This window comes from Gopherus flavomarginatus, chromosome 14 (genome assembly GCF_025201925.1).
Source record: "Gopherus flavomarginatus isolate rGopFla2 chromosome 14, rGopFla2.mat.asm, whole genome shotgun sequence".
NCBI lineage: Eukaryota > Metazoa > Chordata > Testudines > Testudinidae > Gopherus > Gopherus flavomarginatus.
In genome coordinates, this window is record NC_066630.1 from 29,963,627 (window position 1) to 30,496,783 (window position 533,157).

The window sequence follows — 533,157 nt, forward strand, 5'->3', positions numbered from 1 at the left end:
AAGGGTTGCATCTCAAAGCTGTTGCATAGCAAGGAAGAAAAAGAAGTTCCCTAATCATTTTCTCAGTCTTCCTGCCAAATCGCATCACTTTCTTTCCCCTTTCAAGTCCTGTCACAAAATGCCCTTCTTTTGCAAAGCCTGCCTGTGCTGATCTCATCAACAGTGACCCTGCACTTTGTCATACCTGAACTGCTGTCCTCTATGTTGTATGTCTCTGAATTAAACAGTGAAAAGTTTGGGACAGGGACCTATTTTTTTTTTATTTTCCGCATAGCACAATGTTAATTTATGAGATATTCATTTATGAAGTTTTTAAGGTTAGCGGATCAGAAACTAATATCAACACTTTCATTATGAAGCCAAATCCTTCAGTCAATCACAATTGCTGTCAGGAGCCCTGAAGATGTTCTCTGAGTAAGCACTTAACAGCGGCCAACTCAGAAAGAGAACAGGTTTTATCAGAGTTGGACACTCCCAGTTCCACAATTACCAAAACAATCAATGGTCTCACTTAAGACCCGGAAACTTTGCTTCATGCAAATACTACTGCACAGACACAGACAAGCGGAGATTGCTTGGAGGGTGAGGATAACGATAAATTCCAACAGTCACCTGTGAAGTTGTATTTAGAAACTGGGACACCAAAGTGTTTTGATCCTGATGATGCTCATTTATGTTGCAGTGATATTTACTAACTTGCATAATCATAGCTTGTTTAAGAAGTTATTACAGTATTGTCTTTGCTATCAGGTTTGAATAACATGTTTTTCCAAGTGGGAGAGAGAAACGTTGTACCTCATGAGTGGAAATATGTTGTTCAACCTCAAATCATTACTGCTGACTTCCTAAGAGAGCAATGTAAATAGGCAGAAGATAGCACCAGGATTGCAGTTAGTGGGGATGAGATATCTTTCTTATGTACATTTTTTTATTCATCTGTCCATGCTTTTCTAGCATAAACATCACCATGAACCCAGACACTAAATACAGTAATTTAAGAGAAGGATCAGTTACTGTCCAGTCTGATAGAGTAGCATTTTACATCCACGTTGCACTGACTTTACATAAGTGTAAATGACTTCAGAAGGAGTAAGGCACCAGAAATTCAGAGTTTAAATACATGGGGATTTGTCCACATACACACTTTTTAAAATGCAGCCTGCTGTTTCTGGCTGGGGAAAAAATCATTCTTGATAGCAGATGCTTTATCTGGATGTTGCTGATAGGTAAGTGAGCGTAAGAGACTAAGTGGGACATAGTGATACACATCAAACCTGTCAAAAGCTAATTTACTGGCTTTTGATCAGAAGTTAGAGGTAACAACAACGGATGACTTTATGCAAGCTGTTCTAAAATGCATCATGAAATGATTACTAAAATACAGAAAAGATGTTTCCAAAAATACAGTGCTTGCCCTTAAAACCTTTGGGACAGTGTCTCTATTGCAAGAGACTGTCCACTGTATACCAACTGTGAGGCTCCCCCACTAACAGGTGAAATCACTGAGAGCTGAAATCACTGAGAGCTGTGTTAAGGGGGGGGCCCTGAACACATCTTGGCGAGTGGCCAGCAGGGAGGCTGGTGGAGAAGCACAACCAACAAGGTGCCTGGCAGAGAGGGCCAGAGCAAAGCCTCACAGAGAGGCACAGCAATCAGCCGTTGGGGCGATAAGTGCCCAAGCAGTGGAGCGCGTAGGGTGCCTCCTTACCCACCCCATCCTGCCTTCCTCTGCAGATAAACCTCTAGTGGAGAGACGGGACCAGCAGGGCACCTGGTGGAGAGGCATGGCAATCAGCTGCTGGGGCGATGAGCAAGTGCCCGAGCACAGCAGCTTGTAAGGTGCCTCCTTCCCCCTTCCCTCCCGCTACCTTCCACAGGGGGTAGGAGGTGAATTCTGTGGATGAACCGCTGAACTCTGGGACTGCACTGGCCAAGGACAGCAACTGTGAGAGGGGTACAGAGAAGGGACGGGCACATTAAAGGGACTTTTGAGTTGCTGGACTTAAGACCTTGGGGGAAAGGACACTGCCCAACCCATTGGGGGTGGGTCTTTTGCTCATGGTTTATGTTTATGAACCCTGTTTGCGCTGTTTTCCTAAATTAATGCTGAATTAATAAAAGGAGAGAAGTAAAAGTTTTGCTACACTCAGACTCTGTGCTTGCGAGAGGGGGAGTATTCCCTCTTAGATTTGCCCGGGGGGTAGTGTGTAATTGTCCCAAGTCACTGGGTGGGGGCTCAAGCCGGTTCTGTGTTGTATTGTTGAAAAGGAACCCCTAGATACTGAACCCAGCCCTTGTTGCTGCTGGCTCTACCTGGCAGAAGGGTTACACTGACATAATTTAATTCTCTAAGTCAAGGGTTCCCAAATATTTTCATAGTGCAAGGGTTCTCAAACTGTGGGTCGGGACCTCAAAGTGGGTCGGGACCCCATTTTAATGGGGTTGCCAGGGCTGGCTTAGACTTGCCAGGGCCCAGGGCTAAAGCCAAAGCCCGAGCCCCACTGCCTGGAACCGAAGCCTAAGCCCTGGGGGTTGGGGCTCAGGTTACAAGCCCTCTGCCTGGTTCTGAAACCTTTTGGCTTCAGCTTTGGTCCCTGCTCTCCCTGCCAGGGGCAATGGGGCTCAGGCTTTGGTCCCTCCTCCTGGGGTCATGTAGCAATTTTTGTTGTCATAGTGCAATCCAGTTAATACAAAACAGATCCTTAAGTGGACTATCCCTTTCCCAGACTGCCAAACACTTTACAATACATGGTAAAATATTGTAATGTCTATTTATCATTTAGCCTATCACACTGAAAGTAGGTTTTCTTCAGTGTCTGATTTATTAAATTCAAATATGATTGAATATGATTTCTCGTGTTTATAAAACAAATTAATCCCATTCTCTCATCTTTATTTTCAGCCCTTGTGCTCCTCTGCTCCTCCTCTCTCTTCTACCTACCACCATGTGCTCTGAGTAACATTCGCTCTCTCAGTATCTCACTTACTTCTGCCCTACTCCCCACCACATGCAGCACCAGACTGCAAAGGGAACTGATTTCTTCATGCACAGCATCAGGCTGGCAAGAGATCTATTCTCCTCTGCCTGACTCCACTGACATGCAGAATCTCACAGATGCCAGGAGAGGAAGGCCCTCGCTCCTCACTCCCAACAGCTGCTTCTACTGGCAGCTGTTTTCCTTGTAGCACATCTTGCAGACCACAGCACACACTTGAGAATAATTGGTGTAAGGCAACTAAAACACTGTTTATGGGCAACAAGTATATTCACCAGCCTAAGGACAACTTTTGGAGAATATAAATGATAGTATGATGCAATACAGTATACTATAGACTAGCAAACTAAGTATACATCTGTGACATACTGTAATTACTTCTCTATCTGTAAGACATCCCACCCTCTGATGGAAACATGAAGGTCATCTAGAATTCACTAAACATTGCAAGAGGGCAAAGCCAGTTGTATGGTGGCCTTTATCTGAACTGGCTTTGAAGTAAAAGTAGAATTCTGTAAATTTGTAGGAATAATACACTTACCCCAAAGGAAAAACAGCAAGTATTGACACCAATGTCTGAAATACATGAGAAAGAAAAGTAGCCAGTGTCCATGAGGAGGAAGAACAGAAATACATAATCATAATTGACTATTTTGTGCCATTTCCAGAGATAATCCTTATGTCAGAGTTGACTAGTCAACTAGCTATTACTAAGCTGAAGGCAATTTTAGCTCTCTTCAGTATCACTGATAAGCTAGTGAATCAATATGCCACAGTCTGTGAGTGATGAATTTCAGAGGTTTCAGAATGAATCCTACAGTATATTATACATGTCATAACAATGCCACACTCTCCAGAAGTTAGTAGTCATGGAATATATCACACAGTTTGACAAGCAAATCTCTCAACAAGATCCACTTTTATCTCATGTGACCTACAAAGTGACTCCTATCACAACAAATGGAGCAAGCCGAAAACAACTCAGTGTGAAGACAGACTGAGACAAATCTATCTATATAAAGGAACAACGATGGGCCAACCTCGTGGGAGTAAGACAACAGACTAAAGATATATATGCTTTTTCTTTTGTGAAGTTTTTTTAAAACCTATCTTAACTCAAACCAGTATAATACCAGCTAGACAGAAATAAGCAATGGAGATGCCAGGAACTGATTAGAAGAGAGATCAGCTCCAAAATCTTATGTACTGCATATTGTACTAAATAAAGTCTTAATAATGAGAAATGGTCATTGTTTCTAATTCTTTCCAGAAGTAACCAAGGCAACATGTGATTCTGCACATAAGAAAAAAAATCAAAAAGCCCAGACAGCTAGCTGCAGTAAGCCTGCAAAAATTCAGCTGTTTTTCAATAACATTCATATTTATTGAAATCTCTTTGGTCTAGAAATCAGACTGAAAAAATGGACCAAGTTCTTAAATGGTACTGGAATTTGATTGCAGTGTGATGTAGCAGTGCTGTGCACTTTCAGCTTGTCACCCCCACTTAGCAGACAGTATTTACTATCTTTGGTCTTTTGGTTGGTCTGCTTTGTCAGAACAAGTTATAACCCAATGGAGTCATCGAGCTTTGCAGTGACAAAAGCATGAATCACTGACTAGGTGCCCACCCAGAGGAAGGGGCTCAATCCTCCGGCACTTCTGGACAGACGTGCACGATGATCCTCTTGTGACAAGTCTGGAGTCCATTAGGACTCCAATCTGCTGGACCTTCTAGATCTTTGGCCACTTCTGGCTTATGGGATCCAGCTCTGCAACTCTTGCTCACCCTGAGTAATCCTTGTTCAGGTGAGTAATCGCTATAAAATCAGTGGGGCTACTCACCTGAGGTTACAGAATGATGCCCTTCAACAGCAGCAGCAACATATGGGAGGGCTTTTTTCCCCCATCAGCATCCAAGTACATTACAAACTTTCATTCCAGATGCAGACCCCCATACAGTGATCCATGTTTCAGTTACCTCCTAAATAAATTACTCTAATATGCCTTCTTAAAGCTACCCTTGGAGATTGCTAAGAAACTTCAGCTGGTGCAGATTGCACAGTTACACAGGGCCTGATCCAAAGCCCATTGAAGTCAATGGGAGTACAACCTTTTGTGGTGCTCTATATACCCACTCTAGCAAGTGCTTGCCAGCAGTTTGCTTCCAAATGCAATGAAAACTATTGTTTTAAAATGTATAATGGTGTGTATCCTTAGTCATGACCCAACTACACTTAAGGCAACAGAGTCCTTCCACTGTCTTCAGTGGGAATCTGAATAGACTCATAAACAGCACCACCTAGTCTCCTGGTTAAGATTAGGTGGGACACTTTCACAATATTTCAGTGATTAGGCAGTGGGCGGAGACACGGAAGCAGAATTTTCTATTTACTTGACTGACAGTTCAAAGAAATCTGACCTTCAGAAAGAGATGCAAGGCCTGTTCTCTCAAGATCTTTCTAAGTAACTAGCGTAAGAGAGAATGTATTTTTATGATGTGGGGGGAAATTGACTTTTGTCAGCACTATCTATTTTACAGTTTGTCTAAAATGATTGCAAATTTTCCCAGAGATGATAAAGTAGCTCATATTGTTTATCAATAATAAATATACAAATGATTTTATTTACTATAATGCTGTTTAAATGCTATGATGCCTGTTGTATAGTAACGAACAATTAAAGTATGCAGTTCTTTGATTGGTTGCACCGTAAATGGCATTCTTCATCACTGGAGACAGACGAAAATGAGCAGGCTGCACCCACTGGACAGAAGAGGACCAGGAGGAATTCCACAAAGCTAGAAGTTTCCATTCCATACCATGTTCTCAGCATGGAAACTCTGGAAGATACTTCTCAAGATCCAGCTGGTCCAAGAGAATGGAGAGAGGTATGCGACACTCCTGTTGATGGCAACTTGGCCCAAACTATAAGACAAGCAAGCTAGCCCACAAAGAGTTCTCTGACTGTCCAAGGAAGATGGACAATCCTTGTTGAAGATTCAGTATTCCGAAGACTCGAAAGAACATTCTGTAAGAGGAAAACAGACAAGATGGTGTGCTGTGTTCCCAGAGCCACAACATGAAACACCACTCTAAGACTGGAGAGGCTGCTGAAGTCAAAAGGCAAAGATCCATTAGGGGATACATCATTGTGATGGTGCATGACACTGTGTCACAAGATATCTTGCAAATAATAGAAGATTTCAGGGAACTTGGAAGCATTAAAAAAAAGAATGTCCAAGCGAACTTCTCTGAGCACCTTCCTATTCCACAAGTGAAAGAAAACAGAAAGCAGAAAATTTTGGAAGTGAACCACTGGCTAGAAAGTAGCATAGAATTTTGTTTTTGTGGAACATTGGTTTGCCTTCTATTGGAGGAGAGGGGCTACATAGTTTGGATGCCCTTCATCTCAGTGGAAGGGGAACCAATCTCTTTGGGACAGGCTGGCTAGAATAGTTAGGAAAGTATTAAACTAATAACAAAAGTGGAGGCATAAAAACAGGAAAAATATGAACACTCACTTAGCAGAGAATCAAGATGTTGACAACAAAATTAATCAAGGAACTAAAAAACATGAAGATAAGAAAATACTTATTATTTCCTATAAACCAACGCCAGGAGTTTGTTAACAAACAAGGAACTGGAATTGCGCGTTTATGAGCATAAATTTGATCTATTGATATTACTGAAACCTGGTGGGATGATTCACACAACTGGAATGCTAAAATCAATGGTTATAACCTATTTAGGGAGGATCGCGTTGCTTAAGGGGAGGAGTTGCACTCTATCTCAAAAAATGGCATTACCTGTTTCTGAGTCACTGACAACTAGGAAGAAAATTATCTTGAATGCTTATGGATCAATGTCCTAACAGATTAAGCTCAAGATGTGGTATTAGTATCTCTATAACATGTAGGGGGAAAAACTGTGTGATCTCGGGGAGTTGAATTTGAATGACATATGCTGGAGGTCTCATGCTGCCAGTACTAAAACATCCTTGGAATTTTTAACAAGTATAGGTGAGGATTTCTTCCTAACTCAAAACATTTTTCAGCCAACATGGGGGAATTCTATTTTAGACCTATCTTGACAGATAAAGAGGACCTGATCACAGAACTAAAAATTAATGTTAGCTTAGGCACAAGTGATAGACTTGATCATTTTTACAAAGTACAAAGAGAATAAAGTCCAAACCAGAAATTATATATACACACACACACACACACACACACACACACACACACAATGCTTTAAAAGCGCCAGTTTCACAAAGCTGAAAACAATTATGAGCCGAATAAACTGAGAGGAAGAATTTAATTGGAAAAATGTTAAAAAAAAAACACAACACATTCTTAAATTACCAAAAACTAGATAAGAATTGAGGAAGTAGGCCATATTGGTTAAAAATAGTCTGGTTTAGAGAAGAATTATATATAAATAAATAAATAACAAATGGAAGAAAGAGAAAGTTAAAAGTAATGAATATACATCATAACCTACAAACAGTCGAAAATAGACAAGGGAAGCAAAGGGACACAAGGAGAAATCTATGGCCAGCAAAGTTAAAGACAATAAGATGTTTTTAAACAAAAAGAATCCTGACGATACTATTGGTCCATTACTGGATGAAAGTGGCAAAATTAACAACGATACAAGTATCAGAGGAGTAGCCGTGTTAGTCTGGATCTGTAAAAGCAGCAAATAATCCTGTGGCACCTTACAGACTAACAGACGTTTTGGAGCATGAGCTTTCGTGGGTGAATACCCAGTTCGTTGGATGCATTGATACAATGATACAGAAAATGCAGACGTGTTCAATAAATATTTCTGTTCTTTATTTGGGAAGAAGACAATGATGTGGTCTCATCATATGATAAGATTCTTTCCATTCCACTAGTATCTCAGGAGGACGTTAAACAGCAGCTACTAAATTGAGACATTTTTAAATCAGCGGGTCCAGAACATTTGTATCCAAATGTTTTTAAAGAGTTGGCTGAGGCTCTGGACTGTTAATGTTGACACTGAGGAAGTTCCAGAAGACTGGAAGAAAGCTAACATTGTGCCAATATTTAAAAAGGGAAAATTGGATGACCAGGGTAATTATAGATCTATCAGTCTGACATCAATCCCAGGCAAGATAATGGAACAGCTGATGTGGGACTCAATTACTAAACAATCAAAGGAGGGAAATATAATTAATGACAATCAAGCCGGTTTTATAGAAAATAGATTGTGTCAAACTAACTCAACATCTTTGTATGATGAGATTACAAGTTTGGTTGATAAAGGTAATAGCAATATAATATAGCTAGATTTCTGTAAAGCATTTGACTTGGTACCGCATGACATTTTGATTAAAAAAATAGAAAGATATCAAATTAACATGGCACACATTAAATAGCTTAAAAACTGGCTAACTGATAGCTATGAAAACGATTCGTCGTTTACAATTACATCATTGAGCAGGTGTGTTTCTAGTGCAGTCCGACAGGTATCTGTTCTTGGCTCTATGCTAGTTAACATTTTTTTATCAATGACCTGAAAGAAAACATTATCACTGATAAAGTTTACAGATGACACAGAAGTTGAGAGAGTGGAAAATAATCAAGGGGATAGGTCACTACTACTACAGAACTATCTGGATTGCTTGGTAAACTGGCTGTAAGCACACAATATGCATTTTAGTTTGACCACATGTAAATGTAAACATCAAGGAATACAAGATATAAGCCATACTTACAGTATGGGAACCAGTGACTCTGACAAAGGCTTAGAGGCCATGATGGGTAATCAGCTGAGAATGAGCTCCCAGCAAGCATCATTTTACCTCTGCATTTGACACTGGCATAGGCTGTACTGTAATTCTCTTTTCAAGTTCTGGTGTCCACAGTTCAAGATAGATGTTGAAAAATTGGAGAGGGTTAAGAAAAGAGCCACAAGAACGAGTAAATTATTAGAAAACCTGCCTTATTGTGATAGATTGAGCCTTTTGAGGCTATTTAGCTTAACAAAGAGAATATTAAGGGATGAGTTGATTACAGTCTAAAAGAACATATATGGGAACAAATATTTATAATGGGCTCTTCAATCTAACGAGAAAGGTATAATACAATCCAATGGCTGGAAATTAAAGCTAGATAAATACAGACTGTAAATAAAGTGTAAATTTTTAACAGTGAGAGTAAGTAATCATTGGAACAATTCACCAAGTGTCATAGTGGATTCTCCATCACTGACAATTTTTAAATCAAGATTAAATATTTTTCTAAAAGATATGCTCTAGGACAATGGTTTCAACTTTTTTTCATTTGCAGACCCCTACAAATTTTCAAATAGAAGTGCAGACCTCTTTGAAAATCTTAGACCCCTTAAGGGTTCACATAACACAGGTTGAAAACCACTGCTCTAGGAAGTATTTTGGTAACATTCAAAGGTCTGTGTTATATGGAAGGTCAGATGAGATTATCACAACTATCCCTTCGAGCTTTGGAATCTATGAACTAGTAATTTTGTATGATCTGCAGATTTTGCCACCTCGCTGTTTACCCCTTTTTCCAGATCATTTATGAATATGTTGAACAGTACTGGTCCCACTACAGACCCTTGGCGTACACCACTATTTACCTATCTCCATTCTGAAAACTGACCATTTATTCCTATGCTTTGTTTTCTGTCTTTTAATCAGTTACTAATTCACGAGAGGACCTTCTGTCTTATCCCATGACAGTTTACTTGCTTAAGAGCCTTTGGTGAGGGACCTCGTCAAAGGCTTTTTGAAAATCTAAATATACCATATCCACTGGATCCCCCTTGTTGACTCCCTCAAAGAATTCTAGTAGATTGGTGAGGCATGATTTCCCTTTACAAAAGCCCTGCTGACTCTTGCCCAACAAATCGTGTTCATCTGTGTGTCTGATAATTCTGTTCTTTACTATAGATTCAACCAATTTGTCTGGTACTGAAGTTAGGCTTACTGGCCTGTAATTGCCAGGATTGTCTCTGGAGCCTTTTTTAAAAAATGGCATCACATTAGCTATCCTCCAGTCATCTGGTACAGAAGCTGACTGAAGTGATAGGTTACATCCCACAGCTAGTAGTTCTGCAATTTCACATTTGAGTTCCTTCAGAACTCTTGGGTAAATACTAGCTGGTCCTGGTGACTTATTACTGTTTAATTTATTAACTTGTTGCAAAACCTCTTCTTATCTAATTAGCAATAGATTACACAAAAGTGCATAAGAATGGTCATATAGGGCCAGACCAAGAGTCCATCTAGTCCAGTATTCTGTCTTCTTACAGTGGCCAATGACAGGTACTTCAGAGGGAATGAACAGAACAGGTAATCATCAAATGACCCATCCCCTGTTGCCCATTTCCAGCTTCCAGCAAACAGAGGCTAGGGACCCCATCCCTGCCCATCCTGGTTAATAGCCACTGATGGACCTATCTTCCATGAATTTATCTAATTCTTTTTTGAAACCTGTTATAGTCTTGACCTTCATAACATCCTCTGGCAAGGAGTTCCACAGGTTGACTCTTTGTTGTGTGAAAAAATATTTCCGTTTGTTTGTTTTAAACCTGCTGCCTATTAATTTCATTTGGTGACCCCCCAGTTCTTGTGTTATGAGATGGAGTAAATAACACTTCCTCATTTACTTTCTCCACACCAGTCCTGATTTTATAGACCTCTATCATATCATCTCTTTTCCAAACTGAAAAGTCCCAGTCTTATTAATCTCCTCCTCCTATAGAAGTTGTTCCATACCCCTAATAATTTTTGTTGCCCTTTTCCAATTCTAATATATCTTTTTTGAAATGGGGCAACCATAGCAGTACTCAAGATGTGGATGTACCATGAATTTATATAGAGGCAATAAGATATTTACTGTCTTATTATCTACCCTTTTCCTAATGATTCCCAACATTCTGTTAGCTTTTTTGCTTGCCAATGCACAATGACTGGATGTTTTCAGAAAACTATCCATGACTCCAAGATCTCTCTCTTGAGTGGTAACAGCTAATTTAGACCCCATCATTTGATATGTATAGTTGGGATTATGCTTTACAATATGCATTATTCTGCATTTATCCATATTGAATTTCACCTGGCCTGCTTCTGATGTACTTTAAAAAAAATTGCTGTTACTTTTTGAGTCTTTGGCTAGCTGTTATTCAAATTCTTTTTTGCCCTTCCTAGTTATATTTTCACACTACACTTGCTCCTTTCTATTTTCCTCACTAGAATTTAACTTCCACTTTTTAAAGGATGGCCTTTTGTCTCTAACTGCATCTTCTACTTTGTTGTTTAGCCAAGGTGGCAATTTTTTGATCCTATTACTATGTTTTTTAATTTGTGGTATATATTTAAATTGAGCCTCCATTATGGTGTCTTTAAAAAGTTTTTATGCAGTTACACCACTGCAGCTATATTGGAGTGGGGATGAGAAGGAGCACTGTCTCCATGCAAATTCACAAGCAAAGGAAACACTTTTCAACAACTTAGAGCCCAGCTGCACAGTCAGTTTGCCAAAATATTAATAAATAAATACGCAGTGCTTAGTAGCCTTATGTGACCACCTTCCAGTTTCTCTCTGCCTGACAGTAGGATCCTATTCCAAACCATCCACACTGCATATTTATCTGTTTAGATGAAGTGGAAACAGAAAATCAAATCATAACAAAGAGAGAGTAAAAAAGTGTCTTGAGTGATAGATTAGATGTTGTATGCAATTAAATTGTCAACGTGACAAAAGGAATGCAATATATATATCAGAAGATATCAACATTATAGAGGAAAAGAGAGAAGATGGTTGCAAATATATTTCTGGGGTGGTGGTGGGGAAGATACCCAGATTGCTCATTTTTTTTGGCCTAATGAATAAATCATCTCTGTCCCCCTTTATGCACCTGCTGCTTTGAAAAGCCTCTTGCACACCAACTGAACAGCAAATGCTGCACAATGCCTCAAATGTTGCTGGCGTCATGCCAGCAAAAATTACCACTCTTCAACCAAGATAAACATCATATTACTTCATTACCCTTTTAAAACATATGCAAATTAAATCCATTATTCTTTTTTCTCACAGAAATGAAGTTCGTTTGGCTGGAATTCAACAGCTTCCTTTGTCATCGTTGACCATGAATGGATGAACTTCATGTAGATGATGCCCATTTCCCATCTTTGAATCAAACATTAATACCATTTGACAGTAATAAATAACATTTATCACAATGGGGATCTAATAATGATTTTCCCACTAAGCTCGCTCATCAGAACCTATCAGCTGACAACTGCATAAATGAGATTAGCATAACAGCTGCCTATGACAAATGTATCTAAATCATTTTAATGCCAGCTAGCTCTGATCTCCCTATCACGTTGTTACAAAAACTAAATCCATTTCTCCAAGATACATGTTCTTTATTATAGATACCTGTGTATATTCAACAGCATTATGGACTCTTGAGACTTTAGTAATGAAAAGAATTAGGAATATGGATTGGACACCATCCTGCAATGTAAAGCAGCAGCACTGCCCTTCAGAATATCATTCCTCTGCCTATTTTAAATAATTCTTTTGCAGAATTTTGAAACATAAAGTATCTGTTTAATAGCTTCTGTTTGTGTATCTCCCCAGCATGTAATATATGTTTTAGTGCAAATAATGTTATTAGTTTCACTTTGTGATTATTGCTTGCAGAGTTATCAGATTTATACAAATTTAAACTGGCTGCCAGTAATATGAAATATGGCCTTTTATATACACACATTAAAACTCAAAATCATTGTGTGTGGGTGTACGAATGCAAATGTGTTAGAGGGAAAAAAAGCTAATCGGAGATGCAATGTATTCATTTAAAAAATGTTATTTAAGGGATGTTACTGTGCAGTAAACCCACAACAGGAAATTCAGAATAAAACTGAGCACTCGGATGTGATTCTACCTCCTTAACTCACCCAACTGAGCCTAATGGATGGGGTTTTCAAGAGCACCTATGTGGTCTAGGAGCACAACTCCCATTATTAAAAACTTTCAATTGGGGTTGTGCTCCTAACCCACTTGAGGCTGGATTTTTTAAGATATTTAGGTGGCTAAGAAAGCAAATAGATGCCTAGTGGGATTTTCAAAAGCACCTACCTCTTATCAGTAGTTGCCTGCAACCCAATGTGCCTAAGTACCTTTGAAAATCTGACTCTCTCAGATCAAACCATATTATAATGCTCATCCCTATGCATGCTACAACACCTTGGGGACACTGTGAAATAGTAAAGCGAAAGTTTCACCACGGACATTAAATTTTAATTCTGAATATCCGTGATTAAGTTGATTTATATCAGACATTTAAGTACACACATCTGGAGCCTGATCCAAGCCCACTGATCTCAGTAAAAATAATGCTTCACTGAGGTTTATATTTAGCTTTCAGTGCTCTCATATTTCCAATGGGATCAGGCATGTGCCATAACAGTGAAGAAGATTAAATGTTCAGGTATGCACGTGTATTTCTCTTAGACAGCATGCCTTCATAGGCTTATGAACAATACTCCAGTTTTGTAACTCATCATAAAAAATGGCATATATTTTCCTCAATGTGTGCAGGTACTTCCAAACTGTTGATAGGAATTACATGCACATATGTTGTAGAGCTGGGACTAAGTATGTTTTGTATTTAAATTGAAAATCAATACATACAGGGTCCAATCAACTCCAGGTGAAATCAACAAGCACATTTCCATTGTCTTAGTGGGAGCTGCACTGGGCCCATTGGAGGGAAGAATATAATCACTAATCTGATTTCATTAAATTCAGTGGCAACACTCCTACTGACTCCCACGGGTGCCAGGATCAAGCCTAATGTCTTTTAATATCCAGTCTACAATATATTATCTTAGGATTTTACATAACATTGGCAAAAATGTTTATCTATGGGAAATAATGAGACTACAGAATTAGAGCTGTTACAGCATCCTGGTTAAAACGTTCTGTAACAAAAAACTTGCCCTCTAATGCTATTGTACTCACTAGCACTTCATTCTTTCTAATATGTTCAATTAGAATTCATGTCATATTTTCTCCAACCAACCTACAGTGTATTTTGCAAGCACTCCTGCATTTTCCATATCTTAGACAAATTTCTGGTCATTTATTTTTCATGTAAGATGAACAGAATGGATGATCCTTTGTCCAAGCCTTTTGCTTTGTGAAGCAAGTCATTTTTCATAGATGAGAATGAGGTACACATACTCAGTTTTGACAGCATTTCTTATCATTCCCTCCAGTTAACATTGTCATCTTTCATTATTTAATTCTGAAGTACAAGAAAGGCTGATTTATATCCGCGATGTATAATTACAGACAGATGCAGGGTTTGGAAAGGAGAAATACTGAAATAGAACTGCACTAAGTGTCCTCATGGTTCCTGCAAAAAAATATTCCAAGGGCCACCAGGTAAAAAAAACAAGCAAACCAACCAAAAATTAATTAAATGAAGCTATGCTTTTGTAAGCACTGCTTAATACAAAACTAATAAGTCCGTTGGTTGTGGTTGCAAGGTAATTTAAAATATTTTCTAGTACAGATGATTAAATGTGTTTATATTAATCAATATGGGCTTTAAATGTGCCCATGGTCAAATAGGCTCCCTTTATAACCTCCACTTCACTTGGAATTACTTTGAGACAAGTCCACTCTGCATTTTGAAGAGGACGGCACTTTCTGCAGTTCTTTCATATGATAATATACAGTATATATTCAGCCTTCTTTTTTGTTTAAAGTTTAAACAAACGGAAGCCTTATTAAGAAGATATCATAATTACATGCAGCTATTTCACTGGCTCTTATCTGAAGAGAAAGCAAGCAATTAGTTCAGAACATAAATTCATTCAAGACATTTACAGAACAAGAGGGAATACACCAGCATGAGATAAAATAGGCCCACTTTAGTGTTTCATTTTCAGCTGAGCCTTGTTGAAAGAGAATAAACTTATTCCAGCAGGTCTAACAGCATCTAAAGCTAACTAAAATATTGAAATTTTCAGTATTTCTTACAAATATCGAAAGTATACACACAAAAACTTCCCCAGCAATGCCCATTGAGGCAGACAGCAGTTAACTATTGTTATAATACATGTGAAATGTTGAGCTCGTGCAAATTGACACAGCTCTACTTACATCAATTGACACCAGCAAGTAAGCTCATTGCTTACTTGAAATCCAAATTTACAATCTTTAAATTATGGACCCTTGAAAAGTAGTGACAAATCATCATGAATTCCTTTGCTTCATTCTGGATGCAGCCAGCAAATAAAGTATATTAAGAATATTATTCTGTACTTAAGTGCTCAATCCTGCCAAGTGATAAACACTCTGACCTCCGCATCAAGGAAAACACTTTAGCATTTGTGTTACTTAAAGCATGTGAAAGTTCTGTTGAAGTGAATCATACTACTCACGAGATTTAAATTAACCACGTGCTTAAATGCTTTTCTGGATTTCAGTGATCAGCACAATGCAAGACAGACCCTTAAGACAGCCCACTGGCTGGACCAAACAGAAAACTGGTCAAACTGTAATATTTATATTTGTCGAGTCTTGGCACTAAAATGTTTGAATCACTCTTTGTTTCCCTGATTTCTCTCATAAATTGAGATTATCCACCTCCAAATACTCCAGACTTCTCTCCCAAGCAAAAACATCTCTCCTTTTTTTTATGTCCACACTTTTTAGATTTTTTATGCTATTCTACTCAAGTCTGAAACTTCCTATGAGAACTTCTTGCGGCTCCCTTGGGATCATCTCAGGGGACTTGCTCAGATGTTCTCTGGGGTCAGAAAGTAAATGCTTCAACAGATAGGAACCTGGAGTGTATTTTTATAAATCACTGATGTTCTAGCGAATGATCTTAATAATGCTCTTGGCCAGATCTTCTAAGAACACCAGTACTGAACTCTTTTAAAATGTCTTGACTTTCTGTATTTCTCTTTTGACGTTTATAAACAGAATGGATTTTTCAGATGGTTGGCAATTAAAAAATGTTTTGAGTCAGACCAAAAATGAACATTTTTAAAAGTTGTAGCCAATTTAGAAAATAAACAAAAAAACCAAGTTGAACTAACATTTTGTTTAATCAAAAATCACAATTTTTAATTCAATTTCATCGATTTAGAATTTTTTTAATTTTAAAAAATAAAATTAAAGGAAATTTTGAAACAAATGATTTCAAAACAATCAAAACACCCACAACTATTTCACATTTGGGGACAATATATAACTTCAAGTCAGCAGCACTGCTATGGGTACCCGCATGGCCCCACAGTATGACAACATTTTTATGGCTGACTTAGAACAACGCTTTCTCAGCTCTCGTCCCCTAATGCCGCTACTTTACTTGTGCTACATTGCTAACATCTTCATCATCTGGACCCATGGAAAAGAAGCCCTCGAGGAATTCCACCATGATTTCAACAATTTCCATCCCACCATCAACCTCAGCCTAGACCAATCCACACAAGCGCTCCATTTCCTGGACACCACTGTGCTAATAAGCGATGGTCACATAAACACCACCCTATACCAGAAACCTACTGACCGCTATACTTACCTACATGCCTCCAACTTCCATCCAGGACATGCCACACGATCCACTGTCTACAGCCAAGCTCTAAGATACCTCATTTGCTGCAATCCCTCAGACAGAGACAAACATCTACAAGATCTCTATCATGCATTCTTAAAACTACAATACCCACCTGATGAAGAAGTGAAAAAACAGACTGACAGAGGCAGAAGAGTACCCAGAAGTCACCTACTACAGGACAGGCCCAACAAAGAAAATAACAGAACGCCACTAGCCGTCACCTTCAGCCCCCAACTAAAACCTCTCCAACGCATCATCAAAGATCTACAACCTATCCTGAAAGATGATCCCTCACTACTCTCACAGATCTTGGGATATAGAGCAGTCCTCACTTACAGGCAGCCCCCCAACCTGAAGCAACCACACACCACATAACAAAAACACTAACCCATCCTTGCAACAAAGCCCAATGCCAACTCTGTCCACATATCTATTCAAGTGACACCATCATAGGACTTAATCACATCAGCCACACCACCAGGGGCTTGTTCACCTGTACCCATCTACCAATGTGATATATGCTATCATGTCCCAGCAATGCCCCTCTGCCATGTACATTGGCCAAACCGGACAGCTTCTACGCAAAAGAATAAATGGACACAAATCTGACATCAGGAATCATAACATTCCAAAACCAGTAGGAGAACACTTCAACCTCTCTGGTGACTCAGTAACAGACTTAAAGGTGGCAATTTTGCAACAAAAAAGCTTCAAAAACAGACTCCAACAAGAAACTGCTGAACTTGAATTACTATGCAAACTAGATATCATTAACTTAGGCTTGAACAGAGACTGGGAATGGCTGAGTCATTACACAGATTGAATCTATTTCCCCATGTTAAGTATCCTGACACCTCTTGTCAACTATCTGAAATGGGCCACCTTGATTATCACTGCAAAAAAAATTTTTCTTCTGCTGATTATAGCTCATCTTAATCAATTAGTCTCTTAGAGTTGATATGGCTACTTCTACCTTTTCATCTTCTGTATGTATATACATCTCCTTACTATATGTTCCATTCTATGCATCTGAAGAAGTGGGCTGTAGCCCATGAAAACTTATGTTCAAATAAATGTTAGTCTCTCAGATGCTACAAGTACTCCTGTTCTTTTTGCGAATACAGACTAACTACTCTGAAATCTGTCATTTTGAAAGTGTCACTTAGTCCTTCTACAGTGCCATCCAGCTATAGATCTCACTAGGGTGAGTTCAATACAGAGACGTAGTCAGACTTTAAATTATTTCCTATTGTACAATTAAACAAAATAGACATGAATTTGCTAAATGTTTTGGTTTGCTGAATGTGCATTTTTCACCCACAAAATATTTCAGCTGAATAATTTTGCACAGCTCTATTTATGGCTTTAATTAAGTGATAATTAACCTCCATGAAGTCCTAACACTCATTCCTCCCCTTCCCTTACAAAGGTCATCACAAAAGAAAGTAGAACAATACTAGAAATTTTGCATGGGATTTTTTAAATTATGTATTTGGAAGCATAAGCAGTACAAGGCACTTCTCAAATATCTTAGGTGCCATAAAAAACATGCAATTCTCTTCACATAATGGGATTTGTTGTAGCATAACCTTAAATAGGAAAAGCACACACTTCTGGTAGTTTGTGCCTGAATTGATGTACGCTTTCAAAATAATTTATTTATTTAGGTCACAGGATGGTGGAAGGCATGTAAGTGCAATAATACTCAGCCCTTCTATGGTGCTTTCCACTTGCAGATCTCACTAGGGTGAGTTTAATGTGGAGAAGTAGTCAGAGTCTAAGTTTCTTTGCTCTTGCGCAGTTTTCGTTGGATCCTGAATGTTCCTTTTAATGAATGCAACACTATAATTAATGTAGAGTCACTGTTGTACCTAGAAAATTCATAATTAGTGACAATTTTGCACCTGATGTCATGTGTAGACAGTGTTCCCTTTAATTAGCTTGATAACTTGATTATTCATTGGGAGCTGCAGGAGTTACTGATCATCTTGTATGTTTCCTGAAAAGAACATTGCAGTTACAGCTGGGTGAATACAGCTGAAAAGTATTAGCAAATATTCTTAATAATCAAGCCCCTGATCTATCAAAGCATGAGTAGTTCCACCAACTCCAATGGACTGTTATCACCTGGTGTGGTAATTGGATGGTTCATATGCTTGAAATAAAACATGATATTAAGTGCTTTGTTGGATCAGAGTCAAATCCCATACAGCTCAATGACATTCACAAAGGGTTTTTTTACTCATTTGTATCAACATTCATGGGAGTGACAATATGTGATTAAGAATGTATTTGAGAGCCTCAGATACTCATTTCTGTGATCTTTTTGCATCACACGTGCTCATGTGCATCTTGAAAGTTCTTTATGGGTTAGAAAGACCAGGAGAGAGATTTTGCTTCCAGAACTTGTGGATGACATATTGGGAAAGTATTTTTTTGGGGGGGTGCATGGCATTTCCTGCTGCATAGGCTCTTTTTCTAAAAATATTCAGTGAGTCTGGCTTTATATATAATTATTTTCTAATAGTAAAAGATTTCTGATTGCAAGATATCTGCAATGGACCTCTCAGTCAGTCTTCCAGGACTGCAAAGAGCAGTGCTTCCAAAGAGATGGATGGAAAGAAGTTCCATTTCCAATACTCTTTAACGTGTGTGTGTGCGCGTGTGTACGTACACTAAAGTACAAAAGGAAAGGAAAGCATAGTAACATCTGTACTCTGCAGATCCAAAATTTAGCACAAGTAGCAAGATTCCAATCCCACTGGGGCTTTGGAGCGGTCCTGAAGTGGCAGGTCCACTTTGTGGGAAAGGCAAAAGGATAGCCAGCCAACCAGCAACCAGCCCTGTTCTGGCAGTATGACTCATAAAGGCAAAAGCCCTAGAAGATACTCCATGTAAGAGGGGTGGAAGCTCTGGGTCAGTTGGGAAGGGAGTTCACAGAAAGAGGGGAAGAGCATGGAGGAATTATTGAGAGGTCCTAAAGGGAGGAGTGTCTTTTGAGGAAAGTACTTTGAGTATTTGGAAGAGTTCTGTCTGTGAAACAGTGGAATGGGGAACATAGAGTTAACCCTGAGCTTGCCACTCAGTGGTGCTAGATGATGTTACACTTCATCATGTTTGAGCTGTGCTTCAACAGATCTTGATGCTTTGAATGTTGGAAGGTAACTTATAAGTAACTTTCTAGCATAATTCTGCAAGGCAACTGTTTATTAAGGATAACCTGCCATGATTACATTCAGGATAATTAATGATGACAATGAAATGCTTATCAATGATGTTGTCTTATGACCAGTAATAACTAGCTACTGGATGGATCTTTTTTCTCTACAACAGTAGAAATGGACAGCAGCATATTGTGTTTCTAGCGGATCATTATACAGCTTTGAACATGGAAGCCACTCAGCTGGTTAAACTACTCAGCCTTTGGCTCCTTGCCTCAACACCACTACATGACCTATGCAATAACTGCTCAGATATGCTAGGCTGGTCATGTCTTATTGCATCGTTAATCTACTTCTAGTTTATATAACTATGATGTCCTTTCATAGTGGTTTAGCTGCAAAATATTATTTTCTTTATTTCTGCTTTGAAAAGCAGCTCAACACTATGTACTTTTAAATGGAACCAACCTTTGCCAAATGTGATATTTGTTTACCAAGGTTATTGTATCATCTGATAAAAACAGGCTATAATTTTTTTCCTCCCAGTTTCACTGTAAGCATTATTAGATTTCAAATATTTTCTTTTTGTAAATTCCTTTACAAGTCCAGAAAGTCTTCTCTACAGGAACACTCCCAACAGTATCATTATGTGATATCTTCCATCAATACTGAACATTGTAGATGCTGTGCATAAATATGCTATCTATATTCATGTTATGTTAATCTGAACAGCATAATATCATATACTATTTCTTTTCAAATGCACCTACAAACCATACATGGCCAAACAAGAAAACAAATAACTTGGATGTTTAGAAACGACATTACCTAAATTATAATAAAATTGTTTAAGTTGTAAAGAAAAAAAACCCCACCATAAAGCCCCAAAAGACAAGGCATAAACAGATAAAGATCTTAAACCTCAGCTCCTAGACACAATATGGCATTTGTACAGGAGGCATGGGAGGAATATGAAGGCGATTCTTGACTTTGGAGAATCTTCATCCTTACTTATTGATGTGCATAGACCTTGGATGTGCAAAATAACAGTAGAAGCTATATGCACTCAACTGCAAGGTCATGCTTAAGGTCAAATCTTCCCGGGGCTTAATGATGAAATGTAAGTAGTTTTTGTTATACATTTTGGTTTCACTTTGGTTGGCCTTTTCCTGAAGCAATTTCCTATAACACGTAACAGCTATATGGTCACTGTTTACTTTAGGGGCCACCTATACACAGCTAATAAGTATTTAGCACATTAACAAATACTGTCTAAGTTTTATAAACAGTTAATTAACTCATTAAAACAATCCTTGCGAACCTATTTACATCACTAATGTATACCATCTGTTAGAGTTGTGTTAAGATTATAGGCAGTGTGCTGTTAACTTTAACTGTTGAGTACTGCATGACTGCCTCTTGAAACCCTATCTTTATTTCAGAGACCCACAAGCAAGCATATGTTGATTTCTGGAGCTAAGTGGAGATCAGAAGGGATAGTAGCCTGTGGGCTGCTGCCAAGGAAGTGAGAAAATGAGAGATGGTATTTCTGTACTTCATTTAAACAATTGGAGTAGTCGCAGATATTCACACCAATGCAGAAGGGCTGCATCACTAACACAGTCTTCTCATGGGATAGGATCTCCTACCCCAAAGTAAAGTCACACCATAGTCAGTACTAATATAGGTTCCATTTCACTTGTTACAGCTCCTAGATATAGCTCACTGATCAGTTTGTGTTACATTACACATCACATCAGAGGAGATGAGTCTGTTACAACTCCTAGCTTGAGTCTCTGGCCTTTTTAGCTCAATTTGTAGACATTCATAATTTTCAGCTATGGAAGTCCCTGGTTCAGATCCACACTATCAGCCGAGTTGAAGGCCATAACATAGACATATGGATTTGGTTTTGATTCTACTAAGAGTGCTAGAGGTGATTGACATGAACTACTCTAACAGTGAGTCCTGTGGCACCTTATAGACTAGCAAACGTACTGGAGCATGAGCTTTCACGGGTGCATCCAACGAAGTGGGTATTCACCCACAAAGGCTCATGCTCCAATACGTTTGTTAGTCTATAAGGTGCCACAGGACTCTTTGCCGCTTTTACAGATCCAGATTAACACGGCTACCCCTCTGATACTCTAAAAGAGACAGTTTGGTCTGTGTTAGACTGACAGACTGTGGTTAATTATAATTATTTTAATGTATAAACAAATGAAGAAAGCAAAACTTCTGTCATGATGTAAAAAAATGTTGGAAGTTTGCTCGCTTTGATGTATTCCGGAATTCTCATGCTGGCTATTTTTATAGTTCATTAAAAAGGAAATTGGACAAAAAAATTATATAACTGCTAGCCATACCTTTTTAAAAACCCACAAATTTCAGCCAGACACAGATGTTTGTGGTGAAATTATGAGTTCCTTAAAATAAGTGGATTATACTGAAAGTATTAACACATACATCAACAACTATAGTGGCACTAATGGAAAATGTGAATTGAACCACTGTTCAAAATTCTCTCTGAATATAGCCTCTTGGGATTAGGCATGACTTTCACTGTAGGATGTAACTGACACTTTATATCTCTGCCCCTATACTAGGAAAATTGGTACGAAAAATTGTGTTCATTGCTCCAGCTTTTCTTCTTCCTTCCATGCTTTGGGAGAACACAAGTGATGGCAATGATTAGCTTTGTAGTCCCAATGTATCAGAACTAAATACAAAACATGACCCATTATTACCATCTCTGCTAGGCAATTAGGAATGTTTTTGTAAAATCAGTCTCATGTTCTCTTCAGCAGATGCAAAGGAGGCTACATAGTTATTTCCTTCTCACCTGGGAAGTAACAATGAACGAATCAGGGAAGAAATGGAAAAGAATGGGAGATTTTAATATTCTGGCAAAAGCTATTTAGGACTCACCATCTCTCCTTTTACTCAAGGCACACTCTCAGTTTTGATAGGGCTGTCTTGTACTTTACAGGTCAGTGAAACAGTGTGATCTAGTGCATTAGTTCTGTAGTGCATCACCAGTGGTCTACAGAGCCACAAATGTAGTGCCACTGGTCTATGGAAGGAAAGACTTAAAGAACCTAACAACTGAGAATGTCTTACCAAGCCCTTAGTCTAGCAGTTACAACAGAGAATTAGCACTTGGGAGCCCTGTTGCTGGTTCTGCCCAGGACTCACTGTGCCACTTTGGCCAATTCACTTAACTGCTTAGTGCTTTCAATTTCTCCGTCAGTAAAATGGGATTAAAAATACTTTCTTACCTCACATGCTTATTAATTAATATTTGCAAAACACTTTGATAGCCTCAGATAGAAAACACCATGGATCCAATACCAAGGCTCATTATTCAAGGGCATAAGGGCCGAGTGCAGCAGAAACAATGTATTTACTCCACACAGGTTGAAAATTAGCTGTGACCTTGCAGAGGGTATGCAGAACACCCTTGCAAGCTGCAGAATTACTTCTACAATTGGTCTCAATAGGGGAATGTAGAGTGCTGGGGAGATGTTGTCCATAGATGTGTGTGTGATTAATGGTTCCATTTACAGCATTAACCCACATGTAGGACTTACGGCTGTAGAGGAGGGTGGGGAAAAATCAGGCCACATTTAATGCTCCTCCTCCTATCTGCTTCAGGTGGCTTTAGGCCAGCTACATGGGTTCCCTGCTGTTAACGCAGAAGTTAAGAATGAATATTCAGTATTTTTGTAGTGCTTGGGCAGGCTAAGTCTTTTTATTTGGGCCTTGCACTTCTATAGAGTCCATCCCTAAGATGGGGCAGAAATATCTCATTCTGACACAAAATGGCAATGTAACATCATGACATTGACATCATACTGCAATGACTTTACCTGAGTGGACAGTATAAAAGGTGGCAACCCACTTTCTGATAGGGAGAACACTAAAAGTGGAAACCAGTCATTTAAGAGGTGTATCCCGTGCTTAATTTGCATTAGAGCTTTTCAGGCTGAGCTCCAGCACCTCTGGGCCTGGCAGTTCATAGCCCCAGCACCCCTGGGCTTGCCGCATCAGTCACCCTGAGCCCTGGCAACTCTTTCATTACAAGTTAAGCACAGGTTGTACCCTTCCATTCTGTACATTACATGAAAATCACAACCACCACCAAAAAAGTGTTTATTTGAAGACCTCCTATTTTAAGCTGCAAAGCAATAATGCACAAAAACCAAAGTAGGCAAAATTAATCCTTCCATTGGTGTCAATGGAATTACACCAGGGGTGAATTTGGATCATTGTTTTCAATTCTGGGTTGATCCAACTTGCCCATCCCTCCAGACATTCATGGGCTATGGTTTTTGTAAACCTCATCTTGTGAGTAATGGGGATAATTAACCTTAGAGACCATTTAGGTCATATAAACAAAGGCCAAAAGGAAATGAATCGTACTAGCATATGAAAGAACCCAGGAGAGATCTATACTTCATTGCAAATAAGGCCTAACAGCCAGAAGACATTGCACGTGTGTTAGTTCCGCAATGGAAAGCTGCTTCTGGTTGGGCCATTCATACAGTATTTTGCAGAAAAAAATATTAGACAAGACACACCCAGTGGTGTCTAATATGATTTGCAATGCACATCTGTGGGTTATGAATTTTGATGGGAATCTGAATAAATTAATCATTGGCCATTTCAGTCTATAGGTTTTGCTAAGGTAAAGGAAACATTTACCTCTGTGGTGGCTTGTCCAACCAGTCAGACCCATTGGAAAGCTAGCCAAGAGGTTAGCTCAGAGGTGCAAGGGGACCGATGACACTAAATTGTCTCACAATTTAAATAGGATTGGAAAGAGCAAATATTCACAATCTTTTCAGGGGATGGCAGGCAAGAGAATCACTGATAAAGCCAGGGAAGAGAGATGGGGTTTTGTATCCCATTCCAGGGTTCTATCTTAACAATGACTAAAAGAAATCATGAGAGACAGCTACCTCAAACACTGCTTCAGAGAGGAAAAAATGCAACACAATGTTGTGTGTGTCATGATGGGACGCAGCTATACCTTTCACATAGGCTTTTTGCCTTGCAATGTTTTGTTCTTTTTCAATCAAGTTGTTTGTCTAATTATCCTGACATGTTCCCTGTAGCAGCTTCAACTGGTGTCACAGTAGAATCTGTCCTGCACTTATCACATTCAAAAGCCTCCGCAAAGAACTGAAATCTTTACTCAGATTCTACTCAGTCCTTACTTAGTAAAATACTAATTGATTTCAATGGGAATTTTGCTTCAGTAAGAACTGAATATAAACCACTACTATGATCCGCTATCTATTCCAACTCTATCCCCTCTTACACTTGTCTACTGAATAGAAATCTATTATTATTTAACATTATATTTAAGAAACGCTAGTAGGCCCAAGTCAGGATCGGACCAATGTTGTGTTGGGCCCTCTAGAAACACAGTGAAAACCCAGTGCCTACCTGAAGAGCAGATAGCCGAAGAAGCTAAAACTAATATTCCTAACCTTGACTGTAATTATGTGAAGGACTGAACTGGAAGATCCAGGAAGTCTCTTCTAATCCTAACAATCTGTGAACCTTGCGATGATGGAGGGATGATAAACGGGAATGTGGATATGGAAGTGGATATTACTGCAACTGAGGTAGAGGCCGTACTTGAACAGCTCGATGGGTCGAAGTCGGAGGGCCCGGACAATCTCCACCCGAGGATATTAAAGGAACTGGCGCGTGAAATTGCGAGCCCGTTAGCGAGAATTTTTAAGCAATCGATAATCTCGGGTGTTGTGCCGTATGACTGGAGGATTGCTAATGTAGTTCCTATTTTTAAGAAAGGGAAAAAGAGTGATCCGGGTAATTATAGGCCTGTTAGCTTGACGTCTGTAGTATGTAAGGTCTTGGAAAAAATTTTAAGGGAGAAAGTAGTTAAGGACATAGAGGTCAATGGTAATTGGGACGAATTGCAACACGGATTTACTAAAGGTAGATCGTGCCAAACCAATCTGATCTCCTTCTTTGAGAAGGTGACGGATTACTTAGATAAAGGAAATGCGGTAGATATAATTTACCTAGATTTCAGTAAGGCGTTCGACACGGTTCCGCACGGGGAGCTGTTAGTTAAATTGGAAAAGCTGGGAGTGAATATGAAAGTTGTAAGGTGGATAAGGAACTGGTTAAAGGGGAGACTCCAGAGGGTCGTATTGAAAGGTGAACTGTCGGACTGGAAGGAGGTCACCAGTGGAGTCCCTCAAGGATCGGTTTTGGGACCGATCTTATTTAACCTTTTTATTACTGACCTTGGCACAAAGAGCGGGAATGTGCTAATAAAGTTCGCGGATGACACGAAGCTGGGGGGTATTGCTAACACGGAGAAGGACAGGGATACTATTCAAGAAGATCTGAACCACCTTGTAAACTGGAGTAATAGAAATAGGATGAAATACAATAGTGAAAAGTGCAAGGTCATGCATTTAGGAATTAATAATAAGAATTTTGGATATACGTTGGGGGCGCATCAGTTGGAAGCGACAGAGGAAGAGAAGGACCTTGGGGTACTGGTTGATAGCAGGATGACTATGAGTCGCCAATGTGATACGGCTGTTAAAAAAGCAAATGCGATTTTGGGATGCATCAGGCGGGGTATTTCCTGCAAGGATAAGGAGGTGTTAGTACCGTTGTATACGGCGTTGGTGAGACCCCATCTGGAATACTGTGTGCAGTTCTGGTGTCCCATGTTCAAGAAGGATGAATTCAAACTGGAACAGGTTCAGAGACGGGCTACGAGGATGATCCGAGGAATGGAAAAACTGCCTTATGAAAGGAGACTCAAAGAGCTTGGCTTGTTTAGCCTGGCCAAAAGAAGGCTGAGGGGGGATATGCTCGCCCTATATAAATATATCAAGGGGGTTAACGTTAGGGAGGTAGAGGAATTATTTAAGTTTAGTACTAATGTAGCCACGAGGACGAATGGGTATAAACTGGATATTAGGAAGTTTAGACTTGAAATTAGACGAAGGTTTCTGACCATTAGGGGAGTGAAGTTCTGGAATAGCCTTCTGAGGGAAGTAGTAGGGGCAAAAGACTTTCCTGGCTTTAAGACAAAGCTTGATAAGTATATGGAGGGGATGTTATGATAGGATCGTTAATTTGGGCAATTGATCTTGAATTACCACCAGACAGGTCTGCTCAATGGTCTGCGGGGAGATGTTGCATGCGATGGGTACTGAGTTGCTGCGGAGAACTCCTTCTTGGGTGCTGGCTGGTGACTCTTGCCCACATGCTCAGGGTTTAGCTGATCGCCATATTTGGGGTCGGGAAGGAATTTTCCTCCAGGGCGGATTGGCAGGTGCCCTGGAGGTTTTTCGCCTTCCCCTGCAGCGTGGGGCACAGGTCGCTTGCTGGTGGTGTCTCTGCAGCTTGAGGTCTTCAAACCATTTTTGAGGATTTCAATAACTCGGTCCTGGGATAGGGGTTGTATAAAATTGGATGGGTGGGGTTCTGTGGCCTGCCTTGTGCAGGAGGTCAGACTAGATGATCAGATTGGTCCCTTCTGACCTATGAGTCTATGAGTCTATGAGTGAAGCTTTTCCTTGTATTTGTAAATCCAAAGGCCCTGTATCAAAAGTTTCTTGAAGTCCAAGTCAGTTATGTTTCCTGCTTCCCTGGTCTCATTGATACCTCTTCAAAGATATTAATCAAGATGATGAAGCATGATCTTCCTTTCGTGATTCTGTGATGCCGGTTTCTAACCAATCAGTACCCGTTTAAGTGTTTATGGACCTTAAGTTAGGATAGAAAAAGACATGAAGAGAGTGACAAAGAGCGCTCTGTTTAAAAATTAATGAATCCATCCTCACCTTGCTCATTCATGCTAGTTAATGGTTTGAAGCTGGTTTATTAGTTCTCATAAAATCACATTTATCATTTTGGGAGCCCATCCCCCTTTACACATTTAGATTAAAGATGCTCAGGTACAAAGCTGCTCATTGTCTACCTGCCCAGCTATAATTTCATACATAGACAATAGTACCTTCAAAACATAAATATTTCCTAGAATGAAATTATTGAGCATATCTACACATCCATAATGCTATGTGCAGGTCGGAGGGTTCTTTACATGTCCATATACAGTCAGCTTCTTGAGAACAATAATGTCTTTGGGAGCTTTGCTTAAGTATGGACTGAGTAAGCAGTGCCAGAATTGGCCCAATGACAATTATACATAGTAAGTTTGGTTTATGTTCCAAGTAATTAACAACATATAAGCTAACAACAGAAGATCAATCTACATTGGGATAGGGGTTCTGTAGTTAAAAAAAGTTCTTAAATTTAATATTAAAGAAAAGCTATTGTGGTCTTTTAAAAGTTAAGAGGCTAGAGAAGCAAAATGTATGAACAATAACACTTAGCCCCATATCCTTAATCATTAGTGGTTAAAATGGTACACAGACTATCTTAACGTGAGTGGCATCTTGCTCAGCAGGTCTTTTTTGTAAACATATTTTGTGGCTTTGCAAATCCAGATTTTCTTTGAGGGTTAAAGGTAATATATATGCAATATACAAACCCCATTCCTTTTTCAGTATTCCATTAGACCAGATAAGGAACAATGGTGAATGACAGTAGTGGTTGATTTATTATAGAGAAGTGCCACGAGGGACCAGGACCATCACATTCATTTCACTTCATCTGTGATCTCGTTCAGAGAAATTTATTGGGACAAGAGCGTTTGATCTCTGTGAAAGCATTTGTGAGGCTGAGACATGTAAAATTTATTAAATTCAGTTTAAGACTGGTTAAAACTGATTTTAAAATGCAATGAAATTTTTGTCAGAGAATATCTTGTACAAAGGCAGTTATAACTGGCTTGGAATAAAAATGAGTGGGCAAGCGAGACACTTTCAGACAACATCCTACAATTTTCTAACTTTGTTTCAGCTGTAAATAACTCATTCTTTATAATAACTTTGAAAGCTTGAAACTGAAGACTGTTTCCTAACCAATACTTTCTCTCCATCACCCAGATGTAGGCCAACATTTTCCAAACACAGGTGCCTCAAATGAATCATCTAAATCCACATAGTTAAAGTAAGTTGCTAAGCACCTATGACTTCCAGTGAAGTCAATGGGAACATAGGACCATGGGCAGTGTTCAACTGTGGCAAGTAGTTATGCTGCCCTTCAAGCAGATCAAAAGACACATTGTGACCCTGCTGTCCTCCCCCAGGCTGCCACCTCTAATCCGAGTAGCAGGTTCAAGGAATAAGGAAGTGTCTTAATGCCCCCTCACTCTCTTGTGCGGCTGCAAAGTTAGGTCACAATCTGGCCACATGTATTTTGTCCCTTAAATATGGAGTTAGATGCCCAGTTGGAGTTTCATAGAATTTAAGGCCAGAAGAGACAATTAGATCATCTAGTCTGACCTCCTGTCTATCACAGGCCATTAAATTTTACCCAGTTATCTCTAGACTGAGCCTTAATAATTTGGGTTAGACAAAAGCATTCAGTTCTCACGGAATTGATTAGGTGAGACATTCCCAGATGATTCTAGCAGGTCAAACAACTCCCGATGTTGAAGAGGAAGGCTAAAAATATCCAAAGTCTCTGACAATCTGACCTGGGGGAAAATTCCTTTCCAATCCCAAATGTGATAATCTGTTTGACCCTGAGCATGCAAGTAAGGCATACAGACAATCCTTCCTACATGCCTGGTTGTATCACCTTAGAACCATTGTCCACGCCATTTAGAGTCTTGTCTTCAGCGGTAGCCAATCACTTATGCTTCAGAGGAAGGATTGAAAACAAATCAAAAACAAAAATACATCTGCATACACAGTTGTGAAATAAGGGGGGGGGGGAATTCCTTCCTGACCACAGCAGATGACCAGTTGAAGTCCTGAAGCATAAGATTTGCTTATAGTCACTGTCTTATTGCAGAGCTGCAAGTGTTACGAGCATGCTCAGGGCAATGCAGAACTTCCTGTCCTCTTCATGGTCCAGGAAGGGCAGGAAGGAATGGACAGGATTCATAGATTCACAGATCCATAGACTTCAAGGCCAAAAGAGCCACAAACATCCAGTCCAACCCCCTACATACAGGTTGTAGACTTTCTCCCAGAAATGGGATTAAAGCATACACTTTAGAAACAACTAATCTCATTTTAAAGACTCCAAGTAACAATAAGTCTGGCTCCTAGTAAGCTGTTCCAATGTTTAATTACTCTCACTGATAAGAAATTGCATTTTATTTCAAGGTTGAATTTGTCTAACATCAGCTTCCAGTCACAGGATCTTGTTATGCCATCGTCAGAGAGACTGACAAGGCCCCTCACTATTATAATTTTTTAATGTGTAAGTATCTATATACAGCGATCAGATCAACTCTCAACCATCTCTTTTTATGACTGAATTGTCTGAGCTCTTTACGCCTCACAGCATGAGGCTTTTCCAGCCCCTGGATCACTTGTGGTCCTCCTATGTATTTTCGCCAATATGTCATCTCTTTGCTGAAGTGTGGACGCTTCTAGTAGCAGTCAACACTTCTAGTAGCAGTCTTACCAATGCTACAGAGGCCAGATAGCTTTTATACAACCAAGGATTGCATTACCCCTTTTTGCCACAGCATTGGACTGACAGCTCATGCTGAGATGGTTATCTACGATGACGCCTAAGTCCTTCTCTGGGTCTAGGACAAAGTCTCCCTGTCATGGTACAATTCCCCACTCTGAACCTCAGCGTCCAAAAGATAGGGTACCAGCATGAATTCCTCTAAGCTCAATTACCAGCTTAGAACCTGTAGCGCTGCCACCAACCAGGAATTCCAGTGCCTGGTACACTCTGGTCCCCACGAAACCTTGCCCAGGGACCCCCAAGACCCAGACCCTCTGGATCTTAACACAAGGAAAGTAAACCCTTTCCTTCACTGTTGCCTCTCCCAGGCTTCCCCTCCCTGGGTTACCCTGGAAGAACACTGTGATTCAAACTCCTTGAAGCACAAAACAGAGAGGACAATTCACCTTCCTCCCTCCTTCTCTTTCCCCCTCCCAGACTCTTCCTGAGAGAAAGTAATCCTGACACAGAGAGAAATCAGCCTCTCTCTCCCTCTTCCCTCCTTTCTCCCCACCAATTCCCTGGTGAATCCAGACCCAGTCCCCTGAGGTCTCACCAGAATAAAAAAACAATTAGGTTCTTAAACAAGAAAAGCTTTTAATTTAAGAAAGAAAAAACAGTAACAATTATCTTTGTAAATTTAAAAACAAATGGAATAGGTACAAGGTCTTTCAGCTATAGACACTGGGAACACCCTCCCAGCCTAAGTATACAAGTACAAATTAAAATCTTTTCAGCAAAATACCAATTTGAACTCCTTCCAACCAAATACACATTTGCAAATAAAGAAAACAAACATAAGCCTAACTCGCTTTATCTACCTTGTACTCACTATTCTGGATCTATAAGAACCTGTATCAGGGAGATTGGAGAGAAACCTGGTTGCACATCTGATCCCTCTGAGCCCCCAGAGTGAACAACCACCAAAACTAACAGCACAGCACAAAAACTTCCCTCCCTCAAGATTTGAAAGTATCCTGTCCTCTGATTGGTCCTCTGGTCGGGTGACAGCCAGGCTTAGTGAACTTGTTAACCCTTTACAGTCAAAGAGATATAAAGTACTTCTGTGCTATTAACTTTTCTTATCTGTTTATGACACTCTCATTCTGCGTTCTTTGTTCTCAGAAGTATCACCTTGCATTTGGCTGTACTGAAATACACATTGCTGGAATCTGACCATTTAACTAGGAGATTGAGATCACTCTGCAGCAGTAACCTGACCTCCTCATTATTTACTACCCTACCAATCTTTGTGTGCTGGAAACTTTACCAGCAAAGACTTCACATCATTGTCTAGATCATTGATTAAAAAATATTTAAATAGTATTAGACCAAGAACCAGGCCCTGCGACTCTTCACTAGAAACGACCCTGCTTATTGGTTTCACCCCAGTAGCAGCTGTATTTTGAGATCTATCAGTGAGTCTGTTTTTAATCCCTCTCATATGTGCCCTGTAAGTTTCATATAATGCAAGTTTTTAATCAAAATGTCATGTGGTACAAGTCAAATATCTTAGAGAAATCCACATATTATATATCAACACAGTTGCCTATATCAACAAGATCTGTAATCCCATCAAAAAAGAAACAAACCTGTTTGTTTGACAAGACCTGCCTACCATGAAACTATGTTTACTGGAATTAATTATATTTTTAGGCTCTAATTCTTAGGTGATAGAGTCCTGAATTAATCATTCCATTATTTTTTCCTGGGATCAGTGTCAAATTAACTAGTCCACAGCTCTAGGGGTCATCTCTTTTATCCCTTGCAAATATTGGAACTGTACTGGCAGACCTCAAATCCTTTGGAATTTCCTCAGTTTTTCAAGATTTGTTAAAAAGCAACACTAGTGGTTCAGATAGCACCTCAGCACTTTAACACTAGTGGACACTGGGGCTGCTGAAAACATTTCAGTTCAGTAGACAGGTACTCAGATCCTCCTTTGTTACAGATGGTTAACTTTCTATTCCATCCAAAACATGATATGGGCTGGTTCTAGGCACCAGCAAACCAAGCACGTGTTTGGGGCGACACATTTTCGGGGCGGCATTCAGGCCATCTTTTTTTTGTTTTGTTTTGTTTCAGGGGCAAAAGCCTAGAGACAGCCCTGGCAGCAGCAGCGCATCATGCACGGGGGACGCCCTGGGGCTGCTGCGGTTCGCGCCGCAGGGGAGCAGCACCCACACCTTGTGGCTGGGCCAGGCAGGCTCCAAGCGGGGGACACTTGGGCTGGGGGCCGCACTGCGGGGCACACGGAGCCGCCTGCAGGTGCCACAGGGTGGCCATGCCCCAGCACCGCAGCCAGGGCTGGGCGAAGCGGCCAGAGCTGCCCAGGGACTGCAACAGGGCGGCCAGAAGCAGCATCAGCATCAGTGGGGCCATTGAGGGCGGGGCACTGCCGTGCAGGGCCCGCATCCTGCTCTCTGAGGCTCCGCTCCTTCTGGGGCTGCCCTGCCCCGGCTCCTCAGTCCCCTGCCGGGGCAGTCCCCGGGCTCTGCCCTCCCAGGTCCCGGCTGGTCCTGGAGGTGGGAGCCCTGGCTGGAGGAACCCTGAGATGAGGCTCGGCCCAGGAACCCCGCTGCTTACCCCGACCCTGCCATCACCAGACCAGCTGGAGATGGGAGGGGAGTGGGAGGAGTCAGCACTGGTGGGGGGAGAGCCCAGGGGTGGGGCGGCAGGGGGTGCAGGTGGGGAAGGGCGCTGGTGAGGGGGGTGAGAGCCCAGGGCTGGGGGCAGCCAAATTTTTTTTGCTTAGGGTGGCAAAAAACCTAGAGCCGTCCCTGGATATAGCCTCATGCTTTGCTACAAATACAGAACAGAAAATCTATAGAACATTTCTGCCTTTTCTGAATCACTATTTACTGTTTTATTAGCTGCTTTTAGCAACAGGCTTTTAGCTGACCTAGGGTTTACTATGTTCCTAATAGGTTTAAAAATGTCTTTGTTGTCTTTAACCCCATTGTCCACTGAGATGTCTTTGATTTCCTTCACTTCCCTTCTATTCCCTACATTTTTTAATTTGTACCTTATATTCAGCTTCTCTCAGCGATCCCTTCAACATCAATGAGAATTGCATTCATGTATTCAAGAACATAACTCAGCCCATAATTTATATACACTAGGGCATTTCAAAAATCCACAGTATTGTTTTGAATCTAGTGGGACCACCACAAAATGTATTTTCTTTAACTTGGTAGCCACAGTATACCAACACTGATGACATTTAAAAGCCTTAACAGTCTTAATGCACACCAAAGTTAGAAGCTCAAATTAAACCCAAAGGTCTTCCACTCAGAAGACTTTGCTCGCCATCCTTCTACTGGAATGCCTAAAACTTATTTAGTGTTCATCTGGAATGACATGTTTACTCACACAGATGGTACCTTTCTGGAGATCTTAAAATACCCGTAAGAGACACACTGCATCCATATTGTTCCTTGAGGTCTTCCTAAGCACAGCAGTATGTTTTCTCATATTATACTTATATGTGTAAATGAAGCTCCTCTATATTGTTCTGTGGTAATGGCCTGGGCACGTATTCACAAAGTTTAGTGACCACAGCAGTGGCTTCTCTGTGTACGTTTAGTTTCTGCATGTGCATTTTTCTGAGTACTAGATCTTGCTTGCATAAACTCTATCTGCATATGCAGATTAAACCACTTATTCCTGTAAATGACAGTGGCAGAAAATAGTTAGCACACACAACGGCATATGCAAAATTACTCATTCAAAACCAGAGGCAATCCATGTAAATATATGCAAAAAAATACAGTTTAAAATATATATTTTAAGCCACAGTTCTTTTTCAAATGAGAATCAGCAACGCTGCTACTAAAATTGCTTTACTCAGTCCAAAGAGGTACAGGACCAGAGACGTACGGGGCATATGTTGCCTCTCACTCAAATTGAGTAAGATGTTCACAGAGTGCAGTGACATCTAGGAATTGATTTTTGTGGTTGTTACGCAATGCTTTTTATTAAAAGCAATATACTAGATCATGTTACTCTTAGTTCTATTTCTGAAGCAACAGAATGGCTGGCGTACGGCAGATACCTTCCTTCTTTTAACTAAGGAAGGGTATACCATGTACATCAGTATTATTTCAGCTATACTGTTTTGATTCTTCTTTCCCTTTAATCATTATGAGACGGACCCTACAGTCCTTACTTAGTTTTGCTCAGGAAGTAAAGTCAATCCACTGAAGTCAATGTGATGTTTTCATTAAGGAAATTCTGCAAGGTTGCCCTGTGTTTCTAAATAAGCATTTGTAGTTTAGACACAATCTGATTATTCTTCTGGCTTTAGGTAATTAAGTAAATAACTGACAAATATTAAAACTACTACCAATTGAGTGTACTCTTGGAATATTCATGGAAAATGCTATACTTCCATAATTTGTGAAATTATAACAGGATTTAGGGATAATATTACATCCAAGATTTACTTTGAAAGTTAGCTCTGTATCTAGTTACCTGTATGGACAATCCCCACTCTCTGCCATGTACACACAAAATCATTGTAGTATCTGAGCACTGTGCAATATTACTATTATTCCCTATATTTCATACAAATATTAATGATTAATTCTAACCCCACCTCTGTAAATTAGGGAAGTATTATGCCCATTTTATCCTCAGTCTAGCATCTAAATTACAAGACAGTCCTTCCCCCTCTTATCACCAAATAACCTGGTCCTCTGCATTCTCCTGCACGATTTCTGGTACACTATATCTCTTACACATACATGTGGTTATTGTTTCACAGAGAAGGAATCATATGCTGGAGGCAAATTATACACATTTTCAGACAATTATTGCACCTATTAATGCTAATTTGTACTTTAGAATTTTTTTCCCTAAGAACGGGATTTGAGACCTTAATTAATATACCACAGTTCATAAGGATCCGATGAAACAAGAGATGGTGCTTACAGTACATCAATCTAATAACCAGTCTTGATGGCAGGTTGTGTTTGCATGCTGGCTCAGCATTAGAATTTCAAGTGACACACAAAAAAGAAATTTGCATTCTTAAGTATTCTGTTTAAATGTGTGACTATAATCAGCACACAGCCACACTGAATACAAAAGAAAACACTGAAAAACGAAGCTTTTGCTCTTCAAGCTTTTAACAAATCTATTTAAAAGTGGTTTCTGCTGCCTCAAAGATTGCTGTTCTAGATTAAAATGAACAGTTTCATCATGCACCATGAGGAGTCACCAACTTTCCTTCTTGAATTCTGTAGAGATCACAGAATTTAAGCCGACCTAGTCCTTGAGCTGGGATATAAAAGGTTTCAAAGGATTAAAAAAAAACCTCCTCAGGATCTGCAGAAAATGCAGTCTTTGCTGCTATAATATAGCCATGAATATGGCCTCATGAGAATTGTTTCTACCCATTTTCAGTCATGTAAACATGTGTCAAATCTTCAGACCTGTGGGAGAAAAACAAGCTGTTTCTCCCACTTCAACTGCTATTCAGAGAGATGCTGCTTTGCCTTCAGAGCTTTGCTGTTGCTGCTTTCAGCAAGCTTGTGCTCCATTGTTACAGCTTGCCTTTTCATAGGCCTCTAGGGAATGAAAGGATGGTGCAGATGGTAAACAAACCTGCTTTACGGTCTTTGAGCTTATATTGAGAAATTCAGATTCACTTCTGACTCTGGAATGCCACTGAATAAAAAAAAGATTAGCCACATTTATTACCAAGTTGATCCTCACCTTTATATTATCTCCCACCACTGCTTTGTCTGGTAGAGCGATTTTTCTCAGATGTCACAGAGTTCACTGATAAGCTTTAAAAATCCATCGACATATTGTGAATTACATCAAGATATTTGATTTTGTTTATAATGATAGGTCCAGGTCCTCAGTTAGAGTAAACCAACGCAGCTCCATTCATTTCAGTGGAGCTACACCCGTTTACACCAGCTGAGGATCTATCCCACATATGCCCTACTCACATCAACAATTCATCAACTGAACAACTCTTGTTCAGAATCTGCATGTCATTCTAAACCATGCAGATGGTTGTTTTGGTTCAGTGTATCCTACAACTAGTTTTTAGTCTGAGAACAGTATCTTTCAAGGCAGTGTACTCCAGCTGAGGAACTGTCTCAGTTCACATTTTAGATAAGATTTTTTCCCAAGTCAGTGTGAGAAGACAACATACCTTTGGAGTTTGGATTCTACTGGGAACAGCAACAATCTCTCTGCAGGTCAGAAGAACTCCTCCAAAGACTGTTACTCAGATTCCTCCAGTTTGGGGAGGCAGGGGGCAGAGGGAGGAGGTGTCAACAAAACATGGATTCTGTGAAGAAAGGAGAGATGGATGAATAGTGCAAAAATCACTAATATTAGTTTAAATTATTAAACAAATTCACTTAGACTGTGTTCACATTCCCTTAGGGCTTACCCTCCCTTTATATGCTAGTACGCATGTTTACTTGCATGAGTGCTAGTTAAATTACCAGTTTTAAGTGAATCTTGCAATATACTGTACTCAGAAAACAAAATTTCAAATGTGTAGTAGCGAGTATTCTTAGCAAGAAACTGATTCAAAGAGTGTGCGGAAACAAGCTAACCATGTGACCTCATATCCAGAGAAAACATTTAATTTTCCGAATATCCAGTACTCACAGTTAACAGCACACAAACAGACCAAAAATTATTCACTGAAAGTCAAACCTACCCCATTCAGAGGCCAGCAGAAGGCATATGCACCACTTCCTACTGGCTGAAGGGTCAGATAGCAAAACCTTTAGCTACAGTGAATAGTCCCACTGAAGACAACAGAACTACTTATGGAGTAAGATACTAATTATGAGTAAGGATATCAAAATCTGGCTTCAAGTGGGTCTCAAGGACCTTTAATGGCCTTATGAACAGGGATGGGTTTTACTCTCGAATAGTTTGGCAAATAATTTTGAATAATGAATAAATTTGAGGAGTGTCCAAAACAGGAAATAAAGCACAATGCAAATTCGTTATTAATTATCCAACTCCACAAGAAATGGAGGAGCTGGACAACATCTGATGCTACACAAATCAATAATCATACTAACTAGTCCGATATACAAACTGCAGTACACTAATGTACCATATGATATTTTACTTCTACAGTTAAAATCTTGGCATGCCTAACAGTAACATGGATCTTTCTAAAAAGAGTTCTTTTCTTTCTGCTCATTAGAGCAAGTGCTGATATTGTCTTCATGACTCATCTGCTTTTTGCTGTTTTGGGCACAAGTTTGTCTTTATGATTCAGGTTAAGGATCCAGGGAGTTAATGCTGAGGATTTAGCACATCATAAACTTCTAACCAGGGCCAGCGCTTCCATTTAGGCGATCTAGGCAATCATCTAGGGCGCCAGGATTATTGGGGGGCAGCATGTTGCCAGGGGGGCGGCAGGCGGCTCTGGTTGACCTGCCGCGGTCGTGCCTGCGGAGGGTCCGCTGGTCCCGCGGCTCCGGTGGAGCTGCCGCAGGCGTGCCTGCGGCAGCTCCATCGGAGCTGCGGGAGCAGCGCGCAGGGCAGCGAAATGGCCGTGCGCCTAGGCCCCAAAAACACTGGCGCCAGTCCTGCTTCTAACAAACGAGCGCTGAAAATGGCATAAAAAGGTTTCTAGCTGATCTCTCCAGGTGTCAGTAATTTCATGAGTATGATCTACTCTCCAGGGAATTTTAAAGACATGTTACTGTTTCAGTTTATTATTATTTGTTTTTTAGATATTTTTGTTTCTAATTAAAAAATCAGCAGCCTTACTTTGGATGTATACAGAAAAATTTCAAACAGCAATAACAAACCACATCCAGATTTTTCAGGCTTCTATATAATATAAATACTTTTTCCTGCCCCAGAGAACTGTTATCCAATTCATAAATGAATGGTGCAAAAGTCACACTTTGTGGCAAGACAGAGGCATTTAATTTTTTTAATCCTATTAATTCCTGTGTGTTTTTATCATTCTTGTACTACCCATTTCTCAAGAAAGTAAAAAAGGTAATTAATTTGTTCATTCATTCATGTATTCCTATTTGCACTAAACTAATACCATGGAAGATTGACAAGTGGAGTTGAAAAGTGAGGAATAAGTAAATACTTACCACCATGAAGTGTCTCATGGGATTATTTTAAACAAAAATCTATTAATACATCATGATATGAAGAAAAATTAGCAGTATAATAATACACAACAATCAGATTCTAATATAAGGGAATTCCATTATCTTCAATGGGCTCAGGATCAGGCCCATATTTAGTACCTGAACTTACTCCCATTGAAGTCCAGACTGACAATCTAACTGCTCTCCAAAAAAGTTAGTGTTGGTCCCAGTCTTGAGAGATGCTGAACACTTGTAAATTCTTCTGAACAGGGACCACATTTTTGTTACAGGTGTACAGCACCTAGCACAATGGAGCTTTGAGCCACAACTGGGGTCCTTGGGCACTTTGGTACAAACTACAATAACTTCTCACACTGAGGAGGAGGATGCTCATCCACTCTCAGCATCAGACACCTATTCAAAGATTCCCACAGGATGAACCTTTACACTGTTGACGAATATACCAGAAAACAAATCTGTGGCTTGAGAGGGCCAGACCCTGCAAGGCAGCTAGAGGCCTTCGGTGCTTTGTCAGAGTTCAGTCAGGACCTCCCATGATCAGACTAAATAAAATGAAACCAAACAAAATAAGACTTGCATCACTCATCTATAACACCTCTACCCAATATAATGCGACCCGATATAACATGAATTCGGATATAAAGAGGTAAAGCAGTGCTCCGGGGGGGGGGTGGCGGTGTCATAAACATATAGTTAAGGGTTAATGTCTCTTTTACCTGTAAAGGATTAACAAACAGTGAACCGGACACCTGACCAGAGGACCAATCAGGAAACAAGATACTTTCAAATCTCGGTGGAGGGAAGCCTTTGTTTGTGTTTTGAGGTTTTGCTTTGTTCTCTCTGGGTCCTGAAAGGGACTAGATGTGCAACCAGGTTTCTTACCAATCTCCCTGCTACAGTCTCTTATATAGTATTAAGTAGAACAAGTGGTTATAGTCTTTTGATTGTTTTCTGTATTTGCAAATGTGTAGTTTGCTGGAAGTATTTTAAATTGTATTTTGTGGGGGGCGGGGCTTCTTTCTAGTGTCTATAAGCTGAAAGACCCTGTAACTTTTACTATCTAAATTACAGAGACAACTTTTACTTTTTTTCTTTCTTTTTATTAAAAGTTTTGCTTTTTAAGATCTGTTTGATTTTTTTCTCCTTGTTGAGGCTCAAGGGAATTGAGTCTGTACTTACCAGGGAATTGGTGAGAGAAGGAAGGAGAGAAAAGGGGAAAAACAACCTGATTTCTCTGTGTTGTGATTCAAGGAGTTTGAATCACGGTGATCTCCTAGTGTACTCAGGGAGGGAAAGATCTGGGAGGAAGAAAGGAAAAGGGGGGAGTGGTTTATTCCCCTTTGTTGTAAGACTCAAGGAATTTGGGTCTTGGGTGTCCCCAGGGAAAGTTCTGGGGGGACCAGAGTGTATCAGGCACTCCAAGTCCTGACTGGTGGCAGCTTATCAGATCTAAGCTGGTAATTAAGCTTAGAGGAATTCATGCTGGTACCCCAACTTTTGGACTCTAAGGTTCAGATTGGGGAAATATACCATGACAGGCGGGGATGCACACTCAGGTGGATCAAAGCAAGTTTGATATAACGCGGTTTCACCTATAACGCAGTAAGATTTTTTGGCTTCCAAGGACAGTGTTATATCGGGGTAGAGGTGTGTTTTATTCTGAGAAACTGTTATGCCATTACTACTCTGTGCAATGTGATGAGTGAACTCGAGAAAGAGGGCAGGGACCTAGGTTGGTTGACGTGAGAGAGGAGGATGTTGAGGAATATAAACTGGGGACAGGCCACTACTAGACAAATACAAGTGTCTCTGCAAGTAACACTAGTCTCTTGCATGCTCAGTAAAGATCATTTCTACAACTCTGCTGGCATGACTTATGACTAATGAAACACTGGGCACATACAGCAGTATTAGAATCTTTCACTCATAACATCAGTATGTTCCGAGGATCTTAATTTCAAACAATTCACATAGGATGCTACCAAATTTCCTTTCCCAAACGTTATATATAATGAACTATAATCTTCTCTTTTTAAAACTTGTATCTTAAAGTCTAGTATGTATAGTATATCATTTAATGGGTGTTTTTTCCTTATTATTTAATATTCTGTGAATTATTATTTAATAGTTCAGAATCACTATTAATTTAGACTTACTGATTACAGGTGCAACTGTGAGACAAATGCTCAGACACATACTCTTTATTCATGCAAATAGTTCAACTGAAGCCAAGTTCTCATATCCAACACAGGATTCAAGTGGTACAAAAGGTTTTTGCTGGTCCCCTGCACAGGGATGAATTATACTCAGAGTCAGAGGAGAACCAGGGCCGCCATACATTTGCTTTTTTTAAAACGAGTGATTTAAAGTGCCATACAGGATATATTCAGCTAGTAATAAATCAGTTAGAAAACTTACACAGTAGATTCAATCTTGCTCTCACAAAGATCAATGAAAGTCTTGCCACTAATTCTAGTGGGAGAATGGGAGCAGAATCAGGTCCACTTTGTTGCAACCATGCCCCTATAAAACTGAACAGAATGTACAAAGTGCATTAGGGAAAGTGGTAAATTAACCACTGCAGAAAAAAAGTGCACACAAATAAAGTTAAGGGCAACGAAGACTGTCAGCATCATTGAAAAGACAGCATATTGCAAAAGTTACTGTACCATGCTAAAGTATCTGAGATACCCTGGCTATTTTCCATTCTGAGTATAGTGTGTACCTCAGAGCAGGCTGGTACCTCTTGGTAAATTATGACATTTTAAATGTGACCACTGTGCACCCAGAAAATCAAAGAAATCATTCATTAATATAATCCTATCCCCTTTCACTCAGACTGTTGTGTTTAGATGATGAATGTTTAGTACATCTGAGCCTGTAAAAGTGGCTATAGTTGTACATTTATACTATAGTCGTAGTATAATATAGTATAATGAGGGAGTGGGTTGGGAGGCATCAGTGGATTTACACTAGGCCAGAATCTGACCCATTTACTTTAATGGGATAACTCATGTGAGTATATCAAACAAGATTTGGCCCACAGAAGAAAACATAGGCGTTATACATGGAGAGATTTTACATTTCATGTGGCTAATAGGTACATACAAAGAAATATTAAACTCCACATGTGCTGGACTCACTCGTTGTTAATATAATGTGAACAATGAAATAAATCTGCATCACTGTTCGTAATTTGTTTTAAACATCATAGTAGCATTTCTATCATTTGAAAGAGAACCGAATTAGCTATTTGGGGGGTACACTAAGGGGAATTTGGCCTAAATGCACTACTGATATGAGTAAAACAAGCAGGATTGGGTCCTGTGTTTATGCACAGCTTCTAATATTGTTAGTTATACCTTTGTTGATGGCATACAGTTATCCCTCCACTTTTATGTCATATGTGTTGTTATACTACATACTGTTATGCTGCAAATCTTAGGCACCATGAGACAAGGCAAGGAAGTTACTCTAGGGAAGTCAGCATTGTCTTTTTTGTGGGTTTGTTGCCATCATGTTTTCTTTTGACTTGGAGATATTCCTTGATTATGATTTGTCATTTTATAATCCCAGTAAAACATTTCACTTAGTACAATTGTTGAACCATAGTCTGATAACACATATCTCAAAATTGTTCTGCTTTGCATCATGGCTGACATAAGAAAGCCCAAGGTATCTGCTATTTTACAATACCACATGCCTTCTTTTGCCTTGTTGTTTACTCCTTACTCCTGTTACCACACCGTCGCAGATTCAGGTATTGCAGCTTTCCTCACCAGCTGAGTTTCTTTAAAGCAACATTACCAAACACAAACCAAAGCTGAAGAAACTCATTGTGTAAAAATTCAAACATTTTAGCACCTAAAAAGTTACATGTTCAGCTTGCCTAGGGTAACCATATTTCCCAAAGGGAAAATGGGACACTATGCGGGGCTAGCCTGAGCTCCCTGCTACCCACAAGAACTGGCCCCAGCCACTCACCCAAGGCGCCACTTCCCCCCCGCCAAATGCGGGGCTAGTGTTGCTGCTCATCTGAGCCAAGCCTACCCCTTGTCCTAGTCCTGCCCCCGCCCCCCCGGCCCGCATAGTCATTTGCTCCCGTCTGCACATTCCTCCACACCCCACTTTTTTGACAAAAGTGATCATTTGCCTCATTTTCTCTTGCCAACTCGATCAGTTAGCAAGAGCAAATGGGACAAATGCCCACTTTTGACAAAAAAAAATTGGGATGGGTGGGACAGGGCTTAAAAACAGGACTGTCCTGGCCAAAACGGGATGTATGGTCACCCTAAGCTTGCCTAACTCATCAACCAGACAACAGGGGCTGATTGTTCACCTACTGACCAAGTCAGAGGAAAGCAAGTGTACAGTGTACGAAGGAGGTAAAGAATGTTTCTTTAACAGTCATTTGAAAGGTGACGATGCAAACTGTGAACATTTAGAACATAATCAACTCAACTAAAATACAAATCAGCCTGATAGCTCTTTTTGTTCTCTATAGTTTTTTATTTTCAGTTTAAGATGTAAAAACTTACAAGGAATATTAATTTCAAGCAGCACATATCAAAGGCCAGGCACAATAAGACACATTCATAAGACACAGAACAGGGCAGCTCATCTTTACAAGTTATAGAAAGGACACTCCCAATCAACCTGTACCAAAATGATGATATACATAAGCTAATGTACAGACTCTCAAGCCAGGACAGAAAAACAGTCAGAAATACAAGTTTCTTCACATACTTTTTTTCAAGGCTTGCTTCATTCCCAAACACTCAAAACCAAAGCAAATCAACTCAAACTACTTGGCAACAATCATTCAAGACCTTTCCAGATCCAGCCACCTGGGAGCGGAGAGGATGCTCCCTTCCTGTAAGGTAGCCTTTTTTGTATCACCCTTCCCTTTCTGCCCAGATTGGCCGGGTGATAGACAGGAACCTACATACCTAATATGAAAAATGCTCATTCGTATGGTTCAATAGTGAATTAGCCTCACAATTAGAGCTGCCCAGGAATTTTTCAAGAAAATGACATTGTGGTCAGAAAACGCTTATTTGTTGAAACCAAAACTTGGTGTGTGAAAGGATCGGTTTCAACTAAACTTTTGTTGGGAAGTGTTTTCATGTCAAAACCAGAGAGAAATCACAATCACTGCAGCGAACAGCCTAGCAGATAGGGCATTCCCCTGCGCTGTAGGATCCTGGCTGAAGTCCCCGCTTTATCTGATGTAGAGCTATATTCTGGGGTTGTTTTCTCTCCTTTTTCATTAACAATTTTAAAAGGTCTTGGTTTCATCCCAGTGCAGAATGGTGAAAATGGCCTAACATTCACCTCAAATGGATATATATTGTATTATCATAATCAAACATGTATTTTGCAGTAGAGCCCAGAAACTTTAATCAGGACTGGAGCCCCAGCATGCTGAGCTCTCTGTATAACATTGCAAGAAACAATCCCTCACCAAGGAGCTTCCAATGTAACACATTGTTCTACTAATATTTGGGCAAAATAATTTGGCCTCATTCAGGCTTACAGAGGATCCACTGTCCGAAAGGAAGAGGCAGATCTATTTTCATTCCCATATGGGACTTGGGACTTCTGAGGCTAAAGGCTTGGCAGCAGACCAATTATCCCTGTCTTTTCTGCAGAGCAGAAGGTTCTTGTTCTTTACTATGTCCAGTAGTATAAGTCTCCTGCCAACGTTAGTGTTTTCCTCATCTTTCACCAGTTCCCTTGGCGAACAGATACAAGTACCATAGTTATGTTATTAACTGCCTTGTCCAGTTTCATGGGTTACCAAACTAGGGGCTACAAACAAGCCCAGGGAGCCCCAAGTAGGCCATAGGAAGAGAGTGTGAATATCTCCCTCCCTTTCTGAATAGTTAGATGAAAGAAGGGCCCAGGAACTTTCTTCTGTTGTAACAAGGGATCCCTGTTCTGGAAAGGTTGAGAACTCTGGTATGTCTGGCAGAATAGAAAACAAGCATTATTGATCCCATTTTTGGAACTTGGCATAGGTGCATGGTGACCATATTTTCAGAATAAAGTGAGACTTCTGGGGATCACAAAATGGTCCAAAAATGTCAACAGTACACTTAGTTTCTTTAAATATTTTACATTAGGATATATTATTTAAAATTATCTGAATTTTTATCAGGGTAATGTCACTTCACATAATCTTATTACAAATATAGTCGTGACATCACTGAAAAGCCTTTTAAAGTGCAATTTTCTCAAATCACTGAGCAACACCATGAATTAGTTTTTGCTCATCTTACCCTTTTCAACTAATGTTGATTTCACAGTGTGAGACTAGTGACATCAATCTTACTGCCTGCATTAACAAAACAAAGTCTAAATAGTGTTTCATGAGCCAGTTGTTTTTTCTAGATTATTCTGTTCATCTGTTCTTCTCCATGGTGCTTTGAAATTTGTCACATGATTGCTTTGAAAACTCATGCCCTTGTTAAATCTTCAGGCCAAGAAATGTATCTTACTCTGTGCTCTTATTATGCCGAGGACAGGGGAACCAGGCCTGATTGAAGTTTGTGAGAGCTACTGCATTACAAATGTAATGATCGTGTCCTTGTTCCTCCAGCAATGAACTGAACTGAGGGTTGGACATGTGTGGGAAGGTGACAAAAGTGATGCACTGGGTTTCTTGGTGACGGAAGCTGCAAATTTACCTATTCTAGTACAATTCAAAACAATTCAAGCACAGCAGCTTGCTCTGGCATGCCTGACAAAACTTCCTCCAAGCATGTGGGTGGGGGAAGATACCAAAACATGAGGTGGAATGGGAAAAGGAAAAAAGCAGGTATCACATTGGCCATAGAATACTTTACATGTAAGGACACTGCCCACCAGCAAATAATGTTAAGGGCAAGTTTAGAACCAAAACTGGCCCTCAGTTACCTCTCTGTTCACCTCCTGACTTCACCAGGTTTCATGGATGTAAAAGGTGGCAGAATATTGCCCCAAGACCGCAAACCATTAGATTTATTAGTAGGCCATAGCCCCACCATTTATATTACATATAATAATACAAGGGATTTTATAGTAAAAGTACTGTTTAAAGTGCTTTCATTGCATTAGGAAGATGAAGATATTCCTCTAACAAATTTCGTGGTTCTGCTGGTTCAGTTCCTTTATCGATGTGCCCCTGGAGACTGTTCTTTTGTGCACAATAGCTAACTGTCCAGTAAAGCTTATCACGTCTCTCGTAATGCACAGTGTTCTATTTATGATGCGTTTTTCCCTCTTAGTTAACCTTTGAAGTCCTCTCACAGAGACAGAATCTTTTTCACAATGGTGTCCTGGCCAAGATGTCCAGCATTGACTTCTTTCATTTAGCCTGAGCAATGGAATACTCTTTTATAAGTACAATGGTAAGATTTTCATTGTACTGTCACTGGCTTTTGTTTTATATTAATCTCCATGTCGTCAATTACGTCTTTAATTTAGAGAGCTAGTACTTTCTGAAAAGCACAATGGCTGGCTGCTCAGTGGACTGTCTCCTGTCAGTCCTTGATTGCCTTGTGCCTTTTATTCACACAGCTTCAGTTTAGTCTTTGTACAATGTGACCACAGCCCAAAGGTGAACAAAAGGAGGAACATGAGACTGGCTTTGTTTAACAATTAAAAATATGACTTTGTTCTTAGAGGTGTGTTTACATTTTAAAAGACATTACCCAGCAAAAATCATAACATTTGGAAGGGTGGTAGAGAAGAAGAGACATGTAGCCAACTAAGGTCTTTTGAAAACAGGGATTTCTTTTTTCTCATGCTGCTGGAACTGCTGTTACTTTGTAACTATTTATCTTTCAGTCTTTTCCCTTTAAAATTTTGCTTTGCCTTTGTTAGCTGAGCAGACGGGAGTTCACTGGATGTCACTGGTTTTTAACTCTTCCAATATAGTTTAAAAACATAGAGCCAGATTGTGGCTACCAGTTATATATGCAGAAGAGACGAGCAGGGGAGTCTGTCCCTCCATCCCAGTGCAACCCTGGGGAAAGACCAGCCACAGTCCCGGCCTTTGTACTCACTGTGCACAAGCATCAGGAGAATATAGCACCAGCAATACCAGAAACACAAAAGAGTGTAGGGTTATGTCCCCATTCACCTTCTTCATTGGTCAGCACCGCATCTTATTAACTAAGTAGTTAATGTGTTCGCTTCTGCACATGCTGAAATCACTAGTTGTGAGTTAAAAAGCTAAAATAATTGGAAAAGTTCAGACAATAATTCTCCTTAGCATATTAGGAGAGGCTAGATATGCAATACATCTTTGCGAAAGTAATTTTCCATAGATTTGCAGCAAGGTCCCAACGTATAAATCATTCCAAAATCAACATTTTCTAATCAACACGGTTACTAGAAGGGTTACAAGGGGAAGTCATGGTAATCTAAGGTATAGAAGCTGAACAAATATTACCAAAAATATTCTCCAGTGCGCCTTCAAATAAAAATAGGAAGAGAATCTGGGGTTACAGCATTTGCAATTGAAACCCTTCTTATTTGTTTTCTGTGATCATTCCTATGAGCAAAGTTTTATTCCAAAGCATGTCAGCAGGAAGTGGAAGTTCACAGACCCTACTGTTAATAAAAATTTATCAGGGAGCATCAATAACACTAGTGGACTCTGGTGGTCACCACTACTAGTCTAAGGTCTAGCTGACGATTCACTTGTGGAAGGGAATAAGAGTTCCCATGGCACCTGTACACAGGCTACCTGAACTTGAAGTTCATCTGTGCATGTTTAAGCAGGGATTCTTACTCCTCCAGAGCCAGTGTGGAGGGAAGAAGGCAGGATGGGTTGGGAGGAGGGGAAGAAGATAGTAGTAATTTGCTGAAGATAAAGACAGCAGTGAATCAGTACCATCCAGAGCAAGGAGCAAGCAGGGAGGAATTGTCACTTAATCACGATGGCTGCTTGGGTTATTTGGTGTGGCAGAATTTATGTTCTTTTCCATGCTCTGGGTAGTGCCTAATGTCAAAATCTCGCTCTCTTAGTATAACTAACCAACACCCGCTTACCTCAGATAGACGTGAGCATGAACTCAGGTGAACAGCGGTACACAGATATTAGTTAATGCTGGTATCCTTAACAACACTACAAACGCTAGAGGCAAGAATTGTGGGTCCTCCAATTAGTAGAGGCACAGAGGCATGTGACAGTGGATTCACCCAGGAATTACACTCACACGCAGGGGAACATAAAATAAACATACTCTGGAGAGGGAGGAAGTGGGTAAGTTAAATATAGTTACAATAAACAGATTTAAACAACAATGAAACAAGCCACACACTGAAATACATTCAAAAGTGTTCATCAAATAATTTCAAACAAAAAATTAGTAACAATCAAAGTCGATTTGCAGAGAATACGCACACATACAAAAGAGCTAAATTCATGGAATAAGTCATCTGCTATCAACAGTTTGCCCTGTTGTTGGAGTAACTATTGGCTGACTTTTGAAAACCAGCCACTGTGTAACTTCTTGGATGTCCTTGAATTGTTACTGCAAATTCCATTAGTAGTTAAAGGCTGTGCAATATGCTAGAGAAATTATCTTTCCATTGGATTTGCACAAAGATCATAGATTTTTACATGCAACTTCAAAACAACAATCTGAGCATCCTTAATACAATTCTATTCATTTAGATTAAAATTAATTTAAAGAAGAATGCTCATATTTTGACATATTGAAAGAGTGCAACTCTATTTTATATTATTTTAAGAGAACTTTCATCTAGCCACTATGGTTTTTTTCCAGAGATGAGATGTTGTTCTTTGGGTACAACACCAAAGGCAAAGAAAAGTGGGGGAGGGTACAAAACATCTCTTCTGCACCCTTATGTGACCATTAGCCTTCTAATGGCTCCTCCATGTGCAAACACAAATTGGTTTTGTAAATCATCCAGGACACTCGTTTGTGACTTGGTTGCTGCAAACATGGTTGAGCTGTCCGTGCCACAGCTTCATACCACCAAACAAACAAAAACATGGTTTGTGCAAACAACACACACCCCCACACACAAAAACATACTTCAAAATAAAAATAATTCTACAACATTACAAACATATTAATACAGAAACTACTCACCAGACATTTAGCCACATTACTCAGTTGAAGGAAACTTTAATTATGAAAGTCACATTAATAATACTTACTAATTATTCAGTCACACTACTTGCTCAAACTTTTGGAAATATATCAATATCTGATATTGTTCAAGACTTTACATGAGGGCCTAGGCTGCCTGTATGAGAGCTGAGCACAATAGCATTTAAAAAAAAAATCTTTCCTTTTTACATTGAGAGCATTAAAACAATGAAGAATCAAATGAAATGTAGGAACCTTGGGATAAAAAGGATTCAAGAAGGGACAGTTAATTTGGAGACAACCACTGGAATATGAATTCTAATTGGACGATTTCTTGTGAGACTTATGTTTATGGCACACCAGAAGATAGATAAAAAGACTTTATTTCCAGTCTGAATTTATCTAGCTTCAACTTCCAGTCTTGGATCATATAATACCTTTCTCTATTAGATCAAAGAACTCATTATAAATATTTGTTCCCCACGTAGGTACTTATAGACTGTAATCAGGCCATCCCTTAATACTCTCTTTATTAAGCTAAATAGCAGGAGAAGGGGTTATGTTATCTCTGTATGTGGCACTATGCAACCAGTACTGTAATTCTGTGTCCGGTTGTGATGTCCACAATTGGAGAAGGATGTTGAAAAATTGAACAAGATTCAGAGAAGAGCCACAAGAATGATTGAACCATTAGGAAACATGCCTTATAGACTCAAGGAGCTAAATCAATTTAGCTTAACAAAAGAGAAGTCATGGCAGTGGTGGGCAACCTGCAGCTTGTCAGGGTAATCCTCTGGTGGGCCGCAAGACAGTTTATTTACATTGACCAGCCACAGGAACAGCCACCCGCAGCTCCCAGTGGCCGTGGCTCACCGTTCCCAGCCAGTGAGAGTTGCAGGAAGTGGTGCAGGCCACAGGGACATGCTGGCTGCCATTTCCCGTAGCCCCCACCACTGCTTTGATATTAGCAGGCTCCAGCACCATCTAGCTAACACCCATCAACACAGATACTCAATAAGTACACCTCTACCTCAATATAACGCGCCCCCATATAACACCAATTCTGATATAACGCAGTAAAGTAGTGCTCTGGGGGGGGCAGGGCTGTGCACTCTGGCGGATCAAAGTAAGTTCGATATAACCCGGTTTCACTTATAATGCGGTAAGATTTTTTGGCTCCTGAGGACAGCGTTATATCGGGGTAGAGGTGTATAAGATGTGTCAAGAGCAAAAATGTTGTAAAGCACCCATGTGTGGCTTTGAATCTGTCAGAATTAATCTATGGTGGGTAAAATGCAGACTAGTATCACAGTAATGCTGCATGTATTCTCAAATAGATCTTAAAATATCAAAGAATAAAGAGAACCAATGAACAAACCAGACAGAAAAATATTTAATACAGTTACTGACTGTGCCATCTGATGTAATTGTTAGAGAACATAACAAATGGGCACATTCCCCAAGTTAACTGGTGAAAATGAATATCTGTGATTAAACTTGCTTAGCAAGTGACAGCGAAAAGGAAATTATTATTATTATACACAAATCATCCTTAAACACTAGAACTTAATAAATGGGCAAAAAAAAAAAACAACAATGGGTAAAACTGTTTGCTAAATCAGTGTTTCTATAGGGCTACAGTGGAGATCTTTTGGAAGACTTAATTATGTTTTTGAAATGCTACCATTTCCTTATTGCCCAGTGGTATTATTATAAGAAAATAGTCATTATTGTGTGTAAAGGGATAGTGTGTATATATATATGTTCTTATATATCCCCCAGTAAAGTCCTTCCACTTTGAATATATCGCTAACCGCAGCTCACGCACCAAAGTCTTCTACGTCACCCCCAAACATAACCGAAACTCCAACCCTATACTCCTCCATGTAAAAAGAAAATATTTTAGACTTTACCAGTACCTATATAGCTATAATTTATATAATCCAGCTGTGACTGGTGTTAAGGTTGTGTATTTTAGTGTGAACTGGTTACATGTTGACTGGTTACATGCTGGCTGTGCAAGGGGATGAGGGATATAGGGGAGCATATTTGCATGGTGTGATGTCTGGTTGTTAAGGAATGTGAATTAAGGTTGGCTTACATGGTGATTTCTTTGATTTTTTTAATTAATTATTTTTGGGGAATATGATCTTGAGCAGCCTTAATAAACAAAATCATTTTGGGGGAGGGGGACTATATACTGCTGTCATTAACTGCATATAATAAAAACTTCAGATTTTGCTGATTATGAGAGCTTATTAATATCAATTGGACACAACCAGAGCAGGGAGGCCTTTGGAACCCTTCAGGGGTGGCTCCTAGATTGACAGGAGGATGAAAGGGAAAGTTCTGTGCAGTTGAAAAGCAGGAGATTAGTCCAGGATGTGGAGGTGCTCTCATACAGCGTCTTGCTCTTGGGTAGGCCTGGCTGTCAAGTTTTTCAGGGCCCTGGGTGATGTTATTCATGAAGAACAATCTCCCAGTCTTTCCTTCCCAAAGGAGAGTCCCAAATCTCTTTTCCTCTACTTGTTCTTCTAGTGCCTGGGTCCAGTGCTCATTGAAGTCAATGGGAGTTTTTCTATTTATTTCCAAGATGAAGTGTATAGGAATTGGGCAATAGCCATTAAAATAGTTGGAGAGTTTTCGTGGTGCTCGCTGTGTTCCATGTTTTAGAAACCAGTCAGAGCGAGGCCTGGTGTGCTTGTGAATATTTAGCAAATCCCGTTATTTGGGTCCCCACTGTGACTATGGGATTTCTTAGTATTGTAGGGCATTGAATCAAGCTCTTGACCCTATAACCCATAGCCAGAAGAGTTGTTTGGCATCTCTTCTCTCATCCTGACTCTCAAATGACAGCAGACTTTGAACTATCCTAATAGCTGAGCATGCAGCTAGAAACCAGTGTTCCCAGGCAATGGGTTACACAGAGAAAGGGGCAGAAGTTTCAAAACTCCCAAATTACCCCAATTTCATAAATTCCTAGATTATAAATCCAGAAGAGACCATTATGATCATCTAGTCTGACCTTCTGTGTAACACAGGCCATAGAACCTGCCAGAATTCATTCCTCTTTGAACATAAGCATATCTTTTAGAAAAACAATCTTAATTTAAAAGTTGCCAGTGATGGAGAATCCACCATAACCCTTGAAAAGTTGTCCCAATAACTAATTACTTTCACCATTAAAAAATTATCTTATTTCCAGTCTGAATTTGTCTAGCTTCAACTTCCAACCATTGGATGATGTTATACCTTTCTCTGCTAGGGGGAAGAGCCCAATATAAATATTTGTAGATATTTATCAAGTCACCCTATAACACAGTGGTAGGCAACCTGCCCATAAGGGTAATCCACTGACCGTTCGCAGGCACGGCCGCCTGCAGCTCCCAGTGGCTGCGATTCACTGTTCCCGGCCAATGGGAGCTGCGGGAAGTGGAGACCGGCATGTCCCTGCAACCCACACCACTTCCCACAGCTCCCACTGGCAGGGAACAGTGAACCGCAGCCACTGGGAGCTGCGGGCGGCCGTGCCTGCGGATGATCAATGTAAACAAACTGTCCCGCAGCCTGCCAGCGGATTACCCTGACGGGCTGCGTACAGTCTGCAGGAGGCAGATTGCCCACCACTGTGCTACTGTATCAATGTGCTTGTTTGGAGTGCAGTTCCTACTGTTGATTAAAACTTATTTGTTCTTGTTGCCCAAGCCTAATTAGCAAATGAAACAGACTGGCATGACTGTTATGCTGACCCACTGTTAGCAAGTGTTGGAAATTTGCATAAGACTGGTAACTGAGGGCTTGTCTACATGGCAAATTAGGTTCAGCAATTGGCGTACATATCTACAGAACACCAATGTGCTGTGCACTAAGTAGTAGTGTGGACTCTGCTATTGCACACTGAAAGCTCCATAGTGGCACTTTGGTATACTGCAGTTTGAAATAGTAGGAGATCAAAGCACATTATGAACGTTTAGTGCACAGTAGCAGTGTCCATCTCGTAACTTAGTGCACAGCTAGTCTAGAGCACCATAGATTTATACCATGACTTGCCTTTCACTAAGTGGCTGCATAGACACACCCACATTGTGGTAAGTGCATTACCCCAGCCTAGATATAAAGGAGGTGGAAGTGGCTGTCCAGCTTGAGAGAACTAGGGTAGAAGAGGTCCTGTTGGGGAACCCTACAGATAAGGTTTTAGATGAAGTCGATGTTGCGTTATTGTTCATGATCTACTAATTAAACGGAAGAGAGGATTTTGTACACTAACTCAGAGGCAGCATGCTTCAAGTATTTGCTAAGAATCATGTGCCATATTCGCTAAGTTCTAATGTAAATGTAAATAATTATTGATTATTAGGAAAAGCACACTACCAAAAATATTTGCCTGATAAGAAAAGTGCTGGCATGGGGTGGGGGGAAGGGGAGAGGGAGAAAGGCAGTTGAGCATAATAATAATGTTGGACTGACCTGTGTTTTTAAAAAGGCATTCTCCTGTGTTGAGGGCAGTGCAGTCTCCCTACCCGAGCAGGAGCTCCTGAAGGCACTGTGCTTCAGATATCTAACAAGCATGTAGGAAAATACACTGTGACCTGCTATTCCATGACCAGTCAGCCCCACCCTCTTTGAAGGTCAATGAAGGAGCTGCCAACAATCTAGTCCTTGCTCTTGCAATGTTTATACAATTGCTAATAAGAATTTTAGAGAAAAATAGTATAAATTATAAAGTAAAACTATGTAAATACATTAAAAATGAATGTAACATATTTACTAGTATTTTGTACATTATTATTTGAACCATTAATAAAGACAATATCAGAAAAGGCTATCTCTGTACTACACTCATGTAGAAACTGGTAGCAATTATTTTAAGTCCAACTTGTCTTTAATTTTAATCTTGTGTGTGCAGAAAGAGCAAAGGTACCTTATAAAGGTACATTTTAATAACATAAGAAATGTTTCATGATTGATCATTATACATATCATATTCCAGTATGAGATCATACATAATGCCAGCATGTGAGAACCTATAATAGCAATATGAGGGAATTGCTCAGGGGTTTAGTGTATAAAAGGCATAAATCTAACAAAAAAAAACAGGGACAAAAGGGCCACAATTAGGAGCACTTTTTGAAATGAAGGAATAAAAACTCTGAAAGTGGTACATTAAAGTACCTCTGAATGTGTTTTAAACTTTTATATCATTGCTCAAGTCCCAGTTTTTAATGAGACACACCACAGATGAAAAAAGGGACAGAAATCATTTTGAATGAACAATCAGGGGAGTGCTTGAAAAATCAGGAACACTTGAGAGGCTTTATGGAAAAAGCATTTAACTCAACTGTGCCACAAAAGGTTCAAAACAGGCTTTCACGTGTAATTTAACTGTTGAAATGACAGTAATTTTTGTCTCTATCGTACATAAATTTTCTGAGCAAATAAAATAACGTTCTTGAGCTAAAACTGCAGTTTAACCAAAATATGTATAGGCATGACCCAGAAATACTATCTGTTGTACATTAGTCATCATTAAAAAGATCAACTTTGCCTTTTGCCACTGTAGGTGAGGTACTGCATGATTTCACTATAATTTGAGATAACTGTAGTATCTGTTTCATTTCAGTTCAGCACTAATCTGTGTCTGCTTGAGCTGCTGCAATGATTCATGATGCACTGTGGTGGTTCACCCAAAAAGGAGACCATGGTGCATCATGAGATGTAATCCATTCAAGGAGCCCACCCTGTAGGGAAGAATGGAGGTCATGAGGCACCCAAACTACAATTCCATTGAGACATCATGTCAGCTCAGGAGAAGACATTTCAATATTGATCCAAGATGAAAAGAAATATTTCAATTTAGTTTAACAAACCAAAACATTCTGTTCTGACCCAGGAATATAAAAATGTTTCATGTCTGAACTGAAATCTTTTTAAACTTTCCATACCAAGAAAAATGGAAATCTTTCCCCTTTTTGGGGAGGGGAGGTCCTGTTTAAGGATGAAATAAATTTTGAAATTAGATTTTCTAGTAGTACAGAAATTCTGATTTTTGACCAGCTCTGAATTTTGTTTTATTGTCCCTATCTTATAATATATGAATTACGTAATCCCCAGAAATATGTCATGCTCCTTGGACTCTAGCCAAGCTTCCTCTGATTTTAGTGGAAATAGAATCAGACCCACAGTCAAGCAACATGAACAGGTGACCCAATATTAATTGCCTTTTTTTGCGCAAGAAGTTACAGCTCTTAACTACGTGTCACAATGACAACCTTTCAGTTCCCCAAAAATCACATCACAAACCTTTGTTTAGTCTATGACACACTGCTTAGAACTCTGTATTGGGCCAGACAATATACTATGTCACCACTGAAACCTAGAACACAACAGTGTATCATATCATCAGACTAAAAGGCAGATTTCATGTAATTAAATTGCAACAGCCCTCACATTTGTTTATAAGCAGTTTCCATTTTGTTGTGTTTACCCATACAATATGTTCTGAACCCCGTAAGTAAACTGTGGGATATTAAGAAATAATAATTAAAACATCAACTTCAAATTAAAACACTATGGATCAGTAAAATCCACTCACAGGGTTCTGGCTCCAAAATCATCCAGGGAGTGTCACAAAAGCCCCCTGATATTCCTGAATGCTGGATTTTCCATTTGGATCCCAGATACACCTGAACAATGTGTGAAACCTCATGTAGGAAAGGTTTTCCCTATTTGTAGTTTAGATGAGGAGGCCCAAGAGAGTGGAAGCTTTTATGTTGATAGATGTACATTTGCAAGCACCTTTCTTCTTCTCCCACTCTACCTTAGCCTGGGGCAGGTATGTGTCTTGTAGCTCGATGCTACTCTGCTTCCCCAACATGATCTACCTGGTTTGTAGCTCTGAACAGTGGAGTTTTAAAGCTACACATTGTTTTATCTGAAAAATGTGTTTGAGTGAAATTTTTATTTTATATGTACTTTTTTGCAAGTTTTCCACCAAATTGTCCCTCTTGCCACATTTTTTCTTCCAAAAGAGAAGCACATTGATTCCACTGCATAAAACAGACATCCAGTAAATACAGAAAAGATCACAGAAGGGAGTAGCTCTTTTAGAAAGACGCAAGATCATATCAACTCCCTAATGAAATCGTCATCAGGAGAAAAACAAAATCCAGTATCACATTTCATTGTAATATTCATGACAGTTTAACATGGTAAAAAAACCTTTTCAATATTTCAGTGAATAAGAATTTTAAGCAGTGATGCGGAAGGATTTTAAGGTAAGAATAATAAACCTATTCATGTAGGAGCAGATTTTCAAGTGCCCTGCATCCAGCCACTCCCATTGTAACACATATGGTCACTTACTCATAGTGCTAAGCTCTTTTGAAAATCTGGCCTCAATTGTGGGTACTGAACCCTTCTGAAAATTTCTACTATAGACCTTCATATTCCATCCTTGACCTTTGCATAGCTCTGTTAGCATTAATATAACCTTGGGGAATCCAGGTTGAAAATCCTGGTAGGAATTTATGCTACAAATTCCAGTGGCAATGACCCGTTTGTTTCCTGCTACCATTTAGGTCTTAAAGAATATGAAATATGGATGAGCATAAATACAAATAAAAAATTTAAACGAGGTTAAAGGAACCTTGTCAAACTTGACAATCCATGTATAAAAGTTCTGCCCTTATCCTGCAAATCAGCACTACTGCCAAAACACTGTTGGCCCTAAGAAATTACACCAATAACATTTCAGAAAATAAGCCAGTGATATGTGTATTGATTTTTCTCCTATACATTGATCTGTGCACATTACATGTGGTGGATTGGCTGGTTGCAGTGATGTTCCAACCCCCTCATGACCCTATTGCCAGAAAACCTGAGGCAGATGCGACATTGACAACTGCAGAAAGCAATGGCTCCTCTGCTTCTGGCATTTCAAATCCACTTTAACTTGTCACACAGAGATCTAATGTGGTTTCTTTGCCAAATCAATATCTCTGGAACACTTGCTCCTCTCTGAGGTCTAAAAATGAATGCATAAACCTACACACTCTTTTAGAGGGATTATTCCTTCCATGTTGCCTTTTTAGCAAAAGAAGCCAGCCCAGCATTATTTAAAAGCAGATGAGGAAATAAATCAATACTAAACATTCTCATGTTTGTATCCTGTTGAAAATTGATTGATTTCCTACCTGTGCTCTTTAAACAGTCTACATTTGTCAGTATTTAAATGAGACATTATTTTGGTTTCCAACATAGGACAACAAAGAAATGCAACACAAAGTAACTTAACAAAACACATTAAGAGACTGCAAGGCATATGTGCTGTGGCTGTGATCTCAATCTGCATTTACTGCTCTGTGATTGTTTTTGCAGATGCCTCGAAGCTAGCAGTTCCCGTTTTTTCACTGTCTACATGAACTGTTTAGTTCAATTAATCTCTAGGTAGGTTTGATCAGTTATTAGACCTTGAAAGACATTAGACTCACTCACTGACAAAGCTACATTGAAAGTAGACAAGTGAAAGTTAAAAAAAAAATGCAATTCACTACACATCTACTTGCAGCTATTCAATGTCTTACATGAATAGGTCCTTCTGGTGCACACTGAAGGTTCCTTAGTAGTTTTAATGCTGTACTGTTTCAAACAGCACTATGTGAAAGCACACCAGCAGGGTCCTCTGTATAGATCAATTTATGGTTAGCATATTAGCATTCTTTAGAAACTGCACCTCCACAAGGTGCACTGTCTCACCATGTAGGCAAGCTCTTATGTAAGCTGTTCTCAGGAATATCCCCTCCGGAAAGCGGTTCTTCCTGGAATGATTTTACAGGGTCAGATCATTCTTTTTGGTGCTTTAATGTTATAAACAGAAATACTGTCCTACCTTCTGAATGTTGTACATCCAACATGACATTACATTCAAGGGACAGGGTATCAAGGTCCTCCTTCAACATTTGTGCCGCACAAGTAGCACAATGCTCCACTCACAGGCTGGCATGCACAGTCAAACACACATTTGGATAAACAGGATTCTGCTGACTCAGGGGAAAAAGGTAGCTAGACCGGGATTGGCAACCTACGGAAACATGTGCCAAAAGTGGCACGCGAGCCAATTTTTAATGGAACACTGCTGCCAGCTGAGGTCCCAGCCACCAGCCCCCCTCAGCCTGCTGCCAGCCTGGATGAAAGAAACCTCAGGCCAGCAGTGGGCTGAGAGAGGCCAGCGGTCAGGACCCCAGAGTGGCGGCGTGCTGTCTCAGCCCACTGCCAGTCTGGGGTCCCGGCTGCCGGCCCCACTCAGCCCGCTGCTTTCCGACAGGGGGTTCCTCCAGGAAGGGCAGTTAGCCACTGGCCAAGGTTTCTTCCCCGTGGGGCAGCGGAAAGGCACCTCGGTAATCTTGGATGTGAGTTCCGAAGTCCCTGCCCACAGGGCTTGGGGAGCACTGGGGGAACTGGGCTCTGGGAAGCAGCTGCGTATGGGCTGCCAGATGCTGCATGAGCAGCTTGTGCGACTCTCTCCTGGCCCCTGGACTTTAAAGGGGGAGCCTGGACTGGTGCATGGTGTCGCGAGTTGCAACTGGCTCCCCTCTTTGCATGGCCCCGCTGCCACCTCATGCTCCCACTCTCCTCTTCCCTTCTCTGGCACTGCATCAGCCCAGGAGCCCTTTATGTGGTAGCAGTGTCCCCCTTCACCGCTCCCCTTCCCCCCCCCCCCGTTGCTGGTACAGTCGCTGCTTTTCCTCTTAAATGCACATGCTATCATCTTCTGAACTTGAAAAGTATCTGAGGTGCTTGTGTGGATCAATATTGCATGGAGAGATGGGACCCAGAAAGGGCGAAATCTATATGGACTGTCCATTTAGATCAGTGGTAGGCAACCTATGACATGCACGCCAAAGGCAGCACGCAAGCTAATTATCAGTGGCACTTGCACTGCCTGGGTCCTGGCCACCAGTCTTGGGGGCTCTGCATTTTAATTTGATTTTAAATGAAGCTTCTTAAACACTTGTAAAACCTTATTTACTTTACATACAACAATAGTTTAGTTATATAGTACAGACTTATAGAAAGAGACCTTCTAAAAACGTTAAAATGTATTACTGGCACACGAAACCTTAAATTAGAGTGAATAAATGAAGACTCGGCACACCACTTCTGAAAGATTGCTGACCCTTGAGCTAGACTGTAGTGTTGGAAATTAAGACAGGGGTAATCCAGAGTTCTAGGAATAGGAATAGGAATGTTCCTAAAACCGAAGAGCCTGAAAGCTTTGCCCAGTTTTCGTAATGAAATGGTGGAGACAAATGGACAGAAGCAGAACTCTGAAATATACCACCTGCAATGGATAGAGGAGTATGTCGAATATGTTTGGATGTAGCTGAGGCAAGCATATTATATAGGGACTAAAGATGAAACATTCTGGGTATGTCTACATTGCAATGTAAGCCCAGGATTAGTGGAACACAAATCAGCAAATCTTGGGTTCGAGAACCCAGGATTTGAGCATCTATATTAGTTGCTGAATTTTTGAACTCAGGCCTTAGCCTGGGACTTCATCATCCACACTGCAGTACGCAGGTCTGAGTCCAACCAACCATACCCCAAACTTCCAATGTGGCTGCTCTAACACTTTGTTTTTAGTGTAGTGTGGAAAGACGGGAGTGTCCACCCAGCAGATCATGGGAAGCTTGAGCAGCCTGTCAACACATCCTGCCAAGCGGTCATTTCAGTCCCTGCGCTCCCAGAAACCGGAGTCATCGGCATGGAAGAGTCAGCATTTGAAGAATTTCTCTCACTCGCGTTTTGACTCTTTTTTAAAGAAATGGGCAGAACTTCCATGAGACACTGGTGGACACTCTAGCATCATTTTCTGACCATCAAAGGCACCTGACAGAGCTAGGGATGGAGGCGGAGGACACTACATGCAGACTGAAACTTGCTGATGATGCTCAGAACTCTCAGTATGGACTCTGATGCCTTCAGTGTAGACAGGTCCTTCTGGTCAAGGGCCACAAGCACAGACTGGTGGAACCATGTCATTATGCAGACACGGAATGACTAGCAGGGGGTCCAGAACTTGATGAAGAAAGCTCCAGTTCTGAAGTCCTCCATTTCTGAAGTTTTGTGAGCAGCTTCCCCTGACACTTCAGCATGAAGGCACATGCAAAGGCAGCCATGCCGGTCCAGGAGTGGGTTGCTATAACAGACTAGAACAGGAATGGCCAACCTGCAGCTGCAGAGCCACATGCAGCTTTTCAGAAGTTAATATGTGGCTCCTTGTATAGGCACCAATTCCAGGGCTGGAGCTACAGATGCCAACTTTCCAATGTGCCAGGGGGTGCTCACTGCTCTGCCATAAGCCTTGCCCCCACTCCACCCCTTCCCATGCCCTCCCCTGAGCCTGCCATGCCCTCGCTTCCCCCGCCCCCCAGAGCCTCCTGCATGCCACAAAACAGCTGATTAGGAGGTGAAAGGAGGGAGGGGGAGGCGCTGATCCATGGGGCTGCCAGTAGGTGAGAGGCACTGGGAGCGGGGGCGGAGCTGATGGGGGGCTGCTGACATATTACTGTGGCTCTTTGGCAATGTACATTGGTAAATTCTAGCTCCTTCTCAGGCTCAGGTTGGCCACCCCCGATCTAGAAGCTGGCTACTCCAGATTGCTACAAGTCCAGTGCCAATCATTTTGGCGTGGAAAGTCAACTGTGGGTAAAGTGGAAGCAATCAGGCATGTGGTTTATCCCAAATAGAAAGCATAAGAGATATTCCTGAAGTAAGTGCTGGCTGTAAGAGAATGGAGTTTTCCAAAGTGCTCTGGGGCCATAGGTACGACTCGTGTGCCCATAGTTTGCCCTCCTCAAGGAGCACTTGAGTACACAAACGGAACGGAGTAACTCACTCCATTGTTATGCAGACACCTGTGGACCAGATGCCAATTTATGTACATCAATGTGGGCTGCACTGGAAAAGTCCATGATACCAGGTTTTCTGCTGAGTGAGAGTCTACATTCAAGGACAGGATAGTTCAGTGGTTTGAGCATTGGCCTGCTAAACCCAGGGTTGTGAGCTCAGTCCTTGTGGGGAGGCACGTAGGGATCTGGGGCAAAAATCTCTCTGGGGATTGGTCCTGCTTTGAGCAGGGGGTTGGACTAGATGACCTCCTGATGTCCCTTCCAACACTGATATTCTATAATTGAAAAGGACAGGCTGGGACACTATTCCCACCAAATGGCATTGTCATAAATGGAGTTACTGTTCCCACAGTGATTCTTGGGGACCCCACGTACCGCCTGTTGCCTTGGGGTATGAAACCATGTCCTCATCTCAGACGTCCTGGCAAAAGAAGGTAGGTGTAGAATGGTGGCAGATTTAAGTCTCACCAGCACTGTCTACAGACCCATGTGGATCCCCATGTCACCAATGCTGTCCATGTCACTGGGGCTTGCCGTGCTCTTCACAATCTTTGTGAACCCAGAGGTGAGCCATTTCCCCCTGGATGGCCTGTGACAGCAATGGACTGCTGAACTAGTATGCTCAGCCTACTACCATTACCACAGCTGGAGCTGGATGCACACGGGCAACAGAAGTCAGGGATGGTCTGTACTCCCATATCTAGGGTGACCAGATAGCAAATGTGAAAAATCAGGACGGTGGTGGGGGTGGGGGCTTATAGGAGCCTATATAAGAAAAAGACCCAAAAATCGGGACTGTTCCTATAACATCGGGACATCTGATCACTCTACCCACATCATGGACTTGCATGGGGCAATAGAGGGAGAATAGTACCTTTGTGAACATGCTTGGTAATGCAAAGCTTTCAGTACATTAGATAAGGGAGAGGGGGCTAGATTGCCATATAGTGTACTTATGACTGATGTGAGCACTTATGAAATGGGGAGGGGGAGTGGCAGAACTATGGCTTAAGAGAGATGAATTGACAAATAGTGTTCACATACAACTTCCAAGTGTTCTCATGGGTTTATTATTTGAAATACACATTATATGATGTGATGGTAATACAATTTTTAATAAAGGAAACTTTTTGAACTTTTATTAGAAAAGCACAATAATAAATTATTGCCACTCAGGCCACCTGCCATTAGCACACCAAAACATCAGTAACAGCAAAATCTTAAACAAAACCATCAACAAAACACATGGAAAAGTACAAACAGTGAAATAATTTCCAAGATGGAAAATCCCTACCATGCCATGACCATTGGGCCCCCATTCTCCTTTCCCTTCTTTACACATTTGCCGTGCACTGGACGCTGAGGCAGGTGGGTGGAGGCATCCATTGTAGAGGAAACTGTGGGGAAATGCAAGGGATCTGTTGATAAGGCCCAAATGCATGCACATCCAGCCATGGAATTGTGTCCAAACAGTTCCTGGTCTGCAGCACATTATGCTATGGAGGGAACTCAGGCAATGGTGCAGGTGCAGCAGGAGCCTGCCATCTTGTGGCCATAAGTGAAAGCTGCTGCTCCAACAGTGCTACTTCCTCCCTTAATTGCCATTCCTATTCCAGAAACTGCACAGCACAGGTCTGCTGCTGCAGTGAAATCCTCTCCTCAAGCTATGCAGCCAGCCTGAGCTTCTGCTTGTCTCTCATCTGCCTTTCCCTTGCTGCAAGTCCCTCGCTCTTTGGTATTGGACCTGCTTGTTGGCCCAATCCAGAATGTCAACTATAAATTCATCACAGAAACGCTTCCATCCAGGTACGTGGGCGAGCTGTCGAGGGATACAGGTTATAGAGGTCAATGCGCCTGGAAGTGGACAAGACACAGAAAGTTGTGGTCTCTAGTGTCTCAGTACATGTGCACAGAAAAATTCCTTTTGGAATTTCAAGGACATAAAAAAGACGGTTACTCACCTTTGTAACTGTTGTTCTTCGAGATGTGTTGCTCATATCCATTCCAGTTAGGTGTGCGCGCCGTGAGTGCACGTTCGTTCAAAGACTTTTACCCTAGCAACTCCAGTGGGCTGGCAGGTCGCCCCCTAGAGTGGCGCCGCCATGGCGCCCGATATATACCCCTGCCGGCCCACCTGCTCCTCAGTTCCTTCTTGCCGGCTACTCCGACAGTGGGGAAGAAGGGTGGGTGTGGAATGGATATGAGCAACACATCTTGAAGAACAACAGTTACAAAGGTGAGTAACCGTCTTTTCTTCTTCGAGTGATTGCTCATATCCATTCCAGTTAGGTGAATCCCAAGCCTTACCTTGGCAGTGGGGTCGGAATGAGAGGTCGCGGCATGGAGCACTGCAGAGCCGAAGGCCGCGTCCTTTCTGGACTGCTGGACCAGGGAATAATGGGAAGCGAAGGTATGGACGGAGGACCAGGTCGCCGCCGTACAGATCTCCTGGATGGGCACGTGGGCGAGGAAAGCCATCGATGATGCTTGCGCCCTGGTGGAGTGCGCAGTCACATGGCCCGTAGGGATGTGGGCCAAGTCATAACAGGTCCTGATACAGGACGTCACCCACGAGGATATCCTCTGTGAGGAAATGGGAAGCCCTTTGATTCGGTCTGCTACTGCCACGAAGAGCTGGGGGGATTTGCAGAACGGTTTAGTCCTTTCCACATAAAATGCGAGTGCCCTTCGGACATCAAGCGAGTGGAGCTGTTGCTCCCTGTGGGATGAATGGGGCTTTAGGAAAAAGACAAGGAGAAAGATCTCCTGGTTGACATGAAAGGCTGAGACCACCTTGGGGAGTAAGGCAGGGTGTGGCCTCAGCTGCACCTTGTCTTTATGGAAGACCGTATACGGGGGATCTACCGTGAGGCCCCGGAGTTCCGACACCCGTCTGGCTGAGGTGATGGCCACCAGGAAGGAAGTCTCCGAGGAGAGATAGAGCAGGGAGCAAGTTGCTAATGGCTCAAATGGCGGGCCCATGAGCCGAGTCAGAACCAGGTTGAGATCCCAGGTAGGGGCACGGGGTCGAACCTCGGGGTAGAGATGTTCTAATCCTTTTAGGAATCTGGTCACCATAGGGTGAGAAAAACCGAACGGCCATCTCCTCCCAGGTGAAAGGTGGAGACAGCTGCCAGGTGAACCCGAAGGGACAATTTTGCCAGGCCCTGCTGCTTGAGGGACCAGATGTAATCTAGAATATTGGCGATAGAGACCTCAGCAGGGAGGAAACCCCTCTCCGTGCACCAACAGGAGAAACGCTTCCACTTGGCCGAGTACGTTGCTCTAGTGGAAGGTTTCCTGCTGCCCAGGAGTACTTGAAGTACCGGGGTAGAGCACCGTAGCTCAGACCTGGTCAGCCATGCAGGAGCCACGCTGTGAGGTGCAGAGACTGGAGCTCCGGGTGACGGAGCCTGCCGTGGTCCTGGGTGATCAGGTCCAGGTGAAGGGGCAGGGGGACTGGGTCGGCTAGAGACAGGTCCAGCAACATCGGATACCAATGTTGCCTGAGCCATGCTGGAGCTATCATAATCAAGCGGGCCCTGTCCCTGCGCACCTTCAGAAGGACCTTGTGGACGAGCGGGAATGGAAGGAATGCGTAGAACAGGTGCGTCGTCCACGGAATAAGAAAGGCATCCGCTACCGACCCTGGTTCCCGGCCTTGAAAGGAGCAGAACATCTGGCATTTCCTGTTCCCTCTGGACGCGAAGAGGTCCATCCGGGGACAACTCCACCTCTGGAAGAGTGAGTGGGCGACGTCCGGGCGAAGGGACCATTCGTGCGAAAGGAAGGATCTGCTCAGACGGTCCGCCAGAGTGTTCCGTACTCCAGGAAGAAAGGATGCCATGAGGTGAATGGAGTGGGCTATACAAAAGTCCCAGAGCCGCATCGCCTCCTGACATAGGGGAGAGGATCTCGTGCCACCCTGCTTGTTGATATAGAACATGGTCGTCGTGTTGTCGGTGAATACCGAGACACAGCAACCTTGAAGCTGATGGGAGAACGCTTGGCAAGCAAGGCGGACCGCTCTCAACTCCCGTATGTTGATGTGGAGGGCCACCTCCTAAGGAGACCACTGGCCCTGTGTCCTCAGGGTTCTGAGGTGGGCCCCCCAACCCAGATCTGAGGCATCCGTTGTTATGGAAACCGAGGGCTGGGGCGGATGAAACGGGAGCTCCGCACACACCACGGACTGGTCCAGCCACCACCGCAGGGAATCCAATACCTCCCGGGGGACGGTGATAACCGCGTCCAGCAGATGCCTGGCCGGACGGTATTGGCTGATAAGCTAGGACTGGAGGGGCCTCATGCGAAGCCGCGCATAACCCGTAACGAAGGTGCAGGCCACCATGTGGCCTAAGAGGGTTAGGCACGTGCTTATATAGGTCAAGGGAGCCGCCTGTAGACGCCGAATGATGGCCGACAGCGTCTGAAACCTGGACAGCGGCAGAACGGCCCTGGCCAAGGTGGAGTCCAGAATGGCTCCAATGAACTCTATCCTCTGCGAGGGAAGCAGAGTGGACTTGCCTACATTGAGGATAAGGCCGAAATCTCCAAAGAGTCTGCTGACAGTGCGGACATAGCTGAGGACCTGCAATTCTGACGTGCCTTGAATCAGCCAGTCGTCGAGGTAGGGGAATACGTGTATGCGACTGCGTCGAAGATGGGCGACGATGACAGCCATGCATTTCATGAATACCCTTGGGGCCATGGAGAGGCCAAACGGGAGGACCGCAAATTGATAATGGTGGCGGTCAATCACGAACCGAAGGAAACGTCTGTGTTGTGGGAAAATGGCTATATGAAAATAAGCATCCTGCATGTCGAGGGCGACATACCAGTCTCCAGGATCCAGAGATGGGATAATGGTCCCCAAGGATACCATGCGGAACTTCAACTTCACCACATATCTGTTGAGTTCCCGCAGGTCGAGGATGGGTCTGAGGCCTCCCTTGGCTTTGGGGATCAGAAAGTAGCGGGAATAAAACCCTTTGCCTTTTTCGTTCTCTGGAACCGCCTCTATGGCTCCTTTGTCGAGGAGCGTCCACACCTCCTGAAGGAGGATTTGCTCGTGAGAGGGGTCCCTGAAGAGGGACGAGAGTGGGGGGCGGGAGGGAGGGTGCGAAATAAATTGTAGACGGTATCCCGTTTTCACCGTGCGTAAGACCCATCGGTCGGATGTTATTTGGGTCCACACCGGGAGGAAGAACGAAAGACGGTTGGAAAACAGAGGGGACGGATCCGTGGAGGAAACTGGTACAGCGTCCTCAGGCGCACCTTCAAAACAAAGGTTTTGGGCCCGATGGGGCTTTAGAGGAGTTCTGATTCTGCCCCCCTTGGTTACCCGATTGTCTGCGCCGGCCATTCCTGCTTCGGCGCCTGCTAAAGTCTTGACGCTGGCGGGGCTGGGGATAGGGCCGGCGCTGCTGCTGCTGAGGCCGGAAGGGCCTGCGCTGTGTCCCGGGAGTGTGCATCCCTAGTGAGCATATGATGACCCTATTGTCTTTCAGGCTTTTCAGCCTGGGGTCAGTCTTCTCTGAAAACAGGCCCTGACCTTCAAACGGAAGATCCTGGATGGTGTATTGGAGCTCCGGAGGAAGGCCAGAAACCTGTAGCCAGGAGATGCGGCGCATGATAACTCCAGAAGCCAGTGTTCTGGCGGCCAAGTCTGCTGCGTCCAAGGATGCCTGCAATGAAGTTCTCGCGACCTTCTTGCCTTCATCAAGAATCGCAGCGAATTCTTGACGCTCATCCTGAAGCAAGAACTCCTTGAACTTATCCGCCGCTACCCAGGAATTATAGGCATAGCGGCTAAGGAGTGCCTGTTGGTTAGACACCCGGAGTTGGAGGGTGCCCGCTGAGTAGACCTTCTGGCCTAGCAGGTCCATGCGCCTCGCTTCTTTGGACTTCGGTGCTGGGGCCTGCTGCCCGTGGCGCTCCCTCTCGTTCACAGACTGCACGATGAGGGAGCACGGGGGCGGGTGGACATGCAGATACTCATACCCTTTGGAAGGTGCCATGTACTTGCGTTCCACCCCGCGTGCAGCAGGAGGGATGGAAACCGGTGACTGCCAGATGGTATTGGCATTGGCTTGAATAGTCCTAATTAAGGGAAGGGCAACTCTGGTGGGATCATCCGCTGAAAGAATGCTCACCACAGGATCTTAGATTTCCGAGACCTCCTCAGCCTGCAAGTTCATGTTTTGCACTACACGCCTGAGGAGGTCCTGGTGCGCCCTGAGGTCGAGTGGGGGGGACTGGAGGATGACGTTCCCGCCACTGCCTCATCGGGGGAGGATGATGAGGAGACCCCCGGTAGGAGCGGGTCCACGGGGGGCTCCGTCTGTACCAACGCCTCTGATCCTGGAGGAAGCTCAGGGTCCTGCTGGTTAGACCGGTCTTCCCCCATCGGAGAAGGGGGAGGGTGAGACAACGAGGTCTCCGGAGCCCGGCGCTCAGATGTCGCTGGTCGCAGTGGAATGAGCTGAGAGCCCTGGGCTTGATGGTACACCCAGGGCGTCCAGAAGCCCCACTGTTGCGGTCCCTGTTCCTGCGGGGGCGGGGAGGGTCTTGGAAGAGGGCAGCAGGCCTGTCCGCGTCCAGAGCGTACATGCTGTCTGCCTGCGATGAGACAGACGGCTGCCAGGACGGCCATGGTGGGGCCGAACAGGGCTGATAGGGCTCCCTCGGCCTTGATGTCGAAGGCCTCCTCGGTGCCGGGGACCGGTACCGGGAATCGTACAGGTGCCAGGATCGGGACCTACTACCAGCGCGGTGCCGGGATTGGGACCGGGACCTGCCGCCAGCGCGGTGCCGGGAGGTCAACCGGGACCTGCCACCGGTGCGGTGCCGGGAGGTCGACCGGGGTGCTGACCGCCGACGAGAACGGCTTCTCGAGTCTCATTGCCGGTAGCGGCGACTCGATCCAGACCGGTGCTGGGAGTAGCGAGACTGCCTGGAAGATGACCGGCGCCGCGAGTACGACCGATACCGCCGTGGGGAGCGGTGCCGAGACTGCGAGCGGCACCTGGAGCGAGAACGACCACAGTGCCGGGACCTCGATGTGGATCGGTGCCGGCTGGGCGAGTCCGGAGACGGCGCTCGCATGGTCGCAGGCTTGCCTCTAGATAGAACCCGCACCGAAGGCACCAGAGGTTGAGGCAGCGTGGACTCAGTCAAAGCAATTAGGTCCCACGCCGAAGTGAATGTCTCGGGCGTCGAAGGGACCAACAGCTCAACCCCGGATCTTATAGGGGAGCTATGAGGGACCGGACTCGACGGACCTCCGGGGCCCGGAGTCAACAGAATCCCTGGCAGCGGGGCCGCGGCAGAGGTAGATGCCGGGCGCTCCGCTCGAGTCTGCAAGGTTGGAGTGGCAGATGTCGAGGGCCTTGCATCGAGTCCCGGTGCCGGGGAAGGTCGGTGCCGGGGCGTCTTTCCGGAGCCGGCGCGGTCTGGTGCCGGAGTGGAGCCGGCGCTCTGCGTCGGGGCCACAGGGTTAAGTGCCGCTTCCATCAGGAGAGTCCTTAACCTCTGGTCTCTCTCCTTCTTTGTCCTAGGCTTAAAAGCCTTGCAGATGCGGCACTCATCTGAAATGTGCGATTCCCCCAGGCACTTCAGACAGGCATCGTGGGGATCGCTCGTTGGCATCGGCTTCTTGCAGGCCGAGCACTGTTTGAACCCCGGCGAACCAGGCATGGGCCCGGTGCCGGGTGCGGGAAAGGGCTAAAGCCCAAGCCCGCTAACTAAGTATATACAGCTATGCACTAAAAGTTAACAATAACGAAAAGTCCAACTACCATTACAACTATCTACAACTATGAGAACAATGAAACAAAGGAGAGCTAGGGACGTGGAGGACAGCTATGCCGCGCTCCACAGTTCCAATGACCGACACGGCGGTAAGAAGGAACTGAGGAGCGGGTGGGCCGGCAGGGGTATATATCGGGTGCCATGGCGGCGCCACTCTAGGGGGCGACCTGCCAGCCCACTGGAGTTGCTAGGGTAAAAGTCTTCCGACGAACGTGCACGCACGGCGCGCACACCTAACTGGAATGGATATGAGCAATCACTCGAAGAAGAATATCACGTTGTAAAACTGTACTTCAGTTGTTAGAGGGACGTTCAAACCACAGAAGCTCCCTGGACACAGCTAGGTTAATTACAGTGAAGGATGTGCACAGAGACTGGTAAGTCAAAAATCACATCTGCTTTTTTCTAAAAATTGCAGACCAGTCGGGCTTTGGACTTGTGTGTTGGTGTGGCGTTCTACGTAAGCCTCCTCTATCATTTCAGGCATTCCACATTTTGGAGGACATAACAGTTCTCATGGTTCCTTAGTGACAAAGAGAGGTTTTATTCCAAGCTGCTGGGGGGAGAAGCCAGCTGTGCATGCCACCGAAGTATTTGAACATAGGGTGAGTGAACAGCACATCTACAAGTGGAGTAGGCTGGTCAGCTATTGATGTGGCGCTGAAAAATACACCCTTCCCCAAAATGTGACTGCATCTCTGGAGTTTCTTCTCCAGGAAAAGTTTGCAGCTGTCAGCACCTAGGATTGGATTAACATTCACGAAGAAATCAACAGGACGCTGCGTTAGTGTCCACATGGGTTGGTGCCTCCCCGCAGCTTCTGATAAAGCCTGTTATGGCTGCATGCAAACACACAGAACTCCATCGGCATCCACCTTCCTCCCCTCACCCCCGGCACACTTCTGGACTGCATTCAACCCCCCAGATGTATTTCAGGCAAATGATGTTGTCACCCATAGACCACATTGACTACATTTTAACTGAAATGGACTGCATTTCAAATCCTTTCTCCCTTACAGTTCACGGTTTGCAAGCAGCTCGTTACACCGTATGGCTGGTACTAGGATGACCAGAGGGCAAGTGTGAAAAATCAGGATGGGGGTGGGGGGTAATAGGTGCCTATATAAGAAAAAGCCCCCAACATTGGGACATCTGGTCACCCTAGCTGGTACAGAGAGCAAAGTTTATAGGGAAGGCAATATTTTTATTTTTATTTTTTTTTATTTTTAACCAACAGTCTATCTGAACAAAAATTCACTTTTAGAGGCTTGTTTCACCGCTTGTACTTTGCGGTCTCCATTTTGAATTCTACAAGGGGGGTTGGGGGGGAACGGGACGTCAAGATACTGTCATGTAATCCACCATTAGCGGATACATGCTGGTACCCAGGGCTAGTAATAATTTGCGCATTGGTTCATAAAATGAAAATCACTCCCACGGCTATATTAATAAACACAAAAATGGAGCCAAACTTCTTCTGTCTCTTCTACTTCTGCTGCTGGTCCCATGGTACGCCAGTCCTTGGGGACGGGGGGGAGGCATCAAAAAGCTCCTCCCAGTACAGTCCCATGATATGCTGCAGCTGGTTCTGTAGGGGTGGGCTTCATTACTAGAGTCCCTTCAATGCACTCATCCTGCACCTGCTGATGGCGCCCATCCATTCACATGCTAGATTCTGGGGTCAGCCAGGACCCATCCTGGCTGACCAGGTCATCACACACCAGTGTTTGCTCCACGATAGGCGCAGTACCAGCTCCCAGTTAAAGATCTTGTAAAATGGGCATGATGACAGTGAGTTCCCCGAGACGCGGTTCTTGTCCCTGGCTTTGCAGTAGTCAGTCTTGAGCCCCTTAATCTGCTCCCTGCACTGGTCAACAGTCTGGTAAATTTCCAACACTACCAGCTTCTTTGCTATTTGCTGGGAGGCATAGTCTTTCCTGGTACTCTCACTGAAATCTAACGTTTTGCTGGCCTCACACACCACAAATTCACCAAAATCTGGCTGCAACCAACAAGCAGACTTCTGGTCAGTGGTCACTGCAAATGCAGGAAAAGGTTCACAGTGTTTGCAGCTCAGTGGTCAGAGGAAAATGGAAGGGTTAAATGCCAAGCTGTACTTGAACAAAGGGTTTGCTTCCGTTTCCTGGGAGTCAATAGGTGACTCTTGGGATAGAGAGGACAAAGAACACTGCTCCATGGGACTTCTAGGCATTGGCAGACTTCCAGGGCTGAGTCTGGCATGGATGCATCCACACTGCAAAAGAATAAGACTTAAATCCTGCATCCCAGCTAGATTTGCGCTCGAAACTTCCACCCCCCTAGGGTACGACAGCCTGGGTATTAGTCTCAGAGTTTTGTGGGTAGATGGAAGAGTGGTTAGGAGATCAGAGTCTAGGCTTACATTCCTGTGTAGACATACCTTCGGTTCTAAGGGTGGAGCATGAGGCTTACATTCAGGAACTCCCAAATTGTAGTCCAGTCTTTGCCATTGATATGCTGTGTGACCATGGGAAAGTCAATTATCTCTATTACCACCATTTATATAATGGTGATATTATCTACCTGTGTGTAGCATTATTTGTAAAGAATTTTGAACATGTATTATTTGCACACTGCACAAATTCAGGTATTTGACATATTTTAATAAATTCAAGACATTCCAATTTTAAACAGAGCTTTGAAGCAGTATTTCTATGCTCATACAGCTGGCTACTAAAGACATAGTTGGAAGGGAAAAAAATCCCCAACAGTTAGATTTCAAATGCATAGTTAGCACTACAAGATACACATTTTTTAAAAAATCCCTTGAGGATCTGTTATATTAAAATTCTAGTCACACTTTGCATTAAGCCAAATTTAAGTAAATTAAGTAAATTAAGTAAATTTAAATATGGTTTCTTTACAGAAGCTTCATTTTTTATTACAAATGTAGATCTTAACAAAATGCTGTACTGTAATGTTTGACAATTTTACCCCCTTTCCATAAGGAACAATAGAAAGAGCTAGAAAAATAAGTAGTGATGTAGTTATTAGACAACCTGCAATCTCAAAGTTCTGGAATTTATTTGCCGGTAGATGTGCTGTTCTTTATACGTTCTAATACGAATCACATAATCATGATCTTGATTAGGTCCTATGACATTTTCTTCAAATGGTGTATGGAAGGCATGTCAGATCCTACCAAAGTTACTTGGATAGTCTGTCGTATGTCCATAAAATCAGTTTTTTGGGGGATCAGGTTGTTGTGAAGTTATGGAAAGCAGGTATAGCTTTAAAGAAACTGTTTGTCCTTTTGAGAAGCAAAGAGAAAGATGGAGAATTTATACAAAAACTACCGGTAGGTTGGATTTAACTACACTTACAGCTCAAAGAATGATCCAGACAGAGGTACTAGAAAGATTTATGAGGCTCTTTGTTCTAAGAGCAGCACAGATTCTTATGGCACGAACAGCTGTTTATGAAAATACTACTGGGCAAGCTGTCCAAGGCAGGAAACGCTTTTCTGTACCAGTCAGAAGCGAGAACATTTCACATAAAACTCCATATTCCACATAGCTACTATACATAGTTAATAGATGTTCTTTATGACTTTCAAGCATGGTTCTGTCCTCTGTCTTTATTCTTTTTTCTCTGTATTTCACAGGTCTCTCATTGCCTTGAAACATAAGGATGTATAGTCCATCCCATGTGAAGGATGGATTTTAACATTAAATTAGTATGCTCTATGCCTGAAAAAACTGATGAATTGAATTGTCTTTATAAGCTGCACCTTCATTTATGAGTGTATTAATACATATATTATTACCTGAAAATAAACCATAGCTGAGGGGATGGGAGAATGCAGAATAATAAGTCTAAGAACAAAGAATAAAGAGAAGGGCGCATCTGCCAAAGGGAAGTGTGCTGCCAGTTCCTCACCAAGAAACAAACTAATAAGTTATGCTCTAAACCAGTGGTTCTCAACCTATTTACCATTGTGGGCCACATATGCAGCTCTCTGTGTGTTATGTGGGCCACATCCACACAATATATATACTATCTGTCCTGTATGGCCCTGTGGATGGCACGTGGGCCACAGCTATGTGCTGACTGGACCACAAGCGGCCCGTGGGCGGCAGATTGAGAACCACAGCTCTAAACAAAGTCAACCCAGGAAGTGGAAAGCAGGAAATCACAATATCCCAATGAGTTCTATACGAAATCTCATGAATCCCACAATCTTTTCCAAGGACTGAACTTCATTTTCCAGGTGTTGGCATTTTTATTACATGTCAAGATAGATGACGGAATGAAAATAATCACCAGTATATCTGTATGAATAACATCTCTACATTTTGCATCTACTAGTGCTCACAGAGGGTGAAACTGACCCCTGCACAGAGGGACAACACAAGACCTATGCACTACATGAGCCAACAGCACAGGACTAACATAGAACTAAAATTGCGTACAGAGGCCTTGGGCTGGCCCACATCAGAGGGGTGAATTTCACTAGAGAACCCAATCCTAGTGCCATTCCAGTTCATTAATAAAACAAAGAGGAGTTTTAGATGTCATTCAACTGAAAGTTACATTATAAAGAATACTGATTAAACTGAATCAGTTAAATTTCTTGGACTAATTTAAAGCAAACTGACATGGGACAATTTTCTAAAAAAAAAAAAAATCAAACCACCACCACCACACATGGTTGTGACCCAAATGAGGTTGCAGGCTCAACAGACTTCATTGTATCGCATTTCCCTGAACAGTTAACGAATGTATTCCAAAGAGATCCCTAGAAGTACACAACATCAATGACCCATCACAATGAGTTGTATCAGTCACTGTTCACCACTCTCTTGAAATAGCAAACATGATATAACTAAGACTTTCTGATGTTAGATATTACCATGGCATGTCATCTAAATACACAAATAAAATTAAGGGCAAAATCCTGGCCCTACTGGCTTCAAATGGGACCAGAATTTCACCCAAAAGCTTAAAAAGCCAGTGATGGACTGTCAGGTGTGTAGGATTTAGGTGCAGTCTTTGCTCAGGAAAGCACAGGACTGTAACACTAGGGACAGAGGATGAGCATATGGAGGCAAGATTGTGACATGGAAGAAACTTTCCCAAATTGTCTGACTCAGGTATATGCACTCATCTCCCATGGGCATGCTTTACTTTTAAAAAGGTAATTTATCCTAAGTCACACTGGAATCATGGTATTGGCTTTTTAACTTAAAGACTAAGTGCAATTTTATCTTTGGAAAACTTTTGAGAATTGTGTTTAAAGCACATCATGAAATAGGGCCTTATTATGAAACCCTTCATGTTCTAGTTCCTGAGATATAGCGCACTGTGCTGACTAAAATGTTTAGAATTACAGTACACAATTGTATTCTGCTTGTAGTAAAAATACACTGGCACATTCTATTTTTATTTTAATTATTTTTTTATTCAGGGGGAAACAATGGTCAGATTTATTATTATTATAGTTGTAACAGATGAATAAACTAATATATTTCTTCAAGCCATAAAGGAACTAGCTACAGTTAGAGAAAATGGATCTGGAAAGCTGCAGCAGAAAAGTTCACATGGGAGTAAGGACCCTCATTCCACAGCTATTCCAAGAAAAATAAAAGCTCGAGTCCAGACAGAATCCAGCTGAGTATTTCTCAATATCTAATCAGTTTCAAAATCTGCCAATATTCTCAAAGAGTAAAAATTCAGCTGCAGTCCATGGGGAGCTCTGTGATGTACATTTTACTAACTATATACTCATCATTTATTGTTGTTAAAAATGAATATTTGTGCCTTCAATATCTCTAATTAATACATTAGTGCAGCCTTATCTTGCAAACTCAAAAGACTGAGTTTTTTCAAAACTATGGCTGATATTTTAGTGCTTGATCCGGACAGATCTGCTAGTTTGAGATTTCTTTAAGGGGGTGTGGAGGAAAAGGAGGGTATACAGAAACAAGAGAAAAGTTTTACAAAACATTGCTTATCAGTGTTATACCAGACTCATGTAAGGGCTGGTCTACACTAGGGGAGGGGATCAATCTAAGATATGCAACTTCAGCTATGTGAATAGCGTAGCTGAAGTCAAAGTATCTTAGATTGAGTTACCTACCTTCCTCACAGCGCGGGATTGACGTCCGCGGCTCCCCGTCAACTCCGCTACCACCGTTCGCATTGGTGGAGTTCCGGAGTCGACAGGAGCGTGTTCAGGGATCGATATATCGCGTCTAGATGATACGCGATATATCAATCCCTGAGAAATCGATTGCTACCCGCCGATACGGCTGGTAGTGAAGACGTACCCTAGGATTAGCACACCCAAATGGTGACTTCACATCACAGGAGTAGGGCAGAAGGGGGAAAGAAAAAGAAAAATCAACTAACACCACTTGTTACATTTATGACTTATTTTCACTGAATAATTTCTGCACACTTCACAAACATAAGAAGATACTGTTATCCTTTTCAAATTGCATAGGTAATTATAGAACTTAATTACCAGAGTTGGAAACTCTCCAGATAACCAATGTTAACACCTTTCATCTTACAAAAAATGCCACATGCTCCATAATGTTTACAAGTCTGACCCACCAGCACTACAACGTCTAACACTGTGCAAACTACCTCATATGCCAATGCCAATATCTGTAGAATCTAGGTTTTTCTTAACAGTCTTCCATCCAAATACTTACTCAGTGCCAATTAGCTGGTGTTTGATAATGGGTAAAACAGCACACGGTAAAATGGCTGAGTTGAAATGCAGTTCTGTTAGAGACATGTGGTGAAGTAAAACCTAAGAATGAGCAGACAAACTCCTTTAACTTAATGGAATTGTACCTACCTATGCTTGAGCTGAATTCAGCCCATAGAATTCACAGCATAATTCGGAAGTAACTACTGGTTGTCTGAGACACAATACAAGAACTGAAGCACTAAACGGATACTGACACTGACCATATGTAGACAGAGCATGCTTTTCTTATTGCTCAGAATTGCTCATCATCTGTCAAAGACCGCCTGTTTTATAACTATAACAATGAAAATACATTTAGAATGGCACCAAAATTCCACCCAGTGCAGACAGAAGCCCCTGGAAGGAGGTTCTCAAAAACAAAGAGCTCCAGAATCAATTTTCTTTTTCCAGCTCTCATTGTTTTAGTTTCTCATTTTATTCTTCATAACATGATTACAACATTACTGATAAGACTAAGTGATAAATGTCCAACTCAGTTATATTTTTAGATAACTTTATGTGGGTAACAAATTGCCTTGAATATTGCTTGGATTCTTCTGGATCAGTACTTGATTTTGGAATAGAGTAATGGCATGAACATCCCAATTCCCCTAAGGAAAGTGTATACTCTTAATTTAGGGTTTGTCTATATGGACAAATAGTTTGTGCCAAGCCTGGGCGTAAATCCACCTCGTACTAGCCTGCCGTGCACTATAAGTTCCCTAGCGCACTTTGATGTACTCCTGTTTCAGAGTGCAGTATATCAAAGCCGATTAGGGAACTTTTAGAGCCCAGCAGCAGGGCCCACACAGCCACTTAGTGTGTGGCTGGCTACTGAGTGTAGATTTACACACCAGCTTGCCACAAACTAAGTGTCTGTACAGACAAGCCCTTATTCCCCTTTGTCCTCAAAATATAGCTATGAGAAGTAAAGGTGTGGTGCAACCTCCTATCCCCAAATCCACACACTGCTCTGAATCGGAAATTCCATGACTGACCTCTGTTTAAAAGCTAATATTCCCAGGCATGTTAGTTTTCATAATGATGAACCAAGACTCTGGAGAAAATCCTTTGTTTGAACAGAAACCTACCCTATTATGTATGAGACACATTCAAACGTATCAATCCAAACTCAAATTCAAACCCTTTGCTCTTGAAGTTCCAGCTGGGTGAGTCCCTGGCCTTGCAAAATTACTCAACCCGCACTTTAAAACTATGTAATTTAAACCGTGTTTCCTTCCAAAATCATGAAAGAAAGCCATTCACATTTACTGATTCTTAAAAAACCCTTTAAGTATAAAAGGAGACATGGTTCCCTGGTGCTTCCTTTAGACCAGGGCCATGACTCTGCGCAATACATCATCCAAGTGATAACATGCTGATGATGTGTTACACTAACACATCCTTACATGGGAAATGCTCTAATGATCTGTCAGGGCGCTGAATCACTACAGAGCTGTCATTCTGATGATGTGTTACTTAGAGATATGCCTCTGATCTAAAGCAAGCATCAAGGGACCCAACAATGGGAGAATTATATTTTTATATTTCAAGGATTTGGGGTATTGAAAATAACTTTTCATGAAGGAGAAAAATTAAGGTTAGCACTAGTGGATGACTGGCCTCCCATTGAGTTTTTTGAGTAGGCCTCCTCAGATATTCAGCCAATAGGCAAATTAAGGAAATGTACCCTCTGAATAACATATAGCATGATATTCAAACCTGAGTACTACCGAAGGAATTCCAAGCTAAACATTCATATATTCAAAATGGTCTAATTGTGTACAATACTATGCACAAAAACCCCTATATAAAAGAACATTAAGGTTGCAAAGTCAAGACTAAACATGCCAAGGTTTTTTTTAACCTTTTCCTAATAGGTCAGGTTTTCTAAAGCTTTTATCATTTTTGTTGCTCTTCTCTAGACTGACTCCAATTTGTCCTTATCTTCCCTAAAGTGTTGCAGACAAAACTGTACTCAGTACTCCAGCTGAGGCCTCACCAGAGCAGAGCAGGGCAATTGCCTCCCATGTCTTACATACAATACTCCTGTTATTACACCCCAAAATGTAATCAGCCTTTTTCACAACTGCATCACATTGTTGATTCATATTCAATTCTGTGCCTTTTCAGCAGTACTACTGCCTAGCCAGTTATTGCCTTTTCCTTCCTATCTGAATAATTTTGTACTTGTCAGTTTCTTTCCCAGTATCAAAATTAGGCAGACCCATCCATACTTCCCTGGGTCCTCTTTATTCCCCTTGTTAAAGATAGGTACTATCTTTGCCTTTCTCCTGTCCTCCATGAGTTTTCAAAGATAATCACTAATGTTTCCAAGATTGTTCCAGCTAGTTCCTTAAGTACCTGATGGTGGATTTCATCAGGCCTGCTGACTTAAATACATCTAACTTATGTAGAGTTCTTTAGCTGTTCTTTCCCTATTTTGGCTTGCATTCCTTCCCTCCTGTTGTTAATATTAATCATGTTAAGTATCCAGTCACAACATACCTTTTTAGTGAAGACTGAAGCAAAATAGGCATTAAATACCTTGTCTTCTTAATGTCATCTATTATTAGCTCTCCCTCTCTGCCAAGTAGAGGAGCTATACGTTCTATATCCTTTTTCTTGCCCCTAACATATCTTCTTATTGCCTTTTTATGTCCCATGCTAGGTGTAATTCACTTTGTGTCTTAGCCTTTCTGATTTTGTTTCTACATGCTTGTGCTATTCTTTTCTATTCATCCTGAGCAATTTGTCCATGTTTCCAATTTTCATAGGATTCCTTTTTGATTTTCAGGTCATAGTTTCACCTAGCCTCATTCTCAGAGACAGACGAACCAATTCTGATATTTTCCAGAAGAATTCAGCCTAGAAAATTTCAGCCCAAATGGTCAAAATTTACCAGAGTTATAATCAACTGAAAATGGACTCTTATAATAGGAAGTGTCAGGCAAACCTAAAAATAGGAGGAGCTTTGTTACAGAAATGGCCATGTCTACATCTAAAGTTTTGCAGCGCTGGTTGTTACAGCTGTATTAGTACAGCTGTATAGGGCCAGCGCTGCAGAGTGGCCACACTTACAGCAACCAGCGCTGCAAGTGGTGTTAGATGTGGCCACACTGCAGCGCTGTTGGGCGGCTTCAAGGGGGGTTCCGGGAACGCGAGAGCAAACCGGGAAAGGAGACCCGCTTCGCCGCGGTTTGCTCTCTCGTTCCCGGAGCCACCCAGCAAACCGCAGGGAAGGAGACCTGCTTGCTCTGGGCTCCGGGAACGAGAGAGCAAACCGGGAAAGGAGACCCGCTTCGCCGCGGTTTGCTCTCGCGTTCCCGGAGCCACCCAGCAAACCGCAGGGAAGGAGACCTGCTTGCTCTGGGCTCCGGGAACGAGAGAGCAAACCGGGAAAGGAGACCCGCTTCGCCGCGGTTTGCTCTCGCGTTCCCGGAGCCACCCAGCAAACCGCAGGGAAGGAGACCTGCTTGCTCTGGGCTCCGGGAACGAGAGAGCAAACCGGGAAAGGAGACCAGCTTGATTACCAGAGGCTTCCTCCTTCCACGGAGGTCAAGAAAAGCGCTGGTAAGTGTCTACATTGGATTACCAGCGCTGGATCACCAGCGCTGGATCCTCTACACCCGAGACAAAACGGGAGTACGGCCAGCGCTGCAAACAGGGAGTTGCAGCGCTGGTGGTGCCCTGCAGATGTGTACACCTTCAAAGTTGCAGCGCTGTAACTCCCTCACCAGCGCTGCAACTTTCTGATGTAGACAAGCCCTTAAGTAAACAGGATTAGAGACTTTATAGCCCCTTCCTCCCCCTTTAAAGCCTGTAAATGCTATATCATTAGGAAACAAATACCTTTTGAAAGGCTGGTGAATTACTTTTGAAATCACTATGAATGTAAATAGTTATTTAAACTCAAACCACCTTCTGCAATGGTAATCCATGAACAAAGAGGATTATTCATCACAACTGAGTAGAGATTGGCCTGAACTATTATTCTGGATTCAAATCTACCCCATATTTGAATTTCAGAACCAGATCCAAACTTCTCACATCCACTGCTATTACAATTGGAGGGTGCAAGGTACCTAGGATTAAACGTTTATAAAGACTGAATTAAAATAATGAATGAGCACATGCAAAGTTTGCAAATTCATGTCATAACATTGATAAATCTAGGGCTCTGATCATACGCACTTTTGCTAATGAAACTGATCAGAATTCAGATCATGAATCATGGCAACTTTTAATAGAAAAAAATCTTGCCATCAAATATATATGCGCTGAACTCCAATTGCAGTAATTGAGAATTACATCTGTGGATCTAGAGGCAGACCTTGGCTCTTTATAGTCTAATGAGGATAATGGAAATAATGAATAGGCATATTTGAAGTCATAATTAACTACATATGCAATAAGCAGCCAAGGCAAAACTGATACAGCCTATGATTATGCTGATATCAAAACAGTCACATTATCCCATAGTAAACTACTTCTTCCATCCATTATCTAACAATTATCTGACAAGTGACTCAGCCAATCTTTCTCTACAGTTCTGACACAGGCAGTAAGTCCACAATACCCTAGATATGTCTTTTCTGCTTTTATGATTTTGTTTAATAGGGAGTGACTGAAACAAGAAATGATCTTTCTTGCCCTCTCACCATATATTTGAAGAACTGACTTATTCAGGATATCAGGTATAGATGGCAGATAAATGTGGGGATCCTAATTCCTTTAGTTTTGAGTGATGAAACAGGGAAACATGTCTAACGGAGCAGAAAGAATCTAGCCAGAAGAGTAATTTTTCAACATCTAGCTATGACAATAGATCAATAATTGTATTACAAATAATTAATAAAATGTTGTTCCTAAAAATGGATTTTCATATTTTATCAATCAGATCATTTGTACAGTAGGTCTAAGAGTGCAAGATGGGTTCCACATCCATTGAAACATTGTTTTATACTGTAAAATATGCAGTTTTATTTACCTGATGCATGGCTTAGTCCGCACTGTATACCTTGCATTACTACCGAGCCACCAAGTGCTACTGACATACCATACAAAACAGCCTTTGCGTGTAAATTCTTGTTAACCAAAAAGAAACTTTTACATTCAGCTTCCATGTATTCATGGCATGGTGATTGTTTTCCCTTTGGAAATCTGTTTCTGGTAAAATCTTAAGATTCTTTGAATTGGAGTAAGTGAAATCCACCCTGAAACTCTCAATTCTATTTAGGACAGTGGAGAAAATAAGAACAATAAAAGTAAACAGTACTACTCTAAAGTTGGAGCAGTGGTACACAGGCTCCCCGAGAGAAATACCACAAAACTGCAGAATTACAAAAGTGAAGACCTATTATAGCTATTCATTTATTTACTCATACTGTACTGCAATATTTTGAATCAGAAAGATGAACAAGTAAGATATTCAGCTTGCCCTACTCTTTCCAAGTATCCCAGCAATACTCAACCTTCCTGCAGATAGCAGATAAGGATGAGTTTTATGTGGCACCCCCATCTAAAAGAGATTACAGATTGGCATGTAATTCACCAATAATCACTGGTATGCAACATCGTATTCATGTATTAGCGGCTCTGTACCAACTACATTGCTTTTGTGATTATATTGTCCCTCCAGAACAGGAGGGAGACGGATCGGTATAGGGAAACTTGCACTGTCTCTGTTCCTGTGCTACAACTTTTCTTTTCTGATATGGTACTTGAATCCGGTACCTTTCCTGAGCTCTAGAAGTCATTTAAAAACATTTATGGGTTATAGGGATGGAATCCAAGCTGATAGAGATACATTGAGTAAGTTCTTCCATATTTTGTGTTGATAAATCAGTCTTATTTCCTGTTTCCTTTATACCCCAGTAATCTTTTTTCCTGAATACGCCCTTTTTATCTTCATTCATTTCAGAACACTTCACATTTTTTAAAAATGTGTCTATGTAAAGAGACATGAAAATACTAGAGACTGAAAGAGAAATGTTTATGGCCTTTATAACCAATGCTAAAGGGATTCTGTAATATGCTTTCATATCTGTTTCTGTGTTCTTCTAATATTCTAAGATTCATTCTTTTTTGGGAATGGGATGAGCAGGAAACAACTTAAACATACTAAAACAAACACACACACAGTAGCATGTGCGGGAAAATGAGAACAAGTGTGAGCACTGGGTTAAACATAGGATCTTCTGCAGGAGGCCTGGGCAGAAACCAAGGAGCTATAACTATGCAAACCAAAGTGTTAGTACATGTCTTTGGAGCTGGATTAGTGTGGTTCCTATTTTTGAGCTGGGTTTATATCCAACTTAACTGAGTACCTTTAATGTACAATATCCAATAACAGAATAAAGTATGTATTGATATTACAGAGGAAGCCACATGAGAGTTTTTGTGAGCTATGTGTCACAGCCTCAGCTCATATAGAAAGAATTCAGTAGAGCCCCCCTGATTTACACTAACTGAAGTTATGGCCTTATATCTCTGCAAATTCATTCATAGGAAAATAGGCTAGTCTTTAAAGCCTATGTCATAAACAGATAGTTAAGGGTTAATGCCTCTTTTACCTGTAAAGGGTTAAGAAGTTCACCTAGCCTAGCTGACACCTGACTAGAGGAACCAATGAGGGAACAAGATGTTCCAAAAGGAAGGAGGGAAGTTTTTCCTTTGTGTAGAGTCTCAGTTTCAGCTGGAGTGAAAAAAGATCAAGGAACCAGCCTCTTATCAGAGTAGTAAGTTTTAGAAAGGGATAAATAGGTTTATGTTTATTTTCTTTGTAACTTATCTTGGTACCATTAAGGGAATTATCAAATTTGGGTATTCTTGTGTGTATTAAGATTTTTGCCCAGGGAAACATCCTCTGTGTTTTGAATCTGTTGTCTGTGAGAGTAGCTGGTATGCTAATCTTTCCCAGAGGGTTTTCTTTTACCTTTCTTTTCTTTAATTAAAAGCCTTTTTCTTAATCTCTGATTGATTTTTTCCTTGTTTTTAGATCCAAGGGGGTTGGATCTGGATCCATCAGGAGTTGGTGGGAGAAAGGAGGAGGGATGGTTAATTTCTCCTTGTTTTAAGATCCAAGGGGTTTGGATCTATGTTCACCAGGAAATTGGTGAAGTCTCTCAAGACTACCCAGGGAAGAAAAGTAGTGCTTTGGGGTGGTGGCAGCGATACTAGATCTAAGCTGGTAATTAATCTTAGAAGTGTCCATGCAGGTCCCCACATCTGTACTCTAAAGTTCATAGTGGGGAAGGAACCTTGACAGCCTATATATACATTGTTTGGTTCGTTTGTTTTTTTTCCATTGGGTATATAATTAGCTGATCATACCTCTCTCATTCCCCTCTCATTCCCAGAGGATTTACCAAGGATAATTAGGCAAATTGAGTTACCTGGACTACACCCTAGTTCTAATTCCTGAGGGAATCAAAACTTTTTGCAGATGCTTCTTGGTAAGCCTAGTTTCTCAAAGTATTTTCCTTTCTTTTTCCCCAGTGACAGTTTACTCTGACACAGTTGTATATTATTGATCCCACTGCATTGTTGATCTGTTCAATCATCTGCACAGTACAGTGTTCTGTGTATTTTCATTATAAGAGACATTTCCATAACAATCCATACTGAGAATGCTAAAAATATTAATTCTCAGTTTAATAGCTAGCTGTCAGGACCCCACTATTGAACCAAGGCCCATCTGATCCTTATGTAACATCCTTAACTGCTGTATCATGACAATGCACTGAACTGTTTCCCCTGACCAATAGCCTTAGTGCTAAATGCCTACAGACCCACAGCAGCCATGCCCCAAGCACCTGCTTGGATGTACACGCAGCAGTCTCACTGAGTATCTGGCCTATATAAAGGCCACAAGAGGACGAGGAAGAGAAAGCTGTCTGAGCAACATTACCTGCTGGTTCCTGCCTAGACCTACTGCCTCACCTGGCCCTACCTTGTTGCCTTGCCTGATCCTGCCTTGCCATCTCACCTGACCTTGCCTCCCCAATCCACTGACCTGGCCACTTGGATTGGATCTTCTGGCTACTAACCCATGTGAGAACTCTGACCATTGCACCTGACACCTATCGACCTCCCAGCTACCTGATCACCTGTGTATACTCTACTACTGCTCTGTACTGCCCTCCTCTCAGCCCTCAGCCACCGGGCATTACACGATCCACTTTTACTGAATAAACAAAGCATCATGTGATTGAAAAAATACTTTAAAATTAAGCAAGTGACGTGATTCTGAATAATCTGTGAAGAATGAACAAAAGAAACAGGAGACTAGAAAGAAACAATAGTTGGAGACCAAAATAACTTACGTATGAAATTTAAAAAGGAATGGATCAAAATTTCATTTGTAAAAAGAGTTAGTAGTTGCAATGTATAGAATTGTTGACCACATTAAGTAACAATCTAAATGATACAAGAAGTAAAACAGCACACAATAAAATGCCTAGGTCCCTTGCAACCAGTGTAGGACTTCAATTAAGCAAGGATTTCACCCAACAAGCCTACGAGTAGAGCAACATGCTATTCAACGTGAGTAAGGTGGAAGAACTGGGTACTTTATTGTCAAAGGTCAACAAAGGGAGGGTGATTCTAGCCAGGTACAGAGATAAATTCTTGATGCACCTTCTTGATGTACCTGACACATCTACAAATATTTAGTTATACAAGAGCCTAATATCAGCATAGAAGCTAGGAAACAAAAAAGTAGAACTCAATATTGCTAGTGCAGAGATGCTGCTCAAATGGGTGAGATCTTATGAATGCAGTAAGGGGAAAGAATAAAGAAAACATTAAGGGACCCAGGATTTAGCCCTGCAAATACTTACTTTGTACCTGTAAGACTGGAGAAATTATTTTAACCCAATACAGGAAAAGATTTCATTAGAAAGGTAGAAATAAACCAGTGAAGAAATGAACTGAGATCTTGTTGGGTAGGTGTCCAATTACTGGGCTGGGATAATATTTCATAGAACTCAGTCAGATTACATTGTTTAGATGAAATTTCTCAGTTTATCCTAGAAAATATGCAGCTCTGTGAAAGCAGAATTTACCCTAGTCTTTTTAATGACCATTGTTTATATTTTAATGCTAATTTGTCAGTTACTTTTAGTAAATTGTATACTCTTTTATATGGGGTGCTTCTAAATTAAGTATGCTTAACTGAGTACTAGCTGGGAATCAGTCATTTGAAAAGTGATAGAATAAAGTCAACTGAATGAAAGCATATACCATAATTTGTTCAAAATAGTTTACTTCCCAACTTTTTCAGCCCTCCTACACCTGGAACTTTCAAAATCACATTCTGGGTACATTCTGTAATACTTTTTATATATTAAATACTAAATCTTTACTAAAAAAATACCATTATGAGCTCTGTAGTACTTAAACAAAATTACGATCATAATATACCACACATTTGATGTGTAAGAAGCAAAAGACACTGGCAGTGACTTAATAGCTCTCTTGTGGTTTCAGTGGCTTTTTTTTAAAAAATGGATGGGCTAGAAGTTTTTTATATTTTTTTTTCCAGAGAGACATTTCAATTGCACTAGCTATAATGTCTTCCCTATATTGGTCATATCAAACTGCAAATAACATATCGTAAAGATCCTGCCACAGTTGAACTACTGAGTCATAAAACATAACAGTATGATGTGCACACATTCTTTATCTATAAAAATATATGTACAAATATACATCACAAGCCTATCTACATGCTGGGAAAAGCCCAGTGAAGTATCAGAACAGTATCAGCATCAGAAAATATTTAAATCTGATTGATCATAGACAAGCTTTTATTTTGTTATATTTCCAAGACTACCATTTTGCTAAAAACCTAAAATATTTCCCAAAGATTTCTATATATTTATTAAGGATTCCTTTCAAAAATGCCATCAATCAATTTCTAAGACAGCATCTATGCTTCATGCAGTTAAATTCTTCATTGAAAGCAACTCTCTTTTATGTCAAGTTTGTTTGGATTTTAAAACATGGGTTTTATATATTCAGAACAAAACCTGTTACAGGTAATTTTTTTGTTTTGTTTTTTAATACAGGATCATTTGTAGTGAGAACATTCTTATGAGCTGCAGTTGCTCATTTAAGTACTCCTTTTTCCCTTGTTGTCTATGAGGGCACTTAATTGAAGATATTATACTGTAGCTGAATAACTAAGCCTGCAACTATTTCATTTACCTACAGCAATTTATTCAAGGTTCCATCATCATGCTGCTTTGAAGTTCAAGAATAAAGAGGTTATACTTAATGAAGACCATTTGAAGAGTCCCCTTGCAGCTGCAGCCTCTGCAGATACTGCAGTCCAGGAGGCAATACACTGTATTGTGATGTAGATTTGCTTCAGAGTGCATCTGCAACAAGAAGATCATTTCCCATGGTCTTCACTGTATTTCTTCTATTATTCATAGAAAACAATGTAAATGAAGCTATAAATTTTACCACATACTAAATGTGGAAGGAAGATAATGGAAATCGTGAATTATGAATGAATCACTGTTATTGTAATTCCTCAAGGATTCTAGTGTAGATGATTATATTCATGCAAAGAAACAGTAGCTAAACTTTTATATGTTGATCTTTAACAATGATTGTAAGATTATAATTAGTATATACAATTCATGGATTTGTTTTTCATATCAATGCCAAATATATCCAACCATCAAATGACAATTACACATCAATGCTACCTAGGGGCAGGCAAGTACTTTTATATTTAGGATTACTGAATTGGGAAGCGAATGATAATAGCCTCCAAAAATGTGTTTCTCAGCGACCCACATGTGTTCTTTCATATTTAAATAAGCCACAGGCAAACTTTGTGGGATATTTTGCAGTGAGCGCATTTAAATGCCAAGAAATAAGCAATAAATGAATTTTTCCTTCTTTATTCATGTGTGGACTGAATCAATCAAAAAGTTTTTAAAAGGAAAGATTCCACTTGCAGATGTGATTCAGAAATCTACAAATACATTTTTGCTACATTTGTTTTGATAACAAAGGATGCCAGTCAGTAATTACCCTCTTATCCATCATGAGCAGTTCTCCTAACGTAACAATAGGTTGAGAACCAGGAACTGTTCTGGTTTGATAATGATTAGAAATGATTAGAATTACTTCACTGATTCTATTTTAGATAGATCCTATGGAAAATTTCAAACGTAATTCAAACCAGCAGCAACACTGACTGTGTCTTGAGGCAAAAAGTTCTCATCTCACAAAAGTAATTCATGTTTAAGAATGTGTGCACTATAATGGAATGCTTACAGGGCTATATCCTACAGTCCTTACTAATCACAATCATTGTGTTTTGCCCAAATAAGGACTGAAGAATTTTGCCCATAGCAATTATCCAGAGCAAACATATTATCCATTTGCTTTACCTGTACATACCGAATAATGGACTGGTCCCACAACTCCTACTCCTCTGAGTAGTTCTGTTGACTTTAATAAAACTTCTCACACGAGTAATGATTGCTGGAGTGAGCCCAAAATTTTGCTGAGGATTCCCTACATGAATGTTAGATGGAATTGCTCAGAGTCATAATTATGGCATCATGGTCATGTCTCCATTGCTAAAATAGGACTAAGTTATGGTTTAAGAATTATTTTTAGCCACCCTATATAGCAGGGGTAGGCAACCTAAGGTACGTGAGCTGATTTTCAGTGGCACTCAAACTGCCCAGGTCCTGGCCACCGCTCTGGGGGCTCTGCATTTTAATTTAATTTTAAATGAAGCTTCTTAAACATTTTAAAAACCTTATTTACTTTACATACAACAATAGTTTAGTTATATATTATAGACTTATAGAAAAAGAGACCTTCTAAAGACATTAAAATGTATTACTGGCACAGGAAACCTTAAATGAGAGTGAATAAATGAAGACTCAGCACACCACTTCTGAAAGGTTGCCAACCCCTGCTATACACCAACCAAAGCAAACTGCTTTGACATGAAAATTACCAGATTTACTCTGAAAGGAATGGAATTTTTTCTGGTAAGTTTGAAAAAAAAATAAGTAAAACCATTGTTAAATCATCAGTGGTTATTCAAAAATTGAAACTGGGATACCCTTTTAGTGTCTATCATTTTGGATTCTCTAACTCGAATATGGCTTTTTAAAATACTATTTTCCATATGGATGCACTGAGTGGCCTGCTGTTTGTTTTGCTTTGGCTTCCAGAATGACAGAAGCGAACAGCTAGTACCAGCAGTAGAACTGGGAAAAGCTCTAGGAGATAGGTTTCCAACTCCCCAAAAAACCTAACACAGTTGATATAATTATGTCTCAGCCAAGTAGGCAAGGGCTAAATGGGATGAGAGATGGAAGTACCCAGTCTGCCCACAACTCATGGTTGAAGCTTATTGAGACATTATGAAAAAGTTTTGACCGCCACTACTCATGCACTACTCATGCTCATACCTCACTGTGGAGAAATATATGACTTAAGGGCTGCTAAACCGGGACCTTCCTAAATGCTATAAAAGACAAAGAATGAGCGACCAGAATCTTTTAAGGTAGTTTTAAAAATATTGAAATGGACAAAACTGAAAATTGTTTACTACACAGACATGTCAATGTCTGTTTTTGACAAAGATATTCCATAATTATATATGATGATATATTGATCTGCCTATGGTCATTATTTTGGAGGTACAAGTGGAGAAAAGAAAAAAAAACTTTACTTCTATTTATCGAAAGGAAACAGACAATCATCATCATGATGATTTCACTAGATCATGGTGTGGTCCCTTATGTATGTTTTTTGCTGATATTTTGTTCCCTTTTAGACCAGTAGATGGAATTGCTGTGGGGTTAATTCTGCTACTCTGTACATGTACAACTGACATCCTCCTTTTTCTGAATGTAATAGGCTTACAATAGTACTTTCAACCCAGAATAGAAGAGTAAAGATGCAAACAAGCAGTATTCCAGGATGATTTATAGTAGAGTTCACATTGTGACACTCTAAAACCATAAATTGTGTCAAAAACTCTACTAAGAATGAGACCCAAGAAAAATGTGTACGTTTGTTACTTTAGCATCATTAAAGTGGAAAATGAAAGTGATTAAATTGATTTAAGTACTCTATGTAACAATATAGAAGTATCTAATACCATTCTGCTATAGCATCTCATTCATATATACCTTGTAAAATGCACCCGGCCAACCGCAGTATTCAGAGTCCATTGGTTTTCATTGTAATAGGCTTTTTGTAAAAGCACACTGAGTTAACAATTCATCAACTCTAAACTGCTCCGCTCCTCGTGATATAAAATGTTCGACAATCTAAACATACATACATTAAAGTAATCTTGAATTCCATATAATGATATTTAGTATGTATATAATGCTTCATATTTTTATATGAATGTGCAAATGTGAACTAATGAGGTCTCACAACATACTGAGAAAGTAATGTATTTTTCCCATTTTACAGATGAGGAAACTGAGATGGAAATGAAGCATGCTCTACAGGAAGTCACAGTCATAGCTTGTAAGAGAAATCAGGAGTTTCTGGCTCCCAGCTGTCTGATCAATTCCATAGGCCACACTACATTCTTTTTTCACAATATGTAGTGCAATATAATGGGGGTATATTCTCTACTTTTATGCATACAGCTTCCATTTCAATGAGAATTCTGACTGAATTATGGAATAATTTGTCCCTGTTGTTAAAGAAATCTCTCTTTAATATAAGCAGGGCTGGTAGAGCTACCTGTTATGAGGGTTGCATGATACTTCCCATTATATGATCCTTTTTTCAGTGCCTTAACTGTATGGGCTAAAATTTTCCAAGCCAAAGTCTGCCTGAGGCTATATTTGTGGAAAATTTCAACCAAAACAGTTCAGTTGTTTCAAAGAACCAAGCTAAGAAAAAAATTGTTTTGCCAATGTTAAAAAATGCTCTTGTTCTCTGCTTTGGACCAGGGACTTGAAATTAGGTGTATGGGGGAGGGGTTAATACTTTACTGTACCTGTGAAAATCCATCCACATTTGACCAAGTTATTTACCCAAGTCTCGGGGGTGGTTGGAGTTAAAATTTGCACATGATCATGCTGAGCATTCATAAGTCTCTCATATTGCCTAATTCTGACCAGACTCTGCATGCACCATCCTCACAAGACAACTGAGCATGGTCCAGCCCAGAACTATGGAGGCAAAGCTGAGTTTTCCCCATGTCTTTGACCAACTGCTCTGAAATAAGGTGGGGCTAGTACTGCTCTCTTGTTCTTAATTATCCACGATGACACCCAGACAGTGTGGAGGAGGAAGCTGCCTATTTCAAATAGATAGGGGAGAAAAGCTGGGCCAGAGAAGGGCAAAGGGAGAGGGAAAGGTGTCTGGTGAGACTGGGACTTGAGGGAGAAGGGAAGAGTAACTGGAGCTGGTTGGTCAAGAGACTGGGACAAGAAGCCTCAGGTGTGGAGACTGTGACTAGGTATACAAGGAAAATGGGCCCTGGGACAAGGAATCAGGGGTGGAGAGAGAAAAGACTGGCACCAGAACATGCTGGTGAGGACATAGCAGAAGGGGGCAAGCTTGGGGGGGGCAATAGGCAGAAGAGGCTGTGCCCACTAGAGGATGCTCCCTCCAAAGCCTGGGAATGGAACCAAGTATTCCCAAGTCTCACAATTCCTCTTCTGTCAACAATTAGGTTTGAAATGCTCTGGACAAACGTGTGGCTCATCCCCCGTCCATGCAGTGATTACAACCTATTATCATCATCAGTTACTCCATTAGCTCAAATGTCCTAGTCTACTGATGACCCCATATAAGTGGAAATATGATGCCATATGATGGAATTTCTGTTTTTCAGCTTGCTTCTCTTTAAACCAGAGAAATCACACACCAGTGTTAAGGCTTTAAAGTCAAGCACTCATAAATTAGGATATGCCACAGTTAAGTCTAATGGCGCAATTCATCCTCCTTGCACACATGTATTATGATATAGTCTTTAATAACTTGATCACATACTATTTCTTCCAGGGGACTCTTGTCTCCTTCAGTGGACATGCTCAGGGGGTGTATTTGTTGCATAAGTTGGAAGGCGTGTAGAGAATGAGGAAGTGGATTGGAGGAACAGAAAGCACAGTCTCCTGGTTAAGGTATTTGAATGCTGCCCTGGAGAAAGATCCCTGCCTGTGCCTCAGCATTCCTGTGTGAAACTGGCCAAGTCACTTAAAACCAAACTTTTCAACAGTGGTCACTAATTGTGTTTCTCTCACTGACTTGAGGTCTGACTTGCAGGAGAGCTGAGCACCCTCAGCTGCAGCTGAACTCAATGGGAGCTGTGCTTTGAACGTATAGAAATGCTACATAATGCTAAGCACTCTGACAAGTTAGGTAATAGATGTCTCAAACCGGCACCTAAAATTAGTGGAAACATTTGACAATCTCTGCGGCTCAGTTCCCCATAAGGATATCCCTGTGGGGATAATAGCAGCCTTTCACCTAACAGGGGAGTTACGAAGATAAATTAACGTTTGTGAAGCATTAATATCATACAGATATAGCATTACAGAAAAGCCAATAAAGAAAACAATTATATCTGTCTTCATAACAGGGTTTGAAATAGTCTGCAGTAAATAAGGCAAGAGGGCAAACATTGAACAATGAGAATAAAACAAAATATTGAATAGTAGCTCAATAAGTGACTGTAGTCCAACCTGTGCACTGAATAAAACAAAAGTCCTGAGGAAAAAAATAGTATGTGATCATGTAATTGAAGACTTCCTCATAATGCTCAAAAGCCTTAATTCTGGCATTTCCGAACTTTTGCGTGTTTGACTTTGCAACGTCAATAATGTTCTTTTCACGTAGCTTTTTTTTCTGTAATATGTATATATGGGAAAGCCAACTTCACCATTCAGAAAACACTGGATGATATCAATAGTCCATCAAATCTAATAGGATTGGTTTGGATTTTTTTTTTTTTGCCTTCTTCTGAAGCATCCACCATTGACCCCTCAGAGTGAAACTTTAATACACCTTCAATCAGGATTTCTCAAATGGGGGTCACCACTGGTGTAGGGAAAGCCTCTGGCTGGCCAGGCCGATTTATTTACCTGCCCCGTCCTCAGGTCTGGACAATCGCGGCTCCCACTGGCCACGTATTGCTGCTCCGGGCCAATGGGAGCTGCTGGAAGCAGTGGCCAGTAAGTCCCTGTTCCAGCCTGAACAATTAAAACTTGGCAAAGACTGAACAGAGAACAGTATTATAATGGGAAGTGCTGGTCATGCTTAAGAATAGGCCATGCTACCAGCCTATATCCTCTTAGACTTCTCCTTTCCAAACTAAATAATCCCTGCAATGTTCACTTTCCTTCATATAGAAGCCTGTCTCCTCCTTGCCCACAACCATTTTCATAGCCCTTCTTGTTGAAGATTCCAGCTGTCTGGAAAGCTTGGAAGCCCACTGTACTTTAAGAAAATTGTAGCCCAGTTTCCAAGTTGCTTTAATACCTTATGGATCGGGGAGGGGCAGGATGTAAAAATAAAATAAAGCAGTAAGTCTTTATTACTTCCCCCCCCGCATGATGTTCAAGTGTGGTTACAGTTGGAATGGCTATATGGAATATGAAGTTTGTAGCACTCTGTAAACATGGTCTTTGATGTAGTATAGACATATAGAGTAGCTCTCCCATTTAATATGGAAACAAAATGTTTGTTTACTTGCTGAAGTTCTTCTGATGTTAAACCAGGATAAAACAAGCACTTAAGCCTCAGAAATGCCAACAGTAATTTAAAAATAATTATTTATAAATATTTCTGTACTGTACATAGTGTTTATATGATTCATAGTTAAGTGCTTCTTTAAAATTGTTGTGCATAATCTTAAAGAGAAGATGTTTCTTGCTTTTGTGTCAACCAGGATTTTGTTATTTGGCACATGGAGAATTAACTCTCCTGGTACCCTCACTTGTCTTTAATGTATTCCCCCCAAAAAATAAGCAAGTGTTTAATGCAATATTCTACAGCAATACGGTTTGTGCATGAACACTATCTGAGGATCCCCTCCGTAATTGGAGATAGACCCAAATCAAAATCCCAGATCCAAACACCCTGAAGAGAGCCTTCTCTCTCTAAGAGGTCAAACTAAAACTTCAGATCCAGACAACATTCAGCTTCAGCAAAATTTTGATTTAGTTCAAACTTAGTGGCTCATGCCCACCTTTATTCATAACTGTCCAATAACAGTTTCTTGGCATAGACCAATATTCCATTTAATAGTCACAAGGGGGGAGAAACAGCTCCTGTAACTTTCTGTAAGCAAATAACCATTTTAGGTTTAATGGGAGCCCTTTGCTTTCATTTTAAAAATTAACCTTTATAAAGAATCTGATTTTAACCATCCTAAGTATGTCAGGTTGGATCCATTAAATATCACAGTCCTGGTATTTATTTATATGAGAGGAAGTAACAGAGACGCCCAAGACACTTTGGTGTTTACAGTCATACCTCAAACAGCCTCACCTGCAGCTGCTCTGGATCAGAGGATACTGGCCATCATCCTTCTGGCATCTCTCCTGTCAAATCCCACCTCTAGAAGGCAGGAGTAGAAGTGGCAACTTCAAAGCATCAGCCCAATCATAGCTGTCTGAGATTTCTGGCAATAACATCACAGTCTCCCTTGGGCAAGTTTGCCTGGGAATTATGATAATGACACACTTGCAGGTCAGGAAATGGAGGCATAGAGGGATGAGTCCCAACTCCCAGTCTTCGGCTCTAACCATTAGACTCCATTTGATGACAGGCTTTTGAGCATATCAAAGGAGAGTGAAGGTGAACCTACACAAAAACAAAATGGGAAAATGGCTGCACCAGCAAAGCTCTGCATTTGCATGTGCAAATACATGTTTGCAAGCTAAGAAGGGGTCATGGCATGTAGAAGTGTTTCTTTGTGCCCATCTGCATCCCAAAATTTGTATTTCTGTAGGCACACCTGTTGTGGCCTAGTTCAAAAATATGACTTCATATTTCTCTTCCAATATGAAACCATATGAAACAGAGCATTGCTGCTACCAGAATTGCTTTATTTTATAGTTTTGCTCAAATTTAAGTTACAGCATGCACTGCTGCAGAGATGCTATTCTATTACTGCCATTTGGTACAGTGTGTATTTATTTTACATTTTTTCCCAGTTGTCCAGAGTAATCCATTTTGTAAACATATTGGCAGTCTTCTAAAATGTGATTTATGGTACCATTTAAGCACTTATCACTTGCTGTTCATTTTTTCCCGTCATACCCAGCTGCATTATTCTTCAGGGCTACAAAAGAGTAAGTATTTCAGCAAAGCAAATACTTTTAGTTTATGATGTTTTTGTATTTTTTCCATATAAAAATATGATGGTTCCTGCTCGTCATGTATATGACGATACACAAAATATACTCACCAATCCATTATATATCAAAATTCCTCATTTTACATTTGCAGGACAAAGCCTTAAGCCCCAGTCCTGCAAACATTTAGGTACACGCTTTATTTTAAGCATGTGAGCAGCCTTATTAGCTTCCATGGGACTATTTGTGTACTTAAAATTAAGTAAGTGCATATGCATTTGCAGGATCAAGGTCTAATTGGATTCCTTTATTTCCTCACTACTAGCTTTCGAAAAGATTGTGGACCAGATTAATTCCATCCATTCCAATGATGCTAACTAGCTAAACACACCCAACAGCAGAGTGCACCCTTCCAGGGGAATGTGGGAATAAAGGGGGGATTTGGAGCCAGAGCGGATGGTCAGCTCTAAAAAGCTGACTTTTTTTTTTGTTTGCTTTCTCAAATCTGCCACATGAAATAGCTGACACCCCTCTGTAACTACATGCAGTAACTCACTCTTGGAGACAATAAAAGCCTGAAGAGCAGGAAGGGATGGAAAGGAAATAGAATCCTATACCTGCATTGGATTTCAGTGTTGGAATTAGAGCAAGTGTGACTCAAATCCATCCGCTGAAGTCTTCATTATCCCATGATACTGCTTCTAGGGATACATGATACTAGGGATAAATTTGGCCCATTGTCATTTTAACAGACATAGGTGATAACTAGCAGGAAATATTACTCCAACAGAATTAAATGAAAAATGATTTGGTTCAGGGGAAAGGAAACTATTCATTTATAAGATAAGTAGGATAACGCACACTGAGATACATAGTAACGCTGATGTGCATGTGTTACCAATGCGTAATAGAGATTCCATGAGCAAAAAGACATTTCAAAAAACAGTTAAGGTTGCTGAGTGACAACAGTGTGCTTAACGAGCACCTTATAAACAAAACCAAACACTCAAAACAAGGAAATGAAAAGTTATGGCCATCATAAATCTTACATTGCCAACATAATACATATATTGTTATAATTAAATATAAATAAATGCATCAGAACAGAACAACATTACCAAGATGTGGGGCTGGGGGAGGGGTTACATTTTTCTTTTATATAAATAAATGATGGTTACATATTCAGGAAATGGAATAGTAGACAACCAAATTATTCAATTAAAAGGAGTGGATGCACCAGTCAAGCTAGTAATGGCTAGAAACCAACACTCAGATTTTCCTACTAGTTTTAAGCTGTTGTAGAAAGAAGCAGTCAATGAAAATGCACCATCAACAAGCAACCTGTAGATTTGTAATGGTCACCAGTGCAAGCACACTGTATAGGAGCAATACATCTCCCCATTACCTTTGTTTAGGTCATTGAAGTGATTCATTGCTGACAGGGGCCATGACAGACTACATTCTCTTTTGGCTTTTTGTTTTTCCTCTGGCAGCCTCAATGATGGAGAATCAGGTTTCATTTTCAAATAATTTCTTAAACATTTTACCATTCCTGCCTTCAAAAACTACCTCCAGCAGGAGCCAGTGACAAAATCTACCTCTGTTTCAGTTGCTGTGGTGTAATGTGATTTTATTGGACAGACAGAGGGCATGCACAAAAATATTAGATCCTTTGCAAAAATTTCAAAAAGGAGCCATTTTAAAGTCTCAAAAAGTATTTAATTCATCTGTTTTTCAGAACACATTCTAAATGTCCTATTTGAATGCAGGAAAGATTTTTTTTAAAAATCTAATGTTAGCTTTATAATGGGATTCTGGTGGCAATATTACCTACAATAAATCACACATACTTTGCAAATCTCAGACTAGAAACCTGGTTCAACAGCTGCAAAAGACACCAGCTTTTACACACGCACATTAAAGGAAGAGCTCTGAAGCTGTAAAAAGAACCCACTGAGTATGCTGAAATTTCTGCCAGTTTTGAGAGAGAGTATTGATTCTACTGCTTTTTAAAATACAGGGTGTCTCTTGAAAACTTCATTCCATTTTGAAGGATATCAGTTTGGGTGTAAACTGCTCTTATAGAGCCAGTTAACAGCATCCAGTACCCACACACACCCTTCTCAATGTTGATGCTGGTGCTGATCTCAGATCCAGATTGACCTTCATCAGCAGATGTGGCTCTTCACACCTCTGAAATCAAAACCAGAGTGCCACTAACATCAATGGCCAAGAAATGCAACCCATTCACATTAATAGTAGGCCATAACTAACCATAGCAAGAAACTCTTTTTCAAACATACCGGGCATGAGTTTTCAAGGAGATTTAACAAACTGGAAAAAGTTTGAAAGGGTGGGTAATTTATTTTAATTACCGTAGAGGGAGACAAAGAACTGCTTGTCAAAAGCCAACTTTTCAAATTAAGGTTTTCCTAATGACACATAACTAAAAAGGTTTGCGAAGTGCAGGGGGGGCAGCAATGGTCAATCTCCTTTGCCTTTAGAGTCTCTTTGGTCATTCTGAAGCCAAACAAAATTTCCAACCCAAAGTTATTGCCGGGGGTGGGAGGAGTAGGGGTGTAAAACAAGATTTCTGTGAAGACAATAACATAACATTTAAAAATGTGGGTTTCTTCTTGAAAGGTTTTCATATAAACTTTTCTCTGTGAAGATTCCAGAAGACAAGCTGACAAGACCACTTACAAGTAATCTTTCTATTTTGCAAGTAGGCTATAAATCAAACTCTCTCGTTTGCAAGAAGACCGACAAGATTAGTTATAAATTGTTTCAATTATTTTTTAATTTTGCTGATGGGTGAAAGCTGAGTGACTAGCTGTTGAAAAAGAATCCCAGCCATCAGCTATTTTATTTTATAGGAATTGTGTGTTGAACTTTCTCTAAAATGATGACACAAGGTCATCAAGATATGCCAGCTTACTCAATGTGATCTGACATGGCTGTATTTTTGATATTTTGCATGGTCACAGATTTACAGCATCCGTGGTTTGCAAAACAGTGAAAGCATTTTTAAACATTCCAGCCTTTTTTATCTGGAGGATGTGAAAGTGAAATGGGAGCTGTGTGCTTGCACGTGTGGTTGAGCAGCTATGAAGTCCACACAGGGAAACCCCTGAAAAAAAACCTCCACAGGTGAACAGCGCTATATGGTCTCAAAATTATTCATTAGCATGTGTTCTGTTTGAAAGCCCTGCAACACTTGAAATGGTCATTTTTTATACATAAGAGTTGTCAAATTTTGCGTAATCTAGATTTTTTTTAAAGTCTGAATCTCTCTATTCGGGGGAGAGGTGGAATTGGTTAGCCAACACACAAGAATTGAAGTCTAAAGAGAAAGGGCTATAATTGGCTCTGAGGTTGTGGTTCAGACAATTTGGTTTCAGAATTAAAATATTCACCCAGCTCCAATTTATACATCTATATCATTTTGGTACAATTCTTTAGTTGGGGTTTACAGTCAATGTTAGCCACCTCCTTAGAGACCTTTTTAGAATTTATATGGGTTGATATTTTTCCTGTTAATCTGATTGTTTAATTCTAATTCAGAATTAAGTGTAGTTGATTTAACTTTGATTTGATGTGGATTGTTGTATTGCTTTCTTCTTATTATTAATAGCTTAGCTTTTATGATGTATTTTCTTGATTATGTTTTTGTTTAACAGTTTTAATACAATTTCTAAAACTGATGCCGAGTCATTTATTTTAATAATGAATGTGGGTCCAGACTCTTTGGGACTTGTATAGATACCAGCCAGTCAATCTAAAAGCCTGACCAGTTCCTCCTAATAATCCATTGGGTCACACACTTCATAATGGAATCTGGCTGGAACTTACACTATGGAGAAGCTACTGCCCCTCAACAACATAATATACAACACACATGCAATACAGATATGTTATGATAAGATTGTTGAAAAGTTAAGGATCACTCCCATCGGTATGTTCTTAAAATAAAAATCAAGCTTAAAGAATGATGCATACATTCCTAATATTAAGTCTTGTAGCTGAAGAATTGTGCAGTGTGCTGTATGCTGATCGGATATTTACCATCGTAAGATATATTAGTACTGTACATGCCATTTTAGTCAAAGACAGAGAATCTTAACTAGTTCAAGTAGTCTAAGGGATCAAATCTCTGTACCCTGTTCTTTCTTTTATTCACTTAGGTTCATTAAATTGAAAGCAAAAAATACGCTGGCAGTTGTGCTAATGAGCAGCACATGGTTTCACTCCCAATCCTGATTAAAAAGCTTCTCTGAGACAGCTAAAAAGGATAGAAGTCCAGTTCTTCTGGGCTCTAATATTTTGACTAAGGTGACTGTCAAAAGGAGTCAGAGAGAGTCTTAAATATAGAATATTGTGAGCCTGTTTTTCTTTCACACTTATCTAAAATAAATTGTTCTTATTCAAAATCACATATCTGGAGTAAACTCATCAATCAGCTCTGATCCCTTCACACTTAGTAAAAGGACTACAGGATTCTCACCAAAACAGCTCACAATCTGAATTGGATCCAATGAAGTGAATATTTGTACTGTGAGGAAGTCTTACTTTGTGGCAAAAAATCTCCCTGTGTATCTTATGGAGCCTACAGATCCTCCTCCTTTCCTTACACTCTTCTCTCCCCTCAAACTCAGGCACAGCAAGTCTGGTTCTGGAAACACTTTGAAGGTTCATACTCCCCTCCACATGAAACTGTTACAGCAATATGCTAGTCCCACAGCAATGATATACTTAGGGTAGCAATTTGCAGCTCGTGCAGGTATAACCAGGCTAGCTTTAATCCAGTGGGCTAAAAGTAAAAGTGAGGATGCTGCAGCCTGGTCTTCAGGACAGGTTAGCAACATGACCAGATACCCAAATGGTCAAGCATGCTAGTGCAGCACAGATATATCGCAGTCATATCCCCAGCTGCAGTATAGATGTATCCTTAGACCAGTCATTAAAAAGTGAATATTCGCCAGCCATTAGTTTGTACAATACCAAAGTTATCTCCTATCATAAGGGAAACTGTAGCACCTCAGATGCCACTTTCTCTTTTAATTGTGATTACTCTTAATTCAAGGTCCTCTAATTCCAGCAGGGAGTCTTCCCCTGAACCCCACAGAATCTGTCTGTCATGAAGAATGAAAATCTGTCAGAGAAAGAGAGAATATATATGTGTGTGTGCCTGTGCATTTATATATGTATGTATACACACACCTCACATTCTGTATGTGTGTATACACATACACACACAGCAATTCAAACTTCTATTAAATGGAAAGAGCTAAAGAGGAGTATTTTACTCATTCATGGCTCAGGGTACAGGAAGCTTAAGTACCTGCTTAGCTTTCAAATGGCTGTTACATCTTGTCTACCATTTTGTCAAAGCATTTCGCAATGATTAGGGGCCATCTCTGGCATAAATAGCCTATCCTTTTTCATTTTTGATGCATACTTCTATTGCTCAGAGGAAGCACTTTAGGTCTCCCCCCAATTTTAATATTTCTATGAAGAGTGTGCATTTTGTGCAGGGGACTAGTCGGGAGGAATCAATTCTTTAAGATAATATTACTTTATAGCAAATAACCTAAAGCTTCCCATGACAATGTTCTGTTTATAATTGCAGGGAGAGTCTGCTGACAAGCTACTAAACTAAAACCGTTTTTTGTTGACGTATGCTGAGGAAGCAGTAGATGGTGTTACTTCAGTTCCAAGAGTGTTTGCTTATTTTAAATCAAACAGGAAATAATCCCACGAAACAGACAGCTCTGAAAAATTGTTAAAAAAAAAAGTTGCGTGCTGTTCCTTCAGCCCTGCCTTTAAGGTGTTTCCAGTATTAGCCGTAGAATGCTAGGCAGGGAAGGCCCCTATATTCCAGCACAAACTCCTTTCCTGCATTTACACTGTACCTTACAGACCATTCAGTGGGTTACAAAGTTAATGTTGAGCTTATAAACATTAATCACATATATCAAGTGAGGCGAGCTTTGAACTGTCCAGTACATTAAGCATGGGAAACCTCCAGATAAGCTCTCCAAGCTCATGAGCTCTCATACGATTTACATATGCAACATTATTCAGGCTACATTAAGAGCTACTTAGTAGCAGCAGGTAAAATATCAAAATCCTTGTTTTCTTTCAAGCTCAGTCCCTAAGGAATGTTAAATACATTAAAATGATGTTGTGGGTTTGATTAAAACCAAGTAAAGAAAAGAAATCCACTGTCACTCTCTTTAATGCCCCAAACTGTGCCCAAGTACAGGTTGTATATAAAACCAAAGAGAAGTGTAGGTTAAGATCTACAGACACAAATTAGATTCACAGTAATATCACATCTTGCATTTTGACCTTTATGTACAATACTCCAACAATGAAGTCCATTGGGAAAGGGGACAAATATCAAGAAAAGAGCCCTACTAATCTTTATTTTAACCTTTTGTCAAGAGCCTGATTTTAAGAAACAAATTCCATATTTTCCCATATAATTAAGAAAGGGTACAAGTGATAGCATGTAAGACAGCTCTAACTCACTGACTTGGGGATGCAGTCAGATAGTCATAAAAATGCCAGTGAACTGCAAGAGCAAAAGTACACCTGTAAATCTGGATGTCCCAAAACTGAACAACCCAGAGGGTTTTCTTCCTGTTTGTGTGGGAACGGGGTGCGGGGGGAGGGGAGGAATTTGGACATCTCTCTCTCTCTATTGGGATGAGCCAGAAAACTGCATCTTATCACCTATGTTTTTACTTTGTCCATTGGAGTAAAGCCTCCTGGCTGTTAGAACAGTTGTTTATCAGCACATAGCATATGAGAAATAATACAGGAAGCCTGTTGAAACAGCAGGGAGAATTGGGAGAGTAAAAAGCAAATCCGTGGGTAGGAATTTGATTTGGACACTGGGGTAAAAACATTCTGGCTCTTGCAAACAGTGCCAGAGAAGATTTACTGAAGACTTCAGGTTTTCGTGTCTCATCCAGAATATGGTACTGCCATCAGTGCATTACCCCATCACAATGTTGTTCACTTGATTCAGAGGGAAGCGAGCCATCCACAGAATGACCCACTTCAATTGTGCAACAAAGGTCTGGTATCACAGTGTCCCTTCAAATCCACCTCTTGCCAGAGGCAAGATAGACTACTATTGAGGGCCTTTTTTTGGAGGCGGGGGGGGGGAATAACTCCACCAGGTGGGTGTTCAAAGTCACCGATTTATGAAGCCAGTCTATGCCTTTCCCATCACAGATAGATGCATCACATTCATAGAAATCCTCAGCAATAGGAAAAACCCATAAGTTACAAACCTTTATCAGCTATATACGTCAGTCATGTCACTGCCCAGCACTTTGGTCCTTGGCTTCTCCCACGGTTCAGATACCTCTGCCCATGTTTCTGAGGCTGGGATTTGCTTCCTTCCCTTTCTTCTTTAGAAAGACACAACCAAGATAGTGGAGCCCTTAGAAAGCTCTCTCCTTTTACATAAGATAGCATTTGCTCCTGCAGTCCATTTGAGATTTGGCTAGGCCTGTTGGTGGCATTACCACATCTACCACTGCCTCTCACTTTTTAAAGTTTGAGTACCATTGGAAATGGGTAAACCTTAAGGAAATATTTAACATTCCATGAAAAAAATATTGTCTATGAAGCAGTCAATGTAAGCGGAGGCTGTCAAGCTTAAGAAGAAATAAGATGTTAATACCTCCACTGTTTAGTGCTGTAGCAGTAAACAGTTACGTGTAGTCCGGGATCACATGTCAAATTCATAGATCCATAAGTCATAAGGTCGTATCATTTTTTTCAAAAATACCCGACTTCGGAATTTGGAAAATTTTACAAAGTCCAGTTTTCAAAAGCCTCTTAAGGGTTCCTAAGTCACCTGGGCATTTTTGAAACTTTTACCCTTTTTCATCTGCCCTCTAGCAAGAAACAGGCCTGGGGATTCCTACATCAAGCCCATTACGTCAAAATGAGCCAAAATGAGATCCAAATCCTTGATGTGAAGACGTCAAGTGATAGAGGACCTACCACATCCCTCAGTAGATGTGTTCCCATGGTTAATTTCTCTCTGTTAAAAATATGCACCTTATTTCTAGTTTAAATTTGTCGAGCTTCAGCTTCCAGCTATTTGATCTTGTGCCCTCAGCTGCTAAATTAAAGAACCTTCTGTTATCAGAAATCTTCTGTCCAGGTAGGTACCAGACCATGATCAAGTTACCTCTTATCCTCCTCTTGGATAAATTAAATAGATTGAGCTTCTTTGCAGTCTCACTAGAAAGCAGAGATTAAACTGGGGAGATGGCCCCTCCCCAGGGGAATGTGAAAAGTATTTGGGGGGAGGGAGACGTGCAAAGCCTATGGGGGGGGGAGAAACTTACTGCACACATTCTACCCACAGCAATGAATAATTAGCAAAGCTGATTCCTCCAGACATATCAGGTCCTCAGATGGCGCTGTGCATTTTGATGGATTTCTGTTAAGCTTGTATAGTATTCTACAAAATTGCTGCCATCCGTACATTAATCTGTTTGCTATAATACAGTGTACACATTTAATTGTAATCATCGACCACAATCACAGTTTTGTTTTTGCGCTTATTACAGTGGATCGTTGGCTCTGTTTGTATCAATGCCTTACTGTTTTTAATATATAGTGAGAGGGCTGGTTCCAGGTACCAGCGGAGGAAACACGTGCCTGGGGCAGCACATGCTAAGGGGCGGCATTCCGTCCATTCTTGGGGCAGCACAGTCCAAGCGGTTTCCCACACACACACTTGGCAGTTCAGGTGGCAGTCCAAGCAGCTTTTGTTTTGTTTTGCTTGGGGCAGCAAAAATGGTAGAGCCGGCCCTGTTGAGAGTTGCATGTTGATATTTTTTTTAGCAGTATACTTACTTGTGTGGCAGGGTGGAGGGGAGACACGAAGAAGGGAGGAGCAATTAAACAAGTTTGAGAACCACTGCTATAAAGGCATGTTTTCCAGACTCCGAATCATTCATGTAGCTCTTGGTTTTGTAACTCTGCCCAATTTGTCAACATCCTTTTTTAAAGTGTTGACACCAAAACTGGACCCAGTATTCCAATAGTGGTCTCACGAATGCAGATACCACCTCCCTACCACTGTTCTACCTCCAAGAATTTCACTTGCTTTCTTAGCTGAGTTGTCACTGGATTATTCTCATAGTAATAGCCACCACCAGAAACATATGAATCTTTTCTTAATCTTACAAGAAAAGAATACCACACAGTTAAAGCACATTTAAATTTAAAGAATTAGGTAATGTTTTCATTTTAACAATTTATCCCATTCTCTTTCATTTTAGTTGTACAGAGTTTGTATATGGAAAAATCCCTTATTTAAACAGTCCTTTTATAAGCAGTATTAAAGCTGGTATTAACCGTCCTTTGGGGAGAAAAATTTATTTTAATTGGTCTTGAGTTATTGTTGCTGAAGTCCAATCCCGTTCCTCTTAAGACAAAAATAAGAAAAATACTTGAAGAAAGAAAGGACAAGGAAAAGTTAGAAATGCACCTTCTATCTCACTTACTTGTAAGCAAGTTACTTGAAAATTACAGGCACAATATAGCTTTAATCACTATTTCGAGAGGTAGCAAACTTTTACCAATAATGGACTGTTTAAGGCATTGCTTTCAGCTAGCCTTTCTGGTCACAGGGTCACAGCAGTGTTCTGAAAGATGAAGTTGTCTTGTCTAGAGGATAGGAAAGATAGATAGAAAGGGTGAGGAACGTGACAAAGGAACCTAAGGTTTACAACTGAAGTAGCATTCAGGATTTAGCCAAATTGGATGGAGAGGGTTGATGTCAACTGGTTCCCTCCCTGCCGGGTCTGGTCAAGACATCTTTTAGGATCAGGATGATCAAGACCTAACGGACCAGTAGATCCTGGAACCCCAATAAGCAGGAAGCTAAGGAACAGCAGTGGCAGCCATAATGGTGACACTCAGTTCCTCCAAAACATCCAGCCACCCAGGTAAGCCATGTCGAGAAAAGGGGTAGCAATCTCATGCCATCAAAATACATTCTCAGTGATTTTCACTATAAGCTCTCACCCATTTCTAGAACCTTTCAGTTTATTGTCATGCCAACACGTGACCTCTCCAAGATCCTTAAGACTCCCTGATCAAATTTCCTTGACTTAAAACACAGCCAATTTGTTCAAATCTTTCTGTCTTCATCTTTTTCTCATTTTTATATAACAATTTTGTATAATGGGCTGAGCTGAACTTTTGTTACTAGCTGTCCTAAGTGGGTAAAAGGATAATTTAAGCTTCTGCACAACAATCTTTTCATTATGTGCTAGAATAGGGAAATAACACAAGTTATGGGGGGTAAAGTCAATAATGTGTTCAAGATACTGTTTCTGTTTTAAGATCATCTACTGTAAATGTAAAATAGATATAGAATTGCACTTTGGCATGGATTACATATGGACTACACATTGAGACAACATAAGGGGAGAAGCTATTAACATTGGCCAGGACATGAGAATCTTACTCACCACAAGAAAATGTTGTGAGCATTGCCAAAAGCATGTACAGTACATGGTTTAGAGTATAATGTTACCTCTGTCTCATCTAAATATGAATTTAGGAAGGCTACATATGATGGATAGGTAAAAAACTAAATTACCGGAACAGAACAGAATTACCTACTACTTGACTTCCAAACACAGAGGGTGAAATCCTGGCTCCACTGATTACCATTGATTTCAGTGGGCTAGGAATTCGTCAAAGAAATATTGTCGGCAATCTCTGTGATGTGCCTTTGTGGGGAAAAGGGTTACCACAGTTCTTGGCACACAATGTGCATTTGTTGGAAAATCATTTCCACATCATCTGCTGTATGATATTTGAAATGGTCTTTACTTCCCTTTTTAAGAGGCTTTTCTTCCTCCACTGTGTTCAGATGCAGCTCCCAATCTGCATCTAAGCAGGGTTTCAGGTGAATTAAAATGGACATGTATGGCAGCCCTAAAGTAGTATATAAAAGTCTTATTGTATTAGTCATTTTCTCTGTCATTTTGTATTAGTGTCATATTAGTCTAATGCAACACTAACATTATACTGAAATGTCAGCATATTACAGATTACTCAGTGTGTCAAGTTTGTACCTGATCAGATTATTCTGTACTAAATATTTTTTGTGAGAAATAAACGAAAATGTGCAGGACTTTGGCAGAAAACATGAGGCTGTGAGGTGTGTAGGATTCTATAAAGCAAGAGTGGCCAAACTTACTGATCCTCCAAGCAGCATATGATAATCTTCAGATGTTTGAGAGCTGCTGAGGTTCGGGGCTTCAGCCCCACTCCTGTTGAAGCCCAGAGCCCCAGTAGGTGCACCCAATGGGGCTGCAGCCTCCAGGTCCCTTACCCCCACCGAGCAGAAGCCCTGAGATCCTCCTCCTTGCTGGGCAGAAGCCCTTATCCTGCTGCAAGGCAGAGGTCCCAAACTCCCCTTCCCCCCCTAAGTCTGGTAGTGGAGTGTGAGGGGACTCTGTGAGCTGCACTTTAATGGTAAAAGAGCCAGTTTGGCCACCCCTGCTATAAAGCTTTCATAAGAGGCATCAACATCTCTTGTGCCAAATTCAACAGCCTAACTGTAAGTGAGCATCCAATATATTTGATTCAATCTACAGATTTGTTAGAACAAACAAGGTTTTCCTTTTTGCTTTACAGAGAGAGAGAGACTGACATTCTGCTCAAACTGAAGAACAAACATTGTAAGAGAAGTATATTGGCTCTGTCCAGTAGAAAAAAGTGTTGGCTTTCCTTCTGAGCCTTCCCTGCTTTTAATTAAGTATAACCCTTCTGCCAGTTGGAGCCAGCAGCAACAAGGTCCAGGTTCAGTATCTAGGGGTTCCTTTTCAACAATACAACACAGAACTGGCTTGGGCCCCCACCCAGTGACCTGGGACAATTACACACCACTCCCTGGGCACATCTAAGAGGCAATACTTCCCCTCTCACAAACACAGAGTCTGAATGTAGCAAAAACTTTTAATAAAAGGAGGGAAGTAACTCAGCATTAGTTTGGGAAAACACCGCAAATAGGGCTCATAAACATAAGCCATGAGCAAAAGACCCACCCCCAAGTAAGTTGGGCAGTGTCCTTTTCCTCTCAGGGTCTTAAGTCCTGCAACCCAAAAGTCCCTTTAACGTGCCCATCCCTTCTCGTCACCCCACTCACAGGTGCTTTCCTGGGCCAGTGCAGACCCAGAGTTCTTAGGTTCATCCGCAGAATTGACCTCCCACCCAGTGTGGAAGGCAGGGTGGGAAAGGAGGCACCTTACACACTGCACTGCTCGGGCATTCGCTTATCAACCCAGTGGCCGATTGGCATGCCCCTCCACCAGCCAGCCTGCTGGTTGCGCCTCTCTGTCAGCCACCATGCTAGCCTCCTGCCGTACCTCTCCACCAGCTGCCCACTCACCAAGATGTCTTCAGGGTGCCCACACACAGACACACACTTAACACAGCTCTCAGTGATTTTGGTTCTCAGTGGTTTCATCTGAAAGTGAGGGAACCTCATTGCTGGTGCACATTGGGCAGTCTCTTGCCATAGAGACACTGTCCCAAAGTAGGTCTGATACTTAGACCTAGGTATCAGTGATTTCAGCTCGCAGTGTGTAACAAGCTCTCAACTGAGTCCAAATTAGCTCTTTTATTATACCACGGAGAGAGGTGTCTAAGACCCTTAAACAGGACCCACACCACCAGGTACAAATACCTATCCCCACCCTCACTCAACTAATTGGGCTTTGGAACCCATGTCCCCTGCCCAGCGAGTGCTGTTAAGTTGAGGGCGAGTCCCTCCATTGAGGTATGCCAGGTACAGTTCTGCTGCCCTCGGTTCACACAACAAGGATAACATCCCTTTATTACTCCTGCCCCAGTAACAAGGAGACTGGGGATCCAACACTGGCCACAAGTGATCATTTGGGTAAGCACTCCTATCATGCTGAGTATCTAGGGGTTCCTTTTCAACAATACAATACAAAACCAGTTCAAGCCCCCATCCAGTGACCTGGGACACTTACACACCACCTCTGGGTGCCTCTAAGAGCACCTAGGCAGGATGGGTGTGTCCATGCAAACAAAATCAGCTTCTGAAGTCTTTTTCCACAGCTCACCACTAGATGCCATGGAAGAGCTCATCCAGACTCTGCTTACATCAGAAACACAACACTCAGTAATTTAGAAAAATATATATTATTGTTTAGATATTGCTGATTACTGTTATAGTGGCTTAGCATGAAGTAGGAAGTAGACTATAGAATTGTGAACCACATAATGGAATGCTGTTACTGAATTTTCCTGATCAGTTACTGCAAAACCAGGTCATTGTGACAAGTGAGCTCTGATGCAACTACCAGTAACCGATGGCACAAAACTGATAATGATTCCCTAATGGCCCAGAACTAGTTCTTGACAGCTACAAGATTGGGATTCTGGATGTTTTCCAGGTCTATAACTGGTGCCCAAATTAATCACAAAAAAGTGCCAAGGTTCTGTTGCAGATTAACAATAGTTGTGAGATTAGATTGTTCAATCTATACTCCTAACTGAATTAAGCAAAAAATAAACAATGTCTCACTCTTTTATAGCACTTTTCAACAGTGGTTCTCAAAGTGCTGTATAAAATAAGTCAGCATCATTATCTCATTCATTTAAATGTATAGTAACTGCGGAGCCTACATCAGTTTTGTCACGTTTTTAGAAAGTTGTTTTCTCTGCATGTCACATGATCCAAGGAGCTACTATTATCAGCAGTGTTACAGTAGCACTTAGATGTCCTCTGAGATCCAGGTCCCATTGTGCTAGGTGTACATGCACATAGTTAGAGAAGTTCCTGAAGTGCAGGGACTTGCAGTCAAAATAGACAAGACAAAGCATGGGAGATAATGAGTATTATTTTCCTTATTTTACATATGGAGAAACTGGAGCACAGACTTACCCAAGATCATGCAAGGAGTCAGTGGCAGAACCAGGAACTTAAACCAATCTTTCAAGTCCCAGTCTAGTGCATTAAACTACAAGACTAAAGACTTAACAATTGAACCGATTTTTTTTAATTACACAACGCATGCACACATACCCACACCCAGCTCTCTGTTCACCTTAGATATGGCATAACAATGGCCTTCCTTGCAGTTTATGCTATTGGTAGTTCTTAACTTGGGAGATTTCAGTAAGGGCCATTCTACAGCTTGACTCCTTCAATGGACATGCAGTATTGGCTTTTACACTTTTTTGCATGCACAAACATCCATATTTGTGTGCATGGAACTCTAGCTACACACATCTGCACATGTAATTTCCTATCCTGCCCACATAAACAAGGAGATTTCAGTAGAGTTGTGGTCGCAAATATTGTTAGTGCGGGCAAGAAGATGGGATGAAAAACATGCTGCTTAGTCTTTATAGATAATCAACTAAAAAGCTTCTAATCTACATTTATTGCAAAGCCTGGAGAACACGGAGCTGTTCAAAGATAAAGTTTCAGCCTTAGCTTTGAATTCCCTTGGGTTTGCGGGTTTAAGTCAAGACTCATAATATCCGTTTTTATATAATCAGACAGTGAGGGAAGCTGGGGAACTAGTTAATATCATTTCCATGTACAGAATGAACTCTAAGCATGTGATTTGATGAATAGAGTTTTATTGAATTTAGATAAATATTTAAAGCTTTTTAGAATACCATGTAAATCATATAAACACAGATTTGATCAAACTGCCATCTGCTGGAGAGCCCTGGTATATCACAGAAAGGAAAAAATATCGGTGTTTGAAGACATACCCAGAGCTGAAAGTCTAATTTTCACTAGTTGCTTGCCCCCCTTCCTCTCTTTTTTTTTTTTTTTTTTTTTTTGCACGCAGGTAGTTTTGAAGTGAGCAGTAGCATGGGTCCCAATGAAAATATTACCAGAAAGAGAAGGCACCTGTGCAGACACACAGCGACACTACCATGTTCAGCTGCTCACCCCAACAAACATCCAACTTCTTGGGCATAGTACTACTAACACTATTTTCCCACCTCCAGTTTGGCTTGAGCAGAGAAGGCCAAACAGTACTGTATCAATAGAAACAGCAAGTCATAAGAATGCAAATATATTAGAGGAGTTACTATTGGCTGCTATCAGGAAAAAGATTTTTAAGTGTACAATGATGCATGAAATTAAGAAAGCAACTAAAACTATTAATGAATTACTTGAAGTACCTGCATATAAACTAGCCATTCAGAAGGGAAAAGGTTTAAAGAAGTAATTTTTCAGCACTTTAAAAAATAAAGTTGACTTAGGACAGCTAGCTCTAGAGCACACAAGAAGCCAAGCTATTCTGCTGGTTAGTCTTAAGTAACATGGTGGCGTTGGTTCAAGAAGTAACTAATAGTAACTACAACATAATTAGGTTCAAAATCCTCAGGCAGGATCATGCTGAAATACACATTGACACATTAAAATTTTAGAAAGGAAGTTGCCAAATAAATGAGGCAGCTAATCAAAAGAGACTCTAAAATCAAAAGAGAGGAAACTGAAATCTTTATATTCAATATAGAGGCTTCCTAAGGAACAAGTGCAGAGTAGCGGGCAGTACAGAAGAAGTTATGCAGACCCCTAAACAAGAGAGGAAGCAGCATAAAAGTACAAAGTACAAATATATAAGCCAACCAGTAAGAGCCATTATCCACTATGAAGTTTCTTGCACCTCCTTTGAAGTACCTGGTTCTAGTCAGTGTTAGAGATAGGATACTAAATTACTGGAGACTCCCATTACCCCCTGGAGACAATTTGTCTCTTGTCTTATACTCAGATTGGAAGCTCTTTGGGGACAGGGGCTGTTTTTGTTCTGTGTTTGTATAGCATCTAGCAGGATAGGGTCCTGATCCATGACTGGAACTCCTAGGCACTATAGAAATATAAATGATCACAATAATAGGAAAGTTGTTTGGTCTAACAAAAGAATTCCAAGTAAGTACAGTACTGGCAAAAGTTTGGATTGTTTTTCATTTGAGGCGGTAGATATTGAACAGATTGGCCCATCTCTCTTTATTATCCTCTACTTGCAACATAATTCTTTTTCCAGCAATCAGTTGTGGAAACCATGACTTCTGTTGGGAAATGTGCAGAAAGAACAAGTATATTTTTCAAAAACAAAGCTCTCATTTTCATGCAAAACAGTCCAATAATAGAAACTAGGCAAAGCAAAACCAAACACCTCTATGTGATACATAGGCAGAAGAATATCAAAACAGAATGTGTTTCAAAGTTTCCATGCAGCATCAGCAGCTCTTTAATTTCTCCAGTGAGTTAATTCATATTCAGTTCCCTACCCCCATCCAACTTCCTTTTTGCATCTGATGCAGCCTTTGCCATATGTCAGACAGACATTCATAGGAAATACAGGTTCCAAAGCTTTAGAACTGTGGATCTGCAGACATCTTTTAAAAGTTTATATTTTTGCCAAAATATCAAGTTGTTGTCCAGTTATCGTCCAGTTGTCCAGCCTAGTTGGAGTGACAACTACCACAGGTCACCTTGGTCTTCTGGTTCACAAAATGTTAGATATGAGTGAATACTGAAAAAAATGCACAAAAATTCTTTAAAAATAGTTTAAATGTCTGTTTCAGCCACGTTTACACCTCCTTTTGGGGTTTTGCATTAATCACCGAGGAAAGAAAACAAGATTACCTACCATGAACACTTACAGAAAGTGAATATTATGCTCACAAACTAGGATACTCATGGAAATCAAACTTCAGATTTCAGCAATAAGCCTATTGAATAGGAGTGAGCCCTTTGTGACATGGGAAGAATTAGGTGAGTCTGAGATGATGAGATTCTCTTCCAATAAGGCACTTAGCTGATAGTCCTTTTCTTAAGTCTTGTATACAAAAAAAAATTGTATTGCTTTTAGTATCCTGATATAGGTGAAGGGGTTCAACGCCATTAATGTGGATACAGTTATATCATTATAAAGGAGCTTTATGCCAGGATAGCTATTCTTTTATGGGAAGAGTAGCAGCTATACAGATATAAGAGAACTTTATGCCAACATAAAGAAGTGTTCATTAGGGCTTATAACAGAAGAACTATATAGATTAAAGAACTCACCTCTAAGTAACATAGTTATATCATTACAACTTTCAAGTGCAGATTAGTCCTCAGGGTCTTAACTCCTGCTAATGATCTGAAGCAATTTGGTGACCAGACATTAGCATTCATTAATGCATGATCAGGTACCTTGCACTTTTTGGGCATGTCTACACTGCAATGTAGGCCCAGGATTAGTAGAACTTGAATTAGTAGACCCTGGGTTTGTTAATCTAGGGCTTGAACATCTACTGTCATTTGTAACCCCAAGTTAGGAACTGTTGAACCCTGGGTCCCAACCTGGGGCTCCAGTGTCTACACTGCATTTCGTGGGCCCAAGTCGAACCGCCCATATGCCAAAATTCCTAACACTGTCCAAATATGGCTGCTCTTATCCTTTATTCATTGTGTAGTGTGGAAAACCATGACTGTTCACCAAATTTGACTGGCCAGAAGACAAAGTCAGCTTGTGGGATAGTTTAATGGATTCCCAGAGCACAAGTCCAATGGGGCTGCATCTACTACAAAGCAACAGAGTTTGAACCCTGGGTCCCATCTTGATTCAAGCTTGGACCCTCCATCTCCCTGGGGTCCTGAGAACCTGGGCCCAAGTTCTGGGTTAGTGCAATTTGTGTATAGATGGAAGGTGGGGGAGTTAGGCCTGAGCCTGAGCCTGAGCTCAAGCTTATGTGATCATCAATTTGAAGAATCAAACTGGTTTGGTTAAGAAGTAGTTGCATTTCATTGCTAAGTGAAATTATACATCTATACAGTATAAATCAGTTGGTCAAATGCTTTGGGATACTGAGGGAAGAAAGCTGCTATATAGATGTACTTTTTTGTCATTAGACATTTCACTCACAGATATTTATCTGTTCACAGGGTTCACAACCTAGTTTTTCTGTCAAGCAGAACTAAATGTGTGGGTTACCTTCAGTGATATTCTTCCTATGTTTATTACCCACTGTCAGTGTGGGTGGTATTGGAGGAGCAACGGTGGCTTGCCAGTTTCTATGTGCCATGTTTTACACATGGTCAAATTGCAGACTCAGGACTTTCTAAAGAATTACAGCATAATCATCATCTGGACAGATGCTCACAAAACCTGAGCCAATTTAGTCAGTCAGTAAGGGCCCATTAAATTCTTTGAGAACTGCAGGAGGAGGAAATGCACAAATTGAAACTAAAAATGCCAACTCAATAGAATCAGTGCACAAGAAGTCAGCCATGCATACGCAGGCCATATATCATAGGCCTGAGGTAAGTGGTGTTCCACCTCTTCAGTAATAGGGTTTTATGAAGTGTTTGGGTCAACCTTCATTATTCTTTAGGGGTGGTTGCTTGTGATGTCAGAGAAAATGATGCTGGTCTCCTTCAAGTACTGCTTTTCATCAGTCTTCAGGAAAACCTTAGGAAAGAATATCTGCATTGTGATGCCAGATGGATGATTGAGGTTTAAATTCTCAGTCCGAGTTTTAGCCTCCAGTTTGGGATTCAGCCAGGTTAGGGACAGAAGTCTCCATGCGCCCTCGGTTGAATGGCAGAAACACTGCCGAGGGCTGGGATTTTCAAAGAAGACTAAGGGGATCTGGGCACCTAATTCCCTCAGGCTTCTATGAAAACCCCAGCCTGAGGTGCAAAGTTACATTCCAGATCAGGATCTGAGCTTTTCCAGAAAGACTGAGCATGTTCAGATCTGGAGTTTTAGCTTGGCCCATTACAGCAATAGACACACAGCGAAGTAAAGTTCGACATCATTTGCCTTACATGGAGGAACTTCAACCAACTTTGTTAAAATTTATTAGTATGAGGTGAGCAAAGGTTTTGAACTGACAGCATTTGTATATTCCATACATTATACAAGTTCCTACAAAAATACTTTCCTTTCTTTAGTTACAAGTATTTAGAGTCCTTGTAGGGACTATGAGCTAGCACGATGTATCCACATTGTTTATGCGTGTTATAGTCATTAGCGCCTGATCTGAAATCTTTCAAGTAGCTTTTCGGAAAGCTAACCTTTGTTTTGACGGCACCAGAGATGCTTTTTCATCATTGAGATCTTGTGGCATTGTAGGACTTACATGTTACATACACATAATACTAAAAGCATTGTATACATGCAAAATATATACTCACTTCATATATACGTTAACCAATTAATGTAGAGCCAAACCCCGAATCCCTTAAATCAGGCAAAACTCTCCTTCAGGTGGGAATCTTGACTGAATAGAGATGAATAAAGATTTCAGCATTTGGCTCAGTGAGTTTAATATGAAAGTATTCCAAATGCTAACAATTCCCCAATATATTTGTAAATGTTAATTTTCTAACAATCACACTTTGTGTTTTTCATCTATTTATATATAAATTCTTTACATTAAATGGGTGATTCTTACACCAAATGTATAGGAGAAAATATACTGAATATGGGTTCTTATAGAAAAATATATTTATACCTTGAATTATTTACCATGCGTTCAAGGAAAGACTCCTAAATGATTCCTTTACATTTAGTTCCCAACCAACCAATCTATGCCAATGTATACAGAAGTAATGGAGATAGTTTGACCATAATACTTATACTGTACTGTATTTTTGCATTACAAGAATTGTCACTTAATGCTAGTCATGTGACACTCTTATTGTAAGTTTGTGACTACACCGGATCTTGGCTGGATCCAAGAAATCTACAAGGTAGAGGAAGAATGGTTAAAGTAACAGTAAGGGGACTAAAACCCTTTCTACAACTGTGTACAACAGGGCAACAATAAATAGTAAGGATATCATGATTTTGCTACATATAGATGTTGGAGAGAAGAGTATTTGGTCACTATTGATAAGTTACCAGAAAGAAATCTATCATTTATATCACTGTTTCCAGATGTATAGTAACATATATATTCATCCTGTCACATTGCTGTATAAATAGATGAGGTAAAACAACGTCGCATTTGTTGTACTTCAATTACTTTCTTGTATAATGTCAAGAAGTAAAAGCTAACAAACCATAACTTTTCCTGACATTTCCTCCCTCCAGTGACCAGTGATGGATTTGCCCTGAAAAAGCATTCATCATTTTACAGAACAGCATAGACTGATTTTTTTAGTTAATGTTTAAATAGAAAAGCTCAGCTCTTATCTACAAAGATGTCAACCCTAGCAGAAAACATTTGGTGCATTTCCAAAGAGGCAGGTGTTGGGAGACACACAGAGTAGACATTGTGTTACCTCTTCCCTGCCACAAGTTAGTCTAGCAGAGTGATTATAAAAGTAACGAATATTCCATTAGGACTCAGTCCTGCAAGGTGCTGAGCACTTTTGTGATGTACCGGACACCCTTAACTCTGTTTAAAGCCAGTGGGAGTTGAGGGCACTCAGCTGCTGAGACTGAGCCCAAAGGCTCGAATGCAGGAAAGTATCCTATGCAGCAAAGGACATAAGTGTTTCCTTAAGCTTCACTGAGCACGCAGTCAAGTGCTTTGCTAAATAGGGTTGGATTTTTTTTTATTGCTGGTTATTTTTGCTTTTGAAGTTTTCCCGTGGAGAAAGTAGCTTCCCATACCAAGAAAAAAACAGGAACAAAATGGCAGAGTTGTCATGGATACCCCAAGTTTCTCATAGATAAATGAATACACAAAATTGGGAGATGAAATGCTGAATATACTGTCTCCCTGAGCTAATCTTTTCTGATAACTATCCCTTTTTGTCTCAGACACACATATCATCAATGGGTACCACAGGGTATTTGCTAAATTACACAGAAGGAGATGAAAATACCCTTTATATGGTCTGTGCTTTTTTTGGGGGTGGGGTGTAGAGTCCACAGAAAAGCCACAGGGGTAAGAGATTTTATAAAGCCTTCATTTTCCCTTACGTAGTTTATATCGCCACAAAAGAACTGTGTGTTCCATCCATTTAAAATTAAGCAATTCATTTAAGAGTTAGGTAGGAGGCTGTGTACTAGCAATTATATGGGTGAAATGCAGTGCATTGGACAGAATGAATGTTATCATTAGCTGTTCTTGCAGCTGCTAGTAGCAAGTCATGTACATGATGCATTCAGAGATTGTGACTAGGACATAAACAGGAAAAAATCTGAACAAACATTGTGAATGTCACCCATTTTTCTTGTCCAGATCAGAGAAATATGTCATTCCTGTTGCAGTGAATACAGCAGGCACGTAGTCAGTATATTTGCTACTAGCAAACACAATGATCTCCAGAATGCAAATTTGCTACAAATCTCAAGATGAAAACCTCTCACCAACATATTGGTTTGAATGTACAAAAAATCATTTAAAAAGCTGGGTTATTTGAATTTGCATTTAAAGATACAAAGACAAAGCGAACCACAGGAATACTTTGTCTCTCAATTAATTTTAACTTTTATGTCAATGGCTGGTCAATAGAATCAGCACCGTGAACTCATACTTCCAAGGCCAGATTAAGGCAATCTAGTGCCTCCATGTAACCCACTGGTTAACGTGCATTGTGTTCCCCTTCTCTACACTCAATGCAAAGAGAATGTACAGTTCCCACATATATAGTCTCCACAGTATGAGCCAGACAACCTTCTATTCTGGATGTTCAGCCTAGACTGTTGGCTGTGATATAGCTCCTCTGTGACCCTGCCTCTGCTCTATGGCTCCACTCCCTGCCTGGAGTGGCAGTAGCTCCTCTCCCAGAGTGGCTGGCACCGTGGCAGCAAGACTCCCTGGTGTCATGGGAACTGCAAGAGTAGCAGCAGAATCTCCTCCCACAGAGACAACAGTGGTACCTCATTATGTAACCCAGCCGCTACCATGTATTTGCTTGAGGAAAGATGGAAGATGAATCAAGGACACACTGACCCCCTTGTAAAGATAAGATCAGATAACAGCATGATGGAGAGAGAGGTTTTGATGAAATCAACATGCACAGTGTAAAGGGTAGTACGTCAGAGGAGCAATACGGAAATTGTTTCTATCGATGTATAAGGGGGGGTGTCTCAGTGGGAATGTCTTTGGCCAGCCAAGGGGGCAATGGAAAGTCCCACCATTCACTGACCTGAATCCATTGTCATGGGCATACACATATTAAGTGTACCTGTAGCACGTATAGGGTGCTAATACCATGCTTTTTTGACCAAAAAAAACTGGCCGGGTGCCTTCACTACTAAAACAAGTCTTGTGGTCTTATTGGGTGGTTCCATTGGAGCCTGCTGTATGAGCTATCCAGCCAGAGTCAATGAAGCATGCAGAGCGAACACACACACAACCAATGACTAACTACACAACCTATTCTTTGCATCTATGAGAACACTTTTTAAAATGGTAGCTGAGGTTCTGATGGAATCACATGACTCCAGGAGCTAAGCCCGTAGTGCAGATCCCTGAATTGTCCACCTCCTTTTTGTCTATTTACTTCACAAGATGCATAAATCTGTCAATGAATCAATTCAGTTTCCATAAATTAAATGATCGTACTATGATCTAAAGTTACTATATTATGATATGTCTGAGCAATGGAATTGAAAAGATAGGTTGTGACCAGAACAGTGCAAAATATTCATAATGCAATGAAAGATTGGAAGGTTACTTGAAAATTCTGATGTGTACATATTGTTTTGAATTTTTTTAAAAGTGACATTTTCACTGAAAATGTCTTTGAATTACCTATTTCTAGGAGAAAATAGGCCTATTTTTGGGTTTGCATGATTTTGATGCAAAGCTATTTAACACTGAAAATTAAGTTAAATTTGATCACATGGAAACTAAAACAGAATCATAAATAGCATTGTGAATTTTGCACAATTCTAGTCAGAATGTTTTCAATACAAATGTACATTCTCAAACATGTTTTGTCTTCTCTACACTATGAACAGCTATAGAAACTAATGCTAGAATTATAATTACTAACTAAAACATAATCCTACATGGAATTAAACAAAAGTCAACTTCCCAAGAGCTGTACTATTGACCAGATGCTTGCTTAACATACAAAGTAACAAGCTGAAGTCAGTACAACACCGTTGACTATTTAAATTTAAGGCGAGGGGGTGAATGAATTAAAAACATGTTTTCTACAATATATCTTTCAACTCTTGTTAAAGATGAAGAAATGAAAGATGTAAAAAGTGTTCCAGACATTCAGTTGATCTTGACAAGCTAGGAAGTATTAAAATATTATCCTTTTTATTAGTATAGCCACAACTAGACTGAAATAAAACAAAGAGCTTCCAGAAGAGAAGAAGTGGGGAACTCATCCTGGGATTGGAAAGCCAAGAGGAGATTACTTACTTCTATTGACTCTAGTATTACACAAAAGATTTATTTTTGCCTATGCTACCCTTTTTAGTGTCCCTGTGAGCTCAGTCTATTATCAATTATATGAAAATATAGATGTTATGAAACTGCTTTAACAAGGAGAGTTTTCAGGGCTACAGAAAGAATTTTAAAAGTCTTCAAATCTCATTTACTTCACAGACAAGGTCAGCTCCCATACTGCTGCACTGGGCAACACAGTATTGGGAGGAGATGAGCAGCCCTCAGTGGTGAAAGAATAGGTTAAGGACTATTTAGAAAAGCTGGACATACACAAGTCCATGGGTCCAGATCTAATGCATCCAAAGGTGCTGAGGAAGTTGGATGATGTGACTGCAAAGCCATTGGCAATTATCTTTGAAAATTTGTGGTGATCAGAGGAGGTCCCGGACGACTGGAAAAAGGCAAATATAGTGCCCATATTTTAAAAAGGGAAGAGAACCTGGGGAACTAGAGACCGGTCAGCCTCATTTCAGGCCCTGGCAAAATCATGGAGCAGGTCTTCAAGGAATCCATTTTGAAGCACTTCGAGGAGAGGAAGGTGACCAGGAACAGTCAACATGGATTTACCAAGGGCAAGTCATGCCTGACCAACCTGACTGCCTTCTATGATGAAATAACTGGCTCTCTGGGTATGGGGAAAGCACTGGATGTGATATATCTTAACTTTAGCAAAGCTTTTTATACAGTCTCCCACAGCGTGAATGCAATGTTTTCTCCAAGCTCACCAAGGAGCTATGGGAGACTGAGAAACAGTTTTGACTGGAGAATAAGTTGCTGGCTATGTGCAGAGTACATCAAGAACAGCAGGAAAAAAATCCTTCCCATTTAGAGCAGAAACTGGAATGCAGCAGCTCAAACATCATCAAGCCTCAGACAGGTAATAAACAGCTAGCTCAGGTTTTGACCACAATAAGTGAGAAGTAGCTGGGAAAATACTTCAGCCACCTAACAAATGCCATGACTGCCTCACTGGTTCAAGAGTGCCCATTAGTCCTCAGGGCAATGCACAGTTTTATACTTGGATGCCCATGTTAAAGCAAAGCCAGAAATCATTTATTACATCTTCAGCTGGCAAGAGATTTGTATCTACTCCTTTTGGACCCAGACCTGGCTATAGTAATCCATGTCTGCAGAATACTGTAACACTGTCTATGGAGGGCTAGCAGTGAGAGCTGCAGCCAGTCACACCATAGCTTGTTTTCCAAGTGCAATAGATAGAGAGCATAAGATCCCTAGAGTGCATGTGCATCTACACGACATTAGCTCCCCATTCAGCTTCAACCCGATGGGTGACACAGACAATCAATAATTCAAGGCCCTAGATACCATAATAGTGCCCTAGCAATACAAATATACAGAGCCAGTGCAACCATTAAGGTGACCTAGGCAGTCGCCTAGCGTGCTAGGATTTGGGGGGCGCCATTTTCTTCAGCAGCAACCGCGGTGGATGGATCTTCATTCGCCCCGGTTGCCGCGGGCATTTAAGCGGAGGGAGCTGGGGCAGGGGAGCGCGGGGAGGGCCGCCTACAGCAAGTAGGGGGGCGGCACGCAGGGGAACTCCCTGCCCCAGCTCACCTCTGCCCTGCCTCCTCCCCGAGCACGCCGTGGCAGCTTCACTTCTCCCGCCTCCCAGGCTTGCGGCGCCTAAGGTGATTGGTGCCGCAAGCCTAGGAGGCAGGAGAAGTGAAGCAGCGATGGCGTGCTCAGGGTGCTCGTGCTCGGAGCAGAGTTGAACTGGGGAGGGGAGGTGCCTCAGGGCGGAGGGTGGGGAGCTGCCACAAAGGGGCACCTCTGGGTGGAGGGGGGGAGCTGCCTTGGGGGGGTGCCTCAGGGCGGAGTGGGGGAGCTGGCGCGGGGGGGGGCACCTTAGGGAGGGGACCCAATGTGGAAGTTTCACCTAGGGCGTGAAACATCCTTGCACCAGCCCTGCAAATATACACATATAAAGAAAACATAGAAACAATACTCAATCACACGTTCTTTCTTTCTGAGTCTTGGAAACAGTGTCCCAGCTGGGGAAAAGTGATATATTGCGAGTTATTAGTATTTATTATTTCTATTACCACAACACTGAGCCCCAGTCAAGAACCAGGATTCCATTGTGCTGTTAAGTATCATTATTCTTTTAATTCTTTGCTCCCTATTTTAAACATCTACAGTTTAACAGCAATACTCATGCTGGTTAATTCTCTATTCAGGCCTCTCCATCTTACCATTCTGCAACTATGCTGCCACAGAAAAGTTTAGCTCCCAAGACAGAGAAGAGGTCTTACTCTCTAAAACAGTATTGTTCACACTGAAGACTTTTGGAATGGATAAAGCAGTTTGGAAGGGAAAAAAAACAAAGAGCAAAATTCTATTCTCACCTACACTTGTATAGTACCCAGAGTAATTGAATCAATGTCACTGGACTTATTCAAAATATTCAACAGGCTAATTCATTTTGTGATTGTAATATGGATGCTAATAAAACAGAACCATTTCTCTTCTCACGTCAGTGTTATGTGCATACCCATACCCAAACTGTCTACATTACAAGACCCTTGCTTAGGCACAGACTTCATGAATTTGTGATATTTTAAACAAACTAGAGAGAAAAATAATTTGTTTCAGACGTTCATGGCAGCTGAACATTTATATTCTATTGACAGTTTGTTCCAATGTGGCACTATATTAAAATAAAGACATTCACAAACAAAACCCAGACTGTTTTAGCAGGTGTCTATCGTTTCTAGAACATCCTTATTCTGAGTTCAAGTAAAAAATGTCTTATTTTGCCTTCTGATAAGCTTAGATTTGTTTATGAGGCTAATCATGATCAGATTAAACAGTTGGCAAAAAAAGCATAAACTTTAAATATTTAACAGTGATGCTGTTTTTGATAGTGGACTAAAGACAGAGGACCTGCCTCACTGGGTGATAATCCTGCAGCACACTTGCTGTAATAAAGTCAATATTAGAGCTATAGCATTCTCAATTTGTTTGAGTAAAAATTTATGAATTTATTTCGACTGTATTCACAAACCTTCACATTCATCATTTATGAACATTTGTACTAGTGATTTTCTGCAATACATGGCTGAATAAAAGTTTACCTAAGGGATTATATGAAGCATTCAGGCACCCATCTTGAAATCTTGCTAGTTTGTTTTAAATTTCCATCACTCCTGTTTATAAAAACTTAATTTGCCTAATCAGGGACCTGCACGTGGCTGATGTGACTAAAAGTCAAATGCTACATAGTCACCATGAATAGTTTAGTATCAGAGGGTAGCCGTGTTAGTCTGGATCTGTAAAAGCAGCAAAGAATCCTGTGGCACCTTATAGACTAACAGACGTTTTGGAGCATGAGCTTTCGTGGGTGAATACCCACTTCCTCAGATGCATGTAATGGAAATATCCAGGGGCAGGTATATATATGTGTGCTAGCAAGCAAGCTAGAGATAACGAGGTCAGTTCAATCAGGGAGGATGAGGCCCTGTTCTAGCAGTTGAGGTGTGAAAACCAAGAGAGGAGAAACTGGTTCTGTAATTGGCAAGCCATTCACAGTCTTTGTTCAATCCTGAGCTGATGGTGTCAAATTTGCAGATGAACTGAAGCTCAGCAGTTTCTCTTTGAAGTCTGGTCCTGAAGTTTTTTTGCTGCAGGATGGCCACCTTAAGGTCTGCTATAGTGTGGCCAGGGAGGTTGAAGTGCTCTCCTACAGGTTTTTGTATATTGCCATTCCTAATGTCTGATTTGTGTCCATTTATCCTTTTCCGTAGAGACTGTCCAGTTTGGCCGATGTACATAGCAGAGGGGCATTGCTGGCATATGATGGCGTATATTACATTGGTGGATGTGCAGGTGAATGAACCAGTGATGGTGTGGCTGATCTGGTTAGGTCCTGTGATGGTGTCGCTGGTGTAGATATGTGGGCAGAGTTGGCATCGAGGTTTGTTGCATGGATTGGTTCCTGAGCTAGAGTTATTATGGTGTGGTGTGCAGTCACTGGTGAGAATATGTTTCAGGTTGGCAGGTTGTCTGTGGGCAAGGATTGGCCTGCCACCCAAGGCCTGTGAAAGTGTGGGATCATTGTCCAGGATGGGTTGTAGATCCTTGATGATGCGTTGGAGGGGTTTTAGCTGGGGGCTGTATGTGATGGCCAGTGGAGTCCTGTTGGTTTCTCTCTTGGGTTTGTCTTGCAGTAGGAGGCTTCTGGGTACACGTCTGGCTCTGTTGATCTGTTTCCTTATTTCCTCTTGCGGGTATTGTAGTTTTGAGAATGCTTGGTGGAGATTTTGTAGGTGTTGGTCTCTGTCTGAGGGGTCAGAGCAGATGCGGTTGTACCTCAGTGCTTGGCTGTAGACAATGGATCGTGTGATGTGCCCGGGATGGAAGCTGGAGGCATGAAGGTAGGCATAGCGGTCGGTGGGTTTTCGATATAGGGTGGTGTTAATGTGACCATCACTTATTTGCACCGTGGTGTCAAGAAAGTGGACCTCCCGTGTAGATTGGTCCAGGCTGAGGTTGATGGTGGGGTGGAAGCTGTTGAAATCATGGTGGAATTTTTCCAGAGTCTCCTTCCCATGGGTCCACTTTCTTGACACCACGGTGCAAATAAGTGATGGTCACATTAACACCACCCTATATCGAAAACCCACCGACCGCTATGCCTACCTTCATGCCTCCAGCTTCCATCCCGGGCACATCACACGATCCATTGTCTACAGCCAAGCACTGAGGTACAACCGCATCTGCTCTGACCCCTCAGACAGAGACCAACACCTACAAAATCTCCACCAAGCATTCTCAAAACTACAATACCCGCAAGAGGAAATAAGGAAACAGATCAACAGAGCCAGACGTGTACCCAGAAGCCTCCTACTGCAAGACAAACCCAAGAGAGAAACCAACAGGACTCCACTGGCCATCACATACAGCCCCCAGCTAAAACCCCTCCAACGCATCATCAAGGATCTACAACCCATCCTGGACAATGATCCCACACTTTCACAGGCCTTGGGTGGCAGGCCAATCCTTGCCCACAGACAACCTGCCAACCTGAAACATATTCTCACCAGTGACTGCACACCACACCATAATAACTCTAGCTCAGGAACCAATCCATGCAACAAACCTCGATGCCAACTCTGCCCACATATCTACACCAGCGACACCATCACAGGACCTAACCAGATCAGCCACACCATCACTGGTTCATTCACCTGCACATCCACCAATGTAATATACGCCATCATATGCCAGCAATGCCCCTCTGCTATGTACATCGGCCAAACTGGACAGTCTCTACGGAAAAGGATAAATGGACACAAATCAGACATTAGGAATGGCAATATACAAAAACCTGTAGGAGAGCACTTCAACCTCCCTGGCCACACTATAGCAGACCTTAAGGTGGCCATCCTGCAGCAAAAAAACTTCAGGACCAGACTTCAAAGAGAAACTGCTGAGCTTCAGTTCATCTGCAAATTTGACACCATCAGCTCAGGATTGAACAAAGACTGTGAATGGCTTGCCAATTACAGAACCAGTTTCTCCTCTCTTGGTTTTCACACCTCAACTGCTAGAACAGGGCCTCATCCTCCCTGATTGAACTGACCTCGTTATCTCTAGCTTGCTTGCTAGCACACATATATATACCTGCCCCTGGATATTTCCATTACATGCATCTGAGGAAGTGGGTATTCACCCACGAAAGCTCATGCTCCAAAACGTCTGTTAGTCTATAAGGTGCCACAGGATTCTTTGCTGCTTTTACATGAATAGTTTACAAACTCCTTGAGTTTGAAACATGCTTACTGAAATATTTCTCAAGACAATTCTGGGCACCTAACATGTTCATTAAAACAAGCCTGTTAGAGGGTAATTCACAAACAAAAGGGCAACATTAGCGCTAGTTGCAGTATAAGGCGATAGTAAAGTTCGCTTATTTTAATTTAAATGTTAAAACATTTCTGAAATTACTTAAAATAGCCATAACTGTAAACAAGTGTCTCATAGCCTTATAATAACTGAATCTTTCAAACATGTTAAACTGGAGCAAAGATTAAGAATACTCACTAGTAATTTAAGGTAACATTACAGGAAATTTAAAATTATCCCAGAAATAAACATAATAAACAGAAGAATCTCAGTGTTAAGGTTGAACTTAAAAGAAACAAACATCTTAAAGGTAGAGAAATTCATAGTTAGGGCATCCAAACCACCTTAACTCCTACCTGTAGTTATACTGCTGGGGTCTGTGTGTGTGCATGCCTGCGTGCATGTGTGTGATGAATCTGATGTGTTTTTTTTTTTTTAAATTATCAATATCAGAAATGTGAGGTAAACACACAATATTAAAATGCCTAAACGTTGGGATGTTTATTGGATGATATCTACAAAGCCAGTTTAAAATTGGTTGGTTACCTAAATGTGCATTTCTATACCTTCATGTTTGGATTTCTTGTAAGTTTATCCTTAACTGAATTTCCTGGGTTTACAATGCCTCTTTCAGAGAAAATTTCAGCTTCCATGGAATGTATATGATCCTAATTTATTAATATATATTCAGTCTTAATTCCATTTTAATGCTGTTTTTGTCTGGGAATTCCTGGTTTTTTAAACAATTTCACACTGGAATACTAACCAAGAAAGTCAAAGAATGTTACCATATGATAGTTCTTATCTGAGCACGGGAAGACTCAAACTTTAACTTCTAAATCCAGATTCACTGGTATCCTCTGGCTGCCCAATTCCATTCTGAAACAGAACAAAATAGCCAGACTGTAATGGCCAGTTAAACTAAGTTAATAGCTGCTTTGCATCACCTGAGCACCAAAGCTACTGCAGTGTACACCCTAGTTTCTATGATTCCTCCTGTTCTGTACATTGCCCTGTGCACACAGTTCTCTCTCTAGCATCCAACTATATTCTGTTGCACACACACAAACCCGAATACCTCTCTCCTGGCTCCTACGTTGTCCTGCAGGTACACATCCTTAATTTTACCCTAAGTAAAAAGGTAAAAATGCCTTCACAGGAGATAGCGATCCCCCTATACTCCTGGGACAGAGGAACAGTGTGGATGAGCTCTCTCTGCCAAGGACAGTGTGTGACCTCAGTCCCAAACCCTCTTGAAAATGGATACATACTCAACATGGCTCAGCATGCCACCACTGCCCCTGCCCATGGTACCATAAGTTTGGGGGTAGGGGGGAATTCACACTCCTAGCTCACAGCGCAGACATAGTCTATGAGACGTTTGAAAACTACATCAATGTATTAAGATCATTAGGAGAAAAAAAATGATAGTAGATACTAAATTTCTTGAAGGAGCCATTTTAATTCATTTTAACTCAAACTAATTGAAATAATAATTTGTAAATTCTCAGAATTTTCATTCTATACTCAAGAAGTGCATTCATATTGGGCAAGATATGCTATATGTTTCATACATAGCTAAATGTTTACTTTTAGTGCAAAACCAAGCTTAGCTCTATGGCACAACACTTTTGGTAATAAATAACTATACAGAATTGTAATTGATTGTCACTTATAATGAACTGCAATAATACCATTTACCTTCTTGACAACAATTATTCAGTTTGTGTAATACTCAAGGATTTTTTTTTTAAGGTTTTCAATATATAGGATATTTCTGATACTTTACTGAACATGTTCTCGTGATCTTAGTGTGAAAACAGAAGAAACAGAAATTGATTTTATAGTGATAAAATTATATACATGGATAATAATGCTCAAAGCATATATTTAAATGGTATATGACATGGAAATGAGGATTCAGTCAACTGAACTGAGTGTTCAGTCAAAAATCATATGTAATTATAGTATCTAATTTGAAATTTTTTAAATTTGAGGAACTTGATTTTACCTTACAAAAACATGTGAGAAGCAATGGAAACGTATTGTAAATGTCAGCATCATATTTGATCATGCGTAGGTGACCTTAAAATGCCATCTTATCCTCTTTAATTTAACAAGTGGATTTCCTAAACTATCAAATATTTGATATAACACAATATATACTGAACCACTGGAACAAATAGCTAAAAAAGATTTCAGTTGTCATGCTTGAAAAGACTACAGTAGATGTAAGGGGGAGATGGGCTTTTTCCACTAAAATTTATGTCTTGCATAGAAGGAAAATTCTGCCTCACCATTTCATCAGGACACTTTCAGACTCTTTGAAAAGCTGATTTTTCTAATCAGTGGGCTGGTTTCTATAACAGTGCATAGAGGTCACACACAAAAATCCTGTTAACACTGGAGTCCAACATTCAACTGAAAATTTTGAGCTGATGATATTATGTATGTTTGCAGGACTGGGGCCAGACAGGGTGCTGGCACAAAAGTTCACTTTCATGGTCAACTGCAGGATCAGGACACTCATTCCAAATAATATTAATACTTTGTACTTTTACAGTGCCTTCCATCAATGGGAGATGGCTGTATTGACATAATATCCAGTGTTTCTTTTGATTTTTGCTTCCTTTAAATAGAACCTGAACTCTGAACTACCTGGATTTCAGTCACTGGTGTTTTAAATCTTCAACTTACAGTTAAGGTTTCTTTCTCCCTTAAAAATACTGATTTTATTCACAACCTCAAATGCATCTTAAAGTAGTATTTAAGCATAGAAGTTGCCTTTGGTTTGGGGCCTTTACAATACTAGTCATTCAATTATACTGTCCAATGCCTATTGCTGTCGCACTGTTTTAAAATGAATCCAGATTCACTTTTAAATCAGTGAGAATGTGGCCGCATACAAGTACAGACCGAAACATCAATCATAGATATATTCTTCAATTCTCATCAGCCTTAACACAAAATGTGCGGCCATCTACAGTATTTACATCGTAATATCACAGATTTCCAGCTCACTTGGATGCTGCTTTTTTCTTTAGAAATACAAAGAAAGATGTTTTAGATGATCTGATTGCTCACATGGGTCAATGCTGTCTAATGGTTAGGGAGGCGAGTCAGAGCACTCCTTCATTTTTTCCCTTCTGTCTGTCATAAACATCACATTGTGATGATGGGCAAGTCACTGAAGCTTAGTTTGTGCGTCTGTCATATGCGTATTATACTCATTGGTATACTAATGCTCAGTGTATTAACATTTGCAAAATGCTGCTCTTCAGTTTCTGGCATGAAAAGCACTACATAGGTGCAACATATTATTTATCTAGGAATGTACATAGGTTATCTGGTTAAGCAGAAATACAGAAAATATTAAGTAGGAGTGTGTATGGAAGCACATAACATTTATAGGTACCGAAGTTATTTGCACTGTACAGATATAGTGAAACCCATCTTCACATCCTCTCAAGTACTTATTAAGAGTATTCTGAGGCACCAGCTTAAAAAAGAACTTTCCGTAAATAAGGATAGTTTCACAAACAGTATAAGGTATTACTCAGAAATATAGAGTTAATATTACTAGGGCTTTACCAAATTCAAGGTCCATTTTGGTCAATTTCACGGTTATAGGATTTTTTAAATGATAAATTTCATTATCTCAGCTATTTAAATCTGAAATTTCAATGTGTTGTAATTGTAGGAGTCCTGACCCAAAGAGGAGTTGGAGGGGTGAAGTCATAAGGTTATTGTAGGGGGATTGCAGTACTGCTACCCTTATTTCTGCGCTGCTGCTGGTGGCAGCGGCGCTGCCTTCAGAGCTGGGCAGCTGGAGAGCACAGAAGTAAGGATGACATGGTATGGTATTGCCAACCTTACTTCTGTGCTGCTTCATTTTCTTTATGAATGCAGGTATTGCAAAGTGTCTTAGTTGAAGAAATGTGTCATTTGAGGACAAATTATATTTAAGATTGGAGGAAAAACATACAATTCCAGACACAAGGTAGAATGCTCAGTTAAGCACTCTCCATATTGTGCCTACTCTGCTGCTTCATAATCTCTGAATTTTCTAGACAATACATGCACTGCAGTACAGTGTGTTTGGATAATTACCAATACTACTTGTTTGCTGTTTAACTTCTGATGTTAATTATTCCAGCTGATCGCTGACAAGGGAGTAAAGCCTGAAGATGAGTAAGTCTGCAGAGAAAGAGCATCAAAGGATTTAGATGACAAAACTTCCTTTTTACTGAAAAAGCAGACACCATTCCAAATCCTTAAATTCCTTCTTTCTGATTCACTTTCTAAATATTGAAGGGAAGTACATAAAAGAATAATCTTAAAATAGAAGGTTGAAGACATGCTCACTTTCAAATATTATACAACTACACAGAAACATAAGGCCCAATTTTATGCCCCTGGAATTCAGTAGCAAACCTCTCACTGACTTTAATGAGAACAGGATCAAAACACATATTGAGAAGATCTGGAAAGAGTCAGAAGAACAGCAATCTATGATTTAACATCAGATATTGCTAGAATTACCACTTAGACTTTCAAATGATATTTACTGCATAAGGCATCCATGAACTTTACAGACACTTTACCATTTTTATTGGTTCCATAGTTGCTATTTTAAACATCTCTCTATATCCACAGGAAGTTTTAAACAGGCTACACGCTTTTGCTTTTGTTGCGAAATGAAATACAAGGAACAAGTAGGTGGGAGGGGAGCAGATTATAAGAAGTGCTGGCCAATATTGTGTATGCCATGCTGAAATGCTATGATATTATCATTTGTCACTCTAACCTACTTCACACTACCTCGTAACGGGTGAGTCAGTTTGGATAAAACAAAAACTGCTCCAAATTCAAAATACACCCTGAACCTGAGACTATTTTTTTCTAAAATTAAATAGGTTCTGTGAATTTTACATCAAGCAAGGGAGAGGGAGAGTTTCATTGGCATGAAACACAGTCACATCCAAGGCCAGACTTGGAAGTGCCAAAGTAACACAAGCCATGTTGGTTTTCATTACAAATTCTGAGCCAACAGGAAGGAGACAGGACTAGAAATCTCATGAGAAATTAGAGAAGTGAAAAATAAATGACTTTTCTCTCTTGTTGTACAGACATGCGATTTTGTGATCATGAAATTCATTTTCATTCATTTTTCACCATTGGTCTTGTTTGACATTGAAGCATGCAAACATTCATATTTTTTCATGTTTTATTCCTGAAAATTGATGTTTTTCTGTCTGAACAAAATTGCTAAAATGTTGAGATTTTTGTCATCAAAAGCAGAACAATGTACCAGTCAAATTATATTCATTTTCACTTCAAAAACCATGCAGGGTTATTCCTAAAAGTTATTCTATTTTCAAAAATTTTAAATGGAATGTGAAATCTCAAATTTCAGATACCGATGAGAATGTTTTACACAACACACTATGGAAGTCTGTTAGACTTGGAGCTCACTTTTGGGAGGCTCAAAAATTACAGTTTATATGTAAGATATGCAGACACATCCAAACTTCTGGGTGCTTAGTTGAACCCAACATCCAACTCTTCTGAGATTTCCTCATCACCCCTTAAAGTGAGTTGCAGAACTGAAACAAAAGTTTAAAGGTGCTTTTCTGAAAAAATACACTCTCTTCTAACTCTGGAGTCTTGTTTAATCATCTTAATAAAAATAATTAAATTTGACCTATAATCTACATAGCATCAGCATTCTGTGCAGAAGCAGTTCTTTTAACAGTGTTGTGTTGTTTCAAGCCCACAATTTTTATTTTTATTTTTATTTTTTTTTGGTAGATATCACAACTATGGAAGGTTTTCAAGAATCCTGAAAGAAACTTGAATTCTGTAACAATATAAAATATATTACTCTGTACCAACCACAAGAATGATAATAGTTTTCAGATCCATTTTAATACTCCATCTAAAATGTTTACAATGTTTTATATGTAGGTTTGCATATTAAATTATTTAAAAAAAATCAACGGGCTATATTGGTTTATTTTTAAGCCTTTATTTTTATGGATTTTCACAGCTGCAAGAAATTATGGGAGACAGAATTATTTCATGACGGTGGACACTGACATTCAGAAAGCTAAATTTATTACCATTAAAATACAAATTGTCTATATCACACGTCAAAATATAAAAAAATAAATATTTTTAAACTAAAAAACTCTCAAGAAGCATTTTTCTTACTTTGCCTATCTGTAACTTTCAATCATCTGAGAAAATAATTGTCAATTTGTGTGTGTGTGGTGCAATCAACATTTACTGATTTAAAAAAAAAAAATCAAATTCTGCCAAGATCTATAGTTTGAGAGACTGCAGAATTTAATCTGCCAGTCAAGAATTTTACTGTGGAAAAAAAAAATACTCCATGAGTTCTGCTGGATTCCTAGCATTTCCTATTTGGTTAGATTTACTCTTTTTTTAGTAAGCACCAATTTGTCCCGTGTGATTGGAATACTACAGAAGCAATAACATCCCACATTTGCACCTTTATTTATTATTGTGCAGTTCAGAATATGTACTTTTTGTAGCAGTACAATACTTGGAAAAGACACTTCTGAGTTTTGAAATTCTGTTGCCTCGAGAGCAGAATATGGCAAGAGTTTGAGATAACATTGCACAAGAGTATAGGTCAAGAAATACCTAAATGAAATCGAAGGGGCAGTTTTAGTTAGAATGTAGTTACTCTAACTGGAATTTGACTAGGACACCCATACTCTTGTGACAAGTATCATGGACGCTTTAATGACCACAGGTAGTCGTCATGAGTTGACTTTGGGTTTAGTTAAAAAAAATGGCAACTAGAGCAAACACAGTACTAGCTCATTGGCTCAGCAAAGTAAATCAGAGGTAATACCAAACCAAATTGAAGTACAAAATACAAATATTTTTAAGTACCCCAGCATTATACCCTCCATTGCCCTGAATTGGAAAAGGAGCAAGCCACCAGTTCTATAGGTATTTACTCACGCAATGTCCACATAAAATATCTGAATATGAAATTTAATCTGAGTACATCAGACTCTTCCACTAGGATTCAAAAGACCTCAAAAAGAATCTTGAGAACATGACCTATGAAGGAAGGCTGAAACAATTGGGTTTATTTAGTTTGGAAAAGAGAAGACTGAGAGGGGACATGATAGCAGTTTTCAGGTATCTAAAAGGGTGTCATCAGGAGGAGGGAGAAAACTTGTTCACCTTAGCCTCCAATGATAGAACAAGAAGCAATGGGCTTAAACTGCAGCAAGGGAGATTCAGGTTGGACATTAGGAAAAAGTTCCTAACTGTCAGGGTAGTTAAACACTGGAATAGATTGCCTAGGGAAGTTGTGGAATCTCCATCTCTGGAGATATTTAAGAGTAGGTTAGATAAATGTCTTTTAGGGATGGTCTAGACAGTATTTGGCCCTGCCATGAGGGCAGGGGACTGGACTCGATGACCTCTCGAGGTCCCTTCCAGTCCTAGAGTCTATGAGTCTATGAATTTAAAAGACAACATACCCCAGTTACAATCTATTAAGGAATTATTCTATGTCCCATTCTAGCAGGTATTAAATAACCTTCCATGTGTAGAAAAGGTGATATCAGTTAACTACAGTTTCCTCTAAATACAAACAAACAAACAGTATCACTAAGAAAGTTGGTCAAAAACTGCAGAAAAAGTCCACCTTCAGTGACTATAAAAATAGCAGCCACCTTTTACTTTGTATCATTTCACTGGCTTTTTTTTTCTTTTTCAAATGATCATTTTTGTGCACTTTTTCCCTTCAATTATTACAACAAAAGCTCCTTTCAAGTTAAAGAAAATTACGTTATTTTCTTCTTGGAGCAAGCAGCACTTTGACAAAAAGTAGCAGTGATACTAAACATTGCCCATGATTGTTATGGAAATACATTTCTCTGTATCCTGTTGTCATGGCAGCTGAAGATCAAGGCGTGAATGCTACATACAGTAATTTATATTGAATAGAAAGAATGTTTGGGGAAAACATTTAAATGTATAATCTGATATTTGAAACCACAGACTGATTTAGCAGACTGGTTAGAAGAAAAAATTTGAGACATTGTGGATTTCAATCAATATTTGGTTCATTATTTATGTTCATTGAGTTTCTTTAATTTTTAGTGCACTGGTAATTTTATTTCTCAGGCACTCTGAATCTTCCAATATTTTTTTTACCCTGGCATTAATCCAGCTTCAGTAATGTTCCTGACCACACAAAAGGGAACCACAAGCTGATATTTTGTTTCTTTTTAGTTAAATAGTATTAATTGCATAACGCTAAATTGTCTTTATTGTACTGCAATTGCCCATTTTTTCATAAAATGGTTCAGCTTTTAGTTCTCACTACGAAACATTACATTCAGAATGTTTGTTCAGCCATTTGCTTCTAAAACACTATCAACAAAGCAAATACTGTATATCAAAACATTTCATATGATGTTGCATCCCTTGGATACCTTACAAAGAAACTGTGTGGAAGTAGTGCAACTAGGGTGACCAGACAGCAAATGTGAAAAATTGGGACAGTGTGTGGGGGGGGGGGGGGGGGGAGAGGGGGAATAATAGGAGTCTATATATGAAAAAGACCCAAAAATTGGGATTGGCCCTAAAAAAAAAAATCGGGACATCTGGTCACCCTAGGTGCAACAAAATAGTTTCCGCACTTAGGCAATGTTGGTGAAATACGTGTTCTTGGTGGCATGTAACATTGTTCAGTGTTGTGGAAAACTCTAGAACAGGATCTAATCATGAGCTGTCTGTACAAGAAGAATGGATTAAATAGAGATTATCTCAGGACTTCAGATTTTCTTATTTTTGTCTGTGTTTCAGCATTATTATTTTTGTAGTTTATGTCCATTTTGCTTTATTATTTAACCAAAATCAGAGTCTGACCCAAATATTTACCCTCAAACATATACAAATTTTGGGTGCCTGGAAATCTGCATCCTGATCCAGATGTTCCCATTTGGGGCCCATTTTTGTTTTATAAACATAACTATGGATTTGCACTGAATTAGTTTTGCCCTGCAACATAAGATCATAATGAAGGATGGACATTCTTTTTCAGATAAACAAGAAAGAGGTCTGAAGAAAACGGTTGGTGGGGAAGACAGAGCAGAGGAGGTAAAGGAGCCTTTGAACTTGGCAAGATCAGCTGGGAAGTGGAGTCCAGAGTGAAGGATACTCCATTGCAAAAGCTCAGTGACCAAATGATACAATAGCGTTTGCCATGTTTGTATCATGGAATTATGATTACGCAATGAAGGACAAGAAGCAAACATGACAGAAAGGAAGTAACGTTCCAATTATTATGGGCTCCACAATCCATTTAAGGACAAAGTGGTCTTCCAGCACTTCAAAGTTACTTATCAGTGCATTATTCTATTCTATTCTTATGGTGACCTCATCACCTTATTATCTCAGCCCTTTCCAGTAAAGTACCAAACGAGTGAATAATGGGTGTCACATGTGGTTTGTGCTCTCTCCTCTTCTCACCAGGGGGAAAATTGTGTGCATTTTTTTCTTTTGATGAGTTGGTCTATCTTTTTAATATAAAAGATACATAGAACATGTTTTGTGTTTATATTAATGAAAGCAAAGCCAAAGAAGTGGACTTTGCACTTGGAATGACAAATAGTAAGGTTTATGATTGTCTTGAATTACTATAGGAGTTTGTTCTACAATCTACAGTTGGACCAGCCCCTTAGAAAGTTCTGCCTTCTGCACAGACAAGCTTCACCTCTGCGATGGGCATCTCCATTGTGCCCATGGAGCAGAATTGTCAAACACCATCATCCTGGACTTTTAGGTGACCTTTAGGTATCCTAGGCCAAGCCATTCAGTGCCTTGAAAATAAGGACCAAAGACCCTGAACTAAACTTGATATGCTATGGGAACCCAGTGTAGAGGGTGAAAGACAGATTTGACGTGCTCACAGCAACCTGTATGGCTGAGGAGATGTTAGATACTAGTAGAAGTTTCCTTAGGGCTCACAAGTTCATATGCAGATACACTGCACTGCCATAGTCCGGCTGAGAGGTGATGTAGGCATGTAGCACCTTGGCCAAGTGTGATGTTTCCATCCAACCAAAGACAATAGAAAGCATTAGCTCATATAGCTGCATCAATGAGTATGTGAGAGTTTGATATCAATGAGGAATCCAAGAGCACTTCTAAAACTGCAGACTGAATTGATCAGTTGGAGGTGTGTCTTCAAACAAAGGAGAGTCGCCATGGTCGTGAATTCCTCAAAGTGCTTTCCTCTCCCAACCAGCACAAACCTGTCTTGCTTGGGGTCATCTTCACCAACCTGCTCTTCATGAGCTAAACTCTTCCAAGCACTGGGTCATTTTGGTAGCAAGGGTGATGAAGGGTAGACAGAGCAACGAATCTGCAATACTTTTGGCACCTGAGTGCATTATCTTACCAGGTCTCCTAGTGTCTATACACAGATATTCAATAGGACAAGATAAAGAACTGATCCTTAATGGACTACACAAGTGAAAGTTCCACTGGGGAAGATGCAGTTTCCCATTACTATATTTTGGGTAAATCCCTCCAAGAAAAACTCAAACCATTTTAAAGCAGTCCTCTGGACCCTGTACCTCCCTCGACCAGTCTCTTATTGTTTATTGTATTGGTGTAGATGGAATCAATGGGCCCCAACAGTAAAAGGTGTTACTATGTCTTTGTCACCGTCCAACATTAAACAGCTTTGAACAAGGTCCAAAGTTTGGTATACAGAAACCTGAGGCCTGCTTAGTACCATGGCAAACACCACTAAAAATTGTTTTAACCTTTTATCACAGATACAGAAAAGAAGGCAAAAAACAGAAATGGGATTTTAAACAAGATATTAAAGTATGGCTTTCATGTTAACAAGTGAGAGTTCTACTGTCGCAAAACTCTTTCCCATGTGCCCCCCAGAAACCACTAACACACTCTTATCAACCTCCAGGCTCCAGTCTGTACCCACTGCATTCCACTCCTCCCCCGTCCCAGTCCAACCCTGGGGACTCCCAGTACTCACTGAACTCCACACCCATCCCTCTGCAGTTCAGCCCTGCTGAAGAACACTACCGGCTGCACTGTACTCCAAAGGAGAAGGCTGGATAGCATACCTGGACATACACAAATCTATAACCATCCTGGGACCCCACCCCTTCCTGGGACCCTCCCTTCCCCCATCTCCCTCGGTGCTGTTGTGTTGTTTTTTTGGTCTTTCTCCTCCTATTGTTGTTATTAAATAAAATAATTGTTTTGCTTTGATTATTCCATTGTTTGGTTATTCCATTAATTGAAAGCAAACAGAGCCCTGAAAAGCAACAGGCAATGTTCTTAAACCTTCATAACGCATCATCTGCACCAATCACAATCACCTAGCATTACAAGCACTGCACTCCTGAGTGTAGCAACAAATATTAGTGGCTTTCAGCTTCAAATTGCTGCCTCAAGGCATCCCTGATCCTTATGGCCCTGTGCTGCACCCCTCTAATAGCCCCGGTCTCTGGCAGTTCAAATGCAGCCTTCAGGTGCTGAGCCTCAGCAGTTTATCCCTGAGTGAAGATTTCACCCTTCCCTTCACAAATATGGAGCATACAGCATGCTGTTATAAGCATAGGAATATTGTCATTGGCCAGGTCCAGCCTCCCATATAGGCAGTGCCAGCGAGCCCTTAAACAGCCAAAAGCACACACAACAGTCATTCTGCATTTGCTCAGCCTGTTGTTGAACCGGTCGGTGCTGATGTCAAGGTTCCCAGTGTATGGCTTCTTAAGCCACGGCATTAAGAGATAGGCAGGGTGTCTCGGGATCACAATGGGCATTTTGACTTTCCCTATGGTGATCTTCTGGTCTGGGAAGAAAGCCCCTGCTTGCAGCTTCCTGAACAGGCCAGTGTTCCAAAAGAGGCGTGTGTCATGCACCTTTCCAGACCAGCCTGCGTTAATGTCTTGTGAAACGCCCATGGTGATCCACAAGCACCTGGAGAACCATTGAAAAATACCCTTTCCGATTAATGGACTTGGTTGCTAGGTGGTCTGGTGCGAGAATTGGAATATGCATGCCATCTATCATCCTTCCACAGTTAGGGAAGCCCTTTTGTGCAAAGCCATCCACAATGTTACACATGTTGCTCAGAGTCACAGTCAGAGCTGGATGCGATTAATTGCCCTGCACATTTCTGTCAACATGAGTCCAACGGTCAACTTTCCCACTCTGAACTAGTTAGCAACCGATCGGTAGCAGTCTGGAGTAGCCAGCCTCCATAGTGCAATTGCCATGCATTTCTCCAACGGCAGAGCAACTCTCATTCTCGTGTCCTTGCGCCAGAGGGCTGGGCTAAGCTCATCACATAGTCTCATGAATGTGGCTTTCCTCATCCGAAAGTTCTGCAGCCACTCCCTGTCATCTCAGGTGTGCATGACAACATGATCCCACCACTCAGTGCTTGTTCTCCCGAGCCCAAAAACAGTGTTCCACTGTGGTCAGCATCTCCGCAAATGCCACAAACAATCTTCTGTCATAGCTACGACACGTGGCGAGATCAATGTCAAACTGCTCTTGCCTTTGTAGTTTAAGGAATAACTCCACTGCCACTCATGACGTGTTAGTGAGAGCGAGCAGTATATTGGTCAACAGTGCACGATCAATTCCTGCAGCCCAAAGAAGATGAGCAGAGCACGCAGTACACAAACCGTTGAAAGATGGCAACAAATGCGGACAGAAGCACAAGGATTGCTGGGATGCGAAGCAATACGTCTTGAGACATTGGGACATGACACAGGATGCCCCATGACCCCCTCTGCCTTCCCACAACTCAGTGACAGAAGAGGAAGACATGCTCTGTGGGATAGCTGCTCAGAGTGCACCGCTCTGAATCCCGCTGCAAGTGCAAATACACAACAGTGGTTTCCCTTCAGCACTCTCTGAGCAGCACTGTAACTCCCAGTGCTGTAACTCTGCTGGGGTAGACATATCCTAAGAAAAGAAAGGAATTGGCAACAAAAAGATGGAGAGCATGGGGAGGAAAGAAAGGACATTGACACCAAGAGACACTTTCTGGCAGCTGAAAAGTAGCATGGCAACATGGGAATTAAAGAGAAAGTTCTTACGATAGAAACAGAAGAAAAGATGTTCAGGATGAGAGAGTTTGGGCCTGAAAGCAGAGAGGGAAAGATGTCTGAAGAATTATAGCCAAGACCAAATGAAACTCACTTGCTCTAGGATCTTTAGGAGGAAAAACCCATTTTTTTAAAGTTTTATTGTGTACTTCCTGGCTAAAAGATACACCAAGGAAGGTTATTGAGAGTATTTAATTAAAGCAAAAAATATAGTATTAAAAGCAAGATTTTTTTTAATAGGGATGATCTTAAATCTTTATGTAGTATGCACAGAGTATCTTACTAGAGCATTAAAGAAAAATAGCATACAGTAGTTAGTCATAACAATGCAATAAAACAGTTGCTTCTTTTTACTAGACAATGTTTTTCAAAACCAATTCATTTGCAGGCTCTGAAGAAAAAAAATTTCAAATTCTTCCAATCCATGGTAAAAATCACCCATGCTCATAAATATGGCACTTAGTTTATATAAACTTTATTAAACTCTTATTCATGCGGCATTTCTGGCAGTCAAACTGGGTCCCTGAAGAGATATGCACATATTTTGTCATAGTGGTTTGTTACAATCCTGGATGAGCTTTTCCTGTGGGACGCTCACCAGATTGATGTCCTAGACCCAAACACTGAGTCCCATGTACTCTTGGTTTGCCAGGGCTCGGCAATTTAGACACTATCTCTGGCTCTGGGCACCTAGATACACACAGTGTCTGGCCTCCCTTTTGGCCGTGAGGACCATGTAGTCCAATTACCCAGGTCCTAAGCGATCCCTAGCTCTCACAAGCCTCTCCATCCCCAGTTCCTGTGGCATGCACTGAGTTCCACTGGAGTGGTGGATATTCTGGTTTACTATTTGTCCTCTCAGGGACTACATTAGAGTGTAAGTAACATATGCATGTTTTACTTTTAGCCAGCACACAAGATATAGAAATCTATGGAAAAACAACAAAACCTGCGTACAGATCCCTGCCTTAGTTTCCTCATCACTTCAAAAGTCTTTTCAGATTCAGTCTGTGTCTTTTCAGGGGATCTAGGAATCCTCCTGTACAGTTTTGTCTGCTTCTGGTCCACTTCCCACCTCCATCCCACTTGCCAGAGCAAGTCATTTTTATAAAACTGCAGTCCCCTTTGTAAGGTGACCACCTCAGTGACTTCAAGTCCTTTGTCAGGTGTTCCTTGGTTATCAATCCACCTGGAAGAACAGTTTCCCCAGGTGTTAGGCAGCTTATTGTCCCACCAAAGCAAGTTATTTAATTGTTGATGGTCCTTTTCCATTCAGTGGCAGAGACCCAGCTGCCAATCCTCCTCCCCTTAACACAAGAGATATGAAGCAAGGATATAGGGAAAGAAAATCATAAGGGCAAAAACATACAGAGAGTTCATAAAATCAGACTGGTATTTGTAAGTTCATTTAGATTCCCAAACTCTCATAAGGTGACATAGATATCACAAGATGTCCATTGCAATGAGCTTGTTTGGCACTGTAATTTGCTCTTGCAATTGTTTCATATAACCATTAAAAATTGACTCCATGGAATAAAAAAAAGATTACTTAGACATTAGAATCTCACATAATGCTGGTATCACCACAACATGTTTTCCATGGACTTGCATTAAAATGGCATATTCAAAGACGTGAATTAAAATTGATTTGTCATTGTAACCTCACATAACCTCAAAAAAGATTACTTAGACATTAGAATCTCACATAATTCTGGTGTCACCACAACATGTTTTCCATGGACTTGCATTAAAATGGCATATTCAAAGACGTGAATTAAAATTGATTTGTCATTGTAACCTCACATAATAATAGTATGGTAATGGCATTATAATTAGTAGATCATAAAATTACATTAAAATCATTTTGGCATTGTTAATTCACATTGTAATGGTATCAAAGTGACATTGCAATAGGTTCCACTCTGCATACTGTTCAACTGAAACTGTTTTGGCATTGTAATATCAAACACTAATGGCATGGTAATGGAATCATATTATAGTCTCTATAGGCCTGCTCTGAAATTCCTCTTCAATTATAATTTTACATTGTAATGCCATCATAACAGGGTTTCACAGCACCTTGCATCAGAGCAGCCTTGAACCTAGATTGAACCTATTACTGCCGTAATGGATATGTCTAAGTGACTTCCTTCAAGTCAAGAAAAAAGTTAGCATGGTTCTTTGTAGCTCAGACTTCGGGGGCAAACAGTACCTGTGGACCACAAACCTGTTTCTCAGCTCAGGAGATATAAACAAAAGTGTGCCCATGCTTATGCACAGTTATCACAAATGTGAAAGTTGGCGGCTAGTTAGGGCACTTAGCCATGTTTGTATGTATGTTTAATTGCATGTTAAAAATTGCATCCTATAGCAGCTGCACTTTTTCCCCACAGACTGTGGCCTCTACTTTTTGGCCCATAATAAATTTAAGTACCAAACAAGGGGATCTGTTAATTGGCTAGATATGTTTGGATTGTCAGGCTCCTCATGGAAGTGGAAGTAGGCAAATCTAGACATTGGTGGCATGTATTTCACATAAACAGGAAGTGCAGTGACTAGACTGGTCTATTTACTTATGTCTAATAATGGCCCAAGGAGACTGTCTACACATTTCAATTTAGATTTTATTTAGGCTCAAGTTTGGGTTTGGGCTTAGGTTTAGGTTTGATTGCACTAAAATCTTACCTGTATTGAATGATATCAGCCCAAACTGGTAGGAATCTCATAAGGATTCGCTGATTTTATGGTTAAGGCCCTTTGTAAATTACGAGTTTTGTGGAGTTTTTTAAATCATGGCAGCATTGGAGGGGAGGGATAGCTCAGTGGTTTGAGCATTGGCCTGCTAAAGCTAGAGTTGTGAGTTCAATCTGGGGATTGGCCCTGCTTTGAGCAGGGGGTGGGACTAGACGATCTCTTGAGGTCCCTTCCAACCCTAATAATAATCTATGATTGATCACTGGTGAATTTCACAAAATATGAACAGCTGCAGGGTCCCCTGTCAAACTGCTGTGGGTTTGCCCGCTTCTACCCTCCCCATTGAGGCCACAGCTACTCATAAGGGAGGGTCAGTGGACTGGTCCTATTCCAAGAAGTGGGTGGGGAGACGGCAGGCTAGTCTCCATCTCAGGGAGTGGGGGGGGTCACTATATGTCACTTGCCACCTGGATGACCTCCATCCCAGACTGCTGCTGCAGCTGCCAACCCCACCTCAAAGCAGCTCCCACCAGGCCTGGGCTAGACACTGCAGGAGCTGAAATTGGCCTACCGCCACTTGAGCACAAGAAGGTGGGTAGGGGTGCCCAGCCCCAACACAGGGACTGCAGTAAGACACCTCATCACACTAACCTATGCTCCAAACCATCAAATTAAAAATATTTACAAATGCAATTAAAAACCCCAACCATGTCAGACTAAAGAAAGGAACCATAAAAATAAGTCAAATTCCTCATTTTTCTCTTAACTTCACTGTGAGCAAACACCTCTCTCTTCCTTAGTCTTTCAGCTTCTCCTCTTGCATTCATCTGCTGCAGCCTGGCAGCTGCACAACGAATTGGGAGCGGACAACCGTCCACGGCCACTACAGTCTGAAGTGATTTGGGGTGTTGGTCCCAAAATTCTTTACCTTTCAACATTTCTCCTTAGAGGTTATGGGTTTTTTTTAACGGATGTCTGTATAAAACCATACACACAAAAGTAAGATTGACCAAGACTAAAAACAGAGACACCATGGAATTAAAAATAAATGGATTGTTTATGATATCTAGATTTACACTTACAAGCTAAACTATAAGATATGGAATTTGCAGCTTAGCCCTTGTCTACACTGGGGGTGGGGAGGATCAATCTAAGTTACGCAACTTCAGCTACATGAATAATGCAGCTGAAGTAGACATACTTAGATCGACTTACCGTGGTGTCTTCACCGCAGTGAGTCGAATGCTCCTGCTCCCCTATCAACTCTGCCTGCGCTTCTCATGGCGCTGGAGCACAGGAATCGACGGGAGAATGCTCGGGGGTCGATTTATCGTGTCTAGACTAGACATGATAATCGATCCCCACTGGATTGATCGCTGCCCGCTGATCTGGTTGATAGTGTAGACATACCCTTATAGTTAGAGAGAGAGAGAGAGAGAGAGAGAGAGAGAGAGAAAAGAAACGTGAATGGCTTAAATCTCTTGAGGGGAAAATGTCTTCTCTCACACTATTCTTTGGTCAAAGCCTGAAATACAATTTTGGGCATGTAGTTACATGCACATAGAAAAATATGCATGCACAAAAGGCTGGAGGTCAGTCAAAAGTCTGGCCTCTATTATACAAGTGCCAGCACTTTAAGGCCTTTTACCGATACCTTTTTCACTCATTCAATTTACAGTGTATATTAGGTCATGATTGTTAAGTCTGTTTAAATTGCAGTGATCTCCCCACTGAACAGGCTTTTCCCTGATATGATAATAAATGGTCACAAAAACATATTCAACACTCAACATTCTCTCTCTATAATGAGAATGTATTAATGGCAAAATGCCGGTCAAAGGAAAATAATTCTTCCCTTTAGACTAAATAAATGTATTTTAAAAAGGTACTAAGACACCAAAATTAATTTTGAAGTGATCAATTCCTGAATTTTAAATTAATACAATTATGTAATCATTAAATTATTTAATGGGCTTCATTAGGCTTATTTCTGGTTTTGATGTCACATTTTTCATTCCAATTAACTCAGCAGTTAAGATTAATTTCATATTACTAGTAAAAGTAAAGATCAGAGCCAAAGATTCACACTGCCTGACTTTGCATAATATCATACAGTGTTTAAATTGATCCTTTCATCAGCATGAATACTGATTCATTGTGTCAATACTACTATCGCAAGTTCTAGGTAATAGCATTACTATCTACTGTGTTTAAAAAAGAGTCAAACTATGTGGCAAACCTCGGCTGGCAGCAATGCAGTAAGATGTCCTAGCTTCAAAAGCGCGTTTGGTGTTCTGCAGACAGGCAGATGACAGAGGGCTTCTTTATAGAACACCTTTATGCTGGTATATCTGTCATATTACTTCTGAATAATCCCAACCGCTCACTAATCCTTTCCTGTCACTGAATAGATGCTAGTATGCTGGTTCACACTAGGTAAGAATTAACAAGAAAATGTAAATAAGACAACATTTTGGGAAAGGGAGCAAGTTTCATTATAGATACTGAGCAAGGTGACTATTGCTATGAATTCTGAGCATCTAACAGCTTTATCCACTGTAATACTCAACATGGCAATAGAAACAGTCTTTGTATAATAATCTGTTTTATGTGTCTAATGTGAAAAAAAGATTGCCAGAAACCATCAAAGTTAAATAAAACAGAATCATTTTGTCATCTAAATTCTACACATAGTTTTAAAGAGATACAATCTGAAATCTGTTATGAAACACAGATTAGATCTATAAACAACGCAGGGTCCCTAAATCAAATAATCCACTTCAGCAGAATACAAACTTTGACAGACTCTTCCCATATGCATATTTTAGATAAATGTTATTACTGCACAGAGATTGCCTATTATACACATATCCAAGCTGCACACTTATTTCATCTCTTATCTACTAAAGTGAATTATCCTTGTCTTTTTCTGTTTGAAAAGGTAGCCACCTGTTGTCAACAGCATAATGCAAGTGAGAACACCAGAAAACTGAGTTTTTACATGAAAGGCTTGTTTAACCCCGCTCTTGGGGCCTGAACCTGCAAGGTGCTGAGCCCCTTCAGCTCACATTTAAGTCACATTTGGTTGATTTCAAAGGGCCAAACTCAGAAGCAATGTATAGGAAATCTTAAATGGAGACATCCTAAGAGTGACTCCTATCCACTTATACCCATCCTCTTAATAGGTAAGAGACTTTAAGTGGGCCTACATTACTACTAGTTATTCTTCCATCACCCTACATATCACTTATGAATTTGATCCAAAAGAATCGTAGTGTCACAGAAATGTAGGGCTGAAAGGGACCTCCAGGGGTCATCTAGTCCAGCTCACTGCATGGAGGCAGGACCAAGTCAGCCTAGACTATCCCTGACTATCCCTGTTCTTAAAACCTTCCAGGGATGGCGATTCCACAACATCCTTAGAGACTTATTCCAGTGTTTAACTATCCATACAGTTAGAAAGTTTTCCCTAATATCTAACCTAAAATCACAGTTGCTACAGATTAAGCCAAATACTTCTTGGTTGACCTTCAGTGGCCATGGAGAACAATTGATCACCATCTTCTTTATAACAGTCCTCAATCTATTTGAGGACTGTTATTGGTTCCACCCACAGTCTTCTTTTCTGAAGTGTTTTTTTTTAAACCTTTCAATATGTCAGGTTTTCTGCATCTTATCCTTTTCATTGCTCTTCTCTGGACTTTCTCCAGTTCATCCAGATCTTTCTTAAAATGTGATGCCCTCAAATGGAAATGGTACTGCAACTGGGGCCTCACTAGTGCCAGACAAAGATAGACAAGTCTTACATAAGACTCTCCTGTTAATACACCCCAGAATCATATTACCCTTTTAGCACCTGCCTCAACTGACTCGTATTCAATTTGTGGTCCACTATAAACCACCCTCACATAGTTTTCAGCAGTACTACCACCTAGCCAGTTATTCCTCATTTTGTAGTTGTGCATTTGATTTTTCCTTCTTAAGTGCAGTAGTTTGCCCTTGTCTTTATTGATTTTCATCTTGTTGGATTCAGACCAAATTCTCTAATATGTCAACAGTGTTATGAATTCTAATCCTATCCTCCAAATTGCTTGCAACCCCTCCCAGTTGGTGTCATCCTGAAATTTTAGCAGCATACTCTCCACTCCATTATCCAAGTTATTCATGAAAATATTGACTAGTATCGGACCCAGCACTAACCCCTGTGAGACCTCACTAGATACATCCCCCAGTTTGACAGCAAACCATTTACAACTACTCTGAGTATGGTCTTTCAATTAGCTTTGTACACATCTTATAATAATTTTATCTAGACCACATTTCCCTAGTTTACTTATGAGAATGTTGTGTGGGATTGAGTCAAAAGTCTTCCCAAAAATCAAGAATTTGAGGTGCCCAATCTCTCTCTGGAAGCACATTGCATCTGGCTAAGGAAGTAAGATATTAATACTGAACGAAGCTGTTCAATAACTAATTCCTGTTTCCACTGCGTTGGTATTTGACATAGAGTAATAGCTTTCCATTTGTTTTCCTGCAGTGTTCAGAAGATCATTGCAACACTGTTTATAAAATCAGTGGAAAATAGTTGTACTGAAAAATTCTTACACAGCATGGTTTCGGTATCTGAGATATTTGAATAACGTGTTCCATGAGACAGCATGTAGGAGTCACAAGTTTTGAAGAATATGGAAAGTGAGAAATAAAATTCACAATAAATTGAAATACCTCCAATCCTGTCCCTATCCACAGATACAACCCCTTATCCATCATTCTGACACTAGTATAAATTCTCCTCTCAAGAGCCCAAACTCCATCCTCCGATACACCAATATAACTCCACTCCAAGTTATGGGGTTGCACAAGTATAATCTAGGACAGGATTTGCTCCAGAGACTGAAGAATTCTAGAATACCAGCTGCACTCAAGTAAAACGGGCATGATGTTGCTGCCATGATGCTGCAGCTTTTGCTGCAGTTGTGTCCTCAGTCCCTGCCATCCTGTCCAAAGGAGAAGGCCTAAAGACAGTACAGGACAGTAATGCTACAAACCTTATGGAAAGGAAATACTGTCTGCACTGAGAAATGTCAAGAAGGCAACATGTTCAAGAGGCTGAGATTGGGAGGAAGAGCACAAACAATGGGAGAGGATACCCCTTTCTGATTGTTAGTGTGATGACAGGTGCTTGATGAAAGCATCGCCTAGTGATTAGGGGGTCAGTTTCTCTTTAATTCAGAGGGGGGTTGGTAGAGGAGCCTGGGCCCTCCCACTCCACCAGGCTCCAGCCCAGGGCCCTGCAAGGGTTACTGAAGGCTGCACGCTCAAGAGTGCATTATAGCTGCACTCCCTGGGCCACTTCATCTCCCCACGCCCTATAGCCCAAGCTTTGCAGTGTGTAGTCAAAGTTACTGAAGAAAAGGTATTAACTGCACCATTAGTCTTTCCAGGCCTAGCAGGTATGTTCCTCTTCCCAAAGGAGCTGCCAGTGTCCCCTCATAGGAGCTTCCAGGACAGGTCCTTGTCCTGGCCTTGTCAGCCCCCTTTGAGCTGTCTGGCTTCCTTTTAAGCCCCACCTCCACCCAGAGCATGCTTTGTATGTGCGACTAGGTGGGGTTGTCTGTGCTCAGAGTTTCTCTTTAACTCTTTCAGTCCTAGTGTGGGGTTTATACAGCCTGTCACAGTTAGTATGACTTTTCTTCACTGTCACTAGACCCAACTCCAAATATCACCAATCTTCAGTACCAATCCTGACTCAGGGTGAACACTACACAGTTTAATTTTGATCCAGCCTAGACAATGAAGTCTTTTACACATCTGCACTAGACAGATACTGGTCAGCATATATCACGCATATTAATTAGAGCTGACTGAAAAACAAAAAAGTCCGAGTAGTAGGACATTTGTTTTTGCCCTGAATTGGGACATATAAGGAGAAGTATAAACTTTTCTTAGGACAAAATGTTCAGAAAAATTGTAGATTTGGAAGATATTTTGTTTTGACATTTTGGATCAAAATGTCTCAATTTCCTGAAATGAAACCTTTCAGGTTAGAAGATTAAACTCTGATCTGCCTGAGCGACCTCACTGCCTAATGGGAGCTGTTGTTTCAAATCCCTCATTACTATGTTCTCCTCTCCTCTATGAGATGTACTGCCATGCCAGACTACCTCTCCCATGATGCATTGCACAGCCTTTGTGGCCAAGTTTCTGTGACGCTTCATGAGAATTTGTAGACCACAAATAACAAAAGAAAAAAAGGTACCATATTCATTAACCCATCTGGACACTATATTTGTTCTTCTCTAGTGGCCCAGTGATGTGTTCTGCACCCTTTCCTACCACACCATGCTGGCTTGACAATATGTTATGTGCTTCCCCAAAATCCTCTGTAGCTTCCTTCTCAGGTGTTTGTTGGTTCTCTTGAAGCCTCCCTGATGACCCAGCGATGTTTCCAGGTCCTCTTAACCAGTCCATTTATAGCGTGCATCTCTTTCAGATCATCAGTTCTATCCTTTCTGCTTAGAAAGGGCATTGGATAAGAGTAAAATGAACATTTGAGGATTTATTTTTAGCCAACATGCAGTAATAGTGGTGGTATAGAATTGGAAAACTTAAAAATGTATAGAAATCTAACAGTCTAATAACTGTTGCCCCTAGCTAATTGCTGCTTTTTGCTGATGCTAGTTTTACCAGGGTTTTTTTGTGCTTTTAATTGTTCTGATAACTGCTTTTTGTTTTACAAGAGGTACTGAACCCGACTGGATTTAATTGGACGAGGAAGAAGTGGTAAATATATAGGCAGTAACGTGTCCCTTACATGCTAATAAATATTTGACTAAATTGACAGATCAGCAATATTTTAAAAAAATATTTGTACCCGTTGATTTGTTCAAATATAAACCCTGTTTAAGGGCCTGGCCTTATTCTGGTGTCAGTCCCTCTGATGGGCTGGTTTGTCGCTGTTGATCCACATATTGCCCTATAGTGATAGGGGATGGATGTTGCTACCAATTTTGCTGCACTTTAATCTTTGGCAGCTGCCAAGACTGCCAAAGCAACTGTTCTTTTCAGACAGCTTGGTGCTATTTTAGTTCTGACTAACACCAAATACATACTTAAAGAAGGATGGCTGACTTGGTTAGATTTGTTCATACTGTACAGCACCATGGCATGCAGCACTGTTGCTGGACCAAAATAGAACATGTAAAAAATAAATCTGACAGCCATGATATTTTCTAACTGTAGTTCACATGAAGCCTAATAAATCATCATGCAGAGTTTGTTGTATAATAACTTCTATTTCTCAAACTAGCTGATCTAGAGCACTGCTAAGTAAAGCAGGCTCAATTCAAATATGCTCTTTAGAGCTACAAATAAAGGGCATCCAAAAGGAAAAGGACCATGCATAGGTAGGTGATGAATTATCAAGTAAAGAAGTCTCATCTCCATGTTTTTCAGCTATAGTAATTCTGAGCTTTTCAAAAATGTTATTTTATAGTCATTTGGGGCCTGATCCTCAGAGGTGACAAGCATCTCAATGTAACTGCCATCAAAGACAGTGGGAAGATGCAGCTTCTCAGCATGCCTTAGAAACAGGCCCTAAAATTAAAGGTGACCAGAAACTAATAGGATGAATACATGATGTCCATTTCTCTAGCAATTCTATCACCTTTATATGAAGGATAGTAGATAGAGATGCATCATCCACAATATTCAATTCATTGTAAAGAGAAGTAAATTCAGGGGTGTTGCTGGGAGATTACTCCTATGCTTTTTTCATTCTCTCTCTTTGGATTCCTAAAGACAAATGTTAAAGGCATATTACATGTGAAAGACGGAAAGAAAATGAGCTGTAAACCCATAAGTAGCCACGTGGTTTTCCAACAAGAAAATATTTTTTCCAGCTATTTAGTATTAGTTTTAGGCAGGAGGGTGATTAAATGTATACCCTACAGTCTAAGGGCTAATGTAGAATCCACGGGAGTGCAACTCCCTCTTCCCTGCTAAAAGAAAGGGCAGGTCTCAGGGTTCCCAAAAAAAAAAAGTTTATGGGGGAAATGGGAGAAGGAGATGGAGGGGGGGGAGAGAGAGCTAGATAGACAAAATGGAAAAGGAGCATATTTGGCTGCAAAATAGGAGGTCAAAAATCTAGCAAATATCCAACTGCCACTGTCACTTCTGAGCACTCCAAGATTTAAGTTGACTATCACAGACTTCCAAAATATCACTGATTCATATTTAACATCAATTGTTTTTTCTAGAGCTGCTGAAAGTAGTTTTCTGTCAACATCAGTATGTTACATGCATGTCAAAGTCGCCTGACTCCTCTGTCTCCTTATGATTCAACAACTGCATAGGACATATGCAGTATGGTGTGCATGCACATATGCACGGTGTCTGAGAGCTGCATATAAAAAGAAGTATGTCCTCCTCTCCTCTTTTGAAATCAGCCACATACCCCAAATAGCTATTTGCTTCTTGCTAGTTGATTAAACAATAAAGATATATGCAATTGTGTTTTCCATTTCTTTCCCATTTCTAGCATCCTCCCCCCAACCCCCAAATATACCAATCACTTTTATTAAGGTGGGTGGAACAAAGAAAGATCTATCCATTGCACAGTTTTTTAATTTAATCACATCACTCTTACTTGTATCACTGCTTGTCTCCCTCACTCTAATGAATTGTGTTAAACACAAGTGAAAATGCTTCCTTTCAACCCAGCAAGTCATTTTATGCAGCTAGTGAGCATCCCATGTAATAATTTTAATAAATCAAGCATCCCAAAACATTTTCCCCTTGAGGTCCCCATAGGGTTTCAGACTGTAGTTTATTCCTACTACCATTATTATATAAACCATGAAAGAAAGAAAAAGTGTAGTGACACACATGCAGTATGTGGTGTGCACTGATTAAGCGGTCTTCTAAATGTCAACTGCATGTGATTTTGGGTATCATGAATCCAGTGGACACTTTACACTTGTTAAGGCTAGAAAAAAATCTTTGTTGAACTGCAATGGGTCAATAGCTGGTAGCAATATACACTGGAACCTGTTTTTGCAATTCTCCTTAGTATACCTGATATGATTCTGAAATACTATATGTTCGCAGTCAAATCTAATGCTAAAAGGGGGAAAAAAACAATGTCTCTCTCTTTCAATTACTTACAAAACTTTGGGTGTCAAACAGCCAGAATGAATGTTGGGAATCATCTCTGTGGCTGCATTTTCAGAATGTGCACCTTTTAAAAAATTTCTTATCTCACCTCATGTTGTTTTTGCCAATCATGTCATGTTACATTACACAACATAAAATGATGTGGCTGATGCAACCTGATGTGATGTGTCATAACACAAACTAGCACCAAGAAGTCTGAAAAGGCACTTTCAGGAGAGGTACTCTCAAAATCTTGATTAAAGATAGCACCGATTGCAGGGACAAAGGAGAGAGATTCTTTTTCAGAGTTAATTATTGACCCTTTTTCAGGTATAAACATTATGTATTCACAGCTCTGATCAGTACGTGGCTCATTAGGTCAAAAGGTTTGCTGGCAATTGCAATTAAAAGCAGGCACTTCATAACTATCTAGCTTACAATACATTTCAAAAGGTGTTGAACAGAGACAGAAGAGTAATAGGCAAACACGGCAGATGTTGTACTCATCACTCTGATCCAGAGACCATAGTGCTGTCCATATTACACCTTAGCATACACAGGTGCCTAAACATATTGAACATTTCACAAATGAATAGGACAGATCAGTCAATTACTGCCTCAAGACAGGTATTTGGAAAAAAAATTAAAGAAATAAATGTAAAGTGCCTTAGGAAAGTGAAACAGTCTCAGTGCAGTCTCTGTGATATTAGGCTCCACTTCAAAGCTTCACAATTGAAAGATATGTGAAATATTCAAAGGTCTAAAATTGGCTTTGGCAAAATTGTTCAGTCAGGATGTATAAGGAAGCAAAATGTACTATTATATCCCTAACATCTTCCCATCAAGGATTTCCCTTGAGTGTCCATGTACTTAGTTCTGCAGGTAGCATTTGTGAAATTATTGGACTTTCACATCCCTAGAGATAAATTACTAGTGTATGTTCACTGATATTTCCTTCACATTTCTAAAGTAGAGGAGTCACATTACAAAAGTTACCCAGGAACTCCAGATGAATCTCAAAGATCTCACTCACTGCTGTCTTACTGAAGAGAGAAAATGTCTTACTAGACAAACAAGGATAATTTTTTTCCTGCCTTGGTTTTGTATCAATAATGGATTCCATTATTCCTGCCACATGTAGAGTAAGGCAATTTAAAGGGGATTTCTGACAATGAAAGAGTGGAATAGAACAAACACCATAAAATGTCCAAAATAGTACCTAAGGTCAGCAGTTAGTACCACTGCCCACATGCTGCAAGACTGAGCAGAGCTATCATGTCACTCTCATATTTGGATTAAATTATGGGGATTATGGGGTAAAGTGGAATTTTAATCTGCACTTAGAAATGATTCCACATATTGCAGACTAATGACACTTCAATAATTGGCAGAGGATCTTTTTACTACAGGCTAGGCAGCTAGCATGGGACTAAAACATTCAGCAGTACAGAGTGACAATATAACAAGTGCTTGTGTCAGTGACAATAAGGAAAATTAGAAGTACAAGCACAAATGTTCTGTGGGAGGGTCACAGTCAGATAAAAGATGCATTTCTTAGTCCAGTTGATAAAATAGCCAGGATACCAAGGGTCAGAGTAAACCTGACAGTACTCCAAAGGTCACCCACCCAATAAAATTAAGCCATGGACTTTGAATGTAGAAAGATTTAGTTTTCTCTAATGAATGTTCAATACAAAAATGGGATGTGGGGAATCTGTGATCAATAACTGTATTTTATAATATAAAAGCTGGAGAGAGAATTTGCATTTGAGAGGATAACAATCCCTTTAACTATATGAGTATCTTCCCCTGGGGTATGGTCCCTGAAAAGGGTTTTAATTGAGTTTATACTTTTACACCGCCTACTCTATCCATGGAGGGAGTCTACTAATGATTGTTTGGACCCTTTGCAGTGGTTAGTGTCTTATGCCTCACAAGTTTAGATAAATTAGATAATTAGGGTTTATGGAGAAAGCTTGCTAATGACTGAAGCAGCTATTGAACCAGCTATTTATTACTCTTACATCCAGCTCAGTTTCACCTGCTTGTCTTTAAATCTGAAATTAAGTGTATGTTGATCATTGTATGCCAATGAGCATTTTCGTTTTGCTGTGCTGTTTGCAGTTTTCATGCATGGGAACAATGATTAATGCCAAACCTGCAGGTTCAGGAGGTAATGGGTACAATGCCAAATGGAGATTGTTGAGTTTGTAACTCATTAAATCTGTGTCTCTAAGCAAAAGTGGGTATGTTTTCTAGCCAAACACAAAAGCACTTGAAAGAGGCAAGGGAGCACATTGGCTCATAAGATTATAAGCTGTGCTAAATCAACTCTTCTTTGGAAAGTGCAGAATCTGTCTGTCTCTCTCTCTCTCTTTCATACCTTGCAAGCTACTGCCTTCCAGAAGAGTTCCTTCTGTAGACCGAAGGAGGGGAGCAGCTCCTTTAGGTCACAAGGCAGAGGACTGGGTTTTTTGAGTGGATAGCCAGGGAATGGGTTACCTAGACAGGTGGTGGAATCTCCTTCCTTAGAGATTTGTCAGGCTTGACATACCCCTGGCTGGGATGATTTAGTTGGGAATTGGTCCTGCTTTGAGCAGGGGGTTGGACTAGATGACCTCCTGATGTCCCTTCCAACCCTGATATTCTATGATTCTATGATTTTTTTTTATTGCTCCATGGGCAGCATATATGAAGTTTGGAGACAACTGTAATAACTATCTATGCAGCCTTCCACCTTGTTTGCCACAGAGAGGCAGTAAGCTGTAAAGGGCTTAGGAAGGTAAATCCCCCTTTTTCGAAATAGGATCTCCCATATTATGTATCATGATTGACCAAGAAAATGGCTGATATGCCCCCAAACTTTATCATAAAAACACAAATTCAGCACAAGAGATGCATTTAAGAGCAGGAAGGAATTAATGGACAGATGAGGAACAAGTGCTCCGTTAAACTTAGAGATGGTAAATAATTTTTTTGGAGCCAAAATATTGATTCATCAAAACAAACTGTTCTTGGGAAATTTGACAAATTTTGTTTTAAAAAAAATTTTGAGCTATTTTCTTAATGAAAAATTCCATTTTTTTGTTTTGAAACAACTTTGTTTTGAAATATAAGTTAATTTTTTATAGCACAAAAAGTGGTCACAATCTTAACAAAATATTTTGCTTGACTCAATCATCAAAAAGTTTTCCTGGATTTTCAATTCATAAAAATTTGAAATTTCAACTTTATCATAATTTGGGATGGGAAAATTAAAAAAAAAAAATCTGAAAGTGTTCATAGGAAAAGAACACGATACTTGTCCAGCTCTAGTTAAATCATTTACATGGAGAGGCCCTTTGAAGAAAACTCATGTTGAAACCTATTGCTTAATTTTGACGAAAATACATCTGGTGCGGGAGGGTTCTTGCTGGCCACTGGAAGAACACGATGAGGTGAGGAACTCTGGGTGGCTAAGCTTATTTAGTAAACGTTTGCTCTTTGACGAGATCAGATAAGCCTCTTTTTAATTTCAGTGTCAAATGCTTGCTGGTAACCTGAAAATGGGCAGGAAAGGCGGGGGGGGGGCAGGAGTCATGCCCAGGAGCTTAGATAGATACTTAATAAGACCAATCTGTATGACTAAGCACTTCTATGAGAATAGGAACTGTATGTAAAGACAATCTCTATTACGGTCACTTTATGGTGGAAGAAGCCTAGAATCCAGTAAGAGAAGTGATAGCATAGAGATCTCAGGAACAGGTTCTTAGAAGTGATGCAAGGAAGAGCAAAATAAGGAGTGAGCAGTATATTGAGAAGTTGGCTATTCTTTCCTGCTCTAAGGCTAGTATAACTGTCAGACAAGAATGCCAGCAGTAAGGTTTTGGTACCATGTCAGGTTTTCTATGATTTGAGTATGTGTATATAACCTGTCCTTCCCTAGGGTCTGCACCTTGATGTAGTGGAAAGGCTTGTGCGTTCCAATGACTCAGAGTTATGGAAGGTCCACCCAAACTAGACTAGTCATGGGGCATGGACTAGATCTGGTTGGAAGTCTTCCAAATGAACTAGTTTTAACAATCTGAGGCCAGATTCTGGTTCTATTCAGCATGAGTGATGGTATCAGAATACAGCTCTAGATTCTTATGACATTAAAGTTAAAAACATAATACCCATTTGGTAACTGGACTCACCACTAGCAGTATCAGCATTCAGGGTTCAGAACCTGAATAGGTTGATTAATAGATTTTAAAGTCAGAAGGGGTCATGGACAGGCCATAGAGCTTCCCTGAAATAATTTCTATTTGAGGCCCAGGGGTTCTCGAACTTCATTGCACTGTGACGCTCTTCTGACAACAAAAATTACTACATGACCCAGGAGAGGGGGACAAAGCCCGAGACCCACTGCCCTGCGCGGGGAAGCCAAAGCCTGAGATCTGCCACCCTGGGCCAAAGCCCTTAGGCTTTAACCCGGGAGGTGGGGCTCGGGCTTCAGCTTCAGCTCTGGGCCATAGCAAGTCTAACACCAGCCCTGGCAAGCCCATTAAAACGGGGTCACGACCCACTTTGGGGTCCTCAACCACAGTCTGAGACCTGCTGAGCACACCTTTTTAGAAAAGCATCCAATTTTGATTTTAAAATTGCCAGTGATAGATATTCCACCACAATTCTTCAAAAATTGTTCCAATGATTAGTTACCTTCTCTGTCTTATTTCCAATCTCAGTTTGTCTAGCTTCAACTTCCAAGCATTTGATCTTGTTACACCTTTGTCTGCTAGATTTAACCCATAGACCTAATCTACCATAAAATTTGAGACAGTTAAGATTACCACACACATTAGACACAAAACCAAGGATATTAGAAGTTAAACCACCTTCCTTACCCCCTCAACCTACCTTTCAAGACTCACCTTTACCAAACTGCCTCTTCCCAATGCAATTAGTTAAAGATGTTTGCTGAGACAGTTGTGCTGGGAGGGTGTAACAGAAGGCTGGTATTCCTGGAGAGCACAGTTTAGGCTACGGTGTGCAATAGAAGTGGCAGAGTCTGGATGACACAGTATGTACAGTTAGGGGTCTTAACTTCTCTTTACTTCTGTATCAGGTATGTTTTGTGTAGCTACCTTGAGTGTTTCACAGTGAAGTGTGTGTGTTCAGTTCCTTTGGGGTTTTTTGGTTTGGTTTTTATATATATCAGGTGAGGAGGATTGGCTGAAGGACGCAATTCCTAGAAGTGAGCCACAAGTGCAACAGCTGACAGAGAAGGTTTTCCTCCTATGGATACCCACTGTACGTATATTGTTAGTTATGACAAAAAAAACACTAAAAGTGACCCTCAATCCTATTTTTTATTTTTGTGTGTATATGTATTTTAGACTCAAATTCACCTATAGATTTTTTTTAAATAAAAAGATATCCATGACAAATTTCAACCATGGCACAATTTCAAGTAGTACTTGTTAAACATTCATGAAAATAAAACTACACGTAGCATTCAAAGGACATACAAATGGTGATTATTTGGGGCTATAATCCATAGAATTTATTAATTCTGATTGATATTGTGAACTTGCATTGTTTGTTGTGAGTGCATATGTGTATGTGGATCCTCCACTGCTGACAGGTTCTGTGTGCAGACAAAGATACAACGGGAATTACTTAACGTTAACTTGGTACTTAAACCTCACAAAAGGTTATGTTAAAAAAGCAGCTCATGCCTTGGAAATCCAGTTTAACTGAAGGGGAGTGGAGGAGGTAGGAGCAGTGGAAAGTTAACCAAAAGACAGAAGAAAGGAAGCCGGTAGGTTTAAATAACAGGACACACAGGAACAGGGAAGACAGACAGGAAGATGAAGCAGAAGACAGGAAGGTCATAGAAGCTGAATAAGAGGATCCATGAGGGAGAGAGACCAGCTAACATTGCAACAGCCTGTATGGAGATGGGACACTCTGCCTACTTGCGTTCCAGGGCCCAGATGGTTCCCCAAGGACACAAAAAGGGAAGGATGAGCTAGAAAGTAAGCGACATTTGCAGTTTCAGACATTTATTGTTTTGTATGATCTGTACTCTCATGTGATTTACATGATTAATATAAAACAGCAATAAGGTCTTAGAATGTTCAAAGAATAAGTATGTTGACTATTTCACCGCTACGGCATGCCCTTGAGAAACTGCAAACCAGAAACTTCATGTGTTCTGTGTGGAGTTCTGGGAAGGGGTGTGTTTAAGTATCAGGGAGTCTGAAGGGTCAGCGCTAAACCCAGGAGTGCCAGGCAGCTGGACAGCGAGTTCTTCTGCAGCATGGGGCATGGGTCACTTGCTGGAGGATTCTCTGCAGCTTGAGGTCTTCAAACCACAATTTGAGGACTTCAGTAACTCAGACATAGGTTAGGGGTTTGTTATTGAATTGGATGGGTGAGATTCTGTGGCCTGCATTGTGCAGGAGGTCAGACTAGATGATCATAATGGTCCCTTCTGACCTTAAAGTCTATGAGTCTAAGTGGGGGGTGCCAGATAGAAGATCTATGTGCTGAGAGCGTGCCTAGGCATCCTGAGATTGGGGTAGTGTCTAGGCTCCGTTTAAGCTCCAGAAGCTTGAAACATCTTGGATCCAGAGCAATGGAGGCTTAGATCACAGCACTCCTAATGGGTGGCCATGAAGGGACACAAACTAACACGGACATTTCACAGTGAAAGGCCACCTACACTGAGGAAAATAAATAGAAGTTTAGGCCTCATTTTAAGCCCATTTCAGAATGCAGCCTCAGCTATGGAGTGTGACAGTACCTCTATAATATTGTGATTAATTGGGGCTATAAATAGAAAATAAAAGCTATTGGACTGAATGGGGTCCTCTAACAAGGGAACAAATCCTACTTTACTCATACTTATCACTTCGTACAATGCCTGCCATTTTCACCTGGTCACCACCTTTTCTTGCTATTACAACTATAGCTCTCATCGTAGCTTGAACCAACTCAAATTGGGTATTAGTTTAGGGGTTGACACACGTCATAGAATCTAAGAGGAAACTGTTCACAGAGCAGAGAGATGCACATACACCATTTGAACATCCTTGTCCCAGCCAGCCTCTTGCTCTCTCCTTTTCCATGGAACAAGTTTTCCACTCCTCCCAGCCTCCCTTTTATACCCCCAATAGTCCTCTGTAGGTTTTTCAGCAATCAATGGCTGCCTGTTCCCTCATTTTACATCGTCAGGGAGTCACCAGGCTGCTATAAGAGAAAGTTTATCATTTCCAATCCTTGCCCCCAGAAGTCAGTAGAACTGTGAGTGCTTCGGCCTACTCCTAAATAGCGTTTAGAGGGCATACATTGAAGATGAAACTTCTTGTTCACCAGAAATGTCAAAACAGATTTTAGCACCAGAATATTAGGATCTCCAGAGCCAACATGATGTATAGTTGAGTTTTCCACTACTGACTGGGGAATTTAATATTCCAAAAAAAAGTGACTTTTAAAAAAAAATTTAAAAAAGTATAGAGAGTTTACACACACACACAATTTGCAGATTTACTCACCTCACTCATGTCACTTTCATATAATGTAAAATGGATTCTTATTTGAAGCAGATGACCATTCAAGTTGCAGATATATTGAAAAGATTTTAGATCCTGCAAAGAACTACTCATTTTGATCCCCTCCCCCCAGCTGACCTCATTTAGCAGAGTGGAAGTCTGCTTTTCCTAGTCTATTAACACCAATAAAATCCTCCGTTTAGTGTTAACTGAAATAGTATTCACATTTAGACCAGAATATTAATTGCCTGATGAGATGATAAAGCTGCTTTTCTCTTCAGGTGTACCAATCAATTTCAATGGAACCGAAAAAGTGAGTGTTTTTTCTTATTGCATCCGAAATTAAAAAGTGATTTATATTTTCTAATAAAGTGCTTTTCATTGATCTCCTTCAAAAATGTATGGTTTCATTTGCACCCATTTAAATTATAATAGTTTCCATTTATACAAGAATGATTTTCCAATATATTTTTCGCTCAAATTGATTAGCTTTAATATGGCTTTGTAGGATAAAAACCTTACTGAAGGATTCTCTATTTTTTATAAACTTTATAACATCCAGACAGCAAAATGATTCATTTTCAACACAATAGTGTCAGAGCAAATTTTTTAAGTTTTCTTAAGCTTTTCATTTGCACAAATAGTTTTCCATTATTTGCCAACATAGCTACAGGTTAATGTGAACAAGTTTTTTGGGGGTGGCACCAGTAACAAATTCCAGCTTGGGACAGCTCATAGAATACTGTTACCTAATGAAATCTTCTGGCAGATATTTGAGTTAGTTGAGCAATTAGATTTCACTTTTATTTAGTATTTTTCATGATTACTTAATTATCACTTGGAAGGGAAGCTATATTCTGAATGTGTTCAGAGTTAGGAATAGGTGTTGTGAGATCAGGGGAGAGGTTGCTCATCTCTATGCCGGAAGACCCCAAGTTTTCTGTCAAGATGAGAAATTGAAGAATCTCCATCTAAAAGATGGATGGTGGTTATTTGTATTAATTACCTTTTTGAAACAGACCATATGCTTCTTTTTCTGTCCAGAGGTTAAATTGTAGGCTGTGTTATTTTGTTCAGCTATGGAGTGTGCTCATACCATGGTTTTGAATTTTAGTTCTTTACCACTTATTAAGATCTGGATTCTGCAGTCCCTCAGTGGAGATATTATTTGCATTACTGTTGGGCCTGGGAGCCCTAGTGATGGAAAGGAACCCCATTGTGCTAAAACTCTTTACAAACAACAGAAAGACAGCCCCCACCCTACAAAGCTTACAATATAAGTGTAAGAGAAGATGACATCTCTTGCAATATTAGTCGCAAGTCTTATGATATTTGGTGTTTTTCATAAAACTCTACCTCCTTCGGTATTGTGATATGAGGGGGCCAAATTCAATCTTGGTGTAAGTTTAGACCAGTGCAGAATCTGGCCCAGCTTCCATAGTGTATTGAAAGAATAAGAGCAAACTTTAGCTCAGTAGAAAGTAAGCATTCAGCCTGATGTTCAAAGCATTTGTTGAACAACTACCACAAACAATAATAGTCGTTAGACATTTAAGTCACAACATCGAAAGCATTCCACCAAATGCCAGAATAGATAAGGACTGAAATCCTTAATCTGTCTCTCTCAAGACAATTGGAGAGGTGTGTACAACTGAGCTACAAGAACTGAGTGACAGAAGGTACACAAAGTCTTTTAATGACTTCTCTAGAATTACCTTAGAAATAATTTTCCTATTATGGTAGCCCCTAGAAAACCATGGATCAGGGGCCTATGTCTTATTTATGGTTTTCAACCTTCTTTCATTTGCAGACCCTTAAAAGATTTCAGATGGAAGTGTAGATCCCTTTGGAAATTTTAGGCATAACATGTGGACCCCAGGTTGAAAACCACTGATCTATGTGCTGCATTGGAAAACATCCTAAAACAAACAAACAAAAAAATAACCTCTGAACAAGGACCCTGCTCTTAAGACAGTTCTCTAAATTGTTCCCAATGAATACAAATACGTTGTGAGTAGTTGACCTCCTAAGTCTAACTTCACTGAGTTTCTGTGGACTTTTCTAAGTTCTTAATGAAGACAGTGGATAGAATAAAAAGTGACTATCCAATAACAATGATTGATAGTTCATTAAGAACTGGATGGACAAGAAAGAAGTGACTATTATAGAGACCAGCAATTTTTAATGTACTATGTATGTTCTAAACACTTAAATTCAACATTACAACTTTCGTTTGATAGAGGAGTAAGATATAGTAAATGATTAGTGCTGCTTCCTGCTAGACAGAAAGCAAGTCTGCCTTTAAGGTTTCATGACTTTTAGAGTTCTCTAGCTGTACTTAAACACACTTATAAATAAGTCATCAGTATTTTTCCTCTCTGGTATACATTTATTTCATATAAGGAATTTTTAGCTTCTTAATGATATCGTCTAGCCATACCATATTACTGTATATTTAGAAGTAATTAGTTTTCTGACTGCAGTACAAGAGGGTATGATGCATTTAGTTAAAATTGATTTTTTAAAATCTACTGTATGTTTCCACTGTTGGAAATAAAGTTATTTTTCTTCAAACTTGTTAAGGATATTCTTTAAGTCAGAAAAAGGTCTTATTATGGATGATGATTGACATAACTTGGAACAGAGCACTCTCTGCTAGATATGACTGTATAGAAATCTAAAGATATGAAATATAGACAAAAACAATGATGAGTGCTTGTGGCATCTTAAGTGGGTTTTAGCCCACGAAAGCTTATGCCCAAATAAATTTGTTAGTCTCTACGGTGCCACAAGCACTCCTCATTGTTTTTGCTGATACAGACTAACACGGCTACTCCGAAATATAGACAAAGGCAACCTAAGTCTTTGGCCTTCTGTGCACTCCCAGGAGTGCTACGACCAAAAGGCAATGCTGTACTTCCTGAAGAGACAGCACAACTGCAAATCCCAATCTTAAAACATTATAGCATTATTGATTACGTTTCCACAAACTGCAGTGGTACTTTTAGATTAGACAGAGGGGGAAAACGGAGCAATCCATTGATTTTAGAGATAGCCTGTATCTTGCTGAAGGGCTCTAAACAGGGTGCCACTGTCAAGCCAGTTCAGTGCATCTTACCTTTGATTAGGATCTATTGTACTTGTTTCTGTTATTCCCGAGAGTCAGTGGTGCCCTCTTGCAATCTTTCAGGTATTAAAATTTAAAACTGCTGTTTTAAATCATTATCCAAGAGCTCAGTGATTAGAGATTGATTCCCATCCCTCCCCCCCCCCACACACACACACACCCCAAATCCTGTAGGTCTAAATACACCTCTCTAACATTTGGAACTATAAAATGTGGCCCAAATTGGACAACAAACATTACAAAACAGAAAATATTATGTAATACAAATACTGGAATAATGTTAAATGGTTGGGATAATCAACTTAAAAATGCTGCATTTTCTAACTCCATAATTCACATTAATAAAAAAACCAAAACTATTTTACTTTGCATAAGAGTATAGACTTGATTTTAGATGTACAGGTTGAGCTGGAATAATCATATAAGAATACCTTCTCTATTTGGTATTAGTACAAAGGTGTCTCCACATTTTCTAGTAGACCTTTGGTCTCTTAATTCCTTTTACATCACTGCCCTCTAGTGTTACCTTAAGTTACAGAATTTTTTTCTTATACAATTGATGCATTGTTTTGCTTCAGTGTTTAAACACATTCCTAAAATTGCAACATTTATTTGCTCTCTGTAAATAGCTTTGTATGCGTCAAACATTCCAGGGGTAAAGGAGACAGTGATGCAGATTTCTCCTTCATACACTCCATGTTTATTTGGTATTATACTTAATTACAAAATATTTGTAACTGTAGATGGGAAGGATTGTTCCTAATTTCAAAATTATGATACATCAAATCACACAAATTCCAATCCAGATCACTCATTTACATCATTCATTCTCCACGCTTGCCATCTATATGGTATGTCAGAATGAGAGATTTGTGTACAAAAAAGGCAGTTTTGTTTCCATGATCTGCAGGAACACACCATTTCTTCTGCCATGGAATAAAAACTTTTTTTAAAAAAAAAATAAAATGCTTAGTGTGAGGGTATCACTTAGCTTGTAGTGAACTATATGCCAATAATGAAGGATCAGAATAGTGGTCTCATATGAGAGAATGCATATGACACTGCATTTGATAAACTTAGATTAAAAAAATATGTCAAAAATATCAAGAGAGCATTCAGTAAATATTTCTGTTAGTGAAAAAGAGCAGATCAAGGAACAATCAGTATGTAAGGCAGATTGTCCACAGTGATACAGGCTAGTCACTAGGAGCCACACAATGAGTTGAAGTCACAAAGAGCCTTTCTTCTCTTCAGAGTCTTGGGCAGAATTCACTCACACCTGGAGCCCTTGAGCTACTCTATGAGTACAAGGGTTGCTTATGGTTAGTATCTAAAGATGTGGAAAGAGGGTCATACCCTTTTCCATGCTGTCCAAGAAGACTGGCCGGCTCCTGAGTGCAGGACACACTGAACTTCCTAACTGGTGATTCCAGAGTTCCCAGGGCCACTCATGGCTGTGCCTTAATGGTACAATCCATCACCATGTTTATAAGAAGCCATGATGCTGTGAATGTGAAAGCTTCTGCTGCTCTATCTGTAACTATACAAAAGTTACTGTAGAAATCCTTGACAGAAATAAAACCCTTCAGTGTGACCCAAAACTGATTGCACACAGTGTAGCTCTCCAATCTACCAGCTGAAAGCACTCTAGCCATTAAAGTTATAGACATTGGTGTAATCATCAACTTCAGGGAACAAAAATATAGCATACAGTTTAGGTTTTTTATTAAAAACAAATATGTATGCACAAAAGGAATGAATCTGACTTAATGATGTAAAGATTTAAACCAAACCTCTTCAGCTTGAAATTTAGAGCCCATTGGTTGTTTTAACTATTATCCACAAAAACACTAGCAGGTCTTACACAATCAGGTTCCATTAGTACATTATTACTGTCAAATTTTTATATACTCTTCAAGAGAAGCAGCCTCATCATTTTTTAGTGGGCCTGAAAAATAAATGTTCAAGGTCTGTGTCAGCGGACTCTGAAGCTTCGGAGTTACAAGATGAGAGAATTTAAGGGAAGTTGGATTTGTGTTTAAACATTTTAACAGTGTGCCTTTAATAGAATAGCAGCAACTTAAAAAATTTATAGCTCCTTATCTTGAGGCATCTCCAAGTACTTGTTAAAAGTTATTCCATCCTGTAGAGTTAATAATTAGTCAGGATCAGTGAAAAGAAGTATGTTTTAAAACTATACTCAAGGGAAAGACAGAAGCTATTTCTGAAGTCAAAAGGCAATACAGTAATTTCCAAGTGCATAGTAGCTATAAGTGACCCACAATCCCCATAAATGACAATATCTGTATTTCCAAGAGACCTCAGATGGCACCCAGTACAGTAAGTAGGTCCCATATCAAATAAGTATATATCATTACAATAAAGTTATTTAGGAGAACAATGATGAATCAAGATCTCTGCATCAAAGGAGATGCTGAATTTTAGGAGTGTTTCACAAGCAAAGACTGACTTCACAAATGGAGGCATGCAAGATAAAAAGAGTCCATCAGCCCCTCCCCCCCCCAAGACCAACTACTGGTGATGGCACTTCATCAGAAATGGAGGAATACATTAACCACTTTCTCAATGGCCCAGTTCTGCTAGGTGCTCAGTGATTGTTGCAGATGATCAGGAACTTAGAAGGAAGCCTGCATCCCCCAGGCTCAAATTGGGTTTCTAAAACCAGCAAATCAGACTACTATTTTTAGGATCATTTATGGTCTTCATATTTATGTTCTTTAACATCCATGACTATGCCCTCACAACAATTCAGTGACATGGGAGAAGCAATTTGTTCAAGAATGACAGTACAAATAACTCAAATCTTTACAATCTTTTCATCCAAGTAATGATTGACAATGATTTTAAAAGCCCCCACACACACACACACATCATTCTAAGAAAACAGCATGTTACCAGGCAATGAAGCAAGTTCTTTGCTACACCGCTGATCTGCCATTTTATCAAGAAGTGCCAACTTAGACACTGACTGGATAGCTGAAACTATTTTAAAAATTAATGTTATAATTGCCAGCTTTAATAGGACTGGAACTAAACAAGCAACTCAAAAGTAAAAGTAGTGTATTATAAATGGAGCGTGCCTGGGCATGATGTTGCAGAATAGGTTACTGGCCAGCAATTGCACAATAGCTCTTTGACGTCACTGTGCATGAGAGCTTTTGAATCTGAAGATCTCTATTCAGAAGTTTATGCACACCTATTGACTTATGAGATTCTAACATCAATGTAATGTCTCATTTTTGTATTTGCTATAAAGTATTTGGGAAAACACACACACACACACACACACACACCCAGACGTTCTAGTCAACTGGGTTTTCAGTGTTTCCATGAGCTAATCTAACATTGTCTGCTAGAAACATGTAGGTTTAAACGAACTATTCAATAAGCTATAGGTTCATACTTGGATAAGAGAAAACATTGTTTATCTGCTATCTCTCATTCACTGGCAATAAAGCACTTTGCAAGGTGCTCTGCATAAATGGCCAAATCCTCAGTTGGCATAGTGAGAGGAGATGCATTGTGTACTCCTGATTGAGTCTTCCCAGACTTAAACCAAGACATGTAAATTCACCACTACCGGTGTTATTTGGCCAAAGTAAGGCTCAGTAACAGACTGCTGAATTATGGTTTTATCCTGCCAGCACTTAGCACCTCCAGAGTGCGAAGCACCTTCAGTACCTATTGACTGCATTGGTATTTGAGGGTGCGCTGAATTGAGCAGATGCTCAACAAATCTTTTGGATTCTTGGGGGTTTTTGTTGTTGCTGTTTTGATGTATTAAAATCATAGGTCCAAGACTGCTCGAAAGCAACAATTCTACCATCTACTGAGCTCCTAGAGTGGTTAACTGCTGAGACATAAACCAGCTCAATGCTAATCCTAAACTACTGGAGGCAGATGCCCAAGTCACCACATGGTACAGAAAGGGAGGTCTTTCAGAAGAGGTCTTCTCCTGCTATTTCTTCTTCGCCTCAGGGTTAACACAGTCAATTTAGACAGCAGGGTCACAGTTTAATAGGAGACTTAACAAAAGTTTTCGTGTTACACATTTTTAACTAAGCATGGAGAGCACAGAGCACATTTGGGAAAGGGCAGTTAGGTTTTGTTCTAAGGGTCCAACAAGAGCTCTCTCCTATCCTAGATGTTCTGTGTGTGCAGTTGGTTAATTACAATTGTGTCTGCAACACTGTAGCAGCAGTCAGGAAAGCTGGCAGGGCCTGGAGCTGTTGTTAAGACTGCTAAGCTGTAGGCTTTTTGTTTGCATAAAAAGAATGTGAAATTCTCACTGTGTGGTAGTACAGTAGCATTGCTACATCATTCATTCCAAATGAGCAGTGTGCCATACCATCTCTTACAGATAAAGTACAAAGTGCAGCACTGTATTGTTTAGGGGTACAACTTGTGACTTAGGAGAAGGGGTCAATTAGGTGGGAATGGGCTGTACAAGCAATAGTGGTGTGTACATGCAATGAATGGTTTATATACAGAATATTTTCATCTCAAGGTGCACTATAATGATGCAGTTAATTTAATAACTATTTTATTTTTGCCTGTGTGACTTTGTGCTTAAGAAAGAAGCTAGGCTGACAGCCCAGGTGACTGCAGTGATATTTAACTAGAGAAAATTTCTTAGGAGAGCTTGCACAACTACTGCCATCCACTTCACCCATTCCCTCAGGAAACCACCCAGAAGAGTAAAAGTGTGTAAGAGCTTGGAACACCTATGTAGTCCTCCCACACTCTGCACAGACTGTGAATAAGGGCACCAATCAGTATCACTAGCGAAGGAAATTCTGAGGTGAGGATATCCTTCCAGTAGAAATTAGACCGACACCAGGCAGCTTCCAGGTGATCAAATTCAATCAAAGTTACCAGTGAACTTGTGACGTAGCATTACTAGTGTCCTGAACCATCAAGGCAGCCTGCTTCAGGAGAGGGAGTAATGTGCTCACTGAGAATAAGGTATATAAACAAATATTCTTAAGGCACTGGATTGGAATTCAGAATTCTAGTTCTAACAGAGTGAGCTTGGGAAAGTCATTTAATCTCTGTGCCTCTGTTTTCCATTAGTAAAACGGGGACAGTATTTCCTCATTTGTGGGAACATTGTGAGGAGTCACTCTATCAATACTGGGGGAGGTGCTTAGATACCTTGTGATGATGTTACCAGAAGTACACAAATAAATGAAGAGTAAAATTCACATTCCTATTGTGAAAGAATTCAATTCTGCAGTTCTAGTGGCTTTAAATTTTCCACGTTTGATCTATTTTACAAAGTTATCTTGCTGCTTAGTGAAGCCCTGATCCAAGTAAATCAAGTTTATTAAGGAGAAGTTGAATCAAGCCCTCGGTCAGCATACTGCTAATTACACTTGGTATGACTATACCACCCCTCGATTTTTAAATGGTTTAAAAGTTAATTTAGCAGTAAATTTTTAAAATATTGCCTCTAGGGGACAGAATTTAATGCATCAGTTCAAAAGTGGTCCTATATTTCAAGGAAATTGTAATCAGGACCAAAGAAGTGGATCATACACGATATCTATTTTTCCATCTAATTAAAAACCTATTTCAGTTAAGAATCACAAGTTCTTTTGTAACAGTTTGAGTTGCTGCATACATCTGACATGAACGCAGAACAGCAAGGTAATGAAGTTAAGCTGCATAACAGAACATAACTTGTACTTCTCCACTCACATACACACACACCCCTTCAACTATTATATACTGTAGCCCAAATATTAATCTTAACTCTGACCCTCCACTTCCAGATTATCCTGCCCCCACTAATAGTTCTGGACATTTGATTTAATAGTTGGCTGTGTTAGGAGGGATATTTTGATAAGGACTGAGGGTAGAAGAGGGGTGAAAGGTTGGCATTCTGGGAGAATAGGAGGCGAGGGCAGGCAGACATTAAGATTGAGGCCTGTTGTCTATAGCATGCACTCATAGTGGTAATCAGTACTAGAAGCAGAGGGGCAAGTAAGCCGGTATGGCGTACAAGTAAGAAAGTGGCCATGGGTACAGGTACACAGCTGATGTTAAAGCGCTGCCAGCAGGGCCACCGGGGGGGGGGGGAGAGAGAGGGGAGAGGGGCGGTGCAGGGTAGTAAAAGGGGCAGCTGCCCCAGGGCCCAACAATTTAAAAGGCCTGGGGCTCCCAGCAGCAGCCAGAGCCCCTGGCCCTTTAAATCACTGCCAGAGCCCCAGGTGGTGCAGGCTCAGCAGCAGTGAAGGGCTGGCTGGAGGAGTCTGGCCCCAGTCCCACCTCTTCCACTTGAGCCCTTCCTCCACCCCCGCACCTCTCCCAGGACCCCAGCCTCTGTGTTATTCACCCCTGACTGGAAGGGACCTTGAGAGATCTTCTAGTCCAGTCCCCTGCACTCTAGGCAGGACTAAGTATTACCTAGACCAGCTCTGACAGTTGTTTGTCTAACCTGCTCTTAAAAATCTCCAGTGACGGAGATTCCACAACCTCCCTAAGCGATTTATTCCTGTGGTTAACTACTCTGACAGGAAGTTTTTCTTAATGTCCAACCTAAACTGTCCTTGCTGCAATTTAAGCCCATTGCTTTATGTCCTATCCTCAGCAGTTAAAGAGAACAGTTTTTCTCCCTCCTCCTTGTAACAACCTTTTGTGTATTTGAAAATTTATATCCCCTCAATCTTGTCTTCTCCAGACTAAACAAACCCAATTTTTTCCCCAATCTTCCCTTATAGATCATGTTTTATAGACCTTTAATCATTTGTGTTTCTCTTCTCTGGACTTTCTCCATTTTGTCCACATCTTTCCTGAAATGTGGCACCCAGAATTGGACACAATATTCCAGTTAAGACCTAATCAGCGCGGAGTAGAGCTGAAAAATTACTTCTCGTATCTTGCTTACAATGCTCCTGCTAAAGATCCCAGAATGAGATTTCCTTTTTTTTTTTCCCCCTACAAGTGTTACACTATTGCCTCATATTTAGCTTGTGATCCACACATCCCTTTCTGCAGTACTCCTTCCTATGCAGTCATGGGTAAGTCCATGCTTCTGAATGAACAAGTAGAGGGAATATGAAATGGTTAAGCCTCTTAATAGTATATCTCATTTTTGTGTGGATTTGTGTCAGCTATAGTGCATGTGTACCAATTAGAATGACTTCACAACCAAAGTTTAATGCATTTTTGGGGTAAAGGCAGACTTGTTGGGGGGTAGAAGTGCTATTACGATGAATACGTTACCCAGCAGCAGCTACACATGGACCCTTCTCCACTGTATCAAATTTGACACAAAAGATTAGTTCCTGATGCAGAAGGCTCTGTGTGCTCCTACCCCTTCATCAACTACTGATGCTTATGTTTACCCAGCCTCCCCTCCCAGGTTTGTAAGTTCACGTACTATGCCCACCATTACAATATAAATAGCAGCTACCAATAACCCTAAGGCCACAAGAAGAGTTGAGGGACTTCTCCATGTCAAGAAGTTTCTCTGTTTCAGATGACAGAGCATTAACCCAAGTTGGTTTGGGTGCTTTTTTGTATTTTATGACAGTACCCCTTTTATCAGCAGTGAAACAGATTTGACGCAGGCACTCTCCAAACTGAACTTTTAGGGTTAGATCTGTCAGTTACGTAACTTGATAAAACATCCAGGAATCAAACAAATCATGTTGTAATCTTGCCATTTGAGTAATTTAAATGAGATCTTATAGCATTGAAGCATATTAAGAACAGAATTGCTCCTGTTTGTGATTTAACTCAAAGAGTTAATTTTTTGTAGCCTCTGAGTGTTGTGTAAGAAATCTGGAGGATTTAAGTTAAAAGTTAACTTAGTGGCATGTTGGAGCTTGCATAGCACTAGTGGGGGGTTGAGAGAGAATCTACTGATAAGCATGAAAGAGCTCGCAGGTATTTCCATACATTTTGGGCATTCTCCCCTCATAGCAAACAAATTCAATTTCTATCAGAAAGGATACCAACATAAAATCCATATGCCTAACTTTGCAGTCTTCACTCAGTCGAGTACCTGTAACTTTAACTAAAAAGCTAAGGGGGAATTTTGCTTAAGTGAGGCCTGTAGGATTGGTCCACATTTATCAACATGATTTCAGAAAGTTTCTAGACCAGCTGCTAACTTTGAACACTTATTTGGAATCCAGAATGCCTCTATTTCATTACTGTTTGCCACCAGCACCAAAACAGAAAGGGGAAGAATTATCTGTTGCTAGCATGAAATACTTGGCAGAGTTCTTAAACTTCACTAATTCAACCCCTCCCTTTTGCATCTTTTAATGGACTTGATTACTCAGCATAACATTATTAAAATAAATAAGGTTTTCAGCAGAAAACAATTTGCTGTTTTGGGAAAACAACATCTTTCCTTGCACTATTTCTGATTGAGAATGCTACATTTCCTATCCTTTAAGAATAAAGTGTAAAATAATATTTTCCTCCTTTAGAGAATTCACGTGCAACAAAGCTCATGCTCTCGCCTTGAATCATGCTGTGTGCACCAATGTAAAAAACAACTCAGGCAGTACTTGCTTAAAATCTAGAGCTAACCCACTTTTACATAGCTCAAAAAAATGGACCTGACCTCCTTGGATTCACCAGCTTTATGAAAGTGACTACAGTGCAACCATGCTAATGTGCGTAAGACTCGACTTAACTCTGAGGCCCCAAATGCTCTTATTTACCACAATGTTTGATAGTACCTAGTATGGTCTTTCCATGACTGCAGGTTACCAACTTGCATAAGTCAGCCATGTGGTCTGATTTTTCTCCCACTTATGTCCGGGAAAACTAGGAGTCAAATGAAGTTACGCAAAAGTGAGATCAGTTTCAAAATATATAAATCATAGATTTTAAGGCCAGATGAGGCTATTAGATCAAGACAGAAATCTGATCTTTAGGACAATATTACTACTGTACAGTAAAACAATTTTAAATTCAGTACCCTACGCATTTTTTATGCCATTTGTTTTTTACCTCCATATATGGCAGGGCTTATGCCACTTGCTATTCATTCTTACAGAGAGTAAATCCCACTTCAGAATGGGGGTGGGGATAAAAAAAATAAAGCACACACACACTGCTATTCTATTGGAGCTATGACTCTCCCAAAGTGAGATATTTCATTACTAAGGACACTGCAGTTGAATCTCTTCTAATGATGTTCCAAATTGAGATAAATAGTTTTCAAACCTTAGTGCTGGCCTTTGAGTGTTTAAGCAGCAAGTAGCCAAGCATATATGTATCTCTTCTGGAGCGTTAAAAGATTTCTTCATTTGCAATGGACTAAAATTTGGTGTGCAAATCCTACTCCAACTAGAATTTGTTCAGTATCACCAGAAAGGTAGGTTTCCTCACTGCCCAATAATTTCTTTCCAGAAATTAAAGAATTAATTTCTCTGCTGAAACCAATGATTATATCCCCCCATAACACTTTATTTTAAAAGCATTTATATGAGCTAGTCACCTTTTAATAGATTTTTGTTCTTGAGTTATTAGCATTACAAATATACATAGCAATCAAGGAACAAAGTGAAGGCCTACTATCATCACAAAAGTAGTCATCCAGGTGTGTAGGTGTATGAATTTTGCAGAGTACAACCAAAAATCTGATATCCCAACTCTGCCGGGTCCGGTTACAAAGGCTTTAGATAAACATTTTCAGCAGAAATTCTAACTATTGAATGACTACTTATATAAATGCTTGAATTTCATGCAAATGCTACAGAAAAGATATCCTGAATCCTTAACATAGAAACCTGAATTTGAGCCAGAGTTACACCCCTCCATGCAACAGAACAGAATCTTACAAGTACCTTTACATGCCCAGCCAAAACAAATGGCTTTTCAGGTACCGAATACATGAATTTCTCGCAAATGATCCAGAGACCAAGAATTATTCTCAAGAATTAGATTTCAAATTATGAATAAGAAAACTGCAGTTTGTGGACAATTCCTAAACAAAAGAGGAAAATTTGTTTAGAGGTTACTATAAAAGAAAAAAATCGTGTTACTCAAGTTAACAGTTACAGTACAAGTGCTAAGGAATTGCAATATGCTATTTAATCTATAGATTAATTTTTAACGGTCATCCTTCCCCCTCAGCCAAATATAGACAGACATAGTTAACATGGCTGGAAAGAGCTTTTCTTCTGTAGTTAAACAGTCTTGCTGGAAAACACAAATAAAGTGAGAATTTGGTATGCATTTTAAATATAGAAAAGCATTCAAGCACAGGAGACTACGAAATTATACTCAGTTTTTTTAAAATAGTGAAAGCAGAATCAAATACCATCAGTTATAAAAATGAGTTGTAAGTAGCCGCATGTGCCAGCTTGATAAATTGTTATTGCTTTGAAATGTGATTAAAATTTCATATAATCCACCAAATACTGTTAAGAGTTTTGTGAAATGTCATGAATTACTTAACATTTCCAAGACATCATGTCTGAATTTTTCCAAATAAAATCAGAGGCATTGTTTCATATACAATACAAGCATATTATAAACTAATAAAATTACTATTTAAACTGAAAATAGTCATGTGAAACAGAAACTATTTCATAAACACAGGATTTGAACGTGGAATGGTTTTGATCAGTTGGAGTCTATTGATGTCAATGTGAATTTGCTTCAGACCTGCCAGTCTCCAGGAAGTGCCACTGATTGTTGATTAGTTCCTATCCCATAGAAATATGTAGTTTTCCTTGAGTGTTCATGAGGGAAGAACTCTATTTTCTCAGTATTTAATCAAGTTAGATGACAGAATTTTACATCCATTAGTGATGCACAGTGGGCATTTCCAAGAAGATTCCTTGAGGTTCTTTATGAAAGATTTTATCCAGAAGAAATCCTCTTCCCCCATCCTCCTCCATCGACCCCTCAGTTTGTAGGGAAATAAGATGACAGAATCTGTGTGCTCCAGCCAGAAAAATCAGTAAATAAATTGCTTACTTCATAGTTACGTTCTGAGTGTGGAGCACAGTACTTTCCAGTTTCAGCTTGTTATATCAGAAGCACCATCCTTAGACGAGTTATGGAGGTCATTTGCAGTTGTTTCAGCACCTGTGTCCTGATTCTTATCTTCCCCCTCAGGTTGTTCTCCCGGCTTCTGAGCAGATTCCACCACTGTTGTACTCTTACTGGTATTGCACCCCATCTTGGTATTATGTTCCCAAAGAAAGTTAAGTAAGTGATGTTTCTGTATGAAAGTCTGTAGCCGAGATCTTATACGATCCCTGTGCTGTAGGGCTGAAGAAGGAAGAGAACTCAAAGCTAAATAGCCCTTCCTATTGCGTTGTTAAGAGCAAGAATGTTTGGTTTCTGTGACAACCTACCAATGCTGTCAATCAAGCACTGTATAATAAAGGCCTATAGCATATTGCAGCCAGCAGAACACAGGTTTGCAAGCTAAGAAGCTCTTTCATTAGCACTTGTTCTAGCCCAGTAACTCACATTTATCTTGCCCAAAGAATTCAGTTTAATTTTAACTTTAAAAAATACCCTGGAGCTTAGTTGCCAGGAAATATTGGCAGGTTGCAGGAAAGAAACCTATGCTGTCACAGCAACAGATTTGTCCTACCTAGTAAATATTTACAGCTTTATATTCTGATATTATCTGTAGTCTACCTCAATATTATGAGATGTTTATTTTGTACACAGTATGTGTCTGAATAGGTTTTTTGTTCATTCAACATTAGAGATGTGATTTAACAGTCTGAATACAAGACTTGGAACTAGGAATTATTGAATTCCACTCCTACCATTGATGCAGACTTTATCCCCTTGGAGAAACTAGCAAGAAGAAGTGTACCCAAAACTGGTAAATTAGGATACTACTTATATTCATGGAGTGTTGTAGAAATAATTCACCATTTGCAAAGCACTTTTAAAATAAATGTAACTATAAATAAGGGTTCAATATTGTGATTCATAGAGTGCCCTCACCTCTTGTTTGTTTGTCTAGAGATTCAGGGGCTTGAATGGATACCTTAGATGAAATCCTACCACTACTGAATCCAATGGGACTTTTTGCCATTGATTTCAATGAACCAGGGTTGAGTGGATAGGGCACTCATTCAGAGACCTCCTGGAAGTAGTAGGTATGTCTAAGTGGGAAGGGATAGCTCAGTGGTTTGAGCATTGGTCTGTTAAACCCAGGGTTGTGAGTTCAATCCTTGAGGGGGCCATTTAGGGATCGGGGGTTTAAAAAAAAAAGTCTGGGGGATTTGTCCTGTTTTAAGCAGGGGGTTGGACTAGATCTCCTGAGGTCCCTTCCGACTCTGATTACACTACTGTTGTGCAGACACTTACTACAGAGATACAAGGGGGGGTTCCATTGCTGTAGTAAATCCATTGTTTGGAGAGGTGCCTCTACGGGGGCTTAGGTCAGCTTAACAACAACATCTCCTCTTAGGCCTGGTCTACACTGAAAAGTTATAATTGTCATAGTTATGTCAGTCAGGGGTGTGAAAAAGCACATCCCTGATCAACATATCTACATTGGGGGATTTGTCAGTGGAAGGTAGGTTCCATCAAAACAGCTAATTTCATTTGTGGAGGTGGCATTCCTGCACTGACAAAAACCCCATGTCTAGACCAAGGGGGCTACAGTAACTACACCTCTGTAGCACCATAGTGCAGACACTTCTGGCAGTGAAGGGAGGGACATTTTCATCCACCTCCGTGAGCAACTGTCGTTAGGTCCACAAAAGCAATCTTCTGTCAGCCTAGCTCTGTCTGCACTGGGGTTGGCATGTATCATAAACCTAGTCCCAGATTTGGACCTTAGTGTCCAAAATATGGAGGTTAGCATGAAAACCTCCAAGCTTAGTTACCAGCTTGGACCTGGTAAAGCTGCCACCACCCAAAAAATTAGAGTGTTTTGGGGCACTCTGGTCCCCCCAAACCTTCCCTGGGGACCCCAAGACCCAAATCCCTTGAGTCTCACAACAAAGGGAAATAAACCTTTTCCTTTCCCCCCTCCAGGTATTCCTGGAGAGACACACAGAAGCAAGCTCCGTGAATCTAAACAGAGGGATTCCACTCTCCCCATTCCCAGCCTTGGAAAACAAAAGTACTGAGAGTTAATCTCTCTTCCCCCCCTCACCCAGAGGGAATGCAAAGTCAGGCTAGTAAATCTAACACACACAGATTTCCCCCTGACTTCTTCCTCCCACCAATTCCCTGGTGAGCACAGACTCAATTCCCTGGAGTTCCCCACTAAAGAAAAACTCCAACAGGTCTTAAAAATAAAGCTTTATATAAAAAGAAAGAAAAATACATAAAAATGGTCTCTCTGTATTAAGGCGACAAATACAGGGTCAATTGCTTAAAAGAAATATGAATAAACAGCCTTATTCAAAAAGAATACAATTCAAAGCACTTCAGCAACTATAGACATGTAAATACAAAAAGAAAAACAATAGAAACCTTACTGCCTTACTATATTGTACTTACAACTTGGAAACAGAAGATTAGAAAGCAGGAAACAGAAATCACTTCTCATAGCCGAGAGAGTGCAGGCAGAAGACCCCAGAACAAAGGACTCACACACAAAAAACCCTCCACCCAGATTTGAAAAAGTCTTGTTTCCAGATTGGTCCTCTGGTCAGGTGTTTCAGATTACTTCTTTCCAGGTGTAAGAGACATTAACCCTTAGCTATCTGTTTATGACAGCATAGCTGTAACACTCAGGAGTGAAGTGCTGTAGCTATGCCGACCTAATTTTTAAATGCAGGCAAGGCCTTAGTCTTCAGCAGGTGCCAAGGAATGATTCAGTTGTATACAACTTTTAAATGCCAACCAGCATTCTATCCCAGCAGTTCTGAGTAGGCAAGAGTGGCATATAATTAGCTTATAGTAGATGGATGATAGTAATGACCCATCCACTACTAATTACAAGCTAGTAATGCCACAGAGTACATTAAGACATATTTAGTTTGTTTCCTCTAGGAAAAAAAGCTGACTTTTGAAACTGTTCAAGTAAATATATAATGTAGCACTGCAAATAGCTATGCCAAGTACACTAGAGTGTCAAACTACAGCTGTATAATAGGATAGCATGCAAGAGTAGTCAGTCTCATAATTGTACAAAAGTTCTATAGACTCCCACAGAGATTCATTTGGTTAAGAATATTGTAAGAGACCACATCTCTCCTGTACAGTGGTTAGCTAGGTATATGGGCATATTGAGCAACGGTGCCAAATCAAGAATGTTGGGGATGCAAGGTCTGATGGATAATGCGGAAAAGAGGTGCAGACCTGGCTAGAAGTAGAAGTAGTAGTACACAAGGCAAATTTACATCCTAAAGACAGAAATCTCAGCCAGTGGAACTGCAAGAGGGGAAGTTAGAAGGAGAGGGTTTTCCCTTGTTGATTAATCAGCATTTGTCAGATTCTTGGGAGATTAGGAGAAAAAAAAAACCAAAACAGCAAGCTTAGGAGGAAGAGAGTGAGGAAGTTTCTTTGCCAAGCTCTAGCTCTGAAGGCCCTGGTTTCCTCTGACAAGCAGATTTAAGGCCCTACAACACCCAGAAGCAACAGCAGAGTGCAAGACTGGGGGTCATCTCCAGCACACCTAAAAATCACCACCCAAAGCTTTTCTTCCCTAATGAATATAGTCCATGTTTATTGCCACTTTGCCTTGGGAAGACCAGAAGGGAAGGTTTTAGAATAATTATCTTCTTTCCCTGGCATTAGTCAAGATGGGGAGTCTTTTAAAGTAGCTCACTCAGGATAAGCATCACAGGTTCCATATTTCCCAGCCCCTTGTTTGCCAGTCCATGTGTGTGGATTTTAGACCCCTGTCATAAACAAGACTTGTCCTGTATGTGGAAATTGCTTGACAAGAGATGGGCATGAATCAAAGTTTATGAAAGTATCAGAGGGGTAGCCACATCTGACGAAGTGGGTGTTCATCCATGAAAGCTTTGTTGATTTTAAAAGTTTATGGAAGTTCAGATTGAGATCCAACAACCTGGATATCTGGATTGAAGGTTCTGTGCTATATTTTTTCCTCAGCATAAAACACTCTGCTATTTTCAAGCAGTAGCAGTCTGAACCAACTCTGCAACTACCACTCAAAACAATCCACCTAATAAAGTTTTCTCAGCTACAGTGACAGAGGAAAAGTGAGGTCTCTTGGCCTGTATCAGTCACAGGATAGGAATGTTAAAAACCATTGCTGCAATAGGTCAAATTCGGAATGCTTTGTCCACTATTGGGCCATATGTATGTTTTAAAAAACTTTTGCACATAGCTGAAATAGTCAGACTTATTTTGAAATATTATCTAGTCAATAGCTATAAATGTCTATGTAATATTTTTAAAGGGCTTAGGAACGAATACACTAAGAATAAAATTACTTGAGAGCAGGCCTCTCCAATATGAATTCTGAATGTTCAATCCTCCAACATACAATTTATCCAGCTGCCAAGTTTTCCTCTGCTAGAATTTGCTGCCTAGCATTACTAGGACCTACATTGTTTATACTTATTAGAACTCAGCTGTCAAACATAACCACATTTGCACACAACTTCCCTGAGAAGTCTTTATTCCTGAAAATTTTCTCTTTCCCAGGGGGTGTGTGTGGGGTAGGGGTTGAAGTGAAACTGTTCTTATGAGATAAATACTCTTCTTAGCTAAGATAGGGAATTTCCTGCATTCTAACTGATATTCAAAAAGCAATGCACTAGTCCCATGAAACCACAGACTTCTGTGTAGTCAACAAACTATACAAACAAACAAAAATCTAGTCCTTGGGGATGTTGTACTAGTTATTTAACTAACTAATCAAACTGACCCACCCTCAGTGCCATGGGAGAAAAAAAATGTGCAAACAGATACTCATAATTATGATGGTACAATATGCTCTGTAACATGCTGCAACACTGAGTATCCTCATCTTTGTTTCTTCTGGTGTTTGTAAAGCACAGTTGCTAAGTAATTTCTCTATCCATTTAAGCACACAAAGGAGATAAACATTCTCTTAGATCTGTAGTCAAATAAAAATGGAGAGGTGGTGTTCTAAACTGACCATGAAATGTGGATTCTCATTTGTTCAACTATTATGCATTTCCTTTCAAAACTGGAACTACAGGATGGAAAATTAGTTATGTTGCTATGGAAACAAGAATTGGCTGAAGCCAACCAGAGCCTGGCTGTTGCTGAGAGAGTTGTTGGTAACACATCAATAGATGAAAGGCTGTTTCTATAATATGCAGCAGGAGTGGGGGGAAAGAAGCCAAAAGCTTTAGGTTTGTGAAACAAAAACACATTCAGATAACAAAAACAAAAACAAAAAAAAAAAAAAAACACCACCTCAGAAAATTCCTGACAGAAGGGCAAACAAACATCAGTGGGACAGACAGCAAATATAATTTTAGGTCACTTACATAAAAAAGGATAATGCTGCTTTCTTTAGTTGACAGGTTTAACAAAAAAGTAGTCTCCTCCAAAAGTAAAACATCTTTTCCCCTTCCCCACGTTGAACCCACAAGAGACTATAAGGAATTTCAGGTGCTAGGGAAGAATCCTTAAGTGCTAACTTTTTCAGGTGAGAGACTTTAGAACATGAGTGAGAAAGGAGTAATCCTTTTAAGAACGGTCATCTATGAAGTCCTAACCTGAAAAAAGGCAGGAATAAAACATGCTAGCAATGAGAAATTAAAGGAGATATTGCCAAGGAGTACTTGTGTACTAAAAAGTTGCCAAAGTCAGATTTGCTGATCATAAATGTTGCAGAAACAGTGTGTGGTCAGACAAAGATACTCTTTTAGAAGATTGCCTTAGGAAGCAGAATACTGCAGACATCTTGGGGACTTTTATCTCAATATGTTATTTTTTTATTCCTGTTTCAATAGACCCCTTCAGCCAACCCACCCTCTTATTTTATTTAAGAAATGAAAGTAGTACTGCAGAGTATGTAGCAGAATTGAGACCCATTTTAAAGAGGCCTCTGATTCTGAGTGCCCCATTTCCTGGGTGCCCAACTTCAAACAACAAGATGTGATCATCAGTTGCTGAGGTTTCAAAATGCACCAAAATATGTCTAAAGTCAAAGGGAATTGCACGCACTGTAGAGAGGGCAAATCTTAGTCTTGCCGAAAGTGCCTGCACTTCTCACAGCCAATCGTATAGTAATATGGAAGGAATCATTATGTGGAATTTGAATTTTCTGAAGTAACTGCAATTTCCCTAAATCCAGTAACTCTAACTATTCTACTTCATGCCTCAAAGAACTGAGACCAAAAGGTCTCCAAAGGGTGAGAGAGAAGAACAACAATGGAAATGCATCCTGAAACTAGATTTCAAAGCAACATAGGCCTATTCTTTCCCTGCAGGGGGAATGGAGCTCTGCCTAGAAGATGGATCTGAGGGTCTAGCTTATAAGGCCTCCATCATTAGAAAGGCTTGGAGCTGTGCCTCACTTCTAGGGTGACCAGATGTCCCAATATTATCTGGACCTCCCAATATTAGGGGTTTTGTCTTATGTAGGACTATCACCCTCCCCTCTCCCATCCCAATTTTTCACACTTGCTATCTGGTCACTCTACTCTCTGCAGGCGTAATATGTAATATGCTAAGCAGTTATTTGGGAAGTAGCTTTCCCCATGGCACAAACATTATGTGCCTTCAGCTCCAGGAAGATGTTGCACAAAATACATGACTTTATCCAGCTCTCTTGATCAGAACTGGGTCAGAGGCAGGGCAGCAATCTTAATACAATTGCACATGCACTACCTAAACTACAGCAAGTTTACAAAGGAATGGAGCAAAAGGTTTTACTTGCTACAGCTAAGCATGGAAAAAGAAGAATTGAGGCAGTTGGAAGTGATATAGCCTCTTGTAACCTTTGCTCTGAGTGTTCAATGCCATGATGGAGTGTTCATGCAGTCCCAATGGGCATTGCTTTTCTATTCATCCTGAAACTTAGAAGCCTGAGAGGTCTCTCCTCCCCTCCTCACCTAACCACTGCTCCCAGAGAAGGAATATGTTGAGGATAGTTTGAAGGATGTATATTTTTAATTATTAAAAACAAAGTAATTGAAAAATACTCAGGAAGAACAATTTCTGCATAAACCATTTATACTAATATTTTAATCTAGAAGTTCCATGAAATACAATGGAGACAATTTTTTTTATAATGGCTAAAAGTTTTGGACTCATGCTTCAAAATTCTGCTGAAATGTACATGTAAACAATGGCAAGTGAGAACTAAGATCAGTGTTATCTCAAGGAAGGACGTAGAAACCTGTATTTTCTATTCTCTATCTATAGAGATTAAAACTAAGTAGTTATGTTTTCTCACCTTTTTTTTTTAAATAAAGATTACTGATGGCTAAGCAAGGAGTATCATAACACTGAAGTATTAATGTTGCTAAAGGAAGAACTAGTATTCAGTCACCACCTAGTGGGGAGCCTTGGGAGAGCATTCCACAAATCCTGAAATGACTGGAAAAACATACCCAAACCATAATTCACCTACAAGCCAACCTAGTCACATCTTTCAGCTTGTAGCTAGAAGTCAAATACCAGCACTTATGAAATAGTCATGAGGGGAAAGGTCGTTTTTTGTATGAACATGTCATCAAATGCAAAGGAGGCAGCATGGCTAAGTGGACAGGGCACTGCTCTGGGAGTCCAGAAACCCGGATTCTATTTCTGGTTCCACCGTTGATTTGTCACGTGATATTGGGCAAGTTGCAACATGCGTGCCTGCATTTCCCTACCTCTGTCTCAATACAAGACCTCTCGCAACAGATATAAATAGGAAAAATTCCTTACATAAGTCAGTCTGCTATCTTGAGGACACAAGTTGCAGACTAGCCAGCTTGTAAAGTGCAGTCAGTACCTAGGCAGCTAAATCCTACTGCTTCACCTACAAGTGTAGGTATAAAACTGATAAAATTGGAGGCAATTTTTCAAAAAATCAGACCCATTATAGATGAATATGCACTGCAGAGCATGAAATGATATATTCATTGCTTTATAATTCGGCCAATGGATGTCAACCAATTGGATGAGTTAATTGGCTGACCATTAACTTGACATCACTGTCACCTTCCATTTAACTATAAACAAAAATTTCTTCTACTTAACAGGAGAAACAGTGAAAGCTCCACAAAGGAAACAAATCTGATGCGTGTTGATATCATGTATATGTTCCTACTAAATGCAAGATAAATTACATGCAATACTACTGGCAGTGAGACAGGAGCACTTACTATTTTGTTTGTGGCCTTTTGCTGAGTCTTGGATTAATGTGGTAACGGTGCTGCTCCAATTCCCTTTCCAACGTACAAATTAGCACTCCTCTAATTTACACAAAAGGGGTGCTGCTTCTAGAGAATTCTAAAGCCTTAATTACATAACAAGTATAATATTCTTTCTTCCGCCTCCCTCAAAAGAATAGATAACTAAACAGGAATAACTGGCTACTGAGGGCCTTTCAAGGGCAACCTACGACCTTGGTATCTACAACACAACATTCTGAACCAGAAAGAAGGAACCAGGAAATGGCTCGATGTCTAGTTGGCAGCCGGTATCAAGTGGAATGCCCCAGAGGTCGGTCCTGGGGCCGGTTTTGTTCAACATCTTTATTAATGATCTGGATGATGAGATGAATTGCACCCTCAGCAAGTTTTCTGATGACACTAAGCTGTGGGGAGAGGTAGATATGTTGGAGGGTAGGAATAGGGTCCAGAGTGACCTAGACAAATTGGAGGATTGGGCCAAAAGAAATCTTATTCGGTTCAACAAGGACAAGTGCAGAGTCCTGCACTTAGGACGGAACAATCCCATGCACCGCTACAGGCTGGGGACCGACTAGCTAAGCAGCAGTTCTGCAGAAAAGGACCTGGGGACTACAGTGGACGAGAAGCTGCATGAGTCAGCAGTGTGCCCTTGTTGCCTAGAAGGCTAATGGCATATTGGGCTGCATTAGTAGGAGCATTGCCAGCAGATTGTGGGAAGTGATTATTCCCCTCTATTCGGCACTGGTGAGGCCACATCCGGAGTATTGCGTCCAGTTTTGCCCCCCCCCCCCCCCCACTACAGAAAGGATGTGGACAAATTGGAAAGAGTCCAGCAGAGGGCAACAAAAATGATCAGGGGGTGAGGTCCAACTTATGAGGAGAGGCTGAGGGAGTTGGGCTTGTTTAGTCTGCAGAAGAGAAGAGAGGGGGGATTTGATAGCAGCCTTCAACTACCTGAAGGGGGCTTCCAAAGAGGATGGATCTAGACTGTACTCAGTGGTGCCAGATGACAGAACAGGAAGCAGTGGTCTCAAGCGGGGAGGTGGTGGAATCTCCATCCTTAGAAGTTTTTAAAGTCTGGCTTGAAAAAGACATGTCTGAGATGATTTACTTGGGGTTGGTCCTGCTTTGAGCAGGGGGTTGGACTAGATGACCTCCTGAGGTCTCTTCCACCCCTAATCTTCTATGAGTCTGTGACATTAAAGATCCAAAGTAGGTGGTGTTAATGAGTGCAGGAAGAAAGACAAGGCATGTAACATCTAGTGAGAGCGGACTATAGGAGCACTCACCACTGGAATGGGCAGTGCTCAATTTGTAGCGAGGAAGGTGCCACGGCTCAAGCGATAACTGATGCAGCAAGCCCAGAGGTGCCGGGGCTCATCTCTGGCACAAATTAAGCACTGAAAAGGGGTATAAGTCAGGGAAGAAGCCAGTCAGCAAGGCCAATAAAGGGTTAAGTTGGTGAACACCACAGTTGCAGCCCTGGCACTGATGTCCAGGGCCACAAACAAAATTTCACGAGGGGAGGGGAGGCTCGTGCCCCCAAAATGGAAATATTGTGGGGGTCTGATCCATTTCCATTCCTGTGTGTCATTCTGTGTAAGCTGCCCCACATACACAGGGGATGAAATTAAAGCACAGGTTGGAGTGGCCACCACAGTGCCTGGCAGCCCATGGAACACTTGACACCCAGCCCCCCTCCATAGTAAAGAACCTAGCACAACCGGGCTTCTAGATCCTCTTTTACTGAAACAGGGAACTCAAGGCTCACCCTGTGATAGCGATATTCGATAATCATTCACACAACAGTTAGCAAAAGTAGCAAAATAAAAGCATAGAGAAGGATTCAAGAGTAGCAAGAACCCTGAAGTTGCATCTGATGGATAATTAGTAGGGGACAGCATCTCAGACCACCAGGTACACAGTTTGGAACTAGGTAGTGTTGCTTAAGATGCCTAAAACATTCTGCTAAAACCCTATTTCATTTCCAAAATTATCTTGTGAGCAACATTTTCACAGAGGCCTCAGCCCAGCATTCAATCTTGCATCTGCACTCAACTACATATTCATTTTGTAGCTGCACTCAACTAAGTTACAAAAGACAAGCAACTAATTTAAAAGATAAGTATATGCACCTTCAAATGAGGTACCCTTGCACCAATAATTGAATGGAGGTGCAAGATAATTTGTGTCTGGGTCTACTGGAGCGTATTAGTGAGAGTTAAACAAGTATTAAGTAAAGTTGTGTAGTTCAGTACAATAGATGCAGCTCTGAGGACTTGCTGGAATGCTTCATGTGTTGTTTCTACTTTCTGTATGTTCAGCCATACCACCTTACGGTATAATGACAACACTGTCTACAGTGTTTCTTCTGCAGTTTCATAACTATTTTACATAAACTGGTCTTTGACCATATCTGTGTGGCTCCTACTATTATCAGCATGCATCGCAGAGTCACTTGAAGGCTGTGTGCACTCCCTGTATGTCCTTCTGCTCCCCACCTGCAGGTATAAAGGGATGCATGGCCCCAGCTGTCGCTCAGTTCCTTCTTACTGCCACTGGCAACCAATTGGAAATCTCTGCTGCTCTGCTCCTTGTTGTGAGACTTTAGTTTAATACAATCCCTTATCCCAGTCACCCACCCCCTTAATTTAAGATACTTAGGTACATAATTTATTGGGTCTTCTCAATGAAGAGAGAAAGCTTACTCAGCAAAACACCAGAGCATCCCTGCCTCATACCCAGCCCAAAAGGCTCAGGCTTCAAGCACTATGCGGCTTGTAACAGAAGGATTATAAAAAATGAACAGATCAGAAGGCTCTCTCCTAGAGAGTGGCACATACTTTACGGTTGCCTCCTGAATGATATCTATATAAAATGAAGTGGAAATCTTTCAAATGGACCTTACAAGAGGGGCTAGACCCTATGGAAGTTTCTGGCCCAAATATCTTTAACCATTAAATAGCAACTAAAACATTTTATCAGGTCTGCCATAGTGAACTTAATCTTAAATAGGGGGCTAGCGTTCTAAGACTATTTATTTGTTCATTTTTCTCACCCTAAAATTAAAGTTTTAGAAGACTGATGCATGTTTGTCCACTGGTGAGAGTACTGTCTCCCGCTGGAGACATAAACTTACTGCTGACTGACCTTACGGGATGTCTGTTTGACCTTATGGATAAATTGTTCTCATGCCATTTTCCTTCAAGCCTGCATTTTTAATGACCATCATTTCCAGAATAATTGCTGAAATATGGGCCTTAATGGCACATTCACTTTGTATAGTGTTCCACTGGGATAAAGTGGTGCTAAGACATCACCCTATAGTCACTTCAATAATGGTCACTCATCCATCTGAGCCATTCCCCAACTCCCATCCTCCCCAATCTCCCCTCTAACCTAGGAGAGAAACACAGACATTCTCAGTGTCCTTTATTGTTTACACAGAACCAAAACCTTGAAGAAATCACCCCAAGTATTTTTAACTTATGACAGTAAGGCTCCATGCAGAGGTTAAGTGGATCAGATAGCGCATCCATGAGTTTTTACACAGTAGCAGGGCTACTCTCTCCAGTAGGAATTAGGGCCCATTAAACTAAGGCTAAAGTTGCTTCCTCAGCATGCCTGAGAAACATTCCCATAAGAGATACACAAAAAGCAGCTATGTTTACCTCCAGCTCCATGTTTACTCAGCACTACTTCCTTGAATTAGCTGCAAGAGCTGATAGATTCAGGAGAACAATCCTCTAATCTTTATTTAGATAAAGCCCTTCAACTCTCCTGTTGGTCAGAAACTGCTAGTCATCAACTGTGGGATCTTCATGGGCAAATACTCTAAGGAAGATTTATGCCCACCTTGTACAGCAACTATAGTTCAAAATGGTTTTGATTGTGTGGGTGCTATAGCATGCCTTCCTTTCTCACTATTTCAGAATAAATCGGCTTTGCAAGTCTGAATCAGTTATGCCTGAGGGGATTCTGCGCCAAAAAAAAATTTAAATTCTGCACATTTTATTTTTTGTCAATAAATAAATGCAGAGGCTCCAGCACAGCAGTGGGGAGCAATGGCCACACAAAGGTGAGAGATCATCCTGCAGCCTCCCCACTTCCAAGGGCATAGACTCAGTGGTAAGGCTATACCTGACTGACACAGCACAAGGCCTGAAATGCAAACGGGCAGGGCCCTAGGGTACCAGGTGTGGACCAGGCAGGATCCAAGGGGCTCATTGGGGGTGGAAAATCCAGGTTTGGGGTGAGAGGATGCACTATCTGGGGTGAGAGGATTCTGTGTGGGACAATCTGGATGCAGACAGCTCAGTGGGAGGTCTAGGTGTGTGTGGGGGATCTGGATGCACAGAGGCTCATTGGGGGGCTCCAAGTGCAAGGGCAATAGGATGCTGCAGGGGCTTCCAGGTGAAAGTGGTTGGGGCTCAGTGGAGGGGTCTGGGTGCTGGAGCTTGGTAGGGAGGGGATCTGGATGCAGCTAGCTGGGGGGGGGGGTCAGTGGCATGGGGCAACTTGCTGGGGGTCAGGGGTTAGAGGCTGGATGTGGGGGCTCAGGAGGGTGGGGCACATCAGGATGTGGGTGCAGGGAGCTTAGCGGGGGTGGTCTGGGTGCAGGGGTTGAGGTTCAATGGGGTAGGATTTGGGTATGGAAGGCTAGGGGGCTCTGGCTGTATTGGGTGAGGCTTGGTGGGTATGTCTGGGTATGGGAGGTCTGGATGCATGGGGCTTGGGCAGATGGGAAAGCACCTTCTTGTATAGTTGACCCCTCCTCCCTCAGCTGAAACTAGCAGCTGATTCTGGCTCAGGTAGGAGCCACTGGTTAGTGTGTCCCCAACCCTGCAGTGATTTACTTCTTTGCTGTTGCTCCAGGTGCCTGAAATGATGTACCTGCATGGCTAGGAAGTGGTACATAACAGCTCTTGCTGCTTCCCTGTCAGAATGTCATTTTTCTGCAGAGAAAAAAGAAATCTGTAGGGGACATGAATTCTGCACCCACAAAGTGGCACAGAATTCCCCCCAGCGTAATCAGTAAGGAAACTGTGCATTCAGGCTATTTCTCCCTTTATACTCTTGGGTGGAAAGCATGAGGGCATACAGGAGGTATGCATACCTACCCCTACAGAGATTTCTTGACAGAACTCTGAATTTGCATGCATAAACACCAATTTCTTTGGCTATCCCTCAATGCCAGGATGATATCTGCCAAGAAGGTTCATTGGTGAATTTAAGTGGCTGAGTAACCCAATTCTTGCCCTGCAGATTTTCCCACAAAGGTGACAAGAGTAATCTTGAAGGAGACAGTTGTTGGCTAGAGTGTTGTGCCCTTTCTTTCCTTGCTTCTCTCTCATGAGAGCATTTGTTTTCCTCAAAGTGAGCTGTGGCTTGGTGTGTGATAGGGAGCCATTGTGTTCTGTTCTGCACTAAGTCCTCCCAGTTTGTTCAGTTGATGCCTCCCAAAGCAAGTACTCTGCTCTTAGTTAAGTCAGGGAAGAAGGGCTCGCGGAGGGCAGCGGAAGCATTTCAAAGACATACTGAACTTTTTTTAAAAAAGAAGGCGACTGTCAGGCCTATATACACAGTGGGCAGCCCAGTGGAGTTGATATTTCAAGACCTGTGCTTCTATGCTGCTGATGTTGGCTGCAGAGAGAATGTGGATGTTAGTGCTTGAATGCCAACAGTGTTCTCCCCAAATGAGATTAATAGGCAGCAGGTTTAAAACAAGCAAAGTATTTTTTCCCCACACAATGCAGTGGAACTCCTTGCCAGAGGATGTCGAAGGCCAAGACTATAACAGGGTTCAAAAAAGAACTAGATAAGTTCATGGAGGATAGCTCTATGAATGGCTAGTAGCTAGGTTGGGTAGGGATGCTATCCCTACCTTCTGTTTGCCAGAAGCTAGGAATGGGTGACAGAGGATGTATCACTTGATTACCTGTTCTGTTCATTCCCTCTGGGGCATTTGACATTGACCACTGTTGGAAGACAGGATACTGGGCTAGATGGACCTTTGGTTTGACCCAATATGGCCGTTCTTATGCAAGATGGATAAAAACATCTCACAGAACCATAACAATCTTACAAGGGAAGCAGCCATTCTTTCCCCAGTTTGTTAAGTTTCAAGTCCTTATGTGAAAACTCATTTAATTTAATAATGTTCACACTCCTTGTAGCAGGCTGAAAAAAAAAAGCCTTTGTTCCTCTCATTTATGGATAGGGTTAATTTGGATGCTAGTATGTTGCAATTTATGAACTTAAAATAAGATGAACAGCCAAACAGGAAGTATTCAACCATCTAAGCAAGTCTTTGTATCCTCACTTTAGCAACAGAATGCTGCACTATCAAATATCTGTTTCTATACACTAGAGAAATGAAACCACAACAATCTGTTCTAACTTTAGAAACAAGCTATGTTTTATTGCCTAAAAAAATAAAATCTATCAAACTGAAATACAATATGGTGCTTCACAAACATGCTTACCCCCAATTAGTTTGAAAGGTTTAGATTTTAATGAAAATATATGTATATGTTCAAAGCCCAGTACAGACATTAGCCAATAGTCATACCTCCCTCACAGAATTTATAAATCAACACCATTTTATGAATTGGGAAACAAGCAGAAAGATGCAGTGTCTTACCCTAGGCCACAGAGCAAGTTAGTGAGAGCGTAATTAGAAATAAGGAACTCCTGAATCCCAACCTTGTTCTCCTTCCTCCAGACCACAAGGAATATGGCCAGATACCTAGTGTGTAAATACGCAGTGTAGATACTCAATAGTTTGAATTAAGACAAACATTTTCTGTTGCATTAAATTTCTCCTTAAAATGGCCCTTGAGGTCTCAATGAGCTGCTTGTCTGAAAGAGATAAGTTACACCCATGGATATATCTCTATACTCTATAATCCATGCTCCAATGAGAATATAGCATTAGACTCAAGGCCAGCTCCAGGTGCCAGCACAGCAAGCAGGTGCTTGAGGCGGCCAAGGGGAAGGGGCAGCATGTCGGGATCTCTGGCAGCAATTTGCCAGCGGGTCCTTCTCGGAGGGAAGGACCTGCCACCGAATTGCTGCTGATCGCAACTGTAGCTTTTCCCCCCCCTCCTCCCTTCACTGCTTGAGGCAGCAAAAACCCTGAAGCTGGCCCTGATTAGGGATATATTACCAACTACCTGACCAGGATGGTGATTGTGGCTGAAATGCTCAGCGAGATTAGAGAAGCTATTAAAATAAAAAACTCAATAATAATGGGGGATTTCAACTTCATGTCACCTCAGGACAGGATGGAGGAATAAAGTTTCTTCACACCTTAAATGACTACTTCTTGGAGCTGTTAGCCCTGGAACCCACAAGAGGAGAGGCAATGCCTGATTTAGTCCTAAGTGGAGCACAGGATCTGGTCCAAGAGGTGAATATAACTGGACCACTTGGTAATAGTGACTGTAATATAATTAAGTTTACCATCTCTGTGGCAGGAAAAACACCACAGCAGCCCAACACTGTAGCATTTAATTTCAGAAAGGGAGACTACACAAAAATGAGGAGGTTAGTGAAACTGAAATTAAAAGATACAGTGCAAAAAGTTAAATCCCTGCAAGCTTCATGGAAACTTCTTAAAATACATCATAAGATGCTAAACTTAAATGTATATCCCAAATTAAACAACATAGTAATAAACTCTGGCAAACCTATCATTTAAATCAGCTTCTGTACCAAATGACTGGAGGGTAGCTAGCGTGATGCCAATTTTTAAGAAGTGCTCCAGAGGTGGTCCTGGCAATTACAGGCCAGTAAGCCTGACTTCACTACTGGGCAAACTGATTGAAATGATAGTAAAGAACAAAATTGTCAGACAGATGAACACAATTTGTTGGGGAAGAGTCAACATGTTTTTTGTAAAGGGAAATCATGCCTCATCAGTCTATAGAATTCTTTGAGAGGGTCAACAAGCATGTGAACATGGGGGATCCGGTGGCTATAGCGTACTTAGATTTTCAGAAAGCTTTTGACAAGGTCCCTCAAAGGCTCTTAAAGTAAGTGGTCATTGGATAGAGGAAAGGTCCTTTCATGGATAGGTAACTGGTTAAAAAGATAGGAAACAAAGGGTAGGAATAAATGATCAGTTTTCAGAAAGGAGAGGTAAATAGTGGTGTCCCCCAGGGGTCTGTACGGGGACCAGTCCTATTCAACATATCAAATGATCTGGAAAAAAGGGGTAAACAGTGAGGAGGCAAAATTGGCAGGTAATACAAAACTAATGAAGAAAATTAAGTCTCAAGCAGACTGCGAAGAGCTACAAAAGGATCTCAAAACTGGGTGATGGGCAACAAAATGGCATACAAAATTCAATGTTAATAAATGCAAAGTACTGCACATTGGAAAACATAATCACAACTATACATATAAAATGATGGGGCCTAAGTTACCTGTAACTAACAAAGAAAGATCTTGGAGTAATTGTGAATAGTTCTCTAAAAAAAAACATCCATTCAGTGTGCAGCGGCAGTCAAAAAACCCCAACAGAATGTGGGGAATCATTAAGAAAGGGATAAAAGACGACAGAAAATATATTGCTGCTATTCAAGTCCATGGTATGCCCACATCTAGAATACTGCAGGCAGATATGGTTGCCCCATCTCAAAAAGAGATATGTTGGCATTGGAAAAGGTTCAGAAAATGGCAACAAAAGTGACTAGGGATATGGAATGTCTGCCATATGAGGAGAGATTAATAAGACTGGTACTTTTCAGCTTGGAAGAGAGACAACTAATGGGGGATATGATAAGGTCTATAAAATCATGACTGGTGTGGAGAAAATAAGTAAGGAAGTGTTATTTTCTCCTCCTAACATAAGAGCTAGGGGGTCACCAAATGAAATTAATAAGCAGCAGGTTTAAAACAGGAAGTATTTTTCCCACATAATGCAGTCAACCTGTGTAACTCCTTGCCAGAGGATGGTGTCAAGGCCAAGACTAACAGGGTTCAAAAGAAGAACTAGATAAGTTCATGGATGATTGCTCCATTAATGGCTATTAGCCAGGATGGATAGGGATGGTGTCCCTAGCCTCCATTTGCCAGAAGCTGGGAATGGATCACTTGATGATTACCTGTTCCATTCTTTCCTTCTAGGGCACCTGAAACTGGCCACTGTCAGAACACTGGATAATGGGCTAGATCAGTAAAAGGGGTTCGCAGGTTGTTAAAGTTTGGGAGCCACTGAGGTGTCATGTCTTGCAAACCGCCTCCTAAAAAAATATTTCCAAGGATTTTCTTCTTTACCTGAGTAAAAATTATAAAAGCAGTGATCTTGGAAATATAAAATTTGTTTTTAGGACATGCTTATTACACACTTTATTACATTATGATAACAGCGACATAAACTGAAACAGAAACAGCAGCTCTTTCAAGATCTCACTTTTCTAGCTTGTATCACTTTGAATAAGCCTGTTATAAGACAAGGCTCCTATGTTTCATCAAGGATTATCAGATGTGAAACAGAATGAAGGTATTTAAGAAGCCAACTCAGAGTTCCTCCCACACAAGCATTCATGTTTTAAGGCAAAAACTGCATGTTACAACAAAGCTTAAACTTGGTCTTAATTTTTAAGACAATACTAGCTGCCTATTTATTTTTTAATAACAGCAAAAAATATCCACCTCCCTTTCCTATAAGGGAGTCTTTCTGTAGCTGTCTACTCCCTTATGTTGTAGCTTGACATATCATGTATTCAGGCTGAGCTGGGCTGTAGGGCCAGTACTGTTTCTCACTGATCCAGTGCAAGGTGAGTTCTACAAGCCTGCCGCACCTTTCAGTAGCTCAGAGAAATGTTCCCTCTAAAATATGCCTACTAGAAGGCACTGCACAAAGCTCAAATGGTGTTCATTAGGGAATAGCATGCTTGATCAGTCCTCCTTCCTGCTGCTTATGAGTGAGACAGCAGGAGGCCCTGAGCAGCCTCCCTATCCACCCAGCTGCCTATATTATTGGGATGTAGCACTCAAGTGGTTAGAGAAGGGGTCTTGGAATCAAAATGTAATTTTAATATATCTGTAAAACAGCACTGTAAGCACCACTGTTATAGGGATATCTAACTGGATTCTACCCATCTTGTCTTTCACAAACAAGAAGAAAGATCCATAAATTAACTCACTACTGTTCTGTTGTAGATCCTCAAGGCAGAATCTACTTATTCCATATATTAAAGAAAAGTACTGTTTTGGTCTGTAAATTTAGTAAATATGGTTTGGAAGATACGAGCAGTAACAAAGGGCTACCTACTTGCAGTCAGAGTGTACACCAGCTTCTCCACGTAGATAAGCCCTTGAAGTGATGCTGTCCAGTCAGCTCTCCAGATTTTCAGACACATCTATGGGTCTACAGAGAAGACACTGATTCTATGGGGGAAACCCTCTGTCCTCTCATTCCCACCACTCCTGGGGATAGCAAGCCAATCAGAGCTGCTACTGGCTGATGAACCCTCTGGTTCCTCAGGCCGCATAGTGTACAGAGCTCTATCCCCTCTCCCCACCCCAACATAAACAAAAGACTGAGGCTAGTGAATAGCTCAGTCCAATGCTACCTACTAGCTCTGCAGCTCTCTGTGGGCTCCAGCCCACCCCCACATACCCTTTTGCCCCTAAGGCAGAGCTCTCCATCTTACCTTGGGAGTCTTCTAGGAAAGGCCTTGACAGCCTGTTCTACATACCAGTTTCAAGAGCTTCTCTTCCTTCCTGGATTTAAGGGGTATGTAGTTGCTCTCTCCTCCACCAATGTCCAGTATTCAAAAGGTTGGAGGCCTAACATTCCCCAGCTCCACAGAGATGGCTCTAGGATCATCAGGGGAATGTGCACTGCTCCCTCACCCAGAAAGGCCCAGCCCCATAGGCAGACTGAGCTCAGTGACCTATTCCAATGCTGCTGGCCTAGAGTAATTCCTATCTACCTACAGAGACTCTGCCCATAAGATGCAGTTTCCCCAGGGCCAGCTGTGTAGGAGCTGGCTGAGCTCAGTTTGTCCTCCAATCCTACAGGAAGGATGCCGAGCTGTTCAAGGCAAGGGGACACAGCCTCATCATGGCCATCTCCCCGCTACCAAACACTGGAGATGGAAGGACAGCTGGGCATTCTCTGAGGACAGGATGAAAAAGGGAAAGGCAATCGGGGCTTTCCTAAGATTCCTAAGGTAAGAGAAATAACTGGGTCTGGGGGTTCAGTACCACCAGCACATGAGGGAGGAAGGGGAGGCAACAGAAGACACCTGGGGTTCCTCCACAGCTGCCTATTCAGGGGAAGCTGAGGATGCTGGGAACCTCAGCTTCTGATACGGGCCTTATATGCCCTCCTGGGTGCGTGCAGTGGGGGGCTTCTGTCTGATGTGGGTGGAGATAGTGACAGGAGCAGACATAAGCGCAGGATGTTTATTGGAGAGATGGGGCTCTCATTAATATATGCAAACTCCATCCTTTCTTTGGGCTTTGCCTATAAACAGTAGGGCCTGTGATGTGTATTCCCTTTGCTTGTGCATTTTGAACTACTGCTGTAGCTGATGGGAGGTGTGCATTGAATGACTAGTGTAAAAAGAGATGTGATCAGAATGGATACATATAGAAGCAAGTGTGAACATGGATGTATAGAATGAGTGGCTACATGTTTTCAGTGTCTGGTGCAGAATAGGATCAGTGGAGTAGGCTTTGTTTGGGGGAATGCATGTAATGACCATTAGTAGAGAGACAGATGAGTGGAAGTGGGTGTGGAATGAATGCTAGTTCAGATGTGTGTAATGGGTGTAAGTAGGACAAATAGGCAATGAGTGTAAACTTGGGTGTATATGGCAAAAGTAAATTAGACCATACTGCAGCTTCCCCCCGACTTTGTGAATGTTGGCAGGTGTGGCGATGGATTGACTTGAATATTGAAGAACCACCACCACCACCACCCCAAAAAAACCCCCACAATTTGTGCCTTCTATGGACAAGCCTTTAATTCCAGATTAGTTTTTGGAAGTTATTACCAATTCACATTTTTCCCACTGAATTTTAATGCATATGTTACAAGGATAATAACTAGGGCTGGTATTAAGCATTCAAAATCTGCATAGTTTTTTTTTAAGTAATAAATTTGATTTACTTAAATCTCTTTAAATAATTTTGCCATAGTATTCCCTATATTTAGTCTAAAGACTATCAAATTATATAGTTCCAATTTGCTCTTTTGCAAGAGACTTGTTTTAGGTTGCTTTTCTTTAAGTATTTTTGGTGTGGTCTCCAAAAGGAATCTGTATTTTGTCTAGAAGATTGCATTGGGTTTGTTTAGTCTGGAGACAAGAACACTTAGGGGGAACAGGATAACAGTTTTCAAGTGCATAAAAGGTTACAAGGAGGAGGGTGAAAAATGATTCTCTTTAATCTGAGGATAGGACACGAAGCAGTGGGCTTAAATTGTAGCCAGGAAGGATTAGGTTGGACATTAGGAAATTCTTCTTAACAGTCAGGGTAGCTAAACATTGAGCAAGTTGCCTAGGGAGGTTGTGGAATTGCTGTCATTAGAAGTTTAAGATCAAGTTAGACAAACATCAGGAACGGTCTAGTCCAATGGTTCTCAAACTGGGGTCTGTGAGGGTACTCCAGGGGGTCTGAGAGTCATGTCTGGGGCCACTACTCTTGTAGTAAGCTAGACTTTCATACTTGATAATACTTCTCTCCTGACTCTGGAGAGTTACAGTTTTAAAGCCAACACAAATAGTACCTTATAATATTTGTAGCCCATGTTATAAGTGGAATTAATATATACAACTTGCAAGCATTTCATAGAGCCTTAAAATAGTTATTAGATTTATAAAAATGTTTTAATATAGTTACACAGGTGAACCAGACTGGTTTCCAGCTACGAATTTATCAGCATTCAATGAGGCTTTGGGGGACTTGGCATGAGCTGGCACCTGGTTTGCCAGCTTCACAGCATTATTTTGCTACACAGGAGATTACTTCATATTTCTGCTAGTATGAAAGTTGTTTAACAACTGATTGTCTCAACTCATCTTCGTTATACTTGCTTTACACAAGTGTAAAAAAAAAAATGGACAATTCTGTCCTAAACATAAGCTGAATCCAAGGGGAAGGGCTCCACTGACAAAATTGTGAGAAAGCTTGCTCCTATTGCTGTAGTAGCCATATGTAAATGGAATTTGACAAAGCAAAATCTAAGTTAGTACAAAATTATGTTTTTCAGTTGCAGATGAAAGACTTGAATACTAAGGCAAGTGTGTTTTGATAATATCTATTAGTCTTCCTGATAATGCTGCTAAACAAGAGCATTGAATGCATACAAAACATCCAGAAATTGTTATATTAGGACATATTTCAGCATCTATTTAATACTATATTTGATATATAGTAGCAAGGGTGGCACCTGAGCCATTAAACTCAGAAAAGAAAACCAGAAACAGAAAACTGTTTGAAGTATGGTTTGCTAGGATTTTATGACTTTCCTGCTAGCAGGGACTGTCCTTCGACAGAATCTAGAAACATAGCAAAATTTGGAGTGAGACTAATGGCCAGGAAAATATGAAGGGGAAAGCAATGCTCTTAAACATTCTCAATATATATTGTTTAAATTGTACAGTAACTTTTCAGCATCAGCTCGAACCCATTAAATGTAGTGCATGGGAGCATACTCCCTCCAGAAAATCACTTCATTTATTATTTTGATACAGAAAATCTAAACAGTAACATACTAGAGTTTGACAGGCCAAGCTTAACAATATGCCTGTATAGGCTAACTGAAGACTACACCTGGGACCTTTGGATCTAGAAGCATGAGCCTCTACTTCTTGATCAAAAAAGCCCAAGACCAGAACCATGAACTGGGAAGCAGTAACAGACTCAATCTACGTATGGGCTGGCTGCTGGAGGGCAACAAAATTACTGCTATATTACCCCAGGTTACACAAGGGGTGACATAATTCATTAGAGGTATTTGCCTAACTGACACGCACCTTTATACAGATTTAGAGTACAATTTTGGGGTTCTTCCTCTCCTCCTCAACCCTAGCATGTTAGCACATTGACTGCTGACCACAGAATTGTGAAGATTTATACCCTAATAAGTCTCATTAAAATACCATATAGATTCTTTAGACTTCTAGAACACAACATGAAGTCACCTCACCTGAATTTGTTTTCCTATGAATTATAAGCATCATTCACTATAACCCTTTAACAAATTGCAATATGCCTGTTTCCCTCCACCCCACATCCAATGAGCTATTCAAAAATCTGTTACTGAGCTAATAATTTCATCATTTCAGGATTGTGGTGTAACCTGTTCAGCTCTAGGGCTGAGGGTCCCTCCCCCCCCCGCGTAACTTGTTCAAGATTTGTTCTCTAGTCTGTTTTTGTGACAGCATAATAGAAAAGCTAGCAATGTTTCCATTTTTAACATCTAACCTTTGGTCTATCTTCTGACAACTGAATAAAACAGATTTAAATTCTCCAGCTAAATCCTCTTCCTGGGCTATTAAATTCCTTCCAGTATCTTAGGTCAGATGTCTTTTTGCATCCATTTATTTAAAATAATCTTTCACTGGCTTTATTCACTTCCTAGGTAATCCTTTCCTCACAATGCATTTTGGATTTATTGGGTTGGGTGTCCTCTAGAGGTCATGGAAGGAGAATATAGGTGAAGTTGCCTTGGATTGTGGCAATGACGTCTTGTGGCAGTGAGTGTTACAGTTAATGTATAGTGTTAAATAAGTATTTCTTTATCAGTTTGGTGCCTTTCAGTTTATCCCTTTAGGTACACAATTACAGTCAAATAAGTATATGAAGAAAAAAGTTATCATGACCCTCTTTTTAAAAAAAAAAAAGAATCTAGTCCTTCTCTTTCCTCACATCACTTCTGTAACCCATCCCTAGGTGAGAACCAAAGGTTAATTGTGGAGAGCTAGTCAGGCTTTTACATTGACCAACTGGTAACCACTCATGTCCTCAAACCATCTGATTCCATGGTGCTTATTAAGATATATATGAGTCAGTATCAACTTTATTTAAAAATATCAAGTTGGGCTATTATTATTAAACTAAAACCAAACTATTAAAACAAGGTCAAATTAATAGGTTGGTCACAGTAGTCACTGTTTTCATTAGTGATATGTATAATGGAGTAAAAGGGGTTGTAAGCATTTTGGAGGACTGGATTAGAATCCAAAAGAAACTTGACAAATTCTCCAGTTTCTCTGAAATCAACAAGATGAAATTTAATGGAGACAAGTGCAAAGTACTCTACTGATGAAAGGGGAAAAAAATCAAATGCACAAATACAAAGTGAGGAATAAATGGGTCGGCAGTAGTACTGCTGAAAATAATCTGAGGGGTTATAGATAATCACAAATTGAACATGGGCCAATGTAAGACCATTGCAAAAAAAAAAAAAATACCAGTATCATTCTGGGATATACAACATTCCTGTTAATAGATTAGACACAAGGTAATTGTTTCACTCTATTTGGCACTGCTGAAATATAGTGTCCCATTTTGGGAGCCATGCTTTAAGATGGACAGACTAGAGAGTCCAGAGAAAAGCAACAAAAAATGATAGGTCAGGTTTTCTAACCTAGCCTATGAGGAAAGATTAAAAAACTGGTCATGTTAAGTTTAGAGAAAAGATGACTGAGTGGGGCCTTGATACAGTATTCTAATATATTAAGGTATTTTATAAAAGGATGTTGCTCAATTGTTCTCCATGTCCACTGAAGATAGAAAAAGTAATAGCTTAATCTGCAACAAAGGAGATTTGTTAGATGTTAGGAAAAAAAAACATGTAGCTATAAAGGTTAGTTACATACTGGGATAGGTTATCAAAGGTTGTGGAAGCCCTGTCACGGGAGATTTTTAAGAGTAGGTTATACCTAGACCATTCCTGACAGGTGTTTGTCTACTTAATCCTGCCATGGACTGGAGGATTTTTCAAGATCCCTTACAGCTTTACATTTCTAGGTGTATGAAAATATTGGGTTAAAATTAAATCAAATGTAGTTAAGTCAGATTAATATAACCAACCCTTATAAATTCTAAAATGGGATAATCTAAGATACAGGTTCTCAAACTTTGGTCTGCAGACCACTGGAGGTCTGCAAGCTCCATTCAGGTGGTCCATGGATAGTTCCCTCTAAGGTATGCACATGGGCAGCCACCCACCTAATTAGTAGACTTGCACAGGCATGGCTCCATTAATTAGGTGCCTGGACCCTGCAGAAGAAGCACATGTAAGGCAAGGTGATGGCCTTGTAGGGAAGAATAGGCAGTAGGGATCAGGGGGGTGAGAGGAGTAGGTGGGTGGGAGGGAATTTGGGACATGCAGGGCTGCAGCAGCCAAAGAGGCAACTGTCCCCAGCTCCAGGGGCTGCCAGGGAAAGATACCTTCCTTCCCAGCCTCAGCTCAGGGGCTGCCACAGCTGGGGAGAGACACTCCCTCCGCCCCAGCTCAGGGGCTGCCACAGCAGGGAAAGAGGGCACATCCATTGCATTAGAAAGGTACACGACAGATATTAAAATACGAGTTGCGTGCTTTTCTTTGTGGAACAAAAGTTAATTATTGTTAAGTTTTTTTAATATAGCACTTTTATCCAAAGCGCTTTACAATAGTTAGCTAATGGTACAAAGTATATTTGGAAAGATCATTAAATAGTCCGCGAAGACCCTTAGCAATTTGAGTGGTCCATGAAAATAAGAAGTTTGAGAACTACTGATCTAAGGAGTTGGGTGCCCTTTTGGTTGTATACCCCAAAGAATTTTACCAAACAAAGAAGCCCCACAATCAAATCTAACTTGAGCTAGTTTAAAAAGCCCTGAAAATAAGTGGTCGTCTAGTATTTAAACATCAGAGGGGTAGCTGTGTTAGTCTGGATCTGTAAAAGCAGCAAAGAATCCTGTGGCACCTTATAGACTGACAGACGTTTTGGAGCATGAGATTTCGTGGGTGAATACCCACTTCGTCAGATGCATGTCTGTATATGCATGCATCTGACGAAGTGGGTATTCACCCACAAAAGCTCATGCTCCAAAAGGTCTGTCAGTCTATAAGGTGCCACAGGATTCTTTGCTGCTTTTAGTATTTAAACAATGACCTCAGAGCCAATAATAAAGCTTCCGCTTTACACTTCAATGCTTGTGTAATGGCCAACCCTTCCTTCTAACCCTGCAAAAATAATAGACTTCAGCAGAACCTTTCATGGTAAGCATAAGTTTAACTCTTGTGTACCAAAATTTACATATGCTATATTAAACATGTCACAGAACAGTAATGAAAGTTTGAGACAATATTTAGGGCATGTTAAACATTGTGGAGGAGGAGGAGGAGACGAGACTAATACTAGCATGGAGACACAGTGAACTCTGAATTAAGGGAGGCCCATATCCTGAAGGGATATTCTCTTTTCCTTTCTGATGTTTAATGTCATTTGCTGACTGCAGGCTGGTTTGTTATTTCAGCTGGGACCCTGACAGTGGGAGAAACAGCCAAAACATCTTGGCCAGAGGTTTGAGTGTTAGCCTGCTAGAAAGATGTGCTCTGCAAACCCCCTACAGTGGGATAATTGACTCACATGCATGCTTCCCACAACTCCTAAAGGGGGTGTCCCACTATGGACAGTGTAGTGACATATGATCTTGATATGTGTCTATACAGACATGTATCAGAGGGGTAGCTGTGTTAGTCTGGATAGGTAAAAAGCAACAAAGTCCTGTGGCACCTTATAGACTAACAGATGTTTTGGAGCATGAGCTTTTGTGGGTGAATACCCACTTTGGATGCATGCATATACAGACATGCTTGCACACAACCACAACCAACAACTGTAGAATAAAGACAGTGGGACATCTCATTAGATGAAGACAAGATAGAAGGGCTCACAAACTCTTCAGCTCAGATTTCTAGACTCACATGGAACTGCAATCAAGGAATCAGATGTTGTTGATGACAGAGCACTTCTTGCTAGCGGGCCTCCTTTCAGTTCAGGGAGAGACTGGTTTCAAAGGCTGGAGTGGACTGATTTGCCCATGTCATGCTCTCTACTCACCCAGAAAATCAGAGTTATGGATTCTGGAACATCCGACCTTACCCTTGATTCTTGTGGTTTTCAATCATTGCTTACTAGGCCTTGGAGCACCTCCCTCCAAGGCCTTTGAACAAATCAGGTGCAAGGCCAGCCTTGAAGCCATGCAGCTTGGTCCAATAAAATTCAAATTAAGTCATCCTTAGCTAGCATCATTTTTTATAAAGCCCTGTTTGAGCCACCATTTATTCAGTATTTTGCATACCACAAAGACTCATGACCCCACCCCCAATTCCCAGTGGGAAAAAATACTGAACATAAAACCTTTGAGGGCACTGGTGTGTCCTTACCTGGGTCCTAAGGAGATGCGGTCACCAGTGTCTCCTTAGGACATTAAATGCAAAATCCTACACAACCACTCAACCTTCTTCCATCAGCAAAATTAAAAGTAACTTTGGGCATTTCCTGAGTAGGGTCAGAAGGAATGGATTTTTAGTTAGTAAATGATGATTTCACTGTAAACACACTGACAAAGTATTTCCATCAATAATTGAAAAGTTACTAACAGGCAAAGGAAGAAAAATGCTGCTTGAAACTTGGAGTTGGATTTAAGGATATTTACTTCATACTTCTTGGCATTTGAGGTTTACATGTTTTAATGGTTGAAAAAGTTGGCTTCATAATCTCAAAAGCTGATTGATTATACGACCTGTCCATAATCTCCTGCAACTGTGAAGTTTTATTAGAAGAAAATGCTTAAAAGTACTGCCAATTATAAAAAACTGCTAAAACTTACTCATGACAGAGGTCAGTTTTCTTACTGAGAAGTTACAGCAATCAGTTTTTCACGTGAGGGCATATGATTGCTTTATACAATGCCATTGCATTTTAATTAGGCTAGACTATGGCTTTGAATACACTGGGAGGAGTGGGCAGAGCTGACATACTGGCCACTACAGCTAAGCCAGTATGGGTATTTCTTAATATACCACTGGTAACAGCCAGAAGCAGATAACTAACTCTCAGAGCCAAGATGAAATTCTAGGCAGTGAGTGCATGAGGTACAGTCCCTCCTGGGTCTTCCCCTGCCTTGATGCTGCCTACACCTACACCCCTGTCCTTATTCAAGGCTGGGCCTATGGGCACAATGCTAGCAAGTATTTTTCCCTCCTTCTGACACAAACTAGTGTTTCCAATCCACAGAAAATTCTAATGTTTAAGATATTTTCATCCTAAAACAGTCAAAATTAAGATTGAAGTGTTCCATTGATTTCAATGGGATTTTTTACATCTTCCATTAAAATTTCTGTTGTCAACCCCCCCACCCCAATAGTTAACTGCAATAGTTAGCCAGGGAAGTTTGACAATGTATTTTTTTTTTCATAAACACTTAATACATAGGCTACCTTTTAGTCAGCACAGGAGATGCCCCTGCTCTCACATCATGCAGAATAGCCTGCAAGTCCAATTATCACTTAGATGAGTTACCAGAACAATTACAGGATCAGGCTCATCCAAGTGAATTTTGGAATATACATTTGAAAATAAAAATCTACATCTTACACATGCATTAAACACAAAATATAAACAGTTCAACCTAAATACCTAATTATTCTTTCATGAGTCAGGCCTTGAGGAAGAAGAATGCTATGATATGTAAAGACAAACCTGTTCCTCCAGTTGTTTGTCATGCTTATTGGACATAATAAACTTGGTGTGCTAGAGGCTATAATTAATCTCTACTAAATCAACACCCCTCCTATGATAGCTTGTCTACTGAGCTGTCTAGTGACTCTTAAGTCTTCGGTAGATAAATAGTGATTTGTTATCATCAGGCAGCCTGTCTTTCCATCTCATTTTCAATAAGATAGAGTAGGTTTTCTATATATCTTGTCCTAGTCTCACAGTCTTTATCACCACCCACTGTCCCATAACATTGACTTACTGTCACTGCTCTGTAACAGAGTTCTGCAATCAACTTCCTGCATGAGTTTGAACAATTTTAGATTCTTCTGAATCCAATTATTCTGCTCTGTCTGGATTGCTCAGTGTGTTGTTTTTAACTAGAGGAGGCTAGTAACGGCAATGCTCTTCAGCTCTCCATTGTGAGATCTTAAGAAAAGAGGATTTGGGAGTGGGGGGGGGGGAAGAAGAGATGGAGGAGCACAGAAGTAGTCTTATGACCAGTCTATAATCTCAGTTTCTGTAATTTTTTTTAAAACGGATGTTATTGAATAATGTATTGTAGTTGTTTCTCCTCCAGTGAGAGGAATTGGTCAAGAAGAGTTTGATTTTTTCCAGGAGTATTTTATACCTATTAAACTTCATAAAATAAAACATACTAAGTTGAAACTTTAGCAATGAACTATTGGTGAACCCTTCTGTAGGCTGTATAAGCCTCTCAATATTATTTGTATTCTGATATGGCCTAGGAGCCCTAGTCATGATTCAGGACTAAAATACCCACAAGGAGCTTACATTCTAACTACGAGACAAGGTACAATAGGTTGATACACACAGATGTACAACAATGAAACTACACTGTCTATATAATAAAGAGACCTCAGTTCACCAGCAGCCTAACTATTGGCAAACTTTTTGGAGGCATTGTAACAGGGTTTACTTACTACTAGAGATCCCCTTGTTGCTCTGACTAGAGATTAGGTCGGTCTGGACTGATACCCCCTTCTGTCACTTACTTACACCACAACTCCTCTTGTTCACAAGTTGCAATGCTGCTGCTTCTTCATGTTGTTCCTCCAGCCAGATCACTATATACATTTCCCTACTGTGGTACCAAAAAACCTCACAAGATCTGCTGTCCTAGTGAGCCTTCTTAGTCAAGACAGTGCAGTTTATCTAATGTATTAGTAGGGGAACCCAAGCCCATGTACTCCAGGTTCCAGCCCAAGGACTCTACAATCAGCATTCAAAATCTACATGGTTTTAACCCTTACAACCATTTCCTTGAGTTTCTTCCTACTGTTCTCTGTAGGTACTCTTCATAGCCGTCCATTCGGGTAAACACCTAGTCTCTATACCAGTATCCCAGGTCTTCTGACTTGCCCTGATTTCCTCTTTCTCTCCTGATTTTCACATAGCACTTTGCTGTGCTGCCTTCCTGACTTTATACAAGCCCTGTCTGCTTTTGACCAGATGGGCTCCATCTTCAATTAGTGTTTGTCACTTCCCCGGATGCAGCCTACCAGGTTAATTAGCCTATTCTGAGTCACCTTCACCTTCACACATTCAGTAAACAGCCCATCACAGGCAGGATGGAAAAGGAAAACTTAATTTGAAAGAGGATAATGGAGTAGGTGTAAATATGTTTACAGGGAGCACTTATCAAGTGTGAGGGGCAGTGTGGGAAAAAGCACAAATCTAACAAGTGGATGATACGTCAGCATTCTGGGCAAGACTGCATTTGTCAAAACCAGAGAAAAGTATGTTGAAGTAATCAAGACATGACATGATGAAAACCTTGGAGGAGAGTTGTGCCTGGATAAGAAAGGCCTTATTTTAGAGATGTTATGCAGAAAAATCAGCAAGATTTAGATATAGCCTGGATGTGAGGATCTTTCCTGGTGAGAGGTCTGAGTTGAAAATGATGCTCAGGTTATGGCCATGAATGAAAGGTAAGATGTTGGTGTTGTCCACAGGGACCAAGAAAGGAGGTAAAAGGGAGGGGAAATTCAGAGCTCTGTTTTAACCACATTGATCTTGACCTGGGTGCTAAACATCCACAAAGAAACATTAGAGCTGAGAGAAGAGTTGGGGGAGGGGGCTGTCCATGAATATTCATTCAAATTTAAGAAATTATTTCTATTTGTCTGGATAGAGTATCTTGTTAGATTTCCATGACACTCCAGTGGTCAAGCTTTGCTAGCATGAAAATTCACAAAATGCAAGATGAATGCTAAAACATCCACCAAAATCAAATTTTAAATTGTGGATTTGACTGCAATATTCTAAATTTGTTCAGTGCTGGCTAGTTACATAAGTCACACATTCAGGAAACAGAAACAATAGCATATAACTTATGCAAGTAACCAATAAAGTACACATTTAAAAGTTCAGATATTGAAGGTTTGCAATGTACTGTTTGCTAGCTAACAGATACATTTGGGAATTTGCTCATGAATATTTTGCAAAGAGAAAAAGTGATTTTCAGTGTCTAATTTATTCTTTCTTAAGAATATTGATATGTCATATATATTTCTCACCAATCCACTAGCAAGCACATTTCAAATATTTGCTATCAGCAAATCAAGATTCAAAAGATACTTTAATTTATTCAGTGCATAAGGAATCAGTCTGAGGAATTCATAATTTCCTAGATTGTTAACTTCAGTGCAGAAACTATGGGTAAAATCCTGGCGTCACTGAAGTCATTAGGAGTTTTTCCATTTATTTCAGCAGGATCAGGAGTTCACCCTGTGTCTTTACATAGCATCTGGAATAATAGAACCCCAACCATAATTGGAGTGCCTGGGTGCCACTGTAATATAAATCTTTAATAATCTGCTTGTGGTTAGTTTATCAGCAGAAAGTGAGGCTGTATTTTTTAAATAATCTGTTCAAATTATTCACTCAGGTGAATAAAATATTCTCAGGTATACTATTATTATATGAAATATAATAAAAGCTACAATCAAAATAACTGAATAAAATACATATGCGCCTTATTTTTTAAATTATGGTTGTTTGCCAACTCTCTAATTCACACTGTCTCCTCATCATTAGTGAGAAATAAGCACAGTTCCACGTATGTAGTTTTCTTGGTATGTCGCAGTGTATTATATTTGTGTTTATTATTAAATGTGGCCCTTAGGCTATACAAGGAGCCAGATCTTTTGCTATGTCTAATGGAGGTGGACAGGTAGGAAAGGAACTGGCTTTGAGACAGTTTTCTGCTCCTCCGATGCTGGGGCTAGTTCAGTCTTGGTATAACTTAAAACTGCCTAAGGGCTAGGCTAACAGTTCCCTAAAATTCCTCAATTCTGTTAAATCAGTATAACTTTTGTTTAGACAAACCTGTAGCAGAGCACCTACCCCACTCTTGCCTGGAAGGATTAAAAAAACCAGAGAGCCTGTGCAGAGCCCCAGCAAAACATGGAAGGGCTTATTGGGAGCCAATCAGGTGGAGGCTTGAAAACAGCCTATTAGGGCCAGGCTGAGCCCTATAAGAAGGCTTCAGGGCAGAAAGGAGTTGAGTTGGGTCCCCAGTCCTACGTTGAGAAGAAGTGGCTTTTATAGAAACACTTAAGACAGAGTAGTGCTGGGCAGGGTTAGCAGAGGCTGGAAGAATTCAGGGCTAATGACTGCCAGACTGGGGCTCTGACAAAAAAGGGGTGGGGGCTATGGGGAAGTGGCCTGGCAAAGTAGGCAGTAGAGGAGAGTTGGAGAATGGCAGTAAGTAGCTACAGCTAAAGTAGCAGTGGGCAAACTTTTTGGCCCAAAGGCCACATCTGGCAATAGAAATTGTATGGCAGGCCATGGATGCTCACAAAATTGGGGCTGTGGTGTGGAAGGGAGCAAGAGTTCTGGCTGGGGCCAGCAATGAGGAGTTCAGGGTATGGGAGAGAGGGCTCTGACTGGGGGTGTGGGCTCTATGGGGGGACTGGGGATGAGGTGTTTGAGATGTAAGATAGTGCTCTGGGCTGGGACTGAGGGGTTTGGTGGGAGGGGAATGAGACGGGTGCAGGCTCTGGCTGAGGATGAGGGGTTTGGGGTGCAGGAGCATACTCTGGGCTGGGATCAAGGGGTTTGGGGGATGGCTGGGCGATCAGGGATGTGGAGGGAGGCTTAGGGGTGCAAGCTCTGGGTGGTGCTTACCTCAAGCTGCGAGATTATAGCCCTTACTCTTTAACCTCAAGCAGTGGCATATCCCTCCTATGCAGAGGCATGGCTAGGCAGTTGTGCATGCTGCCCTGTCTGCAGGCACTGCCCTCACAGTTCCCACTGGCTGTAGTTCCTGACCAATGGAAGCTATAGGGGTGGTGCTTGAGGTGGAGGTGGCATGCAGAGTGGAGGCCCCTGGCTGCCCTTGCACATAGGAGCTGGAGAGGAGGCCATGCTGCTGCTTCCAGGAGCTGCATGGAGTGGCCCCAGAGCCTGTTCCCGGGTGGGAGCTTGAGGGCTGGGTTAAAATGGTTGTGCTAGAGGGTTCCTGGGCTGGGGCCCAGTGTAGTGGGCAGGCCCGTGCTCTCTCTTCTACCACCTTGCCAGTGGTGACTAAGCCAGACTGCAGTTTGCCCTTGGAGGAAGGGGCTAGACTGAGGACTGCAGTGAGCCACTGAGGCAAGCAATAGACCCGATTCCCTATAAGGGTGGGGAGAGCTAGCAGACCGGGCACAGCCGGAGGGCTTTGTCCAGAAGCAGATGTCACAGTCCGGGAGTGATGGGGGTCCGACAGTGGAGACTGAGAGTAACGCTGGGCAAGACACCACTAGTGAAGGTGCTCTGCTGAAAGAGCTAATTCCCAAACCAACCAGCAGGCGGCGCTGCTGTGGTGAGTCTGCACCCTGTTCCAAAGCCTTTCACATTTTTTGACTTTTCAGAGTTATTTGAAAGTTTCCTTTAGACTATCTGCTTAGTCCAAGTTAGGTTGTTAAATTCATTGAGGTGAATAGGCTAGGAGAAGAGCTCACATCTCAGATTAGGAGGACCAACACCTATGCCACCAGCTATTACTTTGCCAAAAACTGGCTTTGGCCACGCTGGATTAACAATACATCTACTTACACTGTGACAACTATTTCTTATTGTAGCCAATCTTTACCCAATCTAATGTAGTTTAATAAAATTAAATTTAATTTGACATATTTTATTTAAATAGTTTCTTGACTTTATTATGGAAGGCATTATTACTGGCTCATCTCAAGGTGAATGGCCACAACTATGTGTCGTTAAGTTTCTATGTAATATATAGTCGCACTTATGATATTTCATGGTGTGTGCAAAACTTGATTTCTTTTCTTAATTGCCTGGGCATGGAAAATGTGCTGCAAGAGTCTCTGTGCACTAAAACTGCTTGGCACCTTCCTGGTATATACTACACTTAAACTACAAGTCTTAACTTGTTTCTGAAATGGTACTGAACAAGGTTTGTCTCCATCTACACAGTTATAGTGAAACTATCTAGCACTATTGCTGACACCAGGTATGAGCAAGGGGAGATCTTCCTACTTTAGGCAAGACCAAAGATGTTAAGTGGCCCAAAGTTAGTCAGCCAGTCAATATCAGAGCCAGGATTGGACAATAGGAGTTCCTTCCCTTAGTCCTGTGCTTAATTCACAAGAATGGACTTGATCAGTTCTCATGTTTGCATCAATGTAAATCAGAAGCTTCACTGAAGTCAACTAAGTATCGGTGTAAGACTGACATGAAAGCACAATCAGATCCGCTACAGCACATAAGAACCAAATTCTTAATAAAATGATTCTATATATGAAAAACAAAGTGCATGAATTTAAATATTTAAGAGCCAGATTTTCAATGGATTTCTTAGTGGGAAAATGATACAAAAATCCTATTTATCAGTCCAAATGAAAGTGACCACATTTGGATGTACAGATACTAAACTGGATACAGCTACTACTTGCATATGTAAATTTGAAATCAGGATTTTAGTACAATGGGAGATAGTTTTGCATTTTTTTTGAAGCTTTGGTTTGAAAAGTTTGACCAATATCCAAATAAAGAAAATACATAAAAAATCTACCTTTTAACACACTTTCATTCTGTGTATGTATCACAAGGGTTTCATCAAAGAGCAAAACCATTTTATTTGTATGGCTAGTTTTTGCTATATATATCTATTTTTAACTGCAGAATATCTGGGAGATTATAGCCCTTACTCTTGAACCCTGAAACAACTTCACAATTATTTTTAAAAGCAAAAGTTTCATATTCATTCAATCCATCCAGTATGTAGACTGATGCATACTCTTGCAGGAAAGAGTAATGTGATAGTTTATCTACTTAAATACCACAAGGGGGCAGCAAGAGCTCTTAAGTATTCAGCAGTTGAAGCAGCAAAAAGTTAAGAGGAACCTTATGTTTCAGATTCTGAGGGTTGAGTCATGCAGTGCTTAATTTGTGCCAGGGCTTGCAAGAGCTGAGCCCCAGCATCTCTGGGCTTGGCAGTTCATAGCCCCAGCCCCTCTGGGTTTGCCATATCAGTTATGAAAGTACAAAAATTGCTTGAGCCTCAACACCAAATTGTTTGAGCCCTGGCACCTCTTTCATTACAAATTAAGCACTGGAATCATGATTATTACTACTCAGTCATGATCTAGTATATGAAATAGCATCAGATAAATGGTTCTTTTTCTGTAGAAAGTAATCCCAAATCTTCACACTTATACTTGGAGTGACAAGCTTGTTGCATTATGACATTGCATCAAGTGAGAACAATTTTCAGAATGTTGATTTCACTGTTAAAGTCTAATAGAAGGATTAATGGGAATGAAGAAACATTATTATAATTGAATAGACAATTATACAGCGAGCCACCTAGAAGAGCCATCCAACCTGGTGAAATTGATAGTTGGCTAAGTATATTTGCATTTCAAGAATCTTCCCCCTCCAGGCTTGTCACGCACTGACACCTTGTCCTACCTGCCTGAGCTTCTAGACCCTGATCCAGCAAACCACTTACGCACATGCTTAAAGTTAAGCATGGCCAATGCAGCTAGCAGCAAATATCTTCTCTAGGTAACTGGGCTGGAGTTACAAAAACTAAACCAAAAATCAGTGTTCTGTCCTAAAATGTAAGTCAATGGAGTTTATGCTTCTGCTTAGATTTAACCATGTGCTTATTCATTTACTGAATGAAGGCCACAGCAAGACTATACCCTTTCTATGAGCCCTCCCCCTACTAAAATCACACCATTCATTTTATTTTTAATATAATGAAAGCTTCTGGCCCTTATGGTTACTGAGAAGTTTGAAAACATGACCCAATTGTACTGTAAAGCTTCAAAAACCAGAAGATAAATAAGCCTAGAAGGTAGAGGGGTTTTTTTCAAGCCAGTCACAATTGTAGGGGGTGGGCTTGATTAATCATTTTTGCTTGAGGTTAGCAATATTGCATTAAAATCAACAGGAGTATTTTGATTTGGCCATGTACCGATCTTCTGCACAGGGGTGATTTTCACCATATAGGAGTAATGTCCTAAGAATCTCACTCTCTATAAGGGCCTGATCCAAAGCCCATTGGATTACTTCAGTGTACTTTAAAGTGCTTTAAAAAAAGAAGACTTTGCTAGCTTTATGTGGTTCAAAATTTAACCCATAAAATGTTAATGTAATTTGTAATGCATCAAGGAAGACAGGGTTGTCTTCAAAGAAATACATTCCTGGACTGTCTTGTTTAAAAAGCAAGTATTGCAGCACAAAAACTGACTCTAAACAAAAGTGAAATTGACTTTATTTTCACATTTCAGTTGGGAGAATGAAAATAAACAGTGGGCATAAATATTGAAAAGTTAGATTTTTAAAGAGTATTCCCTTTAGTAGTGTAAGATACAATTAGCAATATAGGCAAGACAACTGTTTGCTTTGGTAATAAGAATTTGAAGAATAAGTCATAAGAAGGTCATCTTTTGACATACCACTAAAAAGTTTAAATTATTGATTGAAGGCACAAAACATTTGAAATAGGATTATACAGTTACTACCTAAAAGATGGTAAAATTACCCATTTTGCCTGTGTGCAACAATAGGGTCAGAGAAAACTTGTGTCTAGGTGCCTACAGCTCTAGTTCCCAAAAATAGTTGCTAGCACTATTTATTTTCTGAGGGTCAAGTTATTAAGGTCATAATATACAAGCATTTGAGTTACACTAGTAGTGATCTAATTTCACTACATGCAGTTGAATTAAATCTATCTAATCTGCTCCAATATATTTATGCCTTAGGAAGTAAGAATTTATTAAATTGGTTCTGTGGCATATAACCTCCTTTCTGTATTATGTCATATTTTCCTAATTTGTACAATAAAAGGAAATTATACATTTATGTCCATCTCTATAATTTGCTCATCTCTGAGGCACAGTAAATCAACAATTATTCATTAATTAAATAATGTTTATACTGGCATATGTGGTAGAGTGTGACAGCAAATAGCTAGACCAGAGGAATATACAGTAGATGAGTTCTGAATATGAAATGACAAAATTAAAAAAAAAAAGTTGGGATTTTCAGGAGAGACTAAGAGTTGCAGCTGTAGAGAATGGCAATGCTGATGAGTTTATGAAGTTATTTGTAATGCCACATTTTCAAAAAGGCACAGGTGATTTTTCACCTATAGTTTGTGGGTGCAAGTGATATAGTTTTGGAGCCAGATACTCACCTGGAAGTCAGTGGAACTACACAGCCAAGCGCCAGCCATTGATGTTTAAACACCATCTTTATAGACACATGTGTTCTTCATTATATCCAGATTTGTCATTTCCCTCAGTGGGGCTTCCCTCTGCTTGCAGCTCCAGGAGCCTGGACTTGTCAGTCATCAAGAGGTTTGGACTCTCCTTCTGGGAAAATTCCCAGTTCAGTATGTCTCCTGGCAGTTTCAAGCGTGTGCAGACCGCCTGCTGTCTGGAGTTACAGATAGAAAAGCATTTAGTTACTTGAAGCTTTGCCTTCCGCCTTTGCCACTCCAATCCCAGGCATTTTTCTTGGTGGTTTCTGGCCTTTTAGAAATACTTGGCTCCCTAGCCTGCAGTAGGCTCCCTACATGTGCTGGGATTCAAATGACAGTTCAGTCAATCGAGAGAGACAGAAAAGACCTCCTCTCTGCTTAATTGCCCTCACTCTTAGGCCACGTCCAGACTAGAAATTAAAATCGATTTTAGATACGCAACTTCAGCTACGTGAATAACGTAGCTGAAGTCGAATTTCTAAAATCGAGGTACTCACCAGTCTGGACGGCGCTGCATCGATGTCCGCGGCTCTCCGTGTCGATTCCGGAACTCCGTTCGGATTGATGGAGTTCCGGAATCGATGTAAGCGCGCTCGGGGATCGATACACCGCGTCCAGACTAGACGCGATATATCGATCCCCGAGCAATCGATTTTAACCCGCCGATGCCGCGGGTTAGTCTGGACGAGGGCTTACTGAGAAAGAAACTTTGACTGCTACTGCTCCAAGTAAGCTCTAACATCCATGACAGACTCTTTTCAGCAATCCCTGATGGCAGTCCCTTTTACTAGTTCCTGTTTAAAGCTAAAGTGCAGCAGCTCCCTAGCATGAGGTAGAATGGAAGGCATAGCTAGGGCAGAAGGTAGCAGCCAGAATGCAATTCCAGCAGAAGGTTTGTCCATCATTTAAATTTCCATTTATAAGCCTATCTCCAAATAATCTTTTACCACCTTTTGCACCTTCAGCCACAGTTTGCTGGTCAGCTCTCTTCCTAATCCCATCCCCTTCCACAACTATTACATGCTCTTCAGACACCATGATTTTTAACCAGAGAGTACTCTATATGGCCACTAATGGACTCTAGGAACTGATCCAAAGCCCAGTGACTACTGGGAACCTTTCTCTTGACTTCAGACCAAGACAGTGGTCCTCTTTAACACATGACTTCAAATGATGGTGAGCCAGTGGTTCCTGGAAATCATAGTACATTGGTTCTACCATAAAATGTGATATCAAACCTTTGAACCAATGTTATACAAATTTGTCCACCTCCAATCCATACAAAAAAGGAAGGGATTCAAAACACCCTGAAACACCAGTTGAAGACTGAAACCATTGTCTAAGTCCTAGAGGACCAGAATTGTAGATTCCTCCATCAAGAAAATAACAAAGCATTTTTTAGTGTTTATGAAGATGAACTTCCTATTCAGAGCCATCAAGCTTCCAAATGGAGTCTTTGTAGTTCATCATCCAGGCAATGAATGAGCAAAATAGAAAGTCACTATTTCCATGTTTCTAATCTTCAATTGCACTAGTGACTCACACGGTATGCCATTTTGGGCCAGTATTTTTAGTTTAAGACTCTACCATTCTGCCTGGCTACAGCTCTGAGAGAATTTACCAAAAGTATAATGATGCTGATGGCCACATTACAGAAATGGGACAATGGCTGACTAATGACAATTTGAAATTATAAAATAATACATGCTTTCTCTCCCTATGAAAGTTTGCTCATTTATCTGTTTTACTTTGAGGGATGGGTGAGTGGAGTGCTGGTTCATTTCTTTTGGAAAAACTTGCTGTGTTATTTCCCAAAATATTGTATGGAAGGAGCAGCTGATATTGTAGGAGTGGGATTAGGAAGTAAATAGGGGAAATTCATCAGGACTAGTAAATAGCAGAGAGTTTACAAGCTTAGAAACTTTACTAATTATTAGCAGTGCTCTTTTTGGACATAGGATTAAAACCTTGGGGCCCAGGTACCAAATGAAAAAGAATTACTGAAGTAGGGGTATCCAAATCACATTTAAAATTTGTCATAAATTAATACACAAACAAGTACTACAAATTAAGACCATATAATATTCCAATGTGCATATACTGAAATTTAATTGACCTATTCAGAAAGTGCATGATCCATTCCTTAAAATGACCTAATTGTGATACATAAATATTATACAGGGTATCAGATATATAAAATATTTTGATAGTGGACTAATGACAAATGCTAAGGATGGAAGACATTTTAGCCAGGAGAATCCACAGATCGCAGCGTTGAAACTGCAGCTTAATTTCTTGGTGTGGGAGACCTATAATTTCAGAGACATTTTCAAATGTCCTCCAGTAAATGATGCACATAAATGTATTTGTACATCAAGTACTGTCTGTTTAAAATTGTGCTAATACGCATCCACTTTTGTAAAGCTCTGAGAACTATGGTTGAAAAGTGTGATTTAAGGACAGAATTAAAGAACTATAATGTGTATCCACAATCTTTTTTTTTTGCATGTAGAAATATATATACTGCCACATCTGTTAGCACAGTGATGGAGGCCCTTTAAAAAAGTGGCCTTAAACGAGTATGAGTATTGAGGCTGGTGTCATCACTCTGTCCAGTAGGCACCCGCCTGGACCCTAGGAACTGAGAAGTGGTAAGTATCTTTCTTACTTTACAATGAAGTGGAAACACGAGTGCAGTTTTCTTACTGAACCTAGAAGTCAGGCCCAGCCACAGGCAGAGCGCACCCCCGCTGCGGGGAAGTAACTGTGAGCAGAGAGCGCCTCTGAGCCGCTCCACAGAACTGCGGCGTCACGCAGAAAGGATTTGCTCCGTCCCCCCAGCAGCTGAATTCCTCAGGCAGCGGGGTGCCCCGGGCTTTCTAGATGATACAGCCACGGGAGATTTTTATGAGGAAAGCTGTGGGCGACGAGGCGGGGGGGCGGTCGGTCAGTCGGTATTTAACGGGCCTGCACGTGAGCCGAAGGGGTCCTTACCCCAGGGGATAACCCCTTCCCCTCTCCCCGCACGTTGGCACAGCAGGTGCGAGCCATGGCAGCGGGGCTGGGACCGGCGGGTGGAAAGGAGGCTGAGGCCGCGGCCGCCCGCAGCTGCAAGAGGGCGCCACTGTCCGCCGGAGCGCTCCGCTCGCCCCTTGGCTTTCCCCAGCAGCGCGGCCTGCCCAGCATCCAGGTCTCTGCGGGAATCTCCAGAGTAAACGCGTCCAGGATTGGCTTCTGTCATTGAAGGGGGCCATATTGGATCAGCTCATCGCTGCTCTCACGCACCATTTTCTCAGCGGCTCTGAGTCTTTCATCTGCCTGGATGCTCCCGCCCCACCCCCTCCCCGCCCAGGGCGGCTCCCCCCGCCCCTGCGGGCTGTAGACGCGTGAGGACACGGTGTCTCGAGGAAGGAGCCTCCCAGCCCCACGCCGCCTCTCGCGCACACTCCTCCCCTACGCACACCCCTGGCTCGCTCACTCCTCCCCGGCTCGCAGATCCGCTCTTCTCCCTGCCCCCCCCCTCCGGCGGAGACACCGTGTCAGCCAGCGGAGGCGGCCAATCAGCGAGTGGGTGACAAATATGCAAATCTGCCCCCCCAGCCCGTCCCCTCGGGTTCGCTGGGGCTGGTGGGGTCGCGGCGCGGAGCTAGTGAAACTTCGCCAATAGCCCTCCTGTTTCCCTGCCCGGGCGGGGGAAGAGCAAATCACGCCGCGCCGCCTCCTCCCGGGCCTGTGCCAGCCACCCGGTAAGTGGTGCCCCCAGCCAGCGGTTTCCTGCGCACCCCGCGGGGCCAGAGCGGCAGGGGGATTCCCTGAGGGGGAGGGGAGCCGCCGCCGCCGCCCCCGGAGTCTGGCCGAGGCAGGGAGCTGTCAGGCGCGGGACATCTCTCCCCACGCGTGCCGGCCAGGCGGCCGCTGCCGCGTAATGGCGAACCCGGCGGTGAGTGCGTGCGAGGGGACTGGCTGCTCCCCGCCGCCCCCGGAGCAGGCCGCGCTTCAGGTGGCGGAGACACGAGCTGGCCCTGGCTCCCCGCCGCCCACGCGAGGGGACGGCGCGGCCGGGCCTGCTCTCGCCCTGCCTAGGCTGAGCCTGCTTCCGCCCCTCGCAGGGCAGGCGCGGGGCGACTGGCAGAGGCTGGGTCGCCCCTGCCCCTCGCACCCACCAGGCGCCCCCGGTCGCGCCTGGGCCGGAGGGGGGGGTTGGAGTCGGGCCCCAGCATAAGGGAGGTCGGCGGGGGCTGGTTCCCCAGCGGGCCGAAAGGTGGCGGCGGAGGGCGAGGGAATGGCGCTGGTTGCCCATCCGGCAAGTGGGCGAGGCGGCTGGGGGAAGACTGGCGAGGTTGGAGCTGGTGCCCACCGACAGGGCGGGTGCGGGGCGGTGCAGGCAGAGAGGGAGGCTGAGGATGGAGTTGGCTGCCCCCTGGGCCGGGGGGAGGGGAAGCGAGCCGAACGGAGCTGGCTGCGCGCTGGGCAAGGGGGCGTGTTGGAGCTGGCTGCCTATGAGGCAGAGGAGGGGTGTGCTTTGGGGTGCGGGCAGCGGACCTGGCTTCTCCTCCAGGCAGGGATGCCAGGGCGGGGACGAGGGGGATGGGAAGCTGCTTTTCCTCTTGGCGGATTAAAAGGGGTTTGGACTGCAGATTGTGGGCGTTGCTAATAGGAAGGTGGGGGTGTAAGCTGGGTCCCTGGGATGGCAGGGTCAGGGTGGTCGTCTTGAGGCTGTCTCCCTCCTGGGTGTGTGAGATGGATTGGAACAATATATGTCAGGAGAGAGTGTCTCTGCTGAAGGCAAGAGGCTTGTGACAGCTTTCTGCTGAGGCAAAGGGACCTACTGCAAGCAGCGTGGTGTGGAAGAAAACCTATTTTCCCAGACAGGTTGGTGGGAGGGGAGGAGAGGAAGAGAACATTCAAGAAATCTCTCTTGCAAAGGTGACATCAAGGCCTTCATCTCTTAGGAAGGTTTTCACCCTCCTTATTCACTTTTGCATGCAGAAGACCATATCCACCTTAACTAAAAACTTCAATGAAAGCTATATCACCTCACCATGAGGAGATGCAGACAGATCTGGTGTCTCCTGCAGAGGAGAGACTGAAGAGCTTTGGGCCAGCAGGCATGGTTGCTGGGGAGAAAATGGAGACTGGACAGAAAAGAAGGGAAAGATCAATAAATATAATGCTGCAACAGCCATGATAGTGCTAGAAAGGGTTCTGACCTCCTCTGCCCCTTTTCTTTGAGGTCTTTTGACTTTGCTTTTAAAAGTAGTTGTCTCTGAGCCTCCACCACAAGAAAAGTAGGCTTGTCTGTCATAGCAGGTTTCTGTACCTCATTTCACTTCTGTGCCAGTCCAGAAACACCAGTTTGTTAGGTGCAAGCTTTATCCCCCCTATTTAATTTAACGTAATAGTAGTCACAACTGAAAATTTCTGAGCAGAAAGACTATGTTGGACTTCGTAGGTAAATAGTTTCTACTTCCTTTAATATCTTTGAGCAGTTACAGAGTTTCTATCTAGCACGGGTTGTGAATTTTGGTTTATATCTGTAGGCGAAAAAGCCTGTATTATATTTGTGCTGACTTCCTTCAAGTGGTAAACAAAATATTACAACCTATGTGTTTTACTTCAGATTTTGATAATTATCTAAGTGGGAGAGCAAAATAATTTTCTGCTTATTTCCTGATAGTCATATGGTCTCCACCCAAAAAGGCAACCTGATATGTTCCTGCTTGTAGGCATCTGCTAATTCTTTAACTGTCCAGACACACCAGGTTGATGGGGCTGCAAAACACCGCTGACTTAAATTCCTTTTTTAACACATGAAGGACATAAAAAATAAATTCTTACTCTGACATAAGCAATTCATAGAGTTGTGCTTTTGACAGTCATGGATATCATAACAATTAACTATCCACAGGAAAAATACTTCTTCATAGTGAAACTGTTACTTGTAGGATATCTTCAACAAAAGCTTGTCAGCAACAATCAATATTTTGCCATTCCAGGAACATCACAATATGCGGTTTGCCAATTGTGCATTGCATGATGTTGGAAACAAATTGGAAAATAGTATGCCAAACTTACCTTCATTAATTTGAGTATAAAGATATACTCAAAGGTGCTAAGATCATTAAGTTAGTCAGTGTTGCTTAAGCTGTTAGTATTCAGTCACATATATAGTATGTCAGCAAATGGTTTGGTATGTAAGCTCCTAATAGATCTTCACAGTGGAGAGTAGCCCAGCTTGCCTCCCAAAGAGCTGTTGGACTCCTGTCCATCTTTATTATGACTAAAGAGATCTGATTTTTAAAAGATGCTGAGTAGCTTCATCTCCCACTGACTTCAACATGAGCAGTGGATGCTGACGGCTTCTGAAAATCAAGCCACGAGTTCCTAGTCATTTTTGATTAGGTAAATGATGAAAGCTCAGAGTGGGGGAAAATTATGTTTTTAGTGATTGGATTTGTAAAGTGCTGTGATTTGGACCATCATACAGGGACTATGAAAGCCTTAAAGCAGACCTTGTTCATGTGTTTCCTTTCTATAAGATAGACAAGAGCCAGTAACTGAGAAAGATTAAAAATGAAATTGACACAATTTTATTATATTGCTCTAGTCCTGTGACATTAGGTAATAGGTATGTTTTAATTTCAACATGCTTCCAGCCCTCCGCCCCAGTGTGCTCTAACAATTCTTTATTTTGTATTATTCATTTAACATTTTGTTACAAACTTCATTTAATGTAAACTACAACTCATACTTGAAATATTATAAAATGAATAGGTCAGCCACACAACTTTTGCAGAGCTTATCAGGTAGGATTCCTTAATGTGTTGCCTTGTCTCCCATATATCAGGCCTGCTGTATAAGTCCTTGTGTCTGCCTCAAGTAAATGTTTAGACTCTGGAGCGCTGCATTACTTTGGAAGGAATGATGAACAGAAGTTAGAGCAGAGGGACGAGAATGCAGTGTTCTAGTTTGGTCCTGCACAGTTCTGGGTCACAGTAGTAGTTGTGCGTCCTATGCTACCCACAAACTGAGTAAATTTTCTTTGCTCTTCTTACTTTTTATAGATTGTTTCATTCAGTTTATTTTTCTGATCTTTCCTGTTACAGTCACAGTCCCTTTCAGACTAAGGAGCAGGCTGCTCAATACACTCAAGGAAATCTCATTCTCTTTTAGGCTCAGATTTCATTCTGTTTTCCCATTTCTCCCAATCAGCCTCTTTCCTGGACTAGAGGCAGGGCTTTCAGGAACTTGAGGGAACTGAAGTCACCTTAATGACTCCAAAGCCCACTCATGGGATTTTGTGAGTCCAGAGTTTCTAAGACCTGACAGCTGGATTCCCACTGTCATTTGAACTCCCTGAGGGGCATCTCTCTTGTTCAGCAAGAAGATGGAGTGAAGACTTTTCTTTACCTTCACCATGTTGAATTTGCGGGGATGCAATAACCACAGTATGGGTTGCTAGCACTTAATTCAAATATGATCAGAGTGTGCTGATCATTTTTTATTTCTCTGGCCAGTTCTCATATAGGCAAGAGAGAACTTGTTTAGCCATTGGCCATCTGAATGTAGAGACTCTTCTTTTTAATGTAAATTCTGGGTATTTCTCTTTTTATTCAACATTCTGATAACAAATACATAAAAAAGCTAGATGCTTTTGCCATCTAAAAAGATCACATGTTGGAGGAACTTGTTGAATATTGAACTGTAAAACACAAACAAAAATAAATTGTGGTATTAGAGCAATGTGGCAAATGAAAGCACACATTAGGCATTTAAGCATTTTAATCTATAACATACACAGAGAGGTGTAAATGTTTAGAAATGCTGAGTTTATTGTATTTGTATACTTTCAGCACGGTGCATGTGCAGCTAGATACACAACTACATTTTAGTGAAAACTCATTTAAGGTGTTCGTGTTGCAGCATTTGAGACTAAAGTTCTCGTTTTCGTGTTGCCCTGCCGCCATTCTTCATTTATAAAAACTGGAGGGAACATACTTGGGGTGAGAAGGTGGTTCTGTCCTCAATTTCACTCAGTTCTTGGCTTGTTTGACAACAAAGGTGCCAGTATGATGTGGACAACAGTTATACTGAGACCTCCAACGTGATTCAGCCTGCACAACAAACAGATGTCTGATACTAATATCTTAGGCTACTATGTATAACTTTGAGTGAATTTGTAGATCGTAACTTTGATATTCATTGATTTTTGTTTTGTTTTTTATTTTAAAGGCCAGAAGGGATGTTTGTGATCATCTAGTTTGACCTTAAAAACACTGACACTTGAGGACTGTTAATTTATTAAATTAACCATTTCAAAGTTTGTACCTACATAAAAAATAGTCTATCACAAGATGAGGTCATCCCATTCACTTCTTGTGGCCAAATACCAACTTTGACTGTGCTTTATCTAGCTAATAGAAAATTTACTAACAATGAGTACCAATTTGATCTTATCCTTCAGTGTGGTGTTAACTACTCTCCTTTATGTAACATGAGGAATAAAAACATTTTTCTGTCCTTAATATATTAGAAGTTTAGATAGTCTTCCAAAGTTCATTCTAAAAAATTGCATAGGCTTTTACTAGCAAATAAAATTTAATAATCTCATATAATTATTTTAAAGTTTAACACATTACTGAACGTCATAGGAGAAAAAGCCTCTGAAGACTTTGTTACTTACAGTGGCACAATAGGCTACTCCTTTAATAATATGAATAACGTGAACTTGCTGTCATTTCTGTACAGGGTGGGTTGATTTACATTGCCAGTTTGAATCAATTTAAATTAACATGCAGAAAACCTTGATTTAAATAATCAATTTTAATCATGTTTCGCATGCACTTTTTCATTATTTCCCTGAAGAAAGGTTGATTCTCACTGGCTGGCAACCATTAAAATATGTTGATTGCAACTAAATATAGCCTTTACACTAAATTTAATGCTGCTTTTTGCTAACCAGGGATACACTATATCTATATACATTTATTTAAACAATCACATAGCTTAACTTACATTTGTTTAAGTTCTTCATTCTTACCTTTTAATTCTTAGAAAATAGTGAATGATGCATTTCTTATTTACTAGATTTAATTTTTTACTTGCAGTTTGTGTCATGCTCTAGTTGGATGGAAATTCAAATTCAATTTTAAATGCACAGAAATGACATTTTAAATGCAATACCACTTTAAGTGTGCTGGATACATAAGGGAAAAAACAGTTTATCAAAATGTGTTTTGCCTTGGAAAACAAATCGATTTCTTAAACAAAGGCAGTATTTTCTGTAGTTACTGAATTTAACCGACTGTGGTTAGTCACCATGTCCTTCAAGATTTTAGAACTAGTAGATTTCATGTTCTCTTATGTTTTCAACTCCCAGCTGGTTTCTCAGCTTTGAAGGAGGCAGTCATTGAACTAAACTAGTAGAATAAAATGAAATAAAGTATTCTCGCTGCACCTTCAGAAGAGGCTATTGCTGTCCAAAAACTGGTTTAGCGCTTCAACAAACTCTTGTTCCAGGTGCTAAATTAGTGACTTACACCAGTTCAGTGGTTTGACTTTCTTTAAAATTTAGCAGCAAACATATCACATATTTTGTATTTAGTTTAAATTATTTTAGTAGATTATAGTGAGTTAAGGCCTTATTAATATAAGTTGTCAATTTAAAATTACATTTTAAATAGGTAATATAAAAAAATCTAATTTAAATTAAAACTTTTTTGTTTAAAATCATTAGACATTTTTAACCACTATATTATTGAAAATGAACTTAGGCCTGGTTCTCTTCTCATATTGTAGTACCTCAGGGTTAATACCATTGAAGTTAGTGTAATTAAACTGTAGGTAAAACCAGGGTAAAGGTAAAAAGAATCAGGCATTGGGTCTGTGTTTCTTGATGGCTGCAATGTATAGTCTTTCAAAATATTTATCACTATTTTTCAGAAGTCACAAAATCTAGTCCCTAATCTAGATCTTTTGTCCTCTGAAAAATTCACAAATTACAATCCTCAGAACGCACTTGTGAAATAGGTATGTGTTGCCAGTTTAGGGTGACCAGATGAAAATTCCAAAATATCGGGACCGCCGCAGGAAGAGCGCCTTTTCAATTGTTACACTCACCCGTCTGAGTCTTCGATCTTCAGCGGTGCTTCAGCGGAGGGTCCTTCAGTCACCAATGGTCTTTGGCGGCATTTCGGCGGCGGGTAATAAACCTTGCTGCCAAAGAAGGAAGTACCTGCTGCTGAAATGCCACCGAAGATTGTCGGCGACTGAGGGACCCGCCGCCGAAGTGAGTGTAACAATTGAAAAGGCACTTCCCCTGCCAGTCACTGCCGCCTAAGCAACGGGGGCGGGGGTGTGTGTGTGTGTGTGTGTGTGTGTGTGTGTGTGTGTGTCCTGAAACAAAATATCAGGGCACATGGCGTCCTGAGTGTACTTCGGTTGGGATGTGGGACAAACTGCTCGATATCGGGACAGTCCCGATTTTATCGGGATGTCTGGTCACCCTATGCCAGTTTACTGATGGGTAGCAGTGAAACAGGTTGTGACGAAAGATGTTGATGCTGAAATGGGATAAGAGCTCAAGTGTTCCTGTCTTTTCACTGGTGTGCTCAGATGACTAGAATTCAAGAAAGCATTCTGAATCCACTGTCTCTGCTGAAACTATAATTGTGAAAGATAATAAAATTCTCAATGAGATACTTACAGCTTAAGATACTATCACTTTTAATTTATTTTGTTTTTAAGTTAGAGAAGAGCCAATCTCTTAAGGAAGCCTAAAACTTTTCTGCAGTGCATTGTTTGGGACCCAGGTATGTCACATCTGTATTAGAGCACTGTTATAATGTTAGAGAAGTTTTATGTGCTCTTCATCTCAAAGATGTGGGACTTTCCTCCCCTCATCACATTTATTCACAAGGAAAGCCTGAAACTGCACTTGTTCTGCACAATATATAGGGTAATATCTGGAGGAATATCTGTGGCACCTTAATTTGAGCTTCATTGAGGCTTGAAATTCTGTTTTTTTTCTGAATTTGCCCAGAAAATTACTTACGCTTATGTGCAAACAGTTTTCAGTGCTGTCAGTCTTTGTTCAGATCAGCCTTAGTCAACAGCAAAATAAATATAGCCTCTGCTTTGAGCTTTGTTTACACCCTTGTGCACGTATTAAAATGATCACTGCTCAGAAAACCACCACACAACCTGGTGGCTGTCAATGAAACTGGAATACCAGAGTTATTGAAGGTCAAGATTAATGTGTATTAGTAGAGTTGTATGATGAAAGAAGGTTAGATTGTGAAATGGGTTAGTAGCTCATTATTTTATCTCTGGAGATCTGTAATGAAATCTTATTTTAGGCCACAAGAGAAAATGAGAGAGCGCTTTTACCTGGTTCTTAGTGAATACTTGTCCATATCACACAGCTTCCATGTAACTGTTCTGGAAAAATCTTGGACTGCAGAAATGGGGGTACTGCAGGTCAGGTTTGAGGTGCATTGGCAGAACTTGTGACAAAACTTGAATGATACTTTGAATCTGTTTCGGGTGTAGCAAAGCTTCTGTAGCTGTCTCCGAAGTTATCACTTATTTTTATAAATACTAAAAACTTACGGAAAGCATCTCATATTTAATCCTAAATCAAAGCAAATAAACCTTTTATCTCCTTCCCCAAATTAAAATGTTTTCTTAATCTTATGAGAGGTCTTGGTTTCCACACATATATATATTTCATTCTGATCTTCCAAAGGAAAAGTATATTCTTCATATTGGCATGTTCAGATAAGCTGTATTTGGGTGAGGAAATGGAGAACTTTGGTTCACTTTCAGTTGTAAAGTGAACCAGGATTCACTATATGGAGTCCTGAAGCTTGTCATAATGGCTGCAGAACCCTTCATAGATAATTTTTGGAAATGCCAGATAAAAGTAATCTTGAAAGAGCAGATTGAGATAATATTTTGTTCCCTTTTTCCAGTAATCTTACCATTGAAATTTTGGACCCCGACAGTCTTTCTCCCATGGAGAAGTTTTGGAGTAGCATGTTTCCTTGTTCTCAGAGCAGAATATTCAAGATTGTTTAACTTCTTCTTTCTCAATTTGTCAACATCAACTTTGCTGACAAGGTGCAACACACACCTGTGTTGGTACCAGTGCTTTCAAAGAAATATTCCAGTCCAGCAAGTTTTTTCTACAATGTTGGGGTAGTCTAATTTTGAAATCAAACAGTCTGTTGTATACAAGAAGCTCTTGGTCACACACACATACTAGTAAATAGTCTTTTAACTCACTAGTTTCTATTATCAGGAGTTTTATGTGATATCACAATTGGAGCAGAGTCGTTATCCCAAATAACAAGTGTATTCCACTTTTTACTAATGTATATGGAGAGTCTAAATTGAATGAAGGTAGATTATTTTTGTTTATGGTTCCAAAGGATTTTTTGAAATGGTGATACTTTGGCTCCGTCAAGAGTGAGTTAGGGATTTTCAGAGTTGTACAGTTTGTTATATAGGTATGTGTCCATATATGCAGAGGAAGATTTTTACAAAATACTGGTCTCCTTGTTTGGGTAATGGCAGATCATTTTTTAAAGGTGTTGCCTCTAGGATAACTTTGTTCAAACGAGCCATGTTTGGAAAAAAATATTCATTCCAGTTCATGTTGAAAAATTGGTCCTTACAATTTATATACAACATATTAACCCCATCCACACATTTCAGGGCAAACAGTAGAAACCACAGAAGCTTTACTGAACCACTTTTGAGTTGATGCATCATGTGACTACTTACAAGTTTGGCAAAATAATTAATTGACATCACAAAGTAAATACTGCTTAAATAAACGAGAAATACGAGGATGGGCTGCATCCCATATTTTCTTTGACTGTGACTAAGCTGTGTGCATGCAACTTTCTGTAGTTTTGCATAGATATTTTATTTTTATGAACGTATTGGTGTAATTGTCATTGAGCTATCTGTTTGCATGGGTAACACTTTTTAATGATTAATAATGCTTTCTTTTTCTCCTTACTTCATCTTTTATGTTTCTTTTTTCTTTTTAACCCAAGATTCTTCAAAGCCACAAATACTCCATGGTTCTCTTAATATCGGAGGCTGGTCAAGCAAGTGGTCTCTGTTGGCTTGAGGAGTGAGAATCCTCTTTTTCCGGGTCTGAGTTATTGACAGAATCAGTTTGAGGAAAAATTTGTGATTGACAGCTATGTTTCAGATAACAAAACATTTAAGCAAGCTGATGTTTGCCACAGTTGGTAAGTGGAGAAATCAGTTTTCTGTAATTGTGATATTTTTAATTTGTAAACTAGTGGGACCGGCAGTGTTTGATTCCAAGATCATAATTTATTTTTTCCAGATTAAGTTAAATAACGTTGAAAATTAAAATACCATTAATGTGTGTATTGCAAAACCTTATGCTATAATTTAGCCTGTTTGTAGTACTTCTTAACCAATTAACTCTTCATTATTCAGAAAAGTTGTTTGTATATTTAGTAATAGTTGACTGTTAAATTCTAGAAATATGGGTTCTCAACTTGATTGACAGATGGGAAGAGAGGTTTTTGAATCTCTGAGGGGATCTCAGATTTTTCCTGTTGTAATATGAAATCGCAGTTTAAGAAGAAAATCTAAAGGAAACTTTTGTGGATATTCTTGTACAAAATTCATACACATCACCTAAGACAGTAGAGGACAGGTTAGAGGATGTTTCAGACGGGTGTCAAACTGTTTTAGACACAAACAGTTTCTCTTTTTGCATCAATTAGAAATCAATTTTTAGGGTTCAAGAATTCCTAATGTAGAACAGCCTGTAAGTAGGCTAGGCATACTTCAGTCTACCAACTTTAGAATGAGTTTACAAAGTTATTAAACGAGAAAAGAAGGGCAGATATTGCAGCATGTATATCAAGAGTGTGTACTAAATACAGTTTTAACATGAAGTTACCAGCTTATGGCAAACAGTTATCCTGATAACTGTGTTGTGCATTGTTTGGAAGATACAACTCATTTTCCATGTAAAATTAAGAACACCGCTTCACTAATAAATTTGTGAGTGTACGTTAATGAAAGATCTCCTGAGAAACTTTCCTGAGAAGGCTTGTATTTAACAGAATTTAAGGCCACTCTATCTGCCTAGGAAAAGAATCATGTTTTTGTATGAGGAAATCTATCTATTAAAGCATGTTGATATAGAATGCAAATCCACTTATTTCCCCCCCTTTTCCTTCCGACGCAGCATTGGGGAAGGGGGATGGTATGCTTCATTGTGTTTTCTCTCTTCCAGGGAACCCAGAAGCTTTTACTTCTCCCCTCACCCCTCCCCTTCCCTGCAGTGTGTTTGCACATTTGGTGCCTCTTCTAGGCTCTGTGGGCTCCACTCCCCGCTATGTCCAATGGGGGATTGGAGCATGACTGTCGAGTAAGTGCACTTCCCCCAATTCAGCAATATTACTTCATATTGGCAAATACATCTGTTAAACCCTGGTGTGTAATCACAGCAACCTTTGGCTTCCCCTTCTGCTGTCAGCTGAATAGTTTAATGTATAAGTAATGGCAAGTTTAAACACGTTTTGTTCAGTCTTGAAAATTATCATACTTTTTATATTCAGTACTTATAAACAGTTATAAAAATTTTAAAATTCCAGCACAAAATCTGTCTACATCTCTATTGCAGTGATGGTCCTTCTCCCTTTCAATTTGTCCTTTTCCAGTCATATTAAAAAAATAAAATAAAAACAAACAAACTTATCTTAGGTAAGTGAGCAAACAGAAATTTGCAAAATTGCTTTAAAAATCTTCCATATTTATGAATACATGGAGATTCTCATGTTTCCCAAGTGATCTGTGCCATAGATGTACTCAGTAGCTGAATTATCGAATGCTAAGATATGACCTTGAAGTGTGATTGTGATTGGTCTTTTGTTACTGTGTTTTACTTTCAGGTTGCTAATGATAATGAGCTACCTATTTTGGGGTAGGCATCACTCTGAGTTACTTGACTCTTCACAAAGGATATGCACTCTTAATTCATGGGTAAGGATTCTTCTGATTTTTGACTTTTGTCATTTTGTCAAGTATCTTACAGAATGAAAAAAATTAAGTAAGAACATTTCACTTTGAACAATTTATTTTTCAGATTCTTCTGGGTTAATCAGAGAGTTAACGTCATAGCGTCATCTAAGAGTTTGTATTAGCTTGTAATTTTGAACCTATTTTGACTAATAAAAGCACATTTTAGGAACAGAATAATCTCTTAACAAGTATCAGTATCTTAACTCGGCCACCCCATGTTGATGATTTTTAGAGCTAGAGGAACTGAATGATTAAGTTTATGTATATATTCAAAAGTTGATCTATAAGACTACTTTTATGGAGTATAAAATAAACCTATTCTTACTCTGGGAAAATAGTGTGCATTTTCAATGTAGAGTTTTCAGGTGGATGGAGATTCTGTTCAACAGAAGAGGTCTTTTATACACTTTCATCCTCCAGGCAAAGAGGGAAAGACTGAGAACTTCATGAGTCTTTGTTTTTATTTTGATACACTCTTTAATGCTTTGAACAAATATCATCTGAAACATACTGCATGCATATTTTCATTCACTTATTAAGCAGCATACTCCTGCATATAATAGTAAAATATCCAACTTTAGAGAGAATCTGAGATGCTTTTCAAATGGATACCCATATTCAAGTTTTGTTGTTTTTCTCTAAACAAACATCCACCATTTTCATATGTAAGAGACTGGTCATGCTATGCTGGATTTAAAAAAAACACACACAACTTTTCAGCATATTATGAAGGCACCATTTGCAACTCCATGTTTGAGGTTGAATTAAGTAGCAGTGATTCTACCCCTTAGTGTATATATAATACTGTGTATATACACCCCAATATTTCAGCACTTTTTGAATATACAATAATGTTCTGAGAATTTACAAATAAATCCATTAATTTGAGTTAAAATTTACTTTAAAATAGGTTCTGTAAGAACTGTAGCAACTGGCCTCAAAGCTCTTTTATCCCTAATGATGTCAGTAACACATCTTCAACTTCCCTTCTAGCTAAAACTAAAATGTGTGTACGCTTCATAGATTGCATTTGAAGGGATAGCTTTTGGATTAATAGTAATTTTTTGCCATATTCTTCGTAACCAAAAGTTTCTTGTTCAGCAGAGGCTGACAAATGATCTGCTACAGAGAATTCCATGAAGTGCCATCTTAAAATTGCTGCCATGTCTGATTTTTCTCAGTTGGACTGAGGCCAAGCTGCACTCAGCGGAAAAGATAGTGGCCCTCTCTGCTATTAGGGGCCACTATCTTCCCTGTTTTGGGAAGCTTAGCTTTACTCACATTGAGAGTAATAAAAGATGTATCCTCTTTCCAAATGGCCATTTTTTGTGTAATTATCTGAAGTACGATATCATCTGTCAGTCTCTGCAGACTGAAGCTAAGTTATGAAGAATGTCAGACATTTATCATTAATCCTAAATTTTGCTGTCAAAAAGCTACCTGTTGCACCAGATGATGTCAGCAGAGAAAATAGGGCAGAAGGGAAAAACTAGGGCTTCAGAGTACAGGGGGTTGTGAGGAGTGCAGGATGGAGCAGTGACGTTGGGTGTGATGTGCAGGGTATGCTTTGTGCTGCAGGGAGTTGTAAATCCATCTCAACTAGCCAGCACACTCTGACTGCTTTGTGCTGCTCCATAGAAGCATAAAGCAGCCCCGGCATCCTGGTGAATGTTCCTAGAAGTTACCTTTTTTTTTTTTTTCCTTAAATTAATGAATTTAATTTATTTTAAAGCATTAAGGTTGATTCTTCCATTCTTCATATTACAGGAAATATCCCAGGTAAACATTTTTCTTTTGGAGTTTGAATTCAGTGTTCATATCTGAAATTTTTAATTAAAAAGTAAATTCCCAAGCACAAATTGTATATTCACTTAATCTTCGTATATGTGATATAAGGATGATGTAATATTCCAAAGTAAGCATTATAAATGGAGAAAAACCTGTGTTAATGTATATCTGGACATTTTCAATTTAGTCTTAAAGTATGGAAATGCAGAGGTGGGATAACCAAGTAACCTAACTTTGCCCTGTAATTATGCCATGAAGGGGGAAAAAATCAGTTGAATCTGTCTGACTACAGATGATAAAATGCTTTAGTCATAATATATGGTTATTGCATGGTGGTGTAGCAGGGCAGAGTTTATCTAGCAGTGGGGTAACCTAACTGCATTTCTGTACTGTAACACATTAACAACATATTAACAAATCTTAGCATAAGATTTCATTTTAACTCTGAATTTCCATGGTGTAGAATATGTTTCAGGGACAGTTATGCCATCCCGGTTGTTTTTTTGTAAGTGTACAATACCTGTATATACACTCAACCTTCAGTCCATGTTAGCATAATTTTTCTCTGGAAACAAAAGAGCAATAACTTTTACATTAAAATTCTAGTTCTTCAAATGAAGAGAACCTTAACTAAGATGAAAATAACAAAAAATAAGAATGTGAATGAGCTCTGTTCCTAGAGAGAGAATGTCTGGATTTAGTTCTATTATGCAAGAGAAAACCACAAAAGCTTTTAAAATGTCAGTTTATTCCTGCACATATAATTTAGGTTTATCTTTGCTATTGTCTACATCTCTGGTATTGTATACTTTTTGTCCAACCAGTGGCTAAGGCAGTGGTTCTCAACCTTGATTCATTTGCAGACCCCTTAAAAAATTTCTAATAGAGGTGTGGACCTGTGTGGAAATCTTAGATATAGCCTTCTGACTCCCAGGGTCTGGGGACCACAGTTGAGAACCGCTGGACAAAGGGATTTGGTAATCAAGAACGTACATAGCACATGAAAATGTGTCATTTAACTTAATAAGATATAACAAGAATACCTCTGCACTTTCTTTGGCAAACCTCTGCCCAGTTAGAAGCAAGTCTCTTCTGCTGTTTTGTAGGACAATTCTTAAGTCTTAAGAAAATGAACTTTTTATTCTTTCCCCCCACCCAACTTCAGCTCTTCCGCTATCATGCTTTCCGCCTGGTTTCCACTACTGCCACATTTGCTCATCACAATGAAATGAATTTTTTTCTATATGCAGAAAGGCTTTCTCTGAATTTAGAGCTAGAATCATTTTTTTTGTAAAAACCTTTTCAAGAGTTGAATGAATCAGCGTCAAATTTCTTTGCAATTAGAATAGAATGAGTCAAGAAATTCCCTCCCTGCTAGACAGGTAAAGGTGCATATGTATTTTGTGTATAATATATAAACTTTTCCTTAATGTGATCTTTTATAGTCTTAGAGAAATAAACGAACTCCCATCTTTTACAAGCATTTTGAATTTTGTTGCATCATGTCCGTAACTGAGCTTTCTTTTTTTAACCCTCTTTGGCCTTTTGAATGGACACTAACCCTAAAGTGGATGATGTCTCAAATTTCCACGTGAAAGCAGTCACTGATGATTGAGGTTTTATCACTTCTGGCAGGAAGTGGTTGTACTTTTCAACAATCTGCCCTCTCAGTGTGGAGCAGTGATTTATTTACAATAGACAAAAGTGATGACATTGTGTTTGGATATTGAGCTGAATATTTACTTGACATCTACTAGCCAAAGGACTGAGCCTACTAATCAGGAAGAATAATAGCTCCTTTGTCCCCAAAACCCACTGCCTCTTCAGTTAAAGAAATCTAACTGCTCCGTAGTCTGTATAGTGTCCTGTATAGTCTGTATAGTGTCCTGTATTTAATTGTGACGCTGTCCATCAACTTTCCATTTAATAAATGTTTAAAAGCATAACGTCCTGTCTCTTGCCTTTTTACACTCTTTTCCTTCTTGGTTTCACTCTTTTTTCATTCTCCCCTCCCCCCATCTTTTCTCTTTTTTTTCTTTTTCTTTTTCCCCATATTTCACCACTGTTTTCCTCTTCATTCTATTTACTGCCACCGCGCCTTCCCCCAACAACCTCTCTAGCTTTTATGTCTATTTCTTTGCTAATTCATTCCATTAATCCTTAATCCCATCCTTTCTCACACACTTTCTTACAGAATTTACAGGACACTTAAATCAGAGAGCTACACGTACCAACCAAAGACTGATCAGGGGCAATGCCAGGTAAAAAGCCAAGCTTCCACAACTGCTGGGAAAATGGTAGTCACTGTTTTCCCACCAGATTTCCAGCCATCCATATACCCTGCTTAGGATGTCTAGTTTTTCATAGCTTCTGACTAGTTGGGGTATGAGTCATTTGAATCCTAACCACTAACCCCTTTGACTGATGTAATGAAGAAAGTGTACCCTATCTCTGTGTTAGCCCTTCCTTCTCTTCTCTGTGGGGTATGCGTGTGGAAAAAATGTTACTTTACCACAACTTGTCTAGTCTGGATCCTCCTGCTTTGTTTTGATATTTGCCACCTCTTACTGCGCACAGCTTTCTTTACAAGCAGCAGACTGAAACTGTCCTCCTCATTACCAGTTTTATTGCTGCTCAAATGGTTCTGAAAATCAGCAGTGAAAACTAACCTAAACTGCAGTGAAAATATGGCCAAGTGCTGCAGAGGGACTGTGGACAGGCTGAGAGGAACAGCACTGCATTGCTTTGTACTCTGTTTTTAATGGGAAAATTTTGTAGTGGTTTTGTTTTTCTTGACAACTAAGGGTTAACACACTCAATTGATTTTAAATGGAAGCTCAAGTTGTGCAGAAATTTATGGCATCGCCACCCCCACCTAAGACATTTTTCTGCTCACTTCAGGGCCTATGTGAAGGAGCCTTTTTTTTTTTTTTTTTTTTTTTTTTTTTTTAATCTGAGGGTTTAATCTCTGATTTGAAGTAGATCTCGCATGCATTACTAAAACCTGAATAGATTAAAGGTTAGGTACTTTGTTGAATGGCCAGTGATTTAGACAAAGAAGTAAGGGTGGGAGGTGGTTCCCGTCACAGAGAATTTACAAATTACATTTCAGGTGTGATGTCATGACTGAAGATGTCCGATCATAGAATCCTAGCGTGTTTCAGCTGAGAAAAGACAGGGGTTATTGCAGATAGTGTCCTGGTTATTCATTTTAGGCCAAGTGGAGTAATTCTGGAATAAAGTTGCATTTGTTTCAGAACAGAGTATCCACTCAGAATTATTCTGGAATGGCTGTGCTGGTCAGTTTCCCCATGGAACTAAGTCCTAAATACCAAGCTTGTGAGATTGCAAGAAGTGAGAGAAATCAAGTAAGAACAGGACACACATTGCTCATTGTATTTGTATTGTATTGCTTACACTGAAAAAAATTCTGGAACTATTTTAGATTAATTTGAATTAAAATGCCACTTCTTGATTTAAAAAATGAAACATAGTTGAGAGAAACCTGAAATGATGAATTTATCAAATGTACATTATACTAGCTAGTAAGAGGTAATGATCTCTTTAAAAAAAACAACAAAAAACAAAACTAACAAGAATGTATTCATCTTCTTGCCTGGTCACCGCTTGTACCAGTGGCTTCATACAGGCAGTTCATTAATGTTTAAGTGTCCAAAACAGAAAAACCTCAACTTTATAAAAGTACCTTGCTATCTGAAACTTGTGATAAGATTTGGGTTTTTTCTTCAAATTAATGTTAAACCTTGTGCAATAATGCACCATTATGGATAAGAATTAAAACCTATAAAGTCATGGAATTCAGTGAGGCTTCCAGATAAAATTTTACTTTGTCACAAAATTTTACGTCTGAATATGCATACGGGTGGCAAATTAGATTTGATCTGGAAGCCTCACCGAATTCAAGTTGGCTTACATCTGGAAGTTGTTTTCTTTCAAAACACTGAGTGATCATATGGTGCAGTAAGCATATAGTTTTGCCAAAATGGAAGAAAAAGTTAAAGTAAAGCAACTTGGAGATAAAAGAACAGGTATCAATTCATTCTAACTGTATCTTACACATTCTGCCTGTTCAAGCTATTACTGCAGTTTCAATCATTTGACATGCTGAAGGCTGGGCTCCCTACTCTGTTTAATATGAGGTTATGCTAGAAGGACATCTTCCATGAGGGCTGCTTGGCTATGAAACTTGCGTCCTACTTGATCTTGCAGAATCTCTATTTGTTAATCTCTATTTGCATACAGCCCTAAATATGAGGATTAGATTTCTAAACTCCTTCCTTCTACAATTTCCATGTAATTTATCTGTAACAGGTCGGCAGTGTTTCCTAACTCACTACCTTGTTAGCAGGGAGGGAGACAGACAGCTAAAACAGGCTAAGTAGTGCTAACACAGTGCTGCAGTTATATCAGTAGCCACATGTTTCTGACAGCAGGAGAAGGTTGGCAAAACAGTTTGGTTAGCACAGACACCAAAACAAGTTTGGAAAATGTCTTAGGGTATGGCTACACTTGAAACTTAAGTGCGAGTGTGGTCACAGCGCCAGCGCTGGGAGAGAGCTCTTCCAGCGCTGCACGTACTCGACATCCTCATGGGCTTTAGCTTGCAGCGCTGGGAGCTGTGCTCCCAGCGCTGCGGCACTGTTTACACTGGCGCTTTACAGCGCTGTATCTTGCAGCGCTCAGGGGAGTGTTTTTTTCACACCCCTGAGCGAGAAAGTTGCAGCGCTGTAAAGCGCCAGTGTAGCCAAGGCCTTTGTGTGAATGGTAGTGTTCCAAAGCAGAATATCATTAAACTTTCCAAACAAATTTGCATTTGTGCTAAATTGAACATAGACTCAAGGACTGGAAGGGACCTCAAGAGGTCATTGAGTCCAGTCCCCTGCCCTCATGGCAGGACCAAATATTGTCTAGACCATCCCTAATAGACATTTATCTAACCTACTCTTAAATATCTCCAGAGATGGAGATTCCACAACTTCCCTAGGCAATCTATTCCAGGGTTTAACTACCCTGACAGTTAGGAACTTTTTCCTAATGTCCAACCTAAATCTCCCTTGCTGCAGTTTAAGCCCATTGCTTCTTGTTCTATCATTGGAGGCTAGGGTGAACAAGTTTTCTTCCTCCTCCTGATGACACCCTTTTAGATACCTGAAAACTGCTATCATGTCCCCTCTCAGTCTTCTCTTCTCCAAACTAAACAAACCCAATTCCTTCAGCCTTCCTTCATAGGTCATGTTCTCAAGACCTTTAATCATTCTTGTTGCTCTTCTCTGCACCCTCTCCAATTTCTCCACATCTTTCTTGAAATGCGGTGCCCGGAACTGGACACAATACTCCAGCTGAGGCCTGACCAGCGCAGAGTAAAGCGGAAGAATGACTTCTCATGTCTTGTTTACAACACACCTGTTAATGCATCCCAGAATCACGTTTGCTTTTTTTGCAACAGTATCACACTGTTGACTCATATTAAGCTTGTGGTCTACTACATGGTGGATGGTAGATTTTTTTTAATATATTTAGCACAAACCATGGCTAGCTTTATCTAACTACAGTTACAGCTTTTTGTGGGCTCTACCATGGAGTCTTACACAATTTCTTCCTCAAAGGTGCATAGTGTTTAAGCATTCAGGTAGACAAAATATTGGTGTAAGTGGAGAACATCAGAACTGTCAACTACGTATGTGACCTGGGGGGACAATTTGTGCCCACTCATCCAATTGATGAAAGATAGTTTTTTGAGATTTGTGGAAATACAAAAGAACTATGTATGTGCAAGTAATACTTACTACAATATTTTGTATTTTCACTCTGATCTGTGGTCTGACATTCATTTGTAAACAATGGACTTCACTTTTTTTCTTCATTCCCTCCCTTTGAAGGGGAATTTAGTACTTGCCTAGATAATAATTGAAAATCAGAGGGATATATTTTCGTTTAAAACATTTTCACTTGTGCAGGCATTTAAAACTGATTTTATTTTTTTTTAAACATAAGAGTCCTTGATGGACAGACAGCTAATAAAATATAGTAAACCTGCCCATTGATTTAATGGGTCCCCTCTGAACTAGACCTATTTACCACTAGCTACAGTACTTGTACGTTATACTTAATCAAACTTGATTATGTTCTCCTGCTTTAGTGTCTTCTACTCCTCCTTGGTCAAAGGGGATGATACAATTTGTTTGATGCTATATGCCTATTAAAGTGGGAAATATGACTACTAGCAATGCTTTTAAAAATATGCTGTTTATTACACATTTTGCTTATCACAAATGAAGAGAAACATCAATCTTCATAATTTTTCACTTCAAAATACTGAAGTGTGTGCTACATTTTTCTGTTAGTATACGTGATGTGAAATCTGGTAGAGCAGGGGTAGGGAACGTATGGCACACGTGCCGAAGGCAGCTTGCAAGCTGATTTTCAGTGGCACTCACACTGCCCGGTTTCTGGCCACCAGTGCGGGGGGCTCTGCATTTTAATTTATTTTAAATGAAGCTTCTTAAACCTTTTAAAATCCTTATTTACTTTACATACAAAAATAGTTTAGTTATATATTATAGACTTAGAGAAAGACATCTTCTAAAAACATTAAAATATATATTACTGGCACGCAAAACCTTAAACAGAGTGAATAAATGAAGACTTGGCACACCACTTCTAAAGGTTGCTGACTCCTATGGTAGAGGAAAGTATATTTAGCTTTTCTTCCAAAGCACAACTGATTAAAATGATGAAGAGAACATAGTCCCACCTTTATTTCCCTTTTCCTTTCCACTTATTTTCTGAATATGTTCTGGTTCCTTGCATGTTCTTTTTATTTATGTGGGGAAATGCATGATTAGGGCTTGCTGATGTTGACATTGCCTAAAGAAGTAGACCAGCTAGAAATAGTGAAGTACCTCAGATATGTAAGGTCCATGTAGCAGTACAAACCCTAATTTACAAAATAATTGTGGGTTGAACAGTTTATAACATTGAACACCTCAAAATCATAATTTAATTTGCAGAATGGTGCACTGCCTCATTTTCTTCTTGTCCTTCAAAACACTGCAGAGCGATTTTTAATGTATTGAACACATCAGAATTTGAAGGCATGTCAACTTATTCTTTCTTGGCATCACTTTGTGATAAAGAAAAACTCCAAAATCAAGGAAACTCCAAAATATGTCTTGATCTGGCTCCAGATGTTGGCTGTCATATCACTAAAAGAGAGCTGTTTGATATTGATGACACCATCAGAATTGTCTATCATGCTTTTAATCCTGTCAAATGGACAGATCTGTCTGATTAACCAGCATTAGAGCAGAACAGTGACTGCAATTGCAATTATTGACAAATATTTCTGGCAACTTGGAAGTTTAAATAACCTGATTTTAAATCGGATGGGCAATAATTTTCACAGGGGGGCCACTCCATGAATTTTGGTAAGTCGTCATGGGCTGCACATTTCTACTATATTAATGGAGGGCGTGCGGGGTCTGGGAGGGAGTTTGGGTGCAGGAGGGGGTTCTGAACTGGGGTTGGGATGCGGGAGGGAGTGCAAAGTGCAGGCTTTGGCCGGAAGGTGCTTACCACAGGCGGCTCCTGGCCGGCTGCTGCTGGCATGTCTCTGTGTGCCCCTTGGAGAGAGGGATGCAGCGGGTCTCTGTGCTGCCTGCACCCACAAGCACTGCCCCTGCAGCTCCCATTGGCCAGTTTCCAGCCAATGGGAGCTGTGAGAACAGTGCTGGGGGCAGGGGCAGCGCATGGAGCTGTCTCTCTCCTCTCTCCCCCTGCCCACCCCCACCAGGGGCATGCAGAGACATGCCAGCAGCAACTGGCTGCTTCTGGGAGTGGCATGGAGCCACGGCAGGCAGGCAGCATGCCTGCGTGCCCTGCTGTGCCATGGAACCTTTCGCGGCCTGGAGGTCGTGAGGGGGCAGAGGAAGCCAGACAGAAATGTTAGACAGGCTTGATTTGACTCACAGGCCGTATTTAAATAGTAAATAAAATACATATACAGTTTTGAATGAATGGGGGAGAAGCCTTTTATGGCTCATTTCCATCATTTCGTGTATTTGGTATCAGTTCCTGTTCAGACTTCTTTGATACCGACACACACTATAGGGCTCTGTCCAGAAGGAAAATATTTTCAACCTTCTAGGATGTCCCTAGGAAGACCACAAAACTTGCTATGCAGAGGTCATATCCAGGGAGTCAGTCACTGGAGGAGAGAGCTTTGGAGGAGCATGGATAAGTTTTAGCAATGGTGGATTTCAAGAGTTAAAATTTTTTCTTCCATCTGAATGTTAGTGTTTGTTGTGTATGAGACAGGAAAGACTGTTAGAATACCAATGCATATTTTAAAATGATTTCTTCAGGATTCTTGAAGACTAAGTTTTCTGATTATCTAGGAAGTCAAACTGTCACATTATAGCAGTAATAGAACATATTTTCATTGAAGCTTGCATATTGAATGTTGTGTTGAACAGAAATATAAATACGTTGTATTTCAGGGGCCTTGTGACTAGCTCAGTTTTGCCAACTAACTTCTAGCCAATTCTGTTCTAAAGCTTGATGAGTTGCTCTTTTTCCTATGGCATATACATACTCTCTCCCCAAGATTTTCTTTATTGCTTCTATCCTGCCAGTGGTGATTGTGCTCTGTATTTGTTGATTTCAGTGGGAATTTGACCTCATGAAAAGAAAGTTTTGATTCCAAATACAGTAAAAGTTGTTTAATAGTTATGCCTTTGTGGATTCTACTGTGTCTTGGTTAAGTGGGTTTTAATGAAATTAATCTAAACATTACTTAATGTTTCTTGTAACTTGTTCTGTTCAGCTGAATAATAATTACCGTTTACCCACCTCTTATTTATATACAAAGGAACAGGTTTTCACAATTGCCTACACATAGTTTGCATGTATACGTGCAGTAATTGTGCATATTATGCATGTGTTCGCTTCTAAAAATTGTACAGTTTGTTTTTTTAAAAGTCAAAATGAGTCTAATTGCTCACTTCTGTTTATATAAATATAAAGTAAAATTGACAGACTAATACCAAGAGGAGGAGGAAGTGAAAACTAAATAAAACAAAACTTCAGAAAAGTAAGTTTAAAGTCATTGCTCTTATTCTTTTTTCCCTAGGATATTTGTACAGTTTAAGACATACATTTCTTCAGAAGCACTAATGGCTGTTGACATGTATTGGATAATGTGGTGACCACTGGAAGTAATCTGTTGCTGCTCACTGCAGAGAGGCTAAATTGACTCCATTTGGAGTTCAGAGACGAAGCAGTGTTGACGTATCAAGATGACTGATCCTATGATGGATTTTTTTGATGATGCCAACCTTTTTAGCGAGACGTTGGAAGGTTTGTCGGATGATGCTTTTGTACAACCTGGACCTGTTTCACTTGTTGATGAATTGAACTTGGGGGCAGAATTTGAGCCTTTGCACATAGACTCATTGAACCATGTGCAAGATACTCAAACTCAACAAAAGATGAGCGAATTTGAGCAGTTAAATCAGTATGATTCACTGAAACTTCAAGTCAATCAGGCTTTCAGCAGCCCAGCTGACAGTGTTTTATCGCCACGCTCTCAATTTAATTGCTCACCAATCCATCCACAAAACCAATCCAATGGAATGTTTCCTGATGTGGCTGATGGTAGTCCTATGTGGGGTCATCAAACTACCACAACTGTTCCAAATCAAAATGGGTCCCCTTTTCACCAAGGACATTCTCAGTCTATGCAGCAAAGTAAAAGTTTTGTAGCACACCATGACTTTGCCTTATTTCAGGCCAACGAACAACAGCATCAGTGTGCCTCACTACAGTCGCAACAAAGCAGAAACAACAACAATGCAGGGCAAGACGCTCTGAATCCACCAAAAAACTTTATGGAGGTTAACGTATCTGCTTCACGCAGAGTCAGTGTTACCCATTCACCTCAAATTGCTAATCCATCAACTTCACAGCAGCCTCTCTCTGTTCAACAGTTTTCTCAGAATGCCAGTGCTTCAATACATTTTTGTGGGAATCAAGAAGGAAACTTTGATGGACAATCTTCAGCTATGACTCCTTGCTCAGTTAATAATACACAGCAGTTTACTTCTCCATATTCTTACTCTAATAGCCACATTTCTCCTACCAGCCTTCTACAGTCTTCTACCGCTCTTTCTACTAGCCAACAAACACAACCTTTATCTGATTATACTGGAAGTGATGCCTTTACATCTCAAACAGGGACCAAGCAAGAAACCTCCGAGCACCTCTTGAATCCTAACACACCTTTGAATTCAAATAGTTTCCAAATGTTGCATTCAGCACATCCTCAGGGCAGCTTCAGTAGTTCAAAACTCTCTCCTGTGAACATTAATTTTCCAGCCTCTACGGGTTCTGCTTCTCAGATAAGCCATTTTGGTGATCCTATAGAAAGCAATGGTTTTTCATCTTTGGATGAGAACTTACTTCATCAAGTTGAGTCTCAAGCTGAACCATTTGCAGGACTTGATCCGGAGGACCTCCTTCAGGAAGACCTCCTACCCCAATTTGATGATTCAGCATTTGTTCAGGACACTTCAAGCCACATATTAGACCATGACCTAAACCACCATATTACCCCACAGCAAATAACACAGTCATCCGATAATGCTCGGACACAGTCTCAAAGTCAGATGCATCCCTGGCATTCTTCAGTTTCTAATCGGCATCTACAAGACAGAAATCGTGTAGTCTTGCAAGGGCAGGTATGTAGCCCTTTTTTTGGGAGGGTGTGGCGTAATTGCTCCAGTGAACTTAATCATGTTGTTAAGTATTCATTCTTTGTCCACAGGTAACTCTAAAATCTCTGATCTGTTGTTGATCATTTATTAGTAAAGAAAAAGTAACTCTTGTATCCTTGAAAAGAAATTACAGCCTATATCCCTAGAAAAAATCAAACCCTAAATATAAACATTGGTTGTTACACTGAACACTTACATTTCATTCTCCTGTCTAAATGGATAAATCTCTCTAATTTAGCTTTCTTAAGTACTAAAATGGTTAATACAGAATTAGTTTTAGAAATACTACTACAGTATTGGCCTGGAACTAAGAACCTTATGTGTAACTGCTGCGGTCTACATCTTATTTTTGCTGCGGTAAGAATTTACTGATGTGTACTAGGTACAAATACACTTCAAGAAGTTATATGTAGTTTAGTTTTAATAAAAGAGATTGAAGTATAGCTTTGAGAGTCTGAGGGGCTATTTTTCTCACAGTATAATGCAGGTTTTTACTTTACTACCTGCAGTGTAGCCAGAGTTGTATATGTTCCCTACTAGGTAAGTATTTGACTATGTTGAGTGAGTAGAAAGACAAGGAGCTGTCCTTAAAGCTGTAATGCTTGTTGAATTTTAGGAGAATGGAAAAAAATGCTGCTTCGTTAAAAGCCTGAAGAACTAAGAAAAAAACTCCTTGTTTTACCTAACCTTTCAATACCAGAAATGCTAAATCCTGTGTTATTGCCTTTTGTTGCTGATAGTTTCTGTGGAGGACACGAGAAGTGGATTAGCTTCCTTAGCTCTTAATTGAATGAGTGGCTGTGTTGAGTCTTTTTTAAAGTGATCTTCATTTTCACCTGTTTGTCAGTTGTGTGCTTATGTTAAATACGTGTTCGATGAAAATTACTGAGTAAAAATCACTTCCATCTTTGATTTTAGTCAGCTTCTTTGTTCTTGTGATTTCAAACATTTACTAGTTCTCAAGTTATCCATTCCAGTAAAACAAACACAGAAAACCAGGATAAGAAAGATCTGAATTCATGTAAATCAGTGCAATGCTGTCCTGTTAACCCAACGTTTTAGAAAATGCCACTTTCTAGCTTGTAGCACCAAAAGTGTGCACTCACTCACCTCACCCCACTGAACTCAGAGGTGTGATCTTGAAAGGCTGTGAGCCATTTAAACTCAGATTTGTAAGGTCAGAAGGGACCACTATGATCTAGTCTGAACTCCTGCATAACACAGGCCTACACCACACCCAATAACTTCTGCATCAAGCCCACAAGTTCTCTTTGAGCTACTGCATACCTTTTAGAAAGATATTCAGTCTTACTGGTGGTGAACCACCGCCTCACCATGTATGTTGTTCCAACAGTTAATTATCGTCACTGGGTTTTTTGTGTGTTCTTATTTCTAGTTTGAATTTATCTAGGACTGTGTTCAGCTTGCAACTGTTTAATCTCCTCATGCCTTTCTCTGTACTATCAGAAATCCCTTCCTCCTATAGCTGCTTGTAGACTGTGATCAAGTCACCTCTTCACCTTCTCATGGATATACTATAGATTGAGCTTTAATTTCTCCATATAAGGCATGTTTTGCACACCTTAAATCATTCTTGTAGCTCTCTTCTGAAAGCTTTCCAATTTAACATTTTTTTGAACATTTAACATCCTTTTTCATTCCAGTAATGGTTTCACTAATGCCATATATACAAGTGATACCACTTCCTTAATCCTACTTGATATTTGCCTACTTATACATTCAAGAATCCTATTTGCTCCTTTAGCTACAGCATTGCACTGGGAGCTTATGTTCAGCTGGTTACCTACCATAATCCCTTACCCTTCTTCTCAAGTCCTTTTAAGAATCCCTGTTTTTCCAGGATACAGTTCTCCATCTTATAAGTGTGACCTACATTCTTTGGTTTTTAAACGTATGACCTTACTTTTGGCTATATTAAAAGATATGTTGTTCAAATGAGTTCACCTTACCACGCAGTCCAAGTCAGTCTATGTAACTGACCTGTCCTTATCATTTACCACTTTATCAAGTTTTGTATCTTCTGCAGATTTTACCATAATATTTTATATTCAAGATGTTGACTAGTATAAGGCTGAGAACAGATCCCTGCAAGACTCTAGTAGAAACACCCACTTTGGATGATGATTCCCCATTTACAGTAACTTTTTTGCAATCTTTTAGTTAACAAATTCTTAATCCATTGAATATGTGCTGCATTGGTTTTGTGCATAATGTAATGTTATCAGAATGGCATGTAGCGTTAACACAGTTACCGTGATAAACCAAACTTGTGATCTCTTTAAAAAAAAGTTTGACACTCACTTTCCATAAAACTATGGTGATTGGCATTCAGAATACTACTATCCTTTTAATTCTCTGCTGATTGTCAGCGTAAGAATGGCCATACTAGGTCAGACCAATGGTCCATCTAGCCCAGTGTTCTGTCATCCAGGAGTGGCCAATGCCAGATGCTTCATACGGAATGAACAGAACAAGCAATCATTGAACAATCCATCCCCTGTTGTCCACTTCCAGCTTCTGGCAGTGAGGGGCTAGGGACACCCAGAGCATGGGATTGCATCCCTGACCATCTTGGCTTATAGTCATTGATGATCTATCCTCCATGAACTTACCTAGTTTTGTTTTTGAACCTCATTATAGTTTTGACTTCCACAACATCCCCTGGCAATGAGTTCCACAAGTCAATTGTGCATTGGGTAAAGAAGTACTTTCCTATGTTCTTTTTAAACCTGCTGCCTATTAATTTCATTTGATAATCCCTGGTTCTTGTGTTACGTGAAGGAGTAAATAATACTCCTTTGTTCACTTCCTCCACGTTCATGATTTTGTAGACCTGTATTCTATCCCCTCTCTTTTCCAAGCTGAAGTCTGTCCTTTTAGTTTCTCCTCATATGGAAGCTTTTCCATACTCTGTCATTTTTGTTGCCCTTATCTGTAGCTTTTCCAGTTCTAATTTATCTTTGTGGAGAAGGGGTGACCAGAACTGCATGCAGTATTGGAGCTGTGAGTTTATTATGGATTGATATAGTGGCATCGTTATATTTTTTTTTCTTTTGATTCCTTTCCTAATGGTTCCTAACCTTCTATTAGCTGCTTTTTTTTTTTTTTTTTGACTGCCTTTGCACATTGAGCAGATATTTTCAGAGAACTATCCACAGTGACTCCAAGATCTTTCTTGAGTGGTAACAGTAGTAGGGATTATGTTTTCCAATGTGCATAGAAAATATAATCCCTACTACTTTGCATTTATCAGCATTAAATTCATGTGCTGTTTTGTTGCTAATCACCCAGTTTCATGAGATCCCCTGGTAACTCTTTGAAGTCTGGTTTGGATTTAACTATCTTGAGTAAGTTTGTATAGGCTTCCAATTTTGCCATCTTGTTGTTTACCCCTTTTTCCAGATCATTTATGAATATGTAGGACTGCACTGGTGCCAGTACAGATTCGTAGGAGGCACCACTATTTACTTCTCCCCAGCCACTATTTACCTTTGACCATATCAGCCTTAGGCATCTTTGTTTGTTTGAAAATTTTGATTAACATTATTAGCCATAAGCAATCTTTTTTTCCCCTCTTTAAAAAGAGAGAAAATAAATTAAATGTTAAAAACCCTACGTTCCAGCACTGTTATGAAATTAAATCAGAAAAGTAAGGAAATCCTATGCCAATTTTAACTTGTCTGGACATAAAAATATGATGCGTGTACACTATAAGTAGTCAAGCAAATTAGGATGGCTTGATTTGGGAACTATACTATACTCGAACAGTGCTATACTCGAACAGACCTGTGATCTCTTTAGTCAGCTATGTGGTTTCCCAGTGATGGCCAGTATTTCAGAAGAAGGAGCAAGTCTACATAACAGACAACTGTGCAGTGACATGCCCGTAAGGGAAGTTTTGTTTTTTAACCTCAGGAGCTTAGTGACTGATGAGCATGCGGTTTGTTGTATAACACTTTCAGTTCCTTACTTTGTTGTGTTAAATGCATTATCTTAACACGGGTTTCTTTTGCATTTAATTATTTAACATGGAAGGAGGAAAATATATTTACTTAAGGAATGCATATACATCTCTCTTGTAATTTACTTTTTGGGGGAGCTCCCACAATAAAACACTAATTTACTTCAAGATTATTAGCTTGATGCTTAAAATAAAACTACATGTTAAACTGTGGGGTTTCCGTGTCTTATTTTGGTTATTGCTGTCTGTACTCCTTGAAAAGAGCTACTGCACAAGAGCAGTCGTAAGGCTGAACGGTGATTCTTCTTCACTACTGAGTATTTGAGAGGGAGCGGTGTTTTAATTGGTGCCGAGAGAGTTTTATTACCGTAGTGAAGACTGTATTAACTAAGCAGTTCCACGGCATTTTACCTTGAAATCACAACAGTATCTGACAGGTCCATAGAACTTGAAATAAGCAAGCTTTATGTGGATTTAGTAAAGGAGAGTTGGAAATTGAAGTCCATCCCCTGTCCTCATCTAGACACAAGGCTCTGACCCTGGCCCTCTCCTAAGCCACTATTACAACTTGTAAATTAGAATAACCACTTTGTGCGATTGTAGTGGGTTTTGGGGCCACTGAAATTCTTTAACTACAGATTCCTTGGCTTGTCCTCTAGTCTACCCCCTTGTAGTCTCTCTCTGCCACCCTAACAGAAACTCTCTTTGCAGTGTGCAGGAAGTACAGATTCCTGTGCATAGTAGGCCCGGGCTATCTACCATGTAGATGAAGTCATTAAGATTGCCGTATGCTAGCCCTCTTTACCATGTGTGAATTTTACCCTGTAAGGTTAGACACTTGTGGGGCTTCTCTGTACCACTAGGATTGAGAGGGATTTTGAAAAATATTGATGTAGTACTTACCTATTTCAGGTATTTACAAGGCACCTATTACCTTGATATCTAATCTGCTCTCATATTAGAGGAACTCAGTGAGCTGAAGCCTTCTAGTTATAGGGAATCTCTTTGGTAGGGGGAAAAGGTGCTCTCAGTGGCCTCTGAAATAACCCAAATCTATTAAAAGATAGAGCATGCAGTCTAACTCTTTACCTGATTGCCTGCAGTTGAGGGACAGAGACCTTGCACAGGTAATCTCTTTTTGTGTGACCAGGAATTTCTAGCTCAAACTACTGCAACAAAATTTTGCATCCTGCGTGCCTTTTTAATCCTGCGATCCCACGTTCACAGTGATACCCTCTGTGCATTAATGTGTTCCTTCCTCTTGATCGTATTCAAAGTGTAAAAAATTAGACATGAAGTATTGTCATGCTATGGAATTGCTTCTTATGTGTAGGAGATTCTGGTTCCTTTTTTCTTTAAAAAAAATCTAATTTACTTTATAAAAATAATGAACTTCCTCTCGCACTTTTTTAGGGGCAAGAACACACCAAAAACACTGAGGTTCTGTCTTGCACAGGTTGGGATGGATATGAGTGACCAGTGTTACAGGTGTTACAGGTCCCTGTGTGCCATGGAGTCTAACTAGAGGATTTTGAGAGTGAGTCAGGCCAAGAAAAAGTGAGGGGTAAGGGTTGTTGGATTCTTCAGTTACCTTTCATACTTTGCAGAAGAAAGCGTTTACCTGTTATACTGTATCCATAAGAATAATGCTTGGGGCAGTATCTGTACTAGAAAAAAAATAGTATTAGAAAATATGTTTGATAACATGATGTTAAAAAATTGCCTTCAGTGTGGATGAAGGACAGTTGTATTAAACAATATGGTTAACCACCATCAGTTGATGCATTTTTAAACATGACTTTCCTTGTCCATTAATTCAAAATTGTGTTTACCGCATTGTTTAACGTGTTTCAAGCATAATATCTTTTCCCAGTATAGATGAGGTCTCGAAAAAAAATCAATTTGATCTTGCCATATTGGCAGCTGTGACCCTCCTCAATGCACAGCCTGTTTACTGTGCATCAAGAAAAATATTTGAACCACAATGAATAAACTGGTGAACAAAAAATGGTGTCCAGCAGTCTTCAGGCTATACTTTACTGTAAAGAAATGTGCTACATTAAACTCCCAATGCAATAGAACAGTTTATGAAAATAAGATTTATTTAGTCTAGCTTCAAGTGTTTCATTGTTTGTCCTGATTAAGCAGTCAAGTAGGAAGTAAACTACAATAAAAGCTCTGGTATCCGACATGTTGGGGAAATGGGCGGTACTGGTTAATTGAATATTCTGGTTAACTGAATTATTTTTATATATTTTTTACCATTGGAATACTAATTGTCAAGGAACTAGAATACAATAAAATGAATAAAGTATAAAATAGGGTACAGGTACTCCCCAATCCAGTAGTAGTACTGCCCTGCAGAGTGGTTGGTCTCTTGAAGCACTTAGGTGTATGAAGTTTTCTATACAGTAGGTTATCTTACGACACTACATATCACTGTGCATGGTGTACACCCAGATCACTAAAAATACACTTCACATTAAAACTATACTGAACATAATTTAATCTTTGATTCAGAAGACACTTCAGGATCTTGAGGTGCCTCGGTGTCGTCATTATCAACAACAATTATCATGGTAGATGTAGAAGGTGTAGGAGATTGGGCTGAATTTGTAATGACTCTGTGACACACCCTGGAAGCTGCTTTTTTGAGTAAATCCCTGATACCAGCTTGCTTGCTTGTCTTCTGCCTCTTTTGCATAAAAGTAGAATGCAGAATGTGCAGTTGAATAACATGCTGGGCAGTATACTAGTCCCCAGGGCTGGCTCCAGGGATTTTGCTGCCCCAAGCATTCCCCCCTCCCCCCCCCCCCCCCCCCCCCAAAAAAAAAAAAGCAATCTGCGGCAATTCAGCTGGAGGTCTGTTGCTCCGAGCGGGAGCGAGGGCCCCTCCACTGAATACCTGGACATGCCACCCCTCTCCAGAGTGGCCGCCCCAAGCACCTGCTTGCTAAGCTGTTGCCTGGAGCTGGCCCTGCTAGTCCCGGTTACTAGACTGAAGATTAGTATTCAGAGATATAGAAATGCTGGTTAATTGAGTGCTGGATAATAGAGCCTTTACTGTATCATTTCAAACTATTCTGTATCCATCTGACAATCTGTACTATCTATTGATTGGAAGAAGTCAGCAGATTTTAATAGACAGATGACCAATTTGCTATTGTGGCAATAACTACAATAGTATTCACATTTTGTTATGTTTAAAATTTATTTTTTTTAATTTAATGGTTTCTATAGATACTGTGGCAAAGTACCTGCTTCTCCTCTGCTGGCTCAGTCCCTTGCCGCCTTGGAGCCACAGGCTTGGGCAAAGTAAAAGCCCTTCCCGGTCGCACAGGATCTGGCCGATCCCTTCTCAGTCAGTCCCTTGATCAGGTTTTTCTCTCCTTCTGGGGAGAGTGCAACCTGCCTTGCAGGAAGAGTTTCAGAATCCTGCTGCACCTACTCGCTGACAGCTACTCTTCTTCTCTCCTCTGCCCTGCCAGGGAGAGTTTAAAAAGGTCCCCAGCAATTGGGGCCAGCTGAAGCTAATTAGTTCCCTGGTAACCCCTGTTCCAGCTGAACCTTGTTTCTCCATGGCTCTCTCCCCTCAATGGATAGGGAGAGGCCTTTTAACCTCTCTGGGACTAATTACTACCCCTCTCCTGGTAGCTAATTGTCCCGAGTTTGCCACAATACCCTATTGAGAATCCTGTGGACTTGAGTCCCTTTTAATAATGCATATAATAGCTACCTAAGGGCAATATTCCTTTAAGTTATAGAGAGACCACCTCTAGTTCCAACTTCATATGTGCTAAATCCAGCAGGGGTGCCAGTAGTGACTATGGCTTTTGTTAATGTGTATATCTATCTACCAAGAATTGGGACTGAAGCAACCAAACCTTTTCAGATAGGCTACCAAATGGGCTTCAAAGAGAAGTGTTTTAAATCAGTGGTTCTCAACCTGGGGACCCATGAGCAGATTTCAAGGGGTCCACCAACCAGGGCCAGCATTAGACTCTCTGGGGCCCAGGGCAGAAAGCTGAAGCCCCATTGCATGGAGCTGAGCCCAACCACCCTGGGCTGAAGCCAAAGCCTGAGCATGGGGCCCCAGTCAATTGCCATTCTTGCTACCCACTAATGTTAGCCCTGGCTTTTTTATGTATAGAAAAACAGTTGTGACGCTGGTGGGCAGTGGAGTTTTTATAGCATGTTGGTGGGTCCTCGGAAAGAAGAAGGTGGAGAACCTCTGCTTTAAATCATTGTTTAGAGAGGTTCAGGACACCCACCTTATTACTGAAAAAGTCCATATGCTGCTATCAGTCCTCTGAGTTAGAAAGTCCTTGTCTTTTGTGTAAGTTTTTAATTGCAGACCTACATTTTGACATGCAGAACAATTAACCCTAAGGAACTGTCTTAATAAAGTGTGTGTGTGTGTGTGTTTGCTTATGTGTTTCTGAGCTACCTCTGTAAAACAACAGTTGCCTGTTTTCAAAGTTTTATGTCCGAGGATAAATACTCTTTAAAAAAACTGTTTCTTACGGACTTATAAAGTGCTCCTTTGGCAATGCTGCACAGCCAGCAAACTCTGGTTTTATCACAAGTTTGGAAATATTTGGTGTTTTTCGTAATCTAGCTACTGCAGTCCTGTGATTTATGTGAGAATCTCTGATTTTGTTTTTAAAGCAAGTTTTTAGTTCCCTCAGTTGAGAAGAAAATCTTGAAAACATTGTGAGTGTACCCTCAAAAGGCAAATAAAAAAGCTGCCAACATTTTATTGCTTTTTAACATTCTCATAGGTTTTTAATTCAGTCCCATGATTTGTTGGGACCTGAGTCATGAATTTAATAGTTTGGGGTTTGCAAAACTGTATGCAGTATGTATCAACTGATATTTTTACCTTGTCGCATTTTGGTCTTTGTAGATGAGCCAAGGGTTGATTTTAAATGAGAATGGATTAAATACCCTCTCTGCACACAGAGATGGTTAGTCCAAATTAAGTTTTGCAGTATATGAGGTGTCACAAATCTCCTATCCTTCCGCTACCTCACCGGTGTATAGTCTATCAAGGGCACCCCTCGCAGGCTTCTGGCTCCCTGTCTGTCACCTCGCTTGGGCAGAGTCTCACATTTGTTTCCCTCCTGACCAGGGTATTTTCAGGTTGCACAGCTCCCTGATGATGCTGTGAACTCTCCAGAAAAGTCAATCTGTTTAAGAAGGTCTGCTTCACATTTTTCCCCTCAGCAATGGCACACAGTGATATTACCAATAGTTATAAGTTACCCTACAGCACTTCCTGTGCAAGCCTGTTTATTCTTAAGGTAAAAGCATTATAGAAAACACATCAAAAACAATAAAAGAACCTATATGGCTGCTAATACATTTTACCAAAGATCACCCCCATTTTCTTCAACATGGGATCTGGCATGTGTCAGTCCTTCCAACCTTTCCCTAAGGATTGGGGTCCTCTGTCAACTGGAAGTCCTGATCCTGTTTAAAGCCAGGCTAGATATCTAAAAATCCTTTCTTTGGATTCTCCAGGGACCAACAGACAGATTGGGTCTTTCAGCTGTCCTGTTGTAACAGGTGATCAGCAAACAAGCGGTCCCCCTCTCAGGGCAAAGCTTAAAAGGCTGAGACCATTGCGGTTTGCAGTCCCCTCCGCCCTAGTACTTCCTATGAATTCCACTTAACCCATTTTGTTCCAAAAGATCAATTATTGGCTATATTGTTCAGTCTGGTCCTTTTGAAGTTCACATTATCTCCCTGAGATTGCATTAATCCTTGTTCCTCCTGCTGAATCATAGAATATTAGGGTTGGAAGAGACCTCAGGAGGTCATCTAGTCCAACCCCTGCTCAAAGCAGGACCAATACCAACTAAATCATCCCAACCAGGGCTTTGTCAAGCCAGGCCTTAAATACCTCTAAGGGTGGAGATTCCGCGACCTCCCTAGGTAACCCATTCCAGTGCTTCACCACCCTCCTAATGAAATAGTTTTTCCTAAGCTCCATCCTCTTTGGAACCCCCCTTCAGGTAGTTGAAGGCTGCTATCGAATCCGCCCTCACTCTCTCTCCTGTAGATTAAACAAGCCCAGTTCCCTCAGCCTCTCCTCGTAAGTCATGTGCCACAGCCCCCTGATCATTTTTGTTGCCCTCTGCTGGACTCTCTCCAATTTGTCCAAATCCTTTCTGTAGTGGGGGGCCCAAAACGACGCAGTACTCCAGATGTGGCCTCACCAGTGCCAAATAGAGGGGAATAATCACTTCCTTCGATCTGCTGGCAATGCTCCTACTCATCAAGTTCCATACAGTCTCACAGTAGTACACAAATATTTGTGTTTTCAATACAATGGACACTAAAGGCATTAAACTTTAATTCAGTAAGGTTTAACTTAATTCTGTAAGGTTTACCCAGAGTAGTGCAGGATACTGTCATAAGGAAACTGGCATTGCTACTGATTGTGACATACTGTTCTATTGATAAATAGAGGAATTCAGTTACCAGGGCTGGGTTGCCAGTGTTGCAAAAGTATGAAACTTCTTTATTTAAAAATAAAAATGAAACACTTTCCAGAGCTGCGATACCATGTGGTAAGCCTGGTATGTAAACAAGACAAGTAATATAAATGGTCATGCTACTTTTAAGTGGAAATTTAATTTAAAGGGTGTGGCAGGCGGAAAATAGGTGAGCAATCTATTCTCTAATTGTCAACTTTGTATTTCCAAATTGAAGTAACCATGTCAAATATATGCCTATATAAGCATTATAAATGTTAGAAGACACATGGCTAAATGTACAGTCACTATTATTTTGCAATTTTAGATTCCTCTTACCGATGCACTTTTTTTTTTAATACACTCTTTAATTTGAGGCAACAAGCCGAACAGTGTCTGAGGAAAGTGACAGATTGTTTTTCATGTTAGGGAAAAATGTTAAACAAAATTGCCCTTAACTTTGTCCTTCACCTTACTTACCATTTCAATTTGTGACATGACATTAAAAAATGAAAGTATTTTTGGTGCAGCATAGTTCATTTTTGTTTTTGTTTGCTACTTCATTATTTCATTCTCTGCTTATGTTTGTTTGCATTTCTTTTACCTCAGCATTCTTTAAAAAAAATCTTGCTGTTCGTAAATGTTGTTATAGATCTGATACATACTGTATGTGCACATGTTTAGGCTACGTAGTGGTTTGATCAGCTAAGATGAAATATAGGTGTTTTCTTAAGATTTTGATCATTTTTAGTAAACATACTAGTTTTAAGGTCATGAGAGACAGTCCGTAGTGGCTGTTTTTTGGTCGCTTCCATCAGTTCTGTCTTAGCAAAAAGCCTCTATAACCTGGAGATGCATGGAATGGCAGACAGCGGTGAAATATGATCCTAGTTATTACTCTGCATACTGTACTGCAAAGGAAGCAGAGCTCTGAGCTCCCTGCCAGGAGAATGAGTAACAGAAACCAGAGTTGTTAACAGTAGCTTTCAGGCTATTGGCCTCCAGTGTGCATACTTAAGGTGAAGGGTGAACAGGAAGTGAATTCCAGGAAAAGGGGGGTGGAGTTGCAAGAAATTCATGGATTAGTCCAGAATGTGAGGAGCATGTAGGATCCAAGCCAAACTGAACAGTAGGTCTAACGAAATTCTTCCTGCTGCTAAGTCTTATTACTGTTGTATGCTTCAGACTCTTTTAAGAATACTCAATCTTTGAATGAGACATCAGTTACAATACAGTGTTTTGAAACGGACATAATTAGAGCAAAGGTTTTGAGGCCTACTGAACATTTAGCTCATTTTGAGAACAAAGCACTTCACCTTACCTATACCTTGTCAGCCTTGCCGTGAACTTTGGAATGAAACTAGCAAAACCAAATGTTATGAAAATATTTTTACACAATATACAGTGTATGTGCAATCTGAACATAGATGCATAATACTGATTCTGATTTCTCTTTACCAGGGCAGACTTTTGTTTTCTTCAAAAATAAACAGGTTATCTAATACTCATTGCAAAAGAACCATGAGACACATTCTGACAGAAAGATAACCATTTACAGTTTTTAAATAAATATCTAATAAAATTTTCCCTTATCGAATAGTGAGTGAAATTTATGAAGATACTTGAGGTTTTCTGTTGTCAGATATTACAATATACTATATTAAAACTAATAAGATTGTAGCTGAAATGCCCAATGTTTAATTCTTTGTTTTATAGTTACGTAGAATGTATTGTCCAAGAGAAGCTTGTTTTATGAGTTTCTCTTGCAAAATAATGAAGTGAGAGTAGAATATCATGTGTCTCGATATCCTGCTCTCAGAAGCCCATTTCTCTTTGGAATTGGAGTAGATTTGGGTAGGGGGTCTGTGTGCCCTCCTTATATATTATTTAAATGAGTTATAGAATTACAATGTATTTTTCTAGAGACTTTTTTCCATAGGTGGTAAGTGAATATGCTAATTTTGAATATTGAGAAGACTACCACTTGGCTTGATTATTTTCACAAGTTTTAATAGTTTTGTGAGGGTGGATGGAAAAAATACCATGTCAGATTGATTTTTTTTTAATAAAGCATTTTATTAACTGCATCTATTAGATGAAGCCTGTAATTTAGGGGGAAAAACCTCATTAAGTAGGTATAGGTTTGGATTTAACTTTTAAATTTGATTTTTAAGTTAGGGAAAATAGAGGAACTTAATGTGGTTTATCATTTGAAAATGCTCATTTCAAATGAAATATGTTCACAGCAGTGTTACTTGTGTATATTTTATTTCAATATACATTAGTTTTTAAAATATGCCATGGTCACTAAAACTTAGTCATGTGCAGTTTAAAAGCTGGTATAATCTAGACTGTTTTATGGTCATGATGTATTTTCTGTAGGTGCTATAATTTAATCGCAGAAAGAACAGTGCAATATTATCTTTAACCATAAATTTTATAGTCTTCAATTGTGCATATTTTATTATAGGTCAAACAGTGTTTCCACAATCATCAATCAATATCACTTTGTATTTTATTCTTATTGCATTGAAGTGCTTTAATTGAGTTAGTGCAAATTTTGTTGAATTCTCCCACTGCATTACTTTTGTAATGTTTTAGGACTTCATAAGATGGTGTAACATCCGTTGTAATAAGTTCAGCCTGTGTACCTTAATAATAAAGAGCATTAAATCCTTTAGAAAGTTTTGGTTTGCTAATATCCTTTTTCTTAACTTTGAAAATATTTACACAAATGGAATTGTACTATGGATTTTCAATCTATCCACTGTAGTCTGAGATGCTGGAAATGTATGAGGAATTGTACGTGTTTTACCTTTTTAGGGAAATTTTTTTTACAAAAGTATACTAGAATTTGATAAAAAGAACTTTTAGTTTTGACTTAAATAATTTTCCATTTCACAATTTTAGGATCTCAGATTGCCTAATATTTATTAAGCTATTTTGGTGGTCTTATTGATTTTATTAACTAAAAAAACAGAAAAGGTTTTAATATGTTTAGTTTTCATATTAATTTTTAAGCACTGTCAGTCTAAAGAAAAGTAGGCTTGCACTATTGTAACTGTGTTCCACATAAAAACAAATGTAGACAGATACTGTAAAATACATAATTTTCAGTGAGCATATGGCCATTGCACACTTAATTTTATACTTGTAAGCATTTTCATGGAAGTATGCTGCCACCGCTATTGTTAATGGATTGATTACATGTGTTAAAGGAGGGGAATACAGACGTCGGAGCAAAGGAAGGTTTTTATCTAATCAGCAATATTGATACAAATGGATGAAATAGAATGAAGTGGTAGTAGTTTTAACTTCAGATTTTTTCTTTTCTGGCTAAACGTCAGATACTCTAAGTTTACTGTTGTAACTAATATATTCAGTGAATTAAAAATCTCATTGCAATTTTGAGACTGGCTAGGAAACTAAAATTGTATTTGTGCTGGTGAGCACAAGATCTTAACTGTACTTGCTGCTGTCTTGTTACTAAGCAACAGATGACACTGCATTTGTAAAATGAATTTGTCATGCCCTTCTTGAAAAAAGTGAATGAAATTCCAAGCTGCTATCCCAGAACAAGACTCAAGTTCTGTGCTCTGACTGCTGTGTGTGTAGATGACACCTCTGTAACCCCGCTGTATAAAGCCCAATTTCTTAGGTTTTATGCAGATGGAATGGATGTCACTCTCTGATATTATTATATATGAACACAAATTTATACACATACGTGCATATGCATGAAAACATTATTTTATATTATATTACATAATGTTTTCATGCATATGCACGTATGTGTATAAATTTGTGTTCATATATAATAATATCAGAGAGTGACATCCATTCCATCTGCATAAAACCTAAGAAATTGGGCTTTATACAGCGGGGTTACAGAGGTGTCATCTACACACACAGCAGTCCAGAGCACAGAACTTGAGTCTTGTTCTGGGATAGCAGCTACAACCCCTTAGTTTTAGTTCCTTGGAATCTTGGGGCCAGTGGATTCAAGTAAATGTAGCGCCACCATTTGCTCTTATCCGTGGTGCACAGATATTCCTGTGTGGCTATTCCATTCATAGACCCCCTGCATAGTATCAGTCTATGGGTGGAGATGTTCAGAACTCATTTTGTTCTTCTTAACCATAGGTGATATCCACCCTGAAGGGCTCAGACAAGACAATAATATATGACAATGGTGTAATACCTGTGGTAGGCCAGTGAGCTGCTCCTTTGATGAGCACAAATGTTGAAGATATGGCCAAAAGCTAGTGTGATCCTGGGATATAAATATGCAGGGGAATATCAAGTAGGAGTAGGGAGGATATATTACTGCTGTGTTTGACACTGATTGAACTGTTACTTTAATTCTGTGCCCAGTTCTGGTGCCCACAATTCAAGGAAGATGTTGATAAATTACAGAGAGCTCAGAAGAGCTATGAAAATCATTAAAGGATTAGAAACTAACATGCCTTACAGTGATAGACTTAACGAGCACAACCTAGTTAGTGTAAGAAAGAAGGTTAAGGGGTGACTTGATTATAGACTATAAGCACCTATCTATATGGAGAAACAACTCTTTAATAATGGGCTCTTCAGTCTAAGCAGAGGGAGGTATAACATGATCTAATGGCTGGAAGCTGGTCCTAGACAAATTCAGAATGGACATGAGGTGTAAGTTATTAACAGTTGGGGAAATTAATCCTTGGGACAATTTATCATCACTAATAGTTCTCCATCACTGACAATTTTTAAATCAAGATTGGAATTTTTTAAAAGGTTCTCTGAGAATTACTGTATATACTTGTTCATAAGCCGAACATTTTAGATAAAAAAGTGATGCGTCAGGGAGCGGGGGTCAGCTTATAAATGGGTCTACACCAAAATGTGATGATTTTAAACTCTATGGAATCATTGAATTGAATATCTAATACATTGTTGTTTTGTTTACTTGGAGCGTCTCCAGGCATGGAGCCCTTCAGCTCACTGTGGCTGCGGTTCGCTGTTCCCAGCCAGTGGGAGCGTGGGAAGCCACTTCCCACAGCTCCCATTGGCTGGGAATGGCGAACCACGGCCACAGGAGCTGAGGGGCTCCATAACTGCAGATGCTCCAAGTAAACAAGTCATCCTGACCCGCCAGCGGCTTACACTGACGGGCCAGGAGCCAAAGTTTTCCAGCCCCTGAAATATAGGGTTGGCTTATGAAAGTGTCATACAGTTTTTGCTATTTTTACCTATTCATTTGGGGGTGAGGGGGTCAGCTTATAAATGGATGGGCTAATGAACGAGTATATGTGGTATACTGGGAAAGTTCAATGGCCTGTGTGATATAGGAGGCCAGTCTAGATGGCCACAATGGTCCCATCTGGTCTTGGAATTTATACAGTAAGTGCTGTCAAATATTCAAAATACACAAGTGGAGGGGAGGAGTGAGACATTTTCTAATATTAATAATTATATATAGTACACTTTCAGTCCGTATATTCAGCCCATACTCTGTCACAGAAATATCAATAACTTGAAATCATCCTTACAGGGTAGGGGAAACAGGTATCTTTCTATAGTTTTTATGTGGAACGTAGTTACAATAGTGCAAGCCTTCTATTATTCAGTTTATGAAGCTCTGATAATTCTGCAAGCATCTTGAAATTCAGATATCAGAGGGGTAGCCGTGTTAGTCTGGATCTGTAAAAAGTGACAGAGTCCTGTGGCACCTTATAGACTAACAGAAGTATTTGTTGCTTTAAAATTCAGAAACATTTTGAAATCATGAAATGCCTGGAAAAAAAAGAAAAAATTAATAGTACTGCAGACAGTTAGAATCTATGTGGTATACTGTGTATTTCATGTGTCCCTAATTCATCTGCTGTTGTATTTATGTAGTTTTCTTTTCTGCCTACTAGTATTTTATATGGAAAATGTTTGCCATTTTGCAGCATTCATCAGGGAAGTGGCAAAGACAGTTGGAGTTGTAATATTTTTCTGTGAGGATCATTCTTTATAGCATCTGCTTTAGTGTTAGATTTATGCAGTTGGCACTATATTACTATTGCTACTTATCCATCTTTGGATAGAATTAAGGTGTTTGAATCAGTCCTTTATTATTTTTGTTTAATTTTAACTAGCAGTAATCGTTGATTGTAATGATTATCTAAGTCCTTTTGAGATTGTTCTGGTTGTCAAACATGATTAGGTTATTCTGTTTTGATTTTGTAAATTTGTGTATTTTTTCCTCAAAATATTTTCTGGTTTAGGTTTATTTTGAGTATCTTTTTTTCCTGGGGTAATTGCAAGATTAGCTGTATTTAGAATTTATGTATACCAAATACAATAGTGAAACAAACTCAAGAATTAATTAGCAGATGGCAGGCATGGAAGGAGTCTTTTGTCAAGACATGTTTGCAGAGTTGTCACATATGCCAGTGAGCGTTACCAATTGCCCAGAAAGAATAATTTAGAAAATAGTCTTTAAATTGTTGCAGGAGAGAGCCACAAAGGTACAACTGAATGTATAAATATTATTAGATGCAACAGATGTCTGGCTAACAACATTCAGAAAAATATCAAGTAATTTAGTTATCTGAAAAGTGCTAACCTAGTGATAAAATCATGTGCTAATTATGCAAGTTCAGTAGCTGGAAGAAGAGCTGTCTAGCTAGAGAAGAAACAAAGTCAAACATATCTTGGATTTTTATCTAAATGGAGGGACCCACTGAATGTGCTGTCCATGTGACCCATCTGTGTGTCAGTCCACTCAGATGCAAAAAGAACAGAAGTAGAATGAGTAGAAATCTGAATCAGGTGCCCACTAAACTATTTTCTGCAACATTACTTCTGAGACTTCAAGTCTATAAGCAGCTTCCACTTAACTCCTCCTTTCCTCCCCATCGTTCCTCCCTCCCTCTTCCCCCCCCCACTTGCTAGGGAAGTATGTCTTCAATTTTACAAAATGTGGAATTTTCCTTTTAAACATTCAACTCTTCCAACACTCAGGTGGGAAATATTCTCTCCTGAGCAAGTCACTAACTTAGAAGTCTGATACACCTCCACTTCGATATGACATGAACTGATATAACACGAATTCGGATAGAACGAAGTAGAGCAGTGCTTCAGGGGGTAGGGGCTGTGCAGTTCGGTGGATCAAAGCAAGTTCAATATAATGCAGTTTCACCTATAACACGGTAAGATTTTTTGGCTCACAAGGACAGCATTATATCGAGGTAGTTGTATTTCAAGACATGCAAGAAGGCTAGAAACCAGAGCATTGTATTGAAAAAAGGAAGATTCTGAATCTCTTATGGTATTTGATTCTTGCTCTGAAAGTTTCTGTGATATAACTTAAAAATCAGATAATTAAGTACAGAAAAACTACTTGAGGGCACTTGCAGGCTTCTAAAATATACTTGTTACAATTTTTCTTTCCCGCTAAAGTTTATAGTTTTACTCATGATAGCTGAGACACATTGCCTTTCAGGTGGAGGGATATGAAAAATACCAACATTTCAAACTCTAAAATAATTTTTCCATTTTATAAAAATAATCTGTGGCATATTCAGAATTACATGACTCTATGGTGTAATTCATGTGGCGTAGTTTCTGGCAGTTGTATTGGATAACTTGCGTACATCATTGTTTCACTATGTGAGAGTAAGGCGGCTGTTCCAAGCTCATGTCAATAAAATTATACCATATATACACATCTGTACGTAGGGAGATAATTAACTACAAAATTACCCTTGTCGCAAAATCTGTCCTTGTGCACTAGCGCTCTTGTTTTTCTTAAACAAGATAACTTGTGATTTTCTGTGCTTCAGGTCTTGACTCAACTCTTAGTTAAGTGTTTTTACAAGAAATTGAGGCAAAAAGACATTTTTAGGAGATCATTGTACAAGTCTAGGGAACAAAGACGTGACTGGATGTTAAGTGTCTTTCTTCCAAAGCAAATATTTTCTTGATTAAGAGGTCAGCAACTTTCTGTCTGAGATTATATAGGGAATTTAAGGGGACCATAAGCCGCTACAGATCTTCTGCATGCTCCATGTACTCCACTGAGTGACATCTAAAATTTCTGGATAGCAGATCACCAGGCTACAGGGTTATATCCTTATGTTCAGTACAGGTAATTTCAAAGTCTTCCTTAGTAGCACCCTGGATTCAAAGTGCTCACCACCTTTTAATAGCAGAACAAAGTAATTGTGGAAACAGCCTGTTAAAATCCTGCTATGAAAGGAAAGACTTGTACACTGAAAATTCAGAACTCTCATACACAGAACAGTGCCCAAAAAACTTAAAGGTGAAGGTCATCTAGCAAATACGGCCTTCTCTGAAATGTTCTTCAAAACTCAAGAATGTGACTGCTGCTTTCCCCTATATGAGGCACTGTCACTCTCAGCTATCATGCTCAGCCAGCAAACAGGATTTTGCAAGTCTTCTGAAACACAGGGGTCATAGGATCCTTTTGTTCAAGGATGAATCTGGGGCCATTGTTCCTCGAAACCCCAAATTTATGGCATATGTTCCTGTTAGTTTAAAATGTGAGAGTCATGCAGAGGCGAAACAGATGTGTTTCAGGGCAAGAAATTACTTACAATTATATATACAGTCAGTTCAGATGGTTGCCTATGTTTTGTCCCTCTTCCTTCCTCCTCCCCCAGGACACACTATACTTATTACTTAGACAAATAGGCCTTGGCCTATGTTTTAAAAGAGCTCTTCATGGACCCTTAAATTCAACAGTGACGTATTACTATACTTGAGAAGCACTCTGTAGTGCCAAATGTAGCAAGAATGATTTGTTTATACATAGTCCATACTAGTCTGAATTTGTTTATACAAAAACGAGAGAAAACATTCTATTTAGATAAAGCCTAATAATTAAATCATATATGTTAATTTTACATATGGCGAACTGAAGGACAGATTAAGATACTTGATCAGGTGATAGAAAGTTTGTGGCAGGGCTGAGAACAGAACCCATATCTTTGAAATCCTGATCCAGTACCTTAACCATAAGAACCTGCTTTCCTTCTGTATTGAGGTAAAAAACAAGTGGCCTTTCTCCTCTCTCTCTCCCTCCCCCTCTCTTCCCACCCTCCCCCCAAATTTGAGTGTCTAAAGTTAACATTTGAATTATTATTGTTTTCACCTACATGAAAGTCAGCTAGCTTTTATGGTTGTTCATCAACTCTAATTTTCAGATGCTGAAGAAGTTAAGCACTCTTGAAAATCAGGCCACTTTTGTGTAGTCAATCCGGTTGACAATATGGATGTGTGTTTACTTTAGGTACTTAAAGTTTAAAATTTTGTCCAGTGCTGCTTAATTTTATAACAGCTTTTTGTCAGCACAGTCAATTTATTTAAAACTGAAGTGCTTGTGTATACTTTGGTTCACACTGGTAGCCTTGTTACATCTTAAAGCTTTTACTGATTGCCAGGCTATCTGTTAGAATCAGCATGACCACCTAATACAGACCTAACTGTATGAATTTCAAAGAAGGGCAGCCTATGTTCAAGTTTTCAAGTGGAGTTCAATTTGATGGCTTTTATTCCTAGAGGAGCTAGGGGTTAGTCCCCAAAGTGGGTCATGGCCTCATTTTAATGGGGTCACCAGGGCTGGCATTAGACTTGCTGGGGCCTGAGACTTAAGTCTGAGCTCCACCTCCCAGGGCCAAAACTTGAGGGCTTCAACCCTGGGTGGCGGGGCTCAGGTTACAAGCCCTCCACCTGAGGCTGAAGCCCTTGGGCTTTGCCACCCTCCCCCATAGAGTGCTGGGGGCTTGTGCTGGGGCTTTGGCTCCCCTGCCTGAGGCAGCGAGGCTTGGGGACTGGGCTCAGGCTTCATTCCCAGTTCCTGGGGTTGTGTAGTAATTTTTGTTGTCAGAAGGGGATTGAGGTGTACTGAAGTTTGAGAACGCCTGTGACTTAACATTATCCTATTCAGGGATATTCTTTATAGATCATTACCATGATTGAGAATGTTGATGCTAAGTCTCTGAAAAATGAATCCAGGAATGTAATTTAGATGTTTCTTAGAAACAACTGACACATACTTTGCATCCCTGAAAGTTGTTCTTCTTACTTTAAAAAAAAAAAATCAATTTCTATTACAAAAAGTGGCAGCTGTTGACTTGTGACTGTGCATTTGTTTGTGGTATTTTCCCTTCATGTTTTGCAGACTGAAATACCAAAATAAACTCAGTATTCAAGACCTTTTTTCACAAACAACCTACATTGATTTAGTTGGGGATTGATCCTGTTTTGAGCAGGGAGTTGGCCTGGATGACCTCCTGAGGTCCCTTTCAACTCTGATATTCTATGATTGGTAGTGACAAGAGCCTCTACCTGTAGTTGTCGGGGTGGGTGGAAGAAAGGGAATTCTAACCATAGCTAGCATATCGTTATTGAAACAAACCTGAAATGATTTTATACGTAAGCACTCTCTTACTGGAGAAGTAGAACATTATCTTTGAATTAGGGCATTGTTTTTATGCTTGTATGTTCAGAACATCATGCTGTAAAACGGGATACTTGTTCTTATCTACAATTCAAAAAACAACTTTAGGAACTGCTTTAGAATATGGCACCAGTTGTTTCAGGCAATGGAATATATTTAAGTATAATTCAAATATTCAGAAAAAAGATTCTTCATCTTATTGTAAATAATCTCACTAGAAAAAACAGTTATTATGCTTTCCATGACTTACTCCATACTCTCTTTGGCTTAGATTGTCACCAGTCTAAAAGGATTAAGAACATAGTTCTAAAAGAGATTTTGCACATTCTTAGTTGGGTTCCTTTTTCTTCACTAGATTGTGGAAGCTACAGCTACTGTGGGTTACAGTGCTCTGTCAGCTTGCTTTAGAAATTCTATTAAATCACTGAAGTAGGTGTTGAAGAATACCCTTAGTTCTTATGAGCCTTGAAAGCAGCTACCAGCTGCTGCAGTTAAAGAACACCAACTGTCAAAGAGGAGGCAGGTAAACTATGGTAGAGGAATGCATAAATAATCATTATAATTATGTTAAACTGGATGAAGGTAAAGGAGAAAGGGTTAGACTGCCAGGAAGGGAGGACTTCAAAGAGCTGAACCCAAGACAATTGGCTGGAATAGAATCATATAACCTTTTTCAGGTTTTTGTTTCCCAGATAGGCCCATGCTTTAAGACCTGTGCACACTTTCCTACTTGAAAAACACCCAGTATATGCTTGCAATTCAGGATTGTCATATGCAGTAGTGTATGGAAGTACATTGCAGGTGCGTGCCACTCCATTACACAGAGTTTGTGCTGTTCTCAGTATGTGCATGTATGTGAAAATCATTCTTGTGAGAATGTTTTGTGTTTCTAAATATTTAGGCCATCATTTTTTCACCCAAATACTTTTTCCTGACTGAACCATAGATCTGAATGCCTTGAGGTTGGAGGTAAGGAATTCTCAGAGTTCCTTTACCACTTGCTCCTCCTGTTTGTTTGACAGAGCCCGGGTCTGCCGACCTTCATGGCACTCTGAAGATTGTGGAGGGAAAGAAAATTCAATGGCCTCAGTCCAGTGCTTAATAAAGGTATTGGTCCTGAAAATATTTACTTTGGTCTGTCAGTGTTTGACAGGGTGGACTAGGCTCAGAGGCCCTCCTCCTGGAGGCCTCAGGATCCTGCCACATGCATCCCAGGAAAGGAGCAGTGGAGCTAAGTGTTCCAGGTAGCCTAGAGAGGCTGCAGGAAGCAGCCAATCAGGGTCCGGTAAGGCCATATGAAAAGGAACTGCAGTGCCAGTGACAGGCAGTTCCCTGCTGGAGCCACAGGAGTGAAGATCGTGCTCCTGTCTGGACAAAGGGAACTGCAGCAGCACCACAGACACTCCGTGCTGGCAGAGACCAGGGGAGTGAGGAAAGAGCTTCTGGCTGGCTGCTGGGTGAAGCAGGGTGGAGGCTGAGGCCATAGGGAAGTGGCCTAGGGAACTGAAAACAATTTTGTTAAAGGGACATGATGGTGCATGGCTGCTATTCTTAGGATCCCTGGGGTGAGACCTGGAATAGTGGGTGGGCCTGGGTCCCCTCCATAGGCCACTGGGGAATTGGGCTACAGTTGGACAGCAATAAACCACCAGAAAGGGATCTGAACTACTTAGTGGCCCAGCTGGAGAGCTAGGGCTGTCAGGGCCCGGAGAGGATGAAACCATTACCTCCAGGGAGGAAGTCCTGAGGATATGGCCCAATACCACAGTTGGGACTGTTTAAAGACTTTAGACGCACCCGACTAGAAGGGGGCACTTGTGAGAGGTGCGTGCTACCCCATTACGCAATGTTTCTAGTGTTGGTAGGCCATGGGATACCATATCATAGGTTTATCATTCTTATTATATTGTGTATTCTGCATTTCAATTCTGGGATGCTTTTAGAAGAAAGCGTTAGAGTGAAAGATTTATACTCTTGTCATGCCAACAGCTTAGCATACTCAGAGGCAATTTAGCACATTACTTTCTAGTTCTGGTGGGTTATCCAGATAAAGGATGCTAAAATTACATTCTTCTTTGAATGCCAGTCCCTATGAATATTCACTTTGTGGATATTCCTGTGCTCTGTGTCCGGGGACAGCAAATTTTTCAATAGCAGTGTCTGCTGGTTCCAAGGCTTCACCCGGCGCTGTGTCATACTTTCAACCAAGGAGTAGTGTGGACCAATCACCCTTCCAGCTGCTTACTGCTGCTTGCGGTCTGAGTTGATGCCCTTCTGAGTCTGTAGCTTTACAGCTCTACTTATTCTACCTGTACTATATTGCAAATAGTTTATTATTTTAGTAGGTAATATATAGCTAGTTAGTGGGGATCAAGAGGGTTCCCCCACCATTTGGGGCACTTGGTATGCTCAAGGCCCCAGGCTTCAAGCCCTGCCTGGTGGGTCTTTCTGGTAAGTGACCCACACAAGAGCTGCCTGCTCTGCTCAGGAAATTACACAGTCTGTTGAAGTGTGAGATTTGCGATTCCTTTCCCTCATGTACTAGACAGTCATGGGAGGTCAGATTCTATAGGTACCTGATGGAGATCTCCATGAAGCCCTGGTCTGATCTGGAACTCTCCTGCTTTTTTTTGTTAGCTGGAGCCTTTGGGCAGTGCTCTTCCAACACAGGCACCTTTGAGCTTGAGACCCTAAGAACCAAGGACTCCATGAAACGCAAACACGAAGAGATGGTGAAACATCCTTGGGGGAGAGGGACCCGCATAAGAAGAGAAAAAAATCACTTCTTACATCCTGAAAGAAAAGGACTGCCTTGCCGACTCCCTTGGTACTGGGTGAGACTCCATGCCCCGGAGCAGGTGCCTCTATAGCTCATGGGGAACTTGAACTGACAAAGATGATACTGGGAGATTCCAGTGCTCTGAAAATGTCCACAAAGGTGCAAAGGGACAGAAAGACGAATTCACCTTCCCCGCTGGTGGTATAAGCCTGCACCAGCAGACTACCTGAAGACTGCTGTAAGCTCTCCTTCAGCCAGACCTCATTACACCCTTCTCAGGAACCTGATGATCTACACAGCTCCAGAGTCAATGATCCTGTTAGGCCAGGTTCTAGTGACATGTCACTATGTCATCTTTATATCATTCACCAGTACTGACCAGAGTGTGGATGCACCAGGATCATTGGAACGCTATTTGCCAAGGCACACCTTTGGCCACACTATCTCAAGACAAACCATAGTGATGGTTGTGCCTGTATAGTCAGGTAACTCTTATACTCTGTGGGTGAACAGAAGGTCCCCATGGTCTTGAGAAGGAACATTAATGTGGACAGTGCTTCCAGAGTCTCCTGGACACCCTGTGTCCCTGGGTCCATACTGTGGAGCTAGAGACCACCGGTATTCCCCCGCCCTTGGGGCCCACTTCCATACAGTGTGATCCCACTGGCCATGCTGGAGTTCTTGAAATCCATACTCTCGAGCCCCAGACTAAGAAATCTGGATCACCGCTTCAGACAGAAATTGCCTCCGAGAGAGGAGCGTCAGCCTCCTGAGAGCAGAAACAGTCAGTACCGCTGGATCTGCCAACAAAGTCATCTTCAATTCTGGATGAGGTGGTAGCGCTGGTCTCCCCGCTCCTCTCCAGATGACTATAGGCAGTACCAGGAGCATCTGAGGAGGATTGCAGAAACCCTACACATCCCACTGGATGAAGGCCGGGATCCTACACACAGACTTCTGGTCGGTCTCTCTAGTCTAAAGCTCCTTCTGTGGTGGCTCTCCCTAGTGATGAAGCCATTTTAGAGCCTGCTCAGGACATCTGGCACACACTAGTCCCTCAACCTCTAAGAGGGCTGGAAAAAAGTGTTCCAGGGGGTAGAATATCTATTCTCCCCACCTTAACTTGAACACTTGGGTTGTCTGAGCGATCACATTGTGGAGCAGGTCCACTTCTTCAGTCAAAGATGCCAAGAGGCTAGATTGCTTCGTCAGAACTTTTCTTCTTCCAACCTGCTGTTCTGAATTGTGGACTACAAGGCATCCATGTCAAAATATGACTTTACTAATTACAAAAAGCTGTTGGAGTTAGTCAATAAAGTACCTCAAGAATATAGGCCTCAATTCTAGTCTATCCTAGTGAGGGGAAGCTGTTTGAAGGATCATCCCTACAGACATCACTTGATGCAGTGGACACAGCTTCCTGTGCCATGGTGGCAGATCTCTTGTCTGTAGTCACTGGGGTTTCCCAAGGAGCTCCAGGTGATGGTTGAAGATCTCCCCTTTGAGGGTAACAACATTTTCAGTGGGGAAAAACCAATGAGTCACTTCTCTCTTAAGGACTCTCTCTCACCGTCTGTTCCTTGAGAATATATACCCTGACTTCTCACAGAAAATATTCTAAGCCACGCTGGATAGCTACTGGCTAACCCCTCAGCTATTCTATCAGCAGAGGACCTGTGAGCCGCCGAGAAGCATGGTGGGTGCAGCATGGCAGACACACCTCACCACTGCCATGCTCTCTCCAGATGCTGCAGCCTACCGAGAAAACATTGTGATGAGATGCTCAAGAGCTGTCAGTCAGTCCTTGCACAAGAAGTCGCTTCCCACCTCTTTCTGTGGAGAGACACTTCCTGGCCTGTTTCCTTCCAAGGTGGCAGCATTTAACATCAGACCAAATGGGTTTTGGAGGACATTGCATTTGGGTAGGTGTTCGAATATTTCTTCTCCATGCCTATTCATAGACTGCTGTCATGACAGCACCCTCCTACAGGAGGGAGACCTTCTCATGTAATTAGGGGGTGTTGAGCCAGTACCCCCTCGTTACAGGGGGAGGGTTCTTACTCCAAATATTTCCTAATCTCTCAAAAGAGAAGTGGCTGGAGACTTACCCTGAACATTGGGCAGATGAACATCATCTGCTGCTCAGGTTTCAGAATTATTACCACGGCTGCTATAATCTCCTCCCATGAAGGCGACTGGTTTGTGGCTCTTAATTTGAACAATACTTCTTTTCATATTGATGTCCATCTAGCACACAGGAGATTGGTAGGTTTCATGGTGGGCCTAGAGCATTTCTAATACAAGGCACTGCCATTTGGTATTTCGATGGCCTCGAGGGCTTTTGCAAAAGTCATGACTGTGTGGTGGGAGTGCACCTGTGTCATCAGTGCATTTCCATATTTCCCTACCTAGATGCCTGGCTGCTCATGGGATGATCATATCAGGAGGTATAGGTAGCAATCCCCTCCTTACTAGACCAGTGCCGCTCCTTGGGACTTCAAGTAAACAGTTTCCCCTCACTAGGATAGACTCGAATTTACACCTGCAATGTCTATAAAGTTTATTGGAGCCAGTGTAGACATGACTGCAGCCAGAGCCTAATTAGTGAAGATCCCTTGTGATGAGATCTCATATTTGACTTCATTTCAATCCTCAGACGACAGTCTGATCCTGCTTGTTTTTGCTATGTCACATGGCCACATATGACTGTGTGACCCCTTTGCAAGACTCCACCCTTATGATATCTAAGCTTGGCTGAGGAAGGTATATGCTCAGAGCAGAGACTTCCTGAACAAAAGTGTTTCACATTCTCATAGTGTCCTCATGTCACTTATCTGGTGGGAGAACAGGGACAAGGTTTGTGTAAGGGTTCCCTTTATTCCTGTCCCTCTCACAAAGACACTCATTAAAGATTTCTCTCCTGGGCTGGGATGTGCACCTGCAGAGCCACCTGGACTCTGCAAGAGTTCACACTTCACATCAACCTTCTCAAACTTCAGTTAACTCATGAAACATGCCAGAGGTTCTTGTCCTTCATTTGATCCAAGGCAAGTTAGACAACATGACCACTGTTTATTATATAAACAAACAGTAGGAAGCAAGGGATGCCTCATTTTGCAGGGAAGAGATCAAGTTTGTTTACCTGCCATGTCCGCAGGTTTGGCCAATCGTAGCGCCCACTGGCTGCGGTTCGCTGCCGCAGACCAATAGAGGCTGCCGGAAGTGACGCGGGCTGAGGGATGTGCTGGCCGCCCTTCCCGCAGCCCCCATTGGCCAGAAGCCACAATCGGCCGAACCTGCAGATGCGGCAGGTAAACTGCCCAGCCCACCAGGGGCTTTCCCTGAGCAAGTGGCGGACCAGCTTAGAGAACCACTGCTTTAGATGATCTTCAAAGTTGTTTGACTCCATTGCTGAATGAAGGCACAGAAAATAACTTCCCAAAGACTCTTGAAATAGATTTCCAGTTGTATCCTCTTTGGCTTTGAGTTTATGGAAGCCTTTCCTCCTCAGTCTGTCAGCGCTCAAGCTGCCTTGGTGGCTTCCCTGCAAGGAATCCCACTCTCATAGATCTGTAGAGAGGCTGCTTAGGGTTCTATTCACACATCAACTAGGCACTGTGCCTTGATTCAAGCCACGGCTGGGGATGCAGTGGTGTGCAAGCTGTGGTGCAGAGCACGTCCTTGCACCCATCTGCTCAATTAACACTGCTTGGGAATCACCCACAGTGAGCACCCTTGGAGACCAGTAGTCAAAGGAAGGTTACTTACCTTATAGTAATTGAAGTTCTTAGAGATATGTGGTCTGTATGGGTATTCGTGTCCTGCCCTCCTTGCATTATGCTTGGATCCTCTTGGATTTGCAGTAGAGTAGGAACTGGAGAGGCGGTAGGTCTGCACTGCCTGTTATGCCATCTGCCTTCAGTTGAAAGCACAAGGAGGCGAAGGGCAAAGGTGTGGACCAGCAGACACTGCTACTGAAAAGTTTCTGGTCCCCTGAAAACAAGAGTGTATGTGCATCCCCAGTGAATACCCAAAAGGACCACACATCTCAAAGAACTCCAGTTACTAGATTCTCTAAAGAAAGGTTAGTTACCTTTATATCTTAACAATCACAGTAAAATATTTTAGAATTAATTTTCTGGTTGTGGGAGAGATGCAAGATAATCAGAATGTGATTTTAATATCTGAGATGTCATGACATGTTGTGATTTGAAATAAATGATGCATGCTGTTGGTATGCTGGGAAATGCCATCTTTCTAGCAATATCCAACAATACTTTTGTAATTCTAATGGTTCAGAGAGATTAGACTTTACAATTCAGTGGTCCCATGCTCTAGCAATGCTTTCTTGGCTCCAATCCAGGATTAATTGTAGCAAATCCCATATTTCAGACTAGAGTTAAAATTATCCATTTACTTTAGATTTTACCTAAGCTGCTGATTGTAGAAATGTGGTGGTGATAGGACAAATCTGCGTCTCCCCTAATTTGCTCAAAAAATGAATAAGAAAATTGAGTGATAATGAGGGAGAAGAGAGACGATATGTCTGTGTAGCACCTGGGCTGTGCCAGATATCTTGGGCTTGGACTGTGGGGCTGTTTCATTGCTGTGTAGACTTCCACAGGGGTCCCAGAGTTTGGGCCCAGAAATATACACAGCAATGAAACAGTCCTGAGCCCTGCCATCTGTGGATGTCTATACCACACAGACTGTACTTGTTGTGTAGACATACCCAGAGAGTTAAAATGTGTATTTCTGAATTGCTTTTTACAGTAATAAAATCAGAACTGGTTTTAATCTATTTTTCATTCTAATAAGTATACACTTGGAAAACACCCTATTTCATAACATCCATTTCATGAGAGTGGGGTTCTAATGTAGATTTCCGTTCTCTTTCTGGAAATAAGTCAACTAACCAATCATTTCCCTACAAATTCAGTAAAACGTATTTAGTTTTCTACTGTGAAATCTTGTCTACACTAGGGAACTTATATGTTACAGATATGGGTATTGGCAACATGTGCAGCTCACTCATGCTGAAAATGGGTTAACTACAAATGTAGAGAGGCTTAAACTAAACTTAGAATAGTTTCAAAAACCAGAGTTGAACTTTGTTTATAGCATGCTTATAGCAGGCCGAGGCATATATGTCCATGTACTTTTTGCTCAGCCTAAAACCTAATTGGCAATCTACTGCTGTCTCGTTAGCTATTCTGTCATCTTGCTACCTGTTGGTAACAATACGTGTTGACCCATAGGACTCCACAGCCAATATGATGCAAGCACTGACTCTGGTCTTGCTTCTTACGTTATCAGCCTGATGCAATTCAGATTGCCTTGTTAGTGCAGCATGGAGATTAATTTATGCTAAGCCCTTCTCCCTTTGCTTCCAAAGCATGCCTCCCAAACACATTTCTGTTGATCCCTCCCCTAAATCCACTTTGAGTCCTTCACCATACTTCCTTTGATACCTGTTATTGTTCCTGAAGTCCTTGGATGCCTTTTACTTCCATGGGCTTTTCCCACAATCCAGAGTTCTCAAACCTTCATGAGGCTTTACAAGAGATCTTGGTGTAATCCCCTCCTTTATTGACTCTCTTCCCTACTGCTGCCACTTCTAGTTCCAGACCAGTCCCTTTTTGCTGGATTTTAATGATCCTCAATTCTCTCCCTTAGGCCTCTGGCCCGCCTCCCACACACCATGCCCTCTAGTAGGAAAGTGGTGGAGAGGGAGTGGGGGACTCTCTCATGTTCCTTGGGATATATTTGTTAAAAATAAGAAAATTCTAGTGTCCTATGGAAAGGTAGGTTTGATAGAAATATATTTAAAATGCTTAAAATTATTCAGTACCCGTGGAAGTTTCATTACCTCTGCTTATGGATGGCTTTCAGTTCAGGTCCTGGCAGACTGTCTTCATCTTGGAAAAGAGGCACAAGTTTGCATGAAATGAAGTGGAACAAGTTTTTCCTGTTCATTTTAAATGGAAAAAGCAGTGTTCTTTGCAAGCTGCCTTTAAGTGTAGTATATATTTAATATTTGTTTGGAACGTGGGGTAAATAAAAGTTTTGTTTTAAACTCATTTGCCTTTCCTTCCCAGTTTATTATGGAGAAAGGCTATGTTATGTGTTCATGAAGGTAGTAATCTACTCTCTTGTTATCCAAGATTGCTGAAATTCAAATCCATTGTGAATTCTGGCTGTGACCATTGGTGTTAAGGAATACAGTAGAACCTTAGAGTTACAAACTGACCAGTCATCCACAGTTTCATTTGGACCTGGAAGTATGCAGTCAGACAGCAGCAGAAACAGGGGAAAAAAGCAAATACAGTACAATATTGTGTTAAATGTAAACTACTAAAAAATAAAATACAGGAACAATTAAAAAAAAGTTTGACAAGGTAAGGAAACTTTCTGTGCTTGTTTCATTTAAATTAAGATGGTTTAAAAGTAGCTTTTTTCTAATGCATAGTAAAGTTTTCAAAGCTGTATTAAGTCAATGTTCAGTTGTAAACTTTTGAAAGAACAAGCGTAATGTTTTGTTCAGTGTTATGAACATTTCAGGGTTACCAACATTTACCTCCATTCCCAAGGTGTTCCTAACTCTGAGATTCTACTGTATAAAGAAAAGGCTACCACACCTGCCTTTGTTAATTCAAAGGCAGATTAAGTAGCCTCTTTGTTATGTGTGTAGTTAACATATAAAAATAGCTTTTCTGGGACAGTTCTCCAACTAAGAAGGCTTCCAGCTCATGGACACCCAAATGTTTTGTGCATTTTGTTGAATGTAAGGTTATTCTTGATAAGCATTTATTCATTATAAAGGCTTCAACGTAGGTAGCTTTCATGATAGCTATCTTCTGTTGGCGTGGGGGGGGGGGAATCCACCAAACCCTATATTCTTAACATTTATTATTCTCTAACACAAGTTGTACAAACACTTGTGAGAAACAACAATGGATATTAACATTCAGGCATGCTTACTGTCCAGTTTTGGGTGAGACTGCCTCAGCTATATCACACTGTTCTTGGATATTTTGCAATCCTAAATAACTGATTCACTTTAAAGAATGATTCCATCCTCCAAAACTTTTTTTTAAAATACATTATCAGTTCTGTTTGTGTCTGTGTTTTCCAAGTCAGATGGATGTGGCTCTTTTTATAACTGTAGATCATGCAAACTTAGCCTGAGATCTGAATGTCAAGCTAAGTTCTTTGATTCTCGAAGTGTCATCACTTGCCCTAAATTGTTTCCCAATTATGCTGTAATGATTCCTGTGCAATCCAATTGCCTTCAATGGAATTTTATAGGTAGAAGTTGTTAAACAATATTGTTCACAAAGTAGGTCATCAAACAGAATTTAGCTCTCACTCTCAGCTCTGGTGTCCTGCAGCCATACTGTAAGTAAAAAAAGAAACAAAACCTTATTTTTGTCAGTAAAATCGACAACGGTGGCTGAGTGCATTTAAGGTAGTATTTAAGGTACTGCCTATGTCAGTAGTATCACTTCTGCAGGCCTGTCCCAGTTGTTCTTCACGTGCACGGGCACACACACAGTTGTAGAGAGGAGATGCGGCGGCAGAGCGAGGCAAGCTTTTGCTGATTCTGCACTGCATGGAGGTACTTACCCTTGCATGCGTTGCTACAGCAGCAGAATTTGCTCCCCCATCCATAGCAGTTGGAGATAACAGACAGTAGGGGGCTAACACAAAGGGGAGAACAGAGTAGGCAGTGTAGTTTAGTCCCTTCCATGACTGTGGGCCAGGCCTCACTTAAGAGTCCATATGTGTTGACACTAGGAAGCACAGGCTGTTTGGTTGGGATGTGGAGTGAAGTAAAGGGGGTAGCGGTGTTTGTTTGTTCTGTTTAGTTTCTGTGGTGATGGGGGGAGTTGTTTTGTGTTTTGGTGGTTTTTTTCCTTAACGGCCTTAATTAGGGTTACCAGATAGCAACTGTGGGGAAAAAAGGGATGGGGATGGGGGATAATAGACATCTGTATAAGCAAATGTTCCAGAAAATGGAGCTGTCCCTTTAAAAATGGGACCCCTGGTCACCCTAGCCTTAATAAAGAAATCCCCCTTTACGCTGATTACCTATGACCTTTGTGGTAGAAGAGTACAGTAATGAAGGATAAAGGAATAGGAGGATTTTAGTAACCAGAGAAAATGGGGGAACTCTAGTGGAGGGGAGAGAGTAAAGGTCCTGGTGCCTCTCTGATGTTGAAGTGGGGTATTAGGTGACACCTGGTATTGTCTCAGGGAGGGGGTACCACTGCTCTTAGGGGGAAGATATTGGAAAACATTGGCCTAGTTGATAGAGCACTAAACTGGGACTCATGAGAGGTGGGTTATATTTTATATTCCGAGTTTTGCTACTGGCCTGTTTTGAGATGTAGAGCAAATCACTTGACTGCTGTATGCCTCAGTTTCCCTATATGTAAAATAAGAGTAGTGGGGTTTACCTTCTTTGTTAAAATGCTTTGAGGTCTGCAGATGAAAAATATAAGCTAATTTGTATTCATTCACCTCCACTGAATGCAGAGGATCGGCTTTCTCCTCACCCCCCACCCCCTCAATGCTACTCTCCCTTTTCCTACCAAGAAACCCAATAACACAAGTGCACAAAAGAAATCCTGTTCAGGGATGGGTAGCCTTTTTATGCCCAAAATTTAGATATTCAAGTTCTATTATGCGGTGATTCACCAGAATATATCCATAATGTGCCCGGCAGCTGACAGTATACAAATCCTTAGGACTCTTGTGGAGTTTTCCCAATAATCCTGACAATATTTTTAAAATACTAGTAGCTATGGTCAATATTGTTTAAAATAGCATGCTTTCCTCCCTCCCACCCTCCAAAAAAACCCTTGTGTGTTAAATCAGTGATGGCTAAAACACTAAGGGTCGTGAGAAATCATCCAGATTGGCGGAGAACTGACTACATGCCCTGTAAACCTCTCAAACTAGTAATTTCTTACCCATCTACATGGGCCTCAACTCTCTACCCAATCCTGTTGGTGGGACAAAGATGTGTGTCCCAGGTGCGTTGTTACTTGCTTCCCATATGAGTGGAAGCCAGTAATAGGCCTGTTTCCCTTTCTCTTCCCTTCCTTAAGTTCCCGGGAATGTCTTCCAATGGAGGTGCTGAAGTGGTTCTTTTTGAGTGGGTGATTGGATGAGAGTGAATCCGGCTGCATTCTTCTATTCCATGATCATCCTAAAGCTGAGCGCCCAAAACGGAGTGAGAACACTAGCAGGTGGAACAATGAAGAATGGATTAAAGGCCACCTCTGTTAGCCACAGCAGTGGTAGCCAAAAGCATGAATGACGGGAAACTGTCCCAGTAGCGAAGCTGGAGACCTGGGAGAAGGGGGGGAGTTCTTTTCTGCTTAATATGGGGCTGTTTCCAAGTAGTATTGTATCCATTCAATACTTGTTCTTGCAGCCTGTCCTTTTAAAACGATTTAGAATTTAATCAGCTCTTTCAGTGGGACTGTCTTCCTTGCTCTTCCTTCCTTCCTTCCTTCATTGGTACAGCAGAGTGTCCTTCATTCATTTCACTTTGCATTCTATTTGAAATCTGAATTCTTCTTTGTTTTGGGTCATAGTTGTAAGAATTTATAATTGGTTAACATTTAGGGTGTTGCTAGTGTTTCAGGCTTGGAGGCAAACAGAGGCCCTGTGTTCTGTTTGGGCCTTTTTTTTTTTTTTTTTTTTTATCTCTGTGGTTCTGGAAGTAAGTGCTAATACTCGGCTTCCTTTTCACTCAGACACTTAAAGGTAACAGAGCTTGTTCCTTTCCACTTTGGCCTTCTGAATTAATCTTTGTTTTTAGAGAAACAAGGTGGGTGAGGTAAAATCTTTTATGGGACCAACTTCTGTTGGTGAAAGAGACAAGCTGTCGAGCTTACACAGAGCTCTTCCTTGGGCTTTGGAACTTGCACCTGGCTCTTCTTCAGGTCAGAACTGGGAAAGAGCTCTGTGTAATATCAACAGCTTGTCTCTTTCACCAACAGAAGTTGGTCCAAGAAAAGCTGTTACCTCACCCACCTTGTATTTCTTATATCCTGGGAGTAACATGAGTACAACAACTCAGCCTTTACAGGCAGACTTCTTTTGTTTGAGGTTGGTAGGAAATATTACTTTAAAGAAGTCTTAGGGGCCTAACTTAGGCCCTCGTATTGCAAAGACATACATATACTTCACACTAAGCACATAAGTAGTGCAGTTGAGTTAATACAATTAGTTAGGCATCTTTTTTTTTTTTTTTTTGCAGGATTAGGGCCCTAGAATGTTGACATTGGCAGCAGTAGTAGCTGGAACTAATACATTTAGAACTGTGTGCTACCACTGCAGTATTATAAATTAATTTTTGTAATTTGCCCAGAGTCCTTAGACAAACTTTGGAGAATTACAAATACAAATGTTAACCACACACAGAACTCTCATTAGCAACGAATAAAGGTCATGTATAGTCCCAGGTCTGAATGTGTGGGTACAAGACTTTCTGAAATAGAACAGAAGATGGCCAACACATAAGTGTTTCTGGAAGGGCACAATTTAATTACAAAAGAGCTATCATAGTATGTGGGCTGAATTTGCACATAGAAAAGGCAGTCTCCATACTTCTCTGCAATAATTTAATATCAGAACAATATGGTGATATCTTTTATTGCTTCATTTTAAAAAAAAATTAGCTATTGAAATATTACAATAAACTAAATTGCACTCGTCATAAGTGAGCAAAGGACAGTGTGCAATTTATTACCCATGTGTTTTGTGTGTGTGTGTTCACACTAATATACAAAATTTAGTGAATTTCCATGGTTCTCTAAGTCATTGGTGCAAATTAGTGAGTCTCCAATGTGCAGGAAAGATGGAGAGAAATAAAGGGCAGAAAGCAAAGTTGGCATCTACTGAGAATGAGCTGAAGAACAAGGATATTAAAACGTAGTGCTACTAAGTGATGCTGATATTTTAGCCACTTAGTCAAAATAACGTACTGGAGAAATGTTGGCACTTAATACTTTACTGCTCCTTTGTTTATGATGCAGTTAAATTGCTTTTTGTCAAGAAGACTATAAGCAAACTATTGGATAAAAATCAAGCAGCACAGTTTGGTCACTTGTATGTCAGTGCACGATAATATCTTGAGAGCTGAAACAGCAATTTAGGAGATTTCATACTTGAAAATTCAAGTTCTCTCTTTGTATAAGCCCTATTGTAATTTAGAGACAAGGAACTTATGACTATCAAAGGTTGGCTTAGAAATATGGCATTTGTTTGCCTTGCCTATCCAGGCTGATACCATTGCTTGTTTTGTTGTTGTTTTTTGATTATTCATTCAGTGGATTGAATATAAAGATGAACATAGGAAGAGGAATGGAAATAATTTCAACCACTGTAAGCCCAATTGTTATGTATAGGGATGGTGACTTGCATTTTCATGTCTAAATTATATCAGAGAGGATAAAAATTATTTTTTTATTAGAATCAGATTTTTTTTAATTTAAATACATTTTTCTTTTTAGAAATAAGCCAATTTAAAATTAAATTAACCTATATTCCATGTAAATTTACCATAATCTATATGTCAAACCAACTCTGGTTCCAAGTGTTTAGCCAGTAACTTCTACCAGTTCAGTGAGGTAGTGAACCAGCTTTTGACCACAGCAGGTTCTTTTGCAACTGCAGAGAGGGTTTTCCTCATTTCAATTTATTCAGCTAGTTCAGGTCAATGACTAGACCATTCAAAGTTGAGAATCCTATCGGGAATTGAAAAAACAGGAATGCTTATTTTCCTCTTCCAATCAGTGAATAAAAACTGAGATATAAACTTGTCCTAAAATCTTGAAGGACATGGTGACCAGAAACAATCTGCAATTCACTAATTACAGATAATACTTCCTTTGTTTAATAAATCCGTTAGTTTTAAATGCAAAACCTGTTTGATAAACTTACATAAGAAAAAAGTATCCAAAATATTTAAGTAGTTTTATTTAACTAATAAAAATTAAATGCTGTTATTGTGCATTTTAATTGTATTCCGATTTTTAACCAGTTGTAGTTTGACACAAATCACATGTAAAACAGTATCATGTAGTAAATAAGAAATGTCGTTCACTATTTTCTAACATAATTTAAGAAGTAAAAATTAAGAATCTGAATAAATGTATATGTAACACAAGTCTTCTCTCTAGTCAGGCAAGTGCTCACCTCTTGCCTGGGTGCCTAATATTCTTGAAGATAATGGAAATCCTGTGAACGTCCTAACAGTGGTCTTGGTTAGGTGAGAATTTTCTATCCACCCATTCACAGCAGCTCTCTGCTCTTAAGAAGAATGACAGTTTGTGGTGCCTCTACGGGGATAAGCACTATATACCTCTGTTAGGATATCTTGGTAACTTCCAGGAACAATTCTGGCCTAAATCATTCAGCAGCCCTAGCAGATAAGGGCAACTTTATGTGGTTGTTCTAAAGAAGCACTGAACACTCAAGGTGAAGCAAGGAACAACTTTACTTAGAAGTAATTTAGTGAACTACAATGACAGTGCAATAGAATAAAATAGAATACCTACTGTAATGATTGCAACAAATCAGTAAGGTGGCATTGCAACAGGTTCAGCTAATGGTGGCAACTTACAAACATTAAAGTAAACTTATGCCTGTGCTGTAGGACATAGTGCTTTATGTACAAACGAAACTTAAACTTACACAAGAATATTCACCATTAATGTTATACACACTCATCCCCTCCTGCAGTGTGCGCTCCCCTTTAATTTTAAAATCCCAGGTACTTCCTTTGGAGCCATACTGGATGAATGGGAGTTCAATGGAAAGCACAAGGAGTTTCTGACATAGCAGAGAGAGTCCAGATAACTGGGGTGAGACATTTTTGTTTAGAACAGGTTAAAATTGACACAGTGGTAGCTGGTAATCATCAAGTTATAAAACAGCCACCATCTCTATCACCAGTTGCTTTTCTTATAAGTTCTTTGCTCTTTACCTCTGGTGCCCTGGAAAGAGGTACTTTCCCTAGCACAAGAACTTTCACATCAGATCACCAGGGTCTCCCCAAACAAGGATAATCTCTGGGGTACTCGTACTTTCCACAGTTGCCTGGGTTGCACAGTTCAGGATCTGCCAGTATGATCACCTCCTGGCTCAGCTGCTGAGAAGGAATAAATGTGCTGGAGCTCGATGCTAGCAGGCATGCAGGTGCAGCGTGGCCTTAATACTGGTCGTGTAGTCTCAGCCGGAACATCTGGACAGCCTAGTCTCCCGAATCTCTTGATCTAAACACAGACAAGTAGGTCCTATCCCGCCAGACCTCTAAACTTGGTGAAGTAGCACCACTGGCTCCAGGCCTAGCCTCCCCTTCTCATGAACCTCTAGCTCCTCTTTTTCAGTCACTTCATCTTTATCAGCTTTCTTGCCCCTCCAGCTTCCTTTAGCCAGCCCTCCAGGCTACCAGTAGGATCTCCTGACTTTCAACTTCGGCCCAGATAAAGGATCACAGAACCAAGGTCAAAATGTCCCAGAAAGTGCCAGGTACTACATCATGGAATGTATAGTCCTTTCAGTGCATAGCCCTTCTGATGGAACTGGAAGTTTTGTAGTCCTTTGGAGGTAATCCACAGTGCAAAGAGGACTAATCAGAACAACGCTGGTCAGGTTCAGAGGTCCCCATATGGGAAGGGACTATATATAGTGTGTGTGTGTGTATGTGTGTATGTGTGTGTGTATATATATGTATATGTGTGTGTGTGTATGTATATATATATAGCTTAAATAAATGTGTAGATATAGTATGTCTGCCTAGTTAACAAAAAGAAGGTACCAAATTGAGTGTAAAGACAATATTTAGTTGTAAATCAACATGTTTTATTGATTAAAACCATCAACTGTTCCTATTTTAGCAGACTTCAAAAGCCACTTAACTTTTTAGGTTACAAATCCTTCAGAATTTAATTTCTGAATAAAATTTTACAATTCATATTATCTATATGTATATTCCCTTAAGAAAATCTACTATTGGAACTGCAACTGTAAAGTCACCTGAATCATATCACATGTAATACTAATCCTTGGGAATATTTATTAAAAAAAAAAAAAAAAAAAAAGCCACAAATAGTTACATATTTTGGTTGACCCCACAGATTTTTAGTCTCTCTTCACCGGTACTAGATTATAAAGAGATGAAGATTATTCTGGTGATTGTAATTTAAAAAAAATGTTTTGGTACATTCTTATGCATAAAATTCCCTAATAGTATCTTCTCAAAGATGTACATACATCCACTACTGTTGGAAGGAATTATATAAAACATTGAGAGGCAAATATGTAAGCCCATAGTCTCCTTTCCTTTAGAGTAGATAGGATCATAGTAAGGTTGTTATTTGGACATGTTAATTCATAAGTGAGGATTCATTTTGGGTACTTAGTAGGGGGAGGTTTACACAATGAAGCCATTGACACACAATTCACTGGGTCAGTAGCCAGAAGACTCATTACCAGCGCTTGAAATGCATGTAGGTTGTTGGTTAGGCAGAAGATGGATATATGAAGTCTTGAATTTACACACATGCAGACTTTGGAATTACACCACTCTGAGACTATGCCCACTTCCAGACTACCCCGCTGTATCGGCGGGTTAAAATCGATTGCTCGGGGATCGATATATCGCGTCTAGACGCGATATATCGATCCCTGAGCGTGCTTACATCGATTCCGGAACTCCATCAACCCGAACGGAGTTCCAGAATCGACACGGAGAGCCGCGGACATCGATCCCGCGCCGTCTGGACGGGTGAGTAATTCGATCTTAGATATTCGACTTCAGCTACGTTATTCACGTAGCTGAAGTTGCGTATATAAGATCGATTTTCCTCCCCTAGTCTGGACGAGGCCTATGTCTACCACTTATGTTGGTATAACTGATTCACACCCTGACTGACATAGGTGTGGTGTGGACAGTGCTTTGTGGCAGGAGAGCTACCATCACTCATCGGGGTGGATTAATTAAATCGAAGGCAGAGCTTTCTAGTTGGCTACAGGAGAAAGATTGAACAGCACAGCTGCAGCGATGCAGCTTTGTCACTTAAGCTGTCTAGTGTAGCAACAGCCTTAGATAAATGGCAGCAGCTCAGATGTCTCAAGTGCAACTCCTGACCATCCCTAAATGACATGGAAGAGGTTTTTATAATATAATTAGTGTGGTTCTGTTTCTGGAATAGGTAGGGCAGAATTTGGGGAGCAAGTTCCGGGAAATGCAAACTCACTGTGGCAAACCCACCTCATTATGGGCCTGTGTCTGTATTGCTGTGCAGTATAGGTTTGGGTAGGGGATTCATTGCTATGTAATTCCACTAGCTGCTGTTCTCCACATAGTGCGGACACAGATAATGTGGAGACTATTCAAGCTGTGAATTTGGAGTAGTGACCATTGAATATTTCCTCTTCCATCATAGGGGGAAATTCCTCTATCCCCAAGTCCAGATGAACTCCCCAGTTCAGACTGTGCTGGGGCTAGGATTTGGGCCTTAGAGCAGTTCTTACTGTTCTTGTTTCAGGATGCCTTCCAGTTACTCATGGGGAATTCTGCACAGTGCAGAATTTGTGCAGAATTAATGTTCTGTGCAGAACTTCATGTTTCCCTGCAGAATTGGGTTTGTACAGGTGCCAGTGGCCTTTAGGGGCTGCTGGACTCTACAGAGCCTAGCTCTCCAGCTCGCAGTGTGTACAGCACCCAGCAAATGGTTATAACACAGAACAATAAAATTCTTTACCTGGGTCTACTCTTACTAATTCTTATCTTTCCTATCTAATAAAGTAGGTTTCTTCTTCCTAATTCCCACCCCTAAGTTCAGTCTGTTCCAGATCTCTGGCTGGCTTCTTTGCAACCAAGATCCCATTTTTCTTGAGAGGAGATTGCTCTTTGAGATGTTGTCTCCAGTGAAAGGATACAGAGGGTCTTTCTCCTTCTGTTATATTGAAATAGTCATAGGGGTTTGCCCTATCTATGAATGGAAACCAGTCCTGTAATAATCCTTTTTTTTCTTTCTCTTCAAGGGTTTTGGATTGTTTGGCCGTTTTCCATTGAAAGATTTGGGATTGAGCAAGGTTCAACAATTGACAGGATAGTATGAGAACTCTCTCCTGCCTGAATGGGCCATCACTGATGTATACTGTTCCCGATGATCAATTTTTACCCCAAGTCCATAAAGCATAGGTTCAATATAAATACATTATTGTACATACATCTCACAATGATTGAGTCTCGACAAATTACGAGCTTTCTGTAGATGTCTTGCATGTTACTCTTTATGGATAAACATCTTTTCAGATGTGTTTGGTGTGGTGAGTCCAGTCTGACTTGAGAGCTATTTGCAAACAACGAGGGAGAGCTCTTTCCTTAGGGATTGCTGTGTCATAGAGAAAAACAAACCAAACCAGAAAATACCCACAGATACTGCTAGTGTGGTCAAGGGGCAGTGTCTTGATAAAGCTCGCAGCCAACACAGTGCTGCAAGCTACTGAGAAGGAAGAGATTTGTATCACAGTTCTGGTCCCTGGACTGTTCAGGGAGTTGGTTGCTCTTGAGTTAGTTCGGTATCTTGTAAGCTGTTTAGTATGGTGAGTTTGTCCAGTCTGAGTTGAGAGCTGTTTGTAAACAGCAAGGGAGAGCTCTTTGCCTAGGAGTCTGGTGTCATAAACGTAATTTATGTCATAATTGACTTAAAGTCTAGTAGCTTGGGGACAGCATGCCAGAGCTGCTTGGCAACTACAGAGGGCTGATGTTCACTGCCTCTCTCTTGAAGGCTGTGAGGTGGGTCATAGGAAAGGAAGTCTTCACTCCACCCTCAACTTTTTGTTCTGCCCTGTGAATAGTTACTGTTGCTGTGCCTGCTGCTGCTAAAGGCTTTCTTGCTGCATGATTCTTGACAATTTCATTGCTGTTCACAGGATCTTGAATAGCAGCAGGGGAACTGACTAGAGCCTTGTTAATTTCACACTGCTGCTGCTTGGCAAAGCTATTAGCACCAGCAGATAACCTAGAGCTGTCTTTTTGCAGACTTAAGACAACGCTGCTTCAGTTTACATTCAATTAAATTTGGAAGATTATTTTTGCAGCTTTAAGAGCTGAAAAGGTATTTTTCAAATAAATCATAAGTTCTAAATACATCCCCTCTCCCTTGCACATTTGCTAGAGAAATCTTTTTCTCTGACCACTGGAAGTAGCATTTTAAGCCTTGGACAAAGGGCTATCCCCATCTAGAGTGCTATTATCAGCCACAAAAAGTAGTAGTAAATTTTTGGTTTGTCACAAAGCCTTATAAGTGCTGGATAATTTTTTCAAGTTCTGTGTATTATGTTCATTGAATTAAAAGTAGTTAAAAGCTGCAATATTGAAATTACAGAAAATTTAATGGCTAATAGGATGAATACATAAAAATTTAACTAGTTTTGCTTTTGAGTTTGTTTTATTTATATTTTCTTTTATTTTTAAATTTGGTTGCAAGGTTCATGCAAACTTTTTTGTTTTGGAGAGTGTGTGTGTGTGTGTTTGTGGTGGTGTCACCACCATCCCCATACCCCCTCTCGCCCCCTGACAATATATTTCAATATTCATCTCTTTTGGTTTTGGTGTCCCTCAGAGTGATGACTCTCTCAATGAAGCTTATATTCTGATTTATTTAGCTGAGGAGCACTGACTGGTGTTTTCCTTCATTCTCATAATGCCTGTTCCAGATTGGCCAGAGATGTTGCCCTAGAACAGTAAAGTGTACCTCCTGTTCTCTAGCTACTACGCTTGCTGCTTGTGTAGTGTTCTCTACAAGCCTGGGATGCAAGAAATACTCCCTGATAAAATACACATTGAACTGCCATCAATGTCAGTAGCCAACTTCATTGGATCAGATCCTAAAATTTTACTGAGAATCCAGTAGCAAGAATGTTGTGCCAAGACAATTAAAAATAGACTGAAAAACATATTTGGTACAATGTGTTTTACCCAATTTGTAAAATAACATACCTTTATTAATGTTAAATTCATTGTAATTTGTATTACTATGTATTAAACTATAATGCACAAGCACTTTCTAATTTTATTTATTTAAAACCTCCAAATAATTTAAGACTCAAGGGAAGGTATTAGATTTAAACAAGCACACAGAGACATTTTATTTAAATCAAAATAATATTGTTGACAAAAGCCGTAACTTACTTATGTCTATACTACTTGTATTCTCAACAGATAGGGAAGCTAATTCTGAAGTAAATAACCCATTTGTGAATTAAAGTATACTATTAATAAAATTGAAGGCCTAAGCAATGTAAACCCTTAAAAGCTCGTCATTGTCGTATCATGGGGGTTTTTCATTTAAATGTATAGTATACATTTAAAGTGTCATTGTCATTTACAGTTTTCATGATAAATAGTGTTTGGAAAAATGACAACCCTGCCTGATATGATTGGGGGGGGGGTTTGAGGGGGGAGGTTTTTTAATTGTGAAAAGAACAGAATTTGCCAGGGGACAGGGAGTAATTATCATGTTCTGTATTTTAAATAACTTTTACAAAATTCAATGTACCTGCTCACCTAGTTTGGCGGAAGTGAGGCTAAATATTAGAAAGATACAAGATGCCTTAGTGTGGCATTTTAATTTTGAATGCTAAAATCAAAATGTAAAATATTTCATCTATTTTAAACAAAATCATAAACCTTTGAGTAAATAGGAGCTCATTATAGCATATGTTCCATCTAACTGGAGACTCTCCAGCTCAAAAGATTCTTTATTTCTCCATGGGGGAGAAAAGAAACAGCAGCAAGAAAAGGAATGCTTCCATTTTGTGATGTAGTGGTCTGTTTTGTATGAAATCTCTGTAATAAAATAGTCTCAGTGCCTAAAATAAGGCATAGTGCACAGTCTACTTTGCCTATGTTTTATCCTCTGGGCTAAATTTGTTACAATGTCTTGATATTGAGCTCTGTAAAATATTTTGTTCTCCAGACTTAAGATTTTGGTTATTTCAGATAAAGTTGACAGAAATGTAAAATTGCAGCAGTGGCTAGTACATTACTTGGAAGTGATAGTTTACAAGATTGTTTCTACCTATGTAAAATACAATCTTTTCATTACTGTAGGAGGTGGAAGAGTAAGAGTTAACTACTGTGCCACATGTAGGGAAGAGCAGTCCATTGGGGGTTAAATTGCAGAGTCTAATGGAATAATAACTGGTAGCACCATCTGCTGGCCTACTTCCGCAGAAGGAGTCAGTATTTTTAACGACATCTCTAATATTCATGCTGATGCATTTTGATGCTTTGTGCATTCATTTCTTTCTGTGCTTTGTTGGAATCTGGCTATCTGCTTACAGCTGTTGTTGAAATTCTGCTCTTTAGGGGAGATGGTAGTCTTTATCATACCTGAGTAGGATGAACAGTGGATGTATACTTCTCAAGGAAGAAATATGTTGATAAATCACAATGTGTATTTGTGGAGGGTTGTGCATATCTTGCCTGCAGCTTGCTAAATAGGCCATTTAGCAATCTTCTTTCAATGCTTTTTTCTTGAGCCCTGCCTGGGGTGGTGAAAAAGCAGAGGGCAAGCCTTTGTCTGACGCCAAAAATGTCTTCAGTGAAGAGGCCAAGAGGAAGGGTAAGTGAAAGCCTGAATGAGTGGGAGGAGGAGGGGTTCTTTGGGCTAAAAGGCTAATGGGATTGAATAACCTTCCTTATTACTGGCTGCTGCTGCGGGAGTCGTGCTGCATCGCCATCTTGAGCTTGTTGCTGTTTTCTCGGGTCTTGGTTATTTGTTATAGCCTGTAGGCCTTAAGGTGGCATTTTAGCGAGCGATCCTAAACCCTGTGTCCTTCTCGGTGCTGCAGCACTGCTATTAAGCCTTTGATGAGGCATCTATAGAAAAATTATTCAGTGAAGCGCACTGGATTTGGCCTGAAAATGTGTTTGGAAATTCCTGGTGTCTTTTCCCCATGCTGTAGTGAGAGGCACATTTACGGGTGAGAACATAACAGAACTGTTATCTGCTATTTTTTGTCTGTTTGAGTAGGAAATTCTTTACATTCCTTAAGGTTAAACAACATGCCTTCTAGTTGATTTCAAATAGACTGCTAATTTGAATGTAGAATTCCTAGTTCTAGCATAAACAATTCTGTATAGATATAACAGTGACAAAGGGGAAAAAAGTGAAAGTTAACTCCTTCAAGTAACAGTATAACATGTAATTTTAAATAAATTAAATATATGCTTCCTAAATACTTTACTGATATAGAAAACTGCATAATCTGTGTTTGTTTTTTTTGAAAGCCTTGATTTGTTCAAATATCTGTCCTTGTTCGTTGTAAAATAGTGCTGTTGATTTTATATCTAACTGTAGATAATTATTACTATTTTGATACTACTTTCAGAGAGATATTGATGCTGTACCTTCATTAGTTCCCTACTCTTTCAAGTTTTGTGAAGCAAATAGCTAGGGAAAATCTCTTCTAAATCCATAAAATGTTTTCAAAGGCTAAGAACTGGAGCATCTAATTACAGAGGTTGGTAAGGAAGGCTGTGAGAACTTTAGAAAATCTGTTTCTCGTTGATTTTCTGTACATAGAATGAGTTTAAATGTCACAATTGATGTACTTTATTCTGGAACTCACTCTATAGTGGAGTAGTACGCAATCATTTTTCTTGTTTTATTGCATTTATATGTATTCTCGACTGCTGTAGAAGTCAGTGAACAATATTTGCAAATTTATTTTGAAATATATTTATTTTCTTAAAATAATGTTTTTATTCTTCCAGCCTCCCTCCTCCAAGAAGACTGATGTTTCAGGGACGTATACTAAATTGCAGAATACCCAGGTGAGGGCAATGTCTGAAAAGAAACAGAAGAAAAAAGTAGAATCGGAAAGTAAGCAGGAGAAGGCTAATCGCATAATATCGGAGGCAATCGCAAAAGCAAAAGAGAGAGGGGAGAGAAACATTCCACGAGTAATGAGCCCTGAAAACTTCCCCAGTGTTTCGGCTGAAGGAAGAGAGGAAAAGAAAGGTAGAAGAATTAAATCCAAACCAAAGGACAAGGAGAGCAAAAAAACTAAAACTGGTTCCTCATCCAAAATTAAAGACAAAACAAAAATTGGGTAAGTAGGCTAAAATTTCCTTTTAACTCCCTTCAAATTGCAAACGTTTGACTGGAACAGAAACTGCTTATTAATCATAGATATTCATCCTCTAAATATCTTGAACCCATCTGTTTTTGTTTATTAAGTTGTCTTTTGGTTTGAGTTTTAAAATTTTATTTGATGTATTATCAGTGCTATTTTTTATCAGTCTCAGTATTTCTTTTGAGATGAGAGCCATGATACTATAGAGAGAGAAACGGGACATCTAATTAGCATATTAGCAAACAAACATTATTGCAGATGCCTGAGACACTGTGGTGTAGACAAGAAGAGTCCACGGCGTAACAGAATTTGCGATCATATTTTGATTTTTTTTCAATTACTATGTATTCTACATCCATGCAAACTTGTTCTGTCATCCCTTGAAATTTTGCAAGTTTAGCAGAGTCAATATGTGTCAATACTTTGATGGGAAGACTGCACGGGACATGTAAGGTGTTGTTGAAAGTGCTGCTAGGGCTTCAGTAGGTGGCATTCCTCCCTCTGATTTACTACTGACCCAGTTCTCCATTGTGGTCTTAAAAGACAATGTATAATTTGAGGTATTAACTTTCAAACAAAGCTTAAAACAGAAGTCATGACCATTTATGGTTTTTTTCCCCCAAAATATGCTCTTTTTTGGTAAGAATAGTGATATTAAATCAATGGGTTTATCTGTGCTTGAGTTTGGTATTATATACTCAGATGATAGATATGGAAATGTCTTTTTTAGGTCCTCCAGTTAATCTCCCTGAAAATGTAAAGTTAATCCCTGTAGTACATTTTCTAGAATTTTGTGCCATCTAGTTCTTAAATGTTCCACTTACCTTGGGAGGCTATTCCACAACATAATGAATAACGTTCTGATGAAACTTTACCTGAGTTTTTTCAACCTAAATTTTCTTGGGCATAATCTCTTCTCCGAATTTCTTGGTGAACTGCACTGAATAATTCCCTTTCTTTTTGATGCCCACTATTACTCTGGTCTCTTTCGGCATCATTGCTTTCCAGGTTTCTCCCATCTGTTCAATAACTTGTGTGTTGAATCATTTTTTCAGGCTGAATGAACTCTCAGCTTTCCAAGTTGAATCACATTCTGTTGTGTTTTGCTGTTATTTTTAATCTCTTGGTAGCTTTTTTGTAGTTCTCTTTTCACTAGTATTAGCAACTCCTTCCAGTTTAATATTATCAGTGAATATTATTAGCATGCTGTTTGTTTAATGACCCAAAAGAGGGGATAATGTATTTAATAAGACCTTATCTAAAACTAATCCTTATGGTATACCCACACTAGACTTATTGTATAAATCAAAATAAATAAATAAGTTGTCATTACCCTTTGTTTATCGTTCTTCAGTCAGTTTTCAGTTCACGTAACATTGTTCTATCCATGGCAATATGGATTCATTTTCAAGTAAGAGTTCATGACAAGTAAAATACAAATATACAGTAGTGTAGTACTCAAAAGTATAATACATTTAATTTGGTCATTTTGGGTCCAGTTCAGAGAATATTGAAATCATTAGAAAGACTCCGATTTACTCACTAGGCTTTTAGTAATTGGGCATTTAAAAATGAAAAAGCAATTTGTCTAACTGTGCTTTACAGTTTAAAAACTTTCTCTTTATAATTAAGGAATCTGGTAGCCTCAGCATGTTTATTAATTGCAGCCGCAAATAGTTTAATTATTTTATGGAGCTAGTTAGTTTCCTATATTATTCTGTTGTGTCGCATTACCGTGTGCTGTTAAAGACCTGTGTTGTACTCCAGAGATGGCCGTGTTTTACTGGTGGATGGAGTGATGTCTGTATAATTTGCTTGTGGAGCTCTTTCTGATCCTTCTGGGTGAAATGAGTTAGACAAATGAAAGTTGCTGTTGCATGAAGACTACTAACTTAATGTGAATAAAGTAAAAACATTTAGAATTAAAACTAAACCATGGATACAGTTTCATCTTGTTAAAATTTCAGCCTTTTTTTTTTTTTTTGGTGAAGGTGGGGGGTCTTTACTTTGAGCAGTTTCTCATACTTCTGTTCTTCCCAGCTGCCTTTTGATATTTGGCAGTGAGTAGACTTCAGGTTACAGAAGTGTAATTTCTTTATCTCATGAATTCCATGTTGATTTTGCTGAGATATAAATTGTTAAAAATCATCATTCTTCTTTGAGTAGTGTCCCTATGGATGCTCCACTATAAGTGCGCTTGCGTTGCTATGCTGCTGATTGGAGAATTTTGGTAGCAACGCATGTGCGAGACGAACGGACACTGTCTCCCCTTGTGTCCTGCCACAAGGCTAACTAGTGCACGTGGGCTAACCCCCTTCAGTTCCTTCCTGACGGCCAGGAAGAGCCAGGTTGTTCTCCCTTTGCGCAGAATAACTGAAGTTACAGAACTGTTGCTTTTCCCACAAGATCACGCTATCAGCAGCCTACCTTCCCAGAGTTCAAAACTTGGTAGTTGACTGTCTCACTCGCAAGTTGCCTTGTGACCATGAATGGGAGGTAAACTGTGCAGTGGGGGCCACTTACCTGAACGAGAAATGTCCATGCTTCTGCTGCAGAGCAGAGATAGGACAGCACTCTCTGGGCGACAGCTTCTTTCTTCCATGGCACAAGAATTTCTCTGTGCCCTTCCCCTGCTTCTCCTTCTGTCGAAAGTCTTTTTAATAATAAAAAGAGAAGGCGCTAATGTCATACTGATTGCTCCCACCTGGCTGAGACAGACCTGATTCCCTTACTTGTCACAAGTTGTGACGTGCCTGCTGATCTTCCTTCAACCCACTCCATGTCTCCTATTGCAGAACAAAGGACTTACTCTGTATCCCAACCTGGGAATACTCTGCCTCAAGACTTGCCTCCAGCGCATAGAAAGCTCCTGCTTGGAGGAGGTACAGGAAGTGTTTCTAAACAGTAGAAAATCCATGGCACGTCGTACTTGCCAGCAAAAGCAGTTGAGGTTTCAGATTTGGTGCAATTCCTGACACATTTCCCTGACATCTGCGACTCTGCCAAGGGTCCTAGGCTATGTTCTGGCTCTCAAAAAATCAGGACTATCTCTTCACTTGCTCAGAGTTCAGCTATAGTAGCCTTCCATCAACAAGTAGAGGGATACTCAGTGCTCTCACACCCAACCACAAAGGGGTATAGTAAACCTTTTTCCCCAACCCTGACATCTCACCCTACATGGGACCTAATAGCGTTGAAAAGCCGAACTAGACCCTCCCTTTGAACCAATGGCTACTTGTTCGTTCACACACAGTGAAAATGGCCTTCCTGGTGGCAATCACCTTGGTGAGGAGAATAAGGGAAATAACGGCTCTAGTGGCACCTCTTCCCTTTACAATATTCTTTTGAGACAAGGTCACACTCAGACTGCATCTGACATTCATTCCCAAGGTGATGTCTCCTTTTCACATAAACCAGCTGATTCACCTTCTGACTCTTTACCCCTGGCCTCACTGTGATAACAAGGAGGCTATACTGTACATATGCTAGATGTCAGGAGAGCCTTGGCCTTTTACCTGAATAGGACGAAGGCTTTTAGGAAGTCTCGTAAACTTTTCCTTTCTGTTGCCAAGTATCCAGGAGCTCAGCAATATCATCTGCAAATGGGTCTCTAATTGTATTAAACAATGTTATCAGGTTTGCAACATGACACCTCCAGCTGATATTCATACTCACTCTGAAATTGGTCCCCTGCCACCTTCCTCAAGCATGTCCCTATCTCAGAAATCTGCAGAGTGGCAACCTGAGCGTCAGTCCATACCTTTGCAGAACATTACGTGATTACTGGGGACTCTGCCTTAGATGCCATCTCTGGCTCCACATTATTGTCATCTGTAACTGATTTGACACTGAAGCCCCAGCCCTCCAGTGGGGATACTGCTCGGTAGTCACCTACAGTGGAGCACCCACAGGGACACTACTCAAAGAAGTAGTTACTCATCTTGAGCAGTAACAATGGTTCTTCAAGACGTGTGTCCCAATGGGAGCGTCACAACCCACCCTCCTCCCCTCTACTTGATAATTCTTGACAAGGACTCTGCGGTAGAGAAGGCACAGAGAGAGGTTACCCCGTGCGTGCTGGTTTAGCTTGGTGGCGAGGCATGAGGGGATACACAGCATGTGTGGGCCGAATGGACACTGCTGCGAAAGTTTTCTGGCAGCATTGCAGGGACACAAGGGCACCTGCAGTGGAGCAGCCACAGGGGGACACATCTCAGAGAATCATCAGTGCTGCACAAGGTGAGTAACTTCTTTCCCTTCTCTCACTTGTACTCCTCAGAAAAAATATTGGCAGCACTCCAAAATAATACAAAAATTTCAAGGCTGGGATTTTGCTGCTGCTGCAACAGAAACACATTCTGTACTAGGGAAACCTAGGAGCAGCTGCATCAGGGGCAATGGTGGGCGGAGAAGAGAGCTGGGTTAGATTCCCCAGTACTGCATCTAGCATGTGCATGCCACCTGAGGCAAGAGCACCCCATTGATGCAAAGAGAGAGCCTGCCCCTCGGTATCACACCCTCCTTGCACTCCCACCCAGATGCTACATAGTTCCTTACTGGCGATTTCTGCTCTGTGGCAACTTCCTCCTGCTGCTAATTAATGTCTAGTAACTGAAATGGTAGCATTGTATGCTGCAATGATGAAGGTTTAAGGTTCAAGCCTTCTGATAATAGATGATGAGGGATTGTTCCAGTTACATGTATAGTATTTGTAGATTTGCATGGGCAGCTGTAAATATGGCTTTTCCTAACTTTCAAGTGCTTAATTTTGCAACCAAAATTGTGTTCTTTTAACATATTTTATAAAATGTAATATATAAATAAAATATAAAATAAAAATAGTGATATGAGAGGGAAAAATGTTCGGCAAAGATCTGACGGGGCAATTTTAAACACAGGGAATTTTTAAGTGAATCACAATTCCCTAAATTGTATGGGTTCATAATGGAAATCCTGCTAGGTCCCTTGTCATCAGTGAAACAATAGTTACCATTATCTTAAAAAAAAAAAATAGTATCTAGCATAGAACTAATAAAATGACTGTTCTTAAAATATTTTCCTAAAAGCAATTAGTTATAGGACCAAAATCCTGTTTCTAATGTAATTCTAATTTTCATTAGATGAAAAGTGAGGCTAGAGAGTAGATAATAACTTCATGTGGATAGTATTATCTATTTTTAACTTTATTTTAATCTTCTAAAAAAATTAAATCCTATAATTAACAAAACTGTGCTTGAAAAGTTTAATCAATCAACATAGGGACACTTAAGAATCAGGAGAGTTTGTTAGCAGAACATACAATTGAAAAAGAAAATCGTGTTCCATTAAAGCCAACTCAAGCTCATTCACTATCCCATTTAAGATCTTCAGGGCAGGATTTGTGTCTTCCTGTGTTTTTGTACAGTGATGAGCACATTATAGGCATTCCTACAAAATAAACAGAAGGATGGGATTTGCAGAGTGGCCCACAGTTAGAGGAAAGTCCAGTGGGAGCTGGGCAGCTAATTCCTGTAAGCCCCTTTTGAAATTTCCAGCTAAATAATAATAATATAATCAATAATCAAGCTTCATAGGACTACTCACTGTATTAAGTACTATAGTCTCATGTGATATGTTTGGAAGGGTAGGTGCATAGTTGGGAAAAAGAAGCCTGAAATATTATGAAAACTTTTGGTTTTCTCGTAGGAATAAAGATTTTCCTAACATGTCCCGATCTTCCAAAAATTGGGAGAGAACATTGGTATTAAATTTCTCTCACTGGGATTTCAAACTTCATTATTTTGGGGGGAACTTAGGAGACAAAAATACATGTTTTCTGTGACAAGGCCTTCACCCCCCTAAAATCCAAGCATACTAAATAAAGACTTACAATGTGAAGAAACCAGGAAATAAAATAATTTATCTCCTGGGGTGGGGGCGGTCTGCCATCTAATATGGGATGCACTGGAGACTACTCGCCTAACAAATAAACATAAATAAAAATGCAATTGACATTTTAATGCCAATAAAGGTAAATAGCAGTGGCAGGAACTGACTGGGTCATGTGTATTTAAGAAGTTGTAATTGTTTTTTTTTTTTTTTTAAAAGCAGTTCCACTTTGAAAAATCATTCCCAAAAAAAGACATTTTGAGGATCCCGTGTTTGTTTCTCAATTATTTCTATATCATATAGTCTCAATTTACAAATAAAAATTGTTTTTATAGAACTACCAGAGATGCAAATTCAATATGTCAGACTGGGTCTTTTCCTAATACTAAGTGGCTCATAAAAAGTTCTGAGGGTCATATTCTGTCCTGAGTGACTCTTGTAGAATGCCATGATGGTTAATGAGTTTCCCCAGGTATAACTGATGGGAATTTGCTAATCATTGTGATGTGCAAAAAGGAATAAGCTCCAGGTCACACTTTCTCCAGATTTGGGGAACAGTCTGTTTTTCTTTTTAAATATTAAACATACACCTCTATCTTGATATAATATAACCTGATAATAACATGAATTCGGATCAAAGCAAGTTCGATATAACGTAGTTTCACCTATAATGCGGGAAGATTTTTTGGTTCCCGAGGACAGTGTTATATCGGGGTAGAGGTGTAATTTGTGATGTCATTTGGGGCTTAATGTAGACATTATAAATCTTTCTTAACAGCTTCTGGAACAGCTTCAGAGTTCAACAGTGTGAATTTTTCTAACTTTTTAAAGCCTTTTTACCAGTGTTAGATGTATATATTTTAAGGATCTACCTCTAGACCAGTGGTTCTCAGACTGTGGGTTTGTAACCTCAGAGTGGGCCGTGATCTCATTTTAATGGGGTCACCAGGGCTGGCGTTGCCCCCCTTCCCTCCCCGCCACACGGATGGTGGGACTTGGGCAGGCTCAGGCTTCTATACGACCCTCCTGGGGTTGTGTAGTAATTTTTGTTGTCAGAAGGGGATCACAGTACAATGAAGTTTGAGAACCCCTGCTCCTAGGCTCATTATATCCCTTTTAAAGTAGGGGAAAAAAGAGCCTGATCCAGTGTCCACGTTGAAGTCAGTGGAAGGACTCCCATTGAGTTGAGTGGGCATTGAATCAGGTTCTAAATCAATTACATTCTGTCTAGTTAATTGGATAAATGTTACTTGAGTAAGTAGCGTTTGTTACTGTAATACAGTATCCACAGAAGTACATGAGAGTTGACTAATTTAGGATAACCAAATTTATTTGGTTGATGATCTTCAAGTAAATTGTTTTATGGGTTGGTTATGGAATCTAATTAATTATCACTGAATTGACATGCTTATTTTACAGTAACAATCTAATGACTGCAAAACCATTTCTGTATTCTAGGTTTTCAACAAGGTGTTTGATAAGGATTTAATTAAATTTCCCTTTTGCTCTTACTTCACATCTATTTATTATGGGCTTCCCTGCTGATTAAATGTGGAATTCCAGTATGGAGACAAAATAAACATTAATGTCAATAAGTGCATTTTGAAGAATCCTTGATGATAGTCTAGATTTCTGTCAGAGATGTAATGAATTCCATGCGTTAATTGCTTTTAAAAAAAGACCTGAAGATTAGATTTTTGTAACTCCATTACAGATATGCACTCATAGGTATAGTTAAACTTCAGATAGCATGGAAGGCTAATGAAAAGCTCTTTAGTGATGATGTGGTGAGGTACAGGACAAGACCATGAAGAAGTTAATTTCCTCCAAAAATGTTGAAGTTCCCTTCATCATCATATTGTACATGTAATTTTGTACAGTTCTTTTTAACTAATGTCACATCCAGCACAGTAATTCTTATCTTCAAAATTTCCCTCTGTTATCATAAATTGTGCATTGTTGTGTGCCCTAAAAAGAACTAATGGGGATTTTGCCTTATTCATTATTAACCCTTCAAATATATCATAAATTATACAGCCATTCCTGTGTGGTCCAACTCAAATGTAAAACATTATCACCCCATAAAAGTAAAAGAAAAAAAAATATCTTTGTCACTTGGAGGTATGCCATAAATGTATTCTGACTTCACTGGTAGAACATTCCTGAATCACAGACCTTTGACAGAAAATCTTAGGTCTTTCGTTCTCTGGATATAATACTATATGAGGAATTAGTTTTAGTCTTGTTTAAGCTGATATATCAAAATGGGATGTGAAGAAACACATGGTTGTTCTAATACTCTGATCCAATATTTAAGGGTTTAAATACTAGTAAGAACTTGAAGTGGATATGCTGGATAACTGGCAGCCATTGTGGAGTTCCTGGAGTATGGACATGTGTAAGCATGCCTTCTGTATTCTGCTATAGTTTCCACTTGGGATGATATTCAATAGTAGTCTCACATAAAGTATGTTACAGTAATCCAGCCAAATTGTCCCCATATCAGGTCTATGTACAACAGAGGAGATCACAACTGCTCATGTGTCTGCTAAAGCCTGACATTCCATTTTTGAGTCATGGTTCCTTCCTTCTTGTACAGTGGTCTCCAAAGTGGGGAGCAGCGCCGCTTCAGCAGTTTGGGATTCTTCTTTTTTGCGTTGGCAGTTCGGGGCCGAGTCTGAGTGGCTTTTTTTTTTTCCCCTTCCTTGGGGTGGCAAAAATGGTAGAGCCGGCCCTGTGGCATGGCAGGGGGTGTGTGCTCAAAATTTTTTTGATGGGGTGCACGATCAAAAAAGTTTGGAGACCACTGTTCTAGAAGAACCTTTCCGCCACGCTCACTCAGTTCTGACTCATCAATATTGCTCTCCCTCCACCCAAACCACTAGTTCTTTCAGTGATAGGCAGGGGATGAGGAACCTTTGACCACCTCTGCCAAGTATGGGTTGGAGAAAGAGACCATACCTTCGCTGAACAACAAGCAACTCCCAACATAAACAAATAACCAAAGCAGGATGTTAACCGCAGGCATGGTGTTATAAAATCCAAGTGACATAGGATTTGTTTCTAGCAAACCTCTGACAGTCATCTCACATAGTAGCTACACTGCTTATTTTACAGGAGAGTTAATGCGCATGTGAAGGAATGCCATGCTAGAAGATGGTTCTTCTATGTGTTTAGTCATTTCTTCATAACATTTACTGGAGTTTGTAGGATTCCTGTTTTTAAACCAATGCCTAGTCTTCTGACTGCCACCAGGGCAAACTGATTGTTTATGAATTTGAGCCTGCATCTCTTACTGCTCTTCTCTTCTTCTATCCCAAATGTTTCTATATGAAAATGGTGAACAAGAGCAAATCATCTCTGTGTCACTTCTGTGAAGAGAAAAGAAACAAGTGTGCTTCTTTGACTTTAGCTGACCAAGTAATTAAAGTTAGTTGCAGAATGTTAGATTTCCATGAAAGTGCGAAAATATAATGTTCTTATATCTAAGAGTCTGCTGAAAAACATGATGTGGTTACAAAATAAGATTGGTTGTTAAGACTATGTAGATAAATGTATAAAAATATTAAATCTGTTTTGACACTGCTCTGTGATGTGTGTGTTACCCTGTGGGTTACTAGCCCAATTACACACACAATTTAAATGGCCCCCAAATCCGTGACAGATGCTGATGGATTCACAAAGAAAAACACTTCTGTGCTTTTGAACCAGATCTGGCCCCCACCTGGCTCCTTCCTTCCTTTGTTGTTTGGCAGCACAACTCCAATAGAGCTTCACTATCCCTGCTTCCCAGACCACTCCAACATCCCACTGTAAAAACAAAACCCATCCGCACTCCCAGTCTCTTCACCTATCCACAGAGAGGTCTCCTTGGAGTCTATATGGGATGAAAGGGACAGTGTCCAGGTGGCAGTTGTCACACATCCCATTTCAGCATGGCATTGGGAGATCAGTGTGCGGAGCGTGTCTTCTACGTGTAAATCTAAAGGGGACAATCTGGGTTATTGAAATTGATGAGATTATTTGTGGAGCGAGGTGGCACTCAACATGAGACTGGCAGAATTAGATGTTTATACTGTTCTGACCTCATGGATTTCCCCAGGTACTGTTACATTCTTTACAATCCTAGATCATCTAGACTAGGATTTAAAGGTGTGATGTTGCCCCGTGTTATAACATGTTTTAGAAGTCTAATGTGGACAAGCCTGCCTTCAGCATGATAAAATGGTCTAGTTAAAGCCGGGGGAGGTGGCGAGGAGTCGAGGCTTTAACTCAGTGGCTCTTAACCTTTCCAGACTACTGTACCCCTTTCAGGTGTCTGATTTGTCTTGCATACCCCCAAGTTTCAGCTCACTTAAAAACTACTTGCTTACAAAATCAGACATAAAAATACAAAAGTATCACAGCACACTATTACTGAAAATTTTCTTAATTTCTCATTTTTACTGTATAATTATAAATCAATAGAATATAAATATTGTACTTACATGATGTTTATAGAGTATAGAGCAGTTTAAACAAGTAATTGTATGATATTTTAGTTTGTACTGACTTCACTAGTGCTTCTTAAGTAGCTTGTTGTAAAACTAGGCAAATATCTAGATGAATAGATATATGTACCCTTGGAAGACCTTTGTCTACCCCCAGGGGTATATATACCCCTGATTGAGAACCACTGCTTCAACTTAACCAGTTTAGCATGTGTTATGAGCAGTGTGCCTTGTCTACACTATACTTCTAAAACATGCTAGTTAACATGCCAATATCATACCTTTAAGATCTAGTCTAGACTAAGCCATACGTTGCAGTGATTAAGTCAAACACTTTTCCATAAAACAGACGCCATTAGGCAATAAACCAGGAAACCTGAATAAACAAGTTTGGGTGATCCATGGGCGTCTGAAGGATTGTGCTTGAAGGGGAAATGAAGCTGGAATACAGTGGAAAAGTCAGTTCATCATAGGATGAAAGTACCTTGTTCAGCTTCTCAAGTTTGAATAAATGCTAATAGACAATCGTTAGTATTCACAAAGGGAGAAGAAAGCAAACTACTTTTGAAGACAGAATGTGAAAATCAGTGTGTTCATTCTTTAAAATGTATTCCTTATGATAATGAAAAATAACATTTTTTGGAAATAAGAATTAACAGAAAGAATATATGACAGGGGAGCGGTGTGAGGAAGCCATGAGCCAATTTCAGTCCCACAGACATCTGCAAGCAATTCCCCGTGAACTTAGAATTGCCCAGCCTATGTTTACTGCCACTTAATTTAAGAGTACGTTTCGGTTTCTGCTAGAAATCAAAATTGTATAGCAGAAAGAGAACTTTTCTTTAAAAGCCCTTTTCCTCTCTCCGAGTAAGCATCCTTGCTGTTGTTGGTTGGATGTTAATAATTGGTGAAAAATGTTGGCCTCTTTTTGAAATGCAACTGTGCTACATATTTTGGGAACTATTGCATTGTCGCTAACAGTAGTAGAGAATTGGTAGTTCATGATTTCAGGGGTTGTGTTTTCTCTGTGGACCATTGGAGATGTAATATATTTGCTATGATCAGCCTGTCTTATTTTGCACTTTTCCTGGGAGGAAACTTGAGGCTGAAGACTAGTCAGTCAGTCAGTCTTTTTCTTATTGCTTTTTACTTTCTTCAGGTGCACATTCTGTCAGACTGCTTTGATGTAAAATAATTGTACTGGCTGTAAAGAAAGGCCAAAGTCTTGTCTTTAGTTAGAGCCATGAAGTGGGAGAAGATATTTGTATGCTAAAGCAATTTTCTCACTGTTAACATAGTATACAATTATCAAATCTATATTATGTAAAGTATATATTTAAAGACATCATTTTATCCATGATTCTTTGATTGTAATCACTCTGTGATTATTCCTCTGAATACACTTGAAGAGTAGCACTTGTCAGATTTCAAAGATGAAATAAAACCGTGTATTTTGTCACCCTATCATTAAAAACAAATAATATTAATGATATTGCCCCTCTCAGTTTGACTTCAGAATTCAAACTAAGAAATAATTAGTATTTTTCCTGTAGAATTATAATTTGCCCTACAGCTCTGGTCCTCAGCCGTGTTTACTGATGAAACCATTGTTGATAAACCTAGGCTTGGCTAATTTTTGCATTTGTGAAATTGCAAAAAGTCAAAGTTTGCAGTTTTATATTTTTACCATCTAATAATTTACTTGAAGCTATGAATTTTGCATATTATATGATTGGCTTTTAATCATGTAATGTATAGCTATTGTTGTCAAACTAAAGTTTCTTGTATGAGTAAATATATCAGAAGTTCCATGTTTCACAGAGAGAGAAATTATTGCATCTAGGGGGTACTGTAATTTGGAGGAGATAGGTATGGTAAATTGTATCTCTGCGTGCACAGTTAAAAGGACCTTGTCAGCTCAGCCCCACATTTTCCTATCATAAATTTTACTTTTAAACATTTAAATTAAAATATTAACACTGTTGAGGAATGCATGAGAGATTTGCCTGTAGCAATAAATACAGATTTTCCACTAGGCTTTTGGGCATTTAATCAGTAGTATCAAATGCTAACTACTATAAAGTTGCATCCTTGTTCTTTAGTGATGACGAAGAGTCCAGTCCTGTGCTACCGCTGAAGTCAGTGGCAAAATCAGTAGAATTATGCCTATGTCTCTGCTTCTTGTTTGTGATAGGGTGGAACTCTGTGGTATTGGTAGTAAAAAGAGTAAGGAAATTAAAATTATTTTGTCCTGGACAGTGTCCCACACGTTAAATACAAATGCAAAATAGTGTATAAACATATATGCCCAATCTTAACATTGTCTTACTTTTGTTTTGAAACAGCAAGCTTATAATCACATTGGGTAAAAAGCAGAAGAGAAAGAATGAGTCTTCAGATGAAATGTCTGATACTAAGCAGACACCACAGCGATCACTTAAAGATGAGGACTCTCAGGTCAGTATTCATAATTGTTCTTTTTTTCCTTTTGAAGCTTTTTCTGCACCATTATAGATTTAAACTCCAAAATATTAAACTTTTTTACATTAGTGATACTTATTCATGAAGGCATAGGGTTTTTTATTGCTATTGAGTTTATATAAATTGATGTTTGACTCTGGTTTCTGCTTATAAATGAGTAGAACGTGGGACCAAATGTCTGCAAACCAATGATTCAAATACTCCTTCCTTGCACAAGAGATAAATTGCTTATTATGGCAAAAGTTTTATAATATACTAAGCTGTGTTGAGGTAGTGAGTATAGTTATATTATGTCTAAATTTCAGCACAAATGTGTAGAAACTTTTATATAAATGTAATTAACTTATTCTAATCTTCTATTATCAGGTCATTGTAAACATCAGCATAAAATTTGTGATGATGCCAAGCGTCACGCTTCATCTTAGGAATACAAAGATACCAGATAGCTTTTAACAAGAAACACACCACCAAACTTCAGGCTGTAAGGTTGCTCTGAGGTTGATGGATATAAGGTGGCATAAAAATGATTATCATTAAAAGGTTACTAATGTTATTTATTAGGGCCGACGATTAATTGAAGTTAACTCACATGATTAACTCAAAAAATTAACGGCAATTAAAAAAATTAATCGCAGTTTTAATCGCACTGTTAAACAGTAGAATACCAATTGAAATGTATTAAATATTTGTGGATGTTTTTCTACATTTTCAAATATATTGATTTCAATTACAACACAGAATACAAAGTGTACACTGCTCACTTTATATTATTATTTTTAATACAAATATTTGCACTGTAAATATGGCAAACAAAAGAAATAGTATTTTTCATTCACCTCATATAAGTATTGTATTACAATCTCTTTATCACATAAGTGCAGTTTACAAATGTAGATTTTTTTGTTGTTACATAACTGCACTCAAAAACAAAACAATTTAAATCTTTAGAGCCTACAAGTCCACTCAGGCCTACTTCTTGTTCAGCCAATTGTTAAGACAGACAAGTTTGTTTCCATTTATGGGAGATAATCCTGCCCGCTTCTTATTTACAGTGTCACCTGAAAGTGAGAACAGGAGTTTGCGTGGCACTTATGCTAAACTTCTATATGCCCCTTCATGCTTCGACCACCATTCCAGACTACATGCTTCCATGCTGATGATGCTCGTTAAAAAAATAATGCATTAATTAAATTTGTGACTGAACTCCTTGGGGGAGATTTGTATGTCTCCTAGTCTGTTTTACCTGGGTTCTGCAATATATTTCATGTTATAGCAGTCTCAGACTATGACCCAGCACATGTTTTTCATTTTAAGAAGACTTTTCACTGCAGATTTGACAAAACACAAAGAAGGTACCAATATGAGATTTCCAAAAATAGCTACATCACTCCATCCAAGGTTTAAGAATCTGAAGTGCTTTCCAAAATCTGAGGGGAACGAGATGTGGAGCATGCTTTCAGAAGTCTTTAAAAGAGCAACACTCCGATACGGAAACTACAGAACCCGAACCACCAAAAAAGAAAATCAACCTTTCTGCTGGTGGCATCTGACTCAGATGATGAAAATAAACATGCCTTGGTCCGCACTGCTTTGGATGTTTATCAAGCAGAACCTGTCATCAACATGTCTTCTGGAATTGTGGTTGGAGCATGAAGAGGCATGTGAATCTTTAGTTCATCTGGCACGTAAATATCTTGCAATGCTGGCTACAACAGTGCTGTGCATATGCCTGTTCTCACTGTCAAGTGATACTGTAAACAAGAAGCAGGCAGTATTATCTCCTGCAAGTGTAAAACAAACTTGTTTGTCTGAGCAATTGGCTGAACAAGAAGTAGGACTGAGTGAACTTTTAGGCTCTAAAGTTTTACATTGTTTTATTTTTGAATGCAGTTTTTTTGTACATAATTCTACTTTTGTAAGTTCAATGTTCATGATAAAGAGATTGCACTACAGTACTTTTATCAGGTGAATTGAAAAATATTTGCACTGTAAAAATCAAAATAAAGTGTCAAAGAATCAGAAATTCTGTATTGTAATTGAAATCAATGTATTTCAAAACGTTGAAAATATCCCAAACTAATCAAATAAATGGTATTCTATGATTGTTTAACAGGGTGATTAATTGCGATTAACTTTTTTAATCACTTGCCAGCCTTATTATTTATATACCTTGACTGGCAGGGTCTAACAAAACTTTTGAAGGCATGCTGCAGAAGAGTATAAACACCTCCTAACAGCAGGAAGTTAAAAACAACATACGCTTGTGTGAAACCATAAATGTAACAATCCTAAGGTGATGAATCCTTATCTAGATCAAAATTCTCACTGGTCTTAGTTTTAAGAAGAAAAATTGTTGTACAGGATGGCATATATTGAGCTGATGATAGTCTGTGTAGTTTTAATATTACGATAATAAGACTACTATTCTAAATAGTACCTATAATCAATAAAATTAATTCTCTACTAGCTTTTCAGATATTTTAATATTCCAAGTAGTGATGTCATCATTTTTTATTAATTTGTAGCTCTTTATTGTACACTAAATGCCATTTTCTTTTCTTGGTCTGTGGACATTGTTGTCACGGAACTGTCAGTCACCAGGTGTAAATTAAGCAATATGTTAAATACTCTGTGCTGGGAGGTCCTTCAGATCCTAAGCATTGATCTTCTGCCTAGGCTATGCATTTTTGTCCTGAAGACTTCACTGCTAGGCGTTGATCCTTTTCATTGAGTTGCTGCAAGACCACAAATTGCACAGGAATGTCAGGCAAGCCCAGAAAAAGTAGAAGGCAGAGGTATACTTCTCTTGGTAATCCTCCATCATTGAATGCAATGATAGAGGTTTCTTCAGCAACCTACAGTGAAGTATAGCTACAAGGTAGCCACAGGCTATGCAAGGAAATGCCCAAGCTTTTCTCATCCAAGGAAGAACAGAACTTACTGGGCTTTCATTATCCAAGTGATGCTGTAGGAGAATTAGCTAATAGTGCTTCTGAAACTTTGCCTGGAGTGTAATAATAGGAGAATGAGGAAGCAGACAAATTAGGGAAGTGTTAAACTATCTGGAGTTGTCAGGAGTTAAATGTGTGCTGTGCTGTACAAAAGAAGCATATTTTTCTCTTTCTGACTATCTTTCTGCTTCATAAGCCAGTTGAGCAACATTTTGGATAAGAGCTCAGACTGATAGGGACCTGTGAGGTATCCTCCCATCAACAACCAACCTTTCCTGTAGCAGTCCCTTTTAGCCATTTCTGCCTACTTCCTTTCCCTCCCTGTCTGTGATTACCGTTAGGTTTAAAGCCATCTTACGTTCATAGTACAAACTGCATCATAGTAAATAAAAATGTCCATATCTGCTGATGGTTTTCTATGGTAGATTTTATACACTGGTGTAATCATGCTCCAGAGTGCAAACAGGCTCTAACCAGGCATCTTCAGTTAACAAATATAAGGCAGGAATGTTCTTCAGTTCTGGAAGTTCTCCACTGAGAGAAATTTTTCTGCCTCCCAGACATGGACTAGCTGAGGAAGAAAAAACAACAACAACAACAAAAATCTAGCCCCAGATAAACTGCGACTTGACAGATGAGAGAAGTTGCACCCCATTCGAAGCTCCCTTCCCTGAGGTGTATCCTAAGGAAGAGACCCTAGGAACCAGTTGACAACTGATCTGACAACCTCCATGGCAAGAGTACCTTCAGAGCTGCTTCTCCTTCCCTTATGACCCACCACAGTGGGCCTTCTGGAATCTAAGGTCCTGTATGGAGACTATTTCTTTAGTAGGTATCCTCACAAAAAAGGAACTGCCAAGAGGTGCAATCACCTGTACCTCAAGACCACCTTCCTCAAGAGGACCCTCAAAAGTTGAGGAAAAGGCAGTGACATCTAACAAGATCCTCTTCCTCACCAGACAAGGCAGGTAGCTCTTCCCCTATCCTTTGCAAATGATGTCAGTCTTCCAAGAGCTCTTGAAGGTGATAGTCAAAGCCTTATAAATCTCCTTGGAAAAGGCCCAGGAACCACAACATGCCCTGGCAGATATCCTGCACACTTCTCCCAAAGGCGAGATGGCCTTACCTAGAAATGATGTTCTTCTGTTACCATCCCAAATAATATTGCAGATACCAGAGACTATACTGCTTACTTGCAAGAAGGTGGACAAGAAGTACTGTGTACCTGCCAGTGGCTCTGAATATCTCCTTTTTTTTTTTTTTCCACCTCATTCTGAATTCCCTAGTGGTTGATGTCGCAAATGAGAGAAACAGAGTTTGAGTGTCTCGACCTTTCTGAAAAAAGCTATTCTTTGGCAGTGTTACAATTCATGGTAGCTAAATACGACTACGCAGATTTCAGCAAGTTCTCTTTTATTAATTATTTGCCATAAAACCAGAAAGACCTAGTTCCAGGCTTTTATCACTGAAGGTCAGAGGATTGCCAAACCCTCTTTGCAAGGTTCTTTGGATGCAGCTGACATAGCTATGCACCATGCTTCATGGCTACAGTCCTCCTTCCCCAGGGAAGTCCAGAATATAGTGGAAGAACTTCTATTCAAAGGCCCCAAGCTCTTCAGTGACAACACGGATTAATAATTTCATTCATTAAAAATTCGAGAGCAACCCTCTGATTGCTGGGCAACCAAGAAAAAATTTAGCAGGTCACACAGCCCAATCGTTTCAGACAATCCCCTGCCAAACTTGCCAGAGAACTGTAGAACCACCCAAGAAGAGGCCCAGATGCCACAAGAAAAGACCATCTGTTGTCACTCTCAGTTGGCAACTTCTTCTGAACAACAATTTGATCCTTCTTTCCAGTCTTGTCATTTCACTATCTGGATTTTATGCTGCACCACTCCACCAGACAGCCGTACAAGACATCATCTTTATTTCAATCTTTCTTGAAGCAATATCACAACAGACACAGGGATTCCAGACGTCATGACATCAGGCTGTGCCATTCATTTCAGCTCCATCCTCTTTACCCAGTGTCTTTCCTTGCTCTGTCTTTTCAGGGACCCTTCTCATGAGGCTCTCCTAAGGCAAGATGTACAACTCTCCTGCTCTTGGGGGCAACTGAATCAGTTTCCCTCTCTTTCTTCTGGATAGTTCTCCAGATATTTCTACTTCAGGTACTTCTCCAGTCTTCTCTATCTTCTCCAGATAGTTCTACTTCAGGTACTTCGTGGTACCTAAGAAAAAAGGAGGATGGAGATGAATCCTGGACTCTGAACACGTTTATTCAAATACAGAGGTTCAAGATGGTAACTGTAGCACAAGAATATAATCATTCGATCCAGGAGAGTGATTTGTGGCCCTTGGCCTTCATATTTACATATGGTAGTGCATCCGGCTCAAAGATGCTTCCTACAGTTCATCATCAGCAACAACCACTATCAGTACTGAGTACTTTCCTTCAGCCATCTGGCCACCTGGAGTCTTTACAAAGGTTGTCTTGGGTGTCACAGTCAATCTGCGGCAAATAGCAATAGTCATCTTCCCCATCTGGATGACTGGTTCTTCAATGGTCATTCTTTCCTGAGGTTGTCTGCAACCAACAAAGTCCTGGTCATCTTCCACTCCTTGGGCCTTTGACTCAGTGCATAAAAGTCTACTTTGACACCTGTCAGTAGCAGTTGGTCTTAAAACTGACTGTATTAGGGCTACTGTGGTATCATTTCAATTGTAGCAGGTAATAGCATAGTAATAGTAGTTAGCTACCTGGAGTTCCATTTTAACAGCAGTAATTTCTTCACTTGGCGTTCCCAGTGAGTACTTCGGTTCTTGTGGAATGGGAACTCTTCAGCCCACCTTCTTGGGTGTGGTACTGCTAGCTAAATGCATGCATGCAGGAAAATGCAGATGTCACCTGAAAGAATACATAGAGATTACCTGCTAGTGAATGTGGCTTTTTAAGAATGTTTCTGCTGCATACTCTCACTGCTTATCCACCTTTCTTCTTTTCTCTGTGTTCTACTTTGATAAGGACTCGGGGACTTTACAGAAAAATGGAAGCAGTTGGAGACCACATGGCCTCTTATAACATTGGTTCTAAATGTTTGGCAATCTGAGGTTACATGAGAGTTTCCAATTGGCATTGCATTTCAAGAAGAGTCCTTAAGTTCAGAAGCAAGTATCAAAATGTAGAGGTGACTCTCTCAAAGATCCTTAGTTACTGTTGGAGTAGGCTTTCTCTCTCTTCTTTAGATCCTTTGAAGAGTATCCCTGAAATATCTTGTAGTAGTTCAGCTCATTGTTTCTGTACATTTGGTGGCTTCCAAAATAGATGAAATCTTCTTAAGAAGTGGTTTTCAGTGTATGTGCATATCTGGAATAAAAACTATAACTACTTTGCTTTAAGACTTACTTACTTACTTACTTACCAAAAAAACTCTCCTTGGAGATATGCATCATTTGTGTCTTAGGGCAGTTTCCTCTGCAAAGGTTCAGTCAATGATCATAAAGTGTCGTCCAGTGAAATGTAATCTCTGTGTATCCAAAGGTATTTTTTTTCATGATTTGATTATAGTGTCAGAAAATAGCAATAAAAAAGAGTTGACCTCTTTTAGTATTTTGCAAATATTCTTTATGACCCTGATAGATAGATATAGATATAGATATATACACACACACTAGAGAAACCAAATAGCTTCATTTTCCCAGAATGGCTCTCTATAGGTTTAGTTGAAAACCTGTCTTAAATAAAGCTTACCAGTAGTGGGTGATTGATTGAACCTTTTCTCAGTGATTTGTCACAATGTGAAAATCTGATCAGTACGGTCTCTAGTTTTTGGAAAGCCTGAATACACCTGCCTGACCAACTGTATCCTTTAACTACAGAAAGATTAAACCCAAGGGAAACATTACTTGTACTGGACAACAAGTTGACTCTTCTGTAGTTACTTATATTCACTGAGATCTCCTTTTGAAATATCATTAAATGTTTATTAGTCTGCTGCTATCCTGTCACTATCCCATGCAGACCTGCAAGGCTGTTCAGCCTCATTTTTTCATTTAGCTTTCAGACTTTAACATGTGATTTTTGTCTTGCAGATGGTTTCCTGTTTTTACATTCTGGGATGACTTTTTTTGAATCATGTTGTTTAATTCAGTTGACATGTTTAGTTTTCCAGCTGGCTTCTGTATTAACTGTGCCCAACAAAGAAGACAACACTATATTAGCTAAAATGTGCCACTTTTTTTTTTTTTTTTTAAATTTAGTCTTAAATCATTAGTCTGTGTCTTAATTATATACGCACATTTCTCAGTCCATGTATCTTAAACATACATGATTTGTCTCTGAAAAGCCCACTGTTACTAATACATTTTTAGGAAACTTATGTCTCCCTATGATGCTTCCTGTGACCTGTCCATAACTTTGCTTAAAAAAAAACCAAACCTTTGTCATTGACTAGATCAGTTTTTTTGTTAAATTCTAGCTAATATTTTCTGAGTGAAGACTAGGATCTGTGTTTTTAATCCATCTTTTTTTCTTACTCAATGTCCCTTCACTTTCTTTTTCTTATCTCTAAGCCTGTGCTCTGATCCACTGTGGTTTGCATTTATTCAGCAGTTGCCCTTGCCTTCATCTGTTCCTTTATATTGCAAGTGTTCTAGGATTTGAAATGTCTGACTGAACAGTTGACCTTTTATCTAGCTCTCTTAACTTCTTTAAATCCCCCTCCAGTTTCTTTTTTCACACTGATAAGCTGACATTTTTTCTATAACTGCCTACATTTTCTCCTGAAATGCCCTCCTTTCAGAGAAAGCTGACTACTGTGTTTTATTAATTATGATGTAGCATTTGGATATTTAGACGAGGACCACCTAATATATAGAGAGAGCTCCATTCCAATAGGCTTGTGCATAATTATTTTCACTTATATGCTCTCCCTGTATAGCAAAGTCTGTGATAATTATATTCATTTTTATTGTGTGTGTTCATGCTGATGATGATTTTTGTTCGATAACTTTCCAAAGCAGTGCAGACCGACACATGTTCATTTTCATCTTCTGAGTCATATATCACCAGCAGAAGGATTTTCTTTTTTGGTGGTTTGAGTTCTGTAGTTTCCTCATCAGAGTGTTGCTCTTTTAAGACCTTTGAAAGCATACTCCACACCCTGTCCTTCTCAGATTTTGGAAAGCACTTCAGATTCTTAAATCCGCGGTCGAGTGCTGTAGCTATCTTTAGAAATCTCACATTGGTACCTTCTTTGCGTTTTGTCAGATCTGCATTGAAAGTGTTCTTAAAACGAACAATGAGCTGGGTCATCATCCAAGATTGCTGTAACATGAAATATATGGCAGAATGCGGGTAAAACACAAAGCAGGAGACGTACAATTATCCCCCTGTCATAAACAGATAGCTAAGGGTTAATGTTCTTTTACCTGTAAAAGGGTAACAAAGGAAACCAAACACCTAACCAGAGGACCAGTCAGGAAACAAGACTTTTTCAAATCTGGGTGGAGGAAAGTTTTGGGTGTGAGTTCTTTGTCTTGGGTCTGACCCTCTCGGCTCTGAGAGAGATTTTTCTGTCTCCTGGCTTTCTAATCTTCTGTTTCGAAGTTGTAAGTACAAGGATAGTAAGACAATAGGTTTATATTGTTTTCTTTTGTATTTACATGTGTGTAGTTGCTGGAATGTTTTAAATTGTATTCTTTTTGTATAAGGCTGTTTATTCATTTTTTCCCTTTAAGCAATTGACCCTGTATATTGCCACCTTGATAGAGACTATATATTATGTCCTTTTTCACTCTTTTATATAAAGCTTTCTTTTTAAGACCTGTTGGAGTTTTTCTTTAGTGGGGACTCCAGAGAATTGAGTCTGCAGCTCACCAGGGAATTGGTGGGAGGAAGAAGTCAAGGGGAAAATCTCTTCGTGTTAGATTTACTAAGCCTGACTTTGCATACCCTCTGGGTGAGGGGGAGAGATTAGATCTCTCGGTACTTGTGTTTCCAGGACTGGAAGCAGGGAATCTCCTAGGGTCGTCCAGGGAGGGGAGCCTGGGAGGAAGTACCAAGGAAACAAGGGGAGAGGGTTATTTCCCTTTGTTGTAAGACTCAAGGCATCTGAGTCTGGGGGTCCCTCAGGGAAGGTTTTGGGGAGACCACAGTGAGCTAGGCACTGTATAATTCTTAGCTGGTGGCAGCGATACCAGGTCCAAGCTGGTAACTAAGCTTGGAGGTTTTCATGCTAACACCCATATTTTGGACGCTAAGGTCCAGATCTGGGAAGAAATGTTATGACACCCCCAACGAGTTCAGTCACATTTAATTAATACATTTTTTTAATGAGTGTCATCAGCATGTACACATGTCTTCTGGAATGGTGGCCAAAGGATGAAGGGGCATATGAATCTTTTGCATATCATGTAAATAGCTTGCAGTGCCGGCTACAAAAGTGCCATGCGAATGTCTGTTCTCACTTTCAGGTGAGATTGTAAATAAGAAGCGGGCAGCATTATCTCTCGTAAACTTGTTTCTCTTAGTGATTGGCTGCACAAGAAGTAGGCTTGAGTGGACTTATAGGCTGTAAAAATTTACATTCTTCTTCTTTGAGTGCTTGCTCATATCCATTCCAATTAGCTGTGCGCACGCCGCCTGCACGTTCGTTGGAATATTTTCTACCCTAGCAACACCCGACGGGTCGGCTGGGCGCCGCTATGGCACTGAATATATACCCCTGCCAACCCGTCCGCTCCTCAGTTCCTTCTTACCGCCCGTGTTGGTCATTGGAACAGTGGAGCGCGGCTTAGCTGATCTCCACTTCCCTAGCTATTCACTCGTTCTAGTACTATTGTGTATATAGTTTTATAGTTGTAGTTAATACTTTTAATAACCTTTTGTAAACCTAGTTAGTGTATATAGTTCAGAGGGTTGGGGATTAGCCCGTTCCCCTCTCCCGGTGCCCAGGCCCATGCCTGATTCACCGGGCTTCAAACCGTGCTTGGCCTGCTGGTGGCCGATGCCAATGGGAGACCCCCACGACTCCTGCCTAAAGTGCCTGGGGGAATCCCATCTTATAGATAGGTGCCGGATTTGCAAGTCTTTTAAGCCGCGGACAAAAAAGGAGCAGGACTTTCATCTTAAGCAGCTCCTAATGGAGGCGGCCCTCACTCCTCTGTCTTCGGCACCGAGTGCCACACAGTCCGCGCCGGGGAGAAGTGCCTCGTCGGCACCAGAGAGTGCAGGCACCACCAAGATACCCCGGCACCAGCCGTCACCGGCTCAGAAACCAGCCCAGCACCGCTCCCTCTCCCTGCGTGCCAGAAAGGTCAAAGCTTCTGCGGCTCCAATATCTATACCGCAGTCTGAGCAGCAGCCAAAACTGAGTTACCCAGCACCAACAACTGCCGCGGCACCGGCAATCTCGGCACCGTTGATTCTGGCCATGCAAGAGCTGTCGAGTCCGGTGCATGACAGCTCCCCGGCACACACCACAGTAGAGCTTATTGTTCCCACCATGCCAGAGACCTTTTTGACGGCGAGGGAACTCATTGCCCTAACGGAGCCCACCCTGCCCCAACCCCTGGTACTGCCGGTGAGGGTTATTGCGTCAACAGGGAAGCCTGCCCTAGTCAGGCCACCTTCCATCAGTGCCACAGGCAGGCACCACTCGAGATTGAGGTCTCGCCAGCGCTCCCGATCTCGACGCCGCTCGCAGTCCCGGTACCGATCTCCTTCTTGGTACTGGTCGTACTCGCAGCACCGCTCAAGATCTCGCTCTCCGGACCGGTACTCCAGATGGTGGTCCAGCTCCCGGCACCGTTCACGCTGCAGCCGCTCCCACCATAGAGCTTCACCATCCCGGTCGACCTCCCGGCACTGTGCCGGTCGCAGGTCCTGGTCAACCTCTCGGCACCGGTACAACTCCCAGTACCGTTCTCCAGTGTGGCACGACGTACGGTACCCTGCGCACAGGGCTCCTCCTCACGTGCACTCTGCTCCGCCGTGGCCATCACGGCACCCATCTGAGTCTTCGCACGCTGATAGCGCTGCATATGGGGATTCAGAAATGCAGAGTCGTGTCCTCTAGGAGGCTCAGGGCATGGAATAAGCCCTCAGTGGTCCTTCTGGACGCCTTCGGCATATCACCAGGCCCAAGGTGAACCCACGGTTCCATCTCGTTCCGCCCCGTCGGAACATCGGGCACCAGAGGCCACTGTTAGCCGCCCTCCTCCAGCAGGTATGGACGAATCGGCTCTGGCGCCGGATCCTCAGGTGTTCCCGGACCCTGATGCTCCTCCGGAACAGGAGTCACTAAATGACCCAACCATGCCGGGTCTGTTGTCCTCCTCTTCGCCAGACGAGGCAGTAGCCGGTACTTCTACATCGGGCCCGCCCCCGATCGACCTCCGAGCCCACCAGGACCTTCTCTGGCGAGTCGCCTTAAATATCAACCTCCATGTGGAGGAGGTCCCGGAGGCGGAAGACCCGGTCATAGACATACTGTCGGCAGATGCCTCAACTCGCGTGGCTCTGTCATTCATCCATTCCATCCAGGCCAAAGCGGACACCATTTGGCAATCCCCGGCGTCTATCCCTCCCACGGCCAGAGGCATGGAAAGGAAATACATGGTACCCTCTAAAGGTATGAATACTTATATACCCTCCTCCATGCTCTCTGGTCGTTCAATCTGTGAATGAGAGAGAGCGCCATGACCAGCAAGCCCCTGCCCCGAAATCACAGGAGGCTAGACGGATGGGTCTATTGGGGCCTAAAGTTTACTCCTCCAGAGGCCTCCAACTGCGGGTGGCTAACCAGCAGGCCCTGCTCAGCAGGTATAATTGTAATACCTGGCAATCGGTGGGTAAGTTCGCTGAACTGGTCCCAAAGGACTCCCGTTCGGAATTCCAGGCCCTTCTGGAGGAAGGGAAGAAAGTGGCGTGGACTTCTCTGCAGGCCTCACTCAACACTGCTGATTCAGCGGCCAGAACTGTGGCCTCGGGGATTACAATGCAGAGAATATCATGGTTGCAGGTGTCAGGCCTACCTCCTGAACTGCAACACACTATTCAGGACCTTCCGTTTGATGGACAGGCCTTTTCTCTCAGAAAACGGACCCTAGACTCCAGAGTCTCAAGGACAATCGCGTCATCATGCATTCCCTCGGGATGCATACTCCGCAAACCCAACGGAAATCCTTCCGTACCCAGCCCCAACGCCCTTACCCCCTGCCCAGGCCACGACAAGACTTTAGCAGGAGGCGTGGTTGTGGGAACCGCAGATGGCAATCGAGTTCCCACAGGGGACCAGAATATCGGTCCTGCCAATCCATCAGCAGGACCAAAACCGACCTTTTGAAAGTGCGCCCGAGAGCAGAGCACCAGCCCTTCCCCAGGATCCCCTTCAGTTTTCCAACCGCCTTTCCTCCTTTCTTCCTGCGTGGGGCCAATTAACCTCAGATCGTTGGGTCCTATGCACGGTGGAATTTGGATACCACCTCCAATTTATTTCGCCCCCTCCGTCCCACCCTCCCTCCCCATCCCTCTTCAGGGACCCCTCTCACGAGCAATTCCTCTGGCAAGAGGTTCGTACACTCCTCTCCATCGGAGCTATAGAGCAGGTGCCGGAGGAGTTCAGTAGGAAGGGATTTTACTCCCGATATTTCCTAATCCCCAAGGCGAAAGGGGGTCTCCGACCCATCCTGGCCCTAGGTGGTCTCAACGTCTTTCTGAAGAAGTTGAAGTTCTGCATGGTGTCCCTGGGGACCATCATCCCATCCTTGGGTCCCGGAGACTGGTACGCTGCTCTCGACATGAAGGACGCATACTTTCACATCGCCATTTACCCTCCGCACAGACGGTACCTACGGTTTATGGTGTGCAATCAACACTTTCAATTTGCAGTCCTTCCGCTTGGCCTCTCTACTGCCCCGCGCGTGTTTACGAAGTGCATAGCTGTAGTGGCTGCCTTCCTCCGTCGTCGGCGAATACACGTCTTTCCTTACCTAGACGACTGGCTTATTCGTGGGACCTCCGAGGCTCAAGTCACCAGGCATGTTGCTATCATCACGGACCTATTCGAGTGGATGGGCCTGATGATCAATCTAGAGAAGTCTACTCTGGTGCCTGCTTAAAGAATAGAATTCATCGGGGCCATTCTAGACTCCACACTCGCAACAGCCTGCCTTCCACTACCCCGGTTTCGGGCACTAGTTTTGGTCATAGAGAGCCTCCAAACTTCTCTGACAACCCGGCCTGCACCTGCCTCAGCCTTCTTGGTCACATGGCCGCGTGCACTTTTGTAACCAAGGACGCCAAACCACGCCTGCGTCCCCTTCAAACCTGGCTCGTCTCAGTTTACCGCCCGGGCCCGTCACCGTTCCTCAGAGTGTCTTAGGCTCCCTCAGCTGGTGGCTAACACCTTCCCTGGTGTGTGCAGGGATGCTGTTCCAACCGAGACAGCCCTCGGTATCCCTAACGACGGACGCATCGTCTCTCGGCTGGGGGGCACACCTAGGCCGTCATCGCTCGCAAGGCCTCTGGTCATCTCAAGAGCTAGCGTTGCACATAAATGTCCGGGAGCTGAGAGCAGTTCGCCTCGCATGCCAGACGTTCCAACATCATCTGCAGGGCCGTTGTGTTCTAGTACTCACGGACTACACAACAGCAATGCACTACATAAACAAGCAGGGAGGGACTGGATCCTTCCCCCTTTCTCAGGAGGCAATCCAACTGTGGGAATTTTGTATAGCCCACTCTATAGACCTTGTAGCGTCCTTTCTCCCAGGGGTCCGGAACACTCTGGCAGACCATCTCAGCAGATCCTTTCTCTCCCACGAGTGGTCGCTTCGCCCGGACATTGTACATTCCATCTTCCAAAAGGGGGGCTTTCCCCACATAGACCTCTTCACTTCCCGCAACAACAGGAAGTGTCAGAGGTATTGCTTCTTCCAAGATCTCGCCCCGGGCTCAATATTGGACACCTTCCTAATCTCTTGGGCGAACCACCTGCTTTCCGCCTTTCCACCTTTCCCGATGGTGCACAGGGTTCTCAAAAAGCTTCGCAGGGACAGGGCTTGACTGATCCTGATCGCCCCTGCGTGGCCGCGACAACACTGGTACACCACGTTACTGGACCACTCAATAGCCAACCCAATCCTCCTGCCCCTTCATCAGGATCTGATAACGCAGGACCACGGCAGGCTTCTCCAGCCAGACCTGCAATTCCTCCATCTAACAGCATGGCTCCTGCATGGCTAACCCAATCGGAATTACGCTGCTCTGCCCCGGTGCAAGAGATACTCCTGGGTAGCAGGAAACCTTCTACGCGGTCTACTTACTTAGCCAAGTGGAAACGGTTTTCTTGCTGGTGTCACAAGCAGAATGTTGCATCTACGGAGGTTCCTATCTCTGCTATTTTGGACTACCTCTGGTATCTAAAACAAGGCCTCGCCTCATCTCTACGAGTGCACTTGGCGGCTATTTCTATTTTCCACCCTGGGGAAGATACTTACTCTGTCTTCTCCCATTCAATGGTCTCGAGGTTCCTCAAAGGTCTGGAGCGTCCATACCCCCTAGTACAATGTCCTACCCCTTCCTGGGACCTAAATTTAGTTCTGACGAGACTTACGTCCCCCCCGTTCGAGCCATTGGCAACCTGCTCACTCCTATATTTATCATGGAAAACAGCCTTCCTTGTAGCCATTACATCGGCTAGGAGAGTCTCTGAGCTTCGGGCTCTGATGGTGGACCCCCATACACAATGTTCCACAAGGACAAGGTGCAGCTACGCCCTCATCCGGCGTTCCTCCCTAAAGTAGTCTCGGCCTTTCATCTCAACCAAGACATATTCCTACCGGTCTTCTTTCCCAAACCGCATACATCTCGTAGGGAGCAGCAGTTATATTCGCTCGACATCCGTAGGGCGCTCACCTTCTATATTGACCGTACGAGGCCCTTCCTCACAACACCCCAACTCTTTGTTGCAGTGGCGAACTGGATGAAAGGTCTCTTCTCAGAGGATTTCATCCTGGGTAACAGCGTGCATCCGTACTTGCTACGAACTAGCTCATATCTCTCCAGGTCATATTACCGCACATTCTACCAGGGCCCAGGCCTCATCGGCTGCCTTCTTAGCTCAAGTACCTATTCAGGAGATATGTCGAGCAGCTACATGGTCTTCAGTATACACCTTTACTTATCATTATGCCCTGGTGCGACAATCCAGAGACGATCAGCCTTCGGCTTAGCAGTTTTGCATTCTGCAGTTTCTCACTCCGACACTACAGCCTAGGTAAGGCCTGGGATTAACCTAATTGGAATGGATATGAGCAAGCACTCGAAGAAGAAAAGATGGTTACTCACCTTTGTAACTGTTGTTCTTCAAGATGTGTTGCTCATATCCATTCCAAAACCCACCCTCCTTCCCCACTGTCGGAGTAGCCGGCAAGAAGGAACTGAGGAGCAGATGGGTCGGCAGGGGTATATATTCGGTGGCATAGCGGCGCCATGCCAGGGGGCGCCCAGCCGACCCGCTGGGTGTTGCTAGGGTAGAAAATCTTCCGACGAACGTGCACGTGGCGTGCGCACACCTAATTGGAATGGATATGAGCAACACATCTCGAAGAACAACAGTTACAAAGGTGAGTAACCGTCTTTTTTTATTTTTGAGTGCAGTTATGTAACAAAAAGAAATCTACATGTGTAAAGTGCGCTTTTACGGTAGAAATTGCACTACAGTACTTGTATAAGGTGAATTGAAGTGAATTTTATTATTTTTACAGTGCAAATATTTGTAATAAAAATAATATAAAGTGAGCACTGTACACTTGTATTCTGTGTTGTAATTAAAATCAATATATTTGAAAATGTAAAAAAAATCCAAAATATTTAATAAATTTCAGTTGGTATTTTATTTTTTTAACAGTGCGATTAAAACTGCGATTAATCATGATTAATTTTTTTGAGTTAATCGCGTGAGTTAACTGCTATTAATCAACAGCTCTAATAGCAACATTGTTGATCAAATTGATAATTTTTAGAAAATACAATTTGTCTCATGTTTACTATACCTGTCTTGTCTTGGCGTTACTTTATTTTTCTTTTCTGTTTCAGAGTGGTAGCCATGTTAGGCTGTATCAGCAAAAAGAACGAGGAGTACTTGTGGCACCTTAGAGACTAACAAAATTATTTGAGCATAAGCTTTCGTGGGCTAAAGCCCACTTCATCACATACAGACAGACATCATCTACCTTTCTTTTCTTGCGTTGTGTTTACTGTTGTTGCCTATCTTCACTTGTCTAAACAACGAGGAGTCCTTGTGACACCTTAGAGACTGAACAAATTTATTTGGACATAATCTTTCATGGGCTAGAACCCCTTCTTGCTCACAAAAGCTTATGCCCAAATAAATTTGTTAGTCTCTAAAGTACCACAAGAACTCCTCATTGTTTTTGCTGATACAGACTAACACGTCTGAAATCATTCATTTGTCTAGGGTCTGTCTTAATTTCTGAGAGTCTTTGTGATACTGGTTTATACAAAAATGACTTTTTATTTCATAGAGGAGTCACTTTAACATACTGTGTAAATCTTCACTTTATAGGTTATTGATTTAGATAGATTAATAGCACACAGTGATCTTTTGTAGTTATCCTTATGAAATTGCTATGGGAAAAATTACAGTGCATTCATGAAACAAAATAGCTGTCACTTGAATTTTGTTCCTAAATGCCCAGAAAACAATACTCCAATTTGACATCTGAGCTGTAAATACAGACAAAGCCACTTAACTACTTTTATATTTTATTTTATATATAGCGTAAAGAAACATTAACAAGATTTGTAGGTCCAAAATGTGGATTACCATCTCCACACCCTGTTATTGTTTATACAGTTAATTTTTTCTTTAAATGTGTACATTTATCAAAATTACTGCTCACTAAGTTTTCTATAGTAATATATAGTGTAGCTGAATGACTATTTTTAACGAATGTTCAATATAAGCAGTTCTTACTAGAAAGAATTATCAGTAAAAATATTATTTTGATATTACTGTATTGCAGAAGAGAAGATCAAATCGTCAGGTTAAAAGAAAAAAGTATGCTGAAGAAGGAGAAGGAAAACAATCAGAGGAAGAGGCTAAAGTTTCTGTGAAAATCAAAAAGAGTTCTGCTCCTTTGCCTGCTGAGCAACCCTTACAGTTATTTGTGGTAAGTAAAAATCCAGCCCTTTGGGTAGTGTGAATCTTCCAACTAACTTTACTATCTCATGGGTAAAGCTCATTTTGTTAGTCTTATTTGGCTGACGTAGGTCAGTTACCCAGTAATTATGATGCACAGTAGCAGTTGCCCAGGTTCCACGCAGTTATCCTCTCCTTTCTAATTTTCAGGTCATCTGGTGTCTGACATAAATGCTACTTTTTTGGAAGGCTGCAGCAAAAACAGTTAATCCATTATTGAGAACGGGGTTAGAGAAAATTACATTGTTTTGCCAGTTTTACAAAATTATTGCAACTGTTTCATTGGGAAGTTATGGCACCTCATGCTTTTGAGTAGGGCCTTGAAACATGGTAGGTGGTATATCCTAGGGTCAGAGAAAGGCCTTTACCTGTTCTTTTGAAAATCCGCTCCAATTTAGCCAAATTATAAGCTTCTGAAAATTTACCGTTTCCACATGCTCCAAAGAGGTTTGTTAGAAGATGGCAGCAAAATTCTCTGGACAGTGCATCTCCACTGAACATGCTCCACATCTCCAAAACTGTCATGTTCCAGCCCAGAGCTGAACTGGACTTTTCCTGCAGTTGCTCCTTCTGGCTATTGATGACTTCTGTGACTGTGGGCACCAGAGCTGAGAATAAGGAGACTTTCTCTCTTGTGTTCTCAATACTCCCCCTGTTGGAACTTAGGCAGCAAGGAAGAGACAGAAGCCAACTTTCTTGCATTCATTGGGTTCAGTAATGGGGGAGGAGGGAGGAGGGAGGGAAGAGCAGTCCATTGGTGGACAGGTACAGGGGACAAGAGAAGGGAAATAGCAACATATTTATGGGATGGACAGGGAGTAGAGGGAAGAATGGTACAATCTGGGCCAGGATTTCTGAACCTGGGGAGTCACAACCCAAAACGGGGTTGCATATGTGTCAAAGGGTCGCATAGAAGGCCTGGGGAATAGGTATCTTGGAGCAGGTCCTGTCTTTGGGAAGGGAGTTGCGGATCCTACCCCTCATTCATTCTGCAGTGGCAGTTTCCAACATGTGGGGCTGGCTGGGCTCTGCTCCCCACTTATGGAATTTTGCAATATGGTGCATGGGGTTGCAGTGCTGCTCAGGTTTGGCTCAGATGTCCTGCTGGCATGATGTAGAGTGAGGGAGAAAATTAGAGTAAGTGGTGCTGAGTCAGAGGGGCTGCTCCAAACCTAAGGGGTACTGCAACCCCAGAGGTCACAGTGCCTGGAACAGGGAGGTGAGCCCAGGTAGCCCCAATGGACAGGAGCTGCCACTACAGTGTGCAAGTTGTAGTTATGTAGTACTTGTTATATTAATGTGGATATTATATATTGTGGTTAAGAAATATTTAGTAAGCCACAAGTATTTTGCACTAAAGCTATTTAATGCATCGTGACAGGCCATCGAGGTTTACAAATGAATCCTGAGCCCGAAAGGATTGAGAACCTGTGGCCTAGGCAGGGACAAGAGCAGAGTGGGACTGTTATATGCAAAGAGTAATAGAAGAGGGAATGACAAGAACTGAAGGGAATATGCTGTTGAGGGACATTCACGGAGACAGGCAGAAGGTGACAGACAGGTAGGCTAAGAGAATCTGTAACAACTAGATACATCATTCCCTCCCAAAACCTGGAATAGAGTCCCAGTGTGCCTTTGATGTCAGCAAATATCCTTGAAACTCATTGATCAAGTGTGTGTTTATCTTCCTCCACTTGCAGGCCTACATAGACTTTAATAGCCCACTTTTCCACTAGCTCAAATGGTATAGAGGTCTTTGCTGTGGCTAAAGGTCACAAGAGTACAAGAATGGCCTACGGGGTAAGACCAATGGTCCGTCTGTCCCAGTATCCTGTCTCCGATAGTGGCTGCCGTCAGGTGCTTCAGAGGGAATGAATTAGAACAGAGCAATTTTGAGTGATTTGTCACCTGTCATCCAGACCCAGCTTATGACAGCTGGAAATCTAGGGACACCTGGAGCATTGGGTTACATCCCTGACCATCTTGTATAGCCGTTGATGGACCTGGCCTCCATGAACATATCTAATTCTTTGTTGAACCCAATTATACTTCTGGCCTTCACAACATCCCTTGGCAACATGTTCCACAGGTTGACTGTGCATTGTGTGAAGTACTTCCTTATGTTTGTTTTAAACCTACTGCCTATTAATTTTATTGAGTGGCCCATGATTTTTGTGTTATATGAAAGGGTAAATAACACTTTCCTATTCGTTTTCTCCATACCATTGATGATTTTATAGAGCTCTATAGTATAGCCCCTTAGTCAACTCTTGTCTAAGCTGAACAGACCCAGTCTTTTTAAGCTCTCCTTGTATGGAAGCTGTTCCATATCCCTAACCATTTTTGTTGCCCTTTTCTGTACCTTTTCCAATTCTAATATATCTTTTTTTGAGATGGGGTGACAAGAACTACATGAAGTATTCAAGGTGTGGGCATACCATGCATTTATATAGTGGCTTTATGATATTTTTCTGTTTTATTGTGTAGCCCTTCATTATTTTATTATCTATCCCTTCTGTTTTATTATCTACCTACCTAATGGTTCCTAACGTTCTGTTAGCTTTTTTTAATTGCCGATGCACATTGAGCAGATGTTTACAGGGAACTATCTACAATGACTCCAAGATCTTTAAAGTGGTAACAGCTAATTTAGGCCCCATCATATTGTATGTATAGTGGGGTTTATTTTTCCAGTGTGCACTACTTTGCACTTAGTGACATTGAATTTCTTCTGCCATTTTGTCACCCAGTTTAGTGAGATACCTTTGTAATTCTTTGAAGTCAGCTTTAGACTTAACTTTCTTGAGTAATTTTATATCATCTGCCCTCACTGTTCACCTCATTTTCTAGATCATTTATTAAGATGTTGAACAGCACCGATCCCAATATCGATTCTTGGGAGACCACACTATTTACCTTTCTCCCTTACGAATACTAACCATTTATTCCTACCCTTCATTTCCTGCCAGTTCCAGCAAGTTCTGCTGATGGCCCATGTTGGGGTCAGTCTGATACCACATTATGGAATTTTTGTTTTTTGAATTTGCTTAGAAAAAAAACAACCCACACTTTGGCAAGGGCTTGTGTGGAAAAAAATATGATGTGATCATGTAATTAAAAATTGTCCGATGCATTTGCACAAGGGAGCAGAATTATGGCAACCTTTGTTCTGATCTTGCTGAACTTCTGAGTGGTGGACTTTGAAGCCTTAACTTTCTTTTAACATTTTTTTTTTGTTTATATGTGTTTTTGTTTTGTATGTAATTTAATGCTTGAGATATGGAATATTTTTCTACAAGTTGGGGCAATTGCAAGACATTTTTTCTTTGTCTTTTATAAACTGCACACACCCACACACTTACGCCTGTCTCACACCTTTTTTCTCTTTTTGTACCTTTTTTGCCGTCTTTCTTCCTTTTCTTTCCCTTGCCAAGTTTCATTCCTTTTTTTTTTAAACTTCTGTTTTCACTTCTTTATGCTTGTTTTTGTCTCTGGTTTCTATTTCACCGTCTTTGCAGAGTTGGCAGAACTGAAGCGCTTTTACACATGACTGATTGAAGAGGAAAACTGACTAGCATCCTAATCACTTTTCCCTATCAGTCCTCTTACTGTCTATGTAAAGACTCTTTTCAGCTACCAAGAGCAGGCTGCTAAGGAAAATGGTGTGTATATTCACCACAACAGATTAGCTTTCCATCTCACTATATACAAATTTTGCTGTAGAAGCAAGCTGAGAAGGATAAGTTGCCTTTCCTCTTCAGATGCTGTGGAGTAAGCTGCAAAGGTAACAACTAACTCCACAGCTAGCTCCATGTGCAAAGTGATGAAGTTCTGCTACTTCTGTTTCTTGCAGATTTGTCAGTCCTGGCTTACTGAGGGCTTGATCTGATGCCCATTGAAGCCAGTGGAAGTATCCCAATTGACTGCAGTTGGCTTTCTATCAGGACTTCAGTGTTCTTGGAGTAATTGTTCCTATGGGTGCTCCGCATGTCTATGTGCCTCTGATCAGAGATGTTGGATAGCAGCGTCCATATAACCCATGTCTGCACTTTGTATACCCTCATACCCCAATCTGAGAGCATATTAAGCAAGGCTGACCCACTGCTGCTCCTGTTCCTTCTTCACTGCAAAATCCAGTCTAATGCAAGGACTCCAAAGTAAAGGAGAAGGAGGGCAGGTAGTAGAGTACTTGTAGGGACAAAACATCTTGAAGAACTCCAGTTACTGTACAAGTAAGTAGTCTTCCCTTCGAGTAATTGTCCTTAAGGGTGCTCCATTTAAGGTCACTGCTGTGCAGTTTCTGTCAGGGGTAAGCAACCTATGGCATGGGTACCAAAGTTGGCACGCGAGCTGATTTTCAGTTGCACTCACCCTGTCCGGGTCCTGGCCACCAGTCTGGGGGGCTCTGCATTTTAATTTAATTTTAAATGAAGCTTCTTAAACATTTTAAAAGCCTTATTTACTTTACATACAACAATAGTTTAGTTATATATTATAGACTTATAGAAAGAGATCTTCTGAAATCATTAAAATGTATGACTGGCACGCGAAACCTTAAATTAGAATGAATAAATGAAGACTCGGCACGCCACTTCTGAAAGGTTGCTGACCCCTGGTCTATGTTAAGGGGGTAGGTGCTGAGGAAGCCTATCTAGTACAGACTGGAGAAGGGCCATCACAAAGGCTGCATCTAACGTATAAGCATTATGCTAGAGCAGAGTGCTGAAAATAGCTGTGTTTTTAGCTCTTATGATTCACAAGGCATAGGACCTTAAACCTGTTACTGTTCCAAGCACTTTGCCTGTCCAGATCTTCAGAGCAATGTAACTATGGAGGGAATTTGCCTATCAAGCACTTCAGACCAGTGTAACTATGAAGGAAAATTCCATGGTTTGAGGGGAAGGAAGGACATTTTTGTGGAAAGGTGTTTTTAAAAGAACTGAACTGTTCAAAAGATGAAGCAGTTTGGAGTACACCAACTCCTCACTTAAAGTCATCCCGGTTAACATTGTTTCGTTGTTACGTTGTTGATCAATTAGAGAACGTGCTCGTTTAAAGTTGTGCAATGTTCCCTTGTAACGTTGTTTGGCAGCTGCCTGCTTTGTCCACTGCTTGGAGAAAGAGCAGCCAGTTGCAGCTAGCTGGTGGGGGCTTGGAACCAGGTTGGACCGGCAGTCCTCCTATCAGCTCCTCGCTCCCCTAAGTTCTCTGGTCAGCAGCCGCCCAGCAGGCTACTAGTTGCCAGCAGTTCAGCTGTCCCTCCCTCCTCTGCCATGTGCTGCTCCTACATTAACAACAATGTGTTAACCCTTGAGGGCTCAGCCGAGTTCTAGTTCATCATTTACCAGTAAAGCATTCCCTGGGAAATATCTCACCCTCTTCTATCCTCTAACTTCACCACCTCAACCAGGCTTCACAATCGTCATTGCTGTGCTTGGTTAAGTGTGTGTGTGTGTGTGTGTGTGTGTGTGTGAACAAATTCCTTGGAACCTAACCCTTCGTATTTACATTAATTCTTATGGGGAAATTGGATTTGCTTAACAATATTTTGCTTAAAGTCGCATTTTTCAGGAACATAACTACAGCGTTAAGCGAGGAGTTACTGTATTAGAAGCAGTCCTGACAGAAATGAATTTGTGGGTGGGACTGCAGGTGGAACTGTGGAGGTGCAGGATGATAGCAATTTGCAGCATAATCCTGCAATTTATTTACATAAGTTTAATTCTTGTTAATGTATGGTGATATTGAACTATCAAAGTAAATTCAGAGTTTTTTGACAGTGTGAACACTGCCTGTTAATGGGCTGTTCAATTTCTAAAATATTTTCTTTTGAAATTTAAAAATAAAAAGTATATCAAATGAGAGGTTATACGTGTTCACTTAGGATACAAGTATGTAGCAGGCATTATCAATGTATGTATTTTTTGTTATGGGATATTCCCTATATATTTGTAATTAATTTTATCTTTTTTCTTAAATTGAGAGAATTTTTTTTTGTTTTGTGTTTGTTTGATTGATGTCTGGGGAGCCTCAGTTGGCAAATTGTGGATGGAAAACTTGACACCTTAAGACAAGATGTTTGTTAATGAAAAATTATGTGCCTGCTGTGTCAGAAAACATCCTCTGTGTGATATACTGGGATCGTAGAAATCTGTTTGCCATGGAAAATATGGAATTTGCATTTTTACAGTAAATCTTTAGTTTTTACATTTTGTGAAAAAATAAAAACATATACGGTAGAACCCTGTTTTATCTGAACCTCCGTTATCCTGCTGTCCATATTAACCGAACCAGGGCTGTCAGCCTGAGCCCAGGACTGCAGGCTTGGGCTTGAGCTCCGGACGGTGTCCGAGCCCTGCTGCCAGGCAGACAGCCCAAGCCATGTTAGCTGAAAATACAGAATGGAGACACAGAAGTATTTGGTATATGTAAGAAATACGAATCACAATTCTGTTAATTTTATTTTATTATAATGATAGATGGCACTGGTAGGCTTCAGACTTGCTTAAAAAATTACATATATCAATAACACATTATGTTCAACTGATACCTGTATGAATTGCGGCTAGGGAAATTCAAGTTCAACTTTTCATTTTAGTCACGGAAAAACATGGATTTTTATGGGCTTTTTTATAGGCAAATTTGGTTTTTTTATAGAATGGAAAACTAGGATCCCTGGTGATATCAGTTTGATGTTGAAATAATAATTTTGATGACTCAAAGAGAGGGCGATGATTTTAAAAAGTAAACAGTAGAAAAGACCTCATCCCCTAATTTCATTCTCAGATTCTCAAAAAGCTTAGGAAGAAAAGACAAACATTCTAGAGATAATTCTGCATTCTGTAGTACCATGATTTTTAACTTTCCATGAGATGTCAACATATGCTTATGTGGTCTCTAATACTCAAACATTGTTGCTTCCAGATGACCTTTTTATGAGAATAAGTAGTAACCCAACAAACACGTATTGAGATGTTTTTGAAAAAATTGCTTTATAAGATACATTGTGCTGAATAATGCCACATCTCACCTATAATAAAATAATATTGTAAACCAAACCATTTTAACCTTCAAGCAAAACAATTAGAGATTAAATTATGGTTATTATTAAAATACACTTGGCATCTTGCTACACTTTCATGAATGCTATCAGCTAAATGGCCAATTAACACTTTTCCTTCTTTGACAAAAATATTAGCCGTCATAATTAAGTTACAGTTAAAGATAAGTACCTATTAAAAATTGTGACATCTTACATACTGTGTAAAAAAGGAAGTTTATTAAAAGGTTCTGTATTCAGTCTAGCATTTTCATGAATATATAGAACCCAGAGGGGCTTTGGTGACTGTTTTTGAACTTCACAGAAATGGGCATTTGAAACTATTTTATAGTTTAACTGAACGAAAAAATAGTATGATGGATCAGCAAAATGCTAATTAATGTAAAAATGTAATAAGAAATGCCAAATAGGAGTTTGAAGAACAGCTAGCCAAAAACTCAAAAGGTAATAACAAAATGTTTTTTAAAAACATCAGAAGCAGGAAGCCTGCTAAAAACCAGTGGGGCCCCTGGACGATTGAGATACAAAAGGAGCACTTAAAGATGATAAAGTCATTGCGGAGAAACTAAACGAATTCTTTGCTTCAGCCTTCACGGCTGAGGGTGTTAGGGAAATTCCCAGACCTGAGCCGTCCTTTGTAGGAGACAAATCTGAAGAATTGTCACAGATTGAAGTGTCACTAGCGAAGGTTTTGGAATTAATTGATAAACTTAACAGTAACAAGTCATCAGGACCACATGGCATTCACCCAAAAGTTCTGAAAGAACTCAAATGTGAAATTGCGGAACTATGAACTATGGTTTGTAACCTATACTTGAAATCAACCTCTGTATCCAGTGACTGGAAGATAGCTAATGTAACGCCAATATTTAAAAGGGGTCTAGAGGTGATCCCGGCAATTACAGTCCGGTAAGTCTAATGTCAGTACCGGGCAAATTAGTTGAAACAATAGTAAAGAATAAAATTGTCAGACATATAGAAGAACATAACTTGTTGGGCAAAAGTCAACATGGTTTCTGTAAAGGGAAATCCATGTCTTACTAATCTACTAGAGTTCTTTGAAGGAGTCAACAAACGTGTACAAGGGGGATCCAGTGAACATAGTGTACTTAGATTTCCAGATAGCCTTTGACAAGGTCCCTCACCGAAGGCTCTTACATAAATTAAGTTATCATGGGATAAGAGGGAAGATCCTTTCATGGGTTGAGAACTGGTTAAAAGACAGGGAACAAAGGGTAGGAATAAATAGTAAATTTTCAGAATGGAGAGGGGTAACTGGTGGTGTTCCCCGAAGATCAGTCCTAGGACCAATCCTATTCAACTAATTCAGAAATGATCTGGAGAAAGGGGTAAACGGTGAGGTGGCAAAGTTTGCAGATGATACTAAACTACTTAAGATAGTTAAGACCAAAGCAGACTGTGAAGAGCTTCAAAAAGATCTCACAAAACAAAGTGATTGGGCAACAAAATGGCAAATGAAATTTAATGTGGATAAATATAAAGTAATGCACATTGAAAAAAATAACCCCACTATAAATACAATATGATGGGGGCTAATTTAGCTACAGTAAATCAGGAAAGAGATCTTGGAGTCATCGTGGATAGTTCTCTGAAGATGTCCACGCAGTGTGCAGCGGCAGTCAAAAAAAGCAAACAGGATGTTAAGAATCAAAAAGAGATAGAGAATAAGATGGAGAATATTTTATTGCCCTTACATAAATCCATGGTACGCCTTCATCTTGAATACTGCATACAGATGTGGTCTCCTCATCTCAAAAAATATATACTGGCATTAGAAAAAGTTCAGAGAAGGGCAACTAAAATGATTAAGGGTTTGGAGAGGGTCCCATATGAGGAGAGATTAAAGAAGTTAGGACTTTTCAGCTTGGAAAAGAGGAGACGAAGGAGGGATATGATAGAAGGATATAAAATCATGAGTGGTGTGGAGAAAGTGAATAAGGAAAAGTTATTTACTTTTTCCTATAATATAAGAGCTAGGCCACCAAATGAAATTAATGAGCAGCAGGTTTAAAACAAATAAAAGGAAGTTCTTCACAGAGCGCACAGTCAACCTCTGGAACTCCTTGCTTGAGGAGGTTGTGAAGGCTAGGACTATAACAGGGTTTAAAAGAGAACTAGATAAATTCATGGTGGTTAAGTCCATTAATGGCTATTAGCCAGGATGGGTAACAAATGGTGTCCCTAGCCTCTGTTTGTCAAAGGGTGGAGATGGATGGCAGAAGAGAGATCACTTGATCGTTACCTGTTAGGTTCACTCCCTCAGGGGCACCTGGCATTGGCCACTGTCAGTAGACGGGATACTGGGCGGGATGGACCTTTGGTCTGACCCAGTATGGCCATTCTTATGTTCCTATGCTCTGGTAATACATGGTACAGAAAATGGATTGAATTTACCTCACCAAAGTAAAAGGTACAAGGATTACTTTAGAATTCATTTTTTAAAAATACTCATTTTGTGTTCATCTGGATTTTTTTTTTAAATAAACAAAGTGACAAGTTAATAACCAGTCAAGGGAAAGATTTATTGAAAGATTTTTGTCACTGGCTGAAAGGAAACAGAAAGTTTATGTATATTAAAGAAAAGAAAAAAATAAACTGTTTTTGCAGTACATACTGGCCTTCAGGGCCTGCTTTAGGCCAATTCACCTGATTCCTGGGAATCAGGCCCCGCGCCTAAGAGGGCCCCGCGCTTTAGGCGCCTTTTAAATTTTTTTACTTACCCTGGCTGTGGTCTGCTCCGGGGTCTTCCATGGCCCCGCTCCCCTGACCAAAGTGCCGGCGGGAGCGCAGCTGCCCCACAGCCCCACTCTCTCAGCTGGAGCTCTGGGCGGAGCACCACAGGCCCCCGCGGCCCTGCTCTCCTGGCTGGAGCTCCGGGCGGAGCGCAACAAGCCCCGCGGCCCCGCTCTCCTGGCTGGAGCTCCGGCCGGAGCGCGACAAGCCCCGCGGCCCCGGCTGGAGCTCCGGCCGGAGCGCGACAAGCCCCGCGGCCCCGGCTGGAGCTCCGGCCGGAGCGCGACAAGCCCCGCGGCCCCGGCTGGAGCTCCGGGCCCTTTAAATAGCTGTAGGAGCCCTGGGGTAGCAGGGGGCTCTGGGGGCTATTTAAAGGGCCAGGGCTCCAGCTGCCTCTGCCACCCCGGTCCTTTAAATAGCCGCCGGAGCCCCGCTGCCCCCATGCATTCCCCAGGGCTCCCGTGGCTATTTAAAAGGTCCGGGGCTGGGTAGAAGCAGGGGAGTCCCGGGCCCTTTAAATAGCCCCCAGAGCCCTGTGATAGCGGGGGGCTTGGGGGCTTTTTAAAGGGCCAGGGCTCCAGCTGCCTCTGCTGCACCCCCTGCCCTGCCCCCACCATCCCCGCCCCCCGCTTTCTGCAGCCAGCTCTGCACCCCCTGCCCACAGCCAGCCCCTATCAACCCCCCTGCCCTGTCTCCAGCCAACCCCTGCCACACACCCCTGCTCGCACCAGCCCTGCACTGCCCGCCCTGCCCTATCTCCAGCCAACCCCTGCTGCACCCCCCTGCGTGAAGCCAGGCAGTCCCATACTCTTGTCTCCAGCCCTGCCAACCCCTGCTGCACCCCCCTGTGGCCCTGCCTGAAGCCAGCCCGCCCCACACTCCCCTGTCTCCAGCCAGCCCTGCACCCCTTGCCCTGCCTGCAGCCAGACCCTACCTCCAGTCAGCCCCTGCCCTGCCTCGAACCAGCCCTATGTCCACTGCTGCCCTGCAGTTCCCAGGCCAGTAACCTGCACACCTGCTTCAATGAGGGGGGCAGGAAGCAGTGGGAACCCACACATGTGCACACCCCCAGGGAGTGGCGGGGACCCACACATGTGAAACGGCAGTGATTAATAACCAATCAACAGCATATATGATGCAATGTACATAATATACAATTTTATTATTTATATAGTTACGGAAAGTAAATAATACATGGAAGAAATGGAAGGCTTTTTTTTACATTTTTTTTCTTTTTAAGTCATCCCTGCCAGGGCCCCGCCAAAAGTGTTCGAATTGGGCCCCGCACTTCCTAAAGCCGGCCCTGCTGGCCTTTTAACATACCACTGTGTTCCCCAGGCTTTTTCAGCCTTCCACGTCTCTAAAGAGATTGCCTAGTACGGACGTAATCATTTAATTATTTTTCCACATTAGGAGAACCCAAGTGAAGAAGATGCAGCAATTGTAGATAAAATTTTATCCTCCAGGATAGTGAAGAAAGAAGTGAGTAATTGTGACTAAAATGAGGGTGGTGTGTGCATGAGGGAATTATTTATTCTAAGATATGCTTTAAATGTCCATGAGTCTGAAAAATCTTGAATTTACTTTCTTAGATATCTGCTGGAATGACGATGGAAGAAGAAGAATTTTTTGTAAAATACAAGAACTAGTAAGTATTATAGTTGTTTGTGCAAGTTGGCTATTTAAAAAGCAAAAGAAGTCTTCTAGTTAGATATTGTCCCATTTATGTATTATAGGTTTCATCAGTTAGAAACATTTTAAACAACATTTAGGGCCAGATTTTGCCACTTTCCCTCAACTCCTGGTGGAGTTCCAGAGTTGACAGCAAGCGCGTTCGGGGATCAATTTATCGCATCTAGATAAACCTAGGCTTGGGTAATTTTTGCTTTTGTGAAATTGCAAAAAGTCAAAGTTTGCAGTTTTATATTTTTACCATCTAATAATTTACTTGAAGCTATGAATTTTGCGGAAAGGTTCTTCTATCCTCTTTCAATGATTGCATATTGTGGGAACAGTAGGATAAAATAAGTATAAAATCTTTTCTTGTAATAATATATTAACTTAATGTTTTGTAATTTTAGCTCCTATCTTCACTGTGAATGGGCCACAGAACAGCAGCTTTTGAAGGATAAAAGAATCCAGCAGAAAATTAAACGGTTCAAGCTGAGGCAAGCACAGAGAGGCCACTTTTTTGCAGATGTAAGAAAAATACACAGTAAATTAGACTTTTGCTTGCCAAAAGGTTTGCAAATTCCTTCTTTGCATTTATTTTGAATTACGCGATTGAATTTTAATGGTAAATGAAGAGAGGGTCTTGGATTTTTGTCTCTTTTTAAATTTATTTGATGCAAAAGAATGTCATCTGTAGTTTCTTAAGTACTTGTGTCTTTTAAAGTCAGGATTAATTGCGTAACTTTGTGATCATGAGAGAGTGATACTATTGATGACTGACAGGCAGGTTATGGATAGGACTGTATAGTGCAAACTTCCGGACAGTTATGTCAATGTACTTCAGTCCTAAATTACAACACTTCTGTTCTTGAGCTAGGTCTCTTTGTGGCATCAGTTGTCTCTCTAATTGTTGAGTGATGTTGTTTTTATTGTTGTTTCAATTATTGTAGGGCCTCGGAGTCTAGTCATGGACCAGAACTCCATGGTCCTGGCTAGGCTCTGTACAGACACAGAACAAAAAGACAGTTACTACCCCAAAGGGCTTACAATCTAAGTATAAGGTAAGAGACAACAGATGGATATAGACAGACTGAGGGAGAACAAGGAAAGAGACAAAATTGGTCAGCATGATAGGCTGTGCTCTCTGCAGACCAGCAGCCCAACCATTGTCAGGTTTTTCTATAGGTATCACAGCAGAGCAGTGGTTTTGAGGTGAATAACGTGGACGAAAGCTCACGAAAGCTCACGGGCATTAGATTGAGACTGCTTACTCATATTTATACCTAAAGAGGTAAAAGCTGGTGTATTAAAACACAGCAGCACTGGTCTCCTCTCCAAATAACCCCAGATTACTATTTATATTACTCTTGAATTGCAGATGGAAGAAGAACCTTTTAATCCTGACTATGTTGAAGTGGACCGGGTGCTAGAAGTCTCCTTTTGTGAAGATAAGGACACTGGTGAGGTAAATATTTGACCAAACATAACTTGAAGTAAGCCAAGAACACAGATTCTCTGTGTTTTGTGGTTGTATCGCCTGTTTTTATTTTAGTGGAGTGCAGAATAAAATCTTAATGATGTGAGTTTCGTCAGTGGTTTTGACTGAAATATTTATGTGTATGTATAAGCTTGTCACTCCTTCTGTTCAATATATATTTTGAGCCCTCTGAGGAAAATAGGAACTCTACAGAATTCAGTGCCTTTTCATTTTTGTAGTATTAATAAAAATAATAATAGAAGCCTAGGTGTACTAGGTATTTAGAGAAGAATAAAAGACAAAATTAATGTCCTAAAAACTTAGTCAAAATAGAAGCGTGAGATGACAAAAACAGAGAAGTGTGTAAAGGGAATGGAAGACATTACATTGAGCTGTAAGAGTCACATATTCATAGATATATTTTTTTTTAAGGCCAGAGAAGACATTATCACCATCTAGTCTGACCTCAAGACATAAAAATCACCCAATAATTTCTGCATCAAGTCCATAGTACAAATTGCTAATATTAAGGATTTCTTTTCCTGCAGCCTGTTATTTACTACCTAGTAAAATGGTGTTCATTGCCATACGAAGATAGCACCTGGGAGTTAAAAGAAGATGTAGACCAGGCAAAAATAGAAGAATTTGAACAACTGCAAGCTTCCAGGCCTGACTCAAGGAGATTGGTAAAAATATACCTAATTTGTCAAATAGGATTTTTCCCTTCCAGCTTTGAAGCTTCGACTGTTTGTATTGAAATATAGTACAAGTTTCACTGAAAATCTGTAAGATGTATTGAAAATACTTCAACGAGTTTATGCAGTAAACTCTTTGCAGCACAGCTCTCTCTTTTATATGTTATGGTCACAGATGTGGTATATTCGGCATCAGGAAGAGTCTAGAACTGTCTGCCTGCACTTAAGGAGGCAGAACTAAAACTGGGTGGGTCATCAAGGACTGGTCCATCCACTTCCTGCCAGTGACAGACATTTCTTTTTCTGCCTCCAAAGCTGCAGATAGGTGAAGACCTACTGTAATAGGTCTGTGAACCTTATTACCCAGAGAAGACATTCTCAGTTAATTATGGATACAGTAGATCCTCAGAGTTAAGAACACCTCGGGAATGGAGGTTGTTCATAACTTTGAAATGTCCTTAACTCTGAACAAACATTATGGGTATTCTTTCAAAAGTTTTACAACTGAACATTGACATAATACAACTTTGAAACTTTACTACGCAGAAGAATGGTGCTTTCCTTTTATTTTTTTAGTTGTTTGTTGAACAGGACTGTTCTGTATTTGCTGCTTTTTTGGGGTGGCGGGGTCTTGCTGCTGCCTGATAGCGTACATCTGGTTCTAAATGAGGTGTGTGGTTAACTGGTCAGTTCATAACTCTGGTATTTGTAACTCTGAGGTTCTACTGTAAATGTTCCTATTCTCATTTACTGCCTGCATATATAGCTGTTAGTAAAATACCTAACTTTATTAGTCAGAAGAAATTACAGAAGTATTCTGATAAGTTTCTGCGAAGTTTTAAAATAAGAAATGAGTAATACAAAGTAAATTACCATTGTAGAACATACAAAGGTGAATAGATTAAACACTTTTGTAGAGAAATCCACTACTAAAATGAACAGAGAGATAATTAGGTCTTGCATTTCCACGCCAGAGCAGATATGCAAGCATAACTGTCACAATATACTCCATAGCTATTTCCTGACTTATTTTTCTGCTCTTGATGATAATTGAACAAATGAAAAACTTAATAGAAAATTACGTACAACAAATAAATTACTTTTGTTGAAAGAGAAGCCATATATGTCATTGTCACAATGTACCATAAAAAGCACATATAGTAAAACTCTGGTGGTATTTTATGGCAAAATAAATAATCGGCGGGTGGGAAGGCGCATTACTTTTTGTACAATCAGGTTTTTTTGTTGCTTAATGTGCAGGCTTTGCATTTTATTTCTGAAGGCCATCTTAGCCTCTTTTGCTAGTATCTGGCACAGTTCTTCTGGTACTTGTTTAAAATGTCACCATTTTCCAGAAGTGTTTTAAGTATCTGTTACCTAATTCTTTTGGGAGGTAGGGTGGGGAGCAAACTTATGGAAGTGGCAGCTGAACAAACATTTAGTATGCCTTTTCAGTCTGCCGAGACTGTATCTTTTTTCCTTCCTATAACATTCAAAGCAATCTTTTTACCATTAGCATTTATTTCTAAAAAGTCATGTACATTTGATTTTAATTTATATGCTTTTCAAATTATTAATAAAGCATTTCTCATGATCTCTAGGCATATGTGTAATAAATAAGTGTAAATTCACATTCGTGAATTAATTTAATCAGCAGAGAGTAACAATAACAAACTTCACAACCACAGAAAAACAAGCAAACTCAGAATCCTTCAAGTCACTCTCTAAGGAAAACTGAATACAGCAATGTTTTGGAAACAGGAAAATATTTATGCTTAGTTAAAATATTTTTGTTTTTCCTTTAAGGACCGACCTCCTCCTAATTCCTGGAAGAAGATAGAACAGTCCAGAGAATATAAAAATGGCAACCAGCTCAGGGAATACCAACTGGAAGGACTCAACTGGCTCCTTTTCAACTGGTACAATAGGTAGGGGCACTAAACATTTTGATGTAAATTTCAACATGTGTTATAGGTAAAATGGATTGCAATATTATAGTGAAGAAATAGTGCCTTCGTTTCATTTTGCATTGACTTTTTGTATTTAAACGGAAAAGTTAAACCTAGGAAAAATACTTAAGGGGCTTTTGATTGATATTTGGTATACAGGTTGTCAGCCTAGATATGTGCATCCTTTTGCAAGTCTTAAGAGATTTTATTTTAACTAAAAATCAGACAAAAAGTTCTATTAATATTTCTTTCTCTTAACTAAACCCCAGACACTGCACTTTACTGGAAGCTGGATCCTGGAAGATAGTGAAGTGCACAGGTCACTAGTGCATCATTTATACAGGGAAGACAAAAGGGTTAGACCCTTGCTTATTGGAGTACCAGAGAAAGGGGAAGTAAAAACCATTAGAAGGGGGAGGAGGTTGGGGGCAAGCCAAGACTGATCCAGAAATAAGTCACCAGCAGGATTTTGAACATTTATAGCACAGAATGGACCAGAAGGGAGCCGTGGAAGGAACATGTGGGGATCTCTATACTGCTGGCTTCTGCGCCTCAAAAAAAATAAAGCACACATAAGGACAAACAGGTTGAAGAAAGAACATAAGGAAATGCATATATTTATAGCATTCCAGGAGTTTAGACATATTAATAAACTAGCACGGGGGGCTTAAACCTGTTGTCTTAGTTGTAGTGGCCAGAATTTGGAGATGGGGATATTATAGGTCCAATATCTGGGTGCAGATGGGATCTTCCAAGCATGGCACTCACCCCTCCCACATGTGCTGGGTCCTCCACAAAATATGCACAGAGCCAGGAGCTGATGTAGAATCACAGGACCGCACCTCCAGTAGATCCAGGGAATCTGTGGTTTGTACCCCAAATCCCTACTCCTACTGGGAGGACGGTGGTTAGGCTGACACTGCCATGAGAGAGAGAATTGGAGAAAACTTTGCAAGAGGAATCTTGTGGAGTTTTCCTCCTCCCTAACCGCCTCTTGGGCTTTTACATCAAAAGGTACAGTTGGACCTCTGGGTGAGTACCCAGTTTCATGCTTTTATTACATTTGGAGGGATACCGTTGAGCCTATTCTGCACTGTCTCCATTTTGATTATCTGTTTTACACTTATATTTTTATTCACTTTAATTTTTTTCAGATATTGTCCTTTTGAGTAAAAGAGCAACATTTATGGTTCCCCGTAGCCTAATAAATATATTTTGTAATTTCAGACGAAACTGCATTTTAGCAGATGAAATGGGTCTTGGCAAAACCATCCAGTCAATTACATTCCTCTATGAAATCCTCCTGACTGGTATACGAGGGCCTTTCCTGATCATAGCTCCACTTTCCACTATAACCAATTGGGAAAGAGAATTTCGCACTTGGACTGATCTTAATGTCGTGGTATATCATGGGAGCATGGTTAGCAGGCAGATGATACAGCAGTATGAGATGTACTTCAGGGACTCGCAGGTACTGTAGTGATGTGTTTGTACACTAGCTCATCTGTAACCCAGTTCAGATAACTAGGAAAAGCACACTGTAAAGATCAGTGGCATGTGTCTTAGTAAAAGCCATTTTACATAAGAGTATATATTTTTAATTACTATTTACCAACCTTTAGTGTGTGCTAATAGGTGAGTTTAATGTATGTGGTGACATTGGTATTGTTCCAATTCCTCTAGATCATTGAACCCCTCCAATTTTGCACATGACTGTGCATGGTGTAACCCATCACTAACTTCAGTAGGGCTCTGTGTGGAGGTGAGAGTGTGCCCAAATATAGTCAACTGCAGGATCCGGGCCTGAATTTGCAGAGTAGACAGAAAAGAAAGTGGTGTTCTCCAAGCTTTACACAGTCTCAAAGAAAATGAATTTACTTGCCTTGTGTAAGGCTATTAATTCCTTTTCAGGATTTAAATGAACATTCCTGAGATCCCAATTGTATGTTAAAAAAGTTTACACGTATTACTAACAACTTTTGTGTTTTATTGACATAACTAAAAAAAAAAAATAGATTTCATTTTCATCGTTTATGGTCTTTCTTTTTGCATAAGCCTCGTCTTAGACTAAACTGTTTCTGATTGTTGTGTGCTATTTCCAGCATTACAAAGGCCATTTTTTTACTTCCTGAAAAAGGGATTTTTTTCATTTAAAAATAGTTATTAAATTTACATTAATATTTGGTTTTATAGTTTTTTCAAAATTGTAAACATTTAAATGTTATATGGAAAAGATATATTTTTAAATTGACTTGTGTCCTATTTTACTTTTTCATAGTGTGTAAAGAGGGTTTGAGAAGATTCCCCCCCCCACCTTTCTGTTTACTTCATTTTCAAAATTATAAGTGAAACTAAACTGAGCAGTTCTAGATCTCAGACTTCAAAGAAATAATAATCTGATGGCCTATGAAGTTATCAGTGATTCACTGATGTATTTTATTTGTTGCGATATGTAAGATATGAACTCACCCTTAACTATGGAGTCAGGACCAGTGCCTACATAATATGAGTGATCATTTTATTTGTACATAAATAATTATTCCAAGAGCAAATACATAATATTTTTATTAAAGGTGCTCTGAGATATAAACTGTATGGCAGTCTTAGCAAAATAAGTAATCCAGGATTCTGATCTAGGCCACAGTGTTGAAAGTAGTTCATTTGGGCTCTTCCCAGGTGGAACCCATGCCTGAACAGAGCCGATTGAACAGCTTGCAGTGTTGGGGCCTGTAGTAGGAAGGATGTAATATCAATGGAACTGTTACAGGGTAATACAGTAACTCCTCACTTAATGTCTTCCCAGTTAATGTTGTTTCATTGTTGTGTTGCTGTTTAGTTAGAGGACATGGTCATTTAAAGTTGTTTGGCAGCCGCCTGCTTTGTCCACTGCTTGCAGAAAGAGCAGCCCGCTGGAGCTAGCTGGTGGGGACTTGAAGCCAGGGTGGACCAGCAGCCTGCCCATCAGCTCCGCACTCCCCTAAGTTCCCTGTGCTGCTGCCACCCAGCAGGCTATCAACTGCTGGGCAGTTCTGCTGTCCCTCCCCCCACTGCCATGTGCTGCTCCTACCCTCTGCCTTGGAGCCACTCCCAGGAGCTTCCTGCTTGCTGTGCGAGGGGGAGAAGAAGGGTGCTAATGTCAAGGTGTCTCCCTCCCCGCTTCCCCTCACTCCTTTACCCCATCTCCGCGGGGCGGGGGCGGGGTTGGAATGACAGCTCTCAGGATGGCGAGAGCTTGCTGGCAGCAGCTGCTGTCTCAACTTGCTGCTCTACTTTAAAAGGCAGTGTACAAAGGATATGTCCACACTACCCGCTGAATCGGCGGGTAGTGATAGATCTATCGAGGATCAATATATTGCATCTCATCTAGATGCGATAAATTGATCCCCGAACGCGCTTGCTGTCGACTCTGGAACTCCACCAGGGCGAGAGGCGGAAGCGGAGTCGACGGGGGAGCCATGGCTGTCGATCCCGCGCCTTGAGGACAGGCGATAAGTTGAAATAAGATGGGTCGACTTCAGCTACGCTATTCTCGTAGCTGAAGTTGTGTATCTTACATCGACCCCACCACCCAGTGTAGACCAGGCCTAGAGTGGGGTCAGCATACTTAAAGGGGCAATACGCATGTCTCTCTCTCTCTCTCTCTCTCTCTCACACGCATATTGTGTGTCTGCCATGCTGTCTCCCCTCCCTCCATTCATGCTGCTTTGTAGGGTGTGAAGCTACATTAACAACAATGTGTTAACCCTTGAGGGCTCAGCCGAGTGCTAGTTCATCATTTAGCAGTAAGGCATTCCCTGGGAATTATCCAACCCTCTTCCACCCTCTGACTTCACTACCTCAACCAAGCTTCACAATCATCATTGCTGTGTACTGTATTGTTTGTTTAAAACTTACTTTGTATGTGTATGTGTGTATATGTGTATATATATAATAAAATATTAAAAAAATCTTTTGTCTGGTGGAAAAAAGTCCCTGGAACCTACCCCTCCCCTCCCCTATTTACATGAATTCGTATGGGGAAATTGGATTCACCTAACATAGTTTTGCTTAAAGTAGCATTTTTCAGAAACATAACTATAATGTTAAGCAAGGAGTTACTGTACCCTTTTTGCTTCTGTATAAAGATAAAGGTTTTTCAGAATATAAAAGTATAAAGTAAACATTTGTTTTCAAAACCAAAACATTGATCCAAAACAGGAAAACCATGTTGTTTTAACTTTCTTTTAGACAAGTCTATTTAAAATGTTTTTTCTTGTATTGATGGGTACAAAGTGTATGACTGAGATTTGTTGTAATAGGGTGTGATAGTGATAGTTGCTCATTGTACTGTTAGAGCTATTGTATTCTGCCTTTCTGTAGAACTGACTTATATATTGCTAAAATTATAGGGTTTTTTAATGTTGATTTTTTATGAATACGTTGAATCTGAGTGGCTGATGTGCAATTTTCACAATTTACTAGTGCATAATGGTATCCCATCCATTAGGTTCCATTTTGTGGACAGTTAAGATAGCCTTTTGACTTTTGTTCAGATAAGAGTGTACTATTATCTAAACGCTTCTGTTTGATAGGACACTTAATGATTGGAAAGCAATGCAAATTGGTTAGAAATTTATTGTTCATGAAACAACACAGCATTATTGAAAATGGACAATTATTCATTTAGTATTAATTATAGAATTGCACAATCATAGTGAGTCTCTGATAAGATGAAGAGGATTTATATCTCAAGATTTAAAGCACTACTGGATAATATTTCCGTAGCATAACTGGCAACTTGAGAATGAAAAATGATAAGATTCAAGATAATGTGAGTAATTGTTATGTTTGTTAATAAATCTCTAGGGACGTATCATTCGAGGTACTTACCGGTTCCAAGCTATTATCACAACTTTTGAAATGATTCTTGGTGGCTGTCCAGAACTCAATGCAATTGAATGGCGATGTGTTATTATTGATGAAGCACACAGGCTGAAGAATAAAAATTGCAAACTCCTGGAGGGACTCAAACTCATGAATCTTGTGAGTGGCTGCATTTCATTTACTTGATTTAATGAGATTTCTTTCCTGTTAGGGAGAATACTACAGTAAGTTATAAGCCTGTTTAATTGTTAGACTTAGAGAGAGTGTTTTTATATGAGGGCAGTCTATGAAAGTTCTATTATTCCACTACTGATAGTTTTCACAGCTTAAGGTATACAATTTTCAGAAACCTTTTCAGTGTATTTTTGTGGGATTGAAATGCAACTTGCATAAACTGTAAGCAGAATCCTTTTTTACTAGAGCTGTTTCTGATAGCCTACTTTATTTTGAATGAGAGTTTTAACTGCAGTCATATTTCTCATTTATATACTATTTTTCAACTTCTTTGTATTCACAAATATTGATACCTTTAAAAGGAATTGGATGATGATTGCTTATATGTTTGCAGCTTACTTGCTTAAGATTTAAGGGTTATCAAACCTTATGCCTGAGGCCATTGCCTGGTCTCCTGCAAGGTTCTGAAAGGAATTTATTGCCACTCGTGTATTATAATGCACAAATGACTAGATGCATTATGGGTTTTTTGAGTTTATAATGTTTTACTTTACACTGAAGCATTAGATATTGCTTGCCGTCGGAAGCACAGTACTAGACTAAATGTATCAATTGTCTAATTTGATATTCAAATTTCTACTATAAACTTCAGTAATTATTGAGAGAGAAGTGTGTGTGAATATTAGAAAGAGGGAAATAAAGTGTATAACCATTTCTTTATTACTTGGCTGTAAGAAGAGTTTTTTGATCACAGATTAATAATGTAGTTTGAAATTTATTAAAATAGTATGTTAGCCATGGACCATTGGGCACATAATATTAATAAAGTTTAGAGAAATCCTGGCTCTCAAATAGTTTGCTTCCTGATGCTCTTTCTTTTGGTTTATAAACCATCAGATCTATAGTGCTTGTGTACTGAAATCAGTTAGATGTTAGTGCTCAGAAATTAAAAAAAAAAACCTTTTTGCTAACTGTGCACATAAGAATTTCATGTGACATCGATGTCTTTATATAGGAGCACAAAGTGCTGTTGACAGGCACACCACTGCAGAACACAGTAGAAGAACTGTTTAGCCTCCTTCATTTTCTTGAACCTTTGCGTTTTCCTGCTGAATCTTCATTCATGCAGGAATTTGGGGACCTTAAAACGGAGGAGCAGGTACTATATATAAATAACTTCTTAACTTTCTACTTGCAAAAAAGCAATTTGGGTGAATAATTTGAGGATGTTTTTTGTTTTGTTTTTCTCTTTAATACCATGGTTTGTAAATAGATTATATTTAAATGCTTTCTTCCTCCACTGCTCTTTCAGTCAGTGCCTAAGTAATCTACATGACTAACTTACTATCAGCCGTCACACAAATCAACTCTTCAGATAGATATGTAATTTCACTTCATGACGCAAGACGGTAAAGAGGGGGCTCGCCCTCTCAAATTTTTAAGCAAGCCAAGAAAGTGTGCTCGGCATCATAAATTTGATGTACAGAACAAACATTTCTAAATGAATTATAACTTGTAAACTTTTGGTATTTATTTGATGTTAAATAATTCATTTTTTCCTATTAAATAACATATTATGTGCCTATGATGAATAAAGGAGTGAGATTAATGGAAATCCAAGTTCTTCCTTTTTGAGGCCAAGTAGCCTGCTAACAAATGCTAAAAGCTTCCTTTCTGTAATCAGAAAAATTACTTTGGTAACTTGTCTCTGATAGTGAGACTATGTCCCTTTCAGGCAAATATTTCACGTAAATCTGGCAAATAGGTACTGTAGATTGTAAAATGTTAAATTAAGCTTCTTTTTTTACCTTTGCATACATTCCAGTTTTTTATGTGTGTGTGTGTGTGTGTGTATATATATATATATATTATTCAGGTGCAAAAGTTACAAGCTATCCTGAAACCAATGATGCTGAGACGGTTGAAGGAAGATGTAGAGAAAAAGTTAGCTCCCAAGGAAGAAACTATAATTGAAGTAGAACTAACTAATATCCAGAAGAAATATTATCGGGCAATTTTGGAGAAGAACTTTGCATTCTTGTCAAAAGGAGCTGGCCAAGCTAATGTACCCAATCTAGTTAACACTATGATGGAACTCAGAAAGTGCTGCAACCACCCTTATCTTATCAAAGGTAAAACGTTATAAATTAAAAGACTGACTTTTTCAGTTGATATACTTCTGTCCTTGGTGTCACAGTTCAGGGCAACTGCACCTGTACTTCCCCTCTATAGTCTAGCAAGGGCACCCTCTCTTAATTTTCTGGCTTCTCAGTATTGCCTATCTTAGCAGAGACATGTGTCTTCTCCCTCCTGACTATGACATTTCCAGTCTGCACAGCTCCCTGCCTAGCCTGGGAATTCCCCAGCAAAATCAGACTGCCTAAGCAGGCCTGCTTTTCTTTTTTCCACAGAGCAAGTAAACAGTGTAATTGCCACAGTTCAGTTACCACATGGCTCTTTCTAAGCAAGTATATTTATTCTTAAGGTAAAAGCATTGTAGAGAAAATATATTTCAAACAATAAAAATACATGCTAATAAGCTTACCATAGATCACCTCAACTCCAACAAGGACTCTGGCCAGTGAACAGTCCTTCAGACCCCACTAAGGGGTTTTTCTGGGGTTATAAGTTCATAACTTCTTTTTCTCAGAACAAGATCACTTGTTAATCTGAGAGTTACTTCTTTACATAGTTGTTGGGTCTCTGATCTGTCCTCATGTAACAGGGGGTCAACAGACAAGTTTTTTTCTTCGTGTAGGTGAAGCTTCAAAGGCAGAGTTCTTGCATAAGCAGAGTAGGTGCATTTGCTTGCCCCACCTCCTAGAGATTTTCTGGGAAACCTACTTAAACTAACAGTTCATTCTTGTCTAAGCCTATTGTTGAAAAGAGTCCTTTGATGCACGTAGCACTTCCCAAGGTTTACATTAGTCGTGTCTCCTAGACTAGTTACATATGATCCTGCAATAACACACAACCATTTGTACTTCTAATACAGTGAGCTCCTAAAATACTTAAACTCAATTCAATAAGGTTTAACTTAATTCAGTAGGGTTCAGGATATTGCAGGAAATTGCTATTCCTATCACATTTGGTCGAATGGTTTAAGTATTTTTTTTCTTCAAATCTTATCACATTTTGATAAAAACCGTAATATTTGGTCTTGCTTTGAAATGTACCCTGATAAAATTAAAAGTAAAACATTATTTAAAGTTGTGCTGTAGCTGCAGACTTACATGTGGTTTGAACTTCTAGATTTAAACAGTATGCACATAATATTCTGAGAATATTTTCCAAAATGGAATTTTGATTGCAGATGTTACATGTCTTTAAAATTTAGCCGTACTGAGAGAGAATAGAAATTTTACTTCTAAACTTTGAGTGGTTCTTGCAACCAAGTATGTAGTGTACCTTAATGTACCAGCAGTGTCCCTCTGCCATGTACATTGGCCAAACCGGCCAGTCTCTACATAAAAGAATAAATGGACACAAATCAGCCATCAAAAATTATAACATTTAAAAACAAGTCAGAGAACACTTCAGTCTCCCACGTCACTCGATTACAGACCTAAAAGTCACAATATTACAATAAAAAACTTCAAAAACAGACTCCAACGAGAGACTGCTGAATTTGAATTAATTTGCAAAATGGACACCATTAAATTAGGCTTAAATAAAGACTGGGAGTGGATGGGTCATTACACAAAGTAAAACTATTTCCCCATGTTTACTCTCCCCCCCCCACACACACTTCTTGTCAACTGCTGCAAATTTACCATTTTGATTACCACATTTTTTTCTTTCCTGCTGGTAATAGCTCACCTTAACTGATCACTCTTGTTAGTGTGTGTATGGTGGCACCCATTGTTTCATGTTCTCTGTGTTTTTATTTATATATATATCTTCTTACTGTATTTTCCACTGCATGCATCCATTGAAATGGGCTGTAGCCCACGAAAGCTTATGCTCGAATAAATTTGTTAGTCTCTAAGGTGCCACAAGTACTCCTGTTCTTAATGGTCATGTGGTTTGTATTCCTATTCGTAAATCTCTTCAGTTAATTATTTTCTGTACTCGTAAGAAAATACACTCTGTACACTCAAAGCCAGTTCTACAGTAAGTGAAGGAAAGGTATTTAAAATGTTTTTACATTTCCAGTTTCCTCAAATCCAGTTTCAAGTATCAGAATAACATAGTTTGGGTTCTTTTTAGTTTGTTACAACATACTTTGAAAAAAATATAATTATCCTCCCTCCCCGCCCCCCCAAGAAATTTCATAGAATCGTAGAATATTAGGACTGGAAGGGACCTAACAAGAAGGTTTTCCTAATGTCCCACCTAAACTGCCCTTGCCGCAATTTAAGCCCATTGCTTCTTGCCCTATCCTCGGACGTTAAGGAGAAGAATTTTTCTTGCTCCTTATAACAGCCTTTTATGTACTTGAAAATGATTATCACTCTTCCCTTCTCCAGACTGAACCAACCCAGTTTTTTCAGTCTTCCCTCACAGGTCATGTTTTATAGCTCTTTAATCATTTTTGTTGCTCTTCTCTGGACTTTCTTCAATTTGTCCACGTCATTCCTGAAATGTGATGCCTACAACTGGATACAATATTGCAGTTGAGGCCTAATCAGCGCAAAGCAGAGCGGAAGAATTACTTCTCATATCATTTTTACAACACTTCCAGAATGATGTTTGCTTTTTTTGCCACAGCGTTACACTGTTGACTCTCATTTACCTTGTGATCCAGTATGACCCTTCCGCAGTACTCCTTTCTAGGCAGTCATTTCCCATTTTATATGTGTGCAATTGATTGTTTCTTCCTAAGTGGAGGACTTTGCATTTGTCCTTATTGAATTTCATCTTATTTACTTCAGCCCATTTCTTCAGTTTGTGCAGATTATTTTGAATTTTAATCCTATCTCCCAAGGTACTTGCCACCTCATCCAGCTTAGTAATGTCCACAGACTTTATAAGTGTACTCTCTATGCCATTATCTAAATCATTGTTGTTGAAAATATTGAACAGAACTGGACCCAGAATTGATCCCTTGTCTTCAAGTAGTGTCTCTATGCGTGCGCCTCTTCAGATGCACTCATATACCTCTCGAGCCCTTGATCAGAGATTTTCAATTAGCAGTGTCCTTTCGACTCCATGCCTCCTTGGGGCGGATACCTCCTCATCCTGGATACAAAAGCTGTGGGGGGGGGCCTCTTCGTGCCAGATGCCGAGGCTATTCAGGGGTGAGCAGATGAACCATCCTCAGTTCCTTCTCAACCGCCTCAGCCTGAGATGGAGCTCTAGCATGTCCATCTTGAGTGTGCCTTGGCTTTTCTAATATTTCTATAGTGGTTAAAATAAGTTTTTATAGTTAATTTTTAGTTGTTAATATAGTTATATTTAATTAGATAAGTAGTGAGAGGATTGTTTTACTTTGCTCTTTCCCCTTGGGGAGGCTTATTCTTTTCCTAGAAGGGCATGCCTGGCTCACCATCTTTTAAAGATTACCTCTCCTGTCAAGAAGCTATATCTGTGAACAATGGCCACTCTGTGTCCCTTGCTTGGGGAAGTCCCACGTCTTACAGAAGTGCAACTTCTGCCTGGCCCTCAAGTCCAGGGCAAGGAAGAATAGGGAGATGAAACTTAGATGGCTGATGGTGGAATGCTCCTTTTGGCTAGTTTCTGAGTCAGGTCAGGAAACACACACACACCACCCCCGTCCCTGGTACATTTGTCTCCAGACACAACCAGTGCCTCTTCTACCTCTGTGCAGTCTTCCACTAAAAGAGGGAAGACTTTGGAGGCTTCGTAAAAGAGGAGCGCAAACTCTCTCCTTAAGAAATCAGCTCTGAAAAAATCCAGGCCTCTAGCAAGATCTACTATCTCTGAAGCCTCAGTCTCTTCACTCAATACCATTGATTCAAAGGTCTCTCCCAGTACCAGTCGGGTCGTAAAGTCTAGGAGCACGGAGAAGAGAGATGGCTCCAACAGGGCTTGGTACCTTCTCTCAACAAAGAGAGCAAGCATAGACACTCTGGACTGGCACTGTTGAGTTCAGCCCAGATGTTGGTACCACCCCTGGCACCAAGCAAGCAACGATATCAGATACCATCAGCATCAACTTCAGTATGCCCACCATCATCGGTACCCTTGGATTTGGCAGTTGTGGCCTTGGCTACTGCTTCAGTACCAATCCTCTGTTTGGTACCACAGGAGTTCAGATATACTAAGGACCTCTTGATAATGGATGAACTGGAGTCCCCACTCCTCATTGGTACTGAATGTCTCTTTGTACCAAACCCTGACCTCTGGACTACCACCCTCGGTATTTCAGGGCTCTCTGCTTTTTTTCTGCAGTTGCCCCTCCTTTGGATGAGATGGAGGAGGATGAGGGAGGCTTCCAGTTGGTCTCCTCTGTTTCTGTTCAGGGTTCTGCATCATATCCCTTCAGGAAACCACACTCTGAAAGTTATTTGGAAGATTGGCTTCATTATCAAGGTGGGGAACCAACCTTGTATACCATTCCCATTTCTGTATGACCCACCCCTATGGCCATACTGGGGCACTGGGCGGTCTATCAACAGATCACCAGTGTCTCATAGGAAGGCCAGAGTTGTACAGCCCTCTTCTCCTCAACCTGCTCCTCCACAGGAACAGATGTTTGAGGAGCAGGAAGCTAGAGCAGTTAAGAACCTTCAAGAACCTATTTCATCCTCATCTCTGGGTGAGGTGATTATGCCTCCACCACAATCCATGGCTGATGATTTTTGGCAATTTCAAGACCTCACAAAGACATAGCTGACACTCTCTTCAAATTCCTCTTGAAGAGCTCAAGAATTCATAGCACAAGCTGTTTGATGTCTTGCAGTGAGCAACATCCTCCAAGGTGGTGTTGCCCATCAATGAGGGCTGCTAGATCTGGCTAAGATGGTGTGGCAGACTCCTGACATCCACATGTTAGCAGGTGGACAAGAGGTGGTATGTTCTCCTTAAGTATTTGGATCTTTTGTTCTCCTGCTCTCCACCTAACTCCCTAATGGTGGGGATGCAGTAAATGAGCTGGGGAGGCAGCACTTCTCTAAGTCTACCCCATGTGACAAGGACTAGAAAAGGCTGGATCTCTTTGTGTGAAAGTCTTGTTCGTCAGCAACCTTGCAGTTCAGGATCATGAATTAGAAGCGGTCATGGCCAAATATAATTTTACAAATTATAACAGATTAACAGCTTTTATTGAACATCTGCCTCAAGAACATAGGGAGCAATTCCAGTCCATCATCTCTGAGGACCGATTGGTGGCCGGAACTGCTCTTCAAGCGTCCTTAAGTGCTGTGGATACTGCTGCCGGTGTCTGTCTCCATGGCAGTGGTTATGCGCAGGGTATCATGGTTCCATATTTTGAGGTTTCTGAGAGAAGTACAGAAAACCCTGGAGGACTTTTCCTTCAGTGGTCATAAACTGTTCTTAGAAAACATGAGTCATTGCAGAATCTAAAGGACTCTTGGGTTACTTTACAATCCCTGGACAATATACATCTACAAATAATAAAGGGCTTAATAGGTCGCAGACTACCCAAAGATCGCATCCTGCTCAGTTTTCCAGATTCCATAAATTCACCGAACCACCCAGAAAGAGACACAGATTTCAGAGAAAGAGGGATCCCCAACTACTCTCTGTGACCACCTATCCACAGTTTGAATCCTCCTGTACCTCTAGCTATGCCAGTTAGCCCACCTCTCCCACTTTGGAGATTGCCTTGCTGGTGAAGATCAATCTTAGATCTAAGACTTCTAAACAAATTTGTAAAGTCTGAGAAGTTCAGGATGATAACTCTGGCAGCTATAATTCTTTCACGAGAGAAAGGGGATTGGTTTTTGGCCCTCGACCTACAAGATGCCTATTTTCATATAAAGATTCACTCATTGCACAGGAAATATCAACATTTCACTGTAGGCCGAGATCATTTTGAATACTGAGTGCTGCCCTTTCCTCAGTCTCATTGGTGTTCTCAAAAGTCCTGGCAGTAGTGGCCGCTTTCCTCCAACAAGAAGTGGTCCTCGTCTTCTTGTACCTTCGCAACCATTCCTACGAAGCAGTGCTATCTTCCATCTAGATGGCCCTTGCTCTGTACCAGGAGTTGGGTCTGCAGCTTAATGTAAAAAAAAAAGTCCATATTAACCCCTGTACAGAAGATACAGTTTATAGGGGCATATTTGGATTTGTTGACAGCCAGAGACTACCTTGCTTAATCAGATCTGTAACCTTGTCAGGTCTGGAATGAGCAATTCACGGGACCGTTGAACCACAATAGGAATTCGGTTCCTGGGACACATGGCAACTTGTACTTTTGGATCAATCATGCAGGCCTTCTGCTTCCAGGATTGGCTCAGAATGACCGATGTTCCAGTGAGAGACCCAATGGATAGACAGGTGACGATTTCTCTATATGTGAGAAACTCCTTAGATTGGTGGAAGGATCAACTCAATGTATTTGCGGGCGTCCCTTTCAGTCGCCCAGCCCCTTGGTGTCTGATGCATCACTGTTGGATTGGGGAACTCACCTCAATTTGTTGGAGCTCAGGGCTGTCAGGAATGCTTTCCTTCATTTCCTACTCCTCATCAGGGCAGATCAATTAGGATCACAGGAGACAACATATCCTGCATGTTCTATATCAACAAGCTTGGGGAGCAAGATCCTCCTTCAGCGTGCCAAACCCATGAAGCTATGGAATTGGTACATAGCTCATCAGATCCAAATTTCAGATCTACCCCCCAGATATTCAGAAGAACACAGCTGATGTCCTCAGCAGACACTTCTCACAGAATTATAAATGGGAACTAGACACCCAGTTTCTCCTCCTCGTATTCATAAGATGGGGACTACCAGAAGTGTATCTCTTCATGACCTATAGGAACAGGAAGTGTTCTCTTTTCTGCTCAAGAGGGGATTTGGGCCACCACTTCTTGGAAGAAGAGTCTGTTCTGTGCATTTCCTCCAAAGCTGCTGATACTAAGGGTGATGAAAATGATCAGACAGGACACAGACAGAGTTATCCTTACGGTGGTGACCTGGCTGAGACAAATTTGGTACCTGTTTCACCTGTGTATCCAACTATTGTTTGAACTTCCGTCCATTCCTCATCTCCTGCTATAGGATGTGGATCGTGTTTCATCCCAGCCTAGCAATTCTCTGCCTCAAGGTGTGGCTCTGCAATGGTTCATGGGGTTAGAATCCTCCTGCTCTACAGAAGTACAATGTGTTACTGAATAATAGAAAGAGATCAACCCGCACTACTTACCTGCAGAAATGGAAGAGATTCTTCCATTGGTGTTGTCGTTGTTGCCTCCTGCCTGATTCAGTGCCACTTTCAGTCATCCTGGATTATCTGTAGGATCTAAAGAAAGCAGGGTTATAAATTAGTCTGATTTAAGGTCCATCTGGCCACAATATCAGCCTTTCAACCTCTGGTAGAAGGATTCTCTGTATTTGCTCATCCAGTATTGTGTAGGTTTATTAAGGGTTTGGGGAATCTCTGTCCGCAGACTAGAAACCCTGCTTTAACCTGGGACCTCAGCCTTGTACTCAGTGACCTTATAACCCTCCATTTGAACCACTGGCAACCTGTTCTCTGTTGTATTTATCTATGAAGTTGGCCTTTTTAGTAGCTATCATGTAGGCTGTTGGATCAGGGAGATTGGAGCCTTGATGGCAGAACGCCCCCTTATAGTGTTATTTAAGGACAAGGTGTCTTTACATCCATACCCTAAATTCTTACCTAAGGTTCTATCAGAGTTCCACCTTAATCAGTCCATTCATTTTCCAGTGTTTTTCCCAAAGCCACATAGTTCTCTACATGTATTTTGTTTACATGCCCTAGCTGTTAGAAGGGTGTTGGCCTTCTGCTTAGATAGGATGAAGAAATTTTTAGGAAGTCACATAGGCTCTTCATTTCCTTTGCAGATAGATCAACAGGTCCTTGATGTCTGCTCAGAGACTATTGAGATGTATCTCTGGATGTATTATTGCTTTTTATGATGTTGTGAGTGCTCATTCCCTCCCAAAGGGTGTTAGCATATTCAGCCGGATCTTAAGCACGATCTACAACATTAAAAAAGAATGTACTAGTATCTGAAATGTATGGAGCCGCTACATGGGTTTCAGTACATACGTTTTCAAAACATTATGCCTTGATCCATTCCACCAGATCTGGCACTTGATTCTGCACTACTGTCTTCAGTCCTGAACTATTCTGAAGCTGCCTCCTCCATCTGAGAATATTGCCCCAAGTCACCTGAGGCGGAGCATTCATCAGAACGCTATTCGAAGAAGAAGTTGTTATTCGGTTTGTGTACTAATTGTGTTTCTTTAAGATGTGTCCACCTATGGGTGCTCCACTACCAGCCCTCCTTTGCCGTCAGCCTTGGACTGTTTCTTATGGGTAGTTTGGGTGGACAGAGAATTGAGGGTGGTTTCCCACATGCTAGATAGCCTTGGTATCTGCCAAGAGGAGGCACAGGGCCCATGCATGGTCTGAACGGACACAGCTAACTGAAAATTTCCAATCAAGGGTTTGAGAGGTGCATATGCACCTGAAGTGGAGCACTCATAGGAAGACACATCTCAAAGAACCTCAGTTACTCCACAAGGCGAGTAATTTTTTCTTTTCCATGGTCTCCTGATTTTTAAAAAACAAAATTGTTAGCTACCAGTGGCTTTGTTTTAATCGGTAATTACAATTGCATTGGTTATGAATGTTGTAGCTGTAAACCTATAGTGTGAAAAGCTAGTTTTGTGTTAATACAACATTTCTGAAACCTTCAGATTTCCTATGGGAGGAGACCAACTGCTGTTCCTTAAATTCCATTGTCTGAAACTGTGTGCCCAAATGTTTTCTATTTTTGTCAGAACTAACTTTAAAATGAATGAGTCCATTCAGCCCAAGTGTAACTTATTTGAAATCTGTAGCCATCAGAGGAGGTACATAAAATGTGAATTTGGCCTGAAGAATTTAGAGCCACTCAGAAAGATAAATTGACAGGTGTGATTATGTGCTCTGTTTCTTTAAGCCGTGTTTGTGTCGTCTTGATTTTGGACTGTTCTGAAGGCCAATGTGACCCCTCCCCTCAGCTTAGGCAGCCCATCCCTGGCTACGTATGGGTGTCTCCTCTCCTAGAATTTCTGCAGCACACATCTCCTGACCCCAAATATGCCCTTAAAGCCCCCAGCATTCCTCCTACAACAGGGTTTTCATGGCAGCCTTACTAGGGTTGTCAACTGTTTAATTGCACAAACTCAAACACACCTGCCCCGCTGCTTCCCCAAGGCCATGTCCCTGTCCCACTCCTTCCCCAAGGCCACCCGCCCACTCACTCCATCCCCCCTCCCTCCATTGCTCACTCCCCCCCCCTCACTTTCACTGGGCTGGAGAAGGGGAGTGAGCTGTGGGAGGGGTGCAGGCTCTTGGCTGGGGGGGGGGTGGGGCCGAGGGGTTTGCAGTGTGGGAAGGGGCTCCAGGCTGAGCTTGGAGCAGGGGGTTGGGATGTAGAAAGGGGTGCAGGATATGGGCTCTGGGAGGGAGTTTGGGTGCGGGAGAAGGCTCAGGGTTGGGGCAGGGGGTTGGGATGTGGGAGGGAGTTCGGGGTGTGGGTTCCAAGCTGGTAACCAAGCTGTGTGATCATTAACTTGTTGTGTGGGTAAAAAAAAAACCACATCCATTTCTTTTGAGAGTAGTCATACCTTTTTATTATTTGACAGGTGCTGAAGAGAAAATCCTTGGGGAGTTTAGGGAAACATATATCCCAGCTGCTCCTGATTTTCATCTACAAGCAATGATCCAGTCTGCTGGTAAATTGGTCCTCATTGATAAACTTCTTCCAAAAATGAAAGCAGGAGGCCATAAGGTGCTTATCTTCTCTCAAATGGTGCGCTGTCTTGACATCCTTGAGGACTACCTTATACATAAAAGGTAGAATGCTACATATTTCATAAACTCTTTGTGCTGTTCCCAACAGGGATATCTTTTTGATAAATGATTGCAACCTACTGAAATAAAAATAAGCAAAGTTGGTACCATTCTTATATAGACTTTGCATTTCATATATTTAATAACCTTTTATGATGCCAGTTTTATTTAGGACCATAGTTGTATGTTGGTTTTTTCCATGCCTGCTGTACAAATTAGCAATTACTCACAACTAGGAATTCAGTATCTTGTGTCAGTATCTTGATTTCAGTTCACATGACTTTGTGATATTGTTTAAAAATGTATATAAAAAGATGTTTATTGTTCTGTAAGCAGCATCTGAACAGGTTGACTCTTTTGAATGCCATAGAGGTATGAACTTGTTTGGCTTTGCTCTTTGGTTAGAATTGTCAGAATTAATACATGACAAAATGCATGACACGGGGAGCGTGGCTGACTGACAAAATGCCTGTGGATTATCTGCTGTGCCATTTTGTCTGATCAGCAAGGGCGAAAAAATGCTTGTGAAGCTTTCTATTGACAAACTAGATGGAAGGATAAACAAATGTAGATCTGGGATTAGGGTTTTTGACTTCTCGAGGGCTAATTTTAAAGAGTTAAGGAAATTAGTTAGGGAAGTGGATTGGATGGAGGAATTAGTGGATTTAAATGTGGAGGAGGCCTGGAATTACTTTAAGTCACAGCTGCGGAGACTGTCGGAAGCCTGCATCCCGAGAAAGGGGAAAAAAACCATGGGCAGGAGCTGTAGGCTAAACTGGATGAGCAAACAACTCAGAGAGGGGATTAGACAGAAGCAGAAAGCTTACAGGGAGTGGAAGGAAGGCAGGATCAGTAAGGAAAGCTACCTTGCTGAGGTCAGAACATGTAGGGATAAAGTGAGGAAGGCTAAAAGCCACATTGAACTGGAACTTGCAAAGGGAATCAAAACCAATAGTAAAAGGTTCTACAGCCACATAAATAAGAAGAAAACAAAGAAAGAAGAAGTGGGGCCGCTATACACTGAGGATGGAATGGAGGTTAAGGATAACCTAGGCATGGCCCAACATCTAAACAAGTACTTTGCCTCAGTTTTTAATAAGACTAGTGAGGAACCTTGCGATGATGGAGGGATGATAAACGGGAATGTGGATATGGAAGTGGATATTACCGCAACTGAGGTAGAGGCCGTACTTGAACAGCTCGATGGGACGAAGTCGGAGGGCCCGGACAATCTCCATCCCAGGATATTAAAGGAACTGGCGCGTGAAATTGCGAGCCCGTTAGCGAGAATTTTTAAGCAATCGATAAACTCGGGGGTTGTGCCGTATGACTGGAGGATTGCTAATGTAGTTCCTATTTTTAAGAAAGGGAATAAGAGTGATCCGGGTAATTATAGGCCTGTTAGCTTGACGTCTGTAGTATGTAAGGTCTTGGAAAAAATTTTAAGGGAGAAAGTAGTTAAGGACATAGAGGTCAATGGTAATTGTGACGAATTGCAACACGGATTTACTAAAGGTAGATCTTGCCAAACCAATCTGATCTCCTTCTTTGAGAAGGTGACGGATTACTTAGATAAAGGAAATGCGGTAGATATAATTTACCTAGATTTCAATAAGGCGTTCGACACGGTTCCGCACAGGGAGCTGTTAGTTAAATTGGAAAAGATGGGAGTGAATATGAAAGTTGTAAGGTGGATAAGGAACTGGTTAAAGGGGAGACTCCAGAGGGTCGTATTGAAAGGTGAACTGTCGGGCTGGAAGGAGGTCACCAGTGGAGTCCCTCAAGGATCGGTTTTGGGACCGATCTTATTTAACCTTTTTATTACTGACCTTGGCACAAAGAGCGGGAATGTGCTACTAAAGTTTGCGGATGACACGAAGCTGGGGGGTATTGCTAACACGGAGAAGGACAGGGATACTATTCAGGAAGATCTGAACCACCTTGTAAACTGGAGTAATAGAAATAGGATGAAATACAACAGTGAAAAGTGCAAGGTCATGCATTTAGGAATTAATAATAAGAATTTTGGATATATGTTGGGGGCGCATCAGTTGGAAGCGACGGAGGAGGAGAAGGACCTTGGGGTACTGGTTGATAGCAGGATGACTATGAGTCGCCAATGTGATACGGCTGTTAAAAAAGCAAATGCGATTTTGGGATGCATCAGGCGGGGTATTTCCTGCAAGGATAAGGAGGTGTTAGTACCATTATATAAGGCGTTGGTGAGACCCCATCTGGAATACTGTGTGCAGTTCTGGTGTCCCATGTTCAAGAAGGATGAATTCAAACTGGAACAGGTTCAGAGACGGGCTACAAGGATGATCCGAGGAATGGAAAAACTGCCTTATGAAAGGAGACTCAAAGAGCTTGGCTTGTTTAGCCTGGCCAAAAGAAGGCTGCGGGGGGATATGCTCGCTCTATATAAATATATCAGGGGGGTTAACGTTAGGGAGGGAGAGGAATTATTTAAGTTTAGTACTAATGTAGACACGAGGACGAATGGGTATAAACTGGATATTAGGAAGTTTAGACTTGAAATTAGACGAAGGTTTCTGACCATTAAGGGAGTGAAGTTCTGGAATAGCCTTCCGAGGGAAGTAGTGGGGGCAAAAGACTTTCCTGGCTTTAAGACAAAGCTTGATAAGTATATGGAGGGGATGTTATGATAGGATCATTAATTTGGGCAATTGATCTTGAATTACCACCAGACAGGTCTGCTCAATGGTCTGCGGGGAGATGTTGGATGCGATGGGTACTGAGTTGCTGCAGAGAATTCCTTCTTGGGTGCTAGCTGGTGACTCTTGCCCACATGCTCAGGGTTTAGCTGATCGCCATATTTGGGGTCGGGAAGGAATTTTCCTCCAGGGCGGATTGGCAGGTGCCCTGGAGGTTTTTCGCCTTCCCCTGCAGCGTGGGGCACAGGTCGCTTGCTGGTGGTTTCCCTGCAGCTTGAGGTCTTCAAACCATTTTTGAGGATTTCAATAACTCGGTCCTGGGATAGGGGTTGTTATAAAATTGGATGGGTGGGGTTCTGTGGCCTGCCTTGTGCAGGAGGTCAGACTAGATGATCAGATTGGTCCCTTCTGACCTATGAGTCTATGAGTCTATAATTAAATACAAATTTTGCAGCTTACTCCACTTACCACGTGCAGAGAAATGTTTCTACTGTTTAAGGGGTGGGAGTAAAGCACATATATTTTGATACTACATCAAGAGTACAAGAGTCTTTGTAATTATAAAAGTTAAGAAAGCAGCAATAATTTAACTAGGTTTAAGGAAAACATAATTTCACTGGTGCCTCTTTAAAGACTTTTTTTGGGGGTGTGGTGACTTTATTCTTGTTCCAGTTTGCTTGGTCTTGAGAGATTGATGGAACAAAATTATTAGTTTAATAGAAATCAATCCTGTTACAGTTAGGCTAATATTCAACACTTTGCAAAAAAAAAAAAAAAAAAAAAAAAAAAAAAAAAGTAAGCTAATCAAATATAAACTAGGCTAAAATGTAAAGAGAGACTAATTTATTTTTAGAAGGAATACTTGTTCACAGTCCAAATACTGGTTTGTCAAATGACAGTTATCTAAACATTGCTTTGTACTGATTACCCAATAATCCCATATGTGATGAGACAATTTAGCATATTACAATCCGAAATCAAAGTATGTTATAATTTTCACTCACTTTGTGAGCCCTGTTAAACATTTGAAATGTGGTAGACGGCTCCAGAGGGAGGGGGGAGCACATGCATGTAAATTTGGGGATGGAGCACCACTGCTTCCTATTGGCCAACCAGAGGAAAATGAGAGCTGACTAACTCCTTGTCCTCCCCCTATTAATTTAAACTTCTGCCTGCATCTTTTGGAGCCTCCTGTCCCGTTTCGCTGCTCTACCCTCCGTCCCTGTAATTGTAGCATAGGATCTGTGTTTTTAGGATGATCACGTTTCGGTGTGAAGGGAGTTTTTCCTGTTGAGGCCAAATTGTCAGAGGCCTGATGGTTTTTTTCACCTTCCTTGCAGCATCATGGAGATACAGTTTAATTAAATAGACACAAGACTTAGAAATCAATACTAGTCATTTGTAGGAATGTTTAATTTGTCGCAACTTGCGACCAGTATCCAGTATGGCTAAAGGCCAAATGGCCAGCTCCCACAAGTAAAAGAGACATGAAATTTCATTGGTGGACCTTAGGCCTATGGGAGAAGGAAAGACATGAAGGCTTTGCAGACCGAGATTTCACTTTTGATACCATCTCTGGGAGTATGAGAGATGATTCAAAAGTGTGGGCTGAGTTACAGTTTATATGGTGGGAGCTCTGTAATCCCCTTGTTGGATCCAGTTAAGTGACTGGTGCATGCAAGTCAGGGCAGATAGCACAGTTCCCCAGTGTTAAGGTAAGAAAGTTGCAGCCATATCCTGATCAGTGCTGTTCATAAAAGGTAAGTAGAAAGCAAAGATAACTTTTTTCCATTGTAGATAACAGATAAGTGTGCTTTTGTAATACCTGTTTTTCTAAATAAGGGGTTTCATTTGCGTTTTCTAGGTACTTATATGAAAGAATTGATGGGAGAGTGAGAGGAAATCTGAGGCAAGCTGCTATTGATCGGTTTAGCAAACGAGACTCTGATCGGTTTGTGTTTCTTCTGTGTACCAGAGCTGGTGGATTGGGCATTAATTTGACTGCAGCTGATACATGTATAATTTTTGATTCTGACTGGAATCCTCAGAATGATCTCCAGGTAAATTCATTTGAGTTTATAACTGGAGCATAAAAAACACCATGCTGTATATTTCAGTAACAGTAGAACAGAACTTTTTTTAACAATAGGGTTACAGTATACAAACAGAAGATCAAGTGTATTTGGCTGAGCTGTCTCTTCTATAATCACAGCTATGTTTTTCACCCAACTTTCTATAATTGTCTTGAAATCTGAATACAAATGTAAATTTTGTAAGGCTTCTTCCTTTAACTTTTCCTGTTTCTCCCCCAAAAATGTTCAAAATAGACTTTTTCTGTATTCATTTAATAAAATTAGTTCTTTGCTTAAATAATAATAAATTTGCAATATATAAAGTGCAACACAGGTAAACTATTAGTCAGATTATAAAACTCTGAAGGTTTTGAGGATATCACAGAACACAGCGGGGACAGATTTTACTCTCTCATACACTAATTAATTGAATAAATGTTAATGAGACTGCTATGGATTTATAATAATAGAGCTAGAGAAGAATTTGGGCCTATGCTAAGGTTCAGTTATTTCTGTGGTGCTCATAGTTTTAGAGAAGGAATGGGAATGATTTTCAGAAACTATCCACACACAAAAATTGCAGTGGAAAGGTGCCACAGGACTCTTTGTTGCTTTGAGTGGAAAGCCAGTGGCTATTCATTATCAGTGCAGAAAAATTGCCTGGTGTAAATAATAGAGAAAAGTTAATAATGTATATGAAGTGAAGAAATAGATACAATGATGGAATTTTAATTAGAGGTATGGCATGTAAGAATAGGAACAAAGTGTCTCCTTAGTACATGATGCTCTTTAGATTACAGCTGGGATTTGGCATACAATTGTGGACACTCTACTGCATATCATATAGAATAACTGAAGGTTGCATCAAGAGGACTATATAGTATATAAAAAGGAATTGTAGGGAGTACACAGAAGAGAGATTTGAAATATGTACAAGTTCAGAAAACTGAGGTTATCTATTAAGGACACAGGAGAAGAAAGAGAGGACTCTGTTAATACAATTAGATAAAAGAATAATGCAAAGATGGAGAGATTTCTCATCACTTATTAAAACTAGAAATAATTGATTAAAATTGAAAGTAGAAACCTTCAGCTTAGAGTAGCACAAAAAATTTCAATTGTAAGATCACCTAGAAAATAGATTGAATTTAAGGAAGAGGAAGTGGAATCAAAATCTCACAAATCCTCAAGTCACTTTCTGTCTAGCATCTGTGGAGAGATCAGTACTGTGAAAAAAATATACATAGGATTCATTTATGAGATAAATAACATATCACCTGCATCCTGCCTGCTAATCTGTCTTTCCAATACTACTTCTAACTTTCCAAACCTCTGCTATATTTGTACAACTTACATTTAAAAACATTGATTGTTTTCAAGTTGACTGTGTCCCTTTAAGATTACTTTATAGTGGAGCAGGTTTCTTAGAAGAAGGAATATATCTTGCTCTTAGGCAGAAATCTAATTTTATTTTTGTTCCGTCTTTCAAAGGCCCAAGCCCGTTGTCACAGGATTGGTCAGAACAAAGCAGTAAAGGTCTACAGATTGATAACTCGGAACTCATATGAGAGAGAGATGTTTGACAGAGCAAGTCTGAAATTGGGTCTGGATAAAGCTGTTTTACAGAGCATGAGTGGAAGAGAAAATAGTGTTGGTGGTGTATGTAGACTTTTTGCTTTTGGTCAGAATAATTACCATGTTTAAAGCTACTTTTGTTATTGCAAGGGAACAGGTTAATTAATTTTAACTTTTTTCTTAGATTTTTCTTTTTTTAATTGTGTGCATAGCTATGTGATGTTTCCTGATGAAGGCAAAGATGAACATTTGGAAATCTCTTCTAAAGCTTACCCATAAATTTGGTTTGAACTCTTAAGCAGACTACTTCCTCCATCTTTCCTTGTTAAACCACAGGGTAGATAATTGCTTTGGTGATGTATCTGAAAGAGTGACATATTTTGCTTACCATATTTTTTTTAAATGGTGTAGGCTTTATTTATTTGTTATTTGTAGAGATTATACCAAACCACGAACCTAGAATCATTAAAATATTATGCTTCAGATTTCACAACATCCGTTACAGATTCTGCAGAACAGTGAGACAGGATTCCTATCTCATTTCCTATGCAGCTTTCCATTTGTATGGAAGAAGGCAGGACTGCATTAGCTCCACAATCAAATTTTGATAAATCATAGTTTGGTATTTTTTACTCCACCTACATTTTATTACATGGGGTTTTTTTTTTAAAAATAAAACTTGCCTTCACTTTATTTTTATATCCTTCTATATGAGTGTAAGCAGTAGCCTTAATACAGAAGGAGTTAATTGAGTTATACAAGTGATCATATACATCTTTAGATATTGATTAAACTAGTGCACAAAGCTATTTTTTCCAAAGTCCCCCATTAGTCATTACATTGAATAAAGCCCTGATTCATCAAAGTACTCACTAGTTGCCCAAATGTAGAAGCAAGGGTGCATGAAATATGTTATAATGATATTTATATATATTTAATATAATTGTATTTATAAATTTAATTGTTTTTAATTATAAAAAGGTAGATACTAAATCTACAAATCCGGAAAGCTAACTTAATTATCAAAATATTGGTTATGGAAGTAGGTAGAAAAAATACTGCACATATGCTAGTAAGAATTTTTTTATCAATTTTTACAACAAATTAAAACAAAAACACCTTCAATAATTTGTACAGATCCAACAGCTTTCCAAAAAAGAGATAGAAGACCTGCTTCGAAGAGGTGCCTATGGTGCTATTATGGATGAAGAGGATGAGGGCTCTAAATTCTGTGAAGAAGACATAGACCAAATCTTGCAGCGCCGTACGAAAACCATCACAATTGAATCAGAAGGAAGGGGTTCAACATTTGCCAAGGTACAGTAGCAGCAACTTGTTTTCCATTTGATCATGTTACTCTGCCCTTTATTTAAGAACTTTCTTATTGTTGCTTTGGTTCAGAATGTGAGATTTGTAGAACTTTGTGTCAGTGAAGAATTTCATGGGACTGTTCGTTTTTAAAATATGAAGCCCACGTTGCATCTGTTCTTTTGCATGCACACCCTTGTCTACTTTACGTGTTGTGCATGTACCCCAGAGAAATTCTGCATGCTAATCTTGCTGTAGAGAAACCTATATGGACATGTGCACATAGAAAAATCTCTGACTGGCATGGTATACGTTGAGTAAATTGCATGCTCAAAAGTATGAAACTATGTGCTGGCATAACAATAGCTGTGTACTCCTGGTGTTGCTTTTTTTTTTTTTTTTTAATGAGTACTAATGTATGTTTGAGATAGAGGATGTACAGTTACTGAGAATACTATAACTTTGCTTCGCTTTATTCATACACTCGGTACATAAACTAAGACAGTCATTGCAGGTGTAAAGCACAGATGAGCAAATAAACATTGAATGGGATTAAAGGATAACTGTCAGGTTTATACTGGAAATACAGGAGCAAATCTTTATCCGTATTGTTTTCTTGTTAGGTATTTGAAAAGCAAAGCAAGGATGGTTGTATAGGAGAGGAAATGAAGAGCTATAAAATGTCAGAAAAGAAAATGAGGGTGTGGGACAAGGATAGAATTGGGGAAAATATTTCCATACTAATTTCTTACTGGTGCTAGAGACGGCTTTTACATCTAAGACAGAAAATAGAATATACTCTATGCTGGTTATTGGCAAGGGCCATGCTTGTGGCCCTTTTTATGGCTACTTCTAATTGTATTAATTTAAACCTCTTTGTTTAAAATGATTCCCTTGAAAATAATTTTAAAGCATTTTTTTATTGCAAGAATGAATACAAACAGTATGAATTATGGGGAGTTATAAACTTTCTCATACTGGTTAGGCTACTGACATCTAACACTCACTATAGCAGACAGAAGTGGCAGAAATAAAAAGAACGAAAAAGAGTGAGGGGGACAGAAGAACTTAGCTTTCTGTGTCTCTCAGAATATGCATGTAGTTACATTGATAGAGGATCCATTTAATCTTATTGATTGTGGAATTAGGTTTCTCTTGTGAAAACTAGTCTTAGGAAAGAAGAATCAGGAAGCTTAATGCTATCATATCTTTATGAGAACAACCAAAAAGTATTTTTATACTTAATTGACCTTTTCTTTCCATGACAGTGTTATTTGCATTTCTGTCTTTGACATTAAACTGCCCCGGGCCCCTAATATAAATGACATGGGGCTGGAAATCAGAACATTCTCTTAAAGTACTCCACTTAAATGAATCCTGAATGGCTATGTCTACACTTACTGGGGATAGACACTGCTGCGATCGATTTAGCGGGGCTAGTGAAGATCCCCTAAATTGACCGCAGAGTGCTCTCCGGTCGACTCTGGTACTCCTCCCAAACGAGAAGATTAAGGTAAGTCAACAGGAGAGCATCTCTCATTGATGCAACGTGATGTAGATACTGCATTAAGTTGACCTAAGTTACGATGACTGCTGCTACATTATTCATGAATGTAGCTGCAGTGGTGTAACTTAGGTTAACTTACCCTGGTAGTGTAGACAAGACCTATGTAAGATGAAATCCATTTGGTGATGTGGCCTTTTCAGAGAGTTCTTATCTCCGTTATACTAAATTAGTCATAGGAATTAAAAGCAGCAAAGACTTCCTAGGGTCATCTAGTCCTTCCTCCCTACCAGTGCTGAGTAGTTCCTTATGTTAAAATGATTACTACTCTGCCTTTCCTGCTTTAAATGTTATGAGGGAAATACACTTATGAAAATTCCACTCCAGGTTTCTCCTGAAGATTCAGGTGATATTTTGAGGGATGATTGTGGAGTCATAGCCATGTAGTTGTTGTTTTGTTTTTTTTTACAAAATTGACAAGTTACAGACACTACTGATTCATTCGCTTTACATACAAATATAAAGGTTTAGGTCCTGATCCTGCAGTGGGCTCAATTCAGGTGAAACCCTGTGCCGAAATGGAGCTAAATGTAAAATCAGGGCCTTAGTTGGATTTTGTCTGCATGTTCAGAATTCTTTGTATCCTGCCTGTAATTTTTCCTTTGCTATAATATGCATAGCAGTGAGACCTTGCTGTTTGTCTTGTGTATCCTAAGTTACATGATACGTAGAATAAATAAGATTTTTAGACACTCCATCCAACTTTTTTTTTTTTTTTTTTTTCAAACACTAGTCTGCCTCTCATCTGAAACATTTCTAATGACTGCACCTTAAAGTTTTCCAGGCTTGCTGAAGAAAGGTAGCAGCTTTTTATGGCTTGGGGGGGTGGTGGTTGGGGAAAGTAGGTCAGAAACTGCTGGAAAAGGGAATGTAAGGGGTGGAAGGCTTTAATGGTGCATTATGTGAAGGCACATTAGTTATGATGTGTTAGTTAGAGTAGCCTATTCTCTATGTTGTTACCTCAAGATCTCTTTGGCAGTCACATGGAGATCTATATAATTTTTACCAAACATAAATCTTAATTAGACGCATGATTGTAGGACAGGTCTGGATTCAAATTGTCTTTGTGAGATTTCTTTTCAAAATGCACGGTCCAGCTCTTGTTTTCTTTCCTCTGATCTTATGGCATGTTTTTGGTCAAGGATATACTGCAGTTGGTTATTTTAAATAGTTTCTTTTTTGTAATGTCTTTTAGAGGATGCTGTCCATCTCTTTTCTGTGCATGGGAATATTTTTGCTGCTGCTGTTCTGCCAGTATTATGTATTTAATTAAATGTTCTGATCCCTTTAAGGAACTGGGAGTATCTTCTAAATAGAGAAACCCTTCTAACTCTGCAAGCTCAGTCAGCATGTACATGTTTTAGCAACATTTTCGAGCACAAATCAGTAATAATCCTGAAATATTGTTCTCAGCAGTTTATATCTTGTCCACCAGCTAGCCCCTGGCAGTCAGGATGTACTCGCTTAGTGCTTTTAGTCAGTACCAAATTGATGGAAGCTACAATGTTTTTTAGAAGCTCCTCTCTTAGTTAGCTGCTGCCTTAATTTTCTATAAATTTATGTGACTTTGAAGCATTTTTGATGCACACATCGAATGTGAGGGGCTTAGTATTTAAAAAGAATAATTTGGTGTATGTTTAACATAATCATTCTGTATTGCAGTTTTGTGACATTAATGAAATATGATGATGTTTACTGCAGGCTAGTTTTGTTGCATCCGGAAATAGGACTGATATTTCATTAGATGATCCCAACTTCTGGCAGAAATGGGCCAAAAAGGCAGAAATAGATATAGATACCATCAGTGGTAGAGTAAGTATTTTTTATGTGTGAATATTTTCATTTGTGTACATGCTTTTTAATGGTCCTTTTTGGCTTTCTCACAATCATGTTGCTCATTTGGATTGAATATTCAGCAGATTGAACTATCAAATTACCACCTTAATATTAAAACCTTTTGGCCTTTAAGGAGAGCAGTGTTGGATTTATGAAACTTTTTCAACCAACACCTAAACTAGTCATCACACTTGTTATTTTAAATTGACTTCTTTGGTTAATCGGCAGCTTTGGGGCTTTTCTAATGTAAATCTGGTTCTTCTTCGAGTGGTTGTTCATGTCCATTCAAAGTAGGTTTGCGTGCGCCATGTGCACGCCAGCCGGAAGATTTTCCCCTAGCAGTGTCCGTAGGGTCGGCCCTGGCGCTCCCTGGAATGGCGCCACTACGGTGCCCTATAAAGGGGCCCGCCGACCCTCCACCCCCTCAGTTCCTTCTTACCGCCGGTGATGGCTAGCTGGAACTTCTCTTGCGCATAGCAAGTTAGCCGTGTCCTATCCTTGTGTATAGTCCATCTATATAGTTGCATAATAGTTAGTTTACTTAGGTCATTGTATATAGTTCTTGGTAGTTGTGGGGTCCCCCCCCCCAAGTTTTCGTTGCCCGCTGGGGCACTCCCGGGTCTCTCGGGTTTAAACTCTGCAAGAACTGCGGGAAATTCATGCCCAAGAGTGACCCACACTCTGCTTGTTTGAGGTGCCTCGGAGAGAGCCACCAAAAGGACCGGTGCTCTATCTGCAGAGGCTTCCGCCGGAGAACGCTCAAAGACTTAGAGTCATCCTAATGGAGGCTGCCCTGCGGCCACCCTCGGACCCAGAACCAGCCGAGGCGGTGCCCAGCACGTCTTCCTTGGTGTGGAGCGTCCCAGCATCAGGACTTAGGGCCCAACCCAAGTGGTCTAAAAGCCGGCACCGGAAGTCGGCCTCAGTGCGGCACTGCTCACCGTCGCCGGTTCCCGCTAAGAAGAGAAATCCGGTGAGGGAACGGTCCCCCCACCAGGACCCGAGACCGACGCCATCCGCGGGTGCAAGTGAACAGGCTGGGCTACAGCCCTCGGCTGCTCCATCAACTCCTGCACCGCAGAGAGGATGGTTGAGTCTGGACCGGCCTAGATCGCCGGAGCTCAACGGACATTTGAGCCTCCCTTCAAAACTGGAGGCATTCGAGGCGGCCTCAGACTTGATGGGACTCCCGGCGTTGGCCTCCCTGCACTGTAGGAAGTTGTGTACTGCGGCCCATCCCCCAGTACAATCGAGGGGCAAGCCAGCCATGCTGTCGCCTCTCTCCCCACACCACGCCGCTAAGATGGCACCTGGCCAAATAAGAGGCTCCCTGCCTCCTCAGCACTGCTTTCCAGTGGTTCTGGGTGCTGTTCCTCCCAGGTCCTGATACTCAGAGGCAGACTCCTATCGCTCTAGCCAGTCGCGGAGCAGGAGATTGGTTTCGGGGGTGAGCCACCAGCGTTACCCACAGTGGCAGCAGCAATGGCATCCGCCCTCGCAGTGGCCGCTTTGGACCCCCTGGGCCTACCACCAGTCGGTAGGCCAGGCGTTTGGTCCTCAATCAAGGTCTGCCTCGGTGTCCTCGGCATCGGTGGTCCTGGCGCAGCTCCCTCCTCCACTGGCACCATCGTCGGGCAAGGGTGTGCCATATCCAAGTTCAGCACCCCCTAGCCGGGCAGCGGCACCAGCAGCGGCTACAGTTCGGGCTCAGCAGGCAGCGCCCGATACGCCAAGCCGCTCACTGGTGACCCCGGTACCGGTCGCAGTGCCGCATTTAGAATCGGAACCATCCGCGCAACCCACAGTACTGTGTGCTGCAGGACCCCGAAGGACTGCACGCATCGGAGGAAGAGCCGATCCATGTAATTTCCTCGTCTTCCTCACCGGATGAAGCGGTCTTGGGCATGGCTGCGGCACCAGCCCTGGAGGACACTTGAATCCTCCAACAACTGCTCCGGCGAGCAGCTCAGAGCCTCACAATCCAAGCTGAGGAAATCGAGGTGGACGCGGACCCTGTTGTAGACACCCTGGCTCCCACAGGGCCATCCAGGGTGGCTCTCCTGCTGATAAAGACCATAGCGGATACATCCCGCACCTTATGGCAAACACCGGCCTCACTGGCCCCTATTGCCAAGAGAACGGAGCGGCACTATTTTGTCCCCTCTAAAGGGCACGAACACTGTACACACACACACACCCCCCCGGACTCCTTGATGGTGGATGCAGCCAACCAACGGGAGCGTTAAGGGTTTCAGGGGTCAACACCAAAGAGCAGAGACGCTAAAAGACTCGACCTCTTTGGCAGAAAAGTGTACTCCATGGCAGGCCTACAACTCCACATTGCCAACCAACAGGCAATTGTAAGCCGATATGGTCATAACACGTGTTCAGCCATGTCAAAGTTTACAGAGCTCCTTCCCCAGGACTCGAGGTCAGAGTTTTCGGCCCTGGTGGAGGAGAGGAAGCTGATCTCCCAAGCCTCTCTCCAGGCTGCCCTAGATGTGGCGAACTCAGCCTCGCGCACTCTGGCCACGGGCCTGGTCATGCGGCGGGGAGCCTGCTCCAGGTCTCGGGCCTGCCCTATGAGGTCCAGCAGACCATTCAAGACCTCCCCTTCAAGGGGCAGATGTTGTTTTCAGAAAAGATGGACAAGCGTCTGCATAGCATAAAGAACTCGCGGGCCACGCTTCGCTCGCTGGGCTCGTATACCCCTGCTACCCAGCACAGGCAGTTTAGGCCGCAGACTGCCCCATGCCCCTACTAGCCTCAGACTCACCAGGAACTGGGGCGCAGGCAGGGCAGAAATGACAGGAAGCATCACCAATGCCACCCCTCCGGCCAGGCATCCAGTCGGTTGAGACCATCATCAGGACCTAGACCCCCTATTTGATGGTATGGTCGAGGGCGACCTACCTATCGAGACTCTGGATCCTTCTACCCCTACCTTTGGGTCACATCTGTCCCCCTTCTACCATGCCTGGTCCTGAATCACATCGGACAGCTGGGTGCTCAGCACGGTAGAGAGGGGATATTCTATCCAGTTCTCCTCCCTCCCTCCCCCCCACCAACCCCGCTCCCCGTCCCTCTTCAGGGACCCATCTCACAAACAACTTCTAAGTCAAGAAGTGAAGTCCCTCATGGAGGCAGGGGCGGTGGAGGAAGTCCCTCGGGAGCTCGGGGCAAAGGCTTCTACTGCCGGTATTTCCTACTATCGAAGGCGAAAGGGGGCCTGAGACCCATCCTAGGCTTGCAGCGGCTGAACAAGTTTGTACGAAAGCTTAAGTTCTGCATGGTCTCCTTGTCCTCAATTATTCCCTCCCTGGATCCAGGAGATTGGTGTGCCACCCTCGACTTAAAGGACGCTTATTTCCACATTGCCATAATTCCCCGACACCGTCGGTACCTCAGGTTTGTCGTGGTCGACGCCCATCTGCAGTTCACGGTGCTCCTGTTCGGCCTGTCAGCTGCTCCAAGGGTCTTCAGGAAGTGCATGGCAGTTGTGACGGCCTTCCTGCGCAGGCGGGGCATCCAGGTATTCCCCTACCTGGATGACTGGCTCATAAAGGGCTGCTCCAAGGAGCAGGTGGAGACCCAGGTGTCGTTCATCAGGCGGACCTTTCTCAATCTCGGCCTCCTCTTGAACGAAACCAAGTCCACCCTGTCTCCGATACAACGAATAGAGTTCATAGGAGCAGTTCTGGACTCCACCCACACCAGAGCATACCTGCCAGAATCCAGGTTCCATGCAATTTCCGAGCTCATCCTCGGACTGCACCGCGCCCTGATTACCACGGCGCGAGTTTGTCTCGGGCTGTTGGGTCACATGGCGGCGTGCATCAGTGTGGTAAACCATGCCAGACCCCGGCTTGGCCCGCTACAGTCCTGGTTAGCGACAGTATATTGCCTGGCCAGAGACCCCTTGGACTCAGTGATGTCCATTCCCCACTTGGTGCTATGCTCGTTGAGGTGGTGGCTCGACCCGCAGAAAGTGTGCATGGGTGTCCCCTTCGCTGCCCTTCAACCCTCCCTCTTCCTGGTAACGGAGGCCTCAGATTGGGGTTGGGAAGCGCACCTGGGATACCTCAGGATGCAGGGCTTGTGGTTGCTGGAGGACCTCGAGTTGCATATCAATGTCAGGGAGCTGAGAGCGGTTCGCCTGGCTTGTTTGACCTTCCGGTCCCACCTGACCGGCAGATGTGTTTCAGTCCTCTCGGACAACACGACGGCAGTCTTTTATATCAACAAACGGGGGTGCACGCTCCTCTCCTCTGTGCAGGGAAGCCCTTGTGCTGTGGGATTTCTGCGTCCACAGTGCTACCCACTTGACGACATCCTACCTTCCAGGAGCAGAACGGTTTGGCAGACATCCTCAGCCGCTCATTCCAGGGTCACGAGTGGTCCCTCCGATGGGACATGATACGCTCAATTTTCCCTGGGGCTTTCCCTGGTTAAACCTGTTCGCCTTGGGGGAAAACAGAAAGTGCCGATGGTTCTGCTCCCTCTTGGGCCGCAGTCAGAGGTCTCTATCGGATGCCTTCCTACAGTCTTGGGGGGGTCCGTCTGCTCTACACCTTTCCTCTGATCCCCCGATACATAGGGTGATTTTGAAGATTCGCAGGGACCACGCACGGGTAATCCTGATAGCTCCGGCGTGTCCGCATCAACATTGGTACACGTCACTCCTGCACATGTCTGTTCAGGCGCCCCTGATGCTGCCCCTGCTCCTGGACCTGATCATGCAGGACCGGGGCTCCCTCCACCACCCGAACCTGGAGTCCCTTCATCTCACAGCATGGATGCTCCATGGCTGAACCCCGTGGAGATGCAGTGCTCCCAGCAGGTCAAACAAGTGCTGCTTGGTAGTAGGAAACCATCAACTAGGGCCACTTACCTGGCCAAATGGAAGCGCTTCTCCATATGGTCGGATCAGTGAGGTTACAGTCCGCTGGGGATCCCAATCCCCATTGTCCTAGACTATTTGCTCCACCTCAGACAACAGGGCTTCTCCCTCTCCTCGATTCATGTTCACTTGGCAGCCATCTCGGGTTTCCATCCGGGAGAGGGGGATACCTCGGTGTTTGCGAACCCGCTGGTCGGGCATTTCCTCAAAAGTATGGACAGCCTATTTCCGCATGTTTGTCGGCCGGCACCTGCTTGGGACCTGAATCTGGTCCTCTCTGCCCTCTTGGGACCTCCTCTTGAGCCTCTGGCTTCGTGCCCCTTGTTGTACTTGTTGTATAAGACTGCCTTCCTGGTGGCCATCACCTTGGCCAGGAGGGTGTCGGAGCTCAGGGCATTAACATCCGAGCCCCCGTACACCGTCTTCTATAAGGACAAGGTCCAATTTAGACCTCACCTGGCTTTCCTACCCAAGGTCATCTCAGAGTTCCACAGGGGTCAAGATATTTTTCTCCCAGCGTTTTATCCGAAACCACACTCTTCCAGTGAGGAGCAGAGGTTACATTCCGTGGATGTCCGCAGGGCCTTGGCTTTTTACATTGAGCGTACCAAGCCGTTCAGACGCTCAACTCAGCTCTTCATCACAATGGTGGATAGGATGAAGGGGCTCCCGGTTTCCTCTCAGCGAATTTCTTTGTGGATCGCGACCTGCATCTGGAAATGCTACCGCATAGCTAAGACCCCTGTCCCTCCGGTCACAGCCCATTCCACTAGGGCGCAGGCCTCCTGTGCGGCGTTCCTGGCTCAGATCCTGACTCAGGAGATTTGTAGAGCGGCCACGTGGTCCTCCATCCACACATTCTCGTCCCACTACGCCATCAATCACCAGACTAGGGATGTTGCAGCCTTCGGTCGTGCAGTACTCCAGTCAGCAGTGATCTCCGACCTCGCTACCTAAGATTAGGCTTGTGAGTCACCTACTTTGAATGGGCGTGAACAACCACTCGAAGAAGAAAAAACTATTACCCACCTTTTAGTAACTGTTGTTCTTCAAGATGTGTTGTTCATGTCCATTCCAATACCCACCCTCCTGCCTCTCTGTCAGAGTGCCAGCAGGAAGGAACTGAGGGGGTGGAGGGTCAGCGGGCCCCTTTATAGGTCGCCGTAGTGGCACCACTCCAGGGGGCGCCAGGGCCAACCCTACGGATGCTGTTAGGGGAAGATCTTCCGGCTGGTGTGCACGCGGCGGGCGCACACCTACTTTGAATGGACATGAACAACACATCTCGAAGAACAACAGTTACTAAAAGGTGGGTAACCATTTTTTCCCAAATGAGCCAGGAGACTATTTTAGCACCTAAGAATGGCTGGAACACAAGAGGCAGTCTGACTGCTTTGTTTCCATTGGCCACAACCCCTACCATAGGCATTTCGGAGTGCGAGAGAGAGCCACAATGTTGGTGGTTCTTCTAGTGGAATTGACATGAGCAGGCACTCAAAGAAGAAAAAATGTACAGTTACCTACCTACCTTTCGTAACTGTTCTTCAAGATGTGTTGCTCATGTCCGTTTCCCACCCTCCTACCCCTCTGTCGGAGTTGCCGGCAAGAAGGAACTGAGGGCACAGGGCTGGCGGCACCTGATTCCCCGCCACATGGGAGCGCCACTCCAGGGGGCACCACAGCCAACCCAACGGATACTGCTAAGGCAGAAATCTCCGACAACTGCGCACGTGGGAACGTGCACACCTAAAATGGAATAGACGTGAGCAACACATCTCGAAGTACAACAGTTACAAAAGGTAGGTAACCCATTTTTTCTGCACAATCCTAACGCTACCCCTGTGCTGAAGGAATCCCTAGGTAGTTAGTTTTAAAATGGCTTTATATCTCTTTTGCATTGCCCAGAGCATAGGGAAGGAAGTGGTTCCCAATACCTAGTACAAATAAAATACCGTATTACATCTAGTTTGTAACTAATGTATTGGTCTCGCTGAAGGAGTAAATAACGAAGAATGTCTGTTTTTGTTGCATAAGAATATTATAATTGGTTTACAGCTAGTAATTTCTTTGATTTTTATGTAAACGTTAATGGAATTTAAAAAGAAATTGCCCTCTCAAAATTATGTCAGGTACTTTTAGAAAATGTTACCAACCATGTCTTAAATAATATTTGTTAACATTTTACAGAACAGCCTGGTTATTGATACCCCAAGAATTAGGAAGCAAACAAGACCCTTTAGTGCCACAAAAGATGAGCTGGCGGAGTTATCAGAAGCAGAGAGTGAAGGGGATGATAAACCAAAACTCCGCAGGCCCTGTGACCGCTCCAGTGGATATGGAAGAACAGAGTGCTTTCGAGTGGAGAAAAACTTACTAGTCTATGGGTAAAATATGCTCTATTTTGTTAAAGTGAAACTGACAACATAGTGTTGATTTCTAAATATACTAAATCCTACTTATGGAATATACGTTTAGTTTTATAAAAAAAGAATGAATTACAGATCTTAAGATAAAATTATTATGTGCATTTTAAATGTTGCCAAGCGTTGAGACTTATAAACTAGTAAAGTATGAGATACATTGGCAGCATAACTCCTTTACTTTTTCTTCACTATTTCAAGTCATTTTTCTAATATACTCTTAATGTACTGTTTTTAATTCTCATTCTCCCTGATTAAGAGGAGTGCTTTCAGGAGCTCAGATGAACTGCAGCTCACAAATAATGCTGTCAAAATATAGCAGTTCTTAAATCAGAGTCATATGCATCAGACGTGTTGGGGGAATCTGTTTGGGATGGGAGTTTTGTTCTGTACCCTGTGTAAGTATTTCCCCTTCTGAAAAGTTTTTAATAGAGGAGCGAATTTTTTTCCTCTTGAATCAAAATGTGAGAAACTTGTTAATCCACAGATTATACATTAATTATAAGTGTTCAGTGGAAAGAACTATGCATAGTTAGAAATTGCATAATATAATTCACATGCAGTTTGTGTTCATTTTAAAATCAGTCTGGAAAAATAGGACACAATTTTCAATAAGTTAGGCTTGTAAATCCATAATTAGGTGCATAAGCAGCCTGATTTTCAAAAATACTAAGCACCCTGCAGTTCCAGTTGGCTTGAATAGGAACTTGCAGATGCTCAGCACTTTTGAAAATCAAGCCTACTATTGATGAGCCTAATATTTGGGAACAAAAATCCTGGCCATATTTTACATAAAAAGAGAGTGAGTGTATGTGCATTTAGCAGTATTGTAATAACCATTTTTGAAAAATCTAAACCAGTGATCCATATTTGAGATATACAGTCTTCAGAATTTCATTTCAAACAGTTATTTTGATTTTTACGTCATGTATCTGAAACCTGAGTAATTAACAGTCCTTTGCATTCTGGTAGCTTAAGCTATCGAAGATACCAAAAAAAGTGAAAACCACAAAATCTTAAGAAGTTGTTCCTTTTGCAATAATGCTCACGTACAGATTGCCTGAGTATTGTATTTTAAAAACTCTGCTGGGTGTGTCACTTTGGATCAGGTGGGGTCGTTGGAGAGAGATTTTATCACATGGTCGCTTCAAGAGGCAACTAAATGAACAGGATGTGGAGATAATTTGCCGAGCACTCCTAGCATATTGCCTTGTTCACTACAGAGGAGATGAAAAGATAAAAAGTTTTATATGGGATCTCATCACCCCAACAGAGGATGGGCAAACACGAGAGCTACAAAATCACCTAGGTAAGGAACTAAGTGTTTCTGTAATTAGACAACTTGTTGTACGTAAGTTTGTGACATTTTCTAAGTATGTTTCAAGAAGAATGTAATGTAATAATGTAATAACTAAAGTATATGGATTTTGCTGAGGGTATCTCAAAAGGTTCATTGGAAAAGAAAATTCTCTTCCTTTTTCCCATTCTTTGCTATTGCTGGCTTTCCACAATGGTTTGGTATACTGTATGTAAACTTAACCTTCCCACTAGTTCCTGCTCATTGAAACCTAGTACACTGTGTATGCTACCAGTGACAACATGCAGTCTCTCCTTTATCTTTCTGTCCTAATGGTGAAATACACCTCTTAGACATTCCCTTTCTGGCAGAGCAAGGAGCTATAATGAGCCTGGTATCCCATATGGCATTTGAGGTCACCACACCAGTGTTTACCTCTATTTTAGAATACATTAATTTAAAAAAGACTGCAAAGCATCTGCCAGTTGTACATTACTGTCCATTGCTTTGTATTTTCATTTTGTGTAGGTTTGTCAGCGCCTGTACCCAGGGGTAGAAAAGGAAAGAAAGTGAAGACTCAGGCTAGCACATTTGATATACATAAAGCAGAATGGCTTCGAAAATATAATCCGGAACATCTACTGCAAGATGAAGGATATAAAAAACACATAAAGCATCACTGCAATAAGTAAGTACTAATATAAATATGTGAATATATTTTTTCAGTTCGTATAAAGGATTATTTTTTCGTTTAGTTCTTTGTTGTTATGCTCTTGAAAGATTAAAAAGTATATCTTGAAGAACAAAAAGGCGGGAGGCGGCGTTCATTTTTCCCCACCAATGATTTTACAAAGCAGAAAGTAACATACCTTTTGTTGTTGTTGTAGTAGTAGTTGTAGTAGTAGTAGCCTCTACAGCATCTTATCGTACGTTTCCAAAGCATCTTACAAATATTAACTACTACTGTTTGTTTCCTTTCTTGTTTGCCAACTTATCATTCTGTGAACAGAGATCTGGGAAGTCTGCTTCTTCTGTAGAACCACAGAATTCACAATTATGGGTTTTGTACAGAATGAGATACTAACACCTGCTTGTGGGGCAGGCTTATGGAGGATGGGCCACACATTTCTGGGTGATGATGTTACACCTGCTGGTCTTTGTGGGCCCTTTCTTGTTAAGAATGCACCTACAGTGCCAGACATCTGTAACAAGCGCGCTGGGTTTGGGCGGCATGGAGCTGTCCATAAATGGAAGGAAGGAGTAGAAGCAGCCCTCTGTCCATCCTCTTTCTGCAAAATCTCAGCTTCTGAAATCTTACCATTGGTTTCCTGTTTTTCTTTCAGTATGGGGGTTTCTGTTGTTGGGTTAAGCTATATGTTGAGGTTACAGGCATTAGAAGACACAGATACATTTCAGTTTCAAAACCGTGGCAAGGCATGGGATCATCTGGATTTTAGAGGTTGTTGTGGGTTTGATTTAACTCAGTAAATAGCTAGGCTCAATCAGTTTTATTAATCAAAGCTTATTAGTCAAAGATTAAAACAGTGTAATACAGAAAGACCAATACATTACCACCAGTCTGGGCGTCAGCAATGCAGTTTATAAGCTCTCTCAAAATCTGAGCTTCATTCTGGCTCTGTTTATACTAGGGTTGAGGGTTTCGTCATTTCTTTGCATTACTTCTCATCTATTATCTTTGACATGTTTTGAAAGTCTTGCACAGACCCTGCATTAAACAGAGCAAAGTTTGTAACCTTGTTTATTACCTTGTTTTGATCATAGTATTCCAGAAATCAGCAAATCTTTAGAGGCAGCCTTCAGCAGTTATAGCTTGGAACAGAGGGCACGTTAGCTAATCATCTACAAAATTGTTCGTCTATTTCTTGTTCTCTGGAATGACTCTATAGCTAACACAGAGATTACAATACTTCACATCTCCTCTTGTTTAAACAGTTTAGCATAAGTAAAAAGCATTTGGGGGAAAGTAGAACATAAATAAAATTCATAGCTATACAAAAACACTATAAAACTTACAGACTTCTTCTTACGTGGCTCCATATGTGTGCTCCTGTCTGCAATAGCCAAGCATAGCAGAATGCCTGAAAGCTTTTGGTTTGAGTGTATTCCTCAAGCCTTCTTGTATTCTGCTGTTGTATACAGAGTAACACTGCTGTGCAAAGCCGCAAAGGTTACAGCATGTAACTTTAGATTAATGTTAGTGTTCTAGATTTCAGCATTGTAAAATATAAGGAATTATACTTATTTATTAGGGCTGTCGATTAATCCCAGTTAACTCATGCAATTAACTCAAAAAAATTTCTTACAATTTAAAAAAATTAATAGTTTTAATTGCACTGTTAAATAATAGAATATCAATTGAAATTTATTAAATATTTTGGATGTTTATCTACATTTTCAAATATATTGATTCTTCTTCTAGTGCTTGCTCATGTCGATTCCATTCTAGATGTGCGCGCACGCCCACGTGTGCGACCTCAGAGATCTTTGGCTTAGTGGTACCCGTAGGGCCAGCTGTAGCGCCCACTAGTGTACCACACCCATGCCGTGGTATATTAGGCGCTGCTGGCTCGCGGCCTCTTAGTTCCCTCTGATCGCCCATGGTGGTCAGTTGGAGCACCTCTTTTGCTCGTCTGAGCTAAGGGTTTTCTTCCATTGGACTTCAGGCCTTTGTTTAATTGTAATTAGTGTTTAGTAGTGTAGTTAGCTGTTAGCTAAGGTCTTGGCTGGGATAATAGGGCTCAAAACCAAAACAATGTAAAACTTTAGAGCCTAAAGTCCACTCAGTCTTACTTCTTGGGCAGCCAGTGGCTAAGAGAAACAAGTTTGTGTACATTTATGGGAGATAATGCTACCCACTTCTTATTTGCAATGTCACCTGAAAGTGAGAACAGACATTTTTGTAGCCAGCACTGTGAGGTATTTACGTGCCAGGTACGCTAAATATTTGTATGCCCCTTCATGCTTTGGCCACCATTCCAGAGGACATGCTTCCATGCTGATGACACTCATTAAAAAAATAATTTGTTAATTAAATTTATGATTGAACTCATTGGGGAAGACTTGTATGTCTCCTGCTCCTTGTTTTCCCGCATTCTGCCAAATATTTCATGTTGAAGCCATTTTGGATGATGACCCAGCATGTTGTTGGTTTTAAGAACACTTTCACTGCAGTTTTGACAAAACGCAAAGAAGTATCAAAGTGAGATTTCTAAAGATAGCTACAGCACTCGATCCAAGATTTAAGAATCTGAAGTGCCTTCCAAAATCTGATCGGGACAGGGTGTGGAGCATGCTTTCAGAAGTCTTAAAAGAGGAGCACTCTGATGCGGAAACTACAGTACCTGAATCACCAAAAAAGAAGATCAGCCTCCTTCTTCGAGTGATTGCTCATGTCCATTCAACTTAGGTGTGTGTGCTCGCCACATGCAGCAGTGCCGGAAGTTTTTCCATCAGCAGTATCCACAACAGTATCCACACACACCTAAGTTGAATGGACATGAGCAACACATTTTGAAGAACACGAGTTATGGAAAAGGTAACTATCTTTTCTGCTGGTGACATGACTCAGATGATGAAATGATCATGCGTTGGTCTGCATCGCTTTGGATCGTTATTGGGCAGAACCCATCATCAGCATGGATGCCTGTCCCTGGAATGGTGGTTGAAGCATTAAGGGACATATGAATCTTTAGCACATCTGGCATGTAAATATCTTGCGACGCGGGCTACAACAGTGCCATGCTCACACTTGTTCTCACTTTCAGGTGACATTGTAAACAAGCAGCGGGCAGCAGTATCTCCTGCAAATGTAAACAAACTTGTGTGTCTGAGTGATTGGCTGAACAAGAAGTAGGACTGAGTGGACTTGAAGGCTCCAACGTTTTACATTGTTTTATTTTTGAATGAAGTTTTTTTTTGTACATAACTCTACATTTGTAAGTTCAACATTCATGATAAAGAGATTGCACTACAGTACCTGTATTAAGTGAATTGAAAAATACTATTTCTTTTATTTTTACAGTGCAAATATTTATAATAAAAAATAAATACAAAATGAGCACTGTATATTTTGTATGCTATGTTGTAATCGAAATCAATATTTTTGAGAATGTAGAAAACATCCAAAAATAGTTACATATATGGTATTCTATTGTTTAACAGTGCGATTAATAGCAATTTTTTTAATCACGCGATTAGTCACAATTAATTTTTTTTAATCACTTGACAGCTCAATCATCTGTTTGTGAGAGCTGTTTTCCCAGTATATTCTCTTTTACTCTTTTATTTGATATTTGTTACTACAGCATTTAGCAGGGTATATGACTAAAACATTGCAAGCTGGGCTTTTCCTATTTCTCATATGGCTTGGCTGCAACTACCATGGGGCCTTGGCTTAGTTCAGTCAAGGGTGAAATCCTGGCCAGATTAAGTCAATGGGAAAAATCACACTGATGTGAGTTGAGTCAGGATTTTCACTGTGGAGATACCAGACCCTCGCTAGAATGCGGGATTTGGGATTCATGCGTGGTACCGCATTAACGTGGGGACCGCGTTAAAATGAATTGCAATTAAAGTAATTAAATTTGGGATCCATGGCTGCGACTGCATTATATGTGAATTCACACTATATAGACACGCGTTCTAGCGAGGGTCCGACGTACTGTGTAGATTTGCTTGGCAGTTACATTTGAACTTGGAAACAAATGAGTGAGCTTCTGGTGAGATATGTGGATCAGGTAATGTCTTTTATTGGACCAATTTCTGTTGGTGAGAGAGACAAGTTTTTGAGCCACACAGAGCTCTTCTTCAGGTCTGGTGGCATATAGTCAGTTTAGAAATAATATGGTGGGTTTTGTGACACACTTTAAATTGTTTGTTTCACAGTATTACAACTTCTGTGGTCTAAAATACTTGTTTCTCAATAAGCAAATTTTAAGAGAAATTTGGTTGAAAACCCACAGGTATTAGTTTTCTTAATTGTACTGTACAGTATATAAATAATAAATTAACATTAAACTATTTTAAGCTAGCATTTTAGGTTGCAAAATGATGCATTTGAAAGTTATGAAATGCCTGGTCCATATAGTCTTAATTCAGCCTCTTTGTGAGTCCATTATGTATGCTGTGAATGAACAGCATTTCCTGTGAGGGAAAAAACGGTAACTAATGACTTCCATAATGCATACATACAGAGGAGGTTGAATTAAGGCTACATGAGCCTCCATAAGTATAGAGACACAACATGGGTGAATTAATGTGAAGCCCCTTTGTTTCAGTTTTAAAAGATTTTTACTGAAAAATTCCCAGTTTTACAAAAAGTATTACTTGATTTTTCTGATTTTCACCCAACTTCTGTATCATTCAAATATATAAAAAATAACTTGTTTTATTAGGAAAATACAATACATTTCATGAAATATATGTGTTACAAAAATACACTAGTCTGTGTGTATATGCAAAGCTGCCTGTTGAAGTAAGGCTGTGTATTAGTCTAGAACAGGGGTAGGCAACCTATGGCACGTATGCCGAAGGCAGCACACGAGCTCATTTTCAGTGGCACTCACACTGCCTGGGTCCTGGCCACTGGTCTGGGGGGCTCTGCATTTTAATTTAATTTTAAATGAAGCTTCTTAAACATTTTAAAAACCTTATTTACTTTACATACAACAGTAGCTTAGTTATATATTATAGACTTATAGAAAGAGACCTTCTAAAAACGTTAAAATGTGTTCCTGGCTCACGAAACCTTAAATTAGAGTGAATAAATGAAGACTCGGCACAGCACTTCTGCAAGGTTACCAACCCCTGGTCTAGAAGGTACACACAATAAACAAGCAGGCGTGCATCTGAACATACTGATGAAACCCATTCCCATCACTTACACATTTCAAGCTGTTAGCAAATAATGGTTTAAAGATTTGACACATTAAAATGAGGGGGACGACCAAAAATCTGTATTCGAATAAGTTTCAGAACACAAGGAAAGTTTTTAAAAAACAAAAACAAGAGAAAAAGATGAAGTTGAGTGTATGTGCTGCAAATTGTGTGGCCCAAGTATTAAATGTAAGTATTTATAGGCTAGTAGTTCTAAGTCTACAACAGTAAACTGTTTATTCAAATGAATGGTTTTATTTGGGGTTTAGAGATATATTGTTTTCTAAACTTAGAGGAGCATTGTGTTTTGAGTTCCGTTTTAATTCTGCAGCACACCACAGTGATTAACAGAATTCAAAGCATTAATCTATTGAATACTTTTTGCCCGTCTTTCCATCCATCAAAGTAAACCCCGATATTTACCCAGAAAAAAATAATTTTTTGCACTGATTTTCCCTTGTTTTTGTTGTTGTGGTAATAAACACTGATAAATTCCTGGGGCAAAATTAAATAAAATAAAAACAAAGAGCTCTAAGTAATACCTTTTATTAGACTAGCGCCTGTTGGTGAGAGAGACGAGCTTTTGAGGTTACACAGAGTTCTTCAGGTCTGGGAAACGTGCTCAGAGTGACAGAGCTAAATATAAGGTAGAACAGATTGTTTAGTATTAATATTTAACACATATTTCAAGGGACCATTCAAGGTGAAGTGCCATGTTAACATCTGTCCAGTCATAGAGGGGGAAAAGAAGCTGAGTGGGAGATTTGAGTGTTAAATGGCTTATACTGGGCGGTGGGTGAACTGCCGGCTGGGGGAGGCGCCCAGCTAGCCCCGCCCCCTCCCCCCATCCGAAGACTTGCCACCTTCTTCAAGCCGCCCCTAACACAGCCCCCCCAACCCCGCAAGCAGAGCGGGTGCCTCCCCCCTCCCAAGCGCAGGGCAGTCGGCCTCCCCCAGGCACAGGGCAGGCAGCCCCAGTGCCTCCTGCCCCGAGTGCTGGGTGGTGTGGCCCCAGTGCCGGGCAGCCCGAGCCCTCCCTCTTCCTCCCCCCCCCCCCCCAAGTCCCAGCTACCCTAGCCACAGCACGCTGCCCTGAAGGAGGAGCAGCGTGCCTGGGCTGGGGCTGAGGGAGAAGGGCAAGCCAGGAGGAGATTCAGGGAGGAGTGTGGGTGGGGCCACACCAGGCTGTTTGGGGAGGCACAGCCTTCCCCAGCCTATGTGATATGCAGCCCATGGGCTTATAGATGGTAGTAATAAGCAATAAATTCAATGTCTCTGATCAGTCCTTCATTGTTAGTGTGTAGCAAATTTATGAATTTAAGCTACCAAGTTCATCTTTTGAGGGTGTTCCTCCCACTCCCTCTTGAGTTTGAGAGTTCCTGTTGCATGTAGTTCCCTCAAAGGGGCAGATGGGCCATTTGCTGGATGCTGGAGGGTTCTTGCAGGAGGCTTGTCAAGCCTAGCTCTTGTTCTCCCTGCTGCTCTGGCAGCTTCCGGTAGAGTGTCTGACCATGGTACTGCTGCTGCTTTGCTATTGGCCTGGCTTTCTAGAATGTTATATGGGTGGGCTGCCAACATTTTTCCTGAGGAATGCAAGTGAGGGAAGGGAAATGGCAATTTTTAACCGTTTATAACTCAGCCAAACCTGAACAGAATTTCAGGGGACAAGAAGGCTAGAGACATGCCTTGACTTTCAAAGGCTTGTTGCAAAGAATGGAGGTCTTAGAGGTTCTCAGGTAAAGGTTGTACGAATCTTAAATGTTAGGCAGTCTAAATATAGGATCACTACCAGTTCCCCCTGTATTTCAGGAAAAAGCAACGTTGCAAAAAAACCAATAACTAGTTAATTTCACAAAAAAGCCTTCCAAACATAAAGCTTGATAGAGTTCTAATGTCTGTTTCTTATGTGTTTGTTTTTAGGGTCTTGCTTCGAGTACGAATGCTGTATTACTTAAAACAAGAAGTCATTGGTAATGAATGCCAAAAAGTGTTTGATGGAGTTGATGCCAGGTGAACTATACTGAAGTTTTTTTGCTTGTTTTTAAATGTAAACTATTAAGTAAGAATACCTCATAGGGAAAAACAACAAATAACATTTACGATTTTTGCCCATGAAAAAATTGTTTGTTGTATTTACTTTTTTATCATTAGCAATTCTAAGTTTTAGGAAATATAAATATATTTAGGACAAATACAGAGTCACCTGATTTATACTCTGTCAGCAGGATTCCCATGCTTCTTAGTGATAGAATTCAGGTAATGGGTCTCTTTTTACTCTCATTGAACGTAATGACAAAAATTTCATTGGTTTCAGTGCTATCAAAAGCAATTTTATATGCTTTAATTTAGCTGCAAATTACCAAAGCTCTCAGTCCTCAGTGGGAAAAATTGTCATTTTCATTCATGTTGCACTGTTTACGATTTATGCATCTGTCAGTGCTTTTTTTTTTTTTTTTTTTTTTTTTTTTTTTTTTTAATGGAATGCCAGCTTACAGATATTTTTGTAAAAGAGAATGTGGCCTGTATACTCTGAGTCTTTTAACCAACATGGAAGCTGTGAATTAAATGATGTTTAGCTTGTTGATCAGAGGCTAGTTTTTGTATGTTTGGACATGTAAAATTATTGCTGCTTTCTATTAAAAATTGAAGTATAAAATGTGAAATAACAAAGACAAATTAAATTTCATCCTTCCTTGTGTAGATTTACATTTGTTTTATTGGTGAATTTTTCAGTGAAGTTGATGTTTGGGTACCTGAGCCAGAGCATTCTGAGGTCCCTGCAGAATGGTGGGATGCAGATGCAGATAAATCCCTCCTAATTGGAGTTTTTAAGCATGGTAGGTAATAAGGATGACTGGATGACTAAATATATATTTCCCCTGACACAAACCTTTCCTTTTGTTTCCTTTTATGCCTTCTTTTAAAAATCACTTGTATGTTATTGCTTCTTCCCATTCAGGCTATGAAAAGTACAACACTATTAGAGCAGATCCTGCACTCTGTTTCTTGGAAAGGGTGGGCAAACCAGATGAGAAAGCAGTCGCTGCTGAACAAAGAGCAAACGATTACATTGATGGGTATGAATGTTTCAGTTTTGTTATAAGTTGTTTGATATAAACCGAACTAAACTTATACACTGGGCCTGATTCTCTTCTCACACTATTTTTACACTAGTGTAAGTTGATTGATGTAAATGGCATTATTTCTGGTATATTCCAGTGTAAGTGAAAAGAAAATCAGGCCCAGTGTATTTTATAGCCCAATATTTGGACACGGGAATTCATTGGTAACATAAAAGCTTAGGTTATCCATGTGGCAGTGATAGTGCTTTGCATTGCTGTATGAGAGATGTGACTTTGATTCCTCAGTACAAAAGCCAGCAGAAATTGGGAGTGCTACAGCATTAGTCAACTTTTCCTCTAGAGGCCAGAAATGTCTAGTGTTGCTAAACAGCAACCACTTTAGATCAATTTGAGTAGCACTGATAACTTCCAAAGAGGAGTAGTTGTTCATTTTTCATGAGACAGAGGGTTGATGGCCACAATTTAGGGCCACAGATAGAAGACCTCTTGGAAAGAGGGAAAATGTTGAAGTCATAGTTCCTGTTGTAATGTTTTTTCCCCTCCAAAGTACAGTGACTGAGATTTCCCAGTAGAAAATTAACCAGAGAATAAATCCTTCTTGATTTAGAATTGCTTTGCATAATATAAATAGAATAGGTCCTTTTAAAAGAGTATTAAAATAGATTATTTTGCTATGTTGAACTTTTAACAGGGATGTAGAAGATCCAGAATATAAACCAGCCCCAGCAATGTTTAAAGATGATATGGAGGTATGGTATGCATCTGTTTTTAGTTCTTTCTATCATAATGAAAAGTTACTTCTAACTTCATGGAGCTATGGTTTTAACATTTTTAATAATTCTTATAAGTCTCATAGAAGTCTTTTAAAAAGTATTTTTGTGTGATCCCTTCATATTAAAGATGCCTTAATAGCCAATTGTCTATAACATACTATTATTCTTATTTTACTTTTATTAGTTGTCTGCCTAAGGTGTGTGTTGTTTAACTACGTCTCTGATGGATTCATATTTTTGATTTATTTCAAATCTTGGGTTTTTTAGGATGATGCTTCATCGCCAGGAGATCTAGTAATAGCTGACGGAGGTAAAGTACATTAAATTTCATATATGATTGTTGTTATTGATGTATAGTATCCTGTCCTGCTGGACTACATTATTTCTTGATGCACCCCTGCTTTGGGGGTAATGCAGAACCTGAGGCACCATCAATACTTGACTTGTTTCTTTGGTTTTGTTTGATTTTCTTTTAATGTAGATGGTCAGATGATGGAAGGAGACAAAATTTATTGGCCCACTCAGTCTGCTTTAACAACACGTCTGCGCCGCCTAATAACAGCCTACCAACGGACTAGTAAGAACAGGCAGGCCCAGCAAATCCAACCAACGTTTCCAGTTCAGGCCACTGTGATGCAGCCTCCATATGAAGAAGCTGCTCTAAATCCAAAAATGGCAGCCAAGATTGAAAGGCAACAAAGGTTTGTGCAAAGTAAAAGTATTCAGTTTAAACGCATGAGCCTACAGAAACTCAAAAAGACTTCAAATTTTTTAAAAGCTGTGGTCACTAATTGTCACAGGTGATAATATTAAGAACATTACTAAATGTCCAAACTTGATTGATATGTTTTTTTTTTCTTTCTATTACCAACCAAGATGGACAAGAAGAGAAGAAGCTGATTTTTACAGGGTTGTATCCACATTTGGAGTGGTGTTTGATCCTGATGGGGGTCGATTTGACTGGACAAAATTTAGAGCCATGGCTAGGCTACATAAGAAAACTGATGAGAGTTTAGAGAAGTACTTGTATGCATTTATGTCTATGTGCAGGAGAGTCTGTCGCCTTCCCTCAAAAGAAGGTATGTATCATAGGAAAATAGAGTACAGTATGTTTTGACAATATTTTTTGAGTCATGTAGTCGATACTGATCAGACAAAATATTATTTGTTTCCTCTTTCCGAAAAGCTACAACTCTGTCTGCTTCCCAAAATTTTATTAGGGGAGAAGAAAATGGGGAAAGTCTAATGTGGAACATGAGGTCTATGTTTTGTGGGACTTGAGTGTTAACTGGTTAGTGTCACCTGCTTCTAATCTGCACTACACGGTTTTGTTTGCCAGATACTCCCATTTGTTTTATTTTTATACAGAACTTGTAGACCCAACCATTTTTATCCAACCAATTACAGAGGAGCGTGCTTCTCGGACCTTATATCGTATTGAACTCCTGAGGAAGGTACGAGAACAGGCCCTCCGACATCTACAGCTGTTTGAACGCTTGAAACTTTGTCAGCCAAATCCAGACTTGCCAGTCTGGTGGGACTGTGGGACTCATGACAGGGATTTACTTATTGGAGCTGCTAAACATGGGGTTAGCAGAACAGACTATCACATTCTTCGTGATCCTGAACTCTCATTTATGTCTGCCCAGAGGAATTACAGTCAGAATAAAGTGGTGCTATCAAGGAATTCTACTCCACTTTTACATCAGTATCAGATGGCATTGTCTGCGTCTCCTCTTACACCTCAGTCAAGATTGCCAGATACTAAAGGGAATGCTCTTGAGGATACAAAACTTAAAAATGAAAACCTTAAAGAGGACCCTCAGTCATCTGAAGAGGAATCTATGTGTACTGAGGAAACACGGACAATGATGAAATCTGAACCTTTGAGCCCCAAAAATGGCACGCCATTACAGACTACAGACCACAAACCTGGTGTGAAGAGTGAAAATGACAGGCGTATGGTTGCAGCAAGGACAGAGCCCCTTACGCCAAACCCTGCTTCCAAAAAACAGAGAGTCAACAAAAGAGGGTCAGACTCTAGTTCTGATTCTGACTCTGATTCAGACAGATCATCCTGTTCTTCCAGGTCATCTTCATCATCCTCTTCCTCTTCCTCTTCTTGTTCACGCTCCCGATCAGGATCCAGCTCTTCATCCTCCTCCTCTTGTTCTTCAGCATCCTCCTCCTCTTCATCATCATCATCTTCATCATCGTCATCATCATCGTCGTCATCTGAAGAGAGTGACAGTGATGATGAAGAGGCACAAAAGCGAGGTAAGTGGCAAAAGTCTTATTGCTACATCATAATTTAAAAAGTAAAAATACTGAATATTGAAAAACATATAAAAGACGTAGGAATAAGAGAATACATAGTAAAAGCAAATATTCTACGCTTCCCATCACTTCCTACCAAGGCCTCTGTCGATTCAGTGAGTCATGTTGACTGATTCCATAGAGAACTGTGTTCAGCATTCAACTCAGATGGAGGAGGAAGGATGAATTGTCAGAATTTCTGCAAAAATGTTTTTTTCCCTCTTTCCCATTTCTTTTCTTTCCTCCCATATTTAGGTTCTTTTGGTGCCTCTTCTGTTTTTCTCTCCTCATTCATCCCTTGTCCCACATTACTGCACCACTCCTAGGTGTCTCTTGGAAACTCATAGACCTACAATCTGCCAAAGATCATTAAGAGTAATTTGAGGTACTATCTCAGCACCCACCTACAGGTATGAGGGGACCAGTCTTAGTTACCAAACTTAGATATCTAGAGCGACAGATCCTCCTTTTATAAAATCTCCCTTATGTTTCTATGCCTCTTGTCCCTTCCTTTCCTTTCCCCAACACTCTATTTGTCTCTTCTTTACCTCATCTTAAAGTATTTCCTGAAGCACCAAAGTATCATGCCACATAGTGCCTTCCCAACCGCAGAAAGAATTGTGACAATAAGAACTGTATTCTGCCAAAGTGTTAGCTCAAAGATTGTCATGACAGGAATTAGACAATAGGGGGAGCATGATTCTCAATGTCTTGAATTCAATTCAACTGTTTTACTGTTAAGAATGTAACCCTCTGCTCTGTTTTCTGTGATGGAGAAAAAAATATATTAAAAGTGCTAATATTCAAGATCTGCTTTAGATTGGTTTCCACTATGAGTTCAACGAATGTTGTATAATGGTGATCATTAACTTTCTGGCAGTAGAGTTGGGTTGTGTGGGTTAGGAGAGAGTTCCCACCCCTAAAGGTAAGGTTTTAGGCTGCAACATGAAGGGTCAGTTATGAAGTTAGGTGCAAATATGTGATTTGTTACTGTGTGATATTAGCATATTATATAAGTGGTGTATGCTCATTCATTTCATAGATTCTAGGGCTGGAAGGGACCTTGGGAGGTCATTGTGTCCAGTCCCCTGCCCTCATGGCAGGACCAAATACTGTCTAGACCATCCCTGATAGACATTTATCTAACCTACTCTTAAATATCTCCAGAGATGGAGATTCCACAACCTCCCTGGGCAGGCTATTCCAGTATTTAACCACCCTGACAGTTAGGAACTTTTTCCTAATGTCCTACCTAAACCTCACTTGCTGCAGTTTAAGCCCATTGCTTCTTGTTCTATCATTAGAGGGTAAGGTGAACAAGTTTTCTCCCTCCTCCTGATGACACCCTTTTAGATACCTGAAAACTGCTATCATGTCACCTCTTAGTCTTCTCTTTTCCAAACTAAATAAACCCAGTTCTTTCAGCCTTCCTTCATAGGTCATGTTCTCTAGACCTTTAATCATTCTTGTTGCTCTTCTCTGCACCCTCTCCAATTTCTCCACATCCTTCTTGAAATGCAGTGCCTAGAAATGGACACACTATTCCAGTTGTTGCCTAACCAGCGCAGAGTAGAGCAAAAGAATGACTTCTTGTGTCTTGCTTACAACACACCTGTTAATGCATCCCAGAATCATGTTTGCGTTTTTCGCAAGAGTATCACACTGTTGACTCATGTTTAGCTTGTGGTCCACTATAACCCCTAGATCCCTTTCTGCCATACTCCTTCCTAGACAGTCTCTTCCCATTCTGTGTGATCACACGGTTGACTTATATTTAACTTGTGGTCCACTATAACCCCTAGATCCATTTCTGCCATACTCCTTCATAGACAGTCTCTTCCCATTCTGTATGTGAAACTGATTGTTCTTTCCTAAGTGGAGCACTTTGCATTTGTCTGTATTAAACTTCATCCTGTTTACCTCAGACCATTTCTGCAATTTGTCCAGATCATTTTGAATTACCCTATCCTCCAAAGCAGTTGCAATCCCTCCCAGTTTGGTATCATCTGCAAACTTAATAAGCGTACTTTCTATGCCAGTATCTAAGTCGTTGATGAAGATATTGAACAGAGCCGGTCCCAAAACAGACCCCTGCGGAGCCCTACTTGTTACACCTTTCCAGCAGGATTGGGAACCATTAACCATACTCAGAGAGTACTTATTATCCAGCCAGTTATGTACCCGTCTTACAGTAGCCCCATCTAAGTTGTGTTTGCCTAGTTTATTGATAAGAACATCATGCGAGACCGTATCAAATGCCTTACTAAAGTCTAGGTATACGGCATCCACCGCTTCTCCCTTATCCACAAGGCTCGTTACCCTATCAAAGAAAGCTATCAGATTAGTTTGACATGACTTGTTCTTTACAAATCCATGCTAGCTATTCCCTATCACCTTACCACCTTCCAAGTGTTTGCAGATGATTTCCTTAATTACTTGCTTCATTATCTTCTCTGGCACAGAAGTTAAACTAACTGGTCTGTAGTTTCCTGGGTTGTTTTTATTTCCTTTTTTATAGATGGGCACAATATTTGCCCTTTTCCAGTCTTCTCGAATATCTCCTGTCTCCCATGATTTTCCAAAGATAATAGCTAGATACTCCGATACCTCCTCTATTAACTCCTTGAGTATTCTAGGATGCATTTCATCAGGCCCTGGTGACTTGCAGGCAACTAACTTTTCTAAATGATTTTTAACTTAGGTTTTTTTTTTTATTTTATCTTCCAAACCTACCCCCTTCCCATTAGCATTCACTATGTTAGGCATTCCTTCAGACTTCTCGGTGAAGACAGAAACGAAGAAGTCATATAGCATCTCTGCCATTTCCAAGTTTCCTGTTACTTTTTCTCCCTCCTCACTGAGCAGTGGGCCTACCCTGTCCTTGATCTTCTTCTTGCTTCTAATATATTGATACGGATGGGTTCTCTCAAAGCCGTATTGGAAGGAGGCTCTACACAAGCCGCAGGGAACCAGGAATTTTCATGGTGTTATACAAACATCAGCCCACAAAAGCCACCTGGCTCACATGGCAGGAGTGCTGCATAATTGCTGTCTATCACCCTGACCCAGAAACATGACCTGTATCTGCTGAAGCAATGCTTTGAATGACAAAGATCGCAATCTCTTGGTCAGAACTTCCCCAGACTTTCCAAACATGAATCCCTGAGAAGGGAGAATGTGAAATAAAACAGTTGAATTATATGTGCTGGGCTGTACAGTCATATTTAGAACAACCTGATGTAAATATGATGATATTTCAACAGTTCAGCCACACAGTTTACAGAACCTACACAGTGTTTTGGAATATGGTTTCACATGTTAGTTTAAAACTGGTGAAAGGTACTACACACATTCCTGGAAACTGAAGTTTCATCATATTGCCCCACCCACGTACTTCCGCAGCCAGCTGCAGAGGTCAGTAGTGGAGTCACCTTCCCTGCTTACTCATTACTTAGCCACACTACTCACTCTGCTATCTAACAGTGCCGACTGTGCTGATGTTTTTTGTAACGTACGTACCAGTGTAGTGGATCTGGGCTGTGGCCAAACGCATTCCCCATAGGAGACAGAACGGTCATCAGCACCTTTCTGGCATTGCTGCCCAGGGCTGCTTTGTCACTGGCAATCTGGAAGGGTAAGGCTCTGTATTCCATACCAGCCACTTGAGTCATTCAGTGTCTTGGCTCTGGAAGAGTTTATAAGAAACATAGTGAATGCAACTTTGTATTATGTCCGCAATATAGCCTCTCAACAAGATCTGAAAATCTTGACCATAATGTGTGTGACCAGATACTCAGCTTTGATTTTTCAGTATAGTGAAGTTTACCTGGATTATGTGTGTTACTAAGCTGATCACTGCCAGTACAAGAAATATTAGAGAAAGCAATGTGGTGTGTTTGCTCCTCTTTTTTTTTTTTTTTTTTTTGCATTCACTGACAAATTTTCAAGCATTTTTGCACCGCTATTCAGACCTCAAAACTATTCAGAAAATATAAACAAGAATGTGGATTAGTGTAGGACTTAGGAACAAATAAGATAGAATTTTCAAAATCAGCTATGTGGCTTGGGAGCACTAGTTCCATGGTGGGTTTTTTGCATAGGATTTGTGTTTGTGTTATTTAGGTACCTTTGAAAATCTCACCCATAGCAAATCTATTGATACATTCCATGTGGTAAAAATCTTGACTATAGTATGTATTTGACTTAGCAACCTGAGGCATAACAGTCAACTGTTGGCATGGCAGTCAGAGATGGCATGTCTCTGAAGCATTGTGACATCAGAAGTAAATCAGCTAGTCATCACTCTCACCTTCCAGTTTATTTGCATACTCAATTCTGTTGGTCAAAATGAATCAGCAAATGAAAGTGGCAGTCAGAACTAAGAGAGTTGGGGTGGCATAGGAGTTCAGGACTGGAATAGAGGGGCTGTTCTAGATCAATGGTTCTCAAACTTATTGCACACCCCTTCTTTGTGTCTGTAGCAGTTTCTCCCCCTGGGCCCCATCGCTCTCTAGCCACTCAGCTCTGAAGGCAGAGCAGAGAGCAGTAGCTGCTGGTCAGGCATCCAGCTCTGAAGGCAGCGCCCCCACCAGCAGCAGTGAAGACGTAAGGGTGGCATGGTATGATATTGTCATTCTTATTGGTGGCAGCGCTGCCTGGCAGGCATCTGCAGCTCTCTGGCCACCCAGCTCTGAATGAGTACAGTCATTTTTTCCCCCGCTACAGCTTCTCATGTGCCCCCCCCCCCAAATATATTCCGTGCTCTCATCCCAGTTTGAAAATCTCTGTTCTAAATCAGGAGCTATATTGGCTGAATAGGAATGAGATGAGATTTGCACTGTGGCTCTCTCCACACTATGCCTAGCTCAGGCAAGATCATTTACCTTTGCCTACTTAAAACTGTTTTAGTAGAATCTCTCTGACTTGGCTGTCAAGGAGGGAGATGACTAAGGTAAACAGGTTAGTGTTCAGGTTTAAGGCTAGGGTTAGAGTTACTGACTGAGTAACCTCTGATGTTGCAATGCTCCTCTGCCTGCAGGACCAAATGGGCATTTTCAAGGGGATGCTGTTTATAAGAAACTGATAAAAGAGACCAGGAGGAGTGGCTTAAACAATTTAACAATAAAATTTAGGTTTAGTGGCAGTATCCTGTGAAATTGCTGCAGGTTCAGGTAATAGGGACTGTATTCGTGCCCTTTCCACCTCCTGCCAGTTTAGCCTATGTGACCAATGATGTGTCTGACTCTTTAGTTGTAAAATGTTAGCTAGGGAGTGTAAATCAGTCTGTCTGACTTTCTGTTGCTGTTTAATTAGAAATTTCCATTTTTAAGATTTGGTAACTGCTGGAAAGTTCTCTTAACTTCAGTGCAATTCATTATGCACCATCTCTTTAATATATAAGTTTTTTTTTTTCATGTGTAGTACACCATTTATAGCACCTTTTGTGCAGTTGTCCTATATATTGCACACTTGACAGAAACTAGTATTTTAGACCTATCTGTTGTGTTCAAACTGTTTTTGAGAAGACAGTATTTGTAACAAATGTCTCACTATTTAGCGATTTTAATCTTGGTTACTAAACCATTGTTAATACTTCCATTATTTCTATAATCCCAGGATTTTCATGCTTAGCAACTGCACCATTTTGCATGAAAACAATACTTCAGTTGATGGAAGGGATCGCCAAAACACTTCTACCTCCACGCTACTTACAGGGCTCTCTAGAGCAGTGTTTCTCTCAACCTTTTTGATACCCTGGACCTTTCTGCTGCCTTCCTAAACTGTGTCAGGGAGATCTGAGTGACTGGTGCTGGTCCACAGACGGGTCATTGAGAAACACTGCTCTAGGGGAAGAAAGTTTTCAGCAGGCTCTACGTTTTGGACCTGCATGAAAGGGGCGGAGGGAATACAGGAAAAATGAGTTACATATCTGTTTGAAATAGAGAGGTTTTTGGTGGTCCCAAGCATTAAAAATCTATTTCAGTTTTTGAAGTATTAATATTTAGGAGTTGAGATTTGACATGGATGTTATGAGTTATCTTTTGTTATCTAGTGCATTCTCATCCTTGTATTGTGGCTGCTTAGTGCTGTGCCACAAGCAGATTCTGGGTGCAAAGCCAGTTTAGGCACCATGAGATGATATCCCCTCAGTCTCCCTTGCACAGAGGGATCGTGTGGTGTTGTGGAGCTGGGTTAGTCATTAATTGTGTTTAGAGAAAGGAGACTTTGCTAGGACTGAAGTACACCTGAATGATTCTAAGCTACCATTAGTACTATTGGCAGGTGGTACAATTTACAGCGTCTTTCAGACTGTGCTGAATTATGCTTGGGACCATCCTGATGCACATCTGGCCCAGGATCAGAGAGTGACTGGGGGGGAGGGCTCAGCAGAGAGGCAAACTGTGGTTCTCTACCACAGAAAACTTGTAATATTTTAGCAAATAAGTGGGGTAGCATTTTTTATCAATATTTTATTATTAGATTGATAATGGAAACACTTTTTTGTAGAAAGTAGTGTGTTGTGACACACATGCTTTTTCTACAAAAAATAAAAAACTACACCCATCCATCCTTCATAACTTAACCACACAGTGCACAGCTAAAATATGTGATATTAACTGATTTAAAGCAATGAAAATCTCTATCTTTCGCTTTCACTTATATACATAATTGTAATCTTGCATTTTTTGTTACACGTAAGTTTGAGTCTTGCAGAATTATCTGACATTGCTCTCGCATCTGTACTCTTTCCTATGCAGCGTTGGCTGTTAGTTTAAAAATATGTCTGGCCTTGCTACAAGGAAATTTATACTGTGCAAACACAGAGACATAATATCCCTGATTTTCTTCTTCTGTTGGAGATGGTCTGGAAGAGGAAAGAAATGAAAAAATTGAGGTTGGAATGTGGGGTAAATAGGTGAGGGTCGGGAAGAAGAAGAAACAATAGAATGTTAGTTGAAAAGAAACTCAGATTTTAAAAATGCATGTTTAAAATTGTAATATTATGTAGACACATCATTTAAAAAAACGTTGGGGAGGCAAATAGAGCCTTCTACATCCCATCCAATAATTGAAATGGACCACATATAAAAAGTAATATCCCCTCAATAGATTTAACACACTTTGGTGACAACCACTTTGCTTTCCTTGCTTACTTTGCTATTTAAAAATGGAATTGATTTATTGTCTTGAACTCACATTTCATTTCACTTCAAAATGAAATGTGTGTGTTCTAAAAAGTACACAAGGGATTTCATATTAGACTTTAGCAAGTAACTTGTTTTGAAATATCTGAATACTTCACATGTTAAGCTCTAGAAAAGAGAATAGGAATATAGTTATGTGCAGAGTAATAGTAGTAGTTCACAATTTACGTAGAAGAGCCTCAGCACTCCTAATTTAAAAATCAGCCTTGCATATTCCCAAAGTAAAAATTTCATTTTTTATTAGTATTCAAATTTTTCTTTCCAAACCTTTACATACTTTGTGGAGCATCCTAAACAAAAAGTAGCTATATTTTTCTATACTGCTTCAAGTTATATGTAATACTTTTATTTAGCAGAAGGAACCCCTCACATCAAAGCATATGACGAAGAGAGTGTAGCCTCTCTGAGCACCACACAAGATGAGACCCAGGACTGTTTCCAGTTGAACAACGGGACGCCAAATTCCAACTATCTTTTGCAAGGTGGATATATGTTGGCTGCATCATATTGGCCAAAGGTAAGTTTGTAATACCATTTTCAAGCTCAAATGTGATAGCTGGGTCATTTTTCTTGGGGGTTGATGAGTTAAAATAGCAAGCTGGGGGTAAATCCTATTGTGACTATGCCAATATGACATTTTGGGTTTTGACTCAAACCAGTCAGGTTGTGTCACTGCCTGGTCTGGAACTCTAGATGTCTTAAATGCTGTGCTGCTGTGGCTTATAGCCCTGATGCCAACAACCGGCATACACAGGGTGACGCCAAGACCCTCCCTATGCTGTATTTTCTACAAAACGTCTGCCATGTAGTGCCTAGCCCTCTCAGCAAAAACTTACAGAAGTTAGTTTGCTGCTCCATTCAAGAGACAGTACCCAAAAGCTTATTAACTTAACTGGGGTTAACACACTGAGTTGGTGTATAGTATAAATAAAACAAGTTTATTAAACAAATAAACAAAAGTAAAAATATGCTTCTAAAATTAAAACTTAATTTCAACAAGTTGCAATCTTTGGTTAAGCAGTTTTCTCATCTATATTCAGTTCCCAGAGACTTCAAACTGCTTGGTTAAAGGATCCGCGATGCTATGATTTCAAGAGCTTTGGCCCTTTTAGTGTCTCATGTGACAGAAGGCAAAATGGCTTTCTCTCTTTGTCTTCCCAAAGTTCAGTGATGCTGCTTCAAGAGGCAGGAGGGCTTCGGGAGTGGGGGGTGCACTCTCCATACCCCATCGACATTAAGTGGTCATCTTTCCCCACTTGCTCTCCTGATGGCTTTGTTTACCATGCATGTAAATGTGCTTTTCTTTGTCTTTGGTCACAACTTGCTTAATTTACACCAGAAACACATTCAAGTTAAACACACTCAGTTAAAGCTCAGGCGCAACATCTGTAGCTTCCCTTAAAGATATCCCTGTTACTGAAATCTGCAGAGCAGCACCCTGGCACTTTGTACGTGCCTTCTCTAGATACTGTGTACAAAGTGTGAACAACTGTGTCTGATGCAAACCTACCCTGCCTAGAGAAGTGATAGGTTATGTCATAGGTTTCTAGGCACCTGCCTCCTTAGAGTGACAGCTTGTGAATCACCAGTTGTGCACTACACATAGGGACAATCCCTGGAAGGAGGAGGATGGGTAGTAACAGGAGTTCTTTGAGATATCTTTTCCCTATATATAGTGCACTACCTGCCCTTTTTCGCCGCTCCCTATTCTCCTACTGGGAAATGGCGGTAGAGAAGGAGCTGAGATGCTGGCAGTCTGGCAATCCCCCCCCCCTTTTTATTCCCTTGATGTGGTGCACAAGGAGAGCAGAGGCACATGGGTGGATCAGATGGACAGTTCTAGGTAAAAATCTATGATTTTTGGAGTGCTTGCTCATGTCCATTCCATATTAGAGGGGTGTGCTTGCTATATGCACCAGTGCCGGAAGTTTTTCCCTTAGCAGTATCTGTAGGGGACCGGCTCTGGTGCCCTCTGCAGTGGCACCTGCATAGCGCGGTATAAAGGCACTGCTGGCTCCCCCCACCCTGAGTTCCTTCTTGCTGCCAGTTGCGGTGCTGGAACTTCTGCTGCTTCAGCTAGCTTTCACTTATTTCAGTGTGTCTCATGAACGTTGCTTTTTAAAATAGTTGTATGTGGTTTAGTATTTACCCTTAGTATTAGTTCTCGTTAGTTGGTCCCGGATGGGCCTCAGCCTAGGGACTGATCGCCAGGCTTTAAACCATGCGATCCTTGTAAGTGGGCCCATGCCCATCAGCGACCCAAACGTTAGCTGTTAAGGTGTCTAGGGGAAGGCCACATAAGTGACAAGTGTTGCATCTGTAAGTCGTTCAAACCCAAAACAAAAAAGAGACAAATCCATCTCAGGGCACTGCTGATGGGGTCAGCGCTGACCCCGGCACCGGAGCAGAGGTCCAACTTGGCCCGAGCACCGCAGCATCGGTATGGAGCACCCCGTCAGTGCCATCTATGAGCTGGCACTGATCCCCCTTTTCAGCCAAGAAGCCCAAGAGGTCTGCGAGAGGAAGTTCTCCCACTTTCCGTAGAGAAAGGAGAGGGCTGGAGGAAAGCAAAAACACATGCTGGGTGGTTCAACACCTCCATCAGGGAGTTGGGCCCCTGCTCATGTTGAGCGATCAAGCCCCTCCCATACTATGCCTGCCACACCGGACGGTGACGAGGGCCTCCACCAACTCCAAGTCCCATCAGCGCCCGAGTCCCTTCAGGCAGTGCAGGAGATCCTGACGCTACTGGTGCTGCGCACACCGGCTCTGACAGTATCCAAGGCCAGGAGTAAATCTGCCTCATTCTGAGTGTCCCAGCTTCAGCAGTTCCATTCCCCATTGCAGGGGACATCCCACCAGCACTTGCCTGCACGGAGTTGTCATGCCTCGGACTTGGGGCAGGCTCAGAGAAGCCCTCTTCGGTCTCCAGACCCTGAGCACTGACAGCAGGATTCGAAGCGCGCCTCGCCAGTCAGCTGACACAGATCTGTGGAGACACATGTCCCTTGGCATGAGTGTCAATACCGACCCATCGGGTCTCCCAACGACTCGGCCGCCAGTCCTGCAACCGATCTATCTGAAGACTATATAGTAAATGGATTTTTGGAACAAGGAGATGGAATAGGAGCTTGCTGCATCCACTCCACGAACATCATGAATATTTTTCTTAAAAAAAAAACTTTGATTTCAGTGTTCATGATTTTCAATTTTTAAGAGAGCCACTTGAGCTCTTAAATGATCTAACTTTAATAGGGAAGGTGGAAGGCCCATTTATGGACACCCACAAATAGAGGCATAACAAAACAACTAATCATTTTTGAAAATGTAGGCGCTTGTTCTGAGTATAGTGGTGTAGAACACAAGATTAGGAGAGAACTGTAAAGAGCATTTTATATATTGGGCAGTTTTAATGTTCACATATCTTGGACAAATATGTATGCTCTAACAGTATCAGCAAACTTTATAGATTTTATTTTTATATTACAGAGCTTCTAAAAGTGCCCCCTACATTTTATTTGGGGAATTCAGCATGTATTGCTTAAGGTCTAAGTACATTCTTGACTTTCCAGTGGGACTATTTGTGTGTTTAAAATTAAATATGTGCTTAGTGCTCTGCCATCTTGGGACCTAAGGTATTTGAATCTGGAACAGAACAGATTCAAACATGACAAGAGGAACTGTGAATAAGAGCATGCAGATTTATTTTTATATTTGTGGTTGTTTGTTATATTATTGTAGCACCTACATGCCGCAGCCTAAATAGGATCCCATTAAGCTAGGCACTGCACAAACATATGTTAGGTGATAGCCCAAATGGTCATGGCCAAAAATCTGCAAACACTTCTGCACTGTTTCATTTTACTGTCCACAGTATTCCCATTAAAATTAATGGGACTACTCATGTGAGTAAAGCAAAGCATGGGCTTAAGTATTTGCAGGAGCAGGACCTAAATAGACAAGATACGCAGAGAGTGGAAGAAAGGAAGTATCATTGTCCACATTTTGCAAATGGTTATGTGAGGTATACAGAGATTATATGATTTATCTAAAATCACATAGGAAAATGTGTTGTAGAGCCAGGAATCGAACCCAAATCTTGAGTACAAGTCCAGTGACTTAACCATAAGATCATCCTTTCTCTTCTTTGTAGAAGAGGAAGATTTGCATTCTGAATGGCATAATGTATAGATTTGGTAAGCAGTTCCTTTGTAAAAAAAAAAAAATTCTTGTTTTTTCTAGGATCGAGTTATGATTAACCGACTAGACAGTATTTGTCAAACAGTGTTGAAAGGTAAATGGCCTTCAGCAAGAAGAAGTTATGACAGCAATACAGTAGCATCTTTCTACACAACCAAACTTCTGGACAGCCCGGGTGCAGCTGCAGACTACACTGAACCTAGTGCACCAACACCCCCACCTGCAGGTGTTAAGGAAGAACATGATCAATCGCCACAGATGCCAAAGGTGAAGAAGCATGTACGAGAAAAGGAGTTTACAGTGAAAATCAATGACGTATGTTTATTTTTATTGCCCTAGGACCTGATTGCGATTGCGGTGTGCGGCATGCTTTACCTGCAAGTGGCTGCCTGCTCTCACTCTTACTTCCTTTGCACATTAGTTTACGGGTATTTGGATATGTTTCTTTTGGGCATTGAGCAATTTTAAATTTGCATATCCCACGAGAGGGATCATAACTGAATGTATGTCCCTCTTGAAACTTCTGAAATCCTGCTGTTCAGATGCTTCCTCAAATGGCCTGTTTTATGCAGTTTCTAATAATCTGGTTAGTTGCATAAATAATAGGTGTTTCCAGTGAGTTTGGCTTTTTTTGAATATTTTAGCATGCCCTACTCAAATTAGCACTTTATAATTTCATGTACTTTTAAAAAGATTACAAATAAATTCTGAGTTTCACATCCATACTAGAGGTGTCTAAAATACCCATTTCCTATATTTGTAATTTGAGAGTTGTTGATAGTAAACACAAATGGATGCGAACGCTGTTCTAGTAATTGGATTTGCATAGGATGAGATTAAGGAAGTAGATAGATGTTCAGTATCTGAATTTTTCAGTTAAGATATTAATTTATTCACAATTTGTATTCATAAAGGTCCTGTAAAATTTCTGGTTAGATTGGTTACTTGGAAGAAAAGCAAGGCTTGATTAAAGTCTTGTGTGATCTCATTTTCTCTCAGCTCTTCTGGAATAGATGTGTTTTATGCAAGAATCCTGAACTTCTAACCCTGGCATTTGTTTAACAGGAAGGTGGTTTGAAATTGACTTTTCAGAAGCAGGGGTTTTCTCAGAAAAGGCTATTTGAAAGTGAAGAAGGCACATTAGGACAGCAGCAATACTTGGCTCGGCTACGTGAGCTCCAGAATGCTTCAGAGACCAGCCTTGTCAATTTTCCAAAATCCTTACCAGAATCAGGTAAACATTATGACTTATTATAGTGTCAATTTACATAATGCTCCCTGGTCACACGAATCTCTTTGTAGGGAAGTAGACAAAGAGCCATTATACTTTGTCTGCCATTTTCTGTGTTAATTTTCTGTGCGTTCTTTGTAATCTGTCTCCTATGTCTGACGCAATCAAACAGTCAAGTATAGTAATATACAGGTCTGTCTCATTTTACGCTGGGGTTACGTTCCACAGTCAGCGCGTAAAGCAAAAACTGCATATAGTCAAAATGACCCTTGAAAATCCCTTAAATCACCCATAAAGTACAATTTTGTGTATACAACCCTGTACAGTACTATGTATTGTATACAGCAATGTACAGTACAGTATATAATAAAGACTACATATGCAAAATGTAATTTTACAGTATTTTTAATAACATAATAGAGAGTCAGAAGAATGACAGAATAAAAAATGAAAACAGTACAATGCAATACTGTAAACCTGAACAGTCATCAGTCACCCTGGATATCTTGCTAGTCTTGTACTCTACACACTCCAATGATTAGTCTTCCTCTTCCCCTGACAACACTATTATTGAGTCGTCAAGGCTTGTTGTCGATCCATGAGATGGTGGGCCAGGCTTGGTGACGGAGAGCGAGTCATAGACGAAGTGGTTGGCTCTGGTTCAGCTCGAGGAGTTGATCGTGTGGGCTCTGCTTCTGCTGGTTGTTTTTTCTTTAAAAACATGGTGATTGGCAACTGTCGCTGTTGTCTCTTAAGCTCCTCAAACATTTCTTGGTACGGTCTCAAATCATCCGTAATACTACTTGTGATTTTGAGGCTTCGTTCCATAGAAGGATCATATTCAGAAATTAAATCATTCAAAGTGTTTCGCTGCTTGGAACACTTGAGAAAATTTATGAAGATTCCAAGTTACTGGCACTTCCTGTTCATCATTATCTTCGTCTTCTGTAGATGATTTTATCAGTTCCTCCAACTCTTCATTAGTCAGTGTTTCTCTGTGGCCCTCAATTAATTCCTCAATATCTTCGTTGAGGTTGTCGATGAAGCCATCACCACCTGCTTTCCTGGACACCTGAACAATGAGTTGCACTTCTTTGTCAATGGTTGGGAAACCCTTAAAATCATTCACACAGTCTTCCCATAGGTTTCGCCAACATGCGTTGACTGTTTCAGACTTGATTGCATCCATTGCCTGTTTAATATAAGTGATGCAATCAGCAATGTTGAAGGACTTCCAACGCTCCATCACACTAACATTGGGATCAGCATCCATAGCGGTAAGGATCCGTGAAAATGTAAACCTCGTGTACGTGGCCTTGAAACAGCTAATGACACCTTGGTCGAGAGGATGGAGGTGGTATTGGGGGGGGGAGAAAGATGACTTCAATGTTGTTATGCTCAAACTGGAGTGCTGCAGGGTGGCCAGAAGCATTGTGTACGATCAGCAAGACTTTAAAGTCAAGTCCTTTCTCCTCAAGGTACTGCTTGACCTCCAGAATGAAACTCTTGTGGAACCAATACAGAAATAATGCTGCCGTCACCCAAGCCTTTTTATTTGATTGCCAGAACACAGGCAGGCGATTTTTGTTCTTGCCTGTTAGGGCACAGTGATTTGCAGGCCTGTAGAGCAATGCCCAGCTGCATTGCCACAAAGCAACACAGTCACACGGTCTTTAGTTGCTTTGAAGCCAGGGGCTTGTCTTTCTGATTTCGAAATGTAAGTGCAGGTGGGCATTTTTTTCCCAGAAGAGCCCAGTCTCGTCAGCATTAAAAACTTGTTCTGGAAGATAGCCCCTTTCCTCTATGATTTTCTTTTAATTGTTCGGGGTAGGCTTTTGCTGTGTCCTCATTGGCAGATGTAGCCTCACCAGTAGTCTGCATGTTTTTGAGGTTGAAGCGGTTCCTAAAACTGATAAGCCAACCTTGGCTGGCTTTGAATTCCTTCTTATCAGAAGGCTGTCCCTCTTCGGCGGGAGGTTTGAACAGCACATAGATGCTAAGAGCCTTTTCTAGCAACATGTTGCCATTGATAGGCACACGATTATGATTCATGTCTTCCAGCCATAAGTTTAATGCCTTTTCAGTCTTCACTAAAGTCTTGTCACACACTTGGCTCATCACCTTAGCAATTTCTGGAGCATTTGATGCCACGGCTTGACAAATTTCTATCCTCTCAAATCTTGATGGCACAGATGCTAGATTCTTTGCAGCCGTATTTGCGCGCCATGTTGGCGATGGACATACCGTCTCTCTAAGTCCAACACAACCAGTTTTTCCTCCAGCGTTGGAACGCATCGCTGTTTCTTCGGTTGAGCACCAGATGAAGTAAGTGCCTTGCATTTAGGGGCCATGTTATACAGTCTGAAAAATACGTACTGTCACAGTACAGGCACAGTAGAATCTCACTCAGGACGGTGAGATGCACACCGAGAGGCACAGGGGGACTGAGTACTGTAGTGGGAACAGCAGATTCGTTTCTCCCATCTCACACTCACTCCGGGGCAGACACACTGTTTAAACTGTTGTGGTTTTTTTGGATTTTTTTGCCAACTCTCCAGGGTTATTATAGGGGAAAACCTTATCACAGGCCTAAAGACATGCTATTGCTGTCAAGTCCCCCCATAAATTATTTTAGTGGGAACAGCAGATTTACATCTCACGCTGGTGCAATCACCCGCACTTCCCCCCCCGACCGTGCAAAGCTGAAATCAAGCATGTTAAATGCGTGTAAGATGTGACAGACCAATAGAGACAGTTTTGTGCTTTATTACTGTGATCCTTAATAATAATCTGAACAAAACTGTGTTATAGTTCAACTGTATTATAGTTCAGAAGTATGTATTACAGCGGGAAAGTAGCCTCTGATCTGGACCCTCGATTTTTCATAACAAGGAATGTTTAGATTTAGGTATTTGTTTTGGATCTATTTCTAATTATAGCTATGAAAGTCATTAAGTTCCAGAGGTTAATTACACCGGGGGGTGGAGGGAGGGCATTCCTTTTATACTTTTGAAATTTACCTCTCCATTTCATTGGATGCCTTCTAGTTCTTGTGATGGTGTCATGATTTCTTTGGTGCCACTATGGTCTCATTGTGGTAAACTTATGGATGGTTAGCGTAGTAATTGTCAATAGCTTTATTATGTGAATATGTATTCAGAAAATGTCTAAAAGGGATATTATTTACCCTGTACATTACAATAGCTTCTTAAGAACTTTGTGGTGTGTGTGTGTGTGTGTGTGTGTAAGTAATAGTAACCCAGTAGACCGTAATGTCTTATGGAGACATTATAATGTTGTACCAATTATATTAGACCAGTAAAAACGAGCAGGATTTTATTAAAGGGGACAAGACAAAGATGCCACATTTATTATAACAATTTATGACTAATAACTAATATCTTAATTCTTATACACACACATTATACCTATTACCTATATATACACACACACACACACACACACACACACACACACACACACACTCACATTATACCTAATACCTATATACACACACATACACACATTCACTCACACACACACACCTACATTCATCAGGTGTTCTGCAGCTGCTGCATAGTTACCAGTCCTGAAGATAGCTTAAGTTCATGGCTTGATTTTGCAGCTTGGGTTCGTAGCTTGTGGCAGCTAACTGGCCAGGAAAGCTGGGCACAAGGCTGAGCTGGATCTCTGTGAGGCAGGCACCGATGTTCTTCCATGTTGGCAGCAGAATGTTACCCAGAGTTTCTCATCTCACCCTTCTTTTTTATAGGCTTTTAGTTTGGATTCAAAGTCTATAGGTCTTGCTGTGTCACACTGCTTCTGGGTTTAGATTGATCACCCATCAATTGCAGGCGTGACTTTCAGCCGTGGACCTGGCTTTGATCTTCCTTCTGTTGTTCTGTTGTCCTTTTCTTTTTAGGGTAGATGCTTTTTACTTTGTTTAGGGCTGTTGTCTAGGTCTTCAGCCGTTGGTATTTGAACTTTATCTCATCAGGACAGGCTGGGCTGGAGGTTGATTCCATCATTCATACATACCTCATTCACACATCTAAACTAAACTAATAAGATTACAGCTGGGTTTGCAAAAATGAAGGTTGGAGGAAGCTTTTACAAAATGGAGTGAGTGTTTTAAAATGGGGTTTGAATTACAATATGGAACAGAAGTTACAGTATAGGCAAGTGTAGTGAATGGTGAACAGAAGTTACATTAATTAAGTGAACAATTGAAAACAATTTCATTTATCAGTTCTACAATAATCTCTCATGTATACCTGAGTTATGCATGTGAGTAAGCTTTATGAAAAATAATGTCTGTAAACATGAAGTAGACACAATATTTAAGATGGTCATAATATTGACCAATTCTTTACATTTTTAAAATCTAAGCTCGAGTTACAGCAATTCCAAAATATGTCTTTAATTTTGAAAAATGTACACATTTTTCATTTATGTAGAATAGAAGTTTATTGAAATCATTTTGTTGAATACAAGCTACATAAAAATACAGTAGTAGAAACTTGGTATGTCAAGTTTCAACTTAAAACAGGATAATACATCTAAGAGCCTTAAGCCTATTAAATATGTCTGACAGTGTTGTCAACTTGTGCAATATTTGGGATCTTTAAGGGTTCTCATTAATGTCTTATTTTTTCTTCAATCTTGCAAATTTTTGCCTTCATCTAAAATGGCTGCCATATCCCATTACCATCTGGATCTGAAGGCAAAATCCTCACTTAGCAAGATGGATTATATATCCATTTGACCTTATCAGATGAATGTGAGGCTGCCCTTAACAAAGATAGATAGCATCCTATTGGTTTCCGATGACTCTGAAGCCAGGCTACAGTCAGGGAAGATAGTGTCCCATTACTCACTGAGGGCCAGGCAAATATAGAGGCGTTAGGAATGGGACTGTAGGGACTATGAGGGAATGGAGTGGGTTAGGAAACTGGACAGGGCACTATGAATCAAAGGAGTTTGAGAAGCAGAATACAGATGGAATGGGCTACTAGGGAATGTTGGGATCAGGAGGCCATCTGAAGGGTGGCAGAAAGATATAAAGGCAAAGTGAGAGGAGCTGAAAGAATGCAGAGGAATGTGGTGTGAAAGAGAATGTGATGGGTAAGAAACTGTGAGGGAGGGGGAAATATGAGTGGGAGTGAATGTAGATGACAGTAGATTGTGGGGAAACATGCAGAAAGAATGTGATTGGAGCAGCTGCCTATCCTGTTTAGCTAAGGACTGGATAGAATGGAATTGCCACATGCCCCCCAAGAGGTCAATAGAAGGTAAGCGGAGTTCCCTCTAATCAGTGAAAAAAGATGCTGCATTTTTGTGTGTATTTAAGGTTGCATTTTGATCCTAAGATGATCACATACACAGTGTGCATGGGCCGCTCCCCTGGAAAGGTGACAAATCAAGACAGGTGAAAAAAAGTGGTTTTAAACACACACACACACACACACACACACACACACACACACACACACACACACACACACACACACACACACACACACGTTTTTAAGTCAATCGTAAGACATTATTTTGGAAGATGGTGCAGTCTCTCATATTTTGAATGTTGAGCTTTTCAGTACCTTGATGGAGATTCTTAAATGGGTACAACTTTCTAGGAATTTAAGTCCAAAACATGTTACCTTAAAATTGGTTCAGTATGCTGGTGAATGATATTTATGTATAGAATACTGATTTAAGAACACTTGCTTTCCTTTTTTCAACATCACTAATTTGGGTGATACTTCACAAACGGTTGTGTCTTTCCTGCTGGCTTTGGAGCGGTTGTCTGCTAAAAACACTGTTCTGAGCTAATCATGGTCAGGCTAACAGCACTGAATAATGTTGGTTCACAAATAAAGAAATAAAATGCACCGATAGTTTCTTCTGTACTAGAAAATTAAATTTAATCATTTGGAGTTAAAAGATCTTTCCCTTATACAGTGGAGATGGAAAAATAGTTGACAGTTTTATTTTAATAGTACTAGCAGCTGCAGCTATGATGTATTGATCCTTTTTGTTTTTCTGTACTTGTTACAGGGTCTCTTTAGCAGTTAGATCAGTGATCCCCAACACGGTGCCCGCAGACGCCATGGCGCCTGCTGGGGCATTTATGTGTGCCCACCTAGTGCCCAGCAGGGGAGAGAAGCCAGGGCTCCGCACCTGCCTGGGACAGAGAACTCGGGCTGCAGGTTGCGGGCGCTGGCGTTCTCGGTCCCCGGCAGGTGCGGGGCCTGCCTAGTGCCCAGCATGGGAGAGAAGCCGGGGCTGCGCGCCTGCAGGGGACAAAGAACTACGGGGCTGCAGATTGCAGGCGCCGGTGTTCTTGGTCCCCGACAGGCGCGGGGCTGCGGCTTAAACCGGAGAGAAACCACGGCCCCGCGCCTGTCAGGGACAGAGAACTCTGGGGCTGCAGGCTTCATTCTGTGTTAAAGTAAGAATAATAAATATATTTGGACCAGCAGTTCAACAATGTTTTACCTTTTTAAAATAAGTAAGATGAAAACTGTTTGATATGTACTTTGTGAAAACTCATTAATTTTTCTTACAAGTAGATAAAAAAGAGCAAATTTACATGGTAAGGTGACAGTAATTGCTGAATAATTTAATTAATACCTTTTATATGTAAAATTACCCTTTTTATCTTATGGATTCATGTATTATGTGATAGTAAATGTGATGGGTTTTGTATTATTTAATGTACAAATACAAAATAAGCCTTGAGAAATTGCTGGCACCCGCCACACACTTCTGAAAACATGAATGTGCTACTGGCCACAAAAAGGTTGGGGACCACTGAGTTAGATGATTTTTTCTTTATATGTGGGAATTATCTTTAAACTACACTATTTCAAATTATGGAACTTTTTTATTGAATGTGTTCCTGATTAAAACAGAACACACCTTTGACTCATTAATTATATTGAATTATTAATTTGATAGGTGCTTCCAATCAGTTAACAGCTAATGCTAATGGAGTGATAGTGGACAGCCAACCTGTAGTCAAAAAGAGGAGAGGAAGGAGGAAGAATGTAGAAGGAGTTGACATCCTCTTTATAAATAGAAATAAACCACCTAATCATGTAAGTAAATGTGATTCTGTATCCAAAATATGAGATCCATTTTACTTCATTGAGCTTATTGTGCTGTGAACAAATAATTGCTAAACTTTAGCATTCAAATTATTTAATCTGGAATTACTCAGTATAAGTTTATAATTAAGGTCCTTCTTAACTTGCAATATTGTGAAAATTGCCCCGGCTCCTTCTGTCAGCCCCAGGCGGACGACAGCGGGAGCCACCACTCTAAGCCATGAGTGGCTGAAAGTGGAAAATCGTAGAAAAGTAATAATGGACTTTATTACTGCAAATAATAAGGTCCATTATTACTTTTCTGCAATTTTCCATGGCTTGTTCACAATTTTTTGATGATCTCACAATTCAAGTATTGCCTTACTTATAATCTTTTAAATGTGAACTGGAAAGGTTTTTTATTAAAAACAAACAAAAAGCCACATCTATAATATTGCTTAATTACAATATGGAAAATTACATATAGATCTTTTTCAGAATGTAATTGGCTGTGTATTTAACTAAATTGGAGACCACCTACATATTCTTTGTGAAATTCATTTTCCAATGTATTGCATATTTCTCAGAACATTTTGTCTTTCTACAGGTTAGTCCAGGCATTAACACCTCGCAAATTGCTCCAGTAATAAACCCAGCACTTCCTTATGCTCAGTCCCAAGGTCTACTTGATGCAGAAAGCCCAGTTCCTGTTATTAACCTGAAAGATGGAACAAGACTTGCAGGGGATGATGCACCAAAAAGGAAGGATTTAGAAAAATGGCTTAAGGAACATCCTGGTTATGTTGAAGATTTGGGAGCTTTTATTCCTGTGAGTATTCTTTTGAACTCTGCAGTACCTAAATAGTGAGTCTCATTCTGCCTCTGCATACTGTATTTAAACTTATAATATATGCCACATGGGATTCCTTATTCTCTTCTCTTTTTTTCTTCTTCTTCCCCTTCTTTATTTTCACTTTATTTGAAGAGGAGGTAGATCGGGATGGTCTCTTCATTTCTATCTTTCTTCTTCCCATCTCCATGCAATTTGTACACTAAGGCCAGTCCATGAATATAGCATTTAATCACTAATAAAAAATAATAGCAAGATGCATTATCTGTTGCCATTTTTTATGGAGACTAATCAATTTCAAATATTTCTTTAATGAAAATTAGGAAAAAGTATTCTTGTGATGTTTCATGAGTTATAAATGACACTGAAAATGGATGTGTGTGCGTTTTCACAATTATTCAAGAAGAGTAAGTTGGTTACAATGGGATAAATGTCATAAGGACCTATATTCTAAATGCTTAGTAGTGTCAAATGTGAAATGGATTTGCTGTTCCCATCTTGATACTTCTGAGCTTCTGATCTACTGACCCACAAATCTGTACAGAACAGACATTTATGGGATTAAAACCAAAAATTTTCTGTTCTGTAAAAATGTTTTAATATGTAGTAATATTGGGTAAACTGGTATACCCGGATGTAAAGTACTCCTGAAAATTGTAACTTTATCAGTACAAAAGGGGAAGCAAGAAATGATGAGCTTGAAATGGAATTGTTTGTGTACCTTTTGTCTTGCAGTGGGTGTATATAAATTTAGTTACATTTTGAACTAAATTCTAATATTTCGGTGTAAGAATAATTTCAAATAACTATTAGAAGCTGAATAACTAAAAGGAAGCATCAGTATTCTCCAGCTACCTGTATCATAGCCTCTCAGCCACTTTTTCTCCTCCTCTTCTTCGTGATTGGTTTGTGTCCGGCCTGTCCATTCTGTCCGTGCACTGTTGGTAAACCTGTCAGGGTATTAGGAGGTTGAGGGTGCTCTTTTTATTCAGAACGACTAAGTATATTAATACAATCTGTTGTAAATATTTCATTTTTATTCCAGTATCTTGCCTGTGCACGTTAAACAATGTGTTTTTTAACTAGCTTAATAGTCAAGTCTTCAGAATGCTGAATGCTGAATGGTTGATAAATAACAAAAGTGCACCTTGATTATCTACATGCCCCTCAGGTGCAGACTCTTCAGGGAAAGTCATATCTAACAAATACTTTGTCTTACAAAGTTATGATCTTGACTAACTATGGCATTCTGTTATTGTTAATAATCCTGCTGTATTAGAATAAATATGTATTACATGTACTTCTGTCATTATTGCTCTAGTCACCAGTCTAATCCAAATTTGACTTCAGCCAAATGCTATTTCCAGGTTTTTTGTTCAAATAGTAAAATTAAGCAGTCCGTACACTCATAAATTAAACATCTTGGCTTATGTCATTTTTACGGTAATACTTAAAAACGGTCAGTGACTGTATGGGACAGCAAAGGCAAAAACTCTGCAGCTGTGCCTCCTGTTCTGGTCCCTATATGCTGCTCTGATGAAGTATTTGGACTGGGGAACAATTTCCCCAGCACAGGCACACCAGAGGTCCAATATAAGTGTCACTAGCCGTCCCTTGAGCAACTTCCAGCTGGAGGGGGCATCTCAAGCAGGTTGGTGAGAGTCCATAGTGATGATCACTGCAGAGATGTTGTGCTGTGGTGCAGCCTGTAGGCCATCTTGAGGAGTCTGCCGCAAGTTAGTACAGAACTTACCATTCATCTTCAAGTGATGGTCTGCATGTGTATTCCACACATGGGTATGCATGCGCCTGAGTACAGAATATTTTGCAAGCATTGTCTGCTGGACTGTATATGCTCTGTAGTTCTACTCGTGCTCTGAATTGGGGGCATGAAACAGCGTGGGCCAGTGCTTCTTCAGGTCCTTCTTACCACTGGATGGTCTGAGTTGAAATCTTTGATATCTTCAGATCCTTCCTATTGTATCACTTCTGTAAATATATTTTAAATAGTTTTAGTATTTTTCTCATATAGTATTATTAGTTATTTTCTGTTCCCCTCTACCCCTCCCAAGAAGGAATTTTTTCCCCCAAGAAGGCTGAGATTATGCCTGGGATTCTGAGGTTCAAAAACTGCATTTCCTGCCCTTGCTCCATTTCTATGAGCAGTGAACATCTGTATTGTCTCTGCTGCCTGGGTAAGGCTCACATCTCAGCCAAGTTTCCCCCCAGAACTCATGAAGGTTGGGAACTGAGACTTAGGAAACACCTGATGGAGAAGCCTATGAAACACCAGTCAGATCCAGGTCAGAGACACCCATCCACCAACAATACATCAGTCTCATCAAGCATAAGTTCAGGAATGGAGGTGAAGACTTCTAAGCCGCTTCCTATGAGATTAAAGGGATAGGAAAAAATTGTCATCTTTGAGGACTGCTTTGAAGAGAGAGGAGCCCTCCCTGACCCTGTCAAAGTCAGAAGAGCCTGCACACATGAGCATCAAGGACTTAAGCCCGAGTAAATCTCAGCAGGTGAAAGTAAAAGCAGCAAAGAATCCTGTGGCACCTTATAGACTAACAGAGGTTTTGGAGCATGAGCTTTCGTGGGTGAATACCCACTTCCTCAGATGCATGTCAGGTGAAAGTGGCATGCAGGGATACAAATCCACTGATTCTAGCATTGGTTCCTATGGCGAAGGCTCAAGACAAACAGAGCAGACATGGTGCCTAAAGCACATGATCCAGATGAGATCAGACTTCCACTGTAACCAAGGAAATTCCCCCTTCCCAACCTGCCAGCCGTGGTGTGCAGCCATCAGTATTATCAGTAGTCCAGGATCCAATCTTTTTCTTACACATACCCCTGATTGAGAACCACTGGTCTAGAGGAACACAGCCATTATTATAAGGAGAAACTTGTGGTTACAATCTTCAGATTTCCCTAGATAGGTACAGACTACCATCCAGGATACGATCAGTCTGTTTCATGAGGAGACAGATAAATCTCTCAGCTTCCTCAAGGACTCCAAGACAACTCTTCACTCTCTGGCATCTCTGTACCCATGCCCCCAAGAGCGAACTTCACAGACAGAAGTATAAGGTGAGACTGCCTCCTCAGCTCTTTTATAATCAATGTCCTCAGGCCACTGAAAGACAGAAGGTTTATAGTCCCAGGAATACAATCTCTGCAACATCTTACTCTAACCCATAGTCCAAGAGTTTCTTTTGATGAGACTGTAGAGACTCCCACATACCTTTATTGTTGCCACATCATTCGTCTCCTCAGATTTTTGGAGGCCACCTTACCCATTTTGCTGGCAATTGGAAGGCCCTAGCTGCCAACAAATGCATACTGGAAATTATTCACAGCAACTATCTGATTGAGTTTCTGGCTACTCCTATGCACAAACCCCCTTCACAGTTCCTTTTCAGGGACCATTCTCATGAGATGATTCTCTGACAGGAAGTGGACTCAGCTTCTCCTTTGGTGAGCCAAAGAAGAAGTTCCACCTAAATATCAAGGGAGGGGACTCTACTCCCCTTACTTTTTGATCCCCAGAAAGAATGAGGGATGGAGGCCCATTCTCAACCTACAACGATTGAACTTATTCATCCAAAAGCTAAAATTCTGCAGAGTTGCCTTGGCATCAATAATTCCATCCCTAGAGGAGGGCACGTGGTTTTGTAGCTGTCCTGTGCAAATGTATGAGTCTTCCATGAGATGTTCTCCCACCGCACAGAAGGTTGCTAAGGTTCCTCTTTGATCAAAACCATTACCAGTTCAGAGTCCTCCCCTTTGGACTATCCATGCAGCACTCAGGGAGTTTATAAATGTTTTCAGTAGTGGTGCTGGCTTGAATGAGGAGAAGGGGATTCACCATCTTTCCATACCTTGATGATTGGCTTCTGATGAGCAGATCTTATGAAGAAGTCTGGAGGGCAGCCTGAATCCTGCTCAGTCTACTGCCTTTCTTAGGTGTTTTCATTAATTACAAGAAATCCATATTAACCCCCCACAAGTTCCATAAATTTCATAGGGGTGACATTGTATTTGGCCACAGCAAGAACTTATCTACCTCCCAAGAGGTTTCAGGCTAGAGGAGTTCTACACCAAGTCACTATCAAACCCCAGACCTCAATCAGTTCAGAACTTGCCTTTCCCTCCTCAGCCACATGGCACCATGCACACACATGATGTCATTTGCCAGGCTTCATCTTTGTTATCTTCAAGCCTGGTTCCTCTCTGTGTACTCACCAGAGAGAGAGACTATCAACAACGAGGTGGAAGTTCCATCCAAGGTTTTAGACTCTGTCATCTGGTGGACAAAGCCAAAGTTCAGGAGGAATCCGCTACTTAACATTGACTCCCAAGGCAGTCATCTTCACTGATATGTGCCTCTTAGGTTGGGATGCTCATATGGGTGATCATGCAGCACAGGGCCTCTGGATCCTTAGGAAGTCCAGAATGCATGACTTTACTAGAACTCAAGGGGTTCATTGAGCCCGCAATGCCTTCCTCCCACTTATCTGATCCTGGCATGTCCAAGTAATGTTGGACAATAGGATAACTATATTCTGTATTGTGACAGGGCAAGGCCAGATGACTATAGAAAAGTAGTGGGAGATAGATATATTAGCCCCAGGTTAAACAAATCCCTGGTACCAGGATAAGTAAATGGCAGCTGTTCCAGGTCAATTAAGACACCTGGGGCCAATTAAGAGCTTTCCAGAAGGCAGGGAGGATGCTGGGTTAATTGGGACACCTGAAGCCAATCAGGGGATGGCTGAAACTAGTTAAAAAGCCTCTCAGTTAGTCAGGTGGGCGCGCACGTCAGGAGCTATGAGAAGTTGCGCTGTTGGAGAGACTGAACTGTACACACCATATCAAGCACAAGGAAGAAGGCCGTGAGATAAGGGTGAAGTGGAGCTTGAGGAAGTGGAGGCTGCTGTGGGGAAGTAGCCCAGGGAATTATATGTGTCCTGTTCCTAAAAGATCAGCTACCATAGCTGATACTATTAGGGTCCTTGGGCTGGAGTCCGGAGTAGAGGATGGGCCTGGGCTCCTCCCTTTTGCCCCCCAATTAATTACTAAGATTGGGAGACAACAGAGACTGTGCAAGGGAGGATAGCTTCTCTTAACCTCCCTCACTGGCTTATGATGAAAATGGCTCAGTAGACTGTGACCCTTGTCTCTAGAGAGAGAAGAGTTAAGTGGAGGGTCACAGTGAGCCTCTGAGGCTAGCGAAATCAGTCAGGAAACGCAAGACCCACGGAGACAAGGACAGAGCTTTGTCACAATATATAAAAGTAATGGGGAAACAAGATCCTCTTTCCACTTTGTATAGAGACAGTCAATCTCTGGAACTGGTGCAACAGCCATTACATACCCTAGTCAGGCGTATATTTACCAGGGGTGCAGAATTCCCTAGCAGACATCTCGGCAAACATTTTTCTGCTACTCTGAATGGGAAAGTCGCAATTTGGTTCTCTTCACGCAATGGAAAGTGCCATCCTTGAACCTTTTGTCTCACATGTGACCAAAAACATCCCCCAGAGTGGCCCTGGGCAAGGTCTCATTGGGAGCTTCTCAGCTGCTATTATGGAAGGATCTATGCTATTCCTCCCATTCCATTAATACCACAGATTCTTTAGAAAATCTCTCAAGACAGAGCTCAAATCATCCTTTATGTGCCTAACTAGATGATCACAATGGTCCCTTTGGCCTTGGAATCTGTGAATCTATATAAAACTGGCTGAAACAGTTCTGGTTTACAGATCTACTGAAGTTCTCAGCTCAGCCACCTTAAACATCTGCCCGTTTCCAGGCCTTCTAACACAACACAACAAAGGCATTTTCAGGCACCCTGGTCCAGAACCACTGCAGATCATTGCCTGGTATTTGAATGGACATCAAATGTAGAGTGCTCATGTTCCAGAATGGTGCAATCTGTCTTTTACAAAGCAGAAAAGACTCTACTAAGATGTGTTATTCAGCCTAATGGAAGCATTTTTCCACCTGGGCTCAGCAACACCAGAACTGGCTGGAATCCCTGCTATCCTGGAATATTTTCTTACTTATTGGTCTCCAGGTCTCACTTTCAGTTCCTTCTTGGAGCATTTAGCAGCAATCAGTGCTTTTCATCCTCTGGCAGATAACCACATGATCTTCACTCATTCTGTCACAACTCGCTTTTTGAAGGGGATTCTTAGATCCTTTCCACTGTTGAAGTTTGCACCTCAGTGGGACCTCAGTTTTGTTCTGTCATTTCTCACCAGCATCCCCTCGAGCCTCTGGCCACATGTTCTATGATCCACCTGTCTATGAAGTTGGCCTTTCTAATCACTATAACATCAGTCAGAAGATTCAGCGAGCTGTGGGACTTATGGCAGATCCGCCGTATACTGACCTCTCTAAAGAAAAAGTCTCATTGCATCCCACCCCAAATACATCTCTAAAGAAGTTTCTGAGTTTCATATGAGTCATACCACCCACTTACCACTATTTTCCCCCCAAACCATGTGCCTCAGATGAAATGAGGAGGCTGCATTCTCTGGATGTCCGAAGGGCATTGGCCTTTTACCTACAAAGAACAAAAGACATTAGAAAGACATCTAAACTATTTGTTTCCATAGCAAAGAGATCATGGGGTCAAGCTGTATGTGTTTAGAGATTTTCTAAATGGATTTCTGATTGTATTATCCTTTGTGTTATCAACTAGCTCATATTTCCCCCTCTTCCCAGATGGAGTGAGGGCTCATTGTACTAAAGCTCAAGGAACCTCTGCTACATCTCTAAAACTGTCTCTACCCTGCCAGGAGGCTGATACGTAGTAGAGATATGAAGGGCAGTTACTGTGAGCTCCTTGCATACCTTCACTATATATTATGCTTTGGTCCATCTTCTCTGGCAGATACAGCTGTGAGGATAGCAGTATTACAGTCAGCTATCACTTCCTCCTCACACCCAACATCCATTTGAGTACTGCTTGTTAATCTCCCACCTGTGGAATACACATACACACTCGAAGAAGAAATGCAGATTACTTATCTGTAACTGGAAGTTCTTCAAAATGTGCGGTCCCTATCTGCATTTCACTCCCACTCTCTGTCCCTTCTGTTCTGGATCTTTTGGATTTGAGGTAAGAGTAGGAACTGGAGAGGCATTGGTCCAGACCGCCCTTTATGCCCTCGGTTCGAAGCACAAGGAGAGACATAGCACATGTGCAGGTTAAAAGATGCTGCTTGTGAAAAATTCTTGACTTAGGCATGTGGTGTGCATGTGTATCCATGTGTGGAACACAGATCACACACCTCAAAGAGCCTCCTGTTTCATTTGTCACCTCAGTTTTCCTTTTCCTGTTGTCCTTTCCACCACTCTCCTCAAACTAGCAACTGGGAGTGACAACTTAGTGTTTCATACTCATTACATCCCAATGAATGCTATTACTCTGCTATATGTTGACCAGCTGATAAGTAAATGTATAATTGGGGAAAAATTAACTAAGTGTATTGATACATTTTAAAAGAACGTAGTCTGAATGTCCAGAATTTTATACTGAGATTTTCAGAGTAGTGCAGGGGATTTGACCGTGCACTGCTTTGAGACTGTCTCAGTTTTTAAAATCAGGAGATAACAGCTGTACAGTAACTCCTCACTTAACGTTGTCCCGGTTAATGTTGTTTCATTGTTACGTTGCTGATCAATTAGAGAACATGCTCGTTCAAAGTTGTGCAGTGCTCCTGTCGATTGGCAGCTGCCTGCTTTGTCCACTGCTTGGAGAAAAAGCAGCCTGTTGCAGCTGGCTTGTGGGGGCTTGGAACCAGGGTGGACTGGCAGCCCCTCCATCAGCTCCTCACTCCTAAGTTTCCTGTGCAGCAGCCACCCAGCAGGCTATCAACTGCCGGGCAGTTCAGCTGTCCCTCCCACCTTTGCCTTAGTGCTGCTCGCAGGAGCCTCCTGCTTGCTGTGCAAGGGGAAGGAAGAGGGGCGATAATGTCAGGGTGTCCCTCTTGCCACTCCTGCCCTCCACTCCTTTACCCCATTTCCACAGAGCGGGGGGGACATGACAGGGCTCAGGACAGAGGAAGCTGGCTGGCCACAGCTGCTGTCTCAACTTACTGCCTTTTAAAGCAGAGCAGCATACTTAGAGTGGGGTCAGCATACTTAAAGGGACAATGTGTGTGTGTCTCTCTCTCTGCCACGCTGTCTCCCCTCCCTCCATTCTTGCTGCCTTGTAGAGTGTGAAGCTACATTAACAATGCGTTAACCCTTGAGGCTCAGCCGAGTGCTAGTTCATCGTTTAGCAGTAAGGTATTCCCTGGGAAATATCCAACCCTCTTCCACCCTCTGACTTCACTACCTCAACCAAGCTTCACAATCATCATTGCTGTGTACAGTATTAAATTGTTTATTTAAAACTTATACTGTGTGTGTGTCTTTTGTCTGGCGAAAAATTTTACCCTGGAACCTAACCCCCCCCTTAACATTGTTTCGCTTAAAGTTGCATTTTTCAGGAGTTACTGTACAAGATAAGACTGCTTGTGATGTTGGAAATATGAAAAGATTTACCTTAAAATGAGCGGGAGGCTTATAAGAATAAATAAACAAGTCCACTTTCTCAGCACTTTTGTAAGTAGTTTTATTAGAAAACTAAGACTATTAATTCATTTTTAAATCCCTCTGAAACAGAGAATGCAGCTTCATGATGGGAGGCCCAAACAAAAAAGGCACCGTTGTCGAAACCCTAATAAACTGGATGTTAATAGTCTCACTGGTGAAGAACGTGTTCAGCTGATCAATAGAAGAAATGCTAGAAAGGTAATCCTATTACTGTGTCCACTCACATTCCTTAATGATTGTGTTGAGAATTACACTTTCAGCAAGTTTACTGTAACTTTCTTAATAAAGGGTTTGCTAACTTCTCCAAAGGAAACACTTGAAAAATGCCCCCTTGAAGTTTTTGCCTTGGCTTACGTACACTTGTTTGGATGACTAGTTAAATAGCCACAAACACCAGAAATACTAAACTTCACGCATACTTTGTATTACCTTTCAGACATCATCTACTTTCAAGGTTTTTAAAATTAATTCAGTAGGTTATCTTGCACTGAGACTGGCCAATAAACTTGCTCAGATTTGTGAGCTATTTCTGTGTTCAGTCTGCCAACCTGCATTCTGATTCACCAACATACCCATTATGAGTCAAGTTGGCAGGTTTCATAGCAGGGTAAAGGGAGCTGTTCTGGGGGAGAGATGTGGCTTGGGGTAGGGATGTGGAATTGCAGGCAGATGGATCAGGGTTTGGGAAGGGCATGAAGGAATTGAGCTGGGCTTTGGGGAAGGGTAATGTGCAGGGAAATAGAGTGAATAACACTTCTGCATGTCGGAGTGAGCTTGGGGTGGTGGGCGTGAGTGTGGTTTTGAGTCTGAACAGTGTACCCAAAGCAGCATTGCTGTAGGGAGTCCTTCAAGTGCTGTTTCATCAATGCACAGATACTCAGCTCTTCTGGTACTTCAGCCTTGGCTGTCCAGCACACCAAACAGCAGTGGCAGGAAAATGGAGCTATGCTGCACATACATCAATATTTATCAATCAAGGGCTCCTAGTGGCTCTGTGCTTCTGTGTAGGAGAATGAGGGAGCAGCACCAGGAAGACTTTCAAGCACCAATTCCGCAAGAGCACTGGTCTCTGAAGCCTTTTCTGTGGCCTGAGGACCCCCAGGCAAAACACTCTTCTGCACCTAAAATCCCCAAACCTCTTTGCCCTTGCTAGCCACTCACTCCCCCATGCCCAATTTTTAGGCCCTCTGATACTGCCAACTCATTCATAAAGCTGCCTGATGGAGTGCAGGATTCAGGAAGGCCTGAGTATGTGATTTTTTTTTTGTGTGGGGGGCAAAGGGGGTGTCTAAAATGAGGGAATCCCCACATGTCTATACCAAGGCCTGTCCCAGCATTGGAAGGACTCCCCTAAGCTCCCCAGTGCACTGAGTTAGCAGCCCCAGGAGGAGCCAGTGCCGGTGCTTTGACACAAATACACTATGTTCTCCCGTGGTGGTATCCCAAGGAGCTGAGCCAAGAGCACTAGCGAATCCTATCAAAGGTGGTTGTCCCAGTGCAGAGACATTTGAGCTCCCCCCGCCACAAGCTGCCTGCACAGTGATACTCCCTCTTTGCTGCAAGGAGATTCACCACTGTAAACTGCCTGCCCCATTACCTTCTGTGTTCCCAATTACTACTCTGCCCCAACATCCCTGATCACCTGGCTCATTTCTTCTCTTCTCTTTTTGGTTCTCTCAGTTGTCCATGCGGCAGCTCCATGGGGAGCTAAGGAGCAGAGGCGGATTTCTGTTTTGTGGGGCCCTGGACCAGAGCAAGTGCCCCCTTCTCCCCATCCCCCCAGCACTGTGGGAGAAAGAGTCAGAGCACAGGGGCTTGCCCATCCCCCCGCCCACCCTCCCAGCACTCCTGCTGGGGAGCGGAGGAAGCCCCTGTACCCCAACCCCACTCCCCAGCAGGAGTGCTGGGTGGGCCGAGCAGTTGGAGTGGAGGGATGCCCCAATTGTCTGGGGCCCCTGGGCACAGGCTCCTTTGGCCCAGTGCCTAATCCACCACTGCTAAGGAGAGACGAAGAGCTGGTTAGAGAAGGTCTGGCAGTTAACAGAGATGTGGAGGACATGGGGCGTGTGAATTAAAAATGAAGCCTGAGCTGAAAGGAGCTTGAGTGGAGAAAAACAAAGAGGAAGCGCTCCTCTTCCCTCTCCTTCCTTTCATTCAGCTCTGTCCTAGGTCAAACCCTATTTCTCCCCTTCCATGTCATGATGAGGTGTAAAAAAGGGGAATTGATGACAGGGATTTTTGATGACTTACTGCTTATTTCCTTGCTTTTTATGGGTTGCATTGATGGTATATGCTGTTTAGAAACCTTAACTCAGAATTAAAGTTTGATCTTTTTGTGTGTGGGAAACTATAGGACAATAAATAGATTACCCTGTCAGAAAGAGCAGCTCTTATTAGACAAAAAGGGTGCCGCTTGAAAAGCAGATTCAGTGGTGATAGAGTAGAACTGATTCACCCACCAAAAGGTAAGCAATTTTTAATAAACAAAAGGAGTATGAATTTTCCTTTTAAAACTTTGACACCTCATTTCATATATTCATTATTAGTGTGACAAAATCCCATTTCAGTACATTTCTGAAATGAACCCTGGCATTTATACTAATCTTACATTAGTAAGATTCTCAGATATTGAAGTTGCTACGTATATGCGAGTTTAGTGGCTGCTGACGTCTGGAACAAATTTATAGAGTGCCAATTCTATTCCATCCTGACAGAAACTAATGACAAATCTGGAGTGCTGTTTCGCTTTCTAATGCTGTCAGGTTATATCTGATTTTTTGAAAAAGACATAAATGAAACCAGATTATCAAATCAGGAAAATCCAAAGTAAACTTTTATTTTTTAGGTGGGAGGTGCTTTTGCTCCACCACTGAAAGACTTGTGCAGATTCTTGAAAGAAAATCCAGAGTATGGAGTAGCTCCTGAATGGGGAGATGTTGTGAAACAGTCTGTGAGTATTTATAGGATGAACAATGTCATGATCTATGATGTGAAGTCTGCTTGCTTGCTTTTTTTTTTTTTTTTTAAACGAGGCAGACTGATACTAGCATTGGTTTCAGGTACTAAAGTCAGGCAACTGTTGTTTAATGTACCTTTGGACGCTCTTAGGAAAATCTACCTGCCTACCCATGATATCTACTTATCTATCCTTTGCCACAAGGATGAAACTAATTACAAAATAAAAATTTTAATTGGCTGTCAAAATAAAATTACTTGTCCTGGGAAAATGAGCAAGTAGAATTTTTGAGGATTGATTTAATTGTACTAGGTACTTAAATTAAGAGCCAACTATTTATTAAAATAGCTATTATGCTCTGCATTTTATTTTCTAGTAAAAGTTCAATTGTTTGGGGTGTCATACATCTGTCCTTGTAGAATAAAAAATGTGTTTAATATTTACAGCTCTACAGTGAGCAGGCTTTTAAAGTAGAGATCATAATCTAGACTTAGAGCAAAATTTTCTGAATTGCTTATGTCTCATGTTCAAATGTGACTTGTCTCTTTTGAAAATCAGACTTAGGCTCCTGACTCAGTTGGCACTTTAGAAAATTGTACTCTAGTGTCTTGTGCCCTCTGATTCCCAGGAGCATGGTTTGTGCTGCTCTGGCCTCACCTATGCTGTTTCTTCTGTTTGGCTCTCCACTCTGTATGTGCTACTAGAATTGTGTGACAGAAGGAACATGCTCCCCACTGGCACGGGAGCAGATTAATGCCAATAGCAAGATGCATCTAATGTGTAGTTTTTCCCAGGTTAGGACTTAGGAACGTAGCTCTAAGAATATATATTTATTGCAGCCCCTTCTGCATTGTAAACTAGATTTTAATATACAGTTTGAAAAATTGAATTTGTAGCTATTTGTGGTCACACAGTTTGCATTCAGATTTGCAGATCAAATAATTGTGCATGTGCCAACCTGATTTGCTAAATGTAGACTTTGTGCACACATAGGTGTATGCAAAAATTTGTGACCACAATTTCTGAGGCCATTTACAAATTTTCCCCTTTCTGTAGAACTTGTAGGAAATAGCCAAATCTCATGGGACATGTGGTACAGAAGAAGGAAACTACAAGGATGTTTTTATTTCTGTAATGAAAAAACAAACCCAAAAAACAAATCCTGTTATCTGTAAAACGTGACAATCTGTTATAAGTGCAGTAGATCAGGATAACACAGATGGTTTTATTTGAGGTTTGTACCCCAGTAAGTTGAAAGGGAAAATTTCATTTAATTATTGATGCTGTTTTTTGATTGCAGGCTTAGCAAAACAGCATGCATATATTTTCATTGTGAAAACTGTATAACTGATTCATCTGTCCTTTGTTTTATTGGGATGAGTACTTTAAAAAATAAAAAAATTAAAAAAAAAACCCACTACCACCCCCCCACCTATAGAGACACAGCTGTAAACCCACCCTCCTTTATCTCCATGCAACTAAAAGTGGCTAGAGGTCCAGGCCTCAAAATGTTAGATGATAAAATCCTGCTCTGGGAACTTTATTTACCGTTCCACTTCTCATGTCCACATAGAGATGAAGATAATTTCTGGTGGTAATCCTGTGAAGTCTGTATACCCACCTGCCAGAACTGATAGGGATTGTACTACATTTGCTGTACACAGTCAGCCTCAGTCAGAGGATTGCAGGTTTTTTATTTATTTATTAACAACATTTTAGGCTTCTGCAGTTAATCATAAGTACTATAATATTTAAAAATAGTATCTTCTTTCTTAACTCATCCTTATGTTTGTTGAAAATTCTGAGCACTTGCTTTAGTGACAAAGTAATTTTTGCAGGGGTTTTTTTCTTGTTGGTATAGCAGGGCCAGTACAGCTAACAGTGAACTAGATTCTATTCTGGTTAATATGCCAACAGAATTGTGAAGTTCTAGTTGCAGGACTAGGTTCTTCCCTCTTTTATACCCAGGTACCTCTATGAAGGGCAATGAAGTATCACAGCAGTAACGAGGAGCAGAACTGGTGACAATGATTAGGAAGATATAAATGAGAATAGAATTTGCCCTGTAGATTTTTTTTTTTTAATGATGCTCCTGAAAGCAGAAAGAATAGAGCTTGATTTTCAAATCCTTGGTTGAATAGGAGGGCTGACAGTTTTAGTTTTTTTGTTTTTTTTAATTAAGGGATCTTGTATACTGAGCAAATTTTATATTGAGTTATAATAAAAATTGAATCCTGTGGTGCCCTTTTTATAGTCAGTCTTCAAGACAGAACTGTACTTCAAAAAGAACACCAGAGCACAGTTGGAGTCCTATCTTTACCGCTAGATAGGATTTACATAGATAGTAGAACACCACTCCCAGGTCGCAAGAGAAGATTTTAAGTGTCTTGGGTTTCAATTTATTTGGACTTTCAGTCTTTAGCAGCTTGTGTGAAATGTGAAGAAACATTAAAATGTTCACAGATCATGGCTCCACATGAAAATGCACAATTATTTTTCCTATTAAATTCGATAGCTCTGTTATCTTTTAGTCACAGTAACTAGGCATTTTTTAAAAAAATCAAATGAATTATTGGAATCTGGAAATTACACTAAAATCTGTTGAAAGATCCTAAATCCACACTAGATTTTAAATCTTAAATTCAGATTGCTTAGGCCAAATCCTACAATAAACCCTGTGAGGATGATCCTCTGGGCCTGTGGAGAGTCTCATTAAAGGTAGTAGGGATCAATGTGGGTACAGAGGACTATTCAGGGTTACAGGGCTCATTGCAGGATTGAGGCTTGAATGAGGTACCTTTGCGAAGTGGCAGCACAGATCAGTCACAAACTTTCAGGGAGTTGTCTGGTTAATCAAACTGCTGTGCTAAATTTAGTTAAACAATGGTTTTTGGAACTATTCTTGAGTATTTAATTTTTAATCAACATAGCTTTAACCTTATTTTCCTGTAGTGGCATTCATTTTCATATATTAATATAGAATGTATCTGTTTCAGGGATTTCTTCCTGAAGGTATGTTTGACCGTATTCTCACTGGGCCTGTTGTACGAGAAGAAGTAAGCAGGAGGGGGAGACGGCCTAAAAGTGAGATTGCCAAGGCAACAGCTGCAGCAGCAGCTGCAACAGCAGCAAATGTTTCGGTCAACCCTTTGCTAGCCAATGGAATACTTCCAGGAGTGGATATATCGACTCTTCAGGCCTTACAACAAAACCTGCAAAACTTGCAATCACTGCAAGTAACAGCAGGAGTAATGGGAATGCCTGCTGGACTAACTACTGGAGGAGAAGCTAAGAATATGGCTGCCATGTTTCCCATGCTACTGTCAGGAATGGCTGGATTACCAAACTTGCTGGGTATGGGAGGACTCCTAACAAAGTCTACAGAATCTGTTTCAGAGGAGAAAAAGGGAAATGACTCAAAAGAGCCAGATGTAAAGAAAGAAAGGACAGAAAACCAACATGCTAATAATGGCGGTGAAGACTCTGTGTCAAGTTCTCCCTCTACGTCCTCTGCTGCTGCCAACCCCTTAGCTCTTAACCCGTTACTTTTGTCTAATATGCTTTATCCAGGGATGCTTCTCACTCCAGGCCTTAATCTTCATATCCCAGCATTGTCCCAATCCAATATTTTCGATGTACAGAACACTGAAAACAATGAGACAGGCTCAGCCAAGCCTATAGAGGAAAAGGAGGAAAATTCTAGGATTAGAGATCAGGAAGACAAAGGGGGAACAGAGCCAAGTTCTCATAATGAAAATAGCACAGATGAGAGTTCAGAGAAAGCAGATGCTTCATCTGGATCTGACAGTACATCATCTTCATCTGAGGATTCAGATTCTAGTGATGAAGACTGACCCCAGACTATGTACTTAAATTATGAACTGATTTTGAATTTATTCTTTAATTATTTCATTGTAAATAACCCAGTGTTGAGCGCATCAAATGATTTATTGACTGAACTTTCAGTATTTGTTTAGAAGTGCAAACTGCTTTCAGAGATGTTTTGCATGTAATATTTCTTGAAGTTCATAAGTTTCTGAACTTGTATGTACTATCAATACACAATGGTGTAAAATTACAACAAATGGCATAATTTTGTTGGGAGGTTATTTTATGAAAATAATGCTCAGTGAGAGCTGTATATTTAATATATTTGCAGTGAACACAGAATATTTTAGGCATATTATTGATTTAATTTGAATATAGTTTTACAGCCTCCTTGACACTTATAATTTACAGATCAAAACTCAGCAATAATTTGGGCAGCTAATGAATGTCATGAAAGCTGTAGAATCTACGTCACCATCCATTGCTTTAATTACATGAAAATGCTGTAGTGTTGCGATGCACTGCTGATGTTTCCAATTCAGGTACAAGTGTGTTTAGAAGGAGGAAAAAAGGTTTCCCAATCAGCTAGTTAAACTGGCTATCTGTTACCTCAGCTGAGTTAGTTTAGGAAGTTTACATTGGTTTCTATACTTGTTTTCAGGTTTTGTTTTGTTTTTAAACACATCCTCTATGATATCATGTTAATCTGGCAAGAGATAGGACTGTTTTTTCTCATCAGAAGCGTTCTCTTTGGTAATAGTAAAGGGAAGTTGGCACAAAATAGTCCTATCTCATCCTACTTTGGCACCACAGAGACCTATTTAGTTTAAACCTTGAAAAGTTTTGGGCTCCCTCCACAGAAATACAGTGTCCTGATTGAGGAGTAGTATCCCCAAAACTCAGAAAAGGCAAACTCTCATGAAGTGCCACTGAAAAGACCTTTCAACACTGCATACTTCATGTAAAAAATGTTTGTTTGCTTTGTTTATGTAGATTTTTATTTGTGTTTTATGTAACAAAGCCCCCTGGGATTACCAGATAATAATGGTAAAGAAGAATATTGATAGTTTAAACTCATTTTGAGTTTAGACTTCTCTACAGGTTTAAATATGACTAATTGTTATGATGAAATGTTACCCAAAATCATTCTTGAGGATTTAGTTTATATATTATGCTGAGTTGCCCAATTTAAAATTTAAAAAAGCACTTTGAATAGTAAAGACAGATAAGTTAATCCTGTAAACAACAATAACAGGGCATAAGATATCTGTTCAAATCCAAATCCTTAGAACCCTTTACTGTATAAAATCAGTCTAATATTTGATGTGTGATATGATTCCTCTTTTTCTGCTGAAGCTGCTATTACTCTGACATGGCCCAGATTCACACTTACATGTTTGAACTGAGATTTCAATTGACTTTAGTTATCGCATTTGTGGTCCAAGAATAGAGAAGTGCTCAGAGAGAATAGATACAGGTACTAGTAGAAGTCATTGAAAAAGCTTTTCAAACGGATAAATTAAAAAAAATTGTATATTTTGATATAGTTCTGTTGCTCGCTTGTATAGTAAACAATACTGTTTTTTACCAAGAACTTTTCCAATACATTATACGTTTCTATGTGCAAAATAATTAACCCCATGATTAGAAGCAGTATTACATGTAATTACACAATTATACAAGTCCCATTTGGATTGTGCTGGTTACTGTATTTTCCCACAATAGTATTCTGATTTTTGGCCTTTCATACAGTGTCTTAGAAATAGTGAAAATTAAAACCTGCCAAGAGAAGGGTGTAGCAATTCTTCATCATGAAGGGATGTATTGCATATTTAATATTTTTGCCCTTTGTAATATAGCACTTCCGTTTAACTAGGATGCATCTATGAAATAGCCAAAGTTTTTCAAACACAGTTATTAACTTAGTTTGCTGATGGAGTATTTCAACAACATCCTTACCCCACAAAAGAAATACTAAATCTTGTGGCTAAAACCTAATTTATATCAAATTTATTAAATAAAGTATTTTCCTAATTATGGTCAAGTGAGTTTGCTTATCGTTCTAGTGATTCTCTTTCTATGTAATAAGGCAATTACAGTTTAAAATAATTAAGGCTGATAAAGACTTCAACATAATGTATTGGATTTATTTTTAATCATTATCAATTGGAAGAGGAAAAATGTGTCTCACTATCAGCTAAACAATATGCAAATATGGTTGTATAAAGTTAAGGGTTGTAAGGAAACTTCAGTAGATTTACATTAATACTGAAGTTACAGTTAAAAGGATATCCAAGGTGATGATAAAGTGTGTGTTGGTAGTTACTAAAAGAACTTTAGCTATTACTGCCTTGTATTTCTATCCCTTGTTTCAGGCTTCATGATACAAGTCTTAGTCCAGTTTTTCTTTTGGACATTTGCAATATTTGCCAGTTGTGTTCTGTGTAGTCTGAATTTGCTTTCTGTAGTTGAACAACCGTCTTAAAAAGTCATTTGTAATTTATTGAATTACTTTCTATGATGTTCTATAGAGGAAATGGAAGTTTAATTATTTTTTATTAAACATATTCTTTGACTACCCATGATGTCAGCCTTGATACATGAAAATAATTTTTAACATGAATACAGATTAAATTTATACCTGTGAGCAGTGTAGGTGAAGCTATTAGTAAAATTCCAAGGTGTTAAAACACACATTAAGATGTGTTACAAAATAGAAAACTTGAAGATATTCAAAGTTAAGAATTCAGGTCAAGGTCATGTATCTGTTTTGATATAACTACATACAAATTCTGTGAATTAGTTAATGGTAACTTCCTGGTGTTCTTCCCTGGTTTCGGAGAGAATCCATTTCAGCCTATTTCCTGTAGCATTTATATGGGTATTGTGCTGCTTTTACCAGTGTTATTCAGATACAATATTATAACAAGATAACTTGCTAAACCAAAGAACAGTTCAATTAAAAAAAAAGGTTATTTTACACAAAATAAGGTAATTTTAAAACATGACGGATATATCGCATCCTGCTCAGCCAGGGGAAGGCACTAGATAACCTTATGAATCTTAGTCTCTGATTTTTATGAAAATCTGAAGGGAAAATAACAGCCAATTATACTGAAAATAAATCTCTGATCCTATAAACAAAATAAACCATTACTTGCCACACAATCTTTGAAATATGCCACCTGATAGCTATTGCTAGGAAAGAGGAGATTGTCAAGGTTTAGGCCCAAAATTTGATGTGCTTTAAAGTAATTTATTTCTAGTATTTTATCATAGTAAAACATTAGGTCTGAAGATGGATATGGCTGGGAGCGCCATAATGCCCATCTAAATCTGTCCATCAATCTGTTTTGCTTTTTTATATCCTGTTACCTTTTAAGTGCTTGTCTAAATCTTTTGATTACGTTGGCAGCTGCAACTATTATTGCTACCTTTAATTTAAGCCATTTAGGATAAATATATTTTTCCTGTATGCTCCCTGGTTGTCTGCGCCTTCTTGTTTCAGTCTACTACTCACTATTAGTTCAGTGGCATCCATCTTATCTGTTCTCATCTGAATCCTATCTTCAGGTCTTGAGTGTGCTTTCTGTTACTCCTTTTTCAGATGAATGTATACTAGATTCACTTAACCTGTCATTGTCCTATTTTAAATTTGGAGATCCAGCAGAATCTCTGATACCTTTGTTTTTATTTCAGAGGGCTCATTTGAGAAGAAATAGTCATACATTTCAAAGCAGCAGATTACAAACCATATATATAATTTTCTTTGCCATACCATCTTTGGATGTAATCCTTTCAGATCTCTCACAAGATAAACTGTAAATGGATCAGTACTTGAAAGAGATTTCAAAGGAATAGACAGATTGTGTAGGCCTGGGGTTCTCAAACTGGGCATTGGGACCCCTCGGGGTTGTGAGGTTATTACATGGGGGGGGGGGGGTCATGAGCTGTCAGCCTCCATGCCAAACCCTGCTTTGCCTCCAACATTTATAATGGTGTTAAATGTATTAAAAAGTGTTTTTAATGTATATGGGGGGGGGGTCTCACTCAGAGGCTTGCTATGTGAAAGGGGTCACCAGTACAGAAGTTTGAGAACCACTGGTGTAAGCAATGGTGTTGGTGACTCAGTGAATACCTCTGCACTGCAGCTAGGACCATGCTTCCCAGCTTGAGTAGACAGACATGTGCTAGCTCTACTTGATCTAGCACAATAAAAATAGCAGTGTAGTCAGGGGTAGCACATGCAGTGGCTTGGGCTAGTTGCCCAAGTATGTACCCAGGAGTTCTGGGTGGTTTTGCACTCGGGTGACTAGTCTGAACTGCCACCTGTGCTGCTGCACTGCTATTCCTAGCCTGCTAGCTTGAGCAGAGATAGCACGTGTCTATTCAAGCTGGGAAGCATGCTCCCAGCTGCAGTGTGTATGTACAGATGAAGTGACAGTCTTGTAAATTGATCCTGAACCAATATCCTGGAATGGAGTTAGCACCTCAGCAAAGTGCACCTGATTAACAAGTCATGAATATCAGTGGTCATTCAAGACTCATAGTGTTTGGTATACCAGGTGAGATTTTAAATCTGATGTTTTGAGCAAATTCCAGCCCAAGATGTGAATTCTACCTAAACTCTCCCTGCAATTTCAACTGAATGTTATTCACTCCCTCCCATAAATTATTACACCATCACTACACTGTCAAAAAGATGTTTCACCTTAGTATTGACTGCATTCAAGACGTAGATTAAATGATCTCTGTGTATTGCTTGTATATCTGTGATATTTTATAAAGCAGTTTGGGATGTAATGCATAATACATACTTTGCATTGTAAATGTTTTTAAGGTCTGTCCACACTATGAATTTTTGCACTGTTTAGCTATACCAGTATTAGTATAGAGAATCTGCATTGGTGTAAAATGGGATTTGCACCACTGCAGTTCACCCCGTTTTCAACTTATATACCAGTGACATGCATATACTTGGAGAGGGGGAGGGGTTGCATTTGTGTAGCTACACCAGTGCAGTAATTCTTATTGTAGAGGATGGTGCACTGCAGCAAATAGCTTTCTGACTTACTAACTAACATGATCATGTTATTTTAGTAAGCACAGAGCCATTCTTTGTAGCCACCTCAGAGGAAAGAAAAATAACAAAGTTTTGATTTGCTGAATTGAGTGGTAGCTGCTTAAAATGCATTATCTGCATTCTGATTCTAGAATGTAATAATCCCGATAATTTTGCTTTAACCACAGGTTTGAAATGCAAATAATCTAATTCTAGTAAAATTGAGACATCATAGATAACATTTAATCATTAGAAATCATTTTTCTTCTGAAATTAAAGTTTCAATTAAAATTTCCTTGAGGAAGCAGAAATTGCATATTGCAATTAAGTACTCACCATATTTCAAATAAACACGGCTACAGGTGTAATTTATGCTTACTTTTAAGTATTAAAAGACGTTCTAATGCTAAAAGCCTTCAATGGAAATGTAAGAATTACAAGGACAAAACATCAGAAAGGTTTGCAGAGGTTTTTGGTTGGTTGGTTTTTTTCCCCAGAGGAAAGTCTTGGAGTTCAGCACAAGATTTTTGAGTCAGAAGGAGATCATTCAGATTAGACCAAGTAAACAATTGGGCCATATTCCAGGGGTAGGTGCAAAGGCAGACAGGTAACTGGTTACCTAAGAACAATACATCAGTTGGAGATTACCAGAGTGCATTGTGCTCTAGACGCACTCTCGCTTCACTGGTTGTTGCTGGTTCGGATGGGAGGGAACTGGCTCTGTCAACACTGTGCCTTCTGAGGAGACTCCTGTGTGGAGGTATCCTCTGCTGGATATGTGTGGGAGATTTCCACTCAGGTGGAGTAAAATGATCCAAGTGAAATAGAGAATCTGGCTTAATAACTTCATGTTCTTTCACTGGATCCTGTTTCAGTGTGTGAACAAAGGTGGTGGTGTACTCTCTAAAGACAAAATCCTGCTCCATTTGTGATGATGAAACATCTGGTGAAGCACTTAAGAGGTTGATAAAATGAACAAGAACACAGGTGCAGCTCTTCAACTGAGGTAAATTGTCCTAGTTCTGATTGAAGTCAGTGAGTTATGACAGTTTACCCCAACTGAGGATCTGCTCGCTGTGGAAGAATTTTAAATGGCTGGTTTTTAATTTACAAAATTAAAATACACCCACAGGGAAGAAAAGAGTATTTCCATCAGGAGTTAAAAGTGAACAATTAAGGGTTTGATTGAGGTGATGTGGGTGACCAACAAGGAGAATGGGGAGATGGATGTCTACATTCTGAATAATTTCTCTTCCCTGCAAATGCTATGTTATTTCTGTAGTATTAATTTTGGATAAAATTCAACATTGTGGACTCTACTTTAAAACAATTTAGAAGATAACTGAAAACAAAATTACCACCGTACAAGAGCCTCCTCCTACACGACTTAAAATGAATCCGAGACTATGGAATGTACACCTATCAAGAAAATTAATTTAAATAAGGCAGATTGAAACTAATCTCTCCCTGTGTCTTTTTGTAATTGTCCTGGAATCAGGTAGCCCTTGCTTAATCTCTCTGCTGTTCTTCCAGTTCCCCCAGACAGAAGGATGATGGATAAGAAAGAGAAGGAAGGAATACAAGAAGGAACAGAAAAAAAGTATAAGAAACTCCAGGTGAAAGGGTCGTCCTGAGATTCCTCTGTGAGAGAAAAACTTACTTCCCTGCCTGCTCTCCCAACTCACCTCTGAGCATGTGCTAAGGGTGCAAAACCCCATGTGAGTGCCCCAGGTAAGATCTGCTTTGGGTACCCCTTTTGCTGGTACCTTTATGCATGAGAGATACTTTGGCTGTTCCTTTCCTCACTTCAGTCTATCCCTGTCTTGTGTCTAAGCTGATGGGGGACAGTTCACCCTGCAACCTCTGCAACTCTTCTTTGGGATGTAGGAGATGTCACCCTGTTACCTACTCTATTTCCAACAGTTCGGAGTCCTGTTGGATAAGGGCTCTCTTCTACCATGTCTTCCTTACAGTGGCAGCCTCTCCTCAGACTCTGTCTTGCAGTTCAGCTGTGGCTGCTGCTCTGCCATCTTAGGTGTTTCCTGCTGCTTTGATCACAATTGTGTCTGTTCTGACAAAATGAGTGGCTAGAGCTCAGCTCTGCACTTTTGCAATGGAGGGAGCCTTTCACTGTAGGGAGGAAAGGCTCTGGCAGGGGAGAGGCAGCAGGACACTATACTGCTAAAATCAGTGTAGGTGTGGGAATCACTGCTTAGACATGTAAGGAGAGAGGTAGTGTATATACCCTTGTGTTCTGACATATTAGTTACCCTAATCCAGTGGTTTTCAAACTGGGGGTTGAGACCCAGTACTGGGTCGCAGAATGTAAAGCATTGTGTTGCAGCGGCAGCTCTGGTCAGCACTGCTGACTGGGCCATTAAAAGTCCCTTTGGTGGTGCTGCCCAGCTAAGGCAGGCTAGTCCCTACCTGTTCTGACATGGCACTGGGCCCCAGCAGCAGGTCTAGCTGGGGGGGCCACAGGGCTCTGCTTGCTGCCCCCACCCTGAGCACTGGCTCTGCACTCCCATTTGACTGGCTTCTGGCCAATGGGGGCGGGGGGGCGGTGCCTGCGGGCAAGAGCCGTGTGGAGCTGCTTGTGCGCCTTCGCCTAGGAGCCGGACCTGCTGCTGGCCACTTCTGGGATGCAGCGCAGTCTGCGGTGCCAGGCCAGGCAGGAAGCCTGCCTCTGCACCTCTGCTGCACTGCTGCCCAGGAGCCGCCCGAGGTAATCCCATGCCCCAATCCCCTGCTCCAGCCCTGAGCCACCCCAAACCCAGAGCCCCTTCCTGCACCCCAAGCCCCTCATCCCCAGCTGCACCCCAGAGCCTGCACCCCTACCCTGCAGCCCTCAACCCTTCACCTCAACCCTCTGCCCCAGTCCTGAGCCCCTCCCACACCCCAAACCCAGCTCAGTTGGGTCACAGGCATCAACAGTTTTCTTCAACTGGGTTGCCAGAAAAAAGTTTGAAAACTACTGCTCTAATCTACTTGCATAAGCCATGCCTCAAATCTGCACTGCTAGCCTCTGTACTCTGCACATGGCCATAAACTATAGACATAACTTTGGTTTACCCCCCACTTCACCCAACACACATCTTCTAGACCAGGGGTCGGCAACCTACGGCACGCATGCCAAAGGTGGCACGTGAACCGATTTTTAATGGCACACTGCTGCTAGCCAAAGACCCAGCCGCTGGCCCTGCTCAGCCCGCTGCCAGCCTGGGTGAAAGAAACCCCAGGCCGGCAGCGGGCTGAGCGGGGCCAGTGGCCGGGACCCCTGAGCGGCTCAGCCCGTCGCTGGCCTGGGTTCCCGGCCACTGGCCCCACTCAGCCTGCTGCTCTCCAACAGTGTGTTTCTCCAGGAAGGGCAGGCAGCTGCCGGCCAGGGATTCTTCCCTGTGGGGCAGCGAAAAGGCCCCTCGGTGATCTTGGATGTGAGTTCTGAAGTCCCTGCCCATGAGGCTCGGGGAAGCAGCTATGTTAGAGCTCCCAGATGCTGCATGAGCGGCTTGTGCGCCTCTCTCCTGGCCCCTGGACTTTAAAGGGGGAGCCTGGACTAGTGCAAGGCGACGCAAGTTGCAACTGGGCCCCTTCTTTGCATGGCCCCGCTGCTGTCTCATGCTCCCACTCTCCTCTCCCCTTCTCTGGCACTGCATCAATCCAGGAGAAGCTGAAACTCCCTTGGGCACTGTCAATAAGAGTATTAGGTGCACAGGTTCATTTGAAAGAACCTCCTAATGCTCCTTTATGTGGTGGCAGTGTCGTCCCCTACCCCGGCCCTGTTGCTGGTATAGTCGCTGCTTTTCCTCTTAAATGCACATGCTATTGTCTTCTGAACTTGAAAAGTATCTGGGGTGTTTGCTTGGATCAATATTGCAGGGAGAGATGGGAGCCAGAAAGGGTGAAATCTATATGGACTGTCCATTTAGATCAGTGGTAGGCAACCTCTGGCACGCATGCCAAAGGCAGCACGTGAGCTAATTTTCAGTGGCACTTGCACTGCCTGGGTCCTGGCCACAGTCTGGGGGGCTCTGCATTTTAATTTAATTTTAAATGAAGCTTCATAAACACTATTAAAACGTTCTTTACTTTACATATAACAATAGTTTAGTTATATATTATAGACTTATAGAAAGAGACCTTGTTAAAAAGTATTACTGGCTCACGAAACCTTAAATTAGAGTGAATAAATGAAGACTTGGCACAGCACTTCTGAAAGGTTGCTGACCCATGTTCTAGACTGAAGTAAGGAATTGCCTGTTCTTTCCAAACACCCAGAAACCCTTACACTCATAGTATTGCCAGCCCTGAATATTCAATAATCATGAGTCTGGCCCCAAGAAATCATGATTGGCTTAAAAAAAGGTGATTTTTTTTAAAAAGTTTTTTACTTGCATTCTGTTTTTTGAGCCTTCAGGGTGCACGCGGATCACATTTTTCAAGCTTTTCTCAGCAAACACAAGGGCTAGTAACTTACCGCTTTAAAAAAATGCTGAAATACTCTTATACTCACTTATGTCTGGGAGCTGAGGCTTTAAGTAAAACATCTGTTGCAAGACTCACAATAAAACTGTGAGAGTTGGCAACACTGCAGTAAGAGCACTGGCTACCTTGATGATGCAAATCCACATTGGAAAGGCTAAGAATAATATTTGGGAGGAATAATTCCTAGGTATGCACTATTTTCCTCATGCACAAATCTCTCCAAGAGTTGGTTGACTTGGACTAGCCTAATCTGGACCAAGCTATGACTGATAAGGTCCTGTTTCCTTTGAGAAGCACTTCTTAGTCTGCAAGATAGCAGCCATTCCTTCAAAATCTGCCCCCTAAATTGATTCTCATGCTACCCTGATGAACAGATTGGGCTCAGTCATCTGCCAGTCCAAAGATTTTGACTTTGTTATCTTGGCCCTCAAGATTGCAACCCATTTGGCTTAGATAGCTAGGTCACTGCAATCGCTCAACTAGGTCACCAAACTGGCAGTAGCTAACGTAGAACAGAATCACAAAGCAGTGCCATGTATGAAGGATTTTTGAGCTAGCTGCCCTACTTCTCTGCCACACAACTTCTGGTAGAATCACCAGTGAGGTTAGTTGCACTGGTTGCTCTACAGTATTAGACACTTTTTTGGCTTTGGGGTTTAAAATGCCATTTTGTGAGGGGAAATTTCAATTTATAACTATTGCATTCAAAGAGCTTAAGCTGTTTCAGGAAGTGAAACCCAGGAACAACGTGATACACCTCTACACCGATATAACACTGTCCTTAGGAGCCAAAAAATCTTACCACGTTATAGGTGAAAACGCGTTATATCAAACTTGCTTTGATCCACCGGAGTGCGCAGCCCCTCTCTCGCGGAGCAGTGCTTTACTGTGTTATATCCGAATTTGTGTTATATCGGGTTGCGTTATATCGGGGTAGAGGTGTACATGTAAAAACCACGTCAGCTCCCAAAGCTCCCTGCACCCAACTGGTGGTCTTGTAAGAAATGTCATTCCCAATCTTTCCCAGGGCCCTTTCCAGTCTGAAAAGTCTATGATTATTTATATTGCAGTAGCATCTAGGAGCCCTAATCGTGGACCAGAACTCCATTGACATAATCAGGGTCTACATTAGGGGGTTGCACCAGTACAGTAGTACTGGTGGCTGAAAATTTCATGTAGACAGGGCCTTAGATGGCACTGAGAAGTGAGTTAGAGGGATACAATGAGTTGAGTTAAACAATTAAAATTTTAAATGAGGTTTGTTTTTCCTAATGTTTTTAAGGTGTGTTGATCTGGTTTTGCACAACTGAGCTTTGTGCATATTAGCAGATTAGTTTGCTTTTGCAAGAGCAACAAGATTTCAGTACGTAATTTGAAATATCTATAGAAAAGGTAGATTACGGTTGCTAAGTGAAAACAATGTAGTTATTGCATCATTTACAAAACCCAGGCACATAAAAAGGTAGGGAAATATGCATATTTCATCACCACACAACAACCTTACTTCTGACCCACGGCTTATTCACCTTTTTGTGTGCATTATTTTTGTTATCTTGATTTCTGTCTCTAAATATTTTCTCTTCAGGGAGACTCTTCAGTGGAAATGATCACTTAGTATATTTATCACTAGATAATAAAATGTGATAAAATATTTATAATTGCTTTTTTCTTGAGAGTAATATTGTATATGAGGCTTAACAGGAAAGCCATAAAACAATTGCCCCGGCATACACCTTTCTGGCTGGCATAGAGCTAGCTATGTAGACTGTGCCTCTCTTAAAGTTGCCCCCACACTGGGAGAATGGCTCTATTTTTAAGTGCTTTTAACTTTCTAACTCTAGTTTGTTTTTATTATTTTTGTAAATAGTTATTGGGTAATTTTCAGTGAGGATTTAGTCATTCTGAACATCTAGGCCTTAATCCTGAAAAGAATTATTAATGTGCTTCACTTTATGCATTTTGTGAGTAATCCCATTGACTTCAGTGGGACTGCTCACAGACCCTGATCTTCAACTTGTGTAAGATGCTATAGCTCAGCTGAAATCAACTGAACTATTGTAATTAACATCAGCTGAGGATCTGCAGGATCAGGACCTTAAATTGAAAAGGTTTAGCCATTTTGAGTGATCAGAGCAGAAATTTGTTTTTAAACACACACACACCCCCTCAAGTCAGCTTGCTCAAATGAGGGAGGGAAAGGAGTCATCCCAGACTAAAATCAAGCATGGAAAATTTCAGTTAGAAAGGAGAATTTTTCACGTTATGAACATGTGAATATAAGGCCATATGAAAATCTTACCATTCTGTTTTAAAAGGCACTGTTCTTTTCCCATTAGTCATATTTTAAGGTAAATTTAATTTGTGCTCCCAACTAGTTTACTAACAATGAGCATATTAGAGCCCAGTCTTCCAGTCCCATGGCTTCATCCAACTCCCATGGAAATGAATGGGACTTTGTCCCTTGACTTCAGGGGGAATTGGGCCCTTAAGTACTATTGACTTAAATGAAAATGTTGCTACATTAGGGACTGTAGGTTTGATTCACAGTAACTGTTAGCAAAAGTTATGTAACCTTTCATGCTCTTTAGATTAATTCTCTGGTGCCATCTAGTATTTTTAGAGTAGACTAAAAATGTCAAATCCACGTTCTAGAAAAATAGTTTCAGGCAGTCACCCTTCACTGCTTTTCAGTTTCCTTTTATGTATAAAATCATCCCAGCTGTTCTTAATATTTGTGATTTAGGCATGAAACTTGACTAATGCAAAACCAAATAGACCTAGTTAAAACATCTTTCACAGCAAAGGTCTAAAATGTTCTTGACTTTCCCTGATTTTCGGCATTAAAACTTCATCGGTACATATGTTTGAGAGGATTGTTCAATTTCCCCTCCTATTCTTGGTGAAAAGAGCCAATAGTAGTGGGTTTACTTTTTTATGTAACCACTTATCCTCTGAAAATGGAGACCTACCAGTTCATTTCAGGTTGAATGACAGATAGTAATGACTTTTGATCACTATCAACTAGTAGTGGGGTTGAAACCAGAAAGGAAAGACTGCATATTCCATTAACAATTACTGCCCATAATTGTAGACCCTATTCTTCATAAAAGTCTAAAATTTCTTTGGGGCACTGAATTCCACTGGCTTATTTCATTTGGCATTAGATATTTTTTGGGGGGTCAATTTTATATAAATTGGCCTTTTATCTAATTAAATGCCTCACTGAGTCAGAGGAAAAACGATTAGTAATTGTATTGTGCCTTCTATCTGCAGGCCCCAAAGCATCTAGTGAACGTTCATTAACTTCATGTACCCCTGCAACAAGGTATGTAAATATTAGTTTCTTCGCTGGTAAAAATGAGATTAAGGAATCTGTGAGTTGCCCAAGGTTAGAGAGCAAGCCAGTGACAGAGCCAGGTGTAAAACCGAGCAGTTCTGATTCCCAAATCCCTGTTCTAATCGCGTAACAGGACTGTGCCCTCCCTCTCACAAAGAACTGGGGCTGAAAGCACATGGAAATCCAACCCTTTCATCCCAGGACTACAAGCCCGTTAGGTGGCTCGGGTGGACCTCTGGCTGTAGACCTGCCCTAAGTTTTGAGGCATGTTAAACGTCAGCGGCGTGCCACGTGGCCAGTTCAGAGCAGAGCTCCCGGGGGCGGCTGCTGGCTGTGGCTGTCGCTGGCCGGCCAGGCCCCAGGGAGGTGCTGCGGGCCGCCCTGCTGGAGCCAGCGCGTGAAGCTGCCACCCTCCCGCAGCGCAGCAAGGGGCCTGGCCCGCCGCCTGGGCCATCGCAGTGCATGCTGGGCGTGGTAGTTTTTGCTGCCTGGCTGTGGGACGTGGTGGAGGGGGGAGGGTTTGGCACGGCTTGCTGGGATAGGTCACCTGGGCGCCGTCGCAGGCGGGTGCGTAGAGCGAAGCGTACTGCGCCTGCCTGCAAGGAGCCCATTGATTGGTAGGTGCTCCCCGCCGGACCAATGAGGGTGCAGGGTGGGGCAGAGCTGGGCGCCGGGGTGTTTGGATTCGAACGGAACTTCTGGCCGGCGCAGGCGCAGTTTGAGGCAGGCCGACCGGTGTTGCCATCTAGTGACGGGGTAGGGGATGCCGGGCGAAGAGGAGGAGGAGGCCGAAGCGGGGGTCGCGGGCGGCGCCTCCTCCCCGCCGGCGGAGGAGTGGGGCACTCGGCAGCGCTATGAGGAGCTCTGCAGCAGCCTCAACATGGACGAGCGCGCCCGGGCCGAGGCCTGGCTCAGCTACCAGGGCATGAAGCGTAACTACACCCTGGAGGTGAGGGGGTGTCGGTAAGGGGGGGTGCATAGGACTCGCTGCGGGGAGGTGAGAGGGCGGCCCGAGAGGGGGGTTTTGGTAAGGGAGGGTGCGGGGGGGGTACATAGGACTCGCTGCGGGGAGGTGAGGGGGCGGCCCGAGAGGGGGGTTTTGGTAAGGGAGGGTGCGGGGGGGGTACATAGGACTCGCTGCGGGGAGGTGAGAGGGCGGCCCGAGAGGGGGGTTTTGGTAAGGGGAGGTGCGGGGGGGGTACATAGGACTCGGTGCGGGGAGGTGAGGGGGCGGCCCGGGAGGGGGGTTTTGGTAAGGGAGGGTGTGGGGGGGGTGCGTAGGACTCGCTGCGGGGAGGTGAGGGGGCGGCCCGGGAGGGGGGTTTTGGTAAGGGAGGGTGCGGGGGCGGTGCATAGGACTAGCTGCGAGGAGGTGAGGGGGGTTTTGGTAAGGGAGGCTGTGGGGGGGGTGCGTAGGACTCGCTGCGGGGAGGTGAGGGGGCGGCCCGGGAGGGGGGTTTTGGTAAGGGAGGGTGCGGGGGCGGTGCATAGGACTAGCTGCGAGGAGGTGAGGGGGGTTTTGGTAAGGGAGGGTGCGGGGGCGGTGCATAGGACTAGCTGCGGGGAGGTGAGGGGGCGGCCCGGGAGGGGGGTTTTGGTAAGGGAAGGTGCGCGGGCGGTGCATAGGACTAGCTGCGGGGGTGTGTGTGCGGGGGTGCGCTCTCTGTGACAGGCACAGTCCGGACCAGGAACGCTGTGGGGACCGCATCCCTTATTATTGCCTCAGAGACTCTCCTCCTCAATGTCAGGAAATGGCTCAGTATTGCTGCCCTCTGTGCAGGAGTCCTAACGCCCCTCCCCCCTGCACGAAAAAGGGATGTTAATTGTTGTCTCGTGAGGGAAGGAGGGTTGGATTCCCTGACCAATGATGTGTTAACCTGAGGATCTAACTTTTTCCTAATCGAGACAAAACCAAACTGTGCTCCTGCCTGAGATAGTTGCAAACCAGGATATTTCTCTCCAGTTCGTTTAAAATTGCTGTGTCCCCATTTCTGCAACATTCCTGAGACCCAAAAATGTGTTAAACCAAGTCTAATCAAATTTCTTCTCCTCTATTAAACCTTTGTTAAGTGGGAAGTTTAAGTGAAGTCTACTATTTCTAAAGCTTTGCTGCTTTTATAATATAATCAGGAATATTTGCTGGTGGTATGAAATGTTTTTATAAATTAACATAATATATTTTGTGATGCAGCATCCTCAGTCTTTCTGTTGGTTCTTTGGCTTGCTGTTTTCAGAATTCAGTAGTTCACAATGAATGTTCCCATATGGACTACAGGTCTGTCTCATCTTACGCTGGGTTACATTCTGCGGTCAGCGCGTAAAGTGAAAACCGTGTATAGTCAAAATTAGATTGATTTGAATGACGGGCAGAATCGCCCGCACTACAGGAACAGTATTTAAATTGTTTTTCTTTTTTTGTTTTTGCCAACCGCGTAAAGCTGAATTTGTGCATGTTAAATGCGCGTAAGATGCGACAGACCTGTAATGGGGTTCTACCGTAGTGTACTTACTAGTAATTTGCACAGGGATGTTTTTCAGCTATCGTGTATTATATCCAGATAAAGTATTTTTTTGTATTGGTGTTTTACCAAATGTTGAACTAGGATTTCTTTCACATATTACACTAGTTTCTGGATTTAACAATAGAAAAAAAAATTCAGAACTCAAGGACACAGATACTAAAAGAAAGAACATTCAAAATTTAAGTAATAAAATTGATTGTTCTCCCAGCCAGTTTTAAAAGTGTGGTTTGCAAACAGTTGTCTAGCTGTAATGGAAAACAAATACAGTCAAACTTTGCAATAATGCGCCGCGTGATAACGCGAGTTCAGATATAACGCGATCATAAGTTAGCTCCCTTTTAAGGCCATAATGCTGTTCGCTTTTTGCCAGAATACTGTACATTTTTATGAAATTTATAAATAAACTGCGTTCTTCCAGTCTTATAGGATAAAGAGACTTGTGGCCATTGCAGGCCCATTGCACTTATTTCTCGGGTTATACATGTGTATGGTGTTTGCCTATGAACTTGTTATTAATTTTCTATATTTTAAAAAATATTTTACCGTTATGGTCAAGAGAAATTGTATGCCTTGGATCAACTAAAGAAGGGCAAACAACAAACTTAGCTTGCTAGAGATCTAGGAATTAGTGAGTCCACTCTGCGAGGGTGGAAAAAAAGAAGAAAAGCTCCATAGCCTACCCTGCGTTCTTGAAGAGGAAACTGGTTTACAGCGTAAAAAGGTCAAGTTTGCTAATGATGAAAGCCTAGATTCAGCCTTGTACCAATGGTTTGTCCAAGCTCGCTCAGAAGGAGTTCCCATTTCTGGCCCTATTCTGAAAGCTCAGGCAGAGAAACTTGATCGCCTTATCAATGGAAATGTATCCAAATTTAAGGCAAGTAACGGCTGGCTGGACAGATTCAAGAAAAGGCACACTATAAGCCAAGTTCTTGTGTCTGGGGAAATCCGCTCAGCTGATAAAGAGGCTGCAGATTCCTACCCAATTGAGCTTTAAAAGTTGCTGGAGGAAGGTTGCTACACAACCGATCAAGTTTACAGCTGTGACGAGACTGGTTTATGCTTTACAATGTTACCCAATCGCACCCTCGCAACCAGAACTGATAGTCACAAACGAGAAGGCTTTAAAGCAGAGGAAGGACCGAGTGACTCTCTTGTTTTGCATCAACAAGTCTGGCAGCCACAAAGTCAGACCTCTGGATGATCGGAAAAGCGAGGTCTCCCAGATGTTTTCATCATGTTAATATGAAGGCCCTTCCCTTTGAATACAGCAACAGCAAGCTCCGTATTTGAAGTCTGGTTCCATAAAACTTTTTCTACCAGCCGTTCGGGCTCATTTGTGAAAACTAAAACAGGAGGAAAAAGCTCTCCTCCTGCTGGATAATTGCCCCGCCCACCCCCCAGTGGAAAATCTTGTCAGTCATGATGGCAAGATTAAAGTTCCTTATTTCCCAAAGAACACTATGTCAGAAATCCAGCCACTGGAGCAAGGCATCATATCTGCATTTAAGCAAAACTATCGTTGCGAAATGATCAAGTAGATGGTAGCAGAAAACAACTCCTCTATTGACACATCACTGACATCACTCAACTTGAAAGAAGTCTGTCACCTCAGCGGGAAAGCCTGGGATGCTATCTCTGCACGTTGCATTGAATGATGCTGGATAAAGGGTCTTGGTCCAGCTTTTCTGTCCTCTACACATGTTGACGGTAACGACAATGAACCTGAATTTACAGGAGTCATTGAAGAGGACGTTACGCTTAGCCAAAGAAACTCTCAGAGAATATGAGCTCAGTCATCATGATATCCTCAACTGGTTTTAAGCAGATGACATCTGCCCCATATATGAGCACATCTCAAATGTTGCAGATGTCAGCGGGAAGAATGAAGCTGCACCACCAGATGACGACGATGATGGCACCTCAGCTCCCCCGCCAAAAGTTTCCAAGGCAGTAAAGCACCTGGAAGCCAGTTTGGGGTCGCTGGAAAATCAAGACGTGGACAGCGTCAAAATCCTCCAACTCAGAAGCATTCTTGACTTTGCTAGAAGCCAGCAGACCACACTAGATAACTTTTTTTTAAGAAGTGATGAAATTTAAAATTATGGAGTCATGCAACCAGATTGACTGCACTCTGCGTAATGATTAGTATAGTCGATTTCACGTTTCTTTCATGTACATGTAATTAAATTACTACTTTTGTGTTTAAAGCTCGCTGGAATAACCGTTCTTGTTTTTACAAGACTGAAACTGACCGTCTTGAAATGGTAAATTTTCATAACCCTGCTATAAAGCGATCCCGCATTTATCGTGATCGAATTTTTTAAACCCCAATTATCACATTATAGCAGGGTTTCACAGTAATATGTGCCGGATTTCCAAAATATACACATCCAGTTTGCTTACACAGCTACTGTGATTGAATGAAAATCCGATATATGCACACATAAATATTGCTACATGAATACATACAAATATCTGCAGTACCATAACCACCACAGTTTCTATGTGTGATCTAGCATAAAGTTGTGCACATACTACTTTGTGGTCAGTTTTTGGAAACTCAGCTTTTAAATTTAATCCCCCGAAGTTGAGATTCAAATTTATTTGAAAAATATTTCTACCTGATAACTTTCTTAAAAAAATAAATATGGTAGTAAAGTGTTAATATGTATATCTCTTCTGAATACTGTGGGATGGCAATTAAATAGAATTTACTGTGCAAATATAACTTTTTTTATTCATATGCAAAAATATATTTAAAGTGGAATTAAGATACAACAAGCACTCAGTCAGCACCCTGTGCTGCTTGTGCCCTACCAGCATATGATGATTTAATTCCCAAACTCAAAGGATGCAATATCAGCTTCTGTTACATACTTCTTCTAAGAAAGTTGTTTAAAAAAATAATCACCAAACCACAAAGGTTAAAAAAACAAGAAAAGCTTAGTTAATGGGATATTTTCCACATAATACAATCTTAACTCTGCCTCCTTTTGAGACCTTTTATGTATGTCCTCTTATGTGCATCAAAAGCCTGATTTATTCGGAAAGGAACAGTGAGGTGAAAGCACCAAATTTAAAATCAACTTTTTGATAATTTAGAAAATTATTACCTCAGTTCCAGATTTTGAATGTTAACTCAGTGTCAGACACACAAGGTGTGTTTTGGGGTTTTTTTGTTTTTTTTTTTAATTAACCAACTTCTGTTGGTGGAAGGTAGAAGTTTTCAAACATCTCCCTGAAAAAGAAATCTCTGTAGCTTGAGAGCTTGTCTCTTTCACCAAACAAAATTTGTTCAATAAAAGATATTACCTCACCCACCTTCTCTCTCTAATATCTTGGGACTAACACAGCTACAGTGACACTGCAAACAATTCATTGTCAGTAGAAAAAGTAGCTTACAGCATAACACATTTTATTCATTGATGTCTGCTGTATGCAATTAGGATTTCCCTGTTTCGTACTTTGTCAGTCGAGGTCTTATGATTTTATTTAACTTGCTATCAAGTTTTGATTTTATTTAATCTATTTATTTATTTATTTAGGTACTGACTGTTTATCAGGAATAGATTTATATGGTCTTAATACATCTACTTTCTGCAGGCCAGGAAAATTATGGCTCTGATAGAGAGGCATCCACCAGAGTAAATATTGGCAGTTGGAACATTGAGAGTGACATGCTAGAGTTGCCAATAAGACATTCCCTGACAGGACACTAGGATATATGTGCCCACTGCTAGAAATGCCTTGAGTCTCATCTTTATGACACTTGGTTACCTTGATGAAGTAGACATATGAAACCAGACCAAGTGTATAAGTTTCTAACTGTATTGAGTGTGGGTGCAGCCAGATTGGAGAGCCCAAACTTGAAAACTTTCATTCTTAGCCTTTGAGGAAAAATGAACAAGTGTCCTTAGGAACATTTGGGTAAGAAGAATGTTCTTGCAGCCAGGAGCAGTTGCTTTCATATCCACAAGGTGATAGAACATTTAAAATAATCTTCTCTTGTTAGAAGTAAAAAAGCATGCTAAATGCCCCATGTTAAATTTGGCTTAAACATGAAATTGGTAAGTGTACGTTAATTGATTCTTTAGTAATTTTGATGTTACCTAATTTTAGCATTTTTTAAATTCCTTAATTACGTTATAACTAGAAAGAGCTTTTCAATAATTGAGTTAAGCTTTACAATCTTTCCCTTGAAATGTACTGGATTATTTTTTTGCTTTTTTTCTCTATATTGTATGCATAGCTGAAGTAAAAGAAACACTTGTCAGTGTATCCTTTAAATGGCATAACTTTTAATTTCATAGGGGAATGATCTACACTGGCTAGCATGTGCCTTATATGTGGCTTGCAGAAAAGCAGTCCCAACTGTGAGCAGAGGGACAGTCGAGGGAAACTATGTATCCTTAACAAGAATATTGCGCTGTTCAGAACAGAGGTAATTTCTCTTTCAAAAGTGCAACTATGTTGTTAACATGTTAAACTGTAAAAGACTGCATTTTCCCTGCAAATGTCTGGAAATTGAAAGTGAAGGGTGAAAATTATCTTTAACTCACTCTTATTTCCTGCATTTTGACACACAGTGCCTAAGAATAAAGGTCTTGCAATATAACAACACTATCATAAGTTAAAGATAGTTTGTCTTTAATAAAAACTTTCCATCATTCTGAATGAGGATGTTTAACTCAGAAGGTTAAAATCATTTTAACAGACTTTGTGGTGATTTTGTATCTAGTCACAATTCACCTGAATCATTAGCATGTTGTAACCATAGTATTTTTTTCTCTCTCTCAGGCTGGGTTTTCAACCTCAGGAATCACAAACAGGCCCATAAAAAGTAGTAGTGTGGGGGGGGGGAGTGTTTTGGGGGGGTTATTTGGTGAAATCACGTAAAAGCTGAGCAGCCTGTTTAATACATAATATTCATATACTCGTCTTGATTTTTTCTCAAGTACTTAGTGGTAATAACCAAATGAAAGTGAGAATTTATTAAGTTGTGCTAGTCACATGAGACATTTTCTTGAAATTTACACACACTTTCTCCTTCAAACAGTGGAGAGATGTCATCTTTGAGTTCTGGTCCCTGTGTGTATTCCACGCACTCCAGGCACCTGAGACTGGAGATTTCTACCAAGTAGTGTCTGTTGTTTTGTGGCTATGCAGTTATTGTCCGTGTGCTCCAAGCTGAGGACATAAGGAGTGGGGCAGATTGATGCCTCTCCAGTTCCTTCTTACTGCTGCATGGCCTGATTCAGAATCCTCTGAGCCCAAAGCAATCTTCACATTGTTTCTTCTGAATTTGTAAATATATTTATGTGTAGTGTTTAGTATTCTTAGTGTTTTAGAGTGTTTATAGTTTAGTTAGTATAGTCTCCCCAGTCGGATCCAGGCACCTTTCTGAGCACAAGTTTCGGAGCAGAGGCCAAAATCTCTAAGCCTCAGAAACCATTGCCTCTTGCAAGAGTAAGGGGCATACTCATGGGCATAAGGACTGATCCCCCTTCCTGATCTGCCTCTAAGAGAAAGGATCTCCAATTCATTCCAGGTCTTGTGAATCCGTGTGCATGGGTCTTAAGGACTTAGGTCGTCTTAAATCTTCCGCCCAAGAGGGAAAGTCGCAAAGCAGGAGGGATCCATTGGTCTGGCTCCAACTTAAAGGCTGAAGGACCATCATCTGCCAGATACTGACTGGAAGCTCCATGTTGGACTCCTCGTTGAGAATACTGACCCACTCCACCAGGAATCTGCTGATGATAGTGCCCTTGGATGCCTTGGATCTGTTAGTCCTGACACCTGAGACTCCGCAAACTCTATGATGAACTGAAACATTTATCTTACCAGAAGATATTTTCACTTTGCCCTAACAACAATGTCCTTTCTTGTCTGGTCTGGTCCTCCTCTGACACATTTCATTATCAGAAGAAACCACTTTGAGAAGAGAGGATTCTCCCCTCCCCCCTGCACAAGCCAGAACATTCTTTCACTGGTAAAACAAGAGCCTACCTTCTTGTTGGCTGTGTCTGTTATTCTGGATGAGCCTTTGCTTCCTTACAGGAGGCAAGCCCAGATGGAATCTCTAAAAGGTATTGGAGCCATCCTCTTCCAACATACAACTATCCAGGGGATCAATGACAGACAGTGTCTTGGTGTCTCCCCAGCCAGTCGATCCTAGAATCAGCAGATATTCCTGCTATTTCCTGACCCTGAAGATTTCAGGGCTTTCTGTTAGTTTGCTGTGGATCCACCCAGCAGCAGTTGGTGCCTTCTATTTGGTAGAAGGCCACTCCATTTTTACATACCCAACAACAATCAGATTCCTGAAATGTCTCGTTAACCACTGGTGGTAAAACCAATACCTCAGTGGGATCTCAAGCCTTATACTATCAGTACTACCAGACCACCCTTTGAACCACTGATGACGTGTTCAGTGTCCCACTTCTCTGTGAAGGTCCCCTTCCTATTTGCCCTCATATCAGTCAAAAGCATAAGTGAACTAGGAGCTCTCATGGCTTATACCATACGCCATACTAGAGGTTTCCCTTCAACTTCATCCAAAATTCATCCCCAAGGTAATTTCCAAGTTTCATATGAATCAGCATATTCACTTACCAGTAGTATTCTTTTCAAAATCTCATACTTTCAAAGAGAAGAGGAGACTTTACTCTCTTGATGGGCTTTGCTTTCTTTCTTTGCAGATAGAAAGACAATCAGGAAATCACCAAGATTATTTATTGCTATAGCAAAGTAATCATGAGGACAAGCATTATGTGCTCAGAGACTCTATGTGGCTCTCTGGCTGCATCGTTCTATCATCAGTTGGCACATATTCCTCTCCCAAATGAAATGGGAGGCCATTCCAGTAGAGCACAAACAATCTCAAAGGCATCTCTGAGAGAAGAACCTGTGCTGGACGTTTGTAGGATGACTATCTGGAGCTCCATCCAGACCTTCACAAAATATTACACCTTAGTCTAGTCCTCTTCTGCAGATAAATCTGTTGGGACGGTACTTTTACAGACATTTATACCAACTTATCCTCAAACCCTCTCCTTTTTTGAAGACTGCTTAACAATTACTCGTGTGGAATACACACAGGGCCCTGCATTCGAAAAGAAATGGAAGATCTTTACTTGTAACTGGAGGTTCTTCAAGATGTGTAATCCCTGTCTGTATTCTGTTACACACCCTCATTCCTCTCTGCTTCAAGCTTGTCTGGTTTGCAATGAGAAGAGGGACTGATGAGTCATCGGTCTGCCCTGCCCTCATATCATCAGTTCAGAACACAAGGAGAATAACTGCACAGGGACGAACCTACAGATGAGGATTGCTAGAAATCTCTAGTTTCAGGTGCATGATGTACTTGTATATCTACTTGCAGGATACAGATAGGGATCATGCATCTCAAAGAACCTTCAGTTACAGATATGTAACCTCCATTTCACCTCCACACTTCAGCTTGTAACATGCCTTACTTGATAAGATCTGTACCAAAGTTTGAAAAATCCCTTTTTACCACATGCTTAAAATCCATAAAAGCAATAAAATTATTTCCTAAAGCTATTGACTCAGCTGAGTCAGTGTTAATCAGTAACGCAGTTGTGTTTTGTGGTGATCAAGCAGCCTAACATACAAATGATTATAGCAGGAAACCGTAGATATATAATAATAATTAATGTATATTGTTGGACATTTTTAAATAAAATGCAGAAAAGTTTTGGTAAAACAAGCAAAAAGAAATAGAGGAAGGTAAAGACACAGGATATACATTTAGGTGAATCCAGCTATAAAAGACAAGTGGGCTGGGGAGAGGGAAGTTAGAAGTCAGGGAAGAAAGGGCAATAAAACCATAAGCAAATGAAAAATATAGTGTAGCCCAGTGGTTCACAAACTATTGGTTGGGTCTCCAAAGTGGGTTGTGGCCTCATTTTAATGAGGTCGCCAGGGCTGGTGTTAGACTTGCTTTGAGGCCTGAGACCGAAGCCTGAGCCCCACCCCAGGGGCTAAATCCCAGGCCCCACCACTCAGGGCTGAAGCTCAAGGGCTTCAGCCCCGGGTGGCAGGGTCAGGTTACAGGCCCCCCACTTGGGGCTGAAGCCCTTGGGCTTTGGGCCCCCTGCCGGGGTGCTGGGGCTTGTGCTTTGGCTTTGTCCCCCCCTGCCTGGGGCAGCAAGGTTTGTGTGGTGGGCTCAGGCTTTGTCCCCCATTCCTGGGATTGGGTAGTATTTTTTGTTGTCAGAAGGGGGTCGAGGTGTAATGAAGTTTGAGAGCCCCTGGTGTCATGTTCTGTCTTTTCCCTCTGTGGCTGTAGATTTTCCTTAGTACTGTGAAGAGTGCAGGGTTTGTTTGTTTTTTCCTGCCAAAGTAGATAAATGGTTCAGGGAAATGGAGGAAGCTTAATGTGCACATTAGTCTGAGCCACTGCAACTGATGGTGCATATGTGGAAAAACGCCACTAAACTGCAGTGTAAAGTCACTGTGAGCGCCAGCGAGTAATGGTACAATGTTCTTGTTAGGTGTCTGAACTCAACCTTGTTCATGAACAAAGAACACTCTGAGTTTTAATTGTCTTTGCCTGCTTGTAATCATGCAGTGTTATCAAACTGTATACATCATTGTCAACAGTTGATGAAGTGTAAACCGTGTTGCGTTTTGTTGTAAAATGTTTTTTATAATTTATTTTTCATAAAAATAAACTCCTCCTCCGCATCTTTCAAATGTTCTCAGCTTGATTGAGTTTTTTAACAAGATGAAGAAATGGGAAGACATGGCAAATCTACCCTTGCAATTCAGAGAACGTACCGAGAGACTGGAGAGGAACTTCACTGTTTCTGCTGTAATTTTTAAGAAGTATGAACCCATTTTCCAGGACATTTTCACATATCCTCAAGATGATCAACCTCGTCAACAAAGAGGAAGAAAACAGAGGTGTGTGTTTGTTACTTTTTCTAACTGATTTTCGAGCAATTATCACTGATAATTTCTTGGTGCTTTAGTTTTGTATTTTTTAATTCACTGTATCTCCGACTAATTCCTGCAGTTTCATTAATAGGTCATTCTTCTTTCTTCTGGGCTTCTCTTTACGGTAGTAAATTTCTATTCCATTGCCTGGTTGAAAGACTAAATAGATTTTATGTGCTTGTTGTAACTCCTCTTTTTCTGATTTTGTACTTGTCAAAATTTCATGTGCCTGGGTTTGTTAATGTTGAGCATGGCTTCCCTTGATTTCCTTTACTGGTTAACCAAGATGGAAACGTATCCGTTCATTAGTGCTTCCATCTGTGCAGCTGATGCATTCTTCATGTCTATGGTGCACAGCCTTTTTTTATCTTTCTAACACTTACAGTTAATTTTTTCTCAGTTCTTATATTTAATGCATGTTTCTGTGAGCACGTTAGTGCCATATTTAAAACTGGGCTTATTTAAACCTTACTCATTTATGACTGTCCAAATACTGGTTTTGAGTTATGGAAGATCAAAAAATTGAATGTTCTGTAGCATAGAGTTAAAACACTTTAAACAGAACCAGTCATTAAAATGAATTAGTTGATTATAACAGGGAAGTAGAAAATTATAGTAAATCCCATATATAATTCTATAATAAGAAGAGTAAATCTTGGAAATTGTTAGCATGGATAATACCAAGAGAAGATCTAATATGATTCTGGAGATTAAACAGGAAAATCACACTCAGGAGCATCCACACAAAAAATGGTTTGGAAATCTTTTAAGATGATTCCATGTATAGGCATATGATGCCAACAGAATAAACTGATTAAGACTTCTTGACAAATTACATTTTAATAAACTACCAGAATCTGAAAAAGAACTTAATAGAGAGGGAAACAGAGGAAATGGACAAAGAAGAATTTTTAGGTTAACTGGATTCCTTGTTGCTTTATTTTAAAAAGTAAATAAATAGAATTACTTAAGGGAGCATTTAATTAATTTAGTCTTTCAAAACAGAAGTACTGTCAGAAATAGAGAGGCACTAATGAGGCCTCTTGAAGTCGTACAAAGATCCCTTGTACGTGAGGCTAATAGACCTATTGTACAAACCAACTTAGGCAACTTTTTAAAAGTGTAAGGACAGGAAAACTTGGAAAACATGGACTTTATTACTTTTTGTCTAAATTTCATAGCAAAATTCTATCCTGGGGATGAGGTGTGGCACAGAACGTGTCAGTTGGGGTGGTTTATTTTCAGAGAAGCAAGGACTGGTGATGTGGAGTTTAAAATATCAGTCTTTATAAAGAAAGGGTAGTTCTGCCCTAATGTGGAAGTACTAGCATCCTTTCAAATCATTCAGTAAGTCAGATATTAGGACTTTAGGTATCATTGCTGTAATCAGTTTAAGGGAAAAATAATAGAATTATTCCACCTGGATTGATCAAGATTTATGCCAGATCAAACACAACATTTGAAGACTGTTCGGTATAAAACCTGAATGGGGGAATTGGAGATACTAGACTAAAAGAACTTTTTGAGTGGAGATTTTGTTTTAACACCAAAGCATTTTTCATTTGGGATGAGTTGGCTGATTGTACTATTGTTATACAGCAATTTTACACATGGTATTAACTAATATGTAACCCTCAGCAGGGTTCAGACCCCTTCCTAGAAAAGGAGGGAGAGGTACCAAAAATAGTAAAATCACAATTGTCTTTTTTATACAGCAGAGTTGGTCTTACATTTGGCATTGTTATTACTGATGATAGAAGAGACCCTCTGAAAATATTTGGATTCTTTCAAACACTCGATGAGGGGTTCATAATGTCTGGAAACTCAGGTCTCCAAAGACTACAGTTAGGATTGTTTGAATATGGAAAGATTTAATAAATTTACCGATATCCCTCTTTTTAGAGGTCTGGTATTAGGGAGGCAGAGTAGTTTGGCCTAATGAAAAACTGGAGAAAAGGAATGCTTTTCTCTCCCACACTTCTTGCTTAGGCTTTATAGCATAATTTCATTCTCAGCAGAAGATCCTTTGAAGACTCACAGTGGAATTGATCTCTCTCACGTGTGCAGTAGGGTTACCAACTTTCTAATTGCACAAAACCGAACACCTCTGCCCCGCCCTTTCTCTGAGCCCCTGCTCCAAACCCCCTCTACCCTCCATCACTCGTTCTCCCCCACCCTCACTCACTTTCACTGGGATAGGGGCTCTGGGCTAAGGATGCGGGCTCCAGATAGGGCCAGGAATCGGGTTCAGGGTGTAGGAAGGGGCTCCGGGCTGGGGCAGGGGGTTGGGTTGCAGTGGCAGGGGTGAGGGCTTCAGCCAGGGGTATGGGCTCTGGGGTGGGGCCGGGGATGATTGATTTGGGGTACGGAGGGGTCTTTGGGCTGGGGCCAATGGGTTTGGGGTGCGGGAGGAGGTGTGTGCTCTGGCTCGGGGGTGCAGGCTCTGGTGTGGGGCAGGGGGAGGGGGCTCAGGGCAGGGAGTTGGGGGGCAGGAGGGGGCTGAGGTGGAGCGAGGTGTGGGATGCAGGCTCTGGTTGGGAGTTTTGTGTGCAGGAGGGGACTCTGGGCTAGGGGAAGGGGTTGGGGTGCGCGGTCCCAGCGGCGCTTGCCATGGCTCCCAATAAGCGGCCGCCAGGTCTCTGCGGCCCCGTAAGTGCATGGGCGGCCACTGAGTGAGGCTCCACATGTTGCCCTTACATCAGCATGCACTGCCCCCACAGCTCCCATTGGTTGCAGTTTCCGGCCAATGGGGGGAGCTGCTTAGGCGGCACTCGGGGCACTGGCAGCACCTGGAGCCGCCCGTGCTCCTAGGGACTTTAGGGACCTGGCAGCCGCTTCTGGCAGCTGCACAGGGCTAGGGCAGGCAGGGAGCCTGCCTTAGCTCTGTCCTCCCGCTCCGCCACTGACCGGACTTTTAATGGACCGGTCGGCGGTGCTGACCGTAGCTGCCAGGGTACCTTTTCAACTGGGAGTTCCGGTTGAAAACCGGATGCCTGGAAACCCTAGTGTGCACGTGCATTCATGTGATTTCCCCCTCCTTCCCCCCAAATGTGTGTGCCGAGGATCTTCTGTTTGTTCCATTAGGGAATGAATCTAATGACAAATGTTTGCAAAATCCTAATTTAGGGCTTGTCTAGAGGGGAATATTTGTGCACAGTAAGCCAGGGTGTGAACTTAAAGTATACTAGTTACTCCCCATGTGGATGCTCTTACTGTGCACTAAGAGTCCCCCCTCAGGCAGTTTAGTACAGTACAATTCCAAAGTGCATTAAGCCAGTGGTCCCCAACCTTTTTGTGGCCAGTAGCACATTTATGTTTTCAGAAGAGTGTGGCGGGTGCCAGCAATTTTTCAAGGCTTATTTTGTATTTGTACATTAAATAATATGAAAAACATCATATTTAATATTACATAATATATGAATCGCTAAGATAAAAAGGGTAATTTTACATGTGAAAGTTATTAAATTAAATTATTCGACAATTACTCTTTCACCTTACCATGTGAATTTGCTCTTTATCTACCTGTAAGAAAAATTAAGGAGTTTTTACAAAATAAATACCAAAACAGTTTTCATCTTATTTATTTAAGAAAAGTAAAACATTGTTGAACTGCTGGTCCAAATATATTTATTGTTCTTACTTCAACATAGAGTGAAGCCTGCAGCCCCGGAGTTCTCTGTCCCTGGCGGGTGCGGGGCCACGGCTTCTTTCCAGCTTAAGCCACGGCCCTGCGCCTGCCAGGGACTGAGAACACCGGTGCCCACAGCCCCTGAGTTCTCTGTCCCTGGCAGGGGCAGGGCCATGTCTTCTCTCCGACTTCAAAGCTGGAGAGAAGGGCCCGGTGCCTGCCGGGGTCCGAGAACACTGGCACCTGCAGCCCCGGAGAAGCCGGAGCAAAGCTCCAGCCCCGTGCCTACCAGGGACAGAAAAAGCTGGTGCCTGCAGCCCTGGAGTACTCTGTCCCCAGCAGGTGTGGGATCCCAGCTTCTCTCCCCTGCTGGGCACTAGGCGGGCACACATAAATGCCCTAGCAGGTGCCTTGGGGACCACTGCATTAAGCTGATGCGCACAAAGACACTCTGAGTGCACAGTAAGAATGTCTGGTCAGGAAATCAGTGCATTTTAAATTCATACCCTCGCTTCCTGTGCACTGATTTATCTATGTAGACAAGTCATTAGATTAATCTATAACAGTAGCAGTTTAACATTTCCCAATTCATCAAGTGTATTATTGATACATTGTATAGTGGGGGTAGAATATCTCTTTTGGTCACCTGCCTGGTAGGTGTTAACTCACATTGAAGTATGAGTTAAATTGATTTTGTGTATGTGTAGTGTTTTTGTATCTTGGAGGTGAAAGGGAGTTCCTTGCAGAGATGGAGTATTGGTGCGAGTGACTAATGTGATGTGGGTGTTAAGGGAACCTTCTTTACCTTTCCTCAACTTGTTATTCTTCGAGTGATTGCTCATGTGTATTCTGCAATAGGTGTGCGTGGTCGCCACGTGCACTGGTGTCGGAAGTTTTCCCCTAGCAGTACCCGTAGGGGAGTGCCCCTAGCAACCCCTGGAGTGGCACCTCCAGGGTGTGGTATGCGGGACGCTGCACGCTCCCTCCACCCTCAGTTCCTTCTTGCCGCCAGTGAAGGTGCTTCGGAACTCCTTTGCTGTAGCTTGTCCCCAGAACTCTTGTTCGTTAAGTGTATGTGACCTGTAGTTAGTACTTGATAAGATTAGTTTAGTTTAGCTAGTGCAACCTGGGTCGGGTTTTAAGTCATGCAACACTTGTAGGCACCCGATGCTAGTTAGTGATTTGCACGTGGACTGCTTACGCTGTTTAGATGAAACTCATCTCAGTGATTGCTGTAAAATTTGCAAGTTGTTTAAGCCTCAGACTGAGAGAGAGAGATATTAGGCTCCGAGGTATACTCATGGAGTCGGTGTTGACCCTGACTCCAGCGCGCCACTCCGAGTCGGCACCAGGCACCATGATGTTGGTGCTCAGCGACCCCCCGGCGCCATCTACTAGTAGGCACTGCTCCCCATCTGTGGGGCACACCAAGAAGGCTTAGAGGCCTTTGCCATGGAGGCACTGGAGTAAATCTGGGGCAGAGACTATACCCGTGTTGGCAGTCCTCGATCCCCATTGGCCTCTAGGCCTCCAACTCAAGTCGAGCAGAGTAGCCCGGCCCAGTCGGAGCAGGCTTCCCCGGATGTCCGGATGCCCTCCACGCCGGAGGCCCTGGCTGTGGACATTATGTCCGTGCCGGTACCAGGAGCACTGCCAGTATTGGCCTCATGCTCCAGAGGCAAGCCACCGCTGGGATCTCTGCCGTCGCCCCTGACTCGATACTGGTCTCGGTCAAGGGAACATTCCCGACGCCGTTCGGCGCTCAGCAACCGTTCCATGCGTAGTCCACGTGGGTCGCTGTCAGCTCCCACCAGGTTGTCTGGCTGGGTTCCGTATGACCAAAACTCCAGGCACCACTCTGCCTCGAGGAGTGAAAACCGACAGGACCGAGGCAGATGATGCTGAAGGTCCTAGGCTCGGAGGGGCTATTGTAGCCGGTCGCAACACGAATGTCCATACCATTCCTATTTGTTGTCCCACTCCAGGACCCTGTCATGGCACCATTCCTGCAGCCATGGGTGTTGATCGCCAGCAAGTCACCGTCACGGTTTCGCCCATCAGAACCAATCAATGAGCAGTTGTTACTGACGGTACTGGTCCTCCCCATCGATGTTGCAGTTTCAGGGTCGGCACCGCTCCTCCAGGGACAGTGGGGCAGGTCGTACATCAGGCCAGCTTCCCTTCGTAGTCGTCCATTGATGGGTCAGGCCAGCCAAGCCAAACAGCCTGCTCCCCCAGTGCCACAGAATGTGCAGTTGCACTAGGCCCCATGGCTGGCGCAGTGGTACTAGTGGGCACTGTGGCCCCCGACGCGGGTGCGTTCAGTGGCTGGAGCCTCAGAAGTGCCATTGGCCTCCCTCTCCCAGCGTCTGGGGAAGAAGTTGGTGGGATGTACATCCTTGACACTGTGCCCAGAGACCAACCAGGTGATGGATCCTTTGGTGCCAGTGGACATGCAAAGTACGTGCCAGCCTCCTTGCCCTCGCCGATGAGGTGATTACGGCCCCTCCTCCCTCCGTCCCGCAGGAGGACTCTAAGGCCCACTAAGAACTATTAAAAAGAGTGGTATCAAGCCTCAACTTCCAGGCAGAGGAGGTGGAGGAGCCCTCGGACTCCTTGTTTAACATACTGTCCACCTTGGTACCAGGCAGGGTGGCTTTGCCTCTCTATGAAGGGGCAGCAAAAATTTCAAATGCCCTGTGGCAAACCCCAGCCTCATTTCCCCCATCTCTAAGAGAGTGGAACACAAGTATTTTGTGCCTGCTAAGGGGCATGAATACCTATACACCCACCCTGCCCCTAACTCCCTGGTGGTCAAGTCAGTCAACCACAGGGAGCAGCAGGGCCAACCAGCCCCTACTTTGAAAAATAATGATTCAAGGAGGCTGCGCTCATTTGGAAGAAAAACTTCTTCATCCTCGAGCTTCCAGTTACAGGTGGTAAACCATCAGGCGTTCCTGGGCTGGTATGAGTTCAACCTGTGGGACTCTTTGCCCAAGTTCAAGAACTCCGTGCAGAAGCGTGACAGAAAGGAGTTCAAAGCGCTGGTGGAGGAGGGTACAGCAGCTGCCACGGCAACCCTGCAGGCAGCGGCAGATGCAGTGGATATGGCCGCGTGGTGTCCATGAGAAGGACATAATGGCTCCTGCTCTCTGGGCTGTCCAGTGAGGCGCAGACCTCCTTGCAGGACCTCTCATTTGATAGCAAAGCTTGGTTTGCGGAACAAACAGTTATAATACTGCATGGCCTGAAAGACTTCCGCACGATCCTTCAGACTCTGGGCCTCTATGTTCTGGCTCTGGCTAAACCTAAGTTTAAGCCGCAGCAGGCTCCCGCCCAGCCCAGCCCACCCACTCTAAATATGAGCCCACTTATAAAAAGTGGCGAGACTATAAGAAACTCCTGTAGAGGCAGTCTCGGCCTGCCCCATAGCCTGGGTCCTCCAAGGGCAAACGGGCAGGGAAATGGTGGTTTTGACCGGACGCCCGGGGGCGCCCTACCTGTTCTCATCAGACATCCACCCACAATAAAGTTTCCCTTCTTCAACTGGTTTGTGCTTTCCTCCCGAACTGTTTGCGGCTAACCTCGGACCAATGGGTCCCCTCATCACCATCTCCTAGGGTTACATCCTCCAGTTTTCCTCCACCCCGTCCTTCCTGGGGACCCCTCTCATGAGGCTCTGTTTGAGCAGGAGGAGGGGCAGCTCCTTGGCCTAGGAGTGGTGGAAGTGGTGCCAGTGCAGTTCAAATACAAGGGATATTACTCCTGCCATTTCCTTATTCCGAAGGCCAAAGAGGGGCTCGGTCCCATCCTGGACCTGCGAGGCCTGAACCACTACATGATGAAGCTCAAGTTTTGTGTGATCTCCCTGACCTCCATCATTCCCTCCCTGGATCCCAGGGACTGGTACACTGCCCTGGTAGGACACGTACTTCCACATTCATATAATCAAGGGGCACAGATGCTTCCTCTGTTTCACAGTTGGGCAGGAACAATAGCAATTTACGGTCCTCCCATTTGGTCTGTCCACTGCCCCCAGAGTATTTGCAAAGTGTATGTCTGTGGTGGCGGCCTACCTCAGGTGCCGTGGGGTCCAGATCTTCCCCTATCTGGCTGGTCAAGGGCAGCTCCCGGTCGCAGGTGTGGGGCCATGTGGCGCTGCTTCTGTCCACGTGCACCACTTTGGGCCTGTTGGTAAATGACACCAAGTCCACGTTAGTCCCGATACAATGCAGTCCTGGATGCTGCGTCAGTCAGAACCTCACTCCCACCGGACAGGGCTCATCGACACAGTCACAAGGTTTCCAGTGACAACAGCCAGAGTGTGCCACCAGCTCTTGGGTCACATGTCGGCATGCACATATGTGGTCCACCACGCCAGACTCAGGATGAGGCCCCTCCAGCTGTGGTTGGCCTCGGCATTCTCTCAGGCCAGAGACAGGATGGACAAAGTCCTCACTGTGCCCAAACCGGTGATCGCCTCCCTACGATGGTGGTCCTCCTCAGGGAACATGCTCCACGGGGTCCCGTTCAGGGGCGGGGTCCCGTTAATGGAACTGGTGTCTGATGCATTGGATCTGGGGTGGGGAGCCCATGTGGGGGACATTCAGACCCAAGGTCTGTGGTCTGCGGAGGACCTGGCCCTTCACATAAACGTCAAGGAGCTCAGGGCGGTGCAGCTGGTGTGCATGGCCTTCCCCTCACACCTGGAGGGCCAGGTGGTCAGGGTTCTCACGGACAACACCGCCTTGATGTTTTACATCAACAGGCAAGGTGGGGCTTGATCCTTTGCCCACTGCCAGGAAGCCTTCAGGCTGTGGGACATGTGCCTACATGCCTATTGCCTACCGGGCACCCGGAACTTGCAGGCGGATCACTTGAGCAGGGACTCAGCATGAGTGGTCCCTTCACCCAGACGTGGTGTACAGACTTTTCCAAGAGTAGAGAACTCCCCAGGTGGATCTGATTGGGATCCGGCAGAACCATCACTGTCCCTGGTTCTGCTCCAGGGAGGGAGGGCTGGGATGGGACACTATCTCTGATGCTTTCCTCCTGTCCTGATCGGGCCATTTTCTCTATGCCTTGCCCTTCCCCCTCAGTTCCCACTGATAGGCAAGATCCTGGAAAAGATAGACAGATAGGGCCTGGGTTCTACTGATTGCCCTGGCATGGCCCAGACAGCACTGGTACAGGACCCTCACGGGTCTGGTGGTTGCCTCGCCATGGCTGTTGCCGTCCTGCCCAGACCTGCTCTCCCAGGACCAGGGCCGCCTCCTCCACCCCAGCCTAGCGGCGCTCCACCTCACAGCGTGCTGCTCAATGGTTAGGCCGGGAGGAGAGGACATGCTTGGAAGGGGTTCAGCACGTCCTCTTGGAAAGCAGGCGATCCTCCATACGCCGAGCCTACTTGGCAAAGTGATCTTGGTTCTCCCGATGGGCGGATGAGTAGGACGTATTTCCCATGGCTGTCCCGATCCAGCTCATTCTGGACTACCTTCGTCACTTTAGAGCCCAGGGCCTGGCACCCTCATCCATCAAGGTGTACTTGGTGACCATATCGGCCTTCCACTCGCCAGTGCAGGGCCACACATTATTCTCCCATGCTATGACTGGCCGATTCCTTACGGGATTGGATCATCTCTTCCCATTTGTCAGGCCCCCAGTCCCACAGTGGTACCTGAACCTGGTGCTTGCCTGCCTCACGGACCCCCCGTTTTGAGTCGTTAACGACATGCTCCTGGTCGCACCTCTCATGGAAGGTAGCCTTCCTGGTAGCGATCGCATCAGCTAGGCGGGTCTCGGAACTCAGGGCCCTGACCTCTGAGCCCCCGTACATGGTGTTCCATAAGGATACGGTCCAGCTCCGCCTATATCCTTCGTTCCTCCCAAAGGTGATCTCTGCCTACCACATGAGTTAGGACATTTTCCTGCCTGTCCTCTGCCCCAAGCCCCATGCATCTAGTGAGAAGCATCGCCTCCACACGCTGGATGTGCAGTGGGCTCTGGCTTTCTACCCGGAGCGGACAAATTCGTTCAGAAAGTCCTTGCAGCTGTGCATCATCGCGGCTGAATGCATGAAGTGTTGGCTGGTCTACACTCAGCAGCTCTCCAATTTGATCACATCATGCATCCCTACCTGTTATGACCTGATGGGAATCCCCCTGCTGTCAACTGTGAGGGCACACTCAACTAGGGCGCAGGCCTTTTTGGCCCATATCCCCATCCAGGACATTTGTAGGGCTGCTACATGGTCTTCAGTTCACACATTTATATCGCATTATGCGATCATCTCCCAAACCAGGGAGGATGCTGGGTTCGTCAGGGCTGTGGTCCATCCCAAGAATTTGTGAACTCCTGCCCACCTCCAACAGATATAGCTTGGAATCACGTAATGTAGAATAGACGTGAGCAATCACTTGAAGAAGAAAAGACAGTAACCTTTTCTGTAACTGGCGTTCTTTGAGATGTTGCTTATGTCTATTCCACATCCCGCCCTCCTTCCCCTCTGTTGGAGTGGTCTGCAGGAAGGAACTGAGGGTGGGGGGAGCGTGCAGCGCCCCTTATACCGTGCCATGAAGGCACCACTCCAGGGGTTGCTAGAGGCGCTCCCCTGCCGGTACTGCTAGGGGAATAACTTCCGACACCAGTGCACGTGGCAAACACGCAGACCTGTTGTGGAATAGACATGAGCAACGCATCTCGAAGAACACCAGTTATGGAAAAGGTAACTGTCTTTTCCTTGTTATAAGGGTTTGCAGGGGTTGTAAACTGGCCCTTAAGCAACCATGGCCCATTATAATCTGTGCCCTTTACATCCCTGGAACTTGTGCTAGGTAATTCTGGGCTGTGGAATGATCCACTGGCATCTGGATAAAGCTGTTGTAAGTTAGGGCTGTTTTATCTCACATCAGGGGCTGCATTGGCTCCAGAGCATCGCAGAATATGGCACTTTAACTGTTTTTTATCTTGTTTTCGTATGGCGCATTCAATAAACCTAATTACTATAGAACCTCACAGCCTGGTGACTGTCTCCATTCTTAGGAAGACTAGAAACCTTTTTTAAAGGAAAATTTATGCCCATTAGAAAATGTTGCAACTTCCTATTAAAAAAAACAAAAAACTTCACCACGCTAAGACTGAGAACTGCTCTTTTACAGCACTCATAGTATTCGTTTTTATTTAACTAGCAGTGATGATTATTAGAGATGCTGACATAAAATGGATATGACAGTGCTAAAAACAGAGAGGTTTCTGAATTTAAATTATGAATTATTCATTATCTCAGGTTACAAAAATGAAAAACATAACATTGGGAAACAGGTATTCACAAATAATAGAATACCATCTGGGTCTAAAAGCAAAACAAAAAATGCTGATATGTCAGTGTTAAACAAAATAGTAGTAGCAGTAGATAAACTGTTCATTTACATGAGGGTCATATTGAAGATCTGTGTTTTATTAGGGTAGATTTCATCTAGTCACCAACTGAAGTAAGACACGAGGAACACTGAAATACATTGCCTGATTTGTAGAACTGTGTATGCACAAATGCATGCCACAGTTTTTGTGAGTGTACAATTCTAAAAATCTGGCTTTCACTAAATACACTTGATTAAATACCACCCAACCCACTGATTAAACACAGTGTTTGTAAGCCATTTGTACTCTAACTCTCAGAACACATTTCTAATTATTACGATCTTCAGTAATTTTGCAGCACTTGTTATATGTATGAAGATAATTTTTAAATGTACAATAAAAAATATTGATTCTGCTCAACTTATAGTTAACTTTTATTGAAACAGCCTCTTTCTGTGCTACAGACAGAAACAAGCAAATACCCAATACAAGCAAATCTGTCCATTTTATTTTTTTTTTAAACGAATGAATTATTTTCACTCACATTTTTTAATTGAGAACCCTGTGAAGGATTAGTAATACCCAATGAAAGTGCTGTGCAGGAGAGCAGGCACTGTGGAAACTTCCCTGTACAGTTGTGCCCATCCTTGGGATTATCTGTAGAAGTCTACTGTCCCATCAAGTAATGGGGACACTTTAAGGCACGCTGTTTTGTCAGTGTGAATGCATTGAGTTTGTTGCTATATTCTTACAATATTTTTCTTTCCAAAAGACGACAGCCTTGCACAGTCTCTGAAGTTTTCCAGTTTTGTTGGGTGCTGTTTGTTCATGCAAAAGGTAAGAGATCTGTTAAGAATGACATTTGCTGCAAACTTTCTTTGTTAGCCTTCAGCGTAGCTTATATATGAATAAAAAGGAGTGATCCTCGAACATCAGATAAGCATAAAAAATTTCATGAATTTTCCCCAGAGAAGCCAATCCACAGCAGACCTCGTGACCCTCTTTTTCCCTACCTTTACTTCTTCAGCTTTACCTTTCCACACATTTTTAAGATCAGTGATGAGCTCACTTAATCTTGTAACTTTCATGTTGGCTGCATTTTCAGCTTTCCCAGCATTTTGTCTCTCTAAAAGGGGGAAGCCTCTTGAAACGTTTGTGGATTCGTGTTAAGATGTTCATGTTGTGGATTTTCATGTCCATTGGTGACCAAGATAAGAACAAACTTTTCTTGTATTTCTAGCTACACTTACAGTATTTAATAGTATTTTATTCTTTTTTCTATAAGCTTAGAAGGGTAAATAATGAAACTGTATAATGTGGATGTTCTTCTTTCAACAATTATCACAAATAATCTCATCCTTTTGGTTGCCCTCTTTTAGTATTTTATTTATTGATTTATTTTTAAATGAACACACCAGAAATGTGGGCAGTATTCAGATAGCCCTATAACATCATATAAGTAGGGCCCTACCAAATTCATGGTCCATTTTGGTCAATTCATGGTCACAGGATTTTAAAAATCATAAATTTCATTATTTCAGCTATTTGAAATTTCACAGTGTTGTAATTGTAGGGGTCCTGATCAAAAAAGGAGGGGGGGCTGTGTGTGTGACAGTGTCAATGTCACAAGGTTATTGTAGGAGGGGATGCGGTACTGCTACCATCTGTGCTGCTGCTGGCGGCGGTGCTGCCTTCAGAAGTGGGCAGCTGGAGAGTGGCAGCTGCCGGCCGGGAACCTAGCTCTGAAGGCAGAGCTGCTGCCAGCAGCAGTACAGAAGTAAGGATGGCATCGTATGGTATTGCCACCTTTATTTCTGCACTACTGCCTGCAGAGTTTGACCCTCAGTCAGCAGCCATCACTCTCCATCCACCCAGCTGTGAAGGCAGCAGAGCAGAAGTCAGAGTGGCAATACTGTGAGCGCCCTAAAATAATCTTGTAAACTCCCTTTTGCATCAGGGCCCCCAATATGAGAAGTGCTGGTATCCCTTGTGAAATCTATAATAGTATAGGGTAAACGCGCACAAAAGACCACATTTCATGATCCGTGACACATTTTTTGTGGCTGTGAATTTTGTAGGGCTCTAGAGAACCTTCTGTATACTTGCACTGCCTCATCCCAGAAAACAAATGAGTGCCTTGGCAACTCACATGATCTTCTGCTCAGTTTGTCCACTGACCCCAAATCTATCTGCAGTAGATTTGGAGTTTCATTTTTCTCTCTCAATTTTTAAATACACAATCAGTTCTACACACATCAGTTTGCATATGTTTATATTAAATCTCTTCATGTTGGTCCACCCACTATCTTATATTCAGTCTTCTCTGTATTTTTAACATCTTTCTGCTTGTATTATCTTTATACAGTAAGCATTATTTTTGTGTTGAAAATGTGCTTATTGGCTCCATTTGCAAATAATATATCTATTAAAAGAGAAATTTCAGTGCTTATACAGCAGGCCTTTCTCTGTGTGTGTTCTTAACCTGTTGCTATTGTAGTGAATAAAGCTATCTGTATCTAATGTGACTAGCAGCATTTTGTACAGGCAAATCTGTTTCCTTTAAAGAATTGAATCAAAACTTCTCTGTAGACCAAAATACATTTTGTCTTGTCTTTGTTCAAAATCCTCTCTGTCAGTGTACTTCCAAAGAAACAAATACAAAGACATGTCTCTTTTTTTTTTTTTTTAATTTCCTATGGAGAGTAACCCTGTGCTGTCACTAATTCCTATGTTGTCAAAAATATAGACTATTACACTGTTTAATTACAAGTTGGATGTGACTTTGAAGGTTAGACTAGATGATCATTAAGGTCCCTTCTGACCTTAAAATCTGTGAGACTTGTAACTGAGCTATCTTAAACCCATTGTGAAAGGAGGTGGTTTACCTTGATATGGCTCAGTCTTTTTCTCTCTCCAGTCTGGATGTTATGGTGCTTTTGCTTATTCGGTGCCTACTTGAAATAGGGTTTGGTTGAGAATGAGCTCACTGGAACTCAATACAGGTAAGACAGAGGTGAAGCTTTTTGTTTGGAGAAAGCATCTAAAGAGAATGGCAGGGATGATGCTTACACATCTGACTGAGGGGATTTACTCACAGTTAGATTAATAATTTAGAAAGGTTTTTGAATCTGATAGATCATGGTATGAGCCTTGGCGAGCAGAAGTACTTTTTTTTTTTAATACGGTTGATGCAATAATTGCAACTTTTTCTTTGATGTGGACTTTGCCAAGGTTGTTCATGTCTCTGTCACCTTAATATTGGATGCAGCTGCCTGCAAGGAGCCTTTTACACCAGCATGTAAAAGGCTCCTTATTTGTTTCGCATGCTATGCAGGGGATTTACGTTAATATTTAAAACCCAGTGTAGTCTTCGTTCTAGCTGTATGAGAAACTTCACCACTTCCCATGGAACCCTCATAACTGAGTAGTGGCTGAGTTATCCTGGTTCCTGAAATTGAACATCTGGAGTCTGCATGCAGAGCATTTTCAGTGGAAGGGCTTTGACTCTGGAATTTGGTTCTTCCACTAGTGTAATCAAACCAAAGTTTATTGACTTTCAGTCACAGTATAAAACCCATCTGTTTTACTCCAGCTTTTGTCTGAGTTCATTCTGGGTTACAGTTCTGCTTATATGGCATCTCGGGGAAGTGAGAGTGTCACTCTAGGTTTCATTTAAGTTTGATAGTCAACTAATTTTGTACTATTGTGCATGTGCCCGTAGCCATTGTGTTGGGCCCATTTATAAATGTAATGATCATTAAATCCATTTTGATGTCTTAAAGGGCACTGGCATCATTGAATAGATTGTTCAGGAGGCAGCTGCTAGTTAAGAAAGCTGAAGGGTTTTTTCTTTTCTCACATACATTTTAGTATCTGCCAGAGAGCGGGTGTGGGAAAGGAGGGTAGGATGCAGAAACTTTGAGACAATCATTTTTAAGTTTACTTGAGTGTGGATGTGATTCTCCTAGTATCCTACACATGAAGTTGTTGTAGCTTGCAGCTGGAAGTTGGTAAGGATAACCTTAGTCATTTAGTTTGCTCAAGCATAATAAATGCTGGGTGACTGGTTCTGTTCCTTACTTTTATAGACTCATAGGTCAGAAGGGACCAATATGATCATCTAGTCTGACCTCCTGCACAAGGCAGGCCACAGAACCCTACCCATCCACTTCTATAACAACCCCTAACCCAGGACTGAGTTATTGAAATCCTCAAAATTGGTTTGAAGACCTCAAGCTGCAGAGAATCCACTAGCAAGCGACCCATGCCCCACGCTGCAGGGGAAGGCGAAAAACCTCCAGGGCCCCTGCCAATCCGCCCTGGAGGAAAATTCCTTCCCGACCCCAATTATGGCGATCAGCTAAAACCTGAGCATGTGGGCAAGACTCACCAGCCAGCACCCAAGAAGGAATTCTCTGCAGTAACTCAGTTCCCATCCCATCCGACATCTCCCCGCAGACCATTGAGCAGACTTATCTGGTGATAATCCAAGATCAGTTGCCCAAATTAAACCATCCTATCATAACATCCCCTCCATATACCTATCAAGCTTAGTCTTAAAGCCAGAAAAGTCTTTTGCCCCCACTACTTCCCTCGGAAGGCTGTTCCAGAACTTCACTCCCCTAATGGTTAGAAACCTTCGTCTAATTTCAAGTCTAAACTTCCTTATATCCAGTTTGTACCCATTCGTCCTCGTGCCTACATTAGTACTAAACTTAAATAATTCCTGTCCCTCCCTAACGTTAACCCCCCTGATATATTTATATAGAGCAAGCATATCCCCCGGCAGCCTTCTTTTGGCCAGGCTAAACAAGCCAAGGTCTTTGAGTCTCGTTTCATAAGGCAGGTTTTCCATTCCTCGGATCATCCTAGTAGCCCATCTCTGGACCTGTTCCAGTTTGAATTCATGCTTCTTGAACATGGGACACCAGAACTGCACACAGTATTCCAGATGGGGTCTCACCAGCGCCTTATATAATGGTACTAACACCTCCTTATCCTTGCTGGAAATACCTCGCCTGATGCATCTTAAAATCGCATTTGCTTTTTTAACAGCCGTATCACATTGGCGGCTCATAGTCATCCTGCTATCAACCAATACCCCAAGGTCCTTCTCCTCCTCTGTCGCTTCCAACTGATGCGTCCCCAACGTATATCTAAAATTCTTATTATTAATCCCTAAGTGCATGACCTTGCACTTTTCACTATTGTATTTCATCCTATTACTATTACTCCAGTTTACAAGGTGGTCCAGATCTTCCTGAATAGTATCCCTGTCCTTCTCCGTGTTAGCAATACTCCCCAGCTTTGCGTCATCCGCAAACTTTATTAGCACATTCCCGCTCTTTGTGCCAAGGTCAGTAATAAAAAGGTTAAATAAGATCGGTCCCAAAACCTGGACGCCACAGAAGGAAAAACAAAACAATGAGAATATGGTTTAGCTAGGCCACAGTTTTATTTAGTAACACATCTGAGAACTACTCAGCAATAACTTGTCTGGTGCAGATCATCCTTTGTAATCTATTCCACATGGTGGAAGGCTGCAACTATGGGGTTATGGTTGGGGGTTGTCTCCTTGCTGTACCAGACAGTGCTGTACCCATTTCTCTCCTTTACCAGTTGCCTTTTCCTAGTCTGCTCCAATTCTGATTTATCAGGGAACTGGACTCTGCATTTAATAATTACTTGCACTGGGTAGCTGCCATGTTGCAACAAAATGAATCAATCTAACGTACCCCACCATGCCTGGGTTGCTGAGAACAAAAACAAAAAAACACATACCCCACAAACCTCTCTCCAGGCCAGTCTGGCAGTGAGAGGGGAAAAAATTATTTCCTCGCATCAAAAAGGTGGCAGTGCCCGTAAGTCCCCAAAACCTGGTTTGTCCCCCACATCTCCAATTTGGATTAGAATTTCTTCCCAGTGCAGAATAGTCCCCCAGGCAGGGTGAAGGGTTTATCAGACCTTCTCTTGGGTGCATTGGAGAACAGGCTTATGCTGGTTACTCTCATATCTAGCCAGTCTGCCACAACCCTCATTCCTCAAGTCCACAAGAAGTCTGAGTTTCCAGAAGGATGGGAGGAAACAGGGAAAGGAGGGCAATCCTTAAAAGAGGCCAAGAGTTTTCTTTTTTCTTCTGCTGGCCCAGACAAAGCTTTGCCACCCCTGAAGCTGCTGAGGAATGGGGGGTAGGTGTTTTGTCCTTTGCTTCTGCTGGATTTATAATTAATATTTTTCACTAGCTATGGATTTTTGAGATGGTGCTCTCAGTGATGAGCAACTTCTGATTCACAGCTTAACTTGGCTGCCTAGAATAGAAGAGATCAGGATGGATAAAAATTGACTTTTTAAAAATAAAAAAATTGTGTTGTTTTAGTTTAAATTAAAATGCATTTTCTTTTAAAAATAATCCTTTTTAAAATTGAATTTTATATTATGACAACCTGTGTTTAAGCCTATCACATTAAATAAGCCTATACTCTGTTAATATCATTTAAATACAAAAAATTAACATTTGGGGAGGGCTTACTCATGCAAGATGAGTAAAGGGAGCTGCTTTTAAAATATATGTAGAATATGGGGTAATGTCTCTGAATTTGGGGTCAAATCAAGCTTCATATTGCAAAGTCATATTGCATTAAGTATATAGTTATATTTCATTCTTCACAATAGAAGAAACACTTATTTACTGGCAAATTTTTCTGAGTGTCAGTACTTTCTGTTTCTGTTGTGCAGAAATGATTTTGCTTTAATTATTTTTGGTTTCAGTTTAGCTAGTAGGTGCAGAGAGTATATTTTATCCATTTGAACTAATTCATTCAAACTTGAGTAACTTTTCTTATGTTTTCAACACAATTTAAGGTAGTTATGTATATTAAGTTGTATAACTGCTTAAATAAATGGGTAGATACACAGTGTATGTTCCTGGTTAGGAAAAAGCACCAAATTTAGTGTTAAAGCTGTAGTCAGTTTCAGATCTGCCTATTTGTATGGTTATACTAACATATGAGATTATACCTTGCTTGGTCTTTGAAATCATGATAAAATTGTTGATTTAAATCCCTTTGATTTAAATTAATCTGGTCTGGCATAGGTGCCATATAACCTATAGCATCCTACAAAGAAAGGGAACATTTTACAATATTTGCAAGTCTAAAACACAGAATTAGTAGTGATATAAAAGTGGGGCAACAAAGATTATTACATTAAATTGACCTTCAGGGATATTAAAGGCACTTCTTTGCTTTGAAAGTTGCTTATTTTGTTTTGAGGGTTGACCATTATCCTTATCATGGCAACCACATATCGATGACAAGTTGGGGCTTGTCTGTGCAACAAGCTTCCCAGGCTGAAGAGCAGCATGTGCAACTTCCTTTTCCAGTGTAGAAAATATAGTACATTTGCTTGTTCAACCCCTTTTTATCTGGAGCAAAGTAAGTCAGCGACTGATTTTATTTGATTTGTAAGATTAGTACTAATATTGTAATCTAGTATCATTGCTGTTTGTGTTGCTCTTTATCTTGCTTGTCAGAGAATCACTCTTTAAACTATCTTGCTTGGTTTGTTTTCAGTTAAAATGGAAATAAAGTGTTGTTTTTCTTACGGCATTGAGTAGAATATAATTGGTTTTTGATTTGGGAAGGGGAAAATAGTAGACCATTGTTTGAAATGCTATGGATCGGGGAAATATAGCTTGGAATAATCTTTTGGTGCCCTTAAAATTAGATTTATTCTTGACTGTGATGCTGTCAGTGATGATTGTTTTACTTAACTGAGGCTTTCATTTTACTGCTGCGACATAGCACCTATTAATTAATAAAAAGTAAACAGTATCATTTCTAGAGCTTCCCTTGTTCTGACATTTATTTGCTTGCAAATAGATCTGTAAATAGAGAATGTAACACTTAAATAAAAGAACATTCAGGATACACAGAATTAGAAGAGTTTGATCCCGTTTGTTTTAATTAACCTAATGATTTTTATATAAAAGGAAACGTATTCTAATTTACATGTATTTGCCTTTATATATCTTTATCTTCCACAATCTACAATTTTTATTACAGAACTTTAAGCATCAATGACTGGCAGAAAAGACAGTTAATGAATAGCTTAGAGGAATCACCAATTCTAAACTGTTTCATTTTAATAAAGGAAATGAAAGTAATTGGTGAATTTAGCTTTTCAAGTCCATATCGATTGATTTTTTTTTTTTTTTTGTTTAGAGTTCCATTGATGAAATTGGAGGTGGTTATTATTAGACTCTTCAATTTGGGAGGGGTAAATAAAAAACTACATAATAGTATATAAAATAAGGAAAGCCTCTCCCCACTGTGCATTGTATGTCTCTTCTGATGCACTCCCTGCATCCTCATTCTGGGTGCAGAGGGGTTCTGGTGCAGGAGGTGGCAGAGCCAGGCAGTGGAGCTGGTATAGGCAGCAGTAAAGCCACATTTGTCAGCTTTCTACTAGTGGAGATTCCTGCTTCATGGGCAAATTCACTAGGGACGTTCTCTACCCACTTTAAGTTCCTTTTGCTCTGCTTCACTGCCACAAAGTGAACTTGGCAGGCTGGAACATCCAGCCTGTTACGTTAACATTTTGTTGGTTTTGTTTTCAAAACAGAATGTAGTAATAACCAGTAAAGTTAACACTATTCCTAAACACACACAATGTTTATCTGTTTATCGTTCCCTTTTTTTAATCAGATATTTATTACAGTCAGCAAAGAGAGAGATCTTGAGATATGATTCTGCATTATGATTATTGAACAAATCTGAAGAGTGAATTGTTTTCCAAATTCTGAAGCTGACATTATTGTAAATTAACCCTGTGTATATTTCTAATCACATAGGAAATTTTCCCATGATCAGTGATGACTTAGTCAATTCCTACCATCTCTTGCTATGTGCTTTGGATCTAGTGTATGGAAATGCTCTGCAGTGTCCTAATCGTAGGGAACTTCTGAATCCTACCTTTAAAGGTATGTAGAAAAAAAGTTTTCTTCAGTCCAAAACAATGAAAACTGCTAAAACTAAATCATTTTTTTGAGACTGTATAGGGCAGAGACTAAATAATAAAATATTGGCTTGATCCATGAAAAGGACTAAACATCTTGAAGGTATTAATTCTTTGCTCTAAGTGGCTGTACAATTTAACAGGTTTCTATTATACAATATACTCTGAAATAAACAATTGGAATTCATTAATGGTGCATAGAGAAGCCAGGAATATCATTTACGAAGAAAGCACCATCGAGGGAAGCTAGCAAATCAACCACTGCTTTCTCGGTAAAGACAGTAGACGGTGACAAAATGTAAATTGACATGATAAACACGTACAAATAATTAAATAGTGCACTGTTTCCATTGAGTCAGTAATATAATTTTTTTCTTCAGACCTAAACTTTTGTTTTCAGTGCAGGGGGCCATGGGGAGGGATAGCTCAGTGGTTTGAGCATTGGCCTGCTAAACCCAGGGTTGTGAGTTCAATCCTTGAGGGGGCCATTTAGGGATCTGGGACAAAAATCTGTCTGGGGATTGGCCCTGCCGTGAGCAGGGGGTTGGACTAGATGACCTCCCAAGGTCCCTTCAACCCTGGTATTCTATGATTCTATGATTTAGCTTATTTGCCTCTAACATTTTCCTACATTTAGCTTAGTTTAAGTATTAGTGAGGATGGGAGCCTGTGAACCTCTTAGGACCACTTCTTTGGCTATATTTTACTAATTCTTACAGTTCATAAGTATTTGATCAATTTTCCATTAGGAAAAAAAATGGTTTTACATGTTTGTGATTATTTTTCTCTGTCACAAATTAAAAATGTTTATAAGTAGTGTTTGATGATGTCAAATTAAGTTGACATTCTAAGATTCATTAGTGCTTTTCAAGGTGGCTAATTATTTTAGTCTTGCAGTGTTTTAGTTCTTGCTATATTTGATTAGCAGGACAGGAATTTACATAACTAAATATCAAATTTTTCTGTTTAATCTGTAGGCCTTCCTGAAGACTTTCACAGTAAGGATTATAAACCATCTTCTGACCCTCCCTGCATCATTGAAAAACTCTGTTCCTTACATGATGGTTTGGTTTTGGATGCCAAAGGCATAAAGGAACATTTTTGGAAGCCATATATTAGGAAACTTTTTGACAAGAAGGTCTGTCTAATAGACTTAAGATTTCTTGTAGAGGGAGAAGAAATCTGCTTAATGACTGGCTTTAAAATGTCACAGTACTGAAATATTCACCGTTTGTACTAAATTTTTTTACAGATTTTAAAAGGCAAGGAAGAAAATCTGACTGGATTTTTAGATCCTGGGAGCTTTGGAGACAGCTTGTGAGTGTTTTGCATAAAAATTCCTTCCAAATTTCAAAACAAAAACAGCTGTATTGGCATTGTATGTTTTTATGTTTTGCACCTTTTAGTGGTAATAAAATATTAACTAGTTGATTTATGTAACTGCTTGGAATCCTGAATTAAATGTAATTTTCAAATTCCTATTTTGACGTATCTTAGTTTCAAGCATATTTCAGGGCTCATATTTCTTGAGGAAGAAATTGTTTGCTGTGTTCCATTATTTTAGTATCCCTTCTGTAGAGATCAGATTACCAGAAAGAGAGAGAGATTTATTTTAATTGTGTTGTCCAATAGAGAGGTGTGGAGCCACAGACAGTTATTTTCATATTGAGAACATGAATTAGGATATATGGAGGGAGGATTTCTTGATGAAAAACAAATATTTTCAGAAAGATTCTTCGTTTTTCCTCATTTATCTGGAAGTGTTTGGAAATGGAGGAAATTATTTAGAACAAACTGGTCTCAGACATAACATTTGTTCTAATGAACTTGCTGAATGAAAGTCTGAAATAAAATCTATTCATGTGGTTTTTCTTAAAAAAAGCTGTTTGCGAGCTAAATAATATTCGAACTGTGAAATGCATTTGACAGTAAAAGTACTGTATATTGAAAAGCCTTGGCATGAACTTTGTTCCTCTCAGATCATCAGAAATTATTACAGCTATCTGTGTTACTTCTCTTCTCCATTCAGTGTTTGGCATGCCTCCTGGCAGTTGTCTCAGACCCATGAGAAGGTTGTATTAGATCAAAAGTTCTACCTTAGTGCTGCCCCCCATTTTCTCCAGCTGAAAAGCCCATGTTTGTCCAGAAATCCCTTCTAGGGTTAATTGGGAAGTGGTTCTGGGTCCAGAGGTACGCAGGACACTGATAGGCCATTCTGAAGAATGGCAGGTGAGCATGAGCATGTTATTTCCAATTACGAAGAGAAGTTTTCTAAAAATTAGGCACATGATTTCAAAATCATTTGAGTAAAGGCTCACAGCATTATGTAAGGGAGAAGAGGACTATGAAGGCGGTCTCTCATGAACAGTATCGAGGATCAGAGTTATTTAATTTTAGTATGTGTTTGAGAGAAAAGGGAATTTTATACTCTTAAGGAAAGAAAATGTGTACATCATGGATGAATTATTAACAAATGTTTGTGTTAACTTATCAAATGTGTAATATCCACATACTTTGAGACATACAGTAAAAATATTTTAAAATCCCCTTTACAGATCCAAACCATCCCTTGATTCCTCCACCAAAGAAAAAAATAATTAACTTTTTAAAAAGTTATCTTGTTATAGGAATATAAGGATTTTTTAAAAGGTGAGACATTCACAAAGGTCTAAGTAATCGGCTCACCTAGGTGCTTTCGAAAATTTCACTCAGAAAAGCAGTTTTACACCAGCATATCATGGTCCTAATGGCCATGTCTTCCCTACAAAAAAAAAAGTCTATTCTTAACTTGAGTGAGTTAGTATGAGGTAAAATCCTAGTGAAGACAAGGAAGTTTCTAAGATTGTGTTAAAGGCTGGGCTTCCTCATAGTCTTTAACTCAAGCTGCTAACTTGTGTGAAAATTACAAACTTCCCTGTCTTCACTAGGATTTTACTTCGCATTAGCCAACTTGAGTTAAGAACAGACTTTTTTGTAGGGAAGACAAAACCAGTGAAAGAGTGCTCCTATGGTTCTGTTCTCTTGGTGTAGTAAAAGGCTTGCCCCTTTGTCATGAAACAGTCAAAGGTATTCTTTAATGTGAAGGGGCCAGGGGGAGTGTGTGTATCTGATGCCTCCTTAAGAAAGGCAGGAGTTTGTGGAAACTGACCCTGTCTTGTAGCACACATGCCTATGTGAAGTAACATCCCCTTTTCACATAGTGGGAGTGTCATAAACAGATAGCTAAGGGTTAATGTCTCTTTCACCTGAAGCACCTGACCAGAGGACCAATCAGGAAACCGGATTTTTTCAACTTTGGGTGGAGGGAATTGAGTGTCTTTTGTCTTTTGTCAGTTTTCCTGCTTTCTCTGAGCTTTGGAGAAGTAGCTCTACTTTCTAGTCTTCTGTTTCTAAGTGTAAGGACAAAGAGATCAGATAGTAAGTTCTATGGTTTCTTTTCTTTGGTATTTGCGTGAATATAAGTGCTGGAGTGCTTTGATTTGTATTCTTTTTGAATAAGGCTGTTTATTCAATATTCTTTTAAGCAATCGACCCTGTATTGTATCATTTAATACAGAGAGAACATTTATTTGTATTTTTCTTTCTTTTTATATAAAGCTTTCTTTTAAGACCTGTTGAAGTTTTTCTTTACTTCAGGGAAATTGAGTCTGTACTCACCAGGGAATTGGTGGGAGGAAGAAATCGGGGAGATCTGTGTGTTGGATTGCTAGCCTGATTTTGCATTCCCTCTGGGGAAATAGGAAAGTACTTTTTGTTTCCAGGATTGGGAACAGAGAGGGGGAGTCTCTCTGTGTAGTTTCACAGAGCTTGTGTCTGTGTATCTCTCCAGGAGCACCTGGAGGGGGGAAGGGAAAAAGGATTATTTCCCTTTGTTGTGAGACTCAAGGGATTTGGGTCTTGGGGTCCCCAGGGAAGGTTTTTCAGAGGGACCAGAGTGCCCCAAAACACTCTAATTTTTTGGGTGGTGGCAGCAGGTACCAGGTCCAAGCTGGTAACTAAGCTTGGAGGTTTTCATGCTAACCCCCATATTTTGGACGCTAAGGTCCAAATCTGGGACTAAGGTTATGATATGAGTAGCAGCGGTGGGATATAGACAGAATCCAGAAGCCAGTAGGAATATTATATTTTTCTCTTCTCTGCTAAGGGCTTTTTAGCAGAGAGAAACAGTTGGTTTTAAAAGGGAACCAGAGAGAATTTTTTTTTTCTGCTCTCTCTGGCAGTTTGTGGCTTGCATGTTAAGCGAGAAGCCATTACCAAACTGTTGAGGGTCTTTTGTCATGCAATAGCCCTCCCATTAGGAGGCAAGTACCAGCACTTATATGCATGCAAATAAAGTGGTTTTTCTGGTTTCCCTTCATTGAACATTAGCTAGAGAGAGAAAAGGAAAATTAGCTAAAGGCACTGTTGCTAGGCAGACTTCAGGAGGCAACAGAGAACCTGCAGTTCAGAAGATAAACACCGGAGGGCACCCCAACACAAGAAAACAGGAATCATGACTTCTAACGCAAAAATTGAGGCCGAAGAACAAATCAAAGAAGCTGAACACAGGCGACAACTGGAAATAAAACAAAAAGAGATGGAGATGAAAGAAAGAGAAGAACAGATCAAAGAGGCAGCCTACCAAAGAGAACAGGCAGCCTACCAAAGAGAACAAGCAGCCCAAGAGGCAGCACACAAAAGAAAACTAGAAGAAGAAGAGGTAGCCTACCGAAGGAAACAAGCAGAAGAAGAGTTGGCCCACAGAAGGAAGCAAGAAGAAGAGGAGGCGGCCCACCACCGAGAACTGGAAAAACAACAAAAAGAAAATGAAGAGAAGGAAAAACAGAGAAAACATGAACTGGAGTTGGCAAAAGCTGGGCTGCCTGTGCCAGCCAACCCTAACAACCCGGCGCCAAATATTGCTCCACAGCACAGGAAATTTCCCACCTACAAGGCAGGTGATGACACCGAGGCCTTCTTGGAAAATTTTGAAAGAGCCTGTCTTGGGTACAACATCCCCGAAGACCAGTACATGGTAGAATTGAGGTCACAGCTCAGTGGACCTTTAGCAGAGGTGGCAGCTGAAATGCCTAAGCTGCAAATGAATGACTATAAACTTTTTCAAACCAAGGCCAGATACCGAATGGGGATAACCCCAGATCATGCCCGTCGGCGTTTCAGAACCCAAAAGTGGAAACCAGAGGTGTCATTTCCCAAACACGCCTACTACATTGCAAAAAACTATGAGGCCTGGATAACAGGAAACAACATTCAAACCTTGGAAGAACTGAACCTCCTCATACAAATGGAGCAGTTCTTGGATGGTGTTCCTGAAGACATCACACGGTACATACAAGATGGAAATCCCAAAGATATCGCTGAGGCGGGGGAGATTGGAGCCAAATGGATGGAACTGGCAGAAAGCAAGAAAGCTACTGTCAAGGGGAACGATTACCCCAGGGGGCACACAGACCATAAACCCTACAACCGAGGACAGCCAAAGACCCCACATACAACCCAAGTCAAGCCACAGACGCCCTACTCTTCCACCTCACCAGTCTCCAGTAACTCACTTCGGCCCAGTGACCCATCAGATGGAAGATGCTTTAAGTGTAATGAACTGGGACATATCAAGGCCAACTGTCCCAAGAACACCATGCGAGTGCAATTCATTACACCACCATCACACCAAAGATCCCCAGGCCCGGATGCCTCTCAAATACCCTTGGAGCGAAGGGAAAATTTGAGAGTGGGCGGAAAGAAGGTTACTGCGTGGAGAGACACGGGGGCACAAGTGTCAGCTATCCACCAATCCTTCGTTGACCCCAAATTCATCAACCCAAAGGCCAAAGTTACAATTTACCCCTTCATGTCACAAGCTGTAGACTTGCCTACAGCTCAACTGCCTGTCCAGTACAAAGGCTGGTCAGGAATGTGGACTTTTGCAGTCTATGACAATTATCCTATCCCCATGCTACTGGGGGAAGACTTGGCCAACCAGGTGAGGCGGGCCAAGAGAGTGGGAATGGTTACACGTAGCCAAACCAGGCAAGCTTCCAGACCCATTCCTGTTCCTGAACCGTCCACAGAGGCCCCGTCTGTGTTACCAGAGACCCAGACAGAGGTAGTGGACCCGGATTCCATGCCTACCACTGAAACAGCCACAGCATCTCCAGTCCCAGGCCCGGAACTGGAACAGCAACCAGCACCAGCAAGTGCAACCACATCTTCAACCTCAACGCCAGAGGGCGCCAGCGAGCCAGAACTGGCAGAAGCAAGGTTATGATAGGGAGACCTAGACACACATGCATGAAAACACACACAGCCAGATCATCTGCATCTGGCCTAATTGTAGAGGGAAAGGAGAAGGGCTCAGCACAAAAGTGTGTTTTCCTCACCTTTAGGCATGGATAATGTCCCAGTGCAATTTAGAGCAATTCAGACTGTTCTGTTTTGCTCAGCTGCAATGAGCCCCCAGGGACCGCTGTGGCAGTTGGGAATCATTGGAATGCAGCAGCTCTCTAGCCATGTATCATTCACCAGAAGCCACAAGGTGAGGTGACATGGGTCTGGTACAAGGTGAGCTCTTCGGTACCCAAAGGTTTTCCTTACACTAGAGGAATCCTCAGCTAGCCTGTTACATATAATTTGTAAGTAACTCAGACATTGTTTTGTTTTCTTATGAGGGACAGCTGCTTGCTAATTTAATACACTCTGATCCTAAAAACTATTCACTTACAGACTTTTTCATATTGCCCACTTCCAATTTATTTTTAATTCTTATTTGCCTTATGCTTCTGCTAAATCATACTCACAAATAATTTTAGGGTAACATTTTGTACCTAAAATTTTAGTTAACCTTTTTTATAATAGGGGAAAAAAAACATGCTTAAACTTGCGTATCCTTTAGGATTTTTTAAAAATGATTTCTTGGTCACACATGTGCCTTCAAACCCAGAATCACTTCTTGATTGATTCTAAGAAGCACTGTCAGTTAGGAGGAACTTCAAGGGAAATATAGATTTCTCAATACTATGGAAAGCTAGAGGAGCTAAGGCAAATCTAATACTGCTTTCAATTAGCTCTGTGGCTTTTACTAAATGGCATAGCCATTTGTCAGATTGGATAGGAAAGACAGTTATATGTTCTTGCTGTTATCATACTAGTGATATTATGGCCTATGACAAATCTCAAATATTAAATTAGGATTAAAAATATCTTCAGTAAATTTCCAACAGGCAGAAGTACTAGATAAATGTATACAATTAGTGGATAAAGCAGCAACCCATCAGTTGTTGCAGATACTCAAAACAAAAGCTGTATAAATATCTGATGCTTTTTTCCCCCCTGCTGTAGCAAAGCCATCAACAAAGCCTACGAAGAGTATGTTTTGTCAGTTGGAAATCTGGACGAGCGGATATTTCTGGGGGAGGATGCAGATGAGGAAATTGGAACTCTGCGAAGATGCCTAAACACAGCTTCAGGAATGGAAACAGCTGAAAGAGTGCAAGTGAAGTATAGTCTGCAGCAGCACTTTGACAGAGTGAGTATGACGTGGTTGGTGTTACATACTGGCTGTTTTTATGCTTCATCTAGTGGATGATTTGAGTAAGGCTGCGTCAAAGAAAGATGCAGCTGCTTAATAGCCACTACTTTTTTTTCCCGCTCTGTTTCATTTGCCTGTGGCAGACAGCACAGTTGTTACAATCACTGATTAATATTTTAATTTTGTTCAGAGTATGCATTTTAGATTTACCTTTTTTTTAAATTTATTTAGCAGGCAGTGTATTCAGGGCTGCCAATTATATCAGCATTTATACTTTTTATTCACACTGCCAGTTCTTCTTTGACTGACACTGTTGAGACTTTTCAAAAGCTTGTTGCTAATAAATCTTTGTGTAAAACAATCTTAAATTTACCTTACTTGGCTTGTTGATGACAGCAGTGCAAAAGGAGAGTGTATTTGACAGTGAGGTAACATTCTGAAGTGATTCAGTCCTGGAAAGAAAGTTAGGAGGGATATCTTATTTTACTCAAAAAAAATAAAAGTGACTATAGAAGACTGTTTTAGAGTTCAAGTCTGATTTAAAGAACTGAAAGAAAACCTTGCTTCAGTAATGAAGACCACTGATAGGAAAATGTCCATGGTTTTAGGCCTAGGGTTTTGTTTTGTTTTGTTGTGTGTTTTTACAATCTATCTGCTCCTCTGTAGTTGAGCTGTTTACTTGTTAGACCGCAGCTATGTTCTTTTTTTTCAGTTGGGTGTATACTGAGCCTGACTGACCAACGCTCTGATTCCTTTCAAACTTTGGGTATTTGCCAAAGTGACCCCCAAACGTTCAACTAGCCATCCAGTGTCAATTCCTGCCTCAGGCTGCACCTGCCTGTCATGCAGCTTTCTTATTTCTGGTGGAATAAGAGAGATGAGCAATGCAGACAGAAGGCTTGGGCTGATTCTGTACCCCACACCATTGATGTCATTGTGCATCTTCCCAAGAGAGAGAGGTGTAGGCCTTTTTAATTCTCATCTCAGTAGCTGTATATAGATGAATATTGTCTTCTTGACATCTGCTATACAGGGCATATATAAGCATCATAGCTGACTTCATAGAAAATGCAGTACTATTTGACTGTGCAATCCTCAGACAAGTATGAGAGAGTCTTTGAAGGGGGAGCTGAAAAGCCTCTTCTACATGGGTTTGTCAGAATATATTTCAAAAGGGATATATACCTATCCTGGCCTCTATAGAAGGTTTTAGCTTGGGCCCAAAAAATAAAGGACACTTCCACTGTGCATGGATAGGTTACTGACCCATTTTTTAATGTTATATTTATTTCCCTTCTCTCTTGTAGACAGTGTAAAAGGACATACATTGAGATTTTCTAAGTGAAACTAATGGTAGATGTGTCTATAGTCCCTTATATGGCTTTGAAAATCTCAACTACAGTATATTCATGGTGATTGTTCAGATATTAGAACATGTGCATGTATTACACAAGGATGAGTCAAACTCATTGTTAAATTGTCAGTTTAAAAAAAACACCTCAGTCTGTGGCTCTGACATTACATCCACATGTAACAAACTTCAGTCACTGTTTTTATACATTGTTCTTCTGGGAGTTTAGAACATGTTCAACTGCCAATTAAATAATACTTTTTTAAAATGTTATACCAAATTTATAAACTTGCTGCTTCTGCTTTTGGTAGTACGTAGCCACAGCTGTGCTGTGTTAGAACTTTGTGTCTTCTCTGAGATCTTCATGTCGATTCCAGACTAGGTGTGTGCACCTATGTGCACAGCCAGAGATTTTTGCCTTAGCAGTATCTGTAGGGTTGGCTGTGGCGCCTCTTGTGGGCCACGCTAATGCACTGGTATATTAGGCACCACCACCCTCTCAGTTCCTTCTTACTGCCCATGATGGTTGGTTGGTGTGCCTCTGTAATAACCTTAGTCCCAGATTTGGACCTTAGCGTCCAAAATATGGGGGTTAGCATGAAAGCCCTCCAAGCTTAGTTACCAGCTTGGACCTGGTACCTGCTGCCACCACCCAAAAAATTAGAGTGTTTTGGGGCACTCTGGTCCCTCTGAAAAACCTTCCCTGGGGACCCCAAGACCCAAATCCCTTGAGTCTCACAACAAAGGGAAATAATCCTTTTTCCCTTCCCCCCTCCAGGTGCTCCTGGAGAGATACACAGACACCAGCTCTGTGAATCCAAACAGAGTGAATCTCCCTCTCTGTTCCCAATCCTGGAAACAAAAAGTACTTTCCTATTCCCCCAGAGGGAATGCAACATCAGGCTAGCAATTCAACACACAGATCTCCCCTTGATTTCTTCCTCCCACCAATTCCCTGGTGAGTACAGACTCAATTTTCCTGAAGTAAAGAAAAACTCCAACAGGTCTTAAAAGAAAGCTTTATATAAAAAAGAAAGAAAAAATACAAATAGTCTCTCTGTATCAAGATGACACAATACAGGGCAATTTCTTAAAAGAATATTGAATAAACAGCCTTATTCAAAAAGAATACAAATCAAAGCACTCCAGCACTTATATTCATGCAAATACCAAAGAAAAGAAACCATATAACTTACTAGCTGATCTCTTTGTCCTTACACTTAGAAACAGAAGACTAGAAAGTAGAACTACTTCTCCAAAGCTCAGAGAAGGCAGGCAGACGGAAAACAAAGACAAAAACACTCAATTCCCTCCACCCAAAGTTGAAAAAATCCGGTTTCCTGATTGGTCCTCTGGTCAGGTGCTTCAGGTGAAAGAGACATTAACCCTTAGCTATCTGTTTATGACAGCCTCGCCTTGTATTGCAAGAGCGTTAGCAGTTCTTTGCAACCCATTGTCTATCTTCTTTGTATATAGTTTGTAGGTAGTTAGCCAGCCATTAAGGTAAGTGTTGGATTAATTTGGTAGTTAGTCCCGGATGGGATTTTGCTCTGGAGTGGGGCATGCCCTGTTTCCACTGGCTTCAAACCACACTCATCATGCAACAGGCCAATGCCTATTAGTGACCCCCACAACAGCTGCTTGAAGTGCTTGGGGGAGTCCTATAGAAAGGACAGGTGCAAAATCTGTAAAAACTTTTGCCTCAGAGCCCAAAAGGAGCAGGATATCCGCTTGAGTTCCCTCCTAATGAAGATGCCAAAGAAGAGCCTCTCAGCACTGGAAGGGAGAGGGGCTTCGGGCAAAGAACCTGTGTCATGCCACATACCCACCCAGGAGCTTCACAGGGATACTGAATTACCTTCTGCATCTCAAACTCTTTTCATCTCTCAAGGTCCACTTGGATGCTAATTTGGCCATCCATCTGCTGCTCGAGGGTGGGTCGTTTTTCACCCAGGACATGACTGCCAGGTTCCTCAAGGGCCTCGAGCGCCTCTACCCGCACATCAGGGACTTGGTCCCTCAGTGGGACCCAAATCTTGTGCAGTCACAGCTCACGGGACCCCCTTTCAAGCCTCTGGCTTCCTGCTCTCTCCTCCTCCTTTCCTGGAAGGTTGTGTTTGTGGTTGCAAGAACATCTGCCCACAGGATCTCTGACATTAGGATGCTTACCTTGGAACTTCCCTATATGATCTTTTACAAAGACAAGGTCCAGCTGCGGCCACATCCAGCTTTCCTGCCTAATGTACTCTCACAGTTTCATAGGGGCCAGGACATTTACTTACCTGTCTTTTTTCCAAAGCTGCATGAGTCAGAAGAGGAGGAGTATAGATTGCATTCTCTAGCTGTCAGGAGGGCACTGGCCTTCTACATTGAAAGGGCCAAGCCATTCCACAAGTCAATGCAATTGTTCATCGCAATGGCTGATAGGATAAAAGGTCATCCAGTGTCTGCTCAAGAATTTCTTCTTGGATCTCTGCCTGCATTCGCTGCTGCTACAATCAGACAAAAGTTCCCCCTCCAGTGATCATAATAGTCCATTCAGTCAGGCCGCAGGCCTCTCTGGCAGCCTTCCTAGCCCAAGTGCCTATCCAGGACAGCTGTAGGGTAGCCATCTGTCCACACATTCACGCCCCATTATGCGCTTACTCAGCAGGCCTAGGATGATGCTGGCTTCAGTAGAGCATTTCTGCAAGCGGCAAGACTGTGAACTCCAAGCCCACTTCCCAGGAGTCACCTAGAATGGAATCAACATGAGCAAGCACTTGAAGAAACAGTTACCTACCTACTGTTGTTCTTTGAGATGTGTTGCTTGTGTCCATTCCATTACCCTCCTTACCCCTCTGTTGGAGTTGCCAGCAAGAAAGAATTGAAAGGGTATAGGGCCGGCGGTGCCTAAGATAGCAGTGCATGAATGCGGGACTCAAGGGGCGACACCTCTGACGCTATGGATACTGCTAAGGCAAAAATCTCCAACGACTGCATGTGGGTGCACACACACCTAGAATGGAATGGATGTAAGCAACACATCTTGAAGCACAACAGTTATGAAAAGGAAGGTAACCGTTTTCTGGTGCTTTTTGGTGACCCCACCAAAAAAAAAAACAAAACACTGTTCATGCTTGTCTGTCATTTTGCCAAGGGAAGTTGGGAGATATAGAACAGAGGCGACAGAAAAGCAGCAGAGATAGGGACATTGAGAGGTGGCTTATTTTCATTTTATTGGATTTTTTTTTTTAATCTATAATAAAGCTGAGAACCAAGTTTGAGCACTCTTTGGGGCTGGAACTGTCTTTTTGTCCTGTAGCTGTACAGTGGCAGCACAGTGGGAAAATGGTCTATGACTAAGGGTCCTAAGAGCTGTAATAATGAAAATATCTTCTTCAAAAATGATTTACCAAAGACAAAATATGGTTAGGATGTTCCTGGGTAGAAAATCCATGGAAAGGGCTTTAGAGTCTAGATGTGTTCGTGTATTTTGTTTCAATTCACACCTTGTTGTGAAAATGCCAGTGAGAGTGTAGGCAAAAATATATTAGGTATATTAAACAGAGCACTTTAAAAGTATAAGAAGAAATATATCTGACCACTCTGCATCAAGTGGAAAAGTACACATGAATGGAGAGAGATTTATTTAACAATTCTGCCCCTCCAACTCCATGTGACCTTAGCTGTAAGCAGGTATACTCAAATAAATTTGATGTCTGAAATGTGGTTGGATTCTTGCTGACTCAAGGCCAGTAAGAGAAACCATATTTCTTATCTGCCTTGCTCACTTTGAAAGCAACCTGTGGGATCTTTTGTTTGAAGTGAAAGGCCTTAACTAGGAGAAGTACTTTGGAAATTGTTACTTGGGGGTGAATTTAATGCATGATGAAGTATGCAGTGCAAGAAAAAAAACTCTTGACGTGAAATGTCAGTTTTCCCTTCTCCTATCATGCTGTTCTCTAGCATTTCTTGCGTATATAGTGGAGTTTTATAACAAACTGATACACAATCTTGCAATTTTTGTCTTTTAGTCTAAATCACTTAGAATTACGACACCTCTTACTGGCCGCAAGTATATTAAAGAGAGCAACCCCAATGTGACCCCTGTTTCCATAGCAACATACAACTTGAGCCGCCTTCATACAATGCTGACAGGACTAAAAAATGCCCCCAGTGAAAATCTGGAGCAAATACTGAGGTTAGTGTGATCACATGAGTTTTCTGGCCAACTGATACAGTTTTAAAAATAGAGAAATGTTTTGTATTACAACTGTCACTGGTAAATCGTATTTGCTGTGTTGGTCCTAGGATATTAGAGATACAAGGTGGGTAGGTAGTATCTTTTGGTGAGAGAGACATGCTTTCAAGATACACAGAGCTCTCCAGGTAAAATCATGTAATTTTTATCAAATAAATGAGTAGTGGAAGCTGCTGGCAAGTAGCTCTAGAAGGGCATAGGAGTCCCACAGAGAAGTCTTAAAATCCTCAGGTCCTGGTCCTGTAATTTTATTCACATTTGTCCTTGAAGTCAGTAGAAATATTTTCATAGATAAGTACTATTCGTATGACTACAGGCTGCAGGATCAAACCCCTTTTAAACAGGAAAATAGTAAGAACAAGTCTGTTTCCCCCTACTACTTTTTATTTAAAGCTAAAGAATTAAAACCATTACACACTGAGAATATTAAATATAAAATACCATGTGTTTATAATTTGTTAATCAATATATTCTAATACCCTTTTATAAACTAAGAACTGGGAAGATGCTATTAAATTATAATTTTAGGCCTTGTAAAATGTGCTTCTGCTTAACTTTTTTAGTTTAATAGATATTAAGCAGTACATGTTTGCTGCTAAAATTTCAAAGAAAGTCAAAGCACGCAGAACCAGCGTTTGTTGAAGTCAAACCAGCTTTGATGGCAGTAGCTGCTTCTAAGGATGCAGAGAGTATATTTTCTTCATTTCAGTTCAATAACTAGTTTATTCTAAGTTAAGAAACCTGATTAGTAGTAGAAAAAGCAGGAAAGCTTATTTTCTTTTCCAGTCTATGAATAAAAACTAAGTGTGAGAGGATGAGTTCTTCTCGTTTAAAGATTGAGTAGTGGAAAGTACTGTTAACTAGCTACAGGTAATATTTCTTTGTTTAATTCATTGGTTTTAAATGCAAGACATGTTTGTATATACTTATGTAACCAGCACATTTAAGGTAAGTGAATTTAGTAATTTTAAAATGGTTTGTGCATTTAATTGAATTCCAGTTTCAATTTAAATAGAGCCTGACAATTTTTAAAAAGATAGTGCATGATGCATATTTACTATTTTCTAACAATCAAAATTAAATGTGAATAAATGTGTTACGATATAATTGCTTAAATAAATTTATATAGATAGTGTATCATCCTGGTTAGCAAACAGAAGTGCTATATTTAGTTGCAAATCAATATGGTTTAATAGTTACTAATGAGAATCACTTTTTGTTTAGGAAATAGCTAAAAAGTACAAATGGAAAACTAGATGACAATCTATTTAAATGAAATCCAGGATTTCTGTTTGCTGACTTAAATTAGTGATGTAAATCACTAAGTCAGTCCACCTTGAGTGGGTCTAATCACAGTGCATAAAGTTAAGCACATGGTGTTTGCATGATAGAAGTAGTCCTAGATAATCATCAGTTTTACTGCTTTAAAACTACTATGCTGAAGATTTATAAAAAGTAGATAAGGCTCTGTCTGACTTGCTGCTTGGTAAAGCATTTTGAAAAAAAATATTTATTTTGCCAGGGCATGTTCCAGGGATCCTTCTCAATCTATTGCAAAAAGAGTGAAAGAAATGTATGAAGTATATTGTCAGTGCACACAATCTGAGGGAGAATTCAGTAATTTCTCCAAGGGTGAGACATTTTATTTCTAAAACATAAGAATTAAGAATATCTTTAAAATACTGTGCTCTTTTAAAAGTAATCTATAGTTTGAGACTTTCATTTTGGTTCAACAAAGCTAAGATTTCTGCTCAACATATCCTTTCTGTGGAATTCTGCTATGCCTTTTATGTTTTCCCTGGGGTCCATACTGAAAATTTACCTCCACATAAGATTTAATAGGTACTTCAATGGGAGACCTCCAGGAAGGGAGAGGCAGGAGAGAGAAATAGGAGCTGCAGGTGCTACTTTTCTCTGTCAGCACTGAAGAAATGCCCAGCATGGCTTTATGGTGCACAGTGCTTTTGGATGCTACAGTCTTCTGAATTAGAAATGAAACAGATGATGCAGACCACTTGTGCTCTTTAAAAATCCCATAGCAATTTTAGCTCACCTATGGAAATTCTCCAGGAAATAGGAAAAAATACTTAATAGAAAGAGTTAGGCTTTGTTTTTATTTGTGTTATAATTTTGACTATCAGTTTATTCAAGCATTTTTTTTCTGTTTGTATCCATTTAAATTTTCATAGCTGTGGGAAATTAGGGTAAGCAGGAGTCAGACAAATTATTTAGTGAGAGTAAAAAAACAACTTGTCAACATCACATCAAATTATACAAAGCAAATATCCTTAAATCAAAAACTCTACATTCTCAAGCAGTATTTTTCTTACTTTGCCTATCTGTAAACTTGTTATTGTCAGTGTAAATATTTTCCCATGGCTTGTGCATATGGTGAAATAGACATTTGACATTTACCGATCTACCCAACCTAGAAACTATGTTTAGAATTAGTACAAGAAAAATCTGATTGAAGAGCAAAAGCTATTCGCTGTATTGAAAATTTTGGCAGATGTATTGGAAGCTTATGAGCACAACAACACAACCAAAAGAGCAAGTTGTTTGCAAAATTATCAGACTGCTAGAAGTCAGATTTCCCTATGAAACAGTTCAGCTACTGAAGGACAAAACATGGGGGACAATTTCCCTCTATCAGTATGGGACATTTTGTATCTACCAGTTCTTAAAGCTGCTTTCTGTTTGTTTGTTTGTACTCACAATACAAATTTGAAGGAATAGCTGTACCTTGAGGTACTGAGGCACCCCTTCTGCAATTATAGTAAAATTCCCCAAAAGTGTGTGTTAAACAGCAAGATTAAGGGCGATTGTTAGCTCTGGTGTCCTGGTCAAATTCCAGCTTCTGGTGCAGTTACATTCTGCCTTCCTAAACTTCCCCCGAGGCTTCAGTAGTAAAAGCTATTCTTCACTTTCCCTCCAAGCTTCTTCAACCCTCCTTACCATCACCACCCCATCATAAAACATTTTGGGATCTCCCAAGCTGAAAAGCTATATAAATGTAATCACAACATTTGTTACTTAAGCTTAATAAAGTCATTTTTATCCTCACTTTTATGAAAAAAAAAGTGATGGCAATAGGTGGACCATAAATCAGATATACGGAGTGTTTAATATTTTTCATTATCTTTTTCCTCTTGCAGATAATGCTGGCAAGCATTTTCGTCTTGCTGAGGTTCTTTACTACAAGGTATTAGAGTCTGTCATTGAGCAGGAGAGGAGAAGATTAGGAGACACCGATTTATCAGTAAGTAAAATCAGTCAATCAGATAATTCACTTTTAAACTTATTTTGTTCAGAAAAAATTAGTTGTACAGCATGACAAATGCCGTTGAGCCAATCAAAATTAGTAGGGAAGATAGCTCCATAGTGAATTTATTCTCTTAGCAGTTTCCATATTAGATTGTACGGTTTGCAAGTGCAAAGATGATGATATTTCTAATTGGCACTGCACACTGACTCTGGGTTCAATTCTGGCAGCAGAAGTTAGGTAACAATTTTGCTGATGATGCAAAGGCAGAATAGAATGCAGATTGCCCAGCTGTATTTAGAGTTAATGCATGTGAGTTTGTAAATTCAAACAATGTTAGATATTTTTAAAAAATATTGTATAACTTTGTAATACAATAAAGTTCAAACCAAAGACTATTTGTTTACCTTTTTTCTTTAGACATCTTTTTCTAAACTAGGCTGAAGTTTATTTTAATATTTGTTTTGCAGGCAATACTGGAGCAGGATGTGTTTCATAGGTCTCTCCTGGCATGTTGCCTTGAGATAATTACTTTTTCATACAAGCCTCCTGGAACTTTCCCATTTATTACTGAAATCTTTGATGTACCTGTTTATCACTTTTATAAGGTAAATGGCTTTGAGCGTGTGAAGTGATGATTACCAGTCATGATAAAGTTACTTCTACTCACTAAAAAAGTTTTTTCTTGAAGCAAGATACTTTCCCCTCAAATGGATGTGTAATGGCATAAAAATCTAAGTTATGAAAATGGTCATATTGGGGTGGGTTTTGTGTTTGAGAAATTTAAGCTGGGAAAAAACACAAGTTTTCCTGCAGGGTGCAAATACCACTCATTTAAAATCATGTACTGTGGCATCCAAATTGTCTAGTTAAAAAATAATGGCACTGGACCACAACATTTACATGAAAAGAACAGGAGTACTTGTGGCACCTTAGAGACTAACATTTATTTGAGCATAAGCTTTCGTGAACTACAGCCCACTTCATCAGATGTAGCCCATGAACGCTTATGCTCAAATAAATTTGTTAGTCTCTAAGGTGCCACAAGGACTTCTGTTCTTTTTGCGGATACAGACTAACGGCTGCTACTCTGAAACCTAACATTTACGTGGGATAATGGGCACTTTCTATTTTACTTCTTGACTTACTGAAAATAAATGTTGTTGTTTATTTTCAATTGTAACTTTGATCTGACAACGTTGTAATTATAGTGACTGATGTAGATTGTATCTAGCTGTTGGGGAACTAGTATGACAGTTACACACTTATTGAGGTATACCTGTTTTTTCTGGGTTAGAACAGAACTTTTTCTGTCAGGATTAATGCGATGCTTCACAAATTCAATATAAACCCATTTGAAAGGGAATACATGAAAGGTATGATACTCTCACTTATTATAAGTATTGGTCACACAATGTTCTGGTTTAACATTGTAATAAGTGGGTTTCATATTTACTCACTTTGCAGGTAATAGAGATTTTTATTAGAGCAGAAGATGGCCTTTGTAGAGAGGTGGTAAAACACCTTAATCATATTGAAGAGCAAATCTTGGAGAGTATGGCATGGAAATGTGAATCTCCATTGTGGGACAGAATCCGAGATAATGAGAACAAAGTTCCTACATGTGGGGAGGTAAGTGTGAGAAGTAACAGCTATATTATTTTTTTAATCCTTGTTATAAGTTTCAAGAGGCCTTGTTCAGTTTAGATGGCACTCCTTAGTAGTTCAGACATTGGGCATTTGGGATATGAAGGCCTCATAGGGAACCAGAGCAAGTCTTTCCCAGCATGTGAATATTGAGATGAAGTAGCATCATGATTAAAATGATGGAAAACAGAAGTAAGTTGTCAAATGTTCTAAAATAATACGTATTTAAAATTAAACAAGGTAATAACAGTTGCACACCTAAAGGTTGCTGTGGTGAGCATAGCAGTGTTTAGCATTCTCTCTACAAAATTGATATATGCAGTTATAAAGCACGAGTCGTGCTTCTCTCCTCCTCCCCCTGGTAAATAAGATGGATAAAATCCCGGTCCTCTTGACTTTACTGAGAATTTTATCATTGAATTCAATGAAGCTAGGATTTCTTTCACTCACTTGTTTGGTTCAGTCCCCTCTCCAATAACTTGCTCTTTGAAATTGGACACAGTGATAAAATGTGCTGCTTAAACAGGCCTGATTTTTTGAGTGCATCAGTATCTAAACAGGGCTAGAAACCAGTTGGATTATTCAATTAATTTATTTAATATTTAAACAAACAAACATGCTGAAATTAACTGTTACATCAATATTTTAGGTAATGCCACCTCACTATTTTGAAAGATCTAATGGGAACAGTCTGGTAGGCTCTCCTTTGACTCCAAGAAGGATCAATGAAGTTCGTGCTGAAACTGGAGGGCTTGGAAAAGGTGAGGTGTTAAAAATAAAATGTATAGCCTGCATTTTAAAAGTGATACATGCTCTGTGGAAGAAATTTTGCACTCAGTTCCATACAAGCTATAGAATATTGCTACATGTTTAAAATAACTCACGTGTGTTCTGAATTGCATCAAGGAAGGTTGCAGCTATGCACTGACTAGAGCTAAACAAATAGATTTTTTTCAGTTCAGAGGACTGTCATCATTCCAGTCTGAAACAGCAGGCCCTTACTTGATTTTCCTGTGCCAAGATAACAAGTACAGACAGACGCTAAAGAGCACCTCCTGGTGGAGGATCTCATTTATTAACAGAAAAGCTAATGCAGAATATAAGACTTTCACCTGAACATATCCACCAGGATGATTAGGTTGTTCGTAGTGCATGTCTCCCACCTGAGTTCAAAGCTTACCTCTACCCCTCTGGTTTTAGGCTTTTTGCCCCTTCTGGACTAATGTCCTTCTCAGGAGTCAAGGGTGCAGGGTGGTCTGTTGACAACATCTCTTCTCCAGGGACAGCAGGTGATCCTTGCTAGGCTAGGCTTCTGGCCACTGCATGGGAGACCAGGCCCTCTTGGATGCCTGCTTACTGCACTCCTGGAGGTTCTCCAGTCTGATGGGCTCCCTGCTCAGCCCTCTGGCTCAAGCTTCTCCTGGGAACTCCCCTCCCCAGGAACGTTCCCAAGCTTAGTGAGAGGGAACCACTTCAGTAGGTCCAGGTGCTCAGCTAAGCCGCTCCCTCAAGTGAGGCCTTCGTAAGGCAGAGTGGGCCTTAAAAGTCCCCATAAAGAGCAGCTGCCTGATGACAAGGCCAAATTGAAAAATAATCCAGTTCAGTTGTAATTGAATCAGAAAAAGAAATATTTTGCATCAAGTGAAACATTTTGGTCAACTCAGCAAAAAACGGTTAATTTCAGTGTTGCTGTTTCACCCCTCTGGTGTACTAACAAATGTGGTCAAATATGAATTTGAAACTTTGTCAAAATGAAGTCATAAAACATTTAACTATTTTAAAATTGCATTTCCTAGGCGCAGGCTATTCATCCAATTTGACCTGAATTCATTAATAGTTTCAGAACACGGGGTGGGAGGACATTAGAGCAAATGAGATGCATTAAAAACCTGTAATATTTCATTTGAAATCTATGAAATGACAGTGCAGATTTTCTGTTATAGAACACAGTAAGAGGTTATGGCTCACATAAGTTCTTGCTCAGTGATTAAGCATTTTACCAAAATGGAGCAATTTTAAGAGTTCAGTTAGATAGATAGATAGATAGATATCTAAGAGTGAATATCAACAGCCTTAAGGTAGCACCCAATAATATAACCTGGGAATAAGAGCAAGAAAAACATCAGAGCAAGTAAACTTAAGGTCTGTTGTAGTGTTCACTAATTGTAATTAGTGCCACAAAGAATAGGATCTTGCATATAAATCCTCCACTTACCTGGATATAGTCATCAAGGAACAAAAAGTAGCAATCTGAGATTTTTCTGCTACCCTTTTCCTTGCCCACAAACTATTGTACGTTTGACTGTTCAAGAATACTCATTTAAAAGAAGACACCTTGGCTATTGTTTCTAGGAATCATTTACAAAAACCAAGTAAATTCTCTAACGTTTATTCATGTATGAGATTGTCAAAATTTCTTTACTCATGGCCCTAACAGTTTGCTTTCTTAGTAATATACTGAAATGGCAGCCTTATTTAGACAGTTGCATATGACATGGGCATCTTGTTCATATAATTATTAAGTTGGCTCTTAAAAGTTGCTTCTGCTAAAGTTGTTTTATATTATAGCCACCCTGATTCTCAGATGGGAAGCTAGTTTTAGAAGTTGTGGTCATGTGATAACACACAGTATTTAGGAATTAAGTGTATGAATAGGAGACATCCTTAAAATATCCTGTAAGATGGGCATTCACCAATGTGGCTTCAGACACACCTAGCTAGGAACAGTGCTAGAGGACATTGCTGTAAAAATTCATCTAATCAAAACATTGGGGCAATGATAAGGCTTAAGCATTACTGAGGTGTAAAGCTCAAGTTAAATGCTTGTTGTTGTTTTGTTTGGTTTTTTTTTAAATATCTTCAGGCCTTTCATCTTCTCCAACCACATTGTATGACAGATACAGTTCTCCTACAACCAACCCTACTAGGAGAAGGCTATTTGTGGATAATGATAATCCCCCTGACAGTGGAACTCCTGTAAGAGTTTCACAGCAGCCTGTAGTAAATACTGTGCCAGTGCAGAATGTGACACCTGAAACTATGTCAGTTACTCCAGTGCCTGGACAGACTTTGGTTACGGTGGCAACTGCCACTGTCACAGCCAACAACGGACAAACGGTTACAATACCGGTACAAGGTAAGGGGGAAGCTCTGGGAGAATGGATTGCATTGATTATCACCAGAAGCACTGAATTGCATATGAGTAGGTAGACATGTGGGAGTGGAAGGAAATGAGAAACAAAGGCCTGTGGGCTGTAAAACAGGAAAATAATGAATGGGAAAAGACATGGGTACTATTTAGCTGTTGAACACTGGAGCAAATGTACATTTGCTTCCCAACTGCCTTATACAGAAGTCATCTATTTAACTAGCCTCCTCTTCGTTTATTGAAACTAACTAAGGTCAGCCAGTTATCTTTTGGTCCATTTATGATCAGGCTTCCTCAGTATTTTCCTGAACATTTTCAGTTACCTGCCACTACACACTTATTTAATCACTGTCCATCACTAGAAAGGTTACTGGTGCTCAGGAAGCATGCATGGCTAGGGTTTTGAAGACATCCTTTACTGAATTCATTTTTGTTTAATTACAGGCATTGCCAATGAAAATGGAGGAATAACTTTCTTCCCAGTTCAGGTAAATGTAGGTGGCCAGGCTCAAGCTGTCTCTGGCTCCATCCAGCCACTCAGTGCCCAGACCCTTGCTGGTGGTACCCTTAACACTCAGATGAGTGGGACGACCCTTCAGTTACCAGGCCAAGTTGCTGTTCAACAGATCTCTCCTTCTGGAGACCAGCAAAGACAAAACCAGCAGTTCTCTACCACCACCACCACCACCAGCAAACCCCGAAAGACTGGCTCTCTGTATCTTTTCTTTAGAAAGGTACCTTCCACTGTGAAATGTCATGTCACTGCAGTATGGGCTTTACTGGAAACATACAGAACAATGTAGCATTAAGATTTCTAATTAGTGACAGGCTGTTTACATTATGTATTAAAACCAAGTTTTTGAAAACCATTTACTTGCCTACCAGGACTTGGAATCCAGAGTCATGTTTCTCCTGTGAGCCTTAGTATCATAAAACAGCATGTTCCTTCATTGGTTTCAATCTTGAACCCAGGTCTTGTCAGGCAAGCAAAAGGAAATAATTTTCAAATCTGGTTTAAAATGGACATTTTATTGTACATATACATGCTGCCTATTGATTTGAGGTCTTCAACAACAAGGAAAGCTCAGCATGTTTTTTTTTAATATGAGCTGTTTATCAGCGTAGTGGATAAAGGTTTATGTTTAGAAAACCATGTAAGTTTAAAGAGCTTGATTTTGTCCTAATCAATGCTCTGTGTATGGGTCCTTCCTTCCAAAAGGTTTATCACTTAGCAAGTGTTCGGCTGCGGGATCTCTGTGTCAAACTGGATATTTCTGATGAGTTGAGAAAGAAAATCTGGACATGTTTTGAGTTTTCCTTGGTACAGTGCCCTGAGCTCATGATGGACAGACATTTAGACCAGCTGTTGATGTGTGCCATTTATGTAATGGCTAAGGTAAGATGAATAAAATACACAAATGCTTTTTATTCATAACAGTAAAATAAAATTTATCAGGATTACTAGTAATGTAATGCAGCTGCATTTCCCCACCAAATTAAAAAAACCTCTCTCTTTTAGGTGACAAAGGAAGATAAGTCATTTCAGAACATCATGCGCTGCTACAGGACCCAACCACAAGCAAGGAGTCATGTAAATATAATTAATACTGAAGTAATGGGGTTTATATTTTTACTGAGCTCGTCAATTAGTAGCAGCATCTTCAGGTATATTCCCTGAATGGGAATCTAGAGTGACTTTAATCTTCACTAATGGAATTTGACACTGAAATGGTATAGAGTGCTTTGTTCCAACAGGATTCCATTTACTGCCCAAAAAATGTTAACTCCATAAACCCTGCTTGGTGCAGTGCAGATTGCCCAATACCTTTTAGTAGTTTTTGAAAATGAGGATAGCTAAATCCAAAATTCTTAGCTAACTACATGGTGTTTGACAAAATTTGGTTTAGATTCTAAATGTCATTTAAAACTAAGGTACAGTGTCCTCAGTGATGATCTTGTAAATAAATAGGAAGATGCTTTTAAAGGATGTATATTGGGATAGTCAATATTGTTCAGTAGTTTCTCTTGCAGTAAAAACATTCTTAAAGTACTGATCTTTCATCCAAACCCTTTGCTGCTCGCATATATGGCTGCCTTGTTAATGATCCTTCTTTCAATTTGTTCATCTCTGGCTTTTTGCAGGTATATCGGACTGTCCGGATAAAGGGCAGAAGACAACGCCGTCGTTCTGGCAGTAGTGATAGCAGTATCCAACAGAATTCCCCAACAGAGAGAAGTAAAGAGAGAAGTAAGTGATTCCAAACCATTGTATGTGTATGTGAACTAGACACCTCGCTTAAATGGGGAAAGGAAGTGTTGTCTAGCTTCAAAGATGATTTGAACAACCACTTCTCATCTGTGGATTTCACTACCTCAAAATGTAGTAGTAACAGTCAAATTCAAATGGCTTAAGTATCTCGTTGCCCAAGAATTTAAATTTAGACAGGTATGGTAATAATTCAGTAACAAGACAGATGCAGAATTTAACTCCAAGTAAATTTGCTCGATACTGGTGCTGCCCTTGACAATTGTCTCTACAGCTGAGTATAACATCAATTAAACCCCCATCATTCATGGTTACTACTCAGGAGAATTTATATCAAACAAGCAGAGGCTTTTTGATAGTTGCTGTCCCTAACCCAGCTAGTCTCCCTCAGGTTTGGCTTAGACTTTTATAGCAGTCAACCCCTGCTCTTGTCTGAAGTTGTGTGTGCTGGCAGACACATAAGCCAATAGCTGATACACCAGTTAGTGCTGTTCTGTAGAAGACTCCCCTGTAAAAAACTGTTCCCAGACAAAATGAATGTCAGCACATATCAAAAGTGGTTACTCGTGTTTAGGCTGCCTTTTTAAGTAGTTGGAGTTAGACGGAAGCACAGCAGCCTCTTTCTTTTCTAGATCTAGAGAAAAGAACTAGAGCTTAATTGCAGGATGGCCTTAGCAAGAACTGAGGCAGGCCAGCACCATCTCTAAGAGAACTGAAAAGAAAACATTCACTCAAAGTCCATTTGCCCTTGCATGCCTCCCAAGCATGCATTCTGACTACAGACACTCCCATGACCCTTCACTTTCTCTCTGAACATAGGAGTACCTCATTTACATTAGGCCAAAGCAAGGGGCTGGAGAATTCTTCCTTTTGTGATACTAATCTGAACATCCATTCCTTGAGTGCAGGTACCACTTCTTCTAAAGTGCCGCTTATGTGCTCGGACTTAACGCCCTACACTGCCCCTTTGAAATCTCTGTAAAGGATGGTGGCTGTGATCCCTAGATTCAGGTTGCCTGACATGTCCATCTTAAAGGATGCTTATGACTATAAGTAGTTCATGCTTCCAAGTTTCATCAGTGAGGGAGTGGAAGAGAGCTGAGTTCTTCCACCTTTTTCCCCTGGCCTGAGGAGTGGCGGGGGAGATAAGAACAAGCCTGGGGCTGTGGCCCACCGGTCCATTCCTCCTGGAGCTTCAGTGGTCAAGCCTTGTTTAAATGAAGCATTTGTGGGAAGGTGGGGCTTGATATGGTTCCAAATTTTTTTTAAGTTTAAAAACATTTTTGAAAAAGGTAATTTCTAAGTTAAAAGAACATTTAGGTTGCAGTATCAAGCACTCATTGTTAGGAAATGCCAGATTTATAGTGCATATAGTGCTATCCCCTTGTGGTGGGTATGCAGTATTTCTCCACAGGACGAATGCAGAGCCGGCATGTTTTGAGTAGAGCTTAAACAATTTTAATGTGGTTTTATAAGAGCAACAACTCGAGCTGAAGTGACTCTGAAATGCATTTGGTTCTAATGCTACTTTTACCTTTCCAGCTAGCAGAGACTCTAGTCCTGTCATAAGATCTAGCAGCACTCTGCCAGTACCACAGCCAAACAGTGCACCCCCTACTCCCACACGACTGACAGGTGCAAACAGTGATATTGAGGAGGAGGAACGAGGGGACCTTATTCGGTTCTATAACAACATCTATATTGAACAAATGAAAGAATTTGCCCTGAAGTACTCTTCCACAAATGCTGTAAGTGCTCTTAATTACTTTCATTAGTAAATAAAAGCTAGCGCAAGAAGGTGGGTGAGGTAACATCTTTTATTGGATCAACTGCTGTTGGTGTGTTGATCTTACACAGTAAACTGCTCTTGCCACCCAATCTGTGTTGCAACCAGCAACCACAAGAGGGATGTTTTTTCACTTTAAAAAAAAGTTACCGTAGCAGCAGAGAATAAGTATTTGTACTTACTCTACCTTCCAGGATGAGGGAGCTTTAATTGTTCATAAAAGTATTTTGAGATCCTTGGTGGCATATCCATACCAAACTGTATTTTTAGTACGTAAGAGGAAGAAAGTGCCCTCTTCCTTCAGTGAAGTATGCATCTCTGGATGCCCATGAAGAATAGCAGTGTGCTTTATGAACATGACAGTATCTGTATGTTTTACCATGGATAGGGATAGTATAAATTGGATCATCCAGTTGTATTAAAAGTCAAAAGGGGCTTAATGCCTGCATTAGTCTCTGTTGGATAAGTGGTATAACCGATTTGTTCTTTTACCTTAACAGACTGATGCTCCTCCACTATCTCCTTATCCATTTGTAAGAATTGGCTCCCCCCGCAGAGTACAGCTGTCCCAGAATCACTCAATCTACATCTCACCACACAAAAATGAGTCTACACTTTCTCCGCGAGAGAAAATATTCTACTACTTCAGCAGTAGCCCCTCTAAGGTAAGAGTAAACTTAATATTCCAAGAACTGTGAGGTGGTGTTTAAAAAAAAAAAACATGCAGAGATGTGAGATTTGTGAGTGCATTCACAGAGCTCACTCAAAGGCTGCTGTTTTTGCCTATAAATAGTGCACATGCAGTTATTTAGGTGCAACAGAAAAGGCAGTTAAAAAAATAAAGCTCTGACTTAGGAACCTAAGTCACTTTTGAAAATGAGACTTAGTATATGGCAAGCTAGGGTGTAACTCTACAGTGCGTCAGAGTGCTAACTAGCCATGCTTCTGTTTCAAATGGGAGTATATCCATGTTCTAAGAGAACAGGGAGCTGCTGCACATGAAATGAGTGTATTTTTATTCGTAGATTTCACCCAGTGTAACTGAAAACCCTAGCACAACAGTTCTGGAGAGAACATTCTCCTTTGACATTGCAGTCCGGCAAGTTCCATAGAAACAGAAAAGCAATAATAAAGGGAAGAAACCCCAAAAGAAATGATGTAGTGGTCGAAATGCCACTAGTCATACAGGCTAGTTACAATTGTGGGAACTTAGGTCAGTACAGTAACAGAAGGGGAATTATTAGGAATAGGGGTTACAACAAAGGGAGAAAATATAGTCTAGTCTATTGAGCATTAAGTTAGGTCTGACTCAAAACTACAGCAGTGGAGGGTAACTCACTGCTTATCTGTGGTCATGCTTTGGTGCACATGGGTGTAACAAACCAATTTGGAATCCTTGTTAAGGCTACTCAGTCTGTCAGTGAATGACATTCTCCTCTGATGCAGGGTTTTGCTTGACTCATCCCATGAACCTGTGAATATCCACATTTCTTGTTCTTTCTGTGATTGTTTCAGAGGCTGAGCGAGATTAACAGCATGATTAGAACTGGAGAGACCCCCACGAAGAAAAGAGGCATTCTCTTGGAAGATGGTACTGAATCACCAGCCAAACGGATCTGTCAGGAGAATCACACTGCTCTACTAAGAAGATTACAAGATGTAGCAAATGATAGAGGTTCTCACTGAGTTTTATTACTTGTTTGTGTTCCAGAGTAGATATTCCCTTTCTTCATCTGTCCAGAGTGTGAATGCTAAGCCTTTGTGAGCATCTTCCATTGCAAGACTGCCATCTTCCTAGCTAACCTGTGGCTGAGAGTGGTAATATTTGACCTTCAAACAAATCTCCCTTTAGACTGCATTGAGTCTTTGAACTGTCCCATAAAGAGGAGTGGAGACTGATGCTTTGTCCCATTGTGGTCAAGCACATTGCTAAGTGATACTTCCACCTCTGAGGCTAACCCAGGGCATTCAGATTTCACACTTGGCTTATATGCTGTGCTCTACTATGAGGACGTGCAAGTTTTTATATATAATTTTGATATTTATTGCTGAGACAATGTACCCAATAGTTTCCTAGCTTGTGATAGGAATTGTGTGTACAGGGTTTAGCCGCCAGCAGCATACACTGTTTTTCTTGGTGCTTTACGATTCTTTTTGCCTAGAAGGTCACTATAACAATGTACTGGTCAGATCCAGGAGTATTGCGCCAAGTTACGCATGGGTGAGTTTTTGTTTTGGTGGTAGGGATGACCCATGATCTCTAGTGCTACAACTAGAAATGCTGACAGCCCAGTTGCCCAGGTTGGACTTCAGCACAGGTTGGGAAGATGTCTCTCCTCCCCCGCAAGGAGGTAGGGAAAGAATACCTTCTGGAATTACCTAAACTGAGTCTCTTCAGGCTTGAACAATTAGGTTGTTTTGTTTTAATGGTGGGGCACTTTGCTGTGGAGGCAATTCTGTTAATGCATTTTTTTAAAGAACTCAAGTTCAAGGGGAGGCACTTTTGATACGGCTGTGAAGCATAAACTGCAAGTTACTTTTGCTGTATATTTGCAATGGCACTTTCTGAATGTAAATATTTTTCACATGGCTGAGGCTAAGATGTGTTTCTGTATTAAAATGATTATTCTATTTATTTTCAAATGACATCCCCTTGATACCCTGTCAGTAAATGATGTTAAGCTAAAACTAATTTTGTGTATATGCAAGTACTGATATGGGAAGTTTGCTTTTTCCCAACTCAATATCCAGAATCTTTTTTTAGTGCTTTTTCAGAGGTAGCCATCTTGTTGCCTCATGAGAAAGAGGATGGTAGTTGTATCTTCCTTTTAAAGGTTTATTTTTAAATGGCACCTTCATGGAACTAGACTTAATCAGGATGCCCAGGAGACATTTCTTCTCCTCACAAACTGGAAAATGTACTCTAAAGACATCAGCATGAGGCAGGATACAATGAAGCGCCTCCCCCCAAAAAAACCCAAACCCTGTACAGCAGTGTCACTGTGAAAAGTGAGACAAATTTCATTGACCCCCTTACTTATACTTGAGGCATAAGTGAAGGGATCAAATGTTTCACATGAAGAGATTCATTCAACTGTAATAACTAATAGTACAAGAGTATTGATGACCACTATACAGCATTTATCACTTTCAAGATTTGTTAAACATACTTAAATTCCATGTTTTCAATCATTCCTGTGCAGCCAATAACTATTAGAATGGAAAATTATGGAAACTATTAGGGTTTGAATTAAAATAAAGTTACTGGTTAACTTTAATTTCAGTATCTTTATTATGCATGTTAAAATAAAGATCAGTTTTGAGTTTCTGTACATAATTTATGAACTATCAGATTCTTATTACAATACTGTAACCTTACTTTGGCTAAAGTATTTTTCAATAAAGACCATTATGAACATCTGCCAAGTACTGTATGTTTGCACACGAAGTTACATCAGCTAAGTAAAGGAGCACTGGTTTGTATTAATGCTGTCAAGGCTGAATCCCAACGGGCCCCACTTCTGCACTTGAAAAATGAATACATGCATTAAACTCCTAAGGGTTACAGCTTTTCTCTGACCTTGGCTTGGTAAACACTACCACTACCCAAATGTAACAAACAAAACCCCCTTCGAACCCAGGGAGGAATTCCCGAGCCAGGAAAGGAAATTACAACATGCACAAACCTCTTAAGAACAGGATTGGATTTTTGGTGTTAATTTTTATTAAAAAAAACAAAGAAAAGAAATCTGGAACTTAGAGCAATTCCAAAAATCAAGCACCCAAAACAGCTTTCTTGGGGGTTCAGCTTAAAGGTTACAAGCATCTGGAGTTAGTACAGACAAGTCCACGAGCCCGTAAGAAATAACGCTAAACACACTGATCTACTTACACATTTGGAGTTCGGGTAAGTAGTTCAGAACAGCCATGCCTAGATCCTCCAGCCCAGAAAGACCAGACAAAGGCAAAGTTTCTTTCCCAATTTTAAAAAGTTCTACCTTTCTGTTATCTCTCTTGGTTAGGTGCCCACTTATTAACCCTTTACAGGTAAAGCAAGTAAAGAACTGCTACCAAGAGGGATTTTATAGCTAACTGGCTGGGTGTCCCTCCAAGGGAGCTAACCCCAAATCACAAATGCTGAGTCCTAAACATCTTTGCACATACAGTTTTGAACACTGTTGGCATTAAGAAAGCTAAACAGTCATCCAAGCCCCAACTGGTGGCTTGTTCTGAGCTGAGACAAGCCACATAGATTGTTATGGGGCTATTACGAATACATGAGAGCCACAGATTGCCACAGCCTCCTGCTAATTGGTATTAATGTTGCAGCTATTAAGGATGAAATCCTGATTGTACCTCCACAAATGCCAGTGTTTGGCTGCTAGGGTATCAGTCTACAACAACAAGTCTACTTAGCAGCGGCCAGTAAAAAACTTTCATCTTTAAAATGTGTAATGTTCCTCAGCTACTGTGGCTCTTGCTACTTAGCAACCTAGTAAAACTGGCATCTCTGTTCAGATTCACTACTGTTACTCAAATCCAGATCATTTCACTATTACCACTTCAGATTTTTGATACGCAGCATTCTACCATTTAAGAGTAACAGCAGAGACTGTTCCAGTGAGAGCCAGAGTCCTTCCCTGTACCAACCAAAAAAAAAAAGTTGGTAGACTAGGAGAGGCATCATGCAACAGGGGAAATAAAGCTGCTGCTCCACCCTTTCAGCCACAGGAGTTTAGGGGCCAGACCTCACTACTGATACAACAATGGTTGGTTAAAAATGGCAATTTATGGTACGTTACATAGAATCTTGCCTTCACCTTTAATTGCAAGTCTCTCTGAAAGTTTAGTAATTTCATGCCACCAGATGCTTGGAAAATGATAGCTCAGGTTTTGGTTGCTCTTTTATTGAAGTGCACAATTTAAGGAAATCTGTCAACAAGGGGACACCTTTACCAATAAAACTATTTATTACCTCCAACATAGGTTTACACTGACTCTGGAATGCAGAGCTTTTAACATTGCCTTTCAAAATGTCGGTAAGTATTGCTATGATTTGTGTCTTGTACAGAATATTTGACAGGAACCTTGAATTGCAGACTGTAAATCTAGGAACCATTAGGTCAGAAGGCAAACTACCACCAACAGGGCACCTTCCTGGTACAAGACAGAGTGGTGTAGACCTGATCTTTATCTTAAAAAAAAAAAAAAAAAACACACTTCGGGTTTGTTTTAGAAAGAGACCTGCTTGTATAAAGGTGGGAGGATAGTTTTTATTGGTTTCTCACTCCGATAATGCATCTTAAGCCATGAAAATTAGGTCTCTGTAAAAGAGAAAAACCTTCAGTTGTAAGCCCCCAGAAGGAATTCTAGAAATACCTTTACTGAAACTGATTTGGTTCATAGGCTCTTCAATGGTTGAAAGCCTTTTAGTCCCTCCAATGCTAAAGATAAGAAACATCTGAAAGGAAGCTTATTTACACATTGTATCTAAACACAAGCTCTTCCTAGAATAGCTGCATGATACCTTGTTTGGTGAAGGGTAAGATGTTTTATATACAAATACAGTAAAGGCATATGATATAGCTGAATATAAAATACTGCTGTTAATGGGCATGATTAGCTATCTGACAATGCTTAAGCAACTCTTTACCAAACTCAAAAAGACAAGAACGAACTGAGGATTATTAAGAAACAGCAAGACCACGCCTTATTTGATGAGCATTTAGGTTTAAATGACTAATAATAGTTTTGAAGTAGACACAGGAAGGAGGAGTGTTTGGATTCCTCAAACTTTCAATCCCCATGAAACCCTGAGGGAACTAAAGAGATCTCAGAAAATGAACTGAACAACTAAAACAAAAAGTTAAACCATCTTTTAAAAGGTCCTGAGAATTTCCCTATCACAAAGACAAGAACAATAAAAAAGTCAAAGTATTATGACCCTGCTGCATATTAAGCAGAAGATGCTAGCATGTGTGCTAATGAGGTGACAGCAGCTGATATTTGAATTAATCTATCTGCTAAATCTCTAGAAGAGGTGGGTCTTCCACCTTCAGTGAGACTATGGAAACTAAGACAGATTTACACCTAGTGTATTAAACTCATACTCCTGCACACAGTCTTGGTCACACAAAAGCTCAAGTGCCAATACGTCTGTCAGTCTATAAGGTGTCACAGGACGCTTTGTTGGTTCAGACAGTTATTTAATCTCAACACCTTTACAAATAAGCAAACAGCAGCAGCATGACAAACAACCACAGCATCAAGAAGCAGAAGCTTTCTAGCCAAGCATGGCTTCTGCAACATGTTATCACTGAGACTTCAACACCACTGGGGAGCTGCAGTTCACAAAAGCACTTCCAAGGGATTTAAAACATTTCAGGAACGATATTTAAATGCTATCAATCATTTCAGGTGCTTCCTGCTTCTCCCATTAAATACCAGATAGTGTATTCTAGGCACATCTGGTAGGGGGACATCAGCTAACCTTGGCAAACAGAAATTTGGGACAGTTTAAATGCAAGATTCTTACTATTCATTATGTAAGAACTCTTTTGCTTCTTTTAAGTAATCTATTTCGATGAGTCTTTGGTTTCACAGGCCTCCTTAGTTTTAAGATCACTCACCTTTGCCCACTTAAAAACTTCCTAAGATACCCAAGCTAAACCAAACAGGATTCACCAACTCAAATTAAATTTCCCCATCTACACTAGCCAGTTGAGATATCTATGTATGATATATTGAGACAGGACTCATTGCTGGTTTGGGGAATATCATCATTAGGTTTTAGTTCACCTAAAGAAGAATTTTCCACCACAACATACCCCTCAAGGTATAATCTTTATTGAAAACTCTCCATAGAGGGACCTGCAGAGGAGATTGTAACCGAAGTAACCATTGTTTATTGCTTGAGTTTTTAGTCCATTTCTCACTTTTCCTTTCTTCAATACAAAAACCTAAGAACAGCCACCCTGGGTCAGACCAATGATCCATCCAGCTCAGTATCCTGTCTTCCAACAGTGGCCAATGCCAGATGCTTCTGAGGGAATGAACAGAACAGGTCATCATCAAGTGATTGCCCTGTCACCCATTCCCAGCTTCTGGCAAACAAAGTCTAGGGATACTTCAGAGAAAGGTTTTGAATCCCTGCCCTATCTTGGCTAATAAGATCATGGAGGATAGTTCCCTTTTGAACCCTGTTATAGTCTTGGCCTTCACAACATCCTCTAGCAAGGAGTTCCACTGTGTTACCTGATGAAATTTTAAACCTGCTGCTTATTAATTTCATTTGGTGACCTCTAGTTCTTGTGGTTGAGGAGTAAACAACATTTACTTTCTCCACATCACTCATAATTGTATTGAGTTCTATCATACACCCCCTTAGTCATCTCTTTTCCAAGTTGAGACATCCCAAATTTATTACTCTCTTGTCATATGGAAGCTATTCCATACCCCTAATCATTTTTGTTGCCCCTTTTCCAATTCCAATATATCTTTTTTTGATATTGAGCAACCAGATCAGCACACAGTATTCAAGAGGTGGGTATACCATGCATTTATATAGAGGCATTTGATATTTTCTGTATTATATATTCCTTTCCTAATGATTCCTAACATTGTTAGCTTTTTTGACTGCCGCTGTACATTGAGTGGATGTTTTCAGAGAATTATCGAATGACTCCAAGATCTTTCTTGAGGGGTAACAGCTAATTTACACCCCTGGAAATGTTTTCCCATGTGCATTGCACTTTGCATTTATCTACACTGAATTTCAATTGACATTTTGTTGCCCAGTAACCTGAGATCCTTTTGTAGCTCGTCCCAGTCTGCTTTAGACTTAACTATTGAGTAATTTTATATCTGCAAATTTTGCCACCTCACTGTTTACCCCTGGTCCCAGTACAGGCCCCTGGGGGACACCGCTATTTACCTCTCCATTCTTAAACCTGACCATTTTTTCTCCCTTTGTTTCCTATCTTTTAACCCGTTATCAATCCATGAGAGGACTTTCCCTCTTATCCTATGACAGCTTACTTTGCTTAAGAGTCTTTGGTGAGGGACCTTGTCAAATGCTTTCTGAAAATCGAAGTACACTATATCCACTGTATCATCCCTGTCCACATGCTTCTTGATTCCCCCAAAAGAATCCTAGTAGATTGAGGAGGCACGATTTCCCTTTAGGGAAGATTCAACATGGTTTTCCTAACAAATTATGTTCATAATTCTGTTCTGCTCTAGTTTCCAATTAGCAATTTACCCAGGACTGAAGTCAAGCTAACCGGACTGTAATTGCTGGGACCACTCTCAGGAGCCTTTTTTAAAAATTGGCATCACATTAAGTTATCCTCCAGTCATCTAATGCAGAAGCTGATTTAAATGATAGGTTACATAACCAGTTAGTAATTCTGCAATTTAACACTTAAGTTCCTTCAGAACTCTTCAATGAATACCCTCTGGTCCTGGTGACTTACTGTTAAATTTAACAGTTTGTTCCAAAAATCTCCTCTACTGACACCTTAATCCGGACAGTTCCCCAGATTTGGCATGTAAAAAGAATGGCTCAGGTTTGGGAATCTCCCTCATCCTCAAAGACCAATGCAAAGAATTTAAGAATATTTATTATTCTGCTCGTTTCTAATCCTGGTGTTCCTGACGGCATAGCAAGAACCCCATGTGACTAGTAGCGTGGGTGGGGGTGTCACATCCTAAACTGGCACTGGTTTGATTTATCCCCAATATTACTAAAAATGTACAGTCTATAGAAAGTCAGTTGGCACTCTATCATCCCTTTCTACCTCATAGGGGGCTGGGCCTGGGGCTTCAAACTGCTCATGGAGGTGCTGATGAAAGAGCATCCAAAGCAGAAGCCAGGGAGGGCAACTTGGTTAGAACCCCCAGGTTGGCAGCAGCTTGGAGTGGGATTTTAAGCGGGGTGACTAATAGTGGACCCCTCACCTGAGCTTCTGTAATAAGTGCAAGTCTTTCATCTATTGGGCTGGAGAGATTTACCTTGGCTACGTGACTCACAATCCACCTAATGCCTTGTAATTGTTTAGAAGTTTCAAATTTGGAATCTGTACATTCCAGTTCCAATTTAATGAAATGGTCCAATCTCCCCAAGAAATCTGTACAACATTGTGTGTTTGGTCAAGAGCATTTCAGATCCATTTTTACCTCCATACACAATCTAAGTCGTGAAAAACTGCCTTTCTGAAATTGGTGAGTCTTACAGGCCTGGACGAAATTGCAAACACCAGTAAAGAATGAGGCACTGTTCTCAAGACCTGGATAAGCTACACCTTGGGCCAGTAAATTAAGACACTAGAAACATCACAGCACCCTTCCCCCTCAATCCCCCAGTAAACCAAAAACAAAACACCAACTCTTTTCTGGGCAGGTCTCAATAAAATTGCATTTGGCCCTGTACAGTTTAAAGCTTTTAGTACAGGATAACTGGAATCCACACCAATTACTTCATTTCGATTTATAGAAGAGGATATAGACTTTGGTCACTAGTCAAAGTTCATAAGCCCAAATTTGGGCAAATCCTAATATGATTGCAATGTAAAGCACCTCTTAATTTGAGAGTTGTCACAAACACCACTGAGAACAACAGGCAAAAAGAGGCTGCCATAACCTATGTAGGACAAACTGCTGAATGCCAAATTTTTGTAGAAAAAAAAAAAATCACTGAAAATGTACACTCTAGAGAAACAAGACATAGTAAGAGCCATCTCTCTCTGAATGCCAATTCAGGGATTGACACCCACCATTTTAGTCACATGGAGTTCATTACCACACTAATTAAAAGGTATGCAAAATAATCAATTAAGTATAACTTATCTTAAGGAAAAAATACCCCCCAAAAGAACAAGAAAAAACAATGGTCACTTCAGTATGGCTTGCTGCAGCAAGCTTTGAGTGGCCCACCTCTGGCAAGGACAGTCTTCTCTTTGGTACAAGACAACCAAAATTAAGTAGTGAGTACCATCTTAGTGTCTCTCAGATAACAGTCTATAGATGGGGGAAATAATTTCATTTAAGGGCACAGAAGTCCTGTTTGGTTTATCCTGGATAACCTAGATAGTTTACTCACCTTTATCTACTTATAATCTTAAATACTTAACTAAACCCTATGAAATCAAATTAAGTCAAACTTAAAAGATAGTCAAGTAGCTTTCTTGTAACAGGCATATTAAATAAAAAACTAAAAGAATCTTATATCAGAATTAAATCTCACTATTTCTCTGCTTACCCCTGGTTAGCTGCCAACTTCCCATCAAGAACAAATCAGCTAAGGAATTTGGCGATAGATTAATATCCCAAATTACAGTAAACTTTTCTTGTAGTCTTTTAATGGAATATTGAAATGTTACTACTTTGTCAGTGCTTTGGCTAACTTCCATCTTATCAATTCTTGTTGAAGTCTAAGGTTGATGCATCTTAAAGTTGCAGTATGGCTATTTTCTCCTTAGCTGTCTTGCTTGTAGGAAGAGGCGAGAGGCTGTTGCATGGAGCTGAGGGATGTCAGATGAGCAAGAGCTGCTGGCTCTCTCAATTCAGAGACCTTATATCCTTCTCTTTCCTAAAATTTCATGAAAGGTGGTGAGCACAATTTTTTTCAGGGGTGTGTCTAGAGTTAACTGCTCTCATCCTTTTACTGGCCCAAAGCCTTTGTGAGTTAGACTTAGTAAGATCTCCTCATGATTACGTAGTCTGTTTAATACATATGCAATATGCTCCTTATTGCTTTTGTTTCTAAAAGTATTCTCAGAATTCCCAACCACAAGAAATTAGAGCTTTAGCTCATTAGTCATTTTGAGATATTTCTTCAGTTCAGAGTTTAAGGGGAGTTGAAATTCTGCTTCAATTAAGACCCCATCATTCTCAAGTCAGATTGTGTGGGCAGTTCAAAACAGTCCTTTAAGACAAAATCAGAGTCTTTAAACTCAAGTAGTCATTAAGGAAGTCACTGTCCTTTTTTCTTAAATCTTTGGAGAGCTAACTCTGAGTTGGGTGAAGAAATTGCTTAAAGTATTGCCAGATTACAAATTCATTTCCCAATTAATACGAATATTGACTATTTGTATTAATACCTAGTCTTCTCAAATTACATTCATATATTTATACATATGCCTCTATTCATAACATTATGAAGTTATATCAGATGGTTGCATTTAAACAACATGTATATTTACATTTTCAGAGGCTTGTCATCTTTAAGCAGCTAAAGAATTATAATGTTTGCATTGAGAGAAGTACGAGTTTGTTAAGAGACGCTAATGTCTTCTGTAAAACATTTGCCAATCAAGGTTGTCTAGACATTTGAAGGCTTACAGAGTGCTTACAAAACAAGTTAGTTACTTTCAGCAAGAATTCTGCAGAGGTTTAACTAGAGGTTTTTCCTTGCAGGATCGGGGGAGGATACAGAAAAGCTCAATTTTACAACTTCCCATGTGTCACCGCTTGCTTGCATCATTGCATGCTTCTGAAGTCAGGAATTTCTAAAAAACAAAAATCTTGAAAGTTCAGATTTTGAGCTAAGATATCTACATGTGTTGTCTATTTGCCTTAAGAGCCTTAGATTTATGACCTGTCATTTATAACTAGCAATTAAAAGCTGAATTTTAGGGTTTGTGCAAGACACTTGGTGTAATAAACATGTTTTTATGGCTAAAGAGGTGTTATCTTCCCTGACACGTGGCTTGTCACTAGTTGACAAAACAATAAGTATTGTTATATTCTCCAAGCATCATGGGTCTAAACATAATGGTAGTTATCTTTTAAAATTCAGTAAAGGCACTAGCAAGTTTGTAATGACCCATTATTACAAGGCATAAGTTATAATTGTATTAACCATTTTTGTATCAATACTGAGATCTATCCCCTACATGTACTAGCTGGCTAACAGTGTAGTCTGACATACAAGGGCAATGCCAAATGGAATAGAAGGGAGACCAAATCATGTTAAGGGACAGAGGGTGACTGTGTAATTCAATATAAAAGAAAATGAGAGCCAGAATTACTCTAGCCTATCTTTGAAAGTGCAACACTGTACTGTTGAAGCTACACGTACAGAATGTTGCATGCAATTCTGGGGATTCCCCTAGCAGCAGGCAATCAATCAATCAGCTGTGTCTGTCTTTCAGTTTAGCAGAGAATGACATATGAAAAGATGAAAAGCACTAAATACACAGATACACACAATAGACTTTGCATTAAATCACTTTGACAAAGTGTTTGAAGGTCAGGATACCAAGGAGTATGGAATGAAACTAAGCAAATGTAAAGTTATACTCATCAGGAAATATTTCCTTAATGTGTTAGGCAGACTCATTTCCTTAAGAAAATGGAAAAAACCTGAGAGAGACTGGGCTAGGATGCCAAAAAAAAAAGGATTGAAGAGCAATGAGCAAAAGAGAATAAAAACAGCAAATTTTATTATTTTTAAAAAGTACATATGAAACAGGAAACCTGCCATACAATCAATCAGTGGGGCCACTGCATGATTAAGGTGCTGAAGGAGCACTCAAGGAAGACAAGGCCACTGCAGAGAAGATAAATGAATGTTTTGCGTCAATCTTCACTGCAGAGAATATGGGGGAGATTTCTACACCTCAGCAATTCTTTATGGGATCAATCTGAGGAACTGTCTCCCCACATCCCCATGGCACTCCACCACCCACCCCAAGATTTATTCAGGGATATATAGTGAAAGTCATGGGACAAGTCACAGGGCGTGAATTTTTGTTTACTGTCCATGACTTTTACTAAAAAAAAAAAAAAAAAAAAAAAAAAACCATGATTAAAACATAGCCTTACTAATAACCCTCTGTTTCCTAAGATAGTCAAGGATACAACCCCCATGCTCTGGGTGTCCCTAAACCTCCAACTGCCAGAAGCTGGGAGTGGATAAGGGCTGGATCACTCGATAATTGCCCTGTTCTGTTCATTCCCTCTGAAGCACCAGAAGACAGGATACTAGGGTAGACGGACCATTATTCTGTCCTAGTTGGGCCACTCTCATGCTCTAGGAAGCATATTTTTGTGACTAAGGCAACAGACTAGAAATCATGATGGTCCACCCACAACTTCCCTAGTTCTGGAAGAAGTAGAGTGAACAGAGAGAAACTACACTTAGAGGTTTTAAGCTTAAAGACAGGTAGTTACTCATGCACACCACACACATTAAATATTTCTGGGAACATATCCAAAATATTTTCAATATACATTCAGTGTTTAATACAAAGATTGTTGCTACTTTGTTTACAACACTGCTCAACAGCTTATCTCAAAATAGTAAATGTAAGGCTTAGCATATCCATTTCATCTGCTATTAGAACTGGGCTGAGACATTAGTTTTGCTGTTCATTATGATCCTAGGCTAGGTATAAGTATAGGCTTATCTGCTTCCAAAAGTCATAAGTTGCATACCTGGTGCAACATGTGACAGTCTGCTATACTAAACAGAGGAAGAAAGGAGAAGACGCTTACTAAAACACATGAGGAGTTGGATAGCAATGATAGAGTTTCACAGTTTAAAACTGAGCTGGAAAGGACAGTTTTGCCATTAGTCCAAATTAAAATTTACCACTTGTAAGTCTCATAAGGAAAAGGCTCTACTCCAAAGACCCTGCACTTTCTACACAGACTAAGCCTCTTTTGAGCAAGAAAAGCTGGTTAGGATAGTAGGTTCATCCCTAACACATATTTTAGGCTCTGTAGATTAAATGTCTATAGACTATCTTTCCATTTAAAATAAGTTGAAGATGGATGAAGAAAAACTCTTACTCTATGCAACCTAAGAACTTCTTTCCTTCCTCTCTCCCCCTGGTCTTTAGCCAAGGAGAACACTCAAAATTGAAATGGAGCAAAATATGGAGTTACAATGCTGTCCTAACCAAAAACAGTAGCCTTTCTCTCTTTAACAAACTGATTACCAGTAAAATTACTTACCCCCCTTCCTCAAGGAATCAGAAGTAGCTTTGTCTTGTCTTTTCCAACAAAAATAGAGAGGTAGGCACTCCTTAAGCCTTTGTTGATAAGAGTACAAAGCATGAGGACTGTGGGCTAAAACTGAACCCCTTTCTGCTGTGTTCTGGTGACTGGAAAGAGCCCAGCTGATGCAGATTTCCCATTTAGAAAAGCAATCACCAGGGCTGAGCCTGATCCTTTGATGGAGAACACCTGGAAAACAATTGCCTGCAAGCCCTTGCAGCACTGACAGGAGTGTGTGTGCTCTGTAACTCATGGAAACTCATTTCACTCCCCAGCTTGCTAAGCCATCAAGGGGGTTCATTGCACTTATCTCCCCATCCCTGCTACATAGAGAAGGATGTAAATCCATGTTTTGGGGGATCCTGGACAGCAAGTAGGGATTTTGAGGGGTGATTGGGAACTAGGAATCCATTCTTACCCTAATTTATAGTTTGAGGCAATGGCTTACTCAAGGACACAGTCAGTGTAACCTATCCATTAAATATTCCCTTCTCCCCTAACTCCTACAGCTGGAAGCCAAACACGATCAACTCACGATAGTTACACATGAGCTTCCCAGGCAACAGTTGTGTCATTGAGCTGCTGCTCTAGAAGGATTAGACTGAATTTGGGCATGGCAGGAAGTTCCCCCATATCCCAGGAAGGGAGAGGAAGACATCTCTGCTGCATTTTTCAGACTAGCACTGGACACGGAAACAAGAACATGCTCAAAGGGGGGCAGGAGGGTGGAGAAGGAATTTCTGCAGGCCTCTTTCTCCACATAGCCAAAATGTCAAGGACTTAAGTCCCATTTTCAAAAAAGTGGCTGAGTCACTTGGCTTACACGAAAGTTTTTTTACTCATAGCCTTTACTGAATACTCTTCTGCATCCTTATTTATCCTGTACCCACTTCACCTCTAAGCAGAAGAACAGTATAAATGTGGCAGAAAGGGTTAAGGATTGTTATTGAGTCCAAGAAATTAGATCAGGAGTCGGCAAACTTTCTGGCCTGACTGCCACATCTGGGTCAGGAAATTGTATGGCGGGCCATGAATGCTCACAAAATTAGGGGTTGGGGCTGAAGGAGAGTCTCTGGGCTGGGACTGAGGGATTCAGAGGATGAGAGGGGGGCAGACTCTGGGCGGTGCTTACCTCAAGCAGCTCCCAGAAACAGCGACATGTCTCCTCTCTGGCTCCTACATGGAGGTGCAGCCAGATGGCTCCACACACTGCCTTCTCTGCAGGCACTGCCCCTGCAGCTCCCATTGGCTGCAGTTCCTGGCCAATGGGAGCTGTGGGGGTGGCTCTTGGGGCAGGGGCAGTATGCAGAGCCCCCTGGCTGCTCCTATGCATTGGAGCTGGAGGGGGGACATGCCACTGCTTCTGGGAGCCATGTGGAGTAAGGCAAGACCCCAACCCTGCTCCCCAGCTGGAGCGAAGAAAGCCCCCAACACCACTTCCCAGTGAGAGTTCAAGGGCCTAATTAAAATGTCTGGAGGGCCACATGTGGTGCCTGGGTCATAGTTTGCCTACCCCTGGATTAGAGGCAAAAAGTGTTTTTATTTTTTCAGTTTATTAATGTAGCTGAGACACATGCCAAAAAAAAAAAAAAAAAAAAAGATGATATAGTAAAAAAGGCAAGTCCTGTCCATAGTTAGGGCCCTATCGTTTTTCATGGCCATGAAAAACATGTCATGGATTGTGAAATCTGGTCTCCCTCCATGAAATCCAGTCTTCTGGGTGCTTTTACCCTATATTATACAGCAGGGGGTGGCAACCTTTCAGAAGTGCTGTGCCACGTCTTCATTTATTCACGCAGATTTAAGATTTCATGTGCCAGTAATATATTTTAATATTTTTAGAAGGTCTCTTTCTACAAGTCTATAATATGTAACTAAACTATTGTTGTATGTAAAGTAAATAAGGTTTTTTAAATGTTTAAAAAGCTTCATTTAAAATTAAATTAAAATGCAGAGCCCTATGGACCAGTGACTAGGACCCGGGCAGTGAGAGTGCCACTGAAAATCAGCTTGTGTGCTGCCTTCCACACATGTGCTAGAGGTTGCCTACCCGTTATACAGATTTCACAGAGGAGACCAGTGTTTCTCACATTGGGGGTCCTAACCCAAGAGGCAGGTGTGGGGGGGGTATCAAAGTTATTTTAGGGGCTGGGTCACGGTATTGCCACCCTTACTTCTGCACTCCTGCTTTCAGAGCTGGGTGGCTAGAGAGTGGCGGCGGCTGCTGGCCAAGGGCCCAACTCTGAAGGCGGTGCCCAGCCAGCAGCAGTGCAGAAGTAAGGGTGGTAATACCATCCTATGCCACTACCACCCTTACTTCTGTGCTGCTTCCCATCAGAGCTGGGCAGCTGAAGAGTGGTGGCTGCTGACTAAGGGCCCCTTTCTGCAGGCAGCAGCGCAGAAGTAAAGGTGATAAATACCAGACCATGCCATCCTTACTTCTGCATTGCTGCTGGCAGCAGCTCTGCCTTCAGAGCTGGGCTCCTGGCCAACAGTCACTGCTCTCCAGCTCTAAAGGCAGCACCACCACCAGCTGCAGCTCAGAAGTAAGGGTAGCAGTACCATAGCCCCCTTACAATAATAATATGACCCACCCCAACTCCTTTTTGAGTCAGGACCCCTACAATCACAACACTCTGAAATTTCAGATTTAAATAGCTGAAATCATGACATTTACTATTTTTTAAATCCGATGACTGTAAAATTGACCAAAATGGATCCTGAATATGGTAGGGCCTTATCCACAGTACAGCTTCCAGCTGCTCCTATAGCTCGGGATACACATATAGGGATTATGAATTTTCCAAGCATAGAGAAGAAAGGGTATAAGGCCCAATCTTGCAAACACATGTACACAAGGAACAATCAACAACCATTCCCTTGAGTCAAGTTACCGATGTATCTCTGCCTGATCAGGCATCTAGTTTTTGCACGTCATTCCCACAGCAGGGGGAGGAGGAAGAGAGCCTGCTTAAAATAGGAAAGTGTGACCACCACCATAGTACTACCAAGTTTGTAAGAGCACTTTTCGTAACTGAACCTGAGATTACTCCATTTGACTCTGTCCCTTTATAGATGCGGAGGGTGAGGTACACAACCATCATTATGTGTTGCAGCAGGAAGCAACACTTACTTAGCCCTCGTTAAATCAGGCCATTGATTGAGAACTCCCTATTTGGGTTTAATCAGTCTAACTTTAAGCACTCACTGCTTATTTCCTCTCCAATAGGACAGGGATGGTTTAAGTGTCAGCAAACATCTAGTTTTAAGCACTTTTTTAGATCTCACACTGACATTGGAAAAGTGCTGTATTTATTTTGAAGGCAGAAGAGATGGAATTTACTTTACATGTTGCAGAAATGGACTTCTAAGTTTGGGCCCTATCTATTCTGATTTGAAGTAGACTCACTTGTTAGCCTCAAAACTGAAACAGACTTATATCTTCTACTCCTGGGGGAATTCTGCACACAATATTCTAAAATTCTGCATATTTGTAAAAATAACTCTAATCACAAGTTTCAATTATTTTGGTAATTTATTTCAAAATACCTGTAAGGAAATATGCCTAACTGCAGACACAAAAAAATTGCTCCAGGAGTAGAGTTAAAGAAACTCCTATGATAACCCAGTTCCTGTTTCTCTGCCCCCTCCCCTCCAGAGCCCAGTCATGGGGTGCTCACTCCAGACCCCTGCACCCCCTCTCCCTAGAGCCCAACTGCAGGGTGCTTCCCCAGCCCAGGCACCCACATGCCCTCCTTCCCCGAGGGAGAAACAGCATGATGCTGGATCTGAAGGCTTGTATGAAGTTTCCTGCATGCCACCTCCTTCCTTCAGGGCATGCTGAGAACTTCAAGTGCCAGGAACCCTCCAGCTCCCCCCGTTCTCCCCAAACGGGGTCTTCCATTTGCAAGCTGTGCTCTGCCAAGTCCTGGAGTCACTAGTAGTTGCCAGAAGCCCATAGTTTGTAAATTCTGCATTGTGCAGTGGTGCAGCAGTAACCTTCAACTGTACAATACAGGAGAATTGTTTGGGAAGTTTGTGCACTGACTACAGATGAAGACTGCTCACTAATCCTACTACCTGGACCCTGCTCTTGCTTGTGTCAGGTTATCCATTAACAGAGAATTGCTGCTTTAAGTATGTTTTCCTCTGACAATTTCAGCACAGTTACCTTAAACTTTGTTCTTCCCTCAGTAATGTATTTTGAGTCACTGTCTCAATGCAAACACACTTCTTGAAATAACTTGGTTTATAGATACACCTATTCTGCTACTGAACAAAAGCAAATCCAGCTCTTCGGTTCACCATAAATTGATATACTAGATCTACACCCTTTGAGAAACAAGCTACTTTTCCAAAAAAAATTGTCAATTAACATCTCTTACAAAGTACTGCTTAGGAAGTGGGGGCAAGATCTTTACTTTGCTCTAGCTCCTTTACAAGGCATACATAGACCCTGGAAGCCCCAGTGCTGGCAGAGTGAGCTTTCCCATCACTGCAGGAACTGAGAAAAAGACAGCTGTTAAACTGGTGTCTGGGACCAGTCTTGCCAACCCTGGTGTAGGGGGCATGCCAGGGCTTGGGTACTCCTGAAACCCCAGGCAGACCCATGAGACTAATGTAATTCATGCTGGCCTGGGGCATGTCTCTTTACTTTAAGAAGCCCCCATAACCCAGCATTAGAAGGGCCCTTAAAAATGTCTTAAATCAATCTCACCCAATATGTATTTGCCACCTAGCAACCAAGATAAAAAGCTTCAATACATCTGTCAGAGTTAAAGTTGTGTTGGGAGGGAACAGGCATTTTTGTCTATTAGATACATTCCTACTGGAGCAACTCTTCAGAAGTTGTGTAGTCTCTCCCTGATTAGAGCTTGAAGTCAAGAGTGGATGTTTTATTTTAAATAATATGAATAAAATGCTCTACTTCAAAGAGGAATTAAATCAGGCAAGTCTTATATTCCTTGTTATGCAGGAGGTTATGCTCTCGCTGATCACAGCGGTCTGTTCTTGCTTTAATCTATAAATCTAGCGTAGCAGTAGTAGTGTATGATTTGTGATGCCTTTAAACTATTTGTTTCCTTGCTTTTAAGCAGGTGTTTGGGATTTTTAGAATGAAGAGAACTTGTCATTTAGCAACTTTAAAAAAAATTAAAATACAATTAAAGAATTCTGTACAATACGGGAAGCCACTACTTGTTGTAGCCTGGTAACATGCTTTGTATTAAAGTCTTACTATTATGAGAAATTAAGAAAGGTAGAGTCTCTTTAAAAAAAAAAAAAAAGCTAAGCAGGAGTACTGGCTGTGGAGTCTGAAACTGGAACTGAAGCAGGTATGTCAGTGCATGAGAAAAGGATAAAAACAGACCATGTCAGACTGGCCCACATTAAAGGATTAGCGTCAAAGGTAAAAATCTCCTATTTGAAACCTTGGTGTGCACAAAAGACTAAGGATTCCTTTTAGTACCCTGGACAAAGCACGTAGGCAGAACTAATTTACGTACGAAGAGGATAACTGTAATATCTGATGTCTTCATACCAACAACTGCTATGATATTTGTTTCAAGACTGTGTAGTTAACAAAGGAACAATGCAGCAAGGTTAACATGATTTTTTTTTTTATTTTTTAAGATGTCACTATTAACACACATTAGTCAAACTAGCCTAGTAATCCCTGCAGTCTTAACACATAGGAAGTCTAACATCCTCTAAGATTTTATTAATTAGATCAAAACCACCAATAAAAGCTTTGATTTTTAGTGTTTATGTAATAAAAGCCTAGTAAACCTAACACTCTGCTCTCATCTTGTCAGACTAATGTGCGCTTTAGTGACAACACCTATTTGCAAGTCAGTAATATATATCATATGCTGAGTGCCAATCTCAGCTCTGCCTTTCTTGAAAGTGCTAGTTGGAGTCACTGAACCCGCTATTTACAATTTAAAATCCTAATGTATTTACAATAGAAACCAATGTATTTAAAAATCATTAAATATAGTGTTTAACTCTGCTATATTAGTTTATAGGAACACAGCTTACCTCTGGCATCAGTTTTTTCTGCTAATACTTCTGCCAGTTCCTTAAGATTCAAAATTGCTATTCCTGAAAGGAAAATAAAAGCTTAGACAAACCCTCCAGGCATTTTAGAGCCCTGGGAGTTACCATCCTAGGCAGTCCTTCATTAATAGAAATACTGCAATGTTTAGAGATACTTCCATCCTCCAGGCTGCTGTTAAAACTTAATGCATATGTAAAACACTGAGAAGAGTCCACAAAAATCCATTGAGCAGGTTTACTTGAGTCACCGCTATCGTTCAGTTTTTACTAATCCATTGTCAAGAAGGAAACTGCTAGTTTGCCGTTTCTCTGTCCGTTACATTCCCTCCACCTACAGAAAGTGTTTTGTGCATCATGGTCCTGAAGAGTTAGGTAGGCATGGTCTTCTCTTCTTTACTGAAAGGCTGCACTGAACCAGGCTTTACCCATGACAGCCCAGACACCTGCATGCTTTTGCAGTGCTGATCTTCTGGCTTCTTCTAGGCAGAACAAAGTTAGAGTCAGAACCCACTAAACGGTGTGGTGGTGTTTTTTTTAAAGTGTAAAAATGCCCTTTTTTATATTTGGCAGATCTTTATACCCATCCTTGCCTCTCAGACAGGGACACTATTATAAATGAATGCACTGGGAGCTAGCTACTATTTTTAAGATATGTTGCTAGCCTGGCAATCTGAAAGCCACTACACATCGTTAATGCCGTAGACATGCAAAGTATGACACTAGGAATCTCAATGCTGCAGTACATTTTTGCTACTCTACTCTGCACCTAAAGCTAGAAGCTGGGTTTTTTTGATTTTTTCTTTAATATTTTTATTCTGTTCTGTTGAGGCCCATTCCCAACACCCTATCATGGCAAGCATTTACAACTTTGGTAGGTATCAGAGGGGTAGCCATGTTAGCCTGGATCTGTAAAAGCAGCAAAGAATCCTGTGGCACCTTATAGACTAACAGACGTTTTGGAGCATGAGCTTTCGTGGGTGAATACCCACTTCGTCAGATGCATGCATCTGACGAAGTGGGTATTCACCCACGAAAGCTCATGCTCCAAAACGTCTGTTAGTCTATAAGGTGCCACAGGATTCTTTGCAACTTCGGTAGGGAAAGTGGCAGTCACAAGTCGAGTCAATCCCATTTACAGCTAAGCAAAGGTACACTAACAGTAAGAAGGTTTGTTCTGTTTTTACTTCAAGTTGGTCCTATTATAGTATACTCATCCACGAGTATAGTGGCACTACTGTGTAGGATCCATGGTTTGAAGACTATAACAGCTTTCTTGAAGGCTTCTGAACACCACAGCATCCTAGTGTGCTAGAGGCAGAGGGCACCCTCCCAAACCCAGAGAGGATTCCAGGGTCCTAAATAAATCTAACAGTGATAAAGAATGCCAATCTTGTAGTAAGGGGTCCTCTAAACTAATGCATGAGTATTAGAAGGCCATGTAACAGTAGAACACAAGATGCACCACTTCAAAACCTTAACTAAGTTCGATGTAGAAGTGAGAATGAGCAAGCAGAAGGAAGGACTGGAATTGAGGGAGATGGTAGATTAGCAAATGGCAGCTGGCAACAGGCAAGGGGCTAAGGCATCTTCTGAAGATTCCATATTCACTTTAGCATCTAGCAAAGGATCAAAGGGGGATCAGATTTCAGATTTCTGTATAGACAGGATGCATCTCTCTATCCACCATGTTGCTGTGGATTGTGCAGTAGACTCCTCTTAGGCTTTTAGTATCGAGAGGCCTATGTGTACGCCCACTGTGTCACATTTAGACAAGGCACCAGTTCTGCAAGATGACATACCCCACTGGATGGGAGAGCAGTGGAAGTTTCACATGCTGATAAGCTTTGTGCCTGACAATGCTAACCGATCCACGTGGGTATAGGAAGTGCCCTAACAGTAAAGCAGATACTTGGAGGTACGCCAGTGGTTTCTTAGTTCCTCACAAAGTTAATCTTGAAGTGTCAGCATGCTGGCAGAATCCCACAGAGTCTCCAGGAGGAAGGCAGCCCTGAAAAAAAAGTCTGTCAGGCAGCGACAACAAGCGTCTCTGGTAATGGTAGCTGCCAGTTCAAAACAGCAAGAAATGGCGGAGGTGCTAGGAACCCCCTCTCACACAAAAAATGTACACACCTGAAATCAGCTGCTGAGTTGCTGGCTGCAATGTGGATTTCAGTTTGAGAGCAAGAGATCCTAGGTGAAGTCCTCCCTCCTATGTGCTTTAAAATTCAACATGCCTGACCCTGTTTCCAAGTTTTTTGGGCACAAACACCTCCTGTTTTGAAGCAAGCTATTTTGGCTCGCCTCTAAAATCTACTAAGTCTCAATCTCAGTAGTAGTAGGATTTAAGTAAACTTGAAATATTGTATATCAATTTAATTGGCCAAGAGGTGGCAGAATGACACTAAAGATTGAGATCTCAGAGTTCTTTTTTGCTATTGGCATTTAATCAACTAAATGCTGTTAGCAATGTTTCTATAGAAGGCATACTCTGATAAGATTAGTAGGAGGGATCAAATGACGGCTCAAGACCTAGGCATCCATTTTAAAAGAATGAAGACTCTCACTCTTTGCTGCAGACCAACTTCGAGGTGTAAGCCAGTTACTAGAGAGGCTTGTTGTGAAGTTCAGATGTGGCCCTGATATACTTTGGTGGTGGTGGTGGTGGTGGTGGTAAGTCCCACCTCTACCACCAGCACAACCCCAAGCCTCCCTAGGCAGTCTTCTCCTGCATATCTCAGTTGTTCCATGGAGTAAAACTTCCTAATCTCTTTCCCAGAACCCTAAGAGTAGATGAACAAGGGGGAAAAAAGTCAAACCAGAGAACTACAATGCATTTCTCAAGTTATCCTCCTGCAGCCTTAGAACTTGCAGAAGAGCAGTCTCACTCCAGCATCTGTCATATGTTGCAAAGAATACTGCCACATAGCATGTAGAACCAGCATACCATTGAGGCCTATTAGAGAAGATTATGTTCAGGTAAGAGAACATGAGCACAAGAGCTGAGACTTTATGCATGGAGAGGAAGCAGCAGGGACTGCCATCAGAGGCTTCTCAGAAGAACAGCAGTCACCAGCTGGTGAAGGGTTTTCCCCAAGTCAGTAATCCTGCAAATCTGCAATGCATCAGTCAGAAAAGGATACCACCAACATAGGAATCCCATGATCTGCAAGTAGATAAAGCTCTGTAAAGCTGCACTTCAGAGTGCTGTGTCAGGTTTTCACAGTTGGTTCCCATGCATGGATGTGGTTCAGTTTCAATAGACACTTCTGATTGAGGGGGCTAGGAGGGTGGAAGAGCTCCATTGGAGAGCACCACCTTGGAACAGGGACTTGTCCTCACAGTAAATAAAACTGAAAGAGAGCAAGCTTCCTCCATTTCCTGCCTTTCACAGCAAGGTGTTCTCATGCTCAAAAGCTACCAGTGTAGCTACCCCTGATCTCCAAAGTCCAGAGTTTACCCAGTAGTCCAGCTGGATGGGTGTAATTAGACTAGTGTTATGGTAGGAGTCTAAAGATATCACAACAGTAACATACTTTTACAAGTGCATGGTATAGGGATTGACAGCAGCATCCTAGTGACCAGAAAACACCATGGCTTGTGCTTTATATTTTGTATAACATGAAGCAACCATGGCATTGACCAAATTGTTTAGGGAAGTTATTTCTAGTGTTCTAGAAGTGTTCTTTGCTCTGCTGTTGAGCTGACACTTTCCCCAGGGGAATAGCAGCAGCATCCAAGTTTTAGTAAATCATTTCTCTCCTCCCAGCAGAGTTCCTACATGTAATCAACTTAGAAAGTTCTGGAGTTTTGACTCATGTGTCATTAGGTAACAAGTCTCCTCAAATGAAGAAAATGACTGGGTTGATGCTAAGTAGTCACCTGTTGAAGCAACAGGAGCACAATACTCAATATATCCAACCTCGGACAGGCTACCAGACAGTAGCTAGTGTTAGTTATTAACAATCACTTCCAGCACTTGATGTCTCTTTGAAATAAAGCACGTGAACCTTTAACAGCGCTCCCAGGCAGCAAAGAACTGTGTAGCCAGGATTATTTTGTAAATGAGCTGTTGGGTGCTCTGTGCTTTTGAAATGCAAGACATTTACTTAACTGGCCAACTTTTGACACCCACTTATAAAAATCTTACAGGTATATGCAAGATTTTATATAGATTACAAGCGCTTTACAAAATAAATGAAGACCATCCCTGCTCTACAGTGCCCAATACACTCAGTGTTACTGTAGTATAAATAAGTTGAACTTTGTCTACATACTTTCTGAGTCAACATCTTCTCTCTAGCTTCATCATGTATAGCTGGATTCCATGGAGAAAAGCTACAGAAGAAAGCAGAAGTGTTATGAACTTCATTTTGCTTTAAATGTTCCCTCACCCAACTACCCACTTCAGAAAAAGTTACAGCAATGAGTGTGGGACGATTTCTAACATTACTCTGAGCTTTCAAGTGAGCTGCAAAACCTTGTTTCCCCCTCAACAACATCAAGAGAGAAAAGACACCTAATCCACAAAGTGGCTCATCACCGATCTCATCCAACACGTGTGTGCCAATACGTGTGTGCTCAGTGTTAAGCACCCAAATACTAATTTCAGCTGATATCAGCACCAAAAATTAGGAATTCACCACCAAATGCTAAATACACGAACAGCGACTAGTTGAAAGTTCTAACTCCTAGTACCAAAGCTAAGTTTCAGAGCTATATTGCCACTTCAACAGTTCAAACTGAGCACGCAAGTTCAACTTGTAAATATCTGAACACCAGACTTGCTCCATAGGTGCCCTTAAAGTGACCAGATTCTTTAGTTATTCACTAAAGCCAATATCTAATGGATAATTGGTAAGGAAAGTTACATATTAGTTTAGCAGTGTTGTAATCACGTTGGTCCCGGGATACCGGAGAGATAAGGTAATATCTTTTATTGGTCCAACTTTTGTTGGAGAGAGATACTTCAAGCTTGCATAGAGCTTTTCTTCAGGTCTGGGAAATATACTTTAAGTGTCACAGCTAAATAAAAGGTGGAATAGATGGCTTAGCATAAGTAGCTAACATTTCAAGGGACCATTCAAGGTGAAGTGGCCTAACAAACAACTCTCCAGATATAGGAGGAAAGGGGGGAGGGAGGGGAAGGAGGGGAGAGCTCGAGGTTTTAAGTGAGTTCTAGATTGTAGAAAGCTATAAATCCAGTGTACCTATTCAGTCCATGTTTAGTATTGAGTAATGTTAAATTACTAACATCCCAGGTTTGTCTTTTGCAGATGTTGGGCAGATTTCCTTTGAGAATGAGGACTGAGGTCAGCTTGAGAGTCACTGACTTGTGAAACGTGTTAATCCATAGGTGATATTCTGTGGGTTTGTCTTACCGTTTTTCTGAGAGAGTTCATTTGAGTGTAGTGATTGACTGGTTTCACCCACACAGTGGTTACTTGGGCACTTAGCACAGTGGATGAGGAACACCACATGTGACAGGCATGTGTAGGATGTGTGGATTTTGACAGGTGTGTTGTGGGGGAGGCGGGGTGTTGATCATCACAGCAGTGGAAATGTGTCTACAACAAGCTTTGCATCACTTGTTCTGGCAGGGTCTTGAGTCACTGAATTGGTATGTCCTGGTCTGTGGGAAACTTACGTCTGATGATGAGCTTGGAGAGGCTGGAAGTTGTTTGATGACCAGACAGGGGGTATGGGAAAGCTCTCTTTCAAGATGTGGTTCCCATCAACTGTGGGTTGTAATTGTTTGAAGATACCCAGTGAATTCCTGCATGTTATGGTGACAGCCAGAGGTGCAGCGAGAGGGGATTTTATTACAGCATCAAAACAGCATCTCTCTGGCTATTTGAGTGGCCCACTCCATGATTGTGTTAAGGTGTATATCCCAGACTTTCTCCTCAGAGTTTATTCTGTGGTATCTGAGTGCCTGGCTGTAGATAACCAAACTCTTGGTGTCTGGGGCTGTTACTGGATCTGCAAAGACAGGTGTGGTGATCAGGTGGTTTCTTGTACATAGTTGCCTGTAGGGTTCCGTTGCTGAGGCCGATCATGGTCTCCTGGAAGTTGATGCTAGCGTGGGAGTACTCTAGGGAGAGTTTAAAGAGATGTGGTAGAAACCTATCAATGAGTTTCAATAGTCTGTCCAGAGGATGAAAATATCAAATGATATACCTGAGATACATTGGTTTTGTGGTGCATTTGTACAGAAATTCTTCCAGGTGGCCCACAAAGAGGTTGGCTTACTGGGCAGCCACTCTGGTTGATCTCATGGCTTGGAACAAGTGTTTGCTAGTGAACGTAAAAACTGATATGGGTGAGGATGAAATGGATTAGTTGGATGGTGTGTTTGGGATGGATATATGAGGGTTATCCATTGTCTTGTAAATACTTGAAGCACTCAGCAATGAGATCATTGTGAGGGGATGCTGGTGTACAGTGAGGGGATATCCATGGTGGCAAGGATGGTGTTCTGAGGGAAGTTGTTAATGTTGAAGTTTATGGAGGAAGTCAGTTGTGTCCTGGAGGAAACTGGCCCCAAAACTTTTCTCCTTCTGCCCCCTGACTGGAGAGGTGTTAACTGGGCACTTCACCTTGAATGGTCCCTTGCATAAGTAGTTAAAGCATTTCAAAACAATCCATTCCACCTTGTATTTAGCTGTGACACGCTGAATACCTCTCAGACCTTAAGGGCTCTGTGCAAGTTTGAAAACTTCTCTCTCACCAATAGAAATTGGTCCAATAAAAAAATATTCTCTCAACTATCTTGTCTCTAGCAATGTTGTGTCAGTCTGCATTAATCTTTTACTTAGTATAACTGTCAACTACCCTGATTCACATGTGCGTATACAGGGATTTTTGTAAAGGATGAGAAGAAAGGAACCGCCAGGGTTATTAGACCAGAAGTTATGGCCATACTATGACTTGGCTTCAAAAGCTATACTGAGTGTGCTTGAATTCAGAACAGCAGAACATATGGAATTCAGTATAATTCATAGGCTACTTACCTAATTGCATAGGGATCTTCTATTTTAGGCTGATCAAATAAGTGACTGCTGCATAGTTTGATACTGTCTACCACCTTACTTTTGAACAGCTGAATGTCTTTTTCATATCTATAAGAGAGACATTACTTAAAACTTCACCACATGAAATTAGCAAGTTGTAAACTAGTCTTGTTTTTTCAACAAGACAGCGGAGGCTAGGGGAAATGGAGTATTTTAAGTTTGTTCAGCTAGCTGATGTTATATACCATAAACAGGTGCTAAAAATGATACAATAAATTTAGCTGTTTAATATAGACTCTGGCATAGGTATTTTGTAAGAAAAGAAACAAACAAAAAAAGCTTAATGAAAATAGAATATGAAGTTCTAAATACATAGCCAAAACAGTTTAGGATGACACCTACAGCACTGCAGCTTCCGGATTCAAAGGACTGGTCGTATCAATCTTGTAGAAGACTCTCCGAGCATACATTAGTACTTGCCATATGTGATTATGGTTTCGCCTAGGAAGAGAGTAGTTCGTTAGTGAGGGACAGAGGTACAGCATTTCTGTATTAGACACCAGTACATTAGTACTCACCTCCATTTTGCAAATGCTCTTTTCACATCTAATTCACCTGAGAGGGGATCTACTAGTGGGTGGAAGACTGGTAGATCAAACACCAATCGCTGTTTTAGAGAGAAGTTCAAAAAATTGCTTTAGTGAAATTACTCAAGACTATGGTTTATCATCTGATTTATGACCAATTTTCACTTAGATGTGCTTTTATGGTTTTTAGGACCCTGTAAATGGGTGCCCAAATCCTTAAGGGGACCTCTCCTACTTTTGTTAGAAGCAACCTCTCACATTGCTTGAATGGGGGGGGGGGGGGGGAAGAGTCGGAAATGGAAATTGGTTTCACTTTGAACATTGGATGGCATTGTGTCTGGCCAGTTCACTGTTTCCCCTATTGCTTGTGTAAGTTAGCATAGTTAGTTTAAAATAATTTTCCTATTAGAAACCCAAAACTGGCAAAGGGACCTAGGAACAGGTACAGAATTAACCATTTTCAACTCTTTGATATAGTTTCCCCACTGATGCTGTACCTTTAAAAAAAGGTATTGAAATTATTTCTTTAAAGCTGTTAATTAAACTGTTTCCTTCAGGAGTTTGTGGCTGTAATGTTCTGCCAACATCATAAAAAAATTACAAAACCTGGCTAAGCACATCTTCATTGTGCTCTGAAAGCAATCATATTGACAGAGGAGACCAATTTCATAAGCAAGAATATTCTGCTGACAGTCCTAAAAAGTTTGATCCTAGGAAGGAACAAAAGTATTCCAGTTGCACAAAGGCACAGGAATATTGTTTCGTTTTACACACCAAAAGGAAACATGAAATTACTGAAACAAAGAAGCAGACGACAGCTCCATTCCCAACTTCACCCACACTTAATAGTCAAGAAAATACTTCAAGTAGTCAGCCACTCCTTTAAGGGAGTCATAATTACAGTTACCACAATGCAGGTCTTAAACCTCTAATTTAGACGCCTGGTAGAGCCTGAAAGTCAGCCCCACACCCTATGCAGACACAGAAGTTGCTACAGAGTAACAAGATGATCCTCCACTGACAGTAAGAGTGTACAAACCAGTCAGAAGCGTGTTCCTAACCTTCACCAACCAGTGAACAAAGCCAGTCCAGGAACTGAACAAATGCCATTCTCCAACACCATAAAAGAAAACTAAGATTTCACGATTGTTGTCAGATTACTCCAGCACTTACTGGGCAGTCACCATCTGGGTAATTATCAGGGATGTAGACTGTAAATTTGAACACACCATCCTGGTAGAGGCCATGTCTTATGAATATCACTCCAAACCACACTGCAAGGGAGAAGAGTTGTATGAGTTGGTGCAAAATGCCTTAAATACAGTAAAATAAAAGATCTACCCCTAAACTTACTTAATGCCGATCTGTAAGATGGTTGCACATAAACTCCTGGCAGCTTCTGCTTTACGACCAAAGTGCTGTAATAATAATCAGTCATTTAGGATAAAGAGCTGTATGAGGACTGGATTAGCATATGCACTCTGCAAAAAACTTCCCAGTACATAAGAAAGGCCACAGCTGTGCTGCCAATATCTCAACAAGGGACTCTTAGAAATATTTCCCTTCCAATCCCAAGGGCGGATGTGCTCACAGGGGGCAGGGGTAAGGAACTAAAGAATCCACTTTCCCTCCCCCCATTTAAAGAGATACTGGCAGGAAATTCTTACACCTCTCGTTCAAGATTACTGGAAATGAAAGATTAGGAGGGAAAGTTCATTTTTCAGTAATATATTTACCAAGTCAGCATTGGATCAAGTCATTTTCATTCTCCTATACACAGTCAGTTTCTCTCATTTGTGTGTCTCTTACACAGCAATGGTAGAGACATTTTATAAAGAAGAAAATGTATCTGTATAACCATAATTTGACAGAGGGATTTGGAGCAGCTGTAGTGAATGAAACTGCTTGTAGTTCTATTTTTTAATGTTAACCAAAGCTTTAACTTGAAATTTAAACAATGCTTTCAGTCATAATCATGGTAACTACTGTAGGTCAAGGGGGAAGTGGCACAGCAACAGAACAGGGCAAGTGAAGATGCCAACCAAGGAGGGCAGGCAAGCGCAAGAAGGTATTTTAGACAAGTAAGGCCTCAAGAGTACCAGAAGCAGAAAATGAGGGTTGAATCACCAAAGTAAGAGTTTTGACCCCTATTTTCCCCTTTCCCACTCCCCAGTCATTTACGGCTGATCACATAAATTTGAACTGAGCCCTCTATTTTTTGTCATGGAGTTAAGGTGTTCCTGTCCAATGGATTACAACTGATTTTTTCCCTCGCCTTCCTCTATTGTTTTTGCCCTTTAGTACACACCATTATATCATGGAAATAGCATTGCAATGCTGAGAGTGGATAAGAGCACAATGCAACATTTTTGCTGTTCCCTGAGAGTGGAAACAAAAAATTGGTATGTTTCCAACATGGTGTTGGAAATACTAAATAGAATTTTACTGAGCCGTTCACTGAAAGAGAACGCTTACAGTATTCAGCTAAAGCAATTTATAAATAGGCTTCTCCTATTAGTTGGCACTTGCACAAGTCTGTTTGAAGCTGAACACAGCAGGCCAACAATGAACTAGTGAACAACTGTCTGACTGTACCAGCATCAAAGTTAGATGACAATTTGTTATAGTACCCCTTTAAAAAAAAACAAAAAAAACACAACTTTTGTTATATCAGTGCCTAAGACTTGGATTTCCATAATGCCATCAGCAATTGCTTAGCAACAGGAGACCATTATTCTCCGCTGCACTCCATGACACTGGCATCTTAAATTGATTAAGATGTTATAAACTCAGGTTGTCAGAAGATTAACTAGAGCCCCACAGCATGAAAAAGTGTATGTAAATAGAACTAAAAAAAAGGAGTTCTCATCTTCAGTGTAAGATTTTTAAATGGAAAAAGTGTATTTCAAAATTAGCATTGCACCAGTGCTCAGGGGAATTGCATTCAGAAATCTGTTTCATAGCTCAGAATGCAGCAGATGAAATCATTAGACAAGTTATGTAACTAAGAAGAAAAATCTGACATCACACAAATTTGCATTTTATGCTCCCTCCTACACTCATGATCCTAGACTGATCCATGGAGCAGTGGTCCAGAGCATTTCCTGGTGGTCCATGGAAAGCTGACTAGTTACATTTCACTGGCTCCTCCTCTTATAAATTTCATGGTAAAATTCATTAGAAGATGATTTTCCTAATATTTACTTTCCATGTAAGGATCCACTTAAGTTGCTGCGCATTTGATCACACATGACTGAGGAATAGTCCACAGTATGGGAAAGTATGGGAATCCCTATTAGGATAACCATATTTCCCAAAGGGAAAAACAGAATACCACATGGGACTAGTCTGAGGGCCCTTCCTCAGCTTCTTGTCCAAACACCCGCCACCTTGGGCTGGCCCAAGCCACAAGCCTGACCCCCACCCCCTCTCCCTATGTGGGGCTGACCCCCATGCCAGGCTGGAGCTGGCATCACTGCTTGCCCGAGTCCTGCCTCCCCCTTACGCAGGGTGGTATTATTGCTCCCCAACTGCATGTTCCTCTGCACCCTTTGACAAAAGTGAGCATTTGTTCTGTTTGCTCTTGCAATCTGATCAAGCTGACAAGAACAAATGGGACAAATGCTCATTTTTGCCAAAAGAGTAGGGACAGCCGGTACAGGGCTTAAAAAAGTGACTGTCCCGGCCAAAACAGGATGTATGGTTACTCTATCCCTGATACACCTCCCATATTTGCCAGTGATGAGATTAGGATGATAGCATGGTACCTTCCTGCTGGACATTTGTTGGCTTTTAGTTAAGCTATCCTTTTTAAAAAAAAAAAAAGGATATTTTCTTCCTAAAAGCAATTTAGTGTGCATTATTAATCTTATGAGGCTGCCTAATGCCCAAGACCGGTATATTTGGATTTTAAGTTTGATATGTACAAGAGGACCATCCAAAGCTATAGCTAGAAGAATAGCTCCTCTCCAAGATAAAACACTATATTAGTTTTGCAGAGTTTAGTGTTTAAATGAGCATCTTGGGTATGGTTTTATAAGTTCCATACAAGAACTGTTTCTAAAGCTACTCCCTGCAATTGTGTTTTAGTTTTCTGAAGTACAAGACCAGTGAGCTAAAAAGGTGAAATATTTTGAAACTAAAGCAACATACAATTCCGCAAGGAGAGAGTATTCCAAGTAGAAAGGCCCATAGGAGGCATGTGTTCCATTTGTAGACTGGGATGAAGGGGCAGGAGAAGCAGGCTTGGTCATCGGCACAGCATTTTTTGGAATAGAAGGCAGCTGTTTCTTTGTAGAGGTGCGTGGAGGACTGGTTCTCAACTCTCCAGTCAGAGTCTTTTCTTCAGTTTCAGGTCTCTGTTAAATACATATACACGTTAAATACAAAAATACAATATATATTAGCATTTCAAGTTTATATTTTATAAAACACTGAATAGTTTAGGCTGCAAGCTAAAGCTTCTATTCAATTATATACCAATGAAGTTTAATTCGGTTTGAAAGACTTCACCTTACTAGTTATTACATAGTCATAGACTCCATACAAGTTGCTTCCTTACATATTTTCTTTATTACAGGCACTCGCTGAACTCCGAGCCGACACTGCTTTAGTTCCTAGTAGGCAGTAAAGCTGTAGATTAAAGCAAATTACACCTCCACAGCATTAAATTAGAAACTGATGGGTAATGTCAGCTTCCACGTCAGTCTTCATTTCTAACACTCAATGTACTGACATGAACCACTTCAATTCCACTAACAAGTCTCTCTGCAATTTAAATATATGAGTGATTAGTATAGTAAAGAAGAGGTGAGAGAATGGAACATTCTGGGGCAATGAGTTCAAGGGAAGAATGCCTCCCACTTCTGTGGGAAATATTTGTGCTGAGGCAGGCACAGCACAACTGGGTAGATTATACTACTCTACCCTCATTGTTTTTAAACCATCACATTAGACGGCCTGGGCTGCCCATAGTCCTTCAGCTGTCCACACAAAAATACAGATTTTACATGCGTCATTTGTAAGTATTCACTATATTAACCAGTTAAAGACCATTATGCTTTCTATTTTGCTGAGGAAATAATCACCACTGCAGCTAAGCAGTCAAAAGACCTGAGAAAGCGTTCAGTCCACATATGGGAGAACTTAATTATGGTTCAGTGGGTAGGCCAAGACACAGACTGCTGGGGTATTGGTTAGAATTTAAACTACAGTTTTAGTGATGGAAAGTTACCACGCGACTGTTTGGTGTCTTCTGTAAAATGTCTGTGAACTGACCTACAACTTCCACCATTGCTGAGAATTTTGTAAGTAAAAGACTGAACAGCCCTCAGACTGAACTTTTAGTAGTTTTTCCTTCTGACAAATAATGACATGTTAGACAGATTGTTCCATATACTCCTGCGGGAATTCTGTACCACTGAGCATGCGCAAAATTCACGTCCCCTGTAGATTTCTTCGCTTCCCTGAAGAAAACTAACCGCTGACAGGGAAGCCACAAGAGAAGGCAGGCCCCTCTTCCAGCACCACAGGTGCGTCATTTTGGGTGCCTGGAGCAGCCGACAGAGGTAAATCACCATGGGGACGGGATGCCCTTGCCGGTGGTGTCTACCCTGTGCGGGGCTCAGCTGTTAGTCCCAGCTAGGCTGGGGAGGATGGGACTTCCTCTTCCCGGCCAGGGCCAGGTCCAACCCACCTCCAGAAGTCTCCCCCAGCTGCAGGAAGCTCCACAAACACACATCCATCCCACTTCCTGCCCCCATCACTCCCCAGCTGTGGGTGGGAGGAGGAGTTGGTCATTGTACAGGGAAATGCTCCCTGATCCACCTAAGCCCAATGCATCCAAAACTCCCCATACCCTCCACCACACACCAAGTCCCACTCCCTCAGCATCCAGACCACTCCCACACCAAGCCCCACTCCACCTTGACACCCCCACCATGCAGACTCCTCTCCACTGAGTCCCATCCATTCTTCACCTGAGTACCCCCTACAGAGTCTAATTCCTTCCCCCCTCCCCCTGCAATGTCAGGATCAGGTGCAGCCTCAACACCGAATCCATGCCCACGGGGGGAGGGGCAGCGTGTATGGGGTGTGTGTGCACAAGAGTAGGAAGGCAGTTGGGGGGGCCAGGCTGGGCTGCAGGGTAATTTCCCACCTCCATGCAGCCAGTGCCCTATGCTCCTCACTGCCATGCTGAAACCTTCACATTTATTTATTTATAAATAAAATATGCAGAATTTTAAGTTTTTTGGCATAGAATTCCCTCAGGAGTATATGTAAGTTGTTAAAGCCTGTGTGGTACTTCTTTGACCAAAGGGATTGCTTCACACTAGTACAGGCAGTCCTCGACTTTACAACATTCGACGAACGGCACTTACAACATCTCTGAATCGACGCTGATTTGACTTATGACAATTGGTTTAGCCTATGATGCTTGGTCCCGCAATGGAGTGGATTGCAGTTCTGAATTACGACATTTTGACTTACGACGCAATTTGCAGGAACCAATTGTGTCGTAAGTCTGAGTACTGCCTGTATTGAACATCTCTTTAGTTTACTATCCATTTGAATAACATGGATATTCTGTCTACCTTGCTTAGAACTAGAACTCAACACAGAAGTGTCCTCACGACTAAGGGGGTGAGGAAAGTCTCCAGACCTCGGCAAACCACTTCCGACAAGATTTTATGTAAATCTGAGGTGCTTCACTAATTTTTTTAAGATGGTACATTCACCGTAGATTATTCAAATTTTCAAGATACCATACAGAATCTTAAGTATTCTACCCAGCAGCAACCTTTTCCAGTAGTTTTATTCATGGCTTTTTTCACATTCAGAGCTGCATATAAAGTAGATCTATTACAGATGGTAGTTATTTAAAAAAAGACATAGCACAGAGGAAGAACTCTCAGATCTGCACTCAAATATGGCCACCCAAGTGTCCAACTTCAAGATATTTAATTGACATGGCCCTAACTGCATGCTAGAGAGGCATTCAGCTTTTGGATTCATAACAATGACAATCAGGACTTGCCAAACATAGAAGGCAATCCATAGTTTTGCTATTTTCCAGCACTAGTCTGGGGGTGGGGGAGTGAAGGACCAGAGAAAGAGAGAGAACCATGTTGAAGAGCACTGCTTGCTCTCTTCCCCCAAAGAGTTGCTAACAGAAGACAAATGTTAACAATCTGACCTTTTAGAAGCCTGCTATTTTTGCTCATCATTTAGGTCAATGAGACACAGAAGTCCCAGGTATATACCTTATGTCCAACAAATGTCTAGTTAAAGCTTGGCCCACAGTACCACAGCTGCAAGAACCTGGATAAGACTCAACATGATTCAAGTTACTAATATCCACCTCTTGATGAGGTAGTCATGGATTTCAGTTTCCTATGAAGAGACTGACTTATACTGCAATCTCTGCCTAAGTATAATACTGCAATTAGAGGATTCAGTTTTTACAGACTCTACTAAGCAGAGCTACTGTATGTTTACCTCATGGCTGTATAGGTGAGAGTCAAGAAATCCACAGCACTTTGATAACACTATCTTGTCAAGATTTCTTTTTCAAGATAGATTCTGAGGCTTCATTTTAAGTCACTTTAGACAGTTACAGACTTTATATTTTGATCAAATGTCAATTTGTTTTGTGATATTACGCAGTACAGCTTGATAAGAGGTGAACAATTAACAACGCATATACTGTTGACTAAAATATCCACCTTGCGTGAGGAACTTGTAGACATGCTCCAGAAAGGGTTCATAACTTGTATCCCAAGTAAAGGGCTGCAAATGTTGTCTCCAGACCCTCTCCAGCACTTCGATGTCACTTTCTAGCCTAAAAACCATACAGAATTAGATGTTAAAGAGTGTTCAAACAAGATTCCAACACAATTAGGCCAGACCTAGTTAGCTTATTAGGACAATATTACAATATTAATTCGGAACTTCAGAAACACAAGTTTGTGTAATAGTAATCAACCTAAACTAGCTCAAAAGCTCTCCAAAATATTTCAAAACAGTCATAAGACCAAGAGAAATATTTGAACGTATACAGCATCTTTCAGCCATTCTCTTTCCATCCCTGTTTGCACTCTCCTCTCTGCAAAGATGACATTGGACAGGCTTGCAACTTCCCAACGGGAAATGCAAGAAAACAGTTGGACTTAACTAAGCTACCCAACAAACAATGGATGGCACTCTAATAGGCTATTCTGTAGCTTGGGAAAGTTTTTCCATCCCTGGTTTTGATCAACTGACTCTGCAAGCCTTTTAAGAGTATGAGTTCGAAGAGTGTCTGCCATTCCCAATGAAGGAATTGAGCTTGTTGAGCTTTCATCATGTGTGACATTTTGTTTTCATTTGCATAGAAATGCATCCAGGAATAGATAAAGTCACAGAATCCAGAAGTTTTTCTGCAGCCTTTTCTCTTTTTAAATTGTGTTCCATTACAAAAAGCACAATATGGACTTAGTATGATCAATGGTCCTAATAGAAAGTACTTCAGTAGAGTTGGGAATTTCACTGAGACACTTACCATTTTGATCCCCACCTCTACTACTCCCCTTCCCCCTACTCATTTAACATCAGTTTATCTCCTTTAAAGAGATTTTAGCTACTGGGTGTGTCTGGCACCACTCTTCTCTGGTTTCTCCACCTCTTTCCAACTTAGAATTTCTCTCCCCAGTTTCTTCTGGTTTCTCCATCTCTAGTTATAGTAACTAAAGTATTTTGGTATGCAGCGTAGTTGTAGCTGTGTTAGTCCCAGAATATTAAAGAGATAAAATGGGTGAAGTAATATCTTTTATTGGATCAACTTCTGTGTGTGGCTCAAAAGTTTGTTTCTCACACCAACAGAAGCTGGTCCATAAAAGATATTACCTTACCTACCTTGTCTCTCTAAAGCATTTTGGAACAGTTTTATATAAACTTCTATATGAATCTGTAGGATAATGATCCATGAGTCAATTCACCATTAATGCCTGTCCATTTCTTTTATAGCTGTTATAATAGCTTTTTCCCCAGATCAAGCAATCACGAGTGGCTAGTCTGAGTCAGGACTAAAAGTCCTGTTTTTCATTACACAATTAGAGTCCATTCAGCCAGGTAAGCTAGGAAATAATACCCCTTTAAGCTTAAAGCAGCACTTGTAAGACACATGAAAATTCAGCAAAATTTCTGCAAAGCTATATCTGCCTGCTTTTTAAAAGAAAAAAATTGATATATTCAACTAGCTACAAATAAAACCATTTTATATCACTATAACTTCATCCACACTAAGTGTTTCACTGATTTAACTATATACACCACTACCTCAATATAACGCCACCCGATATAACACGAATTTGGATATAACATGGTAAAGCAATGCTCCAGGGGGGTGGGGCTGCACACTCCAGTGGATCAAAGCAAGTTCAGTATAACACAGTTTCACCGGTAAGATTTTTTGGCTCCCAAGAACAGCCTTATATTAAGGTAGAGGTGCAATTAAAGTTACTACATGAATGGTGTTCAGAGAAGCTCTCAGATTTTGATTCTTCTCAAACTTCATCTACTCATTTTCAAGCCATCCATCCACCCAGATTATGACTTTGCAATCACATCCTTATGAACAGGTTCTCCTGCGTGACCCCTCCAGCCAACAGATCTGCAAGACACATTCAAGAGTCAAGATACAGGGAATAAGCTCCATCCCTGTTTTCTCCCCCTGCCCCCTCAAACACACACTTCTGATCCCAACAAATATCTATCTGGGGGCTCCAATACAATCGTTGAGCATAAGAAATGCTGAACGAACAGGCCTATTGAGACATCTCTGAGCAGTCACACTTGTCTGTGACTCTGCTTCCTCAAGGCAGTATGGCGGTCACACCTTTACACAAAGGAAAGGCCTCCCAGTGCCTCAGTCGCAGTTCTCATGTGCCAGCCGCTTTACTGGGTAACTGTGCCCTGCCCTAGAGCACTAGTGAAGCTGCACCAGCCGGAGGAGTGTCTGCCCTGCAGAGCTGCCCGGGTAGCACGCAGCAGCCTCCGCTCATTAGGCTCAGGAAGCTTCCCCCAAATGGGCAGTTTTAGAAGCCAGGGCGGGGATACCTGAGCTCAGGGAGCACGGAGGAGGACGTGGAGGTCACGGGGGCGCAGCTGGCAGGCACCGGAGGTGGCCAGAGACACAGCAGGGGCCGCGGTTACCGCTTTGAAAACGAGCGCGTGCGAGCTGAGGGGGAAATAACGGCAAGTGCTTGGACTCACCCACCCGGGCCAGCGCCCCGCGCGCTCCCTCCAACGCGTACGTCCCCGGGCGCTCCCTCGGGGCAGGCGAGCCGCTGGCAGCCGGACCCCCGCTCCGCCGCACCTGAGAGGGGAGCGGGCCCGACCCTCCGCCGCCTCAGCCACGAGGAGAGCAGAGCCAGGAGCCCCCCACCCCCCGCGCGCAGCACACCGGCTGCCCCTGGCGGCAGTCTCGCCCCGCCCCGCCCCTGCAGCGGCCGCACCCAGCCCCACCCGCTGCCGCCACAGCATCCCAGTCACCTACCCCGCAGCAGCCCCGCCCACCAAACAGGGGCCGGGTCCCTCAGCGCCTTCGCCTTCCTGCGGAGACTGTCTCCGCCCAGCCGCCGTCGTTGTGCTATTTCTAAGGGGGCACCCCGCGTTCTCGCTCTTTCCCACTGTCCAGGGGGGCTCCAAGGCCCCACTCACCCGCACGAGTTCCGCGGACACTCCACTGCCAGCGCGGCCAAGTCCCCCCCAGCACCTCCGTCCTGCCTCACCCCGTCCGCAGCTCTAACACCCGCCCCCAGCAGCAATATCCGGCCGGCCTCTGACACGCATTGGCCGCAGAGTCAACCAATCACAGGCCGGCCGTGTGGGCAGTGTTGTGACTGCGGTTCGGGGACTACCACACTGGCCAATCACAAACTCCGCTCCTCCTATGACGTTGAAAACGCGGCCGCAACCTGTTACCAAGGTACGCTGCCCGTCGCCAATGAGGACGATGACGATTGGCTAGAGCACTTGGGGGAGGTTTTAGTGCGGCTATGGGTGACTAGGGATATGCATTGTTGATCTTGTGAATGACAACGATTGGCCGATACAAGTTTCACTCCCCAGGAGCGGGGTAAATGGATAAATTATTTCGATTGGCTGATAGGACGGCCCTCCGCCGACGGTTGTGATAGCGATTGGCTGACAGAGCCGTCGCTTGCTGAAGGGTGGGACTAGTGGGGTCAGCCGTGCTTGTGACTGGCTGGGGCGGGGCTGTGGCTGTTCCACCTGCCCCACCCTTGGGAGAGAGCCAGGCCCAGCTCCTTGCTCCTAGCCGCCGGCCTGTCGCAGCGAGGGTCCCGATTCCACTCACCCGCTGAGCCGCTGGCGGCCCTCCGGTGACGCAGCCGGAGCTGCCGCAAGGCAGGGGGCGGGTCCCGGGCTTCTCCTGGGAGAGGAGAGCCGGGTTTTAGCTCACGGCTGTGCGGCTCCGCCGGCGTAAGCCCGCGCCCGCAGTTTTGGGCGCGCTGAGCGGAGGGACGCCGTGGTTTAGCAAGACCAGACTCTCCTACAAAGCAGGGGCGGACTCGCGGTTGCTTTGTTGGTGACGCAGTGATGCCAATTTGCGGTCCTGTTTCTTACGTCCCCGGTGACACCCTTTCTTCAATAGACTTCCCTGCCCTTGCTCATGGTGCACCCACCTGCAGTTCCTAATAACCTGCACGGGGTTCATATAATTCCGCACGTGGGCAGTCGCCAGACCAGGCATCTTGTACTGGAGCATTGCTCTAGTGGAGATTTGAGGAGACTGCATAGTGGCTAGGGCATGGCAGAGAGTGCTATTCCAGAGAGCATGTTTTCGTCTGCACATCTATTCAGGTAGGGGGGCTCTTTGGGCCTGTAACCATTTCCCTGCATTGCATAGAGTCACTTACATTCACTTTGCAGTGGTATAATAGAAGAGACTACCATTCTGATCTGGCGATGTTTGATACCCACTCTAGATTTGCTTTTCGCTATTGTACATTCAGTGACTACAGGGTTACAGGGAATCAGGCCCTTATATGGGAGAAGACAAGAGGGTGAGAGGTTTAAGAATAACGCTCTGACAGCTCTTCATATCTGACCTGGGATCTCTCTGGTGTTCTACAGTTGGACCTTTGCCTAGCAATAAACTGCAAATATGGTTAAATTGTGGTCATTTTGTGGTGAAGGCAAAGACCCATTAGTGGCTGTATTAAAACCAATATACTTACTTCTCTTGTAATCCAAAACAGATTTGAACAGAGGTGAAAAGCTGCTGTGACAAGCGCTAATGTGCCCTGGCTTCTGCGAGATTGCTTAGTCAAGAAAGGAAGTGTGCTATTTCCATTAAAGAATCAGTCTTGAATATAAATGTTCCTTACATGGATTTTTAATTCAGATATATACAAAAATCACCACAGGGGGCTAGATAAACAACACTCATCTACCCACAGTACTAAATACATTGTCCAGATATATAATTATAACCCTTTCTAATAGGGTTAGAGATACCAGTTTAGTATAATTTTACTGGACTTTACATACAAGAACTGCAATAGCTAAGAAAGGGATAAAATAGGACAGTCTTCTTTTCATTAGAATCAATAAGCTGTAAAGTATTATTTTAATCAGTTCAGGAACTCCTCTGGGGAGCTATAATTAATGGTGTTACATAATCTAAGAAAATGTTTGTGCAACCTGAATACTTTCAGCTTTTATTGGTTCTCCTAATGAGCCATCAGATTCTTGGCAAAGCATACATAGCAAATACTAAAATAATCTTTTTCTGACAACTAACTAACACAAACCAGTTTCCAATACATAAGTATCAGTGAAAAGTTTTTACTTACAATAGAGTTTAGCCCTACACAGCTGCAAAATAAGATAAGCAAAACATGAATGAAACTCAACGGAATCTGTTCTTATTCCTAATTAGGTCTTTCTCTGAGTCCAGTAGAGTGAAGTTACAAAAGTGATATACCATTGCTAATGCCATTTATTTGTCAAGGTTTGGAAAATGGCAACAAAATCCATGCCATCCTGAAGTATACAAATTATAGGGAAAATGACAAATAAATAAATACAGGTTTTTAAGTCTCTGTCATATCACCAACATGCTCATGCCTTTGTCATCAGTTGTCTTGATTATTATAACCTTCTCCTCTCTGCTTATCTTCAAAATGCTGCTTCTAAATCTTTCCAAATGCCATTAAAGTCCTATTCCTCTCTTGTTCCAACCATACCACTACTGCCCTTCTTGATTTTGTCTTTTATTGCATCATATTCAAGCTCCTCATTCTTACCTTCAGAGTCCTATACAATCTCGCCGCTACCTAAATTCCTGTCATAAGTTCATTCTACTTACTGTCTTGCTTCATACACTCATTCCTTTCTCCTGTTTTCAGAATGATGCCTTTTCTCATGTTGTGTCCACTACACTTAGAACAGTCTCCCACCTCTTTTCTGCTAACAGCCTTGTCTCTCTTCCTTCTGTCTCTTCTTTAAAGTCCATTTCTTACAGAAATCCTTTCTACATTTATCTCTCCATACCCACCTACTTGTGTTTTGTCTGCATTAGGTCCCAATCCAAGTTCTAAATCAGTGGGACGTTGCAGGGTGTGTCTATCTGAGTAGATCCCTCTGCAAGATCAGCACCTTATACTGCAAGCTCTCTAGGGCATGGATCATGTCCCAGTGTGAGTCGTGTACAACATTCTGTACATTTACAGTGCTGAATAGATGTATCACAATGATAACTTTAGGCAGAATTTTCACATTTTAACTTTTGTACCAAGAGGCAAGGCAAGTATCCCTAGTAGAAGAAAACTTTTCTTTAGTACCATACTTTTGACATTACAAACACCAAGTACACTGTAATTTTAAACTTTTTATTTAGGTAGGGTATGTGTGTGTGTGTGTGTATATATATATATATATATATATATATATATATATATATATATATACACACACACACACGATAAAATAATTCACCTTATGTGCCTTCTTACTGGCTTTTTGGAATAAGATCTAATGTGTCCAGTTAATATCCGATACATCTATTAAGGAACCATCTTTTTTTATCCTTACTTTCAGGACAATGGGTTTCATGACCTAATGATGGATTTTCCATCTCTAACTTTTATGATCTTATTATTAAAACTATGATCATAGTACATTGTATTTATTACAGTTAGATCTATAATCATATTAGTATTATTCAATTACCTGCCTAAAAACTATTGCTGGTGCACAGTGACTGCTATGTTCCACCTCAGAGGAGGTTGATTGCTGCCCATCAAGTCTATAAAGCATCTAGAGATCTTTTGAGATGAAAGGTTTAAGCAAAAATATATATATATATTTATTATTACTATTACTACAGTACTTATAAAATGAACATAGGTTACTTGGCATCAGGTCAGACTCCAAGCCCTCAGTCAATAGTCATGTAGATCACTTTGCTCTTGCTTTTAAAGCAAAGTAAACCATTTTTATTAAGGTATTTTATGGTTTATAATTATATAAAATGTATCAATGTCATTTTAAGATGAGTTACTTGTTACTATTCACATAGGGCTGGATCATGCTTCCTTTGATGTCTATGGTAAAATCACTACCAGACTTCACTAGGAATGGAAGGTGGGTTCTCAATCATTTCATTAGAAATATAAGGCAGTCCTCAAAAAAGATGGTTACTCACCTTTGTAACTGTTGTTCTTCGAGATGTGTTGCTCATATCCATTCCAGTTAGGTGTGCGCGCTGCACGTGCACGTTTGTCGGAAAACTTTTTACCCTAGCAACTCCAGTGGGCCGGCAGGTCGCCCCCTAGAGTGGCACCGCCATGGCGCTCGATATATACCCCTGCCAGCCCACCCACTCCTCAGTTCCTTCTTGCCGGCTACTCCGACAGTGGGGAAGGAGGGCAGGTGTGGAATGGATATAAGCAACACATCTCGAAGAACAACAGTTACAAAAGTGAGTAAATGTCTTTTCTCCTTTGAGTGATTGCTCATATCCATTCCAGTTAGGTGAATCCCAAGCCTTACCTAGGCGGTGGGGTCGGAGTGAGAGGTCACGGCATGGAGCACTGCAGAGCCGAAGGCAGCGTCCTCTCTGGACTGCTGGACCAGGGCGTAATGGGAAGCGAAGGTGTGGATGGAAGACCAGGTCGCCACCCTACAGATCTCCTGGATGGGCACACGGGCGAGGAAAGCCATCGATGATGCTTGTGCCCTGGTGGAGTGCGTAGTCACATGGCCCGTAGGGGTGTGAGCCAAGTCATAACAGGTCCTGATACAGGACGTTACCCACGAGGATATCCTCAATGAGGAAATGGGAAGCCCCTTGACTCGGTCCGCTATTGCCACGAAGAGCTGGCGGGATTTGCGGAACGGTTTGGTCCTTTCCACATAAAACGCGAGTGCCCGACGGACATCAAGCGAGTGGAGCTGTTGCTCCCTGCGGGATGAATGGGGCTTTGGGAAAAAGACGGGGAGGAAGATCTCCTGGTTGACATGAAAGGCTGAGACCACCTTGGGGAGAAAGGCAGGGTGCGGTCTCAGCTGCACTTTGTCTTTATGGAAGACCGTATATGGGGGATCTACCGTGAGGGCCCGGAGCTCTGACACCCGTCTAGCTGAGGTGATGGCCACCAGGAAAGCAGTCTTCCAGGAGAGACAGAGCAGGGAGCAAGTCACTAACGGCTCAAATGGAGGGCCCATGAGTTGAGTCAGAACTAGGTTAAGATCCCAGGTAGGGGCAGGGGGTCGAACCTGGGGGTAGAGGCGTTCCAGTCCCTTCAGGAATCTAGTCACCATAGGGTGAGAGAAAACCAAACGGCCATCTCCTCCCGGATGAAAGGTGGAGATAGCCGCCAGGTGAACCCGAAGGGATGATATCGCCAGGCCCTGCTGCTTTAGGGACCAGATGTAATCCAGAATATTGGCGATAGAAAACTCCATAGGGAGGAAACCCCTCTCCGTGCACCAACAGGAGAAACGCTTCCACTTGGCCGAGTACGTTGCCCTAGTGGAGGGTTTCCTGCTGCCCAGGAGTACTTGACGTACCGGGGTAGAGCATCGTAGTTCCGACCTGGTCAGCCACGCAGGAGCCACTCCGTGAGGTGCAGAGACTGGAGGTCCGGGTGACGGAGCCTGCCGTGGTCCTGGGTGATCAGGTCCAGGTGAAGGGACAGAGGGACTGGGTCGACTAGAGACAGATCCAGCAACATCGAATACCAATGTTGCCTGGGCCACGCTGGAGCTATCATAATCAAGCGTGCCCTGTCCCTGTGCACCTTCAGAAGGACCTTGTGGACCAGCGGGAATGGAGGGAACGCATAGAGCAGGTGAGTCGTCCACGGGATAAGGAAGGCATCCGCTACCGACCCTGGCTCCCAGCCTTGAAAGGAGCAGAACGTCTGGCATTTCCTGTTCCCTCTGGACGCGAAGAGGTCCATCCGGGGACAACCCCACCTCTGGAAGAGTGAGAGGGCGACGTCCGGGCGAAGGGACCATTCGTGCGAAAGGAAGGATCTGCTCAGACGGTCTGCCAGCGTGTTCCGTACTCCGGGGAGAAAGGAAGCCATGAGGTGAATGGAGCGGGCTATACAAAAGTCCCAGAGCCGCATAGCCTCCTGACATAGGGGAGAGGATCTCGTGCCACCCTGCTTGTTGATATAGTACATGGACATCGTGTTGTCGGTGAATACCGAGACACAGCGACCTTGAAGCTGATGGGAGAACACTTGACAAGCAAGACGGACCGCTCTCAACTCCCATATGTTGATATGGAGGGCCACTTCCTGAGGGGACTATTGGCCCTGCATCCTCCGGGTTCCGAGGTGGGCCCCCCAGCCCAGGTCCGAGGCATCCGTTGTTAGGGATACCGAGGGTTGGGGCAGATGAAACGGGAGCCCCGCACACACTACGGACTGGTCTAGCCACCACCGGAGGGAATCCAACACCTCCTGGGGGATGGTGATAACCGCGTCCAGCAGATGTCTGGCCGGATGGTACTGCGTAATGAGCCAAGACTGGAGAGGCCGCATGCGAAGCCGCGCATAACCCGTCACAAATGTGCAGGCTGCCATGTGGCCTAAGAGGGTTAGGCATGTCCTTATAGAGGTCAAGGGGGCCACCTGTAGGCACCGAGTGATGGCCAACAGCGACTGGAACCTGGGCAGCGGCAGAAGGGCCCTGGCCAAGGTGGAGTCCAGAATGGCCCCGATGAACTCTATCCTCTGCGTGGGGAGCAGAGTGGACTTGTCCGCGTTGATAATGAGGCCCAAGGTTCGGAAGAGCCCGCTGATCCTGTGGACGTGGTTGCGGACCTGCAACTCCGATGCGCCTCGAATCAGCCAGTCGTCGAGGTAGGGGAATACGTGAATGCGACTGCGCCAGAGATGTGTGACAACGACTGCCTTGCACTTTGTGAATACCCTCGGGGCCGTGGAGAGGCCAAACGGGAGGACCGCAAATTGATGATGATGGCGGTCGACCACGAACCGAAGGAAGCGTCTGTGTCGCGGAAAAATGGCTATGTGAAAATAAGAGTCCTGCATGTCAAGGGCGGCGTACCAGTCTCCAGGATCCAGAGATGGGATAATGGTCCCCAGGGATACCATGCGGAATTTCAACTTCACCATATGCTTGTTGAGTTCTCGCAGGTCGAGGATAGGTCTGAGGCCTCCCTTGGCCTTGGGGATCAGAAAGTATCAGGAATAAAACCCCTTGCCCTTCTCGTTCTCTGGAACCGACTTTATGGCTCCTTTGCTGAGGAGCGGCCGCACCTCCTGAAGGAGGAATTGCTCGTGAGAGGGGTCCCTGAAGAGGGATGAGGGTGGGGGGCGGGAGGGAGGGCGAGAGATAAACTGCAGACGGTATCCCGTTTGCACAGTGCGCAAGACCCAATGGTCAGAAGTTATTTGGGTCCACGCCAGGAGGAAGAACGAAAGGCGGTTGGAAAACGGGGGGGAAGGATCTGTGGGGGAAACTGGTACAGCATCCTCGGGCGCACTTTCAAAACGAAGGTTTGGGGCCAGGTGGGGCTTTGGAGGAGCCCTGGTTCTGCCCCCCCCGGTTGCCCAACTGTCTGCGCCTGCCATTCCTGCCACGGCGCCTATTGAAGTCCTGCCGCTGGCGGTATTGGGGATACAGCCGGCGCTGCTGCTGTTGTTGCGGCTGGAAGGGTCTGCGCTGTGTCCCGGGCATATGCATCCCTAAGGAGCGCATGATGACCCGATTGTCCTTTAGGCTTTTCAGCGTGGGGTCTGTCTTCTCCGAAAACAGGCCCTGACCTTCGAACGGGAGGTCCTGGATGGTGTATTGGAGCTCCGGTGGAAGGCCAGAAACCTGAAGCCAGGAGATGCGGCGCATTGTAACCCCCTGAAGCCAGAGTTCTAGCGGCCGAGTCTGCTGTGTCCAAGGATGCCTGCAATGAAGTTCTTGCGACCTTCTTGCCTTCATCAAGAATTGCCGCGAATTCTTGACGCGCATCCTGAGGCAACAACTCCTTAAACTTATCCGCTGCCACCCAGGAGTTATAGGCGTAGCGGCTAAGGAGGGCCTGCTGGTTGGAGACCCTCAGTTGGAGGGCGCCCGCTGAATAGACCCTCTGGCCTAGCAGGTCCATACGCCTCGCCTCCTTGGACTTGGGTGCTGGGGCCTGTTGCCCGTGACGGTCCCTCTCGTTTACCGACTGCACTACGAGGGAGCACGGTGTCGGGTGCACATGGAGGTACTCATAACCTCTGGAGGGTGCCATGTATTTGCGCTCCACCCCGCGTGCAGCTGGAGGGATGGAGGCCGGTGACTGCCAGATGGTATTCGCATTGGCCTAGATAGTCCTGATAAAAGGAAGGGCGACTCTGGTGGGAGCATCTGCTGAGAGAATGCTCACCACAGGATCTTCGATTTCGGAGACCTCCTCAGCCTGCAAGTTTGAGTTCTGTGCTACACGCCTGAGGAGGTCCTGGTGCGCCCTGAGGTCGAGTGGGGGAGGGCTGGACGATGATGTGCCCTCCAGTGCCTCATTGGGGGAGGACGATGATGAGACCCCCGGTAGGAGGGTGTCCACGGGAGGCTCCGTCTGAACCAGCGCCTCTGACTCCGGAGGGAGCTCAGGGTCCTGCTGGTTGGACCGGTCTTCCCCCGCCAGAGAGGGGGGAGGGCAAGATAGTGAAGCCTCTGGCACCCTGCGCTCAGATGTCACAGGCTGAGGTGGAATTTGTTGAGGGCCCTGGGCTTGATGGTACGCCCAGGGTGTCCAGAAACCCCACTGCTGTGGTCCCTGATCCTGCGGAGGAGGGTCCTGAAAGAGGGCCGGGGGTCTGTCTGCGTCTAATGCGTACATACTGTCTGTCTGCGACGAGACAGACGGCTGCCTGGAAGGCCATGGAGGGGCCGAACGCGGCTGGTAGGGCTCCCTCGGTCTCGACGCCGAGGATCTTCTCGGTGCCGGGGACCGGTACCGGGAATCATACCGGTGCCAGGATCAGGACCGGGACCTGCCTCCGACGCGGTGCCGGGAGTTCGACCGGGACCGGGACCTGCCACCAGCTCGGTGCCGGGAGGTCGACCGGGGTGCTGATCGCCGACGGGAACAGCTCCTAGAGTCTCGGTGCCAATAGCGGCGACTCAATCCAGACCGGTGCCGGGAGTAGCGGGACTGTCTGGAGGATGACCGGCGCCGCGAGTGCGACCGGTACCGCCGACGGGAGCGGTGCCGGGACTGCGAGCGGCGCCTGGAGCGAGAACGTCCACAGTGTCGGGACCTCGAAGGTGATCGGTGCCGGCTGGGTGAGTCCGGAGATGGAGCTTGCATCGTCGCCGGCTTGCCTCTGGATACAACCCGCACCGGGGATACAGGGGGTTGAGGCTGGATAGGCTCCGTAAGAGCAGTTAGGTCCCGTGCCGAAGTGAAAGTCTCTGGTGTCGAAGGGACCAATAGCTCAACCCCTACAACTATTTACAACTAACTACCTACGAGAACAGTAAAACGAAGGAGAGCTAGGGACGTGGAGAACAGCTATGCCGCGCTCCACAGTTCCAACGACCGACACGGCGGTAAGAAGGAACTGAGGAGCGGGTGGGCCAGCAGGGGTATATATCGAGCGCCATGGCGGCGCCACTCTAGGGGGCGACCTGCCGGCCCACTGGAGTTGCTGGGTAAAAAGTTTTCCAACGCGCGGCACGCATACCTAACTGGAATGGATATGAGCAATCACTCGAAGAAGAACAAGATATTCCTGAATTCAAAATTAAAATTATGTTCAGTGCTGTTCTGCTAAGTGCAATAAAATCACGACCCCACCAACATTGATCCTATTTGTTTTCCCCTTAGAAGGCCTTGTTCTCCCCTTTATATATTGACCTGGGATTGCTGTCTCTCTCTCTGCGCCTGCACCAGACTTACTGATCTCCAGGGTTAGGAATAGCAGTGTTACCTGAAGAACTCATGTGTGTTGGGGAGGATCAGATGAGATCTTAAACTACAATTCTGTATATTCTACACACATAAAGATAATTGTATGATTTCACTCTGAAAGATTTAGGGATACCGTTTTTATGAAAAGATGCTATATAAAATAAAGTTGTGTTGTAGTTACTGATTTTATTCCTGACTTCTTGAGAATGTTTTTTTGTAATTGTTTGGATACTCCTGGACCTGATGTCAGTTTTTAGATATTCACATAGTAATAATACTAATAATTAATAATAAATACTTCATAATAAAAAGCATGAGCAAATACTCTGTTATACCAAAAGTATCTGTGACTGGATCTTGTTAAGATATTTGCATAGGTTCGTCTTCTCATATAGATGAAAGCACCAGATTCAAAGGTAAATCAAAGGAAAATGACAATCCAGAGGACATGACATCCCTGACAGCACATCAGCAGTCTAAATGTTTGACGGATCCAGTAAGCCACTTCAAAGGCACCAATGTGAATGCCTAAGGATTCTGCCCTGTAACCAGCTGCTCCTTTATGGAAAAAATTGTGAAAATGCCATCCAAAGAGGAAAATAAAGCTATTATTGTTTCACCCTTTTATCCACTTATTTTTGTTTTCTTAAAATATTAACTTTTCTTTTAGTTTTATTACATGAAAAAAGTTTTATATTATTAACATTTAAAACTAAAACTACTGAGAACATAATTTAGGGTTTCATCATTGGCCTTCCTCTGCTCCCATGACTGCAATGCAGCACTGATTGCTTTTGAAAATCCCACTTTACAGGCCAATGTTTTGTGTTTTGTCAGGTTAGAGAAACACACTGGCAGGACACTCCTAAATGCTGTCAAGACCAATACATTTTGATACTTGTCTTGGACCTCTGGTAAGGAAAAAAAAAATTGTACTTGAGTTCCAGCACCATCTCTTATCCACACTTATATATACCCCAGCACCACTCACCTGCACCCCACAGCCCCATTCACTTGCAACTAGAATGACCAGCTCTCAGGTCTATCACCAGGTGACTGCCTGCTCAGAGGGGAGACAAAGAGGATGATTGCTGAAGTAGGAAGGAGCCCTGGCTTTGTGCACTGGCCTTGTAAAATAGAATCCTGTCCTGCGGTCTAGCCATTCCATTTCTGGTACAACTGAACCCTGCAAAGGTGGATTTAATATTTATTTTTATGTTGTTTTTTTAAATTTTGATTTCATACAAATACTTCATTTAAAAAAAACTTACATTAAAGAATGCTACAGTTGAATGGGTAAACAATGCCAAGAAGTCAGGAAGTACCAAAGATAAGGATGCCCATGCAATCTTAGAGTAAATCTGCCTCTTTCTATGTACACTTTGCAATACTCATTACTTCATTACTCAGAAATAGTGATTGTGTAAGTGCAATATAACATCATTTCTTTTCTTCTTTTTTCAGTCTAACATCTTTTCATTTTGAGGTCCAGATAACAGCACCCATAATATCCCCAGTCCACCCTTGAAGCACAATAGGTAGAAGGAACATTGAAGCAGAAATACGTCCTCAGACTAGAGTGTGAAAGAAAAAGCGCTGTAGCACTGTCTACACTGCCGCGTTACAGTGCTGAAACTTGCAGCGCTCGGGGGTGTTTTTTCACACCCCCAAGTGAGAAAGTTCCAGCGCTGTAAAATACCAATGTAGACAAGCCTTTACACACATATAAATACATATCTTGCTGCCTCTTCTAGAGGTAAAAAAAAAGAATCATCCCCCACAAAGAAAGCATCCTAACTCATTTCTCCATCATCGCCAATTACTTACCACCCCCAATCTTATCTCCCCACCCATCCTGTCCCCTCAAGCAAATATCTGAAAAAAGACATGGGCTTTGCATTGTGATCTGAAGACAAGCAGACATGATTTGTTGGGCCAGCTTGAGATGCTTATTAAAGCAGCCCTTCTGTACACACATAAAGATTGCCTAGACAACAGCTCCATTAAGTTTAAACCAAAGGACTATCACTTAAAATGTGTCAGTTGATTTGAATTCTTTCAGGAGATTATGGGAAGGCAAGCTTTCTGTAAAATACAGAGCCAGTGAAACTCATAAAACTCTGCTGTTGTAATAAAAATCCATATGTCCCCCAAGCTATTTGGTTTATTAATTATTATTTTAATTGTAAGCTCTCGCTGTATAATCACATATACTTAATGTCATAGTCAGAACAACCACTTTAGGATGGCATAGGCATAGGAAAAAAAGGAAAAAAAAAATTAAAACAAATGCACATGTGTACATCAGGAAAAACAAAACAACACACACCTACAAGGCAACTGTGAGAGTAGTGACATTTAAGGCAGCGATTCTCAACCAGGGGTGTGTTTACCCCTGGAGCTATGCACAGGTCTTCCATGGGACATCAACTTATCTAGATATTTGCCTACTTTTACAGCAAGCTACATAAAAAGCACTAGCAAAGTCAATACACCCTAAATTTCATACAGACGGTGACTTATTTATACTGCTCTATATACTGTACACTGAAATGTAAGTACAATGTTTATATTCCAATTAATTTATTTTATAATTATGTTGTAAAAATGAGAAAGTAAGCAATTTTCAGTAATAGTGTGCAGTGACACTTTTATATATTTATGTCTGATTTTGTAAGCAAGTAGTTTTTAAGTGAGGTGTAACTTGGAGTTATGCAAGACAAATCAGATTCCAGCAAGCAGTATAATAATCTGGAAAGGTTGAAAGCCACTGATTTAAGGCATACCCAGTTCTATGTTTAATTGTACAGTCCTTAGATACTCTGGATTAATTCTCATTGACTTCAGTGGGGCCCCAATTTCACTCTGTGGTAACAGGTGCCTTAGAAATAACCACAGAGAGATGTGAGGAAATGTTTAAAATGTATTTAATTAGTTTAAGGTAACACACAGCACCACTAGATGGTGTTCTGCAACTGTTCTATTCGCATATTCTAATCCATGGGCAGATAAGTGACAGCAATATTTTACTGATTGAAACATATGATATACACTGTATGACATGGAGAACAGATGAAGACCAATTCTGCAGTGTGTGTGTGTGCTGATCTCCCACTGAAATCCACAGCAGTTCACACAGAATAACACCAGCAATAATTAATACTGATAACTGATTGACATAATTTGTGCAAAATATGCTCTTATTTGATAGATATTGATATCAGTATCACTTTGGTTCTCTAGAAATGTCAGATTGAAAGATGAAATTTCCTAACTTTGGAATATAATGAAGTATGATTACAAATTACGAAAAAAGATTCTATACTTTAGAATTTATCTCCTTTGAGATTTGAACAGCACCATCACACACTGCCAATACTTGACAAATAACCCTAAATAATAATAGATATACTGTAATCTTTTGCCATTTCAAGATTTTGTCTTTGTGGGACCATGAACTTCCAGTTTTTTTCTGATTCTGAGATTGGCTTAGTTTTTTCATATTAGTCCACAATTAGATAATCTATTGGGTGGCAAATGTGGAATTGTCAATAGCAGGTAAGCTAAAGACAGAGAAATCAACAAAGCCCCAGCAAACACATTTTAGCAATACTAGGATATTTAACAGCTTTTACATTCATTCTAAATCCATCTGTGATGAGGTCAGTGGGCAAAGGGGTAATTCAGAGCAGGCAATGGCAGGAGTTGTCCGCTGGGGGAGTAAGGTTCAGATACCTGTAATTATGTCATGATCCCATGGTATACTATGACAGTGCAAATCCTAATCCAAGCCTGGGGCCTGAATAACCGCCCGCAGCACTGAACTGATTCATAGGGTGGGACCAGGATGCTTCATTCTGTAGCCAAGGATTTGCTCCACTGTCACCATTGTTACCCCTGCACCTCCAGCACTTCATTCCAATAGGATGTGGCCAAGCATGCCTAGCAAAGCTCATTGATCCGACACCTCCTCCCTTTGTCTGCCCTCTCCTAAAGGACCCAGGCATGCTGGGAATCCTGGATTCCCATGGAGAACAACTCATAGGTGGCAGGGGATACAGATCCTTTGTGTGGGCTTCTGGCATCTTGCCTTTCTCCTTCCATGAAACAGAACTGCTCTGCTAAGGTCTCCAGGGCTGCAGAGAGGTGAGCTGCAGGATTTGCCACTATGGGAACAGTTTGTTCTGAGGACTTGGATTTTGCCTGCCATAGGATCCACACCATCTTGGGCACTGGGGCAGAGAAGGAGGAGATTGACCTGAGAGGTGCTGAACACCCTCATCTCATGTTAGTTTCAATAGATACTGAGGGAACTGAGCACCAGGCAGCAGATGCCCAAGTCTTCACAGGATTGGGCCCAAGGGGATGAGTGGCAGGCAGAGTGCTAACACACATTATTGTGTGGCTTGGTTTATTGGCATGAGTTTGGGATGGCCACATTATACATGAGTGGCAAAACAAAATGTGCAGCAGTTACCATTTTATGTAACAGAGCAAGTCACCGTTTTCTCTCTGCCAGGGAGACTTTATGTTGGTTCTTTCTTTTTTTGTTGTTGTTGTTGTTTTGCTTTCTTTAATCTAAAATAAGTTATCCAGACTGGAAATTCTTGTTTTTATTTGTACATGGAGAAGACATAGCAGTGTTAGCTGAGTTCATTTTTAAAAACAAATTAAACTAACAGATATTTTCTTAGGACCACACGGGGATTCCCCTGACATATGGGAATTATCAAAATACATAGTGGGCATGGAAAAGGTATGGCTGGAATGCAGCTGCACATGTGTTATCCTGAGCAGTGGCCTTTGCAGGCCATTGCAGCCTGACAAACTTTAGAGCAGCCCTGAATCCTTTGACTGGCAATGTTATTAGAACAGGCTTTCACTCAAGATTTCTGGTCTTTTAAACTTCTGCTTGGGCTAGACATAGCGAGTGGTCATGCTCGCTTAATAGAATTCTGCATTTCAAATGGATCTTGCCTAGACCTTGTGTTTGCAAAGAAAAGTGGAAAATGAGGACAAAAAATAATGAACGTTTCGGATCCTTCAAAAGGATTCATTTTGCTTCTGGAAATGAGTAATATTTCCTGCACTTTATTACAACCGAATGACCGATTGCTCTGTCCAGTGTCTCCTGCTAACCAAATCTGGTGTCTCTCTCCTTTCCCTCATCATCCTAAGTGCGAGAATGTACCTTCCCCTAGTGTGGGTGGATAAAGGAAGCAGTGGGGAAAAGGTACAGGAAACTTTCCTCCATACGGCAACTCCTTTTCTGGTACCAGGTACAATTGATATCCTGATCATAGGGACAGCTTCCTGTTAGTGCCTTCTGGAACACAACCTAGTCCAAAGGAAGGGGGGGGAAAGGCATGGCCATGCTCCAGCCATTCGCCTTCTGTAACTAACTCCTGCAATTTTATCATGAGTCATAATATTATATTTGGTGCTTTTCTTAAAGCCCCAGCTCCTCAAGTCATGTGATTATGTGAAAATTTCACCTTTCATTAAAAAAGAAAACATTGCAGAGGAATTCCTGAAAACATTAATGCTGGCTATGACAAAAGTAGACAATTTTTAAAAGAAATTTATTTTTAAAAATCTCATGAGTTTTTAGCCAATCTCATGATTTTGCAGGAGGCTGACTTATGATTTTTTAACTATTGGGATTGGCTATACTGCTTCGTCACCCAGGAAGTCTGGCTGGTCCAATGTGCAGAGATTGGTGCAGCTTGTTAACAGGTGGTGTAGCAGGTGCATGCCCACTGTACGGCATGGAGTTCTGGGAAGCACAGCAGGCTCTGTGTTGGGCTGGTACTACCTGTACTGAAACCCACAGTATGTTGTCTTTATGGCTATTGTTACCCACACTAGCTGACTCCAAGCTGGCTAGAGTACGTCAGCCTGTGCACAGCTTTTGCTGTGTAGACATACCCAAAGTGATTATGAGTGTACATCCTAGATGCTAAAGGTGCTGATAGAGCTTCACTTGGATTGTGTAAATTGGTGCCAGGCCTGGTTCTGGCAAGGAGATAAATAAACTCTAGTGAACTTTTATTTATTTAGAGTGACAGCTCAACTTTAGTGAAAACTAGGTAAAGACAGGAAAGGAAGCTACTCATTTAAAAGTCACACTGTACATTTTGAAAGGGGATTTATTTATTTTAAAGCAGCTTGTTAAATTCTATGCAACAGTAATCCAGTAGTTACTAAGAGCATTCCAATGGAAGATATGGCTATGATAAATAATCAGTTGATATCAATGCCAACTCCCCACCAAAGATGGTCCAGATAAGAGGCTGATATTAAAGAACAGTGACACATCATAGAATTAGCCCCATTAAAAAAAACAAAACAAAAACATCAGAAGGCATATTGGCTCTGACAATAATATAATGAAGAAATGTATCAAATAATTTCCGTATAAACCAAGATTGGAAAGGGTAGATATACAATATGTGATATCGAGCTTGATCCAGCAAACTTTCTGTGCCTAGAGTTCCTATTGAATTCAATTAGAGTTTTGAAGATGGTAGGGTTGCAGGAGTGGGCTCTTGAATTCCGCGGTCAG

The 533,157-nt window shown here is 41.2% G+C and overlaps 3 protein-coding genes and 1 long non-coding RNA gene across 23 annotated transcripts; 2 read left to right on the plus strand and 2 right to left on the minus strand.

The window, feature by feature from the left end:
* The first annotated feature begins 208,905 nt into the window (after positions 1–208,905).
* On the plus strand, positions 208,906–411,483 carry CHD9 (chromodomain helicase DNA binding protein 9). 13 transcript variants are annotated; one of them, XM_050922495.1, is made up of 42 exons: positions 208,906–209,817; positions 219,136–219,336; positions 220,365–220,499; positions 221,023–221,113; positions 232,092–233,697; positions 278,233–278,570; positions 291,298–291,409; positions 308,440–308,586; positions 319,843–319,911; positions 320,022–320,077; positions 320,511–320,628; positions 321,479–321,565; positions 322,126–322,263; positions 324,079–324,200; positions 325,449–325,692; positions 329,067–329,243; positions 330,274–330,417; positions 331,135–331,390; positions 341,008–341,218; positions 345,755–345,950; positions 347,454–347,621; positions 348,675–348,854; positions 352,111–352,221; positions 359,333–359,529; positions 360,675–360,874; positions 361,391–361,550; positions 368,678–368,767; positions 369,491–369,594; positions 369,717–369,834; positions 370,532–370,589; positions 370,881–370,923; positions 371,095–371,314; positions 371,490–371,692; positions 371,982–372,890; positions 380,488–380,651; positions 384,377–384,649; positions 385,400–385,568; positions 392,526–392,665; positions 393,261–393,482; positions 402,189–402,317; positions 404,965–405,069; positions 408,072–411,483. In XM_050922495.1, exons 5-42 carry the CDS (start codon positions 232,258–232,260, stop codon positions 408,927–408,929), a joined length of 8,676 nt encoding a protein of 2,891 aa, XP_050778452.1. In that variant the 5' UTR covers positions 208,906–209,817; positions 219,136–219,336; positions 220,365–220,499; positions 221,023–221,113; positions 232,092–232,257; the 3' UTR covers positions 408,930–411,483. The 13 variants fall into 13 exon arrangements, with proteins under 13 accessions (XP_050778452.1, XP_050778457.1, XP_050778456.1 ...); XM_050922500.1 differs by having other exon boundaries at positions 384,377–384,601; XM_050922499.1 differs by having other exon boundaries at positions 380,491–380,651.
* Positions 411,484–422,347: 10,864 nt separating this feature from the next.
* RBL2 (RB transcriptional corepressor like 2) lies at positions 422,348–481,918 on the plus strand. Of its 4 annotated transcripts, none has more exons than XM_050922529.1 (23): positions 422,348–422,736; positions 428,620–428,750; positions 433,037–433,237; positions 433,362–433,394; positions 445,030–445,094; positions 453,109–453,237; positions 454,250–454,410; positions 454,525–454,589; positions 460,608–460,794; positions 466,165–466,331; positions 467,914–468,023; positions 469,547–469,650; positions 470,124–470,261; positions 471,121–471,285; positions 471,950–472,061; positions 474,164–474,436; positions 474,893–474,936; positions 475,668–475,844; positions 475,968–476,039; positions 476,591–476,696; positions 478,257–478,462; positions 479,001–479,165; positions 480,016–481,918. In XM_050922529.1, the coding sequence occupies exons 1-23, from the start codon at positions 422,551–422,553 to the stop codon at positions 480,184–480,186; spliced, it is 3,168 nt and encodes a 1,055-aa protein (XP_050778486.1). In that variant the 5' UTR covers positions 422,348–422,550; the 3' UTR covers positions 480,187–481,918. The 4 variants fall into 4 exon arrangements, with proteins under 4 accessions (XP_050778486.1, XP_050778484.1, XP_050778485.1 ...); XM_050922527.1 differs by having other exon boundaries at positions 422,351–422,736; positions 474,893–475,182; XM_050922528.1 differs by lacking the exon at positions 433,362–433,394 and having other exon boundaries at positions 422,352–422,736; positions 474,893–475,182.
* On the minus strand, positions 449,658–465,127 carry LOC127034091 (uncharacterized). Its single transcript, XR_007769301.1, has 3 exons — positions 464,431–465,127; positions 461,171–461,249; positions 449,658–450,565 (listed from the first exon to the last, which is right to left on the minus strand). It is a non-coding gene; the product is annotated as an uncharacterized LOC127034091 (long non-coding RNA).
* A 16,190-nt stretch (positions 481,919–498,108) lies between the features above and the next one.
* Positions 498,109–516,945, minus strand: AKTIP (AKT interacting protein). Of its 5 annotated transcripts, XM_050922573.1 has the most exons (11): positions 516,854–516,935; positions 515,658–515,804; positions 513,880–513,995; positions 510,308–510,513; positions 507,509–507,573; positions 507,329–507,429; positions 506,147–506,235; positions 505,971–506,069; positions 505,569–505,676; positions 502,833–502,893; positions 498,109–499,037 (listed from the first exon to the last, which is right to left on the minus strand). In XM_050922573.1, the coding sequence occupies exons 3-11, from the start codon at positions 513,919–513,921 to the stop codon at positions 498,927–498,929; spliced, it is 882 nt and encodes a 293-aa protein (XP_050778530.1). In that variant the 5' UTR covers positions 513,922–513,995; positions 515,658–515,804; positions 516,854–516,935; the 3' UTR covers positions 498,109–498,926. The 5 variants fall into 5 exon arrangements, with proteins under 5 accessions (XP_050778530.1, XP_050778532.1, XP_050778529.1 ...); XM_050922575.1 differs by lacking the exon at positions 515,658–515,804 and having other exon boundaries at positions 498,109–499,034; positions 516,854–516,945; XM_050922572.1 differs by lacking the exon at positions 515,658–515,804 and having other exon boundaries at positions 516,854–516,945.
* Positions 516,946–533,157: the final 16,212 nt, after the last annotated feature.

Coding starts and splice junctions, on each gene's coding strand:
- CHD9 (XM_050922495.1), top strand. CDS start 232,258: ATGACTGATCCTATGATGGATTTTTTTGATGATGCCAACCTTTTTAGC. Junction 360,875..361,390: donor AGAGCTACAAAATCACCTAG/GTAAGGAACTAA, acceptor CATTTTGTGTAG/GTTTGTCAGCGCCTGTACCC. Junction 371,693..371,981: donor TCGCCTTCCCTCAAAAGAAG/GTATGTATCATA, acceptor ATTTTTATACAG/AACTTGTAGACCCAACCATT.
- RBL2 (XM_050922527.1), top strand. CDS start 422,551: ATGCCGGGCGAAGAGGAGGAGGAGGCCGAAGCGGGGGTCGCGGGCGGC. Junction 422,737..428,619: donor AGCGTAACTACACCCTGGAG/GTGAGGGGGTGT, acceptor TTAATTTCATAG/GGGAATGATCTACACTGGCT. Junction 454,590..460,607: donor GGGAGCTTTGGAGACAGCTT/GTGAGTGTTTTG, acceptor CCCCTGCTGTAG/CAAAGCCATCAACAAAGCCT.
- AKTIP (XM_050922572.1), bottom strand. CDS start 513,921: ATGAACCCTTTCTGGAGCATGTCTACAAGTTCCTCACGCAAG. Junction 502,894..505,568: donor GAAGATCCCTATGCAATTAG/GTAAGTAGCCTA, acceptor TTTCTTCTGTAG/CTTTTCTCCATGGAATCCAG. Junction 499,038..502,832: donor AGAAGATGTTGACTCAGAAA/GTATGTAGACAA, acceptor TGTTCTGCCTAG/AAGAAGCCAGAAGATCAGCA.